The sequence below is a fragment of the Xenopus laevis genome, chromosome 7S, assembly GCF_017654675.1.
Source record: "Xenopus laevis strain J_2021 chromosome 7S, Xenopus_laevis_v10.1, whole genome shotgun sequence".
NCBI classification, from domain to species: Eukaryota; Metazoa; Chordata; class Amphibia; order Anura; family Pipidae; genus Xenopus; species Xenopus laevis.
Window position 1 is genome coordinate 14,467,306 of NC_054384.1, and position 576,716 is coordinate 15,044,021.

Sequence of the window (576,716 nt, forward strand, 5' to 3'; positions counted from 1 at the left end):
AATATGTATTGAAATTGTATATGTATTAGGGCCTCATGGGGCCCCTATACCTCCTGGGCCCCGTTCTGTATTTGTGCCCTGGTGATGGGCAAATCTGTCCCATTTTCACATATATTCATTATTTATTTTTTAGACTTGTTTTCACTGCACATATTGTGCTATTTTTGGGCTACTTTTGAAGTGCCTCTTGGCTAGTTTTGGGGCGCGTTTTGTAGCTGACTTTGGCTGGTTTTGAAAATTAGACCTGGCAACTCTGCCAGCGACCCTCTCATTGTAACCGGCCATGGGAATCACATCCGACTCCTTCAGCGTGGGATAGATAGTCATACACCAAATGTGCACTCCCTCTAAGCATCATATCAATATCAATGCACGTCTACTACAAGGGTTATTATTATTTTATTATTATGGGTCCCTATTAAAGGACAGGCTCCTGTAACAACAGGGACACAGGCTTCTGACATGTATCAGCACACATTCGTATTCCCAGAGTCTCCTCTATCTAAACAAGAATTGGTTTTATTAACGGGGTAATTCACCTTTAAATGAACTTTTAGTATGATATAGATAGACAGTGACATTCTGAGACAATTTGCAATTTTGGTTTTCATTTTTTCGTTATTTGTGGTTTTTGAGTTATTTCGCTTTTTATTCAGCAGCTCTCTCCAGTTTAAACAATTTCAGCAATATGGTTGCTAGGGTCCAAATTACACTAGAAACCATACACGGATTTAAATAAGAGACTGGAATATGAATAGGAGAGACCTGCATAGAAAGATGAGCAATAAAAAGTAGCAATAACTATAAATATGTAGCCTTACAGAGCATTTTTTTTTTTTTAGATGGGGTCAGTGATTTGAAAGCTGGAAAGAATCAGAAAAAGAAGGCAAGTTATTCAAAAAGTATAAAAAAGTAAATATGAAAAAGTTGCTTAGCCATTCTATAACATACTAAAAAGTAATTTTAAGGTCAACCACCCTTGTAGAAACTGATATTTTGACACAATTTGCAATTTTGGTTTTCATTTTTTATTATTCGTGGGTTTTGAGTTATTTATCTTTTTATTCAGCAGCTCTCCACTTTGCAGTTTCAGCAGTCTGGTTGCTAGGGTCCAAGTTACCGTAGCAACCATGCACTGATTTGAATGGGAGACTGGAAGATGAATAGGAGAGGGACTGAATAGAAAGAGGAGTAATAAAAAGTAGCAAATAACAACAAATCTGTAGCCTTACGCAGCATTTGTTTTTTAGATGCCCATTTGAAAGCTAGAAAGAGTCAGAAGCAGAAGGCAAATATTTCAAAAACTATAAAAAATAAATAATGAAGACCAACTGGAAAGTTGATTACAACTGGCCGTTCTATAACGTACAAAAGTTAGCTTAAAGGTGAACTACCCCTTTAAGACCAAATTATAGAAAGACCCCTTATCCACAAGCCCCCAGGTCCCAAGCCATTCCAGATATATGATCCCACAGCTTTTAATTTTCTACGAGCCTGTGTGAATATAAATTGGCAGTGCATCTCAGATATACAGTAAACGTGCACCTGAGCATTTTTAATTTTCCCAACGGATGACTTTCTGGTTAAAAAAAAAAAAAAAAAAAAGCAAATTAAAGCAAATTCTAAAGAGGTCATTTACAAATGCAAGCGCCTCATCAATTCTAGTCATGTAGGCTGAGATTCGGCCGGGGAGCGGAGTATATCAATTAGGGTCTCCGCACACAAGCTTTTTTTTTTTTTGTAGCCACTTTCAGTAGACTTTGGAAGCGCTGAATATTGGATGAAAATGAAAAACAAAATGATTCAAGGTGTAAATTTTCACTAGCGTTTTTTTTTTTTTGCCATACTGCATTCTGCCATGGATTTTAAAGTACAGGTATGGGATCCATTATCCTGAAACCCGTTATCCAGAAAGCTTTGAATTACGGAAAGGCTGTCTGCCGTAGACTCCATTTTATCTTAATAATCAAAGTTTCTAAAATTATTTCTGTAATAATAACACAGTACCTTGTACTTGATCCAAACTAAGATATAATTAATCCTTATTGGAAACAAAACCAGCCTATTGGGTTTATTTAATGTTTACATGATTTTTTTTAGTAGACTTAAGGTATGAAGATCTAAATTACGGAAAGATCCGTTATCTGGAAAGCCCAGGTCCCAAGCATTCTGGATAACAGGTCCCATACCTGTAGCTGCACCTCTAATTATGTGAGCACTACTGTATATCACTGTACATCATGGGTTTTTTTTGCAGTAAATGAACTCATCAGTGAACTGCTGTTTGGTGAATCATTTCCTACTTTGCCCAGAATATGTATTTCCTACTTTGTCATAATATGTATCTATATCAGTGAAAGGCTTCAAATGGGTCGAACTGTTATTGACAGATGTTAAATAAAATTACAAGAATATCTCAGAGCTAGTTATGTGCAGGTCGAGAATTTCTCGTCCCGCACCCGACCCTAACCTGCCCCCGGCCCGTTCCTGCCCTCTTTTGATAGACGCGCCCGCCCATAAGTGACGTCACAAAAGGGGCGGGGCAGACAGAAGTCTATAAATTCCAGCGCCGGAAGCCGGCAGTACTAAGTCGTGGGTGGGGAGAGCAGGAGAAGAGCTCGACCCGCACCTGCCCACGACCCCAAGATTTTGTGCAGGAGTCGGTCTGAAACCGTGGGTAGTGATAGGTGAATTTGGGGCGTTTTGCTTCGCCGAAAAATTTGAGAATTTCCCATGAAATTCTTGAAAATGCGAAAAATTTGCGAAACAGCGCCGGCATCTCATTTTTGAAGCCGGCGTCCATTTTTGACGCCGGCGTCCATTTTTCTTGATGCCGGCGAATAAATTCACCCATCACTACCTGCGGGTCCCACGGGTTTCGGGCCAGCCCGCACATCACTACTTAGAGCTCATAGCCTGACAGAAGGGGGCAGTATAATCTCTTATAGTTGCATATATTGCGCATCTACCAGCTGTCTCCCTCCATACTGGGGTGGTGTGGAGTGCTCAGTGTTGGTAGGATGGATGTGGCCCCTGTTACCTACTGAGAGATATATTTTAACCTGGTAATGGTACTGGCATGCAGCTTTAAGGAACAGTAACACCAAAAAATGATAGTGTCTTAAAGTAATGAAAATATAATTTACTTTTGTGCTCTGGTATAACTGGTGGTTTTGCTTCAGAAACACAACTATTGTTTATATAAACAAGCTGCTGTGTAGCTATAGAGGCAGTTCCTCAAGCACAGGACACACAGTACTAGATAATTCTGAAGAATCCCATTGTATACTACAGAGCTTATCTGTTACCTGCAGTGTATCCTGTGCCTTTTCTCCTTTTTCAGCTTTGAATGGCTGCCGACATAGCGACAAAGCAACTTGTTTATATAAAGTATTATTGTGTTTCTGAAGCAAACACACCCCTGGTACGAGTGCTGCACAGCTGTACATTATACTTTCATTATTTAAGACACATTTATTTTTTGGTGTTACTGTTCCTTTAAAGGAACAAAAGGGGGAGGGTGGATAGGTGGTTAACCTTTGCTGTTAGATTTTCTGTGTGTTGTGCTATAATAAAGCATTCAGTTCTTTATGAATCAATTTCTAGTTGGGTGTGATCCTGCTCTTTGATCGCTCTTTCCATGTGACCTGTGGCAAGTGGTGTTGTAAATCCGTGTTACAGTAACCGCCACCCTCTGTGAATTACACTCCCTCTTTATAACAGCTCTGTTCATAACTCTGGTTCTTCCTGGAAATATTATAGAAGTACAGTTCTTTGCAATAGTTCTTTTCAAGGTGTTACTGAGCCAGTTTGCAGTTTCAACCTTTTCTAAACGTCCATTGTTAAAGGGGATCTATCGCGACATTAAAAATTTGTAAAAAAAAGAATTGTTGCATCAAGTTATTAAAATGTCTAAATATAATGTGTAGTTTTTAAAATATTCCAGTCATTATAGTGAATCTATCTCTAGCTGCTTCTCTCCTACGTCCCACCTGCCTCTGGCCAGCTCTGAGGTTGGGTCGTGTTTCTCTGCATAACTGCTCTGTCCTCCCTCTCATTGGCTGTTCGTGCTGTCAGTCAGTCAGTGCTGTGTAAAGACACATTGGTAATTCAGTGGCTTCAAAGGCTACTTCGTTCCGTTCCCTTATAGATTCATGAAGAAACTCCTTCTCTCCCCCCTGAGCCAGTCCCCCCTGCAGCCAGCACCCCCCTCTGAAAGCAGCAGCACCCGTAGTTTGATAAGTTTAAAAGCTCCGTGTTTTACAGTAACCTGCTCTCTTTCTGCAGCTCCCCCTCCCCTTTCACTAAGTATGTGGAAATAAAGGTGGACTGGTAACTTTCTTCGCAACTTTTCTTCCCTGTAGCATATACTGTTTGTATGTGAGTACTGAGACATGTGAGTATTAGATAAGCAACAAAATCCAACTGGAGCAGCTATACTCACGTGTCTCAGTACTCACATACAAACAGATCAGACGGGCCGTGAGGATTTCTTTACAAGAGTGCTGAGCTGAATCTGGGGGGAATACACGGACAGATATTATAGCAGCAAAACGATAAAAAAAAAAATGCTTTCCAATTAAAAATAAAACATTATGGGATTACCGTATTATTGTCAATGAAGATGCTGGGCAACACCAAAGGCACCTGATCTTCACTAAACTTATTTTGCTTAAGTGCCAGTTCTTCCCCTAGGCTTATACTCGAGTCAATAAATTTTCCCAGTTTTCTTAGGTAAAATTTGGTACCTCGGCTTATAATCAGGTTGGAATATACTCGAGTATATAAGGTATCTTTGTTGGCCCCTATTACGATAGATATCTCCTCTCTCATTGGACCTCTTGGCCCCATTATGAGCCAATAGATATCTCCTCTCCCATCGGATCTTTGTTGGCCCCCATTTTCATCCAATAGATATCTCCTCTCCCATCGGATCTCTGTTGGTCCCCATTATGATCCGATAGATATCTCCGCTCCCATAGTTAGCCCAGGACAACATTATGTCCTACCTTGAAGGAGAACTAAAGCTTAATTAAAAAATCAGGGCAGAAAAACTGTACATTATGTTTTGTGCTTCTCTGTGCCTCTTAAGATGCCCCAGTAGCTCCCCATCGTCTTTTCTGCTGATTCGCTGCACATGCTCTGTGCTGCTATCACTTACTGAGCTTAGGGGATCGACCTACAATATACTGAATGAATATAATACACAACCCACAACATAAATCTGATTAGTAAATAATTCATATTATTGGCACAGGGCAGGTCAGAAACCAGCACAATTATCATCAGAATTTAATAATCAGCCCTGTAGCAGCAGCTTTTATGCTCACCCCTTTTGTGATGTCATCAGCGGGCGGGTCGGCACAGTCCTATAAAAGGAAGCCGGTAGGCAGGTGTGGGCAGGCGTGGGTGGAGGGAGCACGGGCTTCGGGCGGGTGCGGGTTGAGAAAAACCCGACCTGCACATCACTATTCTCAACAGCTGCTCAGAGCCCACTGAGCATGTGCGTGTCACAGACACTCTTAAGATTCAAGATGGGAAACACATGTGCCAGCTTTGAAAGTCGGGATCATTATTACTATAGAGATGCTGAACCTTTAGGCCGGATCAATTAGTTATAAAAGATATAGATAGATAAAGTATATTTCAGATAACATTTCTAGCCATATTCATTTTTAGGGTTTAGTTCTCCTTAAAAGCTGGCCCTGTGCCTTTCAGATCGAGCACCACTTACAATTCTATGCTTAATTTCCAAATTTGGGTCTCTGGAAAGCTCAAAGCTTGAGCATCAAATGGAAAAAACAAGATAGAAAAAATGTATAGTGTAGTGTTCTTTAAAATTACACACCAATAGTGAAGTTCCGCCACTAGAGTGAAATTCCGTCACTCTTCATTCATTTCTATGGCATTTTTATAGGCGTATTTCACTTCACCCATTGATAAATACGCCTTTCAAAATCCCATAGAAATGAATTGAGAGCTGCGGAATTTCACTCTAGTGGCGGAACTTCACTCTTTGATAAATTTACCCCCATGTGTCACAAGCATTCTTAAACAGTCAGAATAAAGGGTCCCAAACACAATTTAAAGAGCCCAAAAGCAGTCTCTCCATCTCCACTGCACATACTCACACCTCCGAGTGTCTCAACGCTTACTTTAGTGACCTCACCACTGACGCGTTTCGCTTTGATGATTTCTTCTCAGAGTGATGACAGCACTTCAGAATTTGCTTTGACTGTCCTATGTGGTCAGTACATTCCCAGAAGCCAAACGTCAGCAGCCTGTTTGTGGTAAATTGTCTGCCCACTATGCTACACTGCCCCAGAGGTTTCACATTGCTGCATCTGAGATACTCGGATCTGTGGACCCCAAACATCCTGCCCACTCACACACCAGCTATATACAACGTACAATTAAAGGAGTGGTTCATCTTTTATGTCACAGAGTGGCCAAATCTAAGCAATTTTTCAATTGATCTTCATGTTTTTTTTTTAATTATTCGCCTTCTTCTGATTCTTTCAAGCTTTTAAGTAGGGGTCACCGACCCCCATCTAAAAAAACAAATGTTCTTTAAAGCTACACATTGTTATTGCTACTTTCTATTATTCATCTTTCTACTCTAGTCAAATCATTCTATGGTTGCTAGTGTAATTTGGACCCTAACAACTAGATTGCTGAAATTGCAAACGGGAGAGCTGCTGAATAAAATGCTAAATAACTCAAAAACCACAAATAATAAAAAATTAAAACCAATTGCAATATCACTCCTTACATCATACTAAAAGTGAAGTCACGGATGAACAAACCCTTTACAGGGATCCTGTCATCGGAAAACATGTTTTTTTCAAAACGCATCAGTTAATAGTGCTACTCCAGCAGAATTCTGCACTGAAATCCATTTCTCAAAAGAGCAAACAGATTTTTTTATATTCAATTTTGAATTCTGACATGGGGCTAGACATATTGTCAATTTCCCAGCTGCCCCTGGTCATGTGAATTGTGCCTGCACTTTAGGAGAGAAATGCTTTCTGGCAGGCTGCTGTTTTTCCTTCTCAATGTAACTGAATGTGTCTCAGTGAGACATGGGTTTTTACTATTGAGTGTTGTTCTTAGATCTACCAGGCAGCTGTTATCTTGTGTTAGGGAGCTGCTATCTGGTTACCTTCCCATTGTTCTTTTGTTTGGCTGCTGGGGGGGAAAGGGGAGGGGGTGATATCACTCCAACTTGCAGTACAGCAGTAAAGAGTGATTGAAGTTTATCAGAGCACAAGTCACATGACTTGGAGCAGCTGGGAAATTGACAAAATGTCTAGCCCCATGTCAGATTTCAAATTTGAATATAAAAATATCTGTTTGCTCTTTTGAGAAATGGATTTTAGTGCAGAATTCTGCTGGAGCAGCACTATTAACTGATTCATTTTGAAAACATTTTTTTGTCCCATGACAGTATCCCTTTTTAAAGAGAATTCTGTAAATTAGGTACCCCTGACAAACAAGCTGATCTCTATGCAAATTGGCCACCCAGAAGCTGGGGCAGTTTTAGATCTCATAGATGCTATACAGAGAGACTGACCACAAACAAAACTGGCAGGCCAAGATGGCACTTTGACGATTCTATACCCTGCATGGCTTTTAAACAATATATACTATTCTTTCATTATTAAGCCTCTTTGTTCTCATAAAGAAATATGGAATGACCATGTAATAGGCCAAATGGTTAGAACCAAATACAGAAATAAAACATACAAATACGTTGTGGAGCTATTGATGGTTTGTGGGCTATAGACTGTAGAGCTTGGCTTCCTTCCCTGCAGTGTAGCAGCGGCTGAGTGAAGAGAGAACCATTTATAATGGTTCCAGCAGACAGAAGTGAAATTGTTTCTAGCAGATAATAAACTGCCCCTGCCACCCTCTGCCTTGGCTGCTGGATACTGGCTTTCTAAATAAATATCTGAATCTGAGGCTGGAAGATTAATGCAGGGAAGTTGTAGTAAGCAAAAAGCCACCCAAAAAATGTAACAAAATAAACGTAATTCTAAGCAACTTTCCAATATTCGTTAAACAAGGTTAAAATTGAGAGCAGTGGCTGTGAATCCCTGCGAGCTCTCTGGGTAGTCACAGAAGTCATGTCTACACCAGCGGGCCCGTTTACTTAGCTCGAATAAAGGAAAAGAGGAAAAAAAACTTTGAATTTCGAATGTTTTTTTTGGCTACTTCGACCATCAAATGGGCTACTTCGACCTTCGACTACGACTTCGGATCGAACGATTCAAACTAAAAATCGTTCGACCTTTCAATAGTCTAAGTACTGTCTCTTTAAAAAAAAACTTCGACCCCCTAGTTCGCCACCTAAAAGCTACTGAAGTCAATGTTAGCCAATGGGGAAGGTCCCCATAGGCTTAGCTATCTTTTTTTGGTCGAACAAAAATTGTTCTACTGATGGATTAAAATTTTTCGTTCGCTCGAACGAATAGCATACATCCTTCGACTTCAATATTCGAAGTGGAAGGATTTAACTTCGACAGTCGAATATCGAGGGTTAATTAACCCTCGATATTCGACCATAAGTAAATTTGCCCCCAGGTGTTTTTTCAACTGGCTTGCAACATTGTTTCAGGAGTCTGGGAGTGTAGAGCATATAAATAAATACATAAATAACTAAATTAAAATGAAGCATGGTTTTAAAAATAGTATATGCTGGTTTGCTGTACCTCTCCCACCACATATTTTATCGTTTTCTGGCAGGGTTACATGAATATGTATTGCGAACCTGCATGAACACAATTAAAAGGGTGGAGCTATGTTTAAATGACATGTCTGATGAAGGCAGAGCTGGTAACAGACACTAAGAATAGAACTTTTATTTTTTTGTACAGGATAGAAATAAACAGGATGTCATGTTAATTTAATATTCATTTTAATTTTAGGAGTCACTGGTCCTTTAAGGAAAATATATACTGTATAGTATTTTTCTGAGGTTTCCATTATATAGTCCTTGCATATACTTTAGCAGAGACAAGCAGTATGGCAAGATATGCTTGATGTAGTGACTTTTTAAAGGAGACATGACACCCAAAAAAACAATTCCAAATCCTATTTTATCATGTTAGTCAAGCGAAATGAACTTTAATTAAACTGTAAAAATGATTTAAATCTTTTTTCCTTCTCTCTGCGAATTAATAATTATAGCAAGCAGGCAGGAGCCATTTTGTGGAGCCTTGCATCATCTCAGAATCTTGTTTGTGCACCAGAATGGGGGACCTGATGTCCATCCCCATGCCCTGGTTACACAATTAAATGGTGAAGAGAGAGGGGGAATGTGGGGAGAGCAGTGACATCTAGTAAGCGCTGAATGAAAAGGAAAAGTATTTGCCTGCCTAAGTCATAGAGGAGGGGCAGGCAATTTTTGATTGACAGCTGAGATTTTTAAATGAGTTTATGAATGCTTACATCAAAAATTAATTAATTAATTTGGGTTTCATGTTTAATTTGAAAAGGACATTTATTATACAGCTTTTTATGTCTGGGTGACAGGACCACTTTAAAGTAGGGATGCACCGAATCCAGGATTCGGTTCGGGATTCGGCCTTTTTCAGCAGAATTTGGATTTGGCCGAATCCTTGTGCTTGGCCGTAACGAATCCCAATTTGTATATGTAAATTAGGGTTGGGTAGGGAAATCACGTGACTTTTTGTCACAAAAGAAGATTTTTTCCCACTTTTTCCTTTCCTGACCCTGATTTGCATATGGGTGGTGGCCAGCAACTCCATAGAGGAAACCTTGGAGTGACTGCTAGGAGACAGGATGGGCACGAGCCTTGGCTTGGAGGTCAAGTCAGAGATAATTAGGCATTACCTTTTGATGGAGCTCTAGAACCGTCATTAGATACCATCCAACGAGCAAGGCTAGAGATTTCTATGCTACTTGTATATGTTAAGGGAATTCTGTTTTTTAACTGCTTATACAAAAAACTCCAAGTCCTCTCCTCCAGCCACGGGTGTCCGCATAAGAGGGGCAAGTAAGCTAATATCACAGGGTAGCATCCCATTGAAAATGAAACTATTCTTGACATTGCATAAGATATTGAATTAAGGCTTGCTTTAGGGTGGGAAGTATAAAAAACATTTTGTGTTGGTGGGAATTAAATTTACAAACAATTTCTTGGAACTAGCTGGAGAAGTCAGTGTGGGCAACCCATGCCTCCAGCTAATCTTGTACATATGTATATGAGTTAATTTACCCCATGTAATGAGCCACGTTTGATGACAACAGCTCCATGTAATCAAGATTTTGCTTGGTTCTTGCTATGTGTTATGATTATACAGCATCCCATTACTAGGCCTAGAGATATTAATAATAATAGACCTTTGCAATTTTACCTCTGCTGCTTATGCTTTTATTGACGTAATTGTACAGAATATGGATTTAAGAGATTAGTTAAACATTAATGATTAAAATGCTGTAAGAACCATAAAGATACTAAAGAAATAACCTTCAAAACATAATGTACCACCGCTAACTTGTATTGATATCATCACATTTTAGTCTCAAATAAGGGGAAATGTTTATTTATGTTGATAATATGATTTTCCTGTTTGAAAATGTTGTCTTGCGTGTTTGGGCTAGTCCTTTTTCATAACAGCATTACAGAGATATATTTATCATCAAAGAAGTGCATGAGCCGGGGGTGGACTGTCTTTAGACTTCCTGATGCCTCATCGTAAAATAGAGATGTCTCCGCTTAAAACGGGAAGTTCACCTTGAAATGAACATTTGGTAAGATCTAGATTTTTCATTTAAAGTGGACCTGTCACCCAGACACACAAATCTGTATAATAAAAGTCCTTTTCAAATTAAACATGAAATCCAATTTCTATTTATTATTAAAGGGGACCGGTCACCCAAAAAAAATTATTTGAAATCCTATTTTATTACATTAGTCAAGCAAAATGAACTTTAATTACACCATATACATTATTTGAATCTTGTTTCCTTCAGTCTGGGAATTCATAATTATAGGAAGCAGGCAGGAGCCATTTTGTGGACACTGTTATTAAGACAAGCCTTGTATCATCTCAGAATCTTGTTTGTGCACCAGAATGGGGGACCTGATGTCCATCCCCATGTCCTGACTACACAATTAAATGGTGAAGAGAACTGGGAGAATGTGGGGAGAGCAGTGACATCTAGGAAGTGCTGAATGGAAAGTGAAAGTAATTCACTCCTGCCTGCTTGCTATAATTATTAATTCCCAGACTGAAGGAAACATGATTCAAATAATTTATAAAGTGTAATTAAAGTTCATTTTGCTTGACTAATGTGATAAAATAGGATTTTGAATATTTTTTTTGGGTGACTGGTCCCCTTTAAAGGCATCAAAAGTCAGCACCCACAGGTGAAGGTCCTTGCGTGGCGCATTGCGGTATAAATAAATTAGGACCCTCTGTAATCTGCAATGATATTAAACTAAAACTTTTTATTGAGATGGCTAGGCATAAATGATGATGATGATGATGATGACATCAGATAGAAAGGGAGTCCCTCACTAAAACGTCACCTTCTCTAACTCTCACTTGAATCCTTTTGTAGCTATGGCAACGTTGTTCTAAAGATCAGAGTTCAATTAGTGGGAACATTTATGGGTAGTCCGAGCTCGAGGTTCAACAGGGAAAATCAGCTACAAATATTAAACCTGATCTTGCTTCTTTGTGGGTAAGGAATACTCGTGTTGCTGATTTCTTATATACTAAACGAAAGGATTTTATAAAGAGGAGAAAACTCATCAAAATATGCCGTCCAAACAGAAGACATTATTATTTCTGTCTGGCTTTGTGGCCAGTATTGGATCTTTTGCCATTATTTGTACCTGTTTAGCAACAATGCAATGGGTGTCAAGTACGGTTCATTTTAGCAGAGAGAATTCTACCGGTTATGTGAGTATTCAGTATGGACTCTTCCAAGGAACCCATTCCAGGACTGCAACAGGAGGACTTGGCAGAGAACCTGGCAAATCCTCGCTAACATATACAGGTATGGAATCCGTTATCCAGAAACCCATTATCCATAAGAGCTGAATTACAGGAAGGCCATCTCCCATAGACTCCATTTTAATCAAATAATTTAAATTTTTAAATTTGATTTCCTTTTTTCTCTGTAATAATAAAACAGTAGCTTGTACTTGATCCCAACTAAGATATAATTAACCCATATTGGAAGTAAATCAATCCTATTGTGTTACATAATATTTAAATGACTTTTTAGCTGACTGAAGGTATGAAGACCCAAATTATGATGATTCCTTATCAGGAATCCTGAGCATTCTGAATAACAGGTCTGATACCTGCACATTATTTATTTCCAGAGTTACTTTATGGGGTTTATTTATTAAAGTCCGATTTTATCTGAACACTTTCTGCTACAAACTCCAATCAAATCCGCTTGGGTTTTTTACATTTATTTATTATTACATTTTCCCGAACATTTGTTTGCAGAAAAAAAATCAGATTTTCGCGATTTTTTCGTGAAAATTCAAATTTTTCCGGAATTTTCCAAAAACTCTGATGCTTTTTGCCCGAAAACTCAGAAAACGCAAAACCAAAAAACAGCATATTTTCGACCTTACTGTAAAAACCTGTACAAAAAAATGAAATTGACAACGGTATCCCTTTGTTAAATAGGCAAATTTTTCTAGTGTAAAAAAAGGAAATGTGCATTTATTGCACCAATAAATGATTGTAGTGAGACAATGCTGCTGTTCATGTTATTCCGACCTGTTAGGCGTGACTACAACTTGTTGGCAGTGTTAATAAAAAATATTTAACTATCATATTTACTTTTAATTAGCTATTTGATAAGATAAAAATGCTACATGCCTTCTCTACGCCCCCTGCTGCACGACAACAGGTCCTAGTGAGTACAGATAATGGGAGCATTTACTTGAATCCCCATAAAAACAACTGATTGGGGCCCACAGTGTCGGTACAGTTTCCTTCCTAGAAATGTAATTAAAAAACAATCGGGGGGGGGGTTAGCATAAGGAAAAATATGTCATAAAGAAAATTTTTATTGTTTTGGCTGGAAAAATACCAACTAACTGGCAATTTTTCATGTACTGAACATGATGCTAAAGGATCAGGGAGGAAGGAACTTTGTGATGGAACAGTCGGAGTGCGGAGGTGGACCAGTGAGCCTCCAAAACTTCTTCTCCCACTGAGAATGCTCAGCAGAAATGGCTAATCGCCCACGGCTTGGTTCTTGCTGAATGTCAGCAGCCAAATCAACAGAACCTGGATCCTGCATCAGAGCAATAGCACCAGCTTGGCCCATCAGCTGTCTGTGTATTTATGGATGATAAAAATCAAAAAAATCAAAAGTCAATTCTCTCTTGTATTAATCATGATGAAACACGTCACAATCTATTAGGTTAATAAAACTGAAGTGCTGATCCATCCATCAGTTATAAACGGTTAGTAGTGATGTCATTTCTGTCACATGACTCACTTAAACTTGTGTATTATAATAAATAAAGTACCCCCTGTTGCAAAATATAAGGATATTAGACGTTACCTCGGAGTTCCATGACCTGTATAAAAACACATGGCCTTCATCCTCGTGTTTTTATATGGTCATGAAACTTCTCGGTACCGTGTATACTTTGGCGGAATGTGCGCTGCTGGGAGACAGGACTGTAATTGTGTCTAGGCTTATACTCGAGTCAATACGTTTTCCCAGTTTTCGTAGGTAAAATTAGGTACCTCGGCTTATACTCGGGTCGGCTTATACTCGAGTATATACAGTAACTTATAATACCCTTATAATTTACAAGAGGGGGTACTTTACTGCCTTACTCCTGCCTTCAGACCTGCTATAATGAGAAAACGCCAGCGCCAATGCACTCGTGGAAATTCGATTTCCGAAGTCGCACGAAGTTGCCTCACAAGGCGTTTTCTCATTATAGCAGGTGGAAGGCAGGGGGAAGGAAGTTCGTGGAAATTGTCGCCCCACAGAAGAGGCGATAAATTGCCAGGCTACTAAATCTCCCCTAATCTGCCTGTGTGCTAGCTCCCTTAGACCAAGACACCCTGATGTGGGGCTTCGGCACATGAAGGAGGTCCTTAAACAAGAGGCCATTGTGTTCTGTACAAAACCAAATATATTAACTGCTATGAAAGAGCATGTTCTAACAGTGTCACAAATGCACCCACACACGTGTATAATGAGGCCAGTAGTACACTGCTGTGTTTTCATTGCTGCGACTTGAAGCTAATAACTCTCTAATAACAATGCAAAGTGAATGGGGTATGTGGCAGGTTTAGTGAGAATAAAGCCTTGTCATTGCAGCATCTCAGGTCAGTACTTTCTTTGAGGATAGTAATGCCACCTAGGGGCAAGGCCTGGATCTATAGGGACATTTTTTTACTTGCCATCGACCATGCATTTTGGCTGTTTTATTTGGAGACAACTCAACCATGAGGTTCGAATACTTTCTATAACAGAAAATAACTAACACGAGAATGAATTGTTTCTAAATGAAACCCAAGGTTACTATTGTTTACACCATGGCCTGGAGAGCGCATCTCATTGGATGATGTGTTCTTATAGACTTCATTGTTTTGTAAACAAGGTGAACCAGCAGGGGTGGATTAATGTGCATTTTCAAATATTATTTCTATTTCCTTTTTTTTAATATTTATTTTTATTTGCGCTGCTGTGAACTGGACTCGGCAGAAATGTTGTTGTCTTTGAGTCCTGATACCAAAATTAAGAAAAGTATTGTACTGATGCGATTTCGTTTCCTAAAGGAACTGGACTGTAATATGATGTCACTGTGGATTTAATTGGTATTCCCCAACTGCAGTAGTTTTGTACATAAAACTCAGAGATGAACAACCTGCATCTAATTACTGTGTAATGAGTAAAGTCATTCCTCGTTACTGTACGAACGCAGGAAGGTAATAATTAAAAAGAAAACTGTGCTTTTACCAATTGATTTAAGAAATGATGAAGAATACCGTGTGATCGGCTCGTTGTAACAGGCAAACTATGCTTGTTAATTATTAATTAAGCATTCAGTTTTAAAACGTGCTTTTTTTTTTAACCTGCCCATGTTTAGTCCCACCGCTTGTGTATTTATCAAGAGCAGATGATCAAATGGGAGGATGATGGGAAAATACAGATATCATCTGGTGTTCTGGGAAATATAATACAGACACGTAGAAATAAGAGATTGCCGTGAGATAAAGCAAAAGTAAACCAAGCGGCAGATAAGGTGCAGTTGTAAATCCCATCTCCCTAGACTTGCTCACTTTATCTAACAGGACTAATGCCATTTTTTTTTTTAAATACATATCTTGCCGATTATTAGATCAGTGCTGTATAAAGACGTTTAGGAAAACACATCTAATGATGGATATAGATGCACCAATAATATCGAAAGAAGTTAATTTTTGTACGATATTCGGTGCGTGTATGGTGGGAGACAAAAACCGACCGATATTGGCAGAAGACTTGGATATCGATACTATAGTAGTACTTATCTGTTATCTACTGTGTATCCTGTGCTTGAATGGCTGCCCCCATGGCTACACAGCAGTTTGTTTATATAAACTATAGTAGTACTTATCTGTTATCTACTGTGTATCCTGTGCTTGAATGGCTGCCCCCATGGCTACACAGCAGCTTGTTTATATAAACTATAGTAGTACTTATCTGTTATCTACTGTGTATCCTGAGCTTGAATGGCTGCCCCCATGGCTACACAGCAGCTTGTTTATATAAACTATAGTAGTACTTATCTGTTATCTACTGTGTATCCTGAGCTTGAATGGCTGCCCCCATGGCTACACAGCAGCTTGTTAATATAAACTATAGTAGTACTTATCTGTTATTTACTGTGTATCCTGAGCTTGAATGGCTGCCCCCCATGGCTACACAGCAGCTTGTTTATATAAACTATAGTAGTACTTATCTGTTATCTACTGTGTATCCTGTGCTTGAATGGCTGCCCCCATGGCTACACAGCAGCTTGTTTATATAAACTATAGTAGTACTTATCTGTTATCTACTGTGTATCCTGTGCCCGAATGGCTGCCCCCATGGCTACACAGCAGCTTGTTTATATAAACTATAGCAGTACTTAGCAGTATTATAACAGTATACAGTATTCTATAGCAGTATTACCCCCATTGTCTGTGGTGTGGGCATGAGAGGCTGGAGAAATCAGTTAGTCTTTTATCCACTAATGCCTTACACATCCATGGTTGTAATGCAGGTGTATAAATGCAAATCTGAGATGTGTTGATCTGTTCAGATGATAAGCCCAACTGACTGTAACCCCCAACCTCAACCTCAGAATGAAGTATGAACCTTGCTTTTTTTATCAAAACCAACATCATTCCACCAAAACTGGGTCTCACTGATTTTCTGTCTTGAGGTTTTGAGACTTTAATAAAGCTTTGCTGACGCAAGTCTGTATTTTCCATTAAAATGCTAATTATGGCCCAAGTCTTACAGATTGAATTCCCTGGGGAACCAACGTAACTCCAATTAGAATGACTGGAGGGAAATCTTTATTAAAATAGTGCTGATCCCTGTGCTTTTATTTGCTACATGGGAAATAGAACACGTGTTACTGTAATAGATATAGAATGCAGATATAGAATCCATACAGAAACTGCATTGATTTCCTGGAAAGCATACGCCTCGCTGAGGCTTCACAGATTTCTTTCCATTGTATAAAAGCCACCAGCTAAAGGCTATTATATACGATAATTATTTGCTGCTGCATTGTCCTTCTATGCTGACATACCGTAGTTTTAAATGTCTTCCTCACTGTACAGGTAATGAGTAAAATGAGGATATTGTTCATCTTCTACAAGGTCATGCACCTGATGACTTTTTAGAAGGAGATTATCAGTAGGCTATAGTAGAAAGCATGGTTACAGCCAGAATCCAAAACAATGGAGTCTTATGCAAGTGTGAAGCTGCAAGCATAATTAATATAATATGTACACATACTGGTTTATTTTACGAAGCTACTGTGATTCCTTGATTTGCATTATAGGAACCATCCACCATAGATGTACTACAGCCTTGTTCTTCAAAGTCAAAGAAGCATCCAAGACAGAATTACAGATAATTTAATTGTCCGGTCTCACCGTTCCTCACTCCAAAACAGGCAATCGAACCAGTCCCTGCATCAACATTGTTGTAGGAAAGCAACATTGTACTAATTGCTTTCACTCTCTCGCTCTACTCTTCTTAATGAATGGAAGAGATACAGAAGGACAAAATGCTCCCTTGGGACCCATCTCTTCTGCACACTGAAGGCATAAACAATTGAAAGGGAAACACAGTAACTCCCAAGTAGGGTGCACAGACTACTAGTATTAGACAGGAGCCCTGAGCACCAATACAGACGTTAAGGGAGATCCTATGGAAGGCCATTCATTAGAAATCCAGGATATACAATATTTGTACTAATTTGGAAACATATAAGATAGAGGTTGGTAACAGGATAATATATAGCAATTAAAACAAGGGATGTGTTGAGTGCCACTGGTTATTGAATAGGCTGTATTAGTTTATGAAACAACTCGGCAACATTTTGTGTATCAATCCAGGTCAATAGCACTGCAACTGTATATATTGTACTTACCACCATTCATAGAGTGCTATCCACAGCACTAAGGCATTGGTAGAGTTCTCAGTGGGAGTAAAGATTTTGTGGGACATTCACTAAGATTCGTAGTTGTGCTGTCGTCCACTTCGCCACACTTCGCCAAACTTCGCCAGGCGTAGTTTCACCAGCGCTCCGCAAATTCACTAAAATCCAAAGTTGCGCTCAGGGGTAGCGTAAGGTTGCGAAGTTGCGCTAGCATTGATTCGCTAAGCGAAGTTACGCTAGCGATGGTTAATTTGCATACGGCGCCAAATTCAAATTTCAATGGAAGTATTCGTAGCAGCACTACAAATGCCTGGGAAACCTTCAAAACATCAAATAAAATTTTTATTTTGCCCTACACATGTGCCCACTGTCTAGTTAAGTTGCCATGAGTTAGGAAATGTTGGGGGGGAGGAGGGGAGCCCCAAAAAAATTTTCGATCCTTTTCAGCCTATCACCCATAATAAAGAAAAAACGCCAGCGTTTTTTGGGAGTTAGAAAAATTTTTATATTTTTTTGAAGGAATCCCTATCTACTCTATTGCGCTTCGCCTGGTCTGAGGTGGCGAAGGAAGTCTGACGTTAAAGGTAGCGTTCAGTACAATGCGCGCGTTAGTGAATTTGCGTAGTTATGTCCGTTGCGCAACTTCGCCAGGCGTAAGGGTGCGAAATTACACTAGCGAAGTTACGCCAGCGTTCGTTAGTGAATCGGCGAAGTAACGAAAATGCCCAACGCTAGCGAATTCACGCTAGCGTTAGGCGCTTCGACGCTTAGTGAATTTGCCCCTTAGTGTGTATATACTGCTGTCATTGGGGTTCTCTGTTCAGATCCTCTAATCATAAATCTGTATGTTCGGAGGTCTCAGCAGACAAGTAGATCTTTGGTTATTACAGATGGTGAGCAAAACTAGGTTGATCCAACCCTTAGTCCAGAGGTCCCCAACCTTTTTACCCATGAGCTACACTGAAATGTAGAAAGAGTAGGGGAGCAACACAATAATGAAAAAGGTTCCTGGGGGTGTTAAATAAGTGCTGTGATTGGCTGTTTGGCAGCCCCTATGTGCATTGGCACTGGTGGCTCTGCATGCCTGTAAACCTGTTTTTATATGCAACCAACTTGCCTCTAAGCCTAGAATTTAAAAATAAGCACCTGCTGATGGGTGGCCTTTGCAGACCAGTCAGGAGAGGAGAACGTGAACAGTAAAAAATGCATATTTGCAATCCTGGCATTGGCCAAATCGGAGTCATTTTTAGCAGAAATAGATCAAGATCCTGGCTGAACCAAATTTGAACCCTATAATGGAGAAAATTTACTGTGCATCAGATTTTTCCCCTAACGTCTACAATTTCCACCTTGACCAGGGTTTGGAATCAGAGATTCAGCTGAACTCAAGGGCTTGGTGCATCCCTACTATCAGCACATCTATCTGCCCCACCAGATATCCTTCAGGGATGCAATTGTTTTGGTTCTGGAATTGTATATGGGGCACTAAAACATTTGCATATTGTGGTAGAGATATCTATTGACCTTTATTCTTGCACTTGCAATAACTTAATTTGAATGCCCCATTGAATCACATTGAGTGAATAGGTGCGATGGTCTCCATCTAATATATTGAGTTTCTTGTGGCCCTTCAGATGGCACCTTAGAATTATATCTTCTAGCAACCCAGACTGGATTAAGGATACATTCATTCTCCTTGAGTTTTTTTTACTGGTGCTTTTCACCTCACTGTATGTATCACATTGGTTCAATTGTTTATACAGGGGGACACAGTGCCACTTTGTGGCCAGAAAAGAATAGTGTTTTTTTTCTCTGCTTATTCTTTTGGCCCAGTGTATTTAACAGTATAACATGCACTACGTATACACTGGAATTAATCAGGCAATATACCCTGAAGAGTCTACATACTAAGATGCACCAAATACACAACTCAATTCAGGAGTTCATGAATCCCAAATTCAGGAGTTACATACAGTAAATCCCAAGATTCAGATTTAGCCAGTTCTTTTTTGTATTCACCCAAATCTAAATTTATCAAAGGTTGAATTTCAAATTCATGTTTTTAAAAACCACCCTAAACTCCCATGAACTCGAAATTCGACCAATCGAAAATTATTTGAAAAAATCTAGTTCATCCGACTCGGATGAATTAAATCGACTCGAAAACCCAAATCAAATTTGAATCGGTTCGAAAAGTTGCAAGGGAAGGCTGTAAACAAATCAGAAATGATGAATGTCTCCCATTGACTTAAACAGCAATTCGGCAGGTTTTAGGTGGCGAATAATTGAATCCGAGTTCTTAAAGGGCCAGAGTATGATAAATCTCGAAAATTTAATTTAATTTTTTGGAAAGCTCGACTTGATTTGAATAACTCCCTATTCAAACTCGCCAGTTTTGACCATAAAAAAAAATTTGAAAATTCGAATTTCTAGGACCTGGGGTTTTCTGGGTAGTTGGAAATTGGATCTTCATACTCAAAACTCTGCTAGAAAATCATGTAAACATTAAGAGGCATATTTATCAACAGTCTCACTTTAGTGGTTTTAGATGGTTTTTTTTTTAAAACCACAAATAAAAGCACTTTCTCTAAAACCACAAATGCCATGGAATTTCTTAAAAGCACACAAACAGTCCAAAGGGAAAAAAAATACGAATACATATAGACCTCTAAATCCCTAAAAAAAAAAACAGAAAACCTCCAAAAGCCCAAATGGATTAAAAAAAGGTCCAATAGAATCAGTGTGACACGTTATTGACTTCTACAGGACCTGGATAAAGTTTACCTGGTGGATCTTTTGTGTTTTTTTACACTTAATAAATCTAACATTTTTTGAGTTTTACAAAAACATAGAAAACCACAAATGTTTAGAGATTTGTGAAAAAAAACTGAATGTTAATAAAAACGATTTCCTTTCTTTCTCACTGATGGGAATAACTGAAACGCAAGCAGAACCTGGTATAGGTAGAAAAGAGTTAATGCTCTGTGCTCCAGAAATGTCAGGGCCCAATGGGAAAAGAACGCAAGCAGACCAGTCCCATAATGCAAAGAAACTTGTAAATGTAGATTACATGTGAAAAATGCATTAAAGAACCAACATGAACATTGTTCCTTCAGTTCTCCCCAGTGATCAGGACCAATGACCAATTGACCAGCTGCCCTCCTTTACTCCTCTTCATAACCTGAGCTATGCCCAATCTACCCTATTGTCTTTTCCTAAGCATGTACTTAGAAACAATCTTTGGGCCACACTTAACAATACTGATACTATTGATATTTAAATTTTTCTAGTTTTGGGGTCACTAACCTGTATGTTCACTTGATTGGCCCAAGGGATACTGTTATGATTCGGTTTCTCTTTGCTTTGTCGGTGGCTTAACCCAAACAAAGGGGCGGAGCAGATGGCATTGGGGTTGGGGCACTGATACTGGGGGTGGGTATGATGACATCAGAGGCGGGCACAATTGTGTGGGTGGGCAGGGTTTCTGACAAAATTGGCGTGATTTCTGTCCAGTTTTTCAATGTTTTAAACTGTTTTGAACCCTGGGATGTTCCGTTTAAGACCACATTGGTAACAACCCTATTTCTATCTATATTGTGCCTGAGGAGTAAGTCCTACTCTTTAATTAAAGATATGGGATCTGTTATACAGAAATCAGTTATCCTAAAAGCTCTGAAAATGTTAAATAAAAAAGCAATTCCTCATTTTTGATTGTTTTTTCTTTCTGTGATAATAATGCACAAAAAACAAGGCAAGTATCTAAATATGTAAATGTTTTTCATTTTATTGGCAAGATTATTGTTTGGATTTCACAAGGCTTGTGAATATCAAACAAACTGAAACAAAGCCATAGAAAAACGGAACTGTTCGGGTAAAAGCCAAGCAGGTGAAAAAAAATCGAAATTTGAAACTACTTCCCTTGACCACATGATGGCACCACAACCTTACATTTGCCTTTTTGCCAAAACTTTCAGCTTGTGCAAAGCCCTGCACTTTGCATTTTATGGGTCAGATGTCAAAGAAATACAAATGATGATTCGCTGTAAAGTGTAAATCATACAGCACTAGTAAGCTTGGCTGACGGGATAGATCAGTGATCCCCAACCAGTAGCTTGTGGGCAACATGTTGCTCTCTAACCCCTTGGATGATCTAGACTTCTGTAACTCTCTTTTAATTGGCCTCCCCCTCCAGAGACTGTCACCTCTCCAGTCCATAATGAACACTGCTGCGAGGCTCATACACCTCAGCAACCGCTCCTCCTCTGCCTCAGCATTCTGTCAATCCCTGCACAGGCTTCCGTTACCTTTCAGAATCAAATTCAAATTAATGACACTGACTTTCAAAGCACTTCATAACTCTGCCCCACCCTACATCTCTGAACTCATCTCTATATACTCACCCAATCACTTACTACGCTCCTCTACTGACCTGCTACTCAACTCTTCTCTCATTACCTCCTCACATGCTCGCATTCAAGACTTTGCAAGGGCTGCACCCCTCCTCTGGAACTCTCTCCCACGGTCTGTCCGACTTTCTCCCAACCTTCCTGCTTTCAAGAAATCTCTGAAAACGCACTTCTTTCGAGAAGCCTACCCTCACGCTGCTTAACTACCAAACGCAACACCACATACAGTACCACATTTCTCACCCACTTACTTCGATCTTGCCCACTCCCACACCTTGTGTATTACTCCCTTCCCTTTAGACTGTATGCCTATGCATAGGGCCTTCCTCACCTCTTTGTACCTGTTTTGATTGTGATGTTCTATGTATGTAATTCATGTGATGTAGTTGTATAATCACATTTACTTTACATTGCTACGCAATATGTTGGCACTATATAAATACATGTTATAAATAATAATAATAATAATAATGTTGCCCAAAGCAGGTGCTTATTTTTGAATTCCAGCCTTGGAGGCAAGTTTTGGTTGTATAAAAACCAGGTGCACTGCTGTTTATTATTTATTAGTGTCTATTTTTCCAGCAACTTTAAAGTAAAGATGTACTGCCAAACAGACCCTCAATGTAGGTTGACAATCCACATAGGGGCTACCAAATGGCCAATCACAGCCCTTATTGGCACCCCAAGAACATTTTTCATGCTAGTGTTGCTCCCCAACTCCTTTTACTTCTGAATGTTGCTCACAGGTTCAAAAGGTTGGGGATCCCTGGTATAGATGATAGCTCTGCTATAATATGGGATTATTAATTGTGTTTTATCTCTAAATGCTTCTAGTTTTACCAAGGCTCCGCTGTGGGCTCTATCATGCTGCCACGTCTGATTTGTAGCCAATTAAGTCAGCATAAAAATTTGACAGTCTTCACTGCATGCAGTTGGACACAATTTTAACTGGGAAAAAATATTTTTATAGGATTTAGAAATTACATATTAGTAGTTGCATGTCAAATGGATATAAGCGCAATGTCAAGTTCAGCATCTACTATAGTAGTAATCATCTAGACCTTCAAAATTCAAAAGGAGTTTCCCATCTTGGATTTTATTAGGAGTGTGAGTGACACGCACATGCTCAGTGGGCTCTGAGAGGCTCATCAAGCAGAAAATTAAGTCCACCAGTCATATAAGATGATACTACAAATCTGATTATTACTTTCTGATGCTAATTATGTGGGTTCATGAGCTGCCATGGAGCATTAATCTGAATTATTTACTAATCAGTCTTATACTGTGACATTTCTATTCTATGTGAACTGTATATTGTGAGTGGCTCCCTAAGCTCAGTAAGTGAAAGCAGCACAGAGCATGTGCAGTGAATCAGCAGAAAAGAAGATGGGGAGCTACTGGGGCATCTTTGGAGGCACGGATCTTTACTGCCAAACCTAAGCAGGTGTAGCAAACGTGGGTGCACGTGTGCCTGGATATGCACACATCTAGACCCAGCAGTAGCCATTGACTTCTGTACGACCTCAGCAGCTTTTGTTGACAGTTTGCAGTTTTTGTGTGACAGTTTGCAGTTTTTTTTCTCTAATAAATCCAGACTGTTCAACATTTCAGAAAACATTCACTTTTCCTCACTGCATTTTTCTCAAATCGAGGAGAAAACTTCAACTTGAATTTTGATAGATCAGCCCCTTATTATAACGGGTTTACTTGTACCCCAGCATTAAAACAGTAACAATATGGTGCCCATATCCTCTCATAGGATCAACCCTGAGCTTGACCTGAAGCCTGTTTCCTGCCTCCTCTCTAAATCCCCAACCAAGGTTGCCCAACTTTCTTCCTGGCTCCTCCAGTTACTAGCCCACCTTGCCCCCACCCATTTAATCCAACCTTTGACTCAGATTCAATACAGTGGAATAAAAACACCTCTCCAAATCCATTAGTAGGTTGGGAGGGAGGGCCATTGCTGTTCTCCTGGTCCTACACTTGCTCAAAACCCAACTGCCCAAGTAACTTCTGGGTCCACCTTTAGGCCTCTAACCATGGGACCCCCAGCCAACAATTACCCCAGAAAATGGGAAGGGAACCAACAGTCCTAGCATTGCCATGCCCTGGCTGAGCAGCTTTATATATATTTGTTAAAAAAAATTAAGAGGGAGTGCTTTTCTTTATGAAAATGTTACTGTTATTCTGCATGTCAGAACAGCTGTTTCAATAACTTACAGTATTTTATACGATTTTTAGGTACAACATAGGAGCTGTTTATCGATAAACACAATATCATAGTCCAGTACATCCAAGTCAGGCTTCGATATGCAAGATAATGTTACCCACCTGTCTCTGTAATGGTCCTTAATTGTTGCCCAGTGAATAAAAAGGTGTTTAGAAGGATTATGTTAATGTGCTGGTTCGAGGCTTAATCCCTTGTATGATTAGTAGATGGGAATTTTATGCTTCCTTCCTGCGGTTTAGCTCTCCAGACCCTGCTTGATGGGATTACAGAGTCTTTGAAACACAAGTATTCATTGATTTAACATGATTTTAGAGTTTAAAGTACCTGCACTATTTATCAGACAGAAAGAAGGAAAGGGAATTTCTTCTCAAGGGTTTCAAAAAGACTGAAATATTTTGCATGAATTTAAAGTGGACCTGTCACCCAGACACAAAAATCTGTATAATAAAAGTCCTTTTCAAACTAAACATGAACTCCAATTTCTATTATTTATTAAAGCATTCATAGCTGTTGTAAGCTCATTTAAAAATCTCAGCTGTCAATCAAATATTGTCTGCCACTCCTGTATGCCCTCGGCATAGAGGCGGGGCAGACAATTACTTTCACTTTCCATTCAGCACTTCCTAGATGTCATTGCTTTCCACACATTCCCCCGTTCTCTTTACCATTTAATTGTGTAACCAGGGCATGGGGATGGACATCTGGTCCCCCATTCTGGTGCACAAACAAGATTCTGAGGTGATACAAGGCTTGTCTTAATAACAGTGTCCACAGAATGGCTCCTGTCTGCTTGTTATAATTATGAATTCCCAGACTGAAGGAAACAAGATTCAAATCATTTATTTACTGTAATTAAAGTTCATTTTGCTTGACTAATGTGATAAAATAGGATTTTGATTAAGTGGTGATCCCACTATCCCATGAAAGCTTACAGCTCCCACAGTAAAAACTGGCATCTGTTTGGTCCAAAATTGAATTGGGCCTGTGAAACTTGATACTGTACATGCTATTCAATAATCTCATGTGCAGTGCCCTAACTTATTGGCAGTTCATTGGAAACTCAGAAGAAGTGTTTGGCCTCAGTGACTAGTCTGGGGATGTTCTTAAATGTCTTGACTGGTTGGAACAACTCCAAAACATGAACATCACAGGAAAATGGCTAAACTCACTTTGATATAGTGTCTTTTGGGAGAAATGTATCAGGCATCCATGTTTTTAATGGATAGCATAAGGATCGCTTGATTATTCCTTCCAATTCTTTCTGCTATTCATGCTCTGCAGTTGTACCAACCAGAGAATAATTTTGCACATCAGTAGAAATTAAGCAATGGGTTCAGAGCAGCTGCACCTGGGCCACAATATACATTTTTGTGAGTGACTCTCCTGTTTGATGTACCCAGAATTGTCATAGGAACACGTCTTCAACACGGGGTCTGGGGTAGATGCAAACTCCCATCCCAAAAGCTTGGCCAATAATAAACATTGGTATTAATCGATATTTATCAAGTGTATCAAATCAGAGTTCAAATTGCTAAGCCAACTGTATTGAGTCCTTCAAATTCCTGATCAAATGTTTGTGATTCCTTTTGGAAACTTTCAGGATTCCCAGATTAAAATTTAAGAAATCCGCCCCTTATAGTCGTTTGGTGTGCTTCTACAACCTAACTCTATTTTCCTGGTATAAACCAAACTTGCTGTGAGTTTCTGACTAATAGCAGGAGCAAATCATTGCACAATTTCAAATTTCATTATCAATTTAGTTTGCCTTAGTCTAGCAGAGACACTGATTTATTCAACCCTTTATAAGATGAGTGCATTTCTACAGCTTGGATATTTCCCCTTCTCTTGTACAAGGTAACAAAGGACATTTCTAATCCCCCACAATATTCACACCTTAAGGGTCAGGGCACACGCTCAGATTTGGGGAGATTAGTCGCCTGGTGACAAATCTCCTCTTCTTTGGGGCAACTAATCTCCCCAAACTGCCTCCCCTTGGCTAGAATGTAAATCGCCGCTGGGATGGCACCCAGAGCCCTCCGTTTTCCGAAGTCATCTGAAGTAGCCTCCCAAGGAAACTTCCGGCGACTTCGGAAAACGAAGACCTCCAAGTGCAATCCTCCCGCCGATTTACATTCTAGCCGGCAGGCCGCCCTAAAGAAGAGGAGATTTGTTGCCGGGCAAATAATCTCCCAGAATCTGAGCGTGTGCCTTGACTTTTATAAAAATCACGAATTTTTTGGAATTTATTAAACCCAGAGGATGGAAAAGTCAGAATCTGAAAATCCAGCATCTCAGACCTGTCGAGGTTGCATATAAATCAATGGGAGAAGTCCCAATGATTTTTTGATGTGCGCTCGGTTTTTGGAGTTTTCGGGCAAAATACCGACTTTTCGGTTGATAAATCCCAAAAAATTAGTGAAAATCTGATTTTTCAAGAATTTTTTTGGATTTTTTCCAGCAAACAAAATTTTCTGGAATTAATGTATTAATAAATAAGCCCAAAAAACCCGTGCGGATTTGGTCTGAGTTTTTTTCAGAAAATATTGAGATAAATTTCAGACAGATTGACAGATTCCCTTTAAAATTAGTTGCTATTTTTCCTTCCCGGATACTTGTAACCAGCAACACGTAGATAAATGCAGGACCACCATCAGAAATCACAGGGCCCCATACGACAAAATTTCCTGGGCCCCCTGGGCTGCGCCCACTGCAAGCCCTACCTACAGGTCCGCCCTCCCCACCCTACAGGTCAGCCCCCCACCACACAGTAAAAAAACAAAAAGAAAATATTGGTGGCTAGGGTTCCCACATGTTAATAAAAAATAAAAAGATATTGGTGGTCAGGGCCCCCCATAAAAAAACATTTGTGGCCAGGGCCCTCCATTAAAAAATATTGGTGGCTAGGACTCCACATGAGAAAAAAAAATTGGTGACCAAGCCCCCCCCCACGTTATAAGAAAATTGGTGGCCAGGGCCCCTTAAAGGGCATGTAAAGTCTAAAATAGAATAAGGCTAAAAATGCTGTATTTTGTATACTAAATATAAACATGAACTTACTGCACCACAAGCCTAATCAATCAAATAATTTATGCTTTCAAAGTTGGCCACAGGGGGTCACCATCTTGTAACTTTGTTAAACATCTTTGCAAGACTAAGACTGTGCACATGCTCAGTGTGGTCTGGGCTGTTTAGGGATCGTCATAAACAAAGCTGCTTGAGTTCTGCATGGCTGGGAAGTAAGGCGGGGGCTCCCCCTGCTGTTCATAAGTATGATTGTTTCCCTGCTCACCAGTTAGGGACCGTCTGACAATTCCTATCCACAGCAGTAAATGAAGGGAGAATTTCACTGCATACAGTCAGGTTTCTTATAAAAACGGTACACATTTTTTAATTAAATTATATTGGAGATAGGTTTCTTTTTCATTAAAGAAATAAAAATGGGATTTTATTTGTTTGCCTTTCCATGTCCTTTAAACGTCCATGCCTTCCCGAAGTCAGCGGCTATCAGAAAGATGGGGGGCCCGACTAATCAAGTAAGTGTGGCGTGGCCGGGCCCCCCTTACCCTTGGGCCCCCTACAACTCTCCCCCCTGTCCCCCCTGATGGCTGCCCTGGATAAATGTATTTGCATAAGAATGATTGAGGTCTGCCCTTGTTTGCTGTGTAAACAGATTTTGAAGATCAACATATCCCAGTAATCATTTCCTCTTTTCTGCAGGCAAAGAAAAGGTTTAAAAGATTTAAAAAGGAATTTCTTTTCCTTACAACTGGATTCCCATCATCTCCAAGTCCTGGGATGCACTGATAATACATTGATTTAAATGCATTTTGTGAATTTTTGCTGTTTTGTTAGAAATGGGACAGATTCGCCCATCACTACCCCCAACACACTCAGGTAAAAATTTGTTTATGTCCCCCCCACACTAAAATACTGAACTGCTTGCTGAATTAATTACATTCCTCTCTCTGCTCTTCTCTTACCCTCAAATTCCTATTCTCTCATCCCCTGTGCTGTTCCTGCCCAATTCATATTCATTTTCCATTCAAATTCACCCCACTCTCCCAACTGTTTCCTGGAACCCCTAATGAAACCTTTCACGATTGTATTGTAAAGGTAAGCCGTTATACGGAAACCCACTATCCAGAAAGCTCTGAATTATGAGATGTAATCCAAATTTTTAACAATTATTTCCTTTTTCTCTGTAATAATAAAATAATACATTGTGTCCAAACTAAGCTATAACCAGCCTATTGGGTTTATTTAATGTTTAAATTATTTTTAGTAGACTTAAGTTATGGAGATCGAAATTATGAAAAGATCCCTTTTCTGGATTACAGGTCCCCTAACTGTATCTCATCTTTCCTCCACCACCACCACATTCCCCTCTTTCCCTTACCCATTGCCTTCCTTCTCCTTAGCTTACTCCTAGACACATGTTGTTGAAGAATTGCAGATGCATACAGATGCACAGAATATGCGGGAATATGTATTTATCAATCCTTTTGTTTTTGTTTTGGACGATTGATGGAATATTGGCCAGGTCAATTGCATTTCCATGCTGCTTTAATTGTCATTTAATGAGGCATGGTGAGATCCCACAACACCTTTGCACGTTTAGTTTTTTATTTCATCTGGTCCATGTTGGTGTGACTGCACCAGAGGTTGACGGAACACTATTGGGTAAACAATATTCTTTCCATTGGCCTCACAGTGTTCAACACAAGCAGTTAAGTGCCTACTAATCACTGACTGGCAAGTGAATATAGTTTTGCATAAACATTATGGCATCTCTAGTCTTTACTCTTGAGACACAGAAAAAAACAGAGCTCATTCGTTTCCTTCCATTTCCATGGTTATTGTATTAATATCTCTGCAAGATAATTAAGTACAAAAAGCAGTTCCCTTCCCTTATAAAGCCAACTCCTACATGGCTGAGCCACTTACAAGTCTTTAAAAAATCATTATTGAGGTTCTCGTGCTGTGTCTCTAATTAGCATTCAGCAGAATGGGCCGGATTTACATAGTGGTCGCCTCTAGGCCCACTGTTTTTCGTTACTTCGCAAATTCAATAAAGGACGCTAGCGTAACTTCACTAGCGTAACTTTGCACCCTTACGCCTGGCGAATTTGCGCAACGGACGTAACTACGCAAATTCACTAACGCGCGCATTGTTCTGAACGCTACCTTTTACGCTAGACTTCCTTCGCCACCTCAGACCAGGCGAAGAGCAATAGAGTAGATAGGGATTTCTTCAAAAAAAGTTAAAAATTTTTCTCAGTCCCAAAAAACGCTGGCGTTTTTTCTATATTATGGGTGATAGGCTGAAAAAAATCGAAATTTTTTTTGGGGCTTAGTGAATTTGCCCCATAGTGCTTTACTCAGTCCCTGTCTCCAGCAGAGCTTACACTCTAAGGTCCCTATCACATTCACACACATACACACACGGGTCAGTTTATCAGGAGCCAATGGTTTAATGACAAAAGTCCATAACAATGGCTGTATATAAATTTGACTGCCGGCTGTACATTGTATATGTTAGGGAATTGGTTTGTTTGCACAGCACAAAGATAGATGACGTTTGCTGGACAACAGGGTCACTAGATCTTAACTGGTCCATCCCAAGGTCATATATCTCAAGCCTGTACCCTTCAATGGGTCTGGTGTAGCCTTAAATCATGAGTGACAAGTAATAGCATGATGGACAATATGTCTTTCAAAAATGTGCGTGTTGGAGAGGGAGCAGCTTCCTTTTCAGTTTACTGGTCATCAATTAGTGATAATAATCTTACTTACCTGCAGCTATCTCTGTCCTGACTTCATCTGTCTTGTTTAGCTTTGTTTCTCGCTGCTGTATGAGTGAAATGTTTTGATAACAAGGCTTGTTAATTGTACCCAACATGTTTCAGGGTGCATCTTTAGAAATCGGTGTTTTATTTCACAACCTCTCTCAAGCCAGCCAATAATCTTCATGTTTAGTCACTTGGCCTGCACCGGTTTTAATTGATTTGTATTTCTAGTCACAGTTATGAATGAATACAGCTTACAACATGGCCATATATATTTACATTTACTGGACATAAAGGATATACATTAATGTGACTCTGTAAATATTCCCTTGTTGGTACTGCAAGTAGGGTTGCCACCTTTTCTACAAAAAAATACCGGCCTTCCTATATATTTATCTTTTTTCCCTATTAATAACATTGGGATCAACCATCATTATGTCAGGGGGCCTATTGGCTCCCAGCCGGGAGAGGTCGGGACCAAGGAGGAAGCTTTAGAGTTAAGGAACCAAATATGCAGTACAGGAGGGTTCAGGCAAACACTTAATCCAATAACAGGCAAGAGTTCAAAGGCAGGCAGAAAGAATACAGAATCGAAGTCCAGGCAGGGGTCAAAGTCCAATAATCAGTCAAACATGAATAATAGAGCACCCAGGAACGTTCAGCAAACAAGTCCTATACTTGGGCATTGAACCGGCATCATGGGCGACCTTTTATTTGAATTTGGCAACGATTTGTGGCGTCATCGCGATGGAGCCGATCCACGTGGACCGCATGGGCGCTGCCATCTTTGATCCTTCACTGCCGCCGGGAGAAGACACTCCACTGTGCGCTCCCGACTGACAGTACCCCCCCCCCCCCCAAGGAGGGCCACTGGACCACCAAGTCTTGGCTTCTGGGGAAACTGATTGTAGAAAGTCTTCACCAAGCGTGGAGCATGTACATCACAGTGTTTTTCCCATGAACATTCTTCAGGACCAAAACCCTCCCACTGGATTAGGAATCCTAGACCCTCTGGAGATTCTAGAGTCAAGGATCTTTTCTACTTCGTACTCTTGTTGGCCGTCCACAGAGACAGCTGAAGGAGGAGACTGATCAGAAGAGAAGCGATTGGAAACTGCTGGTTTCACCTGGGATACGTGGAACACGTTGGGAATTCGCATCTCAGGGGGAAGCTGAAGTCTGACCGCCAAAGGATTAACAATCTCCACAATGGAGAATGGACCCACAAATTTTGGACCCAACTTGGGAGTAGGCACTCTTAAGAGAATGTTCCTAGTGGATAACCACACTTTGTCACCAATCTTGTATAGAGGAGAGGATTTACCTCTTTAATCGGCAAAATGCACGAGAGCACTCTTTTCCAAACTTGATTTGGTTGCAGCCCAAATACCAGACATATGGGCTGCCTGATCGTCCGCAGCAGGAATGTTAGACAAGGCGAAGTCTTGAGGGACCCGCACCCGACCCTAACCCGCCTTCCCTTGCCCGCACCCGCCCGCATCCGCACTCCTGGGTTGTTTTTATAGACCCGCGCCGCCCCACCCATGATGTCACAAAAGGGGCGAGCAGGCGCAGTGTCTATAAAAGACGAACGAGGGAAGTCGGAAGGCGGCATTTGACAGTGGCAGGTGGGGAGAGCAGGAGAAGAGCTCAACCGACCCACTACCAGAGAAGAAGAGTGCAAGGTCGGCCCGAACCCACTAAAGCTAAAATACAAAAGAATTGGCATTACCCTTATTATTACAGATCACGTATATGATTTCCTTTGGATTATATTGTACGCACAGACAGAGTAAAAAAGAACAATAATATTACTGAACTAAAAGTGAAACGCGTTGGACTATAAGAATATTTGTTTACTGAAAACACACTGACAACAGGTGAGGATTTACAGTAAACACATATAGTGTATATAGTTGGCATAAACAAGATAACTGGCCCGATAACAGAGTTATTTGCTGTTTACCCAATAAAAAAAAAATGTTATATATACTTTTCCTTCTATCCAAGATGAATTTGCCTTCTGTTTGAGAGGGAGATACTGAAACATAATCCTGTGTGTGCATCTGAATATCTTGAGAGAGACCGTATGTATAGAACATATATCCGTTATTTGGAAACCCGTTATCCAGAAAGCTCTGAATTATGGGAAGACCATTTCCCATCAACTCCATTATAATAAAATAGTCCGAATTATGTTAAAGTAACCTGCCTGCAAATAATTCACATTTTTAAAAATGATTTCCTTTTTCTCTGTAATAATAAAACAGTTCATTGTACTTGATCCCAACTAAGATATGATTAATTTTTACTGAAGTCAAAACAATCTTATGTTTTTTTTTAGTAGACAAGATATGGAGACACAAATTACGAAAGATCCTTTATGCAGAATAATCCAGGTCCCAAACATTCTGTATAACAAGTTCCGTGCCTGTACTAATAAATGCTTCCGACTAATGGGTTGCTATGCATTATTATAACCAAAGAAAAATCTACATTTATACCAATGATCATAGACCGCCAAGTCATTAATCACAGGAATCTATTAATAATCTCTAGTGGAGTCAATTTTTTACAATATTTTCTTGCACCTCTCTCCCCTTTTCAGTTTCCACTCCAAGTTGCCACTGTGCTTCACTCAAGTTCATTAAAGAGTTTTTTTTTCCACAGCCACCCCATCACAATATTGTATGGAAAGCATATTCTTAAAGGGGTTGTTCACCTATAAACAACTAGTTGGTTTCAGATAGATCACCAGAAATAAAGACTTTTCCCAATTACTTTCTACTTTCTATGTGTCAACGTTTTTCTAATATTAAAGTGTAAAGTGTAATTTTTCACTTTCTAAAGCAGCTCTGGGAGGGGGGGGGGAGTTGCCGACCCTGTAAACTGTTCTAAATTGAAACATTTAGTTGATACATTTATAATCTTTGTCCCTGCTGAGCAGAATCCCTGAGCTTCATTAAAGGCAGCATGGGCCGATAAAAGCTGGCGACAGACCGCGTCGGCAGTTTATTGGCCCGTGTATGGGGCCCCCCGATGGGCTTCACCGATCGAGATCTGGCCGAAAGTCGGCCAGATCTCGATCGGATGGGACAAAAAATCCAGTTGGATCGTGGCCACATCTATTCGTTGATGCGGTCACGCGATCCGACCGCCAGTTAGGCATCGTTAGGATCCGATCGTTGGGCCCTAGGGCCCACGATCGGATCAGCCCGATATTGCCCACCTCAAGGTGCGCATATAGGAGGGAGATCCACTCGTTTGGCGACATCACCAAATGAGCGGATCTCTCCATGTATGGCCACCTTTAGAATTGATTCAATAGTTGCTGATATTTTAGAGATGCTGCTGAGAAACTAAATTTTGGGAAATTGTAACAGTTCAGAATCTGCACCTGAATTACTGGGCTGTCAGACTCAAACACCAGAGACACAAACATTCAACTTTAAACTTAGATTTTGGAAAAACAGTAAAAAAATAAAGAATGGAAAGTAATTGAAAAAAGTCTTTATTTCTGGGGAACCATCTGAAAACAATTGAACTGAAAAAAGTGTTTGGAAGGTGAACAGCCCCTTTAACCCTGTTCCTAAAGTAGCCGGGAGCAGGAGACGTAGAGAAAATGGGGGGGGGGACACAAATTTATTTAGAAGATCAGTAAAAACTAAAAAATAACTTTTATAAACATCAACATTTTGGCATATTTTCTTCTTGGGAAACAAACTCTCCTAAATTCTCAGATTCTTCTCTGCCAGTTGTGAGCCACAGACAATGCCTTGGTGTAAATATACAGAACATAGATCATTGTCATAGAACTGTCAAGCAAGTCTCTTGAGTATAAATCAGACCAGTTTATATGCCAAGCGTGAAACATTGTCAAAAAACATCTGAAATTTGCCACTTCCAGTAAAGCCGACCGCTTGGAGTCCAGATGAAAATAAAAAATTCTTCTCTTTCCACTGAGATACAAACAAGAGCCGTCCTTACCTTTCAGGCTGTTCACTTTGATGTGCGTTGGCTCCAGCGTTCATACAATAACCATAAATGCTGGAGTGTTATCTTAGTAATAATAATCTTGCTGTGAATCTATTGACCACGCTCAGCAGTCTGAAATGCAGGCCCTATAAATATTATGTTATACAATCCCAGCCATGGAATTCTCAGATCTTCTAGACTTCCAAAGGAAAATATGATCAGAATTTTAACTAATTGTAACCTGATTTTTCTCCCATTAATGCGGAACCATTACTAAAATACATACTTGAAACATGAAAAAGTATATATTTTTTTCAGTACTTTTTTTTATGTATTTTCTGATTGTCATGTGATTACCTTTACACTTTAAATTATTGTCACCGCCTTTGTTTTTCAGAGAATTTGCGGATGATAAAAAAAGGTACTTAATTAGATTCTCCTTCCAAGTTAATCCCGTTGGAGCAGGAACACCGTATCCAGGGGGTTGTTCTTGCCTTCAGGCAAAGTGAGAGCCTTTCCTTAGGCAGCAATGTGCGGTAGGTAACCAGGGGTCACAAAGAAGTATTCCTTTCGAATTTAGTCAAATTTAAATTTTTTTAAAAATGTAAATCTTTTAATACAGAGATAGTATTGGTGCTCCCTCCACTAGGCCCCCCTCTCCCTCTATAAGAGCGCAAAAAAAGATAAAAACGCTGGGTGGATTGGGGGTGTTAGCATCAGAAAGGCTGCCTCGGGGCAGTGGGAGACTCTAAGGCTATTGACACGTGCGAAGATTCAGGGAGATTTATTCGCCAAGCAACAAATCACTTCTTCTTTGGGCGACTAATCTCCCCGAAAAGCCTTCCCGCTGGCTATAATCTTAATCGCTGGTGGGATGGCACTCGGATTGCTTCATTTTCCAAAGTCGCCCGAAGTTTCCTCGTGAGGCAACTTCGGAAAACGAAGTGCCATCCCATCTGCGATTTAGAATCTAGCTGGCGGGAAGACTTTTCAGGGAGATTAGTCGCCTAAGAAGAAGCGCTTTGTCACTGGGCGACTAAATCTCCCCGAATCTTCGCGTGTGTCACCACCCTAAATCTCCTCTGTTGATCGATAAATCTAAAACACAGCAAATAGAGGAAGAGAGGGTCTCGTTACACATAATTCATCTTCTGTTAATGAATTCTGCTTATTGCAGAGGAAGAAACATACTAAGGGTGAAGATACACAGAGCTACTAGTAGCAGTGTTGTTAGTGGAGAACTGCAGGGATCTGTACTAGGTCCCTTGCTTTTCAACTTGTTTATTAATGACCTGGAGGTGGGCATTGAAAGTACTGTTTCTGTTTTTGCAGATGATACTAAATTGTGCAGAACTATAGGTTCCATGCAGGATGCTGCCACTTTGCAGAGTAATTTGTCTTAATTGGAAAACTGGGCAGCAAACTGGAAAATGAGGTTCAATGTTGATAAATGCAGGTTATGCACTTTGGCAAAAATAATATGAATGCAAGTTATACACTAAATGGCAGTGTGTTGGGAGTTTCCTTAACTACGGATTTTTTGTAAATAACAAGTTGTCTAATTACAAACAGTGTCATTCTGTGGCTACTAAAGCAAATTCTGTCTTGCATAAAAAAGGGCATTAACTCAAGAGATGAAAACATAATTTTGCCTCTTTATAGGTCCCTGGTGAGGCCTCATCTGGAGTATGCAGTGCAGTTTTGGACTCCAGTCCTTAAGAGGGATATAAATGAGCTGGAGAGAGTGCAGAGACTAAGTGCAACTAAACTGGTTAGAGGGAGGGAAGACTTAAATTATGAGGGTAGACTGTCACGGTTGGGGTTGTTTTGTTGGAAAAAAGATACTTGAGAGGGGACATGATTACACTTTACAAGGACATTAGAGGACATTATAGACAAATAGCAGGGGACCTTTTTACCCATAAAGTGGATCACTGTACCAGAGGCCTCCCCTTTAGACTAGAAGAAAAGAACTTTCATTTGAAGCAACGTAGGGGGTTCTTCACAGTCAGGACAGTGAGGTTGTGGAATGCACTGCCGGGTGATGTTGTGATGCTGATTCAGTTAATGACTATAAGAGGGACTTGGATGATTTCTTGGACAGACATAATATCAAAGGCTATTGTGATACTAAACTCTATAGTTAGTATAGATATGGGTGTATATATAGTTTGTGAATGTATGGAGGGGTTGGTGTGAGTGTGTGTATGTATGGGTGATGGGTTTCATTTGAAAGGGTTGACTTTGGTCTTTTTTCAACCCAACCCCAATGGCAGAAAATAACCTGTCTTAGACAATGCTGAGAATTGCCTCTGCTAAAACACACGTAGAGACAGTTAGCTGTAAATTTTTTAGCATTGTCTGTTATTGTAGCGGTGACAAGTAGCTGCTACTAGTAGCTCTGTGTGTCTTCACCCTCATTGGTAACAATGGTCCATTGGCACTTTACAATGAAGAAAATATAAATGGAAATGCAATGGACCAGACATTGAGGGAAGACTCATATTGAATTCTTATCATAGTAAAGTAAAAGCATTGAAAGACTTGTATAAAACATGTTCAAACTTTCGATGTTCCCTGAATAGACATCCTTTGACGAATTAGACTGATACTTTGGTCTTGGCAATCTCTCTCCTTATAAAAGCCAATGGAGGGGAAGGAACAAGACTGAGACCAATGCCCAGGTCAGAAAACACTTTTCCCAAGAAGAGTTGCTAGCCTAAAAAACTATGGCCAGAGTTAGGAAACACCATGTGGGCTTTACCTTGACGTGGTATGGTGGCTTACAAATGTTATGTAACTAAAAAACAATGTTTTTGAAAGTACATGCAATTGCACAGATAATAAATTACTAATTAAAGGTACAGGGGACATGGAAATGTGCAGGGGACATGGGAACAGACTACGTCCATAGCACAATAAATAGATGTGAATTTTATATTTTTTATGATCTGTAATGTGAACATGCTTAAAGAGAAACATCACATTTTATTAAGTTAAAATGATAAGGGGGACTTATGTTTTTAGACAGACTCTAACCATATATCAGAATAATGGGCTGCACACCATTTGGGGGAGAACTGTATTCTAATTAATTTAATTAGAGATCCTAAGAACTTGGATGGATTTTTTTCCCAAAATACCAAAGATTTTATCAAGGCTCCTTTTAACCAAAGGCCAATCTGCCAATTATTTACTCACGGCTAAAAGTAATTAAGGTTCTGCCACTGTCATTCACTTAAGTCGTTTTTCCACAGAAACTTTGCATCAGTGAAGTTTGGTGCTATATTAATTCCAAGGGAAACTAAGCAGATGGTGCAGTAAATATGATATCTTAATTGGTTAACCATTGTTTTTCTTTATATGAAAGCAGTAAAGGTCACTTTAGGAACCCTTGCTGCGCATCGCTTTATGCCTGAGGAAAAGTCCTGTGTGGTCCTGGAGTCGTTGCTTCACTGACACAGTTGTCATCTTCATAAAGACTCTGACCAACTGTCTTTGTTCTCTCGTATTATTCTGTTTCACCACTAAACTAGGTTTAATGAAAACAGTCATTAATCATAGATAGTATGGGAACCCGAGGGAAAAAACATCTCTGTATGTCTCTTCACCACCAGGCAATATGTCACCATAAGGAAAAAATGTGTAGTACTCATGGTAGTCTTATGTAGTAGCCATAATTATTATTATTATTATTATAACAGGTTTGTACAGTGGCCTTTATTCTGTTCCTTTTTTAAAGGTTTGTGCTGCACAGAGAACATATAAATGCTTACATAGCTACATAGTCTCGTTGGGATGAAAATACGCAATAGTCCATCAAGTTCATTCCAACTTAATTTGAAACAAATGATTCTCTGAAGGAAGATTAATCGTTTTGTTGTGTAGAACATTACAACTAGGGATGCACCGAATCCGCTATTTTGGATTCGGCCGAACTCCGGAATCCTTTGGAAAGATTCGGGCGAATACACAACCAAATCCGAATCCTAATTTGCATGGGCAAATTAGGGGTGGGAAGGGAAAACATTTTTTACTTCATTGTTTTGGGACAAAAACTCACACAATTTCCCTCCCCGCCCCTAATTTGCATATGCAAATTAAGATTCGGATACTGTTCAGCCAGGCTGAATCCGAATCCTGCTGACAATCCTGGCCGAATCCAGAACTGAATCCTGGATTTGGTGCATCCCTAATTACAACAAGCATAGTTCTTAAAGGACAAGGAAAGGGTTCAATGTCATTGCACAATATATTGAAGAGAATTAGATATATGCACGTCATAAACATGGCGCCACGTTACTAAATGTGCATGCACCAAGCTTCATCTCAGGGTAAGAATAACTTATAAGAGACAGATGATTTGTGTATAGTCCCCACTTGGTTTACGCACTACCATAGCAACCATGTTGGTGCATTGCTATTGGTGTTCACCCAGTGGTAGAAGGCCTTTGCCAGATTATTGTGGCTCAGTGCTCTTAGCTGTTCTCCGAAAGTGCACTCATGATGACTTTTCAATACATGTGCTGCCTTCTAGTCTGAACAACTGCACATGTTTGCAGGTCTTGGTGCAGGAGCATTGAATTATGGGTATCTCTATTTGGGAACATATAATTTTTTCCCTAATTTAAGGCTTCACATCAGAAAAACTGATTAAAAGATAAAAGAGCAGATAAAAGAGCAGACTTAAATAAAAGGATGACACCACCGGAGGTATGCTTCTTATAGGAGATTAATTGGTTATTGCACTTTCCTTGTCCTTTAAAACTGTATTGTTTTCCCAACATTATGCTTAGGCAAAAAGTAGTTTTTATTTCATAATGACGTCCCATCTGCTGGAAGGACCCTTACGGAACATTGAGTATAAAACACAGCCAAGAAGTTCATTGGGGTTTCTTATAATTAGTGATGGGCGAATTTGCGCCGTTTCGCTTTGCCGGAAAATGCGTGAATTTCGCGCGAAATTCGCGAAACGTCTCCGGCGTCTCGTTTTTGACGCCGACGCCCGTTTTTTCCCGACGCTGGCGACATTTTTTTTTGACGCCGGCGAATTTTTTCAGGCGAATTTTTTCAGGCGAATTTTCGCGGGCGTTTCGCAAATTTATTCGCTGGCAGCAAATCGCGCAAATTTGCGCCTGGCGAATAAATTCGCCCATCACTACTTATAATTGCTTGTAAGAATCTAGTCAAGTCAGTGGAAGACCTTGAGCTACACGAATGTTGCTTATGAAAGAATAGATGCTTGTTCTAGAGTACAGACATAATAGATTTATAAATCCCTTTGTTGTTAAGGGCTTTTCATTTCTGCACTTCTCTGCCACAGACTGACCAGTTGGGTGGTCACAATTGAATGAGCCCATTCCTATAGTCTCGGCCACTCAAGTCATCCAACTCTATTGCTCTATGCATGGTATGGAAACCTTTATCTGACAACCCATTATCCAGTAGCTCCACATTATGGGAAGGATATCTCCCACATGGTTCATTTTAAGCAAATAGTTATATTTTTTTAATTATTACTTAATGGCAACTTGACTTGTCCGAATGGTGACAATTTAATCCTATTGAGTTTATTTAATGTATAATTTTTTTAAGCAGACTTAAGCAACAGAGATCCACAATATGGAAAGATCCCTTGTTCAGAAATACAGTAACTAGTAAGTTAGGTTGAAAAAAGACACATGTCCATCAAGTTCCACCTTTTAAAACTTTTTTTCTAACTGCTAGTTATATAGATTCTCCAGGTCTCAAGTATTCTGGATAATATACAACTTTACATGCTATAGAAACACGAATAAAACAATGAATTTGTAATTTTTGGGAGATACAGTAATCCATTCTAGAGCGGGGATAAAAATTTGGAGTTGGAAAAGATCTTCAGAGATAAAGTGATGAATAGTACCAAATACACATACATCAATACGTCATACAGAGTAATATCCTGGCCAATGGATAGTGTAACTTTGTACCTTACTGTTCAGCAGCCTATGGCTGGGTTTCTACAGTAGTCTCAGTCTCTGTGATACTTCATCCAACCAGCCAGTTGCCCTGGTTCTTGTTCTCCTTTCCTCTGTCCGGCACATATATGAGCACCTGGCACTCAAGTTGAATTCTGATCCCCATGAGAAATAATCCCTAATTTCCTTTCAGGTTCTTACCAACATTTTTCAACCAAAGGGCACCTGTGACTCTGAGACCCCGTGGCCTCTCTGCTATACCTTAAAGCCTATCCCAATATTTACCAAATACTTTGCTGGATTATTTCCTGCCAAATTATCAAAAAGACAGTTTAAAAAAGGTAGTATTTAGAGAGAGAGATACATTACTACTGATGAATCTGTGGGGAATTGTGTGAAAAAAAACAATCTTCCTGTACCCTGGGGCACTATGGTCACAGCTCAGTGAAGTAATCGCAGGACATCTAATGGCAGGACCCAACAGAAATTTCCATTGAAAATAATAGGCACAATGAAAGGGCAGAGAACATAAACTGCTTTACACTATTATGAACATAATAACAGTTTAAGTTTTGGGCTGGACATATGGGGCATCAGAGCTGACTATAAGCCACTGCTCCGCTTCTTTCTTCTCCGGTGGATTGACTGCCACATTAAAGAGGGGTTCAGAATATATTGTAGACTTGGTAATGTATTTTCTTTAGCTGGAGTTAAATAAACTGTCAAGTAAACTGATGACCAGCCACATTCCAGTTATAGAATTGTATCACTTAACCTCTGAACTACAGCATATATTTGTTATTATATTATGATCTACAGACTTTATTGTGAGGCACTTTGAGCTGTTTGAGATACCTGAGACTTACAGGTACATTCTAAACAAGTTTATAAAGACAAAAGTGCACCTAGAAGACCATGGGCAATATAGGTTGCAAATGTAGATAAGTGAGGACCCCCCTCTCCCAGATGATGCAATACTTCTGGACCTCTCGTTCTGCTCCCACTGTTATACCCCCGGATTAAAACGGTAAGGAGTAAATAGTTGATGGGAGTGATATATTCAACCTTAACAACTGTAACTATACTCCATTTTATCCAAATTTTTAAAACATTTATTAAATTTTTCTTAAAGGAGAACTAAACCCCTTGCTAATAAAAAAAACCCCTCCCCCCTACCCACCATAATCCCCCCTCCCTGCTCCCCCCGCACATGTGTTAACACCTGTAAATGCCCCTAAGTCTGTAATTACCCCTCATTGCAGAGTCAGCGCAGGTGCTTCAGTAATCTTCGGTAAGTAAGCACTTTGACGAAAATTATCAAACCGCCGGAAGAAGACCCAAAAGATTACCGAAGCACCGGAAGATGGTGCTGATGGCGCTGACTCTGCAACGAGGGGTGATTACAGGCTTAGGGGCATTTACAGGTGTTAACACCTGTGTGGGGGGAGAGCAGGGAGGGGGACTATGGAAGGTAGGGGTTTTTAAAAGCAAGGGGGTCTAGTTCTCCTTTAAGATAAACAGAATTTTGTGGTCAAACAAAAAAAAGATCTTCCTGTGTATGGCTGGCTTTATTGTGTGCGAAAGAGTATTTGTGCAAACTTCACCAACATAGCATATATGGATCAATGTAGGGTCGATGTAGGAGTGGGGTATTAGCATACCAATTACCACTAAAGATGTTGGGTCCGGGAGCACATGCTCCAATCAAAACTAGAAGCATTGTAGGCTGGCACTGGTCCAGATCCCAGCAGATTGTAGAAAGCCTAGGAGCAGTCCTTTTTATAGTTTAAAATAGATATAGTTTTATTGTTACGTGTCTCATATAATCATGTTTTTTTAGCTCTACGCATTTCGTGCCACTTTCGGGCACTTAATCATAGGCTCATCTCCCATAGACTCCATTTTAAACATATAATTCAAATGTTTAAAAAATGTTCTCTATAATAATAAAACTGTCCCTTGTACTTGACCCCAACTAAGATATAATTAATCCTTATTGGGAGCAAAACCAGCCTATTGGGGTTATTTGATGTTTAAATGCTTTAGCAGACTTAAGGTATGGAAATCCATATGTAAATGATATTAAACCTCAGGTCCTGAGCATTCTGGATAAAAGGTCCCATGACCATATGTTCACTCAACATTTCAATGAAACAATTAAAACTAGGGTATAGGTTCTTCCTTCAACCAGATATTTCCCCAAATGTTTATTTAAGCATAAGATCAGGACATCAAGATAAAAAAAAGAATTGAGTCATGTTATGAATGATCTCCTTGTATTCTGGGACATGCGTCACCTGACCTCTCATATTTGGGGGAGAGTGGAGAACTGTTCAATCATACATGATAGAGGTGTCGTTATCTCTCAAGAGGTTATGAACAGATTCTTAGCGTGGGCAATACCGTACTTACTACAGGTTTATACTGGTTTATCTCTGCCACGTTTGACACCTCCGAGGGCTTAAAAAATGATCATTTGTCACTGAAAGGAACAAAATTCTTGACCTTTAAACAGCCTGGGATATTAAGCGTTTGTTTAATGGGTTCCTCTATGGAATGAGGCTTTCTAGCAGTGATGTATTTGTTGCTGCTTAGAAAAACAATGTTTTAGCTTATACAGAGGCATATTGAGTAATCTTTTTTTCAATGTTTCTGTTGGAGTTGGTTCAGTGGTGTGAGTCTCTGATTAGCTATAGGTTGGTTTTTTCCTTTTCTTTACAGATCTCTAAAAATGTGTCTTTTTTTCTATAGTTCTAATGTGTGTTTTTTTCTATATTTTTTTAAAACTCTAAAAATTAGAAATGTATTAGGTGTAAAAACCAAGAAAAACTCTAATGCAAAAATTTGCCAAGTAAAAGCTGTCGTACTTCGAATCGTACGGTTCGAACATTTTAGGACTGAAAATCGTTGGTCATGATTAAAATATCTTTTTGTAGGCTCTTATTTACATTTTGCACCTTTTAGGCCAGGGGTCCCCTTTTTTTTACCCGTGAGCCACATTCAAATGTAAAAAGAGTTGGGGAGCAACACCAGCATGAAAAAGTCCCTGGGGGTGCCAAATAAGGGCTGTGATTGGCTATTTGGCAGCCCTTATGTGGACTAGCAGCCTACAGGAGACTCTGCTTGGCATTATACTTAGTTTTTATGCAATTAAAACTTGCTTTTAAGAATTCAAAAAAAAGTACCTGCTTTGAGGACCCTGAGAGCAACATCCAAGGGGTTGGAGAGCAACATGTTGCTCATGAGCTACTGGTTGGGGATGACTACCCTTGTGCATTAGGGAACAGGCCTATAAATAAAATAACCTGCAGGGGAATGTGCCTGCTGTCTGTAAAGAAACACTGCACTGTTTGTCTTTCACATGTTCATAGGTGGGGTCTTAATCTTGTGTGGGTTAGTAAACAACAGGCCAGACCTTAACTTTCTAATGAGAGTCAGAAAATATTATGACTTTGTGCCCCCATAAAGCTGCTCCAGAGATGTATTGGTTTGTTCCAAGCCTGGCTAGGCATGTGCTGTCTGTGCCAGGAAGCTAGGATGGGTAGGGACCTTACTGCTCCTGTCTAATTGGAGTGAATAATATCAGTATTAAACCGTACAAAATGTGTGTACTTAGCATATAATTAACATAGCAGTTGTGTGTGTAAATGTCAGATATAGAGATATAGAGAACCCTAAAAGTACCAGCTCCTCAAACTGGATTTTACTCCAGGACCTCCATGTGCGATACACCCGGCTGTACTTTGGAAAGTGCACACCCTGAAAATTGCTGAGGTGCCAATCCAAAGGGAGCCGCCCAGCCAAAGCCTCCTGATGAATATCACATGAATAAATAAATAAATATGTGGATTGCACACTCAGACTTAAAAAACGATCAAAGTTTGACGTGTTTCGACCACCATAGTGGCCTTCATCCGGGGCAAAACACTTTTAGTACAAAAATAGTACTAAAAGTATTCTTGAACTAAAAGTGTTTTGCCCCAGATGAAGACCACTATGGTGGTCGAAACTTGTCAACCTTTGATAGTTTTTTAAGTCTGAGTGTGCAATCCATATATTTATTTATTTATTCATGCGATACACCAGGCTGGGCTGAACTGGCTTATTGACTGTAGGCACAATGATTATTTATAGGCACAGGTATCTTTATAAATTGTATTTAAGGGCTCATACACACTGGGTTACCTTGCTGCAGAGCTTTCATCCTTTCCGTGTGACTGAGAGACACAATGTTTTCCAGCAACAGATCCATTTTATGAGCGTACTTTAAGAATTCATGTAAGTGATCCAACTGGTGCCTGCGGAGCATCATTAGCCACAGATATCAGGGATACACAGTACTTTTATGGTGGGATTTCTGGTAAGAGTGCAATGCTGCACATTTTTAGCAACACAACGGTGCAGCCAAACTGCATTTAACTAGAGCGGTGAACATGGAATTAAGCAACAGCAGAAAATAAAATTGTGTTTATATTCTTAGCCTTCCTCTGGTTATCTGATATAGAGAGAGTACATGTTGACTTTCAGTTCAATCAGAAGGGCAGGTACTGAGCAGTTTGGGTGGACATGATGCTTTTCAGGAGTTCCATGTTAGGACCAATATATTGAATTGATGTACATGGAGCAGGCGGGATCTGCAGCATGAGATTTGAAAGCTGTGGCGAAACGGCATCATGGAAGGTTTGTATTTTCTTTATGCATCCAAATCTGCCATATCTATCTATCTATCTCTCTCTCTCTCTCTCTCTCTCTCTCTCTCTCTCTCTCTCTCTCTCTCTCTCTCTCTCTCTCTCTGTCTATCTATCATCTATCTATCTATCTATCTATCTATCTATCTATTTATCTATCTATCATCTATCTATCTATCTATCTATCTATCTATCTATCTATCTATCTATCTATCTATCTATCTATCTATCTATCTATCTATCTATCTATTTGCATACAGTGACCAACAGTTTCTAAAGACAGTTTAGAACAATTGCCTTGCAAGCGCAAACTATTACTCATTTGATCTGAAATAACCAACACTTCCTTACAGAATGACCTTTGGATGGCATGCTTTACAATATTTACTTTATAGAAGGGAAATAAATATCAGCGGTGACCCGAATCCATCGTTTTTGGATTCGGCTAAATACTGAATCCTCCACTAAATATTTTGGCTCAACCAAAACCACCATTGGTACATGAAATCTGCTTGTATGGAGCTTTAAAAGGGCAGTGGAGTTTAGCATTTCTGCCTTGTAGAACAAGGGTCCTAGTTTTAGCTCCAGACAGACCTCTTTCTGCAAGTTTGCATTTCATTTGGTGGACTTCTTATTGGTTCTAGACAGAAGGTTCACAAGCAGACCCGGGCCTCTATATTGCAATACCGCCTGGTGCATGGGGCCTTGGAGAGACGCCACTCCACTAAATATGTATAAGCAATTAGGCACTAGCACTGAAGGCAATGCAAATAGACGACCCTCCCCTTGTGTTTATTTGCTCAATAAATCAAACTTCTTGGTTTTTTATTTAACCAAATAAATAAAAGGGGCTTCTCCCTAAGGGCAGAGACACATGCTCAGATTCGGGGGAGATTAGTCACCCAGCGACAAATCTCCTCGGGACGACTAACCCCCGAAACTGCCTCCTCCCGTCTAGAATGTAAATCGATGGCGGGATGGCACTCGGAGTGCTTTGTTTTTCGATGTTGCCTGAAGTTTCCTCGTGAGGCAACTTCGGGTGACTTTGGAAAAAGAAGCGCACCGATTGCTATCCCGATGGCCATTTACATTCTAGCTGGCGGGAGGCAGTTAGTTAATTAGCCCTAGTATGTGTGAATGTGATTGTGACTGTAGCTCCACTGGGGCAGGGACTGATGTGAATCATATATACTCTCTGTAAAGTGCTGTGGAATATGACAGTGCTATATAAATAAAAACCAATAATAAAGTCTAATGACTATGAGGGATTGGACTCGGCTCAGTTTAAAACTTTTGAATTTGACAGAATCCTGCAAAAAGTGATGGAATATGGCTGTATCCCTAATAATGCAAGATTCCAGTAAAATATATTTATTTAGTTTTAAACAAATCCGAATCATACTTGTGATTTCCTAAATACATACAGATTTACATGGCTATATTGCAGTGAGCGCCCTCTCATCCTAAGCCACTACTGAGAGCCCTGACCTGCAGTATATTTCACATGAAATAGTTTTACACCAGCCATATTGTCCTTTCTTTTTAGCCCTGCTTGACTTACTTTGTTTCTCGTTGTTTCCTCGATACCAAAGTGAAGAAAAAAGTGCGACATTGGGAAGAGGTCACGACTCCTTTAGTCACGCCAAAATCACATTAAAGAGCATTCTCAGGCAAGCGGAGATCACTGATTTCAAATTGCTTGTCTGAATTTGAAACCTTCCATTAAAGTATTACTGCTCTTTTGCTTTTAAGGCTGTTTCCACCTTTATCGGCATTTAGGGAGAGAGAGAGAGAGAAAAACCTTGCCCCAGGCTTATCAGGACAGAGGTTTAGTCTGACACGGGAAGGTTAAGTCAGATAGGACTGAGCCACTTTGGGGAAGGTGCTAATGTCAATGTGGGCCCTGGGCTGTTAAGGGAAATACAAGTATAACCACACATAACTGATGATAAATGAGTTATATGGAGTCTGAACACTGAGATTTTAGAGTGGAGATATTTATCAGTATATTTATGGGACACCATCATAATAATAATTCATGTAAATAATACACATTAATTATTGGCCGTTCCAAGGCACAAGAGAAACCTTACCCAAGCACCAGTAAACTAGAGCAGACATTGTCAAATATTTTCAGTTGAAGCCCCCTTTGAAGAACCAACCTTTGTTCAGAGCCCCCCTTGAAGCCCAATCTTTGATCGTCAACCCCCTTGGCACTTACAGATATAGGAACACATTAATGTATCTGTCATAGTGTCAAGAATATATAGGACATCAGACAGTATAGGATTTATTATCTGGAAACCCATAATCCAGAAAGCTCTGATTTATGTTACGGCCATCTCCTTGCTTGATTTCCTTTCTCTCGCTAATAATAAAACAGGAACACGTACAATCCTGTTGGGTTTATTAAGTGTTCAATTATTTTTTTAGTAGACTTAAAGGAGAAGCAAAGGTGAAAACTAAGTAAGCTTTATCAGAAAGTTCCACCTAAATACAACAGGGCTAGGGCATGAGCATGCTCAGTTTGCTCCTCTCTCCCTCCCTCTCTCCCTCCCTTCTCTGCTGTAATCTGAGCCCAGAGCTATAAGTGAGCAGGGAGAGACTCAGGCAGGAAGTGATGTCACGCCAAGCTAATATGGCAGCTGCTATCCTAAACAAACAGAGGGAGATTCTAGAGCTGTTTACTCAGGTATGGTAAAACAATCTACAGAATAAATATAGCGTTATAGCTTGCACTATTGCAGCTAATCTATTGGCAATAAAATACCTCCGTAGCTTTCCTTCTCCTTTAAGGTATGGAGATCCAAATAACAGAGGGATCCCTTGTGTGGAAAACCCCAGGTCCCGAGCATTCTGGATAACAGGTCCCATACTTGTATATATATACCACAAGTGTCCCCCTAACTGGCCTTTCAGGTGAATCTAGGAGACCAAGCACACTCAGGTGCAAAGAGTAACCAAGGACGCCAAAAAGATAGATCATGATCTACCAATACATCACAAGGTGGTCATCATTAGATAACAGCAGCCCAGAACTGCCTACAAAAAATCTAGTAAAATCTTTCTTACAGGTACTTTTGTTTTTTTTTTCAAATAAATGGGCTCTTATATGATTATAAAGGAATGGGATCTGTTATTCGGAAACCTGTTATCCAGAAAGTTCCAAATTATTGCAAGGCCGTCTCCCATAGATTCCATTTTATCAAAACAGTTTTTTTTTAAATTATTTTTATTTTCTGTGTAATAATAAAACAGTAGCTTGTACTGGATCCCAACTAAGATATAATGAATCCTTATTGGAGGCAAAACCAGCCTATTGGGTTTATTTAATGTTTACATGATTTTCTAGTAGACTTAAATTATGGAGATACAAATTACAGAAAGATCCATTATCCGGAAAACCCCAGATTCTGAACATTCTGGATAACAGGTCCCATACCTGCATAAGAATAGCAGATTATGACCATGGCTGTGACATTGTGCTAGTGACAATGCCTCTATTTATGGATGAATGCCAATATCATGTGTATGGGAGGTCATGATATTATTATCATCCCAAACAGACTGTAATCATTCATTACAAATAGGTTGTATTGTGTTGTTTAACCAGCACCCATAGGAAACAAAGAACGCAGTGCCCTAAGGCTGTGTGTTCTGCTATATGCAAGGGGTGCCAATACATCTGCTCTTGGGTAGGAGCCTTGGGCAAAAAGCATTAAGCCAGAATGAGTGAATGACAATCGCATTATCAAAAAACATCTTAATTAATATCCATTTAACGATGTATGGAGACAACCATCTGCAGCACTCCAGGCATCCCGAATCAGCAGTGATTTTAAAGCTTTGTCTTGTAGAAAAGCTCTTCAGATACTATGGGGTATATTTATCAAAGAGTGAAGTTAATAGTGAAGTTCCGCCACTAGAGTGAAATTCCGCAGCTCACAATTCATTTCTATGGGATTTTTAAAGGCGTATTTATCAAAGGGTGAACTTTCACTCTCACCCATTGATAAATACGCCTTTGAAAATCCCATAGAAATGAATTGTGAGCTGCAGAATTTCGCTCTAGTGGCGGAATTTCACTCTTTGATAAATTTACCCCTATGTGCATTATACAGTGCATTAGGGCTCATGCTCATGGCTGGTTTTTCTTGTGCTCCGGTTAAAAGCGCCCAACTGCAGGAGAGCGCAGGTCCAGATGCAGCCGATTCTTCTTTAATGGACTGTCCTCACAATGACGCATGTAAGCGCAGAACAAAGGTGGAGCACAGCATGTTTTTGAAAAGATTTAGCTTTTTGTTCTGTAGCTCTCCAGTTCAGAACCTCAGCAGCTTTTCCTGTTGCTAGGGTCCAATTTATCCTAGCAACCAGACAGCGGTATGAATGAAAGAACTGGGAATATTGCGCTTATATGCAGGATTTTTTTTAGGGCAGCAAAGTTCATTTTTGATGAGTTCCAAACAGTCTGTTGTCTTTTGAATGTCAAGTGCAAGAAAATGCAACATGTTGCATCTACAAAATGCAATAGAGACGCAACTGTGACTGCTCATGAGTACAACCAGGCAGAATATAATGGAATCACTGAGATCTGCATCTCCAATCCACAAAATGCCTGTATGTAAAACGAATGCAGTTCCTTTCCAATGACTGATCCAGTAGAAAGACATGGAATGTATAAGCTTGTGGCTACAGGGCTGGTTATAGGGTAGGGCAGACAGGGGAGTTGCAGTTGAACAACAGCTTGTATAGACATTTTGAATAAAATGGAGAATAAACTGTTATGGTATGGTATTTAAAGATAATTTTGAGAATTATGTATCTGCTAGAGGGAGGGGTGCCATAAACAAATATTTTACACCAATTTAACGGCAAATTCATAAAATTAATCATAAAGTCCCTTTTGTGGATTCTCCCTACTGCTCCAATTTCTGCCCTAATTCAGTCCCAGTGTACAAATTCTATATCCACAGGAACCTCCCCCACCCGGATTGGGCTTGGGCCCCTAATGCCGGACACCTGGGGAAATCAATTTACTCTGAATAAATCTGTCATTTGTTTACATTTCCCCCCCCCCCAAAAATTAAGTTTTAGTTTCCCTAAATCTAAAAACTTGTCGGGATTCACCTGAGACTGATCCCGTTTTTTTTTCTGTAATGAATGAAAGAGAAACACAACCAATTAAGGCATTTAATGAACAAGAAAAAAAAACAAAGTTGCCTTTTTTTTGTAAAGCCACACCCACTGAGCAGGAGGGTGATCTAATAGTATATTGGTGTAAATGCTGGACAGGACTCAGTGTTGGGAAGTTGACTGTGTAGGGGTAGGAGTTGTTGCATGGGCAGGGCATTCTTAGAGGCGGTGCAGCCCTCATTATTACAAACTGTTGCAGCTTCTGTTGCTTTCATAGGAAGTTGTCTGCAAAGCTGGGCACATTCACTCCATGCTACATTGACTTGGGGGGGCTCATTACCCTGTGGATGTCCTACCAGCCATCATAAGGGATTATTATGAACACTTTTGGGCAGCAGCCCAGTAACCCCCATGCACAGGATTTACTGGATATGGCAATGTACTGTGATCATTTCAGCCTCTATCACCAGCAGCAGAACCAGCAACTGCCTCAGCGACCAGCAGCTCCCCCAGCCACAGGCTATGGACTCAACGAGTACTCATCCCCCCCTTCCAGCCCATACCTGTGGCTAAATGGACCTGCCATAAACTCCTCACCTTATCTCAATGGAGGCAGTGGTTCCCCTTACTTTCCAGCAGGGTATGGGGGTGGCCAGAGGCAGTTCCTTCCACCTTCCTCTGGGTTTGGGGTGGCCGATTTCCCTTGGCTTTCCATTCCAAACCAAGCAGACTTGTTAAAGATGGTGCGCCCCCCGTACTCGTACTCCTCCCTCATTGCCATGGCTATCCAGAACACCCCAGACAAGAAGCTGACCCTCAGCCAGATTTATAACTATGTGGCCGAAAACTTTCCCTTCTACAAGAAGAGCAAAGCCGGCTGGCAGAACTCAATCCGCCACAATTTGTCCCTTAATGACTGCTTTAAGAAAGTGGCCAGGGATGATCATGATCCAGGTAATTGGCAGATCCTTGGTTCCCTATTGAGTATTGTATCATATAAACATCAATGTTATTCTGCACAGTTTATAGAACTGCTTATCTATCTATCTATCTATCTCCAGGAAGGAATTTTTTTCCCCTTCTGTGGGAAATTGGAGAGGCTCTGGATCAACTGGCAGTTAGGCAGGTTAAAAGGTTGAACTTGATGGACGTGTGTCTTTTTAGTCTATATATATATATATATATATATATATATATATATATATATATATATATATATATATATATATATATATATATATATATATATATATATATATATATATATAACCCATACAAAAAAGCCACACTCCTAGGTCTTTGTCAAATACAAAAATATCCAAGTGTTTATTTATTCAACGTTTCGGCAACAATCCGCGTGCCGTCTTCAGGACTTTCCTGAAGACGGCACGCGGATTGTTGCCGAAACGTTGAATAAATAAACACTTGGATATTTTGTATTTGACAAAGACCTAGGAGTGCGGCTTTTTTGTATGGGTTACATGTTCGTTTGACCTGCACCCAGGCGGTTGGCCTTTGGGTCATGTGTGCACCAATAGTGGGTTTTTATATATATATATATATATATATATATATATATATATATATATATATATATATATATATATATATATATATAATTATATTTTCATATAGTGGGGGTTGCTATATTGTGAATTGTAATATTATTATACAAAGACTCAACAGGGCTGATTTTAGGGCAGGGCATAGAGGTAACTTATTCTGGGCTCCTTAAAGAGGTTGTTCATCTTTGACTTAACTTTTAGTATGATGGAGAGCTTGATATTCTGAGACAACTTGCAATTGTTTTTCCTTTTTTATTTGTGGTGTTTTGAGTTATTTAGCTTTTTACTCAGCAGCTCTCCAATTTGAAATTTTAGCCATCTGGTTGCTAGGGTCCAAATCACCCTAGCAACCATGCATTGATTTGAATGGGGGACTGAATAGAAAGAGGAGTAATAAAATGTAGCCAGAAGAATACATTTGTAGCTTTACAGAGCATGTGTTTTTTTTTTTGTTTTTGTTTTTTTTTAGTGACCCCCATGTAAAAAGCTGGAAATTATCAGGAGAAGAAGGCAAAAAATTCAAAAACTATAAAAAATAAAGGGCAATTGTAAAAAGCACAAAGCATATAATTCACCATAAACATTAAGAATTTCCAACCTGTGGCTGTTGCTGACCTTATTTTGGCCACTAACTAACTCCTGAGCTGATTAGTACTTAGGGTGATTGCCTACCGGATGGCTACATAGAAAGCAGTGTAGTCACTGTATCTGAACTGATTACTCATTTTAGAGGAGCCTTGTGTCAGTTGTATGTATACTTTAAGGGACTATAATTTCGTATATATTCTATAGTTGCTAGGCTGCTCTTAACCCTACTGAAAAGTCATGTAAATATTAAATAAACCCAATGGGCTGGTTTTGCTTCCAATAAGGATTAATTATATCTTAGTTGGGATCAAGTACAAGCTACTGTTTTATTATTACAGAGAAAAAGGAAATCATTTTTAAAAATCAGAATTATTTGCTTAAAATGGAGTCTGTGGGAGACAGCCATCCTGTAATTCGGAGCTTTCTGGATAACCGGTTTCCGGATAACGGACCCCATACCTGTTTACGTTTTCTTGAAAATTTTGAGAGCCAAGAAACTACTTTGTGTCTATAGAGGAAGTGATGGTGTGCAAATAAGCCATAAGTAAGGAAAGTGTTAAATGTATTTTGGTTGGTGTTTACATGCCAACACAGAGGGGGTTATTTATCAAGCTCCGAATATCCGAACCTCGAATAATTTGTAGTTTTCAGAGCAAAAAAAAAAAATTACAAATTTTTTCGAGATTTATTAAAGTCTGATGGTCTAAAAACTCTGAATCTGAAACTCCGGTATCTAAAAGCTCTCAATGTCCTGTATAAGTCAATGGGGAAGGTCCCAGTGTCTGCGCTGATGTCTGTACTGATATCCAATGAGTTTGTGGTTTCTGCGCAAAAAACTCCAAAAAAATCTTAATTTTTGTGCAAAACTCCGAACAATTCTGGATTTTTCTGGGGAAGCTTCAAAGTTTGCCTGACCCTACTTTTTTTTTTTTTTTTACATAAATAAGGTCCATTCGGGCAATCGGAGTTGCTCGGATTTCTAACTTTAAAGTACTGAGATAAATTCGGACCTTGAAAAATAACCCCCAGAGTTTAGATGTAAGGGCAAGATGCCGGCACTGAAAGGGTTAAACCCATTATTATTATTTTAACTATTTCAGGGTGTGCTTAACTTTTTTTTCTTTTTTTTTTTTTCTGGCTTGTAGGAAAAGGAAATTACTGGACACTGGATCCCAACTGTGAGAAAATGTTTGACAATGGGAATTTCAGAAGAAAGCGGAAAAGGAAATCGGAGAGCGTCGGAGCAGGATTCGATGAGGACTCCAATGAAGACAAGAAGCCGCTTGCCCTGAAATCCTTGGGGTCAGACAGCCCTCAAGGAGCTTCAGTGCTTGAGCAGACCAGTTATGACTCCGCTCCCGAGGGCAAGAGCAAGGCACCCGTGGGCTCAGCGGCCCAGGACAGCAGTCACTGTTTCACTAACTTTGCCTCCAACATGAATGCACTGATCAATAATAGAACCCCCAGGCAGTTTACTGCTGGACGTGGAGACTTCTCAAACTCAAGACATTATTTAGCAGAACTGACTTCTTGCCCCATTCCCAGCCCACAAATCTCTGCACCCCAGACTGGTTCCAAAGTTCCCTGTTACCCCTCTAAGCAACAGAACAACCTTTGCACTTCTGTCATGAATCCCTTCGGCCTGAACCACTTGTACAGTCGAGAGGGGGAGGTCTGACACTGCTTTTTTTTGTTTTATTGTGATGTCATTGGCTGCTCTATGGGCGTTCAACCAATGGGCTTTTAATTTTTTTTTTTCTGCTTTTAACGATGTAAGCAATTTTTTTTTATATTAATATCCATATGCAAACTGGCCATGAACTGTGTGCGCGGCTTTGGGTTATTTGCAGCCAATATGGGTATGACGAAGCACTCGCAGGGTTCAGTTGGGAGATGTGCACATGAATTTTTAAAACTGTTTTACTATGTATATATTTTTTTTAGCAATTAATGCAAAAATATTGTCAGTTTGCCATTGTTTCAACTGCTAAATCTTTGGGGAGGGTGGAATAAAACTTTTGACTGACCGAATTTGTTTTTATTTGCACTTGCGCCTCTCCATTATACAGTATATCCCTATGAGATATATTTTTCTTTTATTAAAGGGGTGGTTCACCTTTAAGTTAACTTTGTGTATGTTATAGAATGGCCAATTCTAAGCAACTTTTCAATTGGTCTTCATTTTTTTCTTTTTTATTGTTTTTGAACTATTTGCCTTTTTTTTCCTTGACTCTTTCCAGCTTTCAAATGGGGGTCACTGACCCCATCTAAAAAAACAATTGCTCTGTAAGGCTACAGATTTATTGTTATTGCTACTTTTTATTACTGATCCTTCTATTCAGGTCTCTCGTATTCATATTCCGGTCTTGTATTCAAATAAGTGCATGGCTGCTAGGGTAATTTGGACCCTAAAACTTCAAACTGGAGAGCTGCTGAATTAAAATCTAAATTAGTAAAAAAAACAAAATTGCACATTGTCTCAGAATATCACTCTCCACATCATACTAAAAGTTAATTTAAAGGGGAACAACCCCCTTTAAATGACTTAATTATTATAAAGTGCTGCGCAATACTGTATGTTGGCGATCTATAAATCCATGTTAATAATAATTTTAAAAGAATGCGCTTGCAAATTGAATTCTAAATCGGGGTCTGATTTTTGATGGGTATCTTACTTCTTTTCTCAACCACTAAACCTTTTATGGTTTTAGTAAAGAGTTAAAAACCTATAGCCATGAGGAGCACCAACTTTCTCCCTCTTCTTTAAAATTAAAACAAAAAAAAAAGTTAAATGCCCCCATGGTAAAGATCTAAAAATGCATTTAAATCAGAAATCTGACTTTTCGCAACCCGCTACAAGCGCTGTAAGTAAGTGGTGATGGGGTGGTGTCAAGCAGGAGATGCAAGAGCTTCACTGCAATTGGGATGTTTAACGGATTAAGCTCTAGGTTTAAAAAAAAAAAAAAAAAAAAAGTATAGAGAATGTCATGAACCTATGTTCGTTTTTGTCTAGCAGCATTGACCTGTTGTGCCTATTACTAGCTCATTTCTCTGTGTACTATTCCTACCTACCCTTACTGTTCAATCGAATGTTTACTGAGATACCACATCGTAATGTTAATCCCTGTATTCTGTTGCAGCCCAGATTTCCAGCCAACACTTCCCTAGGCACCTTTTTTTTTTTCCTTGCACCCCCCAATCTGATAAGTATGGGGACATAGAGCATTCCCCTATTGGATCTGAGAGTAGTGATTTACGGGTTGAGTTTTACCCGTCCTGCACCCGCCTGATAACCACCCTCCCTCCATCCGCACAGGCCCAGATTTGTGGCAAGGCCAAAAAGGCCCGGGCCTAGGGCAGCAAAATTTGAGGCACGAAATTCCGCCCAGCCGCATCTAGAAGGGCACTGGGGAGCGTGTGCTCATGGGGATGTTCGCGCAGGCAGGCGCTAGGACCTGGAGCCCTAGGGGCCCGACGCATGCGCTTGCAGGGGGTTGCGCGCTTTCACGGCTGGCACTAGGTCCCACGCAAACTAGGGGCGGAAAGTGATGAAATCCGGCCCTGCACCCGCCCGAGCCCAACTTCTGGATTCTTTTTATAGACCTGTGCCGACCCGCCCCGCCAATGACATCACAAAAGTGACGGGGTGAGCAGGTCCCGTGGTATGGGGCCAGTCCACACATCAGCAAATACAAAACTACAGAGAGGAGAGGGCTTCCCTGCTACCTCTTAGCTCCAACAAAAAAAGTATCTGCTGACAGACTGAGGGCAAATGCTCTCTAGGCTTAAGGGCTGCCCTACCAACAAAGCTGCTGCCCAAAGCCCAGGCCCTCGGGTGCCTTATAGAAAAATATTTACCAAAGGATCTTTGAGTTATAAGTAACCTAATGTATGATCTTTGAATGATGAAACAAGAAGATGCCATAGATTGTAAGCTCTGCAAAGGTAGAGGCAGGTGTTGAAGATAGGCATGTTTATGTATACATCCTGACATTTAAAAGAAAAAATCTGAACAAATTAAGCCATAGCCCTGACCAACCCGATTTATTCCCAGACACTGCCCTGATCAACCCTGTCACCCTTCTAAAAATCCCTGTGCCCTTTTGGGTGCACAAGAACTAAATAGTAACGCTGTGGAAATATGCTGCATAATATGCTCTGAAATAAGAAGTATACTCTATGTACTATATTATATATATCATGTAGGATAAGGGTAATGTTCCTGTATAAGCAACGTCTATAGGGCAGATAAGGGGAAAATGTACATTAAAAAAAGACCATTACGGTGACAATTATAAGAGGAACATTCTAAATGTATGGCAGGTTTATGACTTAAATACAAGTGCTGGTCTTTTCCATAACTGCTGTGGAAGCCAAAGTAACTGTATATCAGAAATTCTTCCTGCATTTCCTGTATTTCATTCATTGTTAAAAGAAAATCATTTTTGTGTAGAGCTCCTTGATTTTATTGGGATTTGCCACCATCTAGTGGAATAAACAGAGTTTAACATCAAGTGCTGTGTTCCATTGCTGTGTTAAAGTGCCAGTCCATTTCATAAATCAAGGTCGTCAACAGGCAAAAGTGGAAACATTTATCTGTTTGTCAGTTTGCCCCCCCCCCAAACAATGTATGGCTTTTTACAGAAATCTAATTCAACTTCACTGGCTGTCAGTTTTTCTGTCTGTAGCAATACAATTAATTTAACCCCAAGTGAAGTTGTTAGAAGTGTTTTGTTGCAGCCTATGGAAAAAGTCTGCCTCCTGGTGTAAATATTAGTTGTGCAACTAGGCTAAGCCAAAAAGCTTGGGCCCCAAGGCAAGGTTGGTAATGTGTGCCGCCATACTCTGCTAAGTTTAATGATGAGCAGCTCAATAAGACAGGGTCGTTTATGACGGCAAGTTTAAGTGTTGTCTCCCTAATATGAATTCAAATGTTCCTTTTTGACCTAGACATATTCAGAAAATTCAGAAAACCGGGCCGGATACCACGTCATAGCTATGCCCCCAACGTCACTGACCCAACCCCATGACATCATCACCCCGTGCAGAATTAGCTTTGGAATGTGGCAATAAATCTGTAATTATCCAAATCAAAAAAAAATGTGCCTTTGGCCAGCTCCAATTATAGAACCATGTGGAAAAACAAAGAAAAAATATATATAAAGTGTGGTATTTGATCAAATTTTTACACCCAAAGTGTCAAAAGTATAAATGAAAAGTGTTATTAAAGAGCATGTAAAGGCAAAAAAATAAAATCACATTTTTATTTTCTTTAATGAAAAAGAAACCTTTTTTTCTTTAATAAAAAATCTAAAAAAAATTTTAAAAAAATATATAAAAAAAGAAAAAAGAAAAAAAAGAAAAAGAAACCTATCTCCAATATACTTTAATTAAAAAATGTGTACCATTTTTATAAAAAATGTGACTGTATGCAGTGAAATTCTTCCTTCATTTACTGCTCTGCAGGGAAACAATCATACTTATGAACAGCAGGGGGAGCCCCCAGTCTTACTTCCCAGCCATGCAGAACTCAAGCAGCTTTGTTTGTTTCCCTGTAGAGCAGTTGGCGACTGTGTAGAGATTTGAATTGGATTTTATTTTTGCCTTTACATCCCCTTTATTGTCCAGCTGCAGGGACAAAGATCATGGAGCCAGATTTAAACAGATAAACTGGGATTCTATTTGAAGGATTATTTTGCTGCAGCCACTGGTTCTGCAGAGTTGGAGATAGTTTGCATTAAACAATACAAAAACTATAAAATCCACATTAGATTACATGACAACACAAGACCCAGTGCAGTCTGTATATTCATATTATTTATCAGTCTTGCTGTATTGGCTTCTACAGATATTATTGGACTTGTGCTGTTTTGATAATTAATGACGATCCCTAAGCAGCCCAGACCACACTGAGCATGTGCACAGTCTTGGTCTTGCAAAGATGTTTAACAAAGTTACAAGATGGTGACCCCCTGTGGCCAACTTTAAAAGCATAAATTATTTGTTTGATTAGTCTTGTCATGCAGTAAGTCCATGTTATGTTTACTATACAAAATACAGCATTTTTAGCCATATTCTATTTTAGACATTACTTCCTCTTTAAAGCATGCTTACAACACCTAAGGGTATCGCGAATTGTCAATATTATAAACTGCACAAGAAGGGGTAACAGGATTCGGGAGAAGACACAGTCCGCAGCCTTCAGAAATAAATGTGCAATACGGAATAGAGAACCCACAGACGGACTGTGTTCGGGACTGTGATCATGGTGAGATGAATGGTTTTTACTTTTTTAATTTAAATTTGTCGATGCAAAAATAGTGGTTGAGACTAAGGTGGGGGGTTCTGTCTGACGAACGAATATGCTGACCTGTATGATACTCCAACTAGTCAGCTCCTCAACACTTCTTTCAGATAACCGATGGAAATTTTACTTTAAGATAATCCCCCATCCACCAGGATCAATGAACTGGCCCTAAATTCCCCAATGGACATATGGTTGAAACCGACCTAACCAAATCTCTAATGTAAGAGAAAGCATGCATTGTTGTGATGGTCGCTGCAACCAGTTATTAGTGAATGGCCGCAAAAATTGCATCAAATCAATCATTAGTCAGATGCACAAAATAGATCACAATCTATATGAGTATTATTATATGTATACACCAGCATTAATTGGCTACCCGTTCATTGCCCTATGCTTCTTTAAGTGCTACAGCTCCACCGCATTAATGAATGCCAATGTGTACACAGCCTAAACACTTATTGGTACCTCAAGTTGGTGTCTTCATAGAACACTTCTCTATCCCGGCCAAAAATTTAGTACGTAACAGTAGGCCCCTATATGCATTTGTGTAGTGCCTTTAATCAACATCCATACGTTTCCCTGCCAATTTATCTTCGACTTACCTCCCACCCACCTTTAGATATTGTCTCGTTGTGGGAAGGTCCAGAGAGGATCTCGACTATTGACTCCAGTGGCCCAAAAAGTAGAAGGGTTTAATTATGTAAGGAAAGTATGCCGGTAAATACGTTGATAGGAAACAGTATTTATTTATTAACACTTTGCAAAAAAACATATTCATTGTAACATCTGATATTCGTTCTATCATTTGACATGTCCACTTTGTTCATGCTCCATTGTCCAGTGGAATACACTGTATTATTTGTGAAAGCTGAAAGAAGACCTTGGCGGCCTTAATACCCATGTAATAAATTGTATGGAGGGCAGTATGGTGTTTGTAGGGTGCAGGGAGTTGTACTGTTCTTGATGTGTTTTATCAATAAATTAAAAACAAAGCACCTGACCTAAAGGTTCAATAATGGCAGTACATGTAAGCGTCTAGAGCAGGGTTCCCCAAACTTTTTTACCCGTGAGCCACATTCAAATGTAAAAAGAGTTGAGGAGCAACACAAGCATGAAAAAGTCCCTTGTGGTGCCAAATAAGGGCTGTGATTGGCTGTTTGGTAGCCTCTATTTGTACTGGCAGCCTACAGAAGACTCTACTTGGCACTATACTTAGTTAGTTAGTTAGTTAGAATTCAAAAACAAGCACCTGCTTTGAGGTCACTGAGAGCAACATCCAAGGGGTTGGTGAGCAACATGTTGCTCACGAGCTACTGGTTGGGGATCACTGGTCTAGAGGTAGAGGAAGTAGAGGAAGTAGAGGAAGTAACGGGATCTAGTAGCCTTGAGCCTTTTCTCCAAGAACCATGACAACTCAGCAGTTCCATTATAATTGTGAATATCCTTCAAGTCATTTCTCTTCGTTCCGAAGAAAGAAACGCAAAAAAAAAAAACATTCCCATCTCGGTATCTGTGACAAGTGCTGGGATTCCCAGACCTATAAGTATGTTCTAAAGAGGAAATGAACAGAAAGCTAATCCTTTTAGTGAGCTGAAGAGGTTTTTGGGACAGTTTAACCAGATAATGTAGCTGCAGGGCATGGGGACATACTCAGCCAACTGACACCTCTGAGCCTCGAGGGAACAGGTGAAGGCTCCTTCCAACCACTTTACTGAACCAATTACTGAGTCTTTCACATGAAGAAGAGAGAGAACATCTTTCACCATGGGAAGCCGGTGAGTCAGTGAAGATAGTGTCTGAAACACAATGTAATTTAATATCCCAAATGTCATTGTAATTGATGAAACTGTAGGTCAGCAGCATAAATGTTTCACCGCACTTACCCACTGGCAGCTTTTTACAGGGTTATAAATTCAGTCACTCCGTGTTCTTCTCAACCTGCCTCGATAAAGTGCGTGAGAATTCGCCAAGCCCCATATCTGAAAAATAATCTCAACGTTTTTACATCTGAAGTTTTGAATTTTTCAAGTCTGCTTTTAAGCCATCTGCTTGGGTGTGTTGTGTGCGTTGTGTGTTATTAGTCATTTTAGCCAGATAAAGTAATTAGCTTTAAGGAATAGAACCTCATCTGTGACTTTGCTAAAGATTAATTCAATTTAGCGGTAGATTTATTCAAATTCATGTTTGCAAATGTTACAATCACAAAACACATTTTTCTGCAAGTTAAGATTTATTGTGATTTTCCAGCTTTAGAAAATAAAATCTGAAAAAAATTAAATTGGGCCTCCTAAAACCCTCTGAGATGCCATAGAAATGAAAGGGAAGTATATTTTGGGCATTAAAGCAAGTTGATAATTGAGATTTTATTTCTGCAACTTAATGGCAGTTTTGATTCAATGTATGGATTTTCATGGGACTTGCGCAAATATTAACACAGTATACTGTATCTGGCCCTTAATGGTGAAACTGAATTAAAAATCAAAATCACAATTTTTTTTTAAAATGTGAGGCTTTTTTGAAAATGCAAATAATAGAAACAATTTATCTTTGGGGTATACAGTATCCTATAGTGAGAGCTGTGCATGGGGCCACTACCACGTGTTACATATAAATTTAAGACATGCACAGTGTCTCACTTAAAACATTTATTTGTGCAATTTATTCATAACAATAGAAATTACATTAATTCATTAAAAACGGTTTTTGGTGTGGCGAGCACCAAGGTTATAGTTTAGGCACTCCCCATAAGCAGCAATGCCAGAAACATCAACTATGTCCCATACAAATGCAGTTCTTTGCCGGTTGCTCTCCCCTCCATCCTGTCACCCTTCACTCCATCACTCTCCCCTCCATCCTGTCATCCTCCCCTACATCCTGTCCTCGATCACTCCTCCCTCCCTGATCCTTCATCGCTCTCCCTCCTCTCCATCGCTCTCCCTTCCCTCCTGTCACCCTCCCCTCCATCCTGTCACCCTCCTCTCTGTCACTTCCCCTCCATTCTGTTTCCCTCCCCTCGCTCACTCCTCCCTCCCCTCTCCTTCATCACTCTCCCCTCCCTCCCCTCCATTGCTCTCCCCTCCGTGACTCTTCCCTTCATCATGGGGGGTGGCTGGCCAGGTTGCCTAGGGCGCCCGGCTGGCCTAGCCCTGCTAGAGTTTAGCAAGATGCTGCCTTAGGCACTCAAAAAGTAACTTCCTAGCCTCCCTCTAGGGCAGTGACATCTTTAGATTAGGAAATTGGTACAGACATAGGAAAATATTGAAAATGATCAGGGTCAGAATGGCCATTGGGGACACAAGTAAAAATCCCGGCATGCCCCAGTCCTATTGGGCCTGATGCTTGCCTGCAAGCCAACCAACATCGGTAAAATGCATACATAATTATAGATGGCCATGTGTTCCACTGTGGAGCACAGTAGTGTTTTGTTATGTTAGACATCCAGTCACTCCAGCCTTTATACATTACATTTTTGGCTAACTAACTATATTAGACATATTTTTTATTTTGCACAGCCTATCTATTTACCTAGTCTTTATTTTTATTTTTGACTCCCACAGTTTGCAATTATAGAACCAGCAGAAGGGCAGTTCATTGATTAGTGAAGTTACACTAGTATATTTCCCCAGAAGATTCTTAGAGTTCATCTGTCTTAGGGTTGTCCAGCTAGAGGTCCATAGGCCAGATGGGGTCCAATATGGAATCGTCATGGCCCCAGCTGACCCAAGGGTTCCATAGACTGTTTAGAGGTGGTGTATATAGTTTTGGGTAAACATGACCTGTTCTGCTTTGCCTAAATTCCCTAAATGGTGAGAAATTCGCCAAATGCATTGTAGTCTATGAGCGACATATTTTTTTTGACGCAAGACAATTTTTTTCACCCATTGGAGTCTATGAGTGTCTTCACTGTGCAACCTGGCGAAAAATTTCACTAGTCACTAGTTGTATATTGTATGTGAGAGTTGGCTCACTAAATGGTGATAGTTGCATGGAGCACCACTAACTGTTCACCTGGCTTGGCTTGCATGGAGATACATGTTTTCTCCTGACTGCAATAGAACAGCACCTTTAACTAAGATTTCATCCTGCAAAGGCAATGAGCTAGGACTTTTTTTTTCTTGATAAAACAGAGAGTAGGGTGGAAAATCTTGATATATCAGATTATAACAAAAGTGTAAGCATAAACCCCTATATTGTCTTTTTTATCGTCGTTATTGCAAACTGTCCCAAATGGCAGCGATATAATGAGAGCGGAATATAAAGCTGCCCTAGAGGCAGAAAGGAAAATGGCAGGACAATAATCACCCATCACAGTTTGTTTGCTCTTTTAAGGCAAGTGTTGTTGATCCTGCGGAAATTTTTGAATTCATTACCGCGCAGCGGAACAACTTCAATTACATTTCTTACAGTTTTTATGAAGCAATTACTTGCTCTGACATTTATGGATTTCACAGTTACAATAGGCTAGCGAAATATACAATATGGGTAACTTTGTGCTGCTGGATTTAACTGCTTCAGCTGCTCTTTTTCTTTTTTCCTCTATATCTTTAAGTATTAACCATAAAACAACAGGCACTGCTATTTACAATTCACCTTTCAATATTTATTGAATATTTCTATTCACCCATAGAATTTAAAGGAATAGTTCAGTGTGAAAATAAAAACTGGGTAAATAGATAGGCTGTGCAAAATAAAAAATGTTTCTAATATAGTTAGTTAGCCAAATATATAATATATAAAGGCTGGAGTGAACAGATGTCTAATAAAACAGCCAGAATCCAACTTCCTGCTTTTCAGCTCTATAAGTCTGAGTTAGTCAGCGACTTGAAGGGGGGCCACATGGGACATTTCTGTTCAGTGAGTTTGTAATTGACCCTCAGCATTCAGCTCAGATTCAAAAGCAACAGATATGACCCATGTGGCCCCCCCTCAAGTCTCTGATTGGTTACTGACTGGTAGCCAGGGTAACCAGTCTGTGTAAACTAAGAGAGCTGAAAATCAGGAAGTAGTGATCAGACTGACATGTTATACATCAAATCACTCCAGCCTTTATACATTACATTTTTGGCTAACTAACTATATTAGAAACATTTTTTATTTTGCACAGCCTATCTATTTACCCAGTTTTTATTTTTACACTGAACAATTCCTTTAAAGATTAAAATCTGTAGAGACATGGGATCTGTTATCCAGAATGCTCAAGACCTGGGGTTTTCTGGGTAATGGATCTTTCTGTAATTTGCATTTCATATTGAAAATGCTGCGATTACAGATTTTTGTTTTCCTTCATAGACAGATAAAGGGTTAGATACCTTCACAATTGGGTAGAGGCGCACTTGCACCTGATTCACAACTCACAGCCACACTCCAACCCACATTTATACCTGCTCAGACTGGCTATACAATCCACAACTGTTTTATCTGCAACCTAACCTATGACTTTAAGGTAGTACAAGTATGGGACCTGTTATCCAAAATGCTAGGGGCCTGGGGTTTTTCAGATAAGGGATCTTTTTGTAATTTAGATCACCATACCTTAAGTCTACTAAACAATCATTTATACATTAAATAATATACCCAATAGGATTGTTTTGCCACCAATAATGGAAGAGACACACGTGGAGATTTGGGGAGATTTAGTCACCCGGCGAAAAATCGCCTCTTCTTCAGGCGACTAATCTCCCCGAACTGCCTTCCTGCCAGCTAGAATCTAAATCGCTGGCTGAGGTGGCACTCGGAGTGCTTCATTTTCCGAAGTCGTCTGAAGTTGCCTCACGGCACAATTTCTAATTATTTCATTAAAATGGAGTCTATGGGAGATGGCCTTTCCATAATTCTGAACTTTTTTGATAACAGGTTTCCAGATAATGGATCCCATACCTGTACAATGCCACTGTCCATAACATATCATATATTCTCCCCTGAAAAAGACCCTTAAACTGAGTAGCCTTTGTTAAAAAGTAGACCTGAGACTATGACAGTTGTAATACGAGGCATTATTCTGATGATAGCTAGGGTTGTGTCTTCGATACTTCTGTGTGGTTCCAAGACATGGAATCTTTGGGAGCAGTGGAGGAATGGACTAACCCCAGTCTGACTCGCACCCAACCATAACCCGCACTGGTGGGCCAAATTTCAACCCAAACCTGCCCAACTAGTGGTTAACCCGTGGGTCACCGCAGGTATCAGGTCAACCCCACATATCACTAGTCTGTTGCATTGAACTAAAAATGCAGCTAAATGCAGAAGTCCCTTGCCTCCTGAATCAACCAATGGGATTGGAGTTGGAGTCCTGCAGTGTGTCGGGTACCCACGGGTTACCCACAAAAACCTGTGGTACCCTGCAAGTTGCAGGTAGAAGTTCCGGGTGTGGGTATTGACGTGGGTCGGCAGTTCGGCTGGTTTGCGGGTCACGGGTCGGGCAACGGATCTTCTCATTAGTGATTTTTACTCCTTTTTTCTTATCACCTCTACTTCCAATGATTTCACTTCCCGTTTACAATGACAGCACTTCCTGTTTTACTCCTTTTTAGCTGATCACGCCTACTTCCGATGATGTCACTTCCGGATTACAATGACAGCACTTCCTGATTCTTGATGGTCAGCGGGTCGCGGGTCCGGGTTGCAAATAAGGTACTTGCAGATCGGGTAGTGGGTCCAAGCGGGTAAGAATGCGGGTTGCAGATTTCAGGTTGCGGGTACGGGCTGGGTATGGGTACCAAAAAATGGACCCGCGCAGGACTCTAATTGGAGTCCTCTCCAGACCTCGCCTGTCTATCTAAGTAGTTGTTTGGGTGCCATGCTTGGAAGAACTGGCAACATAAGTCACTTCTCAGTGACCTTTAATATCTTGATAATACACAAAAGCCAGGAATATCCTGTAAATTATATCCTTATAAGCGGTGACTAGTGATTTCATCAGTTATAAACGGTGAGTTCTGATGTAATTTTTGTCACATGACTCACTAAAACTTGTGTATTATAATAAATAAAGTACCCCTCTGAGTTCCATGACCTGTATAAAAACACTCGGCCTTCAGCCTCGTGTTTTTATATGGTCATGAAACTCATCGGTAACTTATAATATCCTTATATTTTACAAAAGCTACAGGTATGGGAATTCTCAGGACCTGGGGTTTTCTGGATAACAGATCTTTCCATAATTTAGATCTTTATACCTTGTCGACTAGAAAATAATGAAAACATTAAATACACCCAATAGGCTGGTTCTTCTTCCAATAAGGATTAATTTTATCTTAATTTGGATCAAGTACAAAATACTGTTTTATTATTACAGAGAAAAGCAAAATCATTTTTAAAAATTTGGCCTATTTGGATAAAATGCAGTCTATGAGAGACGGCCTTTCTGTAATTAGGATCTTTCTAGATAAGAGGTTTCTGTATAACAGATCTGATACCTGTACATATTGTATATATACCAGGAGAGAAGGAGAGAGAAGCACAGTAAGTAAGAGTGGTGGGTTCTTTCCAGACCAACTACAGGTATAGGATCTGTTAACCAGAAACCAATTATCCAGAAAGCTCCGAATTACGGAAAGGCCATCTCCCATAGACTCCATTTTATCTAAATAATCCAATTTTTTTTAAAATGATTTCCCTTTTCTCTGCAATAATAAAACAGTATCTTGTACTTGATCCCAAGTAAGATATAATCAATCCTTATTGGAAGCAAAACCAGACTATTAGGTTTATTTAATGTTTCCATGATTTTCTAGTAGACTTTAGGTATGAAGATCCAAATTACAGAAAGATTCATTATTCGGAAAACCCCAGGTCCGGAGCATTCTGGAAAATAGGTCCAGTATCTGTATATTCACAATAATTATGTGTTTACCCTAAATATAAAAACTGTTTAACACGGGATGCAATGGTTATTGCTCAATGGTGCGGGGCAAGACGGTGGCTTCTTCTGATTACAAATCAATATTAACTGTAAAAACAGAGTAAACGCCACCCCCTAAGAGATCTCATATTGGCTCTGATGCACAGCAATTACTGTAAATGATACAACTGTTTTCTGTATTGAACAATGGCTGCAAAAATCACATCATTAGCATGCGTATTGATCAGACCTAGTGCAGCGCTTCGCCCACGTCTGCTTTGCCTTTGGTGCAATGAAATTGTTGTGATAAAGTTAGTGTTTTGTTGTGAGTCATAACAGTTGGTTCATATTCATTGTTGGGTCGTTGCTTTTCGAAAGACACGAGAGAAACCTGTAATATTGTAAAGGGCCAAAAACAAAGAAAATATATTTTAACAACTGATTGGATCATCAAAACACCTACAGGGGAAGGGACTGAAGTCCTTAATAGAAAAATATGCACAACGCTAATACATTAATAATACACTAATACGTTAATACAGGTATGGGACCTGTTATCCATAACGCTCAGGACCTGTGGCTTTCCGGATAACAGATCTTTCCGTAATTTGGATCTCCTAAAGTCTACTAGAAAATCATGTAAACATTAAATAAACCCAACAGACTGGTTTTGCTTCCAATAAGGATTAATTAATTATCTTAGTTTGGATCAAGTACAAGGTACTGTTGTATAATGTAGGAGGGTAAAGGTTTTGCTAACTTTTATGTTCTTTGGTTTCATTTTTCCTATGTGAATATATTCTGTTGACAGTTCAGTGACTGGCCAGTTTGTCACTATAGAAAAGGGTAAAGGTTTTTCATGCCCCAGTGAAAGTGTTAACCAGTTAGGCTGGGTCCTTAGCAAGGCAGGATTGGAGTAGTTCCCCAGAGGTTATAAAAAGGGATGTTGCTATGTATTTGTGTTCTGCCTCTGTCCAGTGCACCCATTGGAAGTAGAGTGTTGCTGCTTGGGCCTGAGGTGAAGGTAGGCCTCAGTATAGAAGTAAGTTAGTGTCAGGTCAGAACCTTTAATAGGTCACTATTGGAGTGACAGATAAGTTCAGGAAAGTTAGTGAGCAAGGCTCCAACGAGGAGTTAGTGAAGGGTTAGCACCCTGCGGTGACATTGCCACCAGGTTAGGGACTCAATTGGTTAAGCTCAGGGACAGAGAGATCCTTGGACCTTGAGACCAGCTGTCGCCGGCATCCAAAAACGAGACGCCGGCAATGGGAGCAGAAACCCTCCATTTTTTGATGGAAACTTACCAGAAGCTGCTGCATTTCTCACCCTTGGCTTATACTCGAGTCAATAAGCTTTCCCAGTTGTTGGAGGTAAAATTAGGTACCTCGGATTATACTCAGGACGTCTTATACTCGAGTATATACTGTAATACATTTGTGTAAATGACCTGCTGCCACTACTTGCTTCATGAAGTGTACCACCAGTTCAATAAATATTCTGCTGTTTTATAGAACCACTGGTGCCCAAAGTTTAATTGATCAAGAGTGAATACTGTGTGTGCTAATCCCTTCCTCCGTACCATAAGTGAGAGACCCACCTGAGGATAAAGAGTCTAATTATATTGTGCCTACTGGGAGTTGCTGGGAGTTTGACCCCTTGACCAGGTACCAAAACCAATGGATAGTAACAAGGGAAGGTTTAGGAAGACCCTGACCCATCCACCTGTTACAATTGTTACAGAGAAAAGGGAAAACATTTGGATAAAATGGAGTCTATCGAAGATGACTTTTCTGTAATTCTGAGCTTTCTGGATAACGGGTTTTCGGATAACAGACCCCATACCATTTTAGTGACCAAAGCTTTTTGCTAGATCTGGTGAAACTTATTATATTTGCATATTGATATTTTTGCATTTATTATTGTCCCTGCCACGAGTGCAGAAGCACAAAATAAACACCCCTTTATTCCCCATTCACTTTAGATTTGGGGCAGGGCAGTGTTGCACTCCATCGTTGTATTACAGCGCTGCAAAATATGTTGGTGCTCTAAAAATACATTAATAATAAAATTATTTCTTCCTAATTTGTGTCTGAATGATGCCCAAGTTAGGGGACTGGAAAAGCGTTGTCTATATCCCCCAATTCATGAGAACAGCTCAGCCTGATGCAGCACTGATAACATTGATCAATTTGATAGACACATTTATATACTTTAAAAGCCTATAAGCAAACCTGGCCAGCTATGTTATACCTACCAATGCCCCACTTCCATGTCTGGCGGCATCTATCTAGCGACGGGTGAATATATTCGGCTGGCGCGAATTCATGGCAATTTTCCGCATTTCACCTCCGGAGAATAAATCAGCGAAACTCGCGCGAAAATGCGGCAGCAACATTTGGCAGCATAAAATTTTTTTGGATGCCCATTGACTTTAATGCCACCATCAGAATTGACGCAAGCGACTTTTGACAGGCGTCAATTTTCGAGTTTCACGATTTTTGTGCTGTTTCGTGAATTTCATGGGAAATTTGCAAATTTTCCAGCGAAGCGAAATGGGAGAAATTCCCCCATCACTATCCATGACATCAGACGGGACCCGTGGGTTTACCTTGCACGTTCTTTTCTGGGTCGCGGACGACCTTCCAAATGGCAGCTTCCGACTTCCAGGTTGAGTTTTTATAGACACACGCCTCTCGCCCCATCTCTTTTGTGATGTCATCAGCGGGGCGGGTCAGCGCAGGTCTATAAAAGTGACCCGGAAGTCTGGCTGGGGCAGGCGCGGGTGGTGGGAGATTGGGTTGTGGGCGGGTGCGGGTCGGGAAAAGCCCAACCCGCATATCACTAGTGGGTATATAAATAGATGTGGAACCATGGGCATTGTCAGGTTCAGATAGTTGGGTTAGGGGCAGGTTTGGGTCATGAATTTGTAGACCTGCACATCACTATTTCACCCCACTGGGCAGGGTCATGAGAATATACTGTGCTTACACTTGCCCATTGGGTACAGTGGGATATTGGTGTAATTGGCAGAACGATGGCGGCTCTGTGCCCTTCAAGAAACCTCCTTGGGCTGTTGAAAGTTTTGTGGAAGTTGTGCACTGGCCCAAGGTGCAAGGTTATTGTTTCGACCCACTGACCCCAGTTGTTTTACCTTTAACTCTCTTTTTATTTCACCAGTAGGTTTGGGCTGTTTCTAGATCCTGCTATTGTATTCAAATATTTTTCCTCCGTGGCCTCCGTGGCCAAACAGATCAAAATTCAAGATCTTTTTTTTTCTGCAATTCAAGAAAATCCTCACCCCCCCCCCCCAGTGATTAGAGTAGAGCCTAGTCGATGGGGGTGTATCTTTAAGAATTAAGCAATTTTTAACAATGGTATTTTCGTTCCAATCAAGGTTTTATCAGCAACATAAGGCGTTTGTTTTTCCATTTCTAATTTTTTCAGAAATATGCTGGTGATCAAGAAAAATAGTCAAGAAAAAAGAAAAATAATTCTTTCTTGACTCCAAAAGATCTAAACGACCAGTCCCTGGATTAAATTTGTATTAGTATTTAACTGTAGCAAACGGAATGCTCTTAATTGCTAAAGAGACCTCATATGTAACTATGTAATGTATCTGCCAGTACTAACTGCCAGTGTCTATACAGCTAATGCAGGTCATTGCAATAAGCATCATTGGTTTTTCTTACTTGCACTTACCTGTGTACAATGGCCCCCAAAAATCCTTCAGTGAAATTTCTGATTTCGCCAATGGTAACAACATATCTGCACGACAGTTAATTTAAGGTAAACAAGGAGAAAGAATAACTAGTATCATAATATGTCAAGATCCAATCAATAAAGAGCCTGCAGCTCCCTGTGACTTAGTATTGGTCTATGATTAATGTTGGCCTTGCTATGGGAGAACAAGTTAAATGGAAATCTAGGATCCTACTTACTAATGCTTTGAATTGATTCAATGTGCTCCAACGAGAGTAAAACACTGTTTCCCGTTGTTTTTTTTTTCCTGCCATAAAAGTTCCCCCACCAAAAAAAGTTCTCCATCCTGAATTGATAAAAGCCCTTGCAAACAATGCTGTTTTTTTTCTGCATGCGTTTCAATATTCATTTAAAATGTTGCTGACAAAGTTTTTGAAAATCCATAATAATAATAGAATATGGACCTACATTAGCATCTGCTTTGTGCGAGTAGCTGTACCGGGCGAAGCCGGCAGGGCACCCTAGTTTCCAATTCACTTAGGGGCAAATTTATTAAAGGTCGAAGTGAATTTTCGAATGAAAAAAAAAAATCAAATTTCGAGCTATTTTTTGTGTACTTCGACTTGGGAATAGTCCGAATTCGATTCGAGCTAAAAAAAAAAAAAAGTGAAAATTCAAATATCGCAATTTATCATGTACTGTCTCTTTAAAAATTTGACTTGGACCATTCGCAATCTAAAACCTGCCAAATTGCTGTTTTAGCCTATGGGGGACCTCCTGGAACCATTTTGGAGTCAATTGGTGGACTTCGAAAAATCAAAGTTTTTTTTGGGAAAAACTTCTAATCGAATTTGATCGAATGCGCTATTACTTCGATACGGACCTATTAGACCAAAAACTGACCTTTTCGACCAAAAAAAAACTTTGACTTAATTTCGGTTGATCTTTTTGAATTTGAATTTTGAAGTTTTCTCAATTCGAAATTCGACCCTTGATACATATGCCCCTTTGTGTAAGTTATCTATGCCTGCGTTGATGGTTTCAGTAACTCCAGGGTTCTCTTGTGCCCTTGTGTTCAATTCATCAAAGCTGACTGTGTAATATGAATATACGAGTGCAATATGCAGTCAATATGTGCTCTGTTTTGCATCCATTGTAGCGCATGGTACTTAAATGGGCCGAATGCTGCCAGTAAGCCAAGGATGTTCTCAGTGTTTACATGGTTTGGTCTATGTAGGGTTGTTGCATAACAGCCTTGGATCTGGGGATATTCATAGAGTTTCCCATTGCAGTTTATCCCAGGGGTCAGCCAATCAATTTTGCCCAATTAGGCAAGGTAGTAGACCTTTGTGGTCAAATCAGGCAAAAACCTGCATGCTATGTGACTTTGCTACATAATTTGATCTTGTATGGCTTCTTTTAGAGCGTCTGAACCAAAATATTCCTGTAGGCCAAGCTTGAAGGCCAACATTGACAAGGTTAGGAGCAAGTTTCACTTGGACAGTAACTCTAAAACTATACTATGATGATGGATACAGAACTTTCTCATATATTCCTGTAGGCCAAGTTTGTAGGCCAACATGGGCAAGGTTAGGAGCAAGTTTTGCTTGGACGGTAACTCTAAAACTATACTATGATGACGGATACAGAACTTTCTCATATACTTCTGTAGGCCAAGCTTGTAGGCCAACATGGACAAGGTTAGAACTGAGTTTTTCTTGGAGAGTAAGTCTAAAACTATACTATGATGTTGGATATAGAATTTTTCTCATGTATTTCAGGTCTTGTTATAAGGTTAAGAGGCCCTTCAAGATATTTGGTGGTAATGTTATCCATTGACCTCTTGGATAACATTTTATAATAGAGATTACCTGGCCCACTGTATAGAAACAGGACAGCACTGCTCTAGCTGTTGTTTTTTTCCATCCTCCAGTCGCATGCAGATGCAATATTACAAACGGAGGCACAAAAGAACGAACAATCCTGATCTGAAAGACAACTATGAAAGCTTCTGTATATCTCAGCAACTCTCTCGTTATAATTAGTTATGCCCAGAGCTCCTTACATTTTCAGAAAATGAGAGACTTAAGATGCACTCGCGTGATAAAGAAAAATACAATAATAATAATGGCAGTTTGTGCCTGGGAGATATCCTTTTCTTGAGTTTATTTCTTAGTGGGGAAACAAGACCAAGATGAAACTATAAGGTTCCAGGAACCAGCGAGTATGATTAATTTAAACATACATCAGTGGACCAGGGAAGGTCAGGGAACATGCTTAGATGTATGCAATAATAAGCCTAGCAAAGCCCAGAGCGGCACTAGAGTACAGCACAGAAACCGGAATGCTTGAGATCATTTAATAATTTATCACTATCTCTTGCGAAAGCCAATAGCATGAATTATTGAAAGCCTTCATATTATTAAAGTGTCAAACTGATTTGGTGGCGAGCGAGTCAAGTTGGCAGAAAACAAGTAGCCGATAAGTAAGTGAGAGCCGTTTGGATGCTTTTTCCTTCTTTTTTTGGAGCGGAACGTACACCTTGCAGGGAATATTTTAGGAGGTGACACTTCCATCCTAGAGAGGAGTTTGCCCCCACGCTTAGATAAAATCTCATTGCCAAGTACAAATGATCCAGTCGAGCTGATTGCATTGTAAAGCATCCGGTGTTTATAGCTACAAGCTCACACAACAACCCTGGCTGCTTCCTCACTCATAAACGCCAATGAGTTTCATAAAATATGTCACTACCAATAATCCCGACATTTATGCCAATGCCAACACATTACCGTGAGTCACTTTGCATGAAATGAATTCTATTCTATACAGTATATACACAGTATATATTCTGTGGGATCTATAAGGCAGACACTTACAATGCAATGCCCCTGATTACCTGTGTATTGACTTTAAAGAGAATGCATCTATTAGCGTGGAGCTACAGGCATTGCGGCAGGTTGTATAATGAGGCTCCGGGGAGCTGAGTATAAAATTAAAAAGGTTGAACATCCTACACACACCAATTTGCTACAGTCTACGGATGACCTGAATAATGACCAAGCTACTTTCACACCATCAGGAGCAGAATATTCTAGCAACATCATTGTCTAGTGATGGGCGAATTTGTCCTGTTTCGCCAAAAAAAATTGCGAATTTCCAGCAAAATTCAAGGAAATGGCAAAAAATTTGCGAAACGCTTTGAAGTCACTGGGCATCAAAATAATTTAGGGGATGGAAGAGGTATGTGCCTGGCACCGCTTCACCTTTGCCTCCTAGGCACGTGCCTCTTCTGCCTACCCCTAGTTCTGGCCCTGGCTCACAAAGTCCAATATGAAATGCAAGAACAGAGCTGGTAGGCTTAAGTTCACCAACTGGAATACCAGCTAGTGGTCCAGATCCCCTCCGGTGGACTCCTCATTAAGAAGATCTAGCCTGGGTATATGTGTAGAAATAAGTCAAATCTACTGGACTTGCTGTGTTTTTCTTAAAGACATTTCATCAGTCATCCAGTTGGCTTTCTTAGTTGGATGTCTGGTAAAAGTCTTCAAGAAAAACAAAGCAAGTCCAGTAGATTTGACTTATTTCTACAGATATACAATGACCTGGATGAATGAGAATCTTCACAAACATCTAGCCTGGGTTCCTTTCCAAACTGAGGTATTTTCACTTTAAACCCAGTATTGCCTGGGAGAGCTGACTCTATCTCAATCCTATTTTGGAGATCAGTGCTGACCTTTCTAGCTAATTCTGACTCCTGCTCCTTAAGTAAACTAGTGCAGCGAATCTGTTACTTTCCTTAACCTTTTTCATGGTCTCCCTGTTCCATGACTTTCACTAAAGGCATGGTTCATTTTACTGGGGCTTTGTGCTCCTGAGCACCATGCACCTACATTCAGCAGGTAGAGGTCAAGGAGGAAGATGAGCTCCCTCTTACTATATTAAACATGAACAGGAGATTCACTACTGTCATGGGTCAATAGAAAAAGCTATCCTACCCATAAGTTACATTAACCAGGGCTTCCATTGTTAGTAGGGAAATTGCCCAACTAGTAGGGGATTTGGTCCTGAGGGCCCTACATTCCCATTATTTAAGAATTTTAAAACTGATAAAGTAGACCACCATGGTGATCTGTGCAGCAATGAACATTTTTACTGGGCCATCTGCCATTACCCTAAACGGAAAAGATTTTAAAGTTCAATATATATATGGGAAACTGAGAAAAACCTGGACTAAATTATATTTGAGTTTATATGAATACCTGAGGCAATGTACTGTAGATAGTGGGCAGTGTCACACAGGGACTGCAGGTTGTTCTAGAGAAAACAATGTGACCTATATGAGGCCTACATGTTCTTACCAATAAGAAATAAAAGCATTTTGAGACTTTATTTGAGAGACAGACATTTGCCAAGTTCTCTTCTGAGCACCATGAAGAAGATTCTCAGAAGCTCCACGGGCGCCTGCACAAGAGCAAATGAATTGCTGAGTGGCTTCTGCACAGGATCAAATGACAGAAAATGCAACATATTCCTCATCGATTACAATACAATCCTGGGGGGAGACATGTACAAATGCTCAGTGAGTGGCCTTTGTCATTCGGATCTGTCTCATACGCGGTCAGTGAGTTTGAACGTCTGGAATATAAAGAAGCCGCTTCGAGTCTTTCAGTGGCTCTACTTGAGTCCAAAGTGATGTTATCCACAGAAAAGAATACAACTAAATGTTACTGTGAAGTTGCCGGAGATTGCATAGCAACTAAGTCATTTCTGAGCCGATGAAGTGAATGCTGATGGACAAATACTGTAGTGCACAAGGCTAATAGTACTCACTGTATAGGTGTTTGTAGCCTTGTGCTGAAGGAACTATGTTTGGCTTGGATTTACTTTAAAGGGATTCTGTCACGGGAAAACATGTCTTTTGAAAATGCATCAGTTAATAGTGCTGCTCCAGCAGAATTCTGCACTGAAATCATATATTTATAGATTTATATTTAATTTTGAAATCTGACATGGGGCTAGACATATTGTCAGTTTCCCAGCTGCCCCCATTCATGTGACTTGTGCTCTGATAAACTTCAGTCACTCTTTACTGCTGTACTGCAAGTTGGAGTGATATCACCCCCTCCCTTCCTCTCCAGTAGCCTAACAACAGAATAGTGGGAGGGTAACCAGATAACAGCTCCCTGACACAAGATAACAGATCTTTGGAACAAACAAGAATAGCACTCAATAGTAAAAATCCAGGTCCCACTGCAACTCCTTCAGTTACAGTGAGTTGGAGAAAAAACATCCTAAAGTGCTGGCTCTTTCTGAAAGCACATGACCAGGCAAAATGACCTGAGATGCACCTACACACCAATATTACAACTAAAAAATAAACTTGTTGGTTCAGGAATGAAATTTTATATTGTAGAGTGAATTATTTGCAGTGTAATTTAGAAATAAAAATGACACCATAAAAATCATGACAGAATCCCTTTAAGAATGAAGACTTAAATATATTTCCTACACTTCCCATGCCTTGATTGTAGTATTGACAAGGACATTTATGAGCATATTTACATACCTCCCAACTGTCCCTCACTATGCAGGACAGTTCTGATTTTTACTTCCTTTCCCGCTGTGTCCCGTCATCTTCAGATCTTGACGGCTGCTTCTTCCTATGATTTTCACTTAGGTTCTTCTCGACTCTTTTCAGTGCAGTTGTCTTTGCGGCTTCTTCCGGTGCACTTATATTCGTTTTTTCCGGCACTTCGGGTCATCATGGTACCTTCGGACGAGTTTTCCGAACCCAAATCTCGTGCGATGAGCATTTGAAGTAGTGAGATGATGATGATGATCAGATGCTGGCAAGCTGCGCTGCTGCTATTCTGCTGCTGTAGACTTTGCTGAGATTTACTCTGCCCGGCAACTCTGCACTTGTCTAGCTGGTGAGTCAGAATGACTTAGAGAAGTAGGGAAAGGGTGTGTTTTTTTAAAGGGCTTTGAGGGGGTGTTGGGTGTGGGTGTGGCAAACCTTTTTGTCCCTCTTTCTTATTCTCAAATGTTGGCAGGTATGTATTTATTAACATTGTACATTTTTTACACTTTTTTGCTTAGAGTGACTTGCGCTAGCAGAAATATAAAATAATGGTGTCAAATCAGACACACACCTTGATAAATTCACCATTCATTTTACACAGCTTTTTACACTGTTTTTTCGCCAAATTTTGTTTTACACAGCATTATAAATAATATTCTTAGTATGAAGTACATATAAAGCCATTAAGATTCCACATTTTGTTGCACCCTGTCCAGACACCATTTTTTAGTGCAAAATCTTGCCACTAGATGGTGCTAGAGTGCAGTATGTTGCTTCTGATGGACTAAGGTCATCGCACTCTAGCACCATCTAGAGGCAGGATTTAGCACTAAAACATGACAGGGCAACAAAATGTGAAATCCCAATGGCTTCATCTGTATCAGGAGGACACCCTAACACTCACTAATTGTTATCTAAAGGGTGGAATGTTGGAGAAAATACATTGGGGGGAAATATGGTCAAAGTCAAAGTAAACTTTTTTGTCATCTCAGCAGTCTACGAATATACAGTGAGACGAGACGATGTGGCTCCAGCTAGTACATATCACAAAAAGGCACTTAAAAATACACAATGAATATATGTGGGGTGGGGATGGTGAGAGCTATTATACCCGGCAAACACTGAATCAAGTGAATAACAATCAAGCACATCTATTGGAATTTCTTTATTTTGAGAAAGGATGATCTCCATATTGATGACCCTGCTCTGAAGCTGAGATACACATGTATAATTCCCTTGCATATGGATCAGCCCAAGGTCCCAGTGTATTTTGACTTCTCCAAGAGCAAGGACCGAAATTAGTGGTGCCACGGATCACCTTGTCTAGTCACTAATGAAGAGAACCCATTCTAGAAATCCCACATGCATTGGGTACCACTAGGTCCCCATTAGAAATGTTGGCACAAGGGAAGAGACAGCTAATTAGCTTCTCAATTTATGTATTCAGGCCACTAAATTCACATACATGAATATCAATGAGCTAATTAAGGGGGAATTGCTTAGTCCTTGAACAAGCATCGTTGAGCAGCCTTCATATCTCAGAGTATTTTCCACTCCATGGAATGTTAGATTAGGGGTCTGGATTGAAGTGAAATTTTAAGTTTTCTATTAAATCTTGGGCCTCCAAGGAAAAATAACCCCGGTAAATGTGGGTTCCTCCCCCAAAAAAATCTCTGTGTTGTATGTTTCTTAGGAAGTAGGGAATATGTTTTAATTTTAAAGTAGATTTGTTTTTTAATTTGCATTTAGACGTCTGAAATCAGATCCACGGTCATGGTTGCTCCATTGACAAGCATAGTTGGCCTGTGTGGAGTGACATTGAGCAGATATTGGTTCAAATACGTATCCTTTTGTGTTTCACATCAATATCGGCTCCATGTAGCTCCACACAGGCCAGCACCATGATTGTCAATGAATATCCAGGAAGGAGCATGTGACAAGTGGAGGAAAGTGCCCCTGGCCAGGACAAGGAAAGTCTCAAACCCGGAGACCCACAGTGACAATAATAACTACCTTTTCCCTTGGGCTCCTGTTTTTTTTAAAAAATATTTTAGTTCTCTGAACTTTGCTCCAGATTTCTGCACCAACATTTTAGCCCTGCTTTCATGTATCCCATGTATGTATCCAGCATTTGCAACTCAAAGTCCAAAGAAATCCCATTACTGTCCACAGCAGAGCAAAGGATATTTAATATCTGAGGGAATAGAAAACCGGCAGTAGAAAACCATCGGCCAGTGGATTTCTTTTTTAAAAGAACAGGTCTGCCTGCCTGGGAAATAAGTTGTGATTATTGTCACTGAAGGCTGCCCAGCTCCCACCCAGTATTTAAGCCTTTACTTGTCCTTTAAGTAGAGGCTTCTCTTACTCTTCCAAGTGCTGATCTTTGTAGCTTGTGCTGCTTATGGCAAAAGAAGAAAATATTCAAGTGACAGAAGGTACAGAGAGCTCAAGTGCCAACTCAATGTCCTCCTAAAGGATGAATATTTGAAAATAAATGACTGTTCTTAAGGCTTATGTATTCTGTTCTTATTCAGGCTGAATTCTTCCTCCTGCAAATTAGATGAACGTCCCTGCCATTCTAATCGAATCTGTGCCTGACTAGGGAGGCATTACCTGGGAACAGTGAAGCGACACACTTTGCATGTCTTTAAAGGAGAACTAAACCCTAAAAATGGATATGGCTAAAAATGCTATATTTTATATACTGAACTTATTGCACCAGCCTAAAGTTTCAGCTTGTCAATAGCAGCAATGATCCAGGACTTCAAACTTGTCACAGGGGGTCACCATCTTGGAAAGTGTCTGTGACACTCACATGCTCAGTGGGCTCTGAGCAGCGGTTGAGAAGCTAAACTTAGGGCTTGTCACTAATTATCCAGCAGAAAATGAGGTTGGTCTGTAATATAAGCTGATGCTACAGGTTTGCTGATTATTAAATTCTGATGCTAATTGCACTGGTTTCTGTGCTGCCATGTAGTAATTATCTGTATTAATCACTAATCAGCCTTATACTGTGACATTTCTATTCTATGTGTACTGTATATTGTGAGTGGGTCCCTAAGCTCAGTAAGTGACAGCAGCACAGAGCATGTGCAGTGAATCAGCAGAAAAGAAGATGGGGAGCTACTGGGGCATCTTTGGAGACACAGATCTTTACTGCTAAAGGGCTGTGGTTGCCTTGGGCTGGTACAGAAGCACAAAACATAAACCAAAATATTTCTAGCTACTTATTTATGTTACTCTTTAGTTCTCCTTTAAAGAAATGGAGATACAGCCCTGGGTAACATGTCAGATCTATACGTTGCCTTTTCACTAATCATTTCCAGCTGAGCAGAACAGAAAGTTTGTTTTTACTTCTATTGGGACTGATTGTGTGAAACCCAGTGGGCCTTGCTGTGAGAGATCACTCAGTAAAAAGTGCGCAGTCAAACCTGTAAGAACCTGAAATCAAAAAATGTTCCAGTTTATCAAACGTTTCTGAGATGAGCCAGTTGGTGGCAGTGTTCCCCCTTGTGAGGGAAATAGTCCTCTCCGTCTTCCACCGACCCTGCCAGAAAGGAAAGAAATTACAGGCACTTTCCATTCTACTTAAAGGGAAAATAATAGAATGCCCTGGTAAGGAATGTAATCTCTCCATTAATGCTGGAGATCCCTTTGTCAACAACGTCTGCAGTTGAAGAAATATTATCTTTCTTCATTTAAAGCAGGTTTCAGCTTTCAGTTACATTTTATGATAGGGCAGAGCTTTGCTCTTATCACTTGTCAGCGCCGTTTCACTTTCTCCTACAGTTCTGCTCTGTTTCATAATGGTTTCAAGTATTTCCAATAAGCTGAAATGAAAGGGCTATGGCTACGCAGTATTACTTGTATTACTAGCTTAATACCTGGGTAACACCAGTACACGGGCCTGTGATAATAATCTTATAATAATGATGGTACCATTGCTAGAACACAGTACAGTTATGGGATCCGTTTTCTATAAACTCCATTTTTTACAAATAATCCAATTTTTTTTAAAAAAAATTATCTGTAATAATAAAACAGCAGACTTAATGTATGAAGATCCAAATTATGGAAAGATCCGTTATCTGGAAAGCCCCAGGTCCCAAGCATTCTGGATAATAGGTCCCATACCTGTACCTTGTACTTGATCCCAACTAAGATATAATTAATCTTTATTGGAAGCAAAACCAGCCTATTGGGTTGATTTAATGTTTAAATGAATTTCTAGTAGACTTAATGTATGAAGATCCAAATTACGGAAAGACCCGTTATCTGGAAAGCCCCAGGTCCCAAGCATTCTGGATAATAGGCCCATACCTGTACCTTGTACTTGATCCCAACTAAGATATAATTAATCCTTATTGGAAGCAAAACCAGCCTATTGGGTTGATTTAATGTTTACATGATTTTCTAGTAGACTTAAGGTATGGAGATCCAAATTACAGAATGATCCATTATCCAGAAGACCCCAGATCCCGAACATTCTGGATAACAGGTCCCATACCTGTATCTGGTGGATAATGTTCCCCCTAGTTAAAAACTGACTTATCATTATTAGAAAATAGACAGCTTTGTGATTGGTTAGTCTGTATGCATGCTCAATAATGAATGAATCAAGTACAGGTCTAGGACCACTGATCCAGAATGCCTGGGACCTGGGGTTTTCTGGATAAGGAGTCATTCTGTAATGTAGAAAATCGTTTAATCAAACCCAATTTTGATTTTGTTTTGCCTCAAATCAGGATTCATTATATCTTAGTTGGGCTCAATTTTATTATTACACAGAAAAAGAAAGTCTGAATTATTTGATTAAAATGGTGTCTATCGGATGGCCTTCCCATGATTAGGATCTTTCTGGATAACGGTTTTCCCGATAACAGATCCCATACTGTACTAGAGTGAGCCGGGAGGGGTGTAAGAAACTTTGAACCTTCACAAGAACACTAGAAAAATAATGTAGTTATAACTAATAATTGCAGTAAAAGTGTATTTTGACTACTATTTAAAACAAGATATAAAAATATTTTTGCCTACGAACAACAGGAATTCGCTGGTAATCACTTCATCAATAAGAAGAATACAAGTTAATCTATAGTGAATAAAGTACCCCCTCTTGTAAAATATAAGGATATTATAAGTTACCGAGGAGTTTCATGACCATATAAAAACACGAGGCCGAAGGCTGAGTGTTTTTATACAGGTCATGGAACTCCGAGGTAACTTCTAATATCCTCATATTTTGCAACTGGGGGTACTTTATTTATTATAATACACAAGTTTCAGTGAGTCATGTGACAGAAATGACATCAGAACTCACCGTTTATAACTGATGACATCAGAACTCACATTTTATAAGGATATAATTTACAAGATATTCATGGCTTTTGAGTATTTTAGCAGTATGCTATTATATATCATTATTTATGAGCTGTGACAGTCTTGACTATATACAGCAGCGGTCCCCAACCTTTTTTTGATGTAACGGCAACATTTTTTGTAAGGACCAGGGGGGTGGGGTCAGTGGTCGGGAGTGCTCGGAGGGGGTCAGGAGGTGTTGGGAGGGGGTCAGGGGGTGTTGGGAGGGGGTCAGGAGGTGTTGGTAGCAGGTCGGTGGGGTTGGGAGGGGGTCGGGAGGTGTCGGTAGGGGGTCTGTGGGGTCGGGAGGGGGTCGGTGGGGCCAGCAGCTACTGTCCATCCATTCGGTGCGCCACGTCAATTGCAGGCTAGGCTTGGCGGCCCAGTTCTGGCCTGTGGCCCGGCGGTTGGGGACCCATGATATACAGTATATACAGGAGAGAGAGCACTTGGGCTAATGGAGAACACCCCCATCAAGCCATTAATACAGTAGACATAGAAGCGCTTTCATTGAGCCAATGGCTCCAGCAGAACATCACTCACCAGTCACCACCCAATTACATATCTCACTCGAAACCCTGTGTCTTCTGATGAAAGTGTGGATGGATCTTGCCTGTAAATATGCTCAAAATCTTTGCAAAGCCTGGGGACAATTCCAGCTGTGCGTAACTGCTTTGCATGCACACGGCCTGCCCCAATCAAACGGCTGATATCAGTCCTTGGGTGACAGTTCTACAACTGAGAAGGTCACATGTACCTACAGTTCAGCTCATTTTTATTAGTGCCACCGGATTGGTTATTGATTGGAATTCACAGCAGCTCTTTAATTGTTCTGCTCTGGCTGATTCCTATTAGGTACAGGGGTGACCAAAGAACGGCGAGCGTCTTTTGTTTTTGTAGAAACTGTCGCATGAGACAAATTCATCTTCTGATGCCGTTTTTGCAGCTATTTACATACAGTGAAATACTGGCAGCAGCCATTCAATAAATTATGGCAGCAGCACAGGGAAGAGAGAGGTTGAAGGACTGGATAATCAATCACTGTGTTTATATTCTGCGGTTATTCCATACTTCCCGAAGAGAGACCGGAGCAGAATCCTTATTTACACAGCGGCTCAGTAAATAAATAACCCTCAGCAGATAAACTAACAACACAGCCATCCTTAACCTCTTTTAAAATAAAATACTAAAATTGAATTATTTGTAGTAATTCATATTCTGCTGTTACATCTTCTCCTCACTTTTTATGAGGACCTTTGTCACCTAAAAGCCCCTGCATAGAGGAGTGGCACCTTGTGTAGAACCGCTCAACAGGGAACAATTAAGTCAATAACTTTTTATTTGACATCTATAAAATCTAATGTTTAATTCATTAAAGGGATCCTGTCATGGGAAAACATGTTTTTTTCAAAACACATCAGTTAATAGTGCTACTCCAGCAGAATTCTGCACTGAAATCCATTTCTCAAAAGGGGAAACAGATTTTTTTATATTCAATTTTGAAATCTGACATGGGGCTAAACATTTTGTCAATTTCCCAGCTGCCCCTGGTCATGTGACTTGTGCCTGCACTTTAGGAGAGAAATGCTTTCTGGCAGGCTGCTGTTTTTCCTTCTCAATGTAACTGAATGTGTCTCAGTGGGACATGGGTTTTTACTATTGAGTGTTGTTCTTAGATCTACCAGGCAGCTGTTATCTTGTGTTAGGGAGCTGCTATCTGGTTACCTTCCCATTGTTCTTTTATTTGGCTGCTGGGGGTGGGGGGAAAGGGAGGGGGGGTGATATCACTCCATTAAAGAGTGATTGAAGTTTATCAGAGCACAAGTCACATGACTTGGAGCAGCTGGAAAATTGACAATATGTCTAGCCCCATGTCAGATTTCAAAATTAAATATAAAAAAATCAGTTTGCTCTTTTGAGAAATGGATTTCAGTGCAGAATTCTGCTGAAGCAGCACTATTAACTATTTTGGAAAAAAAAAATTTCCCCATGACACTGTCCCTTTAAGCTTGCAGCAGGACAAACATGGGGTGAATATATAAAGCTCTTCAAAACAGGCCACTTTGGATCAACGTTAGTATCTCTTCATTTGCAACATGCTCTGATTACCAAGGCCATACTATTTATCCCGCTGGACACAGGGTGATTATTGGAAGATCTTATAGTATCTTATATGGGCTTTTTATATTTAACACTATGGGGCAGATTTACTAAAGAGCGAAATGACTAATGCTGGCGACAATTTCCAGCGTTACCTCTTTCAGGCACTTTGGCAATTTACTAACAGGCGCAGTCGTGCTTTGCACTTTTTTTCCCCTTAGTCTTTATATAAAATTCATCTTGGATTACGGCAACTTTGTGTTTTATTTTCCTAGTGGAATCCCCTGAGGTGTGTTCCCCAGTGCCCGCTAGGTGGAGGTATTGCTCAATAAATCTCAGTTCCCGGTATCTTTCATACGCAAAGAGAATTCAGGGCCCTGGATTGCAAAAGGGTTAATTGCTATTTAAGAGAGTGTGATAAGAAAAGCATTACACAGTTATCTGATGACTAGTCCAGACCAAGGCAGAATCCTATTCAAATGGTTTTGGTATCTGCCAGATATTTCTTCAAGTTGGTCTGAAGGTTTCCCCAGGTCATTGTATGGTCTTCTCAAGACATTGCACTGGTTCTCCCTATGATCTGTTCATTATCCTAGAGATGGGGGAATAAATTCACCAGGCGCGCATTCGCTGTGAAAATTCGCCGGTGAAAAATCTGTCACGTCAAAAAAATGTTGGCGCGCGTCAGAATAGTCACGCGCATCACAATTATTCGGATGTCCGTTTGCATCCGGACAAAATAAGCGCACAAATAAAAATTGTCACGGGTGTCAAAATTGACGCACGTCAAAATAATTTAGACACCCATTGACTTCAATACGTTTCGCTAATTTTTTGCCCCAAAATTCGCCCATCACTACTAGAGACCAAGCAATCAAATCAGGGAAATCAGCAGCCTCACAAAACAAGAGATCTTTCAGTTTAAAGCTTCACGTTCGTGGTGAAGCTGATGCTCCTTTTTCATTGGTCCGAGACTTTGAGGAATGAAAGCCTCAAATCCACAAATACAATAAACTTCAACATTGGATGGAAACATAACTAGATGACATGATACACAATCATTTCAGTGTGTATTTTTAGTTCTACATTGTTCCCTGTTTATTGCGTCCCTATATCACTTTTTTGAGAACAGAATTGGCAATTCAGCCACGTTAAGCGCTTCTAAGGCTAAAATCTTAAGGGGGGGGGGAGAAATAATTTTGTTCATTCTGCTTAATTCTTCTCAGAGCAAGAATAAAATGTAAGTAAATGGAACCCTACAGTTCAGAGCTAAATGATGTAAATTAAATGGGCTGAAGAACTAATCATGAGAGATGCTTTTATGTCTAAATTGCAGAGAACATATAGTAAAGCCTTGGAGTATTAGCAAGAGAATCAGAAGGCTTGGAAATTCCTTATAATATAGTCGCGGAAAATTAAAATGAGAAGTCAATGCTTTTCTGTTTGGTTTTGTTGATAGGCTGCAGTGAGGATTTTAACCTTGCTGCGATTTTCATTAACAAACTCTAGAAACTCCTTATAGAGGAATAAAATGTGGCAAGAATGTAACAGAGGACTGAGTTCTCAAATACAGAATAACTTTATCATTTAAAGGGACACTAAACCTAACTGTAAAGTTGCAACCCCTAGTTCTCTATGAAAGTTGGTGAAAAACGTAATTAAACATGGAAACGAATTATCCAATAAGAATTCTGCTGAGCAAAAACTTAATTACAGATGCAAGAGAATGCACCAATGAGAATGCTGATTAGCAGCGATGTGTCATGGGGATAACTTCATTATAATACACAGGAATCAGACATGGGGATAAAGGATTGTAGGAACAAAGAACATGGAACCAGATTTACAAGATCGGCTGGGATTCTCATTGTATAGGATTATTTGGCATTTTAATGCAGCCACAGGCCCTGTAGAGTTGGGGAAAAGTTTTATTGAGCAATATTGCTTTCGGAATTAAGGCCTGAGGTTACTGGACTACAGCTCCCAGCATGCCTTATCCTTGATATTTTAAGGTATGCAGGGATTTAAAATTCAGGAAAAACCTGAGTGTTGTCGAGCAGTGTGGTGCAGCAGGGTTTAATGTCCCTTTAAGATCTAGTACAGTGGCCATCTTTATTTAGAGAAGGGCTAAAGCAACTGTAACTGGACTCAAGTTTCTGATATTAATTACTAGTGATGAGCACAAATGCCCTGTTGGGTATTGTTGGGTATTGGAGTCAGTAGGCATTTTTGTTATGCTCAATGCCTTGGAATCAATGGGTACAGAGGCGTAACTAGAGTGTGCCGGGCCCTCCTGCAAGTGCACTCTGATCCTCCCACCCATGCCCGCCTCCGCCCACTTCCTGCCCGGACTCCACGAACAGACTCCACCCACTCCATCACCAAGACTCCATCCACTATTCGACTCCCCGCAGAAGCTTCCCTTCCGCAGGTAAGAGAGTGCCTGGGGAAGGGGGTGGGGCTCTTGTTGACTATAGAGGAAGTAGACCCGCAGAAGTCAATGGCAGATTGAAGTCCCTTTTTAAACTTGAAGATCTTCTTTTGGTTTTGGTTTTCGGGTGTTTTTGATGCTGACTTTTGTGTGACAATTTCAATCGTACGACAAGTCGTGGTTTTCGTGACCTTTCCGCAACTTTTTCCATTTGTGCTTTTTCAGTTTGAATTTTGGATAAATGACTGACATTCGTGGAAATGGAGATATTAGTAGTTTCAAAACCCCCTAAAACCACTAAAATTTGAAATGTAATAAATAGGCCTCTTATACAGGGAAACCTGATGCTATCAGTGATCAAAAAAAAACAACTGATGGGATACAATGGATTTATTATACATTTCATGGTCACAATTAAGAATTAAGAAGAAGAAACTAAAGCCACTTTTAAAATACACGGACAAGCATAGAAATGACTACCACGAGGCACACACATCCTTACAAATACATTTCGCTGAGACTATGCCGGAGCAGACAAACATATGGTGCAGTATAGCTAACAAATGAAGCTTTACTGTAATGATCTCATTACAAGACATGTTACATACACACAATGATTACAAAGACTTGAATATTGCAATATCGGTACATAACAACAATATCATTAGTTATCAGTGCAGATCCAAAAACCAGATGGTGAACACTAAAGATGACTTAATCACTGTGTAGCACGTGAGCAGACATTGCATTTCCATCACTCCATCTTCACATAAGGGGTTATTTACTAATCTCCGAATGCAAATATCGCGAAAAATTTGTGGTTGCTTTTTATAAAATCGGACTTTTAAAAAAATCACAAATTTTTCTGAATTTATTAAACCCAGAGGATGGAAAAGTCAGAATGAGAAAATCTGGCATCTCAGACCTGTCGAGGTTGCATATAAGTCAATGGGAGAAGTCCCATTGATTTTATGATGTGCGCTGGGTTTTGTGCAATACCCTGAAAAAATTGTTAAAATCTGAAAAAAATCTTGAAAATCTTATTTTTTTTCCACCAAAGCGAATTTTCAGAAAAATATAACAATAAATTAGCGTAAAAAACCCGAACGGATTTGAGTGGAGTTTGTAGCAGAAAATATTGAGATAAATTCGGACTTTGATAAATACCCCCTTAGTCATAGACTGGGAATTTTGCATTATAATAAAAATGAAGATAGGGGTTTTTTTTATCCAGGAACCCGGTATCCTGAAAGCTCTGAAATACAATATCATTTCTCACACCGCCTTCTTCATTTTTGACTGTATGTGAAGTTAACTAAGCTCCATGTCAATGACAAACTGTTTAGTTGTTTTCAATGTTTTATTAGCCTTCAGTCAGGTTGCTTTATTTTAGAGAAAGACCACTTAGCTGGATAGACTTGGGTCCCAAGCATTGCAGATATTAGATTCAATATGTGGATTTAATATCAGCCAGAACCCATCTGTGCTTTTGATTGACTGCAATATCTTCTGATGGGTAGGAAGAGATATTAACTAAGATCTTGAATCTCAGGCTTACAGCCCTCCATTTCTTTTCAACTTCTATTCTGTCATCTCTCAGTTCTGCCAGCAGCATTCAAGCAATTTCTTGAACGTTGCCATGGATAAGGGATGGTCTCCAGTAATCTTTTTTCGAGTCCAAAGAGGTACAATCCCTGTAGGTCAGCATGCTACCGAGTTCATTATTTTGGCTCTGCTTAGAATCAGATCTATCTACAACCACCTTATAGCACATGTCTATATTCTTTATTTCTGTTGAGTTGGAGGAAACCATCTCACTAGCAATTAAAGCTAATCTTCACATCTGAGACAAAACTAGTCCTAACTAGTCTAGCTTGAATATCCATGCATTCTGCCCATTTCCACCTTTTATGGATGAAGACTCCAACTCAAGGACAGGAGGTCCTTCTTGCCCTACACCGAGCTGGTCTGTAATTACCAGCTTTTTGCACAGCACAGTAAAACCAAGTCATCTGTGAATTACATTTATATATCAACATGGGTTGCCTTTCAATTCTCATCTCCATGCCAAGTGGGCATGCTATAAATTGTTGTTGAAATATGAGAGGTTCCTTGGTGGTTATAGTGCTCCACTGCCCTGGAAAAATCAGATAATGTTCAGGGACAGCTGTGAGAATACTCAATGGCTTTTAATTATTTTGAGCCGTAATATAAAGTCTAAGCTACGACATGCAAAGGAAAGGGTTAAGTCCACATGCGGTGTAATAATGTGAAATGCCACCGTTTGTGCCAGACAGATATTTATCATTTTGTTGGAACCGAACTCAATTAATCATTGCTCTGCCTTTCAGTTAAAATGACACTTTATGGAAATCAATACTAAGCAGATTAGAAGGAGACAATGTATTTCTACATACAGTATATTACAGATATATAAATATATCGCGCAGTGTCCTGCTGGCTAGATTTTGGCTTTTTTGCAATTGTAACTCAGAAGTTAATGTGTCTGAGAAATTATGATCAAGGCCATAGAGCTCATATACAGTATATTGCTGTAAATCCAAATCTTCCTTGTGGTTACATTGATTTTCTACATGAGGATGAGGGGTTGTTCCTTCATATTATCTCGTTGTTCTAGGGTTTGCTTCCTTATTAACTTTGCACAATGAACACCAAGTGATTCCACCACCAATGGCAGCAGGGAAGGTTTTTCTCACCACTAACCAATTCTAAAGGAAAGGGGCACATGACTTGGGGCAGCTGGGAAATTGACAATATGTCTAGCCCCATGTCAGATTTCAAAATCGGATATTAAAAAATCTGTTTGCCCTTTTGAGAAATGGATTTCAGTGCAGAATTCTGCTGGAGCAGCACTATTAACTGACTCATTTTGAATTTTTTTTCCCCTAAACAGGGATTGAAATAAATTTAAGTTGGCCAACTAGGTCAAAGTCATGCCTGGTCTGGCCAGTCTTCCACTCCCCAATTTAAGAAGAATTCTAATATTTCATGATGCATTTGACTTTTTACAATATTAACATGTATTTTAAGAGTTCCAACATATTTCGCAGCTCTGTATCATAAATGTGTATATACAAAAACATTCAGAATTACATATTTGCATACAATATAAAATATGAAGAAAGCCCTGTGCAAAAGAGCCTACAATCTAAAGGGGTAGAGATTAAGACACAAGGTGTGGGAGTGCACAAGATTAGAAATAAACAAGGTGAGAGATGTAGGATATAGTAATGAATAGTTTGAGCATGTGAGGAGGTAATGAGAGAAGAGTTGAGCAGCAGATTATAGAGGAGCAAAATAAACTGTTGGATGAGTATCTAGAGATGAGTTCAGAGATTTAGGGTGGGGTGAACTGCTTTGAATGTGTGGGTAATTAATGTGAATTTTATTCTGAAAGGTAGTGGAAGCCAGTAGGGTAATCAAATGTAAAAACATCACATTTTTGGGTAGAAGAGAATGAATCCAATATTTGAAAAATTGATTTTCTCACTGCTGCAAAAAGTAGTTGAAGGAATCTAGTTTGATTTGGTTTTTCTTTTTTCCCAACAAATGTCATAGATTTATTAGGATCTATTGGAAGGCTCAATAGACAAATTAGCTGATTCAGTTTCAATGAAATATTCAAAGAAGAAGAAAAAATCCTCCTTTCAATTTCTAACTATTGTCAGACATGAAAATATGAAATGAAAAAATTTCCAGATTCAGACTCTTACATTTAGGGCAAATATTACCATGATGAACTGTTGTTATAGGTCGGGTATATGTTATATAAGCCAAATATATTCAGCAAAAATGTTGATGAAACGTTCTTTATAAATAGTGGGGCGTGAGAGTAGAATGGCTGAAATATAGGGGAGATTAAACCGTTGAAAAGAGAGTTTTATTAAAGGAGAAGGAAAGTCGTCTTGCACTTGGGGGTGGCAAATGTTAGGCACCCCCAAGTGATTCTATTGACTTACCTGAAACCCTAGGCCGCAGAGAACTGCCCTGGCCCGGAGTTATACCAGTGAGCACCACGAAGCGATCCTCTTCTGGCTTCTTGTTTCTTCAAATTTCCTGGGCAGAAGCATGCGCAGTAGAACGAAATAGCGACTTTTTAGTTAAAGTTTGGCTTTTCGCTCTATTGCACAGCCACGAGAAGAAAGAGGAAGACTGAAGAGGATCGCTCCGTAGTGCTCACTGGTATATCCCCAGGCCGGTGGAGTTTTCTGCTGATAGGAGCACCGGCCCCGGGTTTCAGGTAAGTCAATACAATCACTTGGGGGTGCCTAACATTTGGCACCCCCAAGTGCAAACTGACTTTCTTTCTCCTATAAGAGATTAAGGAAAAATCAGAAATGTGTCTGTGTTTACTACTACTATTTATTAATAAAACTGCAGTTTCTTGTGAATTGCAATGTGCAGGGATTTACTGTGTGCTCCGATTTCCGATGCACATTTAGTAGAATTTGCAGAATGTGGCTTCTATCTAGACAATCACTATAGAGAAGAAACTCTGCATTTTGCTGGCTGAGGGAATGACCCACCAGCCGGTTATTATAAGGGCCAAATGTCATTAATATTCTCAGAAATCAAACCAGGTCCTGTGTCCTGTTGTCCAGTGAAGGAATACGAACCACTGGCATGATTTATCTCCACAATAAGTCAGCATTAAACATTCATAAGGATTACAGTTTGCAGAAGGTATATAGACACATCATTCACGGGCATTCTACTGCAGTTCTGTTCCATGTGAGGGTTTAACCATCACAGATCTAATAAAACAGTTCACTTCCCTTCCCATTAATAGCACAGAAAACATAGAAGGGCCATGTTTACCCATTTATCATGAAGCCGACATCCGCATACACTTAATTGCCACCCCGAGCTTTATCACTGGAAGTAGACAGTCTCCTGCTCCAGGTGAGGTCTCAGCATTTGTTAGTTTAATACACATACCTCAGTTTATGAATAAAGTATATCTCAGGATTCTTTAGCTGAATACTTGTGCCGTTGGTTCCTTGGATACAGAGCAGAACAGGCTGCTTTCTGCCTTAAATTCTGGAGAAGGTATTGACAAGAAGTTATTTTCCATTTAACAAAAAATATTACCTGCATTTCACACCGATGGGAAGTATCCACACTACCAACTTTGGTAACATGTACTTAGGATGGTGTTTATGGAAGTTACACTACAAACCTAACACCACCAGGACAAATAGTCGCCAAGTGCCGGCTGCAATGGTTTAAGGACGATTCCTCTGGAGTAATTAATGTCATATTATTATTATTAACTGCCAGTCAAAATGTGGGTTTGGCAGATGTCAGGAGAACACTACCTGCCTGAATGCTCAATGCCAACAATAACATTTGGAGAAGGAAGAATAATGGTTCCTTTCATGGATAGGGCACCTGGTTCCATTAAAATTAAACTTTAAAGGAGAACCAAACCCTTTATATTAAAATCCCCTACCTTACATAGACCCCCCTCCCTGCTCCCCCCCCCACCTAGGTGTTACCCTCGGAAAATGCCCCTAATGCTTTACTTACCCCTTGTTGCAGATTCAGCAGCGTTCATCTGAGTTTACGGGCGCCATCTACTTCTCTTTGGTAATCTATGTGAAGTAAGCGCCATATTGGCGCATGCGCATTTGGAACAGTCTGCTGTTTTTTTAACAACTGTGCATGCACTGAAAGTCGCGGGAATTGCCGAAGCGCCAGAAGGAGACCCGAAGATTACTGAAGAGAAGAAGATGGCGCCCGTGAACTCTGATGCGCTGAATCTGCAACAAGGGGTAAGTCAAGAGTTAGGGGCATTTACCAAGAGTAACACTTAGGCTGGGGGGGAGTAGGGAGGAGGTCTATGTAGGATAGAGGGGTAGGGAATTTTAATATAAAGGATTTGATTCTCCTTTAAGGCTACAGTGTACAATGACATTTTTAAAAATTCAGTGCTTCCTACTCTGGGGCAACAGTTTGAAGTGGGCTCTTTCCTGTTAAATTGCATTAACGCCCCCCATGCACAAAGTGAGGTCCCTACAGAATGGGTTTCCTGAGATGGAAATGGAAGAACTTGACTAAAGAGAGCCTTGGCCTCAACCCTACTGAATGCCTAGGGGACGCACTGGATCCCCAACATCAATGCAATGCAACAATATTCTTAAATATAGAGCAGCAAATGGAGGAACAACTCTATATTAATACTCTTGAACAAGATATTGGATAGGCAGGTGACCAAATATTTTTTGGCCATTTTGGGGATTATTAAGCAACTTGTGAATTTTGAAAAATTCTTATAAATTCGATTTTATTCACAATTCGAATGGTATGTTATTTATGTTATAAATGAAGATTTGAACGTCTAAATTTAAATCAAATAGTCCTGACCCGAAAACTCAAATTGAATTTGAATCGAGCTTTCCTCCAGATTTTTTTTTTCAATTTTCGTTTGATGCGCAACATTTTTTTTTACTCCCGTTGGAGTCTATGGGGAGTTATTGTTGCAGGGAAACTAGGCAAAAATGTGTCTCATCACTTCTATTAACATCTTCAAGTAGTTCAAGGGACCTCTGCCATTGACTTCTACATGAACTCGGCAGATTTTAGGTGGAGAATAGTCGAATTAGAACTGTGATGTAATGAAATGTGATAAATCTCACATTCGAATTCAAATTGGAGTTGGTGGTTTTAAATTCGAATTTGTGAGTTCTGACCCAAAAACTTTTTTCAGAATTCGAATTTACCATTCAAATCTTAGTAAATCTGCCCTTTAATGCACAAGCTGTGGAAGTAGATGAAAAGATTAGCCAAGCCACCAAGACTGGAGAAAAATAAAAAAATCTCTCCAATTATAATTCATTCAATGTACAACATGAGTCACTACGACTACTCAAGGTCCATGGGTGCATATCTTATGATTATTTGATAATACTTCACATGGTAAGAAATATTTTAAAAAATATATATATTTTTTTTGTAAGGATGCCTGTAAACTCTTGAACACAATAGATCCATGATAAGCAGTACTTTGCTTTTGTACCTTCACATGTAAAGAAATATTATTGTTTCAACCCAAAAGGATAGAATTGTTACTTACCAGCTATGGTAGATAGCGATGGGAGAATAAATTAGCCAGGTACAAATTTGCGGCAAATTTCCGTGTTTCGCCACCGGCGAATACATTTTGGATGCATGTTGGAAAACTTGCTCGCATCAAAACCGTTGTGGGTCCTCACTATTTGGACGTCCATTGACTTAAACGCCAGCATCAAAATAGATGCAATTGTCAAAATTGACGCGGGTGTCAATTTTTGAGTTTTGCTAATTTTTCGCCATTACGTGCGTTCACGGGAAATTCACAAATTTTTTGGCAAAACGGGAGAAATTCGCCTGTCACTAATGGTAAACGACAGCAGCAGCAATGTAGCAGCAACACTGTCAGCAGCAAAAGCCAGGGATGTTGGAACTTACACAAGATTGAGATCAATTCCAGCAAACTTCTTACCAGCCCTATTCCAAGAATAGTTTTATAGTTACTGCCCATTAAGGTGTTATATTGTCCCTGTATAAAGTAGTCAATTTATGTGCTCTATCTGTAACTTTGATAAAATGGGAAAAAATGGGCGACAACTGATCTAAATGGCAGGAATATTCTGCTGCACAAAAAGAGGCCACTTTACTATTGTCCAAGGCGCGACATAAACATTAATCAGTCTTTTCTGTTCTCCCTGAAATTGAATTAAACAGTTTAGTAGGGTGAAAAGGACAATTTTGTTGACTTCTGTGTTAATTAAGTGGAACTAGAATCCCATTCATTTCCAGCCTCAACAGCCAACACCTTGGATTGATTACAAGAAGGAGCCAATGGCAAATGCAAGCACTAAATTGCCTTATTTCTAATATCCTGAGTGTCATATGTGCACTATATTATGCCTGCACTATCCATTAATATACAAACAACAAACCCTTGTTTTTCTTCCTAATTTTAGCCTTTTATTTGCCTTTTGTAATAGAGAAAGACACATAGCTATCCCAAATGTGCACAAAGTTGCAGATGTTGCAATTCTATATTATAATTATAGCATATTTAACCTGTTTGTTTTAGTTTATTGCCAAAAAAAAAGTTTTCAAATCTCTAGCTAGACATATTAATCCTGAACAATTATATATGTAAATGGGTACAGGTATGGGATCGGTTATCTGGAAACCTGTTATCTGGAAACCTGTTATTCAGAAAGCTATGAATTATGGAAGGGTAGTCTCCCATAGGCTCTATTTTATCCAAATAATCTCAATTTTAAAAAATGATTTCCTTTTTTCTCTGTTATAATAAAACAGTAGCTTGTACTTGATCCCAACTCAGATATAATTCATCCTTATTGGAAGCAAAACCAGCCTATTGGGTTTATTTAATGTCTCCATGATTTTCTAGTAGACTTGAGGTATGAAGATCCAAGTTACAGAACGATCCAGAAAGCCCCATGTCCCAAGCATTCTGGATAACAGGTTCCATACCTGTAATGTGATTCCTCTTGGTCACAGTTGGACTTCACTGACATTCCCACCCATGTAACCCCACCCCCAACTTAATGTGAATGTACTTAGAAATATTTGCATTACATATTTTTTATTTTTGTCATTGTGATATTTGCAGTTGTGTCCCATTAATACTATAGCTATATATATATATATATATATATATATATATATATATATATATATATATATATATATATATATATATATATATATATATATATATATATATATATATATATATAATACTAACCCCCAGGCTGGCTCTTCTAGTCATAAAAATGTACTAAGAAATATTTGCAACGTGCATTACATACTTTTTATTTTTGTTATTGTGATATTTGCAGTTGTATCCCATCAATACTATAGATATATATATATATATATAATACTATCCCCCAGGCTGACTCTCCTAGTCAGAAAAAATGGCCTGTTTCTAAGTGCTGCACTTGGTTCTCAATTCTTGCCTGATATGAATGTGGATGAAGGTGTTAAACCATTTTCCTACTTCTCAACACCTTCAGCCCTACTGAAGTTGTATTATTGTGTGATATTGGCAAACAAGAATTGCACTATGCCAATAAGTTAGAGAACAACGAGATGCCTGACCCAGTGCTGGGAGCTCGTTCCCCACTGGAAAATTCTCTTGCTTCTGTAATTAAATTTGGGAGAGCTGGGGGAACAAAATACCTCCCCTTTAACACTAACCTTTAGATAAGCTTGTCTCTGCAGTTTCAGTGCAGTGCACAATAGTAAGCAGAGTCTAATGAATTCAAAACCTTGTGTTTGGTTCTACCCACAGAGGTCCTATTGGAATAAAATGAAGTAAGAGCGTATTTAATGATGCGACGCTTAGTTCCCAGCTCTACGAAACTCTTAATTCCTAACTCATCATTGGAACCAGAACTTGCTGAGATGCTGTTTATTTCAAAGGTGTGCTTGAGTCCTTGGCTTGATTTCAGATATATTAATAAAGGGGAGGAATACAAAGACTGGTGTCAAGCTCCGTGTTATTGAGATAGATTTAGTTCATTCTTGCAGTTCATACCATGTTAAAAAGACCAAGACTCTGGTGGGTAACATAATTTCTAATGCATTATCACCAGTTGTTGCACTATTAAAAAATATATAATAAAATAACATATATAATATAATATATATAAAATAAGTGAACGTAAAATTGATGAGTCCATTCTAAGAACTTTTGCAATTTACAATTATTATTTTTCTTTTTTCCCCCCAAGATATTAAAGGATACATGTACTGTTAATATGAATGAATTTTGTTACAACAGCGCCACCTGCTGGTCATTTTCCCATCAATCTGACCAGCAAGTAGTCAAGGAAGTTGTCAGGAGAAAGAAAGAGGCTGCTCTGATGTTCTTCTGCTTAGGAAAGATGTGAGAAATGTTTCTAATTGTTTTCCTTAGCAGAAGAACATCTTTCTTTCTCCTGACAACTTCCTTGACTACTTGGTGGTCAGACTGGTGGGAAAATGACCAGCAGGTGGTTCTGCTGTAACAAAATTCATTCATATTTACAGCACATATTTCCTTTAATATCTTAGGGGAAAAAGAAAATAAGTATTGAATGTAAATTGTAAAAGTTCTTAGAATAGCATCCTCATCAATTTTACATTCACTTATTTGAAAAGTTTACTTATCCTTTAAGATTGAAACTTTTTGAATTCTGCCTGTATGCATTGCCGATTCAATATTAATCATGCATACAAACCAACCAGTCATAAGGCTGCCAGTCTAATGTCTATGAAACAATTTTGATTCTGAACATTTTTAAGCTAGATTCAGTTTCCAGATCAGAACCCTATAGATCAGTAAAAATGTGCCACACATTGACTTTTTCTGGCTGTGCTCAAGGGTTCGGATTTGGTTCAATATTCTACCAAATTCATACCCAAAGATCCCTGGGTTCGGCTGAGCCCCTAGAAACAACAGCCTTCCTATGTCCCCTCCCCCTTCAGCTCTTGGCTTTTTGCTCTAATATATTGTTTTAAGCCTCAAGTGAACAATGTAATTATCTTCTCTATCATGTAATGAGCACTAGATATTGTTTTGTCCCTCGACTCATGTAGACTGTAGCTCCGTACTCGCACACCCTGGCCTCCTGGCAGGGCAGCCATCAGGGGGGACAGGGGGGAGAGTTGTAGGGGGCCCCAAGGGTAAGGGGGGCCCTGCCACATCACGCTTACTTGATTAGCCGGGCCCCCCATCTTTCTGAGAGCTGTTGACTTCGGGAAGGTAGGGACGTTTAAGGGGCCCTGGCCACCAATTTTCTTATAATTTTTTTTTAATGGGAGGGCCCTGGCCACAAATGTTTTTTTATGGGGGGCCCTGACCACCTATATCTTTTTTTTTTTTATTAACATGTGGGAACCCTAGCCACCAATATTTTTTTTGTTTTTTTACTGTGTGGTGGGGGGCGGACCTGTGGGGTGGGGAGGGTGGACCTGTAGGTGGGGCTTGCGGTGGGCGCAGGAAATTTTGTCGTATGGGGCCCTGTGATTTCTGATGGCGGTCCTGCCTCCTGGTAGTGGATTGCCTGGTGCTCAATGCTGGAGGGATCGGAAACCTCCCAATCCAAGTAGATAAGTGAAAACACTGACACAAAAGGCGGTTACAAGCAGGGACAAACACTTACATGTTTATTTCAGATGTGCAAGGTTTTGGGGTAGTAACCCCTTTATCAAGCATGACAAAAGGGTTACTACCCAAAAACGTTGAACATAAACACACAATGGGTTGTCCCTGATTGTAACCGCCTTGTGCGCCAGTGTATTCACTTATCTACTTGGTCCCTCCTCTCTCCATGTTATCCTGAATCCAGATCCAGCACAATTAGTGATGGGCAAATTTATTCGTCAGGCACAAATTTGCGGCAAATAAATTAGTGAAACGGGCGTGAAAATTTGCGTAAAAAAATTTTTTGGCAGCAAATGTGCGCTGGCGTCCAAAAAAAACAGATGCCAGCGTAAAAAAAACTGACGCCGGTGTCAAAAACGGGACGCCAGCGCCGTTTCGCTAATTTGTCGCCGTTTCATAAATTTCGCGGGAAATTTGCATATTTTCCGGCCAATCGAAACGGCGCAAATGTGCCCATCACTAAGCACAATACATAAATACAGCCTATAATGAAGCTAAACAACATCTATTGCTGGCACATGTAACAGTAATGAAGCAATGAGTGACGGCTGAGTTGTCTTTGTGGGGCAAATTCATTCAAATTAAAACAAATAGCGAATTCAAAACTGCGACTGTCGGGCTTTATCCGTCATAGAACAAAAATAATAAATTGCCAGCAATCAATGTGGCAAGTAAAGCCCCGCCAGCTTCTATTGGAATCAGTGGAAGTTATAGCTGCAGAAATCTAGCTATTTTTTTAAATTAATTAAATAGTGTGATTTTTGTGGTGGTCAAATTTTTTTAAAGGATAAATAACTAGAAGTTTTTTTTATAAGGTCACTGAGCATTTCATTTTTCATACATATTCAGATGACTTATAATTAATTCCTTGTGTTTCTGATCCTATAAAATTCTACTTTATTTAGAGCGTAACATATTCTGAAAGCAGTGGCTGCCATTTATAAAGTTATGTTCTGTCTCCTTGAAGGAATCACTAACTAGTCACAGATTGATTTTCTCCCGCAGCAAAGGGAATTTGATTTTTTCAGCTACTGAAGAATATCATTTAGGATTGGCAGCTCAGGGCTTGGGCTGTAACATCTGAGCAAATATCTCCACTATCCTTAAAGGGTAACTATAACTACTACATTTCCTTTAAAGGGATACTGTCATGGGAAAAAATTTTTTTCTCAAAACGCATCAGTTAATAGTGCTGCTCCAGCAGAATTCTGCACTGAAATCCATTTCTCAAAAGAGCAAACAGATTTTTTTATATTCAGTTTTGAAATCTGACATGGGGCTAGACATCTTGTCAATTTCCCAGCTGCCCCTGGTCATGTGACTTGTGCCTGCACTTTAGGAGAGAAATGCTTTCTGGCAGGCTGCTGTTTTTCCTACTCAATGTAACTGAATGTGTCTCAGTGGGACATGGGTTTTTACTATTGAGTGTTGTTCTTAGATCTACCAGGCAGCTGTTATCTTGTGTTAGGGAGCTGCTATCTGGTTACCTTCCCATTGTTCTTTTGTTTGGCTGCTGGGGGGAAAAGGGAGTGGTGGTATCACTCCAACTTGCAGTACAGCAGTAAAGAGTGATTCAAGTTTATCCGAGCACAAGTCACATGACTTGGGGCAGCTGGGAAATTGACAATATGTCTAGCCCCATGTCAGATTTCAAAATTGAATATAAAAAAATCTGTTTGCTCTTTTGAGAAATGGATTTCAGTGCAGAATTCTGCTGGAGCAGCACTATTAACTGATTTTGAAAAAAAAATTTTTTCCCATGACAGTATCCCTTTAAGTATTTTTATTTAATTTAATTTAAATTGGTGCCGATACTGTACATTCCCAGTGAAGTGGTTCTTATTTTAATCACCTTCCCAAAAAGGGCACAAAATTCAATTTAAAAAAAAAATATAGATAGATGTGATCTTGGATCACTGTGGTCTAAAATCTGTGCCATTAAGAGAAACTGGACTGCAGCTTTATAGAACAAAGGAATGGGATTGAATTATTTAAATACTTTTGCCTATAAAAGCACTAAAGCAACTATAGGTTTAAAAAAAAAAAAAGTACATTAACATTCTCCCAAAACAGTAAATTCTGATAAAATTATCAAGGATTATTAGGGATGCACCGAATCCAGGATTCGGTTTGGGATTCGGACAGGATTAGGCCTTTTTCAGCAGGATTCGGATTTGGTCGAATCCTTGTGCCTGGCCGAACCAAATCCGAATCGTCATTTACATATGTGAATTTTCACTTTAAGCTCCACACATGACAAAGTGAAGCAGATCTGTGAGCAGCTTTAGTTCTCCTTTAAAAAAAAGTAAATAGAGAAAAAATGAATACATCTCATCACTTCAGCTTGATTCATTCATTCATCTGATATGACAGTTGCATGGTTTTCCCTTGCCTTTATAACACTGTTTTCTCTCTGAAGGTAGAACAGAATACTCAGCACTGACCATACAGGGAAATTTACACAATAAATGATGATTTGGGATCAGTGTGCCGTACAGTCGGGAATATAATATGAAATCTTGTGCTTCATTCAAGTCATATGGATCTGATCTTCATTCCTTTAGTACAGAGCGATAGTAACAGAACCCAGTGCCCCAGTACGACCAGTGAATAAACAGGAGGCCAATAACTGTAATGAAAGTCATTTCTATAAGTCAGAGGAAAGCGACTGTCACTGCATGTGGCCATGTGGAAAGTTCTAGTCTGACAAGATAGAAATTATTTCCTTCCTTCAGTCGGTACCGCGGGCCCCTCTGCTCTTCCTCGGGATCTCCTGGACCTACAATGAGATGTGAGATGGCAGAGCACGAATGCCTCCGGCTCAGACGTCAGAACAGGTTGAGTTGGCAGCAGAAAGCCGAGTCCTTTGCTACGAAAGGGACACAAGTTCAACCCCAAATACAGGGGAGGGTTTCTTATTCCTTATTTCTCTGCACCCGGACGTGGCACCCACTGAAAACATTTGTCACATTATGAAAGGAAAAATATGATAAAGGAGACCCAAAACAGCTGAGCTGAAATCCTGTGTCAGGCAAGAATAGGAAAAATGTCACTTTCAACTAAAGCAATTGGTCTCCCCAGTTCCCAAACGGTTACAGAGAGTTGCTAATTAGGAAGAGCTGATGCAACACACTTGCCCCATTATTTTTAAAAACACGTTTTTGGCATCAAATTCAAAATGAACAAATGCTTTCAAAAAAACAATAACATTTCTCAGTTTCAACATGTGATACATTGTCTTTGTCATATTTGCAATTAAATACAGGGTTTTATTCATTTGCAAATCATCCCATTCTCTCCTTAGATACAATGTACCCAGTCTCTCTTTTGGAAATGGAAAATAAGATAATAAGATAGATCGATAGATAGATAATAAATAGATAGATAGATGATAGATAGATAGATAGATAATAAATAGATAGATAGATGATAGATAGATAGATAGATAGATAGATCGAGAGAGATGATAGATAGATAGATAGATAGATAGATAGATAGATAGATAGATAGATAGATAGATGATAGATAGATAGATAGATAGATGATAGATAGATTGAGAGAGATGATAGATAGATAGATAGATAGATAGATAGATAGATAGATAGATAGAGAGATAGATGATAGATAATATATAATTAATAGATAGATAGATAGATAGATAGATAGATAGATAGATAGATAGATAGATAGATAGATAGATAGATAGATAGAGAGAGATAGAGAGAGAGAGATAGATAATAGATAGATTAATAGATAGATAATAGATAGATAGATAGATAGATAGATAGATAATAGATAGATAGATATAGATAGATGATAGATAGAGAGATAGATAATAGATAGATGATAGATAGAGAGATAGAGAGATAGATAGATAATAGATAGATAGATACTGTAGATAGATATATAGATAGATAGATAGATAGATTGATAAATAGAGAGATAGATAGATAATAGATAGATAGAGAGATGATAGATAATAGATAGATAGATGGATAGATATAGAGAGATAGATGATAGATAGATAGAGAGAGAGATAGATAATAGATAGAGAGAGAGAGAGAGAGAGAGAGAGAGAGAGAGAGAGAGAGAGAGAGAGATAGATAGATAGATAGATAGATAGAGAGATAGATAGATAGAGATAGAGAGATAGATAATAGATAGATAGATAGATAGAGAGAGAGATAGAGAGATAGATAATAGATAGATAGATAGATAGATAGATAGAGAGAGAGAGAGAGATAGATAGATAGATAGATAGATAGATAGATAGATAGATAGATAGATAGATAGATAGATAGATAGAAAGAGAGATAGATTGATAGATAGAGAGATAGATAGATAATAGATAGATAGAGAGATGATAGATAATAGATAGATAGATGGATAGAGATAGAGAGATAGATGATAGATAGATAGATAGATAGATAGATAGATAGATAGATAGATAGATAGATAGAGAGAGATAGAGAGAGAGAGAGAGATAGATAGATAGATAGATAGATAGATAGATAGATAGCTGATAGATAATATATAATAGATATACAGACAAATCTTATAAAAACAAAATCTATATCTAAAAAGATATTAAAGTAGGAAAACCCAAAGCAGAAGGATAAAATGACAGTCAGTGTTGCCTGAAATAAAACGTACAGGAGGGAAGAGGATAAAAGAAAAGGCCATTTCACATCTCTGAGTCAAAGGGGAGAGACATGTCGTTTGGTGACTGTAATGATTCCAATGAATGTCCTAAAGCAGCAATCAATGGGGCAACAGAGAAAATGAAGACTTAACAACTAAAGTAAGAACAAGCTCAGTTATTATTCTGCGCATTGCAGTAATTCACAGACCTTTTCTAATCGAACTTTACAAATCTTTTGCTTACAGGGAACTGTCATAAATCATAATGAGTCAACAACTGCTTTCCCTCAAAATATACAAAAAAGCTACTAGTGATGGAAACACACACACACATATATATATATATATAAATAAATACAGTATAAAATAGTCCCAGGGTGCACATCATGTGTAGCAATAAAACCTGGGTGCTAGTACAAAAATATACACCGGACCAAGGACAGAACTCATAGGATTTAAAATATTGCAGCACCTCTTGTTTGCAAAATGTGAGAATTTATAACAATTGGTCAGTAACCAACAGGCAACGTTTTGGGCCTGTTCTTGCCCTTTCTCAAGCCTTTCTTTCTCTTGACAACTTCTTGACTACTTGGTGGTCAGACTGGTGAGAAACTGACCATCAGGTGGCGCTGTTGTGACAAAATTCATTCATATTAACAATACATGAATTCTTTAATATCTTGGAATTAAAAATAAATAAATAATGAATGTACATTGCAAAAGTGCTTAGAATGGCACCCTCATCAATTTTACATTCACTTATTTTTAAGGTTTAACTATCCTTTAAGGAACTATGCAAGAAGACAGCTTCCTGAAGAAGGGGGGAGGCTGAATGTTGAACACAATAAAACAATTCTTCAAGACCAGATGAATGCTGGAATAACCGTTTATTATATGTAACTTCCCTAGCACAACATCATTGGAAGAGTGCGCCTTTATCCTGGAGCCATGAGTATTCTCAAAAATATATCCTTAGAAATAGCGCTGAGTGGTGTCACCATTTATTATTGGTGCTTAGTGATGTCATTGGCCTCATATGACTCACTGATACTTATATAAAAATATAAATATCCACTGCAAAATAAAAATAGGATATCTCTGAGTTCTAGAATTTAGAAAAGCACTTGGCCTTGAGTTGCGTATGTTATACAACGACCTGGTTAACTTTTTTTTTTATTTTTTTGCACGAAATGTCGATTCGTACTTGACTTGTACTTGATCCCAACTATGATATAATTAATCCTTATTGGAAGCAAAATAGTCATACAGGATTTAAAAATTTTTTTTTAGTAGACTAAGGGGCAGATTTTTCAAAGGCTGAGGTGAATTTTCGAATGAAAAAAAATCGAATTTTTTTTTTTTGAACTGTCTCTTTAAAAATGCGTCTTCGACCATTGCCATTGAAAACCTGCCGAATTGCTGTTTTAGCCTATGGGGGACCTCCTAGAACCTATTTGGAGTCAATTGGTGGACTTTGAAAAATCTAAGTTTTTTTGGGGGAAAAACTTTGAATCATATTCGATGGAATGCGCTATTCCTTCGATTCGTACGATTCGAATACGGGCGAATACGGACCTATTCAACCAAAAAAAACTTTGACTTCATTTCGGTTGGTCTTTTTGAATTTCAAAGTTTTTTCAATTCGAAATTTGACCCTCTATAAATATGCCCCTAAAGGTATAAATATCCATATTATGGAAAGACCACTTATCTGAAAAACCCCAGATCCCCAGGATTCTGGATAACATATTCCATTCCCATACAGGTATGGGATCCATTAACCAGAAAGCTCTGAGTTACAAAAAGGTTGTTTCCCATAGACTCCATTTTATCCAAATAAAATAAATTTTTGGAAAATAATTTCCTTTTTCTCTGTAATAATAAAACAGTACCTTGTACTTGATCCAAACTAAGATATAATTAATCCTTATTGGAAGCAAAACCAGTCTATTGGATTTATATAATGTTTACATGATTTTCTAGTAGACTTAAGGTATGAAGAGCAAAATTATGGAAATATTCATTATACAGAAAACCGCAGGTCCTGAGCATTCTGGATAACAGGTCCCACACCTGTATATTAGAAAGGATGACAAGCAATACCTGGTTATATTTTGCAGAACAGTATATACTGTGACACTGGCCTTTTTGAACATGAAAAGGGAGTTTTTTTAGCAGATGAAAATATAGATTTTTTTGTGCAGAAAACGCATCATTTTGTATAACAAAGGGCAAATGGAATAGAAAATGAATTTATGGCTCCCTGAATAGGAAAAACAGTAAACACTTTTATGAACAGAGACATGTGAAATTATTTCTCCTGTTATTTAGATTTCAGCTCTAGAAGGCGCTGAAATCTTTTTGAGTGTTCTTTATTGATAGTTTATTATTTTCCCTTTAATTTGTAAAAGAACAGAAAGGAGCGCTCACTAAAGATTAGGAGACATTGTTCGTCGAGTAGAATTTGTTGAGTGGAAAAAAGAGAACAGAGAAAATTACATGTTTGGAGGAAAAAGAACCTTTCTTATTTCAAATCTGGAGGACAAAACTCACACTAGGGTTCTCACGGCAACAAAAAGTGTTGCTATTTTCTGCAGAAAAAGGTGATTGTCAGACGTTCAGCACAAATGTTTCTATTGCAGAGAGCGGGCCAGAGGCACAGAATGATTCACTTATGTGTTTTGTATTTGAAAACTTAAAGGGGAAAAAAATACAGTAAAAAAACAAAGGCAGAGGAATGTTTAGCAGTTATTGGTGGGCTCTTTGTAATCTCTTAGTCTGCTGAGGGTTCATTGACTAATGCAAGGACAGAAAGTGCACAGATCAGTACAGGGGTCATTTAATGTGCATAATGCAGCTTTTTCAATACAGCCCAGAGCTGGGCCAAGCCAAACACCCCAATTGACCTGGCCGCCACCTGTGCCCCCCATGCACATGCAAACCCGATCGTGACCTTGTGAGTGCATGCCCAGTAGGGGAGTGGAGGAGGGAGGGGAGAGCAACAGAGGGGAGGGACTGGAGAGCGATGGAGGGGAGGGAGGGACTAGAGAGCAACAGAGGGGAGGAATGGGCTGAAGAGTGATGGAGGGGAGGGAATAGAGAGCAACAGAGAGGAGGAAGGGGCTGAAGAGTGATGGAGGGGAGGGACTGGAGAGCAACAGAGGGGAGGGAGGGACTGAAGAGTGATGGAGGGGAGGGACTAGAGAGCAACAGAGGGGAGGAAGGGGCTGAAGAGTGACGGAGGGAGGGACTAAAGAGCAACAGAGGGGAGGGAGGGACTGAAGCGCGATGGAGGGGGAGGGACAGAGGAGAGAGCAAGGAGGGAACACAGACTAGAGGTAGGCAGAAGACACTTTAACAGGTACCTACCCAGCCCCCCCCCCATAGTTGTGCCCTAGGCAGGTGCCTCTTTTGTCTACCACTAGTTCCGGCACTAGTTTAACAGCCTAATTGGTGGCCGAGCTCCAAGTTGTATATACAATGCATCTCACTGAACACACCTACACTTCCATTTTGCCACAAGTGGAGTGTAGGCCGTGCATTTTAAGAGTTGGGGTCACGTCACTAGCAGAAGTTAAAGGAACAGTTCAGTGTAAAAATAAAAACTGGGTAAATAGATAGGCTGTGCAAAATAAAAAATGTTTCTAATATAGTTAGTTAGAGAAAAATGTAATGTATAAAGGCTGGAGTGACTGGATGTCTAACATAATAGCCTGAACACTACTTCCTGCTTTTCAGTTCTCTAACTCTGAGTTAGTCAGTGTTCCTAATTGAACCCCTTATATTGTTTGTCTACAATTTGTCATAATGGTCCAGATTTCAAGTATAATTGCACAAAGCTTGCCAAACTGCACAGAAATGACCAAATGCTATTTGACTTCTGCCTGGTTAAATCATGTGTAAGTGGTGTTGTTTGTCAATAGCATTTGGATGGTTACAGTTTGCACTTGCATTAGAGCTATGGAGGAATAAGGCAAGGCCACAATCTATACAAAGTTTTACCATGGCAAGGTACGGAGCTATGTGTATCTACAGGATCAACTTGGGTTCAGGTTGGGTGTTAAGTGTATTATTTATTTATATAGCACCATGATACAGAGGATGTTCCTGCTTCAAACCAGTCCCTACCCAAGTGGAGTGTTTGCCTTAATAGTGAGGATAATATTGTGCCATGGGTTTCAATTGGTTCTGTGATTGGACAGGTTAGAAGTGGGTTGGTGGTGGCCAGTGGTTTGCTTTGGTGGATGGTAGCGGCAGCTGGGGTGCTGGCCCTTAAAGGTCAAGTTCTCAGGTGGGCCTCAGGTAGCCCAGAAGATGATATCCTAACTAAAAATCTGATTCTCTCCTTGTATACATTGCCTGTCTTTCATACACAGATCATATATTTCCAAGATAACTACTACAAGCAGTAGCTTCATTTTCTTCTGTTTGTTGCCTGAAAACTGTGACTTTTCTCTAATATTAAAAAATATGTGACTTCATACACTCATAGTCGTCCCTAGATAGTTACAGTATATTGGGGGGGTTGTTTCATTGTTTTATTCCAAAAGTTCAAATTACAGTAAAATAATAACTGTAAAATAAATGGGGACATTTACGAATAAAAAATGTTGTTTATTAAAACGTCAAAATATCACCAAAAATCATAAAAATAAATACATAACATTTTTTATATACAGGACTGTGATCCTGGTATCTTCCTATAATATTGATCAGTACTGAATATTCCCTTCCCTGAATATTATTGATCGCCTGTACCAGCATCCCCATGAGATATACTCATAAATTCCATATGGTCTGTATCTGACTTATTGCTTTCCAGCACTGAATTCTCAGAAGTATAGTTAAGGGAGATTAAGCCTTCTGAAGCTGGGTTTAGTTGTGCTAAAAATTTTGTCTTCTAGGACAATTTTCTGAAAATTTCCCCTCCTGGCAATTTACTGACAATCAATGTCTTTAATCCCCATAATGATTTCCTATTTCCCTTCTTAAACAAAGACATCACGTTGGCTCTCTGCCATATTGCAAGCCCAAGGAACGCAATCTTGTAATATTAATGATCCCAGCCTATCATCACACTGTGCTCCCAATGAGCCATTGGATGCCTGACATCTATACAGATATTTTGTCTATGTTCATTTTCTTCCGTCTCCCACTGACCTAGTCTGGCTTTGGAGCAGCTTTGATAATAATAATAATAATAATGCAGAAACTGATGAAGGTATCAGGATGACTATTCTGTATGAGAAAAACTGTATTTGTTCATATAATGGGATTAAGATGAAAGATATTGCTTTACGTTATCAAAACGTACCAAAATAATGCTATTATGGCAAATGACCAAAGGAACATAAGCTACCTTGTGAATGGTGGCCCACTTACACAAATCTTAAAGGAGAAGGAAAGGTTAAAACTAAATAAGCCTTATCAGAAAAGTCCATCTGAATATACCAGTAAACCCCCAAAGTAATGCTGCTCTGAGTCCTCTGTCAAAAGAAACACTGCATTTCTTTCCTTCTATTGTGTACACATGGGCTTCTGTATCAGACTTCCTGCCTTCAGCTTAAACCTCATTGCCCTGGGCAAGAGCATGCTCAGTTTGCTCCTCTTCCCCACCCCCTCCCTTCTCTACTGTAATCTGAGCCCAGAGCAGGGAAAGACTCAGGCAGGAAGTGATGTCACACCATGTTAATACTGCAGCTCCTATCCTAAACAAACAGAGAGTTTCTAGAGCTTTTTACTCAGGTATGGTAAAACATTCTACAGAATAAATATAGCATTCTAGCTTGCACTATTGCAGCTAATCTATTGGCAATAAAATGCCTCCGCAGCTTTCCTTCTCCTTTAATATTTTAAGCCTAAAGGTGGCCATAGACGTAACAATTAAGATCTTTCTTGGAAAAGATGTGTCCAAGAACGACCGTTCGTTTCAATACACACGTGTAGAGCTGAATCGTCAGATAGAAACAATAGAATTCTACCTGGATCTGACGATTCAGCACTAACAATGGCCAATGTTTGGGTTCCTTCAAAGGCGCCCGATCAAAAATTTCCATCCAGCTCGATCGACGAGCCGACCGATATCCAAGTCTTCTGCCGATATCGGTCGGCTCTTTTCCCACCATACACGCACCGAATATCGTACGAAAATTTTGTGCGTCTATGGCCAACTTTAGGTCCAAGTGTCTTCCTTGTGCTTTGCAAATTTTACACAAGTGCCATAGTGCCCACCCAGTCAAATTTGGAGGTGGTCTATGCAGTTCTTTCTAAAGAACTACATCAGCGGTTCTCCCCCAATAGAATATTCAAACCTGCCCGATATATATCTGTCTGATTTCCGGCCAGAAATCTGTTGGGGAGGCCATCATAAATGAGCATACAAGGGCAGAGTAATTGCCTACTCAGTGTGAAGGGGCCGCTCAACTGTAGTATATTTTGCCCGTGAGACAGTTTGGTGTTGCAGATGAAAATTGAACTTTTAATATAATGTGTTCTAAGCATTTCCTTTATTCTGTAAGCTTACTTTTATTTTGTCATTACTTATAGTGCAATGATGGCAAGAAATATGTATAATTTAATGGGATCCATTAATTAATGCCTTCGATAACAACGTGGCTCAATTCTGTTTTCAAGTATTTATCTTCTTAGCCCAGAGATCTGTTTTTGCATTGGATCAGTCTGAATACATAATACATTTATTATAAAAATATGTACACATTTAAATAAACATCTTTCAGCAAGCAAAGTGAGCCTTCATCGCATTGATTTGTACCCATTTATTATTTAGCAGCTGAAAAAAAGGTCTTATGCAAAAAAAACCAAAAAGCTGGAGACCAGCTAAATCCTTAGCAAAGCCACGTAGTTACCAAAGTATTATAAAATCATTTTACAATGCAAACATAAGGGGAAAATACAAATCTGAAGGGAAAGTCTGGTAGACAATGTAAGAGCAATAAAATGTTTGCTCTTGAACTCAAAGCAGACGATTGTGAGCGGAGATATTTATATAGGAATTAAATGTGTTTAAATAGAAGTGAGACGGAATGTGGGTAATTGTGTTCTGGAAAAGTAAGTGCTCACGGCTCTGAGGAAAGCTACTGAAATGATGGCTATTTAATGTACACCGCGACATCCAATAGAGTTTGGGGGACGTAACAGCATTTTTTTCCGCTGGGAATAACAGCTGCCGTTGTAAAGATCATGGGAGTAGATTGTGCTGTAAACAAATTCTAGACGCCAATACAGAAGATTGATTTAGATCCTATGTGAGTGCTGGGATGTAACTGAATGTCTGCTTATTGTCACCCATGTTGACTTCATCATTTGTCCCGTTGTGCTACGGTCCTCAGTGATCATGAACAAAATTCATTTCCATGGAGATTAAAATCCATAGCTTTTTTTGAAGACCACATTATACGAATAATAGCAGTGTTTTAAAGCTCAAAATCCTGATAACAGCTTTTATTTCTATACATGCTAATGCATTGGGAACACTGTACATTCCATTCCAAATCAAAACATGAACAAATTTGTGTTTTTCCTTTACAGAACGTAAAGAAAAGGGAATATTATGGGGCCCCCCGACGGGCTTACCCGATCGAGATCTGGCCGAAAGTCGGCCAGATCTCGATCGGATGGGACAAAAAATCGGATGGTACAAAAAAACCGATCGGATCAGCCCGATATTGCCCACCTCAAGGTGGGCATATCGGAGAGAGATCCGCTCGTTTGGTGACATTGCGATTCTGTGCAGCGGGTCATCGTCTTGTTGCAACTCACATTTCAAGGGCATTTCCTCTTTGGCATAAGGCAACATGACCTCCAAGTATATTGATTTACTGAAACTGATCTGTTACTTGAATTCAATGTTTGGGGGTCGTCTGACAAAATGTCTACGGCTCCTAGACCCAAAAAGAACAAATTTGCTTTCATCAGTCCACAAAATGTTGCGCAATTTCTCTTCAGGCCAGTCCAAGTGATTGTAAGCTCTTCAGCACATCTTTTTTCAACAATGGGACTTTGCAGGGGCTTCTTGCCGATAGCTTGGCTTCACATAGGCGTCTTCTAATTGTAACAGTATCACAGGTAACTTTACACCTTCCTGGAGCTGATCCCTGAGTCTTTGCCAATTTGACTCTTCTTCTATCCATTCCAATGGCAGTTTTCTGTTTTCTTCCACGTCTTTCAGGTTTTAGCTGCCATTTTAAAGCATTTGAGATCATTTTAGCTGAGCAGCCTATCATTTTATGCAATATGATCCCCCCGCTCTCCAATCAGCTCTTTGATCAAAGTATGCTGTTCTGAACAATGTCTGGAATTAGCCATTTTACTGAGATTTTCAGAGAGAAATGCACTATAAGCAGCAAGCACAAAATTTGCTCCTTCCTTCTTTAAATAAGGGCCATAAGTAACACCTGTTTTTTCACAGAATGGATAAGCTCACTAATTGAACTCCAAAGCTATCAGCCTTGGACCTTAGCCTGTGACCTAATTTCACAGCCTTTTTACTTCACTGACTCCACTTTATCAACACTGCCTGTCTCATCATTTCTTGTTCTTTCCATTCCATATATATACATTTGTTACCCTGTAGCCTTGTGCTGGGAAACTTAAGAGGTGAATTCTGGCAACAGTCAGCACCAAAGGCATTTCCCAAAGATCAACATGGGCTTTTAAAAGGGAATTAAAACCAAGGGCAGAGACCCACGCTCAGATTCGCGGAGATTAGTCGCCCAGCAACAAATCTCCTCTTCTTCGGGGCAACTACTCTCCCCGAACTGCCTCCCGCTGGTTAGAATGTAAATCACTGGTGGATGGCAATTGGTGCACTTTGTTTTCCGAAGTCGCCCGAAGTTGCCTCACGAAAAAACTTCAGATGACTTTGTAAAATGAAGTGCTCCAATTGCCATCCCATGAGCAATTTAGATTCTAGCCGGCGGGGCGGGGGGGAGGTTAGTCGTCCGAAGAAGAGGCGATTTATCGTCGGGCGACTTATCTCCCCGAATCAGAGTGTGGGTTTCTGCCCTGAAGGGACAGTATACCCAATTTACAATAGTGTTTCACATTCTCACATTACAAGTTGGACTGTTTGCAGCACATAGTTGTAATCTTACTATACACAATGCAAGGAAAGAAAGCAGAAGGCACCAGTTGAGTGATTAAAATACAGCCCTGTGTTTGCTCATCACTGACATTTTGCCCAAAGGGCATAGTGTAATCAATTTACAGCAGAACAATATGTTTCCTCTTGTCACTGATCTGCATATATTTCCCCGTGTGCAAATCCTCAATGCTAATAGTTTTTTCAAGGAAAAGAAAGTTGCAGACACAACACATTTTACCAAAAACAAATTATTATGAAAAAAGGGAAAGATACACTCTGACTGAAATAGGTCAAAATAATGCTATAAGAATTTCCCCCTGGGATTGCCAATACCAAATGCCCCAGGGTTGGGAAGTGGCAGTTATGGTGTAGCCAAAAAACATATCTTCTAAGAAACACAGGCTAAAGGCTGTACATTTGTTTACTGTTGGTTTCCCTAGGAGAGATCATTGCTTAAGCTTACAGGTATCCAAAAAATTAACTCTCCCAAGAAAATGCATGTTTTTGGCAAGTCTTTTGCAAGTTACAGGCGCCATCTTCTTCCGTAATCTTCGGGAAGAGAGTGGCATAAAGGCCCATGCGCAGTTGGAGCAATCTTCCAGTTCGCTGCGAATGCACTGAAAGTGACAGAAATTGCCAAAGTGCCGGAAGAAGACCCAAAGATTACCGAAGAGAAGAAGATGAACTCCGCTGCTCGGAATCTGCACCGAGGGGTAAGTTAAGAGGTAGGGGCATTTACCGGGGCTAACACCTAGTCTGGGGAGAGGTCTATTTAGGGTAGGGTTTTTTATAATTAAGGGTTTGGTTTTCCTTTAAAAATACTTTACCGGATAGGGGAGTAAAATGATTTGGCTGTAGTAGATAAGAAGCGGAGTGCAGTGACTACAAATGAAACCCAGTAAGGGTTATGTAATGGAACCTACTGGATGAAACCAATATGGAGGTTTTGTTGATTGTGAGCAATGGGCTTTTTGGAAAAGCAAAGGCTGTTTGTTGATTGGGTAACAATAGGCTGCCAGGGAGGACAGTCTAGGGGTTGTGTATTTGGAAACAATAGCCTAGGAGTAACAGTAATTACCGTTGTGTATTACTCAGCTTTCCTTCCATAGAGAAGACAGAGTTTAGTTACTCCAGAAGACATTACCTTTTTAAATGACCTTTGTTTAATGACTGCCAGTATCGTGTCCTTCCACTGTTCTGGTGTTTATTTACATGTCAGATGAATAAGTCTAAAACATCTATACATTGAGTGTTCTGCCCCTGACTCCGTTTGCTCATCTGCAGAAGAAACTGTAAGCCTACCTTGCACTTTGGATGTTGCCTGAGCCTTCAACCTGGGTTAAACCGCAAAACTTTCCATGTTCAGTCTTTCTGACACGCTCTAATTAAAGTACATATTCCCATCCAGCCGCACGATAACACTAAAATATAGAAAGAATCAATTGTGCTAAATATTCCTGCCGCCGCTGCATTAAGTCTTACATTAGTATGCAGGCTTGGGATGAGCACGAGGAGGGGAACGGAGAGGCAGAGATCTCTGAAGGAGCAGATAACACAGATCATATTTTACATAATACATTCAGGGCGACACGAGATGCATTTCATGTGGAATTCAGTTACAGTAATAAAGAAGAAAAAAATACATGGTTCTTTGCATACAGCTGGCGGCTGACAGAAGAGTCTGAGAATGTTCTAAACACAGTGCATTAAACAAACTAGTTAGTCTTATGGCACAGAACAGAAGTCATTTCAAAAGTAATTGATGTCTTTTTAACCTCGGACTGTCAGACTGAATAGATCATAATGGGAGCTGACAAGACTAACGGTAAAAAAGAAATTGTAGAATTGATCCACTTCGCTTAATCAGTATGAATATAATTATCTATTTTAGTGGTTTGTGTTTTTTCCAAACGCATCTTAATGTAAAGTGTTTTTTCGTTGTTGCTTACGGCAGCCTGGCGGTGTATCAACTCGGAGAGAAATAAAACAAGGTGACTTCAATAAGTGGCACAACATCAACAGCGGCTTGAATCCTGGTCTGTATTGTATAAAATAATGTCTTTATGGGTAAACAAGCCTGGGATGGAAGAGACAGCAGATAAAGAGAAACAGTCTACTCATCATGAATCAATAATTTGAGTTCTACATAAATAAGAGATGAGTTTTGGGGCATGTGGTCTCTGCATTGCAGTTAATACACCGGCAGTATACAGGATGTTTGTGTGGATAAGTGTACAGAATTAATTACATAAGGGAAAAAGCATCACGGCATGACATAGAAAACTGCAAACCTTTGGCTCCCAGAAAATATTTATGCTATTGAAATTTCCCATTTATGAGATATGGCAGGGAGGTCATAACAGACAAAACCTTAATACCAGAATTAGTGTCTCATAGGAAAATACAACCAATATCAATGGTACTCTTGACCCATTCCTTCCATATTCCAAATCCCGAAGACATCTAGCATATAGGCCAAGCAGGAAGAGATTTGGGGTGATTGCAACCTTGCTATCCTGTATATTATAATGCCTTTAGCATTATAAACAAATATATAAAATTGATATATGGGAGTATAGAAAGAACAAGGCGAATAGAAAAATGTTTTTATGCCAAACATGATTTACAGTCATATGAAAAAGTTTGGGAACCCCTCTTAATTCTTTGAAAGCTCAGCCAATGATAAACAAAACTCCAAAGTAGCAACTTCTTTTTAATACCACATGCCTTATGGAAACAGTAGTATTTCAGCAGTGACAAAGTTTATTGGATTAACAGAAAATATGCAATATGCATCATAACAAAATTAGACAGGTGCATAAATGTGGGCACCCCAACAGAGATTTTCCATCAATACTTAGTTGAGCCTCTTTTTGCAAATGTAACAGCCTCTAGATGCATTTGATGAGTGTCTCAATTCTGGATGGAGGTATTTTTGACCATTCGTCCACACAAAATCTCTCCAGTCCAGTTAAATTTGATGGCTGCCGAGCATGGACAGCCTGCTTCAAATCAACCCATAGATTTTCCATGATATTCAAGTTGGGGGACTGTGATGGCCATTCCAGAATATTGTACTTCTCCCTCTGCATAAATGCCTTTGTAGATTTCCAAGTGTGTTTAGGGTCTTTGTCTTGTTGGAATATCCAACCCCTGAGTAACTTCAACTTTGTGACTGATGCTTGAACATTATCCTGAAGAATTTGTTGATATTGGGTTTAATCCATCCGACCCTCGACATTAACAAGGGCCCCAGTCCCTGAACTAGCCCCACAGCATGATGGGAGTTCCACCAAGTTTGACATTAGGTAGCAGGTGTTTTTCTTGGAATGTGGTGTTCTTCTTCCGCCATGCAAAGTTCTTTTTGTTATGACCAAATAACTAAATTGTTGTCTCATCAGTCCAAAGCGCTTTGTTCCAAAATGACAGAGGCTTGTCTAAATGAGCTTTTGCATAAAACAAGCGATTCTGTTTGTGGCGTAAGTGCAGAAAGGGCTTCTTTCTCATCCCCCTGCCAAACAGATGTTCTTTGTGCAAATTGCGCTGAGTTGTAGAATGATGTACAGATACACCAGCTGCAGCAAGATGTTCTTGCAGGTCTTTGGAGGTGATCTTTGGGTTGTCTGTAACCATTCTCACAATCCTCCGCATAAGCCGCTCCTGTATTTTTCTTGGCCCGCCAGACCTGGGTTTTACAGCAACTGTGCCTGTGGCCTTCCATTTCCTGGTTACATTCCTTACAGTTGAAACCTCTGAGATAGCTTTTTGTAGCCCTCCCCTAAACCATGATACTGAACAATTTTTGTTTTCAGAACTTTTGAGAGTTGCAGCACATCTTCAGGCTTCGCTGAATTGACTTCCACCGGGAGCAATGCAAAATAACAGCAACAAATCTGGCGTTCGCATGGTGTAAAATTACACGCAATATTTTATACAGTTTTTTTCTACAACTTTTTTTTACCTTTCTTACACAGCATATTATTTATGCCCCTAAAACATTTTTACCATAAAGCTACCAAAAATGTCCCCTCCTTTAAACAAAACATGGATTGTTTGTCATCCCTGATGCAATATATAGACAAACAATTCCTGGGGAGGGTATTTATTGATATATTATTTCTAGGGGACACAGAGCCTGTTAAATAAATTATTTTACCCATTATGGTAATTCCTTCTCCTCATAAAATGTAATTATAATTAAGTATCTAAGATTTTCAGTTACAAGATACCATTATCGCCTTCATTTTCCATTTTTATAACAACAGTGAGTGTATTCAATATTTCAAAAATAAAAAAAGTTATTTGTGGAATAAACCGATTAGAATATATTCACTGCCATTGGCCCAATAAGCTACTAGCATATGTTTTTGATGCTGCTCACACGTGATGTACTCAGGAAGCAATTAAATTCTAGTCCTTTATTAATCAAGAGCTTCATTCTCTATGTTGGATTCTATTTCAATTTATTAGGTTTGAGTTATTTCAATTTGAATATGTTCCTCTTTTCTCAGGCTCAGAGAGGACTAGAATATTGAATAATATCTGATATGTTGTAGATATTACATGGTTATATCAATTCATACTTAAATAAAACATGAATTTGTATCTGTGCCAACTAGCTTATTACTCTTAGAATTTACCTCCCCCCCTTGGTTTATTGTTATAGTATACCTACCAGTCAATGCTTGTATATTTACCATATAAGAATTTCAATATATTAAACAGGAAAAAGGAAAGGGATAACAGCTGATAAGTTACATTCAGATGTGTAAATTTTACATTTGTAAGGGAGAAATGATATGAGGGTTCAAGAACAAATTCTGTTTTGGTGGCTATCACTAGTAGTAACATTGCACCATATGCTTTTTAGGGGGAAAGGGGTTCCATAGGACAGCATTTACAGTTGAAGTAAGCCCACCTTACCTTTCGCTGAATACAGGGGCATCTGAGGAACCATCACTATTGGTCATCCCACCTTACTGCACAGAGTACTTCAGCAGATGTAATAGATTGTGTATAGAAATCTATTGGTCAGCAATGTGGTAGAGTCATCAAAAGTATGTCTAATTAGGACCTCAATCCAAAGGAGTAGTGGTTGAATGAAGTAGAAGGTGCTGGGATAGGACTCAAATATGAAGGGGACATTTCTACTACAAATTGTATATCAACTACTTGCAGTGGCATAACAAGAGCGTCCCCACCAAAAAAAAAAATCTTTATCGGCCCCACCCACAAACCCACCTCCCCCGCCAGATGCTTCCATGACAATTAAAAAAATAAGAAGAGTAGTGAGGGGGGATTTTAATGCTATAGAGGAAGCCACGTCCCTGCCGTTATAATTGCCAGGTGTGATATGGACAACATCATTTAATCAATGGATTTGCAATTGGACAGAGGTTGATTACAAATTAAATTGATCCTTGCACTAAACAAAAACAACAACAAGGAAAACTATGGTTATAAAGAGAATACTTTTTTTGTAATAACCTGTACATAGGTAATAAATCAACCTTTCCACTCCTTGCTAAGCTGCACATACAGGGCCAGACTGCAGCATTGGGGCCCTCCGGGGCTGCAACCCGAGGGCCCTCCTTGCAGTCACAGGGCGCCCTCATGACTTCCTTGACTGCCAACCTTCCTCCCCTGCTGTGCTAACGTGCGAATGATGTTGAGCCGTGCGCATGTGCCAACGCACCAAATCGCAAGCACAACGGCTCAGCCGATCGGGGGCCCATGAGGGCCAGTGCCCACCGGGTTTCTCCCGGTGTCCCGCCAGCCCAGTCCGACCCTGAGCACATAAGTACAGGTATGGAATCTGTTAACCAGAAACCTCTGAATTATGAGAAGCCCATCCCCCATCGACTCCCTTTTAATAAAATAACTCGCATTTTAAAAAATGATATACTTTTACTCTGTATTAAAAAAAAACAACACCTTGTAATCGATCCAAACTCGGATATAATTAATCCTTATTGGCGGCAACTGTGTTTATTTAAACTTTACATTCATTTTTAAGTTATGGAGATCGAAATTACATAAAGACCACTTATTTGGAAACCTCTACGTCCCATACCTGTACTTATGTGCAGCTTACCATGGAATAGAACTGTTGATTTAGGACGTATGTACAAGTTATATCAAAAAAGTATTTTTAAAGTATTTCTAACCATAGTTTTCATTTTTGTTGTGTCCTTTAGCACAAGGATCAATTTGTTTCATAATCAACCTCTGTCCAATTCCAAATCCATTGATTAAGTGATGTCAAAAAAGTCCTGTTGTCTCAATCGCACCAGGATGGCAATTATACATCTCTGTTGTGATGTGCGACCTGCATCAACCGCCCTCTGTTATTTTTTTTGTTCCTATTTTCTACAAGCTAATGCTTTTTTTATTGCCAGCTGATCCATTGCTAACAGAAAACCCAAAGGTCAAATGGATTTACGATAAAGATCTTAAGGGAAGAATGTCATTTTCTTCTTTTGGTTGAGTTGTCTGATCTGTAGACAGAATCATTAGTTTCTCAATAAAAATTTGCTGAAATGTAGATAAAACCATATTAAAATGTGTGTTGGAGTTTAACCTGTGCATGGGTGTCTTTGAACAGTTACCCCCGATTTATATTGCATCCAGATTTCTTATGAGATTCCAACCCCCGCAAAAAAAAAAAAAACCCAGAATGAATAAAATCTTTCATTTGCACAAAAATCCTCAGCTACAGGTTATTTTGAAACTGAATTGAAATCGGCAGCGTTGTTCATAATGGCAAAACATAATGACTAGGAATAAAAAAAGTATTGACATTCCAGAAGAATGCAGAAGAAACTAAATAAATCCACAATCTAACACAGGACAGTAGTGGCAAACCAAGCCCATACAAATAAGCTGCACACCAGTTTGCGGAAGAGCAGTACTCTCCTCACATTTGTTGTAAATAAGCAGAAGGGCACTGTTATGTAGAAAGTGTTAAAACAACTCCTTAAAAACCATTATCCACAGTAGAGACAATCTAACAACCTCCTAAATTATTAAAATTAATTTGTAGTTTTACCAAGAACATTTTTTAGTTAAGTCTCCTGCATCCCGGTTGAGGCTAGGGACAAACGTAACCTCCATACCGGTCAGTTTTGGGCACACAAACCATCATTTATTCTAGAATTCGAAATTGTGAGTTCTTTTTCAGCAGCTTTTGCGTTACTGGGCGTCAGGTTTATTAAGATTATTTGCACACAATAAATTGCTGCCCTATCTTGGTTCATCGAGATACCAACCAGTCACAGTCTAGGATTTAGCACTGGTTTCAGTTATATTGTTTATCGGGCACAAAAGCATCAATGGATAAACCCACAAAACACACAGAGGATTATAAAAGTCTGGGATATTTTCTAATATCATAACAATAGGCCAATTCAATAGCAGGCTAAAGATCTAGAAACGATTTAATAACATTTTTGGATTCAGCAAAACGATTTCAAAATTGGGGCATTTTGTTTTCTTATGAGAAGCAAAAGTGTGTATCCTGTAGTTCTATGTAGCATCTTCATAAACTTTGTAGATGTTATTCTCAAGGATATTCCAGATACTTTACATCAGTGGTCCCCAAACAGTGGCTCGCAAGCACCATGGTGCTCTCCAACACATTCGATTTTGCACTCAGTGGCCTCAAAGCAGGTGCCAATTTTTGAATTGCAGGCTTGGAAGCAAGTTTTAATTGCATAAAAACTATATTTACTGTAAAGTAGAGCCTCCTGTAGGCTGCCAGGCTACATAGGGTCTCATGAATAGCCAATCACAATTCAGCATCTACCGGGGTGTTCTTTATGCTTGTGTTGCACCCCAACTTTTTTTATATTTGAATGTGGCCTATGGTTAAAAATAGTTGGGGACCCCTTGCTTTACCTGCAGGATTCCTAATTTGGACTTCTAACTGGACTATAAAGACCTTTCTGACTTGGCACATCTGTTGTTACTGTAGGAAATCCAGCCTTAGTTTTTTCATTCTTAATACAGAAAATAATAGTCAATATGGAATCTTCTCACAGATTTGTCCTCAATTTTAATTTATTCAAATTCTGTATTTCAAAATAATGCTGATATTTTATCCTTTAACTTTGAAAAAAACACTTGTTTTTAGTTTCTTAGCTGGATATTTAGAACGCAGTTTATGAGACCGGTAGAGAATCCCATGCCAAGGAATGCATAGACGCAGTGGAATACTGCCTGTTACCAGGTAAAATCGTTTTGCGTGTGGTTATGGATACGCGTTTGGTAGATAATTGCTGAAAGGCTGATTAGATATGGGTTTTCAGCAGCTTATTGCTTTTATGAACGTAAGTAGATAAGGACACTTTCCTTGAAGATAAAATCAGGTATAATAAAAAAAAAAAAAAAAATTAAAACAACCTAAAATTGGAGAAAAAAATCATATATACAAACTTCTGTACAAGATGATGACTCTGACGTGAAGTCATCATTAGAGGATTAAACGTCTTAGTAAATATGGATATTAGTTTAATACAGATGCCCAGCGGGAGGCCCTCAAACCGCTGTTGAGTTACAGTTCCCAGCATGCTGTTAGGGGGGGTGAAGAACGACAGCAGCTGGAGGCTCCAAGTTGGACATCCCTCATTGAGTACTTCTCTAGATAAATTAGTATCCACATTTTGTTAAATCTAAATTATTTTCCATTATCGATGATTGCACAAAAAAAAAAAAAAAAAAGACACCGCAGGCCCCGCTGAGGTAATTTTTGCATCATTAGCTGAAGTCAAATTTTACATTTGGCATTCTTATTGATACACAGCTACTGCTAGATTCCAAAATCCATGGTGGTCGGCTTTCGCATTGTCTTTGGGGGAGGCGGTGGTGGCGTCTTGCTTGGCAGCGGAGGAGGAAGATGCTGAAAAAGAGAAAAACATTATGTTCAGCAACAGCAGGGGAGTCGGAGCGTGCAGACTCAAAGTAAACTTCAAGAGCTTTCAACTAAATTTGTAACTGTCAACATGTTTTGGGTGAAAAAATATAGAAGGCTAGTGCTGTATATATATATATATATATATATATATATATATATATATATATTATATCTATCTATCTATCTACTGTAATGATAGCAAAGACTTGGTGCCCAGAACATTTTCTTCTCCATATAACTATTTTTTTTACTCGGCTCACCTAAAGATTTTATACACAGATATTTTCGTACAATATTTAGTGTTTGTATGGTGGGAGACAAGCCAACCAATATTGCCAAAAGACTGATGGTTGCAGGATAGATTGTAATTGTTATGTGCATGGCCGCCTTAAACCTAATGTCTTATGGTACTTGGCTAGATTTAAGCCCCACTGTGTTTTATGGGGCAAGTAGTCTTTAAAATAAATTTGCAGCTGAGATGATAGAGTTGCAGCTTCTAATCCTCTGAAACCACATCACTAAAACAAATACTTTAGACAACAGGAGTCCAGACTGCTTTAAGTGATGTTACCAACTCACCATCTACCACCTTGAGTGTTACAATCATAGGTATGGCCATTAAATAAACACCCATGTATCAAGTCATTGTTTTAAACATGTAACGGGAAGTAGCGCAAAGATTATTTTGTGGACAATGCTGGACTGCTGGTCACCACCTCAGATTGCTATCTACCTTTGGGTACCTCCGTTTTAGACCCCTTTGAGTGCAAAACTGTGACAGGCGTCCATGAGTTACTGCCCAGTGTGTTTACAAATAAGTGCCAACTGTGTTGTTTCAGTTGATTTATGGGTACTGTATAGACTAGAGAATACTTTAGTTGAGGAATTAAGTATGGTATCTAGTCCACATAGCACTCATCTTGCTGCACACTCTCATAAACTTTAATTTCCTAACAAAACAATGTACGAGTTACAGGAAGATATAAAGGGTGACTTACAAAGAGCCCGGACAAAAGTGCAAAGGCACTAAGGAGTGCAATAGTGTTTGTTCCCTTAAAGGGGAAGGAAACCTAGGTGGCGCAAAAACCCTCCCCCCCTCCCATGTGTTGCCCACCCTCCCTCCTCCCCCCTGGCCTACCCATCCCACTGGGCAAATGCCCCTAACTTGTAACTTACCCTTCTGCGCAGGTCCAGTCCAGGGAGTTCACAGACGAAATCGTCTTCCACGAGATCTTCTTCCTGCTTTGAACGGCGTTTTGGCGCATGCGCAGTAGGAGCATTTCGCCGGTACGGATCTACTGCGCATGCGCCAAAAGTCACGAAGTACTTTTGGCGCATGCGCAGTTGATCGTACCGGCGAAATGCTCCTACTGCGCATGCGCCGTTCAAAGCAGGAAGAAGATCGCGTGGAAGAAGATGTCGCCTGTGAACTCCTTGGACTGGACCTGCGCAGAAGGGTAAGTAACAAGTTAGGGGCATTTGCCCAGCGGGACGGGTAGGCCAGGGGGGAGGAGGGAGGGTGGGCAACACACGGGAGGGGGGAGGGTTTTTGCGCCACCTAGGTTTCCTTCCTATTTAATCAACTGGCTTGAAGTCACACGGAGTAACATGATTACCACAAGCACAATGGCACCAGGGTGAGATGATTGTGGGTTCCTTACCCTGTGAGGAGGGGGTGGTGGAGTTGAAGGAGCTATGGAATCTGTAAAATCCATGACATTGCCATAATCTGCAATGCTCCCTTTGACTGGAAGTGGAGGCGGGGTAGCTGCTGATTCCCCATTCATTTCCAGACCTAATAAAGAACATGAAATCAAAGTTAAACCAACTTGTTTGGGTCTCATTAAAGAACTCATCTAGTAGGGAGGCAATTAATTCTGTTCAGAATACTCCATTAAATGCAGTTGGTTGACCAAAGTGAGGCAATATCTGTCTCACAACAATTACTTGCCAATATGAGTAGATTCTTGGATTTCAATAGCATATAAACTGTGCATCAACATTTCAGGGGTACAACCCTCCCTTTATCAGGATTCGAACACCTGTGCTAACACAACATTGAAGGCATACTAAAATCTCATCTCTTTTTCCCCATCATCCCCCAAAGTCCAGTGAAAAGCCAAAAGGAGGCTCGGCAAAATCCATAGTGAGGCTTAGAGCCCACAGTCCAAATCAATACTCCAATTCAGTGTAATCCACAAATAAATGTGTTACCCTGTAGGAGGGGTTTAATGCATTTACCCAATTTTTCCTCCATATATTATCAAGGTATAACAGGAAACCTTATGCAGAATAACAACAGATTATTTTTTTATAACACGAAAATTTTAATTCTACTTACAGCCAGCGGGGTTAGACCATTAACTCTATCTTTAACTATCCCCACATTTATTTATGGATCACACTGATTCGGACTATTGATTTGGATTATGGGCTCCAAGCCTCACTACGGACTTTAGGTGCCGAGCCTCCATTTGGACTTACACTGGACTTTTGGGGCTGATGGGAGAAAGAGGAGGGACTTTTTATGCCTTAAATGTTGTGTTAGCACAATTGTTTGTATCCTGACGAAGGGAGGGTTGTACCCCCCTGAAACACTGATGCATGGGTGGTCGAAATAAAAGGGGTAAGCTTAATAATTCTACTCATAGGGTACTGACCTATGGCCACGACAGCACACAGAGTGATTTCTGCAGCAACATTAAATAGTGATTATGACATTTCTCAGAATACAGCTTAAAAACGGCAAGTGCAATTCGCTTTGGAAATATTAAGAAATATTAAGAATAACCGTACCTGATGGGAGACTAAACAGGGCCTTAACTCTTGGAGTAATGGGTGGTGGCTGGGTTTGTTGTGGAGTAGCTGGGCCTGGAGACACAGAAATCCGCCTTTCACCAGTAGCTAAGATAAGAACTTGGCTCTTTGGTCGCTGAGGCCTTAGAGGGCTTATCTGTATTTGGAAAAAAAACAACACAAAAGTGCATGAAAAAAATGCTGTAATGGTATTATCATAATTTGCGCAAACTTTACTCCATAGGGTCTGATTAATAGTTTGCAAAATCGGGATCATCTTTGGGGCTAGACTGCAAGTCAACAACAGCTAGACTAAATGCTAGCGTAAATGCATTTGCTGCTCTAGATTTATCTAGAACCTTAGCACACATTTAGTACAATGCTTTCATACATCTGCTACCAAGGCTTGAAACCAAGATGTCTGAAAAAACAATTGTAGTTTAAATTATAGAGAGAGATATCACTGTACTTAGGTAATGGTATGATCAGGTTGTATGGTATAAAAGACCAACATGTTATGTTAAAACAATACAGTCTACAGGAAGGCTGTCCAATCAAAGACCCATTAACTGCATTGGTCGGTAGATGCATTGGCAGCAATTATGATCTGATCTTGGCCTGAGGGTCAAGCGATCAGTTCAGCCTGATTTTGCCCTTAAGGTGGGCATATCAGGGAAAGATCTGCTCAGTGTAATATGTTTGAGGGTAACGAAGCGGACACAGCCTGACACTGGTGCTCGTACTTTTCGGCCTCAAAAAAAACACCTTTACCAAAGGCAGCCTGGCTTGTTTTGAATGTTTCTCAGCTGTGAAACAGCCCCATCTGATGAGGTGCACATCTAAGGGTGAATATATAGTTCACAAAAGTTTGGGAAACTCCACAGGTCTCTGCTCAGCTATATGGGATTTTTAGGGGCATATTTATGTAATTGTAAAAAGAGTTCACTCTTGATAAATTTTCCCCTAGAAAAATCCTATACAAATCAATAGAGAGCTGTGACCCCTTTGCTTTTACTGAAAAGCCAGCTCTCCCTTAAAAACCCATCCTGAATCCTTGGTTAGGGAAGCGTCACACCAATAAAACGAGTACGATACCCACGCGCCCCGTAGAATTACCGTTTCTGACAGAATAACGGCTTCAGACGGCGGCAGTGGAATTTCAGTAGCTTTAAATTCTTTATCAAACATCTCTTGGTGCTTGCTGCTCCTTTTCTCCTTCTTTTTCTCCTTCTTCTCCTTATCAAGATCATCTCGGTCCAATTTATCTTGGGAGCGGGAATGCATTTTCTTTGGCAAAAGTGGTTCCAGAACAAACCTGGAAGAAAAGGAATGTAACAATGAACATCCATTCATTATGGACACATGAAATATTTTGTTGGTTAGAGACTCTGCACTGCCCTAACCAATATATCCTTATAAATGGTGACTAGTGATGCCATCCATTATAAACGGTGAGCAGTGATGTCATTTTTGTCACATGACTAACTAAAACTTGTGTATTATAATAAACAAAGTGGGTAAAATAGGAGGATATTAGAAGTAACCTCAGAGTTCCGGCCTTCGGCCACATGCTTTTATATGGTCATGGAACTCCTCTGTGATTTATAATATAGTGGATAATGTACCCCCTACTGTGATTTATAAAGATATTATGTTACCGAGGAGTTATGTGACAATATAAAAGCACGAGGCCGCAGGCTGAGTGCTTTTATACAGGTCGCATAACTCTGATATTAATATCTTTATAAATTTCTGTAGGGGGTACATTATCAATTATAATCTACAGTGTTTTAAAAAATTTTATAGTCTCCCTGTAATCAGCTTGTGTGATTCTTCTCCTTTAACCTAAGTTCTGTGGCATCCTGACCGCATTGTTTTAAGATAAAAAGTGGCAGAAGGGAAAAGGCATGAAGGATGTAAAATGCAGGGGGGTGGGCAACACCAGTGATTAACTGAGTAAGATAAACAGAGGGGAGATTGATGGCACAAGAGGGACATGAGTGGGAGGGACAGACGCAGTGAGATTGAAGTTTGAAGCTGGAGGGTGGGCGCAGCAAACGGATCCAGACAAAGAGTAACAGGGTGTGGGGGGGCAGATGAAGTGTGACCGAAGAAGGAGGGGAGCAGTAGAGAAAGGCAGACGGAGCAATATTGAAGATACCTGGAGGATTGGAGCACTGAAGAAACAGGAGCGAACGGTGACAGGGTGTGAGGGCCAGAGGGAGGAGGAGCGGAAGACCGAGGCAGACGAAGCAAGATCAGTAATGGAGGGGGAACAGAAGAGGAAGAGAGACACTGAGGGAGCAAGCAGCAGAGGGTGGGAGACAAAAGGAAAACAGAGAGGTAGGAAAGGCAGCACGACCTTAATAGGAGGAGCAAGAGAGCGCGCAGAATGAAGGCAGAAGTGGGAAAGTGAGGCAGACAGGCAGGAGGAAAAGCTGTAGGGGGAGTGAGGCAGTGACAACGGCTGATGCATTAAGCTATAAACGGCGCGTTCTGATGTCAGAATGCACCGTTTATAAGGATATCATTTACAGTCTGGTTCCATAGGGAAATGACCAGACTGTAGATTATATCCTTAAAATACACAAAAGCCATGAATATCTTGTAAATTATATCCTTATAAACGGTGAGTTGTGATGTCATCAGTTATAAACGGTGAGTTCTGATGTCAGTTCTGTCACATGACTCACTGAAACTTGTGTATTATAATAAATAAAGTACCACAGTTGCAAAATATGAGGATATTAGAAGTTACCTCGGAGTTTCACGACCTGTATAAAAACACTCGGCCTTCAGCCTCGTACATTTATATGGTCATGAAACTCCTCGGTAACTTATAATATCCTAATAATTCACAAGAGGGGGGACTTTATTCACTATATATTTTACAATAGGGGGTACTGTATTCACTATATGATACACAAAAGCTATGATTATCCTGTAAATTATATCCTTATAAAAACTTGTGTATTATAATAAATAAAGTAATTTTTGTTGGAAAATATGAGGATATTAGAAGTCACCTCGGAGTTCTATGACCTGTATATAAAGTATGGTCATGGAACTCCTCGGTAACTTGTAATATCCTTATATTTTACAATAAGGGGTACTTTATTCACTATATAAATGGTGCTTACTGATGTCATCATGGTTATAACCAGTGCCAGGGCTAGGGTTAAGAGCACCCAAGACAAGTATCTGCTCCGATTCCCCCCCCCCATGGCCTGTATAAAAGCACTAGACCTCATGGAACTCCTGTTTCTCCTGATATCCTTATAATTTACAATAGGGGGTATACTATTTGCTTTTTACAATAGTCGGTACTCTATGCCATACACATGTACTATAAACAGCAAAACACTGACTTCCCGGACATGACCTCCATATTGTTTTTTTAATTGTCCCCCATCAGCAGAACTTGGTTAAACCAATGATTTTGTCTTTAAAATGTGACTGTATTTGACAAACCATCCTATCTCATTAGGGGAATCGCTTTATTTTTAACAAGCTTTCTTGGTTACTATCCTGTATCTAAGGGCTCAGCGCAGCAAAGGCAAACACAAATCCGCAGCCCTGCCACTGCCAGTTGGTTCTGTGCCACCGTTGATCCGTAAAACCCCCGTCTGCTGATTTTATCCAAACTGACTAGCACCGGGAGACGTGCCAAACATGCAAATTGCAGGAGCCAGACTAAACATGATACAACATCCGCTTTTTAACCTTAATCAACTATCTGATCGTGGCTGGATCAAACTGGGATTAATACATTTTGCCTGCGGAACGGTGACAAGCAGCTGGGCTAAATGATTTGAGCTTCTTAAAAATGGCCCGGGGCTTTATAAATGGTAACATTTTTGTTTACTTGCACAGTCTTGATGCTCCTTTTTGCGAGCAGCTGAAAGGCAATTTTTAGGAGCACTTTCCTTGAGTGTATCGGATAACCAAATAAAGGCAGACACAACCTGAAAATCAGGAGGAAAGAGAACACTGACATGCCGGAGACGTGGGCTATAATTTGGGAGCCGCTGAAGTATTATTAGCAGCCAATCTGCCTTAAAAGGCAATGTATTGCAGTTTATTTAGCTCTCAGAGTGGAAATGAAAAGTGCATTGTTGTGATTCAGCAATTCGGACATAAGTGAGGAAATGCAAAGGACACTGGTTCTGCGGTGGTAACTAAAATAGTCTCTAAATGAAATTAAATACAGGTATGGGACGTTTTATCCACAATGCACGGATCTTTCTATAATTTGCATCTCCATAGCTTAAAGCTGTCGATATCGGTCCTTTAGACAATTCGGCAGCTTATCTGCCCATGTGTGGGGGCTCCTGACGGGTCACCCCAATCGATATCAGGCCAAAAATCGGGCAGATATCGATCAGTCAAGTTTGATTTTTTTGGACGATCCAGGACCGCATCGGCTATTTGATGTGGTCCTGTGACCCGTCGGAGCCCATTCGTAGTATTGTAATCCAACGTTCGGATTCATCCGATATCGCCCAGCTGTTAGTGGGCATATCGGGTTAAGATCCGCACATTTGGCGAACTTGCCAAGAGCGGATCTCATAGTGTATGGCCACCTTACGTCTACTAAAAAAATATACCCAGTAGGATTGGTAATTATAGCTCAGGATCAAGTACAGGTGTGAGATCTGTTATCCGGAAACCCGTAACCCAGAAAGCTCCGAATTACAAGAAGCACATCTCCCACAGACTCGATTTTAATCAAATAATTCACAGTTTTAAAAATGATTTCCTTTTTCTCTGCAATAATAAAACAGTACGGTACTTTTTAAATTATTTTTAATAGACTTAAGATATGAAGATCCAAGTTATGAAAAGTAGGGATGCACCGATTCAGGACTCCTTTTCCAGCAGGGTTCAGATTCGGCCAAGTCATTCTGCCCAGCCGAACCGGATTTGCATATGCAAATTAGGGGCAGGGAGGAAAATCGCGTGACTTTTTCTCACAAAACAAGGAAGTAAAAATGGTTTCTCCTTCCCATCCCTAATTTGCATATGCAAAGTAGGATTCAGTTCAATATTCGGCCGAATCTTTCACAAAGGATTCGGGGGTTCGGCCAAACCAAAATAGTGGATTCGGTGCATCCCTAATGAAAAGACCCCTTATCCTAGAAACTCCAGGTGCAACGCATTCGGGATAACAGGTCCCATACCTGTACAAGGTACTGAGAAAAAGGAAAATAATTAAAAACAAATGTTAATTTGATCATAATGGAGTAATACATTTCCAGATAACACAATATGACACCAATGTGTAAACCAAATTTTCTGCACTATTTTTCAATATAGACATCACCAAACATTAGTCAAAATAGCAAAATTGATATAAAAATGCCAATATCAATATCAGCCTATGAGTAAGTGCCCCAGTAGGCAGAAAACACGTCAGGCATTCACCTGTATGTCCTAATAAATGTTTTGGTCTTTACTTCTGGAGAAAATCTCACAAATTTTTTGGCCATCACCAAACATTACCAACAGTTTGATCTTTGCTTTGCTGCAAACTGCAGGCTTACAAATGATCCCAATAAATACAATGGGATGTTAGAGCACCAGATGTAAAATAGCTTACCCATCTGAGCCAGGCCTTGATGTTGTACTATCAGAAGATAGTGAAGTCACGGAGGCGACAGACAAAGGTCTCGATGATGATGGCATTGTAAACGAACGGACCATAGATCTTGGCCTATTCCCTCGCCTCTCTTCAGGGTTTGAAGACTATAGTGAAGAAAAACAGACAATTAAAACAACGACTGTTATTTATTTTTGTGTTTGCTGTCTCTGTTCTTCTCATGTTCAGATTAGCGTTCCACCTTTATTCTGAATTATTTGCTATTTTATGGGAAAGGCTAACAGAAGAGATGGTTTTGATTCTGGCTCTAATAATCTCAGTTGAGGTAGCAAGTTGGTATGGAGGAGAAATGAAAAATTATTCAATACATAGTTTTATTGTAGACAAGTGAGGTGCAGATGGCACTTTTTGAAAGTCGAAATTATACAGTTTGTGTAGATAGAATGGCATTCCTCCATTTATGGAGGAATGTTCGGAACATGTCTGAAAGCTTAGCTTTACAAAGGAACTTTAAATTATGAAAGGTTTGTACATCCTTTAATGTCTTAAAATGTCCAAAATGTTTTGACTATATACAACTAAATTAAAGGGGGACCCGTCAAGAAAAAAAATTATTCCAAATCCTATTTTATCACGTTAGTCAACCAAAATGAACTTTAATTAAAAAATTAAAATTTTTTGAATCTTGTGTCCTTCGGTCTGGGAATTAATAATTATATCAAGCAGGCAGGAGCCATTTTGTGGACACTGTTATTAAGACAAGCCTTGCATCATCTCAGAATTTTGTTTGTGCACCAGAATGGGGGACCTGATGTCCATCCCCATGTCCTGGCTACACAATTAAATGGTGAAGAGAATGGGGGGAATGTGGGGAGAGCAGTGACGTCTAGGAAGTGCTGAATGGAAAGTGAAAGTAATTGCCTGCCCCACCTCTATGCCTAAAGGTGGCCATACACGGGCAGATAAAGCTGCCGATATGGGTCGTTTGGACCGATTTGCTTATCTGCCCGTGTATGGGGGCTTCCGACGGGTCTTCTCGATCGATATCTGGCCACGATATCGATTGGGAAGGTTTGATTTTTAACCGACAAACCCGTCTGAGCCCCTTGGTGCATCGTAATTCGATCGTTCGGCTATATGGTGATGTCGCCAAACGATTGGATCTTTGAGTCTATGGCCACCATAAGGAATAGAAGAGGGACAGGCAGTATTTGATTGACAGCTGAGATTTTTAAATGAGTTTACAACAGCTATGAATGCTTTAATGAACAAAAAAGAAATTGGATTTCATGTTTAATTTGAAAGGGACTTTTATTATACAGCTTTTTGTGTCTGGGTGACAGGTCCCCTTTAAATATACCCTGCTATTAAAAGATGCTTTCGTGCATTTACTATAGCAACTTCTGACTAATTTATACCTGGTAAGCAGGAGTGTATAGCAGCGCTCCATTACAGCAACAGCCCTAAGTGAGAGACGAATGTAATGCTAGCGTTGCAAACTGATATCAGTTATGGCAGCTGTTCGAACCTGGTGGCAGGTGTTCCATTGTGCTGACTCGTCATTTCTAGTGATGAATCTTACAGCGATCTACTTTCATATCACCTATGCTTTCGGAGACAACTTGATTTTGCTCACCATGGAAACCAAGATGACTTCATTAGTCATGTGAATGTAGCAAGTGCCAAGATACTCGCATCCCCGCATCTCAGGACTCCCACTTTCTCAGATGATTTGCCCATTGGCCTAAGCTGGTAATCATTCGGGAATCCATTACCTGCCATTTAGCCTAGGGGTTCTGGGGGCCCCCCAGCCCATTTCTTAAAGTGAAGAGCATTCATTTGTCAAGTGACTCGTTATCATGAGTAAAACATCTCATTATTATTATTATTATACTGGCAAAAAAACAAAATGTGTAGTAGTGTAAACAGGACAGCTAAGGGGTCCCAAAGTCCTGCCCCCCCCCCATGCAAGTCACAAATCTTGCATGACTTAAAGGGTACCTGTTGGGAAAAAAATATTATCCGCTACCAAAGGTGAGGGACTAACAGTAGTTTTATTTTAAAAAATTGCCCCTCACCAGTGCTAGGCCACCTGCACCGGGAGGGAGCTCCCAGGTTGAGCGGCCATGTTGGGGCACATGCAAGCGCATAATGGACAAGTGGCACGACCCACACATTATGCACATGCACGTGAGGTCAGAAGCGCATTTGCGCATGCGCTCTGACTGACATGGCCGCTGGTGTGAGTGTTCTAGCTCTGGCGGGGGGGCAATTAAAAAAAACACAAAAACTACTGTTACCCACAATAGGAGTGCAGACTCTATTAGCCCACACCTTTGGTTGGGGATAATATTTTTTCCCATTAGGTGCCCTTTAATTTCAATGGATATTATACTGACCCTAGTGATCCCCAACCAGTAGCTCGTGAGAAACATGTTGCTCTCCAACCCCTTGGATGTTGCTCTTAATGTCCTTAAAGCAGGTGCTTATTTTTGAATTCCAGGCTTGGAGGCAAGTTTTAATTGCATAAAAACTAAGTATAGTGCCAAGTAGAACCGCCTGTAGGCTGCCAGTCCATATAGGGGCTACCAAATGGCCAATCACAGCACTTATTTGGCACCCCAAGGAACTTTTTCTTGCTGGTGTTGCTCCCCAACATTTGAATGTGGCTCACGGGTAAAAAAGGTTGGGGACCCCACTTTAAAGCTTAAAGGAAAAATCATCCAAAAATCAATCATAACTTAGCTGCCCTGCAGGGAGTCTGCTACAGACGCATGAAAAGCTTATCAATACATTTCAAGTGATATTTACACATCCTACCAATTACAGAAAACAGGCTCATATCAATGAAAAAAAGAAATCACAGTCTGTATTTAACTCCGGAATTCTTAAACTTTGGGTAGTCACCCATGTAAGGGTCCCTAACCTCTGGATCCCCTTTAATTATGTACAACTATCTTCCAGTTATTGTAATTGAAACAAGGCAAAATAACTGGTTCTTATCCAATTTCAGGCTCATGAAGTTGATGCATTGATTTAATTTGGATCTCTTGACAACAAATATATATTTGGCATCATATAGATCTTGGCATCATTTTCTGTTCACTTGTGCAAACACGGTGGCAGTAAAGTCACCGGTATATTTGCAGATAGGAAACTAAACACATTTATTCTGTTGCCAGGTGACGCCAAAAGTGGCAGTTTAGCACCAGTGCAAAAGCTCCCAGCTAACAAACCCTGGTGTAAATACATAAAATATCTTGTAATTATTACTGCAGTGTTTTACAGAGACATCCCCGGCTCAGTGGTGCTTGAGATCTGATTACTCTCGCACAATCACATCAATTTCTTCAGAAGGCGAGGAGAATCCACAGGCCTCTGTTTTGCTTCTTACCCTTTAAAAATCCATGTTCTAATGATGTTCCAAAATACCACCGGTAAAGGAACCAATAGAGTTCAATGCCTACATAGCCCTTCAAGCTACAGTTCTTCTTTATCTCTGGGGAACAATCAATTACGCATTTAAATGAAATTGTAAGCAATTGGTACTTTTTCTGAGAGCATGTTTGAGCCCCAAGGCAAATCTTTTCGACCTTCATTTAGGTGGTTATCTATGAAAATCGAAATTTGTCTCATTATTTTCTGAAATAAACTCCGACCAAATCCACACAGTTATTTTCCCTTATTTTTCCAATACATTTTCCCAAAAATTCCAGTGCGGGAAAAAACTTGAAAAAAGGGGAAAAAATAACACGAAAATTCTAATTGAACAAATTTTTTGGATTTTCTGCCCGAAAAATCAGATTTTTGCCAGAAAACCACTAAGATTTAGGCCATACTGGGTATTTTGGGGAGATTCGGTCGCCTGGCAACTAATCGCTCGTCTTTGCGGCGACCAATCTCCCCAAATGCCTTCCCTGAGTCTGCGCCGGCTAAAATGAAAAAAACCTGGCGCTAATCACATGCGGCGATTTGTTTTCCGAAGTCGCCCCGAAGTTGCCTTACGAGGAAACTTTGGCCGACTTCGGAAAACGAATCGCCGCATGTGATTAGCACCGGCATTTTTTCATTTTAGCCATCGCAGATTAGGATTATGCAAAATATGCAAATTAGGATTCGGTTGGGCCAGGCAGAAGGATTCGGCCGAATCCGAATACTGCTGAAAAAGGCGAAAATCCTGAACCGAATCCTGGATTCGGTGCAGCTCTATTAATTACTAACCATATTCAGATGCAATGTGACCTAATTGTGTTTATGAACAAACCTTCTAACCTAAGGGTTTTTATGAAATTTTGATTGAATTTCTCAAAGAAGCCTGAAGATTCCATCAAACCAACAGACCAATTCAAATCATTCAATCAATTCTTATTCATCACTGTTGAAAGTCTTCGATATCTCAGAACCACAAACGAAAGGCTGGTTTTAGGGATCAAACCTCGCATCTGGTCACAGACTAGCAAATTTACATCCAAAATTCTATCTATCAAATTGACGTTCCTGATAAGCGTTTGTTTATGGATAAAAATTTGTAATAACTGCATCCGATTCATAGGTCATTAGTAAATAATCCACGAGCCTTTTCAAGCACTGTACTCTGCAAAATGGTTTTCAGTGATGTGATTTTAAATATATCAAAAAGAAAAATATGGCCATAAGAAAAGTTTTCTTTTCTTCTTTATTAGGCCTTATTAAATTTAACCATTAGGCTTTGCTGCGTGAAGAGGCAATTATAATTCTAATGCTAGCATTAATTTTACTACTACTCAAATAGCATTTTAATCTCTTTTTAATTGTTTTCAAACTACAGAATGTTGAGGTGAAATACAAATAAAAATACAGGAGAAGCAATTCATGTCTGTTGCCATATAACAACTCATGAACAAAGCGCACCCATTTATTACAGCTTTTCCATTATTTTATTTTGGTTCATCTCGAAGCTGGTCATTTTTCCATATGACAAGGTATGTGACTATATTTGAGTGGTACAGTATGTATGCTTAAAGGGGAACTCCGGCTTCCAAACCAAAATTTGATAAAGAGGCCCACATAACACAGAAACCCCTAATATACCCATCACAGTTACCTGTTTCTTCAAAAAGTATGAATAAATGCCATTTTCTATGCTGAAATCCAGCTGTTTAACAGTTCTTCTCTTTTTGCATCATTTGAAATCCTGGCAGGGAAGGAGGGACTAAACACTGATGTTACAAATTGTAACAACTTCTCCACAGCTTACAGACAAGCATGCAGGAACTACATAACCCACAATGCATTGCACTTTGATGTTCCTTTCCTTATTGAAATCACATGTGCAGGGAATTGTGGGGTTTGGAGGATGCAGGCTGAGGGCAGATGGCTGTGGATACAAAGTAACAGTAGTCAGACAGCTCAGCAAAGCAGTCAGACAGATCAGCAGGAGAGCAGGGGGCTAGGCTTAGGGAACTGTTCCAAACCAATAAAAATCATGAAAAGTCTGCATATTTTTTATTTGATGTATATTGTAAAGTATTCTATATATGTAAAGTTGATTGAGATTAGGTTTACTTTTCAAAAATCTTAAATTATGTTTTTGTGGAGTTCCCATTTAAATTGTGCATTTTGCTGACAGTTTTGTCTTATTTTGTTTATATGACCAAACTGACCTGTATAATCCTTATCTGCGATTTCTTATGATTTTATAAATATACATCTTTTGCAATACCATTTGGATATCATAGTATCATAAGCATCGGTGAGGGGATTCATTTCTTGTTGCCTCTGCTTGAAACAGAAGCACATCTGGTAATTTAAAAATTCAGGTTCACAAAGTAATTCTTGCAACTGCTCTTTCATCTTTCCTTAAAGGGGAACGATCGCGAAAATGAAAATTTAATATAAGCTTCAGCATACTGAAAAAGGAAGTTTTCTAAATTTAATCAATTAAATATTCTGTACCATTTCTGAAATAATCAAGTTTATCTTCACTATTCCTCTCTCATCTGTTTCTCCTCATTCTCTCTTCATTCAGGAGTTGGATGTCAGATATTCATTGACAGTTAGATCCAATATATCTTATATGACGGCTCCTTTTGCCTAGAAGATGACTATTAAAATCACCAGACAACATGTCTCTCTACATGCAGAATTTGTGCAAAAGGCAGTTATTTTGTTATATTTTTGTTTGTACTGGCATCAGTTATTTGATTGAGCTCTTATACATCCTTACATAGGAAAGGAAGCCCCCCTATAAGATATATTGGACCTAACTGTGAATGAATATTTGCATGAAGAGAGAATGAAGAGAAACAGATGCTAAGAGAAGGATAGTGAAGATAAACTTGATTATTTCAGAAACGATGCATAATATTTAATTGATTGTATTTAGGAAGCTTACATACAATTTTCGAGATAACTCTCCTTTAAGTAGGACATCATAGTAACCTCCACTCGTTTGGCAAGGTTGTAAATGAAGGATCTTTACCCAATCTGGGCACAAAAACGCTAGTCCAAATTGAGATGATCTGATTGTTTGGTACCTGGTCCAATGATGATTTTTTTTTTTAAAACCTGTCCAATCAATATTGAAAATCAGGACCTCCCAAGGCCCCATATGCAGTCCACAGAAATGCCCCCATGGATTGGAGAGTCCGAGTCAGCCTATGTATGGCCAACTTAAGTGTCCTGACACTACAACTGGAGTCTCATCCTTTACGGGCAACACTTCCACCCATGAACCATCTTGAGTGTCGGACTTGCCTACCGGGATACCAGGAAAACTCCCGGTGGGCCAAAGTGTCAGTGGAACCTCATGCTGCTAAACTTTTTGCCTTTTTCATGGCCATTCCCTATTATATGAGAAGAAAGAGGCTAAATAGATGGAATAATAGATTATAGTATGCAAAGAAAACAAACTAGGAGAATAGAGGTTGATTGAGGAGATGAAGAATATTAGTACTGAGAGTGGCCCCTGGTCTAAGGTTTTATGGTGGGACCCTGGTGTCCCAGTCCGACACTGAGCATCTTTAGATAAATGTTTGTGTGTATATATACTTACATTTACAGACAACATTTTTTTTTTTAGGAATTCTGAAGATCCATGAGAGTGTAATGAAATTAAAATGCATTGTTTTACAATGTGCTGCCTTCTACTGCAGGATATGGTCTCTTGGGTACTGCTGATTCTGTTACAATGACCTGCATTGGTCTAACTGACTCACCACCATAGAGCCTGCCGTGATACAGGCTGATCCAAACTACTGAAACATAGAAGGGAATTGCTAAGGTTTCTGTCAGCAGTAAAAGCTACCTTCGTTTTATGTGTTTCTTTGATCAAAACAATTGGCCTTCTGTTATGGACACACTAAAAAATATACAGTTTTTGATACTTGTTCTTCTTCTTCCAAGAAATGAAGGTTTTCAGGGGTCAGTTTATGTAGAATATAACAAGGAGAGAAATGAGGCTTTAACTAACTGGCTAACACGGCCACAGGCAAGAAATGCTGCTTCCTAAATTATTCATTGAGCTACAAGCAGTTTTTACGCTATTCTCTTTAAGTAACGCCATATATTTTACGCTATACACCTTTATCACAAACCCACGAGAGTCCTACGATCACACAAATTGCTTTCTAATAAGAAATGAAATTCATTTGATAATTGTATATGTTTGTTTTTATGCTTTTACCTGTAATGCCCACTTAACCACAATAATTATAATAGTTCTTATAGTGGGAAGTTCACTTCTAAATAGGGATGCACCGAATCCTTTATTTTGGATTCGGCCGAACCTCCGAATCCTTTGCGAAAGATTCGGCGAATACCGAACCAAATATGAATCCTAATTTGCATATGCGAATTAGAGGTGGGAAAACATTTTTTACTTCCTTGTTTTGTGACAAAAAGTCACACAATTTCCCTTCCCGCACCTACTTTGCAAATTAGGACTCGGATTCGGTTCGGCCGGGCAGAAGGATTTAGCCGAATCAGAATCCTGCTGAAAAAGGCAGAATCCTGGCCGAATCCCAAATCCTACTTCTAAATGATCTTTTGCAGATGGACCCAAAGTTAGCAACCTTGCAATTGGTCTTCCTGGCTTTTTCATTCTTCCCTTTACATTCTGACTTTTTCTCCCATTAGGGAATATAAAACTAGAGACCAACCAGACTGTGAAAAGCAAGAATGAAAATAAAGGGCAACTGCAACATGTCCAATAATCGGTAGTGGTAACCGATTTAATGGGATAATAGTAAAATATGTTTATCTTTTAGAAAGATAACTTAAAATAATGTCAGCTTGAGTAATCCACTATAATGGAGCAAGGGGAAAGAAAAGCAGCGTAGTACAATGGAACTTTAACAGACTGACTTTAATACAAAAGAGCTGGGACTTGGCTCTTAAGTTAAAATAAAGTAGTTTAAAGTAAAAATTGACTTACATGACTTGCACTCACTATATAGTATCTGTTATTTTTACTGTAGAATGCTCGAGTTGCACTCACTATATCTGTTATTTTTACTGTAATCTAATAGAATACATGACTTGCACTCACTATATCTGTTCTTTTTTACTATTCTCTAATAGAATGCATGACTTTTTTTTTTACTAAAGGGTGAAGTGACTAAAGATGGTGTAAATTCGCTAGTGAAGGATATAGACTCTAGTGCTACTTCACACTGGCAAATTGACATAACCAAGCGAATTCACTAAGATCTGGATTTTACTGAACGTTACTTCTTGCGCCAGACTTGCCTTCACCACCTCAGACCAGGTGAAGTGCAATAGAGTAGATAGGAGTTCCTCAAAAAAAGGTTGAAAATTTTTCTAAGTGTCAAAAAAGCTTGCGTCTTCAGGGTGATAGGCTGCAAAAGATCGTAAATTTTTTCTGGGGTACCCTCCTTCCTCCCTACATTTTCTAACATATGGCACATAAACTATACACTGGGCTCATGTGTAGGGCAATATAACAACTTTATTTTATTTTATTTTATTAAGGTTCCCTGGGCTTGTGTAATGTAATGTATTTGCTGCAACATATACGTCCATTGTACTTTAACTTCCCACCGTATACAAATCAGCCAACACTAGCACAACTTCGCTTCAGTGCCGGGCCAACCCAGCCAGGCAACGGCTGCGTGTGTGCTTGGGTGCGCATGCGCGAAAGTACGTGCGCTCGAGTGCGCATATGCGTGTGGCAGTCGGGGAGCGACGGACCGGACAATGGGGTAGGCGTCAGAGCAGGTACCTGGCGCCCCCCCAGCTTTGCGCCCTAGGCACGTGCCTACTCTGCCTACCCCTAGTTCCGGCCCTGCTTCGCTTTGCTTGCCGAATTAACGCTAGTGAAACTTTGCCATCGTTCGGCGCCCTGGACGCAAGTTCGCATTTTTTGAATTAGCGTTGTCCTGGCGTATTTTCGCCTGGTGACGTGTGGCGATGTGAGTGAAACCATTGCTGGCGAATGACTTGCACTCACTATATTTGTTGAATTTACTATGTTGTAACAGAACAGACAGTATATTTGTGCACGTACAGTTAACTGAAACCATCTCTCATATGCCATTCCCAAAAAGCTGAATAGTGACTGCTGGCCTTCTCCAGTTTTAACCCTTAAACCTCCAGGTAAAAATCCAAATGAAAAGCGGGTTAAAAAACGCATAAATTGTATAAGTCCTAACATGAACTAAAACACTCAGTGTTCCAGATACTGGTAGCCTTGACTCTTTTTTGCACTTACCAGTGTCCTCACACCGTACTGCTTCTCGATTTTCTCTTTCAGTTGCCTGAAGCAAGCTTCCATCCTTTCATGGAAAGGCCTTAATGCCTCGGTTACTTTTTCTCTGTGAATTTTTATTCCTTCTGCCAAGAACGGAACCTAGAAGAATGGAGATTCCATGCAGTCAGAAAAAAAAGCTACAACTGGTGTGTGACAAACTGCACTGCAGCCTAATGGTACAGGTATAGGATCCATTATCTGGAAACCTGTTACCCAGAAAGTTCCATCGTTGTAAACAAACATTTTTATGTTCTTACTATCAGAAATATGTTGTTAAACTGCATGGAGACCAATTGCTTATCTTATCTTGAGAAATATTTGCTGAAATTACTCAGATAATCTGTCTGAACTACTGGGATGATAGATTCATATTCTGCCAAACACAAAGGCTGGGCGAAGATTCCATCTGGAATAAAAATGGTTTAATCATTTTTCTATGTGATTGTCAGTGTTGCTGAATAAACTACTTTTTACATACGCAACCTGAAGACTGCAAATCAGATGAAATAACAATGAACGGGGGAAAATACCGATACGATTTTTACAAACCAAACTAGCGTTTCCAAATAATGCATTAAAAACACGTTCATGAAAAACTCCCAAGTTATTGCTGTCAGTGTACGTTTGCATGCTTTAGAACTGTACCCATCAACAAATACATTAATATAAAGCACAGAGAGATAAGAGGCCTTGCTTGACTCAAGGCATCTGCCCTGGAATCAGATCTTTCAGCGAATAAACTTCATTTTAAGACAGAATGTAGAACGTATTTTTTCTAACGCTGGGCATATAAGGTCATTGTTTGACTGGCAAACAAAACAAATGTTTGAGAGATACAATATAGCAGAAAGAGAAATCTTTCTTAAAATAAGTGCATTCTAATGGCAATTAAAACATAGCTTTATAATTGTTACTCTATGATGTTAAATATACAAACAGTTATAAACTAAAGTTCATGGGAGAAAAAAGGGGGCCCATCATACACCAATCAACAGACTCCACTCCTGCCTGCTTTAAGGTTCAGAAAGGGCAAGTGGGATTGGTCCACGGGCTGCAGGGGTGAGGTGGGTAAAGACGGTGGAATGTGAGCTGGGTCACATGGTACTTACCTTGGGCACAAGTACCTTTTGGTCAAGCACTGACTGATGTGACCATACCTCAAGTAACCACCCCACCATGAGTGATGGGTGTGCTCCCAAACTCCTACAATGTAATTATCCTACCGCACACCTGTAGTTCACCAATCCTGCAAGCTGGTGGTGCGTTCCTTCCGTTGACCCGGCCGGGTCCCTTAGCAACCAATGTGTAAAAGAAACGGATCCGCACACACACCGATTAGTGCAGTCGGGGATTATCCCCTTTTATTCAGCCACCAAACATGATGTTTGGTGGCTGAATAAAAGGGGATAATCCCCGACTGCACTAATCGGTGTGTGTGCGGATCCGTTTCTTTTACACATTGGTTCCCAAACTCCTACAAACATAAACTGGAGATCCCTGCCTTCACGATACAACTGCCACATGGCTACTATACCACGACATATCTATTTATCTTCTGAACTGTCATGAACAACTAACAGATAATATTTATAAAACCTGCAAGACTGGAGTTTCACAGATTAAAATAATACGCCCCAAGCTAGGAATTTTTTGCACAGAATTAAACACCAAGTATAATAGAAATAGTCATTGTGGTTAATAAAAATACAAGGTTAAAGGAGAATGAAAGGTCCAATCAATGAGGGGTGCAAAATATTAGGGCACCCCACCAAGGATTGATACTTGATACCCAAGGCCCATGACACTTGCGAGAGAGCGATTCTCTTCCTTATTCGCACAGGTGCACATGGGCAGTAGAGTGACAAACACCACCTGGCTTTTTCACTCTACTGTGTAGGGATGCACCGAATCCAGGATTCAGTTCGGGATTTGGCCAGGATTCGGCCTTTTTCAGCAGGATTCGGCCGAATCCTTCTGCCCGGCCGAACCGAATCATGATTTGCATATGCAAATTAGGGGTGCGGAGGGAAATCGCATGACTTTTTGTCACAAAACAAGGAAGTAAAACATTTTCCCCTTCCTAGCCCTAATTTGCATGAGTTCGGATTCGGTTCTCGGCCGAATTTTTCACAAAGGATTCGGGGGTTCGGACAATCCAAAATAGTGGATTCGGTGCATCCCTACTACTATGCATGCGTTGGGCTGCAGCATTTTGAAGAAAGGTAGGTAGGTAGAGAATTACTCGCTCCCAAGTACCCAATGCAGGTGCTGTTTTCTGCAAAGAGGAGCACCAGACTAGGCTATCAGGTAAGTGATTACATTCATTGGGGCTAACATTTTACACCTCCCCCCATGCATTGGACCCTTCCTTCTCGTTTAAGCATTCAATTCACAATAATTTATAATTTTCTAAGCCTCAGTCAAATTAGTTGACATAAACAAATAAGCACATTGTTTTTATGTTGTTTTAATTGCCTGAATCAAGGATTAAATAGATGGTGGATAGGCAAATTTTTCGCCTTGTTTCACGCAAAAATGATGCCCATAGACTTGTATGGTGACATGCGTCAAAAAAAAAAAAAAAAAAAAAAAAAAAAAAAAGACGCACAAATTTTTCTTGACGCCCATAGACTTTGATGGGCGTCAGCGACATTTCGCCGGCTGCAAATTTTTGGCAAAACTAAACGGGTCAAATTTGCCCATCCCTAATGGTGGATAATACAAATAGCAGTTTGTATTAAGGGCTTTTAATCCCCTTTGAAACAACACCACCAATTGCAAATATATTTTTAATTACATATTTACACTGGGCAATCTTTGGGTTCATGGAAGCTATTTTCCCGAGTAGTTCCACCTACTCCGCTTTCAACAGACACTGAATAGAGTGTGCATGATATTTCCCTTCTGACCCGGACACTTTCACATAGCCTTCTTTGAGTAAAAGGCACGGGGTTAACTAGGAACATTACTTTTAAGATGATCAGATGACAGTGTCAAATTGGAAAATGAAGTGCGGCGTTCCTTCCATAGGCCAGATAAATGCCGCAGAAATGTATATGTCATGCTGATGACAGTCCTTGCACACAGGCTGTCAGAAGAGACTAGCCCTAAACAATGTAATTGAGAATTTTACCTGCCAGGCAATCAAGTCCTTCAGCTTTTCAATCTTCTCGTTGTCCTCTGGGTGTTGTTGCATATATTTTTCAGTAAAGAATGCCTTGTAAACAGAGAAGGTTATATCATTTCATAACAAGTAACCATCAACAATTTTCAAAAACAGCTGTGTTTACACTGTTTTATGCTCCTAATATCTTCCTAATTGTTGTGTGAGGTCTACTAGTGATCAGTAACTGCCTTCATCACCCTTTGTGTTATCATCATCATGAGTTTTGGGTAGAAATGTAACATGTATGGGAGAAGAAAAGCCAATGTTGCCAATCTTGGATAACCAAAATCAACAATGAAAAAGTGAATGAAAGACAAAGCAACAACCCAAAAGCTTGTTTGCTGCCTACTGCCCTCCCTGCTTTAAACCAAGAAGAAACTTTAAGTGACAAACAAGCTTAAGGGTAAATTGAAATTGATTCTTCTAAGCAAAAAATCCAGTCATTTTACAAGTTGCAAAAAGAACATAATTCAAATAGTAATTGGCAGATTTATCAAGGGTTGAATTTTGGATTTTAGAAACTCCCATGAACTCGAAATTGATTAAAAAAAAAAAAAAATCGAATTTTCAAAACTCGGATGAATACGATCAACCTGAAAACTCAAATCTAATTGAATTGTATCCGAGTTTTAAAAACTCAATTCGAGTTATTTCTGTGAAAAAACCTCGAATGTCAGGAAGGCTGCAAACATCACCAAATTGATCCCTGGACCTCTTCCATTGACTAAAGGTGGCCATAGACGCACAGATAATATTGGATGAAATAAATTTTGGTATGATATCCGGTGCGTGTATGGTGGGAAAAGAGTCGACCGATATCGGCAGAAGACTTGGATATTGGTCGGCTCGTCGGGAAATTTTGATCGGGTGCCTATGAAGGCACCCAAACATCGTCCATTGTTTGTACTGATTCGTCAGATACAGATAGAATTAAATTTTTTTTACCTGTATATCTGACGATTCAGCTCTACACGTGTGTATTGAAACGAACGATCTTTCTTGGAAACATCTTTTCCAAGAAAGATTGTAATTCTTAGGTCTATGGCCACCTTTATACAGCAATTTGGCAGGTTTTAGGTGGCGAATGGTCAAATTCGAATTCTTAAAGGCCAGAGTACGATTGATCTTGACAATCTAATTCGAATTTCTAAAAAAAACTCAAATCGAATTTGGATAACTCTCTAATTGAATGTTTTGGCCATAACAAAAAAAACTCAAAATTCGACCCTTGATAAATCTGCCCCTAAGTATGCTCGGCACAATATGGCTATACGCTGCTTTCCTTGATTCGTCCAACAGCCATTTGTACAGCTAGAATCTCATAAAACCACAGCACAGATTTCTGAGTGTATTTACTACAACTCCATAGCTGGAAGAACATATGATTATCATTGGGAAACATAGAATGCAGACAATGTACACTTAAAATTCTTACTTCAAGGAAATATCAACCACTGCAGTAAACACCAACCTTTTCATAGTTTGCAAAACCTCCCATTACAGCAGGATCCACGATGCCGTTGAGAAGCAGAGACAGCGGGTTAATGGGCAAATTAGGGTCATTCATATGTTGCTGCACCATGTTATTAATCTTTTCATTTGTTAACTGCATTGTCTCAATGGCGTTTTCCAGTGGACTTATTTCAACCTGTGTGGATCGAAATCAGTATGAATGATTATTGGTAAAGTCGCTCAAGTAATGAGCAATAAAAACTGAGCTTATTTATACATCTGATTTGCCACAAGGGTACCCCGTGTAGTCACAGATTGGTGGCCTATGTGACCACGTTATATAATTTTAATCCAAATAAGGCATTGTTATTATCATTATCTAAGATTACTTTTTAAGCCGCATGTGTATGAATCAAATGTTATCGTGAAAAAGCAATCTATTTCAGTGTAAAATTTCTAACACACAGCTATGTCCCTTCAATCTGATTTTAAGGCATACATATTCCTTTTAGAGCAACTTTAAATAAAGGAGCTAATCCATTATAATTTGCATTGCTATGGCAGCTCTAGAAGCAGGGTGTTAAGCATGAGACCACTGTTACATGGGGACACTAGACTCTTCTGCAAATGTTACTTCAGTCATAATGAATGAGAAAAATATTTATGAGGTGTCCCGGGGTATACTGCAGCAAAATACTTTATTTACTTTGATTTGTCCCTTCCCAACACACATCCCTATAATAAACCTTACATTCAAGGCTCTGAAATATTTATTACCATTGGCAGTGGACATACATTTTACCATACGGACTGTTTGAAGAGTTATCCCAAATATGTCCACCAGCCCACTAGGACAGTAGACATGTTTCAGGCTCAGATGCTGAATCTTACAATGGCAGACAGCTTGTGTTATTTATCTGTAGGCTGCTTGTGTTATTAAAGGGATACTGTCATGGGGAAAAAAATTTTTTTCAAAATGAATCAGTTAATAGTGCTGCTCCAGCAGAATTCTGCACTGAAATCATTTCTCAAAAGAGCAAACAGATTTTTTTTATATTCAATTTTGAAATCTGGGGCTAGACATTTTGTCAATTTCCCAGCTGCCCCAAGTCATGTGACTTGTGCTCTGATAAACTTCAATCACTCTTTACTGCTGTACTGCAAGTTGGAGTGATATCACCCCCTCCATTTTCCCCCCCAGCAGCCAAACAAAAGAACAATGGGAAGGTAACCAGATAACAGCTCCCTAACACAAGATAACAGCTCCCTCGTAGATCTAAGAACAGCACTCAATAGTAAAGTCCCACTGAGACACATTCAGTTACATTGAGAAGGAAAAACAGCAGCCTGCCAGAAAGCATTTCTCTCCTAAAATGCAGGCACCAGTCACATGACCAGGGGCAGCTGGGAAATTGACAAAATGTCTAGCCCCATGTCAGATTTCAAAATTGAATATAAAAAAATCTGTTTGCTCTTTTGAGAAATGGATTTCAGAGCAGAATTCTGCTGCAGCAGCACTATTAACTGATTCATTTTGAAAAATTTTTTTTTTCCCATGAGAGTATCCCTTTAATGCTGTGGCAGCATTTGGTCGTTCTGAAAGTTGCCTAGCTTTAGATGTTAGTTCTAAGTATCCATATGTAGTGATATAATGGTGCATTATCTGGAAGCCTGGCTTTGTCCAAAAACAGCTCACCATCTAGCATCCAAATTACAGCTGCTGCCTGCTCTTCAGCTCCCTGTTTGGTGACGCGGCTGATAAATTTTGAAAAACCAACTAGTATTGAAAAAACCCAAAATGTCAGATTTGATGTTTACAAAAATAAACTCTGCTAAAACGTAATCATGTGAGCTTTTAGCAGAGTTTGTGCCTGAAGCATTTAGTGAGAGAGCTACATGATCTGGTCAGGATGCCTACTAGGCATTTATCAGCAAATCATTTAGGTCAACCTTTAGATCAATTTAAACGTGACATGATCATGCTTTTGTTTTTTCCTGACATTTCTCTTCTACATATTTGGTTTACTGGAAGATGTTGACCTCAAGTGGTGCATCATAAGTTCTCTTATGAACGGCCTATTTTCCCTGTGCTCCCCTGTGTTCAGTTTAAATGTGTTCAGCCACAGTGGAGCACAGGTCGGAATGCAGACAATTAATTTAAAGGGCACATACTGAATGTGGCTATAGATGTAGAGCAGAGCCGGGCCAAGCCAGCTAGGCGCCCTAGGCATCCTGGTCTGTGGCGGCGCCGGCTGAGATCATGCACTGGAGTTCGCTCTCGCATGCGCATATTGATGCTGGCGCGCACTTGCAGATTAGCCCTGGTGCGCATGCGCGGAATGCCTGCGCGAGTTGGCACTAGTGGGCGTGCATGCGCAGGACTCAAAGAGACGGATATTGCGCAAGGAAGAGAGGGGACCAGACTTGGGGTAGGCGACGGAGCAGGTACGTGCCCGTCGCCCCCCAGCTTTGCGCCCTAGGCACGTGCCTTCTCTGCCTACCCCTTGGCCCGGCCCTGACGTAGAGATCTGCTCGTTTGGCAATGTCGCCAAACGAGCGGATCTCTGCCCGATATGCCCACATTGAAGTGAGCGATATCAGGCTGATCCGATCATGGGCTCTAGGGATCAACAATCGGATCATATTGCAGGAGAACGGGTGGTCGGATTGCGGAACCGCATACACGCAGAGACCTGTGCTTACATATGCCTGTGTCAGTATAGAGTCGGCTGCGTTCCTTCCTGTGATCTCCTGCCACTGAACTCAGGGAAAACCGGCCGTGAGACACACTCCCTTTTTGAAGAACTAATGGTTGTAGGAGAACGTTTGGTTCAAGTTTTGCAATGAGAGCAATATTGCTTAATTGAAATGATTTAGAAATGATTGTAGGTGCTACAAAACTTGATAAGATATTTCCTCGAGCGTCTCTCCAAGTCATTAATATAAAACACTTTAATGGCCATGCTATTCTTTTAAACGCTCACCAGATTAATTGTAAGGTTCGAGTGCATTTGGCCCGAAACCCGTTGCCCTTTTTATCTCACATACAGTTTTAAAAGCAGGGTCGCTCGCCGCTCTCCAATGGTAGTTCGAACCCGCAGCAGGGGGAGAAAGCGTTTCACCAATTTTCCACTGTGGACGTGCAATTCTAAGACCTCTTGGAAGCGGTAAAATTATACTTTATACTTTATTTCACATGTAGAAACAAACACCTGATGTGCCTCGTGTGTAGCCCCACGTAATCATAGGTATACGAGGTGAGTCAGGTGTTTGGTTCTACATGTGAAATAAAGTATCGTTGAATTTTACCGCTTCCAAGAGGTCTGTTAAGTGCGCGTCCATAGTGAATAGTTGAAATGTATTATTATTTTAGCTTACCGTGTATATGGATTTGACTTCAAACCATCTCAAAATTCCTGGCAGCTTGTATGCTATTGAAAAGGTAGTTCTCTCAATCCACATGTTCTGTAAGCAAACAGTTAATGAGTATAAATTGGCTATAGTATTGAGAATATTCAGACAAAATTTGCAGTTGAATGATATGTGATCAAGACAAAGTCCCAATTTAAATATGGAAATTCCAGGACAATTTCAGCAGCACTTTGACCCTCATTACAAAATAAGATTCATAAGAAGTGCAATGCTCCCAGGCAACGTTATGGTTGTAGAGCAAAACACATAAAAGAGACTCTGAATGCAATCAAAACAACAGCATCTTTTTTTTTACTCTAGCTTTTATTAGGATCAATTTATTCATCCCCAGAAGGCAGGAATTAGACTCTCTATTTAAATTTTTATTAAAACGTTAACTGCATTTTTAATCATAAATGTCCTTGGCCATCGAAAAGCCTTAACACTTACAGAGAATTCGTTTTCTGGGTCTTTCTCCCCCTTTCGAAATGGTCTGGAATACTGAAATCGAATGACTTCGTTCACTTGGTAAAAACTGTGAAAAACATTGGATCAGTTAAGTTTCTTAGAAAGCATACATTTGTTTTTATAAGGTCCAGTTTAAAAAATACGAAGTGGTTCCATGCAAAATATGTGGATACAAAATAATAAGTTAGGAGTATGCTCTTAAAAACTTTTCTCATTTAAATTAAGAGTATATTTATGAAGGAGTGTAAAAATGTGATTAAAACACGCCAAACAACGCCACTTTAACACCTTGGTAACCTGTGAAAAAAATTATTTATTTTGAAAAAGCTGTGCAATTATTCTGTGCAATTGTGTAGTCAAATGTTAAATGGAGTGATCTTGGTGAAGGGTGAAAATGCTTTGAATAAATTAATACATGTCTAAGTAGGTGTCAACAGAAATTACCAAACACCAAGATCATTTTTAGCAGCTCTTGCTCAACTTTTTCCCTTACTAAATTAAGGACCTTCATGTATACCACTGGAGTTTGCAAAACAAGACCTCCCTGGAGGTTTCAGCATGTTTCTTATGATCATCAATCACTAAGGGTGGTGACACACAGGGAGATTTAGTCACCTGCGATAAATCTTCGCTACTGTGGGCGACTAATCTCCCTAAAATGCTTTCCCACTGGCAAGAATGTGAATCGGCAGCTGGATGGCACTCTCATTGTTTCCGAAGTTGCCCAAAGTTTCCTTGTGAGGCAACTTCGGAAAACCGAAGCGATGCTTAGGCCATCCTGCCGGCGATTCACATTCTTGCTGGTGGGAAGGCATTTTCAGGAAGATTAGTTGCCCGCAGTAGCAAAGATTTATCGCAGGTGACTAAATCTCTGTGTGCCACAACCCTAAAGTATTTTAGGACATGGCAGAGCCTCACGGAGTGTGAGCTTGGTCTAAGTGAGGTACATGTATCCCTGGTTAGGATATGGAAGGCCCTCAAGGATTATACACATGGTCTAATTTAAAACTAGTGAGATACATGTATCTAGGATATGGTAGTCCCTCATGGAGTGTGAGCTTGGTCTCAATTAGAACTAGTTATATACATGTATCCCTGCTTAGGACAAGATAAATAACTCCTTGCTCTTCTTTCCATTTCTCATTAATGACCTTGAATCTGATCCTCCTCCTCTATTTACCATCCCCTGCCGATTCTCCATCACATCCTCGCTAACAATATTTTCTTTGAACGATTTTCACCGTGTGTTTGTAGCCTCCCCATTTTTTCTTTTATTGTACATGAGCTGATCTGCCTCTCCTTTATTTGATATTATAATTAATATTATTGTTTTTTGCCCCTGCTGAAGACCACCTTTGTGCAGGGACTTTTTTTTGTACTTTGTCCTTTTTTTGTATAATAAATGTTTTTCTTCATTTGAGTAAATCCTTGTGTGATTTTTGTGCTTTTCTGGCAGACTTACCGTATATACTCGAGTATAAGCTGAGTTTTTCAGCCCCCAAAATATGCTGAAAAACTCTACCTCGGCTTATACTCGGGTCAAGCGCAAAAACGGTCGCCGGCGTCTAAGAATAGTCGCCAGCGCCTAAGAATAGTCACCGGCGTCCAAGAATAGTCGCCGGCATCCAAGAATAGTCTCCAAGAATATTCGCTGGCGTCCAAGTATGGTCGCTGGCATCCAAAACGAGACGCCGGCACCTCCAATGGGAGCAGAAACCCTCAATTTTTTGATTGAAACTTACCAGAAGCTGCTGCATTTCTCACCCTAGGCTTATACTCGAGTCAATAAGCTTTCCCAGTTTTTGGAGGTAAAATTAGGTACCTTGGCTTATACTCGGGACGGCTTATACTCGAATATATACGGTATTGGGCGGTCTTTGCACCTCATGATTAACTATACGGGGGCTCGCTTTCTACAGTATAACCAGTGCTTACTAGGGATGGGCAAATTATCTCGCCTTGTTTCGCCGTGGAAATGACGCGCATAGACATGTATGGCGGTGTGCGTCAAAAAAATTTCTGCCGGAATTTTTGCCGGAACGAAAGGGGTCAAATTCGCCCATCCCTCATACTTACACATGTTTAACAAAATAAATCTAAGCATGTTATTTTATAAGAGCATCATCCAGAAGTCTAAATCCTGACCCTGCCACAGATTCATCCACATAGATCATGTGAAATGAAGGCATGAACTGAGATATGTATGGAAATTGTGCTTGTATAAATTTGTTTAATTGAAAAGTCATTGCTGAGTGCAGAACCTTTGCATTGCTCTGTTTTAATGAGCTCAGCCTAATATAATGTGCCTGATATACTGGTATGTCAAATAGGAGAATGTACCTTACTCCCACAATACAACTGAAATGAAATGTGCGGAGAAGTTATTGCAGTATTAATTAGATGGTTTAGTCATCACATAAAGATTTGAGGATAAAACACAATCTTTTATTATAAAGATAGACAATGCTCACCAGCCAAATAGTATTGTAAAATAAGAAACAAAAGAATATTATACCCAACTAATACAGTATATGCAGGGCTGCTCACGAGCCCAGACTATAAAGGAAGCTTGAGAAAAATATGTTTGTAATTCAGGGACATCCAAACTGCAACCATTCATGGCCCCTCAGTTGTTGTTGTTGTTGTCTATAGGTGCTTGAAAATGTACAATAACAGAAAGGTGCAAGTAAAGTTCTAGTGTTAGGGCCACCATCTTACCCAACTGCCATCTAGTCCTACTATACTTAGTATCTACAAATATTGCTCTACGATGCCCCATCATATCCTCCCTATTAGGACTTCATAAAGACAGATATAGCTTTGCCTTCATTTTTGGATGACACCTAGTGATGATACGAGTCACCCATGCACAATGTGCGCTCATTGAATTGTATGCAATTAACAGGGATGTCTACGGAAGGCCTGAGAACAAAGACGATGGGCAAAAGTGCACCCGGAGTGTAAACCAATCAAATGTCAACTTTCTAGAGATGCACTCAATCCCGAATCCTGAGCAATTGGCCATACCAAATCTGAAGTGACTTTACAGCCACTGGACATTTGAAGAACATTTTTTGGCATGCTGCAAATGTTAAAGGTTATTTTGCTTCTGTGCATATGCTTCTTTGTGGTGGATGCGTTATTAGGCCTATCCTAAAAGTGTCGATTTTGTACATTCCTACTTTCATTTGCTTTCATTGTTCTACCTGCAGTTGGCTGGAAAAAAACTTCTAAATGTTTTTATGTATTTATATGGCATTGTCACTTTAAACTTAACTGAGGTGTATCAATATGTCGTCCAATATGTTGCTCTATTCAGCCTGTGGTGTACCAATATGGCCACCAAAGAAAGAGATAAGGCTTTAACCCTTTGACCTTTATCTACACTCACTGAGACTGAATAGAGATTGGTGCACCTTAGAAAAGTTCTTTGGATTGGGTGGATAGTTAATTGGTGTAGTGATTTGATTGGTGCACTTGTGTTTAAATATTTGAGGCATGGCTCTGAAAGGTTAGCCTATGATTAAAGGGATCCTGTCATCGGAAAACGTGTTTTTTTCAAAACGCATCAGTTAATAGTGCTACTCCAGCAGAATTCTGCACTGAAATCCATTTCTCAAAAGAGCAAACAGATTTTTTTATATTCAATTTTGAAATCTGACATGGGGCTAGACATTTTTTCAATTTCCCAGCTGCCCCCAGTCATGTGACTTGTGCCTGCACTTTAGGAGAAAAATGCTTTTTGGCAAGCTTCTCAATGTAACTGAATGTGTCTCAGTGGGACATGGGTTTTTACTATTGAGTGCTGTTCTTAGATCTACCAGGCAGCTGTTATCTTGTGTTAGGGAGCTGCTATCTGGTTACCTTCCCATTGTTCTTTTGTTTGGCTGCTGGGGGGGGGGAGGGGGTGATATCACTCCAACTTGCAGTACAGCAGTAAAGAGTGATTGAAGTTTATCAGAGCACAAGTCACATGACTTGGGGCAGCTGGGAAATTGACAATATGTCTAGCCCCATGTCAGATTTCAAAATTGAATATAAAAAAGTCTGTTTCAGTGCAGAATTCTGCTGGAGCAGCACTATTAACTGATTCATTTTGAAAAAAAATTTTTTCCCATGACAGTATCCTTTTAAGTGTTTATGACATGAAACGCGTAAAGCTGTGGACACAATAAACTCTCTTCACTTTGAACTATTTGCCTGGTGGAAATTTGCTTTCATTGAGTGCCTGCTGCAATATGTTTTTTTGGGAAAAACTCATCACCGATATAGCCTGGTGGGCACTTTTTCTGCCCAGATGCAACTTTGCCCAGTGTTGACATATAAGCACTTGGCTGCATGAGCAGACAAAATAACAGTATTTTCGAAATAATTATAGAAAAATGACAGAATAAGCAAAAAAAAAAATGAAACCTAAATTGCTAGGTAAAATTGTGGAAACCGAGTATGCAGGAGCATTAATAGCTGTTATCAGGAATGCAACACGTTACCTTTGAATCTGCTCAGATACAGACTTGTTCTGAAACTTTGGAGGCAGTTCAAGCAGGGGCTTTACGGTGAAACACTGAATATCTGGATACAGACATTAAGGTAAACAAGAGAAAGCACCGACTATACTTTTACAAGCGATGACTACACGCAATATGGAATTAAAAACGAGCAAATGCCTTTGTATCAAGGATACACTGTCCAACAGAATTCTTTATATCCTCGCCGGGTGGAGATGTTGTCTTCATTTTCTCTGCATTCGGAAACTGGGTCAAGAGGCGAGCTTCAAAATCTTCACGCCGTTCATACTCTTTGCCTCTGTAGATGAACATTTTGTTCTTCCGGGAAAAAAGTAAAAGGATCAATTTAGCTAGAGAACCATTCATTTCAAGGCATGGGGGGAGGGGGGATAATCTGTAGGGAACTGCCCCAATCAAGGATAATATCAAGCAGCCTTTAGTGATAATACGAGTTTAAACAGCACTTGACACTGCATGCAATCCTACTGATTTGTCTGAACTAATTGCAGCATTTGATCCCTTACACTCAGATGGGTAGGAGAACAAGAAACAGTTGCACATTGTAATCATTCTGCTTTATTCCAACATGCTCACCACCACCATGTGCTTGCATTATATAGTCCATCTCCTATGGGTTCCACTCCCACACATGCAGATTTGTTCTTCTTCGTTTTTTTTAATAAAATAAGCAATTTAACACCTATGAACTATTTATCTTAAATAAACATGGCAATCATTTTTAGACCTCTTGGCCTAAGAATAATCTTTCCCACAGTATTAGACACTCTATTTCTAATAAGCTCTGGTAACCAAACGGAGAATGTTAAGTGGCTGCAAATGAATTCATTGAAAAGGAAAAATGTGAGAAATGTAGTACCTTGCTTTCTTTAGCACTCATGCTAAAAATGCTGAAAGATAACCAGTTATTTTTATGTTTCCAGCAGTTCATAAGTATAATAGGTAAGATGGGCAATCTGGACTGTACTGCTGCCCCAGAGTCTGGTCTCATTGTGCTTGCCCTGAAATTAGTCCAGGGTCCTGGACAACTACAACAACTACTGAAGGGCTTCAAGAAGAAAAATAATGATATAAAGTTTAACTGTTGCAAACTTGCCCTTAAGGAAAGGTTAAAACTAAGTAAGCCTTATCAGAAAGGTCCACCTAAATATACCAGTAAACCCTCAAAGTAATGCTGCTCTGAGTCCTTTGTCAAAAGAAACACTGCATTTCTTTCCTTCTATTGTGTACACATGGGCTTCTGTATCAGACTTCCTGTCTTCAGCGTAAACCTCCAGGGCTTGGGCTTGAGCATGCTCAGTTTGCTCCTCTCTCCCTTCCCTGCTGTAATCTGAGCCCAGAGCTATAAGTGAGCAGGGAGAGATGCAGGCAAGAAGTGATGTCACACCAAGGTAATATGGCATCGTCTATCCTAAACAAACAGAGAGATCTTCTAGATTTTTTTTTACTCAGGTATGGTAAAACATTCTACAGAATAAATATAGCATTCTAGCTTGCACTATTGCAACTAATCTATTGGCACTAAAATGCCTCCGTAGCTTTCCTTCTCCTTTAATTTTAATTGAACACTCTCGTCTCCTTTCGATTGCATGCTCTAATGAGCAGAGCACTAGCAACCTCATATATCCGTTAGTATTTGTATGTTTTGAGTACACATCCTTCTGTTGTAAATATGGCAGAATATATTGGTTTATTACAAACGCATAAATGCATGCTAATAATAGGGATGCCATACCTACTACCCTAAAGCCATAGCCTGCCCTTTAACAGAATAGAGTGATATCCTTAAAGGAGAATTCAACCCTTTAGCAAAAAAACCCTACCCCACGTAGACCCCCTCCCCCCAGCCTAACTGCCCCCCCCCCCCGGGGAAATGCCCCTAACTTTTTACTTACCCCTCGCACAGATTCAGGCATCGGAGTTCACCGCAGCCATCTTCCGGGTCTTTGTGTCTTCTTCCGGCGCTTGGGCACTTTCCGTTCATTTCGTTGCATGCGCAGTTGTCGCAAACCGGGAAATTTCTCCAACTGCGCATGCGCCACTTCGCTGGTCTCCATCTCTGCTTACCGAAGACCCGGAAGATGGCTGCGTGGAACTCCGATGTCTAAATCTGCACCGAAGTGGGGGAAAAAAGTTCGAGGCATTTCCCGGGGGGGGGGGCAGTTAGGCTGGGGGGAGGGGGTCTACGTGGGGTAGGGTTTTTTGCTAAAGGGTTGGATTCTCCTTTAAAGAAGGATCTAAACCTCCCCATCAATTATTACTGCGACATAGGATTCTGAGTACTTTTGCATTACATTCCTTTGCTTTTCCCCTAAGCTGGCTAGCTGCCACAGGGGTGAGGCAATGTTTGTGCCTCCAGAAGCTACTCTGTAAAAAGTAGAAGAGAACTGCGTAAAGTAGCATCTGTGACACTATTCATTTACTCCTTTGTGGCAAAGGGGTGGGAGGAAGAGGTTAACCAGTGCCATAACTAGATTTTGCTAACCCCCCTGCAACCACCGGGTCTGCTTCCTCTGCAGTTACACCATTGGGATTAATCCATTAATAAATGAGTGTCAGCAGGCAATGACCTCCTTCTCCTTCGCATCTGCTATGCACAGACATAAATCATGTTCAACTAAAAAAGAAAATAATTGAGGCCCTAAAATAAGTAAACATAAGGCAAAACAAAAAAAATCAAACAAAACAGCGTGAAAGGTAAGTGACTGACAAAAGCGAGCCGAGGACAGACAAATATGGGGATTTTGAAGAATTCTGTGTCAGTAATGCACAAAAGAGGCAATGAAATGTTATAGTCCCCCGGCTAATGCACAGTGTATGACAATATGACCACCAAGAAATGATTTGTGGCACGCTGTAAATGCGTTTCTGCGGGAATCATGGAACTGTTCAGTTATAAAGAAAATTCATCTCTGTATTAAAAAGAGGTTTAACACACTATTCAGTGTATTTATTACTTGCTCTTTTACTACTATGGACAAGGAACCCAGAAGGAAAATTGCTGCCAGTCACGGATCAGCTGTGACACATGAGAGCAAACCAGTGGTGAGAAACCAAGATTTAAAGCTGACCCCATTTTTTAGGTCATGTGATTCAGCTATAAAGGAAATTGACCTTGAAATTATCCTTTAGTATCTTATACAGGTATGGGATCCGTTATCCAGAAAGCTCCGAATTACGGAAAGGCTGTCTTCCGTAGACTCCATTATAATCAAATAATCCAAATTTTTTAAAATGATTTTCTTTTTATTTATAATAATAAAACAGTAGCTTGTACTTGATCCAAACGAAGATATATCTAATCCTTATTGGAAGTAGAATGAGCCTATTGGGTTTATTTAATGGTTACATGATTTTCTAGTAGTCGTAAGGTGTGAAGATCCAAATCACGGAAAGACCCATTATCTGGAAAGCCCCAGGTCCCGAGCATTCTGGATAATAGGTCCCATACCTGTTTTGTAATTAGATCTAATAAATTGGTCTTCAATTTTTGTTATGTTATTTAAACTAGACTAAAGGAAGCATTTAAAGGGATTTTCTCGTGATTTTTATGGTGTAATTGTTATCACTAAATTACACTGTGTACATTAAAAGTCATGCATTCTACCTTTTAAAATGTTATTCTTAAACCAATAAATGTATTATTATAGCTGTAATATTGGTGTGTAGGCAGCCAGCTCGGGTCATTTTGCCTGATCCTGTGCTTTCAGAAAGAGCCAGCACTTCACAATGGAACTGCTTACAGATAAGCTATTGTTTCTGCTACTCAGTGTAGAATAGCGATGGGGCAGTAGGTGGACATGGGAGCTTATTTTTTTTTAAAGAAATGAAGGTGTTTTCTTGTTACCTTCCCACTGTTCTGTTGAAAAGCTGCAGCGGGAATGAAGGGAGGGGAAAAATATTACTCCAACTTGCAAAGAAGCAGTAAAGAGTGACTGAAGTTATCAGAGCACAAGTAACGTGGCTGGGTGCACCAGGGAAACTAACAACATGTCTAACCAATGTTACATTTCAGAATGAAATATAAAAAGATCTGTTTGCTCTTTTGAAAAATGGATTTGAATGCAGGATTCTGCTGGAGTAATGCTGATGCATTTAGTAAAAAAATGGTTTTCCATGACAGACTTTTTAAGGCAAACATGCACAGATTTACAGTAATATTTTAACAGCAAGCATAATAATACATAGCTCAAAGATGCATTTTTTTCAAAACTATGATTGAATTTAAAGGATTGAAAAATAAAAATATTATTCATTCATTTGGCTTTATCTCAGCCTATAAGGAGTAAGAGGTACACATGGCAAACACAACCCAAAGAAACATGTATGACATATAGTTACCCTGATAAATGTAGGAAACCCTTGTCCATAATATCCAACAGCAAAATAATCGGGTTTGGGTCGGATAACTTTCACAATGTTTTCAAAAAACTGGGCTTGCTTTTTCTAAACGAGAAGAAGAAGAATATAAGAATAAACAATTACGATAAGCAGTAAAGTGTTTGATGCCATGTTCTATATTGTTTAGAGAGTTAATCTGCATTTTATTTAATCAATGAATCTCCTGCTTGTCTCCTGTTTAGAGTCAGTTGAAGAATTGCAGCTGCTCGTGCCAACAATTCTTTGCTAGTGGCGCTACAGACAAGCCGCTGAAAATGAAAATTATTTCATTACAATTACACACTTATTATTGCCTTGATTTGCACAGACGTACGCTGAGCAGCCATATATACATACATTCACTTTAACATACAATAGGGCACTGTACTAGTGCAGTGAGCAAAGCGCAGTTTCTCGCACAATGGCTTTATATTTCCCACAATGTGGCATTTCCCCCCCAAAATGCCAATGTTATTGTGGTCACAAGGTGGTGATGCGGCTGGTGAAAATGAACTGTGCCTAGAAAAATGATGCGCAATTTGACAAAATTACCGAAACTGAGCATGCATTTTATCTCAAATTGGATGCAATTGTGCGGAAGTCTGTCTGGCATCATATCCAGTGTTCGCCATGCAAGTGTGCTGTGCCTATGGATGCTGGGAGCAAAGGAAACTGCCTGATCAAGAGGTGGCAGCAGCTCCAGAGTTCCCCTGCATCAATAGGCACAGCAGCCCTCAAATTTGGAGGTACCCTAACTACGCTTATGTGCCCTAATGTGTTTTTTAGGGTGATTTTGTTTGTGAGCTGAATAAATGCTGATCACCTAATCAATTGCATCAGTTGTGCCGCAGGTCTCTTGCTTTGTGATATACAGTTTTGGGCTTTGGGCAGCATTGGGCCCAATACCTGAAGGCACCTGACACCAATCCGGTGGTTCAGACCTGGAGCAGCACTCCATTTTTGGGATTCTAACGTGTTTTTTAGGGTGATGTGGCAAAGAAAAGTCAGTGACAACCCAATACTGCATCACTGCATACACGGAGCAGGTTTTGGCCAAAATCTCACAAGTGTGCATTTTCGGGACAAATTTCATAACACTTGAGCAGTGATAAATGCATGTTAAATTGTTAAGTTAACATTTAGTCTGTTATAGAGTTGCCCAGCTTTTCAATTGGTCTTCATTATTTATTTTCTATAGTTTTTTTAATTATTTGCCTCCTTCTGACGCTTTCCAGCTTTCAAACGTTGGGGTCACTGACACCTAAAAAATCATCTAAAAAACAAATGCTCTGTAAGGCTACAAAGTTATTGTTATCGCTACTTTTTATTACTCATCTTTCTATTCAGGCCTCTCCTATTCATATTCCAATCTCTGATTCAAATCAATGCATGGTTGCTAGGGTAATTTGTTGGCATGCACTGAATCCAGAATTCAGTTCAGGATTTGGCCAGGATTCTGCCTTTTTCAGCAGGATTCGGCCTAATCCTTCTGTCTGGCCGTACCGAATCCTAATTCACATTTGCATATTAAGGGCAGGAGGGAAATAGCGTGACTTTTTCTCACAAGGAGTAAAAAATGTTTTTGCACATGCAAATTAGGATTCGGTTCGGCCAATCTTTTGCAAAGGATTCAGGGGTTCGGCCAAATCCAAAATAGTAGTCTAGACTACTAAATAGGAGTCTAGACTAGTGGTCCCCAACCAGTGGCTAGCAAGCAACATGTTGCTCACCAACCTCTTGGATGTTGCTCCCAGTGGTTTATGGTTGAATTCAGGCTTGAGGCAAGTTTTGGTTGCATGAAAACCAGGTGTGCTGCCAAACAGAGCTTCATGTAGGCTGCCAATCCACATAGGGGATGCCAAATAGTCAAAGCCCTTATTCGGCACCTCCAGGAACTTTTTTGCTCTCCAACTTGTTTTATATTTGAATGTGGCTCACGGGTAGAAAAGGTTGGGGACTTCTAGACCAATGCTTCCACAATTGTACGTGCTGGACTTTATGATGCAGTCAAAGAATGGCTTAACCTAAAAGTAAATTAGGGTGAGATTTGAGGACATATTCTTATTTGCTGCCTCACACATCACAGGTTGACTGTTACAAATAGCTTTCTGTGTATTTTTAACCTTGGTAAGGTGTTAAGGGGGCCCTGACCAGTGGACTTGAGGTCTACTAACAACATGCATTTTGCTCACATTGAAGCACATGTATATGATGTGTTTGTATCCAGAGCCGGGCCAAGCCGGGCAGGCGCCCTAGGCAGCCTGCCCGGTAATTGTGTGCTTCTTCGCATGCGCGAAAAGACGTTTCAGTGCATAGACGCGTCGACGCATGCGTTCGCGTACTTGCACAGATGGGCGGTCAGCAGAGAAGGGACCGGACTAGGGGTAGGAGTAAGTACGTGCCTGGCGCCCCTCCACCTTTGCGCCCTAGGCACGTGCCTACCCCTAGTTCCGTTTGTATCACATGAGAGTGTTCCAACCATGGAGCCTGTTAAATGCAATACATAATGTGTAAAATAGTGTGCAGAATGTGTGTAACACAGGGAAGCTGTTCATAACCAGATGCCATCAAGAGGTAGATGAGAAAATAGTGTAAATCCATTTGAGGTGCATTTGTCATCAAGGGATATAAACTGCCCCATGCATGGGAAGTGCCAACATAAAAAATGCGTTCCAACAACAGAAATAATCAATGTAGCTCTCAGAAAGTTCATGAAATAACTACGAACACAAGAGCTTTCATTCTCCAAGTGACATTTAAATCGTATTCGAAATGTTACAAAGGAACATACCAGTAGTTCACTGAGTTGCTCATAATCAAACATCTCGTTTTCATACTGTTCAGCAAGTTCTTTGCCAAGGGTTATAGATTCTTCCCACATCTGTAGAGGAGTAAAATATTGTACTAATTAGGAACTGGTAGGATTATATCAAACTGTATTCAAATGAAAATGCCTGAAACATTCTTAAATGATAAAACAAGCAGAAAAGTGCCATCCATAGTATAAAGGGGAAAGAGTTTGAAATGAGCGAATCTGTCCCATTCTGGCAAAAAATTGAGAAACTCATTGAAGTCAATAGGGCATTTTTCATGAAGTTTTTTTCTGTGCAAAATACATTTGAGTCGCTTGACTTTTTTTTTTTCTTTTTGCTGCAAATTTTTGCTGTGATTTGCCAAAAATATTTGCCTATAGTGAAATGCTCATTATTTACAGCCATATGATGTTTGTGGCTTGGTCAATGGCCTCAAAAGGAAAACAGTGGAAAAAATCTGCCAGCCAAGTTTTCTGTTTGTCAGTCAAATATTCTTCAGTGTTTGGGGGATTTGGAGGCTACAAGTGGAGTTATGGAATCTTTTATCTGGAAACTAAATATCCAGAAAGCCTAAAACTATGGTAAGGACATTAGAATTATTTGTAGGGATTTTGTCATTATTTTTATAGTGTAGCTTTTATTTCTAAGTTACATTGTTTACACTGAAAATAATTCACTCTACTATATAAAATTGAATTCCTAACCCAACAAGTATGTTTTTTTTTTAGCTGTAATATTGGTGTGTAGGCTCCATCTCCGGTCATTTTGCCTGGTCATGTGCTTTCAGAAAGAGCCAGCACTTTCGGATGGAACTGCTTTCCGGCAGGTAGTTTCTCCTACTCAATGTAACCGAAGGAGTCACATTGGGACATGGATTTTTACTAATGAGTGCTGTTCTTATATCTTCCAAGGGAGCTGTTATCTGGTTACCTTTCCATTGTTTTGTTGATAAGCTGCTGGGGGGAGGGTGATGTCACTCCAACTTGCAGTACAGCAGTAAAGAGTGACTGAAGTTTATTACAGCACAAGTCACATGATTGGGGGCACCTGGTAAACTAACAATATGTTTAAGCCCCATGTCGGATTTCAAAATTAAATATTAAAAAATCCATTTTTTCTTTTGAAAAATGGATTCAGTGCTGGAGCAGCACTATTAACCGATGCATTTTAAAAAAAAAACAAAAAAAAAAACATGTTTTCCCATGACAGTATCCCTTTAACTGTCTTTGTTTAGAGCAGTGATGCCCAATCATTTTCATCGAATGGAACAATAATTCACTGTACTGCATGATCAGAGGTCACATTTTAATAAATACATGAGGTTATCCAAATAGGTCAACGGTGTTCTTGATCAGTCTCCAATTGGGCAGCAAGATGTTTGGTAAACCAAAGATTGTGCCCAAATATTTTTAAAGCAACCATTTATATGACTGGGATGAGCTTCAGTAAGGAATGTTACATTTTCTTGCTTTTCGAAGACTGGCAGAATTATGGTGAAAATGGGATAGCAAAACATACAAAGGGCTGCGAGGGCTACATACATTTTTTTAGTTATAGGGATACTGTCATGGCAGGCTGCTGTTTTTCCTTCTCAATGTAACAATGTGTCTCAGTGAGACATGGATTTTACTATTGAGTGCTGTTCTTAGATCTACCAGGCAGCTGTTATCTTGTGTTAGGGAGCTGTTATCTGGTTACCTTCCTATTGTTCTTTTGTTTAGCTGCTGGAGGGAAAAAGGGAGGGGGTGATATCACTCCAACTTGCAGTACAGCAGTAAAGAGTGAATGAAGTTTATTAGAGCACAAGTCACAAGACTTGGGGCAGCTGGGAAATTGACAATATGTCTAGCCCCATGTCAGATTTCAAAATTGAATATAAAAAAATCTGTTTGCTCTTTTGAGAAATGGATTTCAGTGCAGAATTTTGCTGGAGCAGCACTATTAACCGATTGATTTTGAAAAATTTTTTTTTTCCCATGACAGTATCCCTTTAAACTTTAACCAATGTATAAATCTGTACATTTACATTTGAGGTGAATGGGAAGGTATAAGAGCAGTCAAAATGTCAAGGCAGCAGAGCAATAGAGATGCTTCACAAAGAGAAGTAAATTCTTCTTTATTGCCTTGGAGAATTGTACCAATCAATCATTCATTTCCTATAATGTAGTGTGGCATTGCTGGTGTATACACTATGTATGCCAGATCATATACTCCATCCATTTTGATATCTTCCAGAGCATGTAGGCTAAATGGGAAATGCCATATGAGAAATGGAATTTACCAAGACTTGCTTTCAACTACGTTTGGTACTGATCTTTGTAAATTAAAGGTAAAGATAATCAAGGAATTGCAAAGTAATCAAATTGCCCCAAGTCTAAAAATGGAAAAATGAAATAAAAACAGAACAACCATAGAAAGAATTGACGTGATACAATCAGTAGAGCTTTTTTTAGTTCAACAAAATGGATGATTCTCTTTCAAGAACCCTCTGCTCTGCTTCCATTTTTCTAGATAATAGAACAATCTGTTCCAATAAGAGACAGCCTTGGGGTGAACTGCCATTGGGTTCGATTTTAAAATGTTATTTTATGATGTTACAAACTACAGATGATGATGCCTAGTGGAATAAAATGATGGCTCATTAAGCTAAATTTTAATTGAAATAATATAAAGTGTAAATAAAAGGCATTTGGCATATTAGGCTATAAACCTAATGAACCCCCCCAAAATAAAGCTATCACGTGTAAGTAATTAAAGTAGAAAAGGAAAGATCACAATAATTTGCAACGAAAAAAAACCCAATTGCCATATATAGACACAAAGAAGATTTGAAGCTACACTTCATGGGCAATTTTTTGAACGTTTAAGCCACAAATAGCTGCTCTGTTTAAAATGATGTAATAAGGGAAGTTTAAAGGAGAACTAAACCCTAAAAATAAATATGGCAAAAATGCCATATTTTATATACTGAACTTATTGCACCAGCTTAATGTTTCAGCATCTCAATAGCAGCAATGATCCAGGACTTCAAACTTGTCACAGGGGGTCACCATCTTGGAAAGTGTCTGTGACACTCACATGCTCAGTGGGCTCTGATTGGCTGTTGAGAAGCTAAGCTTAGGGCTCGTCACTAATTATCCAGCAGAAAATGAGGTTGGTCTGTAATATAAGCTGATACTATAAGGCTAATTATTAAATTCTGATGCTAACTGCACTGCTTTCTGTGCTGAAAAGTAGTAATTATCAGTATTAATTACTAATCAGCCTTATATTGTGACATTTCTATTCTATGTGTACTGTATATTGTGAGTGGGTCCCTAAGCTCAGTAAGTGACAGCAGCACAGAGCATGTGCAGTGAATCAGCAGAAAAGAAGATGGGGAGCTACTGGGGCATCTTTGGAGACACAGATCTTTACTGCTAAAGGACTGTGGTTGCCTTGGGCTGGTACAGAAACACAAAATATAATGTACAACATTTCTAGATACTTCTTTACATAAGCTTTAGTTCTCTTTTAAAGGGGCTATTCTGAGACAATTTGCAAATGGGTCATATTTTTTTGTGTTATTCAGCATTTTATTCATCAGCTCTCTAGTTTGCAATTTCAGCAATCTGCTTTTTAGGGTCCAAATTCCCCTTGCAACCATTCAATGATCTGAATAAGCGACTGAAATATGAATAGGAGAGGCCTGAATAGAAAGATGAGTAATAAAGTGTAGCAATAACAATACATGTGTAGCCTTTCAGAGCATTTGTTTTTTAGATGGAGTCTAAGATGGGGTTTAAGCTGCAGAAGGGTTATAAGTTCAGTATAAAACTTTATATATTATTATTATTTCTAGCAAGCACAGAAACTCATAAATATTATATAAAGTCCTTGGATTAAAGCTTTATTAAAATGACTTTGCTTCCGCAAAAGACAATAAAATAAATGAACAGACAGTGGATCCAGCAAATTTAACACAAAGGTATGAAAGCAAAGAACAGAGAGATTATGGCTTTATTTCCCCTCTAAAAATACTAGCACAGAAGATTATGGCTTTATTTCCAAAGAAAATACTGTCAGTGCAATGCTAAACAATAATTCTCTACAAAATTAGGATACTTGCTGAATATATATATATATATATATAGAATCGGTTTTTGTTTTGTTGATTTTTTTTTTTGTGCACAGCTGAAAAATGTTCAAACCAATAAGATATAGGTAATATACAAGGTTTACCTCTCATAGCAGATGATGCCCCCGGGTTTATCATTCATTCCTATTGCATAATAAACACGTTTTTATGTAATGTAATGTAATGTGAATCTGAATTAATTTATAATCAGCAGAATTATATAGGCTTTATTTTTAAAGAATAAGTAAACTTTTAAAATAAGTGAATGTAAAATTGATGAGGGTGTTATTCTAAGAACTTTTGCAATTTACATTCAATATTTATTTTCTTCCCCCCCCCATGATATTAAGGGAATACATGTACTGTTAATATGAATGAATTCGGTTACAACAGCGCCACCCGCTGGTCAGTTTCCGACCAGTCTGACCAGCAAGTAGACAAGGAAGTTGTCAGGAGAAAGAAAGAGGCTGCTCTGATGTTCTTCTGCTTAGGAAAACAATTAGAAACATTTCTGACATCTTTCCTAAGCAGAAGAACATCTTTCTTTCTCCTGACAACTTCCTTGACTACTTGGTGGTCAGACTGGTGGGAAAATGACCAGCAGGTGGTGCTGTTGTAACAAAATTCATTCATAATAACAGTACATGTATCCTTTAATATCTTGGGGAAAAAAGAAAAATAATGAATGTAAATTGCAAAAGTTCCTAGAATGGCACTCATATCAATTTTACATTGACTTATTTTAAAGGTTTACTTATTCTTTACGGTGACCACTATGCTGGGGTAACTGACAGCAGCCTAAGAGCAAGTGTTGTATGTGAATTAGCTTAAAAAGAGACGAGAAACTACCGAGAGATCTTCCCTGCTAAGGAGCTGTGCTAGTGAAGAAACCCAAAGGTAACATAACATGCTTATTTCTAAGCTTTATCTACTCCAGGAGCCTGATTCGTTTGTTTTATGGAATTCAAGCCAATTGATCTGATGTCATGGATCAGTATAGAATTTAATTTTATTTGGTAATTTTTGGTGATGCACCGAATTCACTATTTTGGATTCGGCCGAATCCCAGAATCCTTCGTGAAAAATATAATATATGGAAATTAATCCTAATTTGCATTTGCAAATTAGGGGCAAGAAAGGAAAAAGTGTGTGTGGGGGAGAAGATATTTAACTTCCTTGTTTTGTGACAAAAAGTCACGTAATTTTCCTTCCTGCCCCTAATTTGCATATGCAAATTAGGATTTGGTTCAGCCAGACACAAGGATTCAGATTTGGTTCAGCCAGAATCCTGGATTTGGTGCATCCCTAAAAAATTTAACAAAAATGTGCACAAATGGCAATTTTTTTGGATGATTTTACTTTTAAGCAGGACTCCTTTCATCTGGCCAGTTCAGATGAGCTGATTCCTTACTTTTATGAATAAGCAAACATTGCATAACATTAAATGCTAAGCCAATCAGATGAAAGTTAGCCTACCAGAGGAGTTGAGGGACAGTAAAAAACCAATCAGAGTTGACTAATTTAATTCTGTGTGCGCTCTTGCAACCTTTAGGAATTGCGTCCAAGGCCTTTCCCGATGACCCCTTATATGTCCCAAGTTTGCGATTGTTTCGGAAGCAAGAAAGCATGCCAGCATTTTTCCTGATAACGTGACCACCAGAAGGCACTTATTAGTTGGTAAATTAGGTTAACCTGTCAGAGCAATTGTGGATGTTCCCATTAATATCAATTATAATTATAGAAAAAGCAGAACCATGCTTCAGTCTCGCAGAAGATGTTGTGAAAGAATATAAATCCCAATTGCATAGACTGTTAAACTACATTTTTTTACAAAGAAACTTCAAGAGGCAAATAAAAATGAAAGCCTTGTGTTTGCATTACCTTGCCTTTATCAAAGTAAAGGATAATTTCCTGGTACAGCTGGTCTTTTAGTTGGCCTTGTGTTGTTGCTTGGTAACCATCCCGCTGAGTAAGATGTGCAGCGCATGCTTCTTCAGACCACTACACAAAGAATATAGATTTCAAGCTTGGTTAGTACAGGGTCAGGCAAGAAAGTTGCTCCTCAGTAACAGATTCAATATACTGTAGTATCACAGTAGTTTAAGGTGGACGTACATTTAGAGATCGGCTTATTTGGACAGGTTGGCCAGTTGGGATGGGTATTGCCCACATTGAGGTGGCTGATATCAGGCTAATCCAATCATTTAGCCCTTTGGCCAAATGATTGGATCGCAGCAATGATAAATACAGGCCATCTGGGAAGAGGACCACATCAACGAGCAATGCGGTCCTCATCCCGATGGGAATATTAAATCAATTTCTGGACGACTTTCAGCAAGATATTGGTCAAACAGGCCCATCAGAGGACCTCATGCACGGGACAGTAAGCTACCGAATTGGCTGGAAGGACCAAACCAAGATCTTCTATTGACCTGTGTCACCTTAAGATTTAAAAACAGATACACCTTCCTCAAGTTCAAAGTATTCTACTGTCATTTAAAGTTATAAGGTGCCCAACATGCTCACCTTGTGGTGGCAGATGTCGGATTGATCCAAATGTTGGACTCCCAGACCAAACGATCATATTATAACAGGTGACAACACAGGAGAGTTGGAGAGCAATGCTGGGAGATAACAGCTTTAAAAACTGACTGATAGCGGTTTGGCCAATATCAGAAAGGCCATCTGACAGGGCCCATACAAAGGCAGACAAGCTGCTGACTAGGCCTTAAGGGGGCTTAATCAAAATTAAATCTGCCTGGCTAACTATAAGGTCAGGGCCGGATTCCTGTCTTTGCCGCCACGAGGCCTCTTCAGGCCGCAGGGTCCTAGCGTCCGGTACCGTCATGCCGCAGGGTCCTAGCATCCATCAATTTGAGCGCAAGCCCCTGCAGAAGTGTGCGTGCTTGTGCTGAAACGCTAGCGATTAGTGCCTCTTCAAATGCAGCTGGGCAGCATGCCACCCCTACCGTCTTGCCGCCTCAGGCCCAGGCCTTTGTGGCCTTGCCACAAATCCAAGCCTGTTTAAGGTGGCTATAAACGCACCGCTAAGCTCGCACGAAACAAATTTTTGGATGATATTCGGTGAAGGTATGGAGGGAGATAAGCAGACAGATATCGGCAGATGACTTGGATATGGGCCGTCTTGTTGATCGTGCTGGCTGGAAAAATTTGATCAGGTGCCTTCAAAGACATCAGTCACTGTTGGTGCTGAATTGTCCGATACAGGTAGAATTCTATTGTTTCTACCTGTATATCAGAACGATTCAGCACTACACGTGTGTATTGAAAACAGACAATCTTTCTTGGAAAGATCTTTTCCAGTTGTAAATGCTTTGAAAAAATGAAATGCCAATTCCTTAGTCAAAAGTGGGGTGTTCCCAAATTTATTGTGGTGCTCAGGACCCTCAGGTCACGATCAAACGTTTCAGGACATCAACTGCCCTTCCAGCTGTATTTCACATTGTGATAGGCTGGCCAGAACAATCTATAGTGGTGTCCATAACATTACAATATAATTACTGTCTGGTACCTTTAAAAGCTTGGCATGCAGCAGCAGAGTATAGGCAGCCTCCGTATAGTTATCACATTCCTTGTGTAGATCACACAGTTTGTACAAATACCTAAAGCAAGGCATAAAAGAATGTCACAGATATAAAATGTACACTATAAATGATTCATTTTTTGATATATCTTAAAACAAGTAATTCTTATTAGGTTGACATGAGTCAACTAGAAAACTCCATATGCTCCAGCTATAGGCCAGACTACATGGAGGCGTCACATTACATGGCACATTGTGTTCCCAATAGATCTTTGTGCCATTACCATTTCTGCTTTTCTTTGTTCTGTTTACAGAATTACACATTAAAAAGCAATAATACCCCAAGTTTAAAAATAGAAAAAAAAGATAGTTACAAACCTTATGTACATTTCTTCTCTCTCAATCTCTTTGTAGAAATTCTGCAGAATGCAATCAAACATAAAAGGATGTAAATCTTTTGTTTTATAAAGTATTCAAAACATCTGATTGAAAGGAGATTTTCATTTTCAGTGTGGCTTGCTTTTGCTTGTATGATGTATAATATCATTTCTGGAGGTAACCTCCAGCCTACATTACATTTTCCATAGTATTTACCGATTACTAGAAGGTTACAAAAACTGTGAGTTTAAGTTGCTAGACGCTGGTTGGGCTGGATTAGCCATTTTCAGGATTTATTTCAGGATTTGGTTTAAATTTTTCGCAGGATTTGTATGAGGCCAAATCCTAAGAAGCGAATAGATGAGGCTGCTCCAGATCCGAGCCCAATGTCCCTACTCCACAGCTCATACATGTACCTCACCTCAGCCTCTACACCTATCTTATTAGAAACCAGTCGGCAATCCAGGCTAAAAAAAAATGTGGTTTAAGACATCAGACTTCTGAATAGATGCCTCTGTCCAGCAGCCTGCTGTAATAAACCAATGTTATTTAGCCTGGAGTGCCGCCTTCTCGTGCCCCCTTTAAGGGGCACGAGAAGGCCCTATTGAAGACCATGTAAAATTGATTCTCCTAGCCTGCCCAAAAGCAGACTTTCATGTTATATTCATTCTATGAAAATGGCATTTGTACCCAAAGAACTTAGGGAGTATTCTGAATTATGGTGTTAATACCCCGGGGAGCTAATAAGCCGTTTGTTTTAATCGTATTTGCTGATTAAGATGAGACTGTGAAGGCCAGTTCTTCCTATTGCTAATGTGATCATTATTTGAACAGAATGAACTGCTTAACATATAGAAAACAAGCATAACAGATGATACATTAGAGCAGGGGCTGCCTCCCCACGGCGCAATAGTGGTTGCTCCCAGCATGTGCTAGCAGATGGTGGGATTTATAAATTAGAACAGGTGTTTAGGAAACATATGTAGCTTGAAATCTCAAGGAATCAGAACTTAAAGCATCTCTTTGCTAACTGGGCTAAAGGAACACGGAGAGATCTGCAAGTGATAGAGAGACACACACATGCCCAGCTCTGGGTTAATAAACCCGGTAGGAAATTCTTTGGATATACACAAGCAGAGCAAACACTTTGCTACACATTTGTAAAAATGCTAAGTAATAAAAAAAATAGTAAACAAAATTGCTCTTTTTTTTTAAAGCTTTTTTCCATTGAATAACATCTGACAATACAAAGTCATAGTTACCGTGGAAAGATATTTTCATATATATATATGATTTGATCGAGTCACTAACCAAAACATTGACAGTACAGCTCATCCGGTTCTCTTTGTTCTCATCGTGCATAATTGTCCTGTAGTCCAGTAGTCGCTCCATTAGCCGGACCACCAGTGTGACAAAGTTCTCACCGTTCTTTGCTAGGTATTTGTGTTTTCGGCAGTGCTCCAGCAGTCTGCAAAAGTTCACAAAAAGCTTTAAAATAAACCTACTCCACAGAGAGGGGAAAAAAATACACTGATGAAGGTGTTTTTCTTTAATCTCTGCTGTTCATTAACAGTTTTTAATTATAAGTGAGGTGCAAAGTACATCGATTATGTGTTATTGTCTCCTGCTTTTAAACTTAGATATGAATCAGAGTGCTTAATCAACACTTACATTTTCTCAAATAACACTTTGTACTGCTCGTCTCCTCGTCCTCCTTCCACTTCATGGTCCAACTTGGTGATGATTTCATTCTCAAACTGAAAGAAATGTGCCCAAAATAGTCAGCACAGCAACTGTAACCAGACACAACTCTAACTAACTATTGTTGAACTGCAGTGCCTAAGTGTCTTGGGATGTTGGTCGAGGAAGTTCAACTGCTAAAGTTCAGCAAGCTGCAAGTTCTGAAGAAGGTACACAGATCCTATCAGATTTCAAGGAGCAGGAAAGTTGTTTACCACTTGGTTGTTTACCACTTGGCTGCCAAATGTTAGACACCCCAAGTGACTGTACTGAGTTATCTGAAAACTGCACTGGCCCGGGGTTATTCCAACGAGCATCATAGGTCGATCCTCTTCTGGCTTCTTCTTTCTTCAAATTTCCCAGGTCAGACACACGCACAGTAGAATGAAAAAGCTGACTTTTTAGTTAAAGTTCGGCTTTTCACTCTAATGCGCATGCGCAGCTGCGAGACGAAAGAAGAAGCTGGAAGGGGAGCGCTCTTTGGTGCTCGCTGGAATAACCCCGGGCCGGTGCAGTTTTCTGCTGATAGGAGCACTGGCCCAGGGTTTCAGGTAAGTAAATACATTCACTTGGGAGTGCCTAACATTTGGCACCTCCAAGTGGTAAACTACTTTTCTTCTTCTTTAAGCTTGTGTGATTATTTGATCGGTCCTTGGATAAATTTTATAGACCAGTCCAGTTTTACTCACCGCTTGGCAGCCAATTAAACAAAAGATATGCTTATATGATGCCCTTCATCAAAGACTTGATTTACTTTTACTGAAAATTGGTTAGGAGCCAACTACTGGTTGATTCTTGTGGGTTTCAAATCCAGAGTAAAATTACTCCAGTTGTGTGTATGCCTGCCCCTGGTTTCAAAGCGATAAGTACATTGAAGGTGCAATAGAGTGGTGGTGGTGTTTCACTGGGCTTTCAACCCAAAATGCAAGCTGTGCAAAAATGACCTATTCCTCCAATAAAATAGGACAAACTGGACATTTTCGATTAAGGAAGTTTAGCTTCAGCATATGAAAATGTTACAGAAAACATGCCTCCTATTCCTTGACCCAGAATGAAAAAGCTAGACCAGCAATGCATTTATAAAGGAGTAAACAACACTTTACCCACTTTGATTGCAAATCTATGCTGACACGACAGATATATTCTTCTGGAGCAGGCTAATCATCCGACTGGATTTTTGAGCACAGGCATAACTAAATGACTAAGAGAATCCCCAGGATGTGCTTGATTAAATAGGAAATATACACGTGTGCTCAAAAACGAGACTTGATACGAATAAGGGTTCTACAAATTGTTTTAATTGTACTCCACAAAAGTCACATGACTGGAGGAGTCTGGGAAACCAACAATATGTCTAGCCCGTGTCAGATTTTCAACATTAAATATAAAAAATTCAGTTTGCTCTTTTGAAAAATGGATTTCAGTGCAGAAGTCTGTTGGAGCAGCACTATTAACTCACACATTTTGGAGAAAAAAACATGTTTCCCACAATAGTCCCCCTTTAAAGAATGGATCTGGATGGGTGGGGGTGGTTAGTGTCAGCTTCTCTCACTTGCTTACCTCTTATTTAGGCCTTATTTAGAACAAAATAATGAAATTGGATAATATCTAGCTGTTTACGTTAAAGGTCAGGCCCAACTTAGGCACATTTAGACATTATTTTTAACCTTGGTGTTTGTTTACTTTAACAACTTAGAATGAGAGTTTCTTTTAGCAAACACATTCAGCTCTATATGTTCATAAGAGCATTCATTCTTATTTGCCTGTATAAATAATGAAGGTCTAATCTGGAATGTATTGAAGCCATTCTGATAATAATGCGTTTAATATATATCCCTGTTATTTTAAAGATGCCATTCATTACATTTTAAGCAGGCAAAAGTGCATAACTAGATCATCCTTGTAACCTGAAGTTTGTTGAGAAGAGCCATTAATATAAAAGACCAGTTTCTATGACTACGACACTGTCAAGGTTGTGTCTTGCATCGCCAGTGTTTGGAAATATTGCGAGGACCATATTAAGCAGACATGTGGGCGTTATTTGAAAACAGACCGACATGTTTCTTTTATTCTCTGGCATTTTCTTTACTCCATTTCCGTTTCCAGAGAATTAGCATAATTAAAAAGCACAAAAAACGCAGGATCTGCTGTTAATTAAAATTACTATCATTACCTCCTACTTTAATTGCAAAAGATCTGTTATCGTACACAACCTTTTAAACTCCAGTGGTTGATTAATTCAGTACATCAGAAATGTAACCTTTTTGAGGGAGAAAATATCTAAAAATTAGATAGAAATTTACATCAATTTAGGTAAGTGTTTGCGAGTTGCAGACTTAAACAAGCCGGAGCAGTATGACCTTTCAATGAGCTCATGCTGTGACCTGAACAGAAAAGCCAACATAATCATCTAATAAAAAGCCTTCTGAAATAAAAAAAATATCCCCATACCAGAATCAATTTTCACTAGACTTAGCTCAATTAAAGTAATTGGGTAGAACTCCCTTCAGTGGCAGTCTGTCCTGCGACTGTGCATTGTAGGAAAGCAAAGGCGTCAAAGATAAAATACTGCAAAAATAGCTCAGCTCATTACCTAAAAGGGAAATCAAATCATCATTGAGGGATTCCAAAGAACAGGTAGGTCGGAGCCAGGGAACAAAGCTTGACATTATTTACTGGGGTAAATGGCTATAAATCTGTGCCTGCCTGGCAATTACAGATGATGGTTTTTGAGCAAAAGAAGCATTAAAAAAAGAACTGCTAAAACAAGCTGATCGTGTGGCCAAACATAAAGCTGCACTCAATTACCGTATATACTCGAGTATAAGCCGTCCCGAGTATAAGCTGAGGTACCTAATTTTACCTCCAAAAACTGGGAAAGCTTATTGACTCGAGTATAAGCCTAGTGTGAGAAATGCAGCAGCTTCTGGTAAGTTTCAATCAAAAAATTGAGGGTTTCTGCTCCCATTGGAGGTGCCGGCGTCTCGTTTTTGGAAGCCAGCGACCATTCTTGGACGCTGGCGAATATTCTTGGAGACTATTCTTGGATGCCGGTGACTATTCTTGGACGCCGGTGACTATTCTTGGACGCCGGCGACCGTTTTTGCGCTTGACCAGAATATAAGCCTAGGTAGAGTTTTTCAGCATATTTTGGGGGCTGAAAAACTCGGCTTATATTTGAGTATATACGGTAATACTATCATGGGTGGAAGTATAGTCTACGAATTTCTTAAGTTACAATGCATTTTTCCTTTGAAAGGAGAAAAGCATAGGGGGACATGAACTATGATCTACTAAGCACTAAAATACCTGAAAATAGGGAAGAATCTCACTGATTTAACATGCTCCAAGTTGACAAATTAGCACAATATCTGGAGAACATGTATTGTATACAGCAATATTAGAATATTGAGAGATGATAGGCCAAAAGATGAACAGAAAAATATGAAAATATTTTTTTTTTAATAATAAACAGGAGGTGGCTATTCTCAGCACTGTGGGATCCATAAAATAACTTAGAGACGCAGTAGGGAGAAATATTTATCTATGCCAACAGCTTATATTGTGAGGAGTAGAGCTCTGAATTAGGTTTCCAACCAACTCTGGAAAAGTAAATATAGTTATTATACTACATTTATACAACATAGAAAAGCAGTGAATGACAATTATGACAACCTGTCTAAGGACTTTCCCTCATGGACATTTCTTCCTGCGTTACAGTGAAATGCATTCAACCGCAGGTCGAGACGCAGCCAATTCTTTTTTAACAGGCTTTCCTCGCGACGAGGCATATAAGCTCCGAACGCAGAAAAACGCATCCATGAAGAACAGCCCTTAAAGAAAGTGGATTCGCCCATAATGGTCATCTCATAGACAATAGGAAGAAAGGCGCATTGTATTACATTTTGTAATAATAAATGACAAAATATGCCAGTACAATATCATACATGTTACAATGTAATTGGGAATATGGTCAAGCCCCATTTATATGGAATATTCAGGTTTCTTAGAATTCACCAGAAGCAAAATCCAACCATCATGTTACTGTAAAGCAATGGACAAGTAAAGGAAGCATTATTTTCCCATAGATTACATAATTTTGAGAAAATAAAAATATTAAAAATTAGGGTTCAATCTGGTATTTGCCTGAATCATAGTTTACAAAGTTCATTTAGGTTAAGGTTTAACCAATACACATTTCTTCTGCTATTATACTTCTCCAAGAATTCATCCAAGCCACCAGCATCTGCCATCACATCAGCACCCAGCAAAGCTTTCTACAACCTCGTTGCCCTCACTGAGAAGAACCAGTTACACTGCTTCAAGTGAAAGTTCTGTTTCTTTAATCTAAAGAGGTGGTCTCTGGTCCATTGATCTTGAAAAAAAAGATCTCCCACTAATGTACTTGTAAAAAAGAACCATGTCCCTTTGAAAGCACCTTTTCTCTGGAGAAAACAACCCCAACTTTGATAGTCTTGACTCGGTTTTATTGTTCCAATTATTTGAGAGGGTTCAGCAAAATTAAAGATTTTTTTTTTTAAATTTGGCTGCACGCTATTTTCTATTCAGTAGAAAGTAGAAATACATTTCTAAATGATTGCCTAAATGTCAAATTACATGGCATTAAGTTTGACATTTGCTATGTGCCTGAGCCTAAAGCACAACACAAAAATAAATAATAATCGAATCTTGTTTTTTTAAAGCATATAGCATGTAATGGCATATAGCAACAGTGTTGCCCTTAGCAAGTCAAACATTTATTGTTGTTGTACATCACAACTTAGAAGCACCTTGGGATACTTACTACAGCATAATTCCCTACCCTTGAATGTCTCAGCCATTAAGGTCTCTCTTCAATTAAATCTTAATGAGCAGTTCAAGTTGCTTAACTGCTCTCTGCACCAATAGCTCTGAAGCTCCTGCACGCCACTCACCTGCACTGCTGTACATTCACATCTCAGCCTTAGCTACATTATCGTTTGCTTTGAGTCTCGGAGGTTTTATGAACTTAAAAATTTGCAGAGTTAGAGAGTTTTAAGCACCTCCAGGGGCTCATGTAAATAAAACAAGAAACAAATCTTAAAAAGAACCACAAGGTCAATGTTCTAAACAAAATAAAATCTGAGCTAGAACAATGTATGCACATTTTAAGAACACGGTCATCAAATTGCATTTCTCTATTGGGCAGCTAAATAAATTAAGGGGCGTTGCATGAAAAATGTGTCGTCAGTAAAAGAAAAGCAGAGTTCAAATGGACAGAGTTTAAAAAGTGACTGTAGTCTCTTGGGAAAGAAAATAGCTGGAAATAAAGTGGCAATTTCTGCAAAGGAATTTAGCATTTGACTGTAATGCAATTCTTGATGGTTGAAGGGTCGAACAGTAAATTTTAATTTTTTTTATTTGGTGTCAAAATTCACACATTCGAATTTAAATCCCTCTATTCGAACGTAAATTGGAATTTGAGATTTATCAAACCTCGACCATGGAAAAAGTCCTAATTCGAATATCTGCCACCTAAAACCTGGTGAGTTCATGTACAAGTCAATGGCAGAGGTCCATTGAGCCATTTGAAGATGTTAATAGCCTTCCAGACATTAGTGTTATTTTTTGGAGGGAAAACTTGAATCGAAAATCGAATTTTCGGATTGTTCCTATTTGATCGAATATTAGACGTTTCTTCATTTTTTCTTAAATAACCTCCCATTTGAGTTGTGAGTATATTCGAATTTATTAGAGTAGAAAAAAATTCACATGAATTCGACCTTTGATAAATCTGGCCATTAAAGCACAATTTTAATAAACAAATGAAGATGAAAAAGTCATGACTTTCCCTTAAAGTATATATGAACCTGTATAATCGCCTACTGATATCACTTGAGTACTTAAAGGGGACCTGTCACCCTAAGAAATAATTCCAAATTATTTTTTTATCATGTTAGTTGAGCAAAATAAAACTTACTTTCACTACATTTATTATTTAAATTCGGTTTCCTTCAGTCTTGGAATTACACAGTCACAGCACGCAGGCAGGAGCCATTTTGTGGACTCTGCTATTAAGACAAGTTGTGTTTCACCCCAAAAGCTTGTGTATGTCCCCCGAATGGGGGACCTAATGCCCATACACATTACCCTTACCAATTATAGAGTGTGAGGAGGGAGGGGAAATGTGGAGAGAGCAGTGACATCTAGGAAGTGCTGAATGGAAAGTGAAAGTAATTGACTGCCCCGCATCTATGCCTCAGGCATAGAGGCGGGGCAGGTAATATTTGATTGACAGCTAAGTTATTTAAACACGTTTATAATTGATGCTTTTTGGGTTCCATGTTTCATTTGCAAACGACTTTTGTTATCCAGCTTTTTATGTGTAGGTGACAGGTCCACTTTAAGTATAATATAGAGAAAAGTAATCTGGGATAACTTTTTACAGTGCGCAATTTGACGCACATTATTCCTTTTATTGACTAGTTGTTATTGATCGAATGATCCGGCATTAATCTCGGGGTGTCAACAATGCGTTTGTTTTCTATATTTACGAGTACTTCTATACACCTAAAAACAATCAGAGCAACTTTATAAGCTCCTGTACATCCCCCGCAGTTGCACTTTAGCGTGTATGCAAATTTAATCAGAAAGTATTATAGGTATTACAAAGTATACAGGTTTTTATAGCAGGAACATGCTGCTTCATTAGACTGGAAAAGTAAATGCAAAGATTGCTGCGAGTCTCCTGTCATTTTAATGATACAAAGCATGCAGAAATATAATGAGCTTGGAATAAAGCAATCAAATCTTTAAATCTTCTAGGAAGCCTGACAATTGTTAATGCCATTTACATTTTTGTAATAAGAAAAATTCCTGCTTCTTTGCACTCTCTTCCCCTGCTGAGTCTCTGTATAGCCGCCTGGGAGAAAACAATAAATCAAGAGAGATGTTCGTACATGTTATATAATGCACTGCAAAGAGGCCTCTACACTTTTTCAGACTTAGTTTCACATTCACGTTGTCTCCCCTGGAGGTGTGAATAGTGTTAATTAACGCGATTTGTCCATCGAATGCTTTCGCAAACCAGATAGAAAAAGCCAGAGCAGAGTCTTCATCAAACATTCGAAAGAAAACAATATTTAAAAAAATAACAAGTGTTGCCAACTTATCCTACCAGATACGAATATATTTGAGTTTCTGAAAAATGACATTAGGAGAAAGCTCAATATTTTCTCTGAAAAAAATGGGATTAATGTGTCCTGCACTGATGAAAACTCAGATATACGTACCATCTGGAAACTTCTAGTGGAATGAAATTCGCACTGCATCATGTCAAAGAATATTGGGATTGTAGCTTTTCGAAGCTCTGTTTCTGGGATCAAGGTCATTTCCAATATAGGGCCGACCATCTCCGGAATAAATTTGATTTTATGTTGCCCTGTAGAGAAGAGAGTCGCTTGATTTTAGACTAGACATATAACAACACTGGTACAAGTGCTTTTATGGGGATTCTTCTTGAAAACTTGGCAGTTTGCGGTTTAAAGGGATACTGTCATAGGAAAACAGGTTTTTTTCAAAATGCATCAGTTAATAGTGCTGCTCCAGCAGAATTCTGCACTGAAATCCGTTTCTCAAAAGAGCAAACTGATTTTTTTATATTGGATTTTGAAATCTGAATTTTGAAATTTTGAAGAAGGGAATGAGTGGGGTGAGTGAAAGAAGGGAAGGAGTGGGCTGTGAGGAAGAAGGAAAGGAGTGGGGTGAGAGAAAGAAGGGAAGGAGTGGGCTGTGAGGAAGAAGGAAAGGAGTGGGGTGAGAGAAAGAAGGGACAGAGTGGGGTGTGAGAAAGAAGTGAAGGAGTGGGATTGGAGAAAAAATAGAAGAAGTGGAGTGAGAGAAAGAAGGGAAGGATTTATAGGGGAACAAAGTTAAGATAAGAGAGGATAAAGGGCAGGAGACAAAACAGAGAGAAAAAGTCTGGGTGAAAGAAGGCAAGGAGTGGGTGAGAGAAAGAAGGGAAGGAGTGGGTGAGAGAAAGAAGGAGTGGGATGTGAGAAAGAAGGAGTGGAATGTGAGAAAGAAGGAGTGGGGTGAGAGAGAGAAGGAGTGGGGTGAGAGAAAGAAGGAGTGGGGTGAGAAAGAAGGGAAGGAGTGGGGTGTGAGAAAGAAGGGAAGGAGTGGGATGAGAGAAAGAAGAGATGAAGTGGAGTGAGAGAAAGAAGGGAAGGAGTGGGGTATGAGAAAGAATGGAAGGAGTGGGGTATGAGAAAGAAGAGAAGAAGTGGAGTGAGAGAAAAAAGGGAACGAGTGGGGTGAGAGAAAGAAGAAAAGAAGTGGAGTGAGAGAAAAAAGGGAAGGAGTGGGGTGAGAGAAAGAAGGGAAGGAGTGGGGTGTGAAAAGGAAGAGGAGGCTGTGGGAGAGAAAGAAGTGGAGGCTGTGGGGAGAGAAAAAAGTGGAGGATAGTGACAGGGGGTAACTACAGCTACAGTGGAAGCAGACCCTGCGGCTGCAGGGGGGCCCAAGAGGTATAGGGGCTCCATGAGGAAGTACACCTTTAGACATTTTGGGGGCCTGAAAAATAATTTGCTGTGGGGCCAATTAACATCTAGTTATGCCAGTGGATAGCGAGATAGAAAAGAAGGGGAAGCTGTAGCAGAGAAAGAAACTGAACACAAAAGATTAATAAGTGGAGGAGTAGGATATCTGGGTAACAATGTAATAGCATAGCACTAATTAAAAAAACCCAAACATCGTTTCATTGAATTTGATATTCATCATTTCACATGGATCAGTCCTTTCCTGGTGCTTCTTCTAACTTCTTTGCGGCAAACACAAAAACGCCACTAAACAGAGATCGAGCATCAAGTCAACACATTTTCATGTCAAGACAAGAGTTAAACAGCACAGATGTTGTAGCGATAGAAAATCACTTTTTCCAGATCAGGTGAGAGAGCAGCTTTTTCATTCCTGGGAATCAGTATTATTTTAAACAAAATTCATCCTCCCTCCTGATGGAATGACCCTGAAAGCATGTAATAGTTTGTAGTATATAGCTGAAGAGGCTGTGAGGCACAATCCTTTTTCAGTGCTGTTATTTTCAAGCTCGTCTGTGACAGTTTTCATGTATTATGTCTGAAAAATGTCAGAGTCAGTGTTTCAGAAAACAAATGTTACTGACACCGAGTTATTCATCAAACAAAACATCAATGTCACAAAGTTTTATACGGGTTTATTGCTCTTGGTATAAAGGCAAAGGAAACTTTTTGGATTAACCTATAAAAAGTGTGTAGATAACATTGTTATATTTGTATTGTATCTCAATTAGAGCTTGATTAGCCAGTGAGCCGTTAGTTGTCAGAGGGTGCAAAAGAACAGCTGAAGAGGAAAAGGTCAGGCAATCAAAAAGTAACAATGAGCAGACAATATTATTTGGTATTTAACAAAAAAGGTTGGATTCCCCAACAAAATGCCCTCTGTCTTAAAGGAGAAGGAAACCCAGTGGGCGCAAAAACCCTCCCCCCTCCCGTGTGTTGCTTCCCCTCCCTCCTCCCCCATGGCCTACCTGTCCCACTGGGCAAATGCCCCTAACTTGTTACTTACCCTTCTGCACAGGTCCAGTCTACGGAGTTCACAGACGCCATCTTCTTCCCAGCGATCTTCTTCCTGCTTTGACCGGTGCATGCGCAGTAGGAGCATTTCGCCAGTACGGATCGACTGCGCATGCGCCAAAAGTCAGGAAGTGAAATCGGAAAACTTCGTGACTTTTGGCGCATGCGCAGTAGATCCGTACCGGCGAAATGCTCCTACTGCGCATGCGCCAAAACGCCGGTCAAAGCAGGAAGAAGATGTCGTCTGTGAACTCCCTGGACTGGACCTGCGCAAAAGGGTAAGTAACAAGTTAGGGGCATTTGCCCAGCAGGACAGGTAGGCCAGGGGGGAGGAGGGAGGGTGGGCAACACGGGGGAGGGGGGAGGGGTTTTGCGCCCAGGGGGTTTCCTTCTCCTTTAAAAGACAGTACAGGTATAAGACCTGTTATCCAAAATACTTGGGACCTGGGGTATTGCGGATAATTGATCTTTCCATAATTTGGATCTCCATACCTAAGTATACTTAAAAATAATTTAAATATTAAATAAACCCGATAGGATTGTTTTGCCTCCAATGATGATTACTTATATCTTTGTTGGGATCAAGTATAAGGTACGGTTTTATCAATACAGAGAAAAGGAAATCATTTTTTTTTAAAAGTTTGAGTTATTTTATTATAATGGAGTCTATGGGAGATGGCCTTCTCGTAATTCCGAGCTTTCTGGATAACAGGTTTCCAGATAACGGATCTAATACGTACAAAAGTACAAAAAATAGTACAAAATTCGACGCCGCATGTGTTTATGATTGATAATATAATTGAGCCATGTTTATGTGTGGGTCGTCTATGTGCAGTACTAACTTGTTGTAAGATTCTGGTTGTGGTAAATGTTAATACTTCTATGTGAATGATGTCCACAGATTTATTCTAATTTATGTTCCCACAAATGGTCAGTTGGAACTTATAGATGGAAAGGAATAATCTTGGGGGGGGGGGGGGGGTCAAAATTGCTTACCCCATACCCTAGGCAGGGTAGGAGATAAAACAATACCACACAGACATCTTCTTCTTCTGTATCTTTTTCTACATTCTGGTCCAGGTGAGCATGTGCAGTAAAGCAAAAAGCCAGCCTTTCACTCTACTGAGCATGTGCACTGGCCTGGGGCCAGCCAACATTTGCTACCCCCTAGTGATTATAACTTTCCTTGGTTTTAAACTAGTAAAGATCCATAATGGGCAGCAGCAATGTTTTCAGCCTGCCTCGGCTCTTTATCAAGATAGCTAGGCTTGAATGGTACACTCACCTCTGGATTTATTGATGTTGTACACATGCTCAGACACAGATAATTTCCTTTGCATACATTTTCACAATTATACTGTATGTGAATGGCATCCAGAGCAGCAGGGGGCACAGCTGTACTGGCCTGGGCCTAAAGGGGGGCCTGGCTGAGCTGCACTTTTCAAATTAGCCAGGCCCCACTTGACACTGCTGAACAACCGAAGTACAGATGAGACAAGTTCCCGAATCGCGGAAGACCCAAAGCCGCGAACAGAGCCAAATCCACGTAGATCTGTAGCTGCAAAAAGACTTGAAGCCGCAAAAAGATCCGAAGTTGAAGTCCTGATAAAGCTTACTTAATCTTAGCCTTTCCTTCTCCTTTAATAAACCCCTGGCCACCAATGTATTGTTAAAACCCATGTCCCACTGAGACACATTCAGTTACATTGAGAAGGAAAAACAGCAGCCTGCCAGAAAGCATTTCTCTCCTAAAGTGCAGGCACAAGTCACATGACTTGAGGCAGCTGGGAAATTGACAAAATGTCAAGCCCCATGTCAGATTTCAAAATTGAATATAAAAAAATCTGTTTGTTCTTTTGAGAAATGGATTTCAGTGCAGAATTCTGCTGGAGCAGCACTATTAACTGATGCGCTTTGAAAAAAACATGTTTTCTGATGACCGGATCACTTTAATACCTGATCATATGAGTGCATGGAAACAAATTTAAAGAAGTGCAGATACGTCGCTCCTTAATTCCTTTCTTTGATACTAATGCACTGCAGATATTTGGATTGATTATTTTGTTGTTACTCAGATTTGTCGCTAAGAACACTATAGTAGTGACTTCAAAAGAACTATTTAGCAGTTTAGAAGTTGTAGCAATCAAGGCCAAACATTTTTTTTTTTTTGACAAACAAGCGGTTTCTGTTCAAGTACGCTCACAGACATGAAATTACTACTTTAATGATTGCAAGGACATTTACAGACAAGGACACTTGTACAAGTGCTTGACATTATGCAGCCAGGTGCTCATTACTCTACAGACGCTTCAAGCTTTCGGCATCTGATGAGATCAAAAGCTTAGCTCTGTGCCAGAATTTTGCTTTTAAGCAGATGACTCTCCAAATCAGTTTGCAAAAAACGGGAAGCGCGGAATGTATAAGGCAGTATATGCTATGACAGCAGGCGATGGTCACATGAGGATTGTCCCCATTCCAGTGTAAAAGGTCAGATCCATTTAAAGTCCAGTCATTTAAAGGTATGGGCATTTGCTACTGGGGTGTGTTGCAGTGACACCTGCTGACCTTTCAGCCAGCATGGGGATATACCTATCATTACATAGTAACATAGTAAGTTAGGTTGAAAAAAGCACACGTCCATCAAGTTCAACCTTTTTACTTTTTTTAACCTGCCTAACTGCCAGTTGATCCAGAGGAAGGCAAAAAACCCATCTGAAGCCTCTCCAATTTGCCTCAGAGGGGGAAAAAATTCCTTCCTGACTCCAAAATGACAATGGGACCAGTCCCTGGATCAACTTGTACTATAAGCTATCTCCCATAACCCTGTATTCCCTCACTTGCTAAACACCATCCAACCCCTTCTTATACCTATCTAATGTATCAGCCTGTACCACTGATTCAGGGAGAGAATTCCACATCTTCACAGCTCTCACTGTAACAAACCCCTTCCGAATATTTAGGCGGAATAGAAAGAGGATTAATTAAAAGTAGCAATAACAATACATTTGTAGCCTTACAGAGCATTTGTTTTTTAGATGGCCCCGTTTGAAAGCGTGGAAAGAGTTGGAAGGCAAATTATTAAAAAACTATAAAAAGAAAATCAATAATGCAGACCAATTCAAAAGTTGCTTAATATTTGGGCTTCTGTAAAAGTTAAAGATTATACAGGTATAGGATCCATTATCCGGAAAACCCTTATCCAGAAAGTTCCAAATTACGGAATGAACATCTCCCATAGACTCCATTATAATCAAATAATCAAAATTTTTAAAGATGATTTCCTTTTTCACTGTAATAATAAAACAGTAGCTTGTGCTTGATCCCAACTAAGATATAATTAATCCCTATTGGAAGCAAAACCAGCTTATTGGGCTTTTTTAATGTTTACATAGTTTTCAAGTAGACATAAGGTATGAAGATACAAATTATGGAAAGATCCATTATCCGGAAAACCCCAGTGTCCATGTAGGGCCGGCTATCAGCAAAGTAAGTAAGATATCCTGGAAAAAGGCGAGCACTCACAGGTTTTAAGATGCAAAAAATATGTGAAATTTATTGAAAATAAATAACTAACTAAATTTATAATAAGTTATTTATTTTCAATAAATTTCACAGATTTTTTGCATCTTAAGACCTATGAGTGCTCGCCTCTTTACAGGATATATATATATGGTGTTTTTTACAGTGAGAGCTGTGAAAATGTGGAATTGTCTCCCTGAATCAGTGGTACAGGCTGATACATTAGATAGCTTTAAGAAGGGGTTGGATGGTGTTTAGCAAGTGAGGGAATACAGAGTTATGGAAGACAGCTCATAGTTAGCGATGGGCGTCCGTTTTTTGGACACCGGCGCATTTTCCCCAAAAACGGACGACGGTGTAAAAAAAAAAAAAAAAAAAAAAAAAAGACTCCGGCGCAGTTTCGCGAATTTTCCAGCAAAGCGAAACCGTCACTACTCATAGCACAAGTTGATCCAGGGACTAGTCCGATTTTGGCCATTTTGGAGTCAGGAAGCAATTTTTTCCCCCTCTAAGACAAATTGGAGAGGCTTCAGATGGGGTTTTTTGCCTTCCTCTGGATCGACTGGCAGTTAGGCAGATTAAAAAAAAAACCTAAAAGGTTGAACTTGATGGACATGAACAAGAGCGCCCCGAAAAAAATCTTAAACTTCAGTTACTTATTCTACAAAGCAAAAAAACCTGCGGTTTACAACAAATCGGGTAAATCCACTATTTATAGAAAAACCCATGTGAAAGTATAACAATACAAAATAACGTAAGCACTAAAAATCTTACCTAGGTTGTACCACATGTCCCTGATTTCAAATCCAATTTGACGTCTCATATCACCATATCTAAAGGGAATAAACATGTTAAAAACCAAACATTTTGTTTGTTTGTTTGTTTGTTTGACAGGGATAGAAGACTGAGGAAGGTAATTTCCAATTACTGTACAAGAATCAACAATCTTTTTCTTTTTGCCTTTACAAGATCACATGGCAGATCTCTGGGCCAGGATATAGCATGTTCAATTTGTCTCTATGATAAAGCCCAGATGGCTTTCAGTTACACGCAGCACTACAAAGGCTCCCACATCCCTAGTATAAACAGATGCAAAAATTGGGTAACTGTAAAGGTGGCCATACACACACAGATCCTATCGTACGAATCGTACATCTTTCGTCTGGCGGAGATCGGTTGTTTGGTCGATTGGTAAGGTTTGATTTTGACCCGACCGATCCCGCCGGAACCCAGGGAAATACGGCCGAACAATCAGATTACCCCCGATATAGCCATGTTTGTTAATGGCATATCGGGGAAAGATCCGCTCGTTTGGCGATGTTGCCAAAGAGTAAGAGTAAAAGAATAGAAATGTCTGGTGACTTGATATATTTTCTCTATTCTGTTCCGAACTGTGCAAAAAGTGTGTTTTCTACTTTATTACACCTGTCACTTATCTGCAGTTTGTATAAAACAGACCCTTGGGTCATTGTACTAAGACATTGCACTAATACATTAAAGGGGACCCGTCAGTCAAAAAAAATATTCAATATCTTATTTTATCAAATTAGTCAAGCAAAATGAAGTATAATTACACTATATAAATTATTTGAATCTTGTTTCCTTCAGTCTGGGAATTCATAATTATAGCAAGCAGGCAGGAGCCATTTTGTGGACACTGTTATTAAGACAAGTCTTGTATCATCTCAGAACTTTATTTGTGCACCAGAATGGGGGACCTGATGTCCATCCCCATGCCCTGGCTACACAATTAAATGGCGAAACCGGTGGAATGTGTGGAGAGCAGTGACATCTAGGATCTTTCCCCGATATGCCACTAATGGCATGGCTATATCGGGGGTAATTCAAACGTTTGGCCGTATGGCCAAACGATCGAATTACGATGCACCAAGGGGATCCGACGGGTCAGTTGGTTAAAAATCCAACCTTCCCGATCAATATCGTGGCCAGATATCGATCGGGAAGACCCGTCAGAAGCCCCCATACACGGGCAGATAAGCTGTCAAATCGGTCCAAATGACCGATATCGGCAGCTTTATCTGCCCGTGTATGGCCACCTTAAGGCATAGAGGAGGGGGCAGACATTATTTGATTGACAGCTGAGATTTTAAATTAGTTTACAACAGCTATGAATGCCTTACTAAAAAATAGAAATTGAATTTCATGTTTAATTTGAAAAGGACTTTTATTATACAATTTTTGTGTCTGGGTGACAGGTCCACTTTAAGGGGCACATTTATCAAGAATCGAATCTGAGAAATGTGCGAGGGTTTTTCCACCTCGGATATTTCGAATGTTTGCGTGTTTATGGAAAAATCCGAATGTCAAAAACTCGGATGAAAAACCACGTGGGGAAAAAACCTCTAATGATCGAGTTCATGTCCCAAAAAAACTCAAATTGTTCGAATTTATGTCCAGATAACTCCAATTCCAAATTTTCACATTCAAATTTTAAATTTTTTATTAACTCACAGACATTCGAGTTTTTAAAAATATAACATATTTATTTATATATATATGCATGTGTGAGTTTGGGTGCAAAAAGAATTTGAACTGTGGAGAAAAAAAATCCAATTTTTGATAAATCTGCCACTACGTTTGATGGCCAGCCCTAATCTACAACTTGTACCAGTAAGCACTCTTTGTTTTTGTTTTTTTCAAACAGAAAAAACACACAGCTGCCCAAGTAGGCTTACTGTCTTTCTAAAATCCCCTATTTAAAAAAAGGCAGAATATCGCCTTGTTAAACATGAATTCAATGATTATGGTTTTTGTTATTTCTTGATGTAAACCAGGATGAAAAGGGAAAATAAATGTTTGGTCCTTATGCTGTAGAATTGAAAACCAGTATACAACAACATCCTCCCTTCACCTTCTATTCTGACTGTTTCGTTTGCCGGAGTCAAACAGTACTTGAAGGTGGCTAAGCAGAACTTCTGATGGGTTTATTCCATTTTAAAATGTTTTTGAGTTAAAATATAATGATGATAATTAGAGAAAAATAAACCACACAGGAAAAGGAAGATTCCAGAATAAATCCCAAATAAACCTGTACTTTAAAGGGTTCAGCTGAATCTCAATCCTGCAAAACATACTGGAATTTGGCTAAATCCAGGATTCAAATAATTCCCCCCAAAATGCACTACTTATGTATGTGTGTATAACTTACTTGTTAAGTATTTTGTTTCTTTTGGCACTTGAAAAATTCTCCAGCTGTAATGATTCTTGGGTGAGAAAAGCAACCGCCAAGTGAAAGTAGTTATTCCACAGCTAAAGGGGGTAGAAAAAGACATTTTCGTGTGTAGGGCATACCAATCCTTATTGAAATAGAATAATGTTCTGTGGAACCTACCACCTTTAGTGTCACACTAGGGGTTTTCTCCACTCACACATCTGCTCTTACCAGTCCCATGGCCAATGCAAATGGATTTCAGGTCAAATCTTGACAGTCAGATGCCTTTCAGTATGCACTGACCATGTGTTGGATCAAACAGACTTGTGTTTTCTCAGCCGTTGGAGAAACCAACTGGTGTGCCATTAGCCATTCAGTTTTTCAGCATTATTGCAGAATAAAATTGCATTAACAACATATAATAAGTGCCACTAGCCACTGACAACCATTATGTAATTATTAATCAGATTCATTACTAAAATACTAAAGTTAACATTAAAAAAAGGCCTTTGACTTTTCACCATTCAAAACTGCTGATTATTGTTGCAGATCAGTTCATGTAATGATCACTTGGTGTCATCCTTAAAGGGATCCTGTTATCGTAAAACATGTTTTTTTCCAAAACACATAAGGTTAATTGTGCTACTCCAGCAGAATTCTGCACAGAAATCCATTTCTCAAAAGAACAAACATTTTTTTATATTCAATTTTGAAATCTGACATGGGGCTAGACATTTTGTCAATTTCCCAGCTGCCCCTGGTCATGTGACTTGTGCCGGCACTTTAGGAGAGAAATGCTTTCTGGCAGGCTGCTGTTTTTCCTTCTCAATGTAACTTAATGTGTCTCAGTGGGACATGGATTTTTATTATTGCGTGCTGTTCTTAGATCTACCAGGCAGCTGTTATCTTGTGTTAGGGAGCTGCTATCTGGTTACCTTCCCATTGTTCTTTTGTTTGGCTGCTGCGGGGGAAAAGGGAGGGGGTGATATCACTCCAACTTGCAATACAGCAGTAAAGAGTAATTGAAGTTTATCAGAGCACAAGTCACATGACTTGGGGCAGCTGGGAAATTGACAATATGTCTAGCCCCAATATGTCTAAAGTTTTGTCATCGATCACACTATCTGTGTATAAAATGTACGCAAATAACTATTATTCTTGGCCAAATTGATGATCACTTCACATGGGACCCTCAGTTGTGAATCATGCACCAGAAGATCATGTTTTGGTGATATCTCCCAAGAGGCTGAAATGATCTGTTCAATTTGGCTCATAGGCTGAGCAGACAGATCAGTGCAATATGTCTAAATTTGACAGATGAGAGTGATTAATAATATTATATATATATATATATATATATATATATATATATATATATATATATATATATATATATATATATATATATATATATATATATATATATATATTCCAGTAATCCATGGGAATGTACCACTTATTGAAGGCAAAATGAAAATGCTAAAAATCTGAAAATACTCCACGTAAAACCTGTGGAAATCATGTGGTAAACAATGATTTTTTACCTTCAGTATCAATAAATTTGAGTTTTTCCGGTGACAACTCCATAAATTAGATTTTTTTTTTCTGGTAACACTCGCAAAAAGTTGCATATTTTGAATGGACACTCTATTTTGTTGTGACTTTTTGTGGCACTGATTTTATCGAGAATAATTATTGGTAAATTAAGGACATTCAGGTTTAGGAGTTTGGGTGAATAGTGAGAGATACTCGAATTTTAGTAAATAACCTCCTAAACCTTCATAGCTATTCAAGTCCATTGTTCAATGACTAAAGGAGAGCCATCAATGTCAAAAAATGGTCTGCAGCATTTTACTTCAAATAAATGCCTTGTACTTTTTTTTTTTCTTTTAGATTTGGGGCCAAATTCCCTACATGAATGACTGCTGTGGACCAGGGTCAGTGATTTAGAATGACTTGTTCGGGATTAATCAGTGCCATTAGTGAAAGGCAAATTAAAAGCCCATTTTCTACTCTCTTAATTTCTGACCGCATTCTCCACAACATTATCCTTTTGCAAGGGTGAACTATTTGAAAGGACTAGGGATTCGAATGACTATTAACTTAATCAGTCCTGTAATGTTTTAACTCTTTTTACTCTAGAACAACAAAAGGCTACATTGAAACAAAAATGACATAAAAAGCACCATTTACTAAGTTAAAGTTCTCTTGCGGAGTAAATTTTAAATATAAAATATTCATGAAAACATATTCAAATTACAATCCCGATGAAAGACATGCTACTATCTATCAGTGATGGACTGGCCCACCGGGATAACAGGAAAACTCCCGGTGGGCCAAGGTTTCAGTAGGACCTCTTGCTTCTAACCATTCAGCCTATTTCAAGGTCATTCCCTATTTCTTTATGGGAAAAAATGCATAATAATGGAAGGATATAGTAAATAGAATACAAGACTAGGAGAATGAAGAGGTTGAGTGAAGAAAGGAGGAATAATAGTTTGGAAAGTGGGCCCATGGTCTAAGGCTATGGTGGGCTCCTGGCATCCCAGTCCGACACTGACTACCTACTGTGGTGGGAAATTCTACACAAAATAATAATCTTGATTTCATCTGTAGCTTACCTAGATAACCGGATGCCTAGAATGTAACTGTTTCTGATATGGACAATCGTTTTACATGTATTTTATTACTAATGGAACTTCAGAAGCTAGTGAACCATTGAGTGAAGCACTTGAAAATAAACAGCAACTCCATCAATCATGTTTGATTTACCTGTAGTTCAAAGTTGGCTTGATCAAGGAACTTTTTGTTGAGCATATCTGCATACTGATTAATTGCCCTTAAAAAGACTCTGCAAAATAAAGATAGGATGAATAGTTAACACATAAAAATGTCCAATCCACTTATCAATCTTTCATGATATGCACAGAAAAGGGTTGTAATAACCAAATAATACCAGTTGCCTGTTCAGAACAATGTGAAAAGATTTAAAAACTGAACCTCAGAGACATTTTGACTCCTGACAAAGGCTGAGCTTCATCACAAGCGGAGCAATAAAATTTGTGAATGCCTAAAATGCGTGAGTGCCGTTCAAGACATTATTCAAAATAACAGCACTGACCCACTTTGCTACACTCATACAAGCCAAAATAAGCTCTATACCCTGCTACTAATAACAGATGTACCAGTAAGAATCACAAAAAGCCAAAACATTAGTGAAGCGGTCATACAAACCACTAAATTAGTTCAAGTTTAATACGATTCTAATTTAAAGGTCATTCAAATTAAAAAAAATCTAATATTTGAATGGCCCGGGGTTATACCAGTGAGCACCATGGAGCGCTCCTCTTTCGGCTTCTTCTTTCTTTGCGCGGCAGCGCATTCGAGTGAAAAGCCGAACTTTAACTAAAAAGTTGGCTTTTTCATGCGTCTGCCCCGGGAAATTCTAGGAAAGAAAAAGCCGAAAGAGGAGCTCTCCGTGGTGCTCACTGGTATAACCCCAGGAATAGCAGTTTTCTGCTGATAGGAGCACCAGCCTAATATTTGGCACCCCCAAGTGCTAAACGACTTTCCTTCTCCTTTAATGTCATTTTCTCTTGATTATGAAGTAGTTTGGGCCACAGTTTATTTGTTAAGAAGATTCCCTTTTGGGATGGAAACGGTGAAAGCTGTTGGTATGCTGGTGTCCTGTATAACTTTCTATGGTACTTTTAACCAATTTTGGGAAAGATCCCATAAAGGAGCAATAAGCTGCCACCTTGGCCTGTGCTGTAACTACATAAAAGCAAACCCTGCCACCAAGGAAGGGCCTGGTGGAGGGGCAGGGCCTGGAAAGGACCCCTTTTTCAAACCCCCCACCTCCAATCTGCACACATATTATCTAAACCAGCGATCCCCAACCAGTAGCTTGTGAGCAACATGTTGCTTCCCAACCCCATGGATGTTGCTCCCAGTGGCTACAAAGCAGGTGCTTGTTTTTGAATTCCAGGCTTGGAGGCAAGTTTTGGTTGTATAAAAACCAGATGTACTGCCAAACAGAGACTACTGTAAACTGCCAATCCACATAGGGGCTACCAATAGCCAATCACAGCCCTCATGTTGCAGTGCACCCCCAGGAGCTTATGCTTGTGTTGCTCCCCAACTCTTTTTACATCTGAATGTTGCTCACGGGTGAAAAAGGTTGGGGACCACTGATCTAAACCATGTGCTTAAGATCATGGAAAAAGGGGTGGTGATGTGATGTATTATATGGGGACCTGTAGTAATGTGACGTATTAAATGGGGACCTGTGGTATGGCTAAAGCTGGCCATCCCACTGTGACAAGCTTTAGTCATACTACCCTTACAGAAGAATAAATGGGGTCGAAGGTGGTCTCTCCAACATAAAGTGACATGGTTAAACTGAAGGACCCATATCATATAATCCATATCATAAAGCAGGCATATCGAAAGTGTGGCCCGGGGGCCAATTGTGCCCCGTTTTCAAATTTACACCAGCCCTCAGCCTCCATCATGAAATTAATAATAATGAGGCCCCCCAGCACAGTGCGATCAGGAATCCCATAGCAGTAATATTAAGGCACATTAGTGAAATGATCTGCCACTTGGTCTATACTTCTGCCTGTGTGTTGGGTGTTAGTAATAAGACACGTACTGGCACATAAAGACGCACTGTTTTCGCATACTTCTTTAGGGCTGAAGGTGTCAATAGACGTACTGATGTGCCAGTACAGTAAACTAAAGAAGTATGGCGTCACTACGTTCCAGTACGTGTCTATTACTAACACCTTCAGCACACAGGCAGCAGTATAGACCAAGTGGCAGATCATTTCACTAATGTGCCCAAATATTACTGCTACGATTACTTGTTTCCTCTAATTTAATCTTAATGGTTCAAAGAATGTCGGGCAGAATGGTCGGCCTCCACGCATTTTCACCTCACCAAATCTGGCCCTCGTTGAAAAAAGTTTGGGCACCCCTGTCATAAAGGAAAGAAATATGTGCTTTCCCCAAAGTCTGCTCATAACCAAACCAAGGCAAGAACAAAAAATAATCGGTAGCACATGAGCTACCTATGGTGGTCACAATTAAACGATATACTGGCCCTTTAAGCTATGAAGCAAAAAGTCTGCGTGCCTTTATGGGACTCCCAACCATAACTTTATCACCATTTTCAAACACAATCAGAAGACAGACATTGAAAATAAGCATAACTGCTGCAATTCATAAGCAGCTTGCATCTCATTTTCATAAGCCAGATAGCGTGTCCCTGACCACTAATCAGAAAGAAAACCGGCATAAGAAGCCGATGCCCATTATTGCTACATGATTGGGAACTCTGCAGCTCATTTTTTGTAGATTACAAAACCAGACAAAACTGTGGGGCAATTTACGAGAGATAATAAAATCTTCAGTCATGCAATTCAGAAAACACTGCATAGAATGAAGGCGAATGAAGGCTTAGCTAATTTCTGGAGCCCTAAGAATGCCGTGATTGATAGCAATTTTTAAATGAGGTTACAAAAGGCATTACTATAATGTCACACCAATTAAGTTAAATAGAAAGATAATGAAAGCTTTTATTGCAGCCTATCAGTTCTATCAAGATTGCACATGTTCACTCTCAATAGCTCTGATAAGAGATATTGTGATAAAAAATGTAGAATTTCACTTTATAAACTATATGTGGTAGAGGAAGAGGTGGGATTAAACATTACTGTACCAAAATTGTCTTAAAAGAGATGGAAAGGGACCGCTACACTTTCACACCCCAATTCTGTCTCCCGCACTTGCACTGTGCCATACAACTTTTGTCCCGTAACTGTCTTTGCGGCCGCCATGTTGGCCCTCTACCTTCTCCACTGAGCCCATTCTTCATCACCTTTCTTTTCTACAGGTTAAATTTGTCTAACTGCCAAAGTAGGGACAACAGAAGGATTACAAGGAAAGGCAGCATGGAGAAGTCTGTGCAGCTTGGATGGGTACGGAAACATATTATGGGACAGGTTAATTTGCCAGGTGCACAGGGACATTCAGCTGGCAGCCTGGCAAACATTCGTTTTCCGAAGTTTCCTCGTGAGGCAACTTCGGGCAACTTTAGAAAGCGAAGCACTCCGAGTGATATCCAGCCGGCAATTTACATTCTAGCCGGTGGGAGGCAGTTCGGGGAGATTAGTCGCCCCGAAGAAGAGGAGATTTGTCGCCGGGCGACTAATCTTCCCGAATCTGAGCGTGTGCCCTGACCCTTAGACAGCAACTTTTCAAAAACATCTTGATGGTAAGGTGCTGTGTTTCCTTAAAGGGGAAGGAAACCTAGTTGGCGCAAAAACCCTCCCCCCTCCCGTGTGTTGCCCACCCTCCCTCCTCCCCCCTGGCCTACCCGTCCCGCTGGGCAAATGCCCCTAACTTGTTACTTACCTTTCTGCGCAGGTCCAGTCCAGGGAGTTCACAGGCGACATCTTCTTCCACGCGATCTTCTTCCTGCTTTGACCGTCGCATGCACAGTAGGAGCATTTTGCCGGTACGATCTACTGCGCATGCGCCAAAAGTACTTTGTGACTTTTGACGCATGCGCAGTAGATCAGTACCGGCGAAATGCTCCTACTGCGCATGTGCCAAAACGCTGTTCAAAGCAGGAGATTGCGTGGAAGAAGATGTCGTCTGAACTCCCTGCGGCATTCTTAGGTGGTGTATGGCCACCTTTAGTATCACTTTTATTCACAAGAACTACATGGGATGGCTTAGTTCAGGTGTGTTTGATTCTCCTTTATCTTGGTAATCTCAGCAATTAGAATCTTTTACACAAATCAAGAATGTTTTGGCATGGGATAGGTTAACCTTTTTATTGTCAGAATACCACTATACATCAGGTTCTTTCTCTGATTCATGCTGTGAATTACCTACCACCTGTATTAGTAACTTCATGCCACGGAATTGGTTAAGTCATGTGTGTTTGTAATTGAATGACAACGTTTAAATCATAGACACATACTAAAATATATACACTAACACCTCTTTGTGCCTGTATTTACAGACAAATGTAAACAAGGACACAGAAAGAGACAGATACAAAGACATAAACATGTAGACAAAACACAGACACACTTACATACGCATGTGAACACTCACATTCACAAAATACTATAACTAACGTTCAAATGAATGATTTAATGGTGCAACAAACACTACTGTAAACCTTAAAAGTGTTAAACCCAAAACAACATGCAGAAAATAGAGAAATGTTTAATCGAGTTTGGTCTAATGCACAAAATGTTATATTGTATAACAGATTTACAACACATTTGCAGAATGTATACATTAATTTATTTACATTTTTTGCCCTTTTCACAGAAGGCTGATGCTCTGGAAATAGACATTCTTGCAACCATAACCTGAAGACATTTAGGAGCTGCATGTCATAAGCACATTCATCAACTCAGCGATAGGAAAAGAGGGGAAAAGTCTGAATGAAAGGGCTTGCAGTTTTTCTTGCCGAGTTACTAGATTTAGTATAGTTTTAGCTCTGGGGATAATGAATGCATACAGTATGATTACGTAATGCACCCGAGGATACAAATAAAGTAGAAGGAAACAAGGGGTAAAGCTCATATACATTTGTAGCTATATCTAGTTGTAATGGGTAAGGTACATAAAACTCCACCCATGGTCAGATTTGGATGGCAAAAGTACTGGTTTGAAACTCTGCAGTATTTGGATGTGGTATGATGCTACGAATCTCCATTTCGTGTGATTTACGGGCCAAGTGTGGAGTGTCCCGACATTTTTCATGCCATGGCGATCGGACAGGTTAGAAAATTTCTTTCGGCTGCAGATAATATCTCTGCATGTGTTGCCGATCTGACGATGTTAGTAGGAGACTGTCACCAGCTTTTGTGGGACATAACTTTCGTATGATTGCTGTCAGGGGCAGAACATCGGCTGATCTGTTCTTTTACTACTTTATTTGATCTGAATGGTTAGCGGCAGGTCGGGAGATGGCACCGAACGATCGTTCGTCCGATATGAAGGTAAATCTGCACGTCTATGGAAACCTTTAGTAGCCAGGGGGTTTATGATTTCTGTTCTTTACAAAAGCAGACTCTATCCTCAAAATGTGTTTCATTCTGTGTTTTGGGGAAAGATTTTCAATTCTCCTACCTGCAAGTGCAAATACTGGCCCTTGGGATTTGCTGTCCTCCTTCTATGCTGGTCCTCACCAGACGCCTTTCCCATAGATGATTTTGATACTTGGCCTTATGGTGCAGATGCACTTTTATTTATTTTTTTTAAATTACATATCAATGTTTTTTGATTATTGTTGCTGTTGTTTTAAAGAAACACACACAAAAAAAGGCAAGCTAAAATCTGTTGCGATCCATTCAAATCAATGGAGACATCAAGTATCATGTATATTTGTTGAACCCTTCCTGCAGCTCATGTAGTCGAAAATTCCTCCCCTGTATTGAGTGTTCGCATAAGAGAAACTAAATGTTTGAGGCACAGTTGATATTTGGGTCACAACTTTGGTGGACAAGGTAAGGTGGCCTGAAACTGTACTGTTATAAAAGTAATTTCAATTAAAAAAAAAATCAGAGCTTTATTTAATAAATGCTTTTTTGACATTGGTTGTCCAGGTGGTTACGTGCACCCTTTGCTATTGATGGCCTAAACATTGTGCCGACTTCACTTTTCATTTAATAAGATACGCTTGTTTGCCAACCAGGCCAAACAGGATCAGTTTGAACAGTTATTTCACTCCCTTTATAGGGGTCAGGTTGTTGAATGGCATTTTTTTTTTATATACTATGGGCTACTTACTATGGGCTAGAAAAAAAAGAATAATACAGTTATCAATTTAATGTCCAGAGACCTAAAACTTGAGCTCCAATCTCACATTTTGATGAATCTGCCCCTAGGTTTCACAGTCCCACTTACGTGAAAATTATATCATATTTATAATCTCCTTTAAGCGCTCATTATCAATATGAGAATAACTAGGCATAAAACTTGAGTTTAGAGCTTTAGAATAATTTTTAAGATAGCTTTGTATATTTAAATCTGCATTTTTTTTAAAACTATGTCCTGAACAATGGAACGGTCTTCCAAACTAATCCAGAAGAACTGGAATGTCATCGGTGAAATGCATCTTTCAAAAAGTAACGGCAGTCACAGGGGTTCTGTTTAACCATTATCTGCCAGTGCAGGTACATTTAGTAGCTGTAGATTTTAGCCTTAATATGTCATACCATTTCTTGGGAAAGATAACCGCAGGATAAAAATAATTTCATGCTGGTCAGTGTATGTGAATATATTAAAAACACGACACTAGCAGAAGATCTGGATTCCAGCTCTGCTCTGTACAGAAATAGTTTGTGACGCTGATAAAAAGTAAGAGAGAAACTAAGATAGACAGTCTGACAAAAACAGTTCTGCATTTCTTGATCCAGATAGACACCTTTCTTTCTGTATGTTTTCAATGGGGAAAAATCGCTAGAAAAAAAAGGTCTCCAGTGGAAAAGGCAAATGAGCGTTTGAATAGTAAGAGCAGGAATTCTCGATGGACTAGTTGTTAACAGAGTGTGCATATTTTTTATTGTCAGACCTAAAAGTTTGGTGCAAGTTGGGAAAGACAAGCAACAGACCAGTGGTTCCTGTAGGACTGTCCCACCTGGGTGTGCTTGGAGCAGTGGTAGGGAAAATTAGCTTTAAGGCAAGTTATGGCTTGATTTGGGTACAAAAGTAAAGTTCAGTTAGGGTGAGATTTGGGTATAATCATTGCATGTCTGCTCTCCTAGATACACCCGAATGTCAAACATAAAGGTCAGTTATGGTGAGATTTGGGTGGAATGCATGTTTGCTCTTCTAGGTACATCCAAATGCCAACTTAAAGGTCAGTTAGGGTGAGATTTGGGTTGAATGCATGTTTGCTCTCCTAGGTACATCCAAATGCTAAACATGAAGGTCAGTTAGGGTGAGATTTAGGTAGAATGCATGTTTGCTCTCCTAGATACACCAGACTGTCAAATGTAAAGGTCAGTTAGGGTGAGATTTGGGTAGAATGCATGTTTGCTCTCCTATGTACATCCGAATGCTAAACATGAAGGTCAGTTAGGGTGAGATTTGGGTAGAATGCATGTTTGCTCTTCTAGGTACATCCGAATGCTAAACATGAAGGTCAGTTAGGGTGAGATTTGGGTAGAATGCATGTTTGCTCTTCTAGGTACATCCGAATGCCAACTTGAAGGTCAGTTAGGGTGAGATTTTGGTAGAATGCATGTTTGCTCTCCTAGGTACATCCAAACATCAAACGTGAAGGTCATTTAGGGTGAGATTTGGGCAGAATGCATGTTTGCTCTCCTAGGTACATCCGAATGCTAAACGTGAAGGTCAGTTAGGGTGAGATTTCGGTAGAATGCATGCTTGCTCTCCTAGGTAGATCTGAATGCCAACTTGAAAGTCAACTTGGGTAGAATGTTTACTTTCCTAGATACATCTGAATGCCAACTTGAAGGTCAGTTATGGTGAGATTTGGGTAGAATATCGGAATGACAAACATGAAGGTCAGTTAGGGTGAGATTTCAGCAAAATGCCTGTTTCCTCATCTAGATACACCTGAATGCCAAGCTTGAAGATCAGTAAGAGTGAGATTTGGGGTGTCTGGTGTCCAAGTGATTCTTCAGTTTAAAGCTGAATGTCTATCACAATATTTTCCTAGATCTGGTTATGAGCTAAGGGGCTGGGGTTTGTGGTGTGTTTGATACCTTGGTATTGAACCATATGTATCATTGATACCCCTTGTTATTGTGAATTGCATATGGAGCCCGTGACTCTGAGGCTCTGAGTCGCACTATTTACCAATGCACCAAAGACGACAAATCTCCTAGTTACTTACTAGGCACACACAGTCCTCAGTGCAGATAGGGTATGGGAAACTGCGCGCATTTGCGAATGCACATGCACACCAGAGGGGAGGGGGCGGAGCCGACCTAGGGGCGTCGGAAAGAAAAATCCAGCCCTGTGCATATGCAAGAGGGGGATTGCTTTGTGGTGCTAGATAAGGGGAACCCCAGGTCGGTGCAGTTTTCTGCTAGAATAAATAAGGGAAGCTGCCATCTGCAGAGGAGAGAGCTAAGGAAAGTCTAAAATAGAATAAGGCTAGAAATGCTGTATTTTGTATACTAAATATAAACATGAACTTACTGCACCACAAGCCTAACAAAAGATTTATGTTTTCAAAGTTGGCTACAGGGGGTCACCATCTTGTAACTTTGTTAAACATCTTTGCAAGACTAAGACTGTGCACATGCAGCGCCGGATTTCAATGTCGGGCGCCCCTAGGCCGCGCGGTCCGACCAGGCGGCCGCGCGGTCCTAGCGCCCACCTCATCTCCCCTTCTCAGCACGCCGGCGAAAAAACGCCCGCGCAGCTACTGTAATTGCATGGGGACGTATAATGCGGCTGGGCGGCATGCGGCCCCTATTTTTTTGCCGCCATAGGCCCGGGCCTATGCGGCCTTGCCGCAAATCCGGGCCTGTGCACATGCTCAGTGTGGTCTGGGCTGCTTAGGGATCATCATAAACAAAGCTGCTTGAGTTCTGCATGGCTGGGAAGTAAGGCGGGGGCTCCCCCTGCTGTTCATAAGTATGATTGTTTCCCTGCTCAGCAGTTAGGGGCCGTCTGACAATTCCTATCCACAGCAGTAAATGAAGGGAGAATTTCACTGCATACAGTCAGGTTTCTTATAAAAACGGTACCCATTTTTTAATTAAAGTATATTGGAGATAGGTTTCTTTTTCATTAAAGAAAGTAAAAATGGGATATTATTTTTTTGCCTTTCCTTGTCCTTTAATAAATAAAGTTAATTTTATTTTTACGATGTCTGGTTCCACCGTGGATGTTTTTTCCAGTCCAATAATCCCCATTACCATGGTTTGAAGCTGATCGCAGTTTTCTGCTAACAGGAGCAATTACATACATGTTTTTTGATGTCCATATGCCTATAATACAGTTCTCAGTGACTGCTTTAACCCTTTATAATGAGATTATTAAAATACAAAGTTTTAGTCTTCAAAGGTTGACTTGCTTTCTTTAAAGATAATTGCCGTCAGAAACCCAAAAATACTACACACCATAACAGGATCAAGGAACAAAAAAAAAAAGGCAGAGTTCTCTTTTTCTTAAAAACCCCTGCCTTGTCAGTATAGGCAAGCCTGCCCAGATCAATACTCTCGTTCTACTTAGAATGAACCACAGTGGCAAGACTCCCCAAGCGTAAAGTCATTCGATTAGAGTCATAACCTAAAATTAAATTAGAAAATAATTTTCTTTTTTAATAACTATTTTTGGGATTATAAAGCTCCCTCCACTGTCGATCAAGCTCCATACTTAAAAATGTTGGTGAGAAAAAAAAAAGTTTTGTTATTGCTCTCATAAATCGCTTCCCCATCCTCAAAATCAGGGAAAATTTACTTTTCTTTAAAATAAAACAAACTAGTTGTTAATGATGTATAACATCAAACACGGCATCAATATTCATTAACATGATCCTGAAGATGTAAGTGCTGAAACACAACTGAAGCAATTTATTTTACTCACACGGGTTTCAGGCTTCTCAGAAACTAAAACTGCAATACAAATTAATAAAATATTAACCCCTTTACTTAGGATACTTGGATTATTATTATTTAACAGGTAGAACCTATGGTCTGGAGCAGGGATCCCCAACCTTTAGAACCTGTGAGCAACATTCAGTAGTAAAAGGAGTTGGGGAGCAACACTAGCATTAAAAAGATTATTAATGTGCCAAATTAGGGATGTGATTGGCCATTGGCCATTTAGTAGCCCCTATGTGAATTGTCAACCTACACTGAGACTCTGTTTGGCAGTGCATTTGGTTTTTATGCAGCCAAAACTTGCCTGAAAGCCTGGAATTCAAAAATAAGCTCCTGCTTTGAGGTCACTGAGATCAACATCCAAGGGTTTGGGGAGCAACATGTTGCTCATGAGCTACTGGTTGGGGATCACTGGTCTGGAGTAACTGGCTTGTCCAGTTTCAATTTTATATTATTAGTATGAGGTCTCTAATGCAGAGAAGAAGCAGACCCTGTACCATTAGAGGAACTAATTGGGGCCCTGACTAATAGCCATGTCAATAAATGTTCGCAAGTTTTGCATAGAGGTCCAGTTTTGCCTCAGTTATGCTAATTTTTTGGAGTGTACAGTACATCTTGAAAGTCAAAAGCCACAGTGCAAGGCAGAGAGAGAGAGTAATTATGTTCTTCTGCTTCGGAAAAAAATTAGAAACCTCTCTCAAATCTTTCCTAAGCAGAAGAACATCAGAGCAGCCTCTTTCTTTCTCCTGACAACTCCTTCCTTGACTACTCAGTGGTCAGACTGGTGGGAAACTGACCAGAAGGTGGTGCTGTTGTAACAAAATTAATTCATATTAACAGTACATGTATCCCTTAATATCTTGTAATAAAAAATAAATGAATAATGAATGTAAATGTCAAAAGTGCTTAGAATAGCACTCTCGTCAATTTCACATTCACTTTATTTTATTCACTTTCATTTTAAAGGTTTACTTATCCTTTAACAGCAGCAAGTTTCTCAGGACTTTTGCAATATTACATATTATTACAGAGGGGAGACATACAAAAACATTTACAAAACACAGGCTTCTAAACGAATCTAGAAGATCAGAAGGGCTGGAAAGTTTTGTAAACATAGCAACACGTGAGTGTGGGAGTCAGTGTGGGAGTCAGTGGGACATCACATCCAAAGCTAATCTGCCTCTGCACATATACAGTATATATATATACATTATTTTTTTAAGGGTCGAATTGAAAATTTGAATTTTTCAAAATTTTTTTTAAGTTCAAAACTGTAAAATTCGAATTGTGAATAATCCAAACTCGATTGGAATTTTAATTAGAATTTCGAGATTTATCACACCTTGGAGACAATCTTCCCGAACTGCCTTCCCCTACCTTCCAGTTGGCTAAAATAAAAAATCGCCAGCGTTATGGCACTCATTGCGCTTCATTTTCCAAAGCTGCCTCACGAGGAAACATGCGTCGCATCCCGCTGGAGATTTTTCATTCTAGCTGGCGGGAAGGCAGATCGGGGAGATTGTCGCCCCGAATAAGAGGTGATTTGTCGCCGGGGCGACTAGTCTCCACAAATCTGCCCGTGTGCCCTTACCCTTAAACCTGACAAGTTCATGTATAAGTCAATGGGAAAGGTCCAGGGACCAATTTGAACATGTTACTAGCCTTCCTGACATTCAAGTTTTTTCCGAGAAAAAACTCGATTCGAGTTTAGTCGAATTCAATTCGAGTTTTCGAGACGGTAGAATTAGTGCAAGTTTTAGATATTCCATTTTTTAATTAAATAATATAGAATTTCGACTATATTTGAATTTATTAGAGTTTAAAAAAACTCACATGACTTCGAAATCCGAACTTTGATAAATGCGTCTCCAAATATTGGACTACAGGGAGTCTTCAAGTTACATACACCTGACTTACATACAACTCACACTTACAGACGGCGGCTATTACAGAAAACATACTGTGGTTTGCTTAAATTTTATTAGTATTTAGCTTTAAATAAACCACCAGCCCCAGTCCCCTCTGGTGTGCGTTGTCTACTGCAAAGCACAGAAAGATAAAAATAAATACTAATAGGAATCGCTGGCAATATGTCACACGGATCACTAATCTGATCCTCTGGAGGCATCTTTGGGACAATTTAGCGATCGGATGGGCATACCACCAGCGATTTCAATTACCGGCAATAGAGAAGCATTTTCGAGAGATTTTTCACACGCAGCTGCGTCTAAAAAAAATCGCGATCGACAAATCTTCCCATGTGCCACTGGCCTTATATTATGACATTTCTATTCTGTGTGTACTGTATATTGTGAGTGGGTCCCTAAGCTCAGTAAGTGACAGCAGCACAGAGCATGTGCAGTGAATCAGTAGAAAAAAAGATGGGGAGCTACTGGGGCATCTTTGGAGGCACAGATCTTTACTGCTAAAGGGCTGTGGTTGCCTTGGGCTGGTACAGAAGCAAAACAGTAACAAAACATAATGTACACCATTTCTGGCTATTTCTTAAGTTAAGCATTACTTCTCCTTTAAAGTGGTACTAACTTTGGTCAGTCGCATCTTAAAGCCCAATTTAGCACTTTTCAAACCAAAACCCCTTGCCCTATCGTTGCAGATTGAAAATTGGAAATAATGTCTCTGTTCAATATTTCATGCAATGATGATCTCCCACTGTTACTTACTTGTTTTGCATCATGTTCATTATCACCCAGTCAGAAGGGTAAACATTTTTTCCAATGAGGTTCTTGAACATAATAAATGTCTCCATCAAGAAGTCCTAAAGCCCAGAGAAATGAATGAATATCATGTGTAAAATGAAATGCTGAGCAGTCCTTTCTGGTGACACTGCACATGATCCTTTACACAGTGGCCTTTGCATAAGGCACAGTATATTTTAAGCTTTTACCTGCAGAATTTATAAACTATTGCACAGCTTTGCAAGTCTACTTATAACTAAATATTGTTCTGAAATTTGGGAAAAGACTATCTAGGAAATACTTTTAAGCTTGGCCTCGCTCCCCATTTACTGTTCAGGTCCACGCCTGTTCCATGGCTGCTTAGAATGGTAAATTGCTTAGGTTTGTTGTTGCCATATAATACACAAAAGCCATGAATATCCTGTAAATTATATCCTTATAAACGGTGAGTTCTGATGTCATCAGTTATAAACGGTGAGTTCTGATGTCATTTCTGTCACATGACTCACTGAAACTTGTGTATTATAATAAATAAAGTAACCCCTGTTGCAAAATATGAGGATATTAGAAGTTACCTTGGAGTTCCATGACCTGTATAAAAACACTCGGCCTTCGGCCTCGTACTTTTATATGGTCATGAAACTCCTCTGTGACTTATAATATCCCTATATTTTACAAGAGGGGGTACTTTATTCACTATATATCCTTCACTGTATATTACCTGCCCTTTTCACTTTCCAGTTTCCCTATACTCACTATTTAACATGTGTGTGACGTAAAAACTGATTGACACCACTGATACATTAAAATGTAGGATATAGGCGCCAATTGCAGCTTTCTTGACTTTTTCAAGGTGGACTCTACCCTATATCAACTACCCGACTATGTACAGTTTGTACAGGATTAAAGGAACAGCTCAGTGTAAAAATACCAATTCCTATCCACAGCAGTAAATGAAGGGAGAATTTCACTGCATACAGTCAGGTTTCTTATAAAAACAATGCACATTTTTGAACTAAAGTATATTGGAGATAGGTTTCTTTTTCATTAAAGAAAGTAAAAATGGGATTTTATTTTTTTTTGCCTTTACATGCCCTTTAAGAATAACGATTTCTTTGTAGCTGCTGTCAACAATGTAATAACGTTGTTAAAGGGATACTGTCATGGGAAAACATGTTTTTTTCAAAACACATCAGTTAATAGAATTCTGCACTGAAATCCATTTCTCAAAAGAGCAAACAGATTTTTTTATATTCAATTTTGAAATCTGACATGGGGCTAGACATTTTGTCAATTTCCCAGCTGCCCCTGGTCATGTGACTTGTGCCTGCACTTCAGGAGAGAAATGCTTTCTGGCAGGCTGCTGTTTTTCCTTCTCAATGTAACTGAATGTGTCTCAGTGGGACATGGGCAGCGCTTATCTTGTGTTAGGGAGCTGTTATCTGGTTACCTTCCCACTGTTCTTTTGTTTGGCTGCTGGGGGGGAAAAGGGAGAGGTGATAATCACTCCAACTTGCAGTACAGCAGTAAAGAGTGATTGAAGTTTATCAGAGCACAAGTCACATGACTGGGGGCAGCTGGGAAATTGACAAAATGTCTTGCCCCATGTCAGATTTCAAAACTGAATATAAAAAAATCTGTTTGCTCTTTTGAGAAATGGATTTCAGTGCAGAATTCTGCTGGAGCAGCACTATTAACTAATTCATTTTGAAAAAATCTTTTTTTCCGATAGCAGTATCCCTTTAAGATTATGGAATAAAGATTTTGGGTGTGGCTTCAAAGATGAACCAGGGTAATTCAGGTGTAGTAATGCCCAAACTGGGTTTAGTTTGATATGGAGGTTACGTTTGTGATTCACAAACTTTTCCAGGGCGAGCCAGACTTTATGGATTTCAGGGCACAGTTTTTATTTTTATACTGAACAATTCCTTTAAGTACCTGGTTCCCAGAGGACATACAATTATGGGTATGGATGCCCATGTCATTATGTGCCACTCATTATCTCTACACATAGAAATGGCTCATTTATAAACAGTGGGGCAAAATTTTACATGGGCAGAAACTCAAAGCAAGCCGTCAGTGATTGGCCAGCTGCAGTTTGAACAATCAAAGCAAAAAATGTGATGTTCCAACGCAACCCTGTGCATTTTTTAGAAGTTCTGTGTTCTAAGCACACTTTTATTAAACCCTAGTAATAAAAATAATTTATTTTCCATATTAAATAAGCTTGAGTATCACGTAGCAAATAGTAAATTGGTGGAGACGAGGACAATAAACCGAATCAACAAGCGAGTCAAGGTTTCTGCCTCAGCGGGTATTCTGCAACATTTACGACTTCTGTAAAACTTACCACAACATCGGTCCTCATTTTTCCAAATGTCTTTATGAGATGTCCGTAGTGGTAATCTTCCATTTGTCTTAAAATCCCTGTCATTGAAGCAACAAAGTTACCCTACAATACAGAAAAAAAAAATATTTGCATTCACGTTTATCCTAAAAAACATCTTTTGCAGGTCAAGAGATGCACACTGAAGGCTACAGGACAGTATATAGAAGGTAGGATGCAAAAGAATGCCTGAAAATAATAAGAATATAATAAAAATAAAGTGTAATTATTTTCTTTTATTTAATTCATACAAAAAATACCCTTGCTCGTGTTCAAGGCATCATATAGCTTGCTCCAAAAGTATGGATATCAATGGTTATTCAAACGTCAGCACAACTGACCTTGTACATAGATTTTTGAACACTTAAAAGGCACCTGTTGGGGAAAAATATTATCCCAATCCAAAGGTGTTGGCTAATAGAGCCCGCACTCTGGTTGGGGGTAACAGTAGTACTTTTTTTTTTAATTACCCCTTGCCATTGCTAGGCCAGTGTCCTAAACGGAGTGTGGTCTCAATCAGCCCACACCTTTGGATGGGGATAATATTTTTACCCAACAGGTACCCTTTAAAGGAACTAAACCCCTAAAAATGCCATATTTTATATTCTGAACTTATTGCACCAGACTGAAATTTCAGCTTTTCAATTGAAGCAAAGGACTTCAAACTTGTCACAGGGGGGTCGCCATCTTGGAAAGTGTCTGTGACACTCACATGCTCAGTGGGCTCTGAGCGGCTGTTGAGAAGCTAAGCTTAGGGCTCGTCACTAATTATCCAGCAGAAAATGAGGTTGGTCTGTAATATAAGCTGATGCTACAGGTTTGCTGATTATTAAATTCTGATGCTAATTGCACTGGTTTCTGTGCTGCCATGTAGTTATTATCTGTATTAATTACTAATCAGCCTTATATTGTGACATTTCTATTCTATGTGTACTGTATATTGTGAGTGGGTCCCTAAGCTCAGTAAGTGACAGCAGCACAGAGCATGTGCAGTGAATCAGCAGAAAAGAAGATGGGGAGCTACTGGGGCATCTTTGGAGACACAGATCTTTACTGCTAAAGGGCTGTGGTTGCCTTGGGCTGGTACAGAAGCACAAAACATAATGTACAACATTTCAAGCTACTTCTTTAGTTAGGCTTTACTTCTCTTTTAAGAAGCACTAGATGACCATGTGGCCTGAAGGCAGCCATACAAAGCCCAATCATGCATGCAATGCAACTGAACATGGGACCATGGGACACGTATACATTATGAGGGATCATACAGGGCATGGCATTATTTCTAGTGTTATAATAATTTAGACCAAGAGGCCAGGCTAGCAGGAAATATAGAGGCGATGTGCTTCCTTTTTGCCGCCAACGTACCGTACACTAATCCATATTGTACCTCAGCAGATACCATTTTCTAGATATGCCCAGCCAATGTGGATATCGGTTAGGATTGCGTACTTCTATGGCTAGTTTTAAAACCAACTTCTTGATGCTGCTGGTGGTTACATATTACAACAGAACCCTCAACCATTACACTCATATGAGCAATCGTTCTCTAGTCTTTACACATGGGCTTATTGTATAAATAGACATAGAGGACCTCTTTTCAGTGCAAGGTGATTGTCTTTGATCTAATTCCTGTTTTTTCTGTTTCAGTTTGCCTCTGACCACTCCTCAACTTTTCAAGCTTTGACCATGGCGAAATTCAGAAGCCAACATCAAAAATGCCTCTAAGTGTCTTTTTCTGAACTGGTTTTCCCCGGCCCATCTGCTACTCTACATCTGATGTTACTCTGTTTCAGGGTTCTGTCAGTGGGACTGAATTCCTAAGATAACATCCTAGCTTTTATCATAACCTGCAAGTAGAAATATCATACATTTTCCTCTATAACGCTCACTTATGCTGGACAATCTGAGAGTAGAGAGCCCTTTAACGGTTATTTGGATGTAATCTGACAACAATTTATGGCCAAACTGACCACAGGGAGAGTTGTCTTTTGGGCATGTTCAAAGGGGTTGTTCACATTTAAATGAACTTTTAGTATGATGTAGAGATTGATATTCTGAGATTGGTTTTCATTATTTGTGGTTTTGGAGTTATTTCGATTATAATTTAGCAGCTCTCCAGTTTGCAGTTTCAGCAGTCTGGTTGCTAGGGTCCAAACTGCCCCATTTGAAAGCTGGAAAGAGTATGAACATCTCCAATAATTTTAAAACTATAAGAAAAAAAAAATTAAAGGGGACCCGTCACCCAAAAAAAATATTCCAAATCCTATTTTATTATGTTAGTCAAGCAAAATGAACTTATACTGTACACTGAATAACTTATCTGAATCTTGTTTCTATCATTCTGGGAAATAATAATTACAGCAAGCAGGCAGCAGCCATTTTGTGGACACTGTTATTTAGACAAGCCTTGTATCATCTCAGAATCTTGTTTGTGCACCAGAATGGGGGACCTGATGTCCATCCCCATGCCCTGGCTACACAATTAAATGGTAAGAGAATGGGGGGAATGTGGGGAGAGCAGTGACATCTAGGAAGTGCTGAATGGAAAGTGAAAGTAATTGCCTTAGGCTGGCCATAGATGTTGAGATTTTTAAAAGATCAGATCCTGATCGTGAGACCACGATCTTCTCAGATCGTACGAATTTACCATCAACTAAAAAGACCAATTTGCCAGGAAAACAAAGGGTAGCTGCCTGCTTGGCCCTGCAAACATAGAGAGATTGCACTGGGACCGACAAAGATTTTTTGACCTGGCCGATCAATTTCCTGACAGATGTCGGCCGAAAAATCGTAAGATGTACGATCGTTCGAATCCCACTAACCGCACGATAATTTCGAAGGATTGGTCGGACTTCCCTAAAATCGGTCGTTCGGCAAGAAGAATCGTCGCGTCTATGGGGAGCTTAAGGCATAGAGGAGGGACAGGCAATATTTGATTGACAGCTGAGATTTTGAAATTAGTTAGAACAGCTATGAATGCTTTAATAAAAAAAAAACTATTTGGATTTCATGTTTAATTTGAAAAGGACTTTTATTATAAAGCTTTTTATATCTGGGTGACAGGTCCTCTTTAATGTCAAATGAAAAGTTGCTCAGAATTGGCCATTCTACAACATACCAAAATGTGAACCACCCCTTTAACAACTGCATTTCCCCTTGTATTGGTAATATAACAATGTGGGCGTTTCCTGCTCGCTATATTATGATTTCAGACTGAGAGAAATCAATAATGTAATTGCCGGGAATGTTTAAAATACAGACAAAAAAAACAAACTTTTACAACATTGGCCATTTCAAGTGGACACCAAGATATTGGTTTACTTATTAAAAGCATTATGAACAGTGACACGGGCAATTTACAGAAAATACATGTTTTATAGGCGAGATAAAGAAGAACATTCATCTTCATCATGAGCCGAACAAACGCTTGCATTTCGCACGTTTGCGCTGGAGCATTAAGCCGCTCCTAATAAATACGTATACTGTATTCTATCAGTCACTGGTGAAAAGCATTAGCCTTGCATTGCAAGTCGTGTCTGATTGCCATAATCATCAATCCAAACCTGTTACAAAGGTTAAGACAAAACTGCAAAATAGCTCAGCGAGAAAAAAAATCATTCAGTATGCATGTCGTTTGGGTCCAGAGCAGCATAGAAACCCATTTCTGCTAACAGGCTTTTCATCGAATCTGAAAAAACATTGTGCTCAAGTACTTACTCTCCACTGGTCAGTGCACAGCAGATTAGAATCAACGTTATTATTCTGCCATATCAGAGTCTGAGCAGCATTTCAAGTGATTCTGACACGGCTTCCTTGTGTTTTCATCAACAGGCCATCAATCTACATTACTATGAGAAGAAGTGCTTGTTTTAAATGTTACTGCTCTAATGACCGGCTTTTTATTGCACAAACTCACCGTATTTCCACGTGGTCGTTATTTCGCTAGGATACAAACTCTGTGGATGGTGTTTATTAACTACAATGCTGCAGAAGGATGTGAGTTTTTTCTAAAAAGTAAACCAAAAAGTGGTTTAAAAGTTCAAATACATTTATTAGGACAATACAGGTGAAGGCCTAACGCCTTTCATGGCTATTGGGGCACTTACTTATAGTAAGGCACGAAACTCGTTAGTTTACAAGTTTTAAGCGGTTTTAAAGTTCAAATACTTTTATTAGGACAATACAGATGAAGGCCTAACGCGTTCTTAGTTTAAAAGTTTAAAGTGATTTAGAAGTACGAAACGCGTTAGTTTAAAAGTTTAAAGTGGTTTAAAAGTCCAAATACATTTATAAGGACAACACAGGTGAAGGCCTAACGCGTTTCACGTGCCTAGGTCTTCACCTGTATTGTTCTAATAAATGTATTTGAACTTTTAAACCACTTTTTGGTTTACTTTTTTGAAAAAACGCACATCCTTCTGCTGCGTTGTATGTATATACTGTATGCCCCCACAGACTGGGGTGAACTGTGAGTATTTTTCACTTTTTTATAGGGATGCACCGAATCCAGGATTCGGTTCGGGATTTGGCCAGGATTCTGCCTTTTTTAGCAGGATTCGGATTCGGCCGAAAACCATATTTGCATATGCAAATTAGGGCGGGGAGGGAAATCGCGTGACTTTTTGTCAGAAAACAAGGAAGTAAAAAATGTTTTCCCCTTCCCACCCCTAATTTGCGTATGCAAATTAGGGTTTGGATTCGGTTAGATATTCGGCCGAATCTTTCACAAAGGATTCGGAGGTGCGGCCGAATCCAAAATAGTGGATTCGGTGCTTCCCTACTTTTTTATTATACCTATCCATGCTTTACTACTGCAAAAAAAAAAAAAATTTGAGTTTTCTTACTTTGAATTAATTAAATAAATGTTTAGTGGAAAAAAACAAACTTGAATTTTTTGTGATTTATTATAACCCGCAGCTGCTTAAAGTCCGAATCCGAAAATACTCCACCTCCAAGATATCATGGTCTGCACTGAGTTTCGGGCAAAAATAAAATCAGGGGTTTCGATCGATTTCACAAAATGTATTATACAGACATAACCCAGGAGTTCAATGACTACATACAAAGGTGAACTGGACGGAGCTAACTAATTAACAATTCTTTGAATGTTTTTTTTCTCTTTACATTGAGCCTAACTATTCTAAAGGAAGAGTATTGGGTTTTGATTTGATTAAGAGACTAGAACAGGAATAGGAGAGGCCCTGAATAGAAATATTAGTAATAAAAAGTAGCAACAGCCTTACGGAACATTTGTTTTTTAGATTGGGTCACATACCCCCCATTTGAAAGCTAGAAGAGTCAGAAGAAAAAGGCAAATAATTAAAAGAGGTTAAACAATAAATAATGAAGACCAGTTGAAATGTTGCTTAGAATTGGCCGTTCTAGAACATATGAAAAGTAAACTTAAAGGTGAACCACCCCTTTAAACACAGGCAAAGAGGGCAGGCCAATGAAGTTGAGGGCTGGCAGTTCTGTTTGGGAAATGCCAATGACATCAGGGGCGGGTGCAAAGATGTTTTGGGGTGGGATTGTAATATCAGGGCTGGGTTATGGCACCATACAGAATCTATTGGGTGTTTTTTTTTTTTTTTTTTCAAGTTATCACACATTGGTAAATCTGATGAAAAAGTTTTGATTAGTAATAAAAAGTAGCAACAGCCTTACGGAACATTTGTTTTTTAGATTGGGTCACATACCCCCCATTTGAAAGCTAGAAGAGTCAGAAGAAAAAGGCAAATAATTAAAAGAGGTTAAACAATAAATAACGAAGACCAGTTGAAATGTTGCTTAGAATTGGCCGTTCTAGAACATATGAAAAGTGAACTTAAAGGTGAACCACCCCTTTAAACACAGGCAAAGAGGGCAGGCCAATGAAGTTGAGGGCTGGGCAGTGCTGTTGGGGGAAATACCAATGACATCAGGGGCGGTTGCAAAGATGTTTTGGGGTGGGATTGTAATATCAGGGCTGGGTTATGGCACCATACAGAATCTATTGGGTGTTTTTTTTTTTTTTTTCAAGTTATCACACATTGGTAAATCTAATGAAAAAGTTTTGATCCGGACCACCCCTTAATAAACTGGGCTGTCCGAGGCCAAAAGGCCTCATGCTCCATGAAACTTCACAGTGGCTTCTAATATGCATATATTTTGCAACAGGAGGGGAACTATTCCCTGTATATTTGCCCTCATATATAGAAATTCCTATTGAAAAGAATCCATGCACGACCGTGTTGTGCACCTTTTTTTAGGGTTTTGGCAGCAGGAATTGTAAAAATCCGGGCAAATCCTGGCTGATCCGGATCCAAACCCTAACAAGAAAATGAAACATTTGCTGTGTGTGAGTAAATTTGTGCACAGGCTTCACCAATTTCATCCCATGACCCTTCATTTTCTGGGCACAAAAAGGATTCTGAACTGGTTTGGTATTTGCCTGAATCCAGAGAAGATTATTCGGCAGAACCCTGATTAGCAGGGTCTGGTAAAGGTATGGGATTTCCATTATCTGGAAACCAGTTATCCAGAATGCTCCGAATTATGGAAAGGCCGTCTCCCATAGACTCCATTGTTTCCAATCATTTTTTTTTGTAATAATAAAACAGTACCTCGTATTTGCTCCAAACTAAGATATAATTAATCCTTATTGGAAGCAAAACCAACCTATTGGGTTTATTTAATGTTTACATGATTTTCTAGTAGACTTAAGGTATAAAGATCCAAATTACAGAAACATGTTATCCGGAAAGCCCCAGGCATTCTGGATAACAGGTCCTATACATCGCTACTAGTGATGTTCAGCCCGGTTTTTTCCCCCCATCACACACCCGCCCCCCCCCCTTCACCCATGCCCGACTTCCTTTTATAGACCCGCGCTGGTCCACCGATGATGTCACAAAAGGGGCGGGGTAAGCAGGCGCCTATAAAATGTCAACCCGGAAGTCGGCATTTGTAAGGTTGCAGTCAGAAGAGCTCAACCCGCACCCGCCCACGAATTTCTCTGCTATGTTAGTGCCCTATAACATTTGAGCATGGCCCAAAACCACACGCATCTGTTCTTTTTTGAATATTCTTCCAGAAAAGTTGTAGAAATTATATTATGCAAAATGACAAAAAAAGAAAGTTTAAGATTTGTAATTACAATTATAGTTTTAACGGTACAAATGCCTCCTCTACAGGATGAATACCGTAGTTTAGGCAACAAAAAAAAAAAAGGAAAAGATTAACCTCAAAATCAACGCAATCCAAATCTGACAGAAGCTTCTATTTGAATATTTAAATTGAGGATTTTAGGAATTTGCTTCAGCTCTTATGGTAAGAAGCAAAGATTTACTTATTAATTGAACGCGCTGCTACAATGTGGTATTAAAACTCCGCTTCAAATGAGCCAATGCAGCCCATGAATAACGAATTATAGTTGAGAATATCTGAAATTGTAATTAAAACGCAGTGATAGGACATCCACAGTGAGAGTAAGCAAATGGCTGTTAGTACATTTCATAAGGATTTTGAATCTACTTTTTGCATAAATGTACCCAAAATGCTTATGTTACTGTGAGCCGTGAAATGGAAACTAAAAGTCCACGCAAATGATTTAAGTAGGTTATTTGTTTCCTAAATGAAACCCTAAAAATTAATACAGCTAGAAATGTGTAAACAGGTATGGGACCTGTTCTCCAGAATGCTCGGAACCTGGGGGTTTTGCGGATAATAGATCTTTTCATAATCTAGATCTTCATACCTTAAGTCTACTAGAAAATCAGGTAAACATTAAACTCAATAGGCTGGTTCTGTTTCCAACAAGGATTATGTCTTAGATGGGATCAACTAAAAGGTACGGTTGAGGAAATCATTTTTTTAAATTTGGATAAAATGAAGTCTATAGGAGACGGCTTTCCTATAATCCAGAACTTTCTGGATAACGGGTTTCCAGATAACGTATCAGACAACTGCACAAGCTCAGATGTTTAGCAGTCATGATTCTAGACCTGCCAAAAAGTGTTACCCCATACGTAATAAAAGAGACTAAATTTGTCCATGTGCAGTAACTGTAGCAACCTGTAAGATTTTTGCAGCTGACCAGAAAATGTTACCTCTTGATTTATTGTTTTCTATAGGAGCTACTGGGGCATCTTTAGAGACACAGATCTTTACTGCTTAAGGGCTGTGGTTGCCTTGGGCTGGTACAGAAGCACAAAACATAATGTACAACATTTCTAGCCTACTTTTTAGTTGTTTTTTAATTATTTGCCTTCTTCTTCTGGTAGACTCAAGGCGTTTGCTTGCAGGGAAAGCCTTGCTTGTATTATTTGTGTGGAATTGCAATGTTTTGGGGCCACGCGGCTTTATCAAGCCCCCTTTATCTTCAGGAAAAACACAACAAGTCCAGTTGATTTGACTTATTTCTACAGATATGCCATGACCTGGATGAATGAGAATCTTCACAAACGGGTTTTGCAGTTATTTTTTTCTGTTCTGCTTTTCATTGCCCTGTCGATTGTTACCACTCCAAATGTTTTAGTATCTGCAGATATGTCAACTATTATTATCATGATGTCAAAAGGCTCCCTAACTGCCAGCTTCTTACAGCCAATGGGAGAGGGGGGCCATAAAATAAAGAGCATATTAAACGAATAAAATAAAAAGGATTTGATTGGAGAGGAGCTCTATATTCACAGCACATCAAGTGAAAGCACAAACAGATGAACCTCTTCTGGTATTAGTCCAACCCATCAAACTGCCATACACATGGAGCCAGCAGAAGACAGATGTCGGAGCCTCGGAGCATTATCTGTAACTACGGGGTTATAATGTTTTAGGCAAAATCACAATATGGCACAAAGTACACCATGCAAGATAAAATCTGTTTTGCATAATTCAGCACCATGACCTATTTTACACCATGGGCTCTCTGCACAGCTCAGAACAGCTCATGTGAAATTTCGGCAGAAATTTAAAATTAGAACATGGACCAAAATTATGGGGAAAATTGATTTTCTTGAGGATTTCAATGGAAATATGATGGAACATGTTATACAAATGTTTTCCATTAAAAATGCATTATGTCTTTCCATAAAGGTATTGAGCTTGTTATCCAGAATGCTCAGGATTTGGGGGTTTCTGGATAAAGGGTCTTTCTGTAATTTGGATCTCCATACTATACCATACTAAAAAATAATTTAACCGTTAATTAAACCAAATAGGATTGTTTTGTCTCCAACAAGGAATGAATTATATCTTAGCTAGAATAAAGTAAAAAAACTCCAGAGTAAAAAGAAAATAATTTTTAAATACTTGATTAAAAAAAGAGTCTATGAGAGACAGCCTTACTATAGTTCAGAGATTTGTGGACAATGGGCTTCTAGATAAAGGATCCCATATGCTTGTACTAATAAAACACTACTATATACATACAGACTGCCTGACGCCAAGGCTTAATCACCAGAACTAGGATTATTCCAACTGTGGTCTTAAAGGAGAAGGAAAGCTACGGAGGCAGTTTATTGCCAATAGATTAGCCACAATAGTGCAAGCTATAACACTATAGTTATTCTGTAAAATGCTTTACCATACCTGAGTAAACAACTCTAGGATAGCAGCTGCCATATTAGCTTGGTGTGACCACTTCCTGCCTAAGTCTCTCCCTGCTCACTCATAGTTCTGGGCTCAAATTACAGTAGGGGAGGGAGGGGTGAAAAGGAAGGAGGAAGGGGAGTGGAGCAAACTGAGCATGCTCAAGCCCAAGCCCTGCAGGTTTAAGATGAAGACAGGAAGTCTGATACAGAAGCCCATGAGTACACAATAGAAGGAAAGAAATGCTGTGTTTCTTTTGACAGAGGACTCAGAGCAGCATTACTTTGAGGGTTTACTGGTGTAGTTATATAGACCTTTCTGATAAAGCCTACTTAATGTTTTAGCCTTTCCTTCTCCTATAAATTTTGACTTGCCTTTGTATTCTGCCTCTTTCCAGCTTTTAGTTGGGGCAGGCAACAATTTGATTGTTATTTTTCATAGCTTTCTGTTCAGGCCCTATGGTCAGGGTACAGCTATTATATCACTTGTTATTTAATTATTGGTACCAAAGAAATTGGTCATAACACACGAATGACCTATGTGTGTCCAGCTTTAGCAACACTTCCAGGGTATCCTTTTAAGTGGGAAACAAGATCAACCCCTCTAAATGTCACTGGAGAGACAGGGTTTCTCAAGGAGCAAATACACTGTACTCTACTTTGATTTATACCAGGTCCACAATCAGAACAGAGATCTTTTAAACCTCTATATCGAACACTTTCAAGTTTTTATTCTGTAAATGAAAGCTTTATGCCGGCTTTAAACAGAAACTGCTGAACTACCTCTATGAATATTGAAAGACGGATGCATACTAGAACAAAAGTTTCTGCTTAATGTATGCAAAACAAAGTGCAGTTGTCTTGCCCCCCCCCCCCATATGATTGAAAGTGACACGGCTGATAAAAATCCTGCCAGCTGGTTGTGCAGTATGCAATATAACAAGCAAACATTTGCACCACGGGTTTAACATTCCATTATTTGCAGAAGTTAGAAAACCTGGACAGCCAACCAGGTACTAGATAGTGTTGCCAAATGTTAGAGTCAGATTGCTATTTTACTTAAAAGCTGAGCCGGCAGCCAGATTACTGTGCCTGGGAGACAAAGGGTTAAACTACATGGAGGATTTTCTATGAAACCGGTATCTTAACATTGTGATCAGCAGCAGCATGCTGAATAGATAAAGGGGCTGATGTGCCTGCTGTATATCTCCAGTAAATAAGTAAATAAATACATTATGGACACTGCACTGAGAAAACATCATTCCATGTAATGATTACAAATGCACACCAAGTAAAACTCAGGGTGGTGGTTGGGTGCAGGTCCTACAATGCAAACATTTTGCAGGTTTGTATCAGGTGCAGGTTATTGTTTTGTGGGTTAGTGTTGGGTGCAGGTTATGGTTTTGTGGGTTAGGGTTGGGTGCAGGTTGTGGTTTTGTGGGTTAGGGTTGGGTGCAGGTTATGGTTTTGTGGGTTAGACTCTGGTGCAGGTTGTGGTTTTGTGGGTTAGACTCTGGTGCAGGTTATGGTTTTGTGGGTTAGGGTCGGGTGCAGGTTATGGTTTTGTGGGTTAGGGTTGGGTGCAGGTTGTGGTTTTGTGGGTTAGACTCTGGTGCAGGTTGTGGTTTTGTGGGTTAGACTCTGGTGCAGGTTATGGTTTTGTGGGTTAGGGTCGGGTGCAGGTTATGGTTTTGTGGATTAGGGTCGGGTGCAGGTTGAGATTTTCCTGACTCACACATCACTAATCACCATATAAAGTTGGCCGATTCCAGGATGGAGCGGTTCTGCATGGTTGTGGTTTTGTGGGTTAGACTCGGGTGCAGGTTATAGTTTTGTGGGTTAGGGTCGGTTGCAGGTTGTGGTTTTGTGGGTTAGGGTCAGGTGCAGGTTGAGATTTTCCTGACTCACACATCACTAACCACCATATAAAGTTGGCCGATTCCAAGATGGAGCGGTTCTGCATGGAACAATCTATGTACCATGTATATTGGCTGGTTCCGCAGTCGTAACAATACCATTTACAGATTCTGGCCTGAACAATAGACTGGTGGGTATATGTGTTTGGGCTCTTGTACTATATATGTTTGGCCAGATAATATACAGAGCCAGTGGGTGTATTTATTCTGCGTTATGATAAACCAGTGGGCTGGTAAGAGCCAGAGGCAATAAAGCAGTGGTCTCAACAACCATAAAAAGTTGGCAACTAGAGAAGGAAGAAGACCGGAGAACTATTGTATGTGAATTACATATGCTTTACGGATGGAAGACATGTGCTTATTTACAGTCTTTTCAAGCAGACTCTATCGTAAGGATCAATGTAATCATTTCAGCCTGGCACATAGATTCCAAGGTCTTTGCAATATCATTTTAGCAGAGAAAAGCAACCTAAAGGCCAATAACAGCTGCCAAATCTATCCCTCCCCTAGGTGGAAGCTTATTGGTCCATGTAAGAGGCCCTCCCATCCCCCTGCCTAACAGATACCTAGTCAAAAATTAGCCAGATTGTGTTCTCTCATGGCCATACATACATTAATAAACCAGAAGTAAAACAGCAGCACAGATTATAGTCCTGCCTTCTTTCAGGGTCACCGGTGTTCAATGTGAGACATATTAATAGTACTTGTGTTGGACAAAGAATCTAATAACAATTCATGTAAAAAAATCTACAAATTCTGTGATTTATTGTACTAATCATAGATGTGTGCGAAAAGGCAAAAAAGTTGCCAAACGCACTGAAGTCCGTCAAACAGTGTGAAATTTTTCAACCCGCTCAACATTTTTTTTTTTTACTATCCAATATAGTCTATGGCCAGTTTTGTCTAGATGAAACGAGATATTATGTTGATTATGTACAGGCAACATGTACATTTGGCCGGCCAAGTTTTAGGCACTAGGGCCCATGATCACATCACTCAGTCATCGAGTACATCCATGAGGAGCAAGGCCAATGAGATGTTTAATATATGAATGCACTGGTGGGAACCCAACATCTGGTAGAACCACTCTCAAGCGGGCGAATTTGAATATTAAAAGGAAAGCAATGAAGAAGTGGCCTGCACTTACTGAAGTAAAGGTAATGTCCAGGTGTACTGCCCTGGTCCTGCTCAGAACCAATTTATGAGACCTGGACCCGGGCCCAAACACACGTATTTACCCTGTAACCTGACCAGCATGCAATGGCCTTATCCGCAACCCGCCATTAAACAGGAAGTGCTGTTGCTGTGAACCGGACGTGACATCGTCAGAAGTGGGCGGAGACAGAATTTTTTTTTATAGTATAGGAGTATACTACAGACAATATAACGTAACATAAGAAATATAGATGAGACCCGCAACCTGCAGACACATCTATACCCACATCAGAAAATCCTGCCTTCTAATATTCTTTTAGAAAGATCCTTAGGAACACATGTTCCAATCGATTAAAAGGTTGCTGGTGGGCCTTTTATTAAAGTGGACCTGTCACCTAGACATTAAAAGCTGTAAAATAAAAGTAATTTGCAAATTAAACATGGAGCCCGAATTCTAGTTTTCATTAAAGCATCCATACCTGTTATAAAGGTGTTAAAATATCTGAGCTGTCAATCAAATATTACCTGCCCCGCCTCTATGCCTGAAGCATAGCACTTCCTAGATGTCACTGCCCTCCACACATTCCCCCCTCTAACGCTCTATAATTTGGTAGGATACTGTGCATGGGCATTAGGTCCCCCATTCTGGTGCATACATAAGATTTTGGGGGTGATACACAATTTGTCTTAATAACAGTGTCCAGAAAATGGCTCCTGCCTGCTTGCTGTGATTGTGTAATTCCAAGAGTGAAGGAAACAAAATGTAAATAATAAGGGGCCCATTCACTTAGCTTGAGTGAAGGAATAGAGGAAAAATACTTAGAATTTCTAAGTGTTTTTTTGGCTACTTCGACCTTCGAATCGAACGATTCGAACTAAAAATCATTTGACTATTAAACCATTCGATAGTCGAAGTACTGTCTCTTTAAAAAAAACTTCGACCCCCTAGTTCGCCACCTAAAACCTACCGAGGCCAATGTTAGCCTATGGGGAAGGTCCCCATAGGGTTCCTATCAATTTTTTAATCGAAGGATAATCCTTCGATCGATGGATTAAAAATCCTTTGAATCGTTCGATTCGAAGGATTTAATCGTTCGATCGAACGATTATTCCTTCGATTGAACGAATTGCGCAAAATCCTTCGACTTCGATATTCAAAGGATTTTAATTCGGCAGTCGAATATCGAGGGTTCATTAACCCTCGATATTCGACCCTAGGTAAATTTGCCCCTAAATGCAGTGTAAGTAAATTTTATTTTGCTCAACTGCCATGATAGAAAATAATTTGGAATTATTTCTTAGGGCGACAGGTCCCCTTTAAAGCAGTCCTGTATGTCAAGATTTCAGCTGGGAACAAGATAGTTCTCTTCCAGTGAATTTGTTATCAGCTACCAGTTCAGACATGCGCCTAGTCCTGCCGGCACATTGGCACTTACTGCTATAAAATACTCAAAACAGTAAAATGTGCCTTTATATTAAAAAGCCATAATAGCAATTACAAAAAGCAGTCTGACACCGAGCCGTCCGTAACCCTAGGAAAGAACGAACGAAGATGAAACCAGATAAAAGAAGATTAAATGCCACAATTTAATACATCAGAAAACAAATGTTCATGTTACTATGGTACAAGTAGCCATAAGAAACAAGCAGTAGGTTTCAATCGATCCAATTTGAGAGAATAAACAGACACAAGGTGGAGCTCTTTCCCTTTGAATTGCACTTATACAATCTCTATGGTTTCATGCAGTTTGAGCGTTGGCTTCGTGGAGGGAGCAGCTTTTGTTTGTGTGCTCTGCCCAGACCTCCAGTCCCCCCATTTTCCAAAAGAAGAAGAAAAAAAAATCTAAAACTACAAGTTTTAATCAACCAAGACAACTGCTTGATGGTAACAGCTCTGAACTCTCAGGAAGGCAAGGAGATTGCTAGAAATATCCTGCAGCAGATGCTGGACTCATTCCACACTAGCCTTGCAGGACTGATCGCACAGAGAAATGTATCGAAAAGGAACTTTGCAGTCGTCGACTTATTTCTAAGGATCCATAAGGTAAGAGGGGTGCGTGTTTTCCTGGGGATGCTCGTGGGTTATGGAGCATCTGAACATGCACAGCAGGAAGATGTTTATTGTGCATTTGCCGAGCAGACGATATGAGAGAGCTAATATACAGGCAAAGGGTTTGCACAATCTCTTGTACAAACACCATAATTTCTTGCAATGAATATGATCTGCATAGAAGATATTACTACCTTAATCCATGAAGCTGCAACTGGACTTCATGCTGCAGGGGGGGGGGGGGATGCTCAGCTCTTAGGAATTATTAGTCTCATTATCATAACTTTTACATTTCATTAAATCCAAAATGCAAAAATAAAAACCAAAACAGCTTTTATTTCCGGTAGGAAAATCCACATTGTGATAAATCTTTCCCGTGTATATTCGCCCATCTGTGCCGGATTGGAGGCAAAGATAATCAAGATGCTTTATCCCGTGGGACCTTGGTGAGAATTTAAACAAACCTACTTATTCATGCAGGAGGCAAAGCCTTCTCTATACCTGACCATTAGCAATGTCCTGACAACCTTTCCCCGTCGTGAAATATCGGAATATCGAAATATCATGACCATGGATGTCGAAGGGGAACCTATGGGGGGCTGGTATTGGATATACGAAGCATTCAGCAGCCAAACAAAATATTTAAAAGCAAATTAGCTACACAAAGTCCAATGAAGGGGCAAATGGCACAGGAGGGGGGGGGGGTCTCGTTCTTTTACCGAAATAGAGAATGACCCTTGTGTGCGTATATCTATATATCTATAGATATATATATATAGATATATATATCTATAGATAGATAATAGATAGATAGATAGAGATATATATAGATATATATTTATATATAGATAGATAGATAAGTGAATGCTGGTGCAAACAGGGATTTTTTCTTCAGAGTCTGTTTTTTCTTGATAAAGGTTCCCAAGGTGGATCGAAACGTTGAATAAATAAAATTCCCTGTGTGCACCAGCATTCACTTATTTTGGAACTTCTGGGAGCACCAGGGTATATGGCTGAACTACAAGTGTGTGCAGAAGCCTTGGAATATATATATATATATATATATATATATATATATATATATATATATAGGTGATGCAAGGATCAGCACACTCATTTGTAGAAAAGCTTTTCTACAAATGAGTGTGCTGATCCTTGCATCACCTGTATCATTAATTTGATCCTGCACCTCAAACTCATACAAGTATCGAGTGCTGATACCCACAGGACGCATATAGATATAGATATAGATATAGATATAGATATAGATATAGATATAGATATAGATATAGATATATAGATATATATATATCTATATATATATATATATATATATATATATATATAGATAGATAGATAGATAGATAGATAGATATTAGCAGAAGGACCTGCACTCCATTTTATTGTGAATTAATTGTGTTTTATTTTCAATGCATATTCAATGTTTTGGCCCACTTTAGGGCCTTTTTCTGCTAATCTGTATGTCAAACTTTGACCCTTGCACCCAAAATTGTCTCTGATCCGGTATGAGTGCAAACACTGAACATAAAGTATGTATATATATATATATATATATATATATATATATATATATATATATATATATATATATATATATATATTCAGCAATTTGGATCTTCATACCTTAAATCTAAAAGAAAATCCTGAAAAATAAACCCAATAGGCTGGATTTGCCTCCAATAAGGATTAATTATATCTTAGTTGGGATCAAGTACAAGCTATTGTTTTATTATTACAGAGAAAAGGGAAATTCTTTTTAAAAATTTTGATTATTTGGATAAGAGTCTTTTTGGATAACGGGTTTCCAGATAATGGATCCCTACCTGCATGAATAAATATATGTGTGTAATGGTTACAGAATGCAAATATATGTTGCTTTTTTGTCTGTGTGTCAAATTAAAGCAAACAGTCTTGGGGAGATCTATATCTCTGTATATATAATAAATATTTATATTACACATGCATGAGAGTCAGGTCAGATCTTGGCCACTAGATAAGGAGTGGGGGCAAACACCTGACATTCAGCACATGACCAGGCATCTTAAATAGGGTTTAAAGTGAGCCCATAACGTATTCTTACGCCCCCTTTGCCGGCCACCAGAGACTGTCCTGCCTAAGATTTCCATCTAAACCCACTGAGGTTTTTCCTACCCTTGTATCTGCATGAAGTGTCTCTTTCCTCATTGAAATATTTATCTTCAGTGCATATAGTGGATGTGCTGAATTGCTAAGCGTCTGACGGCTGAATTCATGTATTACAAGATACCTGGAGCGGAGCCGGATGCCTTTGAATAGGACTGTTGTTTGATATAATGTCTATAAATCGTCTGCATTGATGTTCAAACTCTAGGGAGGGAATGTTGTGGGTTGCTGCACGTTGAAGTTGATGGTTCCTGGTTGTGCCAGGAATAGTGATACAAGGAGCTTTTGGAATATAATTCATTGTACAGGTATGGGATCAGTTATCCAGAAAGCTCTGAATTACAGAAAGGCCGTCTATCACAGACTCCATTTTATCAGAACAATCCAAATTTTTCTCTGTAATAATAAAACAGTAGCTTGTACTTGATCCCAACTAAGATATAATTAATCCTTATTGGAGGCAAACCCAGCCTATTGGGTTTATTTATTTTTTACGTGATTTTCTAGTACTTAAGGTATGAAGAGAGATCCATATCCGGAAAAACCCCAGGTCCCGAGCATTCTGGATAATGTATTTGCTGCCTATAAAAATGAGACCTGGTTGAGCAGCTTGTATTAAATGTGTTCGGAAAGGCAGACAACTTGACACTGGTAAAATAGACCAGCACCTGGAGCTGGTGATGCCTGCGGTGCATCCGGTTTATGGGCGAGTATAACTTACGCTGCCATTTTGCATTCCTGTGACAGGTCATTGCCTGAAGGAGATAAAGAGCGATGTCTACTTCCCAAAACCCACACATGGTTTGCTCCTCACATGCAGTGATTTACTGCAGCAAGGTCATTGTGGTGAGGAATGTCAGGAACAGCTAGAGTACAGCATTCCCCCCCAAAACTGATTATTCACAGCTCACATGCACTACCAACATCTGGATCAGCACAGCAGATAGGATGGTTGTGGGAATGGGAGTCATAAACCATACCTCCCAACTGTCCCATTTTTGACAGCTCAACCCGCAGTCCCTCATTTGTACTGGAAAGTCCCGTTTTTCTCAGCCAGAAAAAGAAAGTTTCTAACTTAAGCTCCCCATAGACGCCGAACGACCGATTTTAGGGAAGCTCAACCAATCCTTCGAAATTATTGTGCGGTTAGTGGGATTCGAACGATCGTACATCTTACGATTTTTCGGCCAACACCTGTCAGGAAATTGATTGGCCAGGTCAAAAAATCTTTGTCGGTCCCAGTGCAATCTATCTATGTTTGCAGGGCCAAGCAGGCAGCTCCCCTTTGTTTTCCTGGCAAATTGGTCTTTTTAGTTGATGGTAAATTCGTACGATCGTTCTGAGAAGATTGAGGCCTCACGATCAGGATCTGATCTTTTAAAAATCTCAACATCTATGGCCAGTTTAATTGGCTTTTGGCAAACAGCCCAGAACTGATAAAGCAGAAGATAAGATACTTTTGTATCAATTTTGAGATAAGGAAATAAGAAATTGTAACAAGATAAGATAAGGAGGTCCGTTTGGAAAAGTTAGACTTAAGGGTAGGGGCACACTGGGCGATTTGGGGAGATTTACTGCAGGACTACACGGCCGATTTCGCAGTGATCTGACGTGCTGCGCAAAATCAGAGGCGTCACGTTGGATGCGACGGAAATAAAGTCGCATTGTTGATGCAACACGACTGTCGGATGCAGACACTGCACGCTGCGTCTGCATCCGACAGTCGTGACTCATCGAATCAACAATGTGACACGATCCGACACTGCCATTGCTTACCTTGTTTACGTCGCATCCAACGTAATGCCTGCGATTTTGCGCAGCGCGTCGGAATGATGCAAAATTGGCCATGTAGTCCTGCCCTTAGTCGCCTGGCAATTGGGGAGATTGGTCCCCGCAAAGACGAGGAGTTTAGTCGCCAGGCGACTAAATCTACCTGAATCGCCCAGTGTGCCCCTCCCTCTAGCTGGCCATAGACGCAAAGATCCGACCATACGAATCCTCGATTCATACGACTTTCGGATCGTGTGTGGAGTGTCCTGACATCTGTCGTGCCATGCCGATTGGTCGATCGGACAGGTTAGAAGATTTCTGTCGGCTGCTGATAATTTCTCTGCTTGTATTTCCAATCTGACGATCTTCAGCAATCGTACGACAACTTTTTTTTGTCGTACAATTGATGTCAGGGGCATCATCGGCTGATCTGTTCTTTTTCTACTTTCTATGGCCAGCTTTACAGCTTAAAGGGCAAGTCACCTTCATTAGCAAAACTGTAATAACTTTAAAAAAGCACAGAAATATGTTCAAACTTTCATAACCTGCCAAATTTTGTAAAATGAACATGGTAATTAGGGGGTGTGGCCACAAAAATGGGCATGGTCAAAAAGAAATACCATGGGAGGTATGCATAAACTGCAGGCACTTGATGGGAACTAGTGTGAGGGCAGAGACACATGGTCAGATTCGGGGGGATTAGTTGCCCGGTGACAGATCTCATCTTCTTCAAGGCGACTAATCTCCCCATGAGGCAACTTCAGGCGACTTTGGAAAACTAAGCGATCGGAGTGCCATCCCACAGGCGATTTACATTCTAGCCAGCGGGAAGGCAGTTCAGGGAGATTAGTCGCCCAAAAAAAGAGGAGATTTGTCGCTGGGCAACTTATCTCCCTGAATCTGACAGTGTGACAATCTTCAGGAAAAAAACACAACAAATACTTGGAAAGTACATATCCACCCAATACCTCGAATACTTCCCAGCCATTACATAACATTCTCTGCAAAATGCTGCCCAAACCGTGGCCCTGGATAACCCTGCACCCCAGAACCACATACAGGTATGGCATCCTTTATTCAGAAACCCATTACATAAAAAAGGCCATCTCCCATAGACTCCAATTTTATCCACATAATCCAATTTCTTTTTAATGATTTACTTTCTCCTTGTAATAATAAAACAGTACCTTGCACAGGTGTAGGATCCGTTATGACGGAAAGGCGGTCTCCTATAGACTCCATTTTATCCAAATAATCCACATTTTTAAAAAAAACGATTCATTTTTTCTCTGTAATAATAAAACATTAGCCACACTAAGATATAATTAATCCTTATTAAAAGCAAAACCAGCTCACTGGGCTTATTTAATGCTTTGATGGTTTTCTAGTTGGGAATAATCCAAATTTGAATTCGAAATTTGTCATACCTCGACTTCGATAGTAAGCTATCTAAAACCTGCCGAGTTCATGTAAAAGTCAATGGCAGCGGTCCAGTGACCCATTTGAATATGTCAATAGCCTTCCTGACATTCCAATTTGTTTTGGAGAATAAAAACAATTAGAATTTGATTTGAGTTTCCGGGTCTCTAATATTCGTTCGAGTTTAAGACAAAGTTTTTGCTTAAATAAAATACTATTCGAACTTCAAGGTCATTCGAGGTAAAAAAAAAACGCTTATCACTCGACCTTTTATAAATATGGCCCCTAGGTGTGTATAAAACTTTATAGAGCTGAAAATCAAATTGCCCCATTGTATGAGGTCCTCAAGGAGCCTTCCAACTCCATCCAGTGATAAAAGTGCTGAAAATATGCACTGGTACATTTAATAGATAATTTAGTCTCTTGTAATTTTTCTGGCCAAAGATCCATTTGTTGACCAGCTTGGTCCAAAATTGAATGATCTGCCTGTGTGTGCTTAGTATTACCAATAAATAGACATAGGATCTGTAATGCAGAAGCCAGTTTTACAGAAAGCTCTTAATTACAGGAAGCATCTCACATAGATGACATTTTATCCAAATAACCCAAACGTTTCTCTGTAATAATAAAACAGTATCTTGTAATTGATCCAAACTAAGATATAATTACTCATTATTGGAAGCAGAACCAGCCTATTGGGTTTATTTAATGTTTACATGATTTTCTAGTAGAGAAAGGCGTCACATGTGGAGATTCGGGGAGATTTAGTCGCCCTGCAAATCGACTCTTCTTCGGGCGACTTATCTTCCCGAACTGCCTCCCCGCTGGCTAGAATGTAAATCCCCGACGGGATGGCACTCGGAGCTCTTTGTTTTCCGAAGTCATCTGAAGTTGCCTCACAAGGAAACTTTGGGTGAATTCGGGAAAATGAAGCGCCGCGAGTGCCATCCCGCTGGCGATTTTTCATTCAGAGGAAGGCAGTTCGGGGAGATTGTCGCCCCGAAGAAGAGGAGACTTGTCGCCGGGCGACTAAATTTGCCATTACTTAACAATTACAAAAATGCATATCCCCCCCTTTTAACTTATAGAGCGATGAACTCTTTTATAATACACAAAAGCCATGAATATCCTGTAAATTATATCCTTTTAAACGGTGACTAGTGATGTCATCAGTTCTAAATGGTGAGTAGTGATGTCATTTATGTCACATGACTCACTCAAACTTGTTTATTACAATAAATAAAGTAACCCTTGCTGGAAAATATGAGGATATTCGAAGTCACCTCGGAGTTCCATAACCTCTATAAAATATATGGTCATGGAACTCCTCAGTAACTTATAATATCCTTATATTTTACAATAAAGGGTACTTTATTCACTATATAAAGGCTTTAAAGGCCTCCTTCCTTATCAGGAACCTTTTCAAATGATTGATTTCCCGACTGTCATGCTTTTTAATGTCACCTGTAAACAGCACACAGCCTTCCATTAAGCTGGCTGCTTGATAAGAGCTTTTCCTCTGTACTGTCATTCAACACAGCTTACTTCTCGAAAATCCCTCAAAATACCAATCCAAACAGATTTACAGCTGATAAAAGATATACAAACCAAAATGAGACTTCCTTTCAGCTCACAAATCGCCAGTCCATTATTGCAGTGGGACTCTTAGATCTGGCACTTGAAAGATACCAGATGAAAAGGCGTCAGTGTATATAAAGTTGGAATGTGCACAAAACTGCAAATGTCATACAGGTATGGGATCCGTTATCCGGAAACCCGTTATCCAGAAAGCTCCGAATTACAGAAAGGCAGTCTCCCATAGACTCCCCCATTATAAATATATAAATTCATTTTTTAAAATAATTTCCTTTCTCTCTGTAATAATAAAACTGTACATTGTACTTGATCCCAACTAAGATATAATTAATCCTTATTGGAAGCAAAACCAGCCCATTGGGTTTATTTCATGTTTTCAAGATTTTCTAGTAGACTTCACGATCCAAATTACAGAAAGATCTGTTATCTGGAGCATTTCAGTGGTTTTAAAGATATTTGTACATGTTTGAAAGCAGCATCACTCTGGCTGCAGTATATTCTTTGCACCTCTGGTTCGGACTACTGAAACAATCTAGCAGACACTAGCTGATTAACAGAGCTGGGATAGACTTCTGTTATATGTTTCGACTGTCGGACACATAGGACAGAGGGATATATATATATATATATATATATATATATATATATATATATATATATATATATATATATATATATATATATATATATATATATATATATATATATATATAAAATTCTGGAAAGGCCATCTCCCATAGGCTCTATGTTATCCAAATAATACACATTTTTAAAAATGATTTCCTTTTTCTCTGTAATAATAAAACAGAAGCTTGTCCAGGTATGGGGTCCGTTATCCAGAAACCCATTATCCAGAATGCTCCGAATTACAGAAAGCCCGTCTCCCACAGACTCCATTTTATCCAAATAATCCAATTTTTTTTTAAAAATGATTTTCTTTTTCTTTGTAATAATAAAACAGTAGCTTATACTTGATCCCAACTAAGATATAATTAATCCTTACTGGAAGCAAAACCAGCCTATTGGGTTAATTCAATGTTCACATGATTTTTTAGTAGACTTAAGGTATTGAAATCCAAATTACGAACATTATCTGGAAAACCCCAGGTCCTGAGCATTCTGGATAACAGGTCCCATATATACATAAAAAAGTCTTTCAACCTGTAGGGAGCCATGAATGGCATTTGAACTCTGTTTAAAATAAAATTTATGTGCAATTCTTAGGTTTTACTAAAGGCAAAAAACATTCCAAAATAGTAATATAATAATAAATATCAGAAACCCTTTGGATTCAAGCCGTGAGTACTCCTGCAACAGAAATATGTATAATCCCAGTGGGGGTTATTAAATTACCATGCAAAGTACATATTCACTGACTAAGGCACAACGCATGCATATTTTTTATGCATTTAAGGAAATAAACATGAAGAGGAACATAGAGATCAATCCACTGCAACTTTCACATAAACAGATCTCTTTCACACATAACAAGATCCTGTAGGAAATGTTTCTAATTAAAAAAAAAAGGTGGGGGGATATGGGTAAATGTTGTACAGTTTCTATACTGGTGGCAGGAATACTTCCATTGGACTTCCTTATCTCTGTGCTGTTTAGCTGGGCCCATGAAAGCTCCAGCAGTGCCTGCCCTGTAAAGCTTGCAGTCTATTTCCTTCCACTGTGATATGTGGCATTCTGAAAGCCAAACAGGACAAATATCCCTTAAAGCGATTCTGTAATGATTTTTGTGGTGTCGTTTTTATAAATTTTTATTTAAAAAATTTTATTTACAAAATTTAATTCCTGAACCAACAAGTGTATTTTTTTAGTTGTGATATAGGTGTGTAGGTGCATCTGAGGTGATTTTGCCTGGTCATGTGCTTTCAGAAAGAGCCAGTACTTTAGGATGGAACTGCTTTCTGACAGGCTGTTGTTTCTCCTACTCAATGTAACTGAATGTGCCTCAGTGGGACCTGGATTTTTACTATTGAGTGTTGTTCTTAGATCTACCAGGCAGCTGTTATCTTGTTTTAGGGAGCTGCTATCTGGTTACATTCCCATTGTTCTTTTCTTAGGCTGCTGGGGGGAGGGGGGAAATCACTCCAACTTGTAGTGGCAGAATGCCTTTAAAGGAGAAGGTCTTACATTTTGGGGTCCCAAATGTAAGGCATAGGGATGCAGTGAATCCACTATTTTTGAATCAGGCGAACCCCCAAATCCTTAGCGAAAGATTTGGCCGAATATCGAACCTAATCTGAATCCTAATTTGCAAATGCAAATTAGGGGTGGGAAGAGGAAAACCTTTTTACTTCCTTCATTTTGCGACAAAACGTCATATGATTTCCGTCCCAGTCCCTTATTTGCATATGCAAATTAAGATTTGTATTCAGTTCGCCCAAATCCGAATCCTGCTGAAAAAGGCAGAATTCTGGCCGAATCCTGAACCTAATCCTGGATTCAGTGCATTCCTGAGTAGGTACCAAGTGATTGTATTGACTTAACTGAAACCCTGAGCCAGTGCTCCTATCAGCAGAAAACTGCACCGGCCCGGGGTTATACCAGTGAGCACCACGGAGAGATCTTCTTCCATCTTCCTCCTTCTTCGTGTGGCATGCGTTTGCCCCAGGAAATTTGAAGAAAGAAGAAGCCGGAAGAGGATCGCTCCATGGTGCTCACTGGTATAACCCGGGGCCGGTGCAGTTTTCTGCCGAGAGGAGCACCAGCCTGAGGTTTCAAGGCAATACAATAATTTGGGGGTGCCTAACATTTGGCACCCCAAGTGCTGCAAGCTTTTTCTCCTTTAATCACTGTTGCCCCGGTGGAACCTTAAAACTTTTCACAATCCTTAAAAGGAACATAAGAGGAAGGGTTATCAAGTGGATAATTGTAGACTGAATGATTAGGCTTGCATGAGAGGGCGGAGTAAAAGGAAACTCCGAAACATAATTTATTGACACAGGGATTAATCAATTACACCATTTCTGTCTGCAGGAAACATGGTGAGCAAAGAAGGGGACAAATGTGTGCTGACATCCTCGGAAAGCGAAGTCGAACAAGCCGTTTCACTTGCCTTAGAGATGAAATATGCACTGGACCCCAACAGGCAGATTAAGAAAAGGAATAAAGCCCTCCAAGTGAGGTTTAAAGATATTTGCGAGGCTCAAAATGAACAGAGGGATAAACAGCTTTCTACCATGCCGCAAACCGAGAAGAAAGATAGTAAATCTCTTTCCTACAAAGCTTATCGGAAGTACATGACCGTGCCCGCTCGCAGGTCTATACCCAACGTAACAAAGAGCACAGGGGTCCAAACTTCCCCGGATCTAAAAAAACGCTACCAGACTTTCCCTCTGGATCGGAAAAAAGGAAATATTTTAAAAAATAACGGGGTGGATCCATTAAATAACCAGAACAATGGATTTATAATCGATGCGAAGGATAAAAACTCAGGGGAGACCATTCAGTGCAGCAGGGTCAACGAGCAAGTGGTAGCAGACTTGATGATACACTCAAGCGAGGACATGGACGCCATTTATCCGCTTTCTACCAGTAACTCATGTAAAAGCACTGACTCGCACAGCTGTATCAATGAGTCCCCTACTCATCAAAATCCAGCCAACATTTCCTTGGAACAGGTCATCTGCCATGTGCATGAAGCAGCAAAATCTGATAGAGGCCCACTGGGGAACATGCCATCTACTCAGCCCGGACACGTAAAAGTGCTTTTGAAAGAAGAAGCCACAATTCATTCGCCTACACTTAACCCAAACTTGACAGATCCAGAGGAATCCAATCCTGGGAATGATTCTGAACGGACGACGAGTACATCGACGGAGGAAGAAAATAAAAGAACTGCTCATCTTAATGGCTTGCACATACATAGGAAAGGATGTCCAACCCAGTCGCAGTGTCAGGCAACGGAATGTAATAGCCAACAGGCCCTTCAGATAAATGTTTTACCTGCAGAAAAAAACGCACCTTGTCAGATAGCAGTCGCTTTGAGTGGTGAATGCCAACAAATTGTGCCTCATGCTGAAGTAGGAGACTTAAAAGCACAGCTCCACACCATGGAAAATCTGATAAGTTCAAGCCAGGAAACCATAAAAGTGCTTTTGGGTGTTATTCAGGAGTTGGAGAAAGGAGAAGCTCACAGAGATGGGTAAGTGCATATTGGCCACTAGTTCCAAGAACCTACTATCGGGGTACCCAACTGGCTGTTGTGACGTAAAACCACTCAATGGAATCATCCAAGCTGTATTTAAAGGAACAATAGCACCAAAAAAATGAAAATGTTTTAAAATAATTCAAATATAATGTCCTGTTGTGGTGCACTGGTGAAACTCGCGTGTTGTTTCAGAAACTCTACAATAGTTAACATACAAAAACTGCTGTGTAGCCATGGGAGCAAGAAAGTTCACTGACACACAAGGTATTGGTGGCAGGGTGAAACCCTTGCTTTATATTTTTATTGCAGCAGGCAACGTTTCAGGGATAACCCATTGGTTATCCCTGAAACGTTGCCTGCTGCAATAAAAATGGAAAAGCAAGGGTTTCACCCTGCCACCAATACCTTGTGTGCCAGTGCACTTTCTTGCAGTACTTTGTAGATAGCTTGCCGATACCTATATTACTGAGCACCAGGGGTTCTCGTTGTTTGGAGGGCCAGTGTTTGCGTGTGGGAGCAACCATTCAAAGCTGAAAATGCACAGGATACACAGCAAATAGCAGATAAGCTATGTAGTATACAATTGGATTCTTCAGAACGTATCTGTTATCTACTGTGTATCCTGTGACATTATATTGTCATACCATTAAAACATTTCCATTTTTTTGGTGTTACTGTTCCTTTAATGCTTCTTAAAGGAGAAGGAAAGGCATCGTACACTTGGGGGTACCAAATTTTAGGCACCCAAAGTGATTGTATTGACTTACCTGATACCCCGGGTCGGTGCACCTATCGGAAGAAAACTGCACCGGCCTGGGGTTATACCAGTGAGCACAAAGAGCGATCTTCTTCCTGCTTCCTCTTTCTTTGCGCAGTAGAACATAAAGCCAAACTTTAACTAAAAAGTCGGCTATTTCATTCTACTGTGCATGCGTTTGCCAGGGGAAATTTGAAGAAGAAGACGATCTCTCCATGGTGCTTGCTAGAAAAAAAAAAAACCCGCTCGGGGTTTAGGGTAAGTAAATACAATCACTTGGGGGTGCCTAACATTTGGCACCCCCAAGTGCAAGATGACTTTCCTTCTCCTTTAATTCCTAGAATCCATCACTTCACAATGGAACAAGGTGAGGGAGCGGTTGAATGACTGTGAAAATGATCTGCTTTTCTTTGTTTTGATATGAATCTGCTGCTTTGTACAACTCTACTAACAGACACGTTATCTGCCTGTGTGCAGCTACAGTGTGTGTGTGTGTGTGTGTGTGTGTGTGTGTGTGTGTGTGTGTGTGTGTGTGTGTGTGTGTGTGACTTTAAAGGGATTTACAAAGACTTTGAAGGGATCCTGTCATCGGAAAACATGTTTTTTTTTCCAAAAGACATCAGTTAATAGTGCTGCTCCAGCAGAATTCTGCACTGAAATCCATTTTTTTAAAAGAGCAAACAGATTTTTTTATATTCAATTTTGAATCTGACATGGGGGCTAGGCATTTTGTCAATTTCCCAGCTGCCCCTGGTCATGTGACTTGTGCCTGCACTTTAGGAGAGAAATGCTTTCTGGCAGGCTGCTGTTTTTCCTTCTCAATGTAACTGAATGTGTCTCAGTGGGACATGGGTTTTTACTATTGAGCGTTGTTCTTAGATCTACCAGGCAGCTGTTATCTTGTGTTAGGGAGCTGCTATCTGGTTACCTTCCCATTGTTTTTTTGTTTGGCTGCTGGGGGGGGGGGGAAAGGGAGGGGGGTGATATCACTCCAACTTGCAGTACAGCAGTAAAGAGTGATTGAAGTTTATCAGAGCACAAGTCACATGACTTGGGGCAGCTGGGAAATTGACAATATGTCTAGCCCCATGTCAGATTTCAAAATTGAATATAAAAAAAAATCTGTTTGCTCTTTTGAGAAATGGATTTCAGTGCAGAATTCTGCTGGAGCAGCATTATTAACCGATTCATTTTGAAAAAAAATGTTTTTTCCCCATGACAGTATCCCTTTAAGCCTACTGAAAATATTTAATTAATGCATATAGGAAGAGTACTTCAATTTATATTTTCTCACTAAGCAAAAAGGAGTTTTTTGGTGGAGGACCCCTTTAAAGCATTACGGTAACTTTAATCACAATTAAAAAAACAAACGTGTGCTGTGATAATGCAATAAAGAAATAAAAAAACCATTGGTGATAATTTACAAACACTGGGCAAATCTGTTTCAAAGCAGTAACCCATGGGGACCAATCAAAGATCTTCGTTAAATATTCTGCCTGCGATAGACAGAAAATTCTAATTGCTGACGGGTTGATATGGGACACTGCATTGGGCCAATGTGCTTGCCATGTGTTTATGTATTCCAGTGCGTTCCAGGTTGTAATCAAAACTTTAGGATTTACATATTTGGATGTTTTCTTAACCTTTCTTGGAAGCCAGTGAGAAATTCAGCTAATATGGCAACATATTATAGGGGTTATTCACCTTTGAGATAACTTGTAATATGATGTAGAGAGTGATATTCTAAGAAAATTTGCAATTGGTTTTCATTTCTTAATAGACCCTCGATATTCGACCCTTGATGAATTTGCCCCTAAGAGTGCGCAATTAAAATTTGCAAAGCACAATTAAAGTTCATAATGCAATAACAGTTTAAGGAACAATATTACATTGCGAGATGTGGATCTTTATTCTTATTGGTGCGAATTGTTTTTCTCGACTTATCATAGACAAATGGAATCTATGGTTAAACAATCTGACCAACATGTTGTTAGGATCCTGTAGAACACTTTTCTGTAGAACTCCCTAATGCTATGTTCCCTATGTTTCCCTATGTCCCTAATGCTATGCTAACATTCAATTAAACCTCGATCAGTAATTTGTAAATATAATTCCTTACATTCCTTGGTTTGCATTGGTTTCACCAACTTCAGATACAATCAAACTGGTCATGAGGCTAAAGTACCTGCTGGTGTCTAGCTTGATCTGTGACCTACACGGTCCATCATTTCTCTACCCTGTTATTGTACTGACTAGAATCTTGTAGCTTGTATCACAAAGCAGATTGTCCATGTGTGACTGATAATTGTTTAAGTGCCTTGTTGCATATGGAGAAATATTCCCCAGAGTGTATTCACAGCTAAAAAGTTGCCCATGTGGAATTAGGTCAAAGACACCGATTAAAAGATTATTAGCTCTTGGAAGCAGGGTTTTCTATCTTTCTAATAGGGCTGTTTTGTTACAGTCCTATATGAAAGTCTATATCCTCATTATACAGCTTTGGGGTGCTATAAAAAATTAGATGACAATCAATATTACATTTCTAAGCTTTGCTAAAAATACACATAATACGCCACCAGACTTACACATTGTTCCGAATGCCAAAAACTCAAAAATAATATCTGAATTTTTAGTTGGAAAAATGTTTAAATTCTTTGAGATTTATTATACCCGAGAATGGAGAATGGGAGGTGGGAGTGATGGAGAATGGGAGGTGGGAGTGATGGAGAGGAGGTGGGAGTGATGGAGGGGAGGTGGGAGTGGCGGAGTGGGGACCAATGGAGGGGAGGCAAAAACCAAAGAGGGCTGCAAATGGAATAGGGGTCGGCAGAAGACAATTTAAGAGGTGCATGCCTAGTGTCCCCCTATCGGTGCACCCTATGCAGGTGCCTCTTCTGTCTACCCCTATTTCCGTCCCTGGATGGCATCATACCGTCCCCAATTGAGCTTGCAAGGTCCCTATACCATTCACATACACTGCTCACTTTTATTAGGAACCAACAAACTGCTTGTATGAATGAGCGGAAAAAACAGAGTACCTAGAAGAAAACACACAGACACATACAAACTACTTGCCCTACATGGAATGACCCCAGTGCTCAAGGCAGGAGAGCTAACCACAGCTGCCCTAGTTGGTATGAGATCTATTATTCAGAATGATTGGGACCTGGAGTGTTCTAGGGGTCTTTACAAAATATGAAGCACCATGATTTAAAATTAAAAAAACAAAAAAACAAACAAAAAAAAAAATACTATTCTGCTATCAGAATAAAGGCAAACTAGTTTATTTAACATCAAACAGAGTAAGCGTTCCTATGAGAGAAAAAAGTGAATCAGTCAAAAATGAAGATTGGTAATATGAAATAGTAAACGTACGTCACAGCTATCTGGAAAACAGCTTTCCAATATTAAGGGATACATTACCTGCACTGTATTCTGCAAGCATTCACGTATCCGCTAATACTCACATTAATCTTACCTCTCTGTGTAATTAGCCAACTGTCAATACAGAGAGGTCAGGTAATGGTCAAAAAAAAACCCTACTTCAATGCCTTTCATTACTGCACAGATATTACAGAATACTGACACTTGATAAGTCATCTGCACAACCCAATTACCTAGGGATGACAGCTGTTCAATACACCCAATTTCCTGTTCTACAGTCACCCAAATATCAGTAAAGATGCTTAAAGGGATACTATTCAATTTTGAAATCTGACATGGGGCTAGACATTTTGTCAATTTCCCAGCTGCCCCTAGTCATGTGACTTGTGCCTGCACTTTAGAAGAGAAATGTTTTCTGGCAGGCTGCTGTTTTTCCTTCTCAATGTAACTGAATGTGTCTCAGTGGGACATGGGTTTTTACTATTGAGTGCTGTTCTTAGATCTACCAGGCAGCTGTTATCTTGTGTTAGGGAGCTGCTATCTGGTTACCTTCCCATTGTTCTTTTGTTTGGCTGCTGGGGGAAAAATGGAGGGGGGTGATATCACTCCAACTTGCAGTACAGCAGTAAAGAGTGCTTGAAGTTTATCAGAGCACAAGTCACATGACTTGGGGCAGCTGGGAAATTGATAATATGTCTAGCCCCATGTCAGATTTCAAAATTGAATATAAAAAAATCTGTTTGCTCTTTTGAGAAATGGATTTCAGTGCAGAATTCTGCTGGAGCAGCGCTATTAACTGATTCATTTTGAAAAAATTTTTTTTTTCCCATGACAGTATCCCTTTAAGGAAGTCAGGCTTGCATGGAGGACAATGAGCAGCAACCTAAGTAAGGCCAAAAAGTACAGATTCACTGGAAAAATCAGGTGTTGTGGGGGAAGGTGGGGTAAATGAGGTCTTGTTGAAGAAACCTTAAATATTTAAAAAAAATATTGTTCATTCTAAGGGGCAGAATTATTAAGGTTCAAATGGTAAATTCTAATTCTAAAATATTTTGTGTGTCAAAACTCACAACTTCACATTTAAAAGCACCAAATGTGAGATTTATCACACCTCGGCCATGGAAACAGTTTTGATTGAAATATTCGCCACCTGAAACCTGCCGAATTCATTTACAGACGAACGGCAGGGGTCGGTTGACCTATTTGAAGATGCTAATAGCCTTCCTGACATTCCAGTTTTTTTTTTCAGAGAAAAACTTGAATCGAGTTTCATTCGAATTTGATTCAAGATTTCGGGTCAGTAACAGTCATTTTAGCTCTTCAAGTTTTTTCTTAAAGCGATAATGACACGTTCCTATAAAAATCATAGGAACATGTCAATATCAAGTAAATGTTGCACCAGTAATCGTTGGAAGAGCTAAGAGTGCATGGTCAGATTTGGTCAGGCAGTTTAACCAGGACGGCCTGAGTAGGATTGTCAGCTCAGGAGTCAGTTTTGACAGGCCTTCCTCTGATCCTGTCGAAAAGCAGTTGACCTGTCTGACAAGTTCATCTGCCATTGCACGTCTGCAGGTCTATGGTACATATCTTCTCCTCTTTACTCCTTGTGGTTGGGGGATTGTCCCAAATGAAAGGAACCCTTCAATGTGGCCATCTGCATGTATTGCCCATTCTGCGGAATCTGTCTGTTTTACTTTAGGTCTGTGAAATGTTAACCAGTGTATTGCCATCTTTACACATTCATTGTGGATAACTTATTCCGCATAATGGTGGCTTTCCAAGAGTAGGGGAACTGGTAACTATACTCCTGAGATTTGTCCTGTGCTGTTAAGCACTGAATCCAATCTTTCTCAAGAAGATCCCTAATTGCTCTTTTGATTGAGAAGCGGATTGAAGAGCTACTTTGAGAAAAAGTCAGAAGGAACAGTTCTGAAAATGTTACAGTTTTGTAGACTAAATCAGTGGACCACTGGAGAAAGAGATTTCTGCTTACAGATAAAGGAGAAGGAAAGGCTAAAATAAAGTAAGCTGCATCAGAAAGGTCTATCTAAATACACCAGTAAACCCTAAAAGTCCTCTGTCAAAAGAAACACAGCATTTCTTTCCTTCTATTGTGTACTCATGGGCTTCTGTATCAGACTTCCCATTTAAGCATAAACCTTGGCTTGAGCATGCTCAGTTTGCTGCTCTCTCCCCTGCCTTTTCCCCCTCACCCTCCCAGCTGTAATCTGAGCCCAGAGCTATGAGTGAGCAGAAAAAGTCTCAGGCAGGAAGTGATGTCACATCAATATGGCTGCTGCTGTCCTAAACAAACAGAGGAAGCGTCTAGAGCTGTTTATTCAGGTATGGTAAAGCATTCTGCAGAATAAATAGAGTATTATAGTTTGCACTATTGTGGCTAATCTATTGGCAATAAACTGTTTCGGTAGCTGTCCTTCTCCTTTAATTATTAGAAGTACAATGAAAGTAATTTGTCTGAATGGTACCGGTTCCCTGCCAAGCTTTCTAAAAATCTTTAGAGGTCCATTCAATTAATTCTTGAAATGCTTACTAAAACTCAATGCACTTTCTTCTGGGATTGCCTAGAACTAATATTATGGATACTTTTTAATAAAAACAATATATTTCCTTTGCACAACAAAATATTTATAGGCTTTGTGGTAAACCCAGGTGTATATTGCCCCTTGTCAAGGCAAATTATGATGCAACTACACAGAGATGGAATTTACTGGGTAAATAATATAATATAATATTTCACCACCATTAGTATTATTTTTAAATATTTTGACCCGATATTTTCTGTGTCAAATAGAAAGAGAAAATATTATGTAATGCAAGTAAGTAAAGCTTGCTATTTTTTTCCTTATAGGCTTTCATATCGGACTGGCCAAGATACATCAAACTGCGACACATGCAGGAATAGCGCATGCATTATCTATAGGTATGTTCACCATTTACCATTCACTGTTTTGTTTGGAAGCAGTTGCTTTATACATAAAAAAAAAAATCCTTAAGAAATTCTCTCTGTGCAACTTCTTTTAAAGGATTCAGACCATACTCTAAACTTAAATCATATGCCTAGCAGTAGATGTGGATGCTTATAATATAAGAAGTGATGAGCGAAATTTTTCGTGAGATTATGCTGCAAAAAAAGATGCCCATGGGTGAAAAAAAAAATTTGTGCGTCAAAAACAAAATGGCCACTTATAGGCTTCAATGCATTTGGCAAATTTGTCGCTATTTTGCAAAATTTGGTCAGATTTGCCCATCACTAAATAGATGCATATGATTCATGTCTGTATTGCTGGTGCCGTTTCTGAAATTTTATATATTACTGTACCTTACCTTAATTTGGAACTTCATGCCTGAAATCTGTTAAAATTTAAAAAAAAACAATAGGATTGTTTCCCCACTAATAAGAATTAATTATATCTAAGCTGGGATCAAGTAGAAGGTACTGTTTAATTATTACAGATAAAGAACGTTTTAAAAAATGTAAATTATGTTATTAAAATGGAGTCTGAGAAATGACCTTCCCATAATTAGGAGTTTTCTGGAAACAAGTTAAAGCCCCCAGACCATTGAATGGTCTTGTGGAGTTCTTATATTAATTTAACACTGCCAAACATTTCTATATTTGACATCTGGACCAGTATGGAGAAAAGGACTGATAGTATTGCCCTGGATTATAGCAATGCTTCAAGCGAAAGCTAAACTGCATTTTCTTAAAGGAATAGTAACATAAAAAAAATAAGATTTAAGATAATAAAAATATAATGTATTGTTGCCCTGCACTGGTAAACCTGATGTGTTTGCTTCAGAAACACTACTATAGTTTATATAAACATGCTGATGTGTAGCAATGGGGCAGTCATTCAATAAAAGGATACACAGTAGATTAACAGATAAGATTAATAGAATTCCATTCAATACTACCGATCTTATCTGTTATCTGCCGTGTATCCTGTGCATTTTCTCTTTTTTCAGCTTTTTTGGCTGCCCCCATGGCTACACAGCAGCTTGTTTATATAAACTATAGTAGTACTTATCTGTTATCTACTGTGTATCCTGTGCTTGAATGGCTGCCCCCATGGCTACACAGCAGCTTGTTTACATAAACTATAGTAGTACTTATCTGTTATCTACTGTGCATCCTGTGCTTGAATGGCTGCCCCCATGGCTACACAGAAGCTTGTTTATATAAACTATAGTAGTACTTATCTGTTATCTACTGTGTATCCTGTGCTTGAATGGCTGCCCCCATAGCTACACAGCAGCTTGTTTATATAAACTATAGTAGCATTTCGGATGCAAACCCACCAGTTTTACCAGTACAGGGCAGCAGTACATTATGTTCTAAATACTTGAAGTTACTGTTCCTTTAAGTCTTAGCAGATTGTACAAGCCGATACCAGCACTTACAGTGGGTACTAGTTTCGCTATTTGGCGCTTAAAAATTACAACATGCAACACCCAGTCGGTCTTGTATTCAAATATTTTGTGATTACTAGTCAACCCCACTTTATCGAATCTAACTTCCACTGCTGTCCAACCGTGAGTTAAATACATCAGCATCTGAATGGCAAATAAACTTAACAACACCAGAAGGGATATTTTATTCTCCCTTTATTAAAAAAAAAGTAGATTTCCTTTTCCCACATGTGAAACAAAAAATAAAAATGAAATCCATAAAAGATCAAGAAGAAGAAAATTAAAATGTTTCCTCTTCCATATCAACTTTTATAGGAACTTGGCCTTTGCACTTGGATAAATATACCCCATGCACCAAGAAGTTGTCCTTAATAACAGAATTGATACTGAATATTTCCTCTTGCAGCACATTTTTTTTGCTTCTGTTGCCTTGGAAAACAGCTTGTATTTAAAGTATATAGCTTTTGCGGCAAACAACGTAGTAAACCAGCTGAAAGCTATGCTGTGCATGTAACCTTGGCTGGGAGATGGAGCCTAACAAATATTTTACATAGCTACATTATTTGAATATAGCAAGGATACTATACTACTAAATAAAATAGTTACTATTATTCAGTTTAATACTGAGCATAATAGAAGGGTTAAAGGAAGAACGTTAACTTTGAAAAATTAAAATCTGCCCTGCATGGGCAGATACTAGTTTGGTCACTGCAGTCCAATGTTCAATGTATCGGCTTTCCTTGATCAGTATACACATCCTACCGTTTTCATGGTTTTATTGAGCCCAGTTTGGTGCCAAACTCACGTGTCTGTTTGGGGCTCAATATTATATTGATGGGGCAGGTTTGACCAAACACCATTTAGGGCTATTGATGTGATCCCAGGCCACAGGGTCTGTATGAATACCTCACCTATTCTAACACCGCTATTACAACGTAAAACAATTACGACACCCCAATTGGTAGAATATTTGGGTGGAGCCACTCACTTGCTGATATGGGCAAGCTCAAGTCTTAAAAGAGAAAAAAATACTTTCAAGAGTGCCCTGTGTATTTCCCTATTTATGGGGAGGTTTTTGGCACCTTAGTTATAAAACTGTAGTCGATATGCAATCTTTTCCTGTTTCCATATTGTAGTTGTGTCCTTTTTTTTTTTTTTTTTTTTTAGCATCCTCTTTGGAATAACATAGTAACTCTATTTATACCTTAAAGGGATCCTGTCATCGGAAAACATGTTTTTTTCAAAACGCATCAGTTAATAGTGCTACTCCAGCAGAATTCTGCACTGAAATCCATTTCTCAGAAGAGACAAACAGATTTTTTTATATTCAATTTTGAAATTTGACATGGGGCTAGACATTTTGTCAATTTCCCAGCTGCCCCTGGTCATGTGACTGATTCATTTTGAAAAAAATGTTTTTTCCCCATGACAGTATCCCTTTAATTTCCATCCAAACCTTTTGCTCTTGGCCAACATGTAGGCCCATTGGGACAAGTCCATTTAGACAGACTAATTTGGTCCTCTCCAACAGCAATCAAACCAAAGCCACATCCAAGCCCAAATGGAGAGAAAAACATCCATGGACCAATGGTGTACGTTGGGACTAGCCTACCTTTAGTAATTATTACTTTATGGACTACACCACCTTGAGTAATTATTACTTTATGGACTACCCCATCTTGAGTAATTATTACTTTAGTTTAGATTAATTTCACACCAAATCCGATTTTATCAAGCAAAATGACCTTTAATTACACTATATACATTTTTTGAATGTGGGGAGAGCAGTGACATCTAGGAAGTGCTGAATGGAAAGTGAAAGTAATTGCTTGCTCCGCCTCTATGCCTAAGGCATAGAGGAGGGGCAGGCAATATTTGATTGACAGCTGAGATTTTTAAATGTGTTTACAACAACTATGACTGCTTTAATAAAAAAAACAATTTGGATTTTATGTTTAATTTGAAAAGGACTTTTGTTATACAGTTTTTCATGTCTGGGTGACAGGTCCCCTTTAACTACTTTTTAATAGGAAGGACCCATAGCACCAACATGCCCTATAAAACCCCAACCCCTCATAGCTGGTAAATGAATGCATAGTTTTAATACGATACGGCACCAGTAAAGAACCCCTAAAAACATAACACCCACAATTCCTGATATGACCTTTTAAATCTACACAGAGCCTTAGTACAGGGCAAGAAAAGGGTCTGAGCAACCACATAAGATGCACAATAGGTATTGGAAACCCACTTGTACAGCTTGATCCAAATTATAAAAAAAGTCATAGCACAGTGTCAAACCCTACAGACCACCAGCTAATCTGCGAACCTACCTTTGTTACATTTAGGGGCACATTTACTAAGGGTCGAATATCGAGGGTTAATTAACCCTCGATATTCAACCATCTAAGTAAAATCCTTCGACTTCAAATATCCAATGATTTACCGCATTTATTTGATCAAACGATCGAAGGAAAAATCGTTTGATCGAACGATTCGAAAGATTTGAATCCATCAATCGAACGATTTTTCTTCGATCAGAAATTGCTAGGAAAGCTTATGGGGCTTATAGGCTAACATTGGTGCTCGGTAGGTTTTAGATGACAAAGTAGGTAGGCAAAGTTTTTTTTTAAAGAGACAGTACTTCGACTATCGAATGGTCGAATAGTCAAACGTTTTTTAGTTCGAATCGTTCGATTCGAAGTTGTAGTCGAAGGTCCACGTAGCCAAAAAAAAACAAAAAACCTACGAAATTCGAAGTTTTTTTCATTCTAATCCTTCCCTTGAGCTAAGTAAACGTGCCCCTTAGAGACCATCATTATACCATGAAGTGCTTGCTCAATGTGGCTGCTGCTGGAGTTCTGTGTATTGTATTTGACTGATGGCAAAGCTAAATATTAGCTTTGATAAATTCTTATCAACATTTTTTTTTTTACATCTTAAATTGTGCTAGTTACATTAATTCCCATGCCCCAAACATGGGAGCTGCCTAGTTTTATAATATTTATGGTATATCTTAAGTTGACCATACAAGAGCCAATATAAACCGCCTACCCAACAACTTCAGATCTTATCGGTAGAAAGAGCTTTACCAGTATGCTCATCTTTAGAAAGTTGCTTCAAAAGGTTAAAAAAAACTCTAGATAAGAAATATGTTTAATATGTACACCATGACAATTTAAAGCTTATAACTCATAAATCTTGAAACTCTAAAGTGTCAAAAACAGCACTCAAGTCATAAAAAAAAACAAAAAAACATTGTTTATAAAATGTAATGAAATGTTTGGGGATAGCCCTTTACGCTAAATAGGACCATTGCTCTTAATATAAGCCTTTGAGATCCAACTTTGATCAAGGTTCTGCTTAGGTCACAAGAAGGTTACAGACAGAAGAAAACACTGCTGTATGAAACATTCAGCAATTGTCCCAAGAATATCTATGAAAATAAAGGTTTTTACCCTGAATCCAATCCTATACAATCTTCAAGTTCAGCTTGCTCATTAATGTAGGAGATCAAACAAGTATTCTCCCTAATCTTATCTTAAATGGCCTTTGGGCTGGGCTCCCACTGTACTGCTTTGCTCCTTCCCATTGAGGCCAGCTCCATAGTTTGGGACGGATAACAGATTCCTATGAACTGAAGTTATATGTCTATAAACCAAAGATTAATTTAATCATCCACCTATGTAGACCAAATCACAAATTTTAGTCTAATATGGACAAACTCTTGCCAATGTCGTATTCATATGATCAACTACAAATGTTTTATAGTTTTTATCAATGCTGTTATTTAAATTACAAATCTTTGGCACACTTTTAAAAAAATTGTTTTAATTTTAATATTTCAGTGTTGAACTGGATTTCAAACAGCAAGAAGACAAACTACAACCAGTCTTGAAAAAACTAAATCCTGTTGAGGAATCTCAGGTTGCACCTTTGCCTTATCCTGCAGAGAGTTACACCTCAACTCCCAAGCAAAAATCCAAAACAGAATCAAAAAAACATGGAAGATGGAAACTCTGGTTTCTTTAGCTGAACCTGCTGGAAATAGAGCCTCCGTCCTTCTTAGGCACATACCCAAAATCCAACAATTCATTTACAAAGAGATCTTGGTAACAGTTCATGTTATCAGGAAGACACTGCCCTGGGCAGTATGCAGATCCCACTGTGTGTACCAAAAAGGCCTTTTATACTTGCCACATTTGTAGGAGCAAGATATAAAAAAAAAAAAAAAAAAAACATGCCAACTTCTAAACAGTTCATTATGCGGGATTTAACTGAATAACAACTGAGAAACAGTCAGATTTGATGTGGTGAGGATGAGGGTAAAATGAACCAAACTTTGTTTTTCCCCGCTCATAATCCAAAGGGTTTTTATTGATTTATATTTAGTTCAATGTATAAAAAAAAAAAATCACTTTTGTTTCACAGATTTACACTTTATATTTAAGATGCAAATATTTAGAAACACATCAGAACTTTATTTTTTGCTTAAAATAAAATTTAAATAGCTTGGGGATAAGTGCAATTTTCAGCACATTGAAAATCTGAAGAAAGCACAAATTTACAAACGGTAAGAGACAGCTGGAAACGAATTGTTTTAAATTTTTGTCGTTAGACATATAACTTGATTATTTATTAGCCGAGTGGTATAACATATGCCAAAGTCAGAACATGCCTTTAATCGTATGGTTCGTTGACAGGGTCAAGGCTACAGGACACTGTTTTCTTTGCCACCCAAAAAAAAAAAAAAAAAACAATAATGTTCTGACTTTATCCAGCCTGTGTTAGAAAATAGGGTCAATATTTTTTAAAAAAATCTGAAGAGTAAAATGCCATATCGTGGTAAGAAAAGCCAAGTGTTTTTTTCTTAATTTGTTTAGCTTTATTACAATAGTTCAAGGACTAAATTTTTTCAATACGATAGAAAAATAAATGTATTATTTAAGTCAGATAAATTCATAAATGTTCATTGAAATATTTTCTAGTTACAAAATATGACTAAAGGATGTTAATTCTATTGTTAAGGAATAAAATGTTAAGTTATTTAATGCTTTATACAAAGACATGATTGTAACTGTTACACAATTTATATTGCCTAGAGATGGGATGCAACAAATTCACACATCAATACAAAAATTCAACTAAACTGAAGAAGTTTTTTTTTTTTTGTTAAACAAGAGCCAGAATTTGCAATATATTCACCGTTCTCCCACCATAGACCAATTCTTGAGATTATACAACTTTTGCTATGTAGGTGGTTCCAAAATTTAAAAAAAAAAAGTATTAAATAATAAACTTGAAATTTTAGCAATTAAATCTAAATGCAGATTTATTAATAGTTGTGAAATCGGGGATAAAATGTCTTTCTTTCTTTCACACAACTTTCATTTTAAGAAAAAACACTAGCGATGAGTGAAAGTCCCTAATTTCTCCTTGCCAAAAAAAATTGTGAATGCATGGAAAAATTTAAACATGAATTTTTGCAGAATGAAATATGCAGTCAGAGGCTGTTTTTATCTTGCACTAAATGGATTTGAGCTAAATGCACTGGAATCAATTTGTTCTCACGCAGAAAAAGGCAACATGCGTGGTGAAATTCTAGCACAAATTTGCAAACATTTTCACCACTAACAAAACTGTGAATTTCACAGCGAATCTGGATCAGGCAAAAACATTAGCTCATCTCTACTTCCACCATCATGGGGGAAAGAAAGGGAAAAAATGATTATTGAACATACCCTTTCAGTTGACTACTATAGCATCTAGTCAGGCTTTAGGTGGTGAGATTTTAACATTGTATCTGATTTTAATAAATTGTGGTAAACATTTTGGGGCAGATGTATCAAGGGTCGAATATCGAGGGTTAATTCCCCATAGGCTAAAATTGGCCTGGTAGGTTTTAGGTGGCGAACTAGGGGGTCGAAGAAATTTTTAAAGAGACAGTACTTCGATTATCGAATGGTCGAATATTCGAATGATTTTTAGTTTGAATCGTTCGATTCGAAGTCGAAGGTCGTAGTCGAAGTAGCCAATTCTATGGTCGAAGTAGACAAAAAAAAACATTTGAAATTCGAACTATTTTTCCTCTATTCCTTCACTCGAACTTAGTGAATGGGCCCCCTTTTTGTTCATGAAAAATGTCATGTTCATGGGGGTATGCTATGATTTTTGAGAATAGGCGCAAAATCACAACCACAAATATTAATAAATCTGCCTCTAAATTTAGATAATGTTGGAAAAATGCACTGAAACTTCTGATATGCAAAATTCTGATGCAGCCTGGTATTTTATCTTTACATTTTTTTTAAAATTTAGAGTTTGGTGCAGTTGTAAAATTTTGGATTTGTTGCATCCCTAGAAAACAATCCTTTTTATTTCTTAGAATAGCGCATATACTCCAATCTAAAGAATTAAGCAGCCACAATCTTTTTTTTTAAAAAAATGCAATGATATATTTTGAGGCTTGTAATTGGCTTGATATAAAGAACATTGAAGGCACCCTACTTTATACATAATATATCCCCCAAGCCTGCCCCACAAAAAAATATTTCACAATATTTATGAAAGTTACACTATTCATAAATATTTAACAGAAAACATCAATAGATTTATTTTATAAGAGGGAGGACTTGTAATATTCACGTATACAATTTCATAATGTGACTTTTAAATGAAATTACAGCTGTTTATTATTTAATATGTAACCGGATAAGCTTTTTTTTATTATCTTTCTTGCTCTCAGGCTAATCTATTTGAAAACGGCAACCGGGCCAATCCAATGTGTAGCTAACGTGCACTGGAATATGTGCGTGATCTGCCAAGACGAGAACACTTATTTTCTAGTGCAAAAGAGGAACTACACAGGCATGGAAAATAGCAGAATGATTTACCTTTACCAATGCTATTTAGCGCTCATTACCATTACATAATCACTTCTTAGACGGGAAGAAACAGAAACTTTAGCTGCAGAATTCCAGTTAAGGGTATCTATGGTCCAAAACTAATTAAAGTAATACCTGCTGTTCTGAGCACTTTTGCCATTTTACTTTTAATTTTATATTTTTAAGGCATATCTTTCCTCTTCTAATGTTTTTTCATTATGTTTGCTTTGTTTTGGTGCTATTTATTGTTATAAACAAATATTTCATCCTTGTTTCATTCCCTTCTTTGTTTAACCAATACCACTGTTATTCATAAAGCTCCACTGATCAAGCTGCTGTATTCTACTCCTGCTCTAATGTCTGCTTGGTAGTCTTTTGCTTGTCTGCTTAACAGGGAAGTTGCAGCACAGAAAACCCTTACTATAGAATGGAGAGTCCACCAATATCACAAATACATGCTAGGAGAATGCTTACAACTGCACTATGAAACACGCATTGAGCAATTCAACTTTAAAGGGGAAGGAAACCTAGTCGGCGCAAAACCCCCACCCCCCCTCCCGTTTGTTGCCCACCCTCCCTCCTCCCCCCTGGCCTACCCGTCCCGCTGGGCAAATGCCCCTAACTTGTTACTTACCCTTCTGCGCAGGTCCAGTCCAGGGAGTTCACAGACGACATCTTCTTCCACGCGATCTTCTTCCTGCTTTGAACGGCGCATGCGCAGTAGGATCATTTCGCCGGTACCATCTACTGCGCATGCGCATGACTTTTGGCGCATACGCAGTAGATCCGTACCGGCTAAATGATCCTACTGCGCATGCACCAAAACACCGTTCACAGCAGGAAGAAGATCGCGTGGAAGAAGATGTCGGGCAACACACGGGAGGGGTTTTGCGCTGACTAGGTTTCCTTCCCCTTTAAATGAGAACGAAACCCTAAAAATGAATGTGGCTAAAAATGCCATATTTTATATAGTGAACTTATTGCATCAGCCTAAAGTTTCAGCTTGTCTTTAGCAGCAATGATCCAGGACTTCAAACTTGTCACAGGGGGTCACCATCTGTCTGTGACACTCACATGCTCAGTGGGCTCTGAGAAGCTGTTGAGAAGCTAACCCGATTTTCAAGATTTTTTTTGGATTTGCCACCCAATTTTTCACGTTTTTTTTTGCCCAGAAAACGTTGGGGTATTGCACGAAACCCAGCGCACATCAAAAAATCATTGGGACTTCTCCCATTGACTTATATGCAACCTCGACGGGTCTGAGATGCTGGATTTTCTGATTCTGACCTTTTTTATCCTCAGGGTTTAATAAATAGATTTTTGCATTCGGAGTTTAGTAATTAACCTCTTATGTGTGCTGCATAATGTGAGTCAGCCCCTAAGCTGACAGCAGCAAAGAGCATGTGCAGTATATCAGCAGAAAAGAAGATGGGGAGCTACTGGGGCATCTTTGGAGACACAGATCTTTACTGCTAAAGGACTGAGGTTGCCTTGGGCTGGTACAGAAGCCCAAAACTTAATGTACAACATTTCTAGCCTACTTCTTTAGTTAGGCTTTAGTTCTCATGTTGCAATACTTAACTCCACTAACAGACCTTGTTAGTGGTTTTAATTTCTTTCAATCTTTAAAACGGAACGGATACACTGAAGCTACATAAAAATTATATTTAAAAAAATTACTTCACCCCCTTTTCATGTTTAATTGTCATACAACACAGAATCACGTGGTTTTTTTTTTTAACACTGATCTACAGAAATAGACTGTTTTGTGTAGAAAGTGAAAACGAATCATTAAAATGACAAGAATAAAGGTGGCCATAGACGTACTGAGGAATATTCGGTGCTTGTATGGTGGCATTCAGCGCTGCGAAATATGCTGGCGCTATATAATTACATGTTAATAATAATATGAGCTGACCGATATCGACAGAAGACTTGGATATCGGTCGGCTCGTCTATAACTCAATGTGCTACACTAGAATATATTTTTACTATCATGATGCACAATTCTGATTATTTGGAGCAGTATATCCTCTTAACGTGTTTTATTTTTATGACAATGATCTATTCATTCTGATGTGCAAACTGTTGGTAGTTCTCTGAGCCACCAGTTTATTTATTCAGTATTGTTGCATTTTCATTGACAACATAAGTATCCTCCCTCTAAGACATCAAACACCTACGTTCAATACGAACATTTTCATTTCAAGAGGAAAGAGGGAAGGGTAGGTTATAGCTCTCTCTTAATTGTATTACAGGTATGGGACCTGTTATCCAGAATGCTCGGCACATGGGGTTTTCTGGATAACTGATCATTCTGTAATTTGGATCTTCATATCATAAATCTACTAGAAAATCATGTAAACATTAAATAATCACAATAGGCTGGTTTTGCTTCCAATAAGGATTAATTATATCTTAGTTTGGATCAAGTACAAGCTACTTTTTTACTATTACAGAGAAAAAGGAAATCATGTTTTAAAATTTGGATTATACAATGGCATATATGGGAGAAGGCCCTTCCGTAATTCTGCGCTTTTTGGATAACAGGTTTCTGGATAACGGGTTTCCGGATAACGGATCCCATACGTGTATTCCTACCCAACAACTACCTTTGTAATTGTTGCACTCTCCTAACATAGACATCAGGCCCAAGCAAGTTCTTCTATCTTTCGGATATGCATGAAAGAGACAAGCTCAGGTATGGGATCCGCTATACGGAAACCTGTTATCCAGAAAGCTCAGAATTACGGAAGGGCTGTCTCCCATAGACTATTTTATCCAAATAATCCATAGTTTTAGAAATGATTTCCTTTTTCTCTGTAATAATAAAGCAGTAGCTATTATATATTTCGTTTGGATCCAATTAATACTTATTCGATCCAAACTAAAATGAACCATTATTGGAAGCAAAACCAGCCTATTGGGTTTATTTAATGTTTACATGGCTTTCTAGAAGACGTAAGGTATGAAGATTCAAATTAAGGAAAGATCCTTTATCCGGAAAACCCCAGGTCCCGAGCATTCTGGTACCAAGCTTAGAGAACTTGAACAGGTATTAACAAAATATTTACATTACTTAATTGCAAGAAGTTTTCAATTATAATGCAAAAATATCAAGATCCTTCATGGTATCGGTAAATATTACAACATGAAATTTCGATATGAATACAAATATTCCATTTAGGCTTTTAAAATGCTCATACAATGACAGAATATGAAACACGACTTGCATAATTAAGATTTTGTAAACATTACACCGCTAATAGTGAAAGAATTTGGAGACCCGGGGGGTTGTGGAAGAAATGTTTATATCACTATGTGATAACTTGCAGCAAGTATGTGGCTTGTGCTGTTATAGATTCATCTTGTATAACAACGTATCCATGCCCTGGTAAAACAATGCTTTATGAACAAACAAAAAAAGTGAGTTCTTTAATAGGGCTATGAAAATGTACTTATTTTTCTGTATAACCTAAAATGTAAGTGAAGTAGTGGGCAAGCACCTAGAAAGAAGTGCAATTGTTATATCTGTTGGGAGGGAAGGGGTGAAAGCATAACTGTATTTTTTAACGTTTTTAAATTAAAGATACGTATGTTTATATTGCACAATACAAACGTCTAAGTGGTCATTGCCAAAATGCGCTATTCTTCGTTTGAGAAGAGAGATCAAATCATAATGAAGGTACACACAGCAAAAGGAAGTTTCCCTTCATTTATGAAAAGAGATTTTTGTCTATTAAGGTTGATGAAGATAAAAAGAGTGCCACTCAAGTTGTATGTTATCGACCCTGAGAACTTAAAAGTGGACCCGTCACCCAGACATAAAAAGCTGTATAATAAAAGTCCTTTTCAAAACAAACATAAAATCCAAATTCTTTTTTTCAATCAAGCATTCATAGCATCAAATATTGCCTGCCCCTCCTCTTTGCCTTAGGCAATTACTTTCACTTTCCATTCAGCACTTCCTAGATGTCACTGCTCTCCACACATTCCCCAGTTCTCTTCATCATTTAATTGTGTAGCCAGGGCATGGGGATGGACATCAGGTCCCCCATTCTCGTGCAAAAACAATATTCTGAGATGATACAAGGCTTGTCTTAATAACAGTGTCCACAAAATGGCTGCTGCCTGCTTGCTATAATTATGAATTCCCAGACTGATGGAAACAAGTTTCAAAAAATGTATACAGTGTAATTAAAGTTATTTTGCTTGACTAACATGATAACATATTTTTTTAAGGTGACGGGTCCCTTTTAGAGCAATATGGACATGTTCCTAAAGAAATCATAGGAAGGTGCCCGTATCGAGGAGGTGCTTCACGCTGAATATTTTCCTCTAAAAGCCCCCCAAATGCACCCCCCAGCCCTGCAAACCTTTGTGACCCTCTGACATTGCTAACGGATCTTCTGTGGTTGTTTCAGTGATGCTGGGCTGGGGGGCAGATCGATCTTTCCATAGGCTGCAGTCCTGTTTTCATTTGTAATGAGCCTATGGAAGGATTGTGCCGCCCCCAGCCCAGCATCACTGCAACAACGAGTGTCGAACTGGCCCACTGGGATACCTGGAAAACTCCTGCTGGGCCCAGGTGTCAGTGGGCCCTCTTGCTTCTAACCATTTGGCCTATTTCATGGGCATTCCCTATTCCTTTATGGGAAAAAAAAGGCTTAATAATGGAAGAATAGAGTATAGTATGCAGAGACAAGAAACTAGGAGAATAAAGAGGTTGACTGAGAAGAGGAGCAACAATAGTTTGGAAAGTGGGCCCACAGTCTAAGGTTTTCTGGTGGGCCCATGGTCTGTTTTCTAGTGGGTCCACAGTCTAAGGTTTTATGGTGGGCCCCCAGTCTAAGGTTTTCTGGTGGGCCACCAGTCTAAAGTTTTCTGGTGGGCCACCAGTCTAAGGTTTTCTGGTGGGCCACCAGTCTAAGGTTTTCTGGTGGGCCCACAGTCTAAGGTTTTTTGGTGGGCCCATGGCATCCCAGTCCAACACTGCACATGGCCCTGACCACAGCTACAAAAAGAATAAGGTACAACAAAGAAGAAGCACAAGCGAGTTGTGGCTGAGGTGGGGGACCTAGAGGGGGTTGTGTGGGCCTCTAAAATGGCAGCCCCTGTGGGCCCTAGACCCCCCCAGTCCGATGTTGGAAACGCAGAAGACCAATTAGCAGTGTCGGAGTGTCGGCAAGTACAAGGCACTGTTTATTATTACAGAGAAAAGGGAACATTTTTAAAAAATTTTAATTATTTGATTTAAACGGAGTCTATAGGAGACTGCCTTGCCATAATTTAAAGCTTTCTAGATAACAGTTCCAATATCTGTATTATATACAATTAATCAAAAAATTAATTTAATCAAAAAGAACACACCACACCAGTGACTTTTCATTGCCTCTTTGGTTGGTTCCAGAGAGAAGAGTTACGAGTCCCCATGTACAGCAGAACAGTGCAAGTAAAGGTTCAGCTCTCACTGTTCCTCAGTATGTGCTGAATACTCTTCTCTTTCATCAGAGATTATATGAAAGCAATGAGACAATACCTTACATGGGGGGTCCAAATATGAATGAGAAATCTAATCTGACTTGTTTCAGTCTTGGTGCCTTCACAAAAGTGGTTTCTAAACAACTGGGCTGCTCCCCAGAAAGGGACTTGGAGCAGTGACTTGGGGCTCACTCTGAGAATGGTAATTTGCTTATTTAGCTTGAAATGCCAGTTTGAATGTCAATTAGGGGGAGATTTGAGGGAATATGAATTTTCTGAACTGTATTCTTAAAACTATGGCTAGTAGACCAATAGTTTCCTATACTTGTTCTATTTCATTCGATAAGACTGGACCCAACCAAAGGCTGGACCTTCAGTGTGGGTCCAGCCCAAATGATTGACCTTCAAGTTGGGCTTCAACTGATTTTTTGTTTGTAAAACTCTACTCTAGAACAGCGACCCTCAACCAGAGGGTGAACAACATGTTGCTCACTAACCGCTTGGATGTTGCTCCCAGTGGAATCAAGCAGGAGCTTATTTTTGAATTCCTGGCTTGGAGGCAAGTTTTGGTTGTATAAAAACCATGTGTACTGCCAAACAGAACCTCCTGTAGGCTGTCAGTCCACATAGGGGGTTACCAAAAAAACAATCAAAGCTCTTATTTGGTAACGCCAGGGAATTTTTTGCATGCTTGTGGTGCTCTCCAATTAGTTTTACATTTACAGGTGGCTTATGGGTAAAAACTGGTTGAGTCTCACACTAGAAGAACACTTGGAAAAAGAAGAGATATATGAGAATGGTGAACTTTTGCTTTACGTTTATATTATTTACTTTAGGCAACAGCTTAAGGAAAACATTTTCTTCCAGAAGTATGGCACATATGCATTCTAGAAGGTACAAAGATGCTGAAGTTATTCATAAATACAAATTTAAATTGCAAAAAAAACGCGAAAACATTCACGCATAGACAACGCAATTTAGAATTCTGTGAAATGTCAAAGGACCTCGAGTCAGGTGAAAATGCAAAATAAGATTGTACGGAAAAGTATATTGCACTGTTTGTCACAAGGAATAAATGAAAGCTGTGCTTCAATAACAGTGGAAGGGAAAAACAAATGGGTATGTGGATATTATTATAATGATAATGCATAATTCTGCATCCTTAAGGCAACTGTTCCCCAGTCCAAATGCAGCCTTATAAATGTTTCATCAAAACAATCTGCTATTCTGTGTAAAAGACGTAGCCTTTCCAATAAAAGAAAAAAATGAAATGAGGAAAAACGGTTATTGGAAATGATTGATGAGATATGAAATACCTGTAGTAGCAAACTGTAATCAGACAATTGTATAATGGCACAGGGTCAACTGTAGACTTCCAAGGATGAATATCAAAAGTAATAAGCACAGGATTGACGTCTCATATTGGTAAACAATTATTTTTTGAGCAGGACAAATACTGCATTAAGTTTTACTCATAAGGCACACATTATAGTTATAGGTTTATATAAGTACATGTATGGGATCTGTTATCCAGAATGCTAAGGACCTGGAGTTTTCCGGATTTCGATCTTTCTGTGATTTGGATCATCATACCTTAAGTCTACTAGAAAATCATTTAACCATTAAATAATCACAATAGGCTGGTTCTGCTTCCAATAAGGATTAATTACATCTTAGTTGGGATCAAGCACAAGACACTGTTTTATTATTACAAAGAAAAAGGGAATAGTTTTTAAAACTTTGGATTGTTTGATTAACAGAGTCTATGGGAGACGTCCTTTCCGTAATTTGGAGCTTTCTGGATAGCGGATTTGCAGCTAATGGATCCCATACTTGTATATAGGTTTGTGCTGGTGACATAAAGACAAAATATTGTGCTAGACTGTCTCCAAGGGCTCTTTTGGTAGATTGGGTACATGTATTTTTTTTTTTAACATGTGAAAGAAAATAATACACATGACATGCACCTTACTTAAACCCCAATTCAAGACACATTTGGGTACAATCCATAAATGAACAGGTCAATACAGTTGCATGTGTAAAAGTAAAGCCATGGACACTGCTGGATGCATTTTCACTCATAATTATTCATCATTCCATGATCTACAATAATTCAGCAACATGCCTTTTAATTTGAATTTGTTAAAACTCCTTTCTCAAGCACCCACAAGTAGCCATGGTCATATTGTATGAGTCAATGGACCATGAGCTACAAGGGCTCATTTACAAAGGAGGTGTAAGACCGAATAGCCCCTTTCAGCACTTTGCAAACAGAACTTCTGATCATAGATGGAAAGAACTGTGATATAGCCTAAGAAAGTTTTATAATCCTAAACACTGCTTCAATGAAAAGCGCTTGTGCTGAACATACTTTTGTCCTGTGTTTTAATTAGGAAATAACTATTTTTTTTACAGGGCAACTTTCAGAATGAAACTAAAATCACATTCTATTTCCTGGTTCTAAAGAGCAAAGTCAAACAAATCAGCCGCTCAAAGAGAAGCCTCTGTATATACAAAAGCCCCTTCTTTGCAGCTACAGCCCGTTATATTTCTAGATAAAAAGCAGCTCATTAGACAGAGGTTTCTCAGCAGGCTGCTGGTTAGTTTGCTCTTTGGAAACAGGAAGTAGAATGTGGCTTTAGTTACATTTGCCTTCCTTCCCATGGATACAAGAAACATGGCAGCTGTTCGGAAACTACAAAGTTCAGTTTTTCACACCAGAAAAGAGTGCAAGAGGATCTTGGAAATTACGGTTAATTAAAAGAGCCACAGATGGCAGACTCTTGCCCCGTTATACAGAGTTTTTATTACCTGAATTGCAAAAATACAAGCTAGCCACAGCCCAGAAAAACACAAATTGCAAGCTAAACAATTGTGCCTTTAAAGGGGTTGTTCACCCAAAAAATTATTCAAAACCTATTTTATCACATTAGTCAAGTAAAATGAACTTTAATTACACTATATCAATTATCTGAATCTTGTTTCCATCAGTCTGGGAATTTCCTAATTACAGAAAGCAGGCAGGAGCCATTTTGTGGACACTGTTATTAAGACAAGTCTTGTATCATCTCAGAATCTTGTTTGTGCACCAGAATGGGGGACCTGATGTCCATCCCCATGCCCTGGTTACACAATTAAATGGTGAAGAGAACGGGGGAATGTGAGGAGAGCAGTGACATCTAGGAAGTGCTGAATGGAAAGTGAAAGTAATTGTCTGCCCCACCTCTATGCCTAGGTATAGAGGAGGGCAGACAATATTTGATTGACATCTGAAATTTTCAAATGAGCTCACTATAGCTATGAATGCTTAATAAAAAATAGAAATTTGATTTCATGTTTAATTTGAAAAGGACTTTTATTATATAGATTTTTGTGTCTGGGTGACAGGTCCACTTTAAATGAACTTTTAGTATGGTGTAGGGAGTGAAATTCTGAGACAAATTGCAATTGGTTTTCATTTTTTATTATTTGTGGTTTTTGAGTTATTTAGCTTTTTATTCAGCGGTTCACATTTTGCAATTTCAGCAATCTGGTTGCTAGGGTCCAATATACTCTAGCAACCATGCATTGATTTGAAAAATTCGGATTTTTACAAATAAACCCTCAATGTTTCAAGCAAAATGGACATTTACTGAAGGGAAAACTGCACAAAAGACCAAGCACTGGCCATAGATGGTAGATCATAGTCATCCAGGAGGCTGGAAGAACAACACATTCATCTATACATGCTCTGATGGAAAATATAAATGTATTATACAGGCATAACCCAAGAGTTCAATGACTACATACAGATTGGAATATGAATAGGAGAGACCTGAATAGAAAGACAAGAAATAAAAAGTAGCAATAACAATCCATGTGTAGTCTTACAGAGCATTTGTTTTTTAGAGGTGGTCGATGATGCCCGAGTCAGAAGAAGGCAAATAATTCAAAAACTAAACAAGAAATAATGAAGACCAATTGAAAAGTTGTTTAAAATTAGCAACCCTATAACATACTAAAAGTTAACGTGAAGGTGAACCACCCCTTCAGAGCCATTTTAAATCATTTTGAAACCTCTACAATGCATTAGACTTTATTGCATTATTACTTTACAGCAGTGATCCCCAACCAGTAGCTCGCGAGCAACATGTTGCTCTCCAACCCCTTGGATGTTGCTCTCTGTGTCCTCAAAGCAGAAGCTTATTTTTGAATTCCAGGCTTGGAAGTAAGTTTTAATTGCATAAAAACTAAGTATAGTACCAAGTAGAGCCTCTTGTATGCTGCCAGTCCACATAGGGGCAACCAAAGAGCCAATCACAGCCCTTATTTGGCACCCAAGGGACTATTTTATGCTTGTGTTGCTCTCCAACTCTTTTTACATTTGAATGTGGCTCACGGGTAAAAAAAGGTTGGGGACCCCTGCTTTACAGAATAAATTGAACAATTCTACATTTCAATGAGAAAGTGCAAAAGTCACACCGTCCCGAATATCATTTCATCAGGATGCGTATCTCCCTGAAAAATGTTTACGTTGAACTAAATATACTGCATTCTTAACAACACGTGATAAGAATAATCCTTGACTGCGGTGTAGTTATTATTGCAAATGGTTTTAAAGGAGAAATTGAATGCATTGCTAAATTGTAGCCATATGAGGAAGACTCTATAACTCTAGGAAGAAGGGGGTCAATCTACTGTTTAAATTAGCAAATCTCGCAGCACAGCAGTGTCGCTTGCTGCCTGTGGAGTCTAAACTGCCATCCGTGTGCAAGTTCTGAGAAAAAATATGCCAACTTTCTAGCTGACGACAGGAGGCTGTGCCAGGGACTATGCACAGCTGCAAGTATGAGAAGAGCAGAACTTGTGCAGCTGGGAAGTAAGAGTCACATTCACAAACGTGGAACAACACTTAGGAACAAAAGCATGGCAGGATGACAACGGGAAAAAGCAGCAAATTCACACAGGCACGTTGATCTTGGTGTGACATCACATCCTGCCTGAGTCTCTCCCTGCTCGCTCATAGCTCTGGGCTCAAATTACAGCAGGGAGGGAAGGAGGGAGGGGAGCAAACTGAGCATGCTCAAGCCCTAGCCCTGGAGGTTCATGCTGAAAACAGGAAGTCTGATACAGAAGCCCGAGTGTAAACAATAGAAGGAAAGAAATGTGTTTCTTTTGACAGAGGACTCTGAGGGGTTACTGGTGTATTTATATAGACATTTCTGATAAAGCTTACTTAAAGGAAAACTATACCCCCTGAACAATGTAGATCTCTATAAAAATATACTGCATAAAACAGCTCACATGTAAAACCCTGCTTCATGTAAATAAACCATTTTCATAATGATATACTTTTTTAGTAGTATGTGCCATTGGGTAATCATGAATAGAAAATTGCCATTTTAAAAAATAAGGACCGCCCCCTGGGATCGAATGATTCACGGTGCACACAAATAAACCAAATATGTTAGGTCACATGAGCCAATTAACAGACAGAGTTCTGTCCTTTGCTTCCACACTTCTTCCTGTTACAGTTAGAGCTGCAGTATTTCTGGTCAGGTGATCTCTGAGGCAGCACACAGACCATCACAAAATGGTGGCTCAAGGCAAGAGATTGAAAAGGACAATATTTACTTAAATATATATTCCAGTTTGATAAGATTCGTCACTTAATATGATATAAACTGTTGCTTAAATATACATTTTGAGGCTATAGTTTTCCTTTAATTTTAGCCTTTCCTTCTCCTATAAGGAACTTTATTTTATACGGCACAGAGTCGTTATCCTTGGAGGCCCAGAACTTCTATACTGTTCAAATAAGCTTTAACTGCAGTTTAAACAGTGCAATATGTAATCATAATCTCTATATGTAATAAGTAGTTGTGATACAAACAGAATTATTATATGACATAATAAAGATAAGGTAGAAATGCTGGATACACTTACTATGAGTTCTGAATCACGGCCCATTGATATTACAGTTCGGTTTACTGTTCTTAATAATTTTTCCATAATGATCTGAATATGGCGCTGGGTTGGTCCCTGAGAAGAAAAATAAGCAACATTAATCCCCTATTCATCTTTTAGTCTCTCCTTGAAACCGTTGCTTGGTTGTCGATGAAATCGCAAACTGGATAGTTGCAAAACCAACAAAGAAAAGAAAGAATAATAATTTTAAAAAAATGAAGGCCGATGGGAAATTGTCTCAGAATCATTGAAAGTTCATTTAAAGGTGAGCTGTGCCTTTAACGACATATCCAGCAAAAGCAACCAAAACACGCACATTGATCTTAAAGCACAGCATGATGTCAGTAGACATGCAGAGTAAATATAAAGGGAATACAGAATCTACTAGCATGATGGTGCTTTCATTTCAGCTACGTAGATTCTATGATAGGTGGCACTTATTGGGTTAATCACTAGAACATCAGACTATTCAGTGTGGTCACAATAGACATTGTAGCAGTGCTAGTGGTTAAGTCAGCTGTGACATTATTATTTAACTAGCAATGCCTGCAAATGTCAGAAAGAGTGAAAAGTGCTTGTAAAAGGCAAAAATCGGGAAAGACTTACTGTGTAGTGAAAAACTTTATTAGGACATACTGTGTATGAGATGTTTTTTTTCCCAAAGGATTTCTGTCATGATTTTTATGGAGTAGTTTTTATTTCTAAATTACACTGTTTACATAACAAATTTCCTCTACCATATAAAATAATAAAAGTACTGCACTATGGAACTGCTTTCAGATAAGATAAGCTATTGTTTCTCCTACTGAATGTAACTGGAGAAGTTGCAGTGGGACTTGGATTTTTACTATTGAGTGCCATTATCATTATCTACCAGGGTGCCGTTATCTTATTCAGGGAGGTGTTATCCAGTTACCTTACCCTTATTCTGTTGTTGCACACAAAAATAGAATGCAGTACTTACCACGTCTTTCCTATAAAGCATTTCCAGGATGTTGCTCAGCAGCTGACAACACGCTTCAGGTTCTTCCTGTGTTTCCAAGTGATACTTAAGTTGATCTATCATCACTGGCAGTAGAATATCTCTGCATTCTAGAAAAATAATAAATAAATAAAATTATATATATATATATATATATATATATATATATATATATATATATATATATATATATATATATATATATATATAAATATATACACACACACACACACACACACGGTTGTAGGAATTTAAGGGTTTAACTTGTCGTTTAGTATTTTCCAGACTCCGATTTCTGCAAAAAAGTTCTGCTCAATCCTAGAATTTGTGCATCCCAACTGAACACAATTTAAAAAATTTGAATTCAACTTAAATAAAAATAAACTTTGAGTATAAATGACAGTACAAAAAGTGACTTGGATATCCTTGCACTGACAAATTACATTAGTGCGGGTACAATCAAAACCAAACAGCAGTCCAACTGTGGTGCCCTCTGTAAAAACAAACTACTCCCTTCTCACAGCTGCAGCCTTTCACAGGCTTTGAGATTAGGAACAACTCATTATACAGAGGGCTTCTCAGTGGAATGGTTTATTTGTTTTTACTGTGCTCGTATGTATAGGAAGTAGAATATGACTTTAGTTTTGATTTCATATTTTGCATTGTTTAGTGCAATAAATAACGAAAATTGGACATATTTCCTATTTAAAACAGGCAGAAAGTGTGTTCAGCAGAGATCTTATTTATTTAACTAATGCTGAAAGAGATGTATATTGCCCATTTTAAACTGGATTAACCTGCAGGATCACACTAGGGATGCACCGAATCCAGGATTCGGTTCGGGATTCGGACAGGATTCAACCTTTTTCCAGAAGGATTCGGCCGAATCCTTCTGCCCAGCCGAACCAAATCCGAATTTGCATATGCAAATTAGGGGTGGGGAGGGAGATTGTGTGACTTTTTGTCACAAAACAAGGAAGTAAAAAATGTTTTCCCGTCCAACCCCTAATTTGCATATGCAAATTAGGATTCGGATTGGTATTCGGCCGAATCTTTCGCAAAGGATTCGGGGGTTCGGCCGAATCCAAAATAGTGGATTCGGTGCATCCCTAGATCACACTTACAGTATTTCCTTGAATATAGGCATTTATTGTTTGTATTTATTTTTATAAAATAATGGTTATAATAAGGGGCACATCAGGAAAAGTTGTATTATTTCTTACCAAGCTGGTTGAACAGGTCACTATGCACAATCTCGATCAGGCAATACAGTTTCTGCCGCACAAGACGCTCTTTTGGAACATTGAGGATGAATTCTGTGAACAATTTACTGTGGAGATTGCAGACAACTAGTTCACATTCGTAACAGAAACGGTACAATAGCAAAAATGTATAATTTCAAAAAGTTTAACTAGATACACGGACATAAGTTAAAGGTGATATTATGGTGATAATAACAAACAGATTATAATACTGTAGTTATGGGACACTCTCCTAAGAACATGGCCCCGGCACTAAAGATAGAAGTAAACATTCAACAAAATAAATGTATCACTAACCTTAATTCTTTTGGGTCGAATACAAGCTTCACATCATTTATAATGGCTGGTAAATATTTCAGTGCCGCTCCCTACAGGGAAAAAAAAAAGTTTCTGTACCACAAGCTTCATTGTGTGAACCAAAAGGCTGGCTAAACAGTATACTATCAGGTTGTATAGAAGTTAATCAATTTACTGGATTGCACACAAACAGGTCCAAAAATAGCTGCTATACGGTTGTGTGAGACATATTGTCAATTTCCCAGCTGCCCCAAGTCATGTGACTTGTGCTCTGATAAACTTCAATCACTCTTTACTGCTGTACTGCAAGTTGGGGTGATATCACCGCCCGCCCTCCCCTTTCCCCCCACAGCAGCCAAACAACAGAACAATGGGAAGGTAACCAGATAACAGCTCCCTAACACAAGATAACAGCTCCCTGGTAGATCTAAGAACAACACTCAATAGTAAAAACCCATGTCTCACTGAGACACATTCAGTTACACTGAGAAGGAAAAACAGCCGCCTACCAGAAAGCATTTCTCTCCTAAAGTGCAGGCAGAAGTCAATTGACTGGGGGCAGCTGGGAAATTGACAAAATGTCTAGCTCCATGTCTGATTTCAAAATTGAATATAAAAAATCTGTTTGCTCTTTTGAGAAAATGATTTCAGCAGAATTCTGCTGGAGTAGCAATATTAACTGATGTGTTTTGAAAAATACATGTTTTCCAATGACAGGATCCCTTTAACTCTTACATTTACTTTGCTCAGGCTATTTGAGCAGTTACATTTAAAAAAGGAAGAGCTTTCAATCCCCTACTTTATTACTCTGGGTGTAAAAACAAATAGTGACCAGCCTGCAGTGGAGCTATTCCTTTATATTCTAGTTTATTCCAGACTTGGCTGGAATAGATTTTTTTCTCACTAACTGTGGTGTATATTAACCAACGATTTCCACTGGCCCACTGTAATAACGTTGTTAAAACCAGCATATAATACATGTTTTTAGTGTCAGTATCACTTTAAGGGAAATGGCGCACACTGTGATTTATGGAAGTTTGGAAGAGCAAGCAAATGGTGGCACTGTACTGCTCCCTACTCAATGGCAGTCACTTAAAGATGCAATCAGGTCAGACAAATGCCATTGAGATCAATATTGAGTGATTTTGGGCCTGATGTCGACCACCGGTGGACTGCCTGGATTTGAACCAGAAACCCTCTACTTACTATGTAGTTTCCTTGTCTCTCACCTATTTCAGCAAACTGCTGGGTTCCTGGTTCACTTAAAATGTATCCTTAGTTTTCCAGGCAGGAATGATGGCTATAGGTGATATCTATTTGGCCAAACCTGTTCTAAATCTCCAATTATCCAGCCAATAAATCCCTACCTCTCTGTTCCTTCCATGCCCGATATAGTTCTACCAAGCATAGTTCCCAGGTGTGCTGTTCTGCTTATCCGATTCTGCCTGCATCCTGACTTTGACCGAACACTGCCTGGAACGACCTCTTTGCCCGTTTGACTTCTCTTCTGGATCTCAATTGTGTACTGTGCTGCTGTTCTGATTTTGACCTGGCCTATCTGATTCTGGGTCTTGTATGTTGCCTCAGTCCTCATCCTATGATCCTATTGCCCAGAACCCTTGCCCTGGTCCTTTCACTTTAAGACCTGGTGGCCCTGAGTAGCAGAGGGCTCCACCCAAAGACAAAGGTGGCTGTTATAGGCAGAAGGATGAGCTGCGACTGGGACCTTGGCAATTGTTCTGGGTTGTGGAGTTACTGAATAGTTGGATGGCAAAATGCCCAGAAGTACAACTTTTGCCATTGTCCTGTGGGTCTGGCACTTCTAGGGGGGGAAATGCAGTGTTAGAGGGTAGACTAAAGGCCAGTAAGGTTGAGATTTATACTATTGGAGTCTGCACGTATTTGCTTTCCTAGATGGTCTTGGAACTATGGCTGAATGGAAGTATTCATTATTATGAGCTATGCGGGGGCCTGAACAAAATGTAGTTGGTCTAAAGAATTTCAACGAACATACAGTTTATAGTGAAATATTCTTTAAAAAAATCCATACACTGACTGTATGTTAAGGTTATGCAGGTCATAAGGGCCAAACCTTCTTAACACTTATTACTTCTTCCCAATCCTTCTCTACAATTATTTATATTAAGACTAGTGAGTGTTGTCATGCTACAGACCCCAACACTTTACTTTTAATTTAAAAATAAATAAATGGAATAAATCCTACCTAAAACTGGAGTATTTATTTAATTTAATATTGCATAGTTTACTAGCCAGCTGCCGGGTAACATATAGATTCACAGTTCCGAATAGTTTCCTGCAAATTGAAGGCAGCTGTCTTCTTAATATATCTATTTCATCTTGCAGAGGTTTTTATTTCTGTAGGACGAATTAACGTTTTAAGCACCGCAGCTTGATTTTTTAACATTAAACTGACTGTTTGATATTTCTGCTGCATCTCTCCAGAGGAGAAACATCAGATAGCACAGATCTAAAAGCACATCTTTTTGATGCCTCAAGAATTCATTTCAAAACACACAGTGGGCCCGGAGAGTCTCAGGGGGTGCAAATTGGACCTTTGTTTGACGTCAGCTAGAAATGGAATTCAAAAGGTTGCCTGCATAAACCTCAGGAGCACATGCAACAAACTCAACATTGTTTTAAGCACTAAACAAAAGGTATAATTGCTAGTGGAAAGTATATTTTTGTCTCTAATATAAATCCACTGGGGGACGACGACAAATTTTTAGTGATTTAGTTTTGAGCCTTAGTGATTACAGCACCTTGGGTTATAAATGGAAAATTTTGGTAATAAAAGGAACGAAATGCAGTTTACTTTTCCAATAGTAAAATCAATTGCAGCTGACTACATTTAAGTAAATTATTAATCTAAATTATATTTTAATCTGTATGTATATATTTAAATTCTCTGTGCCAAGATGTTTAATTAGCCCCAATCAGATGTACTGTCATTAGAAGAGTGATTCCTACAAACAATAACACGTGAAACAATCAGCCATTTACTTAAAGGGCACCAGTTGGGCAAAAATATTATACCCAACCAACGGTTTGGTCTAATAGAGCTTGTTGGGGGTAATATTATTTTTTTTTCTTTAAATTGCCCCCCCCCCCCCGTCAGCGGCAGGCCACTTGCACTGGGAGGGAGCTCCTGGTATGAGCAGCCATGTTGGGGCACATGTATGCACATAATGAGCAAATGCCGCAACTTGTTAATTATGCTCATGCATGTGATGTCAGAAGAGCATTAGGCATGACATGGCCGCACGCAACATGAGCTCCCTTCTGGTGTGAGCTCTACAAGCCCGCACGTTTGGTTGGGGATAATATTTTGCCCAACAGGTGCCCTTTAAATAGAAATAAAATCATGGAAACACAATGGATAAAAATGGTAGCACTGGCAAAATACACTAAAGGCTATGGGCACATCACTGAAGGCTCTGTCTGTTGTTAGTCTACGTATTTTTGCAGGCTGAGAGAAGCAGATCTAATCCCTGCCTCTGCTACATTGATCTGAATCCAATTAGAGGAGCTGAAGCAAAGGTCAGCCCAAATACATCTCCGGGCTGACCTCAGCCATACATGAAGAGATCCGCTCGTTTGGCGATGTCGCCAAACGAGTGGATCTCCCTCCAATATGCCCACCTGGGCAATATCGGGCTGATCCGATCGTGGGCCTTAGGGCCCAACGATCGGATCCTAACGATGCATAACGGGCGGTCGGATCGCGTGACCGCATCAAGGAACAGCTGCGGGCGCGATCCGACGGGATTTTTAGTCCCATCCGATCGAGATCTGGCCGACTTTCGGGGAAGCCCGTAGGGGGGCCCTACACACAGGCCAATAAGCAGCTGCTGTCTGTCGGCAGCTTTTATCGGCCCGTGTATGGCCACCTTTAGGCTTTGTTCTCCAGGTTACCAATCCAAAAAGTTAAATTTTTGTAGCTAAATCCCAACTGCCAATAGGTAGAATTTATTGATGACACTTTGCTCTGCTGAGAATAATCAAAATAAATATCAAAGGATGCCATCAGAAAGGACCTGGTAGATCTTAGCCATTGGTCTGCCAATGCATACCAGCAAGTGGGTTGATCACTAAATGTGACCCATGATACCCAGCTGCCTTAGGGCAGTGGTCCCCAACCAGTAGCTCGTGAGCAACATGTAGCTCTGCAACCCCTTCGATGTTGCTCCCAGTAGCCTCAAAGCAGGAGCTTATTTTTGAATTCCAGGCTTGGAGGCAAGTTTTGGTTGTATAAAAACCAAGTGTTCTGCCAAAACAGAGTCTCAATGTAGGTTGACAAGCCACATAGGGGCTACCAAATGGCCAATCACAGCCTTTATTTGGCACCCCAAGAACATTTTCATGCTTGCGTTGCTCCCAAACTCCGTTTACTTCTGAATGTTGCTCACGGGTTCAAAAGGTTGGGGATCCCTGCCTTAGGGAATATACAAAGAGAGGAAAGCCCTGATTTTGATTGTGTGAACACTTGTATTTTTGTATACATTCTTTGCTTATAGTGAACCCCCTGCATGGCTCTAAATCAGTTATCCCCAACCAGTGGCTCTGGAGCAACATGTTGCTCACCAAACCCTTTGATTTTGCTCCCAATGGCCTCAAAGCAGGTGCTTATTTTTTTTAATTCCTGGATTGGATGCAAGTTTTGGTTGCATAAAAACTAGATGTACTGCCAAATTGAGCCTACTGTAGGCTGTCAGTCCATATAGGGGGTAGCAATAGTCAATTGCAGCCCATAATTGGCACCCCAAAGAACTTTTTGCATACTTGTGTTGCTCTCCAATTTTTTTTTACATTTGAATGTGGCTCACTGGTAAAAAAGTTGGGGATCCCTGCTGTCTAAATCCTTTGCAATTGAACAGATTTGTTTGGCCTAAAACACAATGAAGTCAGCATAAGGTGCTACCCAAATGTCTCTGTATTGTATTCACAGTAATTTTTGTGTTAAATACATTATGTTTCATACAGCAAAAATAAAGTAGCAATGGCAGGCAGCTATCTATTAAGAGATTACTTGGTTCCTGCGCCAACAGAAACATTTCTTTATGTGGACAATTACAATCGTTTGTTAGACGCTGTGTCCCTCTACATTTGTCCAATAAGTACTATTGATTTTAAAAGATACAAGCTAAAAGGGCAATGTAGAAGCTGTTCTTCTGGCAACATTCAAACCCAATATGAAGGGTTAACAAAAGCACAAGTAGCCGATGACTTGCACTGATTCTGAAGTTATACTGCTCTGTGGAATTCCATATATATAAGTATGGGACCTGTTATCCAGAATGCTCGGGACTTGGGGGTTTCTGGATAGCAGATCTTTCTGTAATTTGGATCTTCATACCTTAAGTCTACTTGAAAATCATGTAAACATCAAATAAACCCAATAGGCTGGTTTTGCTTGCAATAATGATTAATTATATTCTTAGTTTATGCCTAATCATTGACGGGTGAGAAGTGAATGTTTCCATCCATCTGTGTGATGTACCAAGCACATATTTGTCTTGGAAAAAAAATCTTGCAAAATTCTAGTATTACAGTGGGATTCATACTAAATCTAAAAAGGTTTTTTTTTTATAACAGCTAGAAATCCAGTTGGGAGACATTCTACCCTAGAGACAACAGATCAATAAGACTTCTCAATCAAACATTCTCATTAAACGCTTCATTAAAACACCATATTACACTAAAAAGCTAAGACATACCTTTTCCTTGCAGTCTTATTTCCATATATTTCTAATTAATTTGAGTTAGGCACGGTTCCCATGGAAATGCATGCTTAATGAATTAGTTGTTACAAAGAAATGATGGTTACAATGTTGGCATACAGTAAGATAAGAGCATTTCTGTTGATCTCAGAGATGAGTTTCCAAGAGAGATATAAAGAAAGCTTAAGCAGAATGTACCTGTTCTATTTTTGTTCTGTATTATTAAGAGGTCACTATGATTGTCTTGTCTTAAATAATTAAAATGTATATTGGCTACAACAGGTTTCTCAGTAACTTGCAGTCTAGACCAGTGATCTCCAACCAGTGGCTTACGAGCAACATGTTGCTCCCCAACCCCTTGGATGTTGCTCCCAGTGGCCTAAAAGCAGGGGCTTATTTTTGAATTCCAGGCTTGGAGGCAAGTTTTGGTTGTATTAAAACCAGGTGTACTGCCAAACAGAGCCTCCTGTAGGTTGTCATTCCATATAGGGGCTACCAAATAGCCAATCACAGCCCTTATTTGGCTTTTTTCATGCTTGTGTTGCTCTCCAACTCTTTTTACATTTGAATGTAGCTCACGGGTTAAAAAGATTGGGGACAGCTGATCTAGACAAATGATTGCTTCCCAGTCTCTGCTCTGAAAAGACAATGTAAATATATTCTCTGCCTTGTATTATAATAGGATGCACTGGACTCTTGGTAGCTTTAATTCAGTTACAGTTACATCTCATGACAATCTGCCCACCATAGGCACTCTCTGGCATTAAAATGGGTAATTTCCAAGTGAAATGGATAACCAGTGGCCCATGTATAATCCTCTGATTCTCTAAAGTTTCTTTATACTGCAGGTGATTAGTTCTGAGTACATGGATCACTTCTGGAAATGTCCACTTTGTTGGAGTTGTAACTGGGAGTAATAAGGTTCTTTGGGTTTCTGTTGTGTGGAAGCAGATATGGTTGTACCTTTTGGCCTAGGTGTAAATTCTAGATTTCTTCTTGCGTGTCGGATCATTTTTAAAGCAGGCACATGAGTTACTTGTACACGAAACAAAATCGCCAGCGCTTGGTCTAACCCACTCGGCGTCGTTGACCAGCTACTATAAACACCCCTGTGCCAGTGCTCGGCCAAACCCACATTCTGGAGTTGACCAGCTGCTATAAACGTTAAAAAGCCAATATCTCTACACAAAGAGAAAAATGCCTTTAAAACAGGGAATTATTTATAGATGTATGTTAATTGGCTGGCGCTTAACAGCTCCTTTCTTTTTCACTATAGCTCCTGAGTTACAGGTAAGTGCACCATGGTCTAATTACTTAGTCACATTGTCTACTGGGGGACTTGAGTTTAAATGCTCTATAAATTTTAAATGCTAATAGATAGTGTAGGAAGGGAATGATTTACAAGCGTGTGTTAATTGGCTGGAGCTTAAAGGCTCCCTGCTTTCTCACTAGAGCTCCTGAGCTAAGGGTAAGTGCACTGTTGGTCTGACTACTCAGTCACAGTGGTTGCTGGGGGACTTGATTTTAAATGCACTACATACATATCCAGAATGCTAATGGATAGTGTAGGACTCGCATACAATGAGAGGCCTTGACGTGGCACGTGAGATTACAGATTTTGGCCAAAGTGTGGTACTAAGTTTTTGTAATAATTATTTTTAAAGGCATCTATCTCTCTCTCTCTACACGAGTTACTTGTAGCTGTTAAACAGAATTACACAATATAATGCTCACTTGCCATCCAGACCATTAGGATTAATGATGAGCGGCCCGGCACGAAACCCACAGGTCAATCAAGTTTGGGCGAGCTACTGCACAAAATCTTCTGGTAGCGGGTGGGTCCGGGTTGAACTCTGCTCCCCCTGCCCGCATCCTAGCACTGCCAGCTTCTGGCACCTAAATGTATAGATTCTATAATAGAGGGGGAACAGCGGGCCGGGTGCAGGTTGGGAGGGGGCGGGTTAGGGCCGAGAATTTCCCTCCACTAATTAAGAAGTAGTGTAGCAATGTAGCAGACAGAGGCCCTGGGTTTGGTGATAATTCAACAGTAAACAGATATGATACATTACACTGAATCATGACGTGATTCCCATTGCAGTCCCTTTGAACATAAAGTAATGGCACAGGCAAAATGGAAAGCTATTTGGGGACAAGCTGTGGTTCAGCATACAGGCTCTGTTATTGCAGGTCCAGCTGACATAAAGCAATGTCATCATCATGTACAGAGGCCAGAAATGTTACTTTGGGGATTAAAGAGTGTTGAGGGGCTACACAATGCCCCATATTTCTAGCAAAAACTTTAAGACATTATTCGGTGTACAGGTATGGGACCTGTTATCCAAAATGCTCGGGAACTGTGGTTTTCTGGATAACGGATCTTTCTGTAATTTGGATCTTCATACCTTAAGTCTAATAGAAAATCATGTAAACATTAAATAAACCCAATAGGCTGGTTTTGCTTCCAATAAGAATTCATTATATCTTAGTTGGGATCAAGGACAAGGTATTACAGAAAAAAAAGGGAATTTGGGATTATATGATTTTAATGGAGTCTATGGGAAATGTTCATCCCGTAATTTCGGAATTTACTGGATAACAGGTTTCTGGATGACGGATCCCATACCTGTACTGAGAAATAATCTGTGTCGGCATGGCAAATGCTAAACTATAAATAACTTAGTATCTCTCCAACTAACTTGACAATGCCCTGGGGGGGTTACTGGGGTTTTTACTGTAGCACCTTGATTCAAAATAAGGTTGAAATAGCACTGCAGCAAAATATTTCCTTTGTTCTGCTTAGCAGCAAGCACAAGAGATAGACAGACAGATAACATGCTAATAAGTCACAGCCGTATTCCACAGAGATCCACAGTATTTAGGACAATACATTGAATGCATTCTGCAGGCACATTTGTAGACTATATAAGCGCTAGAACACTGCTCCTCATTGATTTTAGCTTCTGCAGGTCAATGACGCCCCATAATGACTTTAGCAACATTCTCTGGGGCACTGAAGTTGCTTGCTAAAATATGATGTTCTGTTGTACACTAAAAGTCATATTGTCTTGGTGTTAAAGAAACAGTAACACCAAAAAATGAAAGTGTTTTAAAGGAATGTCGATATGATGTATGGTTGCCCTGTGCTGGTAAAGTTGGTGAGTTTGCTTCAGAAACACAACTAGAGTTTATATAAACAAGCTGTTGTGTAGCCATGGGGGCAGCCATTCAAGCACAGGATACACAGTAGATAATAGATAAGTACTACTATAGTTTATATAAACAAGCTGCTGTCTAGCCATGGGGGCAGCCATTCAAGCACAGGATACACAGTAGATAACAGATAAGTACTACTATAGTTTATATAAACAAGCTGCTGTGTAGCCATGGGGGCAGCCATTCAAGCACAGGATACACAGTAGATAACAGATAAGTACTACTATAGTTTATATAAATAAGCTGCTGTGTAGCCATGGGGGCAGCCATTCAAGCACAGGATACACAGTAGGTAACAGACAAGCTCTGAAGAATCCAATTGTATACTACAAAGTGTATCTGCTATCAGCTGGTTATCCTGTGCCTTTTCTCCTTTTTCAGGTTTGAATGGCTGCCCCCATGGCTACACAGCAGCTAGTTTATATAAACTATAGTAGTACTTATCTGTCATCTACTGTGTATCCTGTGCTTGAATGGCCGCCCCCATGGCTACACAGCAGCTTGTTTATATAAACTATAGTAGTACTTATCTGTCATCTACTGTGTATCCTGTGCTTGAATGGCCGGCCCCATGGCTACACAGCAGCTTGTTTATATAAACTATAGTAGTACTTATCTGTCATCTACTGTGTATCCTGTGCTTGAATGGCCGGCCCCATGGCTACACAGCAGCTTGTTTATATAAACTATAGTAGTACTTATCTGTCATCTACTGTGTATCCTGTGCTTGAATGGCCGCCCCATGGCTACACAGCAGCTTGTTTATATAAACTATAGTAGTACTTATCTGTCATCTACTGTGTATCCTGTGCTTGAATGGCCGCCCCCATGGCTACACAGCAGCTTGTTTATATAAACTATAGTAGTACTTATCTGTCATCTACTGTGTATCCTGTGCTTGAATGGCCGCCCCCATGGCTACACAGCAGCTTGTTTATATAAACTATAGTAGTACTTATCTGTCATCTACTGTGTATCCTGTGCTTGAATGGCCGGCCCCATGGCTACACAGCAGCTTGTTTATATAAACTATAGTAGTACTTATCTGTCATCTACTGTGTATCCTGTGCTTGAATGGCCGCCCCCATGGCTACACAGCAGCTTGTTTATATAAACTATAGTAGTACTTATCTGTTATCTACTGTGTATCCTGTGCTTGAATGGCCGCCCCCATGGCTACACAGCAGCGTGTTTATGTAAACTGGTTTTAGAGTTTCTGAAGAAAACACACCAGCTTTATCAGTACAGTGCAATACTACATTATATTATCATTCTTTTAAAACACTTTCATTTTTTGTGGTCCAATTTACAGAAAGTTCTCCAAGCATTCCATATAATAGATGCCATATTTAAGATATGGCGATCCAATTTACAGAAAGATCTCCAAGCATTCCATATATATATATATATATATATATAACCTACATACTCTTGTAAGAACTTCTCAGACACACACACATACATACATACACATATACACACACACACATATATATATATATATATATATATATACACACACACACACACACACACACACACACACTAGTGATGTGCGGGTCGATATCACCCCACGCTATCTGCACCAAACCCAGCCTGTGGCTCCATGTCCCCTTATATCCCTGCACTCTATCCTCCCCCATCTCTGATGTCACAGAGAAGGCTTCAATAAATAGATGCCACCGGATGCAGAAGTGGGGCACATTTAGGTCATTGGGTCACAGGGAAGGCTGGCAGTTGTTCGACTCGTATATTTCATGCAAGTTGTCGGCCCAAACTGGCCTGACCTGTGGGCAAACCAGGGGTCTTCGGGCCAGCCCAAACATACCCCAATACTTTGTAACACCATTTCAACGTGGTATAATATATCTGTTTTCAACATACACATTCATCTAAAACGCCCACTCATCTAAAACAATTTCAAAATAAAATGTCAGAGCCGATTTACTGGTCTTGAGTGCTGCATCAGATTTGCAAGTCATCCCATGATTAAAAGAATTTTTGGGAAACTGCCACATAGTCTTCCAAAACTGCCTGATGTGAATTGCTCCAAAGATTTCCTTTCTAAACCCTTCTCCCAGCACAGCTAGAAATCCATTTTGCCATCTCCGCACTCTGAAATTAATCAAATATATCATTGGGTATTTTCACTGTGCCGACATGCTAATCAGAGTATCTTAAACTCTACCTATTTCCCTGGGAAAAAAAACATTTTTAAATAGCCCATAGCAATTTTCAGCTTTTCTTTCTCTTTTTGTAACAAACTGTTTTCATATGTCATGTTTTCTCCGTGGTATTCAACTACTACTGACATAAGGAGCAGTTACCAAGACACAACATTTTTAAATCCAATTAACTTTTTTTTTTTTTTTTTTTAAACCTGTAGCTAACATGAAAATTTAACAGGAGAAAAATATAAAACTACTTTGGGGTGGCTGAAAGTTTAGGCAATATAGTGGTGCAGTGGACAGCGCCAGGGTTCTAACTTGAATATCAAACAGGCTGCCCTAAAATCTGGGGTTTTGGGGGCATTTTAGCTGGTAGCAACAAATGAAAATTGTCAGTTTTTCTCCAAAAAATAACAAAAATGTAATTAAAAGTTTAAATCATTTATTTAGGACATAGAGATAAGGGCCTAATGCATTTCGTGCCTGTTGGGGCACTTACTCATAGCATTTTAGCATTCCTTTTAGCACCTTTTGCATTCCCCTTGGAGCTGTTGGCTTTCAATTATATACTTGGGTCTCCTCCATCCCACCCAGAGACATCAGTGCACATTGCAAAATGGCAGGTCATATTGAATGGGTTGGTTTCAGTTGGATTAGGGTAGGATCCATGTCAACTATTGGTCACTCACACCTCACTACAACCAGGGTAATATCTGCCCGGAGTTTGTGTGTTCTTCACATGAGCGCGTTCCTCTGGTTTCCTACCAAACTCCAAAAACATACAGGCAGGTTAATTATCTCATGATAAAAAGCGTGGGTGAGTGTGATAGAAGGACCAGTAACATTAATTTTTTAAATTAAAAAATTTGTTAGTGTAGAAGAAAAAAAAAACACATTAAATCACTAAGTCTTTAAGAAATAACTTACTGAAACTCTGCTTGCGCTCCTCTTCAGAAAAGGCAATCCGGCGTTCCATCATGCGACACTCGATTTCTCCTCCCTGATTTCCTAATAGGAGAAAGCTAGGGAGGAGAAATTGAGCGCCCCATGATGGATCGTCATTGTGCCGCCTTTTCTGAAGCGGAGAGCGAGCGGGGTTTCGGTAAGTTATTTCTTAATAAAGCGGTTTAAAAGTTTAATATGTCTTTGTATGTTTATTTTGTTCTACACTAGCAAATTTTTTAATAAAAAGTAAAAAGTTACTGATCCTTTAAGGTGGCCATAGACGTAGAGATCCGCTCGTTTCTCTCCCTGATATGGGCCCCTAGAGCCCAATGATCGGATCATAATGGATCCGATATGGGCGGTCGGATCGCGGGACCACATACATGCACAGATGCTCCTGCGATCCGACGGGATTTTTTTAACCTGCCTGATTGAGATCTGGCCAACTTTCGGACAAATATCGATCAAGGAAACCCATCGGATGGCCTCATATGTGGGCCAATAAGCTGCCGACTCGGTCTGTCGCCAGCTTTTATCAGCCCATGTATGGGGGCTTTGACTGTTAAACTATAGTCACAGGACTTGCATAATATAAAATGGATGCACCAAACCCATATTTTGATTTGTGCAAACAATGTATCCTCCACAAAAGATTGGCCAAAATACCAAACCGAATGAAACAAATGTAAAAAATTAATCAACTGTGAATAGTTTATAGTTAAGTAAACTCCAGAAGTTCAGATTTGGTTTGGCTGTACGCCAAATCCTGCAAAAACATGTTAGGATACATTTGAATTCTGAACCAAATCCTGAATATGGTACAGCTGCAAAATAAATCATTGCTCAAGCAGAGTATTCACATTGAGTCCTGGAATTATGAATAAAGAAGACAAAACCACCTGATACTCTACTTCCCCTTCTATCTTACTTATCCACCACCTCAAACACCTTTATTTTACAAACCCTGATTTTGCAGAAGAAAAAAAAAAAAAAAAAAAAAAAAAACCCTTTTACCTTTACCATGACAGTCTGATCGGTGATAGTTCTCGTCATTTCATTGATGGCTTTGAACAGCTGTATTAAAGACTCTGTAAATTCTGCTTCTCCTTTATTTTCATAGAGTCTGTGTTAAAAAGTAGGGCAATAAATAAATAAATACATCAAAGAATTCAGAGAAAATAAAAATAACAATGTTTCATATTGAAGTCAATACACGTATTTCCATCAGCCTAATCAAAATTCTTATTAGGGATGCACTGAATCCACTATTTTGGATTCAGTCGAACCCCCAAATCCTTCCTGAAAGATTTGGCCGAATACGGAACCAAAGGGGAAAACATTTTTTACTTCCTTGTTTTTGTGACAAAAATCACGAGATTTCCCTCAAATTAGGATTCGGATTTGGTTCGGCCGGGCAGAAGGATTCGGCCAAATCCTAATCCTGCTGAAATACCAAACCGAATCCTGGATTCGGTGCATCCCTAATTCTTATAATCACAATGCTCCATCTAGACCAGTGATCCCCAACCAGTGGCTTATGAGCTCTTAGTGGCTTCAAAGCAGGAGCTTATTTGTGAATTCCAGGTTTGGATGCAAGTTTCGGGTGCACTGCCAAACAAAGTCTCCTGTAGGCTGCCAGTCAACATAGGGGCTACAAAATAGCCAAACACAACCCTTATTTGGCATCCCCAGGGACTTTTTTTATGCTTGTGTTGTTCCCCAACTCTTTTTACAATTGAATATGGCTCACGGGTAGTAGGGATGGGCGAATTTGCCCCTTCTCGCTTCGCCAAAAATTTGCTGTCAGCGAAATGTCGCCAACGTCCATTACAGTCTATGGGTGACATCATTTTTTGATGCGCGGTTTTTTTCCGTCACACGCCACAATACAAGTCTATGGGCATCATTTCCGTGGCGAAACAAGGCGAAAAAATTTGCCCATCCCTACTCACAGGTAAAAAAAAAAGGTTAAGGCCACTGAGATCGACAAAAGGCAGTCACTTATCAACTGCCAGTTTGACAGAGGCACGCTATAAATGGGTTTACGATATCGGCAGAAGACTTGAATATCGGTCGGCTTGTCGATTGGGCTGGACGGAAAATTTTGATTGTGTGCCCAAGGCACCCAAACATCGCCCGTTATTAGTGCTAAATCGTCAGATCCAGGTAGAATTCTATGGTTTCTACCTGTATATCTGACGATTCAGCTTCAATACACGTGTATTGAAATGAACCATCTTTCTTGGAAACATCTTTTCCAAGAAAGATCGCAATCTATGGCCACCTTTAGAAAGTTTATATAATTTGAAAGAGAACAAGGTGCTCCAGAATGATATAAAGTCACTCACCAAATAGAGAAAGTGGTCCGGGTGCACCTGCCCCAGACACCCAGCTTTAGGGAGCTGTACAGCAACGAATATGGAAGCAGGGCTGACCGGCACGAGTAGGGTATTTGGAGATGCTGATATATTTTTAACTTTTCTACAAATAAAATTTTTTTAACTGAATTCCTTTGGTCCTGTGGATCAGTTTTGAGTGCCGGTCAGCTCTGCTTCCATATTCGTTGCTGCACCTTTAGAAAGTCCCATCTTTGACTCATTATAAACCCGTGATCACCAGACAACCACCCTAGCTTCCTGGGGTCACCGCAAATACCCCATAGGTTGAGGACTGAAATAAACATTATATGATTCATGTAATTTACGGTAGGCCATCTTAAAAGGGAAATGGCACTTAAATATTTAAATATATATATATTTTATATATATATATATATATTTTTTTTTAGTAGTAGTAGATGCGGTGGCATATTTGAGGTTTTTAATTAAGCTGTTGCACTTTGATATGTGCATTTGGATGGCAGGTTAATGCAGTTTCTGAGAGGCCATTAGGCTGCCTAAGGCAAAAGTTGTTATCCAGTTGTAGCAATAATTCCTTATTGGCAGGGTTAGCTCTGATCAGAAATGTCAGGGCTCTGCCCTAAGATAAAGAAAAAATCTGCTACTTCTATTGCTGCTTGTCAGTCAGACAAGGCAGAGATAAGAGAAGAAAAAAAAAAAAAGAAAACCCAATTACCCTTACTCACACATTCACTATGCATATGAGGGTTTTGCTCTTCCCTTACTACTGCATCTTCCTTCTTCTCTAGTAAAAGAGGGACTGTATTATAGAAGAGGGTACATAGAAAGTCATAGAAGCAGTCTGGTTTTTCGCGGGTTTCTTGCCAATCTGTTTTTCCTGATCTGATTTTTTTGTGTTGTTTTTTTATTGATAAATAAGGTTAAATAGTGGATTCTAATTTGGTCACAGTTATAAAAAAGAAGCAAATGCCTAGAGAATGCAGCAAACAGGGTGATCCTTTTATTATTATTCCATGGTGCTATTGGCACAATTCAAAAGATCAAACGTTTCGGGACCGCATGGCCCTTCCTCAGTGATGTTTGGTTTAGTTTGGTCAGACTTTTTTTTTTTTTTTAAATTTCAGAAAAATTTGGATTTTGATAAATAAACTCCTCAAAGTCATTATACATGTTTTCCAGAAACAAACATAAAATTTGGGCATTCACTCGCTGAAAGCTATGGAAAAATAGCTACAGTAGATAAAGCTATCTCTATATTTAAATAGGCATTTAAATGGGAGAGGGGAGGCACAATCTAACATTACCACTCACCAAACTGAACCTTAGGCAGTGCAGTGCCTGTTTAAAGGGTAACTAATAAAGCACACATTAAACAGTGGATAACACATGGCTATACATTCTCTAGCTTTTGGATTCAGTTATTCTGATGGTACATTGACAAAAATATAACAGGACAAAAAAAAATCAAAAGCAAACTTACTGGATAAACAAGACTCTGGATCGACTAATGAATTTAAAGATGTATTCCAAAGCCTTCATTGCCTTGAACAACTGGTCAGTCACCTGGGGTTTATCAGCGCTTTCAACATAGTTTCTTAAAACTTTAGTCAGCTTCCTGGGAAAACACAAAAACGAATACAAACAATAATAATAGTGGGCATTATAATGTATGAACTTATTATTATTATTATTATTAATCAGTCTGTGAATATGAGTAGCACATTATAATTGGATATTATTATTATTCCAATTTGCTGTATCAAGGCAAATCATTGTAATGTACCTGACCCTTTAAAATTATAACATGATAATTTTTTCTGTAGTTAATAATTTCCCTATTTAATAAGCAATAACACTGCTAACCAAGCTAAGAAGAGCGCAATATATGCAACATGGTCAGCAAATTGTCTCATTAAACAGACTTAGAAAGCATTAATATGTGGGAATCGTTTGCCCAAGGGTTCAATTGGATTAAACAGATGAAATCTGGCCCCACTGGCCAATAAACTCTCATGTCTGTGGTCAGATGACCATCTTAACAAACTAGAATAAAAGGAGTCAGCCCGGTGAAATTAATTTACCAGCAATTTGGCCTAGTACAGGTATGGGACCTGTTCTCTAGAATGTTCAGGGCCTGGGGTTTTCTGGATAATGGATCCTTACATAATCTGGATCTTCATACTTTAAATCTACTAGAAAATCATGCAAACATTAAATAAACCCAATAGGCTGGTTTTGCTTTCAATAAGGGTTAATTATATCTTAGTGTGGATCAAGTACAAGGTTGATTGGATTATTCTGATAAAATGGGGTCTATGGGAGAGGACTTTTATGTAATTTGGAGCTTTCTGGATAATGGGATATATCATGTATTACCATACAAGTATTACCAACTATAGCAATAAGCAAAGGTATGTGAGCTATTATCTGGAATGCTTGGGACCTGGGGTTTTCCGAATATGTATATTTCTTTATTTGGAACACTATTTCTTAAATATACTAAAAACACTTAAAGGGATCCTGTCATCGGAAATTTTTTTTTTATCAAAATGGATCAGTTAATAGTGATACTCCAGCAGAATTCTGCACTGAAATCCATTTCTCAAAAGAGCAAACAGATTTTTTTATATTCAATTTTGAAATCTGATATGGGGCTAGACATTTTGTCAATTTCCCAGCTGCCCCTGGTCATGTGACTTGTGCCTGCACTTTAGGAGAGAAATGCTTTCTGGCAGGCAGTTTTTCCTTCTCAATGTAACTGAATGTGTCTCAGTGGGACATGGGTTTTTACTATTAAGTGTTGTTCTTAGATCTACCAGGCAGCTGTTATCTTGTGTTAGGGAGCTGCTATCTGGTTACCTTCCCATTGTTCTTTTGTTTGGCTGCTGGGGGGGAAAGGGAGGGGGTGATATCACTCCAACTTGCAGTACAGCAGTAAAGAGTGATTGAAGTTTATCAGAGCACAAGTCACATGACTTGGGGCAGCTGGGAAATTGACAATATGTCTAGCCCCATATCAGATTTCAAAATGGAATATAAAAAAAATCTGTTTGCTCTTTTGAGAAATGGATTCAGTGCAGAAATCTGCTGGAGCAGCACTATTAACTGATTCATTTTGAAAAAAAATTTTTTTTCCCATGACAGTATCCCTTTAAGTAGACAGAAAAAAATGGTTTTGACATTAATATGGGTTTACACTTGCTTCATTATCAAGTACAGGTATGGGATCTGTTATCTGGAAACCCATTATCAAGAAAGCTCTGAATTTTGGAAAGGCCACCCTCCCATAGACTTAATTTTATCAAAATAATCCACATTTTTCATAATGATTACCTTATTATAGGTAATAATAAAACGGTAACTTGTACTTAATCCAAACTGAGATATAATTACTCCTTACTGGAAGCAAATACAGCCTATTGGGTTTATTTAATGTTTACATGATTTTCTAGTAGACTTTAGGTATGAAGAAAATACACAAGGGGGGTTGTGGGAGCACCCGCATTGCTAAGTAAAAATATATATAAGTATAAGGGAAGTGCTACTGGCATATCCAAATGGGTCAGTGCACATTCCCTGGGCCCCTGTCTAAGTAATTCAGTAGATATGCAAATGCATGTGTTAACAAAGACAGGGGTTTTTAGTTGCAAAGTTATGATCATAAAGTTGAAAAGCCACCATACCACGTCAAGGTAAACCCCATATGGCGGTCCCTTACTTGTTTACCTACCAGTCATAGTATTGAGGATCCTGTGTCTGTCTCTCTGCATAATAGCAATAGTAAAGTAAAAAGTAAAAGTCTGCTGAACCTTGGTTTCTGGAGGGCTAAATCCTCCCCCGCTGCTGAATTGCAGCTTTTAAGAGAGAGTGATTGCCCAAACCAACGCCCATTTAGGTATGAAGATCCAAATTTCAGACAGATCCATCATCCGGGAAAACCCCAGGTCCCAGGAATTCTGGGAAACAGATCCCATACCTGTATGAGGTACTGTGGAACTATTAGTGAAAACATATTTGTTAAAAATGAAGAATTGCTTGTTTAAATAGTGATCAACAGCATTACGGCAATGTCACATCCGAATAACAAGTTTCTGTTTCATACATTCCATGGTTTCCCAAATTTATATAAAGAAATGCATTGCTACAGTTACAGGCTGCTGCAGAAACCCAAAACACAGATTTGTTAATATAAAAAGCAAAAAAAAACCTACGTGTATGCCAATGTTGCACTGAAATGCTTCTTTATATAAGTCTCCAGGACTGGATTAAAATGTTGAAATTTCCTGTCAGAGATCAGACCAATGATAAACACCTAGAAGAGCAAAATGAATAGTTAAATAGCCCAGATAACTAGCCGTATCCACAAAATGCAAATGCAGTGCGGCATTAATCTGTTAGTTCTCTTGTGGCATAATCAAAGCATTTCAATACAACATATTATGGAAAAGGACCTTGGAGTCCTTGTAGATGATAAACTTGTCTGTAGCAAGCAATGCCAGTCAGCAGCATCAAGGGCAAATAAGGTCTTGAGCTGTATTAAAAGGGGCAGAGATTCACGGCAGGAAGCGGTCATTCTTTATAGAGCACTGGTAAGGCCCCATCTAGAATATGCCGTACAGTTTTGGTCTCCATCACTCAAACAGGTCATTATTGTATTAGAGAGGGTACAGAGAAGGGCAACTAAGCTGCTATGTGAAATCTTAGCTATGTGGAAAGACTGGCCAAATTGGGGATGTTCACGCTGGAGAAGAGGCGCTTAAAGGAGAAGTAAGCCTTAACTAAGGAGTTAGGCTAGAACTATTGTACATTATGTGTTGTGCTTCTGTACCAGCCCAAGGCAACCACAGCCCTTTAGCAGTAAAGATCGGTGTCTCCAAAGATGCCCCAGTAGCTCCCCATTTTCTTTTCTGCTGATTCACTGCACATGCTCTGTGCTGCTGTCACTTACTGAGCTTAGGGTCCCATTAACAATATACAGTACACATAGAATAGAAATGTCACAATATAAGGCTGGATAATAATTAATACAGATAATTACTATGCACAAAAACCAGTGCAATTAGCATCAGAATTTAATAATCAGCCCTGTAGCATCAGCTTATATTACTCATTTTCTGCTGCTCAGAGCCCACTGAGCATGTGAGTGTCACAGACACATTCCAAGATGGTGACCCTCTGTGACAAGTTTGAAGTCCTGGATCATTGCTGCTATTGACAAGCTGAAACTTTAGTTTGGTGCAATAAATTCAGTATATAAAATATGACATTTTTTACCATATCAATTTTTAGGGTTTAGTTCTCCTTTAAGGGGTGATATGATAACTATGTATAAATATATAAGGGGATCATATAATAAACTCTTTAATACTTTATTTACCAGTAGGTTTTTCCACCTATTCCGATTAGAAGAAAAGAGGTTCGACCTAAATATTCGGAAGGGTTTTTTTTTTTTACAGTGAGAGCTGTGAAGATGTGGAATTGTCTCCCTGAATCAGTGGTACAGGCTGATACATTAGATAGCTTTATGAAGGGGTTGGATGGTGTTTAGCAAGTGAGGGAATACAGGGTTATGGGAGATAGCTCATAGTACAAGTTGATCCAGGGACTGGTCCCATTGCCATTTTGGAGTCGTGAAGGAATTTTTTCCCCCTTTGAGACAAATTGGAGAGGCTTCAGATGGGGTTGTTTGCCTTCCTCTGGATCAACTGGCAGTTTGGCAGGTCAATAAATGTTAAAAGGTTGAACTTGATGGACGTGTGCCTTTTTTTTAACCTAACTTACTTTTAGGGATTGGCGAATTTGACCCGTTTCATTTTTATAAGCCACTTTCCAAAGCAACAAATACTAGGGATGCACCAAATCCAGGATTCGGTTTGGTATTCGGCCAGGATTCCTCAGTTTTCAGCAGAATTTGGATTCGGCTGAATCCTTGTGTCTGGCCGAACCAAATCCGCATCCTAATTTGGGTTAGAGAAGGGAAATCATGTGACTTTGTCACAAAACAAAGAAGTAAAATATATTTCCTCTTTTTCCCCATTCCCTAATTTGCATATGCAAATTAGGATTCGGATTCAGTTTGGTACCGAATCTTTCACATAGAATTCGGCCTAATCCCAAACAGTGGATTAGGTGCATTCCTACTAAATACTGATATATCATAGCTTTCTAGCACTTACCATTATTAGAAGTCACTTACCAAAGCATCAAATACCAATATATCATAGGTTTCACTTTCAGAATTTTCCATTATGATGTTAAAAAGGGCATCCAGCGTGTCCTGCAGGAACTGAAAGAAAAATGTGGAAACAGCAGTTGTAAAATGAACACAAATTTTAAAAAACGACGGGAGGGGTTTAGTATAGGAAAACTTTACCCCCTTAACAATGTAGGTCTCTATACAAAGATATTGCATACAACAGCTCATATGTAAAACCCTGATTCATGTAAATAAACTATTTTCATAATAATATACTTTTCTAGTAGTATGTGCCATTGGGTAATCCTAAATAGTAAATTGCCATTTAAAAAAAAAAAAGGCCGCCCCCCTGGGATTGTACGATTCACGGTGCACACAAACAAACCATACATGCTATGTCACATGAGCCAATTAACAGACAGAGTTCTGGGTTTTGCTTCCACACTTCTTCCTGTTATAGTTAGAGCTGCAGTATTTCTGGTCAGGTGATCTCTGAGGCAGCACACAGACCATCACAAAATGGTGGCTCAAGGCAAGAGATGTAAAAGGGCAAGATTTACTAAAATACATAGACCAGTTTGATAAGATTCTTTAATATGCCACTTCATCTGATATAAACTAGCTGTTGCTCAAGTATTCATTTCGGGGATATAGTTTTCCTTTAAATCTGATCTAACTTTTCTGTAGCACTGGAGAATCACACAGGGTGATATGTTGAGTAAGAACTGGCTGTTGGATTTAGCCAGGCATTCAAGAAGCAGGCCACACAGTGAATCAGGAACAACACTAATGATGCCCCAACAAGTTCATTATATTTGGCTGCTGAGTAAATTAGAGCAGCAACCAATAGATTTTTCTGATATGTTAACTGCAAGCCCAAGGGGTGCGTATGAATGTATGACAACATGCAGGTAGGCAGAGAAATTATGAAGCCAACATGATTTATGGCAAACACTCTGCTGTAAGCCCTGTTCCTCAAGGAAAAATTAAGGTGGCCATACACATACTTTTAAAAAGTTATCTTCATAGGACAGAGTTTATTGTAGTTGTTTAAAAGTACATCTATGGCCAGTATGGCCAGCTTAAAGGGGATCTCTCACTAACATGAACATTGAATATAAACTCCATCCCACTGAAATAAGACACGTTCTAAATATAATCAATAAAAAATATGTACCATTTAAAAAAAACAAAAAAAAACAAAACATTTGTTACTCCAGTATCTCAAACTCAGCAACCTGTAACTTTTAATGCACTCTTCATGCAGAGGGGTCTGGATCAGATTTTGATTGACAGAGGTCTAATATGACTTTAAGGGGCATATTTATCAGGGGTCGAATTGACAAAACTTTGAAATTCGAATTCAAAAAGACCCATCGAAATAAAGACAAAGTTTTTTTTTGGTTGAATAGGTCAGTTTTTGATCAAATAGGTCCAAACCGAATTAAAGCGCATTCGATCGAGATGAAGCGAATATTTAATTTTTATTTTCACGATAGATCCCCTTAAGTCCCCACAAGGAAATAATCAATAAAGGGTGCTTTGCATATAAATAGGCTGTGATAAATATACTGTTTTTCAGTTAGCGGTAACAATTACCTCCTGGCCTATAATCTGCTGCATGACAAATCAGATAACCAAATAAAGTACTTCTCCAGTCTGCTAAACACTGCTATCATATAAATACACAGACAATGCAAACAAAATAGATGCTAAAATTTGGAATAATAATGATGCTCTCACTTCCACAGCGTAAGTGAATGATTTCCAAACTGTGGGCACCTGTACAAAAAAGAAGGCTATTAAGGGTGAGATTATGTAAGAATGCCTAGACACTCATTAATTATGAAGTTATTCTTTATTGCAGCAAATACCAACTATATTAGCACTTTACCTTAACGACTTCTTCGCCATCAACTTTCATCAGTTGCCGCAGATTCTGTTGCAGCAAATTTGTATTGGACCGCCATTTCAAGAGACCCAGCAAATCAACTGCAAGAGAAACAATCCATAAATATAAGCGAACACTTGTTAAAATGGCAATATTTATTAGCTGCACTTTAAGGAGCAGATTTATCAAGGGTTGAATAGTAAATTCTAATTCAAAATTCACACATTCTAATTTTATTTGAATTACATTGGAATGTAAATTTGAATATGACATTTATCACGTAACAGTCCTAATTCCTATATATTCACCACCTAAAACTAAAACCTGCAGAGTTCATGCACAAGTCAATGGAAGAGGTAATTTGAGCCATTTGGAGACGTCAATAACCTTCCTGACATTCAAGGGTTTTGTTTCGGAGAAAAACTCGATTCATACAAATCGAATATGAATCGAATACGATTCGAATTTTCGGGCCAGAACCATTCGATTTAATATTAGACATTAGAATTTTTTTCTTAAAGGGATACTGTCATGGGAAAAACATTTTTTTTCAAAATGAATCAGTTAATAGTGCTGCTCCAGCAGAATTCTGCACTGAAATCCATTTCTCAAAAGAGCAAACAGATTTTTTTATATTCAATTTTGGAATCTGACATGGGGCTAGACATATTGTCAATTTCCCAGCTGCCCCAAGTCATGTGACTTATGCTCTGATAAACTTCAATCACTCTTTACTGCTGTACTGCAAGTTGGAGTGATATCACCCCCTCCATTCCCCCCCCCCCCCGGTAGCAAAACAAAAGAACAATGGGAAGGTAACCAGATAACAGCTCCCTAACACAAGATAACACAAGATCTAAGAACAGCACTCAATAGTAAAAACCCATGTCCCACTGAGACACATTCAGTTACATTGAGAAGGAAAAACAGCAGCCTGCAAGAAAGCATTTCTCTTCTAAAGTGCAGGCAGAAGTCAATTGACTGGGGGCAGCTGGGAAATTGACAAAATGTCTAGCCCCATGTCAGATTTAAAAATTGAATATAAAAAAATCTGTTTGCTCTTTTGAGAAATGGATTTCAGTGCAGAATTCTGCTGGAGTAGCACTATTAACTGATGCGTTTTGAAAAAAACATGTTTTCCGATGACAGGATCCCTTTAAATAACCTCCCAGTCGAATTGTGAGTATATTGGAATTAAAAAAAAATTCAAATGGATTTGAAATTTGACCTTTGATAAATGGACCTCTTCCTGTATGCTCTTTCAGTATAATATATTGCTGTGTTTTCCATTAGAAAGTCAGGGTCAGCTGCCTGTGCTACTCAGAAGGAAGGGGAATGTCCTTTTGAGACAAATTTGTTTCACTAAATCACAAAAAAACTGTTACATATCTTACTTTCCAAGATGAAAGCATTGTTCATGTCACTTCCCAGCCTTCTACAATTTATTTCTTCTAGGTACAGAAGCAGAGAAAGCCAATGGCTTCATAGAACAGGGATAGGCTACCATTGGCACCAACTATAATTACAGACTTCAATAGGGATGCAATGAAACCATAATTTCTGGATTCAGCTGACATTTTCAGAAAAAAGCTTCAGGTGTCCTTTAAAAGTCATACAACTTTAAGGGTTCCAATTCAGTCTGGTTCAGCACTAATGATTTGGCCAAATTTAGTATATTCCAAGTCTTCACCCAACATCTCAATTAACGCTGAAAGATGTTAGTTTTAAAACACGCGGTTCCTTATTCTTGGTGTTTTAAAACTAGCATCTTCCTAACCCCTGTAAAGAAGCATTAACTAAAATATACGACAAGGAATTCACCATACCATTCTGAGTGAGTTTAGTTGAGCAGACCAGTGTGGATATTTGGAAGGAATCCTTGCTGATAGTGCAGCTGCCCAGATTAATCATGGTTTTCCCGGAAGTATAGTGTCCCCTTTCTTCCAGTTCGATTTTGGTTGAAGGAAGATTAAGGTACATTGCCACATCTTCTTGTTTCTTGGCCTCGGCCTGTTAGTAAACAGCATGATAAAATATTCAAGAGCTAAGATGGCTAATATAAAGCAGAAATCTAATAGGCACTAAGATTTAATGTGATTTAGCAGTTTACTGGGGTGACAATCTCAATGGGGTGTGCTTGAATTCCTTAAGCAGTGGGAAGTGTGTAATTATGTTCAGTTCCCTGAAAAACAGTGCACTTAAACTGAGCTGGGAACCTGCAAAACAAATACTTTATTCATTGCTACATCAGCCAGCTTTTCTCAATAACTAGGAATACTGCTGTTAATTACTGTGATGCTTTCATTTTCGTATTACGATTCATAATATTGTTATGTCAATCACACACATTAAGTCACATCTGAAATGCACACCTCCCATTATCACAAACTGACTACAGTAGCAAGTTAGCAGCATATTATTACACAACCAACCAATACACATTAATAAGAAGTACTTAGACTAGAGATTTTTCATACTCTGGCAGTTTAAGAACTCAAATTCGACTATTCGCCACCTAAAACCTGCCGGATTGCTTTTTTGGTGATGTTTGCGGCCTTCCTTCTTGATTTTTTAAAACTCGATTTGAGTTCTATTTGAATGAGATTTGAACTTTTGGGTCGATACCATTCACCAGAGTTTAGAAAATTAGATTTTTATAATAAATTTCGATTGGTCGAGTTCATGGGAGTTTGACCCTTGATAAATGTGCCTGCCCGTCTGCATGTTGGCCACAAATGGTCAAATTAGTTGGATCAAGAAAAAAAAAGCTATAACCCTATCTGCTTTGAAGGCCGCTTTCAATTATAAATGGAAAAATTGCTCTATCACCTACTTAGGCACCCAGATCCCAGCTGACTTGAGTCAGACATATAACCTGAATTTCAAACCCCTTATACAACATACAAAGAGCTCGCTGGAAAACTGGTCCAAATACACCATTTCCTGGCTGGGTAGAGTAGCAGCTTAAAGGTGTCTATTTTGCCTAAATATTTGTACTTACAGTATTTGAGACTCTCCCCAGCGACATTTAAGGCTATCCAATCTCAATTCCATAATTTTATCTGGGCTCACCGAGGCCACAAAGTTGCTAAATCTGTCTTGCTGACACCACTTAGACAGGGAGGTTTGGGCATCCCGGACCTACAAAAATATTATGAGGCTACACACCTAAGACAGCTACTGGCCTGGTCTAGCTGGTCCTCGCACACCTGTTGGGGTCATATTGAAAATGTCTTGCTAAATGATTTTCATTTAAATGCTTTTTTATTTGGGACCACTCAGACTTTGCTCAGATTCCCACCTCTGCACTTTCTGCAACCCAACTCACCTGCTCAATATGGTGTAAAACTGGGCTCAAACACAACCTAAGTTCTTCCAAGTCGACCCTGACCACGTTTCTACGAAACCCTGCATTTCCCCCAGGGATGGAATCTTCCGTTTACACAAAATGGTCCAATTCTCACTTTTTTATGATCCGGGACCTGCTCCATCCCCTCACGCATGAGATCCTGCCTCTCCATACGATCCAGGAAAAGTTTCCACAGACACCCATAAGACTTTTCGAATACTTCCAAATTCGACATTTTTTGGGACCCTACATCGCCTTACGGCTTTTGAACTGCTAGCAACAGTCGGCTTGCCACAGAAAGGCCTTATCACTAGAATCTATCAACTACTTTCCATTCCCTCAGGTCCCACACAACTGAGACACAAATACATGGACAAGTGGGATCAGGCATTACCACATCTATTGACAGCTGAAGATTGGTCCCTTATTTGGGATAATGCTAGGCGCATGGTCTCCTGTGTCCGTCAAAAGGAGAGCATCTTTAAAATTCTAACCTTCTGGTACTACACCCCGGACCGCTTGCACAAACTGTTTCCAAATCACCCTCCCACTTGCTGGAGGAATTGTGGGGCCCAAGGCACGCTCCCACACATTTTTTGGGACTGTCCCTCCATACAACAGCTCTGGAAAGAGGTAGCAGATCTCATTAGCCGGATAATAGCCGGTCCTGTCCCATTGGATCCGATTTTTCTCCTGCTTGGTAAACCCATCCCCAAATTACGTAGAAGTGGTCAGGCTCTAGTGAATCTAGTTGGAAGGATCCAACACCGCCAACTAAGCCCGAAATCATCCGGAGAGTTAACAGCAACAGAATATTTGAGTCAAACATTGCCTATATGCAAAACAGAGGATAGATTACTACCTCAAGGTCTGGTGGTTTTGGGAACTTAGGGGTTTGGCCTCGTAGCGATTATTGAGACCCTTGTGCAGTCCTTCCCATATTACGCCATGATGCCCATGTCCCTTTGGTCATATAACTGGCTCTATCTCCACGCCTGAGCCCACCTCCTCATTGCTCATTATGTTCCCCATTATGTATGTAGTTTATCATAGCCCAAGATTAAGCCTGCCTTCCGTACAACCGATGCCAATGCCTGTTGCACTACAATGTCTTTTGCTCCTATTGGAGCCCCTTTTTAATTTTCTTTTTCTTTTTATGTTGTTTTGCATTAACCTGTGACATATGCATTACTTTTATGTTTGTATGTAACACAGAGTGCTTTATTTACTGAAAAAATTGCAAATAAAACATAAGTTACGAAAAAAAGAAAAAAAGCTATACACAATCTAAAAACAACTAACAAAGAGCAAGATGATTATATAAAGGCATTAGAGAAAAAATAGAGTAGAAAAATATATAATATATGATATATATATATATATGAGATATATATATATATGAGATATATATATATATATATATATATATATATATATATATATATATATATATATATGTAGATAAGTAGTGAATAAGTCATTATTACAATTATAATAAAAGATACATGAATGGTCTTGTTCAAAAAGTTTGAAATAAATATTGAGCAATATATTAATATATGAATAAATATATAAATATGATATAAATATGTCTAAGAAAAGCGTCAAAACCTCTTTTTTTTTATACAAGAAGAAATACATTGTCTGTTAATTACACACTTGGGGGCAGATGCATCAAGGGTCGAATATCGAGGGTTAATTAACCCTCGATATTCGACTGGGAATGAAAATCCTTCGACTTCAATATCAAAGTCGAAGGATTTTGCGCAAAAACTGTGATCGTTCGATCGAAGGAATAATCCTTCGATCAAACAATTAAATCCTTCGAAAGATTCGAAAGATTTTAATCCAACGATTGAAGGATTATCCTTCGACCAAAAAAAAACTTAGCCAAGCCTATGGGGACCTACCCCATAGGCTAACATTGGGTTCGGTAGCTTTTAGGTGGCGAACTAAGGGGTCGAAGTTTTTTCTTAAAGAGACAGTACTTTGACTATCGAATGGTCGAATAGTCGAACGATTTTTAGTTTGAATCTTTCATTTTCGGAAGTTGCCCGAAGATTCCTTGTGAGGCAACTTCGGAAAACGAATCGCTCCTAATGCCATCCTGCGGCGATTTACATTCTAACCGATGGGAAGGCAGTTCGGAGGGATAAGTCACCGCGAGGAAGAGGAAATTTATAGTCGGGCGAATCTGACTGTGTGTCTCTGCCCTTAGTAAGATTGGCGATCTTGATGAATAGGGTCTGTAGCATTGATATGTTGTATCAGCATTTTAAAGCATAAATGTAAGCTAATAAATGAACACAAGACAGCATTGAAAGAGGTTAAAGAATGTTTTCAGACATTGGGTAGGTGACCACACATAAGCTCCATGCAGAGTCAGCAACATGGACATGCATGGAGCCCTCCCAATGGCCTGTATAAACCCTATACAGACTGGTTTGAAAATGAAGCTGGGTGTGAGCAGCATTCGCAGGCTAATGTGGCCAGTGTTGACTGCATCAGCTTGATTTAACATTGCATGCGGGTTTCCAAATCAGATGACCTGCCTAAATAAGCAGTTCTAGTATATGGTCAGCTTTAGTATACTAGCCAGCCTTGATTAATTATTGACAACACTGATATAAGCATCAGCATTTCCTTACAAAAAAGGCTAATAAATGACGGCAATATTTCTATGATATTGAAGCTTATGAAGGTTAGTTGCAGACCTTGTTTTTTTTTTGTGTGTCTTCCTGAAATCTGGTTAGTTCAAAAATTCTGCAATGCAATGTTACCTTGTAAACTATAAGATCATGCTCCCCGTCCCTTAATGTTGTTCCATCATATCTCATCAGTTTCACAAAGGCAAGTGCAAATGCTTTTTCCGTTTTATCTTTAGCTGCATAAGAAAGGCAAAGAGAAAACATAACGGTGTCACTAAACCAATTTAATTGACTATATTACCTATACAGGTATGGGACATGTTATACAGAATGCTCGGGACCTGAGGTTTTCTGGATAAGAGATCTTTCCTTAATTAGGATCTTGTACCTTAAGTCTACTAGAAAATCATTTAAACATTAAATAAACCCAAAAAAAGCTGGTTTTGCTTCCAATAAGGTTTAATTATATCTTAGTTAAAGTACAAGCTTATAGAAAATCATGTAAAACATTAAATAAACCCAATAGGCTGGTTTTGCTTCCAATAAGGATTAATTATATCTAAGTTGGGATCAAGTACAAGCTACTGTTTTATTATTACACAGAAATAAAGGAAATCATTTTGAAAAATGGGGATTATTTGATTATAATGGAGTCTATGGGAGGCATAAAGAATGGTCAGCTTCTTAGTTGGTTTGAATTTGGTTTATTTGTCCTTGGAATGGGGGTCACTAAACCTTCAAAATGAATCCTTAACAGATAAGTTTACATCATAAGCGACACATTAAGGAATATAACTTATAATTTATATCATAAGTGAAAATATATTGAAGAAAACTATATCCCCCAAACAATGTAGGTCTCTATAAAAAGATATTGCATAAAACAGCTCATGTGTAAAACCCTGCTTTGTGTAAATAAACCATTTTCATAATAATATACTTTTCTAGTAGTATGTGCCATTGGGTAATCATAAATAGAAAATTGCCATTTTAAAAAATAAAGGCCGCCCCCTGGGATCGTAGGATTCACTGTGTACACATACAAACCAACAAACCATACATGTTAGGTCACATGAGCCAATTAACAGACAGAGTTGTGTCTTTTGTTTCAACACTTATTTCTGTTACAGTTAGGGGCACATTTACTATTGGTTGAATATCGAGGGTTAATTAACCCTCGATATTCGACCGTCGAAGTAAAATCCTTCGACTTCGAATATCGAATGGTCGACCGATTTTAACTTCGAATAGTCGTAGTCGAAGGTCGAAGTAGCCAAAAAAATACTTTGAATCCTTCACTCGAGCTAAGTAAATGTGCCCCCTAGAGTTGTAGTATTTCTGGTCAGGTGATCTCTGACAGCACACAGACCATCACAAAATGGTGGTTCAAGGCAAGAGATGTAAAAGGACAATATTTACTTAAATATATATTCCAGTTTGATAAGATTCTTTTAATATGATATAATATGATCTGTTGCTTAAGTATTCATTTTGGAGGTATAGTTTTCCTTTAAGTAGGGATGCACCGAAATCATTATTTTGGATTCGGCCATATACAAATTAGGGGTGGGAAGGGGGAAACATTTTTTACTTCCTTGTTCTGTGACAAAAAGTCATGCCATTTCCCTCCCCGTCTCTAATTTGTATATGCAAATTAGGATTCGTATTCAGTTCAGCCGGGCAGAAGGATACATCTGAATCCGAATCCGTGTCCTGCTGAAAAAGGCCGAATCCTGGATTCGGTGCATCCCTAATATTAAGGAATCTTACAAATCAGTATTATATAATTCTATCTATCTATCTATCTATCTATCTATCTATCTATCTATCTATCTATCTATCTATCTATCTATCTATCATGGAACCTAGCATGTATGTGTGCCCTTGGTTGGTGTGTGAGCACAGTGAAATATGTGGTTGGGGGGGGGGCTTAGCATTTAAAACTGCAGTGTTTTTCTTTGGGATTGTGACACATACAACAAAAAGTATATTTTATGAAAATGGTTTATTTAGATGAAGCCGTGTTTTCCCATACGGGCTGTTTTATGCATTGTATTTTATATAGACCTGAAATGTTCTGTAAAAATATGTAGACTAATTGCAAATTGTCTCAGAATATAACTTCCTACATCACACTCAAAATAAGTTGTAAGATGAACTACTCCTTTAAGATGATTCAACTACGTCTGTTTAAAAAACAAGTTTGGGTAGGATTGATTTAGATTTACACATTAATCGGTAACTTACAGTCCTGGGACGATCTGTGGCGGAATGAAAACCTTAAATGGCTACGATTCACATCTTCAATTGGGATGGCAACCTTTACAGAGAGAAAAAAATCCCCAGCACAATTTAACAGAAGAATTAGAAAAGTTGCAATTTTTATTCAAGTAGCAGGAACATGTGTTTGCTGAGCAACTCACATACCGGTACATTTTATGCTGTCACAATTGGAACATTTGCACAAACAGCAATTTCATAAGAATGATATACTTACTCTTACAGTCTCAAACCATCGGGGTTGTTTCACTTGATAGTACACAACAGATTTGTACTCGGAAATGGGTTCATCGCCTGCCCCCAGGTAAATAACATTCTTGGGGAAGAGAGAAAGAGAAAAGTTTGGATTCTCTGAATGGTAAACTTATACATTTTGGATCTTTACCAGGAAGAATTCTTTGATTATTTATTTTTGTCAAGATGTCAAAAGTCAAAGATGTGCTGGAAAGAGCAGAGCTACAGATCATCACTGGCATATTAAATGGCACCTATCAGCCAGAAGTGCAGGATAATAGTTTTCCCACACTGGTTATGAAGAATCCCCCTTTAGTGCTACGCTGCCTGCACCAGAGTTAGAAGATAAGTCCCAGTGCGGGCAGTCATGTAGGGCCCCTTTTTGCTCTTTCGGGAAGGGACCCCTTTTTGCTCTTTCGGGAAGGGACCCCTTTTTGCTCTTTCGGGAAGGGACCCCTTTTTGCTCTTTCGGGAAGGGACCCCTTTTTGCTCTTTCGGGAAGGGACCCCTTTTTGCTCTTTCGGGAAGGGACCCCTTTTTGCTCTTTCGGGAAGGGACCCCTTTTTGCTCTTTCGGGAAGGGACCCCTTTTTGCTCTTTCGGGAAGGGACCCCTTTTTGCTCTTTCGGGAAGGGACCCCTTTTTGCTCTTTCGGGAAGGGACCCCTTTTTGCTCTTTCGGGAAGGGACCCCTTTTTGCTCTTTCGGGAAGGGACCCCGTTTGCTCTTTCGGGAAGGGACCAAGTTTGCTCTTTCGGGAAGGGACCCCGTTTGCTCTTTCGGGAAGGGACCCCGTTTGCTCTTTCGGGAAGGGACCCCGTTTGCTCTTTTGCTCTTTCGGGAAGGGACCCCGTTTGCTCTTTTGCTCTTTCGGGAAGGGACCCCGTTTGCTCTTTTGGGAAGGGACCCCGTTTGCTCTTTTGGGAAGGGACCCCGTTTGCTCTTTTGGGAAGGGACCCCGTTTGCTCTTTCGGGAAGGGACCCCCGTTTGCTCTTTTGCTCTTTCGGGAAGGGACCCTGTTTGCTCTTTCGGGAAGGGACCCTGTTTGCTCTTTCGGGAAGGGACCCTGTTTGCTCTTTCGGGAAGGGACCCTGTTTGCTCTTTCGGGAAGGGACCCTGTTTGCTCTTTCGGGAAGGGACCCTGTTTGCTCTTTCGGGAAGGGACCCTGTTTGCTCTTTCGGGAAGGGACCCTGTTTGCTCTTTCGGGAAGGGACCCTGTTTGCTCTTTTCGGGAAGGGACCCTGTTTGCTCTTTCGGGAAGGGACCCTGTTTGCTCTTTCGGGAAGGGACCCTGTTTGCTCTTTCGGGAAGGGCCCTGTTTGCTCTTTCGGGAAGGGCCCTGTTTGCTCTTTCGGGAAGGGCCCTTGTTTGCTATTTCGGGAAGGGACCCTGTTTGCTCTTACGGGAAGGACAAACAACTGTGTACCTCAGTAAAAAGAAACAATAAAGCAGCTTCAAAGAACATGTATAGATGCAAATATGTATTGTCCTGTTCTAGGTACAAAATAAGCTATTTTCTCTTACATTCTGTGCATAACAATCATTTGCAGCATCAGCAGAATGAGGGCCAATATTTTAGACACAGAAATAGCCTTTCTCTCATGATTCTGCATGAAATTGCTCTTTATCAGATCAATGAGAAAACCCAACGCAATTGAAAAGGATCCTAAGCTCTTATGAGTAGGGCCCTCAATACCTATTTATATTCTGTAATTTTTGTTTGTTTTGCATTTTTTTCAAGTGCCCTGTCTGTAAGAAATTGCTAGTATTTTATAAAATATAAATTATTCCCATTAAGCCTCTGCATAGAATTCAGTGCTAAATCCTCTGCAATGATGTCAAGTTTGAAAGTAAATCCATATTACCTCCAATCTTTTTCCATCTTCATCAAAGACTGAAAGGGACACTTCAACGTTCTTCTGAGCAGTTTTGTTACCTCTGTCAAAGTCCCCTTGAATTAATGTGACATATATGTCATTGCGTATATCACCTAAAAGTAATGTGAGAAGAATAAGAGGCTGGCCACAACACACACACAAATATGTGTATCAAACGACACATTCATATAAGTGAAAGCCCAGAACCATAGGGACTGAAACATTGGATTACAGTGATATGGTTGAATAGAAAGGATGTGAGGATAAACCAATACTCCTATTGGCTGTAAAATTTACTTCCTATGGAAGGATGTTTGGATATTGGCATGATTCCCAATAGGCGGCCATGATCTACTGACAAGAATACGACTTTGAGTTATCTTAAAAAAACAAGATGGTGATAAAATAAGATGGTTATTGAAAATGTCAATGCATTTAGATGCAATACAGGTATGGGATCCGTTATCCAGAAACCGGTTATCCAGAAAGATCTGAATTATGGAAAGGCCATCCCCCATAGACACTATTACAATCAAATAATCCAAATTTTTAAAAATGATTTGTTTCTCTGTAATAATAAAACAGTACCTTGATAGAATTAATCCTTATTGGAAGCAAAACCAGCCTATTGGGTTTATTTAATGTTTTACATGATTTTCTATAAGATTTAGGGTAGGACTACAAAACGCCGGCGACAAATCCCATGAAAAAAAAATAAGGTAAGTGAATGCATTGTCTGATGAAGTCGCATCGTTGATGCAACTTCATCCGTCATTTCTATCTCTTGCCTTATTTCCGTCGCATTTTTCGCCGGCGTTTTGTTGCAGCGCGTCGGATCACGCCGAAAACGTCCCTGTAGTCTGTACCCTTAGGGTGTGAAGTTTCAAATTACGGAAGGATCAGTTATCTGGAAAACCCCAGGTCCCGAGCTTTCTGGATAACCGGTCCCATATCTGTCCCATATCTGTACTTAAAAAGAGGTAGCTGGCATCATCTCATCTTGGTGAAAGCAGGGAATTCAGCATTAATGACTGATTACTGCAGATGTCTTAGATCACAAATGTGATACCAAAGCGTTGTGTTGTTATGAAGGTCACCTCTCAGGTATACAGAACAGGTAATCATTGCTGGGATCTTTCTTTGAAATAATAACCTTCAGAGTGTTTACATACACAGAATAATAATAGAGCAAGGAACGTAGACAAAATAAACATAAACTGCATCAATTTGCCCAGGTTAGAACAATGGGCAACATTCAGTTAGTTTTGTTTAAAACTAGTTTTGGAGTGGGCACTGTAAATGGATCATAAAATGATAGTGAAGGTTAACGAACGCGTTTTCAGGCCACAAATGAGGCAGTGCACACAAACGAGCAGAGACCTGTGAATTGTTTGCTCTTTCGGGAAGGGACCCCGTTTGCTCTTTCGGGAAGGGACCCCGTTTGCTCTTTCGGGAAGGGACCCCGTTTGCTCTTTCGGGAAGGGACCCCGTTTGCTCTTTCGGGAAGGGACCCCGTTTGCTCTTTCGGGAAGGGACCCCGTTTGCTCTTTCGGGAAGGGACCCCGTTTGCGTTTTCAGGCCACAAATGAGGCAGTGCACACAAACGAGCAGAGACCTGTGAATTGGCGGATTCTCAGCCTGAGCAGTTTTACTATTGGTTGCATCCAACAATACAAATATTAATAGATAATTAGAATGCCAGGACTTCGCCCTTGGCATCCCTCTGGTAATGGCGATAATAATGTATTTGTCTGCTTATAGAGTCCATTTAGAATTGCCAATAGCCAACAGCTATACCATGGTTCTTAAAGGGGACCCGTCACCCAAAAAAATATTCAAAACCTTATTTTATCACATTAGTCAAGCAAAATGAACTTTAATTACACTATATAAATTATTTGAATCTTGTTTCCTTCAGTCTTAGAATTCATAATTATATCAAGCAGACAGGAGCCATTTTGTGGACACTGTTATTAAGACAAGTCTTGTATCATCTCAGAATCTTGTTTGTGCACCAGAATGGGGGACCTGATGTCCGTCCCCATGCCCTGGCTACATAATTAAATGGTAAAGAGAACGGGGGAATGTGGGGAGAGCAATGAAATCTAGAAAGTGCTGAATGGAAAGTGAAAGTAATTGTCTGTCCCACCTCTATGCCTAAGGAATAGAGGAGGGGCAGACAATATTTAATTGACAGCTGAGATTTTTAAATGAGCTTACAACAGCTATGAATGCTTTAATAAAAGATAGAAATTGGATTTCATGTTTAATTAGAAAAGGACTTTTATTATACAGCTTTTTGTGTCTGGGTGACAGGTCCACTTTAATTTTCTATTCAGAAATTGAGAACACTCTTTGTATTGCCAAATGTAATCCATAAAGGTGAGGTAAGTAGCCCTCATTTTAGCATAAAGGAAAGGCGGAAATTTATATTCTGTTGTGTGTCCCTTGTGTAAAAAAATAGACAGCTGTGTCACAAACAGCCTGAAACACTAAAAATGGGGAAATAAAAAAGGTGAACCCTTGAATGTGGGAGAATCTGGTCTCTTATTTGAGAAGGATAGGAGCAACAGAAACAGTGTAGGGATCCCGAATTAAAAGAAATGTGGTCAACCGTTACTGATCTGAGTTCACTCTGTGCGAGTTACAAGAACACTTCCAATACTGTTCCATGAAATGAACCTAGTGAACAAGGTGATTTTTTCTATCATTGCTCTTCCTACTCACTACAGGATGCAAGCAAGGGATGTGCAGTCTTGACAACATAATGGTCTATTATGTTTGGTTATAACAAACAAGGGAAAGTTGTCCACTAGTTTTTAAAAAATTGAGTGTAGGACTGGCCAAATATGGGATGACATTGACGTAGTTGGCCAGCTTAAATATATTGCAATATATGGACAAACAATCCCTGTTTTGTTTAAAGGGTAAGGCATTTTTCAGTAGCAGTATGCACAAAATGTCTCTGTCTTAAATATATTGATAATGGGTTGAGTGCTGAGGACTCTTGTAATTGTCTATTATGTTTGGTTACCCATAGGGTGATTTGTGGCAGGTTAAAAATCACTAATAAACAGTTTGAAGGTGGCCATACACAGGCAGATTAAATCTGCCAATATCGGTCCTTTAGAGCAATTTGCCAGCTTATCTGCCAGTGTATGTGGGTTTCAGACGTGTCTTCCCGATCGATATCTGGCCACAATATCGATTGAGATTTTCAGGCGATCGACCCGTTGGACCCCATTGCTCTGATTGTTCAGCCCTAGGGGTTCGATTTAACCCAAAATAGCCCTGTCGCCAGGGTCGGACTGGGGGGCCTGGGGCCCACTGGGACTGCTGTCCAGGGCCCCCTCCGCCCGCACTCTACCCTGACGCGCCTCTTGAATGCACGCATGGAGGCGCTTATGCGCATACGTCACCATGCACATGCGCTGACCTCGTTGCGTATGTGCAGCGCCAAAATTGTTTTTTTGATTTTTTTGAAGAGTGGGGTCTTCCAGAGAGACCGGGACACTGCCTGTCGCTGGTGGGCTTATCGGCGAAAGATACGCTCGTTTGGTGATGTCGCCAAACGAGCAGATCTTATCGTGTATGGCCAGCTTTAGACATTAATCAAATTAGCTGAACTGTAGCTTTGCCGAGCCCCCAAGTAAACACACAATATTTTTAAAAGTAAACTGCATGAAAAGCTATGTAATCCACCCTATAAAGTGAATAATATAATGATTTTCCCCAGTGTTAGAAATGAACACAGACAGTGATATCTGTACTATTAATATAAGGTTTTAAAGAACACAACAAAAGCTAAGAAAGCCTTTATCTAAATTGCTGTGCTGCAATAGACACCTGGCATGATGATCTCTGGAAATCCCATTTTCCGAGCAACAGCCGTTGACCTGTCCACTAGATGAGGAAACTCCTTACGAATCTGATGAATGTCGCCAGGCAGCAATTTCATTGTGACCCATAAACCTGTAAACAGAATAACGCAGGTCTTCAAAAACTGCTGAGTTCAAGATCGAGCTCCATAAACGCACGGCTAATTATGAGCACATTCTATATAATAACGCAACATTAACTGTACTGAGTGACCCTCCTCAGGCTTAAATTCATTTGCATTGTTTTGAACAAACATTACGTAAGTTATTTTACAGATGGAGAATTCATGTAAGCTAAATATGGAAAGGGGATCTGCTCCAGCTGTTCATCATTTAATAGATTTTCTGAGTAGGGCGTGGGCTATTACAACAGAAAGCCTCATGAAAGTAATTGCCTTAAAAAAGGATTAAGCACAACTGGGTATTTTGGGTGTTTAGGGAAGTTTATTAAAAGTATCTTAATTAATCAGACTTCCTCCTCATAATTTATTAAAGGAATTGTTCAGTGTAAAAATAAAAACTGGGTAAATAGATCGTATAAGCAAAATAAAAAATGTTTCTATTATAGTTAGGCAGAAATGTAGTGTATAAAGGCTGGAGTGACTGGATGTCTAACATAATAGCCAGAACACTACTTCCTGCTTTGCAGCTCTCTTGGTTTCCACTGATTGGTTACCAGGCAGTAACCAGGGACTTGAGGGGAGGCCACATGGGTCATAACTGTTGCTTTTGAATCTGAGCTGAATGCTGAGGATCAATTGCAAACTCACTGAACAGTTACTGTATGTACCATGTGGCCTCCCTTCAAGTCGCTGATTAGCTCAGAGTTAGAGAGCTGAAAAGCAGGAAGTAGCAATTGATCCTCAGCATTCAGCTCAGATCCAAAAGCAACAGTTATGATCCATGTGCCCCCCCTCAAGTCACTGATTGGTTACTGCCTGGTAACCAATCAGTGGAAGCCAAGAGAGCTTAAACAGGAAGTAGTGTTCTGGCTATTATGTTACACATCCAGTCACTCCAGCCTTTATATGTTACATTTTAGGCTAACTAACTATATTAGAAACATTGTTTATTTTCCACAGCCTATTTTTTTATTTTTACATTGAAAAATTCCTTTAAAAGGCCCCTTTTATTTTTTCTCTTTAAATTATCTTATTCTCTGCTTGTGTTTTATCTACATTCAATGCTAATATTATATAAATTAATTAAAGAAATAACCCTTGAAAGTCAATAAAGTAACTGAAATGCCATAGCGACAGCTCATGTTATTAATGGCAGATGCATAGAGACCTACCTTGACCTTTGTGGTTGACTTCTTTAGCAACAATCACTTTGTTAATAACAGCCTGAAGGAAATCGCTCTCCCCTGCCACCCTGGGTGAAAAACGGGATGATATATTCAGCTGCTTGTGTCGAATGGAGTCGTCCAATGCAAGCCTGGAGTGTGCACATGACAGACACCACCACAGCAAACATAGGGCCACAGAACAGCAGAGACCACACAAACAAGGGGGGGATATAAGATCATAGCACAGATTTCACAATGTATATATTAGTTCACACATATTGAAAAAAAAAAAACAAGGAAAAGAAATGAGATACAGAAAGATCATTAATCAGGAGGAAAATGACTTCGGGACAGAAAGAGAAAAGCTTTAAACATTACAAGAGAGGTCATTAAACACAACCACACCCAATGCATCAGGCTGCAGAAAACAGTTACACAAGTAACAAATGCATAAGTGCAAACTCCATTCTATTACAGGCAAGGGTTCTGTTGTCTGGAATATCTGGGACCTTCCGAATAAGGGGACCTTCAATAATAGAAAGCCTTAAAGGAACAGTAACACCAAAAAAATAAAGTGTTATGAAGTAATGAAAATATCATGTAGTGTTGCCCTGCACTGGTAAAACTGATGTGTTTGCTTCAGAAACACTACTATAGTTCATATAAACAAGCTGCTGTTTTTTGATGTTACTGTTCCTTTAAAGGAGAACTAAAGAAGTAGCTAGAAATGTTGTACATTATGTTTTGGGCTTCTGTACCAGCCCAAGGCAACCACAGCCTTTTAGCAGTAAAGATCTGTGTCTCCAAAGATGCCCCAGTAGCTCCTCAGCTTCTTTTCTGCTGATTCACTACTGCACATGCTCTGTGCTGCTGTTACTTACTGAACTTAGGGACCCACTCAGGGTCTTGTGGGCCCCGCTGGGCCCAGGTCCGCACCCACATGTGGCTCAAGGACGCGACCCCCTTTGTCGGAAGAAAACTGTGTGTGTGCACATGCGGACAACCACGGCGCCACGCACATGTGCATAGATGCAGCGCCACGTGCAGAGGGGGCCCTGGGGCTGCAGACCCAGTGGGCCCCAGGCCCCACAGTCTGACCCTGGACCCACTCACAATATACAGTACACATAGGGGAATATTTATCAAGGGTCGAATTTCAAAAAGACCAACTGAAATTAAGTTTTTTTCGTCGAATAGGTCCGTTTTCGATCAAATAGGTCCGTATTCGGCCGACTTTGAATCGTAGGAATCGAAGGAATAGTGCATTTGATTCAAAGTTTTTCCCCCAAAAAAATTTAGATTTTTCACAGTCCACCAATTGACTCTAAATAGGTTCTAGGAGATCCCCCATATTCAGCAATTCGACAGGTTTTAGATGGCGAATGGTCAGTCGAATTTTTAAAGATACAGTACATGATAAATTTTAATATTCCAATTTTTAATTTTTTTTAAATTTGAATCGAATTTGGACTATTCTTTAGTCGAAGTACATAAAAAATATCTTGAAATTAGAATTTTTTTTCATTCGAAAATTCACCTCGACCTTTGATAAATCTGCCCCATAGAATAGAAATGTCACAATATACAGTTAGTTCCATAAATATTTGGAGAGGGACAACTTTTTTCTAATTTTGGTTCGGTACATGACCACAATGAATTTTAAATGAAACAACTCAGATGCAGTTGAACTGCAGGCTTTCAGCTTTAATTCAGTAGGTTGAATAAAAAGATTGCATAAAAATGTGAGGAACTAAAGCCTTTTTTAACACAATCACTTCATTTCAGTGGCTCAAAAGTAAGTGGACAAATTAAAAAACTGAAAACCTTTTGCTGGCAATGACAGCCTGAACTCATGGACATCACCAGATTGTGAGTTTCCTCCTTTTAAATGCTCTGCCAGGCCTTTACTGCAGTGTCTTTCAGAAAAGGTTTTCACTAAGGCTTCATATAGTGGAGGGGTTTGTTTATGCAGAGAGCTTCTCCGTGGAGTGGTAATTGTGCCCATAAGGCCTGGAAGCACAATGTGACTTAATCTTTATATTTAATGCAAAAAAAATTACAAAAAAAGAGATATATCTTAATTAAAACAAATGGCAAAAAGTATATTCATCACAAGTTCTACTCAATGAACTTATGATGAAAAAGGGGGCTATACTGCCCCTTTAATGTAATGGTTGATTTTTAGGCATGCTTTTAATTCATTTCCCACATTCATTAAAAACAATGTTTTTGACAATTTTAGATGTAGTATACAGTACAGGTATGGGATCCGTTATCCAGAAACCCATTATCCAGAAAGCTCCGAATTACAGAATCCATTATAAATCCATTTAAACGTGATTTCCTTTTAACAGTAGCTTGTACTTTAACTAAGATATAATTAAACCTTATTGGAAGCAAGCAAAACTATTTCTAGTAGACTAGACTACTTTTCTAGTAGACTTAAGGTATGAAGATCCAAATTATGGAAAGATCCATTATCCTGAAAACCCCAGTTCCCGAGCATTCTGTTTAACAGGTCCCATACCTGTACTTTCTGAAAAATTGGCACCTTTGACAGTATGTCAGGAAAGTATTTAACATCTTGACTTTCAGTCAGGATAATGGTACAGGTATGGGATCCGGAAAATTTCGAATTACAGAAAGGCCGTCTCCCATAGACTTTATTTTATCCAAATAATCCAAATTTTTAAAAATGATTTCCTTTTTCTCTGTTATAGGTATGGGACCTGTTATCCAGAATGCTTGAGACCTAGGGTTTTCCGGATAACGGATCTTTCCGTAATTTGGGTCTTCATGCCTTATGTCTACTAGAAATTAATTTAAACATTAAATAAACCTAATAGGCTGGTTTTGCTTCCAATAAGGATTCATTATATCTTAGTTGGGATCAAGTACAAGCTACTGTTTTATTATTACAGAGAAAAAGGAAATCATTTTTAAAAATTTGGATTATTTGGATAAAATAAAGTCTATGGGAGACGGCCTTTCTGTAATTCGGATTCATTATATCTTAGTTGGGATCAAGTACAAGCTACTGTTTTATTATTACAGAGAAAAAGGAAATCATTTTTAAAAATTTGGATTATTTGGATAAAATAAAGTCTATGGGAGACGGCCTTTCTGTAATTCGAAATTTTCCGGATCCCATACCTGTACCATTATCCTGACTGAAAGTCAAGATGTTAAATACTTTCCTGACATACTGTCAAAGGTGCCAATTTTTCAGAAAGTACAGGTATGGGACCTGTTAAACAGAATGCTCGGGAACTGGGGTTTTCAGGATAATGGATCTTTCCATAATTTGGATCTTCATACCTTAAGTCTACTAGAAAATCATTTAAACATTAAATAAACCCAAAAAAAGCTGGTTTTGCTTGCTTCCAATAAGGTTTAATTATATCTTAGTTAAAGTACAAGCTACTGTTTTATTATTACAGAGATAAAGGAAATCACGTTTAAATGGATTTATAATGGATTCTGTAATTCGGAGCTTTATGGATAATGGGTTTCTGTATAACGGATTCCATACCTGTACTGTATACTACATCTAAAAGTTGTCAAAAACATTGTTTTTAATGAATGTGGGAAATGAATCAAAAGCATGCCTAAAAATTAACCATTACATTAAAGGGACAGTATAGCCCCCTTTTTCATCATAAGTTCATTGAGTAGAACTTGTGATGAATATACTTTTTGCCATTTGTTTTAAGATATTTCTGTTTTTTTGTAATTTTTTTTGCATTAAATATAAAGATTAAGTCACATTGTGCTTCCAGGCCTTATGGGCACAATTACCACTCCACAGAGAAGCTCTCTGTGGATAAGGGATCCTATACCTGTATAATAAAACAGTAGCTTGTACTTGATCCCTAAGATATAATTAATCCTCATTGGAAGCCTATTGGGTTTAATTATTGTTTACATGATTTTCTAGTAGACTTAAGGTATGAAGATCCAAATTACGGAAAGATCCCTTATCCGGAAAACCCCAGGTCCCGAGCATTCTGAATAACAGGTCCCATACCTGTACTAACTGTGATTTAATTTAAAGCGCTGGGAATCCCTCAGGAATGACCAGTTGAAATTTAAATGAAGCTGGGCGCCTACATTTCTGTCCTTCAAAAGTTAGAGCAAGATATGTAAACTTCTTTTTTATTTTTATTTTCTAATATTAAGTAAAACAATTAGTGCTCTTACTGCAACGAGTACTGACAAATGCAGTTACACACCATGCAAGCGGGCACACAAGAGATGCCTTCTATTACTCACCTACACCCTGCTGTTCATGTAGCTTATTATTATTATTATTATTAATAACAGTTATTTATATAGCGCCAGCATATTTCACAGCGCTGTATTCTCACTATTACTACATTACTGAGAATAAGTTAAACATCTAAACTGTGCATTGCTGTGTTCTTATTTCAAAAGGGGGTTATTTATCAAAGGTGGAATATTCGAAGTTGTGTGAATTTTTTTTAAAATTTGAATGTACTCACAACTCGAATGGGAGGTTATTTAAAGGGATACTGTGACGGGAAAAAATGTTTTCAAATCGCATCAGTTAATACTGCTGCTCCAGCAGAATTCTGCACTGAAATCCGTTTCGCAAACAGATTTTTTTATATTTCATTTTGAAATCTGACATGGGGCTAGACATATTGTCAGTTTTCCCAGCTACCCCAAGTCATGTGACTTGTGCTCTGATAAACTTCAGTCACTCTTTACTGCTGTACTGCAAATTGTAGTTATATTATTATTGGAGTGATAACCCCCTGCCTCCCCCCCAGCAGCCTAACAATGGAAGGTAACCAGATAGCAGCCACGTAACACAAGATAACAGCAGATCTAAGAACAGCACTCAATAGTAAAATCCAGGTCCCACTGCGACACATTCAGTTACATTGAGTAGGAGAAACAACAGCCTGCCAGAAAGCAGTTCCGTCCGAAAGTGCTGGCTCTTTCTGAAAGCACATGACCAGGCAAATGACCTGAGATGCACCTACACACCAATATTACAACTAAAAAAAAAAAAATACACTTGCTGGTTCAGGAATGAAATTTTATATTATAGAGTGAATTATTTGCAGTTTAAGCAGTGTCATTTAGAAAAAAACATACATCATAAAAATCATGACAGAATCCCTTTAAGGAAAAACTCGAATGTCTAACACTTGATCGAATAGGAACGACCCGAAAATCCAAATCTAATTTTCCTCAAAAAAATGTCAGGAAGGCTATTAAAGGAACAATAACACCAAAAAAGTTTTTAAAGTAATGAAAATATTGTGTACTGTTGCCCTACACTGGTAAAACTGATGTGTTTGCTTCAGAAACTCTACTATAGTTCATATAAACAAGCTGCTGTGTAGCAATGGTGGAAATTGAAAAAAGTCTATATGACACAGGTTAAATAGTGGATAACAGATGATACCATTATGTTCTACAGAGATTATCTGCTGTGTAACCTGAGCCTTTTCTCCTTTCAATGGCTGCCCCCATGGTTACACATCAGCTTATTTATATAAACAATAGTAGTGTTTCTGAAGCAAACACAGCAGTTTTACTTGTGCAGGGCAATACTGCATTATATTTTTATTACTTTAAAACACTTTCATTTTTTGATGCTACTGTTCCTTAAATATTTTCAAATGGTTCAACAGACCTTGACTTCTACATGAATGTTGCATGTTTTGGGTGGCGAAGTATCGAATTAGAACGGTTTCCGGGGTCGAGGTGTGATAAATCTCACATTATAATTCAAATTTAAATAGTTTTTGAAATTTCTAATTTACCATTCGAACTTTAGTAAATCTGCCCCAAAATGCTGTATGCTTTGTTATTTTTAAAACATACATGTTACTGGAATTGTAGGAAAGCATTTCTTAAAGTGAAATAAATATAAATAAAATAAAAAATATAGACAATGGGCAGTACATAAAAGATAAATATGTATTTTCTGATGCAATTCATGAGTTTTATTATCAGAGTGTGTCTGTAATTCATGACTTCTCTTATTAGAGAACTTGGAGTTGCACCTTTGCAGAATGAACACTCAAGTACACAATCTCCAAGGAGACTTGTGTTGCAGCCACTAGAATATAAATTTCTGTATATTTAAGAAGTCTGAAGCTGTTTTAGTACTTACGGTTGAAAAGGTATAAAATATTGTTTGTCCTCGTCATCCACTTTTCCAGTGATTATGCCAGTTACATCCATTACTGTAAACAGAAGGAGGAAGCTTGCATACAAAACCGCAATACATAATGTGCAATACAATTACAGGAAAATGACTTAATTTAAAAGCTATATTAAAATCCCTGCAGTCCCATTAACAGCCTTCTGGTCTACAGAGTCACAGCAGGTGAATTAAATGTTTATAAACCAAGTATGTTGCCCATATGGAACTAAGAACCAATACAGAATTGCAGATGACTTGTAAGTAGAGATGCACTGAATTTAGATTTATTAAGGGTCAAATTTAAAATTCAAATTTCCGATTTTTTTTTTCCTTTAAGCTCAAAAGGTTCGACTAGGGAATTATCCAAACTCGATTCGAGTTTTTAAAAAGATTTGAATTTCGAGATTTACCATACTCTGGCACTTTAAGAATTCAAATTTGACTATTCAGCACTTAAAACCTGCCGAATTACTATATAAGGGCTCTTACTGACGAGCGTTTTTACCTGCGCTCCCCTGCGTTCCGTTTTTCTGCGTTCAGCCGCAGGGGAGCGCAGGAATAGACGCATTACATTTTTCCCAATGGGGCTGTACTCACACAGGCGCGTGTAGGCGCCGAACGCAGGTTGAGACGCAACATGCTGCATTTTTCCTGCGTTCGGCGCCTACACGCGCCTGTGTGAGTACAGCCCCATTGGAAAAAATGTAATACGTCTATTCCTGCGCTCCCCTGCGACTGAACACAGAAAAACGGAACGCAGGGGAGCGCAGGTAAAAACGCTCGTCAGTAAGAGCCCTTAGAGAGGTGCAGTGACCAATTTGGAGTTGTTTGTAGCCTTCATGACATTTAAGTTTTTTTCCGAGAAAAAACTTGAATCGAGTTTGGTCAAATACGATTCGAGTTTTCGAGTCTGTAAAATGTGTCCGAGTTTTACATATTCGATTTTATTAATAAATAGTCGAATACTCGAATTGAGTAAAATCGAATTCATGTGAGTTAAAAAAAAACTCACATGAATTTCAAATCTGACCGTTGGTAAATGTGCCTCCAAGTGTCAAATCCAAAAAATCATGTGACAGAAACAAGGAAGTAAAACATTTTTAACAGTGAGCTGATTACTCATGATTTATTATTAATATTCCAGGATCAGTATTTCCCTTCAACTCACTAATGTCAGTCCCTTTTTTATAAGGATTCACCGAATCTACTATTTTGGATTCGGCGAACCCCCGAATCCTTCATGAAAGATTCGGCCGAACCCCTGAATCCTTCGTGAAAGATTCGGCCGAATACCGAACCAAATCCTAATTTGCATATGTAAATTAGGGGTGGGAAGGGGAAAACATTTTTTATTTTGCTGCTTTGTGACAAACAGTCACGTTATTTCCCTCCCCCCTAATTTGCATATGAAAATTAGGAGTCGGTTTGGCCGGGCAGAAGGATTCGGCCGAACCTGAAACCTGCTGAAAAAGGCAGAATCCTGGCTTCGGTGCATCGCTACTTTTTAAAAAATTTTGTGAATACCTGGAGAAATTTACCTGCTACTCCAAAAGGCCTCCTAAGCCCCAAGGTCAGTTTTTTAGTGTTGTTATCACGTAGGTCCATTCTCCCCACTCTCACAATCTGGCACACAAAGCTTATTCTATCTCTTTTTACATCTTTACTTCCAAGATCCTGTAAAAAAAAAAAAAAAAAAGGAGATGACCAAAGTATACAGTGAGTGTGAGAAGTACGGTAAATAAAATGGTCTATTTCTTGATGAATATTTAGACAAGCCTTCAGAGAACGATTTTATGTGCATGCATATGAGCAAACATAAAGGATATATTTAGACAATTGTCAGTAGTTTTTGCAGTTTTTTTTATTTGATTTCATTAAATGCTTGCACAACCACATAACACACCTGCAATGAGCATTTAAAGGAATATTAATAAATCCTGAAAAACTACTGTGAGCATTCCATATTAAAATCTGAAGTCACCAGCTCTGTTTAGCCAGTTATTAGCAGGAACACCTTCAAAACCAAATTTTATGCAGGGAATTTAAATAAGGTGTGTAAAAATATGTGTCTGTCCCAGAAACATGCCCCTTTGTATATAGTTTAGTAACAGGTGCAAAATATTCTGCACAAAATTGTGCACCTAACTGAAGATGTTGCATTTTTGACCACAGAAGGAGGCTGAAAACATTTATAACACTGTCCATTTTTGGCCACTTTTGGGCACCCTTAGTATTCTGGAAAACCAGTGCTTGTCCAGTTATTAGCAGGAGCACCTCCAAAACCAAATTTTATACAGGGAATTTTCATAAGGTGTGTAAAAATATGTGTATGTCCCAGAAACATGCCATTCTATTCTCAAAGATGCAAGACATGCCCCTTTGTATGTAGTTTAGTAACAGGTGCAAAATATTCTGCACAAGATTGTGTACCTGACTGCAGATGTTGCATTTATGTGGTAATCCTAGAACAGAAAGCTACAATGTTCTTAAAACACATAGCAAACTGAGCCTCCATTGTTTTCAAAACTTATTAGTAAATGAGCCCTAAAGCATCATAAATATATGTTCTCACTTTAAAAAATTTTAAAATTTTAAAATTTATAACACTGTCCATTTTTGCCCACTTTTGGGCACCCTAAGGGGCATATTTATCAACGGTCGAAGTTAAAAAAAACTTCGAACTTCAAATTCAAAAAGACCAATCGAATGGAGGTCAATGTTTTTTTGGGGTCAAAGTGGACCCAATTCGACCTACTTGGAATCGTACGATCGTACATTGATCCGAAGTCTTTTTAACTTCAACCTTCGATCTCCCAAACTCCCCCAATTGCCTCCATACAGGTTCTAGGAGGTCGCCCATAGACTAGAACAGCACTTCGGCAGCTTTTAGGTGGAGAACGCTCAAAGTTGAAGTTTTAAAAAGACAATACTTGAAAAAAATTTGACCTTCGAATTTCGAAGCTTTTTCAAATTTTAATTGAAGTATGACTATTACTTAGTCGAAGTACACAAAAAATAGCTCGAAATTCGAAGTTTTTAACTTCGAAACTTCACCTCGACCTGTGATAAATCTGCCCCTTAGTATTCTGGAAAACAAGTGCTTTTGTAGCCAAATCGAGAAAAAAAAAATGACTTGGGGACATTTCAAACAAGTGAATTTCAGTCATGCACAACTTTACACTTTGTGTAAAAGCCACCGTGCCATCTTAATCCTTAGTCCCAGCCTAAAAATGCCCCATTGCCTCTTTGCTAAAGAAGGACTACAACCTTGAAGTAATAATTACACAAAACAACATTGTCAGACAGCTCTTTCTCAACCAGCCCAAATAGCCCAAGCTCCATTTTTCTGACATCCAGAGAAGAAATAACTTACAGTGAAAACAGCTCGCAGATAATGCAGCTTGTCGATGTCTTTTGGCAGGCCTGAACTTGACCAACGCACCAAGTAGTTGTCACTGTGAAATAATTGAATTTTTGTGTTATGCTAAATGGAAATGCTTGAGCTGTTTCCTGGAAGAAAAATATGTGGTTACGAGCACATGCAACACTGACAATCATCCACTGTTTAGAGAAGCTCCAGTGCAATCCAAGTATTCCAAAAAAAACAAAAAAAACAAAAACAAATTGGACCTGTCACAGGGCTAATTGCTAACCTGACAAGCAGAATTATACAGGGCTAGAAATTGTTTTCTAAATATATACAAGCTAATGGTGGACTCACTGTACCAGCACAGACGTGTACCACATCTTTAAAGGAGAAGGAAAGGCTAAAACTAAGTAAGCTTTATTAGAAAGGTCTATATAAATACACCATTAAACCCTCAAAGTAATGCTGCTCTGAACCCTCTGTCAAAAGAAACACAACATTTCTTTCCTTCTATTGTGTACACATGGACTTCTGTATCAGACTTCCTGTTTTCAGCTTAAACCTCCAGGGCTAGGGCTTGAGCATGCTCAGTGTGCTCCTCTCTCCCCCTCTTTGCTATAAGCTGAGCCCAGAGCTATGAAAAAGCAGGGAGAGACTCGGGCAGGAAGTGACGTCACAGCAAGCGAATATGGCAGCTTCTATCCTAAACAAACAGCGGCAGTGTCTAGAGCGGTTTACTCAGGTATGGTAAAGCATTCTAAAGAATAAAAATGGCATTCTAGCTTGCACTATTGTGGTTAATCTATTGACAATAAATTGCCTTGGTAACTTTCCTTCTCCTTTAACAGTAATGATCCAGGCCTTTAAAGTTGTCCACAGGATCTCCCCATCTCGGATCGCGTTAGGCTAACTTTTGAAGCACATTCTAAATATGCTTAGGGGTCATTGAAAAATCAAGATGAAAATTAAGAAACTGATGTTACATGTCTGGTTATGAAATTCTACAGCAGTCGTTTCTGAGATGCTGTTAGATTAAAGTGATTAATCAGCCATGTAGTGACTGTTATATATACGGAATATTGTCGGTTTCTAAGCTCGGCAAATGGAAAGCAGTCCATAGGATGTGCCGAGAATCAGTATGAAAGAGGTTTGGGAATTCCTGGGCTGGGATGGCCTAAAGCAGGGACAGAAGTCCAAAACATAACATGCAGCATTAATTATATGTCAAGCTTTAGTTCTCCATTAACTCACAGTAATCCCAGCAATTGCCCATTTAAAGCCGATGAATGGTTGCTATCAGGAACCAGAGGAAAAAAGAAACATCTGCCTGATTTTATTTTACCCACAAAGTGTAAAACCTTACACGGCTATTAGAGGTAGCTGCCCAGGCTATTAAAATTTTGATCCACATTTATAAAGGTTAGAAAAACCTTCACAATCATGGCGGACATGCACTCCTTTTGAAATGGCAAACCTAGATCTTCTTAAAGCCAAGTCAATGTAATTTTCAAACTATCTCTTGGAGCAGAAGGTGAGATCTCGCAGAGCACTGGGATTTTTCAACATCTGTTAAGATAAACGTTAAAAATACCTACAGGGTGTTTTTAAAAGCTCTGGATTTTCCAATTTAGAGAAATAACTTAGACCTTCAGAACCCAAACTGCAAAAAGTATTCTGAACTTCCTTCTGTGATAACAAGCACAAGCTGACCGAAGATTTGCTTTGCCAGGATAACCGATTTCTTCTATTTCGCATGAAATTTGATTGCAATTAACCCAAGTACAGGTAAAAATGTTCGTTAAAGGGATACTGTCATGGGGAGAAAAATTTTTTCAAAATGAATCAGTTAATAGTGCTGCTCCAGCAGAATTCTGCACTGAAATCCATTTCTCAAAAGAGCAAACTGATTTTTTTTTATATTCAATTTTGAAATCTGACATGGGGCTAGACATATTATCAATTTCCCTGCTGCCCCAAGTCATGTGACTTGTGCTCTGATAAACTTCAATCTTTACTGCTGTACTGCAAGTTGGAGTGATATCACCCCCCTCCCTTTCCCCCCCCAGCAGCCAAACAAAAGAACAATGGGAAGGTAACCAGATAGCAGCTCCCTAACACAAGATAACAGCTGCCTGGTAGATCTAAGAACAAGACTCAATAGTAAAAACCCATGTCCCACTGAGACACATTCAGTTACATTGAGAAGGAAAAACAGCAGCCTGCCAGAAAGCATTTCTCTCCTAAAGTGCAGGCACAAGTCACATGACCAGGGGCAGCTGGGAAATTGACAAAATGTCTAGCCCCATGTCAGATTTCAAAATTGAATATAAAAAAATCTGTTTGCTCTTTTGAGAAATGGATTTCAGTGCAGAATTCTGCTGGAGTAGCACTATTAACTGATGCGTTTTGAAAAAAACATGTTTTCCGATGACAGCATCCCTTTAACTGTGCATGTGTGAACACTACAGCTGGAAACTAAATAACTGTGTAAGATAGACAAAGCATTTACCTTATAAACTTTGATTCGGAAGGGTCATAAAGAGACATAAGGACTTCGGCATCCTCCCCAATTTTGCATACTACATTTTTCAGATTGACAAATAATGCAAATGAAGGCGTTGCAGCAAACTTGGCTTGCCTGCTGATATCATTTTTCAGAGACTTTTGAAAGAAAAAAAAAATTAAAAACATTTAAGTGTTTAAAAAAAACAAAAACGGAAGTTAAAAAACAACAACGAAACAAAGTTATCAAAGAGAAAACTTCAGGTGATTTTGGAATACTAAAGCAACACCATCATTTCCACAGGCGGGCGATTAGTCGCTGAAGAGATTTTTTCTCTGGAAATAAATCTTCTTATGGTCAGTGAATGTATTTACCATCAGCAGTATAGCTGAATGGCTGATACAACAATGTTTTCCTACAGGTGTAACCTTGTAATAAACTAAAGGTGGCCCTTCAAAAGCTCAGCCTTAACTTTTTGATGTGTTCCTTCAACCTAACCAATCGATTAGATTAAGTGGCATGACTAAATTAGAATACAGATTTATCTGCTGTACAATATAATTTAATCCTCCCAACCCTCCACATTCAATAAAGCTAAACAAAAATGGCTGTCATTTATCCCCTCACTAGGAGGACCAATGGGAACAGGCCACAGATAACTTGTATTCCATACTTAATATCACTTAGGGACAGAATGGTTCAATTTAAAGGGAAAAAATGTTTGTTTGTTTTTTTTCCAAAATGCATCAGTTAATAGTGCTGCTCCAGCAGAATTCTGCACTGAAATCCGTTTCTCAAAAGAGCAAACAGATTTTTTTATATTTAATTTAGAATTGGGACTAGACATATGGTCAGTATCCCAGCTGCCCCAAGTCATGTGACATGTGCTCTGATAAACTTCAGTCACTCTTTACTGCTGTACTGCAAATTGGAGTGATATCACCCCCTCCCTCCCCCCCAGCAGTCTAACAACAGAACAACGGACGGTAACCAGATAGCAGCTCCCTAACACAAGATAACAGCTGCCTGGTAGATCTAAGAACTCAATAGTAAAAGCCAGGTTCCACTGAGACTGATTCAGTTACATTAGGGTAGGGGCACACGGCGCGATTTCGCCGCGATTCTGCGCTAAGCGAGCTGTCGCTGCGTTTTTTAAGCCGAAATAGCTTTGCTAACTTTGGCGCTGGCGTCAATGCAAATCGCGGCGAAATCGCTGCGCTAATTCACACGCGGCGATTCGTTTTCTATTGTCGTCCGAAGTTGCCTCGCTGGGCGTTTCCGGGCGACAGTAGAAAAAGAATCGCCGCGTGTGAATTAGCGCAGCGATTTCGCCGCGATTTGCATTGACGCCAGCGCCAAAGTTAGCAAAGCTATTTCGGCTTAAAAAACGCAGCGACAACTCGCCCAGCGCAGAATCGCGGCGAAATCGCGCCGTGTGCCCCTAGCCTTAAGTAGGAGAAATAACAGCCTGCCAGAAAGTAGTTCCATCCTAAAGCGCTGACACAAGTCACATGACTGGGGGCAGCTGGGAAACGGACAATATGTCGAGCCCCATGTCAGATTTCAGAATTAAATATATAAAAATCTGTTCGCACTTTTGAGAAATGGGTTTCAGTGCAGATGTCTGCTGGAACAGCACTATTGACTGATGCGTTTTTAAAAAAAAAAAAAAACATGTTTTCCCATGACAGTATCCCTTTAAAATGATCCATAGAATTTATATTACCCCCCCCCCCCCCCGAGGCTCAAAGCTATGGGTAGATTAGACGAGCCAAATGTGTGAAATGTGGTAGGGGAGAAGCCGGATTACTCCATTTGATATGGTATTGCCCTAGAGTACACAAGTCATCCGCTACACTAATATATTCCTTTCCTGTAATCAAGTCCCCTGAGACAAATCGCCTCTTTTTCGGGGTGACAATCTCCCCGAACCGCCTTCCCCTACCTTCCCAACGGCTATAATGAAAAATCGCCGGCGTGATGGCACTCGCAGCGCTTCATTTTTTGAAGTCGCCCAAAGAGAAACTTCATTATAGCCGGTGGGGTGCCGCGAGTGCCATTCCACTGGCGATATTTCATTATAGCCGGTGAGAAGGTAGGGGAAGGCAGTTCGGAGAGATTGTTGCCCTGAAGAAGAGGCGATTTGTCACCGGGGCGACTAATCTCCCCAAATCTGCCTGTGTGCTCTTACCCTTACAGTCTATTTTGTTCTACACAAAGAAAGTTAGTAATAATTAAATAGATGAGCCCCAATGGATGATCCATTGCACTTCAGCAATGGATAGACTTAATAAATGGTACATTGCCTCTAATCAAACTGACGTGCAATGCTAGGGGAACATTCGAGAAACTATGGGAACCTTGGTTAGATCGAATACACTCTACAAATGTAGCAGGGGAGCTTGCACCCATGTGACAAGGACAGCGATCACATACAGAGGTATCGAGTATAAAAAAAGTGAGCACACCAAAGGGCAGACGGAGTTATCAAAAAAGGGTGAGAGGGAAGATCAAGCCCACCAGCTTCATGCAATAGCCTTGTTATTTGAAAACCGGTAGGTCATAAACAGATTTAAAGACAAATATCACTGTAATGTGTACCTTTTCTTCTTGTATACTTTCCTCAACCTGTTTGGAAGCAATTTCATGTGCCCTGAAAAGACTTAGTGTGCTGGTTTGTTCTGGGTCCAAAATGTTTCCATCTTCGTCTCGTACAACCAGATCCAGGTCAAGGATTCTGACCAAAAAAGCAATAAAAAAATAAAAAATAAATAACTGTAAACACTATTTGTGCATTTTATTCAATTTAGGAGATATCTGTCTTACTAGAGATAACATTGGGTTTTAAAAACAAAAGGCAAAGTAAAGAAGAAAAGCCAAAGATAACACAAGAATGATCAGTACACTCATAAAAGCTAAATGAAAAATTTTAAGAAATATAAAAAAGCAGAAGGCAGGAAAGAGAAGGACACAGAATAAAGCAGAGAGATGAATGAAAGGCAAAAGTTAAAGAGGTGATTCACCTTTGATGTAGAGAGTCAAATTCCAGATAATTTGCAATCGGTATTAATTTTTAATCATTTAAGGATTTTGAGTTATTTACCTTTTTATTCAACAGCTCTGGTTGCTAGAGTGCAAATGACCCTAGCAACCATGCATTGATTTTAATAAGAAACTGGAATATGAATAGGAGAGGCCTGAATAGAAAAATGATGAATACCAAGTAGCAATAACAATACATTTGTAGTCTTACAGAGCATTTGTTTTTTAGAAGGGGGTCAGCGACGCCCATTTGAAAGCTGCAAAGAGTCGGATGAAAAGAAAAATAACTTTTAAAACTATAAAAAAAAAAAAAAATAAAATAATGAAAACCAATTGAAAAGTTGCTTAGAATTGGTCATTCTATAACATACTACACGGGCAGATTCCGGGAGATTAGTAGCCAGGCAACAAATCTCCTCTTCTTCGCGTTGACTAATCTCCCCGATCTGTCTTCCCACGCCTTCCGCCGGTTAAAATGTAAATCGCCTGGGGGGCAGGCATACGGAGCGCTTCATTTTCTGAAGTCGCCCAAAGTTTCCTTGTGAGGCAATTACGGCGATTTCGAAAAACAAAGCGTTCCGTGTGCCTGCCCCCATGCGATTTAAATTTTAGCCAGTGGAAGGCTGGGGAAGACCGATCGGGGAGATCAGTCGCTGCGAAGAAGAGTAGATTTGTCGCCTGGTGACTAATCTCCCTGAATCTGCCCGTGTGGCCAGACCATAAAGGTGAACCACCCCTTTAAGTAAAGCCCCCCATACATGGGCCGAAAAAAGCTGCCAACAGGCCGAGTCGGCAGCTTATTGGCCCGTGTGTAGGGTCATCCGGCGGGCTTCCCTGATCGATATCTGGCCAAAAGCCGGCTAGATCTCAATTGGGCAGGTTAAAAAATCCTGACCATGCCCACATCTATGCATGTATGCGGTCCCACGATCCGACAGCCCATATCGGATTATGATACGATCGTTGGGCCCTAGGGCCCACGTTCGGATCAGCCCCGATATCGCCCACTTCAATGTGGGCATATCTGGAAGAGATCCGCTCATTTGGAGATTTGCCAAACGAGTGGATATCTACATCTATGGCCACCTTAAGAATAAGGTTGGGATGCATGAATTCTAATGAAAGTACAGGTATAGGACCGTTTATCCTGAATGCTCGAGACCTGGGGTTTTACGGTTATGGGATCTTTCCGTAATTTAGATCTCCTTGCCTTCAGTCTACTAGAAAATCATGTAAACATGAAACAAACCCAATAGGCTGGTTTTGCCTCCAATAAGGATTACTTATAGCTCCGTTGGGATCAAGTACAAGGTACTGTTTTATTATTACAGAGAAAAAGGAAATGATTTTTATAAATTTGGATTATTAAATCATAATTGAGTCTATGGGAGACAGCCTTTCTGTGATTCAGAGCTTTCTGGATAACAGGTTTCCAGATAACGGTTCCCATACCTGCACTAAAGTATACATATCAATAATAAAGGTGAGAGACTCTTTATATGCATTTTTGGATCAGCAAAAAAAGGTCCGATGAGTGCACTCTGTCAAACTTGATGACAATGTAGACTGAATATGGTTTCCCTCATCCAAGCACTAAGCATGGAAATAGAAGTGCCGTTGGAAATACATTATTTATGCTGATCCACGTTACATGTTTCTCTTTAGCTCCTGTGTGTAAAATATGATGGACATGGTTCTTAGACTTTAGAGAATTGTTCCAAGCCACGTGCTTCTGCAAACTAATTTAATACATCAGTTGTTAAAGGCGAACTAGACCCTAAAAATGAATACGGACAAAAATGCCATATAGTCTAAAGTTTCAGCTTGTCAATAGCAGCAATGATCCAGGACTTCAAACTTGTCACAGGGGGTCACCATCTTGGTAAGTGTCTGTGACACTCACATGCTCAGTGGGCTCTGAGCAGCTGTTGAGAAGCTAAGCTTAGGGCTCGTCACTAATTATCCAGCAGAAAATGAGCTTCCCCTGTAATATAAGCTGATGCTACAGGACTGATTATTAAATTCTGATGCTAATTGCACTGGTTTCTGTGCTGCCATGTAGTAATTATCTGTATTAATTACTAATCAGCCTTATATTGTGACATTTCTATTCTATGTGTACTGTATATTGTGAGTGGGTCCCTAAGCTCAGTAAGTGACAGCAGCACAGACCATGTGCAGTGAATCAGCAGAAAAGAAGATGGGGAGCTACTGGGGCATCTTTGGAGACACAGATCTTTACTGCTAAAGAGCTGTGGTTGCCTTGGGCTGGTACATAAACTAAAAACAAAATGAACAACATTTCTAGCTACTTCTTTAGTAAAGCTTTAGTTCTCCTATAATAAACAGTGAATATATATATTTATATTATGTTCTATTGATATCTGCTTTATATGAAGGCAGTTGAATTCCTGCACTTTACTAGGTCCTACTGTCAACATCTGTCACATAAAAGTCAATCAGCAAAAAGGTCATAACGACGGTGTAAATTTTTTGAAGAGAGGGCGGGAGGAGGAATGGAGGAAGAGCTTTCTCGACACAGTCATTATTACATGAAATTTTCAGAACAAAACAGAATCTCAAGATGCTCAATCTTGTTTGAACGCAGAGCATCTGGAGTGTTTGCAAACTTTGAGCAAATACGCCGGCAGATGGTAAGGCACAATAAAAAAACAAGGAATTCATTAATTGAGTAGAAGGTTAGCTTTTAAATTCCGCACTCTGAAAAGAATCAAGGATGGAAAAAAAAAATTGATTCTATGCAAAGCGAAACACAGCCGGAAGAGATGCAAACTTGCCCTATCGTTTTGAAGCGAGCCCGAAATTGGATTTTCATGAAGCGTTCATACATTTAAAAGCTGAAGTGCAAGATGCATAGCCAAACCTTGGCAATTCCCAGAAAGGTAAGCTAATGGTAATCACGGCACACAGATATTCAGAAGGTGTTACATGATTCAGTGCAGTCTCTGATAAGCAAATCATTCACCCGCATGTAATTGAGAAGTGCTAAAGCATATACAATTTTCTAATATCAGAAAAATAGGAAAACTGAAACTGACGTAAACAAGATTTGCTTTCCGAATGGGAAATTCTATTGCACAACGTATAACTGGACTCTTTCCATTTCCCTGGATTGATTGTTATGCATAGAGAGACGTTTAATCTTAAACAGAGCTATTTCGATGCACATAAGGCTGAAGAGCGGTGTTTATTACACATGCAGTAGCCTCTTTATGGTAAGCCTGACTTAAAACCCTAACAATTAATATGGCTAAAAATAGAATATTTTATATACTGAACTTATTGCACCAGCCTAAAGTTTCAGCTTGTCAATAGCAGCAATGATCCAGGACTTCAAACTTGTCACAGGGGGTCACCATCTTGGAAAGTGTCTGTGACACTCACATGCTCAGTGGGCTCTGATTGGCTGTTGAGAAGCTCAGCTTAGGGCTCGTCACAAATGATCAAGCAGAAAATTAGGTTGCCCTGTCATATAAACTGATGCTACAGGGCTGATTATTAAATTCTGATGCTAGTTGCACTGGTTTCTGTGCTGCCATGTAGTAATTATCTGTGTTAATCACTAATCATCCTTATATTGTGACATTTCTATTCTATGTGTACTGTATATTGTGAGTGTGTCCCTAAGCTCAGTAAGTGACAGCAGCACAGAGCATGTGCAGTGAATCAGCAGAAAAGAAGATGGGGAGCTACTGGGGCATCTTTGGAGGCACAGATCTTTGTTGCTAAAGGGCTGTGGTTGCCTTGGGCTGGTACAGAAGCACAAAACATAATGTAGACCATTTATATCCTACTTCTTTAAATAAGTTTTAGTTCTCCTTTAACATGCTACGTTTTGGTCAATTGCCCTCACCACAGAGCAAGGAATTATTTGGCCGTTCCAGTGTTGGCCAAAATCAGGTTGATATAATGTATCATTTAGGGCTTAGACATACAATAGATATAGGAAGGAACCTGTGCAGAGCATTAGGTTACAGAACACAGCCCCCTGCAAACAGGGCCGCCATCAGGGGGGCACAAGTGTCCCGCGCATGGGCCTGAAGGGGGGCCCAGCAGTGTTGCACTTGACAGGCGTGCTGCCCTTTCCGAAATCCAGAACAGCCGAAATGCGGAAGTGCCGAAAACCAAAGTCCCGAAGCAGCGAAAAGACCCGAAGCCAAGAAAACAGCCGAAGCCAAAGTCCCGAAGCTAAAAAAGACCAGTAGTCCCAAAAACACGAAACTGTTAAAGGGGGCCCTGGCACCAATTTTTTAAAAAAAACTTTTATGGGGGGCCCTGTCGCCAATGTTTTTTTTATTTATTAACTTATGGGGGGCCCTGGTCACCACCGTTTTTTTCTAACTTATAAGGGGGCCCTGACCATCAATAGCTTTTTATAACTTGTGTGTGTGTGTGTGTGGGGGTTAACTTTTAGCGATGATGTCTGCGTGGTCTTTTAACTGTGGTGTGGAGGGGGCGGGATCTGGGGTGGGGCTCTGAAAATTTTGTTGTATAGGGCCCCGTGATTTCTAATGGCAGCCCTGTCTGCAAATGTATCTCTTTATGAAACTAGATACTGGTTTGTGACCCATACCAAATGAAATGTTCTGAAATGTCTTGTAGTCAAAAATGTAATGTATAAAGGCTGGAATGAGCGGATCTCTAACATAATAGCCAGAACACTACTTCCTGCTTTTCAGCTCTCTAACTCTGAGTTAGTCAGTGACTTTAAGGGGAGCCACATGGGACATAACCGTTCAGTGAGTTTGCAATTGATCCTCAGCATTCAGCTCACATTCAAAAGCAACAGTTATGACCCATGTGGCCCTCCCTCAAGTCACTGATTGGTTACTGTCTGGTAACCAATCAGTGAAAACCAAGAGAGCTGCAAAACAGGAACTAGTGTTCTGGATATTATGTTAGACATCCAGTCACTCCAGCCTTTATACATGACGTTTTTGGCTAACTAACTATATTAGAAACATTTTTATTTTGCAGAGCCTATCTAGTTACCCAGTTTTTATTTCTATACTGAACAATTCCTTTACATTAATCATTTTTTAAAGAAAAGCACAGGTGTATTCTGCAGTATTTTCCTGTGCGGAAATTAAAACCATGAAAATTCAAGGCCACTTACCTGTTTCCATAATCAATCCTGGCAGTTATTTTCTTTTTAAGTTCTTTCAGTTCATCTTGCGGCAGAGTCCCGGAGAGAATCTGAGATCGCCATTCCACCAGGTCATAAATCATATTTCTTACGCACTTGAACATATCTCGATTGTCTTGCTAATAACAGGAAGGGAAACAGTTATATTACTGCAAACATAAAATATAATGTAACAGCAAGGACAATCAAGTGATATTATTATGTTTCCATATCATGAAGATACACCACAAGCAACAGAAGTACTTGAACTCTAAATAAATGCAAGTAAATGATGATGTAACACACAGTTGTATCTCTATTATTCCTCTGGCAAATTATTCACACACAGCAGTTCTGGGTATTTTGTTGTCCAGGCAATTATCTGCTCTGCAGGTGGGCAACAAAAGGCATTGCAATTACCCACAGCAACCAATCAGTGATTAGCAGTTTTTAGCCAACAATGGAAGCAAACATTTGATTGGTTGCCATAGATTACTGCCCTGAGTTCATAAATGACTCTAAAGGTGGCCGTAGACGTAGAGATACGCTCGTTTGGAGATGTGGTCAGACAAGCGGATCTCTCCCAGATATGCCCACATTGAAGTGGGCGATATCAGGCTGATCCGATCGTGGCCCTAGGGCCCAAGGATCGGATAAGAAAGAAGGCCAAATGGGCAGTCGGATCCAACAGGATTTTGTAACCTACCCGATTGGCATCTGGCCGACTTTTGGCGAGATATCGATCATAAAAGCCCGTCGGCTCTACACACGAGCCAATAAACTGCCGACTTGGTCTGTCAGCAGCTTTTATCTGCCCGTTTATGGGGGCCTTAAAGGAGAACTAAACCCTAAAAATGAATAGGGATAAAAATGCCATATTTTATAAACTGAACTTATTGCACCAGTCTAAAGTTTCAGCTTGTCAATAGCAGCAATGATCCAGGACTTCAAACTTGGCACAGGGGTCACCATCTTGGAAAGTGTCTGTGACACTCACATGCTCAGTGGGCTCTGAGCAGCTGTTGAGAAGCTAAACTTAGGGCTCGTCACTAATTATCCAGCAGAAAATGAGCTTCCCCTGTAATATAAGCTGATGCTACAGGGCTGATTATTGAATTCTGATGCTAATTGTACTGGTTGCTGAGCTGCCATGTAGTAATTATCTGTATTAATTACTAATCAGCCTTATATTGTGACATTTCTATTCTATATGTACTGTATATTGTGAGTGGCTCCGTAAGTGACAGAAGCACAGAGCATGTGCAGTGAATCAGCAGAAAAGAAGATGGGGAGCTACTGGGGCATCTTTGGAGACACAGATCTTTACTGCTAACGGGCTGTGGTTGCCTTGGGCTGGTAAAAAAGCCCAAAAAATAATGTACAACATTTCTAGCCTACTTGTCCTTTAAAGGGCAGATTTATCAAGGGTTGAATAGTAAATTTGAAATCAAATTTTCCAGTTTCAAAATTCACACATTCAAATTTTAATCCCCCTATTCAAATGTAAATTTGTGTGAGATTTATCACAACTCGACCATGGAAACAGTCATAATTTGAATATTCGCCACCTAAAACCTGCAATTGCAGAGGTTCGTTGAGCCACTTGGAGATGTTAATAGCATTCCTGGCATTTGAGGTTTTATTTCCGTAGGAAAACACGAATAGAATACAAATCAAATACGATTCAAATTTTTGGATCTGAACGATTTGTTTGAATATTAGACATTCAAATTTTTTCTTGAATAACCTCGGAGTCAAATTGTGAGTATAATCAAATTAAAAAAGAAATTCACATGAATTCGAAATTTGACCTTTGATAAATGGGCCACTAAGTCTTTTGATGCTTTTCAGATGGCTGATGCTTGGAAGTGCTGAACCACTTAGGCAACAAAACACTTGAAATCCATATGTCACTACCTTTACACTGAAAGGCTTGTTGTTGGTCCTAGTATGATACCCATATGTCTGGTTAAAGTTATGTGTGAGCACATGTCAAGAGTTTTCGGATTTCAATGTTTGTGCTGAATGCCAGCATAAAAACACAGAAAAGCAGCCATTTATCATTAGTTCCTATAGTCTGATGTGAAAGAGGTATAATTCTGCTTTTCTTTCAACCCTTACTTACAAATTAGGTGTCCTTGATATACTCACAATGTAAAGCTGTCGCCAAATAATAGACCATTCTCGCAGAGTTGTAGTGACTTCTTGAACCAGAGGGATCTCACAGGGAACAATGGTTTCATGCTGCCTATAAATCAGATTGAACAACAATTAATCAGTATCCATTCTGTATCCCAACAGATATTTCTAAGCAGGTCACATGAAAAGCTGAAGGGTTCTTGCTGCTGCAGTAATGCACAAAGGAATCCATTAGAGGTCATACTTAAGGGCAGAGGCACACGCTAAGATTGGGGGAGATTAGTCGCCCAGTGACAAACCTCCTCTTCTTCGGGGCGACTTATCTCCCCGTAGTGCCTCCCACCGGCTATAATGCAAATCGCCTGCGGGATGGCAATTGGTGCGCTTCGTTTTCCGAAGTTGCCTCACGAGGAAACTTCGGGCGACTTCGGAAAAAGAACCGATCAGGGTGCCATCCCGCCAGCTATTTCGATTCTAGCCACCGGGAGGCAAGTTGGGGAGTCACCCCGAAGAAGAGGCGATCGCCAGGCAACTAAATTTCCCTGAATCTGAGCGTGGGTCTCTGCTCTAACAGAAACTTCAGGGTTAAACTATATACTCAGGCACTAGGCCAACTGGCTTCTTGCAAGGGATACTATTTTTAGTTTTAGTATATATATATATATATATATATATATATATATATATATATATATATATATATATATATATATATATATATATATATAATCTAGAAGAAAGCCTTTTGGCCTTTGGTCTGAAATTAAGTGATTGTGTTAAAAAAAGGCTTTAGTGCCTCACATATTTATACAATCTTTTTGTTCAATACACTGAATTAAAGCTGAAAGTCTGCAGTTCAACTGCATCTGAGTTGTTTCATTTAAAATTCATTGTGATAATGTACCGAACCAAAATTAGAAAAAAGGTGTCTCTGTCCAAATATTTATGGGCCTAACTGTATATTATATGACTTTCCATACTATCAAATTCTAGAACATCTAGCAATAACTTTAAACCAGCTACTGTATACTGAAGAAGACTAGCTTGTTTGGCAATGTAGCCACCGACTTACTGGACCAAATGATTTTATATTTTTATTTTTTCAATGTGTATGGCGCAAAAGTAAGAAGTTCAATTACATAAGCTGAGCACTGTTGTAAACTAAAATTGACAATATTTCTTTCACTGGCGGATATGATTTGCAAATCCTATATTTAATTTGTGCAAAGGAATACGTTTTCTCATTGCGAACAGTTTTCGTTATAACAACTGTTATTGCATTCTCTCAAAACCTTTAAAAGTCACAGCAATAAAAGGCAGAGAATCACAGGGGAGCATCTTGTTTCAAACTCGGTGAGGACGGTGGTGCTTGTGAATCAAGGACATGATCATCGCTATGAATTCAGGCACCTCGGTTTAAAGAGGATACATAAACATGTACCACAAGAAATGAGAGTCCAACCTCACAGGTATGGGATCCCTTACCCAGAAAAATGTTATCCAGAGAGCTCCCAATTTTGGGAAGGCCATCTCCCTTAGAGCCGAGTTTAAGCAAATAATTGAACTTTTTTTTAATTATTTTCTTTTTTCTGTAATAATAAAACAGAACCTTGTACTTGATGGTAACTAAGCTGCACGAGTCCATATTGAAAAACAATCATGTTGGGTTTAATATTTAAATATTTAAATGATTTTTAGCTTCTTCTGACTCTTTTCAGCTTTCAAATGGGGGTAACTGACCCAATCTAAAAAACAAATGCTCTGTAAAGCTGAAAATGAATTGTTATTGCTACTTTTTATTACTGGTCTTTGTAAAGGTATCACCTTTATACCACTGTGTTATTTTTTATTTCAAAAGGGTTGCCCTGTATCGTCTTTCCATTCAAACCCTCTCCTATTCATATTCCATTCACTAAGTCATATCAGTGTGTGGTTGCTAGGGTAATTTAGAGCCTACCAACCAGATGGCTGAAATTGCAAACTCGAGAGCTGCATAAAGGGGTTGTTTACCCTTAAATAAACTTTTAGTATGATGTAGAGAATAATATTCTGAGCTGAGATGATTTGCAGTTGGTTTTCTTGTTTTATAATTTGTGGTTTTTGAGTTATTTAGCTTTTTACTCAGGAGCTCTACAGTTTGTCATTACACCAATCTGGTTGCTAGGGCCCCAATTAACCTAGCAACCATGCACTGATTTGAATAAGAGACAAATATGAATAGGAGAGGCCTGAATAAAAAGATGAGTAATAAAAAGTAGCAATACATGTGTAGCCTTACAGAGCATTTGCTTTTAGATGGGGTCAGCAACCTCATTTGAAAGATGAAAAAAAATCAGAAGAAGGCAGAAAAAACAAAGACCAATTGAAAAGTTACTTGGAATCAGTCATTCTATAACATACTAAAAGTTAACGCAAAGGTGAACCACCCCTTTAATAGTACAAAACTCGCAAATTATAAAAATGAAAACCAATTGCAACTTGTTTCAGAATATTACACTCTATGTCATGCTAAAATTTAACTCAAAGGTGAACAATGCCTTTAAAGGAGAAGGAAACCCTGTAGAAAAAAAAAAACATACCCCCACCACTTGTAGACCACCCTCCCTCCTCCGACCAGGCTAACTGCTCCCCCTGGAGAAATGCCCCATACTCCATACTTACCCCTCGTCGCAGATTCTGGCAGCGGCCTTCACGGCATCCATCTGCTGGGGTCCTCAGTAAGCCGACTGCATGCGCAGTTGTCGAAAGCCGGCAAATTTCTGCAACTGCGCATGCGCCGACATACAAATCTCCCAGTCAGCTTACCAAGGACAATGGATGCCGTGAAGTCTGCTCCCTGAATCTGCGACGAGGGGTAAGTATAAAAATATGGGGCATTTCCCCAGGGGGGGCAGTTAGCCTGGGGGGGGAGGAGGGGGATGGGTACCAGGTTTTTTTCTACAGGGTTTCATTCTCCTTTAAGGTATGGAGATCCAAATTTTGGAAAGATTCTTTATCCATAAAACCCCAGGTCTCAAGCATCCTGGATAGTAGATTCTATACATGCACCACTAAACCATGGCATAGGAACTTTTTCCACATAGATGTAACATAGATAATTAACACAGATGTATACAGGTATGGCATCAGTTATCCGGAAACCCGTTATCCGGAAACCTCTGAATTATGGAAAGGCCATCTCCCATAGACTCCATTTCATCCAAAAAATCCAAATTTTCCTTTTTTTCTCTGTAATAATACAACAGTACCTTGTACTTGATCCAAACTGAGATATAATCAATCCTTATTGGAGGCAAAACAATCCTATTTGGGTTTATTTAATGTTTACTGGCTTTCTTATGAGTATAATATACCACCAGAAACACTAGGATTTTAGGTGGATAGGTCCACCCCATCTTTCTACGGATCACTTGTCTGCTGTAATTAACCCACTGTTCACTATAACAAGTTTTGGGACACATTTAATGACTATTTGAACATGTATATGGTGGTTTTTTTATATTATAAAATACTACACTATATTACTTTTCTGTTTTTTCCCTCCTCAAATCACTTTGAGGTATACAGTGATTTTTTTGAAACGTATAATTTGTTTGGAGGTGGAAGAGAGCCTGGTGATCGCTGCGTTTGGGAGTCGTTTTATATTAATTAGTTACATGATTTTCTAGTAGACTTAAGGTATGAAGATCCAAACTACAGAAAGATCCATTATCCGGAAAACCCATTCTGGATAACAGGTCCCATACCTGTACTACTGCACAAGAGAGTTCTGCACAAAACCAGATCTATACAATAACATTTGCGTTTTACCATTACCATTTCACATGCAAACTAAATTCCTCATTCCCGAAGGATGTCTCTAGCCTGCAGATCAGCAGTAGTGAAACAGACAATTTTTTTTTTTACTATTATTATTCCAACATTTAAAGACTTTTGCAAATCATTCATGCCCTAACTCCTTTTTTTAATATATTCATCACATAAATATAAATCATCTGCATGCTATTTTAGTTTAACTATGCTCTAGAAATCAATTTTGTAATCAGACACTGAAGCTGTCATTATGCAGTAATCAAATGATTAGAATACTGATGCACAACATATTTATTTGGAGGTTAAGACAAAGGCAACAAACGTAACTTCTATAAATTTGGAATTAACTTCTTTCATTTATTTTTATTTCAAGCACTTTTGGATAATCGGCACTACTCGGTAACCTGAAGTACGGTCCTTCTACACTTTATTAGCAGCCAGCATCCCGTATGTTCACAGCAGTATGTAAAAGTTGTCCTACTATTTTGAGGTGGGGTGAGATACATAGTAATAGCATACTGGTGTGAACTGGGCTACAGTTAGACAAGGAGAAAATTCACACTTAATTAAATATTAAATTAAAATAAATTAAATGTTGGAAGGACAACTAGAACAGAATGAATATTAAATGGGAAAAAATGTTGATACAGAATCTAGATAATTGTGTGTGAGGTTCAAAAAGTAAATATTATTTTAAAAGATGGGACATAAGATTTAATTTTCTGCTGTATCTACAGCTTTTCCCAGCAAATGGCTCTCCCCTTTCTATGTTCTACACTTTCCCCCCATTCACTTTTTTACCTAACACTTTAAAGGACCAGTAACGTCAAAAAATAAAAGTGTTTTAAAGTAATGAAAATATAATGCAGTGTTGCCCTGCACTGGTAAAACTGCTGTGTTTGCTTAAGAAACACTACTATTGTTTATATAAATAAGCAGCTGTGCAGCAATAGGGGCAGCCATTCAAAGGAGAAAAGGCTCAGGTTACACATCAGATAGCAAGCTTTGTCTGTCTAATGGTGTTATCTGTTATCCATTAGTTAACCTGTGCCATATAGCCGTTTTTCAATTTCCGCCATTGCTCCACAGCAGCTTGTTTATATGGAGTATGGTAGTGTTTCTGTTGCAAACAGATCAGTTTTATCAGTGCAGGGCAACACTACATGATATTTTCATTACTTTAAAACACTTTAATTTTTTGGTGTTACTGTTCCTTTAAAGGAGAAGGAAAGCTAGGGAGGCATTTTATTGCCAATAGATTAGCTGCAATAGCGCAAGCTAGAATGCTATATTTGTTCTGTAGAATGTTTTACCATACCCGAGTAAAAAGCTCTAGAAGCTCTCTGTTTGTTTAGGATAGGAGCTGCAGTATTAGCTTGGTGTGACATCACTTCCTGCCTGAGTCTCTCCCTGCTCACTTATAGCTCTGGGCTCAGATTACAGCAGAGAAGGGAGGGGGAGAAGAGGAGCAAACTGAGCATGCTCACGCCCAAGCCCTGGAGGTTTAAGCTGAAAACAGGAAGTCTGATACAGAAGCCCATGTATACATAATAGAAGGAAAGAAATACCGTGTTTCTTTTGACAGAGGACTCAGAGCAGCATTACTTTGATGGTTTACAGATATATTTAGGTGGACCTTTCTGATAAAGCTTACTTAGTTTTAACCTTCCATCCTCCTTTAATGCCCATGCCTAAACTATGGCCAACTCTCCCATTCCTTTTTTTTCTTTTTCCCTTTGCCAAACATTTGCATAACACTCTATCCATTTCAACTTCTTCCCTTTTTTTGTTTATACTTTCTTTTTACTCTTCTCTTTAGTGCCCTTCTATGTCCCTTTTAACCTAAATTCTGTTCTCTCCTTTCAAAGTTTCCTCTCTTTTTCATCTAATGACCCCTGGTCCCCCATATCTATTTACTTACCCTTTGCCTACTGTGTGTTTTGCTTTTGCAGCCAGACTGAATGCAGTGAGGCAAAAGTAAAAAAACAAACCCATTCAGTTGGGTAGACGTTGGGTGATATAGTAGCCACTCCTACAAAACTATACATTATATTATAAGTCAGCTTGGAGTTTTATGGTCTTCATAAAGGCACTGTCTGTAATCTTATAAATTTGCTTGGTAGAAACACCTAAGAAGTATAATTATAACCATGTTAAATGAAAAAAGCATGGTTAGTTTATTGTTTATAACACCTCTTAAATCACTCAGTCAGAAGCTGAATCAGAAGCTGTAGGCTAAGCTTCATGTGGTTTGTAGCACCCCATGCCCACCCCTTTAAACAAATGGTGGCCCTATGCTTTTAAAAAAATGGGCGTTGGCTTGGGCAATCTCTCTCTTAAAAGCCGCAAAAGCTAGTGGCAGGGGAGGATTTAGCCCTCAGACTAAAACCAAGTTTTAGGATACACTGATTACAAGTAATGCTACTATGCAGAGAAGTAAAAGTCTTTTTATACTATGACCAGAAGTAAACAAGTTAGGGACCAATGCACGGGGTTTACCTTGACGTGGTATGGTGGCTTATCAACTTTATGGTCGTAAATTTGTAACTAAAAATCCCTGTTTTTGTAAACACATGGCACTTGCATTTATACTGAATTGCATGAGACAGGGAACCAGGAAATGTGCATTGATTAATTGGCCAAATCAGTAGCACTTCCATTGTACTTAAACATATGTTAACTTAGCCTTTGAGTGCTCGCACAACCCCCCTTTTTTATGAAGACTAAACCATTTTGCAAAAAATAAATACATATCTGGGTTGAGAGAAGTACAGCAGTGCAACTTACCCCTTTCCATCAATTATTGCTTCTTTGAGATGAATAAAGCTTGCTGGAAATATTCCCTAGAAGAAATTAAAAATAACTGATTTGTAATAATCTGAAAAGTCAAACACTCTGGAATTTATTAATCTGAAAAGTCAAACACTCTGGAATTTATTAATCTGAAAAGCCAAACACTCTGGAATTTATTAATCTGAAATGCCAAACACTCTGGAATTTACGGATCTACTCTGTAAGTATGGAGTATATCCGTAACAATTGCAATGTCTTCCTCAGCAGTGTAGCTTTTATGTAATTGGCACATGAGGATAAAAAGAAAACATTATGTCATAATAGAAACTATTTTCTATTAGAAAATAAAGTCACGTGAATATCCACGGTTTATTAAATCTTCTTGACAACGGTGTCCATCTAAACTTATTATACTGTCATATTATTTATGACAGTTGCCCACAAGTAAAACAGGTCACATCCAAAATACATACCTTTTTGGACTTCTTTCTTAAAGAATAGCCTCTGTACCAGCCTAAAAATAATTCAAATACATGTCATTAGCATTTGTTCAAAAGTACTTTCTCTAGCAGCCATATCACATTAATGGCAATCCAGGCACATGGGACTTACCAGGGACACCAATCAGCCACACAAGGGGTCATAATGTGGGTCAATAGTTCTATTAAAGGGCATGTAAAGTCTAAAATAGAATAAGGCTAGAAATGCTGTATTTTGTATACTAAATATAAACATGAACTTACTGCACCACAAGCCTAATCAAACAAATAATTTATGCTTTCAAAGTTGGCCACAGGGGGTCACCATCTTGTAACTTTGTTAAACATCTTTGCAAGACTAAGACTGTGCACATGCTCAGTGTGGTCTGGGCTGCTTAGGGATCGTCATAAACAAAGCTGCTTGAGTTCTGCATGGCTGGTAAGGCGGGGGCTCCCCCTGCTGTTCATAAGTATGATTGTTTCCCTGCTCAGCAGTTAGGGACCGTCTGACAATTCCTATCCACAGCAGTAAATGAAGGGAGAATTTCACTGCATACTGGCAGGTTTCTTATAAAAACAGTACACATTTTTTAATTAAAGTATATTGGAGATAGGTTTCTTTTTCATTAAAAGAAAGTAAAAATGGGATTTTATTTTTTTGCCTTTACATGCCCTTTAAGTATGACCCAGAACTTGACTAGATACATTGTCAATTGTTATAAGAAGATATGTCTGGTAATATGCTGGTAATATTAGGTGCAAATAATTGAATGTTTCATGGAAAATAATGAAATGTGAACCTTTCTGGATATTTGAGTTATAGCACAGCTTTAAGTTTGTCTAGTTTATTATTCACAGAAACATTACATAGACCTTTTAAAAATCCATATTTATTCCACCACAATATGCTATCCCAATAGATTTTTTTGTTTTGTTTTCATTGTAGGCAATCCAAACAAACACATGGCACAGTTTTCCAGGCTGAGTGGAGTTCTTGTACCCTGGAGACTATTCTATAGCGAAATATAATGCCAAAAACGCTCTGTATAATTAAAACAGTCAGTAGAATTAAGTTTCATTTGAATTAAAAACCACGGTTTAAAGGATACACATTTTATCTTACAGAGCACAGGAAACTTTAATTCCTGAAGATTTATCACTGCAGGTGGGATAAATATTAACCTTTCCAAAGAAGTCCCTTGTTTCTCTGGTGCCATCGCACTCAAGCTAATAAACCATACCATGCTATATGCCTGAAAACGAAATATCTAACATATACAGCTGTCCATGGTATAGTGAAACCTTAGAATAAAACGGTGTATAGCCATAAAGAATAGACTCTGCCCCAACCTGACCACTCCTTAGCCAACAATAGGATCCAGAAGCCATCAAGAAGGTCCAATACATAAGCCACTAAGCTGCTGATTTGTCTGGAAGGGGTTGAATGAGTAAACTGTCATTTGACTAGTTTTACCTACTAAGGTGCCAATTTAATTTGCCAAACTTTTTCACTACGAATATAAACAAAGTTGTCGGACCCGAAAACTGGCGTGAGTTTATTAAAGGGGTTGTTCAGTTGGTTTCAGACAGTTCACCAGAAATAAAGACTTTTTCCAATTACTTTCTACTTTTTATGTGTGACTACATTTCTAATTTTGAAGTGGAAAGTGTAATTTTCCACCTTCTCAAGCAGCTCTGGGAGGGGGGGTCGCCGACTCTGTAAACCATTCTAAATTGGTACATATAGGGGCAGATGTATCAAGGGTCGAATTTCGAGGGGGTTAAATCCCTCGAAATTCGACTGGGGAATAGAATCGAGTAGTCAATTCGGGCGAATTTACGCGCTGGTGAATAGTCGAATGGGCGAATATTCACCAGGCGAATAGGCGCACTATCGAATATTTGATCAAAGGATTTTCATTCGGTCAAATGCCTTTTTATTCGATCAAAAACTTGGAAAACAAGCCTATGGGACTTTCCCATAGGCTTTTAAAGCAATTCGGTAGGTTTTAGGTGGCGAAGTAGGCAGTCGAAGTATTTTTAGAAGAGACAGTACTTCGACTATCGAATGGGCGAATAGCCGCAGCGTTTTTGCGCTCGATCCAGTACTTCGACTATCGAATGGGTGAATAGTCACAGCGTTTTTGCGCTCGATCTATTCGAATCATTCTACTCAGGCGAATTTACTCCAATTCGATAGTCGAGGAGCACAAAAAACTACTCTAAATTCGAGCTTTTTTCCCCTCTATTCATTCACCTGAGCTTTGTGAATGGGCCCCTTAGTTGATACATTTTTCCTGCTGAGTAGAATCCCTTGAGTTTCATTACAGGCAGCTGTTAGAATTGATACAATAGTTGCTAATATTCCACAGATACTGCTGAGAAATGTATCAACTAAATGTTGCAAAATTGTAACAGTTTAGTGTCTGCGCCTGAATTACTGAGCTGCCAGACTCAAACACCAGAGACATTAAACTTTAAAGGGGTGGTTTGCCTTAAAAGTAACTTTTATTATGTTATAGAACAACCAATTCTAAGCAACTTTTCAGTTGGTTTTCATTATTTATTTTTTATAGTTTTCGGGGGGGGGGGGTTTTCTGATACTTGGCAGCTTTCAAATGGGCGTCGCTGTCCCCTTCTAAAAAACAAATGCTCTGTAAGGTTTCTAATGTATTGTTATTGCTACTTTTTATTTCTGATCCTTCTATTCAGACTCTCTCCTATTCATATTCCAGTCTCTTATTCAAATCTATGCATGGTTGCTAGGGGAATTTGGGCCCTAGTTACCAGATTGCTTAAAATAAAAATTGAAGAGCTGCTGAATAAAAAGCTAAATAACTTAAAAACCTTCAATAATAAAAAAAATAAAACAAATTGCGAATTATCTCAGAATATCACTCTCTATATTATACTAAAAGTTATCTCAAAGGTGAACAACCCCTTTAAATTTAGATTTTGGAAAAACAGTAAAAAATAAAAAAAAAAATAGAACGCAATTGAAAAAAGTCTTTATTTCTGGGGAACAATCCCGAAAACAACTCAACTGAAAAAGTGTTTAGCAGGTGAACAACCCTTTTAACTCACTCATGGTTTGAGATTGCTCAAGTCCGAAAGCTCGAGCAATATTAAGGGCAATGGCACAACATAAAATTAATCAACAGTGATAAATCTCCACTTCTGCGGGTCGTCTAATCTCCTGTAAAAGCTTTCCCACCGGCAATAATGTGAATCGCTGATCTTAAAAACCATGGGACAATTCAGTCTTCCAAAATCGCTTGAAGTTTCCTATTGAGGGATTGTCATGAATTATCAAAACAGCACAAGTCAAATAATTTCTGCCATAGAAAGTGATACAGCAAGACTGATTAATAATCAGAATATTCTGCACTGGGTCTGTGGATACACATCTCTACACAGTCGCCAGCTGCTTTACAGGGAAACAAACAAAGCTGCTCAAGTTCTTCTCAAGTGAAGTAAGGTGGGGAGGGCTCCCCCTGCTGTTTGAAAGTATGATCAGTTTCCCTGCAGAGCAGTTAGGGGCCGTCTGCAGCATTTACAGCAAGTAAAACAAAGGGGGAATTTCACTGCATACAGTCAGGTTTCTAATAAAAACGGTACACATTTTTTAATTGAAGTATATTGGAGATAGATTTATTTTCCATTAAAGAAAGTAAAATGTGGATTTTATTTATACAACCCCTTTAAGTGTGGTGACGAAAACATAAAGCTGTGCGGCTGCTTTTCATCAGCAGAGACTTTGAGAATGGATGACAGTGAATATGTGGAAATACTTCAGGAGAACCTGTTTAAGGCTTAAAAACCAAAGCTTGAGCAAAAGAAACATTTTTTATATTGCACAGCCTATTTACCCAGTTATTTTTACACTGAACTGTTCCTTTAACATTTTACTGTGCTGTCCTATCTGTTGCTAAAATGGTACAGTCCTCATGCATGTGAATTTGCTCAAAAGGACTCACCTTCGTGGGTTTCCAATACGTGCAGTGTGTCTCCAATCTGTAGGCATATCTCATCGGGCCCTTTTGCATCATAGTTGTAAATTGCTAGGAAAGAACAGGAGAACATAAATGTCACAACAGTAACATGTTCATGAAAAGATCGTCAGGCTTTTAACTTTTCACTTTAGTGCCACACAAGCTCCTTACGAGCGGATCTCTCAGTGTATTGCCACCTTAAAAGCATCAGGCAAATACTTTTATGGAAAATTATAAATAGCATTCAAAGACAATGTTACGACAGATAATAAAAAAAAGGTTATTTTCTAATGTCAGTATCTTTTTACGGTATGAAGATCCAAATTATGGAAATATCCATTATCTGGACAAACCCAGGTCCTGAACATTCTGGATAACAGGTCCCATACCTGTAATAACTTTTCTTGCTCTTATTACAATGCCATTGTTTTGTTTTATATTTCTCACAATCCCCCATACCTCACCAAAACCCTTATGCAGAAAACTCCAGGTCCCTAGCAGTCCAGTTAATAGGTACATACCTGTATACCTATAAGTACCATGAATTATTGCATATACAGGTATGGGTATCCAGAAAGCTCCGAATTACAGAAAGGCTGTCTCCTGTAGACTCTGTTTTATCAAAATGATCCAAATTTATAAAAATACAGTAAAAACCCCCATTTTATGTTTTCAAGGGACCAGAATAAAAACGTAAAATCTGAGAAAATGTAAAATCAGGGAAATTTATCATGCATAATTATCTAGGTGGGACCACAAAGAAAACCCAATGTAAATTGAAGGGAAACTTAAAATCAGGGGATCAGGTTTCACTGTAATTTCCTTTTTCTCTGTAATAATAAAACGGTACAGGTATGGGACCTGTTATGCAGAATGCTCAGGACCTGGGGTTTTCCGGATAACAGTAACAAGTACAAGGTACTGTTTTATTATTACAGAGAAAAAGGAAATCATTTTGAAAAATGTGGATAAAATTAAGTCTGTGGGAGATAGGTATTCCGTGATTCGGAGCTTTCTGGATAACGGGTTTCGGTTAACGGATCCCATACCTGTACCTTTTACTTGAACCAAACTAAGATATAATTAATCCTTAATGGAAGCAAAACCAGCCTATTGGGTTTATTTAATGTCTAAATGATTTTCTAGTAGACTTAAAGGAGAAGGAACCCCTTTTGGCGCAACCACAGCCTTTTAGCAGTAAAGATCTGTGTCTCCAAAGATGCCCCAGTAGCTCCCTATCTTCTTTTCTGCTGATTCACTGCACATGCCCTGTGCTGTTGTCACTCACTGAGCTTAGGGACTCACTCACAATAAACAGTACAAATAGAATAAAAATGTCACAATATAAGGCTGATTAGTAATTAATACAGATAATTACTACATGGCAGCACAGAAACCAGTGCAACCTCATTTTCTGCTGGATAATTAGTGACGAGCCCTAAGCTTAGCTTCTCAACAGCTGCTCAGAGCCCACTGAGCATGTGAGTGTCACAGACACTTTCCAAGATGGTGACCCCCTGTGACAAGTTTGAAGTCCTGGATCATTGCTGCTATTGACAAGCTGAAACTTTAGGCTGGTGCAATAAGTTCAGTATATAAAATATGGCATTTTTAGCCATATTCATTTTTAGGGTTTAGTTCTCCTTTTAAGACTTATTTTTGATGCTAGTATCCCTTTACCATTTTAAAAGGCCCTTTTTGTTGAGATGCTGTTAGTCAGCAAAAAGTTTTTTTATATACATTTATACACATGCAGCTGCCCTGAAAAGATATAACCTTGCAATAGCAAAAGGGGGGGGGATAAATCTTTTAAAATTCTGGCAGATAAAAGTGATTTCCGGATGGCATTTGGGAACTGAAAACAAAGCAAGGGACTTCAAAAAGGTATAACCTAAAACTGGATTCTGAACCAAACTGTAGCGGTTAAATTTACACTGTGTAACTAATCCGGGATTACACAGCTCAGTTTGCTGGATATGTTGGACTGCTGAAACATGTTAAATGTGAGGAAGTCAATCCAGTTATGATGAAGGAAAAGGAAAAAAGTCTGTGTGTTTTTTCATCATTTACAAAACAATTACAGCAAACGAATACTTATACAGGTATGAGACTGGTTATTCAGAATGCTCGGGACCTGGGGTCTTCCAGATAACGGATCTTTCCGTAATTTGGATCTTCATATCAGGTCTACTAGAAAATCCTTTAAACATTAAATAAACCGAACAGGCTGGTTTTGCTTCCAATAAGGATTAATTATATCTTCGTTTGGATCAAGTACAAGCTACTGTTTTATTATAAAAAAATTTAGAATTTGAATTATTTGGATAAACTGGAGTCAATGGGAGACGGTCATTCTGTAATTCAGAGCTTTCAGGATAAAGGGTTTCCAGATAACGGATCCCATACCTGTATACACAAAAGAGAAGTTTTTGGCTTCCACAAGCAGTCTTCCAGTTGGTCGCCTTGTTAAAGGGCAATATATATACAATTATATACAATTCCTGCTTATTTGTGCACAGTACAATGGAATTCAAGTTCTTAAATTTTAAAGGAACAGGTTTACCAATGGGGCAACGAACTTACCCCATATATGTTATGAAAAAAACAAAACTTGCCCATGTGCAGCAACCCAGACCAACCAATAAGGTGCTTGCTTTTAAACAGGTGACCAAAAAAAAAAAAGATCTGATATTTAGTTGCTATATCTGTAGAAAACTTTGCTCCAACCCCTTGTAAAATTCAGGTGTGGCGTAACATGTTTTCTGTCCAGAACCTTGTCCCCCATGTATGGTGGGACAAGAAAACTGGAAAAATACAGCAATCAGTTAATCTACAGAGGAAAAAGCTGTTTTTTACTGTTGAAACAATAAAACTTAAAATTAATCTTGTCCTTTTTAAGTGTCACAAGATTAAAAAAAAATAAAAAAAAAAATTACAATTAAAGTTCACTGCCCTGGCCAATTTACGCACATTGGGCAAGTTTGTTCCAGTGCTATAATGCACAGCATCCAATCAGAGATTTGCTATTGTAAACTGATCTAAGCTGATTGGTTGCAAAATTGCCTGTTAATAAGCATCTTGTGCCTCTGCACCCGAAAAACAAGAGGAAACACTACATACCCTTGGTGCTTGCAAATCAGGCCATTTTTTGCTGGAACTGCAGAGAGAACACTAAAGGTATACTAATGGAATGCAGGTTCCTACTGCAGTGAAAACTGATAATGTACTGCTGTCTCCTGCTGCTGAACTGCATTTAAACACAGAGCGGGTTTCCCTGCAGCACCAAGTCAATGTGCACCTGCCAACATCACAATATAAACTGGAAATCTTCTGTCCATATGGGGTCTATAAAGAAGAACGATAAGCAGTGATGGTTTTGCATAGCCTTAAAGAAGAATACTGTGTATGAGCTTATGTTCTCACTGCAGCATGTCGTTTTAAGAATATAATCACCATTTATGAACACTATGGATGCCCAAAGAGTAGGAGAACTGCAGCTGTTGTTCCAAGCACATGATGTCCCAGAACACTCTGACAAATGATCCCAAAGCCTCGGTTTTCAATGGGTACATTAATGCACCCCCTGAGGATCAGAACAGATGATGGTTAAAGCTTGGTTTTCAGTGGCAATAGGCTCCAAAGGATCACAGAGCTGTTTGACTGCACCAGAACATGTGAGCAGCTCAACTGAGGCTCTCAAGAACTACTGTTATGCAAGGAATCAGACAGCTTAAAGGAATTGTTCAGGGTAATAATAATAAAAACTGGGTAAAAATATGTCTAATATAGTTAGGCAAAAATATAATGTATAAAGGCTGGAGTGACTGGATATCTAACTTAATAGCCAAAACACTACTTCCTGCTTTTCAGCCCTCTTGCTTTCCACCGATTGGTTACCAGGCAGTTACCAATCAGTGACTTGAGGGGGGAGGCACAAGGGTCATAACTGTTGATTTTGAATCTGAGCTGAATGCTAAGGATCAATTGCAAACTCACTGAACAGTTCTGTCCCTTGTAGCCCCCTTCAAGTCGCTGACTAACTCAGAGTTAGAGAGCTGAAAAGCAGGAAGTTGTGTTCTTGCTATGATGTTAGACATTCAGTCACGCCATCCTTTATACAATACATTTTTGGCTAACTAACTATATAAATAATTATATTCAGCTCATCTGATCACCTAAAACATTCATTTGGTTACTGTGTAATACTGTAGACCCACTGAGCTCTACGGTATTATAGAGCCACATGATTAATAAAAATTAGATCAACATATGCAGAATTAAAGCACCGGAGGGCTGCTGGCCAGATGTATCCCTCAAACAGATTTTGATGGCCCTCCAAACGGGTTTTGATGGCCCTCAAAATGGACATTGATGGCCCTCAAAATTGACCTCAAAACGGACATTGATGGCCCTCAAAATGGCCCTCAAAACGGACATTGATGGCCCTCAAAAAGGACTTTAACCGGCAAAATACGTTTTTGAGGGCCATCAAACAGCTCCACAGACTTCTCTGTATGACATAATCATTTCAATATTACCTGTCCTTTAGATATGTAGTATGACTAGTAATCTGCCCCTGTATGGACACCACCATGTGCATCTGCAGACAAGGTGAAGTGGAGTCACAGTTCCTGCTTTACGGATCGCTTGCGCTCCTTACTCGAATAATCTGAACAATACAAATGTAGCTTTTCCATCTGTGGCCCTTTATACACTGCAAATGTATTCTGGCTGCTCATCAGTCATAGAGTTTATGAGATTGACCAGTGTATGGATACTTTTTGCTATTGCTTTACTTGAGTCTTAATTACGTTTACCAGGTCTCTGTCTAATTAAACTAGAAGACTGAAAAAAGGTAAGTGCTTTAGCTCAAACAAAACAACAACAAATATATATCAAATGTCACAGAAATTAACACAACACTACTCAAGATTCCATAAAAAAATTAAACATAACAATAACCATATTACTGATTTTAAAGGGGAAGTAAAAAAAGATTGGGAGTGCCTGTTTGTAAGCAAAGTCACAAACCTTTTATCCTGGGACACTATACCTCATAAAAATAAAAAAATAAAACTGGCGTAGGGTTACTTGCTGCAACACCATCTTTCCTGTACTCGTTGGTACCAACGCCCAACTAAAGTCTCAGCAAAGTACTTGGAGATGATTTGTTTGGATTGGATTTTTTTTTTTTTTTTAAGATGAAGTGCACTGGCCCAGGTTATTAGATTAGCAACTTTGTTAGCATAACAGAAATCCACTCATGGCCAACCAATTCAGGTGTAATTTCGAGCCTTAGAAACATTGCAAAATTATTCGTATTTGGTCTCTACATATATACATCCTCTTTCCCTTGTTTTCATCACATTGGTGGAATTACTTTTCCAAAAACTATATTTAATGTGCCACAAATAGAACAAATGCACTGCTGCCCTCAGTAAGGGAATAGCCAAAGCAGTGGAAGGATTTTAGTTGAGATGTACATGAAAGTCTGTTAGACCTGATGTACAGTAGCCCAATGGTTATAGGAGTCATCAGAAAAGGAAAAACATATCTAAAATCCCTAAATACATTAAGACTGTATGTACATCCAATTGCTTGTTTGATTAATCAGGTAGACATGTGCTTTTATCTTTTATGAGTCACCAATACTAATAATACAACCAAAGAAGTTTCCTTTGCTCCACTTTGACTAAAATATATTCACTTGCTCATTAGCAGATCATGAGGTCAATGTGAGGCTCAAACTAATAAAGGACATATTTCCCCTATTGTAGTTATCCCAGGCAGACAATCAGTTCATTCTTTTAAAGGGCATGTAAAGGCAAAAATATAAAATCCCATTTTTACTTTCTTTAATGAAAAAGAAATCTATCTCCAATATACTTTAATTAAAAGATGTCTACAGTTTTTATCATAAACCTGACTGTATGCAGTGCAATTCCCCCTTCTTTTACTGCTGTTGATAGGAATTGTCAGACGGTCCCCAACTGCTGTGCAGGTAAACGATCATACTTTCAAATGGCAGGGGGAGCCCCCCACCTTACTTCCCAGAACTCGAGCAGCATTGTTGGATTCCCTGTAGAGATTTGTATCCAGAGACGCAGTGCAGTCTCTATATTATGATTATTAATCAGTCTTGCTGTATTGGCTTCTATGGCAGATATTATTTGACTTGTGCTGTTTTGATAATTTATGACGATCCCTAAGCTTAACCTCCCAACTGAAGCCCAGACCACACTGAGCATGTGCGAGTCTTGATATTGCAGAAATGTCTAACAAAGTTACAAGATGACAGCCCCCTGCGTCAACTTTGAAAGCATAAATCATTTGTCTTATTAGGCTGCTGGTGCTGTAAGTTCATGTTTATATTTAGTATACATAATACAGCATTTCTAACATTATTCTATTTTAGACTTTAGTTGCCCTTTAATGATATTTCCTCCGATTTACAAAGCCACTTACTGATTGGCTGCTATGATTACTGCCCAGGTGCAAATGTGTCCAGTGTTTATAAATAAGCTCATGTGGGATAACTATATATGTGGAAGGATCAACTATAGAGGAGATGGGGAGTTACGGAGACTTTTGATAATCTAGAATACCAAACATTAGGTGGGTAAGTTTATCAAAATTTGAGAAGTGAATCTAATTTTTCTGGTCTCTCAACTCGCATTTATCGTTTGTTGTTGACTTTTCTTAATCACAAAAATGCTCTAGAACAGTGATCCCCAACCAGTAGCTCGTGAGCAACATGTTGCTCCCCAACCCCTTGGATGTTGCTCCCAGTGGCCTCAAAGCAGGTGTTTATTTTTTAATTCCAGGCTTGGAGGCAAGTTTTGGTTGTATAAAAACCAGGTGTACTGCCAAACAGAGTCTCAATGTAGGTTGACAATCCACATAGGGGCTACTAAATGACCAATCACAGCCCTTATTTGGCACCCAGGAACATTTTTGATGCTTGTGTTGCTCCCCAACTCTTTTTACTTCTGAATGTTGCTCACGGGTTGTAAAGGTTGGAGATCCCTGCTCTAGAAAGTGTTTGGAGATTTGTTCAAGTTTCTATTTCATTAGTTTCCTTGGGAGGAATTTTTCTTGAGAAAATGCAAGTGAGAATGCTTGAAAACCAATGTTAAATCGCACATACTTGACCTGCGCAAAAACAGGTTTTAATTTGAGATTGAGAATCTCAAACTTTGTTCTTGCCGACTGTTTGCCAGATGATGGATTTCGATGGGAATCTTGTAGCACCTCACCCATATACATAGTCAAATGTGGTCACTGTGCAAATTTACCCATGCACACAATTTTGTAGCTCTTATAGGAGAACTAAACCCTAAAAATGAATGTGGCTAAAAATGCCATATTTTATATACCGTAATGAATTTATTGCACCAGTCTAAAATCTCAGCTTGTCAATAGCAGCAATGATCCAGGACTTCAAACTTGTCCCAGGGGGTCACCATCTTGGAAAGTGTCTGCGACACTCTTAAGGGTAAGGACACACGGGCAGATTTGGGGAGATTGAGTGACAAATCTCCTCCTCTTCTTCGGGGCGACAATCTCCCCAAACTGCCTTCCCCTTCCTTCCCGCCAGCTAGAATGAAAAATCGCCAGCGGGATGGCACTCAAGGCGCTTCGTTTTCCGAAGCTGCCTCACGAGGAAACTTCGGGCGACTTCGGAAAATAAAGCGCCACGAGTGCCATCCTGCTGGCGATTTTTTATTCTTGCTGGTGGGAAGGCAGTTTGGGGAGATTGTCGCCCCAAAGAAGAGATGTCGCCGGGGCAACTAATCTCCCCAAATCAGCCCGTGTGCCCTTACCTTTATGGGTAAAAATTTGTCTATAATGTACTTAAAAGTGTAATCATGTCCCCTCACAAGTGACTATTTTTTCCAGAGAAAAATATACAAAAGCAAAATGTGTTATTTGTAACGCATAGAACCTGGGGGTTTTCTGTATAAAAAAGGGACTAATAACTCTTTTCATTAGCATAGACTAGTAATAAACAGCACTAGCTACTGTCTTATAACAGAGGAAAAAGGAGGACCCGATCCGGAAAACTGGACTGTCATATTACACAGAATTTTGGTTAAATGTACTATAGGTAAAGACAAACAAAAAAAATCCTTCCAATTTTTCTAACTAAAATACAATAAAAAGTAAAACAGCTTTATATAGGAACACAGTTTTTCAGTCACAAGCAAGTATTTAAACCACAGACTTTAAAACCATTTCATTTGCACAACATGCCTGAACATATAAACCATATTTGCACAGATTCTTTGTCGGAGGGTCATCATTATGCACGGTCTGAACTTGTTGCTGCACTGTAAGGATGCATATAAACACACACACACACACTTCTTACAGCCATACTACAGAGCCCAAGGGCTCATACAAACCATTAAATTATGCCCCATTGTTAGAATTCTATAACATGCCTGACCCCTCCTGAAAAAATGATTCATTATGTAGAATATTAACGTTATACAGGTATACAATTTTCTGGAATGTGGAATGCTTGTGACTGGGTAAGAAAGTTAAATCATTTAGGAGTTGGGTTGTTTCGGATTCTCGGCAGTCTCGCCCAGGTCTTTTTTGTGCCTATGGGGTAATGCAAAAAAAAAAAAAAAAACCCCAAAATATTTCCCATTAAATGTAATTACTGCCTCTTCTCACTGTTGCATTTGTGACAGGTACTCATCAGTGTGCTCTTACCTCACTATGAATATCAAGTAGGGATGCACAGAATCCACTATTTTGGATTCGGCCGAACCCCCGAATCCTTTGCGAAAGATTTGGCCGAATACCGACCAAATCCGAACCCAAATTTGCATATGCTAATTAGGGGTGGGAAGGGGAAAACATTTTTTAGTTCCAAAATGTCACGCAATTTCCCTCCCTACCTCTAATTTGCATATGCAAATTAGGGATAGGGCGGGAAATTGCATATGCAAATTAGGATTCGGTGCATCCCTAATATCAAGTCATGTTTTATGGTCATCTCAAGAGTATACAAGTACACAATAAACCCAAAATAATACATTTTAGGACCTACCGAAAACAAATATATACAACATTTCAACATATCAAAAAAACAGAAGACATTCAGTGCAATTTAAGAGCAATGTACAAAACACAAAGGGACAGATTTACTAAATTGTGAAGTGTCCGTCGCAGATTTACTAAAGGGTGAAGTGGCCGTCGCTACCGAAAATTCGCCAGAAATCCCATATGCAGGGACATCGGCAATTTACTAACAGGAGTAGAGGACAATTTGCTAGCGAAAGAGAGTTGCTAGCTCAGTTTTGCAAATTTTCGCTCAGCTGAACTAAAAAAAGGCTTTAGTTCCTCACATATTTATACAATCTTTTTGTTCAACCCACTGAATTAAAGCTGAAAGTCTGCAGTTCAACAAGTTGTTTCATTTAAAATTCATTATGGTCATGTACCGAACCAAAATTAGAAAACCGTTGTCTCTGTCCAAAGATTTATGGGCCTAACTGTATGTCCCCGCCCTATTCAAATTGACCTAAGTGTAAGAGTACTAATGAAGTTTCACTAGGCAGAAACGAACATTAGCAAAAGTTCACTAAATGCTTGCGCCGACGAATTAACGCTAGTGAAACTTCGCCAGCGTTCAGCTACGGAGACGCAACTTTGCATTTTAGTGAATTAGCACAGTGGCAATCATACTTCCCAACATTTTGGAAGTAAAAATTTTTTGCACGTAGAACAGCGATTTTTTTTGACAACGCCCCTTTCGGAGGCCACCCCCCCTAATTACCATGTTAATTTTAAAAAAAATTGGCAGGTTATGAAAGTTTGAAAATATTTCTCCTTATCTAAACTGTTTTTTTTGTGTCTCAAAATTGTTATAAAGTATCTTATTTGCACCTGTTAGCGGTTCTCTGCTCTCTGCTAAAAGCCAATTAAGTGAGAAACTTTGTTTCTTTTTCCGGCTGTTCCGTGCAGAGAAAATAGGGACTTTCCAGTACAAATGAGGGACTGCGGGTTGAGCTGTCAAAAAGTGGGACTGTCCCTCTGAAACGGGACAGTTGGGAGGTATGGTGGTAATGAATTTGAGTGGCGCTAAGTGTGGATTGTTCGCTGGTGAAAATTGGCCCCAAAGAGTGTGCAAAACAGCAATTCAATATAAATTGATATACTACAATAGATCACATATTAACATATTATGCTATATATCTCTTGCAGCTGAACCATATATATTAAATATTCACCAGTGGACAAAGTATAAAGTGCCTATATGCATTTCTTCATATATCACAATACATTTATTATTAAAACAAGTGAATGTACAAGCACAGTCAGGAACAGAGACACAAGAAGGCAAATAAAACCAGACTAAATACACAGATGCCATTTACATGCACAATAACCATACACGACAAAGCTACATCATCCTCACTCTCACAAACGAATGAACATGGATGGCCAGATTAACGTATTAGTGAATACAATTATCCCTTCTACTTCTGTTACAAATCTAATCAAATGAATATGGATAATCGCTAAATCCGCTAAATATGCCAAATAATGCACACACAAATGTAAGTAATTACTGCACATACTCTGACAGGCCATTATGCCTGATTGCAATTAGCTGGCAAAACAGCAGGAATAACAATACCGTCAGTTATGTTCAGGGAAGGTTTGCCGATTACGTATAGGCTTCTGTTGCACTCAAATATAAAGCATTGCCATAATTCCTTGCCATAATGAGTAGTTGGCATTTCTGCAGTAGCAAAAGTTACAGCCACGTGCTACATTCCTATGATGGATGCCAGTCACAGAAAAGTAGCCTTCCCTTCCATTGCAGCTATGGGTTTGGACTGTAAGCTCTTTGAGACAGATTTGATCATATATGTAATATAGTAATATGTAATTAATTTATTTTAGTCTGATTAACAGCACTGTGAAGCTGTCAAGTGTTTGTGTGTGTGTGTGTGTATATTATATATATATATACTAGACATTAAGCCCGTTAAATTAACGGGCGCTAGAACATATGTAGTCAAACATTTATAAAAACCCATTTTAGAGTTTAAATACGCCAGAGACGGTCCGTGGGGCACATGCGCAGTAGCGCAATCCCATGGACACAGGGACTGGACGCAGAGACACTTCAACTTTATTATATATATATATATATATATATATATCCTCAGTATTTGCACTCTTACCAGTATTAATTTGTCAGCGGGTGCAGGATTAAATATAGCATACAGTTAATCAGAAGGACCCGCACTCCATCTGGCTTGAAACAAGAGTATTTATTGTAAATGCTTATCCAATTTTTCGGCTCACATTAGGGACTTTATCAAGGACTTGATGACGAAGCCTATGACGAAGTGTGTATAACATGAAATGCATTCAACAAAGGTGATATCCTACAACATTGTTCAAAATTAAGTACATTGGGTACAGAGTAACTATCGCAAATTCATTATTCAGGGAAAAGGTGGCAGCACCCAAATTGTCATGCATACGACCTGGGTGTGAAAAAGGTACGCCACATTTTGCATAAGCATTGGCCATTACGGAGGACAGAATATCCTGAGATTAAGAAATATCATGAGATGCCTTTGTTTTTCTACTCCTCACAGTTTACAAATATGTTGGTAAAGGTCACAGAAAACTTTTAATGCCCCTTAAAAGGAGAACTAAAGCTTAACTAAAGAAGTAGCTAGAAATGTTAACGAGTCACTCAAGCAATTGGATGCCCAGTCATATCAGGGTGACTCTATATATATATGCAAAGTATGTTTAAATTTAGTGAATACATGGGGCCGCCATTGAAATTGAAATAGGGCACATGATTACAATACAAAGTTCTTAGCACTAAACCAGGGAGAGAAAGGGGAGTCAAGCATCACTTATGGCTGTTTATAAAACTAGAATGAGAACCTCCCTCATATAAAATAAAATAATATAAAATAGTTTGTTAGACAATTGTTAAATCATACTTTCACAGAATTAGAGACTGGAGCGCTCTAACCACCCGCCGTATCGTTAAAATTGCATATTGGAACGCTCTTCTGCTTAGCGGTCTACTATTACATTTAATCCAAGTTTGCTCACCGCTGTCTGAAATTGGCTCGGGTGCGTATGCCCCGAGCCCTCCGCTTTAAATATCCCAATGTAATAAAATTGTGGGTCACTCACCGCTCCTGTTTGGTGGTGCGGGTGCTGCGCCCCGAACCCTCAGCATAGGGGAGACATCAAGGTACAAATCAGCAGTTAGGCACGCACTCCACAGGACTCCAGGTAACGGTAAAAAGGTTATTACTTTATTGCACAAACAAATATCAACCTAACGCGTTTCGTATGTTACCACACGTAATCATAGGCCTATGATTACGTGTGGTAACATACGAAACGCGTTAGGTTGATATTTGTTTGTGCAATAAAGTAATAACCTTTTTACCGTGACCTGGAGTCCTGTGGAGTGCGTGCCTAACTGCTGATTTGTACCTTAATTGTTAAATCATAACAAACACAGGTGTATAATGCTATTAGAGAGAATAGGATATCAATTTAACTAGTGATAAATAAATAATATCTTGTTCTGAAAACATTTAAAGATTTTCCAGAACAGGCACATTTTCCCAAAACAATGGGCAGTTGGAAAGAGGCCGGATATGCTGCATGAAAACAGCACATCACACACGTAGAACCTTCCTTAAAGGGGACCCCTCACCCAAAAAAAAATTTCAAATCCTATTTTATCACATTAGTCAAGCAAAATTAACTTTAATTACACTGTATAAATTATTTGAATTTTGTTTCCTTCAGTCTGGGATGTCCTAATTATTGCAAGTAAGTAGGAGCTATTTTGTGGGCACTGTTAATCATCTCAGAATCTTGTTTGTGTACCAGGTAGAGTCCTGCAGCGGGTCGGGTACCCGCGGGTTACCTGCAAAAACCTGCTGTACCCTGCGGGCGGTGGGTAGAAGTTCCGGGTGCGGGTATAGACGCGGGTTGTCGGTTCTGCAGGTCGGGCCGCGGGTCTTCTCAATAGCGATATTGACTCCTTTTTTTTGATCACGTCTACTTCTGATGATGTCACTTCCGGTTTACAATGACAGCACCTCCTGATTCTTGATGATCAGCGGGTCCGGGTTGCAGATAAGGTACTTGCGGGTCGGGTAGCAGATCCAATCGGGTAAGAATGCGGGTTCGGGTTGCAGATTGCGGGTATGGGTCGCTAGGGTTCCAAAAATGGACCCGTGCAGGACTCTAGCACCAGGACGGGGAAGCTGATGTCATCCCCATGCCCTGGCTACACAATTAAATGGTGAAGTGAGAGGGGGGATGTGTGGAGAGCAGTGACATCTAGAAAGTGCTGAATAGAAAGTGAAAGTAATTGTCTGCCCTGCCTCTATGCCTAAAGGTGGCCATACACGGGCCGATAAAAGCTTCCGACAGACTGTGTCGGCAGCTTATTGGCCCGTGTATGGGGGCCCCCCGACGGGCTTCCCCGATCGAGATCTGGCCGAAAGTCGGCCAGATCTCGATCGGATGGGTTTAAAAATCCCGTCGGATCGCGGCCGCATCTCTTCGTTGATGCGGTCCCGCGATCCGACCGCCCGTTTGCCGAATGCTAGGATCCGATCGTTGGCCCCAGGGCCCACGATCGGATCTGCCCGATATTGCCCACCTCAAGGTGGGCATATCGGAGGGAGATCCGCTCGTTTGGCGACATCGCCAAACGAGCGGATCTATCCATGTATGGCCACCTTAAGGAGGGGTCGCAGGCAATATTTGACGGTTTAGATTTTCAAATGCGCTTACAACAGCTATGAATGCTTTAATTAAAAATAGAATTTGGATTTCCTGTTTAATTTGAAAAGGACTTTTACTATACAGTTTTCTATGTTTGGGTGACAGGTCCCCTTTAACATGACCGTTATGCCAACTGAGAAGCAGAACTACAAGGCACAAAGCATTTCAGAATTTACATCTGGTATTTACCACTTTAGGCAAAAAAAAGTGTTTCTGGACATTTCTTGCATTGTTCTGTGATGCATCACCATTATATTTCATAGAGCAGGGAATGAACTTGAATTCTACCACCCAATAAGTAGAGAGATTAACCACCACATGAATATACACACATTAAAAGGTTTAATACAGGTATGGGACCTGTTATCCAGAATGCTCGGGACCTGGGGTTTTCCGGATAACAGATCATTCCGTAATTTGGGTCTTCATGCCTTAAGTCTACTCGAAATTCATGTAAACATTAAATAAACCCAATAGGCTGGTTTTGCTTCCAATAAGGATTAATTATATCTTAGTTGGGATCAAGTACAAGGTACTGTTTTATTACTACAGAGAAAAAGGAAATCATTTTTAAAAATTTGGATTATTTGGATAAAATGGAGTCTATGGGAGACAGCCTTTCCGTAATTCGGAGCATTCTGGATATCGGGTTTCCGGATAAGGGATCCTATACCTGTATTCCAAGTAGAACCATACATAACAATGCAAATGCTTTATTGGCAATAAAGACACTGTAGCTTACCAGCTGTTAAACTACAACTCTCTCAGCCTTCTACCAAGTAACTAAAGAACAGCTCAAGGGCTACAGGATGTACATCCCAGTTCCAGTAAAAATGAAAATCACTACACTACTGAAAAGCTACATGGAATCTTCCCATCTACCTCAGCCTATGATTAAGTGTTTATGACACGAAACACATAAGGCATAATAAACTCTCTTCACTTTGAACTAATCACCTGGTGGAAGTTTGCCTTCATTGAGTGCCTGCTCCAAAAGGTTTTTCGATACCTCAGAAAAATGTTGGACATGTAACTCCGATGTGGGATCCTTCAAAAACATATGGTTCACATGCCCTGTAATTATTCCCTAATGTTTGCAACCGGGTAAATAAAATTACAGGACTCTAAGTCCACCATTCTGATATCACTCTATTATTATTCGGCATGGACAGTAAAAAGAATTCCATGATGTCAGACAGACTAACTCTGAATCTCCTTCATGCCGCAATTGCTATGATATCAAATATATGGAAATTCAACCACCCCTAGAGATTGAATGGTGGAACCTGGTTGAGGAAACTAGGAAATTAGAGGAAATCACATGTCTACTACATAACAATATACCCCAATATAATCAGATAAGGAAACCATGGCTAGATAACCTGAAGTTATTAGGATAAGTAATATTACATACTGGTATTGGTTATAGGGGTGGTTCACCTTAAAGTGAACTTTTAGTATGTAATAGAATGGCCAATTCTAAGCCACTTTTCCATCGGTTTTCATTATTTATTTTTTATAGTTTTATAATTATTTGCCTTTTTCTTCTGACTCTTTCCAGCTTTCAGATGGGCGTCGCTGACCCCATCTAAAAAGCAAATACTCTGTAAGGCTACAAACGTATTATTACTGCTACTTTTTTTATTACTCATCTTTCTATGCAGCTCCTCTCCTATTCATATTCCAGTCTCTTATTCGTGTCAGTGCATAGATGCTAGGGGAATTTGGACCCTAGCTACCGGATTGTTTATAATGCAAATTGAAGAGCTGAGCTGCTGAATAAAAATGTAAATAACTCAAAACCCTTAAATAATAAAAAATGAAAAATTGCAAATTGTCTCAGAATATCACTATCTACATCATACTAAAAGTTAACTCTTTAATACAAAATTGTACTGTTAATCCGAGCACTATTTACTCGATGTATAGAAAGGACTCATTATTAACCCTGTCTAACAAATACTATGTATTTGATGTGAACTAAACGTATCCTACCTCCCTCCCCCCCTTTTCTCCTTCTGTACCCCCCCCCTCTCTTTGCCTAAAATCAATAAAGAAAGATTTGGAAAAAAAATTAGAATAATTGTAAGTCTTAAATCCCATTGCTTTCAACATAAACAGCTTATTACCATTTGACATTAATGAAAGATAAGTGTCACAGTTTATTAAAACTTTATGCCCCTAGAAGGGGAAAACACTTGTGATTTGAATTTGGCTAATCGATTTCCAAACAAACAAATCTTAGCCTAATTTAAGAAAGAGGGAGCTGCTGCTGCTGCTGCTGGGGAGGGAGGGAGGGAGGGGGAGGCAAGAGCTCGGACTGAATGGAAAGGGCCTTCCGTTGCTGTGAGCTGGGGGAATAGGCGTGCCTTCCAGGCCATTCCAAATTGATGAGCCATGGAATTCAAACACTACGTTCAGACCCCGGGGCAACAATAGACAGATCTGGGCAAAAACAAGCAGGCTGCTGAGCTCGTGCTCAGGATTCCTGCCACTCAACTGCATTACTAGCATTAAAGAGGTTGTTCAGCTTCAAACAACTAGTTGTTTTCCCGATAGATCACCCAGAATAACAACTGCTTCATTTTAATTTATATTTTCTAATATTGAAGTGTAAAGTGTCTTTTTTGAACAAATAAAGAGTCTTGTGACAGAAAGGGGAAAGTTATTATACTGGTCCAGACTGCACACTTTCAATCCGCAAGGTCCTATTGGGGAGAAAATTCAATATACAAAAAACAGATAGAAGGTGGATTGCGAAACCAATATATTAAGGGGCCCATTTACTTAGTTCGAGTGAAGGAATAGAGGAAAAATAGTTCCAATTTCGAATGTTTTTTTTTTTGGCTACTTCGACCATCGAATGGGCTACTTCGACTTCAAATCAAACGATTCGAACTAAAAATCATTCAACCATTCGATAGTCGAAGTACTGTCTCTTTAAAAAAAATTTGACCCCCTAGTTCGCCACTTAAAACCAACCGAGGCCAATGTTAGCCTATGGGGAAGGTCCCCATAGGCTTCCTAACAATTTTCTGATCGAAGGATAATCCTTCGATCGATGGATTAAAATCCTTTGATTGTTCGATTCGAAGGATTTATTCGTTCGATCGAACGATTATTCCTTCGATCGAACGAATTGCGGTAAATCCTTAGACATTCGAAGTCGAAGTATTTCAATTCGGCAGTCAAATATCGAGGGTTAATTAACCCTCGATATTCGACCCTAGGTAAATTTGCCCCTAAATGTACAATTTATTGCTAATATAATTTCTAAAACACTGGCCGGCCAGGAAACACAATGAATAATTTAAGAATAAATTTACATAAAACCAATAATATATTCAATCCAGGTGGGTAATCACTTTTCCTGAATAGAAAATTCAAATAACTGTTCCTTGGTTGTGGTGTATGCTTATAATTTAAAAGACAAGAAAAAGATTGTGAGTTGTAGTTCAGCAAGAAGGAAATGTTTTTTTCAGTTGACATTGTAGTCAAGATTTTCCCAATGTGGTGAAGCAATGAAGTATGCAGAGTACTTTACTGAGTAAATTTAACAGGCAGATCGATGAGTGGCTACATATAGAGAGCAGATTTTTTAAAAGGGATGTATTAGGGGGCCCCCCACTCCCTCCTATCTGTTTTATGTAAAGTGTCTTTTTTCGCCTTCTAAAGCAGCTCTGGGAGGGGGAGGTCGTCGACCCTGTAAACTGTTCTAAATTGATACATTTCTTATCTTTGTCCCTGCTGAGCAGAATCCCTGAGTTTCATTAAAGCAGCTGTTAGAATTGATACAATAGTTGCTGATATTCCAGAGATGCGGCTGAGAAATATATCAACTAAATGCACTAAATTGTAACAGTTAAGAGTCTGCGCCTGAATTACTGAGCTGCCAGACTCAAACACCAGAGACACAAACATTCAATTTCAAACTTATATTTTGGAAAAAAACAGTAAAAAATAAATAACGGAAAGTAATTGAAAAAAGTCTTTATTTCTGGGGAACAATCTGAAAACAAGTGAACTGAAAAAAAAAAAAGTTTTTGGAAGGTGAACACCCCCTTTAACTCTGTTGCCACATAAAGTGCTGGAAGTGAAGCCACTTCCTCTTCTCATACATTGTTTCAAGTCAACAAACCGCATAGGAGTGGCGTTTAGAGATATTCAAATATAGAAACCAGACTCATCTAAGCTGGATAACTAACATGCTAGGTTCATTCATTTGAGGGCAGGGGGTTATCGGGGTATTTGGAAGGTAATTCGTTTGCCATTCCCACATTAGGCTCCAACGTGTTATCAGAGATTCCTCCCTCATGCACACTTGCCCAAAAAAAATGACCAATAGCAACATAAATAAATGATATATAGGGGGCAAGACACAGTTTGCCCATCTAGAAAACATGTACAAGTCCAGGTCTAATGCTGGCCATAAACACGGACACCCGATTCTCCCAACTGATATCAGAGGGACCAAGCACGTTTGAAAATGTAATGTATTTCTGCACCATATTAAGCTGTAAGGGGCATCAGTAGATGAAGTTTAAAGGGATACAGTCATGGGAAAATGTTTTTTTTTTCAAAATGCATCATTTAATAGTGCTGCTCCAGCAGACTTAAATGCACTGGAATCTGTTTCTCAAAAGAGCAAACTGACTTTTTTAGATTTAATTTTGAAATCTGACATGAGGCTGGACATATTGTCAGTTTCCCAGGTGGCCCTTGTCATGTGAATTGTGCTCTGATAAACTTCAGTCACTCTTTACTACTGTACTGCAAATTGTAGTTATATTATCCTCTCCCTCCCTGCCCAGCTCCCCCTAGCAGCCCAACAGCAGAACAAAGGGAAGGTAACATCTCACTGGTATATACAAGAACAGCACTCAATAGTAAAAATCCCCCACCCCACGTAGACCCCCCCCTCCCTCCTCCCCCCAAGCTAACTACCCCCGTGGAAATGCCCCATATTCACCCCTCGGCGCAGATTCTTTCAGCTGAGCTCCACGCATCCATCTTCCGGCTCCTCTGTAAGCTGACTGGGAGATCGCCAATTTTCGTGCAATTCCGCGCATGCGCAGTTGTCGCAAACTGCGAATGTGCAGAAATACCAATCTCCCAGTCAGCTTACAGAGGACGTGGAAGATGGATGCGTGCAACTCCGCTGGAAGAATCTTCGCTGAGGGGTAAGTATGGAGTATTTCCCTGGGGGGAGGAGGGGGATCTACGGGTTTTTTTGCAAAAGGGTTTCCTTCTCCTTTCAGTTACATTGAGTAAGAGAAACAATAGCCTGCCTGAAGGTAGTTCCATTCTGAAGTCCTCCCTGCCTTCCCCCTGAATTCTGTCTCCTCTAGAAATAACGACCGCACATGCAGAGTGAGCGCTGTAGAGCTCACAGGCGCCATCTTCTTCTCTTCGGTAATCTTCGCAAAGTGAGAGATGTACTGGCGCATGCACAGTTGGGGAAATCTTCCGGTTCGCGACAACTGCTGACAATTCTCCGAAAGAGATGGAAATAGCCAAGGGGAGGAAGAAGACATGAAGATTACCGAAGAGAAGAAGATGCCGCCTGTGAGCTCCGCTGCGCTCACTTTGCATGTGCGGTCGCTATCTCTAGAAGGGACAGAATTCAGGGGTAAGACTGTGCAGGGAGGAGGCAGGGAGGGGGGCCAGCGGAAGGTGGGTCAGTGGGGACTTATCATCATGGGGGGTTTAGTTCTCCTTTAAAGCAGTTGCAGATCACCCTCATGTCCTGCTGTTACAATCATTGTCTGCTGAAAGAAGGGAGCAACAGAAAGGCAGCCAGACCTCATTTGGCCTCTCGTAACGGGTCAGGCTGCGTATGGTGCCTTTTATGTTTGTTAAATGAAGAAAACAAATAGGACCCTGGCCAGACTGACATAATCATGCAGACACAAAGAAATTTAGAAGTTTATGCGAGTAGGAACCTCTAAATCCTATTTCTATATATATCTATATATTTCTATATTTCTGCAAGAACCATGTTTATTATAAACGAATGTAAATCATTGCCACATTTGTTGCCACTATATAAATAATGACAATGATCATAGGATCCTTGAGGGTCCCTGGGAGTTGTGTTGTAACGTACAGTGGTTCAATAAATGCAGTTTTAATTCAAAAGAACTGAAATGTTTAAGAAGAGGTAGTCATCAAGCCACTTTGCTTGCATCCTATGAATGGGAATAAGGTGCTTAGAGCTGCACTTACCCTAAAACAGCCTGGTACGCACTAAGGATCAGCAACCCATCCCCTTACAAAAGAGAGTTGTAGGTAAGGGTGGGATTTTTACCTATGGAGATCTTTGAAACACAGAATGTTTTAGAGGACCACCTCTGGCCTTTGATCAGCTATACTAAGCTTTTTTCTAAGGGAATTTTAAAATACCATTTCCCAGGCATCTGAGTGCATTTACATATAGTAAACTGTAAGCTCTTTGGGGAAGGGACCTCCTTCCCATTGGGTCTCTTACCGCATAACACTTAAAAGGATACTGTCATGGGGAAAAAAAATTTTTTCAAAATCAATCAGTTAATAGTGCTGCTCCAGCAGAATTCTGCACTGAAATCCATTTCTCAAAAGAGCAAACTGATTTTTTTTTATATTCAATTTTGAAATCTGACATGGGGCTAGACATATTGTCAATTTCCCAGCTGCCCCAAGTCATGTGACTTGTGCTCTGATAAACTTCAATCACTCTACTGCTGTACTGCAAGTTAGAGTGATATCACCCCCTCCCTTTTTCCCCCCAGCAGCCAAACAAAAGAACAATGGGAAGGTAACCAGATAGCAGCTCCCTAACACAATGACAGGCACAAGTCACATGACCAGGGGCAGCTGGGAAATTGACAAAATGTCTAGCCCCATGTCAGATTTCAAAATTGAATATAACAAAATCTGTTCTTTTGAGAAATGGATTTCAGTGCAGAAGTCTGCTGGAGTAGCACTATTAACTGATTCATTTTGAAAAACTGATGCGTCCCTTTAAGTTAGTAACTACTGTATACTGTGTGCGTCTGTGGCTCCTTTGAACCAGATTACTATTAGCGTTTGGAAAAAAACATGTTTTCCGATGACAGGATACCTTTAAATTCTTTGTTCTGATAGGAGCTATGTATATATTCATTGTGTGATGTGTCTTCTGCGTGTATACTTTTATATACAGGCAGTCCCCGGGTTACAACCGAGATAGGGTCTGTAGGCTTGTTCTTAGAGGAGAACTAAACCCCTTCGGTGCTAAAATCCCTCCCGTGTGTTGCCAACCCCCCCCCCCCGGGCAAATGCCCCTAAGTTGCTACTTACCCCTCGGCGCAGGTCCTGTCCACGGAGTTCACAGGCGCCATCTTCTCCCGTGCGGTCTTCTTCCGGGATTGCCCGGCGTTTAGCGGCGCATGCGCAGTAGGGAGGAGGGGGAGGGATTTTAGCGCCGAAGGGGTTGACTTCTCCTTTAAGTTGAATTTGTATGTAAGTTGAAACATATACATTTACTGTACTTATTAAATGCAAGTTAGAGAGATTTTTGCCTTAACATGGTATTTATTTTTACATTTCTGTGCATATTTATTTTTACCTGTCTGTGCTCTGCTGTAGACAACACACACCAGAGGGGATTGAGGCTGGTGGTTTATTAACTCTAACTGCTAATAAAGGCCAAGCAAACCACAGTATGTTACTGTAATAGCCTCTACTTGTAAGTGTGAGTTGTACGTGAGTTGGGTGTATATATTGTAACTCGAGGAATCCCTGTATATTGTACAGCTCTGTGGCTCCTTAATATCGCTTTACAAATAAAGTTATACATACATAAATACATACAAAGTGTGGTTTTAAGAGAGAAACAGATGGGAATATTATGCAGTAACAATGTTGACGCAGCCCTTCAATATGTGAGCCCCACTGGTTTTAGCCCATCAATTACAGCAAATTTTCAATATGCCAAATTTTAAATCCCAATGGCTGTCCAGCACCTTCTGTGGATACATCAGTGTATAAAAAGCACAAACCTCTGGCAAGCACAATTACACATTCACAGTTGCACACTCAGCAACTTATGCAAACATGCTCCACATGCCTACATAGATGCACTGGCACATGCAGATCCCCCAAAACACATAGCCAGAATGGTAAACTGATGTTCATGGAACACACTTTTGCATGGGCACGCACAATTTAAGCACACAGTAAGCAAACACTAAGCTGGCACTGGTATATCCACAACCACACAAACAGATTGCACTGGCACACAAATTAGCCAAATACACACTGCCCCAGCAAAGTCATACAAACACAACCTGCAATAGAACATACAAGGTGCACGGGCACACAGTCACTCAAGTGCACACGCTAATCTGCCCTGGCACATACAGCCACTGCACTAGAACTGTCAATGACGTTCACAGCGCACAAACTTTGCATTGGCAGACAAATTACCCAAAAACACACACACTGCACTGGCACAGTTATCCAAGCACAAACAGGCCTGCATTAGAACACACAGCATGCACTGGCACCCAAGAGCACTCACTAACTGCACTGGAACAGTCGATCAAGTGTACACAACTTATACTGGCACAAGTCAACCAAGTACACACACACACACAGTTACTTAAACCTGAGCACACACAGTCACCCAAGAACACACAGCTGCACTGTCGCATACTGTGGCCCCAGTACAGTCACAGCCAGGCAAGAACATGTACAGCAGAACTAACACACATACTTACCCATGTACACACCGTCACCCAAGCAAACACACAGTTGCACTGGCACACACAGTCACACAACCCCATGCACATACAGTTGCCCAAAAACACACAGCTGCACTGGCGAACACAGATGCTCAAGGACACCCACAGTTGCCCAGAAACCCCCACAGGTTCCCAAGAAGCCCAACATATGCCCAGACACCCAAACAGTTGCTCAGAACCCCCCAAAGTTGCCCAGGAACGCCCACGGGTGCCCAAGAAGCCCCACGGATGCCCAGCAACCCCCGCAGGCACTCAGAAACCCCCACTGGTGCTAAAGAAGCCTAATAGGTGCCCAAGAAGCCGCATAGATGCCCAGAAACCCCCATAGGCACTCAGAAACCCCCACGGGTGCTAAAGAAGCCGCATAGATGCCCAGGAACCAGCATGGATGCCCAAGAAGCCCCACCAATGCCCGGAAACCCCCACAGGTGCCCAGGAAGCTCCACAGATGCCCAGACACCCCCACTGATTCCCAGAAACACCCATAGGCACCCAGAAACCCCCAAGGGTGCCTAAAAACCCCCACGGATGCTCACAAACCCCCACAGTTGGAGACACTGGAACACATAGTTGCCCATTGACACAGCAGTGCACCGACACACACAGGAATCCAAGAGACTCACAAGTTGCACACAGTCCCCAAAAGCCAACGCTTGGCCTGGCACATACCCCCTGATGCCATGGCAACACTGAACTAGGTTTTGGACAAGGCACAAAGCACTCACCCACTCCGTACTTCTCCTCTCTTTTGGTGGGGACCCAGCGAGTCATCTTTGTCTCACAGTCACATCCGTCCCGTCACACAAGAGCAACACGACAAATAAAGAGCCCAGAGGAGTCCGCTTCCCGCGGCAATGGACCGAACCACAAACTTTTCTTTGGAGGGGTGTTGGGAACCGGGGATGCCCAGCCCGACTGGCGTGTGAGGGATTTCCTGGAGTTGACCCCTCCCTCCAGCGCAGGATGGGGCGGAAGAGAATTAAAGAAATAACCAGCAAGTGAGTCTCTCGGGTGAGAGTCAGAAAATACTTTCAGGCCGCCATTTTCCAAAGCCCCTTGGGCACAATATAAAGAAGGGGGCGGGGGGGGGACTCGAAGAGGGAGAAAAAAAAAAAGCTTGTTGGTGTCACGTGCTCTTGACGTCACGGTGTAGGAAAGGGATGAGCCTGGGATTTGAGTTTAGGAGAGTTGTGGGGTAGTGGCGCAATCTTGCTATAAAGTGTCGGACTGTCCCACAGGGAGACCAGGAAAACTCCCCGTGCGCCCAGGTGTCAGTGGCACCTCTTGCTCTTAAACATTTGGCCTATTTCATGGTCATTCCCTATTTCTTTATGGCAACAAAGAGCCTTAGGGGGGTTATTTATCAAAGTCCAAATTTATCTCAATATTTTCTGCTACAAACTCCTATCAAATCCGCTCGGGTTTTTTGCACTTATTTCTTATTACATTTTGCAGAATATTTGCGGGGAAGAAAAACAGATTTTCACGTTGTTTTCAGATTTTACAATCGAAAACACTGATTTTTGGCCGAAAACTTTGGGGTATTGCACGAAACCCAGCGCACATCAAAAAAATCATTGGGACTTCTCACGTTGACTTATATAGAACCTCGACAGGTCTCAGATAACGGATTTTCTGATTCTGACTTTTCCATCCTCGGGTTTAATAAATTCCGAAAAATTCTTGATTGTTTAAAAGTCAGTTTTTATTAGGGATGCACCAAATCCACTTTTTTGGATTCGGCCGAACCCCCGAATCGTTCGTGAAAGATTTGGCCGAATACCGATCCGAACCCTAATTTGCATATTCAAATTAGGGGCGGGAAGGGGAAAACATTTTTTACTTCCTGGTTTTCTGACATAAAGTCACGCAATTTCCCTTTTGCATATGCAAATTAGGATTTGGATTCGGTTCGGCCGGGTAGAAGGATTTGGACGAATCCGAATCCTGCTGAAAAAGGCCGAGTCCCGAACAGAATCCTGGATTCGGTACATCCCTAGTTTTTATCCAAAAAAAATCACAAATGTTTTCGTTATTTTTGCATTCGGAGTTTAGTAAATAGTAATAATGGAAGAACAGAGTATAGTATGTAGAGAAAAGAGACTAGGAGAATAAAGAGGTTGAGTGAGAAGAGGAGGTATAATAGTTTGGAAAGTGGGCCCTCAGCATAAGATTTTCTGGTGGGCCCTTGGCATCCCAGTCCGACACTGTTGTTATATACACCTGTATTATATATATATATATATTATATATATATAATACCGCCTTCCTATATATTTATCTTTTTTCCCAATTAATGACATTGGGATGAACCATCATTTTTACTGGCCAGGCCGGTAAAATAACGGCCAGATGACAGGTTCCTACACGGGCCCTGTCCCCAATACAGTATATCAGGGACTAGTTTGGTTTTTCTAAGGCCTGTTCGGGTCTCAACTTTCTGTTCTGTTTTCAGCCATATGAAACCCGAACAATAATCTGGCCAATACAAGAAAAACATTTAAACACTAAGATACTCACCTCAACATGGCTTAGTTACTATCAAGTTGCAATTCATTTCTTATTAAAAAAAAGCAAATCAATCAAAAATAAGAATCTTTTTTCTAAATTAGCATTAGCTGTATTTCAGAGCTTTCTGGATAACGGAATTCTGTATAATAGATCTGATACGTGTAATCAAAGGACTGGGCTTACTCATCAAGCAGAATATAGCTAGAGATAGGGTTGCCACCTGTGTGGTTTTGAACTGGGCATCAACACTTTAAAACATTGCGAAAACTGGATAGAAATCCAGCCAGTTGCATCTAAGTGATGCAATAACCTTGCCCTGGTGTCATAACTCACCATTATTGTGCCCACCTCTGATGTCATCATGCCTGTTCCTACATAACTGCCCCACCCCCCATGTTCAGGTTCAGCCATCAGCAAAGGTGGAAAACCTATCAGGGACCCCTTGGGTGAAAACTTGTGAAATGAAATTTCACATGAGGAAGATGTAACCTATGGTTAAACTTCATCTCTCAACATCCCATGAGTGTAGGGGGATGAGAATTACAGTTAAACCCCACAGCTTGGTTACGCAAGCCCGATCACTTGAAAAGTCAGGGGCACTAATAATAAAAATGCATGTTGCAGGGCAGCACATATTGCATTAAATAAAATTGCAGTCCCACCATCTGGATATTCTAGACGCGGCTTTGAATTTTCAACTGATCTGGCAACTGGGCCTCTGGGTAGAGTCCAGCGGGTCTGGAACCCTGCGGGTTACCCGGAAAAAAAACTGACACCCTTCGGGTATAGATGCGGGTTGCGGGTCTCATCTATAGTGTATTTCTTATCTTATGTTACTGTATATTGTCCATGTTTTATTCCTTTTAAAATTCAGACTGAAACTTGTAGCTTCTGCCATCAGATAAACTATGGGTATCCTTGAATCAAGTCGAAAGAGTTGAGAAGAAGCATGCCTCACTGACTACAAAACAGCTGATATATTGAGAACCGTGGTGCTCTAAGGCTTTAGGCTTGGGTCTCATACACTGGGCTGACAGTGTTAAGATGGCAGCAGAACCCTACAATGTAACACAGTCATTTGCTTAAAACCCTTAGCTAGATGGCCATAGGTTGGAAATCCCTGATGTTTATAAGTTAAAGAGTAAGATATGTCCGTTAATAATATAGAATTTTTCTCGCAAGGGTCCACTGTAATGCTGCTGCCCCAGGACAAATGCCCCCCATCCTAAAACCAACCCTGGTGCCAACTCCTGCTTATAGAAGCCATCTGTGTTATTCTGCATATGAAAAATAATGTATAGCTTTATGAACCTTAGACCTGAAAGTTTCATTTACTCAGTTTGCTTTTATCTATTTAATTCGCATTACTCTTAGAAATGTACTCACATATATTGTGTTCTAGGGACTATATTATGACATAAAAAGGCAGTAACAATAGATGTATTTGAATTGCCATATTAACTGATGAGTGTGACATAATGGAACAGATGCTTCTAGAGATGTTCTCTGCCTTTTGGGTTCTTTCTTTTTGTATGTTATTTACAATGACATTTGGATGTTACTGTATATGTGAATTATTTCTGCTCATTTTTTGCAGTTGAAGGCACAGCAGGGTTACGTCTTGTAGGAGGAAAAAAGCTTTTCTTATTACTGTAGACACAAGTACATTTACTAGAGATGAAGGGTTGCGTGGATTTACAATGAAAAGTAGATCAGTCACCTAATCCAGATGAGATATATTCAGGTTGTGCTGAAAAAAATAGAAATTTGACCCATTTTTTGCAAAACGCAAAATATAAAACAGAATATAAAACATGGGCAAAACTATAACACAAACCAAAACAAAATAATTATAATTTAAAACAAAACCTAACACAAACTACAAAACATACAAAACGTACTGCAGAAGGATAACACAAAATATACAATGCAGAATATAGCACAAACTATATGATTATGACAAGATATAAAACAAACACAGAACGCAAAATACAATGCATAACAAATAAAATACAACACATTAAAGAGGAAACAACAAAACAAAAAACTTAATTCAAAACATAACACAATGCATGATAAATATAGCATAAAACAAAACATAGCACTGAACTTGACACAAATAAAAATATAGCACAAAATATAAACAACATAACAGTAAATGAACATAAAACAAAGTGTTAAATAACAAACAAAACATACAACACGACTATAGAATGCAAAACAACATAAAATACAAAATAAAATACAGGTATGGGACCTGTTATCCAGAATGCTCGGGACCTAGGATTTTCCGGATAACGGATCTTTCTGTAATTTGGGTCTACATACCTTAAGTCTATTAGAAATTCCTTTAAACATTAAATAAACCCAATAGACTGGTTTTGCTTCCAATAAGGATTAATTATATCTTAGTTTGGATCAAGTACAAGCTACTGTTTTATTTTATTATTACAGAGAAAAAGGAAATCATTCTGAGCTTTCTGGATATCGGGTTTCCGAATAAGGGATCCTATACCTGTATAAAGCAGTTCAAATTATAACACAAAAGGTAACATAACAGAAAACAACTTGTGGTTTTCCTTGTAGTTTATTGTACAGGTATAGGATCCCTTATCCGGAAACCCGGTATCCAGAAAGCTCCGAATTACGGAATGGCTGTCTCCCATAGACTCCATTTTATCCAAATAATCAAAATATTTAAAAATTATTTCCTTTTTCTCTGTAATAATAAAACAGTACCTTGTACTTGATCCCAACTAAGATATAATTAATCCTTATTGGAAGCAAAACCAGCCTATTGGGTTTATTTAATGTTTAAATGAATTTCTAATAGACTTAAGGCATGAAGACCCAAATTACGGAAAGATCCTTTATCCGGAAAACCCCAGGTCCCAAGCATTCTGGATAACAGGTCCCATACCTGTACCTAAAACCACTATAGTTGTGCTCGGTTTCCGCTAAGTCCTTCCTTTGCTGCTTCAATAGACACCATTGCATCACTGGCACAGCAAACACTGGAAATGATGTCAGTCATCACCGCAAAGGACGTCCAACAGACTTCAGAATAGGCACAATCAGAAGTAGTTGCAGCGCAATTGCATCAAGAGAATTGTCCATTTCCAGTAACGTGTCCCATTTAAGTAAGTCCCTACAGGCACATACACCTCTTGAGTCCCAGTGTACATGGTGCTTACATGTGTGTGTGTGTAAATTGTGACGCTCACCAGTTTGCTCATGTGCACTGCTTATTTATGGACATCACATTTCCTAGCCAATTGCTATGTGATCTTTTCAGTTTACTGTGGACACGAAGGAGCTTATTTACTAAAACTAGTATTTTTCTCATTTTTTATTGAAACAAATTGGACCTAACTCCCAACCACGATCTGCCTTAATTTTCTAAAAATTTGGAGCTACAATTGTGCATGCAAGAAAAGTCGAGCAACAATTCGAACCGTGTGACTTTTTCAAATTGTCACCCGAAAAATGTGGATTATTGAACGAAAACTACTAATTATTTGGATTACGGAACAAAAACCAGCATCAAACAGAACGAAATTATCAAGAATATTGAAGGCAAAAAACATCTTACATTAGTTAAAGGGACCACCTGCTATTGACTTTTACACGATTTTGATAATTTTTAACTGGAGGATTTCTGGATTCGGATTTTTAGCAAACTTCAGAGCATGCGAAATCTGGAAACATTTTAATTGTTTTTTTTTTCACTTTTTTAATAATTTGAGGCTTAATAAATAAGCTTTCCTGCTCCCTGTTGATTGATTTCCTGGCTTGACTCCTGGTTTTGGCGAATCTACTGCCTATCCTAACCTCAGTGTTGGACTGGCTCACAGGGATACCAGGAAAACTCCTGGTGGGCCAAGGTGTCAGTGGGACCTCTTGCTTCTAACCATTTAGCCTATTTCAAGGTAATTCCCTATTTATTTATGGGAAAAATGCATAAAAAAAGGAAGAATATACAGTAGTAAGTAGAATAAAAGACTAGGAGAATGATGAGGTTGAGTAAGGAAAATAGGAATAATAGTTTGGAAAGTGGGCCCATGGTCTAAGGTTTTCTGGTGGGCCCCTGGCATCCCAGTCCGACACTGCCTAACCTTGGCCCTTTTCTTGACCTTGAACTGAGCTGCCTGACCCAGCCTTAGCCTGCTGATGCGTCTTCTTCTTGTTATTTAGCGCTCCTGCCTATTTACACATCCCTTCTCATTCGCACTCCAGGGGTATGAAATCTGAAGGTGCTGCTTAAGTCATCTGATGACTGCGTTATCCGATTATGGGCCTGATCCTAATGATTAACCTGATTCCACCTTCCACCTAGATGGGCAGCAGATATCTTGTTTGGCTAGGTCTTCTCGAGTAAACTTAGTTTTTGAACCTCTCATTGCCATTTTAGTGCCATTACATTACTCATCCTCTGTGGACGATTTTTTTTTTTGTTTGCACCATCCAAAGAATAAAAAGTTCATCAGACCTCAAACTACTCCTATTTCTACAGCCATTCTTTGCAAGATAAATCATAATTTCTCTTTATTTATCTGTTTACATTTTTCTGAACCATTTCCAGGTCTGTAAGATTACATTATTCAGTGTAAATTGCAAATATTGACATCTTTATTAGTAGACCAGTGTTTCTGTCTCTGAGAAACACACGGCAAGTCTAGGCTGAGATTGAGTGGATTTGTTTCTTGCTATGCATGGTAATAAATATCAAAGGGTCTCGAACAACGAATGGCAGATTTGTATTGCAGTTACTACAGATGGCCTCCATGAGCAGATATGGAATGGGTAACAGTATAGACTTGACTTCTAATGAAGCTGAACAGTCGATAGAACTGGGGGTAGGGGGAGTCTGGGGACTGATGAATTGGCACTGGAGTGGGGGAGAAAAGGATAAATATGCAAATCCCACTTTGATTGTTTTAGGACTATGACACATATGGCCTTTTGATTCTTCCTACATCCACCCACCTCCCTTTCAAATGGCTCTCCTTGAGTGACAGCTGCAGCATCTGCTATAGGCAGATTTGTAGTAGAAAGTGGCTGCAGGGGCTGAACAATTTTCTGACCCTCATGTTCTTACGAAGGCAACCAATTTAACCACTGTAACTCACATAATGTGTTTGGTTATCTGTTTAGAAGTTCTGACACTTGAAAATCAACCACAGACTGTAGATAAAGGGTATTTAATCCTTGTCCTGTGGGACAATGTCTTTGTTCCATGGAATATATCCACAGTGCAGCTTTGTTACCAGTCAAATGAAAGATATTTTCTAAAATGACACTCCTCTACATGACGTATTCAGGGGAAAAGTAAATACTTTGCCTTCTGATGACATTATACCTTTAATTTTCTGAGAAACATGGAAGGGCGCCGAAAATTACAATCTGCTACTTATTGTTGGATCAAAACTTTATAAGATTATGGAAAAGGATGGTTTGTTCCCTTTAGTCAGATAAAAGCTAATGCAAATTTGTTCACTAAAGCAATAAAAGTTTAATCATCCCACAAAGAAACAGACCGCAGGCAAGCTTATTAAAATAATTATTGGAGTGTTTAGCTACTGTGTTCCATTATATTGTGTTTTTTTCTTTATCCTCTCTGTCTACTGCTACAGAGATTGATGCCCCTTCTTCTGTCCTATTCCTTTTCACATCATTTGCATTTATTCCATGTTTCGGCTCCTTCTTTATTCCTACTTTTATTTACTTATTGCATTAAAAATGTCCTTTCTCTTTCCCAACTATCCTTTCTGGCAAACTATCAATCTCATCTACCCACTCAGCATTCCCCTTTGTCAGTTATTTATGCTCAATCCAACATTTTCTATCCCTTTTACCATTCACTTCCTAATGCTTCATTCTGTTCCATGCTCCTCCCCTTCATTTCCGTAACATATTATATTGTTTTTTTATATCGATGTGTTGGTTTTTTGCTTCATATCACTATTGCCTACCTTTACCCATTTCAACCCAAAATGCTTCATTCTATTTTATATTGTGCCTTACCCAGACCTTTCTGTAGCATTGCTTTGATCCTATATTAGATTTACCCTTCTGCCAATAATAAATGGCTGCCACCACAACCACAGACATATCAGTATATTCATTTGATTAACATTTGGGGTATTCTGAATTAAGCCAAGTAAAGACAGCTGCAGAACATAATGTCAGCAAGAGATTTTGGAGCTCGTAGTAATGGGGGCAGTCACAGCAGCACAGAGCATGTGCAGTGAATCAGCAGAAAAGAAGATGGGGAACTACTGGGGCATCTTTGGAGACACAGATCTTTACTGCTAAAAGGCTGGGGTTGCTTTGGGCTGGTACAGAAGCTCAAACCATAATGTACATTTCTAACCTACTTCTTAGATAAGCTTTAATTCTCCTATGTGAATGTGGACAGTGATTCTTAACACTATTTAGACATGCACGTTAGGCAGCGAGCGCATGGTTGGACACCTATTAAGGTGACCCTATAAAGTTATATTTAGGTTTCACAAATCCTTTAAAGGAGATCTAAACCTTCCATAATACTGATATTTTGGCACTCATTAGCCCCCCAGAAGTAATTACATATACATGAGGCATCTCTAATCAGAATCACCATTCATGACCAGCATCAGTTATTTAACCTAGAGTAACATGCACTTGTTCTTTCGCTTTGGCAAAGTATAAACAGAGTAGACAGGATTGTCACTGGAGGATTCTCTTGTATGAGTTGAGGTGCTGGCTCTGGAAGACTAATTTTATTGTGCAGTGTTGCATTTAAAATCCACCTCTATGCTTGCTTGTCTACAGTGAATAAATCCTATAAACCCTCCCATTATTAATATATTACGCACAATCAAACACAAATTCACACAAATTAAATTTTAGTGTGATGTAGTGACATTTTGAGGCAGGTTGCAATTTTTTATCATTTGTAATTTTTTAATTATTTAGCTTTTTATTCAGAACCTCTCCAGTTTGAAATTTCAGGTCCACATTACCCTAACAACCGTGCACTGATTTCAGTGAAAGACTGGAATATGAATAGGTAAAGGGCCTCAATAGAAAGCGGAGTAATAGAAGGTATCACAAAACAAAACATTTGTAGCCTTACAGAGCAATTGTTTTTTAGATGGGATCAGTGACCCCCATTTGAAAGCTGGAAAGAGTCAGAAGAAAAAGGCAAATAATTTAAAAAACACAAAAAAAAAAATGAAGGCCAGCTGAAAAGTTGCTTAGAATTAGCCATTCTGTATCATACTAAAAGTTAATCTAAAAGTGAACCACCCCTTAAGACATTTTCTGTCTTTGTAAGAATTCTGTAGTCATACCCTCATTATATCCCAGCATAATGCTTTAAAATTGTTCAGAGTTGAGCACAGCATTACCTTTTTTTGCTTGACTACAGTTCCCATCATGCTTAAAGCCTCGGTAAGGGAATGCTGGGGGTTCAGTTTACATTTGGGTGGAGCAAATGTTTATATTTAATAATATAATACTTTAATAAAAGAAAGAGTAGGGTGTTTGTGGGGAATCTTTGCAGCACTTCATAAGCAAAGATGATAATGGATATTAGAGGGGATTGCTCATATGTTTGGGTTTAACCGAAACAAATCCTAAATAAGTTGTTGACTGGGGGGTCCAGGTCCCTCTGTCCCCCTGCACCGCACCCTCCTCCACCCCCTAACCTACCTTTCTTTCCTGCTGGCGGTGGCAACCGGGGGCCGGAAGGGAGTTTAGGGAGTCGCGCTTATAGCGGGTCTGACATGTGTAAGCATTGGTTATAGATAACGAACACCCATATAGTTAATCATGAGGTGCAAATCCATCAAAGACCGCCCAATAAGACTGCCAGGAAAACACAAAAGAGGATTGCACACTTCAAATGAAGAAAAAAATGTATTATACAAAAAAAAAAAAAAAAAACCATAGTACAAACCACTAGGTGGTCTTCATCAGGGACAAAAAATTGGGAAGACCAACTAGTGGTCGAAACACGTAGGGACTTTTTTTTGTATAATACATTTTTTTCTTCATTGGAGTGTACAATCGTCTTTTGTAATAGCGAGTCTGGACCGGCGGGGCACACCAAGTTTTTTCCCAGTGTCCCCCAGGCCCAGTCCGACCCTGTTGTTGATTAAATGCTGTGTTTTCTGCAGACACTTGGCTATGGGTGTTGGGGTCTCCTTTTACTCCACGGCTCCAGCATATTAAATATAAGGACATACAAGAGTCTCTTTGTGTAACATCTGCCCTTTGGAAGCGGATAAGAATCGATGCAGAAGTGTGTGAATCATTGCTTTCTTTGAGGCTTTCAGAATTCACTTCTGTCCTGTTACAACGAGAAGTAAACAGTTTACAGTTTCGGTATATTTCTGAATATGAAACCCTTTCTATAACATATAGGGGTATGGGATCTATTATTCGGAAACCCATTATCTAGAAAGCTACAATATGTTTTTATTGATTTCCATGTTATCTGCAAAAAAAAAACAAAACAGCCCCTTCTACTTGGTAATGGCAACTAAGCTGCTTAAGTCTGTGTTTGTGGCTAAACAGTTCTTTTGTTTATTTATGTTTAAATGCTTTTTAGGAGATGCCTCAGTGTATGGAGATGCTAATTAAAGGCGTTTACCACTTGGGGGTACCAAATGTTAGGCAACCCCAAGTGAATGTATATACTTACCTGAAACCCAGGGCAGGTGCTCCTATCATCAGAAAACTGCACCGACCCGGGGTTATTCCAGCAAGCACCACGGAGCGATTCTCTTCCGGCTTCTTCTGTCTTCAAATTTCCCGGGGCAGACTCAGTAGAATGAAAAAGCCGAATTTTTAGTTAAAGTTCGGCTTTTTGCTCTACTGCGCAGCCGCGCAAAAAAAGAAGACGACGGAAGAAGATCTCTCTGTGGTGCTCGCTGGAATAACCTCTGGGCCGGTGCAGTTTTCTGCTGATAGGAGCACCGGCCCGGGGGGTTTCAGGTAAGTAAATACAATCACTTAGGCGTGCCTAACATTTGGCACCCCCAAGTGGTTAACGACTTTCCTTTAAGGAAAGATCGCTAAACAAGAAAGCCCCAGGTCCTAAGGATTCCAAATATATGATCCTATAAAAGTAATTAGCATGCAATGTATTTGACATGCATTTACACTTGCCTTTATCTATGCAACTATTCATTTATTAGCAAGTAGAAACTGTGAACTTTCTGTTCCCTAAGACTTGTACTTCATACAAGTATGGGATCTGTTATCCATAAACTTCCAAATTACAGGAAGGTCATCTCCCATAGACTCCATTTGAATCAAATAATTCATGTTTTTAAAAATTAATTCAAATGTCTCTGAAATAATTTAAAAATACCTTGTACTTGATCCAGACTAAGATATAATTATTTCATATAGATAACAGGTCCCATATGTGTAGTAGATGGCCAATAGGTATGATGAAATCCTGGGAACTTGTTTTTTTATAGCTGCAAAGCTCCCAACTGCATTCTACCAATGGTTGATGGCAGCTTTAATCTATCAGCCATAGAAATTAAGCACCAAACAGAGGTGAGACACAACATGAAGCACCTCGTCTCTGTTTGGTGCTTCTGCAGGGTCCTGGTCTCATAAGGAAGAATTGGGTCTGTTAGCCATGCAGTCATCATAAAGCAAGCACATATAAAAACTCTTGTGTGTAGGAGCACTTCATACCTTATTCTCTTTGTGTGTAGGAGCCCTTCATCTTCCTCAGCATTAGATGAGGTCCTTTTGGGAAAGCTTCAGCTTATTAGTGCCTTATTAGTCTCTGAGCTTGCCGACAGTACTTTGCACCAGAAGAATTTATGACGGTCAGAGAACGTGGGATTTTAAGCAGCAAATATCTGTAAAATGTAAAAATAAAAAGTTTTGTATATATAAATAGGAATATAAATAGGAAAGGGCCATGAACGATGAGTAATAAAATGTTGCAATAAGGGGGTTATATACTAAACTCTGAATGCAAAAATCACGATTTTTTTTTTTTATAAAATCTGACTTTTAAAAAATCATGATTTTTTTGGAATTTATGAAACCCCAAGGATGGAAAAGTCCAAATTTGAAATTCGGCATCTCAGACCTGTCGAGGTTGCATATAAGTCAATGGGAGAAATCCCAAAGATTTTTTGATGTGCACTTGGTTTGTGCAATATCCCGAAGTTTTCAGGCAAATATCGGAGTTTTCGATCGAAAAATCCAAAAAAAATCGTGAAAATCGGATGAAAAATCCAAAATAATCTTTAAAATCTGATTTTTTTCCTGAAAAGGAAATTTTCAGCAAAATGTAATAATAAATAAGCGTAAAAAACCTGAGCGGATTTGATCAGAGTTTGTAGCAGAAAATTTAGATAAATTCGGACTTTGGTAAATAACCCCCTAAATGTGTAACGTTACAGAGAATTTGTTTTTTAGATGGGGTCAGTGACCCCTAGATTTGAGTGGAGGCTGCACTGCCAATTACTATATACAGTAAATCCATTCGTTAAAGGGGGTGGTTCACCTTTAAGTTAATTTTCAATAAGTTAAGTAAAATGGTCAGTGTTCTAGGGAATTTTCAATTGGTCTTTATATGATAGCCTTTGTGAAGGGACATTGGAACACACTTTTCAACTTTCTGTAGGCAGTGTATTTTATTGAAGCACTATCCTCTGTTTCAGTTAAATTGCGATGAAGTATTTTTATTTTAACTAATAAAAGAGAGTTTTGCTACTGGTGCCACAATAGGAACTTCCATATACAATTTCTTGCTGAATCAATGTGCAGTGAAGGATTAAACAGGCCTTGCAGTAAACCCAGCATGCGTTATTTTTTTATTATTATATTTTATAAGAACAGAGCAGACAAGCTTGGTCGTTATTTTTATAGTATTTTAATTATTTGCCTTTTCTTTTGACTTTTCCAAGCTTCAGGCCCTCTATTCACATTCCAGTCTCTTATTCAAATCAGTGCACGGTTGCTAGGGTAATTTGGACCCTTATAACGAGATTGCTTAAATTAGTGAATAAAAATCGAAATACATACAAAAACCTGGTGTTCTAGGGCCATGGTATGCAGGGGCAGCACTAAGTAACTCAGGAGTTTGGCCCAATCCACACAATCCAAACATTGCCTGCTATTGATATTGCCTGGAGCTGCTTGTGCAAGTGTTTGACAGTCAGTTGGGCTTCAGAACCCTGGATTGCCACATTTTTAAGTGAAATTTGCCTGACGAGCAATTGGCACAAGCATTTTAAGGAGAGTTTTATAGAAGTTAGTGGGGACATTTCAGGAGAGAAAAGCAATATGTACAATTGAAATGTCTCCCAATGTCACAGCTCTCGTTGTTTGGGGACTGTTGAAAAGGGTCCTATAGGTTAGAATAATTTAAATAATAATTGTCATACTAAGAATTAATATATTTGTCTAAATAAATCACTATTGTAAGATTGGAAAAGAAGCTGAAACAGCAGCAGAGTATTTGTCCTGTACTGGTACAGTATTTACACACACGCTGGGTCGTGTCCAATCCAACTGGCGGAACAGCTCAGCAAACACACAGTCCTAACATTGCCGATATGCTTTAACATGTCCTTGGGCTAGACAGATAGCTTTTGGAATTTTCATGCAAAACTGCAAATTCTATTTCACACTTTAGAGTGACAGATCATCACTCATGCAGATTGTTCCGGGGTTATGCTATTTCTGGGTCTCACGATTGCCAAAATACAACTGGGATGAGTTCTGTTACATAACAAGAATTCAAGCTCAATCTTATAGAGACTTGACGCTTTCTTGAAACTAATGTTTTGTGACATTGTAAAATTGTAAAGTGCCGCTCTTTAGCTCTTGTGCTCACTAGCCAAAGATGCATCATTCTAGTGGACTGGTCACATTCATAGGGCAATGGAAGAGCTGTTGGTCAACCATTGCATTCCCTAATGTTGCTGGACTACAACTCCCAGCATTTTCCAGAATACAGGCATAGGTTAAAGGGCATTGGAAAATTGTTTCCCCTACTGGAAGCATGGTCTAATAGAGCCTACCCTTGGCCAGGGGAAACAACACTACAGTATGTTACCAAATAAATGCCTGTAGCAAGTGCAACGTGCATACAGCCATGTTGGGATACATTTAAGCATCAGAGTCCCAGCATGCTCATGAGTGACTTTGGAGGTTGACTCATGTGCATTCTTGTCACCAAACATGGCCGCCCACAATGGGAACTCTATTTCAGGGCAGTCAGCATAACACTCACTACAAACATTTTTGTAGCCCAATAGCATCGTTACCCTCAAAACGATGCAATTCTGTAGTGCAATCTGTATTAGCAATCTGTATTAGCTAGTACCTCTGCTGGGCAATACAGTTTTCCTATGATTGTTGCTGGGAGCATCAATGCCTTTTAAAGGGCCCTTTAAAGGAATTGTTCATTGTAAAAATACAAACTAGTTAATTCGATGCTGCACAAAATAAAATAAAAAAATCAATATAGTCAGTTAAAAAGCAGGAAGTAGTGTTCTGGCTACTATGTTAGACATCCAGTCACTCCAGCCTTTATACATTACATTTTTGACTATATAACTATATTACAAACATTTTTTTATTTTGCAAAGTCTATACTGTTCCTTTAACGCATGCTGGCAGCAACAATATCTTTTAAAGGAGAACTACAGTTTAAATCACTGGGGGTGGTTAAAATTGCTTACCCTATACCCCAGGCCAGCGTTCTTGTTTGCTAAAAACTGCACCAGCCCAGGGAATTTTTAAAGAAAATCCTTGTTGCCATCTTCTTCAGTTCTTCCTTTTTCTTTTTGTTCCAGTTTGGGCAGACGCAGGCTAGTCAAGGGAAACCCAAACTTACAAACAAAAAGATAACTTATTCACTCTAGTGTACATGTGCATGCCCCTGGCCAGAGAAAAGAAGAGAGAATGGAAGAAAGATCGAGTTGAAAAACTTTTGCATAAATACCTCGGGCCGGTGCACTTTTCCAGTAAAAGAAGTACTGGCTGGGGTATCAGGTAAGCTATTACGATTACCAGTGATTGTGACTTTAGTTTTCCTATTTTAAAGGGAACTTGAAACTTCCATAACAGTGTTGTTCCACCCAAACATCTGTAGACTAAACCCAGTAAATGTCCGATTAACAACACACACATGGATTTCTAAAGCAACACAGCACAATAATACACCTTCCATGTTCCTCCCAAGACCAGCATCCAAGAGTAGCCTCCATGGTATCCTGCCTCCTTTGTGTCCCTGATAAAGAACCCAATATGTATTATAAAAGTTTTTTTTGTCACTTGTATATCCCTAACATGTTTAGTATCTACCTCATCTTGGTAGCAAATGCTCAAGCATAGAGACATTGTCTATGCACAACAGCATTCCTGCCGTCTAATGAGCCTACAGGTCTCAGAGGACAAACGTAACATTTTAATTCCAATTAGCAACATCCACATCAGAACAAAGGTTCCTTTCCCCATAGATAGTTGACAGGTTTGAAAAGTGAAATTGTTATGGCAGGAGTCTCCCGTCAGGTACATTTCTGTTTCCCAGTTGGACTGCATTTGTATGAAACAGACTCATGCCTTTCTCTTTTATCACCGTAATTATACACACATTAATATATAACAAAGTCATTATGCACCCCAAAAAAAGCTCTTTCTAGTTCAAGCAAAGGTTAGTTTCTTTTTAAATCTTCATCTGCCTGTATTATTAAAAGGAAATAAAGATTTTTGGATTGGCATCCGAGGGGAATGGGAATAAACATGGCAGACACTTAGGGGCAGATTTAGCAAAGGTCGAGGTGAATTTTCGATTGAAAAAAATTTGAATTTCGAGGTATTTTTTGTGTACTTCGACTAGGAAATACTCCAAATTCGAAAAAAATTAAAAAATTCAAATATTTAAATTTATCATGTACTGTCGACTTTGACCATTCGCCATCTAAAACCAGCCGAATTGCTGTTTTAGCCTATGGGGGAACGCCTAGAACCCATTTGGAGTCAATTGGTGGACTTTGAAAAATCTAAGTTTTTTGGGGGAAAAACTTTGATTCGAATTCAATCGTATGTGCAATTACTTCGATTCGTATGATTCAAATTCGGCCGAATACGGACCTAATCAAAAACGGATCTATTCCATCAAAAAAAAAAACTTCATTTCGGTTGGTCTTTTTTAATTTGAATTTTGACATTTTTTCAATTCGAAATTCGACCCTTGATAAATATGCCCCTTAATTACATTAACTATAAACTTAGAAACCGGAGTTGGCAGAAACATAAATACAGAGTGTCTGCTTGAATTGGCAGTGTCCTGTTCAATTTCCTTTATTATTTGTGCAGCATCAGAAAATGTTATTATAGGAATCAATTAAAACTCCCTACAATTATTAAACCAATGTAAAAACAACAAAAAAAAGTCAATGAATGTAAATTAAAGGAAATATAATGGTGGTCATACACAGGCTAACTTGGTACAGTACAGATGAATGCCATATGAGGAGCCATACACAGCCGTATTACTTCGACTGCCCTCAGGGGTGATTTGGGCCCCTAAGCCGCCTGAGGCAGGTCCTGTGATACTGCCCCCCCTCCCCACCACTCTTATCATGTTCCATCGGAGCAGATCTGGGGGGTGCATCGTTCAATTATGCTCTCATGCACCAGAAGATGCACCAGAACATGGAAATTAGGCTCTTAAAGTTACCAGGAGTGGCTTGCTGACTTCAGTAAGTTGATCTCTCCTATTGCAGGGATTGCACTGTCCCATTCCTCCTATAGAGGGTCAGCTCACTAACCCAGACCCAGATCTGAGAAGAGCCATACCTGGTGGGTCCAAAATAAAATGATTGGAATGGCTTTAATTATCTGTACAATCACTGATGTACTGATACAATATGTTAGTGAGTTAGGGTCCAACTGTCTGACTAACTGATATCCTTCTGTTATAGAAGTTCCTACCAATAATACCTTTTAGGGTCTGGCCACATGGGCAGATTCGGGGAGATTAGTCTCCCCTGCCTTCCGCCGGCTAAAAATTGCCTGGGGCTAGGCACAGGGAGCCCTTCATTTTCCGAAGTCGCCCATAATTGCCTCATGGGGAAACTTTGGGCGACTTCGGAAAATGAAGCACTCTGTGTGCCTGCCCCCAGGCAATTTACATTTTAGCCAGCGGAAGGCAGATTGGAAAACCTCTAAAACCACTAAAATTAAACCTTTAATAAATAAGCCTTCACAAGTTGATTTAAAGGGAAACAAACCCATAACCACCACTGCACCCCTTGTACTCAGTACTCCAGCACAGAACCCCTAGCACTCAGAACTCCAGCACTGCACCCCTAGCACTCAGGACTCCAGCACTGCACCCCTAGCACTCAGGACTCCAGCACTGCACCCCTTGCACTCAGGACTCCAGCACTGCACCCCTTGCACTCAGGACTCCAGCACCGCACCCCTTGCACTCAGGACTCCAGCACAGAACGCCTAGCACTCAGGACACCAGCACTGCACTCCTTGCACTCAGGACTCCAGCACTGCACCCCTTTCACTCAGGACTCCAGCACCGAACCCCTAGCACTCAGGACTCCAGCACTGCACCCCTAGCACTCAGGACTCCAGCAATGAACCCCTAGCACTCAGGACTACAGCACTGCACCCCTAGCACTCAGGACACCAGCACTGAACCCCTAGCTCTCAGGACTCCAGCACCGAACCCCTAGCACTCAGGACTCCAGCACTGCACCCCTAGCACTCAGGATTCTAGCACTGCACCCCTAACACTCAGGACTCCAGTACTGCACCCCTAGGACTCAGGACTCTAGCACAGCACCCCTAGCATTTAGGACTCCAGCACCAAACCCCTAGCACTCAGGACTCCAGCACTGCACGCCCAGCACTCAGGACTCCAGCATCAAACCCCTAGCACTCAGGACTCCAGCACCGCACACTTAACATCTACCTCTACTCAAGGCAGAATTCTTTGATCAGGAGCAATGCACAATTCTGCTTTTGGAAAAATGCTTATCAATTGTGGCTTTGTTTTAAACTACATACATAAATCTACTGCACCTTACCAATACAGTCAAAGACTTTCTTTTTGTCAAATCCTTATTGGTTCATTTGTAGACATATTATAACTATTCATTTTTTTTTGCTACTGAATTAATATCCTGATCCCATCGCACAGCTCAGTGCATCTCCCTTAGCTTGTTCCTTTACAATAATTCCTTCTCAGGCTCCTTACCACTGCCTCACACCTAATAACTCTACTTGTTTTCTCATCCATGTCACACACCTTAAATGACTTCACGCCAGAATTTCTCTTCTGATCATACTATTCTTCCTCCCCTGGGACTGGCAATATTCCTTTTTCTCACTTCTATTCAGAGCCTGCTAAGCAACATTTCTGTGCGCTCTGTTTCCTTGTCTTCTACCTACATTTGCTATTTTTCTTTAATGAAAAAAGACGCAAGAGGTAAATATTGTAATAGCATAATGATCTTTTTTATTGTACATTTGCACCTTTGATTCTTACAGTGCAATCATCTGTTATAACTGTTAATGAGAATAGTGGGTCTAGCAGGAGTCCTTAATAAAGGATAATTGCAATATACATATGCAGAACATAAGACTCTCCTAAAGGTCTTGGGGATGGGTAAAGAATAATAAAGATTTTGCTGTGGGCCTCATTAATTTTTAGAAGTGCTATTGTTTTAATGCCTTCTTTATGGTTATTGTACTTAATGAGCAAGGATAAGCAAAATGGTCACGAGTGTATAAGAAAAGGATAATAGGCAGATGATGTGTTGAAGATATAGAGTTCTAGATCATATAAGAAAATAAATATGGTAAATGGAAAACACAGTAATCACACTAATGACGAAACAATGAGAACTAAATTTATTTAAAGCTTTCCTTGTGCCTTAATTTATAATACTGAGTGGCTACATTTTGGTTCCTAAATATTCACTTATCAAAGCTTTATACTTCAGCGGCAATAGGAAAGTGCTTGAAGCGTGACCCGAGCTGCTGGAGACATCAGACGCCTGCTGGTTTGTGCTTATTTGTGCTCCGCGCATGTGAAACCCTCAGAGATTTAGCCCAGGTAAGTAGCTGCTAATGGTAAATGTGAAAAAAAAGGGAATTGCAGAGGAAGGATTTTGCGGAATGACAGAATTTTCTTAAAGCGACATGAAGGCTGGTCTCTGATAAATACAAACACTTTAATTTTCTCTGTAGGGTTCTGAACTTTAGAAGAAACAATCTGCAACTAAATGTTAGTGCTTGAATCGAGGTGTCTTACCTGTGTATGGATTATATACAGGTATGAGATCAGTTATCCATAAAGCTCCGAATTACGGAAAGGTTGTCTCCCATAGACTCCATTTTATCCAAATAATCCACATTTTTTAAATTATTTCCCTTTTCTCTGTAATAATAAAACAGTATCTTGTACTTGATCCCAACTAAGATATAATTAATCCTTATTGAAAGCAAAACCAGCCTATTGAGTTTATTTACTGTTTAAATGATTTTTTAGTTTTTAGCAGAAATGGAGGTCTATTTATTCAAGGTTGAATTTTACTGGTTTTGAATCTACGATTAAACTCTATTCCTCTAAAAGTACGAATGCCACGGAGTTTAAAGTTCCAATTATAAAAAAAAACAGAGCGATGCACTAATAAATATGAAAACTTCTAAAACCTCTAAAAATAAGAGTTTTTTTATTTAATTATTAGCGAAAAAAATCAAAAAACCTCTAAAAAGCCAAATTGATTAAAACTGGTCCAACTAGTTCAACACAGCTCCCATTGAGAATTAAAGGAAAACTAAACCTAAAATGAACATGCTAGAAACGCCATATTTTATATACTCAACTTATTGACCCAACCTATAGGTCCATCATCTCTATAGTAGTAATGATCCAGGACTAAAAAGTTGTCCTAGGAATTGCCCATCCTGGATTGTGTTAGGAGTGTCTGTGCACATGCTCAGTGGGCTCTGAGAAGCTGTTGAGATGCTAAGCTTAGGGGTCGTCACAAATCATCAAGCAGAAAATGACCTTCCCCTGTCATATAAGCGTATGCTACAATGCTGATTATTAAATTATGATGCTAGTTCTGCTGGTTTCTGAGCTGCCATGTAATAATCCTCTAAATTATTTATTAAATAATACATTTAATTAAGAATTTACTAGTTTTATATTATGACATTTATACAATATATATACAGTATATTGCGAGCCAGTCCCTAAGCTCAGTAAGTGACAGCAGCACAGAGCATGTGCAGTGAATCAGCAGAAAAGAAGACGGGGAGCTACTGGGGCATCTTTGGAGACACCGATCTTTACTACTAAAGGGTTGTGGTTGCCTTGGGTGGGTACAGAAACCCAAAACATAATGTACACTAGCTACTTCTATAGTTAAACTTTAGTTTTCATTTAGCAGTACTATACTTTATACATAATAAAAACCCTACAAATTATTTTTTTTGACCAAGCTCCACCTCAACTAAAGATGACCTTTACTCTTTATATAACTTATAACCCCCCCAACATCCACTATACTGGGGAAGAATTATGAAGCCACAATAAATTTACCTCTGCCTTCTGTTTATTTTTCTTTGCTCAAGCTTTTGTCATTCCAGTCTTCCTTTAGCAAACGTACAAGGCAAACCATACATATTTATATAAATACTGTATATTTCCTTTTTGTCAGGCCACAGTAGGATTTCTGCAACCTCCCAAAATCTAGAAATATGTGCCGTAGGAAGCCAAGCCGAAACAAAAAACGGCACGCAGGAGCCATGCATTAAGACCCACTGCTCAGTTCCAGTGAACATTTTTTAAGATACAATTCACTTCTTTATAGAGGGGCATTTGTTCCACGTCAATGGATTTGTTCTCTTTTCACAGAAAACACAGTTACATAATCTATATCAATATTCCTGGGGATCAAAATGCTTTAGAATGGCATGTCTTAATTGCTGCATAAAGGAAGAGGAAAATATATTATTGATATGTGCTTTTTAAATGGGCTGCACACAGCTTTCCCAAATGTTCCTGGGCTACATCTCCTACCACAAAAACATGCCACAAGCTGTAGCCAACAACAACAGAGATGGATGGGCAAAATATAGATTCTTAAAGGAGACAAAAACCTGTAACTCGACAATCAAACGCAACCAAAGATGGTTTCTTAAACGAACACTGCCCAATAAAGTCCTATGGTTAATTAAACAGAATCTTCCAATGACAATCCTGTCTGTTCTTATGCCTGACTCTCTTTTCTTGGTTTTATACATTATACATTAAATTTATTTATTTAATAGATGGAGCTAAAGGCATGAGCATTGAAGGACAGTGCTGCTCCATTGAAATGCTGGGAAGGGTAGAATAGGAACTTCAAGAATGGATTCTTTAAGGACATGTATTCCTTTCCTAAAACTGATGGTTTTTATTGTGAACATTGCTATCTTCTTTTGGCGATGTTGCCAAATGAGCGGATCTCTCCCTCATATGCCCACATTGAAGTTGGCGATATCGGGCTGATCGGATCGTGGGCCCTAGGGCCCAACGATCGGATCAGAACGGAGGCCAAATGGGTGGTCGGATCTCGGGACACATCAACGAAAAGATACGGCCTAGATGCGAAGGGATTTTCTAACCCGCCTGATCGTAGTTATATTGAATAATTTATTAGGCAAATAGCGATTCATAATTTTAATTTGTCTGTGTGTAGCACAAAAAAACCCTAATTAAGTTTTATACTTATGCTGGCTTCCTATGACATGGTAGTGTAACTGCATTTCAATATCTCAGTGACACAGAGCAATAATAAAATAAAGCCGAATCAATGGAAGCAACTTGTACCATTTAATTGTATCCCATTGTTTGCGCTGTCACATTATACTAAAAGGTATCATTTTAGCAGCTTCTTTTCAGCTTTCATTGATCCATAATCCGTCTATTATGACAGGGAGATGAGTGTTCGGCAGCTCTGTGATTTGGTGCCGGGCTTTGTGATGTGGCTTTTGCAGGAATCCTGCTCACTAAGAACTTCTTAGAAATGATCTCTCTTTAGTATTTCGGCTCAATGCTCTCTGAGTGTCTGAATCCTCATGTCCTTTCACTGGACAAAGTTATTGATTGCTGTCCAGCTTTTTACCAGGCAGGGAGGTGGAACACTTAAAAGCTTGAAAATTCTTCCTTCCTTAGGATTACTGAACATTATCTACTGTATAAAGCGGCAACTTGTTTGTAGCTAAACTGTTAAAGCTCAGTTGGTGCTGGATGTTCAAACTGGCTGTCATTGAGCTTTAACTTCTTCAGATGGAGGTCAGAAGTTGGACATTGCTAAGTTAAATTGGGTAATAAACTTTCCAATAATATGACACAGATATAGAGCAAATAAAGGAATGGGTGCGGCTCACCAAAAGTCTTTGTTGGTTTAATTCCACGGGTTATCCTGTGTTCGATATCCCAAATCAATGTATCAATAATGTAGTTGGTTGTGGAACAAACCCAAGGCAGCAAGTTGACTGCAATACTCTTTATTGGGAGGTAGAGTTACACAACATGTTTTGGGCGGAGCCCTTTGTCAAGTGTGACACTTGACAAAGGGCTCCGCCTGAAACATGTTGTGTAACTCTACCTCCCAATAAAGAGTATTGCAGTCAACTTGCTGCCTTGGGTTTGTTCCACAACCAACTACATTATTGACACAGATATAGAGCCTGTGGCTAAGTTTACCGCTGAGGCACGAAACGTGTAAAACTTTGCTTTTTGATATGTTTGAAGTTTCCCAAAATAAAAACTATTATGTGCAATTCTTCAACTTTTGTGGTCCAGTTGGTACTGCTGCCAAGTACCACTGTCTATCCAAGGATTTATTCCTCAAGCTGTAAGCAGCAGTCCAGTGGTGTCATTTCTGGCACCTTAAGGTGGCCATACATGCACTGATATTATTGTACAAAATGAATTTTCGTACAATGTCCAGTGCATGTATGGTGGGAGATGAGCTGACCAATTTTGGCAGATGGCTTGAATATTGGTTGGCTCGTCGATTGGACCAGACAAAAAATTTTGATAGGGTGACTTTAAAGGCATCTGAACATCGGCCACTATTAGTGCTGAATCATAAGATACAGGTAGAATTCTATTGTTTCTACCTGTTCATCTGATGATTAAACTCTAGATGTGTGCGTTGAAACGAACAATCTTTCTTGGAAAGATCTTTTCCAGGTAAGGTAGTAATTGTTACCTCTATGGCCACCAAATTCTATAGAGGCTAATGCACTGTTTCTATTGAAGCAGAAGAACCTGAGAGAACCTTTGAGCTAAGGCCTGGTCTAGAGGTGGCAGTAGTTCCAGGGTTCTTCTGCATCGATAGGTAAAACTGCGCTTTATTGAGAACAGAAGGCAAGAAGCAGCGTAAGTGCAACTACTGTATACGGAATTTCAAAGCACCAGCCTCCATTGTACCTACATTTTACAGTCCTGTTATAGCGAAGCAACCTCGTAGGAAGAGAAAAAAAATATATCTTCCTTCTGATGGATGAGAACAGTGGAGGTTACAAGCTTTATTTTACTGTGTATTCAATCGCTGTCTCTTAAAATCTTTGTGAAATTGGCAAAAACTAAAATAAGCATCACTTTACTTACTGGGTATTATTTCTGGGTCACATTGTGTGTGTTTGTTAAATCTTTGGACTAACTCTGGATCTCGTTTTTTCATCTCCAAATTTCTATCTATCTATCTATCTATCTATCTATCTATCTATCTATCATCTATCATCTATCTATCTATCTATCTTGATCTCAGAAATAGAAAATAGAAGATACAAGTCCCATTGACTTTTACTAGTACACACAGTTGTGGAGTTGTGGAAACTCAAACCCGAATTTGCCATTTTTGCTTGGTACTTGGGCTTTTCTGGATAAGGGGTCTTTGCATAATTTGGTAAAAAAAAAAAAAAAGGATTTTATGGGAAATTGACTTTTGATAATTTGGAATTTTCTGGATAATGGGTTTCTGGATAAGAGATTACAATATATATATGTAATCTCTTATTCAGAAACCCATTATCCAGAAAATTCCAAATATATATATATATATATCTATATATATATATGTATATATATATATATATATATATATTGTACCATCATTTTTACTTTAATGAGAATGAGCAGTTTCTTTCCAAACCGCTTTCTTCATGGTACCTTGGCACAAAAAATCAATAATGTTAACCCAGTTTTTTTTTATATATATATCAGAGCTAATGAATTTTCTAATGGGCAAACGGGATATTCGGCCAGAGAACAAATAAGCGCGTATCATGCATTATTTATACTTGGCTCCAACCACTTATTATTCAGCCTTGCATGGCGTGAGGTTGATTGTGAATGCTAAAGGGAAACTACAGTATTCCACTGTTTAAAGCATTGCTTTTCTTCTATTCATTTCTACCTTGAACAGACAGTTTATAATGGCAAAATAATGGCAACAACTATTTGCATTATTTATTGCCCTAAAACTCTACCAAGAAGGATCTTCTTCCATCTGTGATTAAACCTTGATCCTTATACTTGTACATGTATGGGACCTGTTATCCAGGATGCTCGGGACCTGGGGCTTTCCATATAATGGATCTTTCTGTAATTTGCATCTTCAGACAATTTATAATGGCAAAATAATGGCAACAACTATTAGCAAAGAACATTTGCATTATTTATTGCCCTAAAACTCTACTAAGAAGGATCTTCTTCCATCTTTGATTAAACCTGGATCCTTATACTTGTACATGTATGGGACCTGTTATCTAGGATGCTCGGGACCTGGCAATTTCCAGATAAAAAATCTTTCTGTAATTTGGATCTTCATACCTTAAGTAAGCCTACCTCCCAACATTTTGGAAACGGAAAGATTTGGCAGGTTATGAAAGTTTGAACACATTTCTATGGTTTTTATATGTTATTACAGTTTTGCTAATGAATTGCCCTTTAAGCTGTGAATCTTCGTTCTTATCTTATCTTAAACTGTTACACAAGTATCTTAAGTATGTGTTCTGGGCTCTCTGCCAAGAGCCAATTAAGTTAGAAACTTTGTATGTTTTTCTGGCTGTTCAGTGCAGCAGATCAAAGAGAAACTATCAGTACAAATCCGGGACTGCGGGTTGAGCTGTCAAAAGCGGGACTGTCCGGCTCAAAACAAGACGGTTGGGAGGTATGTAGAAAGGTAGGTTGAAAAAAAGTTCATATATTAGTGATGTGTGGGCCAATCCGATACTCGCAGGCCGACCTCACACTCTTTTTCACGGCCACTGTCAAATGCCGGCTTTCCGACTTCCGGGTTCGTCTTTTATAGACGCTGCTCCTGGTCGCCCCGTCCCTTTTGTGATGTCATCAGCAGACAGGTCAGCACGGGTCTATAAAAACAACCTGGAATTCGGATGCGGACGGGCGCGGGCTAAGGTAGGGCGGGTTAGGGTCGGGTGCGGGTCGGGAAATCTCGACCCGCACATCACTAGTCTATATGCAAACTGCCTAACTGCCAGTTGATCCAGAAGAAGGCAAAAAAAAAAACCCCCATCTGAAGCCTCTCCAATTTGCCTCAGAGGCAGAAAAATTCCTTCCTGACTCCAAAATGGCAATGGGACCAGTCCCTGGATCAACTTGTACTATGAGCTATCTTCCATAACCCTGTATTCCCTCACTTGCTAAACACCATCCAACCCCTTCTTAAAGCTATCTAAGATATCAGCCTGTACCACTGATTCAGGGAGAGAATTCCACATCTTCACAGCTCTCACTGTAACAAACCCCTTCCGAATATTTAGGCAGAACCTCTTTTCTTCTAATCGGAATTGGTGACCTCGTGTCAGCTGGAAGACCTACTGGCAAATAAAGTATTAGAGAGATTATTATATGATCCCTTATATATTTATACATAATTATAATATCACCCCTTAAGCGCTTCTTCTCTTGTGTTGCACTGGCATTTTTAAATAAATGGCTATAGAAAAGGCAGATATAGGGTACAGATCTGCTGGAATTGGAGGTATATAGATCAGTAGTTTTAGGGCACTAAAGGTCACTATGCCATTTAAACTGCTGCCCCAAATAATGCAAAGCTGCCTGCATTCCGTAGGGACAGATAGGGTTAGACATGTAGGAGATCATCTCCAACCTCTTACCTGTCCCCTTTGGAGTGTCAGAGGTCACAAACTGTATAGTGCAGTCAGTATGGAGAGGGCAGGTCTACGCCCCTAGGGGTACATAGTTGAAGAGGCAACACTATTGGGGTCATTTCTAAACACAAATGCAATGTGCAAAGTGCAATTTCGGATGCAAATTGCCATGACTTTTCCTTAAAAAGATACTGACATCAGAAAATAACCTTTTTCATTATCTATCATAACATTGTCTTTGAATGCTATTTATAAATTTGCCATAAAAGTATTTGACTGATGCTTTTACATGACCTTTCTTACTACCCTGTTCCTCTAGGAGGGGGCTGCCATATTTGTGCAGCAGGAGTCTGTTACCATTAGAAACTCTAACTGACAGGCTGAGGTGGGACAGTCAGGTTGACAAAACAGTCAGGTTTAGGAACTTCAAGTAACAATTACTTACAAAAGCAGAACTATCAGCAAAAAACAATCAACATGACCTATAGGTAACTTTTAATGTAGATTAATATTTTCAAAAGAAATTTTTTAGTGTCAGTATCACTTTAATTCCATCAAAATCGCAGGCACACTCAGGGCTGCATCCACTGCAATAGTGGCAAAATAGATGATACTGCCTTTGCAGATAGACACAAATTGTGAGCAAGCTGCACCTAGCATTTTCAGAGTGGGGTGTGCGTTTAAAGCCATTCACTTGCCGAAAGTCTGGTGCCTCTTTTGACACTCTTTTGGAGCTATTGGCAAGTCCAAGGTGGTGGTTGTTCCTTTATCCCTCACCGTCAATAGGCGAAGTTGTGCACCGTTCATCATAAGAGGCAGGATGGACACATTGACAACCAAAGGAAAGTGCAGGAGCAATTTCGGACACAAGTTCTTTTATAAATTCCGCCAATTTGCAATATTCTCCACTTTGCCCATTTTATGGCTTTCTCGCTTGTGAATGCTTCCATAAATGATCCCTCATATCTGCCCTTCTAGAGTTCTGTTAGAGTGTTACACCAGCAAGCTGATATTGCACAGTAATCTCATAATGCTAGATAGCAATAACATGGCTCACGTTGCTCTAGTTGGGATGACCCTTATGGGAGAATATTCTGGCACCTGTCGGGAGCTACGGGACAAAAACAAATTAGTTTAAGGCAAGGTTTTCACCGGCCTTTCTTTATTACATTTCTTCTGCAATGCACACAGAGATTTCTAATGCTCAGATGTAATACAAAATGAATGTAGAAATATTTTTATTGCACAATTATTTATTTTATTTGCTTTTAAATAAGTATATTTATAAAAAAAAAAGCACCTAGTATTGAATGCAAATTGCATATTTGGTCGCAGATGACTCCCATAGCTCACATACAACACTTCAGTGAGTATCTTCTGGGCACACCCCTTGCATTATGATAAAGAGATGTTTTTCAAAGTCTGTAGTTGAATTTCACACATAACTGCCTGTTCAGTGAACCCTACTCACATTCAGATGAGAATTCAGATTCACTCGCCTTTTGCATGCGCATTGGGGGAATCAAATCCAGCAAATCTGGATGAAATGACAGAACAACCATCGTGTAGGTGAAACGGAAATCTGCAAGTGTACGTTTGCTGCATGTTTTACCTCTAGTTGATCGTTTAGGTGCCCAGTGGGTTCTTCTGTTACTGGTGTGTCAATGTCATTCATTTCTGCCAATGCAATGTTAAAAGGACATTTGTGTTGATCTGGGCTGGGCTTTGTGTGCTGCTAAATCACTGAACTGTAAAACGAGTGATTACAACAGAAGTTCCTTTTCCTCTTTTCCCCATTGGCTCTGCGATAATGGGGTTTCTCAACTTTTTTGACCTTCATTTTGATTGTGTTAAAATTGGCTTGAGAACTTAATTATGCTAAAGATTAAAGTCGTTATTTCAGAGCCAGCATTTTGCTCATGTTGGATATATAACAGATCTATGGTCTAGATATTGTTCTAAATATTTAATGATATGATGATATAATGGCAAGAGGCTGCAGTCTATACTTTGTGCTATTTTATAGCAGGATTAAATTCATGCATTAAAGGGGATGTAAAACTCCTAATTTTCCAAAGCAGGATCAGATGAAACCACAGAGCAGGGAAAATTCTCATTGGTGGATCCTCTTGCATCCGTTGGACCACTTGCATTGGAGGTGTGACGACCACGTTTTCAGGAACCTTGTTCAGCAATAGTACTTACGGACGCACAGATGAATCCTGTGGGTTCCGGTATTCACCAATGCCCTTTTGGGGCCACGGGTTTTCTGCTGCGGAAGCCAACAAGTGTGTAACAAGTTCATAGACGAGGTACCAGCGGGGAAAAAGAGAAGACATAGTCAAAGTCAGGCGAAGAGTTCAAGGCAGGTGGCAGGAGTCGTAGTCAGGAATCGGGCAGAAGTCAAAACCAGGAATATCAATCATAATCAGACCCTTAGACAGGAACAGATAACTGAAACCAGCTTGGTCACTTCCAAAATGGCGAATTGGCCTTTTAAAGAAGATTTGGGGCCAATTTTCAAAATCCATCGCCTATCCGTGACGTCATGACTCTTGGCATCACGACGCTCAGCGTCAAACGCCGGCGTCAGTCGAGCCGAAGGCCCGGAAGTGAGCGCCTGCGCACCAGCAGCCGAGGAGAGATGCACCGGGAGGTAAGGGTTTCTGCAATTTGACTTCCAGCAGGAACCGCACCACTGCTTTGAAATTAAATGGTGAATCGGGAAAACACATTTGTAATATTGAAACCTCCATATGTGCCTCAATAAAGGTACCATATCTCACATTGAATTGCCCTTGTGTCTAGCACCCTCTGTAGGGCAGTTTGTGGTGGAATGACTTTTTGTTTGCCATTTACCCTAATGGTCAGAAATCATATTCTGCTGAAAAATTCAACATAATTTTCACTGCTTTTTTCTCTCATTCTCTCAACAACGAAAAACAATGTTATTTTTCTTCTCTACCTTGGACCTAACAACATCCGTTATGGGTTGATTTACCCGGAGCAAAATGGACGTCTACTTCAACAAGGCCTTCTTTGTCACTTTAATTTTATGTATTTTATTTTTTATTTCATATAAAAATAAATGACAAAGTAAACACCAATATGTAACCAGAGATTTCTCAAAGCCTGAATAATCATGTGATGCCTTTGTTTCTTGAGTCTCTTGTTTCAGCATTTCCCAATCTACTGATGAGAAAGCTCCTGCAATAAGTAGAAAAAAATGCCCATCTCAGAGAAAATCATTGAAATTATGTGTAATAATAAATCGCACATGAGGCCGCATCAGCAAATAAACCAAAATAATATGACATCAATAAATCTGGAATTGCAAATGAAGCACACAAGGATTGAAATAAAGAGGAGAGACTGTATTCCTGAGGGTGATCACTGTTCCGCCAGACTCAAATCTACTGTAGTTGCCTCAAAACTTGATCCTGGCCTGGCAGTGATCATTAATGTGAGCTATTCCCACTGCAAAGAGAGACTGATAGATCAGGGTGTTCTTAATACACGGAGAGCAGAGCATTGGAGAGAAGCCAACACTTTACAATGATGTACTTTTTAAAGGAGCAGCATTGTTAAAATCATTGGGGGATGCCAAATGTTAGGCACCTGACAGTGATTTTATTAGTTTACCTTGACTGGGGCAGTTTTCTGCTAAAGGAGCACTGGCCCAAGGTATTTCTGTGTGTAGAGACTATTATCCCACTGTTACTATAGGCACAATCTCTCCCTACTATACATGCTATCCCACAGCCACAGTCCCTTCCCAGAGACTATTATCCCACTGTTACTATAGGCACAATCTCTCCCTACTATACCTACTATCCCACAGCCACACTCCCTTCCCAGAGACTATTATCCCTCTGTTACAATAGGCACCATCTCTCCCTACCATACCTGCTATCCCACAGTCACACTCCCTTCCCAGAGACTATTATCCACTGTTACTATAGGCACCATCTCTCCCTACTATACCTGCTATCCCACAGTCACATTCCCTTCCCAGAGACTATTATCCACTGTTACTATAGGCACCATCTCTCCCTACTATACCTACTATCCCACAGTCACACTCCCTTCCCAGAGACTATTATCTCACTGTTACTATAGGCACCATCTCTCCCTACTATACCTTCTATCCCACAGTCCCTTCCCAGAGACTATTATTCCACTGTTACTATAGGCACCATCTCTCCCTACTATACCTGCTATCCCACAGTCACACTCCCTTCCCAGAGACTATTATCCACTGTTACTATAGGCACCATCTCTCCCTACTATACCTACTATCCCACAGTCACACTCCCTTCCCAGAGACTATTATCCCACTGTTACTATAGGCACCATCTCTCCCTACTATACCTGCTATCCCACAGACACACTCCCTTCCCAGAGACTATTATCCCACTGTTACTATAGGCACCATCTCTTGGTCATTTGCCCCACAGCAACCTCCCTAAAGGGAGTCTAATGTAGCCATGAACCACAGGCAGTATGAAGCAGGTTGTCCTCTTTATTATGGCCCATACTGCATGTGCTGCCATATTGTACTTTTTATTCTGAAGTACATCAATACTATTATAACAGAAGTACATCAATATTATGTTATTGACTTGTCCAACACTCTGTGGAACTGTGGATAATTTTGTACCACATAATTAGCGTAAGTTTCAGATTTGGAAATTGTAGGGAAATGGATATTATTTGTTTATCTTAGAAATATCTATTGAAGCATCTTTATAAAACCTCAATTGACAGATTTATTTTGTTTTTGTGTGTGTGATTTGATGCATAGATGTGAATGTGGGAAGAGCACACCACAAGCAGCACTGACTGATTTACACATCTAAAGCCACAGAGGAGTTTATGGCAAATGAGCCTATCAATCTACCTCTCTGCTGTCTCCAGCCACAGAGTTAAAATCAAACTGAAATGAATATAAAATGCAAAGCAAACAATGTGACATATTTATATGCTTCCTTGGTAAGTCACAATCTTTGGAATTTAAAAAAAAGTGACTTCCCAGAGTGACCAATTTGGTTTCCTATCTGCCACTTTGACTTACCAAAAGGCAGTTTTTTTAATCTATGAAAACATTCCTTTCCTTGCAGACTTTTCATCGCTATGAAAATGATATGACTGGGTTGACTGGTTCTGGGCGTTTCCATGGTGAAGTTCAAGAATTTTCATTTTATATTTGAGAACTATGTAATACTTTTCATGAATAAAAGGGTTATTGTGATTATGACATTGTAAATGGAAAATTTGACTGGTTTATTTATATACACTTCCTATTAGTGCTGGGCTCTTCCTTTGGCAAAATTGAACCTGTTTTTCCAGCCTGTTGCGCTATTAACCAACAAATCCTGCAGTGATGAAAATAATGGGTTTCTGGCAGGATCTAAAACCACAGTGGTCTAAACCTCATATACTAAATACACATAAAGTATGAGTTGACTTCTAGACATCCCAATAAATGTGTAGAAGGTTTGTACTGCACAACTACTATAAGTTGTCATTTCAGTATCATAAGTGCAGACATTCATAATGGTTAGGGCAATGACTTATAATTGCAAGTACAGGTATGGGAACTGTTATCCAGATTGCTCGGGACCTGGGGTTTTCCGGATAACGGATCTTTCTGTAATTTGGGTCTTCATGCCTTGTCTACTAGAAAACCATGAAATAAACCAAATAGGCTGGTTTTGCTTCCAATAAGGATTAATTATATCTTAGTTGGGATCAAGTACAAGCTACTGTTTTATTATTATAGAGAAAAAGGAAATCATTTTTAAAAATTTGGATTATTTGGATAAAATGGAGTCTATGGGAGACAGCCATTCTGTAATTCTGAGCTTTCTGGATATCTGGGTTTAAGGATAAGGGATCCTATACCTGTACTGTACCAGATCTTGAACTAATGTTCGAAGAGAGCTTTGAGAGTTCTGGAAGAGATGACCAGGAACATATGGAGACACAAGTAAAGAGATGTAGTAAGGAGTAGAGGAGTGAATGGCTTTGAAGGTTAGGTGAATGATTTTGTAAGCTTTCCTTTGCTTAAAAGGGAGCAATGAACAAGGTAAGAACAGGAAGATCCTAGCAGTGGAGTTTAAGACTGACTGAAATGGTAGAGTCTGGTGGGAGTCAGTTAGCAGTGGATTACTTGCCTGAGAAAGATAACAGAGTAGATCTTGTGATATTATAAAATGGAAAGGTGCAATCTATGGGGTGTACCAAGTTGTTAGGCACATTACTTTCTAGTCCATGCCTGCACTCTTTTTCTACAAGAAATTAAATGCATTGGATTGGGGCAGTTTTCCCTCTGGCATACTGTCATATTGACCCAGTCATTTTCAGATATTTGCAGTGCTATTAATAAGATTAGGGAAAGAAAAGAAAGAGTCCCCTTAAAGTATGCTGGATCAACTAATGCTAATAAGCAGGAATCATAGAAAGGTGAGTAGGACAAGGTTTGGGTGCATTGTAGGATGCATTGCCTATTTTAGCCTTTCTAATAATAGTATAATAATATTATTGCAAAGATATTTCCAGGCTACTTTGAATATGAAATTACTATACCATATGGGCTAAATTTTTTAGCCATGAGCCACATTCAAATGTAAAAAAAAGTTGAAGAGCAACATAAGCATGTAGAAAGTTCTTGAGGTGCCAACAATGGACTGTGATTTGCTATTGGTAGCCTCTGGACTGGCATCCTACAAGTAGCTCTGTTTGGCAGTACATCTGGTTTTTATACAATTAAAACTTGCCTTCAAGCCAAGGATTCAAAAATAAGCACCTGCTTTGAGGTCAATGGGAGCAGCATCCAATGAATTGGTGAGCAACGTACTGGTTGGGGATCACTGCCCCATGTCATATTTCCTTCTTTATCCCTTTTTCTTTTACTAGTCAATCTTTACCTTCTGCCTGTCACAGTTTTTGTAGCACAATCTCTTGCCGCTGAGCTATATGTGTATATGCTTTGGAGAACTTTGGTAAATAAAATAAAAAATTCTGATAATGATTACCTGGTCGCTGAAAGCCTTTGAACCATCATGAACACTCAAGGACAAATTATACAACTTACCCAGCCTACATTATACATTTGTGGCCCTTATACAGTCTGTGTATATGTGGAGGGGGCAATGTCCAACTGGCAAAATCCCCAACAGCTTTCTCATTCTGTAATCAGAAGGTGCCTACAAAAATAAAGTTAGGTACAATAATTTATCGTGAGAACAGTTTGCAGAAAAGTAAAATTTATACCCAACAGATTTACAGTATGTCTTTGGAGCAGTTAGAACATGGATTGTCTGTTAAAAAGAATGAGTTTAATGAAAAAAAGTCACGGGGCTGGGAGTGAGCGGAGTAGTCAGGCGTGAGGGCAGTTGGGGATCACAGTGCACCTCAAAAGATTTTTTTGCAGGGGGGCCCAGGACACTCTAGTTATGCCACTGAGCTCACAAAAAATCACAAGGGAAATTGTAGAACTCTATTTATGGTTTTGTAAGGTTGTATATATCAGTGGATGAACTCTCACTATCTCTCCTTGATTAATCTGTTCCCTTGATCAATTCTATACAGGTATACAGAAAGCTGTGCATTTATCCTGTGCTGAATTGTGCCAAGCACAGCATCCATCTTCCATCCATCAGGCCAGATTTAACAGAGCCAATTGTTTGCTATTGGCTATGCTAATTCCCTAGCTATAGTGTTTTGAAAAAGCTCAGGTGCAGAGTAATGACATGAACTTTTTGCAGCTTAGTCATAAATCACTTGGGATTTATAAATGTGAGCCAGCCACTGAACCCATTTTCTAGAATAAAATAATCTATTCCTCAAAGTCAACTAATCAAAAAGAGCTAATGGTATTTCTCATAGCTGTAAGAACTCTAAGTAGCCAGTGCAGATGCCCGTTGCATTCACAGTCCCCCCAAATCCCACAATCTGATGCAGTGGCGTAACTACCGGTGGAGCAGTGGGTGCGACTCCACCCAGGTCCTTCCCTCGGTAAGAAGTCACTGCAGCATGCAACAGGGATGCCTGTAAGATAACCCTGGGAACTGGGCCAGTGCTCCTTCTATGTTAGCATTGCTCAATGTTTTATCACTTCCCCAGTGGTTCCTTCCAACAATTCAATTTTCCAATTTGTTAGGGACCCTAGAAGAATAAAATTGCTATCTCTGTACCCCAGGCCAGTGCTCCTCTGAAAAAGGAATATACTCTTGGTATCTTCTATGTGAACACCATGTTTTATTAACTTCCCAGTGGTTCCTTTCAACAATCCAAGGTCTGAAGAACCTAACAAACTAAAATAGTTCAAATGCATAGCCCAAGGACTTCTGTGAAATTGCTTTAAGAAAATACCCAGGGTAAGTGTGTCTTTTAATGTCAAGATGTTTTAGTAGCCTTAATATATGGTTCCCCACAATATGGAAAGATCCCTTATCAAGTAATGAACCTACGTCCCATGCATTCCAGATATTAGACCCCACACTTATATGTTTCTCTCTCTTCATAGTTACATAGTTAAATTGGGTTGAAAAAAGACAAAGTCCATCAAGTTCAACCCCTCCAAATGAAAACCCAGCATCATCATCATCAGCATAAGTCATGAAAACCTAGGATTAAAAACTGGAAGGAAATTTCCAGTTGTAACTCAACTGCCAAGTTGAAGAACATGCCCCTTTGTAAGCTTGATCACCACACACCTCATGAATCTCCATGAGTAACATGCAGTGTGCAATGTCCACCAACCTTTGAACGTCACGTCTATAATAACAAGACGGCCTTTGCAAAAATTGATCTTGTTTTAAATACTATCAAGCCTTTAGTAAAAGAAGGGAATGGGTTGAAGAAATATGTTTCAGGCATTCATAATCGCTTTGATGAACTGTTTTATTTGAATTTTCTTATTGATAAAGAACTGCCACACAATTCAACCAAAATAATGGTGCAAGTACTAGCCCATTATATCCTACTAGAGAATGAAGGACTTCTGATCGGCAAAGTGAGAGGTAAAAAATAATTGATATTTTACCTCCTGTAGATAATTTGATCAAAGAAATTCCCTTCCAAAAATTGGAAATCAATTTCAGTTTACCGCTTTGATGACAGTTCCATTACTAATTTGACATTATTTCACTTTATTCTACACTAATGGGAAGTTTTAAATCAAAGTAAATAGGCAATAACAACCCTTTGATGTACAGTGAAGTCATAATCATTATATTATAGGCCCCTATATTACTGTGTCAATATGATTTTTGAAAAGTAATCATTGGGTGAATATTATTATGGATGATTTATATTGACAATTTTTTTTAATGAATATTTGGAGAAAATCTTTAAGTGAATTGTTTAAAACAATCAACAAAATTCTTAGGGATTTATAGCATTGGTAGAACATTTGTTTCCCCAAATAATAGTTTTTAGAGCAAACACATTTTTCACCTAGTTACTTAATCCATCATTTTTTTCCTGTAAAAACCATAAAATCTACAAAAGAGCCGCAAGTAAAAACTGCCGTGGTCATGTAGAAGCCAGTGGAAGTTCCCTTTCTTTTCTTGCATAGATCAGGTTTTTGGAGATAAAAACATTCATTGTCATACAAATTTTTAGTTCCTTCAGGAAATTTCGCGAATTTTGTTCATTTTTGTATTCCTATCCTTTGATAACTTTCATGTGATTTGTGGTTTTAGAGAAATAGAGTTTAATCCTGGGAATCAATTTTGGTGACCTTGGAAAAAAGTACAAAAGCACTAAGGGGCACAAGAAGTTGCCCCTTAAAACTGATATAAAGAGTACTTTTACCTGGGGTCTGGATGTGTTCTGGCACAAAATGTAGCATCAATTGGCGCAGCCCAGATTTGTTGTTACGTACAGAAAATTCGGCTCTTAAAGTACCACAAGTGCCTGGTACCTAGTGAGGCACTGCTACCCGAGGCGAGTTTTTCAACGCGCCTCATTGGCGCAGTGCCCCTGAATAAATGTAAAAAAAAAATCACCTCCTCAACGTATGATGATCCAAATTGCAGTCCCATTACAGGTGCAAAAAAAAAGGTCCCTAAAAAAATCCAGGTCCCAAGCATTCTGGATAATAGGTCCTATACATGTAGTTTCTAAAATAGTCTTTTTATGTCAAACAAATTTATTATAAATTTAAATTAGATTCTTGATTTAGTTGTTAAGTTCTAAACTTATGTCACTGTGAATTTTTGGAAATATATATGAAATACATTCAATTTAGATTCTCGTTGTAGATATTAAATACTGTAAAAGAAAAACTGTTAACAGTTTACTGTCATCCAGAATCATTTTGCAGTAAATAAAGTTTGGAGGGTAAGCGGCTGTTAAAGTGCAGGGAACCTTTGCAATAATTACTGCAATGAATTTCACATGTTATAGCAATAGACATCGGCGTCCTTTGCAACAGCAAAAGTTCATGCAAGTGTAATAAAGCTTTCAACAAGTGGATTAAAGATGGATAAGTGTATGATCAAATAACTGTTGACACATTTTGATAAATGGAAGGATAAAAATGACATATTGTGCTCACCAATACATCCAGCATGAAATGTTTGACTTCAGGCTAGGCAACAGCATGGTGTACCAGAAATATTGATTTATATGACAGATTAAGCTATATCTTCTCTTGCCCAGCTAGCAAATGTTCCATAATAATTCAACTGTGAATTATGGAACTAAAATAGTTTCTGGATGCTGCGACTCACTTTATCATTGGAAGGAAGATCCAGCAGATTTGGATGGGGACTCTCTTAGAAGAGTCAATTTAAGTGGAAACCAATTACCGTTTCTGGAGAGTTATGCATGGCATAGACCCAGACGGTGGCTTATTCCTCTCTATTAAGAAAGTCTGGTAGAGATAGAAAACATTGGGCCAGATTCAGGTACTTTATTTCATCTGTCTCTAATGAAGTCTTTCAGAAAAACGGAATTGAATTAGAAGATAAGGCTTTTCCATGGAACTGAATGTAGAACATTATGATAAAGTTTCAGCAGTCATTCGGATAGGTTGGTAAATCTGGCTACCAAAGAAGCAAGTTTGAGCTGAGAAACACAAAGGTACCAGTTATATGAAATCATGGTAGGTAGACAATATGAAGACCTAAACTCCCCTTAAAGAGAAAGTCCCCATCCACTACCCTCCATTCCTTCCCTCCTCTGCCTCCTCCCCACATAGTTGACTATTTAAAAAAGTGTCCTTGAATGTCACACCGAACCTAACCTTGCAGTTGGAGCCAGTCTGGTATATGCGCCTTCTGTGCATGCGCCAGAAAGCTCCATAAATTGCTGAAGGGAAGAAAAGGAATCCAAAGTATCTTTCGGTGGGGTGAGTTCTCCTTTAAACTAATACATAAGGATTGGGTAATGCTGGACATCCCGGGGGATTTACTAAGTCGGGCAATTCACCATGTTTTTTCCACAAGGTACAGTTTTTCATAAAATACTAGTTTAACTGCAGTAGCTTTTTGGCCCTTAAAATAGTAGTGTGGAATTAAGGTGGAATTTGCCCTCTGCTAAATAACTGACCTTCCATGAATACAAATAAATAACTAATCTCAACTGGTGCTCTATCTAGTGACCAGTCAGCTGTTACTGTTCTAAGTAACCTGTTTATTAACAAAAGCTTTAATGAATACAGAGGGAATCCAATGAATGTGTGCAACCACAGCAAGTGGTTAGCCATTCATGTATGTGAGCATTGTAAGTTCAAAACTGCAAGATGCAAGATACATGGTTGAAGAGCTGAGCAAACAACAGGTTGGCCAAGTTCATGCAGCATCAGTGGCCAGCTTTATGCTGGACCCATATATTACTTTATTCATGTACTGTGCTTATATAAACAGTCACAGAACCAGCAACTCTAAGGAGGAAATACCACCATAGCTGAAGTTAGGAGGCATCTTGCTCTTTCATGATTATTCATCAACCCCATAAAGAGTAGAGCCTGGGGACTTGAAGGTCAGTATTTTTTTTAAACTGAGCCTCTACTTGGTAGTATAGAAAGGGGTAATCAACCCCATAGAGATCAGAGCTGGGATAAGCAAGGGTCAGTATTTTTTTGTATTGTGAGCCTCTCCTTGGTAATATAGGAAGGGGTTGTGAAAATATTTATTTTAATGCTCCCCATTCCAGTGGGCAGGAGATGGTCAATCAGGGGCAATGGCTCCACATGGATTTTAATCAGTACTTTCCCACTTATGAGGTACATCGGTCTACAGATGCTGAGGAACATTCACATTCCTTACTCTACTTTACCCTGCTAGGAAAGGGGTAGTGGGGTCAGAACAGAGATGTGTACCCTAGTTCCATATAATATTATCCCCTACCAGGTCCAGACTGAGAATTAAAATAGGCCCTGGCATTTCAGGTACACAGAGGCCCAATCAGCCCACATAGAGGCCTGAACAGCCCCCACCAGCCCACTAAATACTGACTTTCTATGGCACCTTATAGCAGCCCCTCTGGCATTTGCCAGAACCCACAGATTGCCAGTCCGGGCCTGTCCCCTACCCTTCTGCATGTGGGGCAGGGACTTGGGGCATTATTTTCCTAATGCCACCTATTTAAAAAGATTCTTCACTGGGTGTGGGATTTAACTTTACACCATTGGATCTTTTCTGCATCCAAAGGCATTATAGATTGTGCTTTCATATATGAAGCTGGTCTGAAAATGCTTTTTGGTTCCACCCAAAGTTCCACCTCATTTTTTTGCATTTCAGTAATATCTAGTAATATCTAATCTATTTGTGATTTTTATAGAGAAACAGACCAACTGAGCTCAACAGCACCAACGTGAATGATGCACAGTTGAAGCACAAATTACTTTTTTTCATACACATCCAGCAAACATCCTTGGTTTTGATTGACATTCCAGCTTTTCATCCATCATAGATGCAGCCTTAATGCAGTTTTCATAAATATAGCTACTTTCCCTCCGTAATCACATCATTAGAAAATCAATCATTTTCCCTGACCCCAGTTCAAACCGTCTTGCAAGCAGGGACCAAGAACACAAGGGAATGCGATGACTTATGCAAGGTCAAAAGGACCCGATACTTAGATTTTATTCAGGATCCCTAGGCTAAAATTCCATGCAGTTACCATCTTACCAATTAAATTAGCTTTCTCCTGCAATGTACATTTCAATTACTACTGTAGCCCAACGTACCATAACTAAGAGTTGTCGTAGGTGGTTGTCATTATCTTCTACAATTATTTCAAGACCCAGAATGTCAATGACAGAAATGTGTGTTATTGGAGTGGTATTATCATACATAGCGGTTCATGTTTCTATTATCCATGACAATATCATTCAGAAAAGCATCCACAACAGAATTCAATATTCATCCCTTTCCGTTGGATTGTTTAGCATCTGACCTTGTGGTGGCAATTTTAAATGACGTCGACCCTGCAGGAAAGAAAAAAAAGCCTAAACCATGTGAATTATGTGCTCTGTTTACTGAATGCAGAACATGATCATCTTTTCATCTTTTCATCTTTCAAGGCTCTATATTGTGAACCCTACCAAACCTTTACTGGACACCCCAACATCAGCTCCATCTGTTACTTATAACATGGTTTTTAACAATGGTTTTCAGCTTTTAAATCTAAAGACACCTCAAATTACCTTGACACTGACTATTTCCCTTTTATTTAGATAAAAAAGCAATATATAGGAGATGTAGTGACCTCGATACATTGTGTTGAACTGCAACTAATCCACCCAAGACCTCTACACTTATTTAGACTTCTATAACATATACTAAATCAAAGGTAATGGAAAGCTTACAGAAAATAAAATTGCATACCGATCATTAGATGTTTTTGTATAGCTTTACTGTCTCATTCAGCTGCCTGACATTAACAAGTGGTTTAAAGGGATCTTTACCCACAACCTTCCATTATGCAATAAAACAGGTTAAAGCCGATGATCTCCATGAATGAAAGTGGCTTCAGGCTTGTAGGTTTGCTAGGCTATTGCTTTCAGCTCACGTTTATTTTGTTATCTTGTAATTATATACAAAAATTCACTTGGGCACCTTCCAGTGCTTGTTCTCTATTCAATACCCCCCTTTAGCCATTTTTTAGTTATACTACCCTGAGCTGTAGCGGAGTTGTATTGGTCTGTTCCAGCCAGAACAATATTATAGAAGCAGGCAGGAGGTATAGGAAAGGTATAGGAAATCTTTTCTGCCCCTTATATTTGACCCTTAGGAGGTTATTTATTAAAGTCCAATTTTTTCTGGTTAGTCGTTTGTTTGAAGGAAAAAAAACTCAAAAAGTCCAATTTTTTCTGGTTAGTCGTTTGTTTGAAGGAAAAAAAACTAATTTTTTTTTAGATTTTTAAACTCTGATGGTGTTAAAATTCTGAATAAAAATTCAGAATCCGAATATTTTGTGGTTTTGGTCTTAAAATCCAAAAAAGTCAGAGGTTTCTGGTGTCAAATTCAAAAAAAGTCTCCGTTTTCGGCAACAATTCTGATTTTTCTCACAATGTTATCAATTTTTTTCCCGCAGAAATATTTTCTGAAAAATGTATTGATAAATAGGGTGAGAAAAAATCTATGGTTGGAGTAGTTTTCAGAAAATAGTAAGAACTTTTCAGATTTAGATAAATAACCCCCTTAAATTACAGAACAAACAAAGCAGGCTGTTGTGCAGGTGAAGTTTAGCAACCATAGCAGAGGTTAAAACTAAATTTTACAAATACAAAATGCTTTATATTATGCAGTGTAAATTTTAACCCATAAAGATACCCGAACCAGAAAGAAAAAATAAATCAAAACAGAGATCCTATTCATTAAGCACCTAAGGCCCTAATGTCTGTATTATGTATTTCCACTACTTTTGGCTCCGGGACATTACACTGAGTAAGTACAGAGGGATATACTGTAAATAAGAAATATTTCTGAAAGTACTGCTGAAAAATTTAAACTAGATAACACTGCAAAACTTTAGTTATTATTTTATCATGAAATCATTTTTTGGGAGGCCAAGTTGAAACATTTCAACTCCTTCTCAGGTCTAATACAGACCGAATTTGTGTTACTTTAGAAGAATTGATCGGGAAATGGAAATGAAGCTGAAGGTTATCTGGCAAAGTCTTTACAGCACAAAGTTGAAAATAAATAAATGAACAGAATGAAATTCCCATTTACACAGACAAAATGAGTTTCGAACGATTAAAAATCCCTGCGCTCATTTACCAGAAAAATATTAGTGAAGTTAAATAGTTTTTGATAAGGGCCGGGCAGTGCACATTGGAAGAGTGCCCCTGTATTCACTGCTATGAACTGATTGCTGATTTGACCAATGTTAAAAACGATGCTCATCTTCTCCCCTGCCTGGACTCAAGGTCAAGAATAATATGAAACCTGTCCAAGAAAGAAAAATATACAAGAGTAACATTGTCCTTATTATTTTATGAACACGTACCAAGTTCAGCCACAATGATTAATATCAATCTTAAGAAAGACCCATAGCAGAAGTGTGGACTGTCAGTATAGAACATCTGTAGTGTCTTGTACCCTCATTAGAATCCAAATAAACAGAGGCTAAGACGAAGGTCAGCTACAGCGGCAAAAAAGTCACCACGAAAAAAAAAAACGCCCATTAACTTTAAAGGGATTCTGTCATGATTTTTATGGTGTAGTTTTTATTTCTAAATTACACTGTGTACATTGCAAATAAATGACTCTACCATGTGAAATTGATTCTTGAACCAGCAAGTGTATTATTTTAAATTTATAATATTGGTGTGTTGGCAGCCATCTCAGGTCATTTTAACTGGGCATGTGCTTTCAGAATGAGCCAGCACGTTCGGATGGAACTGCTTTCTGGCAGGCTGTTGTTTCTCCAACTCAATGTAACTGAATGTGTCTCAGTGGGACCTGGATCAAAATCCACGTTTCCTGCTTGTTTATACTGGTATTGACCCTTGCCTGCCTGACTGTTCTGAACTCTACAATCCTGACCCTTGCCTGCCTGACTATTCTGAACTATGCAATCCTGACCCTTGCCTCTCTGACTTGCTTGAACTCAGCCTGTACTGACCCGGCCTGTCTGACCACATTATTCCGTTGGTTCCTCCTGAGTTGTGTGGCCTTCCATCCAAAATCCTTGGTAAACAATAGTGCCCCTTTGCTAGTCCAGAACTCTTGCTTGGCTCCTCTCTTTTTAAGACCTGGCGGCATCCAATTAGCGGAAGGCTCCTCCGGAAGTGAAAGGCGGCTGCTACAGGCGGAAGCGGAGCCAAGACCAGGGAGCCGAGCACTTGTTCTGGATTTAGGGTGCCGATCGTGACAATTTGTATGCATGACACAGCCCACATTAGTGCTTATTCATATTGCATGGGGGCTCAGACATATGAGGCTCTTTGTATTGTATCGACATAAGAGAAATTTCTAGTAAAAAAATGGGCACACATGATGTCCATCAAGTTTTTGATAAAAAGTACCTAAAGCATATAAGTCTAAAGAAACTGGACTTTCTCAGTATTCTTGAAAATGTTTCACGAGCAATTCAAGCAGCTTCTATGGTTCAACTGAAGAAGCCACTTGTTGACAATTTTAATTTAGATGCAATAAGTGCCACCATGAAACATGCATTTATTAGACGTGTCCCTGAATTTTTGAGTGGTCTGGAAATGCTACTTAAGATGGTGATTGACTGTATGTTGGTTCTGTATGAGTGCTTCTTACAAGAAGGAAGGACACATGGAATCTTGGAAACCATGCCTGGGTTCCATCAACATGATCTTAAAAAATGCCATACCCTAACTGGCGACCTACCATACCCATGTAGATAGCTTATGTGGAAAACTCTTACATGCTAGCTACTAGAATTACGTTGTTAATATCTTTATAACAGAAAAGTAAAATAAGAAACAGAAAATAATATTGCCAAGTTCCATGAAAGAGATAAAGCATATTAAGCAGAGAACTTGCTGTTCACCTTAACATATATCTTTGTTCTTTGTATATTCTGTACAGAAGTATAGCAATAAATACAGCAGTACAACAAAATAACGTGTTTGGCCCAATTTATTTCTATCTAACAATGTTGTTTGTGAGCTGTGACCTGTTTATAAGAGTCTGTGAGAGGCGTAGGGAGATTGTAAAGCTGTTGGTAGCCATTAGTAATGTCTTTAGGTCTTATTCGTGCGTAACATAACCGATTTACTTTTACTCATTTCTTTTATTTACAGCAAAATGACATATATTAATGGACCCATTTTTAAATGTGAACAAATTAGCTCAGTCGTCCTTTTTCGATATCAATTACAATCAATGTTGCGTGTCATTCTTCATCATTCTGTTTAACAGTACCAATGGCTAAATGGTAGGCTGGAGAATTCATCCTGCCATCCTCCTAATAACCTACGAAATGACTTGCAAATTAGTCAGCAGATTATTCTAACATTAATCTACTTGGCCTGTCTGTGATGATAAATGGGGGCAAGAAATCATCTAGATGCAACAGATATGCGTTTAACAATGCAAAGGGTAATGCTTATAATGCTTAAAAGGAATGCCAGTAAGAGACTTTACTGTCAATAAGCATAAAAAATATCAAATAAATAAATGAAAACATTATAATAATACCCCATGCTCTTCATCATGTGGTTGACTCTCCATTATCAGTACAGGATTACCACGCTTGCACACCCTGGCTCTCCACGATAAGATGACCCGGTGCACTGTGAAGGAGGCCTCGGCAACCTCAAAAGTACTAACGAAGAAAGATTTCACTGGCACACAAAGGTTCTTTCAAGCAGGTACAAGCCCTTGCTGAGTTTATTTTGCAGAAGTGCAACGTTTTGGGGTGAACCCCTTTATCAAGCATACAAAACACACTGTGAGGCAACTATTTAACACCACCATGTGAAGAGTTAATTAGCATAATTAATTAAGTACAATTTAACCATTTTCAGTCCCGGAAACAAATGTAATTCCGATTGGTGTATTTCTGAGTGTCCATATAAATCGAAAATTTTTCATTAAATATTTTGAAAAAACCAAAATGTCCATAACGCAAATTGGAAAAGTCCCAAAAAAAATTCAGTGCATCATCTCTTCTTCTCTCCTCTCTTCTTCTTTTTTTGGTTGCTGCACTGAATTTTTTTCGGGACTTTTCCAATTTGCGTTATGGTCAATTTTGTTTATGAACTTTTAATCTACAGTCCAACAATTTTTTTATTTCACTGTCCTTTGGATAGTTTGGTTTTTTCAAAATATTTAATGAAAAATTTTCGATTTATATGGACACTCAGAAATACACCAATCGGAATTACATTTGTTTCCGGGACTGAAAATGGTTAAATTGTACTTAATTAATTATGCTAATTAACTCGTCACATGGTGGTGTTAAATAGTTGCCTCACTGTGGGGCTCATTTATCAACACTGGGCAAATTTGCGCATGGGCTGTTACCTATAGCAACCAATCAGTGATCAGCTTTTTAAAGCCAGCTGCAAGAAGAACAATGAATGCAGCAATCTGATTGGTTGCTATAGGCAACAGCCCATGGGCAAATTTGCCCAGTGTTGATAAATGATCCCCAGTGTGTTTTGTATGCTTGATAAAGGGGTTCACCCCGAAACATGACTCTCCATTATACCATAAGCTATCAACAACTATCATAATAAGTATCATGGCTTTGGATATGGGTTTATTGTTTGCCACACACAAAGAGATTTTAAAATGTGCTCAGTCCAAATAAAGTAAATCAGAAGCTGATCGTAATGAATCTCTAGCCCGGTTGTATAAAATCCCGAGCTCAACATCTCAGACAGCAGTAACTTCAAAGAGCAATGGCTCACCCGATAACTGTAGACTTGAGTGTACAAACCCCAGGTCTTGCACCTCTGGGCTTAACCAATGCACACCAACATGATTAAGTCAACGTGAAATCCACACTCACCGATTTCTTCAGGTGGCTCAAGTGCAGCTCTCTGAACCCATAGCTTTGGGTGATGCCTAGGCAAATTCGAAGAATAGCCAATCTCTTGGGAATAAAACAACATTTTATTCCATATAGCTATAAAACAATGACATCATTGTTTTCAGCTATATAGAATAAAATCTCGTTTTTATTTTATTTTCCATTGGCCAAGATTTCCTGGCCAATCGAAAAAGAAGTTCTTGTAAAGTTCCAACGTTCCATTTAGCCATATAAGAATGTTTTGGGAATAGGTCGGATAAAGATTGGTGCACTAAGATTGGACCAACATTTTAAAAGTTATAGGCACAGTAGCTGCTATTGATTCAATATATGGGGCCACATATTGAAGGTATTCAAAGAATAACAGTTTGACAGATCTTTTAGGAAAATCGACGCCATCCTTCCGAACCACGAGATAAGGATGTGCTGTTTTGATCGAAGTTTGATTTCTCTTTGAGCCTTTTACTCGAAAAATTGGCATTTCCCTGGAATTTTACATCAATAAATTAAGTATAATCGAATTTGTTGCTGTGCGGGAAAGCACAAAGAAGTGAAAGCTTCAGCTTGCATATGGAAGGAATATAAGAATGCACACGGTTACTGGTACCAAAGGGCCAGTAACTGGTCCCACTGCAACACATTCAGTTACACTGAGTAGGAGAAACACGAGCCTGCCAGAAAGCAGTTCCATCCTAAAGTGCTGGCTCTTTCTGAAAGCACATGACCAGGCAAAATGACCTGAGATGCACCTACACACCAATATTACAACTAAAAAAATACACTTGCTGGTTCAGAAATGAAATTTTATATTGTAGAGTGAATTATTTGTCGTGTAAACAATTTAGAAATAAAAAACGATATCATAAAAATCACGACAGAATTCCTTTAAGCACAATGGAAAATAAGCAGATTGCAGCCAGACATACAGACAATGGCATCTTAGGCAAAGCTAAAACTACAGACTGTGGTAACAACTCTTATTTATTCATAGGCATTAATAATTAATAGTGATGGGTGAATTTGCGAAACGGCGTCTCGTTTTTGATGCCGGCGAATTTTCACCAGCGAATTTTCACAGCCGTTTTGCGAATTCTAGCAAATTCACAGCGAATTTGCACCTGTCGAATAAATTCGCCCATCACTAATAAATAATCATCAAGGTAGCATTTTCTACAGAGGAAGCATAGGGATGCTCTGAGTTATCATTTCTATAATTTTTCAAGGTACCGTATATACTTGAGTATAAGCCGAGTTTTTCAGCCCCCAAAATATGCTGAAAAACTCTACCTCGGCTTATACTCGGGTCAAGCGCAAAAACGGTCGCCAGAGTCTAAGAATAGTCGCCGGCGTCTAGGAATAGTCGCCGGCGTCCAAGAATAGTCTCCCAGAATATTCGCCGTCGTCCATGAATGGTCGCCTGCATCCAAAAACGAGACGCCGGCACCTCCAATGGGAGCAGAAACCCTCAATTTTTTGATTGAAACTTACCAGAAGCTGCTGCATTTCTCACCCTAGGCTTATACTAGAGTCAAATTTTTGGAGGTAAAATTAGGTACCTCGGCTTATACTCGGGACGGCTTATACTCGAGTATATACAGTATTTATCCACAGGAAGTCAATGTAACATTGAGGTCCTAAGGATAAAATTTAAGATAAAATAGGGCTATTAGAAAAGCATGTAAACAAAAAAAACCCAATAGGCTGGTTGATTATACAATAAAAATTCATTATTATTCATTATTCATACTTTAGTTGGGATCTAGCACAAGTTACTGTTTTATTATTACAGAGAAAAAGGAAATCATTTTTAAAAATTATGATTATTTGGATAAAATGGAGATAAAATGGGAGACCCTAACCTTTCTGTACTTCGTTACATTCTGGATAATGGGTTTCCGGATAATGGGTTTCCGGATAATGGATTCCATACCTTACTACACAGCACCGTGGTGCTTTTTATGTTGGTTTGTTCATAGCCATTCTGTCCATTAGCATACATAACATTATTTATTGCACATATGTGGTTTGGTGTAAAGAAAATCAAATTAACATGTTTTCCCCTTCAGGCATATGTCAGTGTCAACTCTTGTATTCCTCTCCTGAAAGACACAACTGTTATGTTTACAATACAAATCAGCTAATGAGAAATATATTTCTGACATATGGAAAGTGCTTTAGTCAATCATGCAATGCTATTGGTTTAACACGTTTATAAACTGTCAAGTAATTGCAGAATGTTTTCTAAGTATAGAAGGAATGTACCTAACCCAGATATAACAAAAACAACTGGTAGTGTTGGAAATGCTAGCGCTGAAAAATTGGTAGCACAATCATTTGGATTCCCGGCACGCACAACTTACATTTTTGCAAATTGCTTGTTCAAGGTAAACAAATACTGCACTTTATTCCGAGCAGAAGTTGAACATTTCTCTAGGTCACGGAGGAAGCCTGAGGCCCTGGTGAAGGTCATTGTAGGCTTTTATCTTTTATCTCTGCACCTGATCTTCTACCATTTGTTTTTATGTTATTGAAGCTACAGTACAGAAGTAAAAGCTTTTGTATCATCTTATGAAATCAATCCAATGCATACAGTGTAGAAAACCTTTATCCTTCATTTTTATGCAAAAGATACACACTTGTCTGGTGCCCAATGAGGTATTTTATACAAGGGATTATTGTTTCATCCATTTGCAAGGGGCAGATTTATCAAGGGTCGAATTTCGAAGTTAAAAATACTTCGAAATTCGACCATCGAATTGAAATACTTCGAATATCGAAGTCAACGTTTTTTTCATCGTATTTGGGTATCCTGCGGTCGAAGTAAAATCGTTCAATCGAACGATTAAATTCTTCGAATTGTTCGATTCGAAGGATTTCAGCGTTTGATTGAACGATTTTACTTTGACTTCCAAAAACTTAGAAAAATGCTCTAGAAGGTCCCCATATGCTAACATCGCACTTTGGCAGGTTTAATTTGGCGAACTATTGAAGTCGAAGTTTTTTTAAAGAGACAGTACTTCAATTATCGAATGGTCGAATATTCGAACGATTTTACTTCGAATCAAATTTGAAGTCACAGTATTCTATTCGATGGTCGAAGTATCCAAAAAATTACTTTGAATTTTGAATTGTTTTACTTCGAAAATTCTCTCAAATTCACTTCGACCCTTGATAAATCTGCCCCGTCAGCAACACTCTTACCTTGTAACAAGCTTATATATATATGTATATATATATACAGGTATGGGACATGTTATCCAGAATCTGGACCTGGGTATTCTGGATAAAAAATCTTTCTGTAATTTGGATCTTCACATCTGAAGTCTTTGGGGCAGATTTAGTAGAGGACGAAAAATTTCCAGCGCCCGCTTCACAGCCATCGATACACTTCGCCAGGTGAAAATTTGCTCAGACAACACTAATTAGTCGTGGGCATTGAACTCTGGCGACTTTTCGTTAGCGTTACTTTGGCAACGTGAGCAATTGAAAGCAAAGATGCGCTAGTGTTCATTTTTGCCTAGTGCAAATTCACTAGAGGTCTTGCGCTCAGGTTAATTTGCATACAACAGGAAATTTAAAGTTGAATGGACGTATATGTTGCAGCAAATACATTACATTACAAAAGTCCAGGGAACATTAAGAAAGACAATAGAGTTGTTATAATGTCCTACACATGAGCCCACTGTATAGTTTATGTTCCATATGTTAGAAAATGTAGGGGGGAACCCGGTTACCCAAAAAAATTTCAAGGACTTTTGCAGGCTATCACTCTGAAAAAAGGAAAATACGCCAGCGTTTTTTAAACTTTCATGCTTTTTTCCACTAAAGATTATGATATAAGTAAGATTAAAGGGATACTGTCATGGGAAAACATGTTTTTTTCAAAACACATCAGTTAATAGCGCTGCTCCAGCAGAATTCTGCACTGAAATCCATTTCTCAAAAGAGCAAACAGATTTTTTTATATTCAATTTTGAAATCTGACATGGGGCTAGACATTTTGTCAATTTCCCAGCTGCCCCCAGTCAAGTGACTTGTGCCTGCAATTTAGGAGAGAAATGCTTTCTGACAGGCTGCTGTTTTTCCTTCTCAATGTAACTGAATGTGTCTCAGTGGGACAAGGGTTTTTACTATTGAGTGTTGTTCTTAGATCTACAAGGCAGCTGTTATCTTGTGTTAGGGAGCTGTTATCTGGTTACCTTCCCATTGTTCTGTTGTTTGGCTGCTGGGGGGGAAAATGGGAGGGGGTGATATCACTCTAACTTGCAGTACAGCAGTAAAGAGTGATTGAAGTTTATCAGAGCACAAGTCACATGACCAGGGGCAGCTGGGAAATTGACAAAAATGTCTAGCCCCATGTCAGATTTCAAAATTGAATATAAAAAAATCTGTTTGCTCTTTTGAGAAATGGATTTCAGTGCAGAATTCTGCTGGAGCAGCACTATTAACTGATTCATTTTCAAAAAAAAGTTTTTTCCCATGACAGTATCCCTTTAAGGAAGATCTATGCAGTGCACTTTGCCTGGTCTGAGCTGGCGAAGGCAAGTCTATCCCAACAATCTAATAAACATAAATAGTAGTGTTCTATTGAAATGCATGCAGCCAAAATTCACTCAGTTCAACTGGACTGCCCATGTGGTAAACTGGGCTGTATGGGTCCAGTCTACCTATTTTGTGAAGGTAGAAAATAGTGTTGATAGAATAATGTTAGACTACTGCCTTTTTAGTCATTACGTTGCCTGGTGTGGTGCTATGAACCCCTGTTTCTTTTAGTACACCACAAGTTTCTACTGCATGCTGGCTAGGTGTACACTCAATGCACCTAAAATACCCATGCATTAATTGGCTATATGTGGACAGCTTAGATAAATCACACCAACCAACCCTGGTCTTCCTTCACCCTATGTCCATTTATAGCCTTATGTGATCTGATATCTGTGAAGGGAGATATTATTATATTAGGAAGGTAGAAAAAGGGTGTTTCAAAGTCAATGGAAGGCTACTGGCTCAGTGAGCTCTCTGATGTCAATTGTTGTTCTGTGAGGCACATGGCTCTATTAGCTTGTTGCCAGGACCTACTGTCTGCTGCCTTGGATGTGCGTGGAACAGTTCCTGTGCCTGTCAATGGACATGTACATACTTGTGTGTCCTGGCACCTGTTTGTTCTTTCCTTGGACAGTAACTTATTTGGCCACATAGCATCCTATTTCAATTGGCTGTTTACTAATGTTTTTCTTAAGAACCAGCTAAACCACTATCTCCCACTGCCATTGGCATTTGTCTTGTTTGGATGGTGTCTGTCCCTTGCCTGTCGATACTGACTGTCCTGACTATTGGCCTGAATACAGAATCTGATGACTGTTGCCTTCCCCATCCTCTGACCTAGATCTGGACGGCATATTTGGCTGTCTGCTCTGATTCTTGCTGGGTCTTCTTTGTTTCTGATCTGTAGGTCCTTGTCAATGCTTAGGTCATGTTGATCTGTCTGTCTAGGGAGAGTTGGTCTCATTAGGTATTTAAGCCTTAGTCTGGGGTCCTAAAAGGGTGTTAATGAACATCAACACCTGTGGTGCTATGGAGACCTGTTGTACTCAACCAGGGCATTACAGCGAAGAAGAATGAAAAGAGGTAGAAGTTGGAGGCAAATGTACATATAAGAAGAGGACAGGAAAATAGAATATACAAAAGAGAACATTAAACAAAAAACAATGGGGAGAAAAAAAGTGTGAAGAGAATGAAATATTTGGCTGAGAAGGCTCCAGAAATATGGCTTCCTAGTTGTCTCAAGTTCCCTATTTCCCCTTTGTGATATTTCTTTCAGGGCCAGGTTCATGGGAAAAGGAGGAAAAATATATAAAACATTATAGACTTTGTGCTGCAGACAGCTGTGGAGCAAGAACACTGGCAATGTTTCAAACTCTATTTAATGAAATGAATCAAGCTCCGGACTGAATATCACTAAACTGAACATCAGTAATGTCCATTTGCAGATCTAAAATTGTATTCCACAGATTTGAATGCCTGTTCCTCGGGGGACAATCTGATACTACTTCCTTTAATTATAAATGCAAATGGGAAAAATCTGATATACTGTAGCAGTGCCACATAGTTACCATTTTGTTTCTAAAACGTATAAAATAGTTTATCCATAATGGCGCCCTGCCTGGAGCAACATTAGAATTAAATTGCTTCCTACAGTCTGAACCTTAACTGCCATCTATGGTATCTGATCAGTTCAAAGTATAATGAACGGACAAAAACTCTCTCTATGTGCCTGAAGAATGGCTTGCATTTTCAAATTAAAATGGACTATTAAGAATTAAGTACAACATGAACAAAAAAGGACAGAGCTAAGCTGATGCTTTTTTTTGTAGCTCCACATTAAAATATTTAATCGGTGGCTTCTTTCTAAGCCATTTTTGACATCAAAGTCTTCTACAGAAGACCGTGACCCCTTGAATAAAAGTTGCAAAGAAGAAAAATACTTCCATTATTGTTTATTAACAAAGTGCTTAGTACTAGTCCTTTTTTAGAGGTCCCATCATAGGGGCAAAGTCACTAACGGTAGAATTTTTGCCACACTCCGCACCACTTCTCCAGGCGCAAATTTGTTACAACTACGCTAATTCACTAAAATGTGTTCACTACGCTACGCTAATTCACTAAAAGTTGCTTCTCAGCAGCCAAATGCTGGCGAATTTTCACTAGCGTTACTTCGGCAGTGCGAGCATTTCATAGCGAATTTTCGTTCCCGTTCATTTCTGCCTAGTAAAACTTTGCTAGCACTCTTGCGCTTAGGTTAATTTAAATAGGGCGGTTACCTAAAAATCGTATGGCATCTTTAATAGTAATGTTGATGCAAATTTTTGAAGTGCCCACTTTTTAAGACAATTGTCCAATGAGCCATAATAAAGACGATTTTATTAATAAATAGTCCGATAATCGAATTTCCAGTTAAATCGAATTCATATGATTTTAAAAAAAACTTACATGAATTCGAAATTCAACCCTTGATAAATGTACTTCATCATATAAGGGGCTGAGTTACTAAGGGTCGAATTTCGAGGGTTAATTAACCCTCGATATTCGACTAGGAATTAAAATCCTTCGACTTCGAATATCGAAGTCGAAGGATTTAGCGCAGATAGTTCAAAATGATTGTATTGCTTGATCAAAAAAAAAAATCTGTATTGTGCTGAGCAATCTGTAAAATATATCTTCATTATTGCTGCAAAAATAACAAGCACATGCACATTGCAATATAACTACAGTAAAGGGGCATAGTTAAAGTATCGTACTGTAGGCATTTCAAATGTGGATTTGCATGCCATCAGACGCCTTTTGTAATCACAATGTCCTTTTTTTCTATCTCAGACTCCGAACGCTCAGTAATATTCTACTGGTATTGTTGAATTTTTATAAAGAACTTAATAAGACATTATACAACCCATTAGTGGGAAGTGATGAAGCACTTTTACAAAAGCACAAGTCTGCAGAGTGAATCTTGTGGCTGGTTAATGAGGCTGAATAAAATATTCACTTCTGCTTGGGCTTTCCTTGTGGCCAAGTGAAAAGAAATAAAAAAAAAAAAAAAACCAAGAAGAAAGCAGCTTTGCTAAAATGAAATGCTTGCAAATAAAAAATAAATTAAAATAAGGCCCAGGTACCGCCATATTTATTTCTTATAGTTATGGGGCAGATTTATCAAGGGTCGAATTTCGAAGTGATAAATGCTTGGAAATTCGACCATCGAATGGCTTTACTTCGAATATCGAAGTCGAAGTTTTTTTCACCGAATTTGACCGTTTTGCGGTCCAAGTAAAATCGTTCTATAGAAGGATTTCATCCACCGAATTTTTCTTTGACTTCAAAAAACGTAGAAAACTGCTCTAGAAGGTCCCCATAGGGTAACATAGCACTTCGGCAGATTTAATTTGGCGAAGTATTGAAGTCAAAGTTTTTTTAAAGAGACAGTACTTCGATTATCGAATGGTCGAATATTCAAACGCTTTTACTTCGAATCGAATTTGAAGTCGAAGTCGTAGTATCCTATTCGATGGTCGAAGTATCCAAAAAATTACTTCGAAATTCGAATTTTTTTGTTTCGAAAATTTCCTCGAATTCACTTCGACCCTTGATAAATCTGCCCCTATGTGTTTATGCCTTTGTGGTCATTAGAGTGGCCTTGAAAAAAGTGCACATAATATAGTAGGAACAAAGCTCTGGTACAGAGGTAAGTTTTCTTGCACTTCTCTGCACTCTTTCCAACTCATATCCCTCTTTAGGACTGGATATATTCTGGGTGAGGCCTTACCATGTACCTATAAAGAGGCAAAATTATGTTTTCATTCCTTGAGTTAATGCACCTCTTTATGAAAGACAGTACAATATTTCCTATATTTTACAGTAGCCACTGAGTAACCCTGTCTAGAGTAACACCATTTTTTATCCACAAAAATCCCCTTCTCATTTAAATAGAACCCCAAAACGGTTTACTGTATAACTAGCATTTGGGGCAAATTCACTAAAGGGTGAACTTTTGACTGCGAAGGCTTTACCACAGTTTGCACCACTTTAATTGGCTACCACTACGCTAATTCACTAAAATGAGAAATTGCATCTTGGAAGCTGAACGCTGGCGAAGTTTCGATAGCGTTATGTCTCCAGCACGAGCATTTCATAGCAAACTTTTGCCAACGTTAATTTCTGCCTAGGGAAACTTCATTAGTACACTTACGCTTAGGTCAATTTGAATATAACATGTACATATAGGTCATATATATGTCATTATTAGAGGTGTTGGTGCAAATGCTTGAAGGGACCATTTATTATTACAAATGTCCAAGGAATCAAAATAAAGACCAAAGAGAACCTCTAATGCCCTAGACATGAGCCCACCCTAAAACAAATGTAGCATGCCCCTCAAAGGGTAAAAATTTTTTAAAACAAAATATTTTAATAGTTACAACTTTTATAAATATGAAAATATGAAAAAAATTTTTTTTATAAATTTTATAACTTTTCGACATTCAGGATATGATGTCACTGACATAAGATTTAGGAGGATGTAGCTTCATCTAATCAGTTCACCAGGTCTATAGCTGGTGAAGGAAACTCTGGCGAAAGAGGTTACATTATGTAAAATCTGCACTTTAGTGAATTTGCGGAGTAACGATCTTTCGCCTGAGCGAAAATCGCCTGGCGATAGGGCGCAGAATGTCGCTAATGATGTAATCTATCACAAGCAAATTTTCCTCTACGCCTGTTAGTAAATTATCGATATCCCTGTGGATGGGATTTCTGGCGAATTATCGCTATGCAATGGCCACTTCGCCCTTTAGTAAATCTGCCCTTAATGTTATTGCTAACAAAGTGCATAAACATTTATCAACGTTGAATCTCTTTTGCCAATTTGTTACCAATTTTTACAATTTAGTCTGCATCAGACTTTAATTTAACACAATTTAAAATTGGACCCATAAGTCTTCTTGTGGGTCCAGTTATATTCTTGATGAATAATTAGAGGTACTCCTTTGGCACAGCAAACATGTTTTGTGTAATTTAGTATTATCAGCAAAAACTTAAATATTACCTACAATACGAACTTCCAGGTCATAAATGATAAATGAAATGATAAAGAAATTAAAAAGTAATGGATCAAGGACAGAACCCTGTTGCACTGCACTAACAACACTGGTCCAATAAGGTATGTTCCATGTACCACCTCTCTTTGTAATATATCATTCGCCAGTTCTCTAACCAAGTACAGATATTATGATCAAAGACAATATTCATTAATTTGATCAATAACCCTCTGTGAGGTACTGTATAAAATGCTTTAGAAATATCTAAGTAGATTACATTCACTGCCACCCCAATGTCTAGGTTTCTGATCCTCATAGAAGTAAATTAAAATGTCTGATAAGATCTATTACACATAAAACCATGCTGACACAAATATCATAGTACACTATACTGTGATTTGAAATGTATTCCAGTATCTTATAACCCTCTCCTAAAGCTTTCCTACTACTCATGTGAAATTAACAGGCCTATAATAGTCATGGGTGAATAGATTCGGCAGGCATGGATTTGTGGCAAAAAATCCGCTGTGAAATTGTTGTGCATCAAAATTATTCGGACACATGAAAATTGTTGCTTGCGTCAAAATTGTTGCATGTCATGTAAAAACTAATTTGATGGAAATTTTTCACAGTTTTGCAGATTTTTTGGTAGATTTGCAAATTTTTCGGCGAAACGCCACAGATTCACCCGTCACTAGCCTATACTGTAACTTTCAAGCTGAGAATAGGATCCATATTTGAATGTTGCCATTATTTTAGCAATTTAACAATCTCTCAGCACCAGGCTATACATCAATGGGTCTTGGAGAATTATGTAGTTTGCCAATCAAAGACCTTTTTGAGTACCCTAGGGTGAATGCACTTACTGAACCTTTGTTTATTTTGTTCTTCTTTCTATTGAACTTCCTCCAAAGTTAACCAACTATCGGTAGTTTCATATTTACAGCTGGTTCTATTAAAAAGGTCACCTTCATTAACTGTTTTTTTAGTTCAGAATCTTTGCTTTTTCCCTGCTCTCATAAATCAATTTACCTACTTCTAATATTAAGAGACCCACCCCTCTTGCTTAATTTTTTTCAATATCTAAATAATAATATTGCATTTATTTTATTCCTCGCTGCAATGACATTTACAATCTCTATTTTAGCTTGCCTGATTGCTCTTTGGCATGCTTTATTGACCTCTGTGTACTTTATAAAAGTTTTAGTCCCAACTAACTTGTATGCCTTAAATGTGCATTTTTTCTTACCTTCTTCAGCACTCACCTTTCTATCAAACCATTATGGTTTTGCTTTGCAATGTCTTTCCTTGCTTACAAAGGAAATCTACTATTACTGTTTTTGACCCTGTGAAAAGTTTAACCACTGAATATATTGCAGAAATATATATAAAAAAACAATAGTGTTTCACATGTAAACATATCTCAGTTACTCCCTTATAGAGATGTATCTCCGGCATAATCTCACAGGAGACCATTGTTTCATAAATCACTGTTTCATAAATGCTCGTTGTCATCAGTGGTGGAGATAAAGTCTTATTAGCTATTACTAAATCCAGCTGAGCATCTCTTATAGAAGGTTCTTGAACCAACTGAAACAAAAAGTTGCATTTTACCAAATTAGCTAACCTGTTGGGTTTCTTTAATTTGGCTACCCCATTACTGCAGTCAATGTCTGGATAATTGAAGTGACCCATAATAACAACTTGACCTTCATACAATTAGCTGAGTTGTCTCACTTATACTGTGTGGTTTGCAGTATACACCGATTTACTTAGCAGCCCTAGGTCTGGCTAAAATGCAATAGAAATAAAAAGTAGTGACTGGAAAAACATATGTAGAAGTGAAAATTTGAAGACCGTAACAAAATGATTTACAACCTTGCGCTTGGTAGCTGCTGGCACACTTTATCTAGGAGGTCTTTAATGAGGAAGTCTGAACTTTGCTCATTTATATTTTGCAGCGTAAGAACTTTGGTGCTCTTTCACAGTTTGGAGATCACAAATGAGGTCATAAGGCCCAGATTTGATATATTACTCTTTAGTTTATTTCTGTTTTCTTTCATTAACTTGTTAGTTTTCATGTTTAGCAATCTCTATACTGTCTCTATTTATAAAAGGACATTTTAGAACTTTTTATTGAAACTAACAAGGAATGAAGACAGTTTGGCAAATGTTATTAGCAAAGGGGATTGTTGACATCTAAATTGTTTTTAAGTATGGTGTAGATGCTTCTAAGACAATTTGCATGGTCTTTTTTTTTTTTAACGGTTTTTCCGTTACTTAGCTTTTTTTCAGCAGCTGTCTAAATTGATATTTTAGCAGCTATCTGGTTGCTATGGTCTTATTTACCATAACAACAATGCATTGGTTAGAAAAAGAGACAGGAATAATAATTGGAGAAAGCCTGCATAGAAGGATAAGTAATAAAAATTAACAAATCAGAGAACAATAGTTTTTGGCTACCAGGGTCAGTGACCCCCCAACTGAAACGTAGGTAGGTTTTAGGTGGCGAACTAGGGGGTCGAAGAAATTTTTAAAGAGACAGTACTTAGATTATCGAAAAGTCGAATAGTCAAATATTCGAACGATTTTTAGTTCAAATCGTTCGATTCAAAGTCGAAGGTCGTAGTCGAAGGTCGAAGTAGCCAATTCGATGGTCGAAGTAGCCAAAAAAAACATTTGAAAATCAAACTAGTTTTCCTCTATTTTCCTCTATTCTTTCACTCTAGCTTGGTGAATGGGCCCCTTAGTGTCAGATTTATTAAGGGGCCCATTCACCAAGCTCGAGTGAAGGAATAGAGGAAAATAGAGGAAAAATACTTCGATTTTCGAATGTTTTTTTTTGGCTACTTCGATCCATCGAATTGGCTACTTCGACATTCGACTACGACCTTCGAAGTCGAAGGATTTTAATTCGGCAGTCGAATATCGAGGGTTAATTAACCCTCGATATTCGACCCTAGGTAAATGTGCCCCTAAGGGTCAAATTGACGATTCGAATTTTTGATTTTTTTTTTATGGTCAAATTTGAATTGTGAATGATCCAAACACAAGTTGAATTTTAATTAGAATTTCGAGATTTATCAAACTGTGGCCCTTTAAAAATTCGAATTCGACTATACACCACCTAAAACTATGTAGATGGTAGATCTTGTAGAGGTCAATGGGAGAAGTCCAGTGACCCTTTTGAAGCTGTTTCTAGCCTTTCTGACATTTAGTCTAATTTCGATTCGAGTTTTCAAGTCGGTAATATTCGTTCGAGATTTAGATATTAAATTTTTTATGAAACAACCCACCAATCGAATTTCGAGTAAAATCAAATTTATTACAGTTAAAAAAAATTCACATTAATTTGACCTTTGATAAATGTGCCTCCCTATATCACAATAATAAGAATCCCCTCTCTAAATGACATGACAAACTTTCTGTAGGTATCTGATACATGGGAATTCCTAGCTGCTCCAACGACCTGTCAACCTGTTTTATCATTTATGGGGTGCCCGGTACGTTGCTTTTGTGGCTATATCTTAAATCAGCATCAATATGCATGTACAGCTGAGCCCTAAAGGTGGGCCATGTGCTGGAAGATGGAATCAGTTTTAGGCAAAGATCAATCAGTACACTAGGCAAAAAGATATACAGATATGGGATCCGTTATCCGGAAAACCATTATCCAGAAAGCTATGAATTACGGGAAGGCCATCTTCTGTAGACTCCATTATAATCAAATAATTCAAATGTTTATGAATGATTTCCTTTTTCTCTGTAATAATAAAACAGTAGCTTTTACTTGATCCCAACTAAGATATAATTAATCCTTATTGGAGGCCAAACCAGCCTGTTGGGTTAATTTACTGTTTAAATTTCTTTAGACTTAAGGTATGAAGATCAAAATTATGGAAATATCCATTATCTGGAAAACCCCTGGACCCGAGTATTCTGAATAACAGGTCCCATATCTGTATATTTATATTCAATAACATGATATTATCACTTTATTTTTTAAAGCCAACCCTTTCTGGCATAATTTCTTGTTCTTGTGTTAGTTTTTATTGCTTTTTGTTTAGAATTGCTATATATCAAACCAAAGAACAGATTTTTCAACGGAAATGAATTCTACATTGTTAAAATACCTTAAATAAGGACTACTCTTACAGCATAAGTATCCATACCCCGGTGAGGTCTATCACGATGCAATTAACATGGAGTATTAGTCTCCAATGTACTCTAGGGCCATCACACAGGGACTGAGCTATGTACCGTTATCATTGTGTTCAGTGAAGTAACCTGTTATCTGCACCCTGAGATGTTGTAAAAAGGATCACTGCCACAGCAACCAGGAGAAAGGCAATCAAGGAAACCATTATAGTTTCTTAATGTGAAGCTTTTATAGTCTAAAAGTACAGTAGGGGATCCATTTAGAAGTGGGTATGAAGTTTCAGACAGAAATTGCTCTAACTCCTGCTAACTTGCTAACTAGGCCAAATTCAATCAAACCTACAGACAATTTGGAAGAAGCTAAAAGTTGCCTGGGGTTTTAATCTGAGATATCAAATATAGTTATAGTCTGGATTTTTTTCCCAAGGGAAATGGGTTAAAATAAAGATCAGATTGCCATATTATCTTCCAGCTCACTTGGGCTGTCTGTCTTTAAGGGGATGCTTTTGACAAAAAAAAAAAATAACATAAAAACTCTTCTTGAAGGTACTATTAAGCCAACTGTACAAGTAAATAAACTCCATAGAAAGCATTTTTTACAGAGTAAAAAAATAAATAAATACAGCCTGACAAGGGTCCACATATGTTATCATCAAATGTATTTACTCGACATTATTTCACTATTAATAAAAATATAAAAGAGAAAAAAATGTTATAGCGTAAAACTTGTCTTCGAATAACAGAGTGATTCAATTGCATTAGGACAAACAGAGGTACCCTATGGGCAAGGCACTTATCAGTGGCGTAACTATAGAGACCCTAAAGCAGAAAACTAAAGCAGACCCTGCAGTCGCAGGGGAGGGCCCGGGTAACAGGCGGCCCAGACTGTGGGGTTTGCTTCCTCTATAGATAATAAGAAACCGCCCTCCTCCCAAGCCGCTCTCGTAGGGTACATGGTTGGTCACAGTGAGGACAGTGAGGTTGAGGAATGCTCTGCCGGATGTTGTTGTGATGGCTGATTCTGTTAATGCCTTAAAGAGGGGCTTGGATGATTTATTGAACAATCATAATATTCAAGGCTATTGTGATACTAAAATTTACAATTAATATTATAGATATTAGTATATATAGTTTATGTGAGTGTATGGAGGGGCCAGTGATAGTGTGTATGTTGTATTGATGGGTTTCATTTGATGGGGTTGAACTTGATAGACTTTGGTCTTTTTTAAACCCAACTTAACTATGTAACTATTTAATGGTAAGGCCCTTGAAACACCAACCTGTCAATACTCTGGGGTATCACTGCAGACTGACATTGGCTATAGTCTCCTCTGGGCTCACAGGAGATCTGGAATCCTAGACTTTTCTATTTAGTATCTTAAAAGAAGTAAACATTTTATGTTGGTTTGTTTGAATGGCTAGAGGAGGGTTCCCCAACCTTTTTTACTTGTGAGCCACATTTAAATGTAAAAAGAGTTGGGGAGCAACACAGGCACGAAAAGAGTTCCTGGGGGTGCCAAATAAGATTGGCTATTTGATTGCCCCTGTCTGAACTGGTAGCCTATAGAAGACTCTGTTTTGCAGTAAACTTGGTTTTGAAATCATAAATGTTGGCAAGCACCCCAGTCCACTCGTTGGGTAAAAACTTCAAGTTTATTTCAGTAGATTAAAAACATCTCAATCCTTGCATTAAAACTTGGTTCTAATGCAACCAAACTTGCCTCAGGAATTCAATAATAAGTACCTTCATTGTGACCACTGAGAGCAACTTCCAAGGGATCAGTGAGTAACATGTTGCTCATGAGCCACTGGTTGGGGATCACTGGGCTAGAGGGATCCATATCTTTTTTTGCCCTTGAGGCCATTTATTCTATGATATGTGTTTCATTTTGCTTCTATCACATCTGTCTAGAAGCAAGGAGGTTTAATTTGTGGTGCCAGTGAAGATGAGCATGTTCTAGAGCCTAGCAGCTCTAGAAAGTTGGAGTCAGCACCAAGGAGGAAGCTGTATACAGAAAGTCCAATAAGCAGTATGAAAAAGGAGGGTTGAAGAGAGTTTGTAGATGATTCTGGGCAAAGATCAGGGCAAGCAGCAATTAGCAGAGTCAAAATCCAGGCAAGAGGTTAGGAACTGATAAATCAAGGCAGAATAGCAATTTAGGTGCACCCAGGAACTTATCCAAGAAAGACCAGTATTTGGGCATTGAACCCAGGAACTTCAAAGTCTCTTATTTTGAACCTGGCTCCAAGCCATGGCACATTCTCATGCCTGTGAGATGATGTCACTATACCCCCTGATGACCAAGTGGACCATGGGTGCTGCTATTGTGGTTGCAGCACTGGTGGAATGTGATGCTAATTCCACTCTATATTTAATTAAAACTACCTGTTGAAATGTAAGAGAAAAATCGTCCTTCAAGTTTAATGTACCCCTTGATAGCAATGGCCCCTGTAGAAAAAAAGCCTCCATGGCTCTGACTATACTAGCTGCATGGCAAACATCACACTGTAAAAAGACAGTTTAAACATATTTTTCAGGAGGTATGGTTTATTTATTGTATAACGTTGGAATCCTGATGGGAAAGTGTATCATTATTCAAGAGGTCTATTGATTGCTGGACATACATCAGCAAGGGAGAACACACCATCAAACAAATACATATTCCACCAGAGACGTAGCTCTTCAATGGGTTTCAAAAGGAAAAAAGGCTCAAACAGTCGCTCGCTATCTGTATGACATAAATAAAATATTTGTCAGCTGGGAAATGGGATGCATGCAAACATCAAACAATGCCTTTTTAGCAAGAAAGCAGAGCTTGTTTTATTTCAGCCATCCTTTTAAAGTTCTAGCTTCAAAATCAATTGTAGAAAGAGCTATAAAAATACAGACTTGATGTACAACGGCGACGCTCATTTGCGTTGCGGAAAACAGTGGTATGTCAGGCGGGCTTGTTTAAGAACTAATAACAACTGGACATTGTGAACAATGCAATGTGAAAAATAAAATGCCTTACGGTGACGTTTACGGTTGTCTTTCAATTCGAAATGTCTGAACTAACATGAGTCATGAGTTCTTTGCCTCTGTCATTATCACAGACTAGAGTCCAGTAGTAAGCTGAAAATCTGTCCCTACTAATTATTCTAGAATTGATAATTATGTAAAACAGTTAATGCATGATACTTGTCAGGGGCCTTTTGGTTCCCAGCGGGGGAAGTCTGGACCAAGGAGGAAGCTTCAAGTAAATCGTCAGGTAAAAGTCCAAGTTTGTGGTAACAGAGAAGGGACCAGGAATAAGCGTAGTCAAATCCAGGCAGTATTTCAGTAGGCAGGCAGATAAATAGCAAAGGCAAGGTTCAAGTAGGGTAAAAAGTCCAGGAATACAATAATCATGAATTTAGGAACACCTAGGAATGCTTGAAACAAATCCTATACTCGACCACTGAACCGTCATTGTGGGTGTCGTTTAATTTTGAATTTGCCACCAAAACGCAGAGTAGTGACATCATGCATTTGCACGCTGACTTCAATGCGCCAGCACTTGAACCAACGCAGCAAACCATGGACGCCACCATCTTGGATTTTCTGCGGACGGGAGCAGGAGCACCACGAAGCACTCCTGACAATACTAAACAGCAACTAATATTCTGGCGACTGCAATTTTATCTGGGGTGGGCTAAAGCAACATGAACATTCTATGCTTAATGCCTAGGAGCATTTTATGTTGCTGTAGACCCAGTTTAGAAGAACATGAAGCAACATTACTTCTGGTGCTCCATGGATTGACTACATTCTTCATATTTGGGGGTCTTATTAGGAATAGATGGAATATTTCATGGATGGATTTACAGCAAGTTGGCAGTTGGCAATAGCAAAATCATTTGATAATGAGTCTATTACAAGTTGGACCTGATTGGAAGTTATTGACAATTATACCTGTACAATTTAGAAACTATGTCTTCTAGGTTAAAGTTCAGAGGGCATTGTAAGTTATCTATACAACCTTAGCCCTAATTCATCAGCATATATGCATTGCGTAAGGTATGCACTTAACAGACAATGGCCTCAGACACTTTAATAGCTATCGCCTTGTGCATCAGTGGCAAAGATGAACAGAGCAACAAGTATGGTATAGCATAAGGCCAAACACATTTCAGGGGACCTCACAGCAGTTGGTAAATTTTTTTCAATTTAAGCCCTGCTCAAATTTCCCACCTTTGTCCAAGGCCCCTTTGAAGATTCAACCATTGGTTGGCATTTTCTATTAAAAGTCCCCAAATCTCACCTTAATTGACCTTCAGGATCTCCACAGTTTGGGTACAACTGCTCTAGTAGGTTAGCTGTAGTAGTGTGTAGTGTATATGGGCATATAGTTCTACTAAATCATCATCCACTGAATATTTTGTGCATTAAGTATATAAATATCAGTCATATGATGATCAGTGACAAACTGAAGTTCACCTATTTCAGTAGTAAACTATTAGTAAACTAATAGTAGTACTTTCTTTTAGAATGAGAGGGAGAGCTATGTATTCTAACCTATCCCACACTGACTAAAGCACATGCACTGCTACCCAATGCAACAAGCAATAAACATTCTGTAGTCTTGCATAGTTCACAATCTTGTCATAGTGATGTAGAGCAGGCACTCAAAGAGCGTTCTCCTAAATTAACGAGGTGTTATGTTCATAGTGTGCACCAGATGCATCAGGAGAGTTTGTTCACTCACTAAATCAGAACTGTCTCAAAAGGTAATTATTAGTTGTAGAATGCTGTTTTTCAAGGTAGCTTTACAAAGTGCATTTGATAAATAGCCACTTTGCTTTGTTGTGGGATTAATTGTTATCCAGATTGAAACTACTCCATTGCTTGTACAATAATTAAAAAAAATACTAAATGTAGTTAGCTATGGTAGCTCTGCTGCTTAAGAATCCAAAATGCAAAATTTTTAAAGGGCATTGAGGGTATCCAAAACCTCAAGAGAAACAGCTGCGAAATGGGTGGCATATCTTTAATAGATGATCATTTCTGCCGTATGGAATACATCTTGGTGATCATTTATTAAGGAAGCCACTGCATTGCTGCCATAACATTGATTAATGACTTTCTGTGTTTCTTCATCTAAAGAGTTTACCACATCCTTCACCCCCTTGACACCATCGAGAACATGTGAGCTGGTATTTCTTTTTTTATTTGATGTAACATAATGTAACATACACTTGTGAAAAATGGAACATGCATTTCCAGGAATCTTTCAGCATCTTAACAATGGACCATCTGGCACAGCTGGAGATAAAAGAGGACACAGGGACGCCAACGATCATTGTGTGAGGCCACAAAATTGCCATACTTAGCCTTGTCCTTCACGACTATAATTCCACGGGACTCAATTTACATACATTTTCTTTTTCTAGTTTTCAAGATATTAACAATTTTTACATTGCTTATATAATGAAACTGAAACAACAGAATATTTAATTAGAAGAAGAGCAAAGTCTTCTGTTGCTCTGCTTGGAAGTGAAACATCAGGTGAGTTCTATTCTTTTCTATGTGTGCAAGGCTAAGTATTTGTCAGGTTGATCTTATTCAGGGTGAAGTGAACCTTGCCCTTGTGGGTTAGTTCACAATGAATTCCAGAAATATAAGAAGGATTTGATTACACCTTGCACCAAGCAATTTACTTGCCCAATAATAAATGATGTCTTGATGATTAGTTTCACTTTGCCCCGTGGTTGGTTCTATATTATGATGTATGTAATTTACAAGCTCACATTAAACATTTATAGGTAAGCTTTAGAGAGCTTTCATATTCCTTTAAAACAGAGACATTATGGTGGAATCATTCATGGCATTATAATAACACATAAAACAGCAAATGTTCCAAAGTGGCTCTGTTCAGATCAATGGCTTTCCAGGAAGAAACATCAACAGTGACAAGTTGTTTCATCGACATTATTGCTGTAAGGAAAATCAAAGGGAGGGATCTGTTACAACTCTGACCTTGTATCTCCATTATGTTTCTTATTGTTTTCTTAATCTAAGCACAGTTGTCATTTTAAATGTTAATAGGCAGTCTTTATTTTTTTCCGTAAGTCCTTTAATTTGTACTGCTGAGGTATGGGAATAAAATTACCCAATGTTTGCTAACTAGTCTGACTAGTTACTAATTCATTGATAGGGGCTTGGGAAAACAATCTGAAAACATTGAGAACCCAAATTTGGTCATGACAGAACAAGCAAATACTGTATGCATGTGATTTGGATTACTCTGGGCAGACCCCTTAGCCTTTAGTTAAGCCACCTGATGTATACCTTGTAATTACAGATGGATTTAAATCATTAGGACCTGAGCATGGGAAATTAAAAAAATTATTTTATCTCCTGTGCATCCCCAGTATTTTTTAACCAATGTGGTTGTGGTTGGGCAGCATGCCGCCCCCTAAAATCATGCTGCCCTAGGCCCAGGCCTCGGTTGCCTTTCCAAAAATCTGGGCCTGGTAATCGTGGAACAGACCAGGTCAGCACCAGTCTGGATCAGGAACCAGGAGCATATAGGATTAACAGGCAGGGTCAGAACCAGTCAGTAACGCGGTACAGATCCAGAAGACTGGTCAAAAACAGGCATTCTCAATTCAGGCAGCGATACAGAAAAGGTCAAAACAGGCAAGTGTCGGGAACAGAAAATCGGACAAGAATCACACCCAGGAACTATCAGGAAATAGACCTACATTGGGAAATGCGCCAGTGCACTGTAGGGGGTTTTATAGCCAGACTAATGGCTTACACAGGTCACCTATGACCTGACAACTGGTGAAACAAGCCAAGCTTTTACAAGGATAGCAATAGGCGTGAAACAGGGCCTTAGCTGTCTGCTCACATAGAGCAGTGGCAATGCAGACAACACAGAAGAACCAGGTCCCTGCTTCAACTCCAGACGGGATATTTTCAAATTCAGATTTTTAGCAGCGTTGGAGAAAAATAAATCTTGAAAAACTCGACAGAAAAACTTGAGGCTTAATAAATAGGGTCTATTTATACTAATAATTTTGTCTGTCTTTAATTAATAACTCAGAAAATTAACCTCTGGTACCCAGATTATTGGCTGAACCTATGTAAATCCTTCATTCTAAAGAACCATTTAGTACCTGCTCCATAATCCTTTCTGGTTACAGGGAAATACAATTTTGGATTCATTGCCTCTGACTCTAGACTTTACCCCTTTGTGACTCAAAATGAATGTGCATTTAATGTTGAGTTATTAGTTGCATACTGAATGTGTATGCAAAAAGTTGATGCTCAAATGCTCACAGATAGAATTATTTGTCAAATAAACCTCCATTACAAATGACATTTCAGGCTCAGCAAGGTCACATTAGTAATTAACATTATGAATAAACATGCATGGACCTATATTCAGCACAATGTGCTTCCACTTATAAAGCTCTGTGATAGAGACTTAGGGTCACAACTCTGTTATTATAGTTGTGCACCCTTTCCAAAGAGCGCATTAAAGCAAACTCTAGAATTAGTCGGAATGTTACTTATAATACAGCATTTGTTTGTCTGTTAACTGGAATATAAAGAACATCATGCTCTATATGTGGGATGTAGTACCTGTAGGTGGAATGGAAATCAGTGAACACTTTGCATATTGAGATGTTGAGGTTCCTCTGGGTTCGAAGTTTTTTTATTGTTTAATTGTTTAAAGGCTTGACTTATTGAAAAGATCTAACTTCACATAAGAGGGTGCCAAAAATCATAGAAGATAGACATGCCCATATCACTGTAAGTCTACCATATGTTAAAAGAAAGGCACAGGCCAAGAGGGTCCAACACAGCAAGTATGTTGGTTCGATAAGTCAGAGTCAGGATAGTATTAGGTAACCATAAAAAAAAATACTAACCGCAAGAAAGTAGTTAACAGGCAATAGCAAAATTAAGGGGAAACGTAAGCCTGCCTCTCCAATACCATAGTTCTAGATCATTAACCAATTTGCTTCCTCCAAGCCTTGAGTTCCTGTCTCCTTTGGTTCTGATTCCCTGAATTGTGACCACCAGCCTTTTGTTGGATTTCCACTTGTCTGCTGCCTGCCCCGACCTTGTGCCTGTAATCAGGCTCTTTTTTGCTGCCTACTGTGAGTAGTCAGATACTAGACCAGTCCTGGAAAAGGGTAAATGCTAAATGCTAAATTTGTAAATCTGACCAGTGGTCAGGGCAGGCTCATGAATCAAGTGAAGTCCTTGAAGACCTTTGTTCTGTGAATCAAGTGAGTGTACTGGATCTGACAGATCCAATCTTAACAAAGTTTCATGGTGCTGCTACTTTGTGCACTTAGGACAGTGAGTTTAACTCTACTTGTGCAGTGGGATATGATTGAAACTTAGTTTGTCTGCAGTGAGAATGGTCTACATTTGACCTTCTTTCACGGACCTCATTTATTAATATGGGTTATGGGCAAAATGTGACAAAGTGGTATGCATTTTACCTGTGTAGAACATTCTATACTAGATCATAGGTGCAAAACATGACCCTATTTGTAAATGTTGACCATAGGCTTGCCACCTGTCCGGTTTTGACCTGAACAGCCCGATTTTTTGAAGGGCTACCCTGGGCAAACCTGTCTGCCTGGTTTTCCAAATTAGGAAAACTGGGAAGGATTTCCTATGATTGACATGGCGATCGGTCAATTGCCGCAACATTGCCATGCCCCCTCCATTTCATGGCCCCACCTCCTGTCCGGTCTCCACCTGGGCTAAAAGGTGGCAACCCTAGTTGACGAGGCTACACTTGCTTCATTATGGGTGTCACATGGACATTTACGTTCACTCCCTTTCATAGGTTACTGCTGTGGAGCCTGGCACCAGACATTACATTATGGACACCTCCAACTCCATTGCACGTTTGGCCACTGTTTAGGGGAGAACCAGTTCCCTTTTTTACAGTTGCACCTGGGTAATGCTGTTGAGTTGAGGAGCTAGTAGTTAAAAATTATGGGGTGTCAAGATCTTTTCTGGGTGCAGAAACAAGATATGGGTCTTCATGTACATGCACATTTGTGCCCATTTCTGTGCCCAGCTCCTCCTATTAATAAAAATGCTGTATCTCAAATTCTCAGTCCCAATAAGTAGAGATTTTTGTTTTCAGGTCACTTGATACAATTAGATTTTGTACATTTATAAAATGCATTTGGCAGCACCTTTTTATTTGCCTTGTACATTTTCATAGAGATTTTTTTTCTGAAACATTTTTGCAGGTTATTTTTTTCCAGGTATTAAAATCTCTCCCTCATTTTTTACCATTTATAACTTGTCTCTGTACAAAGCTGATGGACAGTTTTTGGTGCAGCTGTTTACTGAGAATGAATGAGTTGCCATTTGCTTAGAGAGGCTGTTCCTGCAGCACAAGTGGCTCAGACACTTAGGTTGAATGCATTAACCCTGCCTTATTTTCCACCGCTATGAGTTTTTGGCCTTTGCAGCGACCGACATTATGAATTCAATACCATTCAGTGCCACAATGGGATATATTTTGCTATTGTATTTCCGCAAACGCAGGTCAATGATTGATGGCAAGCGGTCAAAGAAGAGTCTGTTGGAAAATGATTCCAGGAAAGCCTTGTGTATTCTTCTGATTAACTCTGGCATGTTCCTGGTAATATCAGACATGGACAGAGTGCCTATTTTCTACTCAATAAGATGAAAATGTATAAAGCTAGGAGTTTAGAATATTAGCATTTTAAGAAGGCACGAGGAAGAATTTGTTGGACTTTAAATTGTAAAGATTGACACATGAAACATACAGCGTTATAGCAAGGATAGAACTTGTGCAAAGTCCTACAGATTGTTTTTTAATGTTTTCAATTCTGCTTGTACAGAGGAGAATATTTCCTGGAATTTGTAGCTACTTCTTGTACAACAGCAGCAATCCAATAGTGTTTATGACTCAGGAGCCATGCGAGATCAATGAACCCCTTCTTGAGAGGTTCACTTTACAACACTCACAGAGATTTTAATAAAATGTAGAATGTTAAGGTGGGCAAACATGAGTCAATGAAAGTATGTTGGTGTCTTTAGACTGAGTCTACTGGACTGTGTTTGAAGCCCTCTGGACAGCCATCCCAACCTCTCTGAACTTCTCTGCTGCCTGCTCTGACCTTATGCAAAAAATAAAGTCCAGAGGTTCTGCAGTTCACTCACTTTGCCAGTATTAAATCTGTTCTCCTTCAGATTAGTCACAATAAAAATCTTTCATTCGTACGAAGAAACACCAGCGCTACAAGCTCAGGGGTAGACACCAAAGAAAGCAGACAAATAAAATAAAGTGTAGTATTTTATAAAAAAGTTTACACCTCTTTGTGCATTTACTATGGGGTGTGTTTTGATTTCTTCCACCGGGGGGTTTAGTTACCCTTTAACTGTGGTATTTTAACAATATACGTGGCCACCTCCTGTGTGTAAGTAGTGAATACTTACAAACGTTTACTTGTACCACTAGCATAAAATGTAGTTGCTCCTTCAATACAGGACGTCATTCAGTTTCTAGGAAGGATATGCTAAAATCTTCTTTAATAAATAATGAATAAAATACAGTCAGTCAGTCTGAGGGTTTCCCAATTCTGCGTTCTACAGTGGATGTTAGTTGCCTGGCGTTGTTTGTAGGACACGCGATCTTGGTCTCTGATGACATCACTGCTAGCCGACGCGTTTTGTCTGTACGACTTCCTCAAGGCTTCAAATCCCTTACTGCGCAGGTGCGCCTTTTGTGGACGGGCATCAACCATGGATGCGCATGCGTACCTCTTCCTACTACTAGATCGCACGCGTCTCCATGGCAACCCGCCGGTTGGTAACTCATTTATTATGCGTGTGTAACCTAGGATTAAAAACGGTAGACACGCGTTTTCATGGCGACCGTGGAGCAACTAATGCTGGTTTGCCCTATTAGAGGGAGATCGTGGGATATATTTGGAGATTTTTCTGGATTTTAATTTTATCTTTGTGCAGCTGATACATTTGGAGGGGACACAGAAAAGCCCTCCTAAGGTTTATGCTAAAATCGTGAATGAATGAGTTACCAACCGGCAGGTTGCCATGGAGACACGTGCGATCTAGTAGTAGGAAGAGGTACGCATGCGCATCCATGGTTGAGGCCCGTCCACAAAAGGCGCACCTGCGCAATAAGGGATTTGAAGCCTTGAGGAAGTCGTACAGACGAAACGCATCGGCTAGCAGTGATGTCATCAGGGTGAGACCAAGATCGCGTGTCCTACAAACAACGCCAGGCAACTAACATCCACTGTAGAATGCAGAATTGGGAAACCCTCAGACGGACTGATTACATGCTTATTTTAAGCACACATATGTGAGTGCAACTTGTATTTTATTCATTATTAATTAAAGAAGTTTTTACACGATTTTAGCATATCCTTCCTAGAAACTGAATGACGTCCTGTATTGGAGGAGCAACTACATTTTATGCTAGTGGTACAAGTAAACGTTTGTAAGTATTCACTACTTACACACAGGAGGTGGCCACGTATATTGTTAAAATACCACAGTTAAAGGGTAACTAAACCCCCCGGTGGAAGAAATCAAAACACACCCCATAGTAAATGCACAAAGAAGTGTAAACTTTTTTATAAAATACTACACTATATTTTTATTTGTCTGCTTTCTTTGGTGTCTACCCCTGAGCTTGTAGCGCTGGTGTTTCTTCGTACGGATGAAAGATTTTTATTTTGCTCTGACCTTATGCCTGTTCTTGGAATCTGCTTTACTTGCTGCCTGCCCTGACCCTATGACTGAACCTGGACCTGTTTTTTATACAGCTCCTTATTACTTTCTGTAGAGGTTAGTATTTTCAGGTTTTTTTTTTTGTCTAGCCTCCATATGTTTGGTAGTAGTTATACTGCATATCGGCTCCTGACAAACAGCACAACCAGGCATTCTGATAGTGGGTCTCCAAAGGTCCCCAAGTGTTCAGTGTGGAAAGAAACCCTCCGCCACTCTTAGCTACACCAAAATAAGGATTACTATAGTCCTGTTGAATCCAAACAAGCGTAAAACAAGGGAACAAAATCCTGCGTAATCCTTTGTGATCACATTTTACTGTTTATGGTTCTGGGATATTCTTAGATGTAAGTGTCAAAGTGCACCCAAGAACCCGTAAAATGTGCAGTTTTAAAGGAAAGCTGCACAGTATTAAGTAAAGTGTATGCAGAACATTAACAGATAGTGATGGGCGAATTTATTCGCGGCAAATTTCTGTGTTTCGTCACCGGCAAATACATTTTCAAAATTGCCGCAAAAATTTGATGGCGTCAAAGTTTTTTCAGATGCCAGTGACAATTAAATGCACCCATTGACTTTAATGCATGTCGGAATTGTCGCCGTCTGTGATTTTGAATTGATGCTGGCGTCAAAATTCGCGTTTAGCAATTTTTTTGCCGCTTCACGAATTCCACAGGAAATTCGCTAATTTTTCAGCTAAGTGGGAGAAATTTGCCCATCACTATTAACAGAGATTATGAAAATCAATATCTAATGATAGTGCCACTTTATGTTCTATATTTCGCAGGAAATTCACAAATTTTTCGGCAAATCGAAGCTGAAGAAATTCGGCCATCACAGAAATTATGAAAATCAATATCTAATGATAGTGCCACTTTATGTTCTATATTTCGCAGGAAATTCGCAAATTTTTCTGCAAATCGAATCGGAAGAAATTCGCCCATCACAGAGATTATGAAAATCAGTATCTAATGATAGTGCCAGTTTATGGTCTATAACAAAGCTTACACTTGGGCAATAACCATTGTAGATGCTGCCCTCAGACTGCTTAGTGCTGAGATGAATTTAATTCTTTTTATTAGGAAGCCAACATTGTGCGAGTAATGTCAGCAGGAAATTCATTTTTTAATCTTAGCCTAAAGGTTGTTTTTTTGTTATTCCTATAAAGTGGGCATACGGACACACCACTGCCTTGCCGAACACACGTTGATTTCAGCGCTATAATCCCAGTATGTTTCATGTTTAATTCATCTATCGGTTAAACTTCAATTAAATGTGTTTCTCTTGGTTCTGCTGTTCTTGCCAAGACATCTCCCGGAGACAATTTGATCACAGAACACAATGAAAGCCCATCAGGAAGTCCAAAACATGCCAGGAAATTGGAAGTAACTCCAGCGCATTAAATCTATTGCTTTTTTTAATTATTTGTGTGCTGCTTTCAATCCAGTTTTTTTTTGTGTGTCTGTGAAGGTAAGAATAATTCAAATGCATTTGATTGCATTTCCCTTGTATTCCCAGGTGAACAGTGAAACTGTTATTAAACTTATTTACAGACAGAAAAATTATGTGAGGTTGCATTCAGTTGGATCCATTGAGGTCCCTGTTTTAAGAAATCCCAGAAAATCTGTTACCTATTAGTAAAGTTGTTTTAAAATTGACTCAAGGATTGGACTTTATTGGAAATTTTAAAAATGTGTCTGCTTTAAATGGGACTCAGACTCAATGTATTTCTTAATGCTTAGCACTTTTCTGAGCACTTTTGTAAATGTAAATTTCATTGTAAGCTTTCATGATATTAGCAGTTAACTTTATTCTAATACAGGTAGGGGGAAACGTTATCAGGAAACCCATTATCCAGAAAGCTCTGAATTACGGAATGGCCATCTCCTGTAGACTCCATATTATCCAAATAATTAATATTTTTTAAAAATTTCCTTTTTTTCTGTAATGATAAAACAGTAGTACCTTGTACTTGATCCAAACTAAGATATAATTAATCCTTATTGGAAGCAGAACCAGTCTATTTAATTTTTACATGATTTTCTAGTAGACTTAAGGTAAGAAGATTCAAATTATAGAAAGATCAATTTTTCAGAAAACCCCAGGATCCTGAGCATTCAGGTCCCATACTAGTAATATCATAAATGTTTTACAAGTAGAGGTGAGCAAATTATTTTACCTGGTACAGCTTCAAGGCAAAATTTGCATTTTGTGCTAGTGGCAAAAAATATATTTTTATGAATTTGTATTAGAATTTTGCCAGGTGTTTTGGTCTTAAAAAAAGTGTTATTTTTTTGCACCAGAAAAAAAAGCGTAATAAATGGACAATCACATTTTCGTATTTTTCCATGCATTTCAATTAGCCCAAAAAGTAAATTTTTTGGCAGGAAAAAAAATGTACATTTTTACATTACAGGTATGTGATCTGTTATCTAGAATGCTTGGGACCTGCTGTTTTGTGGATAAGGGATCTTTCCGTAATTTGGATGTTCATACCTTAAATCGACTAAAAAAATCATTCAAATGTTAAATAAACCCAGTGAAATTGTTTTTAAAATTGTTTTGCCTCCAAAGGGATTAATTAGCTGGTATCAGGTACACAGTACTGTTTTGTTATTACAGAGAAAAGGGAAATATTGATTAAAATGGTGTCTTTTGGAGATGGTCTTCCCATAATTTGGAGCTTTCTGGATAACCAGTTTCCAGATAACAGATACCATCCCATAAAATTTCTACATGCATTTAATCTTACTGGGAAAAAAGAAGAAAAAAACACAGACTCCTTCCCATTGACTCCTACACAGTTTGAAAAATGTAGCTACTTTGTGAATTTTTTTGCACAGGGAAGTTTTTTATAGACAAAAACATGGCTGTGCCATGGGTTCCCCTGTGTCTTCAATTGTAGAGAACCTTTACATGGAAGAGGTAAAAAAGAAAGCCCTGAATACTTTCAAGGGAACAGCACCATGTCATTGGTTCAGATGTAGACTACATTTAGGTCAAAATTAAAGCACATGACTCATGAGGTTCCAGCTTAACACATAAATTCAGTGGACAAAAACATCAAGTTCACTAGGGAACATACGGAAGACATCATATTGGCATTTTTGGACTGTGAAATAGTTATCAAAGAAGGGAGGAAACCTGGATATTGAAGCATACAGGAAACACACTTACACGGATCAGTATTTTCTGTTTGATTCCCATCACCCTCTGGAACATAAACTAAGGGCTTATAAGAACTCCAAACCTTCGGCCTGAAACTGTGGCAATCAGTGCAGAAGCAAAAGAGAAAAAGTACAAACATTGGAAAGGAGCTCTGAAATATTGTAGATACCCAGACTGGGCCTTTATCAAAATGAAATCAAAGTCAAGCAAAAAGACCCAACCAAGAAATAGAGGGGAGGAGCATAGCAAGCAAAGCAACATAAACATCCCATATGTGACTGGAACATCAGAAAAACTTATGAGAATTTTTAAGAAACATCACATTACTGTGTATTTCAAACCCAGCAACACCCTAAGACAGAAGTTGGTGCACCCTAAAGACCAAAGCACATAAACACTAGTGTCCCAGTTAGGGATGGGCAAATTCTCTGCTAAACCATCCATGGCAAAAAAAAAAATTCTTATCAATAGCAGCAAAATCGCTAGCAGCTAGGGATGTAGCGAACGGCGGAAAAAATGTTCGCGAACATATTCGCGAACTTGCGACAAAACATGCGAATAGTTCGCGAACGTCGCGAACCCCATAGACTTCAATGGGAATTCGAATTTTAAAAGCTAGAAAAGACATTTCTGGCCAGAAAAATGATTTTAAAGTTGTTTAAAGGGTGCAACGACCTGGACAGTGGCATGCCAGAGGGGGATCAAGGGCAAAAATGTATCTGAAAAATCCATTGTTGACACAGCGCTGCGTTTTGTGCTGTAAAGGGCAGAAATCACACTACGTCACTCAGGTGATGTTTCTGGACACGGAATGTGAAAAAGCTCACACAGCTAGGTGGCACTTGGTTAAAGACTGGGCAAACAATGCCTGCAAGGGCAACGTATACACTACAGCAGTGGATACGGAATATATTATTGTTGCTTGGAAAACGTCACTCAGGTGGTGTTTCTGGAGACGGTATTATTATTGATATTTAGACAGAATGTGAAAAAGATCACACAGCTAGGTGGCAGTTGTTTGAAGAACAGATGCAGATGAGAGATCAGCAGCAGGACAGCTGCCCACAGCAGCTACATACAGAGCACTGCAGTAGAAGGTAGATTACTAGCCAGCAAAGCTACCTAACCTAAAATGTCCCTCAAATCCCTGCAGAGTTCTGTCCCTACAATACAGAGCAGTATCAAGTAGATTACTAGCCAGCAAAGTTACTATCAACTGTCCCTCAAATCACTAACAGCTCTCTCCCTACACTAGCTCTTCCAAGCACACACAGGCAGAATGAAAAAACGCTGCAGGGCTTCAGTTTATATATGGAAGGGGAGTGGTCCAGGGGGTGTGGGGGTGGTCCAGGAGGGAGAGCTTCCTGATTGGCTGCCATGTATCTGCTGGTCTGGGGTGAGAGGGCAAAAATAAGCGCCAGCTAAGGCGAACCCAAATTGGCGAACGTCGCGCGACGTTCGCGAACATTCGCCGAACGCGAATAGTCGATGTTCGCGCGAATTAGTTCGCGGGCGAACAGTCCGCGACATCCCTACTAGCAGCAAAGCTAATCATTGTGGCACCATGCTGCCCAGTTATGTGCCACTACAACACATATTACTGTAACTAAATATAAGGAGTACTGTAATGTGCAGTTGTTACAGCTGTAACAACTGTCAGTTCTTTTTAGATATTTGAGTTTATTCATCTTTTTTGGATTGGACTGAATCCAGAAATAATATTGGCGACTCATAATTTTGTTTAGAATTATAAAGAGACTCAACTAACCTAATATTTACAGTGATGGGCGAATTTATTCGGCAGGTGTGAACTTGCGGTGAATTCCCGCGATTTGCAGCGGGCAAATAAATTCGCAAAACTGTCGCGAAAATTTGCCAGTGAAAATTCCCTGGCGTCAAAAAAATGGACGCCTGCATCAAAAACGAGACGCTGGCACCGTTTAGTGAATTTTTCTGTGAAGCGAAACGTCCCAAATTTGCCCATCACTAATGGTATGTTGTAGAGGGACATTAAGGGGCCAATTCACCAAGCTCGAGTGAAGGATTCGAAGTAAAAAAACTTCGAATTTCGAAGTATTTTTTGGGCTACTTCGACCATCGAATGTGCTACTTCGACCTTCGACTACGACTTCGAATCGAAGGATTCGAACTAAAAATCGTTCGACTATTCGATAGTCGAAGTACTGTCTCTTTAAGAAAAAACTTTGACCCCCTAGAAAATTTAGCAAATATATTAAAACTCAATATTAATTTATTTGAAAAGGATCCAAACATTCAAATTACCTAACAGCTTATGTGTTCTGCTAGAAAAATGAAGAGCTGATGATTTCCATCAACATTTTTCACGTTTATTAAAACTTTTGAGAATTTATTTATTTGAATTTGATAATTTATAGCCTCATTAGTATTGAAATAGTGTAATTTTAGTTTGCAATCAACTTTTTCCCCCAGCAGCTAAATATGACTGTGATTATTCCATTCAAGTGTTTACTTAAATATGCAATTTGCAGAAAAAAAGTTGAATACTTGATCTTGATTTTTTGCAATTATGATTTTTTTTTTCATAAAACTTGAAAACTGACACATTGTCTTCCCCATATGCACATAATAACTGAATTCTAAATTCGCAGTTGTGTTTTTCGAGATGTATCTTAAAAACATGAGATTAAAAATCACCCCACATTCAAACAAGGTTCTTATTCAAGATTCCCCCCCCTTTTTTTAGTTTTTCAACATGAAAGAAACATTTTCATTTTATCCCCTTTGATTTTGTTTTTATGTGGCAATAACGTGTGATCGAGATTAACCAAATCAAGATAAATAAATTCAAAAGACTTCATTGTTTGAAAAGTTGTGATGAAACTATTTGTACTTTATTTTCCTTGAAAATTCAAATTTGAATCAATTTAAAATAAAAATGAATAAACACATTTAACGAAATAAATATTAATAACATCCATTAAACACTATGGGGCACATTTACTTAGCTCGAGTGAAGGAATAGAATATAAAAAACTTCGAATTTCAAATGATTTTTTTGGCTACTTCAACCATCGAATTGGCTACTTCGACCTTCGACTACGACTTTGAATTGAACGATTCAAAGTAAAAATCGTTCGACTATTCGACCATTCGATACTCGAAATACTGTCTCTTTAAAAAAAACTATGACCCCCAACTTCGCCAACTAAAACCTACCGAGGTGCAATGTTAGCCTATGGGGAAGGTCCCCATAGGCTTCCTAACAATTTTCTGATTGAAGGAAAATCGTTCGATCGATGGATTAAAATCCTTTGAATCGTTCGATTCCAAGGATTTAATCGTTCGATCTAAGGATTTTTCCTTCGATCGTTCGATTGTAGGAAATGCGGTAAATCCTTCGACTTCGATATTCGAAGTCGAAGGATTTTACTTCGACCCTAAGTAAATGTGCCCCCATGATAAGAGATCAGCATATTTTTTGCCTACTGCTCAGTTGACAGTGTTAATTGTAGCTTTTTACATTTAGTTTTTCACCACAGTGAATCTTACATTATTTCTTGTCATAATGAATATCTTTAATTTTCTTGTAATATATCTTTGAATTAGGAATTTCGCTTCCAGTAATTAAAATGTATTCGTTTTACTTGTTGGTTCTTCTGTTAGACTAATTGGTATTTTTTTAACTTCTTTTTTAATGCAATATATCAAATTCTGGGAAAGCTATTAAATGTGAAATTAAATTTGTTCCATCCATTCTTCCATACAGAATAATTAATGAACAGATTTAAAAAAAAATATTTTTTCCCCCACAAAGTTCTTGCATTTGAAATTCTGTCTCAAGTTTCTCTGAATACTAAAAGAAGACTTTCTTAAATGTTGCTTTATATTTTTGGGAAGAGATAAAGACTTGTAGGGTTGCTTGCTGGGTTGTTTGATCTATTTTTGCTTTTTGTACATCATTTTCATGTATGCTTTGACATATCATTTTTGTATATTCTGTCATAAAATGACAAAAAATATTCATATACACTTGTCTATTTCATGAGCAAAAGATGTTATAAAAAGATGACGGCTTCATACTCTTGCTGTACCTGTCTTGGCTTGTTTCAGTGCTATAACATATTTATTAACACTTATTTATTAATATTGATGGCAGGTCGAAAACAGACAGTTAAGTCAACTGGGACAAAACTGATTCACGCTGAATCTGTATCAGGTATATTCAGACTGGATCTTTAGAACCGACATTTTTTATTATATCATGTTGGATGGTATACTCAAAGCAAAATCCACACCCAGAAGATTTAAGGGCAGATTTATCAAGGGTCGAATTTTCGATAAATACTTTGAAATTCGACCATCGAATGGCTTTACTTCGACTTCACCGAATTTGACCATTTTGTGGTCAAAGTAAAATCCATCGAGCGAACGATTTTTCTTCGATTTAAAAAAAATGTAAAAAACTGCTCTAGAAGGTCCCCATAGGCTAACATAGCACTTCGGCAGGTTTAATTTGGCGAAGTATTGAAGTCGAAGTTTTTTTTAAAGAGATTATCGAATGGTTGAATATTCTAACGATTTTACTTCTAATCAAAGTCGTAGTATCCAAAAAAAATTTTGAATTTCAAATTCTTTTACTTTGAAAATTCCCTCAAATTCACTTCGACCCTTGATAAATCTGCCTCTTAGGGTACCCAGTGTGTTCATGTGCTTTTGTATAATTAATTTGGAAAGTGGGTGTTTGAATGCATCTGGAACCTATATTGAACCTCCATTTAAGATGAGAGATGGAATTGTGATGCATTGTAGAAAAGGTCCACCATCGGGGGGCTGCAGTCAGGGGCCCTTGGCAGATGGGGGCCTCAGTAAAAGTAAGTGTGTTATAGATTATGAAAGGACAGGGCTTCTTAGGCACTCAAGCTTACAGCAATAAATGCCCTTTTAATATGCCTGATGACCTTACTGTAAAGCTCTTGGCATTACTTGACAGGATTCCCAATGGTATTGCACATATGCGGGGACTTTTTTTTAACCTATAAGTACTGATGTTCTTTGAGCTTGCTACCCCATGGGGGTTATTTATCAACGTCACGTTTTTTCTGGTCTGACTTTTAATGGGGAAAACACAATTTTTTCAGAGAAAAAACCTCGAATTTTTAGTAATTTATTAAACCCCCTATGGTATTAAAAGTCAGAATAAAAAGAAGAAGATATCCTGATCTAAGCAGTTTATTGTGACTACACTAATCTTATGTTTTTTTTTTATCATTTTCCCATACATAGATGACATGCCACCTTCTGGTCTGGGAGAAGAAATTGGAGAAGTTTTGGACTTACAGAATGCACAGGTAAAACCTCTTGGCGGTTTTATATATCTAACTGGTTTAGAGCTTCCAAAATATTTTATGTTTGCAGCTTCTGTGTAATATTGTATGGCATTTATCCACATAGGGAATGCAGCTAAACCCATGTTTACAGGTTTATATATAAATTACTCGACACCACTGCCCTCCTGTTACAAATTTTGCAAACGTGTCTACTGATGCAGAGGAACCCAAGAGCTACCACCACCTCTGAAGGTGGCACCAAGAAGTGATGTTTTCCTAAATTAGAACATTTTCAGCCTAATTGCATCTGATGTGCATTGATGCACAAGCCTGTCTTGTTTTAATGCATTGCCTAGAATTGCTTCAGGTTCCTGCCTTGAAGAGCTTGCAAACTATTAGGAATGGGAGATATAGAGAAACAGAAGGAACATGGGAATCAAGGGCATAAGTCAAGCACACTACTGAAACGCTAATTTTGGAAAATGATCCTTAAAGTGATCTTGTCATCGGAAAACATGTTTTTTTCTAAATGCATCAGTAAATAGTGCTACTCCAGCAGAATTCTGCACTGAAATCCATTTCTCAAAAGAACAAACAGATTTTTTTATATTCAATTTTGAAATCTGACATGGGGCTAGACATTTTGTCAATTTCCCAGCTGCCCCTGGTCATGTGACTTGTGCCTGCACTTTAGGAGAGAAATGCTTTCTGGCAGGCTGCTGTTTTTCCTTCTCAATGTAACTGAATGTATCTCAGTGGGACATGGGTTTTTACTATTGTACTATTGTTGTTGTTGATCTACCAGACAGCTGTTATCTTGTGTTAGGGAGCTGTTATCTGGTTACCTTCCCATTGTTCTTTTGTTTGGCTACTGAGGGGGTGATATCACTCCAACTTGCAGTACAGCAGTAAAGAGTGATTGAAGTTTATCAGAGCACAAGTCACATGACTTGGGGCAGCTGGGAAATTGACAACATGTCTAGCCCCATGTCGGATTTCAAAATTGAATACAAAAAATCAGTTTGCTCTTTTGAGAAATGGATTTCAGTGCAGAATTCTGCTGGAGCAGCACTATTAACTAATTCATTTTGAAAAAAATGTTTTTTCCCATGACAGTATCCCTTTAAATTGGATTGACAGCTGGATTAATGTGGGATCTTATGCAAGCTAGTAGATAGTTTAAGAGATGTGTGTGTTGCTTGCCCTTTAAGTCGTCATGGTTTATATTTTAATGTTACCTGCCAGTCTAAATAATAATCATGTTGTTGTCTCCGGAGAAACTAGGGCAACACTAAATTTTTCAAACACATCATGAATTATTAGGCAAGTCTGGTCACTTTATTTACAGTGTATGTATTCGGCGTAAGCCCCCTGTTACCATTCAGTAAACACCTTAGCGAGCACATTACTGTCACTACCTGACAAAGCAGCTCAAGATGCCGGCGCCTGAGAATTGACGTCAATTATAACCCGTTTCAATGCACCGGAGAGCAAGTAATGTAAAGTTAATGCAGAACCAGAGCATGTGTTCCTCATGTAAATCACTTCTTTGCCCTCAGAATCATTTGTGTTTTGGATTCCGACCTGCCAAACCATGTGGATATCATTTCATTTGTCAGGGAATCTCACCGACAGCTGCCACTGGGCCTCCTGCTGAAATAATATGAAAACAATCACGTCTCCCAGGCTCCTCCGCTGCTGTGCATTTAATCTCATTCAAGGACCAGTTATTGATAAATGGGGCCATTAAACCTGTTTGATAATGTTCAGAATTAGTTCTTTTAAAATTCTTTGCTTCATCGTTCCTCTGACAGAAAAGCCAAAACGCCAGTCAAGGCTTCATTTTAATTAAAATGTTGAATTGAATGATGAAAAGCAGAAACGAGCCGCGATTATGAAATAGATTTTTAATTAATTTATTTGTAGCTGTTAGTTTGCATTCCAGATCAAGGATTCTTTATCTATACCTCATGCACCTTTACCTTCTCATACCTGCCAATTATATTGAATTATTGGGACTTTTTAGGCAAGTGGAGACGAAAGAGCTGAGGGTTATCTAAAAGTAGGTGGGGTTTGGGCAAACATGGGTGTAACCATTGTAGATCAGGGTGTTATTAATGTTATTTTTGTTAAGTAAGCTTTTAGATAATAATTTACAAATGTAGCAGCAACGTGCAAAATGCAATTCACAATGGTTTTTACCCATAATGTAGCTTGTGGGGTCAATATGTTAAAACGTGCTTGAAAATGTTTCAAATTCTGTTGCATAATTATCAGCCGGCTGCACCACTTGACGTAGACCACAGTGGAAACCCTGGAATTACTGTGACGTTTGGGGTGGCAGTAGCTCCGGGGCTCCCCTGTGTCAATAGGTGCAACTGCACAGTATTCATTAGACAGGTTAGGTCGACACAATGGTGCTTGCTACAAAAACATGGAGCTTGATTATTACCTTTAATAACTGAAGTCAGTATGAATAATGATACTGTAGTATCCATTTTTGCGGCAAGGATCAGCCCTATTTGAATAATGTTTAGGAATGTCCAGAATATTTTTAATTTTTTTTTTTAAATGGGCTTATATATACAGTAACATTTTACAATATTTACAGTATCTCCATAATTGTGTGTAATTATTGGGAACTTCCAGTGTGTTCCTCAGTACAGGTGCCAGTATTGATGCCAATTTTTTTTTTCCCAAAAAATGCAAGCTATCATGATCTGCCCCTGGTTTCATACAGTAATCCAAATAATTTGTGGTTTTTGTTGGTTTCGCGCGTCAAATCTGAAAAAAAAATGTACAGTTCAGATTTTTTCAAGATTTTATGGAGTCTTTTTGGGTTAATTTATGGGAAAAAATGTGCATGGGAATTTGGTCGAAGTGGTTTTAAGAATATAGAGAGACATTTTTGGATTTTAGTAAATAACCCTCTTAGAGTCTCTGCTAGTGCACCAATAGGTATGATTTGAGTAAAGTATTGAAAAGGCCAAGGGAAATGTTCGTTAAGGAGGAATGAAGTGCTGGAATTCCAGACGTAAGTAGAAGACAATAGTTTAAGATTGGGGAATACATCCTGCTGAGACATGGCTTAGATACATTGTGAAACTGTGGACAATGCGAATAAATGTTTGCAAAGTGAACAATTTTGCCTTTGCGAACGCTTTGCCCCTCACGCAAGATTAGGTCAGCGATTGCAAATTTTAGGGGTTATTTACTGAAATGCCAAAATACGACAAATTTGACTTTTTTTTTTTTGGAAAAAAAAATCTTGCATTTTTCTAAATTTATTATACCCCGAGGATGGAAAAAGTGTAAATCCGAAAAATCTGGCAGCTCAGACCTGTTAAGGTTGTATATAAGTCAATATGAGAGGACCCTATCCTATTTGAAAGTTTCTGTGGTCTGTGCTGGAATTATCCTGAAAAACCGACTATTTCGGACTTTTGGGGCAAAGATCCAAAAAAATTCGGGCTTTTTCGAAAAAACTCAGAAAAAAAACGTACGATTTGGATTTTCGCTTGATTTTAACAAGCCTAAAGAAGAATATTACATTGCGACATACACATTTTTATTCTCAAATTTATTCTCTTTTCTCATTTTATTAGGTTTCCCTGTAAGAGTCCAGATTTTGGAGTCTAATCCTGTCACCTATTGGACAATGCCTTGTGCACTTTTCCTCTCAAATTTGACACCTTACCACTTAGATTGTAAGCTCTACGGGGCAGGGAGCTATTTCCTACTGTGTCTCTTACCACATAGCACTTAAGGGGCCCATTTACTTAGCTTCAGTGAAGGAATAGAGGAAAAATAGTTTGAATTTCAAATGGTCGAATATGGCTACTTCGACCATCGAATGGGCTGCTTCGACCTTCGACTACGACCTTCGACTTCGAATCGAACGATTCAAACTAAAAATCGTTCGACTATTCGACCATTCGACCATTCGAAGTACTGTCTCTATAAAAAATTCTTCGACCCCATAGTTCGCCACCTAAAACCTACCAAGGCCAATGTTAGCCTATGGGGAAGGTCCCCATAGGCTTCCTAACAATTTTCTGATCGAAGGAATATCCTTCGATCGATGCATTAAAATCCTTCGAATCTTTCGATTCGAAGGATTTAATTGTTCGATCGAACGATTATTCCTTCGATCGTTCAATCATAGGAATAGCGGTAAATCCTTCAACTTCGATATTCGAAGTCGAAGGATTTTACTTCGACGGTCGAATATCGAAGGTTAATTAACCCTCGATATTTGACCCTAGCTAAATGTGCCCCTAAGTGTCCTTATATAAGCTCTGTATATATTCATATATTATCCCTGTATGCAGTTTTATGCATTATACTTTTATGTACTGTATGGATGCTGCGACTCTTTAACAGCGCATTACAAATAAAGTAATACAAGCATACTCATTTATTATGGCTGCACACTGAAGCAAGGTTTATTCTGCCTTCTTAGATACAGGGCATCTGGGCGCCTGGGTGGCATATGTAAAATGAGCTTCCACGAGGGCCACGTAGCATTATCTGCCACATAAGAGTTGTACAATGTATAGACTAGCCAACAACTTTATCAGTTCCTGAAAACATGAGCATTAGACCCCAGTCTGGCAGGTAATTAATTACATTTACTTTAGTACAGCTTGGAGAAAATCGGTTTCAATGCAAATAGCGGATCAATGATAATACTGAAAATCTTGTTCAGCGTTTATCAGAAGATTCTCATTGAAAGGACAATTGCAAAAGTCCGGAATGACTGGAATTGTCACCTTCTTTGGAAGGCAGTGGGGGAGCTCTGGCTTTTAACATGTGGCAGCTTAAATGGCAACTCATCATGAAGTATAATGAGGTAAATAGATATTTTAGTTAGTCTGGATACTAAACTACAAGGCAAGAATTATTACATTCATAAATTCATTTTATATTTTTCAACATACAAAAACAGTTTTTTTTAGAAGCTGTGCATTGATGCCCCCAAACACCCGGACCCAACACCCCCTACCCCCCAACCTCTGCCGCCAGATTTCTTGGAAATATATCTGGTGGCAGAGGAAAAGGTTTTTTGGGGTCATCCCTTAAAGCTGCTGCCCAAAACACATGCCCTCAACTGCCTATATGGGCTTGTTATATATATTTATATTATATTTGATGGAGTAGACTACATGAATAGGTATTTTAATGGGTTTCCAACAGTTAACTATAATGTTAGCCAGTCTTAAGCATTGATGCATTGAAGAAAGAAGAAAGCCTTGGGATACTGTAACTTCACCATGTTTGGGACTTACCAGAGAAATGTCCAATAACTCTTCTTTGCTCACTAACTTCATTCTCTGAGCAGAGCAATTTCTCAAGTCTTGCCTCTGTAGTCTGAACACTGGTGAAGGTTTGGTTTAGGGTTAGCCAGGGTTAGGGTGGTACTAACCCTAACCATCTGTAGTATGGAGATGCCCATTACAGAAAGACCCCTTTTCTGGAACACCCGAGGTCCCAAGCACTCTGTATAACAGATTGGGGCCCCAGACACCCTAGTCCAACACTGATTGTGGCTAAACACAGAGTTGTGTCTGCAACAATTCCACCCAATGGGGAATATTTATCAAAAAGTGAAGTTACCGATGATCACAGTCCTCTCCATTCATTTCTATGGGATTTTTAAAAGAGTATTTATCAATGGGTGAAAGTGAAAGTTCATTCTTTGATAAATATGCCTTTAAAAATCCCATAGAGAGTGGCGGAATTTCACTCTAGAGGACTGTGGCAATCTCTAACTTCGCTCTTTGATAAATACCCCAATGTGTCAAAACCGTTGCAAGTTGCATTTATCATTTACACATGTAAAGACTGCATTTTGCATCAATTCTGGTGTCACAGTCAGTGTAACCCACTATCAGTGGAACCCCGAGAGCTGGTGCCAGGTCCAGGGTGGGAATAGATCCAGGGTTCCAATCACCAACAGGCACACTTGTGCCCAATTCATCAGAGAGTCAGGGTGGATGCAATTTGCACCCATATGAAAGCACAAGAACATGTTTGACACAAGTTCCTTCATCAGAATGTGCTCTATGTTGTGTCCATTTGAAGAGCCTGCAGTTGCAGACTTGTATTGAAGGTAGAATGATAAATTACTGGGGGAAATATTGCTTAATTGTCTTTGAACTACATTTCCCAGAATAATCTGGCAAATTGCCTTTGTTTGACTCTGGTTTTGTTTTGGCTCAGGGGGTGAAACACAATGAAACACAAGTGAGCACAATGCAGGACAAGGTGTGCATTATCTGAATTGTTTCAGGTTAAAAGCACTGCACCTCAAAGTACAACTATACAAGAGGGCTGGGGAGGGTGGACTACGATGCAGCAGACCCCTTGGTCCCAGCCACCCAGGCCTCCTGCGGCCATGGGGTCTTCTCTATAGATAGTTACACCACTGGTTAAAAAGTTAAAAGCAAAACGAGTGCCAAATTAATTGCACATAGTAATGGGCGAAAAAATTCGCCTGGCACGAATTTGCAGTGAAGTTTCCACATTTTCGTAGTCAATTTCCGATTTTCAAAACCTTCGTATTGCATGATTTTTTTGTGAAAACATTCGAATTTCACGATTTCAGGATTTTTTGCAAATTTTTTGCCGTTTCCGTATTTCCGGGAAATTTGTGAATTTTTTGGCAGATCCAAACGGGAGAAATTTGCCCATCACTAATTGCACATCTACTATTCTGCATAACCTGTAGTTATCTGTCTCTAAACCATATATAACATTAATTAAATATATTAGCGCATGAAATCAGCTCATGGCCTTGCTGCTGGGATTCCATATTCTAACCTCCCTGATCAATGATCCTCATGATAAATGCAATAATCGTAATTCATCCCTATGGATCTATTACATGCATAGTTTGGCGTGACGCATCGATAGGAAAAAAAAAGGGAGGATAAAAAATGAAATGTGCAAGGGCCGGCAAGCAGGTGGAGCTCACAGCTCATTCTATATGTGTGCAATTCATGCATCTTGATTGAGAGATCAATTCTATAATTTAAAGGCAGTCAGGAACATTTATCATTTTTGGCACTGCAAATGCGATGCAGAGTTGCATTTTTTGTGTAACCTGATTAGTATTCCCAGTCACAGAGCTGCAGACGAGAAGCCGCTACTCGTATAATGTAGTCTGCCTTGTGGATTTCCCTCGGCTGAACATATCGTTGACTCAGTATAACCCTTTACCTAACATACAAGTGCCTGGTATGAATAACATACATACATAACAAATCCACCTTCACACAGAGTGCATACATGCTTGATATTTCCCGAAATTGTTTCTAGTTGACTTATCCAGAAAATCCCAAGTCCCAAGCATTCTGGATAACAGGTCCCATACCTGTACCACAGGCACTTGTTTAAAAATTTTGAACAGCACAAAAATTCTAGTGATGGCTAGGGCGAATCTGAACCATTTCGCTGAAAATTCTTAAATTTTTGGACAACAAATTGTGCTACAATTTTTTCATGCACAACAAATTTTCTATGGGCATAATGTTTGTGGCAAACTTGGCAACAAGTCACTAAAAAAATTAATTTGAAATCTTAAAGTCTATCACAATCTGCAATTTGTAGATTTTTTTTGTCACCAAAAATTATGATTTTGTGCCTAATGGAAATATTTAAATTCATCGGGCTGGCAGCAGCCGGAGGCTTTGGCCTTTGTGCCCATAGCCTTATCCATGTTGTCTTCCTCATATGTGTAGCTAATTAAAAGATTTATAGCTGTTTTTAGATGTTCTGCAGTCAACTCTTGGGTTGCAGCTTGTAGGCCCTTAAAATATTCTTTCTGGCAAACACAAGATAACAAAAAGGAAGCTGTGGTTAACTACAATCTGCACTGGGGTTTCTTTTATGATCCACCTGAATTTCAGACTATACTGGTAGGGGATAGCAAACTCCAGTTTCATATGGGGTATTACATGGACTCTCCTGAAGACCTCCCTGTCTTTGATGGAACCAATGAAGCCATAAAAAGGATGTCTAATTGCTCAGCTTGGAGATAATATATTTCCTGCTGTCAAGCAATTTGCTTCCAACAAGCTTAAAGAAGTTAAAGATAGAAATCAATCTGGCGCAATTAAAGATTTGACAGAGACAGTTTGGGTTACTAATTGGAGCAAAAGTTTGTTACAATGTAACAATGTGTGAAGAACGATATTACAAAGTACTTCCATGATGCAGGTCTTGTGGAACCTGTGGATAAGAATGATGTTGGGTATAGAGAGCTTCCAGAGACAGATGAAAACCTAATTAAAATTGGCAAGAACATTGTGGAAGCTCCAAATGACGAGAAAAGAATGAAAGCTTTTGCACCAATCTAAGAGATAATGGGGGTCATTTATCAACACTGGGAAAATTTGCCCATGGGCAGTAACCCAACCAGATCTTTCCTTTCCCTTGTTTTACTTGCAGCTGGCTGGAAAACCCTAATCACCTATTGGTTGATATGGGCTACTGCCCAGGTGCAAATTTGCCTAGTGTTCAAATTGCTGCATTCATTGTTCTACTTGCAGGGGGCTTTAAAGAGCTAATCACTGAGTGGTTGCTATAGGTAACTGCCCATGGCAAATTTGCCATGTGTTGATAAATGAGCCCCACTGACTTATGTTCAATTTTCCCATGATGTGATTATAGTATGGAAAATAAATTTGGAATGGACCTCTTCTGTGATGGTTCCCATTAGTGATGGACGAATTTGTCCCATTTCGCTCCAGCGAAAAATTAGCAAATTTTGCGTGAAATTCACAAAACTGCAAAAAAATCCACGAAACACAATTTTGACGCCGGCATTAAAGTCAATGGGTGTCCGAATAATGTTGACGTACGACGAATTTTGACACAAGCAACTTTTCGACATGCGCTAACATTTTTTTGGCGCCCCCAAATTTCCGCAGCAGTTTCGGAAATGTATTCGCCAGCGACAAAACATGGAAATTCACTGTGAATTTGTGCCTGGAGAATTTATTCCCCATCACTAGTTCCCATCATTTTCACAAAGTGGCTGGGCAGCTATTTGCCTTGACGTACAAGTTCTTGAAGAGAAATTTATATGCTGAAATAATTAAAGCTCATCTGACAAACAGAAACCATAAGGAGGCGCTTACAAACAGGTGTAACTACTACTGCTACAAACAGTTAACCTGGAAAGGTAATAGCTGCCAACATACATAATTTACATTTTTGAGATTTTTAATTGTTAAAAAATTGAGTTTGAGCCACAAAAGACAATGGGAACTACATTCAAGCAAGTGGATTATTGATAATTGTTTCTAGAATTTTTATACCAGTATAAATTAGAAAACAAACCAAAAAAATAAAATTTTCTGGCACTTATGATCATTTAAGATCATTATAAACCATGATTAATCGTGATAAACTGGTTTGCACTTTTTCATAAAAACTTGCATGATCATGGAAAACGTTTGTCTCTTAGGGGGTTATTTATTAAAGTCCGAATACTTGAAAAATTTGAAAAAAACTTTAAATTTTTTTTTCTATAAAATGCGAATTTTTAGTGCTAAAAAACATGATTTTGTTTTAGATTTATTATACCCAGAGGCTGCAAAAAGTCAGAATCTGAAAATCCACCATCTCAGACCAGGCCGAGGTTGTATATAAGTCAATGGAAGAGGTCCCTATCATATTTGTGGGCTACGCTGGAACTAGGGCACTTACTCATAGGCTAGGAGTAAGCCTATGAGTAAGTGCTACAATAGGCACGAAACGCGTTAGGTTTTTATGTCCTAATAAATTTTCTAATTTTTCAATTCATTGCTTCTCTATTATTGGAGGTCCTCGCATCTTTTTTGCAATAGTGTTTTGGACTTGCACCCTGGGAATGGGGTGAACTGTGAGTAAATCCTCCATAACTAATTCAACAAATTTAGATTTTGTATTTTTTGACTTATCGATTATTATTTCTTTGAGTAGTACCGTATATATACTCTTTTTGTGTTTCATTAGCACAAACCTTGTTATTATATATACGCTGGAACTAGACCAAAAATCAGACAATTTCTGCTTTTCGGGAAAAAGCCTGAAAAAATCGAGCAATCGGGGGCTTTGCTTGATTTTGTCAAGCTTTCCCCCGATCTGATTAAATCAAGCTTTTTTTAATAATAATTAAGATCAAATAGTGGATTCTAGTTTGGTTGGGCTTTTTTTTTAATTAAATAATCAGAAACATTCATATTTTGATAAATAACACCCAAATCTTTAAAAAAATCATTCTAAATATTGATGTGAATTCTGGTGATTCTCATACTTATATAATGTAAAATATATAACCAGAGGAAAATGCTCTGTTCTGGATAATACATTAGGCAAGGATTAGACACTGTAATAATAACAGAACTAAGTCCCTCAAAGGCTTCAGTTGTGTAAGGCACATCTATTGAACAAACCATGTATATAAGTTTTGGCTTAGTTAACATGTAGGGGGTTATTTACTAAACTCCAAATGCAAAAATCCTGAAAAAATTCATGATTTTTTTTTTAAAATCAGACTTTTAAAAAAATCACAAATTTTTTGCAATTTATTCAACCCCAAGGATGGAAAAGTCAGAATCAGAAAATCCTGCATCTCAGATATGTTGAGGTTGCATATAAGTCAAAGGGAAAAGTCCAAATGATTTTTTGGGAAAAAAGCAGAAATCAGAGTTTTCGGGTGAAAAATGTGGAAAAATCGTCAAAGATCATATTTTTTTCCGCAAATTTTCAGGAAAATGTAAAAATAAATAAGTGTAAAAAATCTGAGCGGATTTGATCAGAGTTTGCAACAGAAAGTGTTGAGATAAAATCGGACTTTGATAAATAACCCCCATAATCTCCCATCCGTTTGGGTATTAATATCCATTTATTTATGTATTTGATGCAATAGCCGGCACATTGACCATATCGCCTGAATGTGTAATATAGTCTATTGTGAATATTATTAAATTCTCACCGCGTTTGCTTGCAAAGCAGGTCGTGAATACATATTCTCTCTCTCTCAATATTTAAATAAATTATATTCGCTTGTAGCGACTGCATGTCAAATACCACTTCATCAGGGAAGCCGTGAATGCAGAACTGTGAGGTTTTCTACTGCTGATAGAGGAACGGAATGAAATAGAGCAGCTCACTGCAGTGTGTTCCCTTTCTTGTGATATTCAGCAGAAACAACATTATGTAGGTGTTGCTATTCATGTCAGACAAATCATGTATTATTTTGCGACTCTATTGCTGGCTAATTATTTATTATATCTGAGAACAAATGAATTAACTTTATGTGAATACCTTGTTCCAAAATATATATTTTAGGAAACAAATTTAAAGCATATGACTCATATGTAGCCTTTGTTATGTATGATTTATTTTTTTTTCTTTAAAATGTTACATATATTTATATAGTGAATAAAGGACCCCCTCTTAAGGATATTATAAGTTACCGAGGAGTTTCATGACCATATATAAACACGAGGCCAAAGGTAACTTATAATATCCTCATATTTTGCAACTGGGGGTACTTTATTTATTATAATACACAAATTTCAGTGAGTCATGTGACAGAAATGACATCAGAACTCACTGTTTATAACTGATTACATCAGAAATCACCGTTTATAAGAATATCATTTATAAGATATTCATGGCTTTTGTGTATTATATATAAATATATATCAAACATTTTTAACATCCACCTGTCTGACCCTTGTAATCTGGACAACCTGGAAACTGGGACCTTTCACAACAAGGTCATCTGTAGAAATGTGCAATGGTATAATGTTTTAGCCCAGAATATTTGTTTCAAGGAAAGTACAAGGCGATATCAAATGGATTGGTACAACCCAGCAGTGCCACAGAGGTGCTGCCAGACTGCAGACTTTCCCTGCCGTGAAAATAGCTGAAGTTCTGAAGGCACAAGTTCAATTCTACTGTACAACAATGTGTGGTTTTTTTAAATTTTTTTAAATCCCTGGCCACCAATGTATTATTTTAATACTCTATAGGCCCCTGCCACCAATGTTTTTTTTAAACTTGTAGGGGGCCCTGACCACCGATGTTTTTGTAAAAACTTTTATCGGGGGCCCTGGCACCAAAAGGGTTTTTTTAACCCCTGGGGGGGGCTGACCACCAATGATTTTTTTTAACTTGTAGGGGGCCCTGACCACCGATGTTTTTGTAAAAACTTTTATCGGGGGCCCTGGCACCAAAAGGGTTTTTTTAACCCATGGGGAGGCTGACCACCAATGATTTTTTTTAACTTGTAGGGAGGCCCTGACCACCAAAGTTTTTTTTTTTTAAAACTTTTATGTGGGCCCTGGCACCAATAGTTTTTTTTAACTTATAGGGGGGAGCCTGGCAACCAATGATTTTTCTTAACTTGTAGGGTCCTGACCACCAATGTTTTTTAAAAAACTTTTATGTGGGATCCTGGATGCCAATTTTTTTTTTAATTATAAGGGGGCCCTGACCACCATTGGCTTTTTATAACTTGTGAGTGAGGGATTTTACCGTTTTTTAGTGCTGGTATGGACTTTTTACTGTGGTGTAGAGTGGGTGGGATCTGGAGGGTGGCTTGGGGACCAGGATCTGGGGTGGGTGGGGACCAGGGGGCCCATAAAAGTTTGCTGTATGGGGCCCTGGCATTGGAATCTGGTCTGTGCATACTGGTCAAGTTATCAAGTGAGGTGTCCAAGTACCATGTCCTCAGTCAACATGGTATCTACAAAAAAGATGGCACTAAAAAGATGGCTCATTTTTTATGACTTAGACCAGGGCTAAATAAATTGGGATATGTGGCCATCTAATGGATTTCTATCTATGCGTGCCTCGCCGATGGTTCCACTGACTTCCATGACTATGACACTGTTATTTCAATATAATTTAGCCCATGAATATTCCTTTTTTTATATTACAGGTATCTATTATCTAGAATGTTCAGAACCTGGGGTTTTCCTGATAACAAATCTTCATACCTTAAGTCTACTAGAATATCATTTAGACCCAATAGTCTGGTTTTGCTTCCAATAAGGATTAATTATATCTTTGGATCAAGTACAAGCTACTGTTTTATTATTACAGAGAAAAAAGAAATCATTTTTAAAAACTTGGATCATTTTGATAAAACGCAGTCTATGGGAGACTGTCATTCTATAATTTGGAACTTTCTGGATAACGGGTTTCCTTTACCTGTATTTACTTGCTACATGGGAAAAATGGATGATGGTGCACTTCACACGTCCTCAAGGATCATATTTTATTATAAGTACATATTTGGTTTGTAATATTAGGAATTGCTTTCCCATTTGGTCTATAATTTGATTTCATACTTGCCCCCTAAGTGATTTATTGACAAAGTACACAGCAAGGGAGTTTTTTTTAGAACTGTATTGAGTTTCTACTATGAAAAATTATAATTCTACAATATCTCAGCATAAATTTATAGAGAATGGCAGGCAAGGTCTAAAACATTTCCAAGGCAGCAAAAAATATGGTTTTCTGAAAATTTCTTGAAACTGAAGTGACGTTGAAACAGCAGTTGAGTTTCAATTGGCCGACATGTTTTACAGGGAGTGTAAAATGGGATTAAGGTTTTACAACCTGCAAAGGCATGATTATGTGCTTGTGAGAGTGTCGGCGTTGAGGGCTACATAAGAGCTTCTATTTAAGCATCAGAAACACTGTAACGGAGGCATAAAGCATACAACATCATTACAGTGGGTATATTGATTGCAGCTGGTCTTGCACAGAGGCATTATAGTGCACATTAGCAGATCAGCAGAAAGCTCAAATACTCAAAGCCAGGATGAAAGTGGGTAATAAAAAGCAAAGAGTCCTTGAAATGTAAGTTTTAATATGGAAGTAAGATATCCATTCACTGACCAGCGAGGATTTGACCTTGAGCTTTGTTTCAGGTGTTTATACATAGCATTTCCTTAAAAATAATCAAGGAAATGAGAAAGCAGAGTAACTACAAACTCACATTACAGAAGAGGAACAAACAGAGAGAATCCTAATCAGCAAAGTGAAGAAATGATTGACAGCTTTAACACTTTATAATAAAACTGGATTTTGTAATGATTTAGACAGCATAATGTATAGTCTTGCATTAAGTTGGGTAACCATTGAACACTCAAAAACAATCAGGTTTCAGGCATAAATTCTCCAATTCCCTGTGTACCCTTTCTAGTCTAATTTCGCTGCAGAGTGATGTCGCTGCTGGTTCACAGTGACGTCACTTACAGTTTTGTTGGTCCTGGATTGAAAGGTAAGTTACATGTTTCCAGGCTAAGTTGGGTTGTGGGTCTGGGTAGGGGGACATATTTTGTGGTGGGTGGGGATCAGAGGGTCTGGTTTGGCCATATTGGCAATGGCTTCCGCAAGAGATAGTTGTGCTATATGACATAGTACACTATGAAATAGTACAGTCATGACTAATCGCTCATCTGCTTCAAATAGTATTACCATGCGGGTGCATTGTTAGCACTGTGATATCATCAAACCAGACGGGTCACACAGTGAGACAGCTCATGCTTTTAGCCTTTACAAACTGTAGCATTAAGTGAGTTGAACTTTGGAGCTGCTTAAAAGCTAAAAGCAACTGGCTGCTTTCCAAAGTATTGTGGCCCAAATTGGAAGTGAAGTTGTTTATTAGAACAAACAATTGGGAATGAGATTTTATACACCCCAGTGTTACATAAACCTTGTAGCAGGAAGTTTAAGTATCTACAATCCTAACTGCCAATTAGGCAACTCAGACCTAATTACAGATGCACATCCTTAGCTCTCCAAAGTAGTCAACCGAAACTTAAGGTGGCCATAGACGTAGAGATCTGCTCATTTGGTGGTCGACAAATGAGTGGATCTCTCCCCGCTATTCCCACTAGGCCCAATGATCGGATCATGATGCATCCAATGCAGGCGGTCGGACCGTATAAATGCACAAATGCGGGCACATTTGAAGTTGAATGTGAACTAAGCATCTAAACGGATGGTGCCAGCAAGAAGGGGAGGTTCTGATGCTCTTCAGTATCAGTTTGGTATCATCTCTATGTGATAGTCTTGCAAGCAAAAAATTCACCTGGTGTTCAATGAGTGAGAAGTGTAAAAGTGTAAAATGTTTGGTGGCTGAATAAAAGGGGATATTCCCCGACTGCATTAATCAGAGTGTGTGCGGATCCGTTTCTTTTACACTTTGGTTGCTAAGGGACCCTGCCGGGTCAACGGAAGGAACGCACCACCAGCAGGATTGGTGAACTACAGGTGTGCGGTAGGAGAATTACATTGCAATGAGTGAGAAGATTTACAATACATACTACTTGATTGTGGATCAACCAGTTATTATAATATTTTACATACACCACTATCACAATGCCCAGCATATAAGTATTCAGCCAAATATGGCACCCTCAGAAAATGCTTTTTATGGTCAAGTAGAGTGCATGAGAAATGCAGGGAGCCTAATGAGCTTTTTCCACCAGCAAATATGCTTTCTTTAGGCAGGTTAGCTATCAGCAACAACCATTGAAATTAATTTTAAACTATACTGAGATATAAGGAACCTGGTTACTACATGGTTTTGTTTAGGATTGAATATGTTTAAACAATAAAATCCTATAAGGGAAGCGTCCACATAATATTTGTAGTTTGATTTATGAAAGCTGAAGGAGGAGTAGGCACCTCATCCAAAAAGAAAGTTGTTATCTAATGGCGTTTTCTGAATTCACTTTAAAAAGATCAAATTGTAGTATTAGGGTAGAAATGTAATTAGCGTTAAAGTTGTCAGATATGTTCCACTTTCCATTTCCAAACCAAGGCAGGATCTAGGCATTTTATTTCATTATTACAAAGGAAACTAAGCCGTTATAAGAAGCTTTTCAAGTAGTAATACCCTTATTTGTGCATTTATTTTGCCTTATTGTTATTGAAATGGAGAGTTGCCTAGTTCTACTTGAAGCAAAATTCTAGACATCAATATAAGATTGTATAATGTAGAATTATATCATACACAATAGGGCAAATCTTGCCTTTAATAGAGGCACTTGTGACGTGGCTCATACCGCTAACAGTGCCATACTGGTATTCTGATAAACTGATAAATGTGTCAACTCATTAAATACTTTTTTGACTGTCAAGAAAGTTGCAATAAATCATACAATCGATTGGACTGCTGGGAATCCTTTTGTTTCCTTCATTTGATCTGTAGTAAATGTTCCCCTTGGAGTGCCTCATATGTCAAGGAAATGGGTATCATTTTTGGCATTAGTTCTTATCAACATTGTTGCACCAGGTGCATCTTTTGTGAAGTAGGTACCATTGGATATATAGTCATAGGGTAGCCCAGTACTTAGTACCAGCCTTTGATCACTTTTTATGGCTGTGGTTCCATTAATATTCGGTGCCTATACAAAAACCTTTCTACATCAACGGAATATAATGCAGATAGATCCTGTGTAAGAGAAGGCTGAAAGGTGCTTCCAAATGGATGACCATGTACTTTTCAAGGGCTTTTGATGCATAGCATGAATCTAGCGAGGAATTCATTACTTTAAAGGAACAGTAACATCAAAAAATAAAAGTGTTTTAACATAATAATAATATAATGCAGTGTTTCCCTGCACTGGTAAAACTGCTGTGTTTGCTTAAGCAACACTACTGTTATTTATATAAAAAAGCTGCTGTGTAGCAATGGGGGCAGCCATTCACAGGAGAAAAAGCTCAGGTTACACAGCAGATAGCAAATAAGCTCTGTCTGTCTAATGGTGTTATCTGTTATCCATTAGTTAACCTGTGCCATTTAGCTGGTTTTCAATTAGCTCTGCAGCAGCTTGTTAATATGAACTATAGTAGTGTTTCTAAAGCAAAGAGATCAGTTTTACCAGTGCAGGGCAACACTACATGATATTTTCATTACTTTAAAACACTAAGGGGCCGATTCACTAAGCTCGAGTGAAGGATTCGAATGAAAATTACTTCGAATTTCAAAGTATTTTTTGGGTACTTCGACCATCGAATGGGCTACTTCGACCTTCGACTACGACCTTCGACTTCGATTCGAACGATTCGAACGAAAAATCGTTCGACTATTCGACCATTCGATAGTCGAAGTACTTTCCCTTTAAAAAAAACTTCGACCCCCTACTTCGGCAGATAAAACCTACCGAAGTCAATGTTAGCCTATGGGGAAGGTCCCCATAGGCTTGCTAAACTTTTTTTGATCGAAGGATTTTCCTTCGATCGTTGGATTAAAATCCTTCGAATTGTTCGATTCGAAGGATTTAATCGTTCGATCGAACGAAAAATCCTTCGATCGATTGAACGAACGTTTAGCGCTAAATCCTTCGACTTCGATATTCGAAGTCGAAGGATTTCAATTCGAGGGTCGAATTTCGAAGTATTTTTTACTTCGAAATTCGACCCTTAGTGAATCTGCCCCTTACATTTTTTTGGTGTTACTGTTCCTTTAAGATGCTGGCATGGTGGGGGGTTGGAAAGCAACACATTGTAGGTAAAAAAAGCGGCATCTTTGTTAATTCAAATTAGGAAAGTGATCCTAGCCGATTCACAAAGGGTCGAATATCGAGGGTTAATTAACCCTCGATATTCGACTGGGAATTAAAATCCTTCGACTTCGATATTCGAAGTCGAAGGATTTTAGCGCAACTAGTGCAATCCATCGATAAAATCCTTCGAATCGAACGATTCGAAAGATTTTAATCCAACGATCGAAGGAATAATCCTTCGATCAAAAAAATTTAGGAAAGCCTACGGGGACCTTCCCCATAGGCTAACATTGAGTTCGGTAGCTTTTAGATGGCGAACTAGGGGGTCAAAATTTTTTCTTAAAGAGACAGTACTTTGGCTATCGAATGGTCGAATAGTACGACTACGACTTCGAATCGAAGGATTCGAACTAAAAATCGTTTGAATCCTTTCGATTCGAAGTTGTAGTCGTAGTCGAAGGTTGAAGTAGCCCATTCGATGATCGAAGTAGCCCAAAAAACACTTCGAAATTCGAAGTTTTTTTACTTCGAATCCTTCACTCGAAGTTAGTGAATCGGCCCCTTAATGAATTTGTACATTAACCATAGCCTTTGCCTTAATATGACTTCTTAGTGATGCTCAATTTATAAAAATCTTTCTACATCTTAGTGATGCTGTCAGTTTTGGAAAAACGCCGCACTGTGGATAAAAAAAAATTGTGTTTCAAAACAGAACTGCGCACACTGTGCTGTGTTTGTAAATGAACTCTTTGATCCCTATTCCTTTGAAAGTTTCTAGAAACCTATCCTGGATTTTCTTTTGCTTTTTCATTTGCTTTTCTAATGAGTCACCTTGAAATCAGTTGTGCAGTGAATAAGAAGTAGAAGAAATAAAAGAATTGAGAACATACACAGGCAACTGTTACAACGCATCTAAATAAGAGTAGAAGGGACATCCTTGAAGAAGATTTAGAAGGCTGTCAGAATTAGAAGTCAAATTCAGTTTATTATGCCTTATCTGCGCATATTTTAAAGAAGACTTTGGGCAAAAAGCTATGTTGGGTAGAGTTAGCCACTTTCCCTGCAGGTGTCAGTATCACTTTAAGTATTATATATCTTTTCTCATGGCTTTTTTTTGGTCATTGAACTACTTCAGTTCCAAAAACAGTTTGTGTGTGCATTTCATAAAGGAGAGCTAAACCCTAAAAATGAATATGGCTAACAAATGGCATGTTTTATATACTGAACTTATTGCACAGGCCTAAATATTCAGCTTCCCAACAGCAGCAATGACCCAAACTTCACAGGGGGTCACCATCTTGGAAAGTGTCTGTGACACTCACATGCTCAGTGGGCTCTGATTGGCTGTTGAGAAGCTAAGCTTAGGGCTCGTCACTAATTATCCAGCAGAAATCAGGTCCTGTAATATAAGCTGATGCTACAGGGCTGATTAATAAACTCTGGTCATAATTGCACTGGTTTCTGTGCTGCCATGTAGTAATTATCTGTATTAATTACTAATCAGCCTTATATTGTGACATTTCTATTCTATGTGTACTGTATATTGTGAGTGGGTCCCTAAGCTCAGTAAGTGACAGCAGCACAGAGCATGTGCAGTGAATCAGCAGAAAAGAAGATGGGGAGCTACTGGGGCATCTTTGGAGACACAGATCTTTACTACTAAAGGGCTGTGGTTGCCTTGGGCTGGTACAGAAGCACAAAACATAATGAACAACATTTCTAGCCTACTTTTTTAGTTAAGCTTTAGTTCTCCTTTAAGCATGTATTATTATTAAAGACTTAAACAAGCATGGGGTTGCATTCAAGACAAGTAATTATGAGAGTAACAACTACACTATGGGGCCTGTTTACTAACAATCAAATTGCATTTTTTTTCCACGAATATGGAAAAATTCATCGTTTTCCTATTTCTAAAAAGCTCTTAAAATGAGAAATTTATTAAGAAAAAAAACACGTAAACCTTTAATACCAAGCGTTGAGGTGCTATAGAAGTCAATGAAAGCTGCCCTGATCCTATTGGACCATTTTTAATCCAATCTGAATTTAGAGGTTTTTAGATTTTTTTTTTCACTACGAATTGTCTTAAAAACTTTTTTAGAGGTATTCATATTTTCTAGCACATCGTTCAGTGCTTTTTTCTGTTTTTTAATTCAGATATTTTAATAAATTCAATAAATATTGTGGTTTAAGAGTTTATAAATAATAAATGAACCTCCATGTATCATCATCTACATTCTCATTTATTTGAAGCCATACCCTTTACAAATGACCAACATTTATACACGTTGCACAATAATTGCTGGTAAATGTAATGTTCTGAACTAATTCTCCTACCTGATTTTGTGGAACTGTTTGGAAGAATTACGCTACTTTCTTTAGGGATGAAACAAAACCCTTAATGATAAGACTAAATAACAGTGAGGCTGTGCAGACAGTACATGTTCGTGTTAATTATTAATAAATGAATTACCAATTAATATTAACAACTTTAAGAGGATTAAACAAAATCCTTTATTAGCAGTTTCTTTTATCCGCCTATAATTATGTAGTAGGTTTACTGAACCACTTAAACTATGAAAAGCTTTAGTACAAACCAGAAGGTAATTGTCTGACACTGAATATAAGAGTAATGGATATGGATGCTGTCCAAGAGTTAATCCCCCCCCCCTTTTTTTAACTTAACTAATTATATCTATGCTTTAATTGACATTGTACTGTTATGTCAAGATAAAAGAATGAAAAAAAAAATCAGATCAATGACTTTCTATTGCCATCTTTTTTCTTATAGTTCAGTTATACCTCCAGGCCTTAAGCCAAGTTCTATACAATGTTCTGGAGGAAATACAGGCTTCTTTTATTTGATCATTTACTGACTTCTGCTCCCAAGCATTAGTATGTATCACACGGAGGCTTTATAGGTCTCATCAGCACTTATGCACTAGGCATGGAGGATGAATGGAACTCTAGAACTCTAGACGTAAAAATCTTGTATCAGTAAAAAGTTCAGATTTAGTTTTCTTGAAAGCCAAATTTGAGGATTATTTTGACTGGGCAAAATAATCTCATTTTCATTTTTCCCTTGGACTATACTGTATATCAATTCATAGATATCAACTTTAGGACTGGACTTGAAGGTGGTGGAATAGTTGGAAGACCGAAGACAGGGCTCAGTTATAAAAACAGGTTATAAATGGCACCCGTGCAGTTGCCAGTGACAACCAATCAGGACTTTTCTTTCATTTGCTAATGTGTAGTAAGTTTATCAGAACTAATTGCGGATGGGAAGTACAGGTGTACAGTTTACTTGCAGCTGTGTACTTTACTTAATGAACTAAGTGCAAAGGAAGTAAAGGTAACAAGTGGTGTTTTGTAGTTTTGACTTTATGACTATTCCCATATGTAATAAAAAGCAATTTGGCCAGGAGCAGTGACCCCTAACACCAATAAGATGTTTATTTTTAAACAGGTGACCAGTAAATGCGACCTTCTAATTGGTTGCTAGGGGTTGCTGCTCTTGGCCAAACTTAGCGGGGCTGAATTTTAAACACTAGACAAATTTGCACCTGGGCAGTAGCCCATAGCAACCAATCAGTAATTAAGGTTTTCCAGCTAGCTGCAAGTAAAACAAAGGAAAGGAAAGATCTGATTGGTTACCATGGGTTACTGGTCAGGTGCAAATTTGCCCAGTGTTTATAAATGACAACCAGTGTCTTTTATTACATAACCCCCTATATCTCTAACATTGTCATAAGCAACGGTGGCCCTGACCTAAGGTTGGAACTCTAAAAAGAGACCTAGGGCTATGGAGTATCACTGTTGCAACATTGAACGTTCCAAAATATTGCCTTTTGTTTTGTATTATCATGAAATTAATAGTAAAACCCTAGTTGTGTGATTGTTATGAGTTTTCTTGGAGTGACAATCGGTAAGCCTGGATGAAACCATGGCAATTCTTGTTGTAGTCAAAGGGAAGTGACTTGTTGCATTTATTAATGTTTTGTTTGTTTTGTAGTAGCAATCATGCGGTCATGTGTAACAAAACCACTCTTATTTGTATGAGGATCCAGTACATGTGCAGGTATTTAGTCTAAAAACAGACCAGAAAACTTGAAAAAAACTGATCTCCAGATTTAGATCTAAAGTCCTCCACTAGTGAAATTGAATCTGAAGTTTCTTATCATATTTAATCTGTCCCACTATGATGCAAAGTTCTTGAGGACCTCTGAGATTAAATGAAGAACATAAAATGTCAAAGAGGATAAATAAAAATCAATTTTATTCTCCTGCAGCTAAATATGAAATTATGGGTAAAATATTATGCAAAACCAGTCTGAAAAAAGGCCCAAAAATATCTTATCTATCAGAAACACATTTTTGGTGTCTGAGGATCAAATTAAAAAGTAAATCTGATTGCTAAATATTTTTTTGAATGACAGTATATGTCTAAATACTGAGAATTAAAATTCTGCTTCATTTACCGAAAGAGCGTTTAAATTCATTTCCTATGTGTCCCACTAGTTTGCATTGGTAATTTGTCAATCTGATGATGTTAAAGCTGCATGGTAAACTAATTCATTTCACTCCTTTTTGACAGCTTAGAAATGCCACAGCTGAATGAACCCATCTTAGAGTTTATGTTTGTTGTTTGATTCTTCTTCAGGCCCAGTTCACATGCCAAGAGAAACTAAGAAAGCGTGGTATATGCCACTTAATTAAAAGTGAGAGAACTTGTCTTAAATGGTACAGGCCTTCACATCACTGGGTCAGAGAATGAGCGGAAACAGCAGGAATGTCAGGTTAAAGGTAATTTGTGCTAATGATTAAGACAACTGATTTTTGATCCAGAGGAAGGCAAAAAAATAAATTTCAAGGGGCCCATTTACTTAGCTCGAGTGAAGGAATAGAAGAAAAATAGTTAAATTTCGAATAGTTTTTTTGGCTACTTTGACCATCGAATGGGCTACTTCGACCTTCGACTACGACCTTCGACTTCGATCGAACGATTCCAAGTAAAAATCATTCGACTATTCGACCATTCGATAGTCGAAGTACTGTCTCTTTAAAAAATTCTTCGACCCCCTAGATCGCCACTTAAAACCTACCGAGGCCAATGTTAGCCTAAGGGGAAGGTCCCCATAGGCTTCCTAACAATTTTCTGATCAAAGGAATATCCTTCGATCGATGGATTAAAATCCTTCGAAACGTTCGAAGGATTTAATCGTTCGATTAAAATATTATTCCTACGATTGTTTGATTGTAGGAATATCGCTAAATCCTTTGACTTCGATATTCGAAGTCGACGGATTTAACTTCGACGGTCGAATATCGATGGTTAATTAACCCTCGATATTCGACCCTAGGTAAATGTGCCCCTAAGCCTCTCCAATTTGCCTCAGATGGAGAAAAAATCCTTCTGGACTCCAAAATGGCAATCAGACTATTATCTTTCTTTATAATATTATATATTTATGTTGAGTTCTTAATCAGCCTTAGACATGTGGGCATTAAAGGGGGGGGGGAGTTGGCTTTCTAACTCTTATTATAAATAGTATAATGCAAAATAAACCACCTGCAGTCTTGCAAGCTTGAGTGAAATATAACTCACAGTATTAATCTAATAATCAGTGTTTATTCTGATCAGGTTTAATGCTTACATTGTTCTTGTGCACTCGTTTTTATTCCTACAGTTAGAAAGGTTGGCTAAAAAGGAGTGTCTTATTTGAAGAGTTACATTCTGCACAGATGAGCCTCAATAATGGTCTGTAGTTGGGAATTGTAGGGAATTGATTTGTGTTTGAATTCTATAGGCAAATGTTTATTCTAGTTACTTACCTGGTTGTTAGGGTCTCATCATCCTCTTAAAGGAATTGTTCAGTATAAAAATAAAAACTGGATAAATAGATAGGCTGCGCAAAATAAAAAATGTTTCTAATATAGTTAGTTAGCCAAAAATGTAATGTATAAAGGCTGGAGTGACTGGATGTGTAACATAACAGAACACAACTTCCTGCTTCTCAGCTCTCTTGGTTTCCACTGATTGGTTACTGCCTGGTAACCAATCGAATTGAGGGGGGACCACATGGGTCATTGTTGCTTGCCTTTGAATCTGAGCTGAATGCTGAGGATCAATTACAAACTCACTGAACAGTTATGTCCCATGTGGCCCCCCTTAAAGTCGCTGACTAACTCAGAGCTGCAAAGCAGGAAGTAGTGTTCTGGCTATTATGTTACACACCCAGTCACTCCAGCCTTTATACATTACATTTTTGGCTAACTAACTATATTAGAAACATTTTTTATTTTGCAAATTTCTGGTTTAAGAAACAGTTACAGGAGGCGACTTTTTGCTGCCCCTGGTAACTGGAAACACAGCGCTGGACACATTAGAAAAAAATACCAATAACGCAATGTAGATAACAATTAGTGATGGGCAAATTTGGGGAGTTTCGATTGCCGAAAAATCCGTGAATTTCCAGCGAAATTCGCAAAACGGTGAAAAATTTGTGAAGCGGCGCCGGCGTCTGTTTTTTTTTATACGGGCATCCGTTTTTTGGATGCCGGCGCAAATTCGCTGGCGAAAATGCACTGGCGTCCATTTTTTTTGATGCCGGCAAATTTTCGTTGCGGTTCCGCAAATTTATTTGCCGGCTGCGAAAAGCGGTAATTCGCCGCAAATTCGTGCCTGGCAAATAAATTTGCCCATCACTAATAACAATATCTTTAATATGATTCATATCAGGAAACTGGCTGTGTATTTATCATTGAATTAATTGGAGTAACATTACTATGAGCGAAGAAGAAACATGCATTAAAGCAATCCGTTATGCTCCTCATGCTATACCAGCAGAATTAGCAAACAATGTTCACAATAAGCAATCAATGATACTAAAATGGGACACAGACATCTAAATCAATTGCATTTTATATGGAATTATAGATGTAGTGGGGATGGGCAAGGCAAGAGTGCTGACATATAAGTGGTCAAATTTAGCTCTAAAGACCACTAAACTGTACACTGCAAGATCTAGAAGCTCACAGGAGATTTACTTTAATTTTATTTGCCAGGAATAGAGGCAGGGCAGATGATAATTTGATTGACAGCTCAGAAATTTAAACACCTTTATAACAGGTAAAGAAAAAAAGAAATTGTTGTTCCATGTTTAATTTGCAAATTACTTTCATTATGTAGCTTTTTATGTGTTGGTGACTGGTTTACTTTAAGGGGGATATGATAACTATGTATAAATATATAAGGGGATCATTTAATAATCTCTCTAATGCTTTATTTACCAGTAGGTCTTTCCAGCTGACACAAGGTCACCCATTGCGATTAGAAGAAAAGAGGTTCTGCCTAAATATTGGGAAGGGGTTTGTTACAGTGAGAGCTGTGAAGATGTGGAATTCTCTCCCTGAATCAGTGGTACAGGCTGATACATTAGATAGGTATAAGAAGGGGTTGGATGGTGTTTAGCAAGTGAGGGAATACAGGGTTATGGGAGATAGCTCATAGTACAAGTTGATCCAGGGACTGGTCCCATTGCCATTTTGGAGTCAGGAAGGAATTTTTTCCCCCTCTGAGGCAAATTGGAGAGACTTCAGATGGGGTTTTTGCCTTCCTCTGGATCAGCTGGCAGATAGGCAGGTTAAAAAAAGTTAAAACTTGATGGACATGTGTCTTTTTTCAACCTTACTTACTATGTTACTATGTTCAAGTACAGAAAATAAAGTGCTAGAATCCTCAAAAATTCATTGAGGAGGGGGATTTAACAGAAAGAATAAAATATAGTATATATAGTTTTGTTTTTTGTTTTTTAAAAAATTATTAACACCCACCGTGATTATTGACCGTGATAATAGTGTTCTTTTATTTAACTTAGAAGAAGAGAGCCCAAAAAAAATGTGAAGTTGTGAAATTTTGAAAATATAAATGAAAAATAACAAATAAGAAAATATAAAAAAATATAAAATGAAAAAAGTGAATTTTTTCGGTGAATTAATAAATACCAACGATTTCTCTCCAAGTGATAGTGAATGCAGTATTATTCATTACTTAAAACACATTCATTGTGCAGTAGGTGAAAATTAATGTGATTAATGAATATTCAGTGTGGGTTAAACTTCCCCTTAGATTTTTTTCGTTTAAGATCCACACTCTATGGATTAGAGGAAAGATAACGTAGAATACTTTGCCACAATTCCGGTACAACCGGTTGTGCAGCTCACTCACCAAATGTGAGTTAAGGGAGAGCGTCTGATAGGTCCTGTTCGCGCTGTTTCCACTCTTTTTCTACTATCCGGGTTGTTGCAATAGGGATAAAAATAGAGAGGGGCATGTGCAGGGATCACTTTAAAACAGTTTAATAGAATAAAAATACACTCACAAACACGATCGGTAAAACTGCAAAAGGATTGGTAAAAGTCCCGCGAAAGTCGCTGTGTTTCCTTGGCGTCCCTCGGAAGATACAGACGTCTCTCTGGATCGGGTACTCCTGCAAATGGTTAGCGTGGTCCTTTTCGCTTACGCGTTTCGCCTGGCTGGCTTCTTCCTTTTTTCAACCTTACTTACTATGTTACTATGTTACCTAGCAAATCATATGTTAAAGCTGTTATTGATGCTATGTGCTGGCAGTGGCACCATATGTGAAGAAATCCAACTGCAACTAGTGCAAAGCAGATATTCACGATAAGGCACGTGCTACTTTGCAGACATGATAGAATTCTGGGGAAAAAACCTGCTGCCTTTGTGTAAAAAAGATGACGATCTGTGTCCAATTTTTTCTCTGGCTTGAGTCTTATAAAGTCCTAGTACCTGCCTGTTAACTTTGCCTCAATTTAGGCACAATAGAACCAGCCAAAATACAGAACACAACGTGCCAAATTAAGAATAACAAAAAAACGGGCAGAGGAGCAGGGAAAATAATATTACACGGTAATGAGGAAGATCCATCCAAAGGCTTCCTAATTAATAAGCATTGCAGCCAAGATGCTAACAGATGTTTAATCACAAGATTGGGATAATGGACTTGGGCACACACCAACATATATCTTGATTAGTTATAATTGGTGGTTTGACCTTTTTTAATTCATTTATAATGCTGTTGCTCATATTTCAGTAATTACAGACATTTTTAACTTTGGTGTTTGATAAAACCCAAATGGACAAATGGATTATTATTTTATTTATTTATTTAGGAAATAATTCTAAGGAAGAGCATTTTGAAGGTTTGGCAAATCCTAGAGAGAGAAGGGATTTGCAAGACAGAGGAATATACAGTATTATGTGGTTTAAATACTAGGCACAGTTATTAAGGCTGGAGTGACTGGATGTCTAACATAATAGCCCGAACATTACTTCCTGCTTCCTGCTTTTCAGCTCTTGAATAAACTTGAATTGTAAAATAGCTTGTGATTTGCTAATACAACTCCCATTGGCTTCTATACAATTTGCCAGCTTGTAACTTTTCCAAACGTTTTTTTTTTTTGCTTATAATTTTTTTTTATAACTTGAATTTGGGATTTTTGCTGCAAATAATCAGAATTGTGGTAAAATCTTGAATTTGAATGTTGATAAAATATCTGCCCCTTGGTATTCTCAAAGCTTTCTTATATTACACAGAATGAATTGTAGAAACCATTGTAATGAATTCTTTTCCATAATTTTTCCGTTTCGGTGAAAAGTTTGAGAAACAACAAAAAATTTGCAAACCACATTAAAGTCAATGGGCGTCAAATTAATTTTGACGCAAGCAACAATTTTTATTTTGTCCAAATGCATTAAAGTCAATGGGCAACCGAATAATTTTGAAGCTCAACAATTTTAAGCGAGCGACTATTCTGACTCGCAACAATTTTTTTTTGCTGCAGATTTTTTGCTGCCTAATTTTCGCTGCAGTTTCATGAATTTATTCGCCAGCATAAAAACACGGAAATTCATAGTGAATTTGTGCCTGGCGAATTTATTCACTCATCACTAGTCACAGCATTTATGTATTTTGTATAAGCTTTGTACAACTTTTCTGCTGACATTGACACAATACAGTATATATCAAAGCAATGCCTTATTTTCCTTTATGTCATGGAAACAAGAAATGCCAACATTGTCAGTCATTGGCGTTGCATTTACAAATACATGGAATTCAAGAAATTCTGTCTTGTCATTTTTCTGAAGAGCAGACATGCAACTCTAGCACACCAATTGATATCTACATTATCTGTTGGCATCTGTTTCATGTTCCGGGTCTTTGGAAATCAATGGAATTTGCTGTATTTTTTGCATTTGTTTGTGAATTGAACAACTAGATATTGTCTAGATATTGTTACAACACTCCTGTTTGTGTGATAGATATCCAGATAACTACACAAGTGCTTGGAAATAGTACAGATCCATCCTGATAAGAGATACAGTTATCTTTCACTCATTACAAGGCAACCAAAATGTCTTTTCATTCGCTGTTTACGCAGTCCTTCTTTGCCACAAATACAAATGTGTTAAAAACATCTTTTGTAAGAACCTATTAATAGTGTTCATAAAAAATAAACTGAAAAACTGTAGCTTCACTAAACACTGAAATATCAACATGATCTTATATCAGATATTGAATACCTAGGGGCAAAATTATCATAATAAAATGTGCCGATTACAGGAAAAAGTGGTCACACATCCTACTAAACTAGAATTGAGGCTTTTCCCTTGCCTGTTTTCTGCAGTTCTGTGCATATTTATGTAAAATTGAATGGGTTAATAATTGGTATTTACAAATAAGATGATAAATTGTATTAAAATACTCAATGGTCAACATACATAAATGTTGAACATACACCTTCTGTTGACTTCTCCCAAAGCGTTACAACATTACTATTAGTATTTTGGTTAAAAAACCAAATGTTAGTAAAACTCCCCCATAAGTATTTGTGACCCTAAAGTTAATTTGAAACTAAACTATTTGGGGTTTTTTGTATGGCTCTTTGTTGTTTAATTTCTATTTCTATTAATTTGTTGATTCTGCAGTTTTTATTTTACATTTTTATAAGCTTTCCTCAACTTTTCTTTGCTTTCAGCCAGGTTGTGCCAAGTCAACGCCATTAAAGGATATATATAAATATATATATATATATATATATATATACACACACATACATTATACAGTTAGATCTATAAATATTTGGACAGAGACAACTTTTTTTTCTAATTTTGGTTCTGTACATGACCACAATGAATTTTAAATTAAACAACTCAGAAGCAGTTGAACTGCAGACTTTCAGCTTGGGTTGAACAAAAAGATTGCATAAAAATTTGAGGGACTAAAGCCTTTTTTTAACACAATCACTTCATTCAGGAGCTCAGAATTAATTGAAAAAATTAAAAAACTGAAAATAAAATGTTAATTTCTAATACTTGGTTGAAAACCTTTGCTGGCAATGACAGCCTGAAGTCTTGAACTCATGGACATCACCAGATTCTGGGTTTCCTCCTTTTTAATGCTCTGTCAGGCCTTTACTGCAGCGGCTTTCACTTGCTGTTTGTTTGTGGCCTTTCTGCCCGAAGTTTAGTCTTCAACAAGTGAAATGAAGCTCAATTGGGGTCAGATCAGGTCACTGACTTGGCCATTCAAGAATATATCACTTCTTTGCTTTAATAACTTTAAACGACTGGGTTGCTTTGGCTGTATGTTTTGGGTCATTATGAAACGCCTCCCGATCAATCTCCCAAGCTCAAATCTGCTTCTGTCCTGTGTCACATGATGGATAAACACTAGTGTCCCAGTACCACTGGCAGCCATGCACGCCCAAGCCATCACACTGTCTCCCAAATGTTTTATACATGATGTGCTATGCTTTGGATCATGAGCTGTTCCACGCCTTCTCCATACTTTTTTCTTGCCATCATTCTGGTAGAGGTTAATCTTGGTTTCATCTGTCCAAAGAATGTTTTTCCAGAACTGTGCTGGCTTTTTTAGATATTTTTTTTTGTTTTGTTTTTTTAGCAAAGTCCAATCTAGCCTTTCTATTCTGAGTGGCTTGCACCTTGCAGTGCACCCTCTGTATTTACTTCCATGCAGTCTTCTCTTTATGGTAGACTTAGATATCAATAAGCCTACCTCCTGGAGAGTGTTGTTCACGTGTTTGGCTGTTGTGAAGGGGTTTCTCTTCACCATGGAAATGATTCTGGATCATCCACCACTGCTCTCTTCCGTGAACATCCGGGTCTTTTTGCATTGCTGAGTTCACCAGTGCTTTCTTTCTTTCTTTCTTTCTTTCTTTCTTTCTTTCTTTCTTTCTTTCTTTCTTTCTTTCTTTCTTTCTTTCTTTCTTTCTTTCTTTCTTTCTCAGGATGTACCACACTGTAGATTTTGCCACTCCTAATATTATAGCAATTTCTCGGATGAGTTTTTTCTGTTTTTCCAAAATCTTCCACATACAAGCACTCCCCCCTCAAATCAACTCCAGGGCTGTTATCTGCTTCATTGATAGTGACTATGATAAATAGAACTTTGAAGTATATTGATATTTTTTCATTTTTACTATTTATAATATTGTCTTTTCATTTTTTCTCATGTAAACCAAGCTATTTATATTTTAAAAGAGAAATAATGAGCTTTGTCTAAACAAACCATAGGTTGCAGCCTTTTTTGCGAGGCCTTGAGATAAAGTGCAACTTATTATATAAAGGGTTTGGTCATTTTATTTACCGTTTCTCCAACAGTGACTCGGCAGAACCAGAAAGTGGTAAAGTCAAAGTAGTGCAAGAAATAACACAATAATATTAATAAAATCCATGGAGAGCCTTAGCAAACAATTTTTGCAGGAGGATTCCAAAAATATAAGGGACAACTGAAACACAAGGTTACACTGATTCTCCTTTAAATAATACTTACTCTATTACCTCAATTTTATGCACTTACAGTGGTATAATTTTCTGTGTTTAAATTCTGACATTTTCTGGTGTTCAGAAAATTAAGGAACGTCTTGTGATACTGCTCTGCTTAGAACTGGGAAACTTTCTTCAATTATTTTTATAAATAAGTTTTAACATAGACATTCAGATATATTGCAGAATATCAATAGTGGTGACTAAAAGCCAATACGTTGGTTAAAACAAAAGATAAGGAAAAAAAACTCAAATCAAATTTTAAATTATGTTTTGAACTTCTCTGTTTTTTTATTGAAATTTCTAAGCTGATAAACATCACAAGGTTTTCCTTTACGTTAGGAAATTAGTTTTTATCCAACTGCAGCCAGTTGGTAGAAGTTAAGAGTGGGTGGACTTTTGTTTCTAATTCATTTCATTAGCAGTGTAAAAGATGCTGATATAACGAAAACTAGAAAAAATGTCAAGAAGTTGTAAATTATAAAAGGCCCCAACAGAACACTATGAGCAATTTCTTTTATAGCGACTGAAAAGCTTCATAAACCTGTCACTTTGTGCCCTGCAGGTCTCTTTGCTGCCCTAAACTTAATTACCAAAAAAAGAGAATCCTGGCTACCAGTGAGGACATATAATAGGGGCAGATTTAATAAAAGGCGAATTATCGCCATGGACCACTTCGCACACATTGCACGACTTCGCCAGGCGCAATTCGCTACCATTACTCTAATTCACTAAAATGTGAAGTTGCGCCTTGGGTGCTGAATGCTGCCGACTTTTCGCTAGCGTTACTTTGGCAGTGCGAGCATTTCATAGCAAAGATGTGCTAGCATCTAGCATCATATTAGAACAAAGTCACTAGTGATCTTGCGCTTAGGTCAATTTGCATAGGGCGGGTAATTTAAAGTTGTATGGACGTCTTTATTATAAATGTTGGTGCAAATACTTGAAGTTACCACTTTTTATTAAACATGTCCAGGGAGCCTTAATAAAGACAAGAGAGTTAATATAATGCCCTACACATGAGCCCACTGTAAAATTGATTTTCCATCTGTTATGAAATGGAGAAAACCGGTTACGCAAGTCAGCCAAAAAAAGTTCAAGTCAGGACTTTTACTGGCAATTCAGCTTCAAAAAAGGAAAAATCGCCAACGTTTTTTGAACTTTGATGCATTTTCGGCTCACAGGATATGATGTAATTGACAGAAGATTGAGGAAGATCTTCACCTGGTCTGAGGTGGCAAAGGCAACTCTGGCGAAAGAGGTAACGTTCAGTAAAATCCGCATTTTATTGAATTTCTGGAGTAACGTCCGTTCGCCAGAGCGAAAAGTCGTCCGGCGTTAGAGTGTGAACGAATGCTAGCGACAGTATGCCGTCCAGCCACATCCTAAGGAGCACTGGGTGCTTCGCTTCTTGAGAGTGCGCTCAGGGAGGGGTTGTATCTAAGTTGCCGGCGCTAGGACCCTGCAGCCAAGTGAGGGGGTGCGCGCGAATCGCCCGACGCTGGCCACAGGCACCAGTTTCTGAAATCCAGCCTTGGTGTTAATGAATTTACGAGTGGCACGAAGTGTGGCGGAGCCTTCTCTGGTAAAAAATTCACCCTCTAGTGAATTTGCCCCTTTATATATAGGGATACTCCAATAACTAGTGATAACTATGCAGGATAGCCTGAGATATTCATTGGCAGATCACTGTGATAACTTTGGCTACAAGTTCTACAACTAACGTTTCTACGTGGAACTTTACAGCCCAGACGGTGACACAAAGGAGGAATGTGCACAATGGCTAAAAACAATGTCAATGTTAATGCATTGAGCATTGATGCTAGTGGATAACATTACAGTTAATTGCGGAAAATAAACCCTGTTATCCAGTAGCCTGTTTGCAAACTCTTTTCAACTGTTGTAGCATTTATTGTATTGATTTGGAAAGCAAATGTTGCTGAACTGAGGATAAGATTATTCACGATCTTTTGTGCCACAGGGCAAATGTATTTCTGTTTATGAAGACAAATTGCCGAATCTTTCTTGACATTTGTGTCATGCACTTCAAGCTCAATGTGTATGAAGTCCCGATAGTTTAATTAAACCAAAAAGCCTCGAACAACCTCAACAGTATGAAAAACATTCATTATAATGCTTATAAATGGATTCCTAAAACTGTGCCAGTTTGTTAATGCGAAACATACAAAAACATACCGTACCTTTAAATAGTTCATGTTTATTTTTCTGCGTGTAATTAGAGGTGACAAACCAATGGTGATTCCCGTTTACTGATTCACTGTTGTTTTTCATTGGAAACCTGGAGGATGATTGTTTCATTCACGCTCGGTTCAGCTGAAAAAAGAATGGTGTAAAATTATATATACAACAAAGGGCACGTTTATAAAAATGTACTTTATCAAGGCAATGAAATCACATGAAATCACTAATAATCTCCATTGCAGTGACATTATTTATGAAAAACTCGAATGGCAACACAATGATAATAAAAACTCTCAAAAACAAAATGCACGCGTGACTACTTTTTTTTACATGTTTGATTATCTGAGGAGGAATATACGATGATACGATTCCCAGCCGGAATAGGTGAAAACAGATTTATTTTTGAGACTGGAGGTATTTTAATTCTTTCAAAGGAATAGTAGGTTTGCATTACAGATATGGGACCTGTTATCCAGGATCTGGGTTTTTCTAGATAAGGGCTCTTTCTGTAATTTGGATCATCATATTTAAAATAATTTAAACATGAAATAAACCCAGGAGGATTGTTTTCCGCCAATGTGGATTCATGCAGCTTAGTTGCCATCAAGTACAAGGTATTGTGTTTTATTACTGCAGAAAAAAAGGAAATCATTTTTTAATTTCACATTGGGTGCTTGTTGTTCAGTTGGTTTCAGATTGTTCCCCAGAAATAAATACTTTTTCAATTCCTTTTTATTTTCTATGTGTGACTGTTTTTCTAATATTGAAGTTTAAAGTTTCATTTCTCAGTCTCCTCAGAATGGCTCCTAGTTTTTCAAAAGCCCCAAAACTTGAACCTTAAAGGGATACTGTCATGGAAAAACATGTTTTTTTTTTTAAAACACATCAGTTAATAGTGCTACTCCAGCAGAATTCTGCACTGAAATCCATTTCTCAAAAGAGCAAACAGATTTCATTTATATTCAATTTTGAAATCTGACATGGGGCTAGACATTTTGTCAATTTCCCAGCTGCCCCTGGTCATGTGACTTGTGCCTGCACTTTAGGAGAGAAATGCTTTCTGGCAGGCTGCTGTTTTTCCTTCTCAATGTAACTGAATGTGTCTCAGTGAGACATGGGTTTTTACTATTGAGTGCTGTTCTTAGATCTACCAGGCAGCTGTTATCTTGTGTTAGGGAGCTGTTATCTGGTTACCTTCCCATTGTTCTTTTGTTTGGCTGCTGGGGGGAAAAGGGAGGGGGGTGATATCACTCCAACTTGCAGTACAGCAGTAAAGAGTGATTGAAGTTTATCAGAGCACAAGTCACATGACTTGGGGCAGCTGGGAAATTGGCAAAATGTCTAGCCCCATGTCAGATTTCAAAATTGAATATAAAAAAATCTGTTTGCTCTTTTGAGAAATGGTTTTCAGTGCTGAATTCTGCTGGAGCAGCACTATTAACTGATTCATTTTGGAAATTTTTTTTTCCCCATGACAGTATCCCTTTAAGCAGCAACCAGGAACTCTTTAGCAAACAGAGGTAACTGTGGGAGCCAGTCATGTCTTTCTGACCTGCACTCCAACCCCATTTTGCTTCTCCTTGAAATTCTTCTGCCCCAATGTATTACTACCTGGATGCACTGTGCTAATTCATGGATGCAACTTGTTGAATTGGCACTACTCAGACCTGCCGAGTTCATGTAGAAGTCAACTGCAGATGTCCCGTTTATATTCTGATCTGCGCTGGGTTTCGTTTAATAATCTGAAGAAATATGGTTTTCATGGGGTCAAATCCAAAAAATTCGCAGGTTTCGGGCCTCCAATCCGAAAAAGTCACAAGTTTCGGCAACAGATCCTAAATATTTTTACAATTCGGATTTTTTCACGATTTTATAGATTTTTTCCCTGCACAAGAAATTTTTCAGAAAAATGTATTGATAAAGAGGGGGGAAAAGTCAATGCAGATTTGGTCAGAGTAGTTTTCAGAAAATAGTGAGAACGTTTCTGATTTAGATAAATAAACCCCTTATTTTCTTGTGGATGTTAATGTATGCCTAGAAAATGCTTTTTAGCACAGCATTTGCTCCCCTATAACACTCACTTTCGGTTCATGAAATGCCATTTACTTGGACTATTTAAACATGTGTTGCTATGGAGATTCAGCTTGCTACACTCAGTTGAATAAAACATGCTGAGAATTTATTCACACACAGAGTAGCCTATTTATCAATGTCCTCATACAAAGATAGACTGTGGACTGTGGAATGAGGATCCTTTATGTGTCTTCTGTCGGGGGCAAACCTTTTTACAAGTCCTTGTAAAAGCAATAATAAATATGTTGATTTTCTCACAGTTTGAGATCTTGATTTTTATATGTGTGTTTGTGTATGTGTACAGTATCTATACTGTATATCTACTGTCCAGATGGAGGCATGTGGGATAGATGTGGTTCTTCAAGTTATTTTATTAGGCAGTGACTGTTTACAGGCACGTGGCATGATGGTTTTGATATATGATATAACCTTGAACATTGGACAACACTAAGGCATCCAATGGATGGATTTGTAGGCTGTAAGACTGTTGTAAGGGGCCTTGTTATTATAGGAGGGCCCAGACAACCATGCAAAGGACAGAATTTGGCTGGATTTGGCAAACTTTGGGTGGGTTGGGGGCCCGCACCCCCTCAGGCAGTCCGTTCGCCACTGAAAATGCGGCCAAATGCGGCTGTACAGAGGGGGGCGGGGGGCGGGGCCCGGCTGTGCGTCCCGCACCAGGGCCCAGCCCCCCTCTACGAATGCTACTGGTGCCAGCCTGATCCAAATGAAAGATTTTCGTGCGGCCTTCACGCTCTGCACCTGCTCCATTACAGGGAAGATGTAGGGCAAAGTTGTGAGGAGCTCCTGGAAGAACTGGGGTACGGGATCCCCAAGCCTGGAAGCTAGACCAGGAGGGTATTGAGCTCCAATGCAAAGGAGGACTTTTTGTGTGCACTATGGAGAGTGTGGGAGCTGTGCTGTAAGGAGAAAAGGGGGTTTGTTGTGCTCACACTGTTGATAATATTAGGAGCTGTACACTGAAGATTCAAAGCAAGCTTTGTGTGCTTGACTGAAGGATTTCATCGCTGTGGATGCCTGTTTCAGCTATGTGTGAGGCTGCCCATCTGTGTCCCCGGGTGAGTTGTGCCTGAGTCTAGTGAAAGGATCCAACATGTGTCCCCTGTTAAAGATACAGGTGTTGTTTGTGTGCCTGCTATGTGGGATCAACTACCTCTGTCCATCTGGAGAGGTATTTGGGCAGGTAGCGCTACCTGGGAAAGTTTAAAAGTTTTTTGGGGAAAAGGGACTGAGACTCTTTGTCCATCAGGAATGGAATGTGGGGCTTTGCCTTGCAAGGAGGTGCCAGGATTGGACTGAAATGGGTTCCCCAGAGTAGTGAGTCAGTAATATGAACTTGCTTATTTACTTTTCACTTTACTTTACATACTTTACATAAAGTTTATATTGGTTATACTGCAAATGTTTGTTTTATTATTGTTTCCCTAATGGAGCCACCCGCAGGTGTATTCCCAGATCCCATTAGGTGGAGGCACTGCCATTATAGGTAATTCCCAGTATCCTTTCATTTAGAAAAGGGAATTCAGGACCTGTTATATGGTAAGAAGGTAAGGTAAGAAGGTATGGCACAGGGGGGGTGGCCAAGAAGGGGTTACAATAGCAATGTTAAAAAGGAAAACTGGGGAGTACAAATTTGCTTTATTTACAAAAGAACAAAATCTTCTGTCTCTTAATGTACCAAATAAAGACCATACCTCCCTTAAACACACTGTCCCTTATGGCACAACCATAGGGAAACACATTTTCCATATTCACCAAATTTCCTAACCAGATTCTCCAGTCGTCAGGAAAACTATGGGGGGGGGGGTATTGCTCATAAGCCAATCACAGGACAGGCAAAGGGGTGTGCCCACAGTATTGCCGGAACTTAATCTAGCTTTAGCTTCAGTAGACACAAGGAAAGGAGTGACAGAAATTGGCCCTGATAATCCAATATTGAAACACTATTTGAAGTATTAAAGTCCATCACTCTGGGGGGCGTGGCCTGATGCTAGATGTGAGCAGACGTGTCGCGAGTTGCTCCTCTCTCTGGGCCCGCATAATTCTGATCTGAACTTATCCTAATCCTTCCAAAACGGCTTCAGACGAATCGGACTGGTTGCAGTTACCCCAGAGGATACTAATGGGGCAGAACCGAGCCCAGAAAAGGGCCTCAGGGACAGCCAGTAAGCTTGAAAAATTTGCCCGTGGGGACAGGCAAGATGGCGCCCATGCCTCGACAAGGAGCCCTCCCTCCTCTCCCACGCTGCAGCCTGCGGCTGAACCTACGCTACAGGAGATATTACAAGAGATAAGGGAGTCCAAAGACGCATGCACTACCCTCATAAATGCTAAAACAGACGAAATAAAGCTGGACCTCTCGATAATAAAGCAGGACCTGCAGAAGGTTAGAGAGAGAACGGCGGCTGTGGAGCAGCGGGTGAGCACCCTAGAGGATGCATGTGCACCGATGCCGGAGCGCATAACTGAGGCACACCGACTGGCGACCAACAGCATCGCAAAAATCGATGACCTCGAGAATAGGCTCCGTCGCAACAACCTCCGCTTTGTTGGCTTCCCCGAGAAAGTTGAAGCGGATAAGCCAGAGAGCTTCATCGAGGAATGGCTGCGGGAGAAATTCGACAGTGCTAACCTCTCCACTACATTCGCAATAGAGAGGGCCCATAGGATTCCGACGCGGCCTGGACCACCTGGAGCCCCACCGCGGCCACTGATAGCCCGTTTGCTCAACTCACGCGACAGAGACGCCATTCTTGCGATGGCGCGAAAACAAGACGCCCTGTCCTTCCAAGCGGCTTCGATCTCTATCTATGCTGATTATTCCGCTGAAGTCCAGCGCCAACGCGCCAAGTTCCTTGAGGTTAAGCGGCGGATGAGAGCCGCAAAAATGATCTATGCTATGCTATACCCGGCTCGCTTGAGGATCATACAAAACGGGGCCTCGTACTTCTTCACGGTGCCGCAAGAGGCGAGTAACTGGCTGGATGCCCAAAATGTTCCGGCTCTGTAAGCTGAGGATGCCTGAATGCTTCTGGACGGTAAAGGTAACCAAATACGGCTGCTGGACTGTCTTCCTCCCTTTTTTTTTTCTCTTTGCAAGTTTGTTTTTGCTCTTTTCTCATTGTCGTGTATCTGACAATCACTGAAATTGGAGGCCACCGTACTATAACAAGGATGTATAGTATCCGTCCATGGCATTCAGTGCTGTCAGGGTGGAAGGGGCAATTTCCTCTGGGCTGGAGAGAGGAGGCGACCTGAACTGAGCTGGACTATGTGTTTTCCAACAGCTCACGGCCTGTGTATAAGGTCAGGTGTCTTGGCCACCACCGTGCACACTATGTTTTTTTCAGGGATTAATTCTGCCCCCAGTTGGGGATGGGTAGAAAGGGTGGGGTGGCGAGATGGGGAATGTTTGGTACTGTTATTTGTGTTCTACTAATGTTAATGCTCAAGCTGAATTCAGTTAGGATGTCCACTGTATATGCATGCAACTGCTACACCAATGCAGAGGGTAAATGGATACTAAACTAGTTAGTTGGAATGTCAGAGGTCTTAATTGCCCTATAAAAAGGAGGCTGGTACTTGATCACCTCAAGCAGAATCAGGTTAAAATTGCATTTCTCCAAGAAACCCACCTAACGGGGGGAAAGGTCCTGGCCCTTAAAAAACCTTGGGTGGGCTGGGCATACCACTCCACCTACTCCAACTACTCCGCTGGTGTGGCACTGTTAATACACAAAACGGTGCCATTTGTGCTGCATGAGCTTAAAACAGATGTTAAGGGTAGATACGTATTTGTTCACTGCCATATTAGTAATAAGGAACTTATCCTAGCCAGCATATACATCCCCCCTCCATTTGATAGGGAATGCCTATTGGCCCTGGCCCAGTTCATGGCACTATACCCCCATGCCAACACAATCGCCATGGGTGACTTTAACACTTTACTCGATGCTGACCTAGACAAAATGGTGAAGCCAGGTCAAATTGCACCATACAAAAAGAGAGACTTACAACTCCTCCTAGATGAGCTGGGCCTGGTGGAGAGCTGGAGATATATGCACCCAGGCATCAGGCAATATTCTTGCTTCTCATATTCCCACTCCTCCCTATCTAGAATTGATTTTGCAATGCTGGCTAGTCCCCTGTTGCCGCTTATCAAGGAAGTGCGTTACCTCCCCAGGGGGATCTCTGACCACTCACCATTAGAGCTGAGGATCCAGATCCAAACCGCGAGCCAGCCCCCCAGGTGGTCCTTGAACCCGGTTTGGCTAAACATCTTAGATAATGAAAATACGCTGGAAGCCACAATACAAGAATTCTTTACTATCAATGTAGGGTCCGCTGATCCTCTGGTAGTGTGGGATGCCTTTAAGGCTTATCTCCGGGGACAGCTAGGGGCAGAAATTGCTGCATTTAAAAGACAAAGTTTTGTGAGGCAAAATAGTTTGGAGAGCGAAGTAGTTGCAGCGGAACAGCTGGCGACTCTACAGCCTGTTGCGGAAAACCTTGCAGCCCTTAAACTCAAACAGCAGGAATATAATCATTTTATGACTCAAAAAGCGCAGAGGAAACAACTGTTTACTAAAGCTCACATATATGAACAGGGGGAGAGAGCTGGTAAAATGCTGGCCCATCTCTCTAGACAGCAGTCCACTCCACCAACCATAATAGCCCTAGCAGATAGTAGTGGTAACGTTGTAACAGATTCAGACGGAATAAGCCGTACGCTGGTCCAGTTCTATACGGATCTATACTCATCCAAACTCACAAGGCCCATAAAAGACATAGATACATTCCTCGATGGGTTAACTATCCCCATCCTGCCCCCTCAATATAGTGCATACCTAGAGGCTGCCATTACTAAAGAAGAAGTGATCGAGGCGATTGAGTCCTTCCCCAACGGCAAGGCTCCGGGAGCCGATGGGCTACCAATTGAGATATACAAGAGACATGCTAAAACTTTAGCCCCCCATCTTTTGACAGCTTTTAATGCCGCCCTAGAACAGGGAGTACTCCCAGTGTCAATGTATGAGGCGGCGATTGCCTTACTTCCCAAAGCGGGTAAAGACCCAAAGCTATGTGAGTCCTATAGGCCCATATCTCTCCTGACGGCGGATGTTAAGGTGCTAGCCAAATTACTTGCCAAAAGGCTTGCAAAAGTTGTTACATTGCTAGTCAACCCTGACCAGACAGGATTCATCCCAGGGAAATCAGTAGTGCTCAATACTAGAAGGCTGTTTGTTAACCTAACCACTGAACATGTAAATACAGGGCAGAGGGCCATAGCAGCTCTTGACATAGCTAAGGCCTTCGATACAGTCGAGTGGCCTTATCTTTGGAGAGTGCTTGGAAAATTTGGGATAGGTCCCAGGTTTCAAAGCCTTGTCAAATTGTTATACCACTCCCCCCGTGCTTCGCTCAGGGTTAACTCCACGCTTACTCCATCCTTCGGCCTCGCAAGGGGAACCAGGCAGGGGTGTCCCCTGTCCCCCCTCCTTTTCGCCTTAGCTATCGAGCCCTTTGCACAGGCTGTCCGGCAGTCTGATGGAATCGTAGGGTTCAGAACCCATGACCTCGAAGAAAAATACAGCTGTATGCTGACGACACTCTAGTATACTTGGGGGACAGGGGGCCCTCTTTGGGGCACTTACTGAAGATTACCAAACTGTTTGGGGAACTGTCTGGCCTTAGGGTGAGTCCTACGAAATCGGTGCTATTCCCAGTAGACCCTATGGGAGTGGAGGAGCAGGTGGGCAACACTGCAATGCCCATCGTTGATAAGTTCACATACCTAGGAATTGTGATAACCAGAGACTTGCACCAGTATTGTAATAATAATGTTGATAACCAGGTAAACTGGCTGGTCGGTAAAACCAAAATTTGGCAGCATCTACCCCTGGGCCCTGTTGGGCGGATACAGCTCATTAAAATGTTGGTCATGCCCAAGATCTTATATCCATTATGGGATTCCCTGGTGTGGGTGCCCTCCAGGACCTTTGAGTCTATCAATAGGCTGTTAAAGAAATTTATTTGGGGTAAATCCAGGCCAAGGCTGAACTTCCAGACTCTTACCAGACCAAGAGATGAAGGGGGAATGGCCCTGCCCAATATGCTACATTACTTCTTAGCTGCCCAACTTACTCATCTGGTTACAATGTTGCAGCCGAACCACTACCCACCGCTACACCAGTTGTGGAAGGGAGCATCCAATACCACTGTCTTCCCATGGGGAGCAATCCTGGGGGCTAAAGGCCAAGGGGGGAACCACATCCTGCTGACTCAGAGGAGGGCCTTGGAAAAAGTGCACGAGTTGATAGCCTTTGAGAAAGTTGACCCCCATGCACCTCTATGGGATAACGTCAAATTCCCACATCTGGCCCGTATTGTTCCCTTTCAACTCTGGATTAGGAATGGTATTACAAGTATAGGGGATGTGTGGTCAGGTGACTCTCTGAAACCATTCGCTGAAATAAAATCTCAATTTAATATACCCAATTCCCAATGGCTAGCCTACCAACAAATCCGAAGTGCCTTGCTCAAACAGAACAAGGCAAAACCTATTAAGTTGGCTACTTCTAGGCTCATAGCAACCCTCCAGAGGCCGAACCAGAGGGGTCTCCTCTCGGGGATATATAAGTTAATACAGGAGTCCTTGGTTAAACGCAACCCGCTGCGGGCACGGGAGGGTTGGGACAGGGACCTACCCTATTTAACTGATGGTCAGTGGGTGGAGGCTCTTAGAGCTTCGAAACAGGTATCATTCAACTACAATGACAGGCTGCTGCAGGTATATATGTTACATAGAGCTTACTACACCAGAGTGAGGCTGCATAAGATCTACCCCAATGTCTCCCCTATTTGCTTGAGATGTGCATCACAGCAGGCCACCATGATGCATTCAGTGTGGCAGTGTGCGCAATTGCGGCCCTACTGGGAAGGAATCATAACCCACCTCTCCACCGTAGTGGGCTCGAAGTTGCCTCTTGACCCAAGCCTTTGCCTTTTGGGCATAGACATCGGGGAGTGTACCCCGAGTCCACATAAGCAGTTAATAGCTAGAGCATTGTTCCAGGCTAGGAGGCAAATTACACTAAACTGGAAGAGCAGCTCCCCACCATCTGTTATGCTCTGGCATCAGGCAGTTACCACAGTAGCTAATAAAGAAAAGATTATTCTGACCAGAAGCGGATTGCTGCCTAGGAGGTGGGGAAGCTGGCAGTTATGGCTAGACACTGAGTTAGCGTATAGTTAGGGTGTGTGATCCTAGGCACTGGCATTGTACTTGGTAAATGTTGACTATGCTGATTTTACTTCATATGTACTTCTGGAAGTCTATTGTATTTTATGTTCTGCAATTTTTGCTAACGTGGAAATGCTGATTGTATGTATCTGTGATTCCTAATAAACTTGGCTTGAGCAAAAAAAAAAAAAAAGTCCATCACTCTGGCTTGTGTTGGGCCCTGTGTTCACACACAAACCAAGGGCACACATACATGCTAGGTTGCATCAGCCAATGAATGAAAAGAGCTGTGTAGTTTACTCTCACCCTTCTTCCCGTTACAGCCAGAGCCTGATCAGGTGATCGCGACACATAGAATATCACAAAATAGTGGCTCTAAATAAAAGATGTAAAATGGCAATTAGTAATGATAATATTTATTGATAGGTCACTTATTACAATCTAAAATAGCCATTTGTTCAGTAGAACATCTGCAAACTTCCAGGGGACCCCTGTTATTATACAGCACTGAATGTACAATGTTTCCTAAGGGTTAACACCATTACAGTAGCACGGTGTTGTTTTTATTATGTTTCTCGCATGATTTATTCATTTTACTACCCATTTAACAAGTTTTTCAGATCATACGTGTAACCATTACGGCCCACAATTCACTCTTAACTTTGCCGAGGGAAATGCTAGGAAAGTGGGCTGCCTTAAATATTCAAGTCTGAGAAATGAAACATTTATGTGCCAAGCCTTCATGCGAGCTGTTCCCTCAGCGAAACTAGAACTTACATAGAAAAGCCAGGAATCCAAAATTAGCTTTTTCCACACAGAAAAATAAAAGTGCCTGATGACACTCGTTTCTCCAGACCAGGGTGGGTGAGGGGGTTAAAGGAATCCTAAAACTGTCTGAGCTTTATAACGTTTGCCCTTTGGTAATTAGAGAGGGCAATAGAGAGTCATTTTGTGCAAAGGAGCTTTGTAATGAAGGGAGGTGCATTACTTATTCATGGCTGCAGCACAGGCTCAGTGAAAGAGCAGTCGCTGGCATTCCTTGTTAGTTACCAATGCAACAAGTAACCGGCCTGTGTTCCCAAACACTGCTCCACAGACTCATGCCTTCCCAGGAAAGAATTCCTTTCTTCCCAGAGTGTGCTAAGCAGTATCACATGGATTTAAATCTTACACCGGACAAAGAGAGAAGTGGCCTAAACATGCCTTTTGTTACACAAATCCACCTGTCAATGTACAACTGTCTCAGGAAGAAGGACTATTACTTTGGTAAGTGATGCCTGAATTTGTACAGGTATGGGACCTTTTATCCAGGATGCTGATAACAGATCTATCTTTAATTTAGATCTTTCTACCTTAAGTCTACTAAAAAATCATGTAAATGTAGCGCTATAGTAAACTGACTTGTGCTAGGGCAGTTTTAGCTACTTTCCTTTGTGGGCTGAGACCACAGATGAGCTCTCTTTCTCAGGGGTAAGCCCCTCGCAACGCGGTGGAGGCAAGGGTGTAGTGTAACTGTAACTGGGTGCGATAGCACAATGATGGGCGCCAGTAGTTCTTTAACGGTTGAACAAATAACTGTATTTATTGAACAATAGCACATAGATCATTTAGCACATTGATCTACAATGGAGTATAGAACATACACAGCAGCATAAAGGAAGCGTATACTCACAGCACGTATAGGCTGAATCCCCACAGGCTAGGGAATATACAGCAGAGAGTAAGTTGACAACATGTGATGGGTATTGCCCAGTTTTCAGGATATCTTCCAGTGGCAGACTAGGGGAACTCCTGACATCCCTATCTCAACACTTGGTTCCCTACTCTGGGTCAGTAATACCCTGGGATCTTAATCCCTCTAATCTCCTCGCGGAGCCTTGAGCTGCTCAACTAAATAACCTCTCTATCACTCCTAGAGCGATCTATAAAACAAGTATAGCTGTCTAATTACTAGGGCCAAGGCGCCTAGGGTCGACACTACCCATTCCCTTCCAGCCTGCTTGGTTGGGCTAAAGCAATGGACCCAGAGCTCATGGTTCCTAAACCTTTTATACTCTGGCACAGTGCCATCTGGTGTACACTGTGTGAACTACAGGGGTTACATAAGCACAAGGTCCCCATAAGGACCCACTGAGGTGTCCATATAACTAGGGATGTGCCTGTCTGTAATGTGTAAGGGTGTCTAAGATTTTCACATCTCTACATAAACATTAAATAAACCCAAGAGGCTGGTTTTGCTTTCAATAAGGATTAATTATATTTTAGTATAGATCAAGTACAAGCTACTGTTTTATTATTACAGATTAAAAGAAAATCATTTTTAAAAATGTGGATTATTTGGATAAAATAGAGTCTATGGGAGATGGCCATTCCATAATTTGGAGCTTTCTGGATAACGGATCCCATACCTGTATATTAAATAGAGTGGGCTGTATTTTGATATAGTTTTTTGCAGAAATATTTAATGAAATGAGATTGCCACCTAAAACCAAGGGCATAACGATAGGACAAAGACCCAGCAGTATTAAGGGCCTTTGCGGTTCGCTATGATGCTATTTTTTCCCTAATATGTGTAGCGCTATAGTGAATTGAGTGCATCATTCTGTATCTAAAAAACTAACAGGTTTCTTTTTATTTAGAGAATAAGTATTGCTAAAAATATACCAACTGGATTTGATAATTTTAGTAAGATTGTCCCTTTACTAGAACTAACATAATGTCATGAGAAAGGGCACAGGAGGAACGAAATAAGCAATAAGCATTCACTTGAACAGTCATGATTTTTTTCCCCGCCTGCTGTCCGCGTAGAGAGTGCAAATAAATAAATTGTGTACAGTAAATGTCCTTTCTGTCTGGGAAATTGTCTGGAAAATTGTCTGAATATTTTTATAAACATTTTGACACTACAGATTATTATGTTATTTTGAAGCATATTTTTCCTTACCATATAAAGCCAATATTTATCAAAATTAAATGGTATCTATTGTGCGGCGCCTGGTGTAAATATTTCATCACGCCAATGTTAAAGTAAATTCTCCGTTTTGCATATGTGTATATTTATTTTATACAGTTGTTGTTCACATATATTTGCCTCCATGATGGGTACTTTAAATTAACTTTGTGCTTCCTGTGCCTAAACATTATGAAGAGAAAGGCAGGCTGAATGAATTAGCTCTAACTCATAGCAAACCATCTTTAGCAGAATCATTGACTAACTCTGCAAGTGTCAATAAATGGAGTGGTGCAGAAAAAAAGATCACTGCTGTTGATTATGGAATTACAAAACCTGTCGTTTCTTCCTCAGCAATATAGCTAAGATATGCTAAAATAGTGTTTATTTCACTAACAACAGCCAAAACACTAATCCATGCCCCTATCTTATCCATGGTTAGACTATTGCAATCTCCAACTAATCTTCCTGACTCCCATCTCTCTCCCCTCCAATCAGTCTTAAACTCTGCTACCAGGATCCTTCTGCTCTCTCCCAAAAGGGAACTTGCTCAACCCCCACTTAAATCCTTAGCATGGCTGCCTGTTAAGCAAAGGATAACATATAAACTTCTTCTACTAACCATCAAAGCCCACTATATTTCTTCTCTTGTCTCGCTATATGTTCCTTCTCGTCTTCTCCACTCCTCTCAGAGCCACCTTCTCTTCACACCATCCACATCCACTGCCACCTCTCGCCTCACACCTTTCTATCTTGTTGCATCTCACCTTTGGAATTCCATTCCTGAATTCCTCCGTAAGGAACCATCTGTCAATCTCTTCAAGAAAAAACTAAGAGTCTACCTTTTGGAGCACTAGAACATTACCTAGTCCTGTCCCAACTGACTATGCCTTACCTTGTGCACTTTTTCATCTCCAATTTGTACCTGTATGTTAGCCTCCCATCCACTTAGACTGTAAGCTCTACGGGACAGGGACCTCCTTCCCACTATGTCTCTTACTATATAGTACTTAATCTCTTTGTCCTGATATGATTCTGTATATATTTATAATGTGATTTGTCTTTCCCGTGTATGCTTTTATATATATTGTACTTTTATGCACTGTATAGCGCTGCGGCTCCTTAACAGCGCTTTACAAATGAAGTTATACATACATACATCAATTGTTCTGATAGAGGCAGCTTGCTATCAGTCACTCATACAGACAACCTTACTTTGTTCAGGTGCCTCCACATGCATAAAACTAAGCAAGACTATGAAGAAAACAATCCTCTGTTGTTAAGTTCTTATCTTGGATGTACATGTAATAAACATGCATGCCTGTATTTATATTAAATTCATTGCATTAGATACATTTGTAGGATACAAATAATTATACATAGTGAGCACATTATATCTCCCCTTTAAAATGGCCTTTTTGTTGTTGATTTTGTCAACACTAGTATGGTAATCAGCACAAGGGATATTTACAAAGCATATAAAATAACTTACAGTATCTTACTTATTTAGCAGGCCCTTCTTCCCTTGGGGGGCAACTATTTGCTTACCCCTGGTTGATATTGATCTTTCAACAAGTAAAATAGGACACCAATGGAAATAAATACAGAGTTGCATCCCAAATCCACCATGGCAACCCCTCCAATTTTGCCAAACCCCACCCACAATTCAAACTAAACCCCATCCCCTCACAAATCCCCTCCCTTCTGTGGTCCAAGTCCAAATGTACTTTTGGTTTGTCCTTTTGTAACCATTCAGATCTATAAAGGACAACCTATTGCCTTTAGAATAGCTCACTAGAATATTCCAACAGAACAAACCGTCAAGTGCAATAAAAACGGCATCAAAATGTGCGCAAGTGCATCGTGTTTCCTGGGTAATAACATATTCTATTTATTTGGTCAGTTATTTGAAAATATATATTTTCTGTAGTAACCAAAGAAAAGTTACAGCATTGCAGAACAGAAATGAAATCCCCTGCTTACCTCTTAATCAACATTTATATTTTATATCTTTCTGCATAGCTGTATCATCTCCAAACCACACTCAACTATCTTGAATCTAGTCTTGTTTCTCTCTCATCAATATTTCCCCCCACATCCATAATAGATGAGAAGACACAATTGCTCTAAAGTTGTATAACCACAGGGCTTTCTGAGGTTACAAGATAAGCGTCCCTTTGTTTTTTCGCAGCTGCCATGGAAACAGGTAGAGAAGAAACAGAACCAAAGACAAGGATAAATGGAGAGAAGTAACTTTATAGGAGTAAAATGCTGGGAGCAGCAAGGAGTGTAAAAATGCAAGAAAACAGGGAATACTGTAAATCAGAGTTTGTTACTTGTGTACAAAAACAGAAAATAGATGTAGGGCGGGTGAGGTTCAATTGTAGCAACAAGCCATTGTGACAAATTAGTTGACTTCAAATCTCTTTAAAATTATTCAAAAAGAGATTGAATGTTTGACCTACGATGCACGACCCCAAGGGGCCAATTTATCAGTGGTCGAGACAAGAAATGTGGCTTGAGTAAAACTCAAGTATTTCATTAGTCTGAAATGTTTCTGTGTTTGTTTCTTTATTACTATTCGATTTCTAAAATACTAGCGAGAACAAACCTGCTGAGATCCATTCAAACCAAGGACACATCATCATTTATTTGTATGGAAATATTTCTATCGCCTCACTCACCTGTCTCGAGGATTGTTCAGTTGATTTAGCATCTCACATTTTGATAAATCTGATGTCGAGAGTCTTTTTCCAATGAAAAAGGGGCGACTGTGGCCTCTCTATACTGATAGAAGCAAAGTGTTCCAGGATAACAATGGCCTGTAAGCACTTACCACCACCTTAAGCAAAACAACATCTGAATTTCTTCAATGAAATCCCTCCTGTAAAGTTCCAGGCATTTTGGGATCTATGCCAAGGAACCTTAAAGGAACTTTGGCAACTTTTTGTGACCTAACGGATATTACCACATGCTGACTTTAATTTATTTGACCATTACTCATATTTCTGTGTGCACAATTTGACACTAATGTCATTGCTAGCCCAGATGGGATTCTTGAGCACTTTATAAACCAGTGATCCTCAACCAGTGCATTGTGAGCAACATGTTTCTCCCCAACACCTTGGATGTTGCTCTAAGTGGCCTCAAAGCAGGTGCTTATTTTTGAATTCCTGGCTTGGAGGCAACTTTTGGTTGCATGAAAACAGTTGTACTGCCAAACAGAGTCATACAAGCATAGCCTTTATTTGACACCCCAGGCATTGCTTTCCAACACTTTTTAGATTTGAATGTGGCTCATGAAACAAAGGTTTTGGGACCCCTGTTCTAAACTATACCCCATTAGAGCTACTATGGCTGGTGAAAACTGCAACTTATGCCCTTCCCTCTTAAGTATAAGTTCCAGGATTTGTTACATAGTTTCATAGTTTAACGGGTTGAAAAGGACAAAGTCCATCAAGTTCAACCCCTCCAAATGAAAACCCAGCATCCATACACACACACCCCTCTCTACTTTCACATAAATTCTATTTACCCATACCTATACTAACTATTGAGTTTAGTATCACAATAGCCTTTGATATTATGTCTGTCCAAAAAATCATCCAAGCCATTCTTATAGTCATTAACTGAATCAGCATCACAACATCACCCGGCAGTGCATTCCACAACCTCACTGTCCTGACTGTGAAGAACCCCCTACGTTGCTTCAAATGAAAGTTCTTTTCTTCTAGTCTAAAGGGGAGGCCTCTGGTACGGTGATCCACTTTATGGGTAAAAAGGTCCCCTGCTATTTGTCTATAATGTCCTCTAATGTACTTGTAAAGTGTAATCATGTCCCCTCGCAAGCGCCTTTTTTCCAGAGAAAACAACCCCAACCTTGACAGTCTCCTCTCATAATTTAAGTCTTCCCTCCCTCTAACCAGTTTAGTTGCACTTAGTCTCTGCACTCTCTCCAGCTCATTTATATCCCTCTTAAGGACTGGAGTCCAAAACTGAACTGCATACTCCAGATGAGGCCTCACCAGGGACCTATAAAGAGGCAGAATTATGTTTTCATCCCTTGAGTTAATGCCCTTTTTTATACAAGACAGAACTTTATTTGCTTTAGTAGCCACAGAATGACACTGCCCAGAATTAGACAACGGGTTATCTACAAAGACCCCTAGATCCTTCTCATTTAAGGAAACTCCCAACACACTGCCATTTAGTGTATAACTTGCATTTATATTATTTTTTATTTAAGTGCATAACCTGCATTTATCAACATTGAACCTCATTTTCCAGTTTGCTGCCCAGTTTCCCAACTTAGACAAATCCCTCTGCAAAGTGGCAGCATCCTGCATGGAACCTATAGTTCTGCACAATTTCGTATCATCTGCAAAAATAGAAACAGTACTTTGTTACCACAAACCTGTAAATGTAAACCTAGTCTGAGAATTGGGCAGCAATTTAAGCTGTGTTTTCAGTCTGTAGTAAATGCATTTTTATATTCCGCAGCCCTGAAGAACACAATGATACTTTAGAAATCAAGGATACTAATAACAGCTCATTGCGAGCATGGTGCTTTACCCATATAATTACATTCAGACATATGAGCAGGGAAAGTGATAATATTTTCCACTGTGAGACCTTCTCTGAATGCTTTAATGTAATAGAGCTGTAATTCATAAACACTAGTATTAAAATAACAGATCATACTGAATACAACATGAGGTATTGCAAAGAAGAAGGCAAATATGTGTTTTGTGGAAGCTCCTTCAAGTAATATAAAGTAAGCTTCTGCCTGTAAAGGGGGTAATTGGCTTTCAGATGCTACTAAACACTCCACTTGCACCATAGTATAAGGGTTACGAAAAATAAGTAGAAGGTGGACTGAGTTGTAGTTCAACAAGACAGAAAAGTTATTTCCCAGAAGGTTAAAGCTGGAATTTTTAAAGCTGTGGAGGATGGTTGTGAGTTGTAGTTCAACAAGACAGAAAAGTTATTTCCCAGAAGTTGGAGCTGGGATTTTGAAGCAGTGGAGTGTGCAGAGTATTTAATAAGATATAACAAACAGGCCGGCCAGTAGATGGCTGAATTTAGAGAGCAGATTATAAAAAGGGGGTATATTGGGGCGTCTCTGCACACTCCACTCCACTTTTCTGGCTTGTTGTCTACAACTCACAACCATTTTCTTTTTTAAATTGTAAGCATATACCAACACCAAGGAACAAGCGTTTGAATAAGGGTTGTAACTACAGATAAAGCAGACCCTGAGGCTGCAGGGGGCCCAGGAGGTATAGGGGCCCCATGAGGCCCTAATTCATTTACAGTTTCAATAAATATTGGTAAAACAGGTCAATCTCTAGATATTTTAGAGGCCTGAAAAATAACTTGCTGTGGGGCCCAGTAATATCTAGTGATGCCACTACATAGTATATAGATATAAGCAGGTTATGTACAGCTAGCATAAATACATGGTAACACTCTAATGCAGACAAACAATATGGCCATTTTAGCGTCTTATGTGCAAATGCAAATATAAAGCAATGTAGAAGCTTCCTTTATTGACACTGCTAGACAGTTTTGTTTTGGTATAGATTTCAGATCAGTATAGATCAGTATAAATCTTATAATAATTGCAAACATTGTCTTATCCCTCTGTTTAGTAACAGACTGTAGAGCATAGTTTCCATAAACTGGGTAGACAGCCTTCTTTATAAAATGCCATTGGTGGAAGAATTTCTTAACGTTGATCTGTCCATTGTATTGGGCATTTTTGCTTTAGTGGGTTTTTTTTGTGGCTGTCTTGGACACCTAATTCCCTGTCTCCGGCCATGCCTTCAGAAGGCCAATAAAGCTACAGCAACTTACATGGCAGAGTTTAACTAAAGCGGTAGGGGTGGAATAAATAAACTGGTCGGATATCTGTAACATGTATTTAACATTCTGAATATGGTTGTCTGGCTGTTAAAGCAATGTTTTCTATCTTCAGTTTTTCTTCAAACTCTGAACCAGATTAATGCTTTACTTTCCACATCCAAACAACTCACTCCCTGCAAGAACTTTTCTGCATCCTGCTGGCAATATAACTGTATATTCCTTCTAGAGAGATCAGGATAAGGATTCATCACACTTTCTTCAGAGAACGAGGGGCATTTAGGTGAATGCGGTTATTCATTTCTGTATTTCAGTAGGAGACTTCAAAGCACCCCAAGACATGCCTAGAAGTTCCAACAAAACACGTAAAAGAAAAGAATACAGTTCTAATTTATGGACTGCAAATGACATAGTGGAAATAAATGTATTTATTTTCCTCAGTAAATGGATGGATATAAATATTATTAAATAATTTGAAACTTACCATTCAAAATATTGTAAACTAAAGCATTTTATTATAGGAAAAAAAGGATTTTAGATGAGTCCCCATCCCCCACAAATTCATTTATTTAAAGGAGAAGGAAAGGTTAAAACTAAGTAAGCCTTATCAGAAAGGTCCATCTAAATATACCAGTAAACTGCCAAAGTAATGCTGCTCTGAGTCCTCTGTCAAAAGAAACACTGCATTTATCTCATTCTATTGTGTACTCATGGGCTTCTGTATCAGACTTCCTGCCTTCAGCTTAAACCTCATTGCCCTGGGCGTGAGCATGCTCAGTTTGCTCCTTTCCCCCCCCCCTCCCTTCTCTACTGTAATCTGAGCCCAGAGCAGGGAGAGACTCAGGCAGGAAGTGATGTCACACCACATTAATACTGCAGCTCCTATCCTAAACAAACAGATAGTTTCTAGAGCTTTTTACTCAGGTATGATAAAACATTCTGCAGAATAAATATAGCATTCTAGCTTGCACTATTGCAGCTAATCTATTGGCAATAAAATGCCTTCTTAGCTTTCCTTATCCTTTAATAAAATATTTTTTTTTATGTGATTATAGAGAGATTCCTTCTGGAGAGATCAAGAAAAGGATTCATCACACTTTCTCCTGGGAACGAGAGGCATTTAGGTGAAGGGCGGTCATTAATTTCTGTATTTCAGTAGGAGACTTCTAAGCACCCCAAGACAGGCCTAGTTCCAACAAAACACGTAAAAGAAAATAATACAGTTCTAATATATGGACTGCAAATTGCATTAAGGAAACAAATTAATTTATTATTCCGCAGTAAATGGACGGATATTATTAAAGAATTTGAAATTTACCCTTGAAACGTAAAACAAGTTATTATGTGAAAAAAGAGAATTTTCAGCTCAGTTCCCATAAATGCGTTTATTTAGTAAAAATAACTTTTTTTATGTGATTTTTATGGGTCTTTGTTGTGAGTTTAAAGCAATTGTAATTTTATACGTTTTCATAAGGTAGATTGTGACTTAAAAGCAGAGGAAGAAAAATAAAATCACTCATTGATTCAACAAACATAGCACTGCATTCATTTATGCAGCTTTATATAGGTTTGCCATATTTTATTTTGTTAAATACCAGCTACTTCATTTGCATTGTCTTTACTACTACACATGAAAACTAGATCTAAACATTAAAAAAAGCTTATAAATCCCTTAGAAGAGTAGTGGTGATCCTTAATAGCTCCCGAACCCTTTCAATGGTTTATTTGCTTTATGTACTAATTACTGCACATTTCCAGTGCAAACAGACTTGATGGAAGCAGTGAACCCCTTTGATGCCTCATTGAGGTTGACATAGTTACATAGTAAGTTATTTTAAAAACTAAAACACTCAAGTCTATCATGTGCAGCCCTTCCTAATTCCAGATGATGAAACAAACAAACAAAATTAAACATCCCAGCAGCCTGATTTGTTATATCACTTTTACACCCTGACTCATTACATAAATAGCATTAACATGTGACATAGCTGAAAGTATCAACTCACACAAAACACATTTCTTAAAGGAAAACTATACCCCCAAAATTAATACTTGAGCAACAGATTTATATCAAATTAAGTGACATATTGAAGAATCTTACCAAGCTGGAATTTATATTTAAGTAAATATTGCCCTTTTACATCTCTTGCCTTGAACCAAGGGTCGATTTATCAAGGGTCGAATTTCGAAGGGTTAAAAAACCCTCGAATTCGACCATCGAAGTAAAATCCTTCGAATTCGAATATCCAGTTCGAAAGCTTTGAATAAAAATCGTTAGATCGAACGATGAAATCATTGAATCGAACGATTTAAACTATTTTAAGCGATCAATCGAAGGATTTTTATTCAACCAAAAAAAACTTAGGGGCAAATTCAATAAAGAGCAAAGCGGCTAACGCTAGTGCAAATTCGCCAGCGTGACGTAATTTCGTTACTTTGCCGATTTTCTAACGGGTGCTGGCATAAATTCGCTAGCGAAGTGGACCTACTCTAGCGCTACTTCACACCCTTACGCCAGGCAAAGTTGCGCTATGGCGATGGGACGTAACTACGCTAATTCACTAACTTGCGCATTTTACTGAACGTTACCTCTTGCGCCAGACTTGCCTTCGCCACTTCAGACCAGGCGAAGTGCAATAGTGTAGATAGGGCTTCAAAAAAAGTTGAAATTTTTTCTGTCCCAAAAAACGCTGGCGTCTTTTCCTTTTTTAAGGGTGATAGGCTGAAAAAGATTATACATTTTTTTGGGGGTACCCTCCTTCCCCCCTACATTTCCTAACATATGGCACATAAACTATACAGTGGGCACATGTGTAGGGCAATATAACAACTCTATTTTATTTTATGAAGCTTTACCCAGGCTTGTGTAGTGTAATGTATTTGCTGCTACATATACGTCCATTGTACTTTAACTTGGCGCCGTATGCAAATTAGGCATCGCTGGCGTAACTTCGCTTTCCTTGACAAATTAACGCTAGCACAACTTTGCTACCGTTCGCCTCCCTGAGTGCAACTTCGGATTTTAGTGAATTAGCGGCGCCCTGGCGAAACTTCACCTGGCGAAGTGCGGCGAAGTGTGGCGAAGCCTGCGCTAGCGCAACTCCACAGGTTAGTGAATTTGCCCCTTAGAGTCCCCATAAGCTAACATTGGACTTCGGTAGCTTTAATTTGGCAAAGTATGAAGTCTAAGTTTTTTTTAGAGACAGTACTTCAATTATCGAATGGTCGAATGATTTTTACTTCGAATCGTCCGAATCATTCGATTCGATCGAATTTGACCAATTCGTTGGTCGAAGTGGCCAAAAAATTACTTTGAAATTCGAATATTTTTTTATTCGAACTATTCACTCGAGCTTAGTAAATCTGCCCCTAACTGTAACAGGAAGAAGTGTTGAAGCAAAAGACAGAACTCTGTCTGTTAATTGGCTCATGTGACCTAACAAGTATAGTTTGTTGGGTATGTTGGTGTGCACCGTCAATCATATGATCCCAGGGGGTGGCTAGTGATGGGTGAATTTATTCGCCAGGCGCGATTCGCCGCCGGCAAATAAATTCGCCAGCATCCAAAAAAAATGAATGCCGGTGCAGTTCCGCGGGAAATTCACGAATTTTTCGGCGAAACTCCCCAAATTCGCCCATCACTAGGGCGGCCCTTATTTCTTAAAATGTCAGTTTTCTATTTATGATTACCCAATGGAACATACTACTAAAAAAGTATATTATTATGAAAATGGTTTATTTACATGAAGCAGGGTTTTACATATGAGCTGTTTTATGCAATATATAGAGAATAGTAATCACAGGAGAGGTCATTTACAATTCACACTGTGTCCTGCATTGTGAAACTTGTCGCAGGCCTCTGCACGCTATCGCTCCTCTATCCAAGAGGGTGGGTGGGGGGAAGGATTATGAGTGTCCCCACTTAGTGATGAATTTTTGATCCAGCACTCTATGCAAAATAACAGACCCTTGGGAGCAAGTGCTCGGTAAATGAGCCCTTGAGTCATGCTCTTGTGCTCTAGAGCCTTATGGAGGAAGGTAATAAAAGTCACAAAAAGAAAAACAATTTGCACAAATAAGAATAAAAATAAACATTTCACAATGTAATATTCTTGCACATTTTAATTGCGCGTTGTCCACTTTTAAGAAGTACTTGAAGATGTCCTAATATTTTGGAGCAAACGTAACGACTTTTTCAGTAAGCAGTTTTATTCCGTTCACTGTGCACTGGAGCAAACTGCAACATTCGCAAACCTTCTTCCATTGTCGCTAAATGGTTTCACAGTTTCTGGGTTCGCGAAAATTTGATCACACAAAGGCATAACTTTTTGCATTGTGAATATTTCTTCCTTTACAGACATTTATTACATTCCCCCATTAGTGCTCTAGCACATGTGCCCCTGAAAATAATATATTTAATATGTGTCAAAACGTGACTTTGCATGAAAGTCATCAGTACAAACTAAAGGGTTACCTGTGCACATGGATGGAAGAGAAGCCTGGAATAAACACCCAACTGGAACGGCTGCCTTAATGTACAGTGCCTATAAATGCAACTCGCTGCACCCAGTGAATTGCATGCTGTTGCAGTTCTTTAAAGGAATACTGTCAAAATGAATCAGTTAATAGTGCTGCCCCAGCAGAATTCTGCACTGAAATCCATTTCTCAAAAGAGCAAACAGATTTTTTTATATTCAATTTTGAAATCTGACATGGGGCTAGACATATTGTCAATTTCCCAGCTGCCCCAAGTCATGTGACTTGTGCTCTGATAAACTTCAATCACTCTTTACTGCTGTACTGCAAGTTGGAGTGATATCACCCCCTCCCTTTTTCCCCCCAGCAGCCAAACAAAAGAACAATGGGAAGGTAACCAGATAGCAGCTCCCTAACACAAGATAACAGCTGCCTGGTAGATCTAAGAACAACACTCAATAGTAAAAACCCATGTCCCACTGAGACACATTCAGTTACATTGAGAAGGAAAAACAGCAGCCTGCCAGAAAGCATCTCTCCTAAAGTGCAGGCACAAGTCACTTGACCAGGGGCAGCTGGGAAATTGACAAAATGTCTAGCCCCATGTCAGATTTCAAAATTGAATATATAAAAATGTGTTTGCTCTTTTGAGAAATGGATTTCAGTGCAGAATTCTGCTGGAGCAGCACTATTAACTTATTCATTTTGAAAAAAAATTTTTTCCCATGACAGTATCCCTTTAAATTGCATGTATTGGCCTACAGAGAATTTACCAATGTTGATACTAATTTACTCACACAGTTGAAAACTGTCTATTTCTTTGGAATTCTCCAAAAAAAATTGTATATATGGTGGGTGAAAAAATTGCCAATTTTTGTTGACAGTTTGCATCTTGCACTGAATTAGTAGTCACGCTGTACAGGGAATAACGCTGATGTAGCTTATATACCAGATAAAGGAATAACCCCATTTCCCTGCAGAAATGTAATTATTTCCCATTTTATGCAATTGCACACCACTTTGATGCCTAACGTAAAGGAATAATTAAATTAATGGGAAGCTCTAATTGTGATAGAAATTAATATATTAAACCATAATATATTAAAAGTTGGATTTATCTAGAAACAGCCAAATGTTATGTATAATTAAAGTCATATTCCATCTATTGCCGTATATATTCCGAGGTAGTCAATCTGTGTCTTAATAACATATTACTTGCTGCTTGGCACATCTACATCATTTCGAGGGAAAAACAGACAATCATTTTAAGCAAGTGGCACAGCTGATAGATCAGCAGGGTTTGATATTCTCAGCTCCGCTCACTGATAATACAGAACATTATTCTCTGACCTCTAACCAATACCACAATGGATTTTATGAATGGTTAAGCTTGGCTCAGCAATCACATGAAGCAGTGTCATGCCGAGGTTATCCATCTCCTTCTCAAGCTGTTTGTGAGTGCCAACAAATAGTGTACTGTAAACAGAGCACTTCAGTAAAACAGCTGTGTTTTTGACTGCTCTAATGTTTTAAAGCCGAAAAAAAGAATCATATCTGCATGGCGTGTGAATGCATTTATTTTAGAAGTGTTTAGATTTGTGGTGGTGATATTGCAGTGTAGTCTCTAGAAGTTGATGTGGGATAGAAGTTGGAAGGTCACTGTTTCCTTTGTCCTGCTGAGGTTTTTACCAGTTTTCCAGTCTCCAAAATAGAAAAAGAAAGAAGAGGAAACAAATGAAGTGCTGACGCTGCTGAGAGCATACAAGAAGTTTCTTAAATTACTGGGAATTCAGTGGATAGCAGTAAAATAGGAACTTTAGGGCTAATGTTGGGAGCATCTCATAAAGTACACAAAAATAACGGTTGCAAAAGTCAAGTAAGTTTAATAAAGTACCAAAAACAGCGATAGACTTACGCATTTCGTGTTCTCATAACACTTTGGAGGTAATTTACTAAACTTCACCACCAAAACCACGACCAAACCCCCATGCCCGATTTGACCTTATAGATCAATAAAAAACATTTGAATTAAGCGGTTTGGGGAAAACTTGATAAAATTAAACAAAAAAACGAATTTTTTCCCGGAATCTCACGATTTTTGGGGTTTTTTGCCTGGAAACTCTTCAAACTGAGATTGGTGCCTCTCCCATTGACTTATAGAGATGGCGGATATTCAGATTCAGGCTTTTTTTTTCATGAAAAATTTCAGTTTTTGCCCCAAAAAGTCCGACCAGATAAATTTGAGGTTTAGTAAATAACCCCCTAAGTCATAAGCTAAGCCTATGACAGGGGGACCTGATTTAAGAATGCTTGAGCATTAGGTTTCTGAAACCACAAGAGTTCCAAAATACTTACGTGTTTTTTTCATTTGGATATCTTGGCTGGTTTTTTGAAAAACCCACTCAGGGGCAAAAAATGATCTGAAAGACACAGAGGTATTCTATTCGAATGAAGAAACCATGTTAAAGTTTAGGAACTCTCACATGGTTTTAGTAGCTGAATGTTCAGGCTCGAGCATTCTTAAATCTGCCCCCAAGTGTTATGAGAGCACAAAATGTATAAGGCTACATCTGTTTTTGGTACATCAATAAATCTACTTGACTTTTACAAGGCTGCCTGGAGGATGGCTCAGTGAATTGCCTGCTCTCATATGTATGGTTGTTTCTTCTCCCCTAGCTGAGAGCATTGTTTAGATGTGCAAATTAGGGAGTGCTAGTAGACATAGTCCAATACAGGGCCACTGTGCTGCTCACACTGGATTGAATGCTGTGCCTGCTGAAAGTGCAACCTGTATTAGCACTAATAGGAGTGCTTGGGGCCCTTTGCACATTTGGCAGGGGCAGTTGTAAATGACCCCTTTTATCTAAAAAGAAGAAGATAGGAGGAAGATACATCTAGAGCAGTTCAGACTAAATAAATTAGTAAAAGAACAAATCAGACGATGTTCTGCCCGTGACAGCAATCGTAACGAAAGTTATGTCCGACAAATTCTAGTGACAGTCACCCATTGATATAGTCAAATAGGCAATACATGCAGAGAAATTATCGTTAGCTGACAGAAATCTTTTAATCTGTCTGATCGACTAAACAACCAATCGGCGTGGTACGAAATATGTCAGGACGATCCACACACAGTCTGAAAATCGTACGGAACTTCGAATACGACTATATCTTTGCGTCTATGGCCAGCTTAATATTTTGTATTTTTTTTTACCTCACTCTGTGTTTAAATACTGGACAGCCTTTATGTGAGTATGCTTACAAAAATAGATCTTGCTTTGTAGCTATAATTTGAATGTATCCCTGTAGTACCCTGTATTTATCCTAATATTATTGAAAGATGTGATTATCTTATTTTTTGAGTGTCATTATGGGCTGTGTAGGCCCCAAGTCTCTTGACCTGGTCAGACACAGAATTCTGAACCTTACTCAGCTTGTGGAGCCTACGAATGATAGTTCTCAGCGACAAATAAGCAAATTCACCACGTTACTGTCACGAGGCAGCAGTTGGAAAAGGACTGAAGAACTAACCTGGAGGCAGAAAGATGAGACACCAAGGAACACCAAAGACACGTGGGTTAGGAACCTATCAGATAGGGTACTAACTCAGCTGGAAAAGGATGTGCTAGCCAAGGGGTTAAACTATGCAGTGACACCACAACACATTCCAGTAGTTGAACTCATCACAGCCACAGAATCTGCTATCAAAAATAATCACTTGAAAAAGGAAGAAGCGGAACAACTCCGGCTAAAAGTGTCAGCTGCTTTGTCAAGTGCCAGAACACCTCCGTCTAACCTTACTATACAAGAGAGGAGAGCGCTCAGTTCTCTGAGTAAGGACCCGAACATCACTATCCTGCCAGCAGATAAAGGGCGATGCACAATTGTGCTCAACACAACTGACTACGACTGCAAGATAAACACTCTAGGATCCAACACCAAAAGAAAAACAAAGCAATGTGGTATACGGAGTCCAGTGTAGCGAGGAGTGCACAGATCTATACATTGGGGAGACAAAACAACTGCTCTCCAAGCGAATAGCTCAGCATAGGAGGGAGAACTCTACAGGGCAAAACTCAGCTGTCTTTCTACACCTAAAAGATAAGGGACACTCCTTTGAAGATAGAAAGGTCCAAATCTTGGATAAAGAAGACCGCTGGTTTGAACGAGGTATGAAAGAGGCGATTCATGTCAAGGTGGAGAGACCATCCCTGAACAGAGTAGGGGGCCTTCGACACCACCTGTCTGCTACATACACTGCTGTTCTAACATCTGTACCCCGGCGGTTTCACACATCCATTCATGCAACTCTCACAAGTAACACCTCTTTCTAGGAGTTACATGACACATTGAATAATCCTATCACAGTAACTACACAAAATCAACAAATCTGTGAATTTCTCCAGATGTCACTTCTTTGAAGAGTTACAATGGATTAGTGGAAGAGTTTATATGCCGGGAATTTCCCACACCAGTCAGTTGAACTGAAGAAGCTGCTCGGATGAGTAGTGAAACGTCTTCATTGATTACTCAGCAAGTCCAGTTGTTTTTAGATTTGCCATACTAGAGATAGTTTTCACCTATTAAAAGTGAAAGAAATACAATAGAGCCATGAAATAATTTCCTTAATGCTTTAAAATGTGAGAAAGAGCTTCTGTGACAGCAAGTAAGTCATATTTTGTACCTACAATAACTCACAGAACCCTGTGACCCTGCAAAGAGCAGCCGTGTTTCACTTACAATAGATCATTGTGATTAGTGCCGGCGTTACAAAAATGAAATTGAAATCTTCTATTCCTGAAAATCCTTTCCAACATGGTTAGTTTAAATGTAGCTACCCGCTGTCTCAAGGTAGATTTATTTGTGTGAGTGACGGCTTAGAATTCAAAAGGCCTAATTGCTGCAGTAACCCAATGATCTCATAGTGGGCTTGGATTGGTGCTGGGCACCAGCAGAGAACATGTCACTCATATTAAGAAGAAAATGTTAACAAGCAGAAATAAGATAATCAGTCATTAGTGATGGGCGAATTCGCAGTGAATTTCCGCGTTTCACTGCCGACTAATAAATTTGCGAATTTGACACAAAAATTCGGCCAGCAACAATTCTGACACCGGCGACTGTGACAATTAAACGGATGGCCAGGCGTCAATTTTTCACCATTTCGCAAATTTAGTGGGAAATTCACGAATTCTGAGGCGAATCACAATGGGACAAATTTGCCCATTACTATCAGTCATGTGCCAGAAACATGTTGCATCACTTATAAAGTAAGCAGCAAGGAGCAGTAGTGTTTTTACCTATACCATTTTGAGAACATACAAATTCTGTAGGACTCGTTTTCTATGGAGGGGAAGATGGAAAGTGCACACAGGCCTTAAGTACAGGTTTCCAGAGTGCCTTGGGTCCCCCGGGTCCCCATCTTTGTACATTATAAATAATACATAATGAAGCATACACTGACAATTATTTTGATTCATTCAAGAGCTTTGGGGACACTGCTAAATCGAATCTTGATATACTTGGTGGACCACAACATTAGTCCTTCTGGGAACCCCCTAAACTTTGCTTTCACTGCTGGACCTTATTAGACAGGTTCTGTATGAGATTTTTCTCTAACTAGCACCTTAAAGAGTTCCCAGGATTGTCAGCAAGCAAAGAAGATAAGATTTCTAATTCACGTGGTATGTATTCACACTTAACTAAGTATCCTGGACAGGTCAGTGCCAGCAATTTGAACCAGCAATAATATTCAATAATTTACAGCTATGAGATTCAATATCTGGAAATCCATTATGGAAAGCCTGTCTCCCATAGGGGCGAATTCACTAACCTGCGGAGTAGCGCTAGAGGAGGCTTTGCCACACTTTGCCGCACTTCGCCAGGGCGCCGCTAATTGACTAAAATCCGAAGTTGCACTCAGGGAAGCGAAAGGGTAGCGAAGTTGCGCTAGCGTTAATTCGTTAAATGCCTAATTTGCATAATTTGCAAGTGCAATGGACATATATGTAGCAGCAAATACATTACACTACACAAGTCTGGGAAGGCTTCATAAAATTACATTTTGGTGTTATATTGCCCTACGCATGTGCCCACTATATAGTTTAGGGGCCATATGTTAGGAAATGTAGGGGGGAAGGAGGGTACCCCAAAAAAATTGAGCCTATCACCCTTAAAAAAGGAAAAGATGCCGGCATTTTTTGGGACTTAGAAAAAATTTCAACTTTTTTTGAAGCAAGCCCTATCTACTCTATTGCACTTAGCCTGGTCTGAGGTGGCGAAGGCAAGTCTGGCGCAAGAGGTAACGTTCAGTAGAATGCGCAAGTTAGTGAATTAGCGTAGTTACGTCCCTTCGCCATGGCGTAAGGGTGCGAAGTAGCGCTAGAGTAGGTCCACTTTGCTAGCGAAATTACGCCAGCACCCGTTAGTAAATCGGCGAAGTAATGAAATGACGTCACGGTGGCGAATTTGCGCTAGTGTTAGGCACTTCGCACCTTAGTGAATTTGCCCCATAGACTCCATTATAATCAAATAATATTTAAAAAATGATTTCCATTTTCTCTGCAAATATAAAACAGTAGCTTGTACTTGATCCAAACTAAGATATAATTAATCCTTATTGGAAGCAAAACCAGACTGTTGGGTCTATTTAATGTTTATATGATTTTCTAGTAGACTTACGGTATGAAGATCCAAGTTACTGAAAGATCCGTTAACCTAAAAACCCCAGGTCCCAAGCATTCTGGATAACAGGTCCCATACCTGTATATATGGTGCAAATTCACTAAGCGCCGAACGCTCGCGTTACTTCGCTAGCGTTTGTCATTTTTGTTACTGCGCAAATTCACTAACGAACGCTAGCGTAGTTTCGCTAGTGTTACTTCGCACCCTTACGCCTGGCGAAGTTTCGCTAGCGACGTAACTACGCAAATTCATTAATGCGCGCAGTGTACTGAACGCTTTTTACCTTTTTCGCCACCTCAGACCTGGCGAAGCGCAATAGAGTAGATAGGGATTGTTTCAAAAAAAGTCAAAAATTTTTCTAAGTCCCAAAAAACGCTGGTGTGTTTTCTACATTATGGGTGATAGGCTGAAAAAGATCGAACATTTTTTTGGGGCTCCCCTCCTTCCCCCCTACATTTCCTGACTCATGGCAACTAACTTAGACAGTGGGCACATGTGTAGGGCAAAATAAAATTTTTATTTGATGATTTGAAGGTTTTCTACGCATTTGTAGTGCTGATACGTATTCCTCCATTGAAATTTGAATTTCGCGCCGTATGCAAATTAGCCTTCGCTAGCGTAACTTCGCTTTACTTAGCGAATCAAGGCTAGCGCAACTTCGCAACCTTACGCTACCCCTGAGCGCAACTTCGGATTTTAGTGAATTTGCGAAGCGCTGGCGAAACTACGCCTGGCGAAGTGCGGCGAAGCGCGGCAAAGTTGCGCCTGGCGAAACTACGAATGTTAGTGAATTTGCCCCCATATAAAGTGAACTAAAATTGCACATATCTAGAACATTTTGGAGCCTGCTAAAGTGCGCAGCAGATGCAGCAAAGAAAAAGCACAAGATCTTCAATAACAGTAATACATTTTTTACTAAACTTTTATTAAATTTACTGCACTTTATTTTGTTTAAAAAAACACAGTCATTGCCTTTGATACTGTTATTTGAGTTTAAATATTAGGAGCACATCCCAGCTGTTCACGATCCTATAAAATTCACCCGTTGAAGCAATATTATTTTGTACTTTGTCACATTTCCAAGAAAGGAGAAACTCGTTGCCAAGCAACCGGCGGAGTATTCATAATTCCGCTCTATCCCACATGAAAACCTTAAACCTTTAGAACGTGATGCTGCTCAACTTAAGAAATGTAAAAGAACATGTAGGGGATTCCCGCGTCTCCAGAGCAAAAATATTCGAAAGCTTTTCTTCAGGTTTAACATCAGAGCCAGTTTAGTCGGGAAGTGAATTCATGGGAGGGGGTTTGGGCGCAGAAAGAAATAACGTACATACAGTATAGACACTCATTCTGAGCCTATGATGAATGATATAAGATAGGGAGTCTGGAGCTCTATTGAAGTGTTTCTCATGCTGTAGTTCATTTACTTTTTCTGGTGAGACCCAAATCCTCTCCTTTCTCCCTTTCCAGGTCCCGTTGCAGCCTCAAGATTTTAGGCATGTCCAAATAGGCTCCCCATACTGATAATCATGATCCCCTGTTGTATTACGATATCTAAATACATTTTTTGGTTGCAAATTTGATTCCTTAGCTTATCTTTTTCTGGCCCTGATAAAAAATGGTTAAGAAACACTGTTCTAAGATAATATATAGCATTATAAGTCTTCTGGTTACTATCTACTTTTTTTTTTTTTTAGAGCCAGGCACCTCTTCCCTAAATTATTTAAGTGAGTGGAGCATGGGGGATGAATATGATAAGTGTGTGAGGCCTTAAAGGAGAACTAAAGCTTTATCAAAGAAGTAGTGTAGAAAGATTTTATACTATGGTATGGGCTCCTACACCAGCCCAATGTAATCATAGCCACAGGCCTAGATTTGTGGCAAGACCTTGGGTCTAGCGCACGCCGCCCAGCTACATCTAATGGAGTGTACAAGTTCACCAGGAGGCACTAGGACCTGGTGGCCGGCGCATGCGCTTACAGGGGGGCCGCGTGTGCATGGGCTGGCACTAGGAGCCAGGGAGCCTAGGGGTGTCACAAAACGAAATCCAGCCCTGCATAGCCCTTTAACAGGGAAGCTCTGTGTCTCCAAAGATGCCCCAGTAGCTCCCCATCTTCTTTTCTGCTGATTCACTGCACATGTTCTGTGCTGCTTTCACTAACTGAGCTTAAGGACTGACGCACAAAATACTGAATATATAATAATATAAATGTCCCAATATAAGACTGATTAGTGAATACTTATTGGTACATGGCAGCTCAGAAACCAGCACAATTAGCATCAGAATTTAAAAACCAGCCCTATAGCATCAGCTTATATTACAGACAAACTTCATTTTCTGTTTACAAATCAGAAATGTCCAGTTTTCCAATTTTGGTTGGTCAATCTTAGGCTGGATCCACCACATGCTCCTGTCTTCACGCACAATTCTTGTAGCAATTAACCATAAAAAATGAAGGAAGCCTTAAAGCAGAACTTTGCTGCAATTACATTTATTAAGTTGTGACAGTAGTTTTTTTGGGCCACAAGTGTGAGAACGGGCTTGTGGCCCTAAACACAATGGCGTTTTCCCCTTTAAAAGTCTGACCAGAAAAAATCTGACTTTAGTAAAAAAAAAACAAAAGTACAGGGCTATCTACCTATCCGAAATGATGTTTAAAGAGGGCATGCCATACAAATCTCCAGCACAGCTCCATGTATGTAACATTAATAGGTGCTGTGGGTTTATGGAGCCTGGCGCATTTTTGTCCAGCATTATATAAATGGCTATAGGTAGTAAAAATGGGGAAAAAATCAAAAAAATCTTGAAAACCATAAAGTTTTGCGAAAAATCATAAAGTTTCATGGAAAAATCGTGAAAATCAGAAATTTGCGCAAAAAAAATCTGAAATTGACAAAAAAGTTGCTTGCGTCAGTTTTGACACCGGCGTTAAAGTCAATGGGTGTCCGAATAGTGTTGATACATGGCGGTTTTGATGCGAGCAACTTTTTGGACACACATACAGAATTTTTTTGACGAAATGCGGAAATTCGCCACGAATTTGAACCAGGCGAATTTATTCGCCGATCACTACCTATAGGCCTATACTTTGGAAATAACACAGTGGCATGGAGAAAAATACAAAAACACAAGTCTGTATCTTTTTTGTACTTTGTCCCTAGCCTATACATGATGCATTACATTTAGGTGTCCCATGAAACCAGCACTCACCTCTGTGAGTTTACCATAAATCTAATGATCTATTTGGATCTTATGCGGTTACTCAGCACCCCTCCTTCCATGCTGTGGCGCCTAAATGTCTATAACTCCTACTGTGATTTTCTGTAACAGCCTCATGCTCTCTGAATCCGTTTCCCTCAGTCCATAAAGATAGGAAACAAATAAGATAAAATGTGTTAATAATAATTTACAGAAAGTAAAAAAAACACCTGCCTTCTATAAAAGGTGCATAATTTAATGATTTCACATGGTGCATACATTTTTTTCTTAACAAGTTTAAAAGAAAGCAAGCGCCGCTCTCCAACAGAACAGCTTCAGCACAAAGAGAATGAAAATGGACATTTTAACAAGGTACTGTAAAATATCAAGGACCTTTTTAAAGGGATCCTGTCATCGGAAAACAAGCTTTTTTCAAAACACGTCAGTTAATAGTGCTGCTCCAGCAGAATTCTGCACTGAAATCCGTTTCTCAAAAGAGCAAACAGATTTTTTTATATTCAATTTTGAAATCTGACATGGGGCTAGACATTTTGTCAATTACCCAGCTGCCCCCAGTCATGTGACTTGTGCCAGAACTTTAGGAGAGAAATGCTTTCTGGCAGGCTGCTGTTTTTCCTTCTCAATGTAACTATAGGTGTCTCAGTGGGACATGGGTTTTTACTATTGAGTGTTGTTCTTAGATCTACCAGGCAGCTGTTATCTTGTGTTAGGGAGCTGCTATCTGGTTACCTTCCCATTGTTCTTTTGTTTGGCTGCTGGGGGGGGAAAGAGGGAGGGGGTGATATCACTCCAACTTGCAGTACAGCAGTAAAGAGTGATTGAAGTTTATCAGAGCACAAGTCACATGACTTGGGGCAGCTGGGAAATTGACAAAATGTGTAGCCCCATGTCAGATTTCCAAATTGAATATAAAAAAATCTGTTTGCTCTTTTGAGAAATGGATTTCAGTGCAGAATTCTGCTGGACCAGCACTATTAACTGATTCATTTTGAAAACATTTTTTTTCCCATGACAGTATCCTTTTAACATCACAGGAAAAACTATGGAAAAAAAAAAGATGCCCATGCAACACATGCCAATCAGGTCACAAGTTGAAATCTTTGCAACCAGTTGGAAAGGATCACTTTCTCTTTATTAGCCAATCAAAATGCCACATTGTATGTGAAACATTGAGATATCAACTAGATTTCAACTAAGAACCAGTCATTTCCTCTGATGAATCATTATTAGACTTGCTTTTATAATTTCACAAGTATTTATACTACCTTTGAATGCTTGGCAGAATGAACAACACTATCCCTACTTACATTTTAAATATAATTAAAGCCAGTACAAGAGCATAATGTTGTTACGGTATTGCATCATGCGTCCAATAAAATCCTGCTGACATTAATCACAGTCTGTATTTCCCTTGCTACTGCCAGGAGTTAAATATTCCCTTTAGCCTTCATTATTCTAATAATGTTAAGAGATGTCATAGTATCTCTAAAGAAATGCCATTAACCCTGCACGATAGGCATTGCATATTCATTTTTGAGATAGGCTGAACTGAAAAATATATAATTAAACTATGGTATAAATTTAGCACAAAGGGCTTCCATCTTAAAAATCCATTTTACGAACCTAGACTCTTGAGTATTTAAATAAAAAAGTCTGGCCAATCTAGAATCTATGATGTGACCTTATTTATTAATAAAAAAAAGCACAATTTAATTGGATTGGGTACAAACTCAATAAATCAAAAATCTGAATCATACGATTTTTTCAGACATCTTTTGCTCAATTTTTTAGGGCTTTTTCCCAAAAGGCCTGAATTTATTTCAGATTTTTGCTGAAAAGTCAGAAATAGTTGGATTTTCAGGCTAATTTAAGAGCAGACCTTTCTCATTGACTCATATACAACCTTGGCAGGTCTGAGATGCAGGATTTTCTCATTTGGACTTTTTCCATCCTCAGGGTATGTGGAAAAAGTGAGTTTTTTTTCCACTAAAAATTGGGAATTTTTTTTTTTTTTGAGTTTTTGGCATTATTGGTCTATATATTGGGTCAAACGTTGGCTTCCCCAAGTAATATCTGATTTGATGAGGATTTAACAGATATCAATAGAGTCAGCTGAAAGAACCATATTGAATCATCATTATAGTCCTTGGCTGATGGGTCAGCTTGGGTCCCTAATTGTTCAACTGAGTTCCAAATGCTGAGATCAGCAAAATTGATCCCCTCACTTGAAAGACACTACTAGATAATAAACTGCCATGTCTTCAATGTGTTCATCAGAATGTCACGCTGGGTAAGGTATGGGGCTTATTCTCATGCAATGTCTATGGGTGAAGTTCAGCTCAGTAGTAGTGATGGGCGAATTTGTCCCGTTTCGCGTTGCCACGAATTTTGTGAAACAGGCAAAAAATTCATGAAATGCCGATATTGACGTCGGCGCCCATTAGTCAATGGGCGTCCGCTAACCGTCGGCGGCGGGACCGTCGCAGGCGTCTTAAGAACTTTGACACCGGCAGTGGAACCGTCGCTGGTGTCAAAATTTTTCCTACGCCGGTGAATTTTCGGGAACAAATTTTTGTGGCAAATCCGTGAATTTATTCACCGCCGGTGAAACGCGCAAATTCACCATGAATTTGCACCTGCCAAATAAATTCACCCGTTACTACTCAGTAGGCCTGTCAAAGCTAAAGTTGACCCTTAGACAGTAAACAAAGAAAACTCATCCCCATCCCAACAACTTGGTCACTGTCAGGTCTCTTGTGATCTATAACATTTGTTAAACTATCTCCCCAACCAAGAGTAAATTTCATTGAATCAACCCAGCCATTTGTGTGGCAGAATTTAGCCTTTAATCATCAGTGGGATATCAGGATTTGTAGTTCCACACAAATTGAGAGTTTCATTGACTGATTATTTTTGAATTACCTATTTTTTTATTCTCAAGTAAGGGGCCCAACCTTCCTTCATTGACTAACCATGAACTGAATATTGCTATTTTATGATTTACAATGCCCTAGGACGCCTTATTCTGATCCTTTTAAAATGAGCTCCTTCATATTACAGCAAATGATCTTTGAATATTTTTCATCCGTATTCACTTCACAGATGACTGATGGAAATAAAACGGAGGACAAAAAGCACATTGCCTCTCTGCAGCCTGTGATCCCTCAGCCTAATTCTTCTCATGAAAAGCAATCTATGGCTGTTCACAATTCATTCAGCACTAATAGAACATTCACAGCACTTCCCGTCAAATTAGAGATTCAGGCAGCGTTAGATAAATCCATGCATAGGCCAAACTTGAATTCCAACCACAAAAAACAAAGCCACACAGTGAGGAAAGGATTTTCTTCTTTTATGATTACCATGCTGAGATTAAAACTGTCTTTGAGCCTGTTATGTCTCATAAGCAATGGCATGGTATTCCAAAGTTCTTATTCTTCATCTGACCATCAGTGTTATGTTTTGGGTAGCCGAGGATGAGTAGAGTATAACACTGATTTATTAGCAGAGTCATGCAGGCATTACACAACAGTAACTTTCACTTTCACTTTTAAGCTACTAGGAAGTATACACATTTGCATGAACACCACAATCAGCAACCACAAGATAAACCTAGACACCTTTACCTGAATTCTTCTAGACATGGAACCTTTCATACTTGTCCATGGACATCTTCTAGCACAACTTGCCAAGCTTGAATTCACAGACAGGAAAACACTGTGCATTTATGCCCAAATATACAAGATAGGGTATCATTCATCTCATCTATCTACAGTGCAACAAATCAGGTTTCTCCTGCAGTAATCAGCTATGTAGAGAGGTCCCTTGCATTGTGCTTTCGGAAAATAAAGACTTCCAGTCAACTATAAATCAGAAATGTCTTTGAGAAGAAACTATTATCTACCCCCTAGGAAGGTTACTATGAACAAAGTTGGCATGGAGTTGTGTAGACATGTCTTATTAGCTGATAAAACAACTTTATTTGATCTAGAAAACAAAGAGAGACCGTCTGTCCAGAGACAGCCAGACATTTTGGGGAATGATCAGGAAAAAGAAAGCCTTGCTAGATCTGAATATATGTTTAAAAGTAAAGACTTAACAAAGGATTGGAATGGATTTAATATGAAACTGAAACATGACACCAAATACCAGTTAGATCAACCAAAAAGGATCTCTCATGGACCACATTCATGTTCAGCAAGAATTAAAGGTAATTCTAATCACAATGTTGGCACTAAAAAGGGCAATTCACCTTTACATTAATTTTTATTTTGTTAAAGAATGGCTAATTCCAAGAAACTTTTCTAATTGCCCTTATTTGTTTACTTTACTATTTGAAAATTTTTGAACTATTTCCATCTTTCAAATGGGAGTCACTAAAAACAAATTCTCTATAGGGCTATACTTCTAGGGGGCACATTTACTTAGGGTCGAATATCGAGGGTTAATTAACCCCCGATATTCGACTGTTGAAGTAAAATCCTTCCACTTCGAATATCGAAGTCGAAGGATTTACCGCAATTCGGACGATCGAAGGAAAAATTGTTCAATCGAACGATATTCCTTCGACCAAAAAATTGTTAGAAAGCCTATGGGGACCTTCCCCATAGGCTAACATTGAGGTTCGGTAGGTTTTACTTGGGCGAAGTAGGGGGTCGAAGTTTTTTTTAAAGAGACAGTACTTCGACTATCGAATGGACGAATAGTCTAACGATTTTTAGTTCAAATCGTTCGATTCTAAGTCGTAGTCGAAGGTCGAAGTAGCCAATTCGATGGTCGAAGTAGCCAAAAAAATCATTCGAAATTCGAAGTTTTTTTATTCTATTCCTTCACTCGAGCTAAGTAAATGTGCCCCCTAATGTTATTGCTACTTTTTTACTTTTTATTCAAACCTCTCCTATTCATATTCCAGTATCTTGTTTATATCACTGCATGGTTGCTAGGTTAATGAGATTTCAAACTGGAGAGCTGTTGAAAATAAAACCTAAAGAACCACAAATAAATGAAAACCAATTGCAAAATGTCTCAAAATATCACTCCTTGCATCACACTAAAAGTTAATTTAAAGGTGAACGACCCCTTTAACATTTGTATATATGGACCTGAATGTGATAAGAATGCTTTATGTACTTTAATTCAGGAGATTCATATTCAGGTTAATATACAAACCTGCTCGTGGTGGGTCATAAAACACCAGCTATATTTCTTATAATAAAGTTGACATTTCCAAGGCATGGTGTTGTGTAGGATTACCCTTGGGGATATGCTTTATTTGCTTGAACCTTAAAGAAAGACTAAGGGATTACAAAATCATAGCAACTGCAGAACCTCTTGCAAACCACACGTATATACAAATTATTCCAGTGATAAATTAAGCATTAAGCAATAAAGCATTGTTTTTAAGGGATTTAAAGGATTCTAATGCACCAGCTGATCTGTCTCCACTTGGGTTATTGGAGTGACTTTTATAAGTGATCCACAGAGTACAGTTGCAGTCAACAATATTTGACTTAAAATTATATTAAAATAATGTTTTGTAAGCTTTGAGACCACCAAAACTATGATAACAAAATTATACATTCCCTATAACCAAAATGTCATGTGTTGGTGCACACTGTTAGAGATCTGTAGACTTGTTTCACTATCTGGGAAGGGTTGGTGTAATAATTGGGCACTTTCCCTAAGGAGAGCAGGTAACCCCACACAGCATTGTACTGGTGGGTGGGTCTGGGCCCACTGGGGCTGCCTCATCAGGGGCCCACACACACACACCCTCCGGGCCCCTCGCCACCACCTTCACGGTGCACTTTTGAAACGTGGGTATTTGCTTAAAGTAGAACTAAACCCACCAAAAGTCCCCCCAAATCTTGCAGTCATTGCCCCCCTCTCCCTCCCCATGATGTGCTTGAGTGTTTTTTAAAAATTCTGACCCTTAAATGCAGAGAAGCGTAGACGGGCTCCCAATTGCCGGATCTTTGTATAGTCTTCGGGTCTCAACACCGATTTGCACGTGCGCAGTTGAAGCCGATTCCTGACTTGGCCCAACTGCACATGCACTGGCAGGCTTTGTGACAACGAAGAGACCTGAATGCTACAAGAAGATCTGGAATAGGGATGTCGCGGACTGTTCGCCCGCGAACTAATTCGCGCGAACATCGACCGTTCGCGTCCGCCGAATGTTCGCGAACGTCACGCGACGTTCGCCAATTTGGGTTCACCTTAGCTGGCACTTATTTTTGCCCTCTCACCCCAGAGCAGCAGATACATGGCAGCCAATCAGGAAGCTCTCCCTCCTGGACCACCCCCACACCCCCTGGACCACTCCCCTTCCATATATAAACTGAAGCCCTGCAGCGTTTTTTCATTCTGCCTGTGTGTGCTTGGAAGAGCTAGTGTAGGGAGAGAGCTGTTAGTGATTTGAGGGACAGTTGATAGTAACTTTGCTGGCTAGTAATCTACTTGATACTGCTCTGTATTGTAGGGACAGAACTCTGCAGGGATTTGAGGGACATTTTAGGTTAGGTAGCTTTGCTGGCTAGTAATCTACCTTCTACTGCAGTGCTCTGTATGTAGCTGCTGTGGGCAGCTGTCCTGCTGCTGATCTCTCATCTGCTGACTGCTGCCTGTAACCCAATAGTCCTTGTAAGGACTGCTTTTATTTTCTTTTTTGTTTTTTTTACTTTGCTACTGTAAGAGCCCAGTGCTATTAGTCTAGCTGTGTTGGGGAGTGGGACTGGTGTGCTGCTCCTCCTAGTAGTTCACCACTACCAGCACCAACCAGAGTCAAAATTGTTACAAAGTATCTTATTTGCAACTGTTAGCTGTTCTGAGCTCTCTGCCAAAAGCTAATTAAGTTAGAAACTGTTTTTTTTCTGGCTGTTCAGTTCAGAGAAAAGAGGGACTTTCCAGTACAAAAGAGGGACAGGGGGTTGAGTGGTCAAAAGAGGGACAGTTGGGAGGTATGCAAGTGCCACCTAGCTGTGTGAGCTTTTTCACATTCTGTCTAAATAACAATAATAATTCCGTGTCCGTAAACATCACCTGAGTGATGTTTTTACAGCAGCAATAATATATTCCGTACCCACTACTGTATACGTTGCCCTTGCAGGCATTGTTTGCCCAGTCTTTAACCAAGTGCCACCTAGCTGTGTGAGCTTTTTCACATTCCGTGTCCAGAAACATCACCTGAGTGATGTTTTTACAGCAGCAATAATATATTCCGTACCCACTACTGTATACGTTGCCCTTGCAGGCATTGTTTGCCCAGTCTTTAACCAAGTGCCACCTAGCTGTGTGAGCTTTTTCACATTCCATGTCCAGAAACATCACCTGAGTGACGTAGTGTGATTTCTGCCCTTTACAGCACAAAACGCAGCGCTGTGTCAACAATGTATTTTTCAGATACATTTTTGCCCTTGATCCCCCTCTGGCATGCCACTGTCCAGGTCGTTGCACCCTTTAAACAACTTTAAAATCATTTTTCTGGCCAGAAATGTCTTTTCTAGCTTTTAAAATTCGCCTTCCCATTGAAGTCTATGGGGTTTGCGACGTTCGCAAACCGTTCGCATTTTTGACGCAAGTTCGCGAATATGTTCACGAACATTTTTTCCGCCGTTCGCTACATTAGAGGGAAATTGTGGAAGCACTCAAGGCTAAATCAAAATCTATTTAAATATAATGGAAGTGCTACTTACAATGCACTCCCCTGGGCCCCTGTCTCATAAATAATTCAGTATAAATGCAAGTGCATGTTTACAAAACAGGGGTTTTTAGTTACCAAAGTTATGATCATAAAATTGAAAAGCCACCATACCACGTCAAGGTAAACCCCATATGGCGGTCCCTAACTTACTTATTAAAAAGAAATGTTTCTCTGCATAATAGCATTACCTGTGTTCAGTGTATGTTGAGCATTGGTTTCAATTTGAAGGCTGAATCCTCCCCCGCCAGTAAAGGCTTTTAAGAGAGAGAGATTGCCCAAACCAACGCCCACATTTAAAAGCGTAGGACCACCATTAGTTTTAAGGGGTGGGTATGGGGTGCTATTGAAAAACCACATGAAGCTAGGCCAGAGCTTCAGGCCAATATACTATATTAGAGGGAAATTGTGGAAGCACTCAAGGCTTCGCTACATCCCTAATCTGGAAGATGAAGATCGGGAGCGAGGGGAGGGGGGCAATACCTGCAAGATTGGGTGGGGGGCTTTTGGTAGGGGGGGTTTAGTTTTCCTTTAAGAAACGCAACAAAAGTTTATATAAACAAGCTTCTGTGAAGCCATAGGAGCAACCATTCAAGCACAGGATACACAATAGAGATAAAGCAGAACCCCATTGTATATTATACAGATTATCTGTAATCTGCTGTGTATCCTGTACCTTTTCTCATTTCTCATCTTTGAATTGCTGCCCCCAAGGCTACACAGCAGCTTGTTTATATAAACCATTGTAGAGTTTCCAAAGCAAACTTATCAGTGCAGCACAACGTACGTTATATTTTCATGACTTTAAAAAATTTTTTGGTGTTACTGTTCCTTTAAGAATTGTCATTTTTAAGCCCTTATACAGTATTGAATATCAAAGGTGACTATGAAAATGGAACATAATCATTATTTATAAATACAGCTAGGGGCCGATTCACTAAGGGTCGAATATCGAGGGTTAATTAACCCTCGATATTCGACTAGGAATTAAAATCCTTCGACTTCGAATATCGAAGTCGAAGGATTTAGTGCAGATAGTACGATCAAACGATCGAAGGATTATTCCTTCCATCGAACGATAAAATCCTTCGAATCGAACGATTCGAAGGATTTAAATCCAACGATCGAAGGAATAACCTTCAATCAAAAAAAGTTAGCAAAGCCTATGGGGACCTTCCCCGTAGGCTAACATTGACTTCGGTAGCTTTTAGATGGCGAACTGGGGGTCGAAGTTTTTTTTAAAGAGACAGTACTTCGACTATCGAATGGTCGAATAGTCGAACGATTTTTACTTTGACTAGTCGAAGGTCGAAGTAGCCCATTCGATGGTCGAAGTAGCCCAAAAAATACTTCGAAATTCGAAGTTTTTTACCTTCGAATCCTTTACTCCAAGTTAGTGAATCGGCCCCCTAATGTTCCTCTCAGTCAGACGTGCAAGGAAAATTTCGGAGGTTATTTATCAAGGTCCAAATTTATCTCAGTATTTCTAATATCCAACTCCGAGCAACTCCGAATTCCTGAATGGACCTTATTTATGAAGAAAAGAGCTTGAAAAAATAGGGTCGGGAAAAACCCCGAAAAATTCTGAGCTTTCCCTGAAAACTCTGAATTGTTTGGAGTTTTCCGCAAATACTATGTTTTTTTCCGGAGTTTTTTGATCCGAATCCCCGAAATCATCGGATATTGGTACGGACATTAGCGCCGACACTGGGACCTTCCCCATTGACTTATAAAGGACCAGATGCCGGGGTTTCAGATTCTGAGTTTTTTGACCATCGAACTTTAATAAATCTAGAATAATTCTAGAAAACTACAAATTATTCAAGGTTCGGATAATCGGAGCTTGATAAATAACCCCTTTCATGTTCATTTGGTACTAACAACCAGCATATTCTTGCATTGGTTTAGTTATTTTATTAATGTTTTTTATGCTCCTCCATGTCTTTAAGATCTAAAAGGGAGGATTTATATTAAATATATTCTTAATTCAAGGCCTTATGGTCAATTAAGTGCACAATATACTGTACCTGCAACATAATCTGACAGGGGTTTGTTACAGTGTTGATAAATGATCTTCAATCTTCATCGAATCATCAGGCGCTTACACCAAAACCTGATCCCCACTTACTAAGAGGTTACCTGTCTGAAGAATGGATTAACTTCCTGCAGGAAAGATCTAAAAGCACCACATTTAATTTCATATTTGGAAAACAGACTCCAAAGTCAGAAAAGGAAAAACAGATTTCCCATAAGGAAAACATTGCTCCAAATGGTAAGCGGAAAAACTGGAAACCTATTCCATGACCTCTTGCCGTATTTATCCTTTTATTGCAGTCAATGAGCAAATATTCACAGGCGATGCTTTTAAGAATGAAATGTAATCACTGGGAAGTTATAAATGCAATTCCCTATTTCTGAACCATATATATATATACAGTATATGTATTAATAAAAAGACCTGCTGCTGTAGCTGTGGGTGCATAATTGCCCTGAAGAATGTGTTGTTTTCATGGCATGTGTTTTAGTTAACACGGTGTATTGATTTTCAAGCATCTATCAGCTTATATGAATAAGCAGTATAATGGTATATGCCATTTATTTAGACGAGGTGTTATCAGGGTAACCCATAATAAAAAAGAAACCAAAGAACCGGTAGCTCTTTGAGGGCTAAATCTGAATGAGATAATGCACACTCTCCATTCAAGAAACAATGTTTATTGTCGCTTTCTCTTATAGGGGCAAATTTACTAAAGGGCGAAGTGACTAACACTGGCGAAAATTCGACAGCGTGACGTCATTTCTGGACTTCGCTGATTTACTAACGGGCGTAAATTCGCTAGTGAAGGAGATAGACTGTATCGCTACTTCGCACTCTAACGTCAGGCGAATTTTCGCTCTGGTGAATGGACGTAACTACGCAAATTCACTAAGATGCGGATTTTAATGAAGGTTACCTCTTGTGCCAGACTTGCCTTGGCCACCTCAGACCAGGCGAAGTGCAATAGAGTAAAGTCCCAAAAACGCTGGCGACTTTTAAATTTTTCAGGGTGATAGGCTGCAAAAGATCGTAATTTTTTATAGGGTACCCAGCTTCCCCCCTACATTTCCTAACATATAGCACATAAACTATACACTGGGCTCATGTGTAGGGCATTATTACAACTTTTTTTTTCTTTTATTAAGGTTTCCTGGGCTTGTGTAATGTAATGTATTTGCTGCAACTTATACGTCCATTGAAATTTAACTTCCCGCCATATGTAAATTAGCCAATGCTAGCGCAACTTCACTTTGCTTGCCGAATTAACGCTACAGAGACTTCAACATCATCAGGCGCCCTGGACGCAACTTTGCATTTTAGCGAATTAGTGTTGTCCTGGCGAATTTTCACCTGGTGAAGTGTGGCAATGTGAGCGAAGCCCTTGCTGCTGCCGAATTTCCGGAGGTTAGTGTATTTGCCCCATAGAGAGCACTATGTACAAAGGGGAATTTATCACACACACTCTTTCTATGTATCAATGCCCACGCTACAAAATAACTGCTGGGTAAAAGTCCAATGCCAAGTGCTTCAAGATCCATACACCTGCTCAAGGCCTGATTGTACTAGTGACTAGGCACATGTACAGCAAGTGCAGTGAACAAAATGCAATTTTAAGCACAATCCCATGTTTTTTCCCTCCAGAATTCCGGTGCCATTGTAGTAACAAAGGGCTGATTCTCTCGATACAGTTGCACTGCACTACCACAATTCGCAAAAATGAGCACAACTTCATGTGGGCTTCATCACAAATCAAGTACAGCTGCGCTGAATGTTTTCTATGTCTCCCTGGTGTCATTTATGGTCATTTACTGGGATCACATCCGGTGGTAGCTGGTTTTTGATCTACTGCCTGGTCTACCCCTATAGACTAATGGAACAGAACTTTAATTTGAAGCAATGTAGGTGGTTCTTTTCGGTGAGGACAGTGAGGTTGTGGAATGCACTGCCGGGTGATGTTGTGATGGCTGATTCTGTTAATTAGTGATGGGCGAATTTATTCGCCAGGAGCGCATTCATGGCGAATTTCTGTGATAAATTTGCGAAACCGCAGAGAAAATTCGCCAGCGAAAATTCACCGCCGTCAAAAAAATGCTGGCGTCAAAAAAACGAACGCCGGCATAGTTTTGCAAATTTTTCACCATTTCGCGGGAAATTCGAGAATTTTCTGGTGAAGCGAAACGCCCAATCACTACTGTTAATGCCTTTAAGAGTGGCTTGGGTCAGGCCCGGATTTGTGGCAAGGCCACATAGGCCCGGGCCTAGGGCGGCACATTTTTGGGGGCGGCATGCCGCCCAGCCGCCTGTGCTCCCCAGTGCTCCGGCGCTCACACGCTGGTGCTTTTACACCAGCGTGTGGTAGTGCGGGCGGGCGCTAGGACCGCGCACAGCACACGGCCTAGGGGCGCCCGCCCAGCGAATCCGGCGCTGGCTTGGGTTATTTCTTGAACAAGAATAATATCCAAGTCTGTGTGATGGTAGGTATTGTAATTTACATATGTGACTGTATAGATACAATAGGTCTGCATAATTATGTGTATATTTGTGCACTGGGGTTCATTTGAAAATTATGGACTCTGGTCTTTATTTTCAGCTGACCTAACTATATAAGCTTTTATGTTCTTGAAGGGCCCTGGCACATGTTCACTCTACATCATGTCATACTGACTACTGTTTTTTTTTGAACTGTAATGTATGTTGTATTTTTTCCTTAGCTGAATCATTGGGAAAAGTTCCTTATCTTATATGTCAGCTCTAGCGGATTCAGATTGTCCACACTCAATGTTACACAGACAAGGGGGCAAATTTACTAAAGGGCGAAGTGACTAACGCTGGCGAAAATTCGCCATTGTGACATCATTTCGGAACTTTGCCGATTTACGGTCACTGGCGTAAGTTTGCTTGCGAAGAAGATAGACTAGCGGTACTTCGCTCCCTAACGCCAAACGAATTAGAGCTCTGGCGAATGGACTTAACTACGTAAATTCACTAAGATGCGGATTTTACTGAACGTTACCTCTTGTGCCAGACTTTTCTTCGCCACCTCAGACCAGGCGAAGTGAAATAGAGCAGATAGGACTTCCTAAAAAAAATTCGGAAAATTTTTCTAAGTCCCAAAAAACGGTAGCATCTTTTCCTTTTTTCAGGGTGATAGGCTGCAAAAGAGCGTAATTTATTTTGGGGGGTAACCGGCTTCCCCCCTACATTTCCTTACATATGGCACATAAACTATACACTGGGCTCATGTGTAGGACAATATAACAACTCTATTTTCTTTTATTAAGGTTTTCCGGGCTTGTGTAGTGTAATGTATTTGCTGCAACATATATGTCCATTCAACTTTAACTTCCCGCCGTATGCTAATTAGCCAATGCTAGCACAACTTCGATTCGCTTGGCGCAGTATCTTTGGATTTTAGTGAACTAGCGCTGTCCTTGCAAATCTAAGCTAAGTGTTGCGCTGTGAGCAAAGCCGTCGCTGGGGATTTTTCAGAGGTTAGTGAATTAGCTCTCATGAGTTTGAGTTTGAGAGCATGTACAGTAGATACTTTTCTCTGCATTTTCATAAACATAAAGGTCTAGTAAAGCTAGTCATACACTTAGGGGGTTATTTATTAACTCTGAATGCAAAAATCCCCAAAAAATTGTGTTTTATATTTATAAACTCAGACTTTTAAAAAATCACTGATGTTTCGGAATTTATTAAACCCTGAGGATGGAAAAGAATCAGAAAATCCAGCATCTCAGCCCTTTCAAGGTTGTATATAAGTCAATGGGAGAAGTCCAAATGATTTTTTGATGTGCGCCGGGTTTCGTGCAATACCCCGAAGTTTTATAAGAAATCTGAGAATATAAGAAATCTGAGTTTTAGGGTGAAAAATACGAAAAAAAATTTCAGGAAAATGTAATAATAAATAAGCATAAAAAACCTGAGCAGGTTTGATCGGAGTTTGTAGCAGAAAATGTTGAGATAAAATCCTTACACTAAGGGGCAAATGCATCAAGGGGTTAATTAACCCTCGATATTCGACTGGGGAATGAAAATCCTTCGACTTCGAATATCGAAGTCGAAGGATTTTGCGCAAATACTTAGATCAAACGATCGAAGGAATAATCGTTCAAACGAACGATTAAATCCTTCGAATCGAACGATTCGAAGGATTTTAATCCAACGATCGAAGGATTATCCTTCGACCAAAAAAAAGTTAGCCAAGCCTATGGGGACCTTCCCCATAGGCTAACATTGAGTTTGGTAGCTTTTAGGTGGCGAACTAGGGGGTCAAAGTTTTTTCTTAAAGAGACAGTACTTTTGACTACCGAATGGTCGAATACTTGAACATTCGATTCGAAGTCGTAGTTGAAAGTCAAAGTAGCCCATTCGAAGTAGCCAAAAAAACACTTTGAAATTCGAAGTTTTTTTTCTTCCATTCCTTCACTCGAACTTAATGAATGGGCCCCTAAGAATCTGATTTTCCTAGCCACCCGTCTGATGGGCCCTATGTAAAGTTGGTCTTAGGTTGATGTTGATGCTGTCCTTTCCAAAGCCTGCCTTATAAACCTGCCTTATAAATATCTTGCTGTCAGATATCAGTTGGATGGCCCATCAGGATGGCACCATTCTTCTGGAGGGGAATAAGCAGCTTTTATTAGCTGATAGATGGCCTGCTTAAGGAAAACATACACCCAGAAAAAAAACCTACTTCATATTAATAAACCATTTTCATAATAATATACTTTTTTAGTGGTATGTGCCTCTGGAAAGCAGGTGCTTCTGAGGAAATGGCGTGAGGCCACAAAACGCGTCAAGCATGGGGCCAGATACACTGTTGCCGAATATTGTTTTTACAATGTAATTATCAATAAAATTAGATACTTTTTAAAGGACCCTAATGCTGCCTAGTGCTCCGTGATTCAGATACTTATTTAATAGGCAGCCCTGGAACTCCACAGACCAGATTTTATATCTAATTCACAAGAGCGTGTTCACAAATTGGAGCTTATGGCACAGAGCAGGAAAATCAAGCAGACTCAGGTTCCCCCAAAGTCATTGAGCTCTTCACTATCAAAGCTCCCACCAAAAGTCACTTGTTACAGGAGAAAGCTCTTCACTGTGCCTTTTCCACTGAGCAGTGAGTACATTCAGTTTCTACAAGGAAAACTAAGATGGTTGCTGTGCTAAGGGAGCAATCTATTTTCTGACAAGATATGAGAAGCATTTATCTATATGGTTCTTATCACTTTTCTTATTCTACATAATGTCATTTTATCCTGAATTTTAGCCATGGCCTTTAATGAATAAGATCTCGCACATCTAAACTCTGCTTGCTTGGCGATTTAATTGGCCCTGCATGGTTGACAGTATTGACCCAGAACATTACAAATCATTTACAGGTATGGGATCCGTTATGCAGAAACCCCTTATCCAGAAAGCTCTGAATTACAGAATGGCCCGCTCCCATAGACTCCATTTTATCCAGATTATTAAATTTTTTAAAATGATTTCCTTTTCCTCTGTAATAATAAAACAGTACCTTGTACCTGATCCCAACTACGATATAATTAATCCTTAATGGAAGCAAAACCAGCCTGTTGGGTTCATTTATTGTTTACATGATTTCATAGTAGACTTAAGAAATGAAGATCCAAATTACGTAAAGATCCGTTATCCGGAAAACCCCAGGCCCTAAGCATTCTGGATAATAGTTCCCATACCTGTACTAGTATACAATCTTTTACCCAGACATATTTACGCAAATCAATGTTTGTAATTATATTTATACCCTTCTGTAAGTTTGTAATTATATTTATACCCTTCTTACAGGGTCGGACTGGGGGGCCCGGGGCCCACCGGGACTGCTGTTCAGGGCCCCCCTCTGACCCCCCGCCCCCCTACTGTGCATGCGCGAACGACGCCGCTCAGTGCGCATGCACATGATGACATTGACGATACATTGAACCGCTACATTTTTTTACGCAAAATCCGAATATCGGAGGATGGGGTCTGGCCCGGTGTCCCGCTGGGCCAGTCCGACCCTGCCTTCTTATTTACTACTATTTTCTTCTATGTAATGTATTTTTCTTCCTTATTATCTGTTAATTTTTCTCTCTTTTTACACTCTTTTTACACTTGCTTTCTGTGCCTCCTCAGCTTTCCCCATCTTCTCTGTGCTTCATAATCCATTTCTCTAGCTCTAAAAATGTTGAAGTTGCCATTGTTACTCAAGCGTTTAAGTGCTATTGTTCTATACACTCTTAGGGGCATACACGACACCTCTCCAGGCTTCGTCATGTAAAAGAACAGCGTCACTTCAGCCCGAAACAATGTAAAATAACGGCAGCAAATATGGCATGGTGTAAAATAATACACACCTTGATAAACTCGACATTTATTTTACACAGAAACATTTAAATTGAAGAGTATATGATTTTCTCCACTATTGCTAGCTGGCAGTTTTTAATTGCTGACCTTAGCCACTGATCCTCATGAAACACCAGCCTGTTGAACAGTGTTTGTCAGATGCCCCCACCAACAATTATCCTTCTATTATACTGAAAGCATATTATTTTAGGCATAGTCTCCAAATGAGTGGGTCTCAAAGACTATGGAAAGCTTTATGGAGACTATACAACTTTGCATGATACTTCATAGACAGATAGTTGTATTTTTGATACAAGGAATACTGATAAATGAACAAAGAAGCCACCAGGAAGCAGCTTCTAGGGGCATGATCATTACAGCAATAAAACAAGCCAGGGAAGTAATAAAGATGATATTGGGGAGTTACTCCAAAAAAAGCTGAAACTTAATAGCAGGATGAAAATTATATTTTTGAGGGCCCAGAAAAATCTAGCTTTGTAGCTGCCATGAAAAAGAAACACCAGGTTGAGATGATCTTGAAAGTTTTTTCCCCCAAGGGAACCATATTTAAAAAGTGCAAATCCCTATTGGTGTGCCCTTAATATCAATGTTGACACATTTGCCTTCATCCTCAAAGCAGTCGTTAGAGATGGAGATTATAAAGATAAACTAATGGCTAAACAAGCTTTCCCCTACTACCACCGCTGTTTCTTGAACAGTCATTTGAATAAATATTTCCAGGATACAACACTTACAAATGGATAATATGGCATTTCACAATATCCCATTCTTTTCTTCTGAATTTTATTTGGTTGGAAATTTGTGACCGCCGGATTTTATATGAAAAGAAAACCAATAACATTTAGGCCTCATTAAGCAAGAATATAATAAACATGTTCCTCTCAATATTCTGCTGACAGTACAACAGATATGCAGATGTGTTTTCTCCCTGCTGAGTCAGCACACTGTCCATTTTCTGAAAGAAGGCTTTGTCTCAGACAGGCAAAGAATGAGAACATTAAGCAAAACTGCTAATGTGCTAAGGGAGCCAGCGATGAGTTGTACTGTAGGCGCAAGGTACAAGTAATTTGGGATTACCGCATGATAATGCCTTTCTATCTCTTCATACCTCTTGTTGTCACATCATTTTCCATAATGCAGAAGCTAATGTAAAGCAGTGCTGGAAACAATTCCTACCTGAATGCCGCATTATTATCTCATTCTAACTTTTTTTCGTTTTTTTTGGTTTGCAAAGAGCTCATTGATATTTTGTGAATGTGTTCAGCTCACAAACTACCGTTGCTTTTTGATTGCAAGTGTTTCAAGAGTATTTTAGTTTTAAACAAGACTCCAGCATAAACTGTGATTATGAAGTAGCAGTAACAATGGCATCTGTTAAAGTCTGTGGCAATACACTGTAGGTCCTTGTCCAACATAAGTGCACAGAAAATCCCCAGCATAATGGACTCTTAATGACAAAACAGTCACCGCAAAGGGTGAAAGGGTGATATCTGCTGGTAATCTATGTATCTACCTAGACATGAAGTGGCTTCAAACGCCACAGTGATAATATTATCAGCCGAAGCAGATGTAGCAAGCATGGATCATCATTCAGCTTAATCCCATGTGCCCCTGACCTTATCACAATAGTAGTTTTAAGATTAAAGAATATGGAGGAAGCAAAAAAGTAGAACAATGCTGTAACATTTATTTATTGTAGGTTTAATGTCCTGTGTGCCATGTTTAGCTCAAGAAATAAAAAAAATTGTTTTTTTTTGTGATTAAAACAATAGGTAAAAAATATAAAATTAGATATATAGGAGGTTATTTATAAAAGTTTTTTCTAGAGTAATGTACATTTTTTTAAACTCTAAAAAATTCGATTTTATTCACAATTCGAATGGTATGTTATTTATGAAAATATTTGAACATCTAAAATTTCAATTGAATTACCCGACCCACAAATCTAACCACATTTTCGGATGCCGGCGACAATTAATGGACGCCCATCGATTTTAATGGGTGCCGGCGTCAAAATCTGTGTTTCGCGAATTTTGCACCCATTTCTGTGAAACTTGGAACCAATACAAATTTAAGGTATAGGGTGCCATGACCAAATGCTGGACCTAATAAGAGGGCTTAAACTAAGGCTGAGATAGATGTAATTCATAATTTAAAGCTCTAATCTGGACAAATGTAAACTAGAGGATAATATCTACATTTTAGAGATTTACCTAATCAAAGTTAATAAAGGTGATTTTTCATATTGCAATTCCCCAAAATAATTAAGCATTAACCACATTCAGGGTGTTATTTATTATGCACTGAATATCCGAAATGCAAATATTTCGTAGTTTTCATGCTAAAAAAAAACTATGAATTTTTTAAAGCCTGATGGTCTTAAAAGTCAGACTCCGGCATCTCAAAGCTCTCGAGGTCCTGTATAAGTCAATGGGGAAGGTCCCAGTGTCTGCGCTGCTGTCCAATAATTTCGGGGACTTTGGACCAAAAAGTCCAAAAACTCAGAAAAATTCGTCGAATTTGCGGAAAAGTATGAAAAATTCTTACTTTTCAGGTAAAGCTCCAAAGTTATCGGATTTTTGCCCGACCCAATTTTTTAGGACTTTTTTTTAATGATAAATAAGGTCCATTCGGGCAGTCGGAGTTGATCGGATTTTTATGTTAGAAATACTAAGAAAAATTCAGACCTTGATAAATAACCCCCTCAGTGTATAAAAATACAAGTATGGGACGTATTATCCAGAACACTCGGGACCTGGCGCTTTCCAGATAATGGATATTTCTGTAATTTGGATCTTCATACCTTAAGTCTACTAGAAAATTGTTTAAACATTAAATAAACCCAATAGGCTGGTTTTGCCTCTAATAAGGATTAATTATATCTTAGTTGGGATCAAGTACAAGTTACTGTTTTATTATTACAGAGAAAAAGGGAATCATTTTTAAAAATTTGGATTATTTGATTCATGGAGTCTATGGGAGACGGCCTTTAATTCAGAACTTTCTGGAGAATGGGTTTCCAGATAACAGTCCCATACCTTTACAAAAATAACCTTCAGATTTTATGTCCTACGAGTATGTACTAATTAAGCATATAATATTATTTTAAAAAATAGTCTTTTTATTTGCATGATATTGATCTTCAAACTTGAGCTCCTTTCAGCTCTCTCTGCAGCTGCTTGGTAGCTGGCTGTCCCTGCTTGATCCCTGTAGGCAAGAAGTAGAGCAGGGGTTACATTGAATATAAATTGCGTAAGGCAATCAGGTACAGCTGGCTATTGGTCAAACTTGTCTGAAGACAGAGGAAATAAGAGAAATGCAGGTTTATGGGTAGATTTCATGCAGGTAGAACAGTTGGGCAATGAGAATACATCAATTCCCTTTCTTGTTTTATTTGATAGTTTGTAGCAGATGAATTCTACCGTTCAATATCCTTTCTTTTTTATTTTTCAGCTGCATTTTAGATCAATAAATTCCAAAATGGATGTCTCAAAGCTGTTGGAAGTGGCCAAACAATATACATGCCCTTATCTGTTTATCTACACTGATAAAATATGCAATATCCCCCCATTGAAGAGGTGTCATTTCCGCGGTGTCGTTTCCGCGGGGAGGCCTTGCATTATCTATTTCTTCTGGGCTCTATATGATCATCTGTCAGGATCCCAAAGGTTCTGGCACTGCTCTTTGGCGCAGACACCGGAATCCACGTGGTGATGCAGCGCGCCTGGATTTGACGCAATGGCGTGATGCATCGCGTCCGGATTTGATGCCGGTGATGTGAAACTGATGTCGTGATGCAGGTGACGTGACGCAGGTGCCGTGACGTGTCGCCATTGGATGCTGGGGCCTATTTAAACCTACCTTCAAGGTCAGGACTTTGCTCAGACATCGTCTTGGCTAATTACTTAAGACTTCTTGGAAACCCTAATTGTGTATCGATTTTGGAACTCATCTGACCACGCTTATTGAACTCCCTTCCTGCTGTGACGCCTAGAATTTCTCTACCTTTCCGGTTTTGACCTTACCTGTCCCTGACTACGCTGATCTCCGCCATCCCTGACTCAGCCTGCCTGACCATTCTACTTCTTCTATACAGAGGGAGAGCCATCCTTCATTATCATCACCATTGTTATTTCGGCTCTCATACCTTCCCCTACCAGTTTCTCCTCTGTGCAAATTGAGGACACACCGTGTGGGGTACTGTAAGAGCGGCCTTCCATCAGCTATTTGGTTCCAGACTCCGGTAAGCCTGATATCATCAGCTGCGTTTCAAACCTATTTCTTTGCTTTCCTGAAATTAAAATCTGAAAAGCTTCTGCAAAGTGCAAAACTGTAATTAAAATAAGCCATAACAATTAAGAGTGTTTAGGAACAGCAGAAAATGATTCGTCAAAAAAAAATGCAGTTTAATGTAACGAAACTCTGTCATCAACACCTCTCCAAACTACTCTTATTCTAAACCAGAGAAGATCTCATTTTTGAAAATGCTTACACCGCTAAAAACTGCTCAGCTGTTCCGCATATATGAGAATGGCAAAACAGACACTTGGAGAAATTCTATTGAGGATAAAATCGTGTACAGAGCTGCGGAATTGTTTCGTCTTTTATTAGCCTTTTGGTCTGCAGGCAAAATTTAAATATTCGTCAGTATGGACAGAAAAGGCAAAGGAAAGTAAGTGCTACCATTTCTCATATGGAGTAAATTCATTCAGCTATGTACAATCAAAGCCAGATCATTAATCCTCAGGTTCAGTGCCAGTTCTTTCTCACATACGTACATATTCTGCAGTTTGAACACAATCGACAGCACAACTGAAAATAAAGGTTTACTAATAACACACTGCACGTTCCTCTGTTGCGTGTATTCCCACACAGATGTGCACCAGGGGAGTACATGCTTTAATCTACATTTAGCCAATTTATCATTATCCCAATGGATAAATGCTTCTGGGGGAACAGGTGCAAGCCGTAGTGTGTAGGATGGGTCAGTGACCCTTTTATAAATACTTAGGAAAATATCCATACATCACCTACACACAAGCAGAAAGAGAATGCTGCACACACGGTATCATTCTGCATTACTTTCATTTAAAACTGAGTGTGGTTGAACATTATGATGTGTCTGGAAGAAATCAAGTATCTGTGAAATGATGTGATTCCTTCTTTTACTTAATCCCCTTTGTGTTGAACTTATAGATTCAGAGTGGCCCACATAATGTCTCCCATAACAGTTGTTTTAGCCCCAAATCAATGTCTAAACTGTTCACTACATTCGCCTGTTTGCCCACAGTCATCAGTCTGGTAGTCTGGATGACATGGAGACTCTATGGGGGTTATTTATCAAATCCGAGCAACTCTGACTGCCCGAATGGACCTTATTTATCATTAAAAAAGTCTGAAAAAAATCCAATAACTTCAGAGCTTTGCTCGAAAAGTACGAATTTTGGGGACTTTTCTGCAAATACTACAAATTTTTCTGAGTTTTTGGAAATTGGGGTCCAAAATCCCCAAAATCCTTGGATATTAGTACAGACAGCAGTGCAGACACTGGGACCTTACCCATTGACTTATACAGGTATATCGATATCAGGACGATATCAGACTTTAATAAATTCCGGAAAAATACAATTTTTTTTTAAGTTTGAAAAGTACAAATTATTAGAATTTTTGTATATGTGGAGCTTGATAAATAACCCCTTATAAGTAAGAATTCTTTAGTACTGCTTTATTTCAGTGACCTGGAATAACAGAAGCCCAATCTGAAGCCAGTCAGAGCCCGAAAAAGAAGTATTGGCACCCAAGTCACTGTTGCCTGATTGCTCCCTCTCTCCGGCTAGTCTTAGAGCAGTAGGGGGCCTGGGTATTGACAGAATTTATTTTCAAAGTTTCCTGTAACAGGTGTATATCCCCTTAAAGGCAAAAATTAATTAAGACTATAATTACATAAAGTAGACTGATAATTTTTATTATGTTGATCCAGGGGAGGGGACCAGCCTTAAAGTTTGGTAACCTCTTGTCTTAGGCCTAGAGGGGAAGGATGTTTTTTGGGTGCTGAAAAAAAATATATAGATACACCCTTATTTCGGCAATAGCTCAATGAATAGGGCTGATGCTGAACATATCTATTGGCTACACTAAACATCTATGTTTTGCTATTTCTTGCATTAAACAGGAAATCGAAACCAGTTTCACTAAAAAGACTTCCTGTGACTTCCTGTTCTGCCGAGTAGAGGAGATGCGAGGAGAGGGAGGAGTAAGTTCAGCGAAGCAAATAAAAATACTTTATAGGGTGCATTGGTGCTTTATAAGGCAAATAATTAGGAAGTGGTATATTTTGGTAACTATTTTCAGCTATGGCAGATTTAAAATTTCATGGATAAACTAGTAACAACTTTTTACATTTTTATGGAGAAATATAGTTTCCATTGAAAAAAAAGTGCACGGGCCACTTAGGGCCCCTGTGTACTCAAGGGTCTTACTTTTAGTGTATTAAACCCTTTTACCAATAACAACAAATCCTGCGGCATTATTAGAACTGCTTGATTAGCAAAGTGCTTTGAATACCCGATCCAAAGTGTCTGTATTCGGGTGCCCTGGCTTAGAGAAACAGTGACATTTCCATCCCAACCCAGATGTCCAGAGGTAGCTTGAGGCTGTCTAATAACACAAAATCTCAGCCATTAACAACCATCTGCCTTTTTAAGCAGCCAATGTCAGGATCAGTTTTAATGAGAAGATACATTTTATACCTGTACCCTCACCCAAAGCCTTATTGTCTACTGATTAGCTATTCTTAATTTAAGGGCATCATTCCTGCAGTAGCTAAGAGTATCTTAGGACCACAGCTGAATAATGCTGGTACCTTTGTGCATTTAAATGGACAATTACACTAACATAACATAACCGTTTATTTTATTTATGTGGAGTACACTATAAGACTCCAAGGCTAGTGTGCAGCTAACACTGCTGTGGGATCAAGGTGCAGCAGTCCTATGTTATATATAGTGATGGGCAAATTTGCGCCATTTTGCTTCGCCGAAAAATTCGAGAATTTCATGCAAATTTCTTTTTTACGCCGGCGCCTGTTTTTTTTTACGCCTACGCCCGTTTTTGACGCCGGCGTCCATTTTTCGAGAAAAAAAATTTGCGAATTCGCGCCTGCCGAATAAATTTGCCCATCACTAGTTATATAGCAAATATATTTTTATTATAGGTGTTGTAACAATCTGTATGTTAGAATATATACAGATGATAAATTAGTTGACTGCTTCCATGTATGGCTTCCACCACCAGGCTTCACCAACAACCCTGGGCCCAGGAACTTTCTGCAGGGGTACCAACAGTGAACCTATTTACTTCAGAGGTCAGACAAGGAATTGTTCAGGTACAGACTAGGCTAAGATAACAATCATTGTTGAGGATAGGCTAAGGGGCAGATTTACATAGGGTCGAATATCGAGGGTTAATTAACCCTCGATATTTGACTGCCGAATGTAAATCCTTCGACTTCGAATATCGAAGTTGTAAGATTTACCGCAAATAGTTTGATCGAATGATCGAACGAAAAATCATTCGATTCGAAGGATTTTAATCTTCGACCTAAAAATTGTTACAAAGCCTATGGGGACCTTCCACAGATGATAACATGGCACCTCATTAGGTTTTAGGTGGCGAAGTAGGAGGTCGAAGTTTTTTTTAAAGAGACAGTACTTCGACTGTCGAATGGTCGAATATTCGAACAATTTTTAGTTAGAATCGTTCGATTCCAAGTCGAAGTTGTAGTCGAAGGTCGAAGTAGCCAATTCGATGGTCGAAGTAGCCAATTCGATGGTCGAAGTAGCCAAAAAAATCATTTGAAATTCGAAGTTTTTTTTATTCTATTCCTTCACTCGAGCTAAGTAAATGGGCCCCTAAGTGTGAGGAGGCTAGGTGGCTAGAATCAAGTTCAATAACAAGACAGAAATCTAAAACCATGTAAACACACAATAACAAGTTTAAGCAGGATCTGAGAAACCAGAAGTCATCTTGGGAAAAGCAAAATGATATCATCCCAAAATTGAAGAGAATTTTGGCATCAATAGAGGGTAATACAGTTATTAAGCCAAATTACTAATGGGAATGCATGGCAAGGCATGTATGAACATTTCAGGCTACATTACAGGTGTCCAGAGAGCCATTTCTAAATGAACGCCAGGTAACATTGCAGCATTTCTTATATTCATATACTCATATTGGTGTCTGTAAGTTAATTGAGCTCCTGAAGCTCCAGTGCAGGAAAAGATGACCTTACATGCTAACATTGGGCAAGGTTACCACCCAAGCAGATCTTTCTTCAATTTGGTGGTGGGCTTACTGGGATGGGATGGACTATGGGGAGGAGGTCAGTACTTTAGCTCCACACTGAACTAACAGTACATTTTATTTAAATTGATATAGCACATATTTTCCAGATTAAAGCAGCCAATAGAGCTTTGAAATGTTTGCTTTACCTTTCTTCTGCACATACCTCATTGTATCAGCTTCATCTTTGAGGTTTATTTTTTTTAAATATTCCAGGCCTTCTAAAATGATGCTTCAAGAGCTTCTGATATGTTAGCTTTGTCCTATAAAGTGAAATATTCATTTCATTATTTTTTTTATTTATCTGCTATGCCCATTGACATTACTGGTTTCAAATCCAAAATGGCAACAAATCCGGGAAAAATCGCACAATTCGAATTTTTCTTTTCCCCCCACAAGACATTTTCGTGAAAATATATTTATAAATAGGGGGGAAAAGTTTGTGCAGATTTGGTCAGAGTGGATTTCAGAAAATAATGAGAAAATATTCGATAAATAACCCCCTAAGTATATCTTAAAGTGATATTGTCATAGGAAAACATGTTTTTTTCAAAATGAATCAGTTAATAGTGCTGCTCCAGCAGACTTTTGCACTAAAATATGTTTTTCAAAAGAGGAAACAGATTTTTTTATATACAATTTTGAAATCTGAAATGGGGCTAGTTATATTGTCAGTTTCCAGCTGCCCCCAGTCATGTGCTTTGATAAACTTTGGTCACTCTTTACTGCTGTACTGCAAGTTGGGGTGATATCAGCCCCCCCCCTTACCCCCCCCCCAGCAGCCTAATAACTGAACAATAGGAAGGTAACCAGATAGCAGCTCCCTGACACAAGATAACAGCTCAATTGTAGATATAAGAACAGCAATCAATAGTAAAAATCCAGGTCCCACTGAGATACCTTCCATTACATAGAGTAGGAGAAACAGCCTGCCAGAAAGCAGTTCCATCCTAAAGTACTGACCAGGTAAAATGACCTGAGATGCACCTACACTCCAATATTACAAATAAAACAAATACACTTGCTGGTTAAGGAATTCAATTTTATCTTCTAGAGTGAACTATTTGCAGTGGAAACAGTGGAATTCAGACACCATAAAACTCATGACTAGGGATGTAGCGAACCGCCGATAACGTGTTCGCGAACGCCGTTCGCGAACACCGGCAAAAAATGCGGACAGTTCGCGAACAGTTCGCGAACTTCGAACATCCGAAAATCGTTCGATTCGAACGATCGAAGGATTTTAATCGTTCGATCGAACGATTTTCGTTCGAATCGAACGATCGAAGCCATTCGATCGAATGATTTCATTCAATCCAATGGCTTCGATCGTTCGATTCGAACGAAAATCCTTCGATTTTAGCGATCGAATGGTCGAATGGTCGAACGATTTTGACGCGAACGCCTATTGGCGAACGTCGCGCGACGTTCGCGAACTTGCGGCAGACGCGAACAGCCGATGTTCGCGCGAACAAGTTCGCCGGCGAACAGTCCGCGACATCCCTACTCATGACAGAATCCCTTTAAGTTCTCATCCTTTCAACGCTTTGCAGTACTCTTCTGTTACCAAACCTATCTTGCTAATAAGATGTTGTTGAGTATCATGCTCATGGAACACATGGATAAATAATACTAGGTTGCAATTATATCTAATAACATAAAACAAAAATCCACATTTTTCATTCAGTGGAGGACATCCTCCAGGTTTAAGTTTCATCTGATGATGCACAATGACAGACCACACATGGTCCATCGCATAACGCAGCCCCTCTACAATTCCTGTTATTCTGATCATCTGTATTCTTTGCATGAATAATCAGAGCAAAAAAAAAACATCTATTCCATTTCTGTGGACCCTTGTATAATATCTGTCCACTCTGTCCTTAGAGTGATTATTCACAGAGTGTACACGCTAGGCCACATTAAGGGCAAAGACACACTGCTGCTCCAGAACTACTAGTAGCAGCTACTTTTTGTGGCTACAAACATAAACAATACTGATAATTGCCTCTGTAAAACACATGTAGAGTCTTACTATTGTGTAGCTGTGACAAGTAGCTGCTACTAGTACTTCTATGTCTTTCTAAGAAAGGGACTCCTGATCTTCAGCGTACTATAAATGCCTGACCCTCCCAGGTTGGATGCAACTCCTATACATAGTTAAAGTAAACTACAAGAGGTCCTCTGCCCTCAACCCATTATCAATATATTTTTAAGACAGCGACATTTTGTGAATACTGCTACTAAAAAATGCCTTACCCTTTAAACAACACAGGGATTGTTTGTCCATATATTGCAATACATAGTTAAAAGTAAATAGTTACTGCTAGCAAGCATACTAGCAGCCATGTTTAGTTAAGCGCCCCTCTTTAGATTCCATTGTATAACTCTACAATTATAGAGATAAATTTGCTAATTTAACCAACATACACAGTTACTGTTCCAGTGCTAAGTAATCTTAGTTAATAGTCTCTGTCTGTTGTGGTGCATGGCCATGATAAAAGAAACCCGTAACACATATGCACAGATTATTTCTGATTGTGCTGGTAGCACAACAAACAAAATATAATCCCAAAGTACACTCCGCTCTCATGTACAGGAGGTTGGTGAGATGACTGGCATTAGTATAATAATGCTGCACACTCCCCACTGCGCTGCACAGTCAAACAGTCCTCAACATAATATCTTGTTCTGTCCTTTATTGGAAATAAAAGCACGTTTTATTGAACTGCTGCACTAAGCAACGCATGGATATAATTTATTTTCTGTCTCCTGCTATTCTATGGCAGAGCCGTCTCTGTGTTTCTCGAGTTAAAAAAAAAAAAAAAAAGAACAAATCTTAGCAGGACGTTTTTTTTTTGTGATTCTTGATTATTCCCTGACATTTTTGTGTTTATGTTTACTCAGCAGTTTTGTTGCCAGTGTTACTATTGTTTTACCAGATCTGTTTTCGAAAGAAATTAGACAGTATTAAAAAGATATATTAAGAAGAAAGGCATAAAAGACCAAATATTATGACTGTACCCAAACTTTTGATCTCTTTCCTTTTCAAATGGTTTTAGAGATTTAACAAAGAACAGGAGGGGAAATTAGAAATGTAGAAGTCTCATTTTGTTCTGGATTTAGACTTTATTGTTTGATTGTATATAGGGGTAATTATTCATTCCCTGGGGTGTGCAGTTAGTGCTCATTTACTAAGCATTTGTGCACCTGGAATGCTGCTTGTGTGTCCAATTGCAGACTTTTTGCACTTTGCACTTCATGTTTAACTACTTATTTGTGTTATAAAAATACCTGGCAGTCAGCACCGATCTAGCCAATGAGAAGCCGCAGGTCTCTGCACTCCAAAGTGCATTGCATTGTCTTATGGGAGCTATAAAAAGTGGCAGTCTCGAGAGAGTGCATAATATTGGAGCACATCTACTGTAATTAGGCATTCAGTAGGCACTCAATATGCATCCAATCATTGGGCCACAGCACTCTTGGGGTATTCAAATTCAAGATCATATTTTTTTCACTATTTGAGAACATTGTGGCTAAGAAAATGGAAATGTTTGAATATTTCTGAAACTCAAATTTTGCAGATTTATCAATCAAAAATAAATCAAGAATTTGCATTCGGCAGCTGGCAAGCTTTGATAGAAGTCAGTGGGAGTTGTGTTGGCTGTTTTAATTTTTTTAAATTGAATAACTTGATTTTGAAGAGATCAAGTATTTCCCTGCAGACAATTACAATTGTCATTACAATTCGAATTTAAAAAAACATGATCTCTGGGGAGATTCATTGAGATTCATTTGGAGTTTAGAAAAATCCTCAAAACAGAGAATGAGCAAATGAGTCACTTAGGGTAAGATTTATTGTGAGTCTCTGCTATTCGAGAATTAAAAAAGTTTATAACTTAATTGCGCTCTTTTATTTGTGATTTTTTTTAAAAAATTTGTGATTCATTTTTAAACAAGTTCTAGAAAATCGATTTGACAGTTTTTTTTATTCTCAGTTGTATTTTTACTGTGATCAAATTTTTGGGGAAAAAAATTGAATAGGAAAAAAAACCATGGATAAAAAAAAAGAAAACAAAATGATTTTTCACAATTCTTGTGAATCCTGACAAAATTGCACGTACAAAAAATTAACGCATTTGCCCCTTAGTATGGATCTTATTTAACTTGTTGTATTACCCTGCCTGGAGTGGAACCAATGACCTGGTATTTCCATGATATCTGCATTACCTCTGCCATATGTGAGCAGACAGCTAAGGTCCTGATTCACTCCTATTGTTATCCTAGTAATTGCAAGTAGGCATGGCTTGTTTCGCCTGTTGCTACAGGTGGTCGGTATAAGCCATTAAGTTGCCTATAAAACCACCCTACTCTGCACTGACTAATTGCCCAACGTAGGTCTATTTCCTGATACTGTAGTTCCTGGGTGTGATTCTTGTCTTATTTTCTGTTCCTGACTTTTGCCTGTTTTTTGACTTTGCTGTATCGCTGCCTGAACCGATTCTTGCCTGTTTTTTATTAAAAAAGGTTTTTATTAACAAACAGTAAAACATTTTGGTTCCATAATTAGTATAAGCATCTCAGTACAACATATGCATTGTGAGGTCCCGTGTGTTAATATACTTTTCAATTATATATTAAATTACATTTCCTTATTTCTAGCTATCTCCCCCCCATAGACTATCAGAGCAGTGAGTGTGTGTAGTTGTGTCCCTACTAGGTTGACATCTTTAGGGTTAGGATTCCACTGTGGCGTCCAACCATTCTTGCCACACCATTTCATATTTCTGGGGACAGCCTCTTGCGGTATAGGTAAGTTGTATCAGGGGGAGTGTTGCTTTTAGCAGGTTCAGCCAGCCATTGAGTGTGGGGGGTTGGGGAGACATCCAGTTCAGGCGGATGCATTTCCTGGCATAGAACAGTAGGGTGCTTGGGGTAACCTCATCCACCACACCAAAGACTTTGGGATTGAATAGTTAAGGCAGTGTTGTTTTGTCTTGGATGTAGTTGAGAACTTGGGACCTAAAGGCTTGAATTTTGGGACATGACCATATAAGGTGGAGATACTGTGCCTCTGAGGTGAGTCGCGTTTTGTTCATACGGAACAGTCTAGTTGGGGTAAGTGAAGTCTGTGTAGAATTTTAAATTGAATCAGTCTGTCTCTGGTCGAGACCAAGTAGTCATATGCGCTCATATGCCCTCAGTTGCCTCTTCCGAGTCATCCTCTTGTAGTTCTGGAATGTCCCTGCTCCAGGCCACACCCGCTGCATTAAATGTGGGTTCAATAGTAGCTAGGAGGAGCGTGTATAGCATTGTGACAAGCTTCCTGGTGGAAGTGGCTCTAAGGGTTGATTCTATCTTAGTGACTGTGAGATTCATAGGTTTCCTCTGAAATTGGTACATTGGAAACATGGTACAAAGTCAGGATCCTTGCCTGTTTGACTTCTCTTCTGGATCCTGACTAGCGATGGGCGAATTTGCGCGTTTCACCGCCAGCGAATAAATTCGTGAAACGCCCGCGAAAATTCGGCCGAAAAAATTCGCCGGCGTCAAAAAAAATTCTGCGAAACGGCGCAAATTCGCCCATCACTAATCCTGACTTTGTACCGTGTTACTGATTGGGGAAAAAACTGTGGTGAAGTCAAGTGACAACATTGCTTTTTGCCTTTAAATCAGCTCTAACATGGTGACAACCTGTCAGAATCCTTGGTGTAGATTTATGTAATGCAGCACAATGTTTGAACAACAAAGTTCTATTTATGCAGCACAAAATAAATCTAGAGTCTGTATCCACTGCTGATTTATACCCAGAAAGTCCTTGGCGTGAATGTTAAATAAGGTCCTGGTGATGGACATACTGAAAACTAATTTATGTTCAATAAATATGCACTTATTGTATTGCTGAGGAACGTGTGCATCCCAAGTGTGATTAATTCAGAGCTTTAATATAGTCTTTAAAGAGTGGAGACTGAACCATGACAGAGGCCAGGGTAGAAATCGGATCACTGATGGCTCAATTATGGGAAGAGGTTTTTTTTTTTTTTACAGAAACATGTAAACTACAATATTCTTATTTGTCATGGAAATATATACCCTCACATATACCTAATTCACTTTTTATATTTTGTTATGGTATGTGCTTTCCAGCTCTTCCATTATTGCTTCCACGTTATTCTAGAGCAGTGGTCCCCAACCAGTAGCTCGTGAGCAACATGTTGCTCTCCAACCCCTTAGATGTTGCTCCTCAAAGCCTCAAAGCAAGTGCTTATTTTTCAATTCCTGGCTTGGAGGCAAGTTTTAATTGCATAAAAAACAGGTTTATGGCCAAACAGAGCCACTTTTAGGCTGCCAATCCACATAGGGAAACTGAATAGCCAATCACATCTTTTATTTGGCACACCCCAGGATGTTTTATAATGCTTGTGTTGCTCCTCAACTCCTTTTACATGTGAATGTGGCTCACGGGTTAAAAAAGGTTGGGGACCCCTGTTCTAGAGTAACATTAGCCAGTTGTCTTAACCAACCGTTTCAAGAATATAACTTAATGATTAGCTTTATTATTCACAATTTTTGACAATTATTTGCGGCTCCATTCAGCAATGTGAGTTTCTTTAAATGTGGCGACTAGGTGAAGGTCCAGTCGTTATGGGGTATACCAGGGGTGCAAAGAAGACAACACTTTAGTGTGTATTTATATGTACTGTAAGCCCATCATTCTCAATAAATTCTGCCCCTTTTTACTAATAATATATCAAATTACTCATGAACAGCAAATTTAATGTTTTCCACATTATCATTTGTATGTTCTCTCCATAATTTTTCAGTTAAAAATCTCCTACATCTGCATATTTTCTCCCACTCACATTGTTACACGTGTTATTCTGGGACTATTTTCCCTGGTTTGTTGATTCCAGTATGAATGGGAAAGCGATGCCTGTGTGCTTTCTCTGAGTAATTAAACATTTTTATTCTTTTAACTATATCGACCCAGTCATCAAGAACTTATATATGACTAGTAGATTAAAGGAGAAGGAAAGGCTTGGTGCACTTGTGGGGTGCCAAATGTTAGGCAATTTCTGAGTATCATTTTGAGTATGATTTATATGAATGGAAGATTAGCTTTATAGTGGTGGACTTGGGATATTTTACACCCAGGTCACCCCTCTGTGTCGGTGAGTTGGGGCATTAACCGCTTATACTTTGAGGCTGGAGTTTGTACCTTCTTTGTGTTGTTAGAGCCATACTGGATGCAGAACTTTTAAGACTCATTAAAACTTGAATAATGAAATCTGCCCTGATGATAAATTACCAGTTAAATACTTGCCCAGTACCCCTGGGTATTGAACGTTTCACATATATAGTCATAGATGGAACAACCAAACCTGACCTTATCATAACTTGAGTGATAATTGCTTTACATGTTTCTGTGTGCACTCCATTCCCTATACACATTCTACTTCTATTCATATATCTCTGACCTATTTCTCAGCACTTTACAAATATGACAAAACATTTACATCAGTCCCTGCCCCAGTGAAGCTTACAATCTTAGCTCCCAATCTCATTCACACACTATGGTTAGTTTTATCAGTCAATTAACTTCTGTTTATTTATCATAAAACATATCTTTACTGGGTTGCATTATAGAGGCTTCATTATTTGTATTTACTATTTATTGGCTAATTTTTTTATTGTCTCTTTAGTCACTGTATACTGTATATAATTTGTAGCTGAATAACTCTATGGGTAAACGTTTGAATATCATCTAATTGTGTGTATTTTACATAGCAAGTTGCCAAATTTCATATGGAATACCGGAATACCTTATGCTGCCTACTAAGTATATTTTCAAACAACCATATGTTGTTTGAAAATAGCTTGAAAATACTTTACTCCTTTTTTAATTCTGGCATATTTTATTTCACCATCATCATTTTTAATATATATATATATATATATATATATATATATATATATATATATATATATATATATATATATATATATATATATAGCAATTTACACAGTGGTTTACAATTGATTATAACAAACAGGGGTCTTTTGATGCTGCTCAGAGTCCTCTGTCAAAAGAAATGCCACATTTCTTTCCTTCTATTGTGTACACCTGGGCTTCTGTATCAGACCAATTTTCAGCTGAAACCCCCTGGACTAGGGCTTGAGCATGCTCAGTTTACTCCTCTCCTCCCCTCCCTGCTGTAATCTGAGCTATGAGCAAGTGGGGAGAGACTCAGGCAGGAAGTGATGTCACAGCAAGCTAATATGGCAGCTGCTGCTAAACAAACAGAGGCAGTGTCTAGAGTTGTTTACTCAGGTATGGAAAAGCATTCTAAAGAATAAAAATGGTGTTCTATCTTGCACTGTTGTGGCTAATCTATTGGCAATAAACTGCCTTGGTAGCTTTCAATCACCTTAAATGTGAGAGGACCAAGGAGAGAGTTGTTGGCAGGCAAGGGAACCAAACATTTACAGGAGGAACAAGGAATAAGGGGTGTGGTCAATGGACAGGTCAGGTCAATACAAATCGGACAAAGCAGTACTGAATCAGGAGACAAGAATGTAGTCTGGGTCACAGGCCAGATCAAAAACCAACAGTTTCATAGTACAGAGGAGAATCCAAAAGAGTAGTCAAAATGCAAGCAAAGTTCAGGACAGGCAGCAGATTTGGGATGGTCAGGGAGAGGCAAGGTTAAGGAACAAGATCAGAACACAGTCCGACCCTGTTCACTTGCATCACAAATGCATTGAACATGTACAATGTAAAACTACAGTTGATACATCTGTACAATTTTCAAGCTAAAAATGTGTGTCCTAACTAGGGATGAACAAACCTTTTTCATCCGGTACAGTATTATGGCAACATTTTTGGTTTCACCAGTAAGAAGGGCAGAAATGTTGTACATTATGTTTTGGGCTTCTGTACCAGCCCAAGGCAACCACAGCCCTTTAGCAGTAAAGATCTGTGTCTCCAAAGATGCCCCAGTAGCTCCCCATCTTCTTTTCTGCTGATTCACTGCTAATGCTCTGTGCTGTTTGTCCATTTCACAAACTTTTTCGACAAAAACGGGACAAATTCGCCCATCACTAGTGATGACCCCTAAACTTAGCATCTTAACAGCTGCTCAGAGCCAACTGAGCAACGAAATCCAAGATGGGAAACTCCTTTGACAACTTTAAAGCCCTGTATCATTACTACTATAGAGATGCTGAACCTTTAGGCTGTTTAAATAAGTTCAATAAATAAAATATGGCATTTCGTGCCATATTTATTTTTAGGATTTAATTCTCCTTTAATGAATTTTGCTATGCCGTCTGCCTCGCCAAAAAAAACTAATAAATAAATAAACAGGCTGTTACCTGGATATATAATTTGCAAACGTCATTATTTCATCAACACACAAACATCTGACATCCCTGCATCATCAATGCACCTGAGTTATTATGGTGCAACCTGCGCAACTGCCAGTTGGAGGGAGCATGACACCTGCATAAAACTTGGTGCACCATCCAGTCCAATGTCATTTTGCCTTCCCATTGACTCCCATGCATTTACAGACCTGTGTAGAACCAACCTTTTACTTGTTGTTGCTGAGAAATGCCTGCATAGACTGCAATAGAACAGCGCCATCACTGTCTTAAAAGGTGAAACTTTCCAAGGTACCAGCATGTTGTTCTTTGGCAGAAGAGAGGGCATAAGAATACTAGGGCTGAAGCATTATGTTATGATTTTACTGGAGTTACCTAACAGCTCTGAAAATATATTAACAAACAATCATGCAATCATCCCTTGTGCCGGCTGCTATGGGCATGCTTGATTGAGTGAGCACAACTGTATTCTGTTCCACCACCTGGTCATTTGTTCAAGTTCAGGTAAAAGAAGAGTCCTCATTCAAATGATAAATAATGGGGGAAGGAGGCAATCATCCGTTTACCAATGCCCACAGGCAAATGTGTTGCTTGAAAGGCTTTCTCCTTGTTAATTCATCTTAAAAGGCTTTTAGACAGATCTGGATGAGATATTAAAATATAATGGCTGCTGGATGAAAATGTAATAAGTTTTCAAATCCCATATAACAAGCATGCTGAACAGAATGATGCACCGTAACATCATTTATTATTGTTATGTGTCGAGGAGAGTGAGACATTTTTGTCTTCAGCTAGAGATTTGCCATAACAGCAGCTTAAAGCAACTGGGTTTTATAGGAAAAACAGCCTGTTCACTACAGAAGCGACAGTTGGGGGTTCTTGAGATACAACAGGGGATTTAAACCTGTTACAGTTTATTGATATTATGGTGGAAAATGTAAGTAGTTGTAGTCATTCGACATACTGTATGGGTGGGTCAACACTATTATCAAACGTCTAATTTCATTTTATACCAAAGATGCGGATACCCCAAGAAAAAGTGTTCCAAACAAGTGATTATAAAAGTGAAAAAAGATTTTATTAGGACATAGAGAGCCTGATTCATTTCATGCCTGAATGTGCACTGACTCATAGGCTCAGGCCCCGACTGGCAATCTGAGGGTTCTGGCAAATGCCAGAGGAGCTGCTATAAGGTGCCATAGAAAGTCAGTATTTAGTGGGTTGTTTGGGCCTCTGTGTGGGCTTATTGGGCCTATGTGTACCTGAAATGCCAGGGCCTATTTTAATTCTTAGTCTGGACCTGCATAGGCCTTCATTTTAGAGGGAAAAAATATACATTTTCATGCATCGTTGCTTTAAAAATGGCTATCTTTTTAACAATGTAACACAAGGACTCTTAACTTACAGTTCAAGGCATAACAATATCTCCCCATGCTGTCTATTGTGAGAAGAAATTAACGGAACTAATGAAAGCGGAAGAGAAACAAGCAACTGTGTTTAAGCTAAGTCTAATAGCAAGAGTTGAAAATGCATTCTCTGTATTTGTTTGTTTCACTGAAAAGTGGTAGTCAATTGAGGAAGGAGAAGATGGAAGTTAACCAAATAACCTTTCCCAATATAAATGACACGATCGGCTCCCTAAATCCAGAACAGGTGCTAGGCTCCCTGGTCGCTCTGCTTCCGCCTGTAGCAGCCGTCTTTCTCTTTGGGAGGAGCCCTCCGCTAATCAGATGCCCCAGGTCTTAATAAGAGAGGAGCCAAGCAAGAGTTCTGGACTGGCAAAGGGGCAGGGCCCTTATCAAGGTTTTGGATCGAAGGTACAGTTCAAGGATATAGACAAAAAGTGTAGACAGGCAGGCCAGGGTCGGTGAGGGAAGAGTTCAAGCAAGGTCAGACATGCAAAGGTCAATACTGGTAGAATAGTCAGGCAGAAGTCAGGATTAGCAGAGTTCAGAATAGTGAGACAGGCAGAGATCAAAACCTGGAATCAAACACATAGAAATCACACCCAGGAAACTAACAATTAGACCTAACAGGCAATGAGTTTGTGCTCAAAGCCCCTTTAAATATTCAAAATTCGCGCCACTGCAATGCTGTCATGACGCTCGCCGAAACCCGGAAATGCGTGCTGTGCGTGCCATAGAAAAGCCCTCAACAGTAGGAACAAGATTACTGCAGCGGGTGTCCCCATCGGCCCACTAGACCACCAGGGTGAGTCTTCACAATAATAAAAAGCCCCTCTTACTTGTAAACTTGAGACACAGACAGCAGCTAGGAGAAGTCATGGAGGACTCCTTTATATAGAGCTCAGTATCACTCTTTTTAGTGATGAGTTGCTGAAGAATTTGTGGAATTTGTGAAACTGCAAAGAATTTATGAAATACATTTAAGTCAATAGGCAACAAAATTTGGGGTATTTTCTTGCGGAGACTTTTTTGTCTCAGCGGCTTTTGTCAAAATGTATTAAAGTCATTGGGCATTTTTTCTTATGGCGACTTTTTTATGGCAAATTTATGCAGCAGCTTTTTGAAAAAATTCACAGATGACAAAATTTCGCTGTAAATTTATGTCTGGTGAAAAAATTCTATTTTACTCTCTCCAAAATGAGAGTGGACAGAGTGAGAGTTAAAACAAAACCATGATCAATTAGTATCGGACAATCAAGGAATGAAAATATTTTGCATTTCAATCAGAAGAATAGGCAGAACATATTTTTAATACAAGCCCTATTTTCCTGGCTCAACAGTTGTATATTTAAAAAAAACATGTATCTATTAATGTTTTGTATAAAGCTAGGGAAATAAGTCATTACCTTAATACAGGTATGGGACCTGTTATCCAGAAAGCTGGGGTTTTCCGAATAACAGATCTTTCCATTATTTGGATCTTCGTGCGTTAAATCTACTAGAAAATCATGTATTCATCATGTTTTCTTTCCAATAATAATATTATATCTTAGTTGGGATCAAATATAAGGTACTGTTTTATTACTACAGACAAAAAGGAAATCATTTTTAAAAACTGGGATAATTTGGTTAAAATGGAGTCTATGGGAAAACGGCCTTTCCGTAATATATAACAGGTTTCAGGATAACGAATCCCATACCTGTAGTTAAAATGTATAATATAATTCTAAAATTCTGGACCAGAATTTATAACAACTGGACATGGTACATTATGAGCTAAATCCCAATGAAGAGGGAATCTTTATGACTAGGAGGAAAGCACAGAACCTTGAATATATTTTATGGCCTTTAACACTTTATTTAAGAGAAAATTGCTCAGTAAGGGATAAAGGCGCTGTTCTACTTAATTGCAGACATGATGGATGGGATGTCCTATTTTTGTTAGATAATAGCACAGAACCGTGTGTATTAACAATTAAGGGGGCAATGAGTAGTATATAATGATGTCGGCCATGTTCTTCAAGATGCTTTACTTGCTTTACAGCAGATGGAGTCAAAGAAGAGGAGCAGATATGTCTTGGGATACCTCAGAACGTCATCAGGCCCAGATTTGTGGAAAGGTCACAAAGGCCCAGGCCTAGGCCGGCAAAATTTTAGGTGTGGCATGCCGCCCAGCTGCATCCCCGAGGAGCACTGGGGACTCAAAGCTGCTTGAGATCGCACTCGGCACACATGGGAGGGTTACACCGCATAACGGCTGCCACTTGGACCTTGCAGGTACGGGTGTGGGGGGTGCGGCCCTGGACGTGATTGCTGATTTGTCATATCACAGATCAGAAATTGCGGGAACCAGAACAACAACAGTTTTGACCTGCGCACAAGTAAAAAAAACATTGGTGGCAAGGCCCACCTCTACAAGTAAAAAAAAAAACTTACTTTTTAAGTTCTTGCCTTCTTCAGCTCCCTTTGTTTCGTTTATCAGCTTCAACTCCCTCTGCAGCTTTGGCTCCTATTGGCAGTTTCGGCTCTTATTGCCAACTTCAGCTCTCTTTGTGGTTTTGGCTCCCTTTGTGGCTTTGGCTCCCTTTGTGGCTTCAGCTCCAACTTCTGCAATGCAAGGGGGGAAATGCAGCATGGCCTGGCACCTCTTAACACTTATGAGCAATGGATGATGGCCCTGATAGGCAGTATTGTGAAAATGTCTTTCTGGGCCCATAGCTAAAATATAATTGTCCATTTGCCTCATCACTTAACTAATGCCACTGAGGATGGCACCTAAAGGTAAAATCAGTGGAATCATTCATCAACTCTTGGCAAATTTGCACCTGAGCAATTTCCCATGGTTACCAATCAATTGTTTGCTTGTATTGTTCTACCTGCAGCTGGCTGAAAAAAACTAATTGCTGATTGGTTGGCTGTTAATTGGTTTGCTGTGGATTACTGCCAAGGTGCAAATTTGTCCAGCCTTGATAAATGAGCCCCACTAGTGAATCCCATTGAAAACCACTGCTAGAAGGCTGATAAACCTGAGTCATTTGGTTTTATAAAGAATCAGATTATATGTCACATAAATAGTTACCAACATTACAATGAGATAGGATAAGTGAGTAGTACGGAGGCTGCCTCTTGGTCATCAATGGTCTAACCTGATGATGAAGTCATCAGATTGAATTTACTGTCCAGATAACTTAAAATCTAATGCCATCTCAAAGCAATCTGTTCCAACTGCTTCCTGTGGAACTTGAATACTGAGCAAGGGTTTGGGTCATTCTTCTGAACTTGGTCACCATATCCCTGTCTGCATGGTCATGCTCCATAAGGGCCTACTTGGAACAGTATCTTCTGCTACACAATTACCTATCTATATACATAGCTTTTCTTTTTCTTTATTTCTTTTAATATGATCTTCTCCATCCAATCCCTGGTGGCATTGTAAATTATAATCTTCTCCACCCATTAAACATGTGAGAGTCCAAGTGGAAATTACTGGAAATCAACCTTCCCTAACCATCCTTTGGAAACCCATTTGATTCATTAAAATAAGATGTTATAATTATCTACTTAAATGAATTGATATGGAATAAAGTGAGCTAAAATGTACTCCTTCTGTTCCTGGTGTAGAATTTCTGTGTGCATGGAACGGATTGGTTTTTGTTTTGTGGGGAGTGGGCCCTAGAAACATTTTTCCTTTCCAAGTAACTTCAAGTCACACCTCTATAAAAGGCAATTCGTTGAACAGTCCTATTTTATGAAAATAACATTTCGCCACCATCTCTGGATGTGTAACTCCTTATGACAGAGACATTAATAAAGAAATAGCGGATTAATCTTCAGAAAGCAAAATCTTGTGGTGTCCAGCAAGGACAATAGATCTACCAAATAAATTGATTGATGCTGACATTTCAATTTATATTAAGAATTGCCAAATCTGGTGCATGACGTAGTGAATTATTTAAAGACCATATGTGTTTTTTTTCCGCTTTCCCTTTCAGATAACTTATTTAAACCAACGGAGAGAGTTATATCAGAGAAGGAGATGCAGCAAAGTTCAAAAAAGGTAAAAAAATATGATGCTGACGTCCAGTCTAACCGCCTACTGCAAAAGCTTGCTTTACAGCCTTAGGGCACAGGGAAATTTCATTACCAGGTTTTTGAAAAATATGTTATCAAAGAAAAACCTTGCACTAAATTAAAAGCCAGAAAACCATTTGAAAAACTTTTCTCAGGTCACCCAGGGGCCCATTAATCGATTAGGATCCTCCAAAGGAGGTCCCGCCTTTGTTGTGTACACCTAGGGGCAGATTCATTAAGGGTCGAATTTCGAAGTTAAAAATACTTCGAAATTCGACCCTCGAATTGAAATCCTTCGACTTCGAATATCGAAGTCGAAGGATTTAGCGCTAATCCTGCGATCGATCGATCGAAGGATTTTTCTTTCGATCGAACGATTAAATCCTTCGAATCGAACGATTCGAAGGATTTTAATCCAACGATCGAAGGAAAATCCTTTGATCAAAAAATCACAGGCAAGCCTATGGGGACCTTCCCCATAGGCTAACATTGACTTCGGTAGGTTTTACCTGCCGAAGTAGGGGGTCGAAGTTTTTTTTAAAGGGAAAGTACTTCGACTATCGAATGGTCGAATAGTCGAACGATTTTTCGTTCGATTCGTTCGATTTCGTTCGAATTCGAACGAATTTAACCAATTCGATGGTCGAAGTACCAAAAAAATACTTCGAAATTCGAATTTTTTTCATTCGAATCCTTCACTCGAGCTTAGTGAATCGGCCCCCTAGTATCAAACCTATTAGTTGTAGCAGTTGTACTCACTCATATGTGTCCCATCCCCCAAATAGTTATGTATATCCCAGATCCTATCTACTTGAGACTCTGAGTCCTATCTACTTGAGTCACTCATATGTGTCTAATCCCCCAAATAGTTATATCTATCTCAGATTCTATCTACTTGAGTCCCTATGAGTCCTATCTACTTGAGTCACTCATGTGTCCAATCACCCAAACAGTTATATCTATCTTAGATTCTATCTACTTGAGTCTCTATGAGTCCTATCTACTTGAGTCACTCATAGGTACCCCTTTGCCAAAATAGTTATGTCTATCCCACATTTTATCTACTTGAGTCTCTATGAGTCTTATCTACTTGAGTCACTCATAGGTATCCCATCTCTCAAATAGTTACACGTATGTCTATTCCAGATCTTATCTACTTGAGTCCTATCTACTTGAGCTACTCATAGGTTTCCCATCACCCAAATATTTATATATATCCCAGATCCTATCTACTTGAGTCCCTATGCTGGCTGGTGATGACAAGGGTAATAACTGCTCATGCTCTTCTAACTACCCTACTCCCAATTCCCAACTCATGCTCATACTCATACTGGAGTGACTCTTCAGCAACACCTAGTCTCTAGCTAGCAAAGTCCAAAGAGTTGAGCCTTGGTATCTCCTCCTTTTTATGGACTAGGGAACCACCCAACACCCAGGGCTAAGGAGGCTCTGTAATTTCTCAGTGGAAGCTTAGCTCTCTGATAAACCCTGACCATAGCTGGAATTAACCCTGTAAAGCAAGTGATCACTGTGTATGTGGTGTTTCTTGAAAGCTGTATGTCCCTTTGATAGGATTATTGTAACAACACAACCATTCTTGCCAGAAGTTAAAAAGAAAAAGGAAGAGAAAAAGATGATACTACTGAGCAACAGAATGAGAGCTGAACTCTTCAAAAAAAAAAACTAACGCAAGGTTCAAGTGAACTGAACTATATTGGCACAACAGTTAGCTTGTTTGTTTTTACTTGTTGTCCCCTATCTTGTCAAAAGCAGTCAGCACAACGAGTTTCTCTCCTTCAGAGAAATGGTGCACGTCCTTCAGTGGCCACTCTCCACTAATATCACTTTATTTCAGCTTTGGGGCATCATAGCAATGTTTCAGGCCTTGCGGCCTTTTATCAAGCTTGACTTGTTGTTCTCTATACGGACCTCTTGTGCTCATCACTGTTAGCAGGTGGCACAGCAGGCGCTAACCCTGCATATACTCTGCCTATGGAATTCCCTCTTTGAAATGGTTTTTATTATGCACAAATGTGTGTTGAAACTAAGGATGCTGCCTGTTTTAATCCGTTACCTTTTCATTTTGCTTTCTGTAGAAACTCCTGAACCAAGTTCTCCAAAGAAATGTAGCCTAATCAATAGCGTTAAAGTGAGATTATCTAATGGCCTCAAATTTGTGTTCACTGTAATCAAAAGTCTATTCTATATTATATTATATTTAATTGGTGCAAGTGGATTGCAAACAAATAAATATAAAAAGGCAGTTTTATGGTTGTAACACCACCATAGTGGGGGTCATTTATGAAGTTCGCGCAGCACAAATTTATTCGCAAATGGTTGTATTGCCCATGTTTTTTCCTGAACACGAATATTTTTAGTTTGGTTTTTTTTGAGAATTTGCATTGTGAATACATTTTCCCAAATGGCTCGCAACAGGTGTTTGCGTGCCCACTGTGCGAGGTTGTTGTGTGTGAAAATAGTGCTGACAGTAACTTAAATTTGCGAAAATGTTTTGCGAATATTTTCTCCGCCACCTTAGTTGTGGTGTAATTCAAATGCAGAGTGTGCACATCAATGCGTTTTTTGGCATATTTAAAAAGCTCTTATAGACATTTGCATTGCGAAAAAATTTTTATTAACTCTTATTCAGTTTTATAAATGTAACCACGCGCAGGGCAAATATATTCAATCTGCCCTGTGCAAAGTTTATAAATGAGCCCCAGTGTGTTGTGACCACCCAGCTACAATGAACTATACCTTCCGCATTGATTGTCATCATCCAAAGGCAGAAAAAAATGTGCAATAAATGTGCAATAAGAAATTTTCAGTAGATATCTATGGTCTTAAATCTAGTAGCAATATAATTAGAATGGGGACATATATACTTCTTAATACACTAAGGGACCCATTCACTAAGTTCGAGTGAAGGAATAGAGGAAAAATAGTTCGAATTTCGAATGTTTTTTTTGGCTACTTCGACCATTGAATTGGCTACTTCGACCTTCGACTAAGACCTTTTTAGTTCGAATCTAACGTTTCGAACTAAAAATCGTTCGAATATTCGACCATTCGATAATCGAAGTACTGTCTCTTTAAAATTTTCTTCGACCCCCTAGTTTGCCACCTGAAACCTACCAAGGCCAATGTTAGCCTATGGGGAAGGTCCCCATAGGCTTGCTAACATTTTTCTGATCGAAGGATAATCCTTCGATCGGTGGATTAAAATCCTTCGAATCGTTCGATTCAAAGGATTTAATCGTTCGATCAAACGATTATTCCTTTGATCGAACGAATTGCGCAAAATCCTTCGACTTCGATATTCGAAGTTGAAGGATTTTAATTCGGCAGTCGAATATCGAGGGTTAATTAACCCTCGATATTCGACCCTTGATACATCTGCCCCTAACACTGGCGCTCCCTAGCCTTAAAAGTAGGCATCCAGATGTTTATTAAAAATATCCCATTGTGAATCACCCCTACTAGAACAGGTAAGGATTCTATTATCCGGAAACCCATTATCTGGACAGCTCCGAGTTACAGAAAGCCCAACTTCCATAGACTCTATTTTATCCAAATAATCCAAATTTTTAAAAATGACTTCCCTTTTCTCTGTTATAATTAAACAATGCATTGAACATGATTCATACTGAGATATAATTAATCCTTATTGGAAGCAAAACCAGCCTATTGGGTTTATTTACTGTTTACATGATTTTTCAGTAGACTCAAGGTATGAAGATCCAAATTACAGAAAGATCCATTATCCCAGGTCCCGAGCATTCTGGATATCCTTCTGTGCTTTCCTTAAGTTTATTTTCTAAATATCTTGTGTTAAGTACCCAAGCACATATTAATGTTCTTTTGCAATTTCACCCTTCTTACCTTCATTTGCTTAGTATTCAAGCATTTGCCTTAAAAATGTAGTTTTCTTTTGAGATTAGGCTTGGGTTTCTGCCTTTAATTGAATTTTTTCATGATTCATTTGTTTGAGTCATTAAAGATTATATTTATTTTATCTACTGTTTAAATTCACAGAGGATACATTGTGCAATATTCTACAATTCACAGTTCGGGTATTAAATGTAATAAAGATTATTCTGTTATGTTCTTGTACTCACTGAACAATAGGTAAACTTGTTTATCTTTATGATAACTTTTTTCCCTACAGTCTTGGACAAATTTCAACATATTCTGCTAAAAAATAAAATCGCTTTGTAGATCAGTAAAACATAGAATTCCAACTAACTCTCCCAACATTCCTCCCATAGAAATATGTACATATATCAAATATTGAAGTACGTAACATTTTTCTTAGTTTTTTTACTTATAGTTTTATTTGGCACAGAACTCCTGCAAAGAACTCATGTGCTGTTTCAGTAATGTACTGCATATTGCTGGAATCAGCCAGTTAGAGCAGGTAAAATCTGTCAGCGACTCACAGCATCAGTGTGTTGGTTGCAGCTGTAGAGAAGGTTAGGTTGAAGAACAAATAACTAATTGAACATATAAACAACTGTAAGAATAAGATAATAAAGACTAAAGGTGGCCATACGACCGAGTCGGCAGCTTATTGGCCCGTGTATGGGGGCCCCTGACGGGCTTCCCCGATTGAGATCTGGCCGAAAGTCGGCCAGATCTCGATCGGATGGGATTTAAAATCCCGTCGGATCGCGGCCGCATCTGTTCGTTGATGCGGTCCCGTGATCCGCCCGTTTGCGAACGCTAGGATCCGATTGTTGGGCCCTAGGGCCCACGATCGGATCAGCCCGATATTGCCCACCTCAAGGTAGGCATATCGGAGGGAGTTCCGCTCGTTTGGCGACATAGCCAAACGAGCGGATCTATCCATGTATGGCCACCTTTATCCAGATGGAATTTGGAATTCTTGTACCCACAATGCATTGTTGTTTTTCCTAAATTCCTAAATATGTATGTAATGCGTCTGCTCACAATTGCTCTCTATAGGGAGAATGCAAGCGTGGTTTAAAATTGTGGTTTTTTTTGCGAATGTTTAGTGCTGCTTGCAGTGTAAAATCAATCTCAAAGGTTAGCATTAGCACCTGCTCTGGAAAAAACGCTTTGCGATTGCAAAATGTTATTCCATACACTTGCTCAAAATCCAATTGTTCGCAAACTTTGCGAGGAAGTTGTTGAGGTCTGTAATCAGTTAAAAAGGACGACAACATTGTAACTAATGTTTGTAATGGTCTTTGCAAACGTTTTTTTGCGCTAACGAAACATATTACATTCCCCCATATGTTTGCAATATATAAAAAAAGCACTCCATACCCACCATTAAACTTTATGGATTTTATGATATGAGCTGCTATGGAAAGTGATGATTTTTTACATCTATATAGTCAACTACAATTAGTGATGGGTGAATTTGTCCTGTTTCGCTTTGCCACGAAAGTGGCAAAAAAATTGCAAAACAGCGTTTTTGACGCCGACGACAATTGGCCGGTGTCTGAACCGTCGCAAGCGTCAACAAAATGCCGCTGCCAGTGGCGGAACCGGGGCGCGTCAAAATTTTTCCAGTGCTGGCGAATTTTCCGCGAAAATTTTGCCGCCGTTGGCGAAACGGGAAAATTCACCATGAATTCGCGCCTGGCAAATAAATTCATCCATCACTAACTATAATCAATTACAATACAGACATAAAGGGGAAGATTTATCAAGAGTCGAAGTGAATTCGAGGGAATTTTCGAAGTACAAAACATTCGATAATTGAAATACTGTCCCTTTAAAAAAACTTTGACTTCAATACTTCGCCAAATTAAACCTGCCGAAGTGCTATGTAAGCTTATGGGGACCTTCTACAGCATTTTTCTACGTTTTTTGAAGTCAAATAAAATTGTACGATCGTACGATAAAAATCGATTTGAAGTATTTAATCGTTCAATCGAACAATTTTACTTCGACCGCAGAATACACAAATTCGATGAAAAAAGTTTATTTTAATTCGATGGTCGAATTTCGACCCTTGATAAATCTGCCCCTAAAGTGAAATATAATATTAGTTCACTAACATCTCTCATAGTGTAGTCCCAGCAAAATCACCATTTAACAAATCTAATGCAGCACCAAGATGGGTTATAGCTTAATCTGAAATTTATTTTTTAACAGTCCCAAATAATTGTAATATCTACTTAAAGTAATCAAAATCACTCTTTATAATCCCTCATAATGTTATATTTGGCTGATGGCCAGGCTCTTTATTATATTTGACCTCCAAAAAAATGTGTGATTACTGGATCATCCCAGGCTGGTCTCTAAAATAATCCTGTTTGATTTGGGTAATCTCAAGGGAATTACAATTCTATCAGAGCATCATAATGTTCCGTCAACAATGAGTTTAGAAAATAGAAGAAAGCACTTGGTTTGCCTCAGCCCTAAATATCTAGTATACTCTAAGGAGAAAATTGTATGGAAGTTTCCCTTAGAATTGACTTTTAGCCAATAGATTCAAGTTTGATATTTTTTTTCCAAAGCTTAAAAAAAAATGTATAAATTATTGAGAAGGTTGAATTTTTTTCCTCAAAAAAGTGGAATTATAACAGTCATAGAACATGTACCTTGAAACAAGTGAACATTTTATTTTGGGACATATAATAAAGTTATTAACAGGAAAATGTGCAACACAAAAAGATATCCACCAAAAAAAACAACCTACTGTACCAAAAGGTCTTTAAAAAATGTGATTTTTGCATTGAAATACCACAATATAATAACTGTCTAAGTATTTTACATTTCGGGGGTTATTTTTTCTGGTCTGACATTTAAAGGGGAAAAATAAAGATTTTTAGTAGGAAAAAAAACCTAAAATTTTTTGAGATTTATAAACTCCGATGGTGTTAAAAATCTGAATAAAATTGGAAACATCAAGGAAAATCTTGTACGACTGGTATATGACACCAAATAAGTTAAATCATATATATAAGAGCATTTCAAAAAGATGCTGGAGAGGATGTCATCATAATGGAAACCTTGTACATATTTGGTGGAACTGTCCAAAATTGCAACCCTTTTGGTCACAATTAGAATCATTTATTTAATCAACTTGGAATGTTCAAATACATATTACTGAAGAATTTATTATATTGGGACTAATTCCTCTAACAGTACCAAAGCCTTACCATACAATTATCTATCACATAATATATGCAACAAGACACATAATTGCCAGGAACTGGAAAAGTACCGATATTCCTTCAATTCAACAGATAGTCAAGAATGTGGAGTTACATTATCAATATGAGAAAATAGCTGCACAAGCCAACAATAAGATTAGGAAATTTTATATTTCCTGGGAAAAATGGTCTCGGGTCGGTACTAGATGTTAAATGATCTGTAAGTAGCTCATACCTCCCCCCATTTTTTTTTTTTTTTATTTATATTTTTTTTTAGAGCACACTGCTCTTGCTGCATGTAAAACTTGAAAAATTAATAAAGAGATATATTGCAAAAAAAAAAAAAAAAAAAAAAAAAAAAAGTATTCCAACTTAGACCTGTTGAGTTCATGTAGAAGTCAATGGCAGATGTCCTGTTGATATCCTGACCTGGCTGGGTTTCGTTCAATAATCCAAAAATTTAAGTGTCAAATCCAAAAAAGTTGGAGGTTTTGGGCATCAAATCTGAAAAATTTATACAATTTGGATTTTTTTCATAATTTCATCAAGTTTTTTTCCCGCACAAGAAATTATCTCGAAAATGTATTGATATATAGAGGCAAAATGTCTGTGCGGATTTGGTTGGAGTAACTTTCAGAAAATAGTGATGTTTAAATAAATGCTTTTGATTTAAAATGTTACTGGCATGCTGGTCCATTGTTAAGGATATATATATATATATATATATGGTAATCTGAAAGCCGGCACAACACGTCAAATAGTCAAAGCTGCCTGGGTGCAAAAGGCCCAAAAATTAAGTAGAGAGATGAAGGAGCTCGCACTCACAGTACTTATCAAATCAAAAATGGTGTTTATTCAGTAATGAAAACAACTAACGTTTCGGCTTGAAACATTAGTTGTTTTCATTACTGAATAAACACCATTTTTGATTTGATTAGTCCTGTGAGTGCGAGCTTCTTCATCTCTCTCTCTCTCTCTCTCTCTCTCTCTCTCTCTCTCTCTCTCTCTCTCTCTCTCTCTCTCTCTCTCTCTCTCTCTCTCTCTCTCTCTCTCTCCTCTCTCAAAAGAATACTTCACAACTCTATCTCATAGTGAATATTATTATAGATATTAAAGGGAACAAACCCTTTAAAACAATAACATAAGTGGCCATTACACTACAAAGTCCAATAGAATAGTATCCTCGGATATCTTAGTTTTGTCGGGATAAGTATAGCATATCATTCAGTCGAGTTCTGAAATAAGAACATGTTTATTATAATAAGAATTACAGTTTCATCACCGTCTATTCATGCGTTGTAAAATGTATAATGCTATAAAAGACGGTAGCATTTAGCAGTGGAGATTCTCCATTGAGTAACAGATTTTGTGCAGAAAATATTACTGATCACAGACTAGATCTGTTTGTGCTGCACATATGGTTCGATAAATATGCGGACAAACCAAAATTGGCATAAACGTATTGCACGTTTATATTTAGCCCATCAATTTTTTTTTTGTTAATACACTTGGGCGAGAAGATGTTGTTTACCAAAAGCTGTTGAAGCAATACAATTGTTACAATAATCATCGGATATATTGAGCTGATGAGCAGTTCTCCTCCATTGCTTGATAATTGCTCCATGTCTTGAATAAGCAGAGGAAACAAAAAGAATCATTGTCCCCATTGATTGGGCCTGTAACAGATTCTGATTCTTTAGATTAAACTGAGGATGCACTTAATGGACGATGTGCCTTTTTCACGGTCTAAAAAACAGGCTTAAAACAACCTATGAAATTGGAATTTATCTTTTTTTAAAGAGGAAATGAGAATCAGTTGCTGAGTGGTAGAACCATAGATACATTGGATAATAGAAATGTCATTTTAATAGGTCATAGAAATTTAAACCAAACCACAACCAGCAAGGGGAGTTGAAGAGTCTATAGAAGGGATAGTTGGGATGGACTAAAAATAAATATATCTTGGAAAAAGCTGCTTTTGCTATTTATAACATTTATATATAATTATACAGTAGATATATTTCTGTTTTTACTACATTTTATTAATGCTGTTAGAGAACACACGAGGCTAAAAGGGAATGTTTACTAATGTCCTCCAAACTGGACTTTCCCCAGTTGAGAAACTGTTACCATTCTTTTTTATGGCATTGGAATCTGGGGTTTGATTCTGACCAGGAACTGTTTATACAGTTATATTACGAACACATGACCTCAGGCAGATTTATTAAGGTTTGAATGGTAAATTCAAATTCGATTAGAATTTTCGGGTTGTTTGCATCCGATCAAATAAAAGACGTCCGAGTTTTTTCATAAATAGCCTTCCATTCGAGTTGTGAGTACATTCAACTTATTAGAGTTAAAAAAAATTCTACCTTTGATAAATCTGCCCCTTCCTGTTGCAGTATGGTGGTGCTAGGATGAAAGGTGAGTGTCACGGTCGGCACCTTAAATTCAGAACCAATGCTAAGTACCCTGTTCTCGGCTCTTGCTTCCGCCTTTAACAGCCGCCTTTCACCTCGGGAGGAGCCCTCGGCTATCGAATGCCGCCAGGTCTTATTAAGAGAGGTGCCAAGCGAAGGGTTCTGGACGAGCAAATGGTTAAGCAAAGTCTCTGGGCAGAAGGTCACAGTACAAGGCGTAGACAAAAAGGCGTAGTCAATCAGGCTGGGTCGAGGCAGGCAGAGTACATATGGAGTCAGACAGGCAAGGGTCAAACCAGGAGATCAATCAGAGGGGATACGAATACAGAAGAGTCGGTTACCAGGCAGGGTCAGAATTCCAGAAGTCAGGATAGTCTTAAAACAGGCAGGGGTCACGACAGGTAATCAGATATCAGGAAACAGAAGCTTTAAACAGCACAGAAGCACCAGGAACTCACTAGGAGAAAACCGATAACGGGCAAAGAATTACACACAGAAAATCCCTTTTATAGCGTTTTAATTTTTCGCGCCATTGCACCCAGCGCGACTGCGCCTATAAATCTAGCAGAGACGCGCCGCACGCATACTAGGAAACCGGCGCATTGGAAGAGGAAGACCGGCGTGGCGGGTGTCCCCGCCGAGAGCGTGGCGGGCGTCCCCTCCGGCCGACTAGACCACCAGGGTGAGTAGCCCTCACAGTGGGAACTATTTATTAAAGGTAGAAATTTAGTGGTTCTAGAGGTTTTTGAAACCACGATTAAACTCTATGTGGAAAATGTAATAAAATTCGCAAAGAGCAAAACTTTGCAAATAAAAATTTGCCTGTCACAAGGTAATACAGAAGAACATCAGAGCAGCCTCTTTCTTTCTCCTGACAACTTCCTTGAATACTTAGGGGGTTATTTATCAAAGTCTGAATTTATATCAATATTTTCTGAAAACCATTGCCAAAAACCCAGCCCACATCAAGAAATCATTGGGAATTCTCCCATTGACTTATATGCAACCTCGGTCTGATTCTGACTTTTCCATCCTCGGGGTTTAATAAATTCCCGAAAAGTTTGTGATTGAAGTGTCAGATTTTATATAAAAAATCACGATTTTTTGTGATATTTGCATTCAGAGTTTAGTAAATAACCCCCTTAGTGTTCAGACTGGTCAGAAACTGACCAGCAGCTGGCGCTGTTGGAGCAAAATTAATTCATATTAACAGCACGTGTATCCCTTAATATCTTGGAATTAAAAGAAAATTAATAATGAATGTAAATTACAAAAGTTTTTAGAATAGCCCCCCTCATCAATTTTGTGTTCACTTATTTTAAAGGTTTACTTATCCTTTAATGTTTATATGATTTTCTATTAGGTCTAATAATAATAAACCTAATAAGGTGGTTTCCCCTTTAACAACTTGAGTTGTTTTAACAAGGAAATAAATAAGAATAAGACAGAGAGAAACATTCCAATACACAATATTGGATTCTGAATGCACTGAGCCACATTCTTTGCTTTGAGTTTAGTTTTCGCATCCCAAGTAAATCGAATAGAAAATTACTGATAGACTCAACGCTATGACTTTGATTTACAGTTAGAAATTTTGCAAGGACTTTTTCCTCCAGAAACTACTGGTTGATAAGATTGGATTTTTGCAGTTTCCTTTGTTAAATAAATTGCTTTAACAAAAGAAGGATTTTTCCATTTACACATACTGTTTGTTTTGCCCCGTCTATCACAGCTAGATATTTAGAAACAGTGATAAAAATATAAGCTCAGTTATTCTGCTGTATCATTCTATTGAAATGTGCAGGGAATATACATTAATACATGCTCTAATTATCAGTTACGCTAAACACAAAAAAAACCCAATTAGCTGTTTTGATATTTTGTAGAACAACTACCAATTATTAAAGAAATAAAGGGGATATAAAAACTCTCCCACTCTGCCCTTTATCTTTTAAAAATAAGGGACCTAAATTTAATTACACCAGGTCTTCTTATCTCTTGACAAGCCAGGCCTCAGCTATGTTTAAAGGAAAACTAAACCACCTTTCTAATAAAAACCCCTACTGTATACCCTCCATTGTCTCCCCTCCCTGCCCTTCCCCACACAGGTGTTGACACAAGTAAATACTCGTGATGGGCGAATTTCTCCTTTTTTGCTGCGGCCAAAAATTTGCGTATTTCCCACAAAATTTGCGAAATGGCAACAAATTCACAAAATAATTGTGAAAATAATTGTGAAAATCGAAAATTGACACCCAATCAAAGTGAGTCAATGGCGCGTCCATATTCTTTTAAAGCTGACGAATTTTCACTGAAGATTCGCCAGCAAAACGCGGAAATTCGTGCCTAGCGAATAAATTCGCCCATCACTAGTAAATACCCCATAGCCGGTAATTACCCCTTGTTGCAGAGCTTTTTAGCCGCTTTGGGAATCTTCAGGTCTTCTTCCGGTGCTTTGGTAATTTTTGTCACTTTCATTGCATGCGCAGTTGTAACGATCTGGGAAAATGCTCCAACTGCGCATGCGCCGATACGGAGCTTCCTTACTGAGATTACCGAAGTGGCTAAAGATGGCCCTCGTGAGCTCCGCTGCCCTGACTCTGCAACAAGGGGTAATTACCGGCTTAGGGGTATTTACTTGTGTTAACTTCTGTGCGGGGGGTAGCAAAAAGGGGGACTATGGAAAGTAGGGTAGTTCTCCTTTAAGTCTCTTCTTAGCAGTGTGCAACTTGACGTTGCCCACCATCACATTTTACACCTTGAACCCCCTTCCTTTGGTGCCGTATATAATATAAATTGTCTTGTCTTCTCTCGTAGGAGAAAGAGAGAAAGAGAGAGAGAGAGAGAGAGAGAGAGAGAGAGGTGTTACCTTACAGCCTCCTGGATTCCTAATTACAGATTGTGACAAGAATTTTATTAAGGGGCATATTTATCAAGGGTAGAATTTCGAATTTGAAAAACTTCAAAATTCAAATAGACCAACCTGAAACTAAATCAAAGTTTTTTTTGTTCGAATAGGTCCGCTTTCGATCGAATAGGTCCGTATTCGGCCAAATTCGAATAATACGAATGGAAGTAATAGCGCATTCGATCGAATTAGAAGCTAAGTTATTCCAAAAAACTTTACTCCAAATAGGTGCTAGGAGGTCCCCCATAGGCTAAAACAGCATTTTTTTAGGTTTAAGATGGCAAATGTTCGAAGTTGAATTTTTAAAGAGACAGTACATGATAAAATTTGATATTTTGATTTTCACATTTTTTTCAAATTCAAATCGAATTTGGACTATTCCCTAGTTGAGGTACACAAAAATCGCACAAACTTTGATTTTTTTTTAATTTGAAAATTCACCTCAGCCTTTGCTAAATCTGCCCCTAAGGGTTAAAATAGGATGGGAGTTGTTTTCCAGCGTGTATAGAGATATATTTTTAAAGCAACACTTTTTTTTTCTTAAACCCTCAGGGCAAGTGTTCTAATTGATCATACTGATGTGAGCACCCTAAAGTAAGAATCTGCCTACTCTATTTAGACTTGACTCTCTGGGGATCATTTATAAACAGTGGGCAAATGTGTTTTTTAGTGTTCTTTTTCGCCGAAAAATTAGCGAATTTCCTGCAAAATTCACGAAACTGCGACAAATTCGTGAAAAATCATGGAAGCGGAAAGTTCACGAAAAATTTGTGAAATTTGGACCATTTCACGAAAAATGTGTGAAATTCGGACGTTTTTCATACAAAATCGAGCAATTCGAACGTTTTCACTAAAAAATCTTGAAAATTGGTAATAGTGATGGGCGAATTTGCGGCGTTTTGCTTCAACAATAATTCGTGAATTACCCTTGAAATTCGGGAAATGGCGAAAAATTCACGAAACGGCACCAGCGTCTCGTTTTTGACGCCGACATCCGTTTTTTCGATGCCGGCATCCGTTTCCGCCGGCGGCGAAACGCAGGAATTCGCAGTGAATTCGTGCCTGGCGAATTTATTCGCCCATCACTAGTGTTCTTAGCTGTAACCCATCACAACCAATCAGATGATTGCTTTCAGTTGCTCTGGGTTACTGCCCAGGTGCAAATTTGCCCAATGTTGATTAATGAGCACCTCTGTGTTTAGTTTGATACCATAGTTGCCAAAGGCACTAAACAATAGTTGTAAACACCTATCAGCAGTATATATGCCCTTCTGACTATTGGTGAACAAACATTGCATGGTGATGACTGATGTTACAGTGGAAGGAATAATCTCTGCGGAGAATGGTATTAAAGATCATAATTTAAGGATATCAATCTGAACATATTGTGAAAGTTTAAAGGAAATATAACTACTGTTGCTCAGCCATCAATCAGCCAGTTAGAATTCTGTCAGCGACTCCCAGCATCAGTGTGTTGGTTGCAACTGCTTAAAATAATGTTAGGTTGAGAAATGCTCATCCAAAGAAATAATTGACTATATATCCACAGTTAGGGATGTAGCGAACAGTTCGCCTGCGAACTTGTTCGCGCGAACTTCGACTGTTCGCGTCCGCCTAATGTTCGCGAACGTTTGGGAACGTTCGCAATTTGAGTTCGCGACCATTCGACCGCTAAAATCGAACGATTTCCATTCGTTCGAACGATTTCCATTCGTTCGAACGATTAAAATCCCTCGACCGTTCGATTCGAATGAAAATCCTTCGATCGAACGATGAAAATCCTTCAAACGTTCGAATCGAACGAAAAATCCTTCGAACGTTCGAATCGAACGATTTTGCGGGTGTTCGAAGCTCGCGAACGGTTCGCGAACCGTTCGCATTTTTTGCCGGTGTTCGCAAACGGCGTTCGCGAACACCAAAACGGCGGTTCGCTACATCCCTATCCACAGTATAAGAAATAGATAATACAAATTATTTGTGAAGGAGATCATCAGACATCTACAACACTAATGGATTTCTTATCATCGCAACAGTTCCGATTTGTGATTTCTTTTACAATACTAGTTCAAGAAAAAGGAAAGCCTTGATAAAATGCTTACCAGAATTACTGTCCAGACTTGCTTCTACTAAGCACATTTATTTTTAAGAGCAGATGGTAATTTAGCAGAATATTACAGAATCAGCCAACAGCAGATAGAGCTGTATATTCTATGCCCAGGCTGCAAACCTGTGTTTATCTGATACATAGGGGCAGATTCACTAAATTCGAGTGAAGGATTCGAAGTAAAAAAACTTCGAATTTCGAAGTATGTTTTGGGCTACTTCGACCATTGAATGGGCTACTTCGACCTTCGACTACGACTACGACTTCGAATCGAAGGATTCGAAGTAAAAATCGCTCGACTATTCGACCATTCGATAGTCGAATTACTGTCTCTTTAAAAAAAACTTCGACCCCCTAGTTCGCCATCTAAAAGCTACCGAAGTCAATGTTAGCCTATGGGGAAGGTCCCCATAGGCTTTCCTAAGTTTTTTTGATCGAAGGATATTCCTTCGATCGTTGGATTAAAATCCTTCGAATCGTTCGATTCGAAGGATTTAATCGTTCGATCGAAGGAATAATCCTTCGATAGTACGTTTGCAGAATTTGCGCTAAATCCTTCGACTTCGATATTCGAAGTCGAAGGATTTCAATTCCTAGTCGAATATCGAGGGTTAATTAACCCTCGATATTCGACCCTTAATGAATCAGCCCCATAATGTTTAGACAAACATTTTCTAATATGGGGTATTCTAGTCATATAGCAGCTCTTCAAGGGCTCATATATGTGCATTTGGGCTCAGTATGTGTCCAAATACCTGGGATAGGGTGATGCACAGGCACATATTGTGCAGCCCAGGACATTTGCTTAGTATGTGAGTGTCACCCGTACAGTGGCCTCCCAGTTCAGAGGGTTCAGTACTTGATTGGAATATTTTCTTGCAAATATGATTGGCCATAATATCTCATTTACTCAGAATTTCAGCATAGCACCACTGCAAATTGTGCTCAGTGCACCAGTAGGGACACAAATTAACATTTACATACTATAGTATTTGTTTTACTAATTAACTCAAAGTTGAATAGGATGGAGCACACAGTAGGCAGACTCTGCTGCGATATTTTATTTGGATGACAACATGTTTCGGATCAGCATGGATCCTTTTTCAAGTTTTACAGTTTGCCAGATGACGAATACTTTAACCAGGCAGTTTTATTGCTGAATAGAATGTAATAAGAGACATGTAACATTCTTCCATGATCTGTTCATTTCGGTAACTGAAAAAAAAAATGGAGCTTTGAATTACACTTTTAGGTTTAGGTTAATGTCACTTTACTGTAGATCATTGTATTCATCTCACGTAGAAGTGTCGCCATCGAAACGTCCCCGTCTGCTAACACCTATGATCAGCCCCTACAGTATGAGTAGAAGAGTTTCTTGTAGGCAGTTGATTTCCCATTAGGAAAAGACCTGTCAACAGATGTGGAGAATATGATAGAAGAGGAACATGGACATCTAAACAATCTACATTGGGATCAATTGGATACCCTATTTCATTAATAGAAAAGGAAAAACACCTGATCGTCCTTGGCAAAAAGGGGAAGAAATATTTCATACAGCGCATTAATACAAGAGTCGCCCCTTCTTGGATGGAATAAACAATAAAATAAAGTAAAACTGCAGCCTTCATAATGAAATCCAGTCGCCTGAATATGATTGAGTGAATCAGTGGAATGAGCACGATTATATTCTGTAGATTTTACAATACTCACTTGGCACTTTATAGCTCCCCATGAATCTATTTAATTTTACAGTTGTACACTGCAGTTTTTATGGAGTCAGAGAATATTGTATTTTTTCTTAAATGGATTTAGAGTTTATATATATATATATATATATATATATATCTATATATATATATATATATATATATATATATATATATATATATATATATATATATATATATATATATATACAGGGGTGCTTCGCCAATGAGGCGAGTTGAGGCTGTCACCTCAGGCGGCAGCGCCCCACTAGGTACCAGGGGCAGCAAAAATGCTGCTCCTGGTACTTTAAGAGTGAATTTCCGGGGGGAGGGGGGCAGCAGCAACTGCTGCTGCCTCAGGCGGCGGAGGGGCCAGGATCGCCCCTGTATATATATATATATATATATATATATATATATATAGTCCTCTGCACTCAACCCATTATCAATATATTTAAGACAGAGACATTTGTACATACTGCTACTGAAAAATGCCTTACCCTTTAAACAAAACAGGGATTGTTTGTCCATATATTGCAATATATTTAAGCTGGCCAACTACGTCAAAGTCATCCCATATCTGGCCAGTCCTACGCTCAATTTTCATCTGATTCATTAAGTATTCTATTGCTTAATTATACATTTTACAAAGGGACTAAGTTTTACCTGCAACTTGCTGCTTTCAAAGTAAAACTCCCAAACTTGGCTGCCCTTTTATTAGACACCAGTGGGATCACCTGACTATAGCTGGGAAGGGTGGGAGCTACAACATGGAGCTGGTCACTGCTCCTGTATAACTATAACAAACAAGGGAAAGTTTTCAGGATATCTTCGGGACTTCTCCCATTGACTTCTACATGAACTCGGCAGGTCAGACTTTTCTCACCCTCAGTATTTTAAAAATCCCGAAAAATTCAGATTATATTAAAAATACTCTTATTTTTCGAGTTTTTGGCATTCAGACGTTAATAAATAACTCTATTGGGGGCAGATTTATCAAAAGTGGAGGTGAATTTTTAAAAGAAAAAAAATTTTGAGCCCATTTTTGTGTACTTCAAGTCCAAATTTGATTCGGATTTGAAAAAAATGAAAAAATTTGAATATCGAAATTTATCATGTACTGTCTCTTTAAAAATGTAATTTCATCCATTCGCCATCTAAAACCTGCCGAATTGTTGTTTTAGCCTATGGGGGACATCCTAGAACCTATTTGAACTCAATTAGTGGACTATGAAAAAAAGTTTTTTTCTGGAAAAACTTCTAATCGCATTAGATCGAATGCGATGTTAATTCAATTTGTAGGATTCGAATTTGGCCGAATACGGATTTATTCGATCGAAAACGGACCTATTCGACCAAAAAAAACTTTGACTTAATTTTGTTGTACAGTGCTGTGCCCTCAAGGAGCGCTTTACAAATAAAAATATATATACAATTTCGGTTGGTCTTTTTGAATTAGAATTTCGAGGTTTTTTCAATTTTGAAATTCGACCCTTGATAAATATGCCCCTTAGTGTTGACTGTTACAGTAATTGACTTTGACTCTAAAACAGTGACAGAATGGTGCACAAAAGCTCAGAATATTCCCTTACTAGGTGCTACCGTATCGCTGTGCTTTTTAGTTATCTATACTGTGGGGTTTTTTATACTCACTTTAAAAAAAGAACAATTGGCTACTGACTTTTTAGTGATCATCTTGGTTAATGCCATACGAAAAGTTGTGAGGAGTCAAACTATTGGCTAAACTTCTGCTAGTAGTGAATAATGAATAGTATGATTATACCTTGTGTCAATAGTGTGCACAGTTCAGCAAAAGAGGCAGGAAGGATGCAGCGGAGCTTAGTGCAACTATACAGAAATGCAAGGAGCATGTTTGGATGCAAGTACAGGTATAGGATCCCCTTATCCATAAAGCTCCAAATTACAGAAAGGTTGTTTCCCATAATGATTTCCCTTTTCTCTGTAATAATAAAACAGTAGCTTGTACTTGATCCCAACTAAGATATAATTAATTCTTATTGGAAGCAAAACCAGCCTATTGGGTTTATTTAGGGGCAGATTTATCAAGGGTCGAATTTCAAAGTAATGGGAGTTTTTTTGAACTCCCATAACTTTGAAATTCGAATTAAAAAAGACCAATCGAAATTTATCAAAACATCAAAGTTTTTTTTTTTTGGCCGAATAGGTCAGTTTTCGATCGAATTATGGTAATTAAAATAATGGAATTTGATCGAATTACGGTACGAATTAAAGTAATAGTGCATTCGATCGAATTCGATTCAAAGTTTTAACAAAAAAACTTTGATTTGACGAAGTCCACCAATTGACTCCAAATAGTTCCCCCATAGGCTAAAACAGCAATTCAGGTTTTAGATGGCGAATGGGTGGTCAAATTTTTAAAGAGACAGTACATGATAAATTTCGATATTCGAATTTTCGGGGTTCTTTTGCAAATTCGAATCAAATTTAGACTGTTCCCTAGTCGAAGTACACAAAAATTAGCTTGAAATTCAAAGTTTTTTTAATTCGAATTTTCACTTTCATAAATCTGCCCCTTAATGTTTACATGATTTTCTAGTGGACTTAAGGTATAAATTATTGAAAGATCCGTTATCTGGAAAACCCCAGGTCTGAAACATTCTTGATAACAGGTCCCATACCTGTACCGTTAATAAATAGTATCAATAAAGTTCTGTATATTTTAGAGCAACTTCACATCTTCTCTTTATCCCTCCCTGTACAATGAACTTTCCATTGGATCACTGTCTACTGAGTTAGATTTTCCCTCACATAGAGGATGACATCCATCAAGTTCTACGCTTAAATAATTCCTACTTAGCTTCTTAGAAAAGGTCTTTGGCAAAAAGCAGGAGAATCTGTCAGCTGATTAGTGGTTGTGGATAAATCACCCAGATAAAGGCCATATTTCTGGGGAACATACTCAGTTATCAGTTACAGTCCCCACCACATCATTTTCAAGCCATGCATGTTATATACTCTGCAAAAAGCAGCAAACAAAAGGCAATATATGCAAATAAAACAAAACGAGGAGGCCGGTAGTGCAACACAGAGAAGCGCACTCTCCAGGGTGATTCCCAGAAAGCGGACATAAGTTAATAGCGATGAAGGAAAAAACAGAGAAGGAAAAAGCTGGCTCACTGAACAAACTGAAAGGTTAAAGGAGGACATTTTTTCCTTGCAAAGACAGTTTAGGGACTTTGGGAGAAAGAGAGATTTATAGAGATAGGATTTAGAAACTTATGGATGGATTTTACAACATGATAGTCAGAAGTGGAAGACTAAAGAAGATCAAAACGCCCATGAGGAAAACAGTCAGAGGTACTGTATGTATAAATATCTTACAAAAACTCTGGTCTCTTGCTGCAGAACAATCATTCAACCACAAATGAATTTTACATTTTGCAGGGATTTTTCCCCCCAAACATGAATAAAAATATACTGTATGCTAAATATGTTTTTTTCTCTTGGTATATTGTAGTTTCTGTTTGAAGGGGTATGAAAATATGCAGAAAATTACACAATAAACCCACACATACCTGCTCAAAACTAACTGAAGCCCTTAAATGGATACTGTCATGGGGAAATTTTTTTTTCAAAATGAATCATTTAATAGGGCTACTCCAGCAGAATTCTGCACTAAAATCCATTTCTCAAAAGAGCAAACAGATTTTTTTTATATTCAATTTTGAAATCTGACATGGGGCTAGACATAATGTCAATTTCCCAGCTGCCCCTGGTCATGTGACTTGCTCTGATAAACTTCAATCACTCTTTACTGCTGTACTGCAAGTTTGAGTGATATCAACCCCCTCCCTTTTCCCCAGCAGCCAAACAAAAGTACAATGGGAAGGTAACCAGATAGCAGCTGCCTGGTAGATCTAAGAACAACACTCAATAGTAAAAACCCATGTCCCACTGAGACACATTCAGTTACATTGAGAAGGGAAAACAGCAGCCTGCCAGAAAGCATTTCTCTCCTAAAGTGCAGGCACAAGTCACATGACTGGGGGCAGCTGGGAAATTGACAAAATGTCTAGCCCTATGTCAGATTTTAAAATTGAATATAAAAAAAATCTGTTTGCTCTTTTGAGAAATGGATTTCAGTGCAGAATTCTGCTGGAGCACCACTATTAACTGATTCATTTTGAAAAAATGTTTTTTCCCAGGACAGTATCCCTTTAAGAATACTATAGCCATGGATATTATGCTTGTCCAAGAAGTTATCCAAAACCTTCTTAAAATTATTGAGACAAGATGCCAATACAACACCACCCAGCAGAGCATTTCCACAGTCTCACTGCCTTCATGGTGAAGAACCATTTGTGTTGCCAGGTAAAATTTCTGTTCCTCGAATCTGATTGGATGGAACTGAAAAATTGCCTTGATAGTGAATGATCATATTAAAAGAGAACCACAATCTTAGCAATGTTATGGAGAAGTAATGGTAAGTCAACATTTAAACAACTGGATTTGAAGAAAACATTTTTTTTACAGCGACCGTAATACAATTAGACAGAAAGCGGAAGATCCTGAAGATCAACACACCAGAGGCCATTTCTTTAGACTTGAGGAACTGAACTTTCATTTGAAGCAGTTGGTGGTCTTCATGGTGAGGTTGTGGAATGCTCTGCTGGGTGATGTTGTAATGGCAGATCTCCGCATGTGTATTGTCCCCTGAGATTTAGCTCTAATATATTTTAGACAATACTCTGGTAGAGGAAACTCAATGATGATACGATCTGTGTTATTTAGTGATAAGCGAATAAGCAAATGGAATGGAAATCAAGGGGCCTTATTCGCAGCAAATTTTTATGCAAGAAGAAGATACATTGGAGTCAATGGTTGGTTTTTTTTTGCACCAACATTTTTGAGCAAAATACATTTGAGTCAATTGTCATTTTTTTCTGCGGTAACTTTTTTTGTGCTCTTTCACTATGTTTTAATCACACAAAATACATTGGGGTCAATGGCTGTGACGCTGAATTTTATTGCTGAATTTTTTTGCAACAGTTTCACCGCAAATCCATGCCTGGTGAAATATTGCACTCAATATCAGTGTTACCTAAGGGGCAAAGAGTAAGCACACTTTATATGAATTCTGCAGATTTCTCATTCCCTTGAATTGCTGGGTTATTTTTGCTTTATTGCTGTCAAGATCTACATACTGAGGACTTTTCCACATACTGAGTAGTCTCCGGGGAATTAGGAGTAGGACAGGACTGATACAGTACATTAGCTGGAATGGGCAACCTTGCTCCTGCATTCAGTAGGTATGAATCCCATTTACCAAAGATCATTCAGACTATTTGTTTCCCACACTCTTCTGCTTTGCAAGATACAGCATTGGAAAATGAAGTACTTGAACACTAATGCGGCACTGTAATATGTATCTTAAAGGGGTTGTTCACCTTTGAAATAACTTTTAGTATGATGTAGAGGGTGATATTCTGAGATGATTTGCAATTGGTTTTCATTTTTTATTATTTAAGGTTTTTGAGTTATTTAGCTTTTTATTCAGCAGCTTACATTATAAACAATCTGGTAGCTAGGGTCCAAATCATAGAATGCAATATTAATGAGACACCTAATCAACTGCGAGTGTTAATTGCTTATAGTGCAAGTCTTATTGCCTACACTGCTTACTGGTCCAAACTCTGTGTTCTCAGAACATATACTAACCATGCATTGTGCAAAACCATGAGAGACTATGATCTTGGGTAAGGAGCTATGGTTATTGTTTATTTCCACACTGAGCTTGGCTACCCTGGGTTTATTCATGGCACATACACTATTAAATGGCCCTAATACTATGTCCATGCTAATGAGGGTTCTATTGTGTCACCATTGTTGCTGGCCTCACCTGACCATGTCACCTTGACTGCTAAACCACATCACATCACATGAAGCATGCCTACATCTACAAGGGTTTTAGGGGGGTTATTCTTCCACAGGGGGTCATTCTTCTACTTTATGGAGCACTTGTAAGGCCCCATCTAGAATATGCCGTACAGTTTTGGTCTCCAGTGCTCAAACAGGACATTATTTAATTAGAGAGGGTACAGAGAAGGGACACTAAGCTGGCAAAAGGTATTGAAAATCTTAGCTATGAGGAAAGACTGGCCAAGTGGTGCTTGAGGGATGATATAATAACTTATATATATAAGGGGATGATATAATAATCTCTCTAATGCTTTATTTACCAGTAGGTCTTTCCAGCTGACACAACTCTGAGTTAGTCAGTGACTCGAAGGTGGGCCACATGCGACATAACTGTTCAGTAAGTTTGCAATTGATCCTCAGCATTCAGATCAGATTCAAATGCAACATTTATGACCCATGTGCCACCCTTAAGTCACTGATTGGTTACTACTAAGGATGGGCGAATTTGACCCTTTTCGTTTCGCCAAAAATTCGCCGCCGGCAAAATGTCACAGACGCTCATTAAAGTCTATGGGCCCCAAAATTTTTTTGAGCGCGTCTTTTTTGTTTTTTGACGCACAACGCCATACAAGTCTATGGGCGTCATTTCCACTGCGAAACAAGGCAAAAAAATTCGCCCATCCCTAATTACTACCTGGTAACCAATCAGTGGAAACCAAGAGAGCTGAAAAGCAGGAAGAAGTGTTCCGTTATGTTAGATATCCAGTCACTCCAGCCTTTATACATTACATTTTTCTCTAACTAACTATATTAGAAACGTTTTTTATTTTGCACAGACTATCTATTTACCCACTTATTATTTTTACACTGAACAATTTATTTGAGCTGAATTTTATTAGTGGTATTTATGAGTGTAACTAGAATATACTATAACATTAAAGCCTAAAAGATGGCAGCCTTCAGAGGACGGAGGCAACCATGGCAGTTGTTTAGCAGTTACTCACTTGGGAGCACAACACTGGCCATGTGACAGGCTAAATAGGCCTGTGTTCATACGGCAGTTGGTAGCTATCCGTGGCAAGAGGCAGGAGACAATGTGCCAGCATGTAGAATGTTTAGAGTTTCTAAATAATTATTGCACCTGCCAATAACTGAATATGGCTGCTAAGTGAAAGCCTGAGTGATAGCAGACGATTACTGATTCCGGTGAATCTAAACAGACCTTGCAGCATGGGAACTCTCGTAAATGGCATGATACATCTCTAGTTCATTTACCGCTCAAACATTCTGTTTAGCACGGTGAGTATGTGACAGAAGCTTTGAACACCATAAAAGTTTCCTTTTATTCTTCCTTTTCAGACGCATAAAAAACCCCTCCCATGAGGCAAAGTAGACTCTTTGCCTAATGCTCTAGAAAGAAACTGTCCATAAACAATATACTGGTTTGTCCAACTAGACTGTGCAAGACTTGGGAATCTTCCCCAAGGAAACAATGGCTGCTTCCAAATGAAGAAAATGTCTGGGAAACTGGCAAAACAGCAGCAGCATCTGCCAAAATGTGCAGACATGGTAACAGGTGAAATATAGATCTGCGGTTACATAGCTACATGGACAGTTGTCTTTTTCTCATCTCATATTAAGTTAAAACTTTCAATGGATCCACCATCACCAATGACCTACAGTAGGAAAGGAACATCTCTTCCAAACTGAATACCTAAATATCTATTATGTATAGATCCTATATCTTAATATAGGCTCTGTAACACACAAGAGCCATAAATATCATGTACATTTTATAGTAAATAAATTACCCCAATTGTAAAATATAAGGATTTGTCAACAAGGATCTCCATGACCATACAGGTCTTGAAACTAACTTTATTTGGCTAAAATACATTAGGGGTTATGTTATAAAAGGTACTATGTTTGCCCAGGTCCAGTAACCCATAGCAACCAATCAGATGGTATAATTTACTGGTCACCTGTTTAAAAGCAAATATCTTATTGGTTGCAATGGGTGACTGCTCCTGCGCCAACGTCATGCATGCATCTGGGGGATTGGGTTCATCAGAGATGTCCAACCAGGCCCCAGTCGACACCCCCAATTCTTTAACTAAACCCTGAAAGGCTAAATCATTCTCTATGGTTAAAGTAGTGATAAGTGAAATATTTCACCAGGTTTCGCCTGAAAAGAACACTCCAATGTATTGTGTGCTGAAAGTGCAAAAAAACACCCATTGTCTTGCCAATGCATGAATTCAAAATACTCAAAGTGATCAGACTGATCTGCATAAGGTAAGATCTAACACATTTATAAGTGAACAGCTGTTGTGTTATTTTATGAAGAATATGGACAGTGGCTTCAGAGGAATTACTTAAAAGGGGTCAATTCTAAATCAGTGCAAGTTTATATGTTACCCTATAGCTGTTGGAAAATTCTAATTGCCACCAGTTTTCTGGCTGATAATGACTGGACGGCTTAGAAGTCTTAGGGGCAGATTTATATATTTTAAATTTGAATTTAAAGTTTATTTTAGTGTAATTCGACTAGGGAATAGCCCAAATTTGTTTCGAATTTAAAAAAAATTATTCAAATTCAAATTTTTAAATTTATCATGTACTGTCCCTTTAAAAATTCAAATTTGACTATTCACCATCTAAAACCTGCCGAATTTGTGTTTTAGGCTATGGGGGACCTCCTACAATCAATTTGGAGTCTGACTTTTGAAAAAAAATATATATATATATATTTTTTTTGGTGATCGAATTTGATTCAAATTTTGGCATCAAATTCGATTCAAGTTTTTTCACCAAAAAAAATAAAAAATGAACATTTTTTTAAAATTTTGATAAAACTGCCCCTTAGGATAAACTCTACATGAACGGCATACTGTTTATACTGAACAAAGGGTCACAATCTGTTGCTCAAGTATTCATTTTGGGATATAGTTTTTCCTTTAATGAATCAGAACCTAGTTGGACTCTATTAAAGGTAACAACTGGCGATTTTCCAGCAGGTTGGGTTGGAAACTGGCCACTTCGATTGCAGTTTAGTGTTTAGTTCTCCTTTAAAGGACCAGTAACAGCAAAAATTTTCTAAAAAAAATTGTTAGTATGCTACGTAAAAAAGACGCCAACACATATTAAACTTTACAATCGCTAAATCGTTATTAAGAAATAACTTACCGAAACTCCACTTGTGCTCCTCTTCGGAAACGGCAAAAGGGCGACGATCCATTGTGCAGCGCTCCATTTCTCCTCCTTGGCTATCTCCTATAAGGAAGGCAGGGAGGAGAAATGGAGCGTTGCATGATGGATCGCCGATCGCCTTTTCTGAAGAGGAGCGCAAGCGGAGTTTCGGTAAGTTATTTCTTAATAAAGACTTAGCAACTTTAACGTTTAGGGCTCTTACAGACGAGCGTTTTTACCTGCGTTCGCCTGCGTTCCGTTTTTCTGCATTCAGCCGCAGGTGAGCGCAGGGATATGTGCATTACATTTTTTCCAATGGGACTGTACTCACACAGGCGCGTGTAGGCGCCGAACGCAGGTTGAGACGCAACATGCTGCATTTTTCCTGCGTTCGGCGCCTACACGCGCCTGTGTGAGTACAGCCCCATTGGAAAAAATGTAATGCATATATCCCTGCGCTCACCTGCGGCTGAAAGCAGAAAAACGGAACGCAGGGGAGCGCAGGTAAAAACGCTCGTCTGTAAGAGCCCTTAATATGTGTTGGTGTCTAAAAAAATGTTGCTGTTACTGGTCCTTTAAGAAAACAGTTGCATGTTGGACTACACTGGGTTGCATTGGAACTTGAAGTCTAGAAAAATTTTAGGAAAGTATAAAAGAGCAATAGTGTTTAGATTACAAAGAGCAGCTCTTTACTTACCCATCCTTCACCCTGGGGCATTCTCCCTTGGAATTCAGAAGCTATTTTATTCTAGTGACACACTTTTCTAACTGTTACCATGCTTTTATTGAACAGCAATTTTAAATTCTCCTCCACATTATTTTTGTAATCAGGAAAAAAATGATTTAACCAATTTATGGTTAAAGAGCAAACCGGACCCGCGTGAACAATGGACGATTTTGTTTTCTTTAAAGATTTTAGAACGCCGGCACTTCCCCACGTATAATTATAAACTCGGAAGATAACACACTCTTTTCAAATGAAATTCCCGGATGCTCGCTGGCAGATCCATTAATTGCTGTTATTAAAAACTCTTCTTGTAGGGTATTGTGTAACTCAGTATCAAATTCGTACAACTCTGCAATAAAAACAGCCAGAAGGATATCTATAAGTCTAGTGCATCTAAATGACAAAACTGCATTTTCAGAATATATTTAAAGGACAAGGAAAGGTAGCTAGAAATGCTGTACATTATGTTTCAGTGCTTCAGTACCAGCCCAAGGCAACCACAGCCCTTTAGCAGTAAAAATCTGTGTCTCCAAAGATGCCCCAGTAGCTCCCCATCTTCTTTTCTGCTGATTCACTGCACATGCTCTGTGCTGCTGTCACTTACTGAGCTTAGGGACCCACTCACAATATACAGTACACATAGAATAGAAATGTCACAATATAAGGCTGATTAGTAATTAATACAGATAATTACTACATGGCAGCACAGAAACCAGTGCAATTAGCATCAGAATTTAATAATCAGTCCTGTAGCATCAGGTTATATTACAGACAAACCTCATTTTCTGCTGGATAATAAGTGACGACCCCTAAGCTTAGCTTCTCAACAGCTGCTCAGAGCCCACTGAGCAAGATGGTGACCCCCTGTGACAAGTTTGAAGTCCTGGATCATTGCTGCTATTGACAAGCTGGTGCTGGTGCAATAAGTTCAGTTTTTTTGGGGGGTTTAGCTCTCGTTTAATTTTGATATATCCTTGATGTTTTATCAGCTAGATATTATATTAGATATAATTCCCAGAATTTAGTACAGTTTTTCTCCATTAAAGAAATGTTCCAGTGCACCTTTTAATATTACATTTTACATCTCAGTTTTAACTCAGAACTATGCGGCATCATTTTTATTTATTATTGCAAATGTGTTTTCAGCTTTTATTTCCCTGTTCTTTTTATCCAGTGTAATCTAGTTTTTATTACTACAAAGCCAGATATGAAGTGGAAACACTTCCCTGCTGATGTTTATAAGGATCCCAGTTCATGATTACTGCTGTATAATTTTGATTTACACACAGTGCTGCCCTTACGCTCATGCACTAATGTCGACAAGGGATTCCCTGGATTTTATTTTTTATCAGCCTTAACTTCATGTATATATTATATCTTTGAATGGCAATCAATGAATCCCTTAGCAGGCCAGGCATTGATCATAGATCAAAAAGAGCCCTGGAAATGTAACTATTAGTGATGGGCGAATTTGTCCTGTTTTGCCGAAAAATTTGTGAATTTTCAGCGAAATTCATGAAACGGTGAAAAATTCCCGAAAACGCGAATTTTGATGCCAGCGTTAAAGTCAATGGGTGTCCAAATAATGTTGACAGTTTTGAAGTGAGCAACTTTTCCAATGCGCGTTCAAAATGTTTTGATGCCGGCGACTTTTAACGGCAGGCGAAACACAGAAACACTAGTAACTATAAGGGTTAAGGTTCTTATTAAAGGGGACATATATCTTTGATAGCTCTGTTGCTGCACTACAGATGCAGCTATAGATTGCAGCATTTTATATATAAAATTGCAGCTATATAAATATATATATATTGCAGCTATATACTATAGATTGCAGCATTTTGGAGCACATTACCAAGAATAACAGCCTGATGCAGATCAGAAGCCACTGGATGGAGATAGATGGATTTTTAAAGCCACACCGCACAATACATGTATTCCAGGCTCAGTGACCCCCTTTGGAGTCGCCAATAAAATTTCTGCTTGCTCATTTTCACTTGACACTTTCCTGTTGTCTCTTATAATTCTCAACAGACACATTTTATCTAGCTCTGAACATCTAAAGAACATTATATACCCCTTGGAGACAGAGTTGGACTGGCCCATCAGGATACCAGGTAAACTCCCAGTGGGGCCAGTTGTCAGTGGGACCTCTTGCTTGTAACCATTTAGCCTATTTCATAGTCATTCCTTATTTCTTTATGGGAAAAATGCATAGTAATGGAAGAATATAGTAAGTAGATATAAAAGACTAGGAAAATAAAGAGGTTGAGTGTGGAGAGGTGGAATAATAGTTTGGAAAGTGGTCCCATGGGCTAAGGTTTTGGTGGGCCCCTGGCATCCCAGTCCAACACTGCTTGGAGATATTAGCAGGCATACATTGCATAGTAATCCCAATATGTTAGAAAAAAACTGATGTACCCCTATTAAGAATTATTCTTAATTTTATTTAGGAGTCCTATTGTATCTGACTACATGACTAGTTTGGAGTGCTAGGGAGGCACAAAAGAGTCTGCTTTGAAGGCATTGTTCACCTTTAAAGGGTTACTGTTGTGATTTTAATGGTGTAGGTTTTATTCCTAAATGACATTGTCTACTCTGCCACATAACATTTTATTCCTGAACCAAGAAGTATTTCTTTTACTTGTAAAATTGGTGTCTTAGCATCCATGTCAGGTCATTTTACCTGATCCTGTGCTTTTAGAAAGAGCCAGCACTTCATGATGAAAGTGCTTTCGGGCAGGCTATTGTTGGTCCTACTCAATGTTCAGGAGGAGTCATAGTGGGACTTGGACTTTTACTATTGAGTGCTGTTCTCATATGTACCAAAGAGCTGTTATCTTGTGTCTAGGAGCTGTTATCTGGTTACCTAGCTATTGTTCTATTGTTAGGCTGCTGGGAGGGGTGATCTCACTCCAACTTACAGTGTAGCAGTAAAGGGCAACTGAAAATTTTCAGAGCACAAGTCACATGACAGGGGGCACCTGGGAAACTGCCAAAATGTCTAGCCCTAAGTCAGATTTTAAAATTAAATATAAAAAAATCAGTTTACTCTTTTGAAAAATGGATTCAGTGCAGAATTCTGCTGGAGCAGCACTATTAACTGATGTGTTTTGAAAAAAACATGTTTTCCCATGACAGTATCCCTTTAAATTAACTTTTTGTATGATGAGAGTGACATTATAAGACAATTTGCAATTTCTTTTCATTTTTTATTATTTTTTTTTTCTTTTCATTATTTAACTTTTTATTCAGCAGCTCTCTAGTTTGCCATTTCAGCGATCTGGTTGCTAGGGCCCAAATTACCCTACCAACCTTGAACTGATTTGAATAAGAGACTGGAATATGAATATGAGAGGCCGGAATAGAAAGATTAGTAATTAAATGTAGCAATAACCAGGGGTGATCCTGGCCCCTCTGCCGCCTGAGGCAGCAGCAGTTGCTGCTGCCCCCCCTCCCCCGGAAATTCGCTCTTAAAGTACCAGGAGCAGCATTTTTGCTGCCCCTGGTACCTAGTGGGGCGCTGCCACCTGAGGCGACAGCCTCAACTTGCCTCATTGGCGAAGCACCCCTGGCAATAACAATACATTTGCAGCCTTACAGAGCATTTGTTTTTAGATGGGGCCAGTGACCCCATTTGAAAGCTGGAAAGAGTCAAAAGTAGTGATGGGCGAATTTATTCACCAGGTGCAAATTCACAGCAAATTTGCGCGATTCACCGCGGCATAAAAAAAATGGACGCCAGCGCATTTTTTTGCCAAAACGGACACCGGCATCAAAAAACGGACGCAAATTCGCTCACCATCACTAGTCAGAAGAAAAATATATAAAAAAAGACTAATTAACATTTTAGAACATACTAAAATGTAATATATAGGTGAACCACCTTTAAGGGTAGACCACATGGGACATAACTAGTGATGAGCAAATTTCGCAAAGGGCATTGAAGTCAATGGGTGTTTTTACGGGTGTGACAAATTTTCTCACTTCAAATGCATTAAAGTCAAAGGGTTTTTTTTTTCTTATGCCAACTTTTTTTGTCCTAATGTATGTCAATGGGTGTTTTTTCTTATGACGACTTTTAGTCCCTAATGGAAGTTTTTTCTCATGGGCATTTTTTTCAAGGTGAAATTCGCTGGAAATCCATGGCTGGAGAATAAATTTGCTCATCACTAGACATAACAGTTCATTGAGTTTGCAATTGATACTTAACATGGAGCTCAGATTCAAAAGCAACATTTATGGCCCATGTCCCCTCCCCTCAAGTCTTTGATTGGTTACTGAAACCAAGAGAGATGAAAAGCAAGAAGTAGTGTTCTGGCTATTATGTTAGACATCCAGTCACTCCAGCCTTTATACATTACATTTTTGGCTAACTAACTATATTAGAAACATTGTTTATTTTGCACAGCCTATCTATTTACCTACTTTTTATTTTTACACTAAAATTCCTTTAATGAGAGACATGGGCGTGTGTTTCCAGGACGACTGGCACTAGCCTTGGGAATCTCTTTGTCTAACTGAAAAACCTGTGAGTATAAATATGATGGACTGCTGTGAGTAAACAGACTTCCCTAAAGCTCTAGCTTGACCACTTGTTTGTCAGGAAATCAAAGGTGTCGTTAGCGCCAACACAGGCTTTGGATTTACTTTGCTTTTATATTTCTGTTTTGCTGCTCCAAAAGAAAAACATCTAAAATGTTGCCCATTACCAGAATAAACTGGGTTGTTTGCGATGTGAGAATTGCCTCTGTCCATCTGTTGGTCCCGAGAAGAGATGTTACCTCGCGAGCCTCCTGACATATGGTGGAGGATGCGGCTGGCAGCCAATGAAGAGACACCCAATTCTGTGAATATCTCAGGTAGCTGCTCACGGCTCAGCTGTTGAAACTAATCAACAGGAACATTGAAAATTGAATCATTGAAAATTGTGTATTTTATGTTAAGTACAACAAGGATACTCTGATGTCTGTGCAAAGTTATTATTATGCCTTATGTATATAGCGCAACACCTTTTGCAGAGATTATTAGTCATTTACATCAGTCCTTATCCCAGTGAAGCTTACAATTTAAAGGGGTGGTTCCCCTTTTTTTAGTATGTTATAGCATTGCCAATTTTAAGCAATTTTCCGATGGGTCTTCGCTATTTATTTTTATTTTCTAGTTTTTTAATTATTTGCCTTATTCTGCTGGCTCTTTCCAGCTTGGAAATGGGAATCGGTGACCCCATCGAAAGACAAATGCTCTGTAAATGTGACCATAGGCGTTAAGATTTTTCTCTCCCTAACGACGCATTTAAGTGTGATCCAATGAATCCATCAAATTATTGTGAGGTCAGTGGGCACTGAACGATCCTGCATTCAATGATTTTTCATCAAACGTTGGTCAGAAAATCGATCAGGCGGGTTAGAAGATTTTCATCGATCACAGTGAAATGTATTAATTGTCCAATTGTTTGCAGGGCCAAGTAGGCAGCTACCCACAGTTTTCTTGACTTCAACTAGACGATATCACTTCAAATAGTCTTTTAAGTTAATGGACAAATTGTACATTTAAACAACCGTTTCAGGATAAGCTTGGTCTAACGATAACAAAAAGATGTTTTAAAAATCTTTTAAATATCTTAAAGGGGAACTCTGGCTTTCAAACCAAAATTTGATAAAGAGGTCCACATAACACAGAACCCCCTAATATACCCATCACAGTTACCTGTTTCTTCAAAAAGTATGAATAAATGCCATTTTCTATGCTGAAATCCAGCTGTTTAACAGTTCTTCTCTTTCTGCATCATTCGAAATCCTGGCAGGGAAGGAGGGACTAAACACTGATGTTACAAATTGTAACAACTTCTCCACAGCTTACAGACAAGCATGCAGGAACTACTTAACCCACAAGGCATTGCACTATGATGTTTCATTCCTTATTGAAATCACGTGTGCAGGGCATTGTGGGGTTTGGATGATGCAGGTTGAGGACAGATGGCTGTTGATACAAAGTAACAGTAGTCAGCCAGTTTAGCAAAGTAGTCAGACAGATTAGCAGAATAGCAGGGAGCTAGACTTAGGGAACTGTCAGAAACCATTTAAACCATTAAAATCATGAAAAGTCTGCATATTTTTTAAATGATGTATATTGCAAAGTTGCTTGAAATTATGTTTACTTTTCAAAAAGTTAAGTTATGTTTTTGTGGAGTTCCTCTTAAACATCTATAGTCTCCTTAAGGCTACACATTTATTGTTATTGCTACTTTTTATTTATCGTCTTTCTATTTAGGCCTCTCCTATTTATATTCCAGTCTCTTCAAATCAATGCATAGTTGCTAGGGTAATTTGGGTAATTTGGACCCTAACAGCCAGACTGCTGATACTGCAAACTGAAGAGCTACTGAATTAAAAGCTAAATAACTCAAAAACCACACATAAAAAATGAAAAGCATTTGCAAAATGTCTCACCAATATACAATGAGCATTAAATATGTCAGTGTAGGTTTACCCTTTGATGAACACGTGGCGAGGAGACAACAGGGTGACTGCTAAGGAGCTCTATTAACGCTCTCTCCTGCATTGACATTGTATGGATTTACAAGAGTGTTTTAAGAGCTGTTGTTTCCAGTGAACAAACTCCAGTTGTGAAAACACAAAATGTTGCTTCCCAATAAAATCCGAACAAATAAAACCAGAACATATAACAGAAAACGCTAAAGAAATGAGTACCACATGGGGAGAATTCTCCTCTGTATAATCCATAAAAAATGAAGCAAGACCCTACGACATAAATAGTATCATGGCATGGTGTTAAAGTTTCAGCTTGCCAATAGCAGCAATGATCCAGGACTTCAAACTTGTCACAGGGGGTCACCATCTTGGAAAGTGTCTGTGACACTCACATGCTCAGTGGGCTCTGAGCAGCTGTTGAGAAGCTAAGCTTAGGGCTCGTCACTAATTATCCAGCAGAAAATGAGGTTGGTCTGTAATATAAGCTGATGCTACAGGGCTGATTATTAAATTCTGATGCTAATTGCACTGGTTTCTGTGCTGCCATGTAGTAATTATCTGTATTAATTACTAATCAGCCTTATATTGTGACATTACTCTTCTATGTAAACTGTATATTGCGAGTGGGTCCTTAAGCTCAGTAAGTGACAGCAGCACAGAGAATGTGCAGTGAATCAGCAGAAAAGAAGATGGAGAGCTACTGGGGCATCTTTGGAGACACAGATCTTTACTGCTAAAGGGCTGTGGTTGCCTTGGGCTGGTACAGAAACCCAAAACATAATGAACACCATTTTTAGCTACTTCTATATAAACACTATATATATGTATACTGTATATTTATCTCTCTCTCGCTCTCTCTCTCTCTATATATATATATATACACATAGATACATATACACAGAGATAGAGAGATGTCTATGCTTCTATCTGCATGGATTCAAGTACATCCTAGTTGAATGAAAGTGCGCCATTTATCTCCAACCTTGGGAAGCAGCAGGTGTTATCACTGCCTGCACAATGTAGTTTAATGCAGTTAATCAAAATTACCACTAGATGGTGACCTTTCTGAGATATCCCAAATATTAAAACCTAGATTCAAGCCCATCAAGAGTTTTCAAAGAGGCCACAAAGTAATGAAGTCATATCGTATAAGCGCTTGCTTTATCTTCCCCTTGGGCAAATCATTCATAGATAACCAATTCCCAAAGTACAATATCTGCCTTTACTAACCATTTATAAAAGGAAGCAACATCCAAAGGAGTGACATGAGAGCTTGAAGCCAAATGAGACATACTGTATGTTGACTTCCGACCAAAAAATGTTTAGCATAATACTTCTTCCTTGATGAGGTCAGTTGAATTAAGTCCCACTAAAGTAGGGATGGGAAACCTACATACAGTAGGTCTGGATCTTTTTAAACTATTGTTGAACCTCTCTATCTCTTCATATGTTCACCTGGAAAAGCTCAAAGTGCACCATTCTATAGTTTTAGTAAACCACTGCCTGCCAATATATAGGGGGGATAAATGAAATGGGCCTAATTCTATGCTCATCAGTCACTTTAGGGAGGCCTTACCGTGTACTTCCTATTGGCCCTTACTTGCACCTGGCCATTTACCATTGAGCAGGGCTTGCACACTGGAGTCAGTTTACTCTAGGGCTAATCCCAGCATCCCTGGCTAATAGGTGTCAGGTGCCAGAGGACTAACAACCCTACACTCAGGGGCCAAATTATGAAAGTTTGTAGAACTTTGCTTTCTACAAATGGCACTTTAATGCGCAAACAAACACATTTCTCGTATAGTTAGTTCATTCCCGAAAACTATAAAATCTATGAATACAAAAAAATACAGCAAGTAAAAGCTGTCGAGGTCATGTAGAAGTCAATGGAAGTTCCCTTTCTTTTCTTGCAAAGATCAGCCTTTCATTTGTGGTTTTCCAGGTTTTCCGAGATCAAAATTTTTATTGTCGTACAAATGTTTTGTTCGTTCGTGAAAAACTGTTGGTTGTCAGATTTTTCCGGCGGCTATTTTCCATTGTACTTTTTATATTTGAATCTTTGAATTACTTTCATGACATTGGTGGGTTCAGAGAAATAGAGTTTAATCGTTGGTTTCATGAACCTCTAAAACTAAAATTTGGCCTTTAATAAACAGGCCTCTAAGCTACTTGGGAACTACCGTAAGTAGATAATCCCTTGCCCACCTCAATATATTGGCTCTTTGATTCATTCAAGAGACAATTATAATCAGGCTATTAAAGCAGATACATGGCGGCTCAACTGTGTTCTTCCACAACGTGACATTTCTGACTTGCAGTAGTTCTAAGGAGCGCTGGAGAGATATCCAATACATTTTAATAGGATGCCACAGTGGGATTTATAGCAACAATAAATCTGCAGCAGAATCACACATAGCTGACCATACTGACAGGAGAATCCCAACAAACATTTCAGCTCTGGAAAATGACTCTAAAAAAACACAGGGTAGAAAGAGGTTTATTACACTTTGATGCATTAAAAGGATACTGACGTGTTCAAGAAACAATTAATTACCTTTTTTTTAAAAAAAACAAAAAAACAAATCAAAGCACCTGGTTTGGAGTGATGCAGCTTCCTATTTATTCCTGTCCCTTAGGAGACTGGGTTGTTGTACCTTAGTGTACTCTATGACATTCCCTTTCTTTACTGGCATGCCAAGACACAATTGCCCAAAATTACACATTTTAAAGAATAATCAGGTCCTAATCATAAAAGTTTGATTTCAGTGTCATATTCTCCTGACATTTTGGAATCATGGGCTACTGGGACCTATCCACTTGGTTTTTACTTGAGAACAACAAACCCCATGCACAGACTTTTTATACTATTTTGCCAATTGCAGATTGAATCGTATCATTATTTTTGAGTTTTTGACCCCTTTAAAAATTAGCTTAGCAGATAAAAAGGGAAAACTGGAATTTCTAGGAAATTGTCTATTTGGAGCAAGCGTGGCATCATAGCTCAGTCTGACACTGCAACATCTTACACTCCCTGTACTTTCACTTAATGGTCCAATCAATCGCCTTGATCCATATGTGTAGCTAAAGTACATTGTTATTCAAGATTTCTAATCAGATATTTTTCATGCCAGCCCTGGTGGTACCATTGAGTTGTTTGTCTTCTGTGTCCATAGAAGAAACAATATAAAATATCTACATGGATTGTCTATCACCTACATGTGAGGCTATAAAGTGCAAAATATGTATGGCTGCATATGAATATCTGAATCTAATCATGATGTATAACTGCTGATGTGAAAAGGAGACAAACTGGATAAGAGAGTTAAGTCTTTGGCTCAGGAAAGCCTGATTCTTGCGTCAACTCCATGTGACCTTGGGCATCACATGGATCTCATTGTGCCTCAGACACAAAAACTATGAGGCAGCGACTCTGTGTGCCAGAAAAATTCTCTGTACATCACTCTGTAAGATTAGTAGGACAAATGTAGTAATGCCTTGGGCAATCAAGAGGGAGACCAAGTCAGAGAACCATACAAAAGCTACATCTGCATAAGGAAGGGCTTCAGCTTGTTTAGTGGTTATGGAGTACCTTCACCGTTGCCTTGTTTCATTTTTACACTGGGAGCCGGCCCAGAGAGGAACATTTATGTCTGAAACCCTTAGGAATCAAAAAGAACAAGTTCAATACCAATGACTGATGGACCAGCTTAAAAATAGTCAGCTCTGTTCAACCATCATACCTCACTGTGCATCAACATCTGTAGGAGATACCCAAATGTACTCAAAAAGCCCAGAACAATTAGAAAGACAACATGACAAGTACCTGGATGACCTTTAATTAGAGCCCACCAATTGCTTTTATAGACTGATAGTGCGGCTATGAAAATGTAGTGAGAAATAAGGGGTGAAGCTATTGAGAAAAGAGAAAAAAGGGGCCAATATAGTGTTCATTAAAATAAATGTAATGAATAGTGATGGGTGAATTTATTCACCCATCACTGTGAATTCCCGCAATTTGCCGTCTGTGAATAAATTCCGAAAAAATTTGCGATGTTTCACAAATTTTTCGCCATTTCATGAATTTCGCAGGAATTTTCCGGCAAAGCGAAATGCCCAAAATTTGCCCATTACTAATAATGAAGGTGGGGCTGAATGATTTGCCTTCTTTTACCACTGCTGCCGATCATTAGAACACTCTTACATGGCGACCCTCTTTCACTCAGCAAGGTATTGGAGGAAAGATTTCATGCTTTTGTACTCCAAGTCTCAACTTGTATACAATATGCAGAAAGAAATAGATACCAATGGCTCCTAATCAGAACGATAATATTTACCCACATTAACTTGAATATGGTGCTTCCTGACTACAACAGTGGTGAGGCAATTTGAGTGCGTAGTAACATAGAATTAATAAGACATTTCTTATAATATCAGACTACCAACAGTCACAGGAGCTTTACCTTCTTTCATAGGCTCTCTGCTTCTCTAAGTTTGTTGGTTTCCTTGGAGCTCAAAACTTGGTACTGAGGCATCTTGTTCCCAACACATCCACTCCTGGTCCTGGTACAAGGTGAAGACCAAAATTCTAAGCCACGTGTTCCCTCACATTATATAATCTAGGGAAAATAATGAATCACAAATGCCTTGGGCTAATTGTGTAATCTCTCTCCCACATGGCGCAGGTTACCCCTGAGCAGTAGGGAGACTTCTTTCCCATTACTCCAAATTTTATAGAAGCTTAAGATTTAGGCCATTGCTGAGCCAATTGTATGGTCTGTTTTAGATATGGGCAAACTTTTTGGTGTTACCAGGGTATTAATACCTTTGGATGACTTTGACTAGCTATTCCCCATTTGACATCAAACCATGCTTTTCTGCATTGTATAGCCACAACTCTTTTGGGTGAATTTGAGGACTATGTGTAAAGGCTGTATCCGGGCAAATGAAAAACTATTGTGCACTTAGTTGGGAGAATGGAATTTGGGGCTGATCCCTGAAGGTGCTCAAAGTACTCAGTAGGGGACCTGGGATTTGTCTCTATTCTCTATACACAGAGGCAGTAGGTAATTGTGGTTGTTCCTACTCCCTGGTGAATGCAGATTCAAGGCCACACTTTCTGCAGACTGTCAGCCTTAATGAGGTTCATGTGGATGTTAAAGTGGGGTGCTGCCTTCACGCATTCGTGATTAACGTTGGCCATAAATGGGCCAATTCTACATAGTATAAGACCCTTAGGCCCACTGGTCAAATAGATAGATATCATAGGAGGATCATGCACATTATAGCAGTTTTTCTAATGTTCCCTTCATTTGTATTGACAACCTCTTGCTCAGAAGATCAGGAAGTGAGGGGGAGCTGCCGCTTCACTTCATTATACAGCATACAATGGCCGGCATGGTGGATCAGGCGAATATTCAAACCTATCCAATAAACAAACTCACTGTGGTGTTTCCTTTATATTTATTCATAGATCTATGCAGGGTGGTAAGGTCAATTGAGGATGGCACAGCCGGGCCAGGCAGCCAGGCGCCCTACGCATATGCACAAGAGGACACTCGGGCAGAGAGGGGACCAGACTAGAAGGCAGAAAAGGTACATGCCTGGTGCTCCCCTAGCTTTGCACCCTAGGCACTGGCCTACTCTTCCTACCCCTAGTTCCGGCCCTGGAAGATGCACTTTATTAGGTGTCCTTGAGTGAGCTCAAAGCTCACTTAAATTTCAATCAAAATCAATTACAGCCATAAAGACCAGTCAATAGGACGACCACATTTCACCACGGAAAAATACCTGTAGACTCTAATGTATGGTGGAAAAAAAATGTTAGGTGGTTTGAAAAAAAGTTACACAGTTTGAAAAATGTTGTGCCAAATAATGCCCGTCAACTTTTTTGCCGTTATGCTAATTTTAGATGAAATGAAACTGGTCAGATTCACCCATCACTAGGCCGGTCACATAACATGGCAGGGGCACTGCCACAAGGCATGTGGCAAACACAGCTTTCAGGCATTTAGGATTTAGGATCCGGCAGCTCGCTGCTAGTACAGGCCAATCATTTGTTCCATTGTAATGAGAGCTAAACGCTGGCATGAGCCAAGCTCCCGGCAGGCCTGCTTTCCTAACGTTCTTCATGAACAGTCTCATTTATTGCAACGGTCAACAGTTAAAAAAAAACCCCCAAAAGGCAAAGTTTGGAGGAGAAGGACTAGCTGCACATCCCAGCAGGCAGGAGGGGTTAACAAACTGCATGCAGGAAATTTCTCACATCCTGAGTCCCTGTGCTGTAACTGTATATTATGGCTCTTTCCCCCTCAGCCAGCTGATGAAAGCTCTCTCTCAGTCAGGAGAAGATGTCAGAGAGTCTCGGAGCAGAGCAAAGGGGTTTGCTGCCATTGCTCCTACTTATCCTGCTGCTTTGCCTTAGCTGGGGGTTTATTCCTGCTGCAGCACAAGGTAAGTCACTAGTTACAGATGAAGCCACTTGGATTTGTGAGATAAATGCGTCATGACTCATGGTTAATTGAAGAAACTGCGTTATCTAAAGTCATCTTAACTCATTTAATGCATTTAACCTTTCCATTAGCATACCAAAGCACCATTGTGAACAATGGTGAATGCTTTAATTAGATGGGATGTTGTGACGCAGTTTTCTGTGTTAAATGAGATAAATGGGATATCTGTGTTTAGTTATTCTGTGTCAAACAGACAAACCAAAGTGGCTGCATCTGTACTTCTCCTGCTTTTTGTGTCTTTATGGATGTTCCGACTCAGGAGTTGTATTCTGGTGCCCTGACAAGAGTTCAGGAGTCTGGTAACTTTGCACTTCTGCTTACAGTTCCTATTGTTCTTTTCTAGACGTCTCCTGCTTACCTTGTGCTCAGCTACCCCAAGTGCATGTGCTGGGGGAGAATTGGGAGTCTGGCAGGGGCAGTGGAGCAGCTGAGAGCTGCAGTGAAACCCAGGCTGACACTTGTAAGCCTTTCAGCCCAGTTACATGACGTCTGTTATATGGGTAGAGGGGCAATGCTGCTGAGGGAGGACAGAGACACAAGTCTCTTACTGTAGCAGACTGAGAAGTTTAATGCCTGCTCACTTTAAACTTTTATTGCGACTCACAGACATATGTAGCTGTTCTTAAAGGGCCAGCACCAACAAAAATGAATGGGTTTTCTATGTAAAAGTTATACTGTTACCCTGCCCTTGTTAATGTTATTTTCTCTACCAGAAAATACATATTCAGGTATGGGATCCATTATCTGGAAAACCATTATGCAAAGAAAGGCCATCTCCCATAGACTCCGTTTTATCCAAATAATCTAAAACTTTAAAAATAATTTCCTTTTTCTCTGTAATAATAAAACAGTAGCTTGTACTTGATCCCAACTAAGATATAATTAATCATTATTGGAAGCAAAACCAGCCTATTTAATGTTGACATCATTTTCTAGTAGACTTAAAATGTAAAGATCCAAATTATGGAGAGATTCAATATCCGGAAAACCCCAGGTCCCGGCCCTTCTGGATAACATGTCCCATACCTGTATATTTATATACATAATACACAGAGATACACAGATATATTGAAGGATGGATAGATGACAGACATATAGATAGATGATAGATAGATAGATAGATAGATAGATAGATAGATAGATAGATAGATAGATAGATAGATAGATAGCAATAAATCTATGGATAATAGGTGGCTAGATAGATATGCAGACAGACAGGTAGATGTAGGAGAGGAGTGAGAGCCATGTGTGGTTTTAGGGCCCATTCAGTACAGCAGATACCATAAGAGAATATTATGTCCCATACCTGTATATTTAGATATTTTGAAGGATGGATAGCTAGATGGCAGACCTGCAGATAGATAGATAGATAGATAGATAGATAGATAGATAGATAGATAGATAGATAGATAGATAGATAGATACATGATAGATAGATAGATAGATAGATAGATAGATAGATAGATAGATAGATAGATAGATAGATAGGGGATAGATAGATTGATAGATAGACAGACATACAGAGAAAGATAAATAGATGACAGACATACAGTATAATGAAATAGATAGCTAGATCTGCAATAAATCTGTGGATAATAGGTGGCTAGATAGATAGATAGATAGATAGATAGACAGACAGATAGACGAACAGACAGATGTAGGAGAGGAGAGAGCCATGGGTGGTTCTAGGGCCCATTCTGTAGAGCAGATACCATAAGAGAATACTATGATTTCAGTAATTAATTGTGAAGAAACTGAGGCCAAATGGCATTCATGCCTCTTTACCCACCTACAGGCTGATAGACTTTCTTGTAGGAAATAAGGCTGCTGCTGCCAAGACAGTATTGCTTAGTCTGGCTTAATTAACAAAATAAACTCCTTTTGCTGCATCATTTGCTTTGAGAGAGACTGGAGGGTGTCAGGGAGAGCGGAGCTGCCAGTAGCTTCAGGGACGCCCAGCTTGTTAATTGTGAGCTCAGCTGCTCCAGTAACTCCGTTTCATCAGCAGTGATACAGTGTTACTGAGTGGATGGAAGAGTAACATGCTGTGCCATGTGCTGTCTGCCTAACATCCATTCTTATAGGGACAGCGTGCTTAAAACAAGTTAGTCTTAAAGAAGAATTATTGCAAATCAAATCTGCAACAGGACTGTTTTTAAGGTAAGTCAGAGAGGGTAATAGCCCAGCACCCTCAGATGGTTATGGCCCCCCTGGGAGAATCTGTCATTGCTATAGGTACAAATGATGTTGGTATTGGTGTTCTTGGACCTATATAGTGACATTTAAATAGTAGAGCCTGAAACTGGCCATACACAGGTGATAAAAGCTGCCTACAGACCGAGTCGTCAGTTTATCGGCCCGTGCGGGGGGCCTTCCGAAAGTTGTTGTCCAGATTTCGATCGGGCAGTGTTAAAAATCCTGTATTGCCTACTGGCACCAAGAATATTCACCCAGGGCCCTCCAGCTGTTATTAAATAGTAACTCTCAGCATCCCATGACAGCTGAGGGCAACAAAATGCCTTTGAAACCCATGCTTAATACAGCGCTGTGGCCCCCTAACTTTCCTTTATTGACCAGGACCTCCATCCCCACTCCTGATCTGCAGATTTTGTTCAAAGCCTTATATCTCACATTCATTTGTTCTTAAGAAAGCATCTCTGGTGCATTGGTTCAAAGAATGTTTCTACTGTTTCCTCCAATGATGTTAAATGACGTTCAGCAACAGATGACACTGCAGGCTGCACAGTGGGCATAGTAAAGAAAGTTTAAAAAATTAATTTGCGTGCATTAAAGGGATAGTTTACCTATAAATTAACGTTGCATATACATAGACAGATATTTTGCAACAATTTACAACTGATCTTTATCTGTTCTTTTTTTTTTTAAGGTTTCTAGGGTCCAATTAACCAGGCAAT

At 39.1% G+C, this 576,716-nt stretch overlaps 4 protein-coding genes, 1 long non-coding RNA gene and 1 pseudogene across 9 annotated transcripts in view; 4 read left to right on the forward strand and 2 right to left on the reverse strand.

Moving 5' to 3' along the window:
* The first annotated feature begins 50,138 nt into the window (after positions 1 to 50,138).
* foxi2.S (forkhead box I2 S homeolog) lies at positions 50,139 to 54,020 on the forward strand. Its single transcript, NM_001095540.1, is given in 2 exon segments — positions 50,139 to 50,794; positions 53,139 to 54,020. Coding segments are annotated over 2 exon segments (1,110 nt in total). The 5' UTR covers positions 50,139 to 50,217; the 3' UTR covers positions 53,672 to 54,020.
* Positions 54,021 to 117,607: 63,587 nt separating this feature from the next.
* On the reverse strand, positions 117,608 to 351,673 carry dock1.S (dedicator of cytokinesis 1 S homeolog). 4 transcript variants are annotated; one of them, XM_041570909.1, is made up of 52 exons: positions 351,311 to 351,671; positions 328,000 to 328,083; positions 324,017 to 324,057; positions 323,538 to 323,593; positions 316,950 to 317,046; positions 314,790 to 314,938; positions 309,212 to 309,347; positions 306,617 to 306,768; positions 304,114 to 304,195; positions 302,279 to 302,414; positions 300,708 to 300,780; positions 294,563 to 294,705; positions 293,237 to 293,362; positions 289,379 to 289,503; positions 287,497 to 287,595; positions 287,247 to 287,319; positions 285,132 to 285,235; positions 280,829 to 281,012; positions 279,006 to 279,103; positions 277,112 to 277,201; positions 275,127 to 275,227; positions 272,396 to 272,530; positions 269,576 to 269,678; positions 256,492 to 256,562; positions 256,156 to 256,262; positions 254,915 to 255,042; positions 253,930 to 254,025; positions 201,235 to 201,336; positions 198,870 to 198,964; positions 186,350 to 186,428; positions 183,575 to 183,675; positions 181,180 to 181,238; positions 174,568 to 174,716; positions 167,228 to 167,313; positions 166,868 to 167,024; positions 165,557 to 165,597; positions 165,167 to 165,257; positions 163,516 to 163,635; positions 157,496 to 157,585; positions 154,666 to 154,770; positions 150,483 to 150,624; positions 150,289 to 150,370; positions 145,781 to 145,865; positions 145,298 to 145,384; positions 141,939 to 142,115; positions 140,435 to 140,518; positions 137,263 to 137,400; positions 127,554 to 127,699; positions 123,071 to 123,269; positions 121,955 to 122,111; positions 120,820 to 120,953; positions 117,608 to 119,143 (listed from the first exon to the last, which is right to left on the reverse strand). In XM_041570909.1, the coding sequence occupies exons 1-52, from the start codon at positions 351,354 to 351,356 to the stop codon at positions 119,054 to 119,056; spliced, it is 5,631 nt and encodes a 1,876-aa protein (XP_041426843.1). In that variant the 5' UTR covers positions 351,357 to 351,671; the 3' UTR covers positions 117,608 to 119,053. The 4 variants fall into 4 exon arrangements, with proteins under 4 accessions (XP_041426843.1, XP_041426841.1, XP_018082887.1 ...); XM_041570907.1 differs by having other exon boundaries at positions 269,570 to 269,678; XM_018227398.2 differs by having other exon boundaries at positions 269,570 to 269,678; positions 294,563 to 294,642; positions 351,311 to 351,670.
* On the forward strand, positions 215,642 to 240,057 carry insyn2a.S (finhibitory synaptic factor 2A S homeolog). 2 transcript variants are annotated; one of them, XM_018227400.2, is made up of 4 exons: positions 215,642 to 215,951; positions 225,894 to 227,061; positions 234,078 to 234,149; positions 239,488 to 240,057. In XM_018227400.2, exons 2-4 carry the CDS (start codon positions 225,899 to 225,901, stop codon positions 239,669 to 239,671), a joined length of 1,419 nt encoding a protein of 472 aa, XP_018082889.1. In that variant the 5' UTR covers positions 215,642 to 215,951; positions 225,894 to 225,898; the 3' UTR covers positions 239,672 to 240,057. The 2 variants fall into 2 exon arrangements, with proteins under 2 accessions (XP_018082889.1, XP_041426845.1); XM_041570911.1 differs by lacking the exon at positions 215,642 to 215,951 and adding an exon at positions 216,227 to 216,403.
* Positions 351,674 to 361,114: 9,441 nt separating the features above from the next.
* LOC121396127 lies at positions 361,115 to 362,995 on the reverse strand. The gene is made up of 2 exons (XR_005962846.1): positions 362,796 to 362,995; positions 361,115 to 361,431 (listed from the first exon to the last, which is right to left on the reverse strand). It is a non-coding gene; the product is annotated as an uncharacterized LOC121396127 (long non-coding RNA).
* A 30,746-nt stretch (positions 362,996 to 393,741) lies between these two features.
* LOC108697182 lies at positions 393,742 to 452,517 on the forward strand (annotated as a pseudogene).
* A 120,893-nt stretch (positions 452,518 to 573,410) lies between these two features.
* Positions 573,411 to 576,716, forward strand: part of adam12.S (ADAM metallopeptidase domain 12 S homeolog) — a 293,766-nt gene continuing 290,460 nt past the window's right edge. The window contains exon 1 of the mRNA XM_018227401.2: positions 573,411 to 573,742. Within this exon, the coding sequence (XP_018082890.1) occupies positions 573,640 to 573,742 (103 nt within the window). The 5' untranslated portion in view covers positions 573,411 to 573,639. The remainder of the gene's footprint in view (positions 573,743 to 576,716) is intronic.

What these genes read in the sequence shown, in the direction of transcription:
- insyn2a.S (XM_018227400.2), top strand. Translation starts at nt 225,899, where the DNA reads ATGGTGAGCAAAGAAGGGGACAAATGTGTGCTGACATCCTCGGAAAGC. An exon ending in GGAGAAGCTCACAGAGATGG is followed by an intron (nt 227,062 to 234,077) that starts GTAAGTGCATAT and finishes TTTTCCTTATAG; the next exon opens with GCTTTCATATCGGACTGGCC. An exon ending in AGCGCATGCATTATCTATAG is followed by an intron (nt 234,150 to 239,487) that starts GTATGTTCACCA and finishes TTAATATTTCAG; the next exon opens with TGTTGAACTGGATTTCAAAC.
- dock1.S (XM_041570907.1), bottom strand. Translation starts at nt 351,356, where the DNA reads ATGACTCGCTGGGTCCCCACCAAAAGAGAGGAGAAGTACGGAGTGG. An exon ending in AGTGCAACATTGGCATACAC is followed by an intron (nt 272,531 to 275,126) that starts GTAGGTTTTTTT and finishes GTGTTTTCCCAG; the next exon opens with GAAGCTGACTAAAGTTTTAA. An exon ending in TGACCTGTTCAACCAGCTTG is followed by an intron (nt 255,043 to 256,155) that starts GTAAGAAATAAT and finishes TTATTTTTCTAG; the next exon opens with AATGCAGAGATATTCTACTG.